The following is a 520,273-nucleotide window of genomic DNA, read 5'->3' on the forward strand; positions in this document are numbered from 1 at the left end:
GGAGGAGCCAGCCAAAGTGTGTCCCACAACGATCTATCGCTCCCCTTTCCTATCCCAAACCTGTCCTCACCATGTCCTTTTCCTGTCATTCCCTGATATATGTATAAAAGGGCAGAAAGACCTCCATAGGCGTGGAGAAGCCAATCTTTCTACGGGAGAAAACCCCGAATGAAAAATCCTGGTCCTCCAGGTTGGGGGTTGACGACGGGCTACCAACCCGTCCTGGAAAAAATAATCACCGGTACTAGCATCACAGAAGAGCCTCGGATAGGACCGATCTCTGTAAAACGACCTAAGCAAGAACAAGGACTACGGAAGGAAATACAACTAGGGACCTGGAATGTCAGAAGCCTATACCAACCTGGGGCAGCAAAATGTGTAGTAAGGGAGGCAGATAAGTATCAAATTGAACTATTGGCCCTGCAAGAAACAAGGAGGACAGGAACCGGAGCTACAGAAATGGAAAACTATGTCGTATTCCATGGAGCCTCAGAAACAAACCACTCACTAGGAACTGGTTTTGCAGTGAAGAAGTCACTCTGTACCACTCTCATAGATTTTAAATCAATCAACCTCAGAATCTCACTCCTAACCATAGACACGGGAAAACACAAACTCACATATATAAATTGTCATGCCCCAACCGAAGAAAGCGATTACATCAAAAAAGATATTTTCTACGAGGAATTAGAAACGGTTTTAGACAATGTACCAAGTGAACATTACAAAATTATCCTTGGAGATTTTAATGAGAAAATAGGGAAAGAAGCAACATTCATGGGGACCATCGGAAAGCACAGTTTACATGATGTGAGCAGTGATAACGACACTAGGCTGGTTAGCTTTGCGACTGCAAAAGGCTTGTTTATAAGTAGTACTGATTTCGACAGGAAGAGAATATATAAAGGAACCTGGGTGTCTCCAGATGGGAAAACAGTGAACCAAATTGACCACCTAATTGTAGAGAAGATAGTAAAGAAGTGGATACAAAATGTTAGAACGGCAAGAGGTGCGGAATGTGGATCAGACCACTTCCTTGTCAGAGGAAGGATGAAAACAATATGGAGAGCCAGGAAGCACAAAAGAATACAAAGAGTCACTCGATATGACCGTGAGAGTCTGACTGAAGATAATATAAGAAGAACTTTCAAGATAGCACTAACAAACCGTTTTGAGGCTTTGAATGAAGAGGAAGGAGATACTGTGGTAGATCAGAACTGGAAGGCGATTGCAGAGACCATTAAAGAAACAGCCCAAGAAGTAATCCCAAAGCGAACTAGGGGAAAAAGAGTGTGGTTCAATGAGGAATGTGAGGGAGCTATCAGGGAGAGACAACGGGCCAAACTACTGTGGATACAAAGCAATATGCAAGAAGAAGAAAAATCGAAGTTTGAAGAAACACGACGGCAGACCCAAGCCACATTGAGGAAAGCAAAGAGAAAATATGTTAAAAGTATTATGGAGGAAGCTGAACAAGATTTTCATGGAAATAGGTATAAAGAACTTTATAGAAAAGTGAAAAGTTTTAAAGGAGGGACATACCATCAACACAGATTCATAAAAGATGCCAATGGAAGAATGTTAACAGAAGATCAAAAAATTGGAAGAAGATGGATGGAATACTTCAGAGAATTACCAAACTCTGATGAACCAACCGAACTACTTGAGTTTGATGAACCAGTAACAGTAGACCCAGAATATCCTCTACCCACCATTGAAGAGATAAGGAACCAGATTAAAAACCTTAAGAATGGTAAAAGTCCAGGTGAGGACGGTATTCCTGCTGAACTTCTCAAGGCTGGAGACGAAGTCCTCTGTTTCAAAATCCACAAGCTAATCGAGCAAATTTGGGTAAAACATGAAATACCAGAGGAATGGAAGGTAGCTGTGGTATGCCCCATATATAAAAAGAAAGACAAATCCGTATGTGACAACTACAGGGGCATAGCGCTACTCAACACCTGTTATAAGATCTTCTCCAACTGCCTATTAGAACGAATAAAACCTATAGCAACAGACATAATTGGAGAATACCAAGGAGGTTTCCAGGCAGGGCGATCAACCACGGACCAGATTTTTGTCCTAAAACAGGTCTGTGAAAAAATGTACGAATACGGACGAGAGATACATCTCCTGTTTGTAGACTTCAAGAAGGCTTACGACAGTATACATAGACCTAGCCTGATTAGAACTATGACAGAGTTTGGCATACCAAAGAAGTTGGTCAAACTGGTAGAGGTATGCCTAAATGACACAAAACTTAAGGTTAAGGTAGGCAATCAAATGACAGAAAGCTTCCAAGTTGTAACAGGATTACGCCAAGGAGATGGGCTATCACCTGTCCTCTTCAACCTGGCACTTGAGAAGGTAATGCGGGATTTCAACAAAGAAAACATCAAGGGCATTCAAATTGGTAATGAACACATTACATATCTGGCCTATGCAGACGACATTGCACTATTAGCATGCACACAAGAAGATCTGAAGAGAATTATCCAGACCTTGAAGTTATTGGCAGCTAGGATTGGTCTACAAATTAGCTCTGAAAAGACAGAGTATATGTCCATAGGAAGAAAGATCCAGAACTCTCAAGATTTAATTGTGAACAACATCAGGTATAAACATGTGAAAGAGTTCAAATACCTTGGATCATTTTTTATAGAAGCAACATCAACTGAAGCAGATATAAAAGCACGACTGCAGGCGGGAAACAGATACTATCACTCTCTAGACCCTATATTAAAATGCAGAAGTGTCTCGCAACAAATAAAGCTATGGTTGTATAAGACAGTAATAATGCCAGTAGTACTTTATGGTTCTCAAACCTGGAGCACTCGAAAACAAGACCTTAAGCGAATGCTAACATTTGAAATGAAAGTCCTCAGGAAAATACACTCCTGGAAATTGAAATAAGAACACCGTGAATTCATTGTTCCAGGAAGGGGAAACTTTATTGACACATTCCTGGGGTCAGATACATCACATGATCACACTGACAGAACCACAGGCACATAGACACAGGCAACAGAGCATGCACAATGTCGGCACTAGTACAGTGTATATCCACCTTTCGCAGCAATGCAGGCTGCTATTCTCCCATGGAGACGATCGTAGAGATGCTGGATGTAGTCCTGTGGAACGGCTTGCCATGCCATTTCCACCTGGCGCCTCAGTTGGACCAGCGTTCGTGCTGGACGTGCAGACCGCGTGAGATGACGCTTCATCCAGTCCCAAACATGCTCAATGGGGGACAGATCCGGAGATCTTGCTGGCCAGGGTAGTTGACTTACACCTTCTAAAGCTCGTTGGGTGGCACGGGATACATGAGGACGTGCATTGTCCTGTTGGAACAGCAAGTTCCCTTGCCGGTCTAGGAATGGTAGAACGATGGGTTCGATGACGGTTTGGATGTACCGTGCACTATTCAGTGTCCCCTCGACGATCACCAGTGGTGTACGGCCAGTGTAGGAGATCGCTCCCCACACCATGATGCCGGGTGTTGGCCCTGTGTGCCTCGGTCGTATGCAGTCCTGATTGTGGCGCTCACCTGCACGGCGCCAAACACGCATACGACCATCATTGGCACCAAGGCAGAAGCGACTCTCATCGCTGAAGACGACACGTCTCCATTCGTCCCTCCATTCACGCCTGTCGCGACACCACTGGAGGCGGGCTGCACAATGTTGGGGCGTGAGCGGAAGACGGCCTAACGGTGTGCGGGACCGTAGCCCAGCTTCATGGAGACAGTTGCGAATGGTCCTCGCCGATACCCCAGGAGCAACAGTGTCCCTAATTTGCTGGGAAGTGGCGGTGCGGTCTCCTACGGCACTGCGTAGGATCCTACGGTCTTGGCGTGCATCCGTGCGTCGCTGCGGTCCGGTCCCAGGTCGACGGGCACGTGCACCTTCCGCCGACCACTGGCGACAACATCGATGTACTGTGGAGACCTCACGCCCCACGTGTTGAGCAATTCGGCGGTACGTCCACCCGGCCTCCCGCATGCCCACTATACGCCCTCGCTCAAAGTCCGTCAACTGCACATATGGTTCACATCCACGCTGTCGCGGCATGCTACCAGTGTTAAAGACTGCGATGGAGCTCCGTATGCCACGGCAAACTGGCTGACACTGACGGCGGCGGTGCACAAATGCTGCGCAGCTAGCGCCATTCGACGGCCAACACCGCGGTTCCTGGTGTGTCCGCTGTGCCGTGCGTGTGATCATTGCTTGTACAGCCCTCTCGCAGTGTCTGGAGCAAGTATGGTGGATCTGACACACCGGTGTCAATGTGTTCTTTTTTCCATTTCCAGGAGTGTATTTGGACCAGTCAGAGATCAGACTACTGGAGAATGGAGAAGACGCCATAACACTGAATTAGAAGAGCTGTACAAGGAGCCTAACATCTTGGGAGTGATGAGAAGCAAAAGACTGCAATGGGCTGGACATGTTGTTAGAATGGAGGCAACAAGATGGCCCAAAATCACAATGGACTGGATCCCGTCAGGCAGCAGACCAGTGGGAAGACCTAGAAAGAGATGGATCGATGGAGTGAGAGAAGACCTGTTGCAGCTGGGAGTCACGGAAAACTGGAGACAGATAGCAGAAGACAGAGACGGATGGAGAGCTCTAACTGTGGTGGCGCGCGGTCCTCTGGGCCTGATCGCGTGATGATGATGATGATAATGATGATGATATATAGTATGAAAATTCTATGCTATATGGTAAACGGGGAAATTAATGAAATGATTTGTTACAACATAAGCATGGTACGTATATACAGGAAGCTACTTAAAACAATGATTTGTGTTAATAGAGGTTTCACTTGACAGCTGGAAATGGTTTGTATTTTCTTTCTCTTTTTTCTTTTAAGCTTCTTGTGTAGCTTTTTCTACAATGAGTCGCTTGCTGAACTTCTCAGTGAAGTGACCAACAGTAGTCCCCCATCATGTACATCAGAAAATACTTCTGTTGGAATAGAATTTAAATCATCTGGTGGTTCAGGAACCGGCAAATCTACACCATGCCCTACTGGTCGGATGGCGGATGGAAGGTTAGGGTATCTTAGTACCTTCTTGTTTTTCGAATTATGACCAGTAATATCAACACTGCAAAAGTATCAATCATCAGAATGATTTCTTAGTTCCCTCCATATCATAGGAACAGCAAATCTAAAGGCTTTTTTTCTCCTTTTTGGACCATTTTCTCAGATCTTCGACACACACATAACATACCTTATGCGGCGCCCTAGATTTATCTTGAACACCAAGCTTAGATCCAAAGTATGACAGATAAACCTTTTTCATACCTTATGCGGTGCCCTAGATTTATCTTGATCACCACGTTTAGATCCAAAGTGTGACAGATAAACCTTTTTCACAAAGTCTGTATTGTTTCTTTGGTGTTTTTTAATCACAAGTTCACCACAAATATAACAGAAACTGTCAGCAGAGTTTTCACAATCACAATTAGACATTGTTCTGAGTACATGTACAGTAGAGGTGGCAAAAAATAACGTAACTGATAGAAATAACCGGTTACTGAAAAGTAACGGTTACTGCGATAACCGTTCCTCTGATACAGGCAGTTATTTCAATAACTGTCTAATGTCAACAGTGCCTCGCGCCATCTGTTGACCGAAGATCGTACTACGCTTTCCCGTCAAAAAATCGGAGATCTGGCTAGGAACTAAGGAGAGGGTAGACCATTTGGAAGTCGTTCTATAGGCCATGGGAATAACTGTGAGACTGCGCGCCATCTGTTGATAAGAACTGTGTACTATATCGTGCGCCTTCGTTACTTTTAGCACAAACAATTAAATAAAGTTAATGTCCAAGCGGTGGCTGTTAGGAGCCGCAGTACAGGCATTAACAAGTACGGTCGTTCCCTTAAGCCACCGCCTCATATGTCAATTTAGCTTGGACGTGTTGTATAAAGAGAGGTACCATAAGGAATTCGAGCGACTATGGAAATAACTGTCAGAGATCGGTATTTTCCTCTGGCAGTTATCGTTATTGGCTCACAGTTCTCGCTCTCTGGCAGTTATCGGGCTACCATTACAGGTAACCTGGAAGTTGGTAACGGAATAACTGTGTGTCTGTGTTCCTGATACAGTGACTCCAGTCTTAGACTCCGGTGATATTACAGAGACGATAGTTACTGGAGCGAACAAATATTTACGTACTTCTTCGGAAATAGCTGCTGGCCATCGCGAATGACAAATAACATGTCAGAAAGTATAACATAATACAGTGGAATATAATAATTACTATCCTCATCATTTGTCAGGAGATTGTCAAAATATGTGAATATATCACAGTAACTGCTAATATTTACAGAATTGGTACACTGACAGAATAAAACACAGTTACGTACTTCTAATAAATTTATCGTACACAGAATACCCGATCTTGACTGTTGCAACCAAGTGCTGTCAAAACTGAAATATAGCAGAATTTTTACCTAAGCTGGTCTATCAGTCTCTGTTACGATATTCATCTACAGAGTAGAAGGAGGGGTCAATGGAAGCGTCTGATTCCACCCGTCTGCTTCGACGTAAAGGTGTTGTGGTGTGTGATTGTCATTACGGCACGGTGTTTCTGAGTTGGTTTGTGTGTGTGTGTGTGGGGGGGGGGGGGGGGGGGGGGGGGGAGGGGGGGCTGTCGATCTAGGTTGCAGTGCCGGAATTTGCTGGTGGTAATTTTTTTTTTCTAGCTGTGATGTTTTGTGTATTTATGAAGTATTGAATGTGATTTAATTTATGTAGGGATGATTGATTTGTGGACTTTTGGGATTGTGGTTTTATTTTTCGCAGTTGTAGGTGTTGGTTTTTTGGCATCAGTAGCTGTGGTGGACCTATATAGGTCACCGGAAATGACCGATTCCCATTTTCATAGTTGTGTGTGTTGATGTTTTAGTATCGTCATCTGAGGTTGACCTATATAGGTCAAGGGAAATGTCCGATTCCAATTTTCGTACTTTTAGTTGTGGGTATTGGTGTTTTGGTATGGTCACCTATAGTTGACCTATATTGTTCAAGGGAAGTGTCCGATTCCTGTAGATTTTTGTTGGTGTAGCAGAATGCTGTATTTTTTTTTCTTTTTGTTCTTCAGTTTGTGTTTTGGGATCATGGTGTGTTTTTTACTAGCTTGTCCTCACCCTAAAACCCCCAACTTCCCACAGTTGTCCCGTTGGTTTGATTGTATTTTTGGTGGGAAATGTTATTGTTTTATTTATATGTATCTTCGTGTTTGTTGCCATGTGTATGTAGTGACGTTATAGACACGCTTAAAATAGCCATTTCCGGCATATTGATGACAGGTGGAATCAGACACTTCTGTATCAAATAGTCTTTCAAACACACTGTAAACCGTGCCTTATCTGAAACCAAGTTTTTAATGGTTGCTGACTTGCTGGCAGTTTAATGAAAATGCATGTTCCTGAATATTGGACCCCTTTTGGACCAAGGTAAGTAATTTTAGGTCTTTATGTAGATTGCTGTTCCCATTTCTAGTACTGGTATTATGTATTAAGCTATTGGTTGTAACAAATTTCATTAAGGAATAAATATACTAGGAAGCAGTGGTTAGAATACAAAGTTCCTTGAACAGGTTCCTACATGATGTTCTTGAATTGATACCACAAACGATTTTTATTACACGCTTTTACATGCGAAAAACTTTTGCTACGTTTGATAAGTTACCACAGAATATGCTCCCTTATGAAATAACAGAATGAAAAAATGTGGTATGCCCTTCCCAACTGAATTTATTATCGAGTTGTAGTGCCAGAAATGTAACACTGTCAACCTTTCGATCTGCATGTCTTCATATGTTATGAACATGCTGTAGCTGGAGAAATCGAGCAGTTTCCAAATCTGACATAAAACTTGGATTAGCGTACTCTTACTTTCCCCAATAGGACTCGCTTTTACAGCACAGGAGTAAACGAATCTGACACATTACGTATATTTTTGTTGTATTACAGGGCTGTACACTTTATTCTATTATGTGAGCAGCACAAGAAGTTAAGCTTCGAATTTAACCTACAGTACTCAGTTTACATATTACTTCATACTTAAAAACGCACGTTGTTAACAATTTACTTAAACAGTGCTTTGGCGCAGTTCCGTGTACTTTCTGTCGCAGCTGCGAAGATAATATTTCTAATAGCGACCGATAACCTACAAACATATAATATGAAACACTAATAATCGTTCTAACATCAACTAAAATGTACCCGGAGTTAATAAGCTAAGGTTATGACACGATTCATACGACATTCCTGCTATTTCACACTACTCCCAGTTAACTGATAACTAAACTGATGGATTCCAACTATGTCGTTATTTAACTGTGGGAGTATTCGGTATTCGCTAGCGAAAAATAACTTGGCAGTTATTAATAACGGTTAACGATAACGGTTATCAAAGAATAACTGGAACTGTGATAACGGTTACTCCAGAATAACCGTTTGGCCCACCTCTAATGTACAGGAAACGCGAAAGTGAGGTTAGGCTGACAGTAAACAAAACACTATCTGTTAACACAAAAATAGAATCGATCTTTCTTTGCCTGCAAACGGTTTTCAGCAGTGCTACCAACATCATCTATATTCATTACACCTCCTTTTTAAATTATTTTAACTATATAATAGCTGTTAAATTCTTTAAAAAATGGCTTAATTTAATAAATTTAACTGCAAAATATGAAGAAATGGTGGGTGATACAGTTTTTTAAGTATCATATTTGGATTTCCCACCATAAAAAATGTAAGAATAAGGTATTTTCAGCAAAAAAGATTTTCCATTGCTGGCCTGTGTTATCATTTGAGAAAAACTGGATAAATTATTCATGAGAAAAAACTTAACAAATCGAGGGAGAGTAAATAACGAGTCAGTCCACCTCTGGTCCTTATGCAAACAGATATTCAGACTGGCACTGAGTGGCAGGGTTGTCAGATGACCTCCTGTGGGATATTGTGGCAAATGTGATAGGTAGCCAAAATCCCGAGCAGGTTGGAGGGCCCGGCCCATAATACTCGAAACTTTCTTAGATGGGGAGAGGTCCAGTGGCCTAGCTGGCCAAGGTAGGGTTTGGCAAGCACAAAGACAAGCATTATCTTGCTGAAGTGTACACCCAGGATGGCTTTTAATGAAGGGCAACAAAACGGGGCATAGAATATTGTCGACATATCACTGTGCTGTAAGGGTGGCCGGATTACACCAAAGGGGTCCTGCTATGAAATTAAATAGCACCCCATCCTATCACTCCTGATTGATTGTCGGCGAGCGATAACCAGGTCAGTATCCGACCGTTGTCCGAGTAGTCTCCAGACACGTCTTCGATGGTAATCGGGACTAATTTCGAAACGGGACTCATCACTGAAGATAATTCTACTCCAGTCAGTAAAATTACAGGCCTCAGACGTGTCTGGAGACGCCCTGGACAGCGGAGGGATACCAACCTGACTGTCGCCCGCCTTACGGCCAAACAACAGGAGTGACAGTGTGGGGTGCCAATTATGTTCACAGCAAGACCCCTTAGGTTACCATCCACCGAATCCTTACAGCGCAGCGGTACGTCGACTATACTGTGCGCCCCTTTGCGTTGCCGTTCATGGCAAGCCATGCTGGGCTTACATTTCAGCAATATAATGTCCGCCCACAGACCGCTTGCCTTCGTGCTTGCCAAACCCTACCTTGGCCAGCTAGATCGCCGGATCTCTCCCCAATTAAGAACGTTTCGATCATTATGGACCAGGCCTTCCAACCAGCTCGTGATTTTGACGATCTAACACGCCAATTGGACGGAATTTGCAGTGATATCCCTTAAGAGGCCATCAAACAACTCTGTCAATCAATGCCAAGCCAAATGACTGCTCATTTACAGGCCAGCGGCGGATCAAAGCATTACTGACTTACTCAGTTTGTGAAGCTCTTTCTCTTGAATATTTCATCTAGTCTCTCTCAAAGTGTAATCATTTGTTTGTATTTAGATGTACATTACATCTACCGATTTCCGTACCATTCGGATTATTCCTTCGTGGCGCATCTGTTTTTTTTTTTTATTTTTTCCCCCTTACTTCAGTAGGTGTCCTAAGCTAAAAATTTGTGAACTACAACTGAGTTGTATCTTGGCTTTAAGATAAGGCATAGTTTGCAGAACAGATAGCTGTTTAAATACATTTCATAGGTTGTATTTGCAAGTACATCCTCGGAGCAAGATGAAAGACAAACAAACACAAAAGTAAACAAGACACGTTTAAAAGAAATCACTACAGTGACTCAGGAACTCAAAATTACTTGTAAGGCAAATGACTGGTTCATGAACGCGCTGGAGAAAGCACCTTCCACGAGAACTGAAAGGAAAACAATACACCACCCCTGCAATAAGCAACCTACAATGTAGCGGAACCCGAAATGCTCTCGGGGTATTACTTTAAAACGTTCAGTATTACGAGAATTTAAACTGCAGCGCACAGAGAAAATGTACCCGAAAACATGTCGACGTCAGGGGGAAATGATTCTTTTTAATAAAGCTTGGGAGTCTCTCGGCTCTTCGCTATCGGGCCGTGCTAACTGTAGCGTTCCGGACTTCGTTTCTCGGCTTGGAAATTAATTAAGCCTGGCGCAGCTTCGACGAATTCAGCACGAGAAGAAGGATAACTGTTAAGAGAAGATTCGGAGGCCGCACCAAAGCACGAAAAAAAGAAAAATCTCCATGTAATAAAATCTGCCGTCCGATCTCTCCAGTAACAGTAGTGCCAAGTAAGCACAGAGAATATGTATAAACTAAAATAAAAAATCTTGAACATCTCTGACGGCGAGAATTTTCTTCTTATTTCATGTAATAAAAGTAGCCACATTCATTCTTCTCCCAAAGGACTCATTTCGATCAGCTTCAGTCGACGTTGCAAAATTAGAACAAATCTGACACCTCCCTCAGTGGCCTGAAAGCTGATCACTTCAAGTGACCCTGATGTTGCAGTATACTGCAATGAGAACTCGGCGACTATAGTCCACACAACTATTTATTGCACAAAATTTACATGCAGGAGGTGTTTCCACCAAAGAATAACTCAATCGATTTTCGAAATGTAGCACTCCTTGGTTCCCCATCCAGCCTAACCCTAATTGTATGGGCACATTTAGTTTTGCCACTATCAAAAAAACTCTGAGTAAAATAGAACTCTGTTGACGTGATATTTCAAAGTTTCCAATCCAAAACTAAGAATTCTGACCTTCGTCTCTGACTCGTGTTTCAGCGATTTACGTTTCTAAATAAGTGATGTTACATTTTAGTCCAAATTATCATGCTTATTCAGAGCTAAACTTACATTTTCTAAGACTTCTTTGCCGACCAGACTGTTTGCCCATTTTGCATCCATTTCCTTAAGCTGACGACTTAAACTATTAGCCCGATGGTGAAATCTACTACTGAAATAATCTTTAAGTTGTTGCAGCAATTCTCTTAGTGATTTATTAAAACCTTCCTCCACGTGATGTATAAATGTTATCTTACTACCGGGCTGCTCAAAATAGGTGTTAGAAAGTATTCATTAACTGTGTTTTAATTGTAGGTCAGGGCCCAGGTTCGATTCCCGGCTGGGTCGGAGATTTTCTCCGCTCAGGGACTGGGTGTTGTGTTGTCCTAATCATCATCATTTCATCCCCATCGACGCGCAAGTCGCCGAAGTGGCGTCAAATCGAAAGACTTGCACCAGGCGAGCGGTCTACCCGATGGGAGGCCCTCGTCACACGCCATTTATTTATTTAATTGTAGGACGTTAATGATTCTCGTTGTGATATTGTTGCACTGCAGATCTGAAAATTATATGGCTCACTCACCAATGTTTCAGTTAACATTTCAGAATGGAAGCACTAACATAGCCGTTTTTGTTGATCGTATTGACATTTTACGCACATTCTATACATATGGCTGTAGTGAGACGCTCATTCAACAGCGCATTGATCCAAGAGCAGCACCATTCGAAATGACCATTTTCCGTGAAATTACAGTACAGAACTGAAGTCAAATTGTGATGACAGAATTAAAGAATCTGCGATACAGATTTTTCTTTTTTTATTTTGAACAGGTTAATGAAATTTTTGAAAAGACCAGATCCAGACGCGATTCCAGAAACGACCAGTCAGGACGACGAGCCACAATTGTAATTCTGAAGAATGTGGAACGAGTGCGAATCTTATTCAGTACAGAGTCCACTACATCAGATGCTGCACAGCAACTAGAATATCACGACTGTCTCTCCAGAGGATAATTGGAGAGAAACTTAACCCCTTCCGTCACAAAATTCAACAGTGCCAATCGTTGAAGGACAAACAAGTGGAGTGGCGATATTCTACGAGATAACTGAAGTCTTTGGATATCGAAAGTCAGTACGGATCAGATCTGGTTTAGTGATCAGGCACACTTCCATCTCCACGTGTACGTCAACATACAGGACTGGTGCAACTGGGCTACTGAGAATTCACACATTCAAGCTGCTGTTACACCTCATCAACAAAAAGTCAGTGTTCGGGGCGTAGTCAATGTAAAACGCATTATTGGGCTCAGTTTTATTGAAGAACCTCTGCCAGCAGACAAATACACGCAGCTACTGGAACACGAATTGTTACCAGTTGTACGACGCGACCGAATGTTCGGAAACTACTGGCTGGTGGAGCATATAGCAATCCACATCGTACTGCGGACGTCCTGGATTTCTGTCAGGAGACATTCAATGATCAGACCGGTGGCCTGAACACCTTAGAATTCACTGGAGATGGTGTGGAATGGCACCTTTATAGCCCTACTCTCAACCCGTGTGATTATTTCTAATTGGGGGTATCTGAAGGACAGAGTCTTCAAAGAGACATCTTCAACACTCCAAGCTGTTGATATTGCATTTTTCCAGAGAGAATTATGCAGTGTGAAATAATGTTCTTCAGAAACTCATCACAGAATTAAGTTCGAGGACCTACGCACTGACTGCTGCAGATGGAAAGCACTTCTGTATTAAATTTCACGCTGTCTGCTATAGCATAATATGATAGCAAGAATCTGTCACCTCATGCCATGTTGTATTGGTCTTTCTGACACCTAATTTGTGCGAACCGGTATACACAGAGCTGACATAAGTCATGAGATAACTTCTAGTCGCCGGCCGGTGTGGCCGAGTGGTTCTAGGCGCTTCAGTCTGGAAGCTTTGCAAGTTCGAATCCTGACGCGGGCATGGATGTGTGTGGTGTCCTTACGTTTGTTAGGTTTAAGTAGTTCTAAGTTCTAGGGGACTGACGACCTCAGATGTTGAGTCCCATAGTGCTTAGAGCCCTTTGAACCATAACTTATAGTCGGAACTCCTTTTGCCCAAAGTAGTGCCGCAGCTGGACTTGGCATGGACTCAACAAGTCGCTGAAAGTCACCTGTAGAAAAACTGAGTCATGCTGCCTCTATAGCCGTCCATAATTGCAGAAGTGGTGCCAATGCAGGAACTGACCTCTCCATTTTGTCCCATAAATTTTCGAGGTGATTCATGTCGGCCGATATAGGTGACCAAATCATTCGCCTGAATCGTCCGCAAGGTTCTTCAAACCAATCACGATGGCCTCGTGATATAGCGCATTGTCATCCATAAAATTCCATCGTTGCTTGGGAACATGAAGTCCATGATTGATTGCAGATGGTCTCCAGGTAGCCGAACATAACAATTTCCAGTCAATGATTGGTTCAGTTGTAGCAGAGGACCCTGTCCGTTCCATGTAAACGCATCCCACAACATTATGGAGCCACCATCAGCTTGCACACTGCCCTTTTGACAATATGAATGCACAGCTTCGTGGGGTCTGCGACGCACTCGAACTCCACCATCAGCTTTTACGTACGGAAAGGCCAAGATTTTCTATCCGTCTAGGGTCAACCGATGTGGTCACGAGCAGAGGAGAGGCGCTGCACTCGATGTCGTGCTGTTAGGAAAGGTACTCCCGTCGGTATTCCGCTGCCAGAGCCCATTAATGCCACATTTCGCCGAGCTGTCCTAACGGAAACGTTCGTCGTATGTCCCACAGTGATTTCTACGGCTAATTCACACAGTGTTGCTTGGTTGTTAGCACTGACAACTCTGCACAAACGCCGCTGCTCTCGGTCGTTGAGCTCAGGCCGTCGCGCACTGCGTTGTCCATGGTAAGAGATCATACCTGAAATTTAGTTTTATCAGCACACTCTTGATATTGTGGCTCTTGAACGCTGAATTCTCTAACGATTTACGAAATGGAATGCCCCACGCGTCTAGCTCCAACTACCACTCCGCGGTCAAAGTCTGTTAATCGGTGAGACCATAATCACGTCAAAACTGTTTCAAGTCAATCACCTGAGTACAAATGACAGCTTCGCGAATGCAACGCCTTGTTATACCTTGTGTATGCGATGCTACCGACATCTGTATGCAGGGTGGTCCATTGACAGTGACCGGGCCAAATATCTCACGAAATAAGCGTCAAACGAAAAACTACAGAGAACGAATTTGTCTAGCTTGAAGGGGAAAACTAGATGGCGCTATGGTTGGCCCGCTAGATGGTGCTGCCATAGGTTTAGTTGGACCACTTTTTTCGCTTTGTGATGGATGGCATTGTAATAGTCACAAACATATGGCTCACAATTTCAGACGAACAGTTGGTAACAGGTAGGTTTTTTAAATTAAAATACGGAACGTAGGTACGGTTGAACATTTTATTTCCGTTGTTCCAATGTGATACATGTACCTTTTTGGACTTATCATTTCTGAGAAAGCATGCTGTTACAGCGTGATTACCTGTAAATAGCACATTAATGCAATAAATGCTCAAAATGATATCCGTCAACCTCATGCATTTGGCAACACGTGTAACGACATTCCTCTCAACAGCGAGTAATTCGCCTTCCGTAATGTTCGCACATGCATTGACAATGCGCTGACGCGTGTTGTCAGGCGTTGTCGGTGGGTCACAATAGCAAATATCCTTCAACTTTCCCCACAGAAAGAAATCCGGGGACGTCAGATCCGGTGAACATGCGGGTCATGGTATGGTGCTTCGACGACCAGTTCACCTGTCATGAAATATGCTATTCAATACCGCTTCAACAGCACGCGAGCTATGTGCCGGACATCCATCATGTTGGAAGTACATCACCATTCTGTCATGCAGTGGAACATCTTGTAGTAACATCGCTAGAACATTACTTAGGAAATCAGCATACATTGCACCATTTAGATTGTCATCGACAAAATAGGGGTCAATTATCCTTCCTCCCATAATGCCGCACGATGCATTAAACCGCAAAGATCGCTGATGATCCACTTGTCGCAGCCATTGTGGATTTTCCGTTGCCCAATAGTGCATATTATGCCGGTTTACGTTACCGCTGTTGGTGAATGACGCTTCGTCGCTAAAAAGAACGCGTGCAAAAAATCTGTCATCCTCCCGTAATTTCTCTTGTGCCCAGTGGCAGAACTGTACACGACGTTCAAAGTCGTCGCCATGCAATTCCTGGTGCATAGAAATATGGTACGGGTGCAATCGATGTTGATGTAGCGTTCTCAACACCGACGTTTTTGAGATTCCCGATCCTCGCGCAAATTGTCTGCTACTGATGTGTGGATTAGCCGCGACAGCAGCTAAAACACCTACTTGGGCATCATCATTTCTTGCAGGTCGTGGTTGACGTTTCACATGTGGCTCAACTCTTCCTGTTTCCTTAAATAACGTAACCATCCGGCGAACGGTCCGGACACTTGGATGATGTCGTCCAGGATACCGAGTAGCATACATAAAACACGCCCGTTGGGCATTTTGATCACAGTAGCCATACATCAACATGATATCGACCTTTTTCGCAATTGGTAAACGGTCCATTTTAACACGGATAATGTACCACGAAGCAAATACCGTCCGCACTGGCGGAATGTTACGTGATACCACATACTTATACGTTTGTGCCTATTAAAGCGCCATCTATCACAAAGCGAGAAATGTGGTCCAACTAAAACAATCACGTTTCTTTACGTACTACACGAATATGTAATAAAAAATGGGGGTCTATTTTTAAAAAACGCAGTTGATATCCGTTTGACTTATGGCAGCGCCATCTAGCGAGCCATCCATAGCGCCATCTGGTTTCTCCCTTCAAGCTAGACAAGTTTCGTTCTTTGTAGTTTTTTCGTTTGACGCTTATTTAGTGAGATATTTGGCCCGGCCATTATCAATGGACCACCCTGTATACGCATATCGCTATACCATGACTTTTGCCACCTCAGTGTATACTAACATAGGGTGAAAATTATTGAGCTATATGGAAAAAAATATAAATTAGTTACAAACTACGTTGTGCTCACACTTTATTCAACATGTAAACGTCACTACTGATATTCGGATTTAGGTTATGACGTGATCCATATGCCTGTCATCATTGGCGATGATGGAGCGCGGACGAACTGCGAAATTCTGCGTGACCCACTGAACTGTTGAAACATCGATGCCTCGTCAATAGCTGTTTGCAGCTCACCAATGGTTTTGCGGTTATTGCTGTACACCTTGTCTTTAACATAGCCCCACAAAAAGGGGTCGCATATGTTCAAATCCAGAGAATACAGCGGCCAAAAGAGGCCCATGCCTGTGGTCTCTGGGTACCCTGAGCCAGAATGCGGTCCCCGAAGTGCTCCTCCAGGACCAAACACTCTCCTGCTTCTATGGGGTCGAGCTCCGTCTTGCATGAACATCTTGTGGAAATCAGGGTCACTTTGGATAATGGGAATGAAATCATCTTCTACAACCTTCACGTACCGCTCGGTAGTCATTGTGCCCTTATGGAATATCGCAAGGATTATACTGTGACTGGACATTGCACACCACACAGTCAGTCACCTGTTGAGGGTGAAGAGCCTTCTCGATCGCGAAATGCGGATTGTCAATCCTCCAAATGCGCCAATTTTGATTGTTGACGAACCCATCCAAATGAAAGTGGGCTTCGTCGCTAAACCACACCATACTAACCATACTATTCCCATCATGCGCCGCAGCCGACCGTGCCAGAATGCGGCCCTAAAAGTGCTCCTCCAGGACATCAAACACTCTCCTGCTTTGATAGAGTCGAGCTCCGTCTTGCATGAACCACATCTTGTGGAAATCAGGTTAACTTTGGATAACGGGGATGAAATCATCTTCTACAGCCTTCACGTACCGCTCGATAGTCATTGTGCCCTTATGGAATATCGCACTGATTATACTGTGACTGGACATTGCACACCACACAGTCACCTGTTGAGGGTGAAGAGCCTTCTCGATCGCGAAGTGCGGATTGTCAGTCCTCCAAATGCGCCAATTTTGATTGTTGACGAACCCATCCAAATGAAAGTGGGCTTCGTCGCTAAGCCACACCATACTAACCATACTATTCCCATCATGCCCCGTGGCCGATCGTGCAGTTTTAACGTCCTAACGCAAACCGTTCGGAAGTTATGACGATTTTGTTTCATATAGTTCAACAATTGTCACCCTGTATTAACCCGGTTACGTCCACTTTTCTTCCACACAGTGGCATGTGCTACATTAAGTTAACACTTTTCAGTCATGCTTATGTCTTGACTCTGAACATGGGTGCAGTTAACCGGATTAGTAAGGAGTTGCCGGTGCCTGCATTCAGCTACACGGCCGTGGTGGCGGCGGTATCGTCGGATGTGGCTGGTAACTGCGTCGCCATGTACGGCAGCGACTGCGTGGAGCTGGGCTGACATTCGGGGCTGTGGCTACATCGCGCGGCGTCGCAAGTGTCAGAGGCTGCAACTGTGCAGGGCGGCACCGGGAAGTGTGGCTGCAGCCAGGGGGGGGGGGGGGGGGGCAGCAGCAGTAACAGGTAGGGGTAAAAACAGCTACGAAGCAAGATCAGTTTCTAGTGTTGAGCATACCACTAACGCAACCCCTACGCCTCTCTTCTACTTACTGAAGTCTTCTCCCTGCTTTCACTATACATTTCTACCCTTCTCGTCGGTTAGACGATGGTCCTAGTCACAGGGAGCCACGTATATGGTTTTTCGGACTTCGTTTCTCGGGCTGAGTGTTAATTAAACGTGGCACATGTTCAGCAGAAGAAGGAAAAGTGTTCAGAGAAGATGTAGGGAGCGCGTCAGAGCAGAAAAAACTCCTACTAGTAAAATCTGCCTTCCGATCTCCCAGCCAACAGAAGTGCCAAGGAAGCACAGAAAATGCGACGGTGAGAGTCATTCACTCTTCTTCAAAGGAAATCACCTCAGTCAGCTTCAGCCGGCGTTGTAAATTAGAACAAATCTACACCCACACTCAGTGACTTGAAAACAAATCACTATAAGTAACTCTATTTCTGTAACGATAACTTGTAGTTCGCGCAACTATTTATTACAAAGCCATTTACACAAGGGATGTGTTTCCACCAACCTGTGCAAGCTTCTTCATCTCCCAGTACCTACTGCAACCTACATCCTTCTGAATCTGTATAGTGTATTCATCTCTTGGTCTCCCTCTACGATTTTTACCCTCCACGCTGCCCTCCAATACTAAATTGGTGATCCCTTGATGCCTCAGAACATGTCCTACCAACCGATCCCTTTTTCTAGTCAAGTTGTGCCACAAATTTCTCTTCTCCCCAATTATATTCAATATTTCCTCATTAGTTATGTGATCTACCCGTCTAATCTTCAGCTTTCTTCTGTAGCACCAGATTTCGATAGCTTCTATTTTCTTCTTGTGTAAACTATTTATCGTACACGTTTCACTTCCATACACTCCATGCAAGTACTTTCAGAAACAACTTCCTGACACTTAAATCTATACTTGATGTGAACAAATTTCTCTTCTTCAGAAAGGCTTTCCTTGCCATTGCCAGTCTACATTTTATATCCTCTCTACTTCGACCATCATCAGTTATTATGCTCCCCAAATAGCAAAACTCCTTTACTACTTTAAGTGTCTCATTTCCTAATCTAATTCTCTCAGCATCACCCGATTTAATCTGACTACATTCCATTACCCTCGTTTTGCTTTTGTCGATGTTCATCTTATATCCTCCTTTCAAGACACTGTCCATTTCGTTCAGCTGCTCTTCCAGGTCCTTTGCTGTTTCTGACCTTAACAATTAATAAACTTCCCATAAATAAGTATCTTCTGTAATTTCTGGGGACAACGCTGTTACGTCCCAGATTTGTGATGGCCATCGACACGCCTTATTTTGACCCCATTATCCAGCGACATGAAACAAAGAAAACCCACTTACGCAGAACTATTCACAAAAATCAAATATAATAACACACACGAAGTACATGCACGTTCTTCCGTTAGACCATCCAACAAACCAAAGTATACAGTAAGTCGACTGTGGCAGTAAGGTGGGGAACGCTACATAACATGACGGACATACAGTGAGGTGACATAAGTCATGGTACAAAGATATGCAACATATACAGATGGCGGTCGTGTCGTGTATACAAGGTATAAAAGGGACGGAGCTGTCATTTGTACCCAGGTGATTCACGTGTAAAGGCGTCCGACCTGTTTGTGTCCGAACGACAAGGATCAATAGACTTTCAACGCGGAATGGTAGCTAGATCCATAAGCATGGGATATTCCATTTCGGGAATCGTTAGGAATTTCAGTATTCCGAGATCCACAGCGTCAAAAGCGTGTCGAGAATACCAAATTGCAGGCATTATCTCTCACTATGGACAATGCAGTGGTCGACGGACTTCACTCAACGACAGAAAGCGCTGACGTTTGCGTACAGTTGTAATGCCAAGAGACAAGCAAAATTGCATGAAATAACCGCAGAAATCAATGTGCGACGTACGACGAACGTATCCGTTAGGACAGTGGGGCAAAATTTGGCATTAATGGGCTATGGCAGCAGACGGCAGTCGCGAGTGCCTTTACTAACAGCACGACAACACCCGCGACATCTCTCCTGCGCTGGTGACCATACCAGCTGGACCCTAGACGGCTGGGAAACTGTGGCCTGGTCAGATGAGTCCTGAGTTACATAGGTAAGAGCTGGTGGTAGGTTCGATTGTAACGCAGACCCCACGAATCCATGGACCTAAGTTGTCAACAAGGCACTGTGCAGGCTGGTGGTGGCTCCATAACGTTGTGGACTGTGTTTATATGGAATGGACAGAGTCCTCTGGTACAACTGAATCGATCATTGACAGGAAATGGTTATGTTCGGCTACCTGGAGACCATTTTCAGCCATTCATGGACTTCATGTTACCAAGCAACGATGGAATCTTTATGGATGACAATGCACCATGGCTCCGGGCCACAGTTGTTCAGGAACATTCTGGACAATTCAGGCGAATGATTTGGCCACGCAGATTGCCCGATATGAATCCCATCGAACATTTATGAGACATAATCGAGAGGTCAGCTCATGCACAAAATCCTGCACTGGCCACACTTTCGCAATTATGGACGGGTATAGAGGCAGCATAGCTCAATATTTCTGCAGGGGACTCCCAACGACTTGCTGAGTCCATGCCACGTCGAGATGCTGCGCTATACCGGGCAAAAGGAGGCCCGACACGATATTGGGAGGTAACCCACGGCTTTTGTACTCTTATTTGAACTTCCTCCTTGGGTTGGTGGAACTTCATTGTGCAGGTCACGAAGCATGATTCTCAAATTCAATGGCATTTTTCAGTCACCTGTCTTCTGAGATTATTTGGGTATCCACTCTTTGCGCAAGACGTCCTACACAAGTTTAAAAATTACAGTTTTACACAGCGTTATATGTCGATTCTGAATTGATAATACATTTCAGTTAGAGTGCAGACACTAACCAGGTATCTGGAAAAGATGAGCAGTTGACATCACACCTGTTGCTTTACTCTTAATTCATCAATGACTGTAGATTCATTCGAAAATAAAGAATTTACTTTCATCTTCTCCTAAGTCTATAAGCGGTGTCAGGAGGGCTCCTTTCGGTAGCCGTGTACTAACAACTGGGTGAGTCCAAAACCTCATGTTGCGTTCCCTATCTACTGATAAACGAAATAAGCAAACACTGCCGTCTTTCTTCCGCCTGTGTGCATACTGGTTGGCTTCCAATCTAGTACTGCTCCGCAATTGTCGCTGCGATAAATAAATGTCGTGTGACTAGGACCTCCCGTCGGGTAAACCGTACGCCTGGTGCAACTCGATTTGACGCCACTTCGGCGACTTGCGCGTCGATGGAGACGAAATGATGATGATAATGACAACAGAAAACCCAGTTCCTGAACGGAGAAAATCTCCGACCCAGCCGGGAATCGAACCCGGGACCCTTTTTTTTAAGAAAGAAAATCTCATTTTCTTCTATATTGTTCGTTGACTTTGTTCGTGGCAGACTTCCGATGACTCTCGTTCAGGTTGTTCATTGATCCGTTCACTCAGTTTTTTATTACAGAGGGTAGCTAAACCCTCTGACCGAAGAACACCGTGAGCTACCGTGCCGGCTTTTTTTGTTCGTTGTTGTTCGTTGGGTTTGGTCTGGGCGGACGTCATAAGACATCCGTTCAAGCTGATCGTTGATTCCTTTACTCAGTTTTTTTTGTTATAGAGGACGACCGCCTCTCTGGCCGAACACGCTGAGCTACCGTGCCGGCTGACGCGCTGCAGTTACTCACTCGTGTGCATCGAGCCTTGTTAGGCGTTTGACCCACGACAAGCGTACTGTCCCGTGCACTTGAACTTCAGGCTTCTGGTGTCGAGCCATCCCACTCACCCACTGCGGCGCACCTGTTATCTGTACCGCAGCAGAACTGTCTACGCTGGAGGTCTGAGGCAAGTTCTCTTTTTTTGGCAATGTGTCACTCTTGTTGCGCAACGGTTGGACGACATGTGTAATTTACGTCCTGAAGGTGCTGCGAATAAATAATCTGGTTGATAACGCAGGAAGCTCCGTGAAGTTGTTCGCTTACTACGCTGTTGCGTATGGAAAAGTAGGGACACAATAAAATGGCAGTTGACATTCAATATAAGTGAATGTAATGTACTGTTCAGAAATATGAGAAAGGATCCTTTATTGTGATTCCGTAAATTTTCCCGGCGTCTCACATGTTTACGTTCTTCACGGGTATGCTGCTGGTTACGATCGTCTTCACTACACGATATTTCGGCGATCTATATGGTCGCAGTCTTCGGGTGTCATCGTTGAGTGTACAATCACGCCGGAACTGATTGAACAGTAGGAACGGCGTCCGCTTTGTACCCCGGGTACAGGCCACTGCGCCTGCGCGAGAAGCGGAAGAGCTGCCCCCTGCGAAGGGAAGAATTGAAGCGCCGCCGGCGGTAGGAACTGGCGAAAGTGATAAATCGCAAATTAAGATGTAGCGGGTCGAAAACCAGACCGTTGTTGTTTTGTATCAGATAAAATAGTGTTCCATATCTTTCTTAAAGAAAAACCTATATCTCTAAACTACATGTTATGCCCTTGTGTGAGACAATGTTCGGCGACAGCAGATTTTTCATGCTGGAGCAAACGTTTGTGACGCTGATGTCTCACACATCGATCGTGAACAGTGCGAATAGTCTGTCCAACATAGGCCTATCCACAATGACAGGAAATTTTATAAACTCCAGGCTTTCTCAATCCCAAATCATCTTTAAAAGATCCAAACACGGCTCTAGTCTTGGCAAAAGTACATTTTTAATATCATATTTACTGAGAGTACTAGAAATTTTTGAAGAAATACTTCCAGCAAAGGGCAGAAAAGCAACTCATTTACTAGTGTCCGGCGCTGGTTCATTTGATGGTCCAAACTGAAAAGCACGATTAATTTGATGATCGGTATATCCGCTGAGCTTGAAGACAGTCTTAAGATGATCCAGTTCCTGCGTCAAATTTTCGGAATCAGAAATGGAATAAGCTCTCTCGACCAATGAACGTAGAACTCCCATGCACTAATGTGGTGGATGACAACTCGTAGACTGAAGATAGCGGTCCGTATGTGCGGTTTTATGGTATACGCCATGTCTCAAGGTACCAATTTCTTTTTTGTGTACTAGAACAACCAAAAAGATAATTGCCATCTTATTGAATTTCCATCGAAAATTTTACGCGCGGATGAGGACAGTTAAAATGATCTAAGAAAATGGAACCCTATTTTATTTGATCGGTCGTTTCTTGAGTGCTGCCTGTCAATACAGAACTCGTATCAGGTAGGATCGATTGAGCAGGTAGAGAAGACCCAAAAGAGAGCAGTGCTAGTATGAAAGCAACAATGGATGATTCGGAATTTCGATAAACTGCTACTGTAAGAGGACTAAGTTCATGTACGAGAGTCATTCTGAAAGTAACGCCTCCTATTTTGTGTGGTGACTTTGGATGTCCGCGTCAGATGTTGATGGTGTAGTGCTAATGCTTGAACCTTTCTCTTTCATTTGCGGATGATTCCGTTGTTCTACTGTAGTTGGCGCCAGCAGAGTCTGATATGGACGCGTATAAACCAGCGACGTGTGACTGAATTCCTCATTGCCGAAGAAATTGCGCCGTTTGAAATCCATTGGCGCTTGCTAAAGGTGTATGGAGACGGTACAATAGACATGAGCAATGTGAAGCGATGGGTACGGCATATGCAAGATTGTGGGAAGGGTGTGGATGACAAGCCACGGCTCGGTCGACCCTGCACAGCTGTTATCCCTCGCAATAAAAGCATCTCCATCAACTCATCCGTGCTGATCGACGGATAACGACCAGAGAATTGTGCGCGAAGCTGAATGTCGGCTGTAATGCCTCGCAAACAATGTTGGAACATCTTGGTTATCACAAAGTCTGTACGAGATGGGTCCCACAGATGCCTACAGAGGAACAAAAAACTCATCGAATGGAAATTTGTAGCGACCTGCTGGACCGATATGAAGCTGAAGATGACAGTTTTCTGAATAGCATCGTCACCGGAGATGAGACACGGTGTCAGCACTACGAGCCGGAATGCAAAAAAACAGTCCATGGTATGGAAACATGCGAATTCTCCTCAAGGAAGAAACTGAAGATACAGCTGTCTGCGGGCAAAGTGATGTGCACAGTCCTCTGGGACAGCCAGAGCGTGGTTCTTGTAGTCTGAAGAATTTTTCAATTCAGTATGCTGCAAGACGACACTGGCTAAGCTGAAAGCCCGAATTTCAAGGGTAAGGCCAGAGAAGAAGACCAACTTTAAACTGCAACACGATGTCGCCAGACCCCACACCAGTTTTGCGACCACGCAACTCGTTGCAAAATTCGGCTGGACTGTCTTACCGCATCCACCATATGGTCCCGATTCCATCTACTTGGGTCTCTGAAAGATGGACTACGTGGCAAACACTTTCAACATTCGAATGCTGTTGTCAGAGCTTAGCCTCCGATCTTTACAAGCGTTACATGCAGGCTCTGCTTCATCGTTGGCAAAAGTGCATATCAAATAATGCTGACTGTGTGGAAAAATGTTACTCTGTAGCTGAAATATTGCTCTGTTTAGCTGTGTTGGTCTGATTTATGTATCTCCCGTAGTTTACATGAATGAAATAGGAGTAATAAGGGCGAGAGGTTTATGAAGATGTTCATCAAACACCAAGAGATAGGTTGTGCATGACAGAGGGCTTTACTAGAAAAAATGAGAGAGCCTACATTCCTAGAAGAGACAGGCAACACAGCAAGTGGGGCGTTCAATAAGTAATGCAGGACTTTTTTTCTGAAAGCAGATTGATTTTATTCAGGATTCCAATACACCACACTACTCCCTACTCTTTTGGCTCCAAAACCCTGTTTCTCAATATAATATCCGTTCAATGTGCCTGCCTTACGCCGTCTTTCTTGTACGACCTGTATGCCCACATGTTACCACTCAACAGGTCGACGCCGGAGCCAACGTCTTGTTGGATCAATAACCTCCCCATCATTCATGTACTGCACCCTTCATTCAGCCAAACAGATGGAAGTCGGAAGCTGCGAGACCTGGGCTATGAAGTGGATGAGGAAGAACAGTCCGCCGCGCGGGATTAGCCAAGCGTAGTCATGGACTGTGCGGCTGGCCCCGGCGGAGGTTCGAGTCCTCCCTCGGACATGGGTGTGTGTGTGTTTGTCCTTAGGGTAATTTAGGTTAAGTAGTGTGTAAGCTTAGGACTGATGACCTTATCAGTTAAGTCCCATAAGATTTCACACACATTTTGAAGAACAGTCCAATGAAGATTCGCGAATTCCTCCCAAGTGCACAGACTTGTGTGAGGCAGTGTGCCGACGAACGCGCTTTCTTTTTTTTTTTTTTTTTTTTTTTTTTTAATTTCGTGAGGGCGGCACAACACATTTCCAAGTTGATCATTGCTGTCACAGCTGTGCGTTGTCCGCCAGCGAGTGGGACTTTGAACTTTGTGCGACCTTGTTGCGACGATGACAGACGCCTCGCCCAACGACTCGCCATGCTTTTGCTTACTACCAGGTCTACCTAGACATTCTGCAAGCGCCTATGAATATCTGCGACACTCTTGTTTTCCGCCAAAAGAAACTCAGTGACAGCGCCCTGCTCTGAACGCACCTCCGTTACAGACGCCATTTTGAAGGCAACATATAGCGCCACCACCTATCGGAACTTCATGAAACTGTAGGGACTGAAGCGGGAATATTCCACGATGTCCCACAACAAAGTCCGCATTTTTTAAACCGAAACTGGCAGAGAAAAAAAATGCATTGCATTACTTATTGAACGCCCCTCGCAGTTCCCCAAGACGAAGACGAATCTGTTACCATGTGGTGACGGTGTGGAAGATGCTTCGTTGACGCGATGTAAAATGAGGCGACTTGAATGGCCTTTGCGATCCGGAGCACTTGTTGTAAACCGCACATCACGTCTGGGTAGTCGCCTCAGTAGTGGGGGTTCCGTGCAGTGGCGCCGAACTGCTTGTGGAACCAGAAAAACCATCCCCTTACCGGCAGGCCAGTGGTGATCTTAAGCGTACTGCAAACTGAAAAGCTCGTTAAACAAATGCGATTCACATTTTTGGAGCATATCCAGTGGTTATACTATAAATGTAATGAGTAATCAACACATCTCTTGCCGGCCGTTGTGGCCGAGCGGTTCTAGGCGCTTCAGTCTGGAACCGCGCTACCGCTATGGTCGCAGGTTCGAATCCTGCCTCGGGCATGGATGTGTGTGATGTCCTTAGGTTAGTGAGGTTTAAGTAGTTCTAAGTTCAAGGTGACTGATGACCTCTGATCATTATGGATGTAGAAAATGGTTTTCTAGAGAATGTTGTCATTGTCACTATCGCCAAAACAGAGTTTCACAAGTCAGGAAACAACAGGGCATTGGTTACAAAACATGTACATTCTGCAGAGACTTTGCAACCTACGAATAAGGTAAAGTTACAAATCAAGAAAGTTCGATGTACCAAGAAACCACACTCAAAGACCGAAAACGCGGCTCAAAAGCTGTGAAGAAAATTGAACCAGAGGATATGTGCAGTGCATGATCGAGTCCTACTTGTGCTCACGTGAAACAAGAAGCAGTTGTCATGAGAACGTAGAATAAGGAACGCACAACGGTGACAATAATGTTTACAATAAGTCGTCCTTAAGCAAAATTGGTATTAGCTATATACTGTAATTAACATAGAGACAAAGAGTACCATCTACAACTAGAAGATAGACAACTTCTCAATCAGGATCGCGTTATTTTATAAAATCGTTATTTACGATGACCGGTTACGGTAAAGCAGGGTTACTGTCATCTGATCTGTGAATAGTGTGCAAAAAGTGTACAGCACATTAAATTATGAAAAATTGCGTACAGTGTCATAAATATAATGCACAGAGTGAATCATTATTGCACACACCTCGGTAAAAATATCCTAAGTGATCAAAAGTGTCTGGACACCTGGCTGAAAAAGACTTACAAGTTTGTGGCGACCTCAATCGGTATGCTGGAATTCAATATGGCGTTGGCCCACTCTTAGCCTTAATGACAGCTTCCAATCTCGGAGACATACGTTCAATCAGGTGCTGGTAGGTTTCTTGGCGAATGGCAGCCCATTTTTCACGGCGTGCTGCACTGAGGAGAGGTATCGATGTCGGTCGGTGAGGCCTGGCACGATCTCGGCGTTCCAAAATATCCCAAAGGTGTTCTGTAGGCTTCAGGTCAGGACTCTGTGCACGCCAGTCCATTACAGGGATGTTGTTGTCGTTTAACTACTCCGCCACAGGCCGTGCATTATGAACAGGTGCTCGATCGTGTGAAAGATGCAATCTCCATCCCCGAATAGCTCTTCAACAGTAGGAAGCAAGAAGGTGCTTAAAACGTCAATATAGGCCTGCGCTGTGATAGTGCCACGCAAAACAACAAGGGATGCAAGCTCCCTCCATGAAAAACACGACAACACCATGAAACCACGGCCTCCGAATTTTACTGTTGGTACTACAAGTGCTGGCAGATGACGTTCACCGGGCATTCGCAATACCCACACCCTGCCATCGGATCGCCACATTGTGTACCGTGATTTGTCACTCCACACAACGTTTTTCCACTGTTCAATCGTCCAATGTTTACGCTCCTTACGTCGTTTGGCATTAATCGGCGTGATGTGTGGTTTATGAGCAGCCATTCGACCATGAAATCCGTTTTCTCACCTCCCGCCTAACTGTCGTAATACTTGCAGTGGATCCTGATGCAGTTTGGAATTCCTGTGTGATGGTCTGGATAGATGTCTGCATGTTACACATGCCGACCCTCTTCAACTGTGGCGGTCTCTGTCAGTCAACTATATGCAGGATCCAGAACTGATTATTTTGTATGGTAGAGGATACCAATTGTGGTTACTACCACATTGATATGGTATGTGGTGATACAGCAAATTTGACATCAGTTTTACAGCAGAGCACTGTAATTGAGGAAGTGCCTTTGCGTATTTCATGATGTGTAGACCATTTTTGCAGGGTTTAACTGTCAGTGCAATATGACTCCTGTATGTTTTTTCGGTCTGTACAAAATAGCTTTGCTGTTGAAAGCCTATCTACAGAAAATGGCTGACAGTGCTACCACACTGGCAGCAGGTATCTTCAACAACAAGCAATCAGAATGCTCCATTCACAGGACATCCTTTGTGCAGGGCATATCAGCCTCTACAGTCAGGTTCTAACAAGTTGGGGGTAAGGTGTCTACTGAATGTTCCATGATGTCTGAGAGTAATGTGATGACTTGTTCGAGTTTTCAGAGACGTATCCAAGCAAAGCACCCTCCTCTGGCGGGATGCTGTCCCTCATATGCCATTGTGGCTTTAGAGCATTTCCAGACCAGCAACTGTAGGACACCGAAAATTCAACGAAAATTCCAGCCATTTTTTTCTCGTCTGTGCTTCGAACTCTGTTTGTGTAATTGTTATGATTTTCCCATCTGTGCTTAGACAGTGCTTGGAGAAGTGATGAAAAAATAACGTCAATGACTCCAGCAGCGACAAATATAAAACTAAGCCCGCTTACCATTTTAGAAACGTGAGGAACACCACAGCAGCCGAAGGACTTAGAAATTTTTCTCTCTCTCTCTCCTGTAGTGCCTTCAAACAAGTAGCTAAAACACGAAAAGTGTTGAGTGTCCTGTTTAGAGTTGCAGATATATTTATTTCAATTTCAAAATATCATAATTTTGGTTTGTGAAATCAAATATTGCAGCTGGTATCGGTTTTGGGAACTGTTTCCCACAAAAACATGTGAAGTGTCTCAGGGAGGTTTCACAAGTCTGCAGCGATCTTTTTAGAGTCTGTGTTAAAGTGTGGTGGTGGTGATATTCAACGGAATAAAACGTGTAATTATTTAAATATTGCTGTGTCATCTGCAAAGCTGTCTCTCTCTATCTCTCTATGTGTAGTCGTACATTTAGTTCTTGTGATATCTTCAAGTTACGTAGTGACAAAATTCTGAAAACCATATGTAATAACTCCTGAAGCAGTTCGTATTCAACGACAAATGGTATCCGTGCACCAGGGATGGGGAGGAGATAGGCCACAGGTATTTCTAAGACGAGAGAATGTACTTAGCAGCTACCATGTGACCGTGCCATAGGCTGGCGCGCTCCCCGACCGTGCCGTAAGCTGGTGCATTGACTCTCTTCCAGCAAGGTGCAGAGACCCTGGGGTGGACGTCTTGCCTCTTGTGCTTCGGAAGACTGTTTGACTGGACTTTTATCGAATGATTTACAGTTACAGCACATGCCTTTATCAGCATGAGTTGTGAAGTGTAACTTAGCCCCATCTTCATTATTTCATAAAGCGTATTAGTCTTCATCAAATATCAATGCTATTGACACAGTCCTCAGATGGTAATATACTCCTCCTTCTCCAGCATAGACATCTCATCCATTGAACACAGTACACAATTATGTCTGTCCTCACAGTCCAGTAGCTAGACACAGATGGGGTCTTTTTCCCACAATTTCTTCCCAGACCGCAATCTTGTATTATGTCACAGGAGGGTAGAGCGGAAGGGGCGTCAGCGCTGTCTGGTGGCAGTGTTGTGAACTAGGGCTGCTGAACTCCAGATCTCATGGTGAACACACTGGATGGGGCTACGGCCTATGACAACTCAAATTATTTAAATAAACAATGCATACTTAAGTCCATCCAATCTGGCAGCCCAGCACAGACTGATTCCTTTTCCTGCCATTTTCCAGATGGGGGAGGGGAGCAATGCATACAAATTAAAGACTTACATCAGAACTGGCCGGTAGCTCACCACAGACTGAGTCCTTTTCCTGTCAGTTTCAACATAGGGGAGTGTGGGAGAGGAGGAGGGAGGGGTGGGGAGGTGGTGGAGGGGAGTGGATAGGTTAGTGGAGGTAGCCCAATTGACCTATTTTCTCGCCAAAATTTGAACTTCCCATCATGACATCACTGCGACGTTTCACGTCTAACGCCGCCATCTTGAATAAATTTTGTAACAATGTAGTGTGTGCTGATGCTCTCTTTGTCCCACTACTACTGCAAAGTCACACACTTTTCAGGGGGGATAGATTGCTCTAAAGGATTACAATTTTTAAATGCAGACAAGGAATCAAGCTAAAGCTTATTTTGACCAGCTACTGGCCAAAACAGTGTTCATATCATGGCTGCAATTCTCTTATGTTCCTTATCCCACTCTTGGCCTTTCAAGATCGCACACGTGAGAAAGGATCGTAGGAACCAGAGCGCCTCCAACTTCCCACAGCAAAATAAATAAATTTTCGGCCAATTTTCCATCTACTCGAAGATTAACAGTCGGCATACTGTAGATAGATGCGTCAAGCATTGATGTTAGTTGATCTTGAGACAACTCCTTTCATATACGCTTCCTCTACATATCTCGACTGGTCAGAGCTGAAAACCAATTCATCACTGAATGATGAGGTAAGTTTGTTTACCTAATCAAAAAATTTTCCGACCGATTCCGCAATTTTTTGTTCGTTGTCAATTTATGCTTTGTCTTCCAATTCTGTAGCACTGATTGTAGTTATGTAACCAGCCACTGCTTCCCTTGAAATCACTGTAATGTAAGTCGCAGGCAGTTTGATTGCAGTGTGGATCACTATCATGCACATCCTGTAAATTGCATTGATCAACTTTGAAATGCAGTTTTTGTAACAAGTGCCTTGTCCTCGCTTGAATATCCACAGTTTTTGTTATGCACTACACTGTCATATTGCTGCATACGTATTCGAAATATGTACATAATTATTTCTTTACTGTGCTGCGGGTGATCTTCCACATATGTAATTATGTTTAGTACCCGCTCCTCGAAAAACAATTGTTCTTTACCACGTTTCACTGGAGATAGGATTTGTGGCTCCCTGTCCAACAAGGATGATGAACAACTTGGCTTGACACCTGTTTCAGTATCACTTTCATTTGTTAAACACGTATTGTCATCATTGCACTCTCGATGTACACTGTCCGTACAGTTGAGCATATACGACACCACACATTCCACTGACTCATCTTGTATAAATGATAATATTTCATCTGACACTTCTTTCTCACTCTGTGAACTTCCTTGGGTTCCTTTCTGACTAAATGTCAACTTTGGCAACTGTTGTGGTATATACAAAACAATGTTCGCTTTGTATCAACACCAGTACCACTGTAGTGCTGTTGTGATCCAGTCGTCGGTTAGGCAGTTCAACTACGCTCCATAGCATCATGCTGTGCTCACCATTGGACACCTCCAGTCCCGCCCCCTCTTTCCACTAGCACTCAATATTGTGATTGCATGGTAGACAGTATGTAGCATGCCGTAAACATCATTGGACTATTACTACCTCGACTCAAGGGGTTCCTTGTAAGATGCTGTGTTGGAGTCTGTGGGAGCAGACAAATGAGACTATTGTGTCACAGATGGTGTTGTGTGGTAGCGATCTCATCCAACACCATGCAAATGGTTTGTCGTATCATTTCAGTTTCGTTCCGTAGGTGTAATGAATCTAACCTGTGTCGAAGGTGAAATCTTTGCAGCTGGGCCAGTGATATAACACAGTATTGTTGACATTCGTCACTTACGTTGTGATACTGCATACCTTCTAAGAGAGAGGTAGTGGAAGGTACCATGGGACAGGTGCCCTTGACCAACGACACCAGACATTGAGCGACTGCTGTCTTGCTATAGTGTGCCACATGCTAAATCTGGCGATGTACGAAAGTGTCGGAGGAAGTCGGGCCTGATCTACTGTGCAGTGACGTCTGCAATAAGAAATTTTGATGAAAACTACTCCCTGAAGCCTAGATCTAAGGTGCAAGATGCTGATCTGTAGACAGCAATAGAGGAGCCATTCGCCATGCTGAGGTGGATGGCAGGTATGTTGCTCATCACTAGAGAATGTCCTTGGGGTGGGGTTCTCCTATCTGAAACTGAGTTGTGAAAAAATATTCTCTATGTACCTAGTCAAAGGTACAGCCTCGTTGTAGTCTGCTGAAGAAGTGGCACGCAAAACATTTCGTCTGTATATCAGAAGATGAGGTGACTTGAAGTGTCGCCACAATCCAGAGTGCCTGTTGTGGACCACACTTTGGTTTTGGGTAATCACATAGTGACCACCCGTTGTGTGCTGAATCATCGAACTGTATACGGAGACAGCTGAGCTATCGCCATACAGCAATGTCAGTGCACGAGTTGTGGCTGCTGATTGTGTGAATGTCTGTTGTGGTCAGGTGAAGATCATTGTCTTCTGTGCTGGAGTTCGTGTCACATGGTTCAGCCATTGTGGGTCATGGTTGGAGGAATTGTTATCTGAGGTGTTTACACATTGTCGGTGTTGCAAAACAGTAAAAAATCCTGTCTGCTAATAATAAATTTCCCTTCTGGTGATTCACATTCATGCGACAACATTTCCTCATTAAGATGAGGTTAATGTCTACCAGTGTATATAATTGGCGCCAAAGTTGTCAAGGCGTCCTGTTGGCAGACGTTCGTCATAAATGATTTGTTTTATATGCTGCTCCGGTGTTTGTGAAAGAGGTGGCAGTAGTGTACACTTCGCAGCGTGTTTATTGCTATCCAGGGGAGACAGTTATGTTAGCATATTCACCGAGGTGTTTGAGCAAAGCGACGAATTTTGCAGTGTCGTCCAAGAGGCCGTGGATGGCCAGAAAGCACTAAGCGATCATGAGGCACTACAGATGTGTTGAGAGTACCCATATGCTGTGCAGGTGTGAGTTAGGTAGCAGTGTCTGAAAATCATGTGACGCTGTGTGAAAAGGTTGATCGAGGTTATATGTGGTGGAGTAGGCACATCAAGATCGGTGAGCATTCGAGAATTTGCATGTCAAGAAGCTGGTGCATAATGTTAGAATGCCATGCATGCAAAGTAAATTCTGAAACGAAATGATCCAATGCACTGTATGTAGGGATACATCGTTCTGCACCATAGATAGCATTGTCAGCACCGGTGATACTGCACTGAGAGTGATTGTTTCCCTGCTTGAACTGCGTTAATTGCTAAGTACAGGGTGATTCAAAAAGAATACCACAACTTTAAAAATGTGTATTTAATGAAAGAAACATAATATAACCTTCTGTTATACAACATTACAAAGAGTATTTAAAAAGGTTCAATATGGCCCCCTCCAGACACTCGAGCAATATCAACCCGATACTCCAACTCGTTCCACACTCTCTGTAGCATATCAGGCGTAACAGTTTGGATAGCTGCTGTTAATTCTCGTTTCCAATCATCAATGGTGACTGGGAGAGGTGGCCGAAACACCATATCCTTAACACACCCCCATAAGAAAAAATCGCAGGGGGTAAGATCAGGGCTTCTTGGAGGCCAGTGATGAAATGCTCTGTCACGGGCTGCCTGGCAGCCGATCCATCGCCTCGGGTAGTTGACGTTCAGGTAGTTACGGACAGATAAGTGCAAATGTGGTGGCGCTCCATCCTGCTGAAATATGAATTGTTGTGCTTCTTGTTCGAGCTGAGGGAACAGCCAATTCTCTAACATCTCCAGATACTGTAGTCCTGTTACAGTAGCACCTTCGAAGAAAAAGGGACCAAAAACTTAATTGGCTGAAATGGCACAGAAAACGTTCACCTTAGGCGAGTCACGTTCATACTGAGTTGTTTCCCGTTAATGTGGAAAGTTGCTTCATCACTAAACACAATCTTTGAAGCGAAAGATTCATCTGTTTCCATTTGAGCAAGGATAAAATCACAGAAATCGATTCTTTTAATCTTATCAGCTGCAGACAGTGCTTGAACCAATGACAGACGATAAGGTTTCATAACTAACCTTTTTCGTAGGACTCTCCATACAATTGATTGTGGAATTTGCAGCTCTCTGCTAGCTCTGTGAGTCGATTTTCCTGGGCTGCGAACAAATGCTTGCTGGATGCGTGCTACATTTTCATCACTCGTTCTCGGCCGTCCAGAACTTTTCCCTTTGCACAAACACCCATTCTCTGTAAACTGTTTATACCAACGTTTAATACACCACCTATCAGGAGGTTTAACACCATACTTCGTTCGAAATGCACGCTGAACAACTGTCGTCGATTCACTTCTGCCGTACTCAATAACACAAAAAGCTTTCCGTTGAGCGGTCGCCATCTTAGCGTCAACTGACGCTGACGCCTAGTCAACAGCGCCTCAAGCGAACAAATGTACAACAAAATGAAACTTTATAGCTCCCTTAATTCGCCGACACATAGTGCTTAGCTCTGCCTTTTGTCGTTGCAGAGTTTTAAATTCCTAAAGTTGTGGTATTCTTTTTGAATCACCCTGTATTTCGCAGCGAGGCACTAAACACATCCATACTAATGTAATTGTTTTGTCATAGGAATTTCGATGCTCAGTACCTGTAAGGTGGCTCCATTGACACGGTGATGTATCTGAACTGGGAACATAGAAGCATTGAACTGAGCTGTACATGGTCGTCACGGACCACCTATGTATATTGCAACCCTGGATGGGATAATGGTAATGTGTTGTAACGACACAGCTACATATACCATGCACTTTCCACTGAGATGAGAAAAGTCATGGGATACCGACATGCACATATACCTATGGTGGTAGCATCATGTACATAAGGTTTACAAGGGTACTGTATTGGTCAAGCTGTCATTTGTACTCAGGTGATTCATGTAAAGATGTGTCCGATGTGATTGTGGCCGAACGACGGGAATTAACAGACTTTGAAGGCTGAAAGGTAGTTGGAGCTAGTCATTCCATTTCGAAATTCGTTAGGGAACTCAATATTCCGAGATTCACGGTGTCAAGAGTGTGTCGAGAATACCAAATTTCAGGCATTACCTCTCATCTCGGACAATGCAGTGCCCAACGGCCTTTACTTAGCGACCAAATGCATTGGCGTTTGTCGAGAGATGTCAGTGATAGCACAGAAGCAATACTGCATGATATAACCGCAGAAATAAATTTGACATTAATGAGCTATGGCAGCCGAAGTGAGAGCCTTTGTCAACAGCACGATATCGTCTGTAGCGCCTCTCCTGGACTCGTGAACCTAACTGTTGGACTATGGACGAGTGGAAAACCCTGGCCTGGCCAGATGAGTCCCCATTTCAGGTGGTAAGAGCTGATAATAGAGTTCGAGTGTGCCGCAGACCCCAAGAACCCATAGACCCAAGTTATCAACAAGGCACTGAGCAAGCTGGTGATGGATCAATAACAATGGGCTGTGTTTACATGGTGTAGACTGAGTCCTCTGGTCCAACTGAACCGACCATTGACTGGAAATGGTTTTGTTCGGCTACTTGGAGACCACTGCAATCATTAATGAACTTCATTTTCCCAAGCAACGACGGAATTTTTATGGATAGCAATGCACCACATCACAGGGCAACAACTGTTCACAACTTCTTAGAAGAACATTGTGGACAGTTTGAGTGAGTGAACGATTTGACCCGACGTGAATCCCATCGGACATTTATGGGACCTAATCGAGAGGACAATTCGTGCACAAAATCCTGCACCGGCAACACTTTCGCAATTATAGACGGCTGTGGGGGTATCATGGCCCAGTGTTTCTGCAGGGGACTTCCGACGACTTGTTTAGTCCATGCGACGTCAAGTTGCTGCACAACAGCAGGCAAAAGGAGGTACAGCAAGATATTGGGATGTATCCCATACCTTTGTCACCTTAGTGCACTCTTTAATCGACAAAGCGCGTACAGGTCAAAGTTCCTGCAGGCATAAGGCACACTGAATTATCGTTCCTCATACATTCTACACCAGGCTGCTGTCGCTAATTAGAAAGTTTCCTCTCTGCGGCATCTGTTGTCGCTAGTGGAGTCCGCACAACCATTAACAATACTGCATAGGAATGCCCAATGACTGAAATGATGACATTCAAACAAAAATGCAGTAACAATCACCCCTTTGACTTATGCTGCTTTGAATTAAGGCGTGCAGTACTTCTACACCTGACTTCTGAACCTTGCTTATTGGATGCAAATGTCACACAATGGTTAAATGGTCACAGTTCACCGATTATGACCATTTTCAAGACTTCCTGAATAGGGAAAATCATTTTTGCCAGAACAATCTTTTTTGAAAGAACAAAATCTTTTCTCATATTATTTGACCGACAGCATTCGCCTCACACTCGACATAAACATTTCGAGCTGCTTCTGCTGCCTTCGCCCTTCTATTAAACCCAAATCAAGCAAATTGGCACAAATGTTAGATAGTGTCCATTTGAGACTCTGCTTTATAATACTTAAACAACGTTCATAACATTCAAATACGCCTAATCGTATTCGTGACTGCAAGACAAGTACTAGAACTTCAAATTATAAAACGACAATTGATAAATACGGTCATAGTAACAACGCATGTTGTGTAACTGCAAGGCGTTCACCCGGTTTACTGACGTTATTCCGTGTGGAAAATCAAACTACAATAAGAAACAATTTTATGCTTACCAATGCTAGAGGAGAAATGTGCCCAAGCTACATTTTCCTGGCCTGTGGTGGGTGACCGGTTGCTGTCCCAGTATTGACGCAGCCACGAGCTTTGTCGTAGGAGGTTTTGCTATTACTGGTGAATTAGAAAGTGCAGGGATTTGTCTTTGAGGTTCGATCAGACTGGTATCTGTACCAAATAGCTGAAATACGGTTGAAAAATAAAGGACTAAGTGGGCTAGATCTCGGGGGTTAGCGTTTACATTGTAGGACGTTTACCACTAGACCACGAGCAGGCACGGCACTGTAACAACTCACGCGGAGGACAACAATCCTCCAGACACTTCCACATTCTACAATGTTGCCAGATGATGCAGATGGTCGGACTTAGATTTCTGTATGACACCAAATTTTTTTTTCTGTCAGATATTCCAATCCACGTCTCGGGTGTGCAGCTCCATTTTTTTCAGAAGGGAGATGGGTCAGTCATGGTTTGGGCGTCAACAATGTATGAATATCAGACGCCACTCATCACGATCGAGGGTAATTTGACGACTGCGCCGTGTAGGTACCAGATGCTCCAACATACTGTCCAGCTCTACAGTCAACATAAAGGCGATGAGTTCGTCTTTCGAGAGCATAATGCACGGGCACACGGTGCATATATAGTGAACACCTTGCTCAGAAGTCAGCAATTAATCGGATGGCATGGCCTGCGGTACTTGCTTGTATGAAACTAATTAAACATGCTTGGGAGCGGCTAAAACTTGCGATGTGTCGAAGCAAGAAGCCTCCTCACATTCTTGATCGTCCCAAGAGGGCGATTGTCAAAGCCATCTTGTGGGTAGTATATCAATGGGAATCCAAGCATTTTAAAACGCACAGCAACAAGCTGTTGAATACTGATTCAAATGGCTCTGAGCACTATGAGACTTAACTTCTGAGGTCATCAGTCCCCTAGAACTTAGAACTACTTAAACCTAACTAACCTAAGGACATCACACACATCCATGCCCGAGGCAGGATTCGAACCTGCGACCGTAGCGGTTGCGCGGTTCCAGACTGTATCGCCTAGAAACGCTTGGCCACTCAGGCCGGCTGATGTTGAATACTACCGAGCAGTAGATTTTGACTTCACAGATGTGCGTTTTCGAGCAAACTGTGTTTATTTTGGTAATTATTTTGTTTTAAATTAAAAGTAAACTGGTGATAGAATGAAGGCTTTCACGACCGTATGACATTGCTGCTGGTAAAGCTTTCGGGAGTCGACAAAACTCAACGGCGGAACAACGCCTCTGAAGATGTCCGGAGCAGTTCTGGACGAAACGATAGGAACAGAAGTTTCTTGGACCACGACCTTATACCCCGGAAAGTTTACCAGCAGTAGAAGTAAACTTTTTTGCTTTCATGATGTTTGTCATTTCATTCCCTGTTCCCCTGGAATCTACTCCTACACACCATCGCACATACGGAGATGGGGCAAACGTTTGTTGATAGTTTATGTCGGCATTATGATGATAACAAGTGAGACTAATTTTCGGATCTTACCATGGATGCTCCTGCATTTAACTAATGCTAAATAGACATTCTCTTTCAAATCTGCAATACAGGGTGGTCCATTGATCGTGACTGGGCCAAATATCTCACTAAATAAGCGTCAAACGAAAAAAACTACAAAGAACGAAACTTGTCTAGCTTGAAGGGGGAAACCAGATGCGCTATGGTTGGCCCGCTAGATGGTGCTGCCAGTTTAGATGGACCACTTTTTTATCTTTGTGACAGATGGCGCTGTAATAGTCACAAACATATGGCTCACAATTTTAGACGAACAGTTGGTAGCAGGTAGGTTTTTTAAATTAAAATACAGAACGTAGGTACGTTTGAACATTTTATTTCGGTTGTTCCAATGTGATACATGTACCTTTGTGAACTTATCATTTCTGAGTATGCATGCTGTTACAGCGCGATTACCTGTAAACACCACATTAATGTAATAAATACTCAAAATGTTGTCCAACCTCAATGCATTTGGCAATACGTGTAACGACATTCCTCTCGATAGCGAGTAGTTCGCCTTCCGTAATGTTCGCACATGCATTGACAATGCGCTGACGCATGTTGTCAGGCATTGTCGGTGGATCACGGTAGCAAATATCCTTCAACTTTCCCCACAGAAAGAAATCCAGGGACGTCGGATCCGGTGAACGTGCGGTTCATGGTATGGTGCTTCGAAGACCAATCCATGTATCATGAAATATACTTTTCAATACCGCTTCAACCGCACGCGAGCTATGTGCCGGACATCCATCATGTTGGAAGTACATCGCCATTCTGTCATGCAGTGAAACATCTTGTAGTAACATCGGTAGAGCATTACGTAGGAAATCAGCATACATTTCACCATTTAGAATGCCATCGAGAAAATGGCGGCCAATTATCCTTCCTCCCATAATGCCGCACAATACATTAACCCGCCAAGGTCGCTGATGTTCCACTTATCGCAGCCATCGTGGATTTTCCGTTGCCCAATAGTACATATTATGCCGGTTTACGATACTGCTCTTGGTGAATGACGCTTGTTGCTAAATAGAACGCGTGCAAAAAATCTGTCATCGTCCCGTAATTTCTCTTGTGCCCAGTGGCAGAACTGTACACGACGTTCAAAGTCGTCGCCATGCAATTCCTGGTGCACAGAAATATGGTACGGGTGCTGTTGATGTTAATATAGCATTCTCAACACCGACGTTTTTGAGATTTTCGATTCTCGCGCAATTTGTCTGCTACTAATGTGCGGATTAGCCGGGACAGCAGCTAAAACACCTACCTGGGCATCATCATTTGTTGCAGGTCATGGTTGACGTTTCACATGTGGCTGAACACTTCCTGTTTCCTTCAAGAACGTAACTATCCGGCGAACGGCCCGGACACTTGGATGATGTCGTCCAGGTTACCGAGCAGCATACATAGCACACGCCCGTTGGGCATTTTGATCACAATAGCCATGCATCAACAGGATATTGACCTTTTCTGCAATTGTTAAACGGTCCATTTTAACACGGGTAATATGTATCATGAAGCAAATACCGTCCGCACTGGCGGAATGTTACGTGGTACCACGTACTTATACGTTTGTGACTATTACAGCGCCATCTATCACAAAGCGGAAAAATTGGTCCAACTTAAACATTCATATTTCTTTACGTACTACCCGAATATGTAATAAAAAATGGGGGTTCCTATTTTTAAAAAACGCAATTGATATCCATTTGACCTATGGCAGCGCCAGCTAGTGGGCCAACCATAGCGCCACCTGGATTCCCCCTGCAAGCTATACGAGTTTCGTTCTTTGTAGTTTTTCATTTGATGCTTATTTCGTGAGATATTTGGCCTAGTGACTGTCAATGGACCACCCTGTATATACTGTCTGATCAGAAGTATCTGGACGCCGCTTTGTATTGTAGAAATGACCAGTAGATGTCACCGAGGGTCACGCCCGCCAGTATACAAGGAGGTGGGTAGTATTACGTTGGTAGTACTGAAGCAGTAATAACAGAAAGAATCGATGAGGAGAGCTTAGGGACTTCGAACGTGCACTAGTTACTGGGAGTCACCTGAGTAACGAATCCATCAGCGACATTTCAACTCTTCGAAAGCTGCCCTTATCGACTGTTGATGTAGTGATTGTGAAGTGAAAATGTGGAGGAACAACCACAGCTAAACAAAGGTCAGGAAGACCTCATGATGTTGAAACCGAGGTTCAATCTTCACAATGTGTCGGGAGAGGTTCTCCAAGACCAAAAAAAGCTCGACAGGTCATGTTAAATGTCAGAGCCATGCTGTTAGTTTTCTTTTACTTTGAAGGATTAGCTCATTATTAATTCGTGCCACAGGGACGAAATGTTAATCGATGTCATTAACTGGACGTGTTGCGACGCCTGCAAGAAAATGTGAGAAAAATCGGTCGCAAATGTGGCGATAAATTCGCAGCTCTTGCATCACGATAACTCACCCACACATTCCCATCTGTTGGTGAATGACTACTGCACAAAAAACGAAATCACTGTGCTGTTTCATCCTCCGTATTCTCCAGACCTGGCCCCAGCGGACTTTTTTTTTTATTTGCAAAGCTGAAAATCCCGTTGAAAGGACGAAGATTTGCGACGATAGACAAAATAAAAGAAAATTCGCAGACGGTGCTTCGCGCGATCCAGCAAAAAGCACACAAAGACTGCTTCCGGAAGTGGAAACAGCGTTAGGAGCGGTGTATCAGTTGTGGAGAAGAGTGTTTTGAAGGAGACCAACCGTAATAAGTGAAAGGTAAGCGTAGAAAAATTTTGTGGATAAAGTGAATTTTTTGAACAGACCTCGTATGTCTGGGTTATTCTGATGATATAATGTATTTTTTTCCCTGTCATTAACGTAAGAGAACTACACTCTTCGCCGATTACGGCACTTAATTCAACATGAAGCCCATTCAGGGATTCCCGTTACTTAAAAAATACCCACACGCACGTCTCACGCGATTGCCTTTTGACGCGGCTGGAAGCTCGAGATGATTTTATTGTTTCATGTTGCCGCGAGACGATGCTTTCGTACAACATGGACCATTCGTGCCCTAGTATTTAGTATCGAATATAAACGGCGTTCTTGTGTATATAAAGAGTCTCAACTAGGTACTACGTATTAACTCCCAGAATCATAAACACAACGCTTTAATTAATTAACAACTGGACTACCTAGCAGTAAAACTGAAGGAAAATGACGAAGTAACTATAACAAGGGCTGCTGCAACGTAACAAAACTCTACCTCACGCAGTTAGACGACGAAAACAGCTGTCAAGGAAAGATACCATATCTCTTGTATTTTCCTGATTTTCTTTATCCGTCCAGAAACAATAGAGTGAGCTCCTTCCATAACCGAGATGACCGTTAACTTAGTTTAATGACTACTTGAACTACAAATGAATTTGCAAGCGAGAATACAAATCTAGTACAAGAGGTAGCGGTAAATAAAACAGAGAGGGGAGTCATAGATAATAGAGAAATTTATGCTGCCTGATCAGTTTCTGTGTGCTGTTAGTCCCAAATCAAAATTCGTCACAGCGAGAAGAAGTACGGTATTTCACATATTTTCAATAAAGTAGTCATTAAAATGAGAATGTAGACTAAACAAGATTTACGGATATACTATCTACACGTAAAAAGAGAAAGAGACAGACAGAATTCCGATTACGTGAGTGTTGGTCACGTCACTCACATTTCCGTTATTACCAAGATAAATATCTGCCCGTCTAACGAAGTATATTTTGCGTAAAGATACTAAAACTTATCGGTGAATATGCTTGTCATTCCAGGATCAATGTACTTGATAATGTGTGAATCATTGTATAAGACGTTCCAGATAGCCAAGCGGACGAAGTTGGTGATGCTTTGCAAGACAGAAACTTCGACGTGCTGCAACTACGCAGTAGTTAACTGAAAGCCAACGCAGCGTCATTTAGTATCGCGATACATTCAAACTCGTTCTAGGACTCAATCACAAAAAACAGCCCATACGTTGTTGGGGGCCTTCACCAGTTCGATAAAAGAAACTTGCGGCGTAATCTAGACGAAAATTCGCATTACGATTACGGTGCTCTGCTTACCCCATATCTTTTATCACAGAGCGTAAATGACAATTCTCACCGAGCGGTTCTAGGTGCTTCAATCCGGAACCGCGCAGCTGCTACGGTCGCAGGTTCGAATCCTGCTTCAGTCATGGATGTGTGTGATGTCCTTAGTTTCGTTAGGTTTAAGTAGTTCTAAGTCTAGGGGACTGATGACCCCAGATGTTAAGTCACATAGTGCTTAGAGCCATTTGAACCATTTGACAATTCTCAGAACGTGTAACAAGTTTAGCTGATACTTCAGTGTTTCTGGGCCCATTTCAAACATAATGTTCCTCATCGACCATTCTGTATCATTTCAAATGGGATGGATTCCTGATAGGACCGCTGAAGACACTGCTTCTACCAATTCAGTCATAACTTACGAAAAATACAGGGTGAGAGAGCTACGAATGGCGACCTCAAATACATTCAGAAAGAATAAATGTATCCAGGTATGGTTTCCGCTGAGTTGTGCAGAGAATGTGGTGATTTTTCTGGCATACGTAAGTATTTTTTCAAAGTTCTCAGCGTCTGAATTACGTCACGTACCTTTTTAAAGGGAACTATACGGTATATAGACTGTGGGATAGGAGGACTTCAGCGATTTAACATGTATATGGAACTTGATGAAGTAGTAACAAGAAAGTCACCATCAGTAAAGATATGTCACAAACGTCTATCATACTGTACCGAAAGCAGGGCCGTAGTCAGGATTTAGTAGCTGGGGGGGGGGGGGGGGGGGAGGAGGAAGGGAGGGAGTAGGGGGGAGGGTCTGACTTGAGCGTACTTTTCAATTACTTCATCAGGGTGTAGGCGAATGGTGAGGCTATTACAAACAGACGGCACTGCTAGACCAGGCAGCACTATTTCCAGTGCTGTTGCACAAATAGTTCTTCCGTCTTTTTAATGTTGAGAATGTTCTCTCAGTTGTTGCTATGGATACGGTAATAGTAGCAAAAAATTTCAGGGTACAATTTATATTAGGTAAAAAATATTCATTGCAGTGAGCTAAAGCTCCGGGAGCACCTTCAGGGCGATTGGCCTCTGGTATTTTATTCCATTTGCAGTTCCGCAATTACATTTATGACTTTAACCCACTTTCATCAACACGTAGTGTGCGAAAACCTTGTGGGTGTTGGAGAAAACAATTCCCTTATTCCCACATACATTTAGCAATAACTGAACACTACACACATGAATGAATTGTGTAGACGTGAACAGCACGGAATAACTAACTAAAGCTAAGTCAAAGAATAACTATATCACTGCACGTAAATTAACACTTCACGGAATGTTTATGAAGCACTGTACACTTGTAGGGATCGATTGTCAGAAATAGGTCACTACATGACTCCCCCCTTTAATGCTAACGATATCGCAGATTAAATTTCACACGCCGTCCAGCTCTTGTAACTACTTCTTTCTTGAAGCCGGACGGTGCGTCACGTGTGTCCGTGGTTGTGTCAGGGAGTGGTGTAGTAGTCCTCGATGTCGGTCTTGGTGTTGCAGTGACTGGTGTTCGCTGAGCGTTGTGGTGTTCATGGGGTACAGGAACACATCTTGTAGCTTCTCCTGTCTTCTCTGGTTTGTATTCAGTGGTAGCTGTGGTGTCTGTTGCGTCCAGAAATGCAGACTTGATACGGTCCACTGTAACTGTGGTGGGTGTACCGTTAATCATTATGCGGAAAGTATTGGTATCCCTACTGACTACCAGATATGGTTCGTCATATGGTGGCTGCAGTGGTTTACGCAGAGTATCATTGCGTAAGAATACATGCGTGCACTTGTCTAGCTCCGCAAAAACGAACGAGTGTCTTCCAAGCTGGTTTCTGGGCATTGTTGGTCTCAATTGGCGTATATGCTCTCTTAATCTTGTGGCGAATTCTGATGCTGTGATTGTATCATCTGCCATGCTGTGCAGATATTCTCCAGGTAGCCGTAACGTTTGTCCATACACCAGTTCTGCTACTGTTGCTTTCATATCACTTTTGAATGACGTTCGTAGACCCAAAGGTACGATAGGTAGTGCCTCTGTCCAATTCGGTGTTGCGTGACATCTCAGTGCTACCTTTAACTGTCGATGAAGACGCTCAACCATGCCATTTGATGCGGGGTGGTATACCGTGGTACGTATGCGTTTCGTACCTAATAACGTAGCCAATGCTTTGAAAACGTAGGCTTCAAATTGCCGTCCTTGATCGGTTGTAATTCTCAGTGGAACTCCAAACCGGGCAGTCCAACCACGAAAAAATGTTTGAGCTATAGTTTCTGCAGTGATGTTGAAAGGTGGCTACAATGAGTCACAGCGCCAGAGATTGCGCCAAAGAGTTTTATTCCGCCGCCTCCACTGGCAGTGCTTATTCAGTATTGTGTGGTTAGTGCTTTGCTGAGAGGATGTCGATAGCTGTACTAGTTGAGGCCATGTCGTGTGCAGTTGTTTTGATGGGCTAGACACCAGATGTTGTTGGATTGAGGATGTTGTAATGATCAGGGTGTATTTTTCGTCAATATATATGAAGGTAAAGAATTTTTTTTTATTTCATACGTCTTAAATAATAATGCATCTTGGTCACAGGCTCAGTCAACAAAGCATCTGGCTCGTGTTCTTGTATTAGACTGTAATTCTGGTTTCTATATGCAATTATTGTATTTCTGTTTTTTTAATTACTTCAGTGTAAATGGTGTTTAAAGCATCTTGTCGTATTGAGGAAGAACCGTGCCAGATGTGTACGTTGAATCACACTTCCACACACAGAACAGTTACACTTGTGCTTTGTTGTTTCGTAGCTTTTATAGTTGCTGGGGACTTAATTAATTAATTGTGTTAACGCAAATTTCATTTCATTCTTTGTTGTTATTCTGTGCAGTCAGATTGCGGAGTTATACTAGTCAGGGCCAACCGGTTACGAGACTTCGTAATTGGACAGACAGCTACTAAAATTAAAAAATTTTGCATTATATTTAATTAAACCCCCATGCACGTGGCGACCGCTGCTTCGGATCGTCCCCTGGAATTCTTTTGATAGTAAAAATAGCAGACAGTAGTATTGTTGTAGTAATTTGTAGTTTAGTAATTGTAGTCTATATTGCAAGTGCAGATTTGAACAGTTGTAGTTGTCTCGTCATTCTTTTAATGGTATTTTGGCAGAATTTAATTTTTGATGTCTTGTATACAGGTTTGACAATTTTGTGCAACTATGAAGATTTTAATTGTTCGTTAGGCGTGTTTGTCGGGAAGCATTTCGTGTGAATGGTATTGTTGGTGATAAAGTGTTTTAGTCTGGGTAATTTTCGTATTGTGACAAGTTTTGTATGTTTTGTAAATGATTACGCGATCGATGAAAAAGGCAAAAACGATGGATAGTGAGAATGACGAAATTGTTAACATGGCGAACTCGCCAACACATGAGAACAGTATGATGAATAATGAACTAGAAAACAATTTAATAAGTCGAGATAATAGTCCGGAACCAGTTCAAAATTTTTCACAATCAACAAATTTTCAGAATATGAGATTAACGACAGAAGATTCTGGAATAGGATCGAACACAGATAGCTTTACTGCTATGACGAAAGAAGTTCATTTTGCGGGAAATGTTAGGGGTGAAAAGAATTTCGAACCAGTTAATATGGAGCACTTGATGAGTGCAATATTAAATTTGGGATCTGACTTAAAAACAGTGGGATCACAAATAGGAACAAATAAAACAGAGATGGAAACAATGGAAACTCCCTGGCAAACTCACGCTATTAATGAACAAGAATTTATTTGTACCATATACGCCGCTCTGAGCAAGTTGTATATACCGTAATTATTGAACAAAAAATATTATTGAATTTTGTGTAAAAGACATTTGTTATTATCGTAATATTTTTTGTAGTAATATTCTCTCTGTATTTAGGATAGTAATTTTTCTATATTTATTATGTGATTGTGAAATGTGTCAGTATCTGCGATAACAGAGATGTGAAATTTAGCCAGAGGAGAATAATATTGTCAAATTACCAAGAAATGTTAATACTCAGCAGTAGTATAAAAGAACCATGTACAGCGTATTCTTTGGTCTTCTCTGTGTAGAGCTGAATGCGAGAGGAAGCTGTGTCGAAGCGATTTATGAATGGGTAGACTTCTTTTGTCTCTGTCTAGATTTAGCCGCCATTAGAGGAGGCGTTACAAATTAATGTGAGTTCAATTATTGTTTGATCTAAATATATCAGAATTTATCAAAAGTGTGTATTATTAATGTAAATTAGCTTGCCCATGTCATCTATAAAATTTCTTTAAAGAATTTTCAGCATTTTTAGCGGTGTTGCTGGGCTGTGCCGCGACCGATCGATTTGCAGCGGCAGCACATTTAAAAAATTGTTCCGCTAAAGGAAAAATCAACCAAACCCGTAAATCGGGAACAGATAGATAAAAATTAACAGTGAATTAAGAAATTGTTCTTCTTTTACAGTGATCCTGAGACTGATGAATTTTAAACTAATTATACGTTTGTGCATTCGTAGGCGGATAGTTAATGTTAGTTAACATTGAAATTTAACAATTTTGGTTCTTTCAAATAACTTAAATGTATAGCGAAGTAGGTTTGATCAGTGATAATTAAATGTTGGCTTGGCAATAATTAACCATTTTCTGCTTATAGAGATAATCTTGTGTTCCATAGCTAACGCCGGGATAGAATTCAGTAAATATTTAACAAAAAAAGCCCACTGCATTTAGAAAATGTGTGCCAAGGCCGAATTATGTAAAGGATTTAATTCTCAACTAAATATTCTTAATCAGTTAATATGAGTTCAAGTAATTCTTAAATGTACGTAATTCTTTTGAAAGTGAATTTTTTTTATTACCACACGTAAATAAGAGAGAGGTTCTACAACAAAGTTCGTACTTACAGAAGACAGTTAAAGAGAGGCAAATTAATTAACTAAAAGCAATAATTATTATACTATCTTTAACGAAAATAAAAGCAATTTCGTTAAATTGGCGCCCAACGTGGGGCTCGAATATGCAGTGGCCACTAAATACCCATGAGATAACTAGGGAATTATTATAGTCGAACTTTGTTGGAGAACATTTAATAATTTTTCCATGTATTGTATGTATTGCATAACCAATATTGTGTGGTAATACCTGTATATGATTTTTTGCATGAGAACACTATATACCCAGAGGCAAGCTGAAGAAGAGAGCTCATTATAGCGAAAAATTAATTACCTACCACAATATCAGGGGGCAGCTGCACCCAAGATAGATCACCAAAAGGTAAAGCTACAGTGTAGTTGTCCTGTGGGTAGTAAAGTAGCCTCATTGCAGTGTTCTCGGATCATTAGTGGTGTGCTTGTTGTTAGTGTTTTTTTTTTAAATAACAGGACATTTGAGTAGTTAGTCACTGTAGTATATAATAAGTGTGTTTTAACAAATGACCATTTCTTGTGTGATTATGTCAGTGAAACCTGAGTGTTAGGATATTTAGTTCAGATTTTGTTTCTTTTGTTGACTATGGTTAGGTTGCGTAGTCAGAAAGATATCAACATGGATAATGAACAACAATTAGTAAGTAGTGATACCGAGTTAGAAAGTGGGACACAAAGTAATGTTAGTGGCGTAGTTCAGGAAGTACAATGTGAGAATCTGGGGGCAGAAGGGCAAGAAATGTTGCCACTGCCAGCCAGTGATTCAGTTGATAGCGGAAATACTGTGCCACCCGCAAGCACTGGACACGGACCAGAGAGTGGTGAGGTGTCAGAAGCGCAATCATTAAGAGTTATGTTCGAGCGCATGCTCAATTTCCAAGCTGAATTTGTACGTATGCAAGCAGAACGCGAAAGAGAACGTGATGCTGAACAAGCAGAGCGTGACCAGAGAATGGTAGCTGAATTTGCATGTATGCAAGCAGAACGCGATAGAGAACGTGATGCTAAACAAGCAGAGCGTGATAGAGAACGTGATGCTAAACAAGCAGAGCGTGATCGACGCCTGCATGAGAGAGACTTGCAGTTAATGCAATCTTTGGAAGCTATGCAAAGTGAGATTGTTAGTTTGAAACAAAACTATGAAACCATACCCAAAACGGTGCAAGAACTAAGCGAAAGAGTAGATAGTATCCAAGTGGCTAACGCCAGTATCGTAGATGAAATCAGTGTACTGACCAACAGGGTGGAACAATTAGAGATTGACACAAATCAAGTAATTGAGCACAAACTGTCCGAACAAGTGCACAAAATGGAAAGCGAATTTATAAAGGAAATAGACGAGAAAGTGCACGCCGCGATTGAAGCCAAAGATGTGGGCTCAAATGCGGAAGTGCAGAACCTGAAAAAGGTGGTACACACTGACATTCCGCTGTGGCAGCGGAATGTCAACCGTCGTCTTGCCGAAATAGAAATCAGCTTGCGGCATGACGACTCACAGCTGTATGTCACGCCAGCCAGGTCCAACAATGATAGGCATATAAATACAGCAGTAAAAAATTGCGACTGCGAGACAGAATAGGCAACCAATGTAAGCGAAACAAATAAATGCCATTCCAAAATAGTGATTGAAGAAAGCCTGATTAGAAACCGACAGTTTCAGATCTTTACAACGGAGAAGAAATCTGTTCACCCTGTAGTGTTTATCAAGGGATTTAGAAACATTTTGCCTAGCGTTTGGAGTCATACATAGAAAATACAGTTCGTTATGTCTTACATACAAGGAGATGCTGCATTATGGGCAACCGAAGCAGCTGACAGTTGCGATACATATGAGCAATTTGAAAAGGCATTCTTGGCCAAATATTGGTCAACATGTATTCAGGAGAGATTACGGAAGGAGGTATATAATCCAGAGCTGTATTCTCCACGATTAGGCAATTTGCGAAAATATTTTGAGAAGTACATTAATAAGACCCGTTATTGGGACGAGCAGATTTCATCCCGCGATTTGATCAGACTTTTGAAATCACACTTGCCGATACACGTAAAGGAAAAACTTATACACGTGCTGGAGAATGACATGGAACGTTTCTTGTCTGTTCTGGACTCAATTGACCTGATTCAGGAGGACGTTAAGGCAGCCTCTGAACAGGCTAGAAGTAACGGAAACGGTTACAGAAATGGTCGAAATAACACGCCTCCACCAAATAATGGAAACGGCGGAGGTAACAATAGGAGACAAGATTATGTACAAAACGGGAATAGAGGTAGAGACCGGAACGGCAATAGTCCGCCGGTGAATAATGACCGGAAAAGGAGGTCTGATGACCGATATGAAACAGGCCCACCAAGCAATAGTAGATGGAAAAATGCCAGGGGGCCGTGGAACACTAATACCTATAATGATGCAAACCGAACTTGGCCACAGAACCAGAGGCCCAGAACGGACCGGCCAAACAGTGAAGGATATGACAATAACCGACCGCCACCACAAAATGCGCCAATTGCGCAACCGTGGCGGCCGACGCAACACAACTTACACATAGTGGAGGTCAGTGACACAGAGCAGCCACACCCATCCACCTGTAATAATTCAACAAACTAGATTCAGCCGAGATACGCTCTCCATCGTCGGCTGAGGTTTGGAGTGAGAGCAGCCCGACACCGAACAAAACATTGGGAATCTGTATCCTCAGGTATAATGACGGGGTACAGATGGGACATGAATTGATAACTGAACCATCCACGTGTATAAAGGAGCACAAAGACAAAGTACAAGCGATAATAGAGATCAAAATTAACAATATTGATGTGCAAGCGATCGTAGATACAGGTGCTACTGTCAGTGTCATGAGTATGGACTTATTCAAAGTACTGGGGAAAGAAAGGCCTATGCTGACTTTTCCTGTGAACAATTGTAAAGTCACTGGAGCCATAAGTGCACAGCGACAAATAATTAAACTCCAAGTGCGGGTAGAGATGTATATAGGGGAAGAAGCCATAGCGTGCTCATTCCTGGTAGTAAAGGGTTTAAGGGTAGCCTGCATTTTGGGGGTAGATTTTTTGAGAGAAAGGGACGCAGTAATCGACCTTTCTCGGGGAAAATTAAGTTTGATGAACGCTGGTAGGAGGATTGAATTGTCCATGCTCAGATCTGAAGAGGTACCTGTGCCTAATTGTAATGCTATTAACATAAAGTGTAGGAATCAGTGGATACTACATTTAGACAATCATTGTCAAGGACAAAATCTCTATTATCCAGACGTACAAAGTGATCAATTAAAAAGCAAATGTGGACGCACTAGTGAACAAAGTATCACAGTCCGAAAATTTGAACTCAATGCAACAGTAGGATTTGGTACAGTTATTAACTAACTATGCAGATGTATTTTCAGAACGACCAGGAATTGTTAAGGGATATCAGTACAATATCGAGGTGAAGCCTCACAAAACAACCTACTGTCGAGCCTCATACTCCATTCCTTGGTCCAAGAAGGAAATAGTAGCTATAGAAATAAGAAAACTGATCGAGTGGGGAATAATAGAACCGTCTTTGTTCCCTTATAGTAGTCCTTTGGTGGCGGTAGCAAAAGCAGACGGACAGGTACGGTTAGTATTAGATGCGAGAGACATAAACGAAATTATTGTACCTGTCAGTACTCATCCGGAAAACTTAGATGAGCAAATTCAAAAATTCCATGGAGTGCAATATTTGACATCTATTGATATGAAAAGTTCATTCTGGCAAATCCTGCTCACACCCGAGTCGAGGAAATATACTGCATTTATATTTGGGGGAAGGAGCTACCAATTTAGGGTACTACCTTTCGGCTTAAATGTAAGTGCAGGAGTTTTCATAACAGCCCTCGACGCGGTTTTAGGTCCGGATTTGCTGCAAAGGGTAACAGTGTATGTAGACGATCTGGTGATTGCTACTGCCACCTGGGAGGAGCACGTAGAACTACTGAGTAGAGTCTTAGAAAGGTTTAAGCAAGCGGGAGTAACAGCGAATCTTGAGAAATCCAAATTTGGACGTAATCAGATTAAATTTCTAGGTCACATAATAACACCAGAAGGCATCAAACCTGACAGCAAAAAACTTGACGCAATTCGTGGGTTTCCTAATCCGAGAACTAAGAGACAACTCAAAGCGTTTATAGGTCTTGCATCCTTTTTTTAGACGGTTTGTTCCAAACCAATTAATGAATAACGAATCTTTATTGAGCCTGTTGCGTAAAAATGCGCACTGGGTGTGGACAGAAGAATGTCAACGCGCATTTGACGCTATCAAAAACGCCTTGGTGAATGCAAACATACTGCGACACCCAGACATGACAAAAGATTTTTGCATAGCGACAGATTCGTGTTCATACGGTCTGGGCGCTTGTTTATTTCAGTGGGACAGGAGCAACGACCCCACAACAATCAATGTAATCGGATTTGCCAGCCGCACACTAAACAGCTGTGAGAGAGCATATTCCGCTACCGAATTAGAGGCCCTTGCAGTGGTTTGGGCGGTAAAGAAATTCAACTATTACATCTATGGTAAAGAAGTCAAAGTATTCAGTGACCACCAGGCTCTGAGCTATTTAATGTCTTGCAAATTATACCATACCCGCATTGCAGGAATATAAAATTAAGATTATGTACCTAAAAGGACAAGATAATGTTGTAGCTGACGCCTTGTCGAGGCTCCCACTAGGTCAATCCTCAGTGTCAAAGATTTTGGAACAATCGGGGGAATATCGAATACTCTTAGTACAAGATAAGGTACATAGGAGGGACTTTTTACACATGTGTAAGAATATGTCTATATTGCAGGAAACTGATCCGATTTGGCGAGATATCATTAGCAAAATTAAAGAAGGAACCAATCTTAAAAGTGTTCAGAATTTCAAAATAGTAGATAATATTCTGTATTATAAAACAGGTGTGTCAAATGACCATGGAGTCGTGTGTATACCGCAACAGGCTATCCCAGCTGTAGTGTGGCACACGCATTTAGCATGGGGTCACGCTGGGATAGGCAAAACAATAAGGATTTTATCCAGATTCTGTTACTTTAAGGGAATAAGCCAGCAGACTCGCACCATTATCAGGACTTGTCCTCTGTGCCAAAAAGCTAAGTTTCAAAATAAGTCCACAAGGTTTGAACTGCATCCTATAGTGCCTCATCGGCCACTTCAGTTAGTATCTATAGACATAGCAGGACCCTACCCACGAGCCAGGGGTGGATTAAAGTACATTTTAGCGGTGTATGACCTTTTCTCTAAATACTTAAAAATATACTGCCTTAAATCAGCCACTGCTCGTGGAATAGTTAAATGGTTAGGGAAAGAATATTTTACACAAGTGGGTAAACCTGAAGCGATAATATCGGATAATGCTTCCTATTTTACAGGCCATACCTGGAAAAACTATTTACATGAACAAGATATAAAGCACATCCCGTTTTCACCCACAGGCAAGTTTAGTAGAGAGAACATTGGGAGAGTTAAATAAATTTTTCAGGTTATACGTTGCATATAAGCACACAAGATGGCCAGATCTGATACCTAAGTTTGGAAATTCACAACGCAACCCCGCATGCTTCTACGGGGTATACACCAAACGAGATTATAATGAATAATAATAGAGTTCTGAATGAGTGGCTGGCACCTTTGCCTAAGGTCCCAGTCGTTCCTGAGCCTAAGGAAGAGAAGATAAGAAAAGCAGGGTGCAACCTTACCAGGTGCGCTCAGAAAAGGAAAGAAAAATATAATCGACATGTGACGAATAACCAAAAATTTAGTGTTGGGGACTTGGTACTCTTACGCAATCATCCTAAGTCCTCGGCATCCTTGAAACAGAATAGCAAGTGGCAATTGGTGTACAATGGACCTTTTAGAGTAGTAAGTGTGCCACATGAGTGTAGCTATCTCTTAGCAGATCCCCACTCAGGGAGAGTACGGGGACTGTATCCGCGTAAGGATGTAAAAATATTCCTACAGTAAATGACTATAGTCCTATGTGATATGTGTAAAAAAAAAGATACACCATTCTTTTGAAAATGAATGAACATTAATGATGTGTGATCTTAGAGATAATGTATTAGTGTAGAAGTATTTAGTTATAAGAATATGATTGACTTTCTCTTTTGTTTATGAATATTTGTGTTATGTCTTCTTTTAATTAATGTTAGCTTAAACATGCTCTAAATGTCTGCACAGATAACCTGATTAGTGCAATTATTTATAGTGTTAAATTGTGACAGAGATCAGTCAGGAGGAACATTTTAGTAATGATTAGTTTGTGTACTGCATAATATTCTATATGTGTGTCAAACTTGAAATATTTCTTGTACAATCTTTTCTATTATATGTGTATATATGTATATATGTGTAGCTGTCAGATTGACAGATTCGAACCCAGAATAATATCAATAATATGAGGCCCTGAGAACTTTATTATCTAACCAATGTTATCAGAGAGAATAATGCACCCAGTAGTGACCCGAGGGCACCATGGGAGGCAAACTTATTGCAAATTTAAGTAGCGCAAAGTTACGCACAAAGAAGCTTCAATTGAAGCATGTGCAGATTCAATCAGTAAAAAAGGAGCTAGCCGGATACAGTCCAAGTCAATTTTAGCCTACAGAGACTACACTGTAGTTACGTAGGACCTTGCAAGTGAAGTAAGACATAATTTCAAAGGAGTTATTGAACAATATGCCTGAATCCGGCTGGAATGCACAAATAAAATCTACTCGAACACGAATATAGATGATTTTTGGGCAAACTAATACGAAATTTTAATATTTGTTACCATGTACGCAAATATCACACACCTTGGTAAAGAGTTACGAATGTGCTGTTACAAAAATTGCACAACGGACATTGTAAATAAAAATAAAGGAACTTAAACAAAAGTGCAGTATTGTGTGGCAGAGACAGACAGTGACTGTTAAACCTGCAGCAATACGTCACGAAGTTGTTGTGTATAAGTAATAAAAAACTGTATCATCGCCGTGTGTGCAAGTGGACAAGGAACTAGCACGACACGAACAGTGAGCCGATAACGGACGGTGGACCAAGTTAGTGTCAAACTTTTAATTCTTTGTGTGTCAAGGGACGCTAGGAAAGCGCATTGACTACAGAGATACATTTTGTCCTAAGGTGAAAACTTGCGTGTGACCAATGACAAGTCATGACATGGTGAAAAATATTGTGTGCCCATAAAACGTGTTACTGTGACAACGAAACATTGTGCAAACCAGACTATTAAGGCCTACTGAATAATAACTGCCAATAACTGTGTGCGTTTTTTTTTCCCACAGCAGGAAAAATGCCCATAAGGATAGTGCACTGTTTGTGAACTTGTTGCATGTTTGCTGGAGCACTACAAGAAGACGTCACACGGGCTCGGGCGAGCTGATATACAACGCGCATCCGGCTACTTCAGCCATGCAGCGGCCGCAGCAGCCCGTAGCAGACCAGACAGCCACACGCCTCTCCGCGCCGTAGCTGTCAACACTGGGGGCGGTGACCTACACGGAACCGACGCGCCGCGCCGAGAGCCGCTCAACAATCACTCCGCACCGCTCACCAACTACAGCATTATTGACTTTTTCCAAAATATTTACATAAACTGCATAACATGTCAATGACTCCATTTTGATAAACATTGAACATTTATTATGTATGTCCGTAAACTGATAAGAGAAAATGAACACTAACAAGTGCAAGAGATGAATTTGTAACACGTAGGTAGTGGAAACATTATGAAAAGTGATCCTGTGCTAAGTGATTTTTAAAAAAAAAAAAACCTAAGTGATATATCCTAGGACAAGTGACCTTGCAGTATATCCCAAAATTAATAATAACGAGTAGTTAATCACACAAAAAAAAAACTTTCGTTGAACTGTATGTGACTGTGATATTATGTAACCGTTGGTGACAAACTGCTAAATTAATTCAAATGAATGACTATTAAAGAGACAATATTAATCATGAACCAACTGGGATGGCTGGGCTCCGGCACAGTTTTGCCCAGGTTTCCTGTCTGCCTTCGTCCGAATGGGGGAGCCATGAACATATATAATCCTGGGACTAATTAAAAGAGCCATTCCATAAAAAATACAGAATTGTAAAGAACGTTACTGGCACCATTGTGTCAAAGTATAGAAACTCTTTGCCAAATGCTGCCAGGGGGCAATGTAACGTTCCCTGGCAAACTCACGCTATTAATGAACAAGAATTTATTTGTACCATATACGCCGCTCTGAGCAAGTTGTATATACCGTAATTATTGAACAAAAAATATTATTGAATTTTGTGTAAAAGACATTTGTTATTATCGTAATATTTTTTGTAGTAATATTCTCTCTGTATGTAGGATAGTAATTTTTCTATATTTATTATGTGATTGTGAAATGTGTCAGTATCTGCGATAACAGAGATGTGAAATTTAGCCAGAGGAGAATAATATTGTCAAATTACCAAGAAATGTTAATACTCAGCAGTAGTATAAAAGAACCATGTACAGCGTATTCTTTGGTCTTCTCTGCGTAGAGCTGAATGCGAGAGGAAGCTGTGTCGAAGCGATTTATGAATGGGTAGACTTCTTTTGTCTCTGTCTAGATTTAGCTGCCATTAGAGGAGGCGTTACAAATTAATGTGAGTTCAATTATTGTTTGATCTAAATATATCAGAATTTATCAAAAGTGTGTATTATTAATGTAAATTAGCTTGCCCATGTCATCTATAAAATTTCTTTAAAGAATTTTCAGCATTTTTAGCGGTGTTGCTGGGCTGTGCCGCGACCGATCGATTTGCAGCGGCAGCACATTTAAAAAATTGTTCCGCTAAAGGAAAAATCAACCAAACCCGTAAATCGGGAACAGATAGATAAAAATTAACAGTGAATTAAGAAATTGTTCTTCTTTTACAGTGATCCTGAGACTGATGAATTTTAAACTAATTATATGTTTGTGCATTCGTAGGCGGATAGTTAATGTTAGTTAACATTGAAATTTAACAATTTTGGTTCTTTCAAATAACTTAAATGTATAGCGAAGTAGGTTTGATCAGTGATAATTAAATGTCGGCTTGGCAATAATTAACCATTTTCTGCTAATAGAGATAATCTTGTGTTCCATAGCTAACGCCGGGATAGAATTCAGTAAATATTTAACAAAAAAAACCCACTGCATTTAGAAAATGTGTGCCAAGGCCGAATTATGTAAAGGATTTAATTCTCAACTAAATATTCTTAATCAGTTAATATGAGTTCAAGTAATTCTTAAATGTACGTAATTCTTTTGAAAGTGAATTTTTTTTATTACCACACGTAAATAAGAGAGAGGTTCTACAACAAAGTTCGTACTTACAGAAGACAGTTAAAGAGAGGCAAATTAATTAACTAAAAGCAATAATTATTATACTATCTTTAACGAAAATAAAAGCAATTTCGTTAAAAATATTAAATTTGGGATCTGACTTAAAAACAGTGGGATCACAAATAGGAACAAATAAAACAGAGATGGAAACAATGGAAACACACTTAGACTCACGAATAGGGACATGTTTCAAAAACATGAAAGATGAATTAAAGAAAGAAATTAGAGAAGAAGTACAACCAATTTTGAATGCTCACAATAATAGATTAATTTCAATAGAAATTAGACAAAAGGAACAGGATAGAGAACAGGAAGAAAGAGATCGCGTGATAGTACAAAAATTTTCAGAGTTAAATTTACAACGTGTACACGATAAGGAAGAAATATTTGAAAGAATCGAGGAATCAGTACCAGTTGACAGAATAAATAACCTAACGCAACAGTATGAACAGTTAATTACTAGATGTGTCAATACCGAAAACCGAGTCGCGACACTTACGGAAGACGTAAATAAACAGAAAGAACAAATAGGTGACTTATCAGAAAGAGTTGAGACTTCAGATAAATTGACAAGTCTTAGTTTAAATGGGGACAGAGATTCAGATGATACAGCTCCATTGCAATTTGCAGAAACAGAAGAGTACCAGAATATAAATAAACATATTGAAAATCAGGGAAAATTTAATGAACGCGTTAAAAGGGAATTTGAGGCGTTACAACAGCAAGTCAAACAAATTGAAAGCGAAATTGTAGGAAAGGACAGTAGAAGAAATTTAGAATCACAGATAGCAGAGGGGTTTGAAGAAAATAATTTATTTCATTTACGAGAAGCAACAAGAGAGCGCCAGGCGCGCGAACTTGACAATAATCGACATTGGGAATGGGACAGACGCGGTAGGTCTTTGTCGCCACGAGGCGAAAACTTTGACTATAAACACTTTTTAACTGTTCGGAAATTTAAGATCTTTCGCAATTCTAAGAATGACATACATTCATGTTCATGGTTAGATCAATTTATGTACGCACTTCCACCAAATTGGCCACTAAGTCACAAACTGGAATTTATGTGCGGCTATTTAGGTCCTCAGGGGATTCGCTACACTAAGTGAATATGTGCCGTAGCGTGCACAGGGCCCCGAGCAGTAGTGGTGCTATTTCCCTTTTAGTTTTCTGCACCGCTGCCTACTCTTCTGCTATTCTTTGTATCTATCAAAACAACTCTTCAACTATCAATCTATCTAGAGAGTCGGTAAAGAATAACCGGATATGACTATTTTACCCAAAAGTGATTTCGGAAATTACCATTTGGACTTACTATATTTTCTGCAGCATTCATTCGTAGGTTAAAAGAAATTTTACCTGTTTAACTTCGTGACGATATTACTTCATATGTTGACGATATTCTTATTGCTAAACGTTCTTGGAGTGAGCATAACAAAATTTTGGATTCATTACTACGTATTTTTGAAAGAGTTGGCATTACAGTGAACTTGGAAAAATCTGAATTTGATCGTTCTCAGGTGAAATTTCTTGGTCATATTATTTCTACAGAAGGTATTCTTCCTGATCCAGAGAAACTAGATGCTATTCGTAATTATGCTGTTCCTACTACAAAACGTGATGTTCGTAGTTTCCTTGGTGTCTGTAATTTTCTTAGACGCTTTGTTAGATTGGACAATTTGACCACACCTCGTTTATGTGAACTATCTGGAAAGAATTCTAAGTGGTGTTGGGATGAGGAAGCTCAATCAGAATTTGAACAACTTTGTGATGCTTTAGTTGCTGCTCCACTTCTTTCACATCCGGATTTGTCTAAAGATTTTTGTTTGGCAATGGACTCATCATACAAAGGCCTTGGTGCACACTTATTTCAAGAAATAGAAGAAAACGGCGTTGTAGTACAGAAAACTATTGCATTTGGGAGTCGTGTTCTCTCTAAATCAGAAAAGAATTATTCGATTACGGAACTTGAAGCTTTGGCTGTTGTTTGGGCTTTCACAAAATTTCGGACATTTTTGTATGGGAGACATACTAAGGTTTACACCGATCATCGAGCTCTGGAATTTCTTATGTCAACAAAATTAACTCGTGGCAGATTGTCACGATGGGCGCTGTATCTACAGGAATTTGACTTTAGTATTGTTTACATACAGGGTTCTTCAAATATTATTGCTGATGCTTTATCACGTGCACCTATGGGTTTGAAACAAACTGCTGAGGAGGACTGCAAAGAAAACAATTATTGTTTGATGTATATTCAAGGTGTTGCATTTGAAAATTTTATTTCATCTTCGCTCCAGGACATCGCTAAGGAGCAAAACAAGGATCCAATCTGGAAGGACATTAAGGAGAAGTGGAGGAGAAAGGAAAGCGTAGCGATTAGACAGTATTATTTAGTTCGCAATGATATTCTTTTTAAACGAAAATCGGTCGACAGCTCTGTTTGGTTAGTTTGCATTCCTGATGAGTGGGTTAATAAATTGATTTGGTATACACATTTCAGTTATGCACACTTTGGTCCCAGAAAATGCTTTCATAAATTACGAGAAAATTTCTATTTCAGTAATATGGAAAAACGTATTCAATCTGTTCTTGCCAAATGCAAATTATGTCAAAAGGCTAAGTCGCCAACTATTTCTCACAGAGCACCGTTGTTTCCTATCATTCCAGCGAAATTAAAGGACATGGCTGCAGTCGATTTGTTCGGTCCAGTGGTTCGTTCTACTAATGGTTTTGCGTACATTTTGGTAGCAGTGGAATTGACATCAAAATATGTGTGTTTTACGCCTTTACGCAAAGCAACAGCTCGTTCAGTATCTAACGCTTTCATCAAACATTTTCTTAAAGAAGTGGGTCATGTTGATAAGGTTATATCAGATAATGTTTCGCTCTAAAATTTGGCTTCGTACTCTACGGCGTCGTAAGATTAAACCAATTTTCATTTCACTTTTTCACCCTCAATCTAACGCTTCAGAGAGACGGATGAAGGAAATCAATAAATTGTGTCGACTTTATTGTCATCAGAATCACAGAACATGGGATCAGTATCTTCATATTTTTCAAAACATTCTGAATGAACTCCCTAATGATTCAACTTCTTTACTGCCTCTATTGATATTAAAAAATAAAGCACCGACAAATCGCATTTCTGAAATTGTTCCTTTTCCGCCTACACGGAAACTGCGGCATTCTGAAGTTGTGAACCTGGCTTTGCAAAATATTGCATCTGCGGCTGCTAGAAGAGAGAAATCAGCTAACCGTCCTGGTCGTTTAAAAACCTTGTCAGTTGGTCAAAAGGTGTTAATTAAGTCTCACCATTTGTCTCACAAAGGAAAAGGCTTGTGTCGCAAATTTTTTCTGCTTTATAACGGTCCATATAGAGTTCGCAAAATTATTCATGATAACACTGTCGAAGTAGAAACTCTTAAATCTCGGCGCTCTAAGGGAATACATCATATATCGAACGTTAAAATTTTTGTGGAATGACGTACTTTTGAGAAACTAACAGTTATACGTAAACACGCGGAGAATGCAAGGATACCGCTCCGTGTACTGGCGGCGGCACATACTCAAAGCAACACTGAAGTCTGCGCGCCGCACAAGGCAGTCGTTGACCGCAAACAATTACTTCCTACGTCAAGCGTACCTACAGCTGATCGAGCGCTCGGTGCGAATGCACTGACAGCAGTAAACAAATACACAGTCTAATTTCTCTGATTAAGTTCAGTATAAAGCTATAGTGACTTGATAAATTATGTTATTAATGTTCAGTATTTTTCAGGATACAGTTGTATAAAATATTTAAGAACTTCAGGTAAATTCTGTGTGTCCGACGTTAAGAGGACTTGCTATCGAGAAAATTTCAGGAAGAATGTAATTTCGAAGAAGAAACTAATAAACTAAAAAGGTAACTATTAATTGAGTTTATTTTTCAGGTAACATATTTCCACTTAGGTACGTACTTTAGACGTAATTTGGTGCTCTCGATTACGTGATTTATACTTTGTGTTATCTGATTTTGACAATGATTGATTAATGAACAGGGTTGTTACTTATGCATATTATGCATCGCTTGGCTGCTATGCTTTTTCACTGATGTCACATTTTTTTATGTCCCTGCTGTGCTTATTTATTTAAATTATAATTGTCACATGATTAATTGTGCTGATATGGTTATGTATGTAAGTTATACTTTGTGATTTATCTGCTTGCGCCTTCATGTTTACTTATTAAGATTACATATGAACATTTATTTGCTTATGCTGATGTGATGCTAATGACCTGTTTATTATGTAAGATATATATTTGCTGCTTTGCGTATGGATTGCATATTTACACATTTCTGTTTGTTATCATAACTACTCTTTAATTTGGTATATAGAAATGCTGATATACGGTGTACGAACATGGAGTTTAGGTTACACTTTGGTACTAATTATAGATTGTTTGCTTGGCAGAGCCTCGTTGTAGGGATTGTGCTGCATCCACTTGTTGACATTCTGTTCTCTACTGGTATATTTACTCGCTATTGCATGTTTTGCTTACGCTCAGTGCTTTATATTTTAAGATAAGAAAATGAACTGCTATAATTCTACGAACGACATTGGTACAAGAAACTTCATTGAAGTCACATGAGCTGGAGGTTTTATGGAAGCTGTATAAATTTATGCTAGTAGGAAGGAAGCTAACGACATGACATACCAACACTAGGTTTAGACCATTGACAGTTACTACACTGCATTCTTCGTGAGCAATTGGAATATTAAGTGACACTTGACACAAGAAATACTCCACTTGTTTGCTTCTGTTTTGCCATGATTCTTGAAGTGCTGTACACACTGTGAAATATTACGATCATTCTCACTCCGTACTCGTACTTACTTACTGAAAGTTATTCAAACTAAAGGCTGTTAGAGGTCATGTATGCATTTCTCTTATTTAATGATGGACAAGGTAACCAAAATGTATTTTATAATTCATAATGAGTAGAAGATTTGGGTCAGGTGGATTACACAGAGGTTGAGTGTGGATATTATGTCTTTGGATTGTATGGGATAATGAATTGAAGTTTGCACTAGAATTTTATCTGAACTTGTTCGAGGAGACTGACTAGAGGAAAGAGTTGTTATGGAAGTGAAATGATATTGGCAATAAGGTTTATATGTGTCGACGTATAGAAGAGGTATTATTGAGGTATTGAGATTGTGTGAAGTTGATGATTATTGGAGTTTAGGTGGACAAGAGGTAAGGTAAATGGTATTGATGATAAGGTTTGTATGTATCGACGTAAGAGGTATTATTGAAGTATTAAGATTATGTGATGCTGATGATTATTGGAGTTTTGGTGGATAAGAGGTAAAGTAAGTGAGGAGCATATTTTTTTTGTTGGTTTATATGGAACAAGGAGGATGAAGATGGCAGACTAGAACACTCAAGTGGAAGGAAGATTGTCTACACACACACTTTGTTAAATCACTAAGCAGTATATACTTTTTTTCTGGAGAGAGGAAGTATTTGCATATCTTGGCTCACTGACAGTTGTTCAGCAACCGTACATTTGATTTGGCTGGGCAAACATTGGTCTTGACATGATAACTATGACGTTGGCTAACTATTATTGACTGTTATACATTGCTGCCACTACTACTTGATACACATGTCGAACATCAAATCTTTGACAGAACTGCATTTACACAGTTGACACTATTCAATTACACAGTAGTACTTAATGTGGATGAAAGATGAGTGAGTGTGTTTTGTGTTTTTTCCGTTCCTAATCCCAAATAATTGGTACCGACATATCTCCTAAATATTATTTTACATGTTTGTTGTAGCTTGCACTGACACCCACAAATATTATAGGTTTACTGTTATTTGTGTATTGTAATAGTTAATATGACAATTATCTGATATCATTTGTGTGTTTATTATAATTTGTATGTTTAGTGTAAGAGCATTGATTACAATTTTGTAAAAGCAACTGTGTGTGCATTCAAACTGTTGTTCGTGCTTGCACCTATTAACATTGCTGGGTGACACTTAGAAATGTTTAATTTCTGCTAATGAACTCTGATGAACTGTCTGATTAGTGATAGTGAATATTATGGACTGTTACCTGCACTTGTTCAACATGATGGGTGCCACTAGGAGATGTTTAATTTCTGCTGATGAACTGTCTGATTAGTGATAGTGAATATTATGGACTGTTACCTGCACTTGTTCAACATGATGGGTGCCACTAGGAGATGATTAATTTCTGCTGATAAACTCCGATGAACTGTCTGATTAGTGATACTGAATGTTATGGACTGTTCCCTGCACTTGTTCAACATGATGGGTGCCACTTGGAAATGTTTAATTTCTGCTGATAAACTCTGATGAACTGTCTGATTAGTGATAGTGAATATTATGGACTGTTACGTGCACCTGTTCAATATTGCTGGGTGCACCTAATGGAACTGCTTCTACTAAAATAATGTCACTTGTTGCTGTCTGCTCCTGTTCAACATTACTGGGTGCCACTGATGGAACTGCTTCTACTGAAATAATGTCACTTGTTGGTGTCTGCACCTGTCAACATTACTGGGTGCCACTGATGGAACTGCTTCTACTGAAATAATGTCACTAGTTGGTGTCTGCACCTGCTCAACATTGCTGGGTGCCACTGATGGAACTGCTTCTACTGACATAATGTCACTTGTTGGTGTCTGCACCTGTTCAACATTGCTGGGTGCCACTGATGGAACTGCTTCTACTGAAATAATGTCACTTGTTGGTGTCTGCACCTGTTCAACATTGCGGGGTGACACTGTTGGAACTGCTTCTATGGAAATAATGTCACTTGTTGCTGTCTGCACCTGTTCAACATTGCTGGGTGCCACTGATGGAACTGCTTCTACTGACAATGTCACTTGTTGGTGTCTGCACCTGTTCAACATTGCTGGGTGCCACTGATGGAATTACTTCTACTGACACAACGTCACTTGTCGGTGTCTGCACCTGTTCAACATTGCTGGGTGCCACTGATGGAACTGCTTCTACTGACATAATGTCACTTGTTGGTGTCTGCACCTGTTCAACATTGCTGGGTGCCACTGATGGAACTGCTTCTATTGAGATGATGTCACTTGTTGGTGTCCGCGACTGCTGTTTAAATACTGCTGATGAAATGTTATGAGACTGCTATTTGCACCTGTTGACCATTGCTGGGTGCTACTGCTGGAACTGTCAACTACTCTAAGGAGTGCTACTTGTTTATTGAACTATTGAAAGCAATTTATGTGAATATTTGTATAAACAGATTTTTTTGTGTATTTACTGTTTATGAAATGTTATGAGACTCTTACCTACACCTATTCGTCATTGCTGGTGCCATTGATTGAATTATACTTGTGTAAACTATTATGTAAAATCACATGTATGAAAGCATTTGTATTCCTTACTGTATTTTATATATTAGGTTATTGAAGGGTCAGTGCAAAGCCAAAATTTATCTAATTATGTGATATTTACTTATTAATATTATCTTTTATTTTTGTCTGTATTCTTTGGACGAATTTGGTGGTATTTTCACCACCAATGCTGGCAAAAATACCATCAAATTCTAGCCCGTGGAGGAGGGGCATATGAAAGGTGGCTACACTGAGTCACAGGGCCAGAGATTGCGCCAAAGAGTTTTATTCCGCCGCCTCCACTGGCAGTGCTTGTTCAGAAGTTGTGTGGTTAGTGCTTTGCTGAGAGGCTGTCGATAGCTGTACTAGTTGAGGCCATGTCGTGTGCAGTTGTTTTGATGGGCTAGACACCAGATGATGTATTGGGGATGTTGTAATGATCAGGGTGTATTTTTCGTCAATATATATGAAGGTAAAGAAAATTTTTTATTTCAAATGTCTTAAATAATAATACATCTTGGTCACAGGTTCAGTCAACAAAGCATCTGGCTCGTGTTCTTGTATTAGACTGTAATTCTGGTTTCTATATGCAATTATTGTATTTCTGGTTTTTTTAATTACTTCAGTGTAAATGGTGTTTAAAGCATCTTGTCGTATTGATGAAGAACCGTGCCAGATGTGTACGTTGAATCACACTTCCACACACAGAACAGTTACACTTGTGCTTTGTTGTTTCGTAGCTTTTATAGTTGCTGGGGACTTAATTAATTAATTGTGTTAACGCAAATTTCATTTCATTCTTTGTTGTTATTCTGTGCAGTCAGATTGCGGAGTTATACTAGTCAGGGCCAACCGGTTACGAGACTTCGTAATCGGACAGACAGCTACTAAAGGCCGGTGTGGCCGTGCGGTTCTAAGCACGTCAGTTTGGAACCGCGTGACCGCTACGGTCGCAGGTTCGAATCCTGCCTCGGGCATGGATGTGTGTGATGTCCTTAGGTTAGTTAGGTTTAAGTAGTTCTAAGTTCTAGGGGACTGATGACCTCAGTAGTTAAGTCCCATTGTACTCAGAGCCAGCCAGCTACTAAAATTAAAATTTTTTGCATTACATTTAATTAAGCCCCCATGCAATGTCCTTCATTGGAAGTGCCTCAGGCCACCTAGTAAATCTGTCAATCACCGTGAGGCAATAACTGTAGCCTTTCGATGTCGAGAGTGGGCCGATGATGTCAACATGCACATGGTCAAAACGCTGATGTGGCGGAAGAAATGTGCCTAATGGTGCCCTGACGTGCTGTGTGATTTTATTCCTCTGGCACGCCAAGCATTGCTTCACAAATGCTTTACAGTCTGTGTGCATACATGGCCATACAAATTTTTGTTTGACCAATCTGAGTGTGGCTCTTAGTCATGGGTGTGACAGATTGTGCATTGATGCAACTGCCTGTGTTCTGAATTGCTCTGGCACAAATGGACGTATCTTTCCTCTTGCTACGTCACAGTACAACTCAATGCTTGCTTCAGGAAATGTCACGAGCTGTAGCTTCAATCCTATCTCTTGTTGCAATACATCACGCAACTCACAATCACATTGTTGTGCATGCGCGAGGGCGTCGTAATCAATGGCATTTGTCACTGCTTCCACCTGTGCGATGTCATCTGCTACTGTGGACACTTCTATGCGAGAAAGCGCATCAGCTGGAACATTTAGCTTCCCTTCCACATACACAATGCTGGTCGTGAACTGGCTGATATAATCTAAGTGTCGCAGCTGCCTGGGCGATGTTTTCTCTGACTTTATCTTAAAGGCATAGGTAAGCGGTTTATGATCTGTGTAAATCGTGAACTGTCGCCCTTCTAATGCGTGTCTGAATTTTTTTACTGCCGCATAAGCTGCGTACAGCTCACGGTCATATGTTGCCCAACGTTGCTGAGATGGTGACAACTTATTACTATAAAATGCAATGGGCTGCCATAACTGATGAATTTGTTGCTGAAGTACGGCACCAATGGCAGTGGACGAAGCATCAACCATGAGAGTGAGTGGAGCATGCACGACCGGGTGTGCTAATTGTGCGGCCTCTGCTATAGCTTTTTTTATAGCGTGAAACGCGGTGTCCGCCTCGATAGTCCAATGCACACTGTGGTTAGGTTTAGGTGCGCCTTTAAGTAGTTCATTCAATGGTGCAGTTATCAGTGCATGATTGCGAATGAAGCGTTGGTAGAAATTCACTACTCCAATGAATCGTCGTAATTCTCTGACTGTGACAGGGCGGGGGTTTTTGTTTATGGTCTCTACCCTGTGCATTCACCAAATATCCTAGAAAGTGGACCCCTTTCTCACCAAAAACACACTTGGAAGGATTAATTACTAGTCTATGTGTGCGTAGGCGGTCAAACACTTGTGCCAAATGCTGTAAGTGCTCCTCTTCTGATGCAGACATCACCAATAAATCATCTATATACACATAGCAAAAATATAAATCTCTTGAAACCTCATCCATAAAACGTTGGAAGGTCTGGGCGGCATTACATAGTCCGAATGGCATTCGGGTGAATTCAAATAAACCGAATGGTGTTGTCACCGCTGTTTTAGGAATGTCTTCTGCAGCTATAGGGATCTGATAGTAAGCTCGAACTAGATCAGTGGTAGAAAATATAGTCTTACCGTGAACATTTGCAGAAAAGTCTTCTATATGTGGAACTGGGTACCGGTCTGGAATGGTCCTTGAATTGAGTTGGCGATTGTCACCGCAGGGGCGCCATCCATTCTTATTTTTAGGCACGATGTGAATTGGGGATGCCCAACTGCTACTAGAAACTCTGCAGATACCTTGTGACAGCATGCTGCGAAATTCCTGCTTTATCACTTTTCGGCCGTTAAACGTCTAGGCCGAGCGTGACTTAGCGGCCCTGGCGTGGTCAAAATGTGGTGGACGGTCGTATGCTTGACTGGTGGGAGAGTAGGCGATTGCTGTGTGATCTCTGGGTATCCTTTCAGTAATCGTATATATGGTGTGTCGCCTGTGACTGTGCGTACCTCTAGTGCTGTGATACAACGGACTTTTCCTGTTGTAAGCAGACTAGTAGTCAAATCTATTAGTCGCTGACGTCGCAGATCTGGCAGTAAGTCGTAGAAGGACAAAAAATCTGCTCCGATAATAGGCTGTGATATATCTGCCACTGTAAATTGCCATTCAAACACACGGCGTAGCCCCAAATTAAGGAATAATGTTACTCGACCGTATGTTCTAATTTTGGAGTAATTGGCGGCGTATGAATAACAGTCGTCGCAGCTCCGACGTGATAGGCGGTTTGCTGGATATACGGACACTTCTGCGCCTGTATCGACGAGAAACTGTAGTTTTGTTTCGCGGTCTGTCACAAAAAGTCGGCGAGTGTTTGCACTGGAAGTTATCGCTGCTACGGTGTCTGCCTCGTGTTTCCACTTGCAAGGTGGCGTACACTTTAGTGCATCATTGCCAAATGTCTTGTGGTACCAGCATAAGTTCTGTAGTGATGGTGATCGACTGCGACTTCGTGACCGTCGGCGACGTGGCCGTTGGCGGTTGTGCGTTGTTTGTAATGCAGCTACCTGTGCGGTCAACTCTGCCAGTTGTGATTGTAGGGAGACTAGCGTCACTGCGGGCGAATTTTCATGTTGTGGCGTTAATTTTGAGACACTTAATGTGGGATACATTTCAATTAACCTGTCGGCCGTTTGTGCCAGTGCGTTTAAATTGCCTGCACATACCGTGAGAATTTTTTGAGTATCTGACGGCAACCGAGACAACCATATATTTCATAGCACATCATCAGTTACAGTGTTACTTGCCAGTGTGCGCAAACGTCGTAAGAGATGTGATGGAGTGCGATCTCCGAGCTCTTCAGTGCGCAGTAGCTTCTCTAGCCGTTTTGCCTCTGATTGTGACAAACGCGTTATTAACGCGTTTTTAATGGATGCATAACGATCGGTATCCGGTGGTGCGGCTAGGATATCTTGTACTTCTGCTGCTAGATCTTCTGTAAGTGCTGCAACCACATAGCTGTACTTAGTTTCGTCCGCCGATATTTGTGCGAGGACGAACTGGCTTTCTAACTGGGCAAACCACAATAGAGGATTATGTAACCAGAATGGTGGAGGTTAATTGCACTGCTGGCTTCAGGTTGAATTGAGACTGGCGAATCGGTCATTATCGTGCTGAAACGAGCGCGACGCGGCTGGCGCGGAAGTTAACAAACGTGAACGTCGCGGAACTTCGTTAAACGCTGAAGCCGACGCGGATGTTACGTAGTTCGTCGGGTGTCACCAAATGTGGGTGTTGGAGAACACAATTCCTTTATTCCCACATACATTTAGCAATAACTGAACACTACACACATGAATGAATTGTGTAGACATGAACAGCACGGAATAACTAACTAAAGCTAAGTCAAAGAATAACTATATCACTGCACGTAAATTAACACTTCACGGAATGTTTATGAAGCACTGTACACTTGTAGGAATCGATTGTCAGAAATAGGTCACTACGACCTGTAGCAATGGATTATATGTCAGAAAACATGTTCCTCAGTGCTCTGTTTTGGCAAAACTGATGTTAATGCGCAATTCGATGACTTACTATTCACAAATCTTTGGCTAACTTGCACTGTTATGTCGTCTAATAATGGAATGTGTATATTTCATGTGAAATACTGTAAGTTAGTTATATGTCGTGACTCCAATATTAATTGTATAAGTGATTGTGCAAGGAAACGGATGCTGGTAGACCTCCTTAATTCATATAATCTTATGCAAACCGTATTCTTTCCAACGAGAGTGCAAGGGAACAGTAGAACAACCATAGACAATATTTTTGTTCATTCCTCATTACTAGAAGGGCATTCTGTTAGCAAAATGGTGAATGGCCTTTCAGATCATGATGCACAAATTTTAAGTCTAAAAGATTTTTGTGCTGCAACACATGTCAAATGTAGTTACCAACTTTTTAGGAAAGCTGATCCAGTTGCTGTAGAGACATTTGTAAACCTTACCAAGGAACAAGAGTGGCAAGATGTTTACAGTGCTGATACAGTAGACGATAAATATAATGCTTTCCTCAAGACTTTTCTCGTGCTCTTTGAAAGTTGCTTTCCGTTAGAACGTTCAAAACAGGGTACTAGCACAAACAGACAGCCTGGGTGGCTCACTAGAGGGATAAGAATATCTTGTAGAACAAAGTGGCAATTATATCACAACGTTAGAAACAGTCAAAATCTAAATGCAGCAGCCCATTGTAAACAGTATTGTAAGATGCTTAAAAATGTTATTAGGAAGGCAAAAAGTATGTGGTATGCAGATAGAATAGCAAAGTCTCAGGATAAAATTAAAACCATATGGTCAGTCGTAAAGGAAGTGGCTGGTCTGCAGAGACAGGTCGAGTATATAGAATCAGTGCGTAGTGGGAATGTCCGTGTTACTGATAAGTCGTATATATGTACAGTATTTAATAATCACTTTCAGAATATAGCAGGTGAACTAAATAGAAACCTAGTCCCAACAGGGAATCATATAGCGCTCGTAGAAAAAAATGTTCCAAGACTGTTACCTGAAATGCTCCTCCATGATACTGACAAGAGGGAGGTTGAGTTAATAATTAAATCACTAAAGACCAAGAACTCTCATGGATATGACGGGGTATCTAGCAGAATACTGAAGTACTGTTCCATGTATGTTAGCCCAGTACTTAGCCATATCTGTAACTTTTCCTTTAGGAGTGGTCGGTTTCCTGACCGATTAAAGTACTCGGTAGTGAAGCCACTTTACAAAAAGGGAGATAGGGATAATGTTGACAATTATAGACCTATTTCTATGCCATCGGTGTTTGCTAAAGTTATCGAGAGGGTTGTATATACAAGGTTACTGGAACATTTAAATTCACATAATTTGCTGTCAAATGTACAGTTTGGTTTTAGAAATGGCTTAACAACTGAAAATGGTATAGTCTCTTTTCTCTGTGAGGTTTTGGACGGATTAAATAAAAGGTTGCGAACGTTAGGCGTTTTCTTTGGTTTAACGAAGGCTTTTGATTGTGTTGACCACAAAATATTACTGCAGAAGTTGGACCATTATGGAGTAAGGGGAGTAGCTTACAATTGGTTCGCCTCTTACTTTAAGAACAGAAAGCAGAAGGTAATTCTCCGCAATATTGAGAGTGGTAGTGATGTTCAGTCCCAATGGGGCACTGTTAAATGGGGCGTTCCCCAAGGGTCGGTGCTGGGGCCACTGCTGTTTCTCATTTATATAAATGATATGCCTTCAAGTATTACAGGTGATTCAAAAATATTTCTGTTTGCTGAAGACACCAGATTAGTAGTGAAGGATCTTGTGTGTAATATTGAAACATTATCAAATAATGTAGTTCATGAAATAAGTTCGTGGCTTGTGGAAAATAATGTGATGCTAAATCACAGTAAGACTCAGTTTTTACAGTTTCTAACTCACAATTCAACAAGAACTGATATTTTAATCAGACAGAATGGGTATATTATAAGCGAGACGGAACAGTTCAAGTTCCTAGGCATTCGCATAGATAGTAAGCTGTTGTGGAAAGCCCATGTTCAGGATCTTGTTCAGAAACTAAATGCCGCTTTATTTATCATTAGAACAGTATCTGATATAAGTGACATTTCAACACGAAAAGTAGTCTACTTCGCATATTTTCATACGCTTATGTCATACGGTATTATTTTTTGGGGTAATTCTTCTGATTCAAAAAGGATATTTTTGGCTCAAAAACGGGCTGTTCGAGCTATTTGTGGCGTAAGTTCGAAAACCTCTTGTCGACCCCTATTCAATAGTCTGGGAATTTTGACATTGCCCTCACAGTATATATTTTCTTTAATGTCGTTTGTTGTTAGTAATATTAGCTTATTCTCAAGAGTTAGCAGCTTTCACTCAGTTAATACTAGGCAGAAATCAAATCTGCATGTGGAATGCACTTCCTTGTCTCTTGTGCAGAAAGGAGTGCAGTATTCTGCTGCATCCATTTTCAATACGCCACCACAAGAACTCAAAAATCTTGGCAGTAGCCCAAACACTTTTAAGTCTAAACTGAAGAGTTTCCTCATGGCTCACTCCTTCTATTCTGTCAAGGAGCTCCTGGAAGAGCTAAAAAATTAAGCAAATTCCAGTGTTACATTCTTGATTTTCTTTATTTAAACTAACGACTTGTCGCCTGAATATGTTTCTTATATTTCATTTTATCTGTTTCTACAATCTACAACTGAATATGTTTCTTATATTTCATTTTATCTGTTTCTACAATCGTGTTATAATTTCATGTATTGACTCATTCCATGACCATGGAGACTTCTCCTTAATGTGGTCCCACGGAACAATAAATAAATAAATAAATAAATAAATAAACCTCTGCAGTAGTGGCCTCATAAGGTAATCCCATTGATCCGTCTCTTGTCTAATAAACAAAAAACCTGGCTGGCCTTAGCCGATGTGTCTAGATTCTGGTTCTCTTTCAGCATTCCCATAGTGTACAAGATTGGAATGTAAGTATTATTAGTGAATCGAGTCTTTCAGCCCTTCTCGTACGTTCATCAAAAAACCCCGCAAACTTTTTCTTCTAGAATGTTTCTACTTTGTAAGGCACACTTAACGAAATTTATGACTGAGGACACTGTACCTACGCAGTTTCGAACTGGTTGAACAGAAAAAGCATAAGACATAGCCAGATTAAGACCGTGACCACTGTAGCGTACTTATTTAGCTTGAGGAAACCTTTCATAAAGTACTGCTTGCGCCCCTAAAAGCAGACGCGGACGCCCTATCATAGCCCCACCCACACAAATACAATGAATCAAGTTCATGACTATCAAGTTTGTCCATGGTCACTGTCGCTAACCCTCTATCTGTTAGGTCACGGGACTGGAACAAAATCTAATAAATCTTCCCTGAAACATAGCTGTTGACCTCAAATGATCTTTCAGCACGGCATAGACACAGTGACGTTTGCCCTGTTCCTGATATATCGCGGGTTTCATCTGTCAAAATACAAAAAAATACTGTGACCTATTTATTTTACTGATTAATCTTTCTTGAATTAAAGTGCATTTAATGGTGAGGCTTTTGTGTGCTTTCTCATAGTCTCGTCCCCATATTTCACACGCCTTCTCTGTATCGCTCTGAATTGCCGTCATTCCAGTCTGGTTCGGTGCTATCCAGCTGTATAGATCCTGAAATATTTGTCCCCAGAAATGGTATTTCCTGTCTTGCCAACAGCAGGACGGTTTCAGTGTGGGCACAAGTCTTTGTCTACTCTATTGTATTGTGTGGACTTCATCAGAGTGATGACGTCTTCCCATTTGTGAGTAAAGTTGGCAACAAAATTGTCTAATAACAAAACATTCATTTTATGTTTAAGACCTTTGTTCTTGAAACTTCCTGGCAGATTAAAACTGTGTGCCGGACCGAGACTCGAACTCGGGACCTTTGTACTTGTTTCCTGAACACTTAACGTGCATCTTTCCGTTTTGTAAATACCCTCCGTACAAACGCACTGAGGTTCTGGTTACTACCCTGTCCAGCTCGTTCTTTACCAAACATAACACAATACTTTTACAGGCCTCCATTTAGTTTTAATGAGCGCACCAATCAAGCATAGTCTTTTAGCCACTGACGCTGGCAACGCAACTTTTTTAGGCTCCGTGAGAAGGAAGGCAAAATCTGTAGATGGTATCCATGATTCGGTAACAAGCTTCGTCGTCAATTTCCAAGATGCTACTCCAGGCGGGTGTAAAATGCATGTGCCCAACGGAAAATATTGAACGCTAAAATGATGATTTGGCCCTGTCTGACTATCCCCTGGAGCAGATCTTAGGATCTCTTAATGCTCTTTAACATATAAATTACAACCTCAACATAAATGAATGATTAAGGCAACTAATACTACTATATGATAAACGTTGTTTCTTATTGTACATTTATTGTAGATTAAAAAACAACCGTTATATTTCAATTGTCTATATTTCCTGACTAAAAATTGCTGATCAATTGCCTACCTCTGCCCCTTTTAATGGGCACGCGATCTAACGTAAATAACGCGAAATGACTGACATCATCTACGTACCAAACACTAGAAGACACCAGCTATTTAGCTTTATAGCCCTAATAAGCCAAAGCAATTAGCAATGTCACCGTATCTACTGCGTCCGGTTCGTCGGAGTGACCGTTCTCGTACACGTCTGCGACGATGGAAGAACTCCGGCCACAAAATAAAACTCTTTCAAACACTAGGACGGCAGACTAATATACTCTAATACTGTCATCTCCTCTCTGTGTTCTACAGACGAAAAACGCGAACTCCCAGCCACAAGAACAGAGTTCAAATAACGTCTCAACGTAAGTATAGGCAGAAGTGCTCTCAATCATCGAACGCTGCGTACTCAACGACGATTTCCAAAACGGAGGCGAAGTCCAGAATCGTATAAGTTCGCAACAGTACAGTGCCTAACCATCGTAACAATAAACTCTCCTGAGAGCAAAGACAGCAAGTCCTCTTGTACCAACAAAGCTGGTACTAAGCGACTGTCACACACTGGCGTTCAAAAACGGAAGACTTTTTGATCTCCACTGCTGGCTTCCCAGCAATACATACCTCCCCTCCCTCGTAACTGCAGAAGGCGAATCATCTTCACGAAACCACGGAATATTCTACCTCTCTACAGATTCTTCCGAACGCCGACTAACCATATTTTAGTCTTTTGTCATCTAGCGCCGAAAGTTTGCAAGGCAATACCTATACCCATACAATGGTACGCTTCTGAGTAAAAATCCTTGGAAATAACCCAGCCTGCTTGGTTTCCAGGGTGACGCATCCTCATTCCTCTCACCTGCGTCCAGGATTTGCAGAGTTCCCGGGTATCCTCCCAGCCTAGCTACATTACCGGCCAGCCGCCGCTGTATGTTTTTCTGCGCTCTGGTGTACAGACTGTCCGTCTTGGCATTTTGTGTGTCAGGGAGGACCAACACACCTGTGTGGGCTTTTTCCAACCAGGGCTTAAGTTCTGCCTGCCGTTTCATCTCCACTGGCGCTCCAATCTTTACTAGTATAGGCAACATTCATTACGCCGTTTTGATAATAAAGACACTCCGTCACCTTTCATGCAGAAACGTTAACAGATATTTACAAGGCGTATGTGACAATGTCCGTCTTCTTTAAATATTCATATATACGATGACAACCTATCAAATGGTACCTAATTGTGATTGTAGATCATGGCAAAGTATGTAGACGAGTGCTTGTAAGGTGTGAAGTTATAGCCACCTTACAAATACACGATCGACAGGTCTGTGTTTTATGTAAGCGCCAACACCAGACACATCAAAAGTTCAATCAAGAGAGGAAGACGTACCTGGAACTTCCACAGATTCTTCAGTTCCCTGGACATTTTAGTTCAAATGGTTCAAATGGCTCTAAGCACTATGGGACTTAAAATCTGAGGTCATCAGTCCCCTAGACTTAGAACTACTTAAACCTAACTAACCTAAGGACATCACACGCAGCCATGCCCGAGGCAGGATTCGAACCTGCGACCGTAGCAGCCGCGTGGTTCCGGACTGAGGCGCCTAGAGCCGCTCGGTCACAGCGGCCGGCGAACTTTATAGCTTGGGTTCTCTGTTGATAATTCAGAAGCGGTACCCTTAATACAAAGAGTTGTTGATGTTATTGATTCATCAGTATGGTCTAGATGCACATGTTTCCTTGTAACTAAGTTCCATATTGTACTGTCCTCGGTTCATTTTACAAGGGAAGATGCTTGCAACATCATCTCCAGAGTCCATCCCAAGAGGTAGGTCTAGAATGAGATAAAACATTCCGCTTGATTAGCTCAGTGAAGCATAACACGACAAGAGACTGCATTTCCAGGGAATCTGTCGGTGCTACTGATATAAACAACTCTAGCTTAAACAATGATCTTCATTAAGATAAAATATATCTGGCTTTCATACCGATGCGTTTCCAAAATCATGCGTGCATGTCGTGGGTTATAGGCTACTTTCGTTGATTCACTAGTGGTCATAATAAACGGCAAACGCATAGCGAAATTAATCTTATTATTCGTTAATTCATGAATTACGAACATACTATACCTACACTATGGAAGTTTACTCTGATGTAAAGTTACACAAGTCCGCTTAAATAATTATATAGTGTGAAGAGAAAATCCAATTATTCTGTAAAATAATTAATTGCGCATCATACTGCATGGTTCCAATGCGTTTCTCACTTAGATTACTGTGGGATCAAATTGGCGTTTGAAAACTTCAATATTATTTAAAAAATGGTAAAATAAGGTACGACATAGGAAATTCTTTCATTAGTATTTCGGGGGAGGATTGGTCCAATTCTCATTATTTTGTTAACAAACGATCGAGCATTGACAGCAAAACTGAGGGACAGCCTAACAATGTAAAAATGTCAATAGTGTTATCGCATGTCTCCTCGGGTGTTTTGGACTTTAGTGGCCTGAGAACAACGAATGTGAGATGGTCCTGATAAACCATTACTGATTTATAGTCTCCATCTTGTTGCGTTTGAAAGCCGATGAGATAAACTTCACATCTGGAATTTAACTCTTTGAACAGCATTGGCTTCGCTACTATTCATTTTTCCTATATACCTTTTAAAAAAAGTAGATCTTGCTTGAATTCGAAGAAGTAATAGCGACAGCAATTGAGAGATTTATACCAAATAAACTAAAAAACGACGGAGCTGATCCCCCACGATACGCAGACAGGTCAGAACACTGTTGCAGAAACAATGAAAAAAGCATGCCAGTTTTAAACGAACGCAATTCCCCCAGAATGGCGATCTTTTACAGACGCTCGAAATTTAGCGTGAGCTTCGGTGCGAGATGCTTATAATAATTACCACAACGAAACTTTGTCTCGAAATCTGGAAGAAAATCCAAAGAGGCCCGCCGGTGTGGCCGTGCGGTTCTAGGCGCTTCAGTCTGGAACCGCGTGACCGCTACGGTCGCAGGTTCGAATCCTGCCTCGGGCATGGATGTGTGTGATGTCCTTAGGTTAGTTAGTTTTAATTAGTTCTAAGTTCTAGGCGACTGATGACCTCAGAAGTTAAGTCGCATAGTGCTCAGGGCCATTTGAACCATTTTTTTTGAAAATCCAAAGATATTCTGGTCGTATGTAAAGTATGCTAGCGGCAAGACACAATCAATGCCTCCTGTGCGCAATGGCAATGGAAACACTGTCGATGACAGCGCTGCAAAATCAGAGCCTCCGTAAATCGTTCACCGGAGAAGACAAAGTAAATATCCCAGAATTCGAATCAAGAGCAGCTGCCAACACGGTTAACTTAAAAGTAGATATCCTCGGAGTAGTGAAGCAACTCAAACTATTTAATAAAACATATCTTCCGGTCCATATTGTATACCAATTAGATTCCCTTGAGAGTTCCATACTTAACAATCTAGTACAAACAATCGCTCGAAGAATGATCCATACCCAAAGACTAGAAAGTTGCACAGGTCACAACAATATTCAAGAAAGGCAGTAGGAACAACCCACTTAATTACAGACCTATATCATTGATTTCGATATACAGCAGAATTTTGAAAAATATACTGCATTCGAACATTATGAAGTACCTAGAAGAGAATAGTGTATTGACACATAGTCAACGCGAATTTTTTTTTTAAAAAAAAAAAAAAAAAAAAAAAAAAAAAAAAAAAAAAAAAAAAAAAGCTCTTGTACAACACAACTAGCTCTTTATTCACACGAAGTGTTCAGTGCTGTCAACAAAGGATTTCAATTGATTCTGTATTTCTAGATTTCCAGAAGGCTTATGACACTGTACCTCACAAGAAGCTTGTAATCAAATTACGTGCTTGTGGAATATCTGTTATGCGACTTCATTCGTGATTTGCTGTCAGAGAGCTCATTGTTCATAGTAATTGACGGAAAGTTATAGAGCAAAATAGAAGCGATTTCTGGCGTTTCCCAAGATAGTGTTATAGGCCTTCTGCTGTTCCTTATCTATACACAAGATTTACGAGACATTCTGAGCAGCCGTCTTAGGTTGTTTGCAAATGATGCTATCTTTTATCGTCTAGTAAAGTCATCCAAAGATCAAAACCAACTGCAAAAATATTTAGATAAGATATCTGTATGGTGCGAAAATTTAAATAATGAAAAGTGTGAGGTCATCCCTATGAGTGCTAAAAGGAATCCGTGAAACGTCGTTTACACGATAAATGTTCAAATTTGTGTGAAATCTTATGGAACTTAACTGCTAAGGTCATCAGTCCATAAGCTGACACACTACTTAACCTAAATTATCGTAAGGACAAACACACACACCCATGCCCGAGGGAGGACTCGAACCTCCGCCGGGACCAGCCGCACAGTCCATGACTGCAGCGCCTTAGACCGCTCGGCGGTTACACGATAAATCAATCAAATCTAAACGCCGTAAATTCAACTACATAGCTAGGAGTTGTAAGATACTTCGTGTGGGAGGGAGAAAGAGGTGTGAATTTTATTTAGATTCTATATATGAAATGCAAGGAGTGCTGTTCAACATATAAATGGTTTATTCAGAGAAACTGCATCTGCAATAACTATTGAAATTTTATGAAATTCATTAAACATGCACTCACAAATTATTAAAATAATGATAAACAAAAATAAAAATGGGTCGCCAGATACTGCAGAAAGTATATAGAAAAACAACAACAAATAATTCACAGCAAGTGAATTATATAAAGTGCCTGCCCTGGTATTTGCCTTTTAACGTGAGCATTGTATGACTTCGTTCTAATTTAACATATAAATAAATTACACGAGACGGGTTGACCTGGTGTAATAAATGAGGAAGGAAATATAAAAAAAACAGCTGAACATATGACTCTCTTAGCGGGTAAACGGTGAATACTGTGCCTTGCGTCTTTATGAGCATCTAAAACATTGCAAAGAAATTGAAGAAAGCGAAAGAAGAATGCGCAGCTAGGAAAGCGGGCGTTTTCTGTATTACCATGTTCACAGCGTGGTCGGCGTGGAGGTAGAGTCGGCTGTTTGCGTGCAGCTGCATCAAGACTCTGCCGGCGGCGTAGTTGATAGCATCTAACATGCCCTACGCTGAAAATAGTGACCGAAACCTGCTACTGGAAGTTATCATTACTGGACGACGGTATGCGTCCATCTGCAAGTGCAAACCTACGTAAAACTGCCTTAAACAAAGCTCAAAACTGTTCTAACACTACTACCGTCATTGGACATGTAGTAAGTCAAAATATGATCCTGAGTTAAGCTCTTGATGACGCACACAGTGAGTGAAGCTCGTCTACTTGGATCTAACAAACTTTGCTCTCTACGCTGTTTGCGACGAATGGTTCAAATGGCTCTGAGCACTATGGGACTTAACTTCTGAGGTCATCCGTCTCCTAGAACTTAGAACTATCTAAACCTAACTAACCTAAGGATATCACACACATCCATGCCCGAGGCAGGATTCGAACCTGCGACCGTAGCGGTCGCGCGTTTCCAGACTGTAGCGCCTATAACCGCTCGGCCACCCCCGCCGGCCGTTTGCTACGAATGCAAAGTGCATTGTCTCATGACAAGCGATAAGAGCATCTTTGCGACTTATCGGAAGCAGTCAAGAGAGAACTCCTGCCTCCTCAGAAGCAATATTCGGAAAGCCCAATATTAGTGCGCTCCTCGCACCTGGAGAGAAAGAGCCGCTCCCCTCCAGCGTCTTGTCTCTGCCCTTCCGCAAATTACGTAGCTAGTACTATTTTTCAATGCGAGCATTACATTCTTGCCAATGAAGACGTCCCTATCAAAATTTCCTCCCTCCTTGCCGTCGCATTCCGCGAGGAAAAGAGAGCGATACTCTGTGAGAGACAGAGTATACAAATAAACCAAGTCTTCTCCCTTAGAGTATTGCCGCTACGTTTCCAGGTGTTCTGCTCGCGAGAAACGGTCAAAATTCCCCGGGCCACTTGAGATTCTTGGACACCCAAGTCGTGCTGTTGCTATTCAACTCGCTGCTCTGTCCGCGTTACCTAGAATCGTGACAAAACTGTTTTTCGCTCGAAGTTTGTAGTTTCCGCTGCGTCGGGCACACTTGCGAATGACCACGGCTTCCCTTGGCAGCGTGTCGACGTATGCAGCGTCTTCGCCTGTCGCTAGTCCTCTGGGGGCCTGCCCTCTGTGAAGCGTGCCGACATAGGAGCGCGACTGCCGCTCGCCGGTGTGCGCACTACCTGTGCCCGCCTGGTCGCCGGGCTTCCCAGCTAGGAACGCATCAGAAGAATTCCTTTCATGCACAAAGTGTACCAAGTTTGCAAAGAGAAGAATCATAGCCCTTTACCGATGCTTAATGACACAATAATTCACCTCCATCACACTTCATATATTGCAATAAACTAATGACTGATTTTAAAAGCAATTATCTCCTTTAATTATAAACATGAAAAGCTTTGACGCTTTTTAGAGTTGCAATTACGACTAACATAAATTGGAAAGAATTTATAGAAAATGTTGTTGGGAAGGCAAACCAAAGACTGCGATCTGTTGGCGACACCCTTAGAAGATGCAATAGATCTACTAGAGACTGCCTACGCTACGCTTGTCCGTCTTCTTTTGGAATACTGCTGCGCAGTGTGGGATGCTTACCACATGGGATTAACGGACTATCTCGAGAAAGATCAAAGAAGGACAGCACGTTTTGTGTTATCGAGAAATACGTGAGAGAATGTCACTGACATGATACAGATTTGGGGTGGACATCATTAAAACAAAGGCGTTCCTCGTTGCGGAGGGATCTTCTCACGGAATTTCAATCACTAAGTTTCTCCTCCAAATACGAAAATATTTTGTTGACGCCGACTTACATAGAGAGAAACGACCATCATAATGAACTAAGGGAAATCAGAGCTCGCACAGAAAGATGTAGGTGTTCATTTTTTTCGCGCGCTATTCGAGAATGGAATAACAGAGAATTGTTGTAAAGGTTGTTCGACGAACCCTCTTCCATGCACTTGAGTGTGATTTGCAGAGTAAGCATGTAGCCTAAATGTAGGTAGAAGATACTCGTCTGCGACGGTCGTCTGGGGAAGTGCAGAACGGCGATTCATAACGAAACACAATGCTACGCCGATGTAGATGTAGATGCCATTTTTGTTTTTTTTAAACAAGGCTCACATACCAAGATAAATCTGGACATCTCTATATGTTATATTATGGCACTCTGACTTTAAGCATTTTATCATTCGGTCGCGTCCACTTCTACTGCAACATACGAGTATATAGTGGATAACAGCGTTCTATCACACCTCTCTGGGACACCCCCAACAACATTTGGCCTCTGACGAACACTCGCCGTCCAAGATAACGTACTGATATCTATTACATAAAAAGTTCTCGACGCACTCATATCTGAGAACCTACTCCGTATACTCGGATATTCGTTTTAACAGTCCCCAGTGTGACACTATGTCCAACACTTTCCAGGAATCAAGGAATCTGCATGTCAGCCTTTGTCCATCGTTCGCTGGATATCTTGTAGGAAAAGTGCAAACTGTGTTTCATACAAGTGATGCTTTGCAAAGACGCGCTGATATGTAGACAGAAGCTTTTCTGCCTCTAGGAAATTTATTATATTCGAACTTAGAACACGCTCAAGAACTCTGAAATACTTTATAGATGTTTTGTGGTTTCAGTTTTGGAATCCTGTCCTGGTGGAATACTGCACGTTTGAATTCAGCCATCGTTTTGCTTCCTGTTGACAGATGAGAAGTAGAACCTTGAAAAAATGTTGACTAACGATGATGATTATTTTTAATTGCAAGAACTGACCAAAATTAAGAACTGTATTACAGCCCAGTTTTCCTGTTTTCCCACGGAAATCGAATACACTCTCTATGACTACGTGTAAAAAGCTGTAGAAACTACAGTACGCCGCATATCAAATAACACTTGAGTTACATGTACCAACGTATACAGAACTGCCATCAACGCCATCTCTTTGATACACTGTTAAAGTTTCTACTACTGCTGTACTTGTAATGATACGTGATGGGAAGTATTTTGTAATGGTTAAATAAAAGTTGCTCGTCAGGGGCGTAAGCGGGTGGTGTACATTTAAATGTCGATTGGCAGTGAAGGCACAACTGGAAGCGAGATTATAGTTCTTCATCTTTCTTTGTTGACCATTAGTCCAGTCAGCAAAGACGAAGCCGGCCGGGTGGCCGAGTGGTTGTAGGCGATTCAGTCTGGAACCGCGCGACCGCTACGGTCGCAGGTTCGAATCCTGCCTCGAGCATGGATGTGTGTGATGTCCTTAGGTTAGTCAGGTTTAAGTAGTTCTAAGTTCTAGGGGACTGATGACCTCAGATGTTAAGTCACATAGTGCTGAGAGCCATTTGAACCATTTGAACAAAGACGAAAACAGGTCGATTAGGGAGAAAATCCTTAGTCGCAAATTTTTGGACAGTGATAGGAGGGAGTAGCCTGATCAACATACTAAAAATCTTACCGGTAGGGTCTTAGCGGTGGGTGAGGTGGGTGGGGGTGGGGAGACGTCTAAAGATCACTTTTTTATATTTTTCTAGGATAAGTCGGAATCCACGAAGTCTAGCGAAAATATTTCCCAGTACAAAATTAAAGTACATTGAAGTTGCTGCAACAAACGTAATACTTATTTTTTCTTCAGAACTAATAGTTTCCGCGTTGGAGGCGGGAAAAATCGCAGGTTCTTAAAAATAGTGTTCTAATAATATAAAATTAAGATTTATTCTTAAATAAAATGTGTTAAAATCAAATATTAAATACCTGTACACATCTAAGTGAAGTAGAGCCGCCGGCTTGTGTGGCCGAGCGGTTCTAGGCACTACAGTCTGGAACCGCGCGACCGCTACGGTCGCAAGTTCGAATTTTGCCTCGGGCATGGATGTGTGTAATGTCCTTAGGTTAGTTAGGTTTAAGTAGTTCTAAGTTCTAGGCGGCTGATGACCTCCGAAGTTAAGTCCCATAGTGCTCAGAGCCATTCGAACCATTCGAAGTAGAGCCGCACTAAGCAACGAACTGTGTTCCGAGGCTGTGATAAGTAGTAGTATGTGGATTGGGATCAGGGTGGACGGTGGATAGCGTGAGGGAAGGCAGGTCGCCGGCAAACATCCCTCGTTTGCGCATCTGCAAAGCGGATAGCGAGCCGACGAACCCTCTCTCTTTCTACCTTACTGTGTCACAGGAAGCAACTACAGGGTGTTTCACAGTCATGCTGACCGTTTTGTAGGGCGCCTATGAATCACTGGTGACGCTTTCCGTAAACGCGTCTGGCAAGTCGGCGAGGGTTTATTTTCCAAAAAACGCGTTGGCAGAGGCATGCCTGACAAGCGTTTATTTTCCACAAAATGCGTTAACACAACATAGATATTAGATACTATTAACTCAACGTATGCGAACAGAATCTACGCAAATCTCCGCACAGCACCTTGCGATGCTAGAGGTAAAATTGTTTGTTAGTGGTCCCGTGCGACAGTTGTGGCATTTTTCTGGGAAAGACCACTCTTCCCACCACAAGTGACGCCTGCTCTACCTTTGACACTAATTTTAAGGAAAGCGTGACAGTCACAGTTCAATAGGAGCATTTTATTGTAAACGAAAAGAATGAAACCAAGTTTATAGAATAACTAAGTGATAAAATGACAGCAAGGGGAACAGAAACAGTAGTTTCCACTGGTGATGCCGACTGTCCTATATTGTTACCTCGGTTAGAGAAAGCTGTCCTGAAACCCTCTATCACAATAACAGAGCAAGATTAATTATTATTGTAGAGGAATATGTCGACTTGATTGTTTTACTCATTGCTTTTCCATGACCAAGCACTAATATATACAGGGTGCGTCAAAAAATGTATACACACTTTGAAGAGTCATAGAAAATTTATTTCCCGTTCTACAATGTTAAATTTCTGGAAATGTGATTAATGTTCAAACTGGTGGCTTTCAGCATCAATACATTTCTGAGTACGAGTCACCACTGATTCCGTACATCGTACTGAAGTGTCCAATGAGATTTCTGCATACACCGCATGAATCTCATTTCAAAGTGTGTCCAGGTTACGTGGTTTACGTTTGTACACCTCATCTTTTACTGTGCCCCATAAGAAGAATCCAGCGGCGTGAGGTCTGGAGAGTGTGCAGGAAACTCGATTGGTCCCCTGCGTCTTATCCACTGGCCTGGCACATTGTGATCCAGGTATGCTCGTACGTCCCTATGATAGTGCGGCGGGGCGCCATCTTGTTGGAAATAAAACTCATCATTACCGTATAATGCACGAATGGCAGGGAATATGGAGTCAGCAAGCATTGTTAGGTACGCTTCTCCAGTAACAGTACCTTCAAAGCGGAAAGGCCCAATGAGTCCCCTTGCAGACAAACCACACCACACATTTACACCAGGCAAATTCACAGCCTTTTCAACTGTAATGTGAGGATTATCTTCAGCCCAGTACACACAATTGTGCCTATTGACAGTTCCATTGAGTTTGAATTGGGCTTCATCCGACCAAATTATGCTACCCATAAATCCCGGTTCATGTCTCACGATCTCCTGAACCCATTCACAAAATTCTAACCTTCGATCTGGATCGTCGTCACTTATCTGCTGCACCAGCCTTGGAATGTACACACGAAACTTGCCTTTCTTCAGAATGCGTAGCACACTACTAGCACTTACATTACTCTCATGTGCCTCTTGCCTTGAAGATTTTTGAGACAAACGCTGAAACAGTTCCAAGACCGCAGTTGTGGAGTCATCACTTGTAGCAGTACGAGGTCGCCCTGATCGACCTTTATGCACATCACACACTGTTCCATGAATTTCGAATTTGTCTCGTAGACATGTAATTGTTAACCTTGATGGTGGTTCTGTACCATTCTCACTTCTCCACTGTCTTCGAACTGCAACTACATTCTCAAACTTCCAGTAACACTTAATTATCTGCTTCCGCGCTTCAAAGCTCAAACGCATGTCCGCCATGTTGCAGTTACTTCCTTCCCACTGCTGGCACCTGTTGAAGAAACATAACATTACTTTCTCACAGATATTTAACCTTGTAGAACGGGAAATAAATTATCTATGACAGTTAAAAGTGTATCTACATTTTTTTGACGCATCCTGTACTTCAAAAAGCCTGGTAGGGTCAAGTTTGAAACCAAACTGTTTTCAATAAACAAACTCCAACAAACTCCTTTTGGTGAAACTAGCGGACATGTCGCAATCTCCGCCATTTACACAAAAGCCAAAGAGGAATGGTTAAGCTATTCATTAAGATACCGAAATAAATGAAGCCAATACCCAACGATCGTCATCTTCACTAACCCCTCGACATCAGCAGAGAAAGTCGCACTGGCTGGTAAGAAGGTGTTCGTAGAAATGTGCGAAGTGACTGAACGTCATCAAGATCTGAATAAACCCCGGGTGCAGCATTTTTAAAAGCATCACTGAGGCAACCAACCACAGGAGCTGCGTGCCAGCACACTTTTAATGTATATTTACAGATTAATTTTAATCACATTCTGTTTTTGTATAATACCTTTTACAACGTCATTTTTTCTTGTTTACAGGCGTTTGTTTACTTACTTACAAATACAACAAAGGCTCAATAAACCCTAACACCGACCGAGTGGGGATGGTACCTAATAGAGAGTGGATCATTCAACCCAGTGACAACCAAAGAAGCAGTAGCACCTGAAGATTCTTTGCTGAATAACATCTTTTTCCGATATTCTACTGGGTGTGTCGGTCCACGTGGATGCCGAAAAGCCGAGAATCCATGGTCCATGGTGAGTGGCCTGTGGAATAGTGCACCGTTACTCGATATGCAAGATGATGACGATGATGATACCATTGCTGTTTTTTTTTAATGTATACATTGAAGATAAGATGTTATTTTGCAATAAGTAATGTACACTGAGATGACAGAAGTCATGGGGTGACATGTCTGTATATACAGATGGCGGTAGTATGAGGTACCCAAGGTATAAAAGGGCAGTGCATTGGCGGAGCTGTCATTTGTACTTAGGTAATTCATGTGAAAAGGTTTCCGACGCGATTATGGCCGCACGATGGCAGTAAATAGATTTTGAACACGGAATGGCAGTTGGAGGTAGATGCATGGGACATTCCATTTCGGAAATCGTTAGGGAGCTCAATATTCCGAAATTTACAGTGGCAAGAGAGTGCCGAGAATACCATATTTCAGGCATTACATCTCACCACGGACAATGCAGTGATTTGATTTTAACAGGGAAGCTAAAAATACCTTTAGTCCAACCCACTACTGCCCGCACCGAAATCGAGTTTATTGTGCAGTATCGCTCCCTGTATATCTAGTAAAGCCAACCAATGCCCTTAACTAGTGCAAGTTCTTTGTTAGACACAATTTATTCAAGTCTAGTTGTCCCGAAAATTCTGTGTCTCTTGCTCTCCAATGCACTGCATTTGAATATTAGGTGTGATGCAGTTTCTTCACTCCCATCACAGATCCTACATTTAGGGTCTTCTTCCGTTATACCCATTGTATGTAGGTGTTTTCTGAAATTTCAATGGCCGGTCATCAGTCCAACCATGAGATTAATCTCTTTCCTTTCAAGCCCAGGATTACAGAACTTCTTTTAAAACACGGCATTTGGATCATTACCTTGCCATGTTTTTGTTTATAGACCTTGGTACAGTATTCTACATGCTGTCTTCTGAGCCAGTTCTGTATTTCTAGCCTGATTGTAGCCTTGGTGATTGTCAGGACAGGTTCTGGTCCAATCAATGGAAACTTTGCCCCCATCCTGGCCAATCTGTCGGCTTGCATAGCCTTGTTGATTATCAGGACAGGTTCCAGTCCAATGAATGGAGTCTTTGCCCCCATCCTGGCCAATCTGTAGGATCGTTCATTGCCACCGATCCCTGAGTGGCCAGGAACCTACACTAGGTTTATCATATTGCTTCCCACTAGCTCCACCAGAACCCTGTGACATCCTGCGACAATCTTGGATATTGTTGCAGGAACTGCCAATGATTTCAGGGCTGCCTGGCTGTCTGAATAGATGTAGATGCTACAGTCCTTGTAGCACCTACGCACATTCTCCTCCACACACACCCTGATTGTGGTGATTTCGGCTTGGAATACCAAGGCCAGTTTTTCTAGAGAGATGATGCTGTTCAGTCTTGGCCAAACCCCGTACACCCCGGCCCCAGTGCCTTGGTCTGATTTTGAGCCATCAATGAACCAGACAATGGCCCCTTTACAGTGTCGAACTGTAGTTTCCTAGTGTTCCCTGCTTCCAATTGCAATATTGTGTGGCTTGTTGAAGCAGTTGGGAGTTATTGTATAGTCAGGCAGCATTTCCCCAATCATTCCTATATTTACCTCACTCACGATTTTAGTGAGTCATTCTGAATATCCCAATGAGATCCAGCTTTTACCAGTTTTGAGTCTGTCACCAGCTGCTGCCTCCATCTTGACCCCAAGGTCTAATGGAGGCATGTCCACCTTGGTTCCATCACAGCAGTTGGTGTGTTGCTAATTCTGCCTGTTATGGTTAAGCAGACCAGTGTCTGCACCTTGCAAGCTCCTTAGCTGCAAACTGCTGTTCCACCTTCTTCCTCCGCACTATGGTCCCATAGAAGACCCTAGGTCTAACCACTGTGGTGTATATCCAGTGCATTCATCTAGGGCCTAGGCCCCAGTTTTTGCCACAAGCTCTTGTGGTACTCACTAGAGTACCTTTCACCTTGGAGCAGATGCTCTTAATGTGAGGGATCCAGGTTAGATTCTCATCTAAGGTTACCCCTAGATATTTCACTATCCCCTTCACAGATAGAGTTTCATCAAAAAGCTTTAGATTCCAACTTGAGATTGGATGTGCTTCTTCGTGAATGATATCACAGCAGTCTTCTTAGGATTAACCCTTAGATCCTGTTTCCTGCATCAGTCTTGCACAACGCCCAACGCACCTTGTGCCATATTCCTGACTGTGTCAGTAAATTTGCCAAGTATCACTATGACAAGGTCATTTGTGTACCTGTGGAAAAAGCAATGTCCGGAATTCAGTTCCTCAACAAGTTCGTTCACCACTAGATTCCACAATAAATGAGATAAAACTACTCCTTGTGGACAACCTCTAGTAGTGTTAATTACTGTCTTTCATTCATCATGGTGGCCTCTACCTTCCTTCCACTAAGCATGGTCCTGGTCCACCTACATACAGTGGTCCCTAGGTCATGCATCTCTGCTGCCATAACCATGGAATCTACGGTTGTATTACTAAAAGCCTCCTTGATGTACAAGAAGATGCAGTGGACTATTTCCTGAAAGTGAAGTGCCTTCTCCACCTTCCCAATGAGTTAGTGGAGAGCTGTCTCACACTATTTACTTGGCTGATATGCATGTTGGTTTGAATGTAGAGGAGCCCTAGTTAGCCTCCTCTCCCCAACATGTACATTAACCAGTTTTTCCAATGTTTTAAGAATGAAGGAGGACTGACTGATTGGTCTCATATCCTTGGACTTGGCCTAAAGACAACCTTTACTGCCTTCCAGGCATTGGGAATGATTCCTGCTGCTAGGCTAACCCTGAATAATCTGCATAGGACCCTTATAAGATTCTCTTCTGCTTGTTACAGGAGAGCTGGAAAGATTCCATCTAGGCCAGGTGACTTGAACAGTTGGAATGTTCCCACCCCCCATTGAATTTTACTAAAGTCGACACATTCCTTGGCCAATTCCCAGTCCTCTCTTCGAATGCCTGAGAACCGTTGTCTCTCAGGGATAGCATTCTGGCCCATATTATCCACCAGAGCATATTGATGGAAGTGAATTGTGAGGAGCAATTCCAGCATCTCACGTGCTGTTTTTGTATTTTCCCCATCCTCCTTCCTCAACGTACCTTCTGGATTAGTTAGTACTCTAGTGAGGATTTTGAGAAGTCTCTCTTGAGCAGCTGTGCCCCCCACTTCCTCAAAGAAGGCCTTCCAGGATGCCTCCTTTGCTTGTCTAATTGCAAGGTTGTAGTTGACAAGAGCCTCACGATATTTTGCCCATTGTCCTTTACGTCTCACAAGGTTAAAGAGTCTTCTTACCTGTCTTCTTTACATTTCCAAGTTGTTGTTCCACTAAAGCACACTCCTATTTGTGCACTTCTTACCTGTCTTCTTTGCATTTCGAAGTTGTTGTTCCACTAAAGCACATTCCTATTTGTGCACTTCTTGGTGACTGAGCAGCTGTCCTGGTATGAGGTCACTACGGCCTCTGCTCCTTCCTCAAACTCTACTGGACTCCTTGTCAAGGTTCCTCTTGTACGTCTGACACTCTGTTTTTGTGGGATTCCTATAGGCTGTGGTCTGTCTGATTCCCATTTCAACCTTGAATTTAATATACATGTGGTCCGATGAGGATGGCTCTAACGCCACATGCCACTGTTTGACATAGCTGCCCATCATCATGGTACCAAAGGCTATGTCAATTACTTCTTCCCTTCTGCTGTTCCTGAATGTAGGTTCGTCACCCCTATTCAGGACCTCCAATTGTTAGACAAGAGAAATTCAAGATGGTACTCACCTCTACTGTTGGTGTCCTTGCTGATCCACACTATGTTGTGGGCACTGACATCGCATTCAACCCACAGTTGGTCACCTTGCTGATGGAAAGCTTCCGTCAGTCTTCTCACTTCCAAAGGAGGAGGAGAGATGTCTTTGTAAGGAAGGTATGCTGAGGCCAAAACAATTTAACTCGTGATACCTTCCTCACATTGCTGCATCCTGATGGTCACCAGGTCCCTGGAACAGAAGTCCATCTTTGGCATGAAAGAAATTACATTTCTCACATAAATGCATGTTCTAGAGATTCTTAGATTTCTAGCATAAATCAACTTTTCTCCAGTTCCACTGATGCCTGATACACCCCCTTTATATCAGTAGGGTTCTTGTATCAGGGCCACGTCCACTTCCTATCACCCCACATGATGGCTCAGGGTAGCAGGTTAATCTGCAGCACCACAATTCTCCATCTTGCTGTCATAATTGCTTTTGAAGTCCTTGATTACCTCAATGGTGACCTGCGAGAACCCTAAAAACAATTTCAGGCCTTGCTCTCGCATTGCCTCCAGGGCTTTCTCTCCAACAACAGGATGTGTTCTTCCGCTACAGCCATCTGGTTGATTACTCTCCAATCCTTTGTCGAGACTTTAGGGTTCTGGACCCTCTATTTTCTCGAACAGAGACTTTGGAGAGACATCCTTAAGGATCTTTGGTACCCATATTGATACCTCTGCGATCTTAAGAAGCTCAGGCGTCATCTTGACCAGCAGCTTCGCTTCCTCCCATGGGGATATTATGGGGGCACCTTATCCTTGAGCCATTCCATGGTATGCACCCCCTCACAGACAAAAATGAAGGCACCGCGATCTAGAAAGACCCCTGAATTTGTGTCCTGGACCAGCATCCCCCCCACCCCCAAACTTTTCAAAGAGGGCCATCTGCACAAGCTCCTCCTGCTACGAGGTGATGCTTACCAGTGGATAGCCATTTTGGATAACCGCCATCGTAAAATCTGAGACTGCAGTACTACAGGTTTGATTCCCTATTTCTTGCCTCGACTTTTTCTGGACCCGCTTATCCTGAGAGGAGGGAGTCTTAGATTCCTTCCTTATTCTCTTGTTACCTGTCTTTGACGTTGAGGGGGGCTGTATATCCCCTTCAACCTGAGACAGTTTTTTCTTGGTGGTCTTGGGCTCAAGCCCTTTTAATTCCCTCCACTTTTGTTTGAGAAGCCATTCTTTTCCTTCCTTTTGTTTCTGTTCCCTGACAAGTTTCCCCCTCTGGACCCCAGACAAGGCTTTAATCTTGATCTGGTCCAACTTCTCAGTTACAGTTCCCACTTCTTCCTCAGGCCTAGACCCTGATTTAGTAATGGGGGTGCATTCCATCGGTCCTGACTCGGTGTTTGGTTGTCTAACGTCTCAGTTTGCCTGCCAGTTTGTTTTAAATTGTTTTCATCAGTCATGTCCATCGTGGTCCCACGAGATTTGGGGATCTACATGGTCCACACCATGGAAACCCCACACAGTGTAAGGCTACTTACTCAGGGAGATTGCCTGGTATCCCTGAGGCTCTGTTTGCGACACATCTTCTCATGTGCCACACACCCCCCAGCATGGATTGCATCATACCTTGGGTTGGGGAAAGGAATTGGGTAAGGACTCAGAATGGATAAGGAAGATAGGATGTTTGGGATGTTCTTAGTCTGGTCCATTAGCTAAGGCCTATCTGGCAGTAGGTCCTCTACCTTCGACATAGCCCTCAGCTTCATGGAGATATGCGAGCCTCTCCCCCCACATGGACAGTGCTTCATCAAGGTGGTGTCCCCTGGAGAAGGCAGTGCAGTGCCCGACAGCCTTCACTTAACGACCGAGACAGCAGCGTTTGTGTAGCATTGTCAGTGCTAACAGTCTGCAGCTCATGGTCTCACAGTCGCGTTCTTGCTTCCTGAGCATGGGTTCAATTCCCAGCAGGGTCATCCATCCGAGGTCCCATCTGCCTCAAGATGACTGGGTGTTTGTGTTGTCCTCATCATTTCATCACCATTCATGAAAGTGGCGAGAATGGACTGAGCAAAGTTTGAGAATTTGTACAGGCACTGATAACCACGCAGTTGAGCGTCCCACAAACCAAACATCATCATCATCAGTGCGGCTAAATGGTTATGGCAGCAGGCAACCAACGCGAGTGCCTTTTCTAACTGCAGAACATCATTTGCACCATCCTTCCTGGGCTCATGACCCTGTCTGTTCGACCCTATACAACTGGAAAACCGTAGCCTGGTCAGATGAGTACCAATTTCACTTGGGAAGAGCTGATGGTAGGGTGTAGGGTTCGAGTGTGGTGCAGATGCCACGAAGCCACAGACCCAAGTTTACAGGGAATGGACTTAGTCCTCTGGTCCAACTGAACCGATAATTAACTAGAAATGATTATGTTTGGCTATTTGGATATCATTTGCAGCCATTCACTTATTTCATGTTCCCAGACTGTGATGGACTTATCACGGGGCCACAACTGTTCACAACTGGTTTGAAGAAAATTCTGGACAGTTCGAGCAAATGATTTGGTCATCCAGATCGCACGCCATGAATCTCATCTACCAATTATGGGACATAATCGAGAGGTCAGTGCATGCAACACTTTCACAATTGTAGCAGCTGCAGAGGCACTATGGCTCAGTATTTCTGTAAAGGATTTCCAATGACTTGTTGGGTCCATGCATGCTACGTCGAAATGCTGCTCTAGGCTGGGCACATGGAGATCCGACACGATATTAGGATGTATCCCAGAACTTTTCTCACCTCGGTCTAGATTTCCTGTTAGTTCTAATTTCAGTTGACAATGATTATTAAATTTTATACCATAAAAACTATCGGCGTCTTTTTCATCCCTTTCAACATGGAAACTCTTGCTCCTAGACAAAAAATGAATATGAATTTTATTGGTGAAAACTTAATGTAGTTTAATTTTGAGGAGGAAAACATTTTCGCTACAAGCTGCGGTTTTTGTGTTATTCAGTAGAAATACAAAAAAATTACCATTAAACGTCCCCACATCCTAACGCTCACACACCCGGATTTTTAGTAAGTTGTTCAGAACAGTTACTCTTAGCACTGTGAAAAATTTGCGACTACCCGACTTCTTTTCCTTTATTTTCCTTCGTTGACTGGGTTGTTCCGTGAACTGCTTGTTCAGTTCTAGCTGTGAAATGTTTTCCAATGAAGCTACAAGGTAGTGGTAATGAGATTCATGTCATTTACGTCAATTATACTTTTTTTACATGAGTAATTTGTGAGTTAGAAACACACACACACACAAATAAACGCGAACAGTCAATTGTCACCCAGTTACAAGCAGAGTTCCAGCATAGTACTTTGTAAACATAAAACCTCCCTGCATACTGCTAATTTCGTATAGGCTACTCAGAGGACTTGAAAGCGTTTCTGGAAAGCAAACCCGATCAACTGCAGGACAAAAGATAAATAGCTCATTGATCGTACCTCTATTTGTTGACACTTACTCTGTGTTTAGGGAAGGGTATTTCTGAATGCAAACAAATCTTATAATGTTTGTTATTCGACTGGCACCAGTATTAACTTCGCATAGAGACGCAATGCTGTAGCCACGTACACTTTACTTAATTATGTGTTCAAACCAGTTAACTGAAGTTCAGCAGCTGAATCACTCTGATATTCCGATAAGAAAATTCCCTCCCTCTGTCAAGTTCTTTAAGTACCGGTAGTGAGATATATTACATTTGACAGCTGTGTCCAAAAGTAGTTTTCAAAGTCCAGAGGATGAAACACTCCAAAAGGCCGATAAGAGAAGAGATACGAGACTCTAAATACATAAACATGTTGAGGACATGACTCACGAGTCGAACTAAACAGTCAGAATTATCTGATGCAAATATTAGGTTATATGAGATTAGATATACTGTCAATCCCCTAGAAGCTTAGTGAGGAGATCCTCAGAGGTGTGGAATATGTTAGAACTGATTTTGCGTTCCGCTTTTCGTCTCTTAGAAATCACAACAGCACGAAGCTTATTGCTGACTACCACCTCGACGAAAACAGTAACAAACACAGATCTTTCTGCCGTCAAACAAAAATTTCGTCTTCAAAGTTAATACTCGCAACGCCTTCATCTGGATGTGGTAACTTCTGTGAACTACGTACCTTCCCGTGTTTCGCTGTCGCTAGAGTCTGGTTGTCATGAAACACATCCGGTAAAAATTGTTCTTTTCCTTCACGTCTTCATCTGCAATCTCTCCGTCACGTATCAGTACAACTTAATCTTTGAAAGCTGCAGTGATTTTCTTCGACATGCATCCTCCCGACACTAAACAAGTTGTTTTTGATACTTGATAACAAAATATTTTCGACACATGCCTCACTCCATTTGCCGCTAACTTCTTTGCTGACAATAATAGTACCAACACTGGCGACTTGGCATTCTTTGTCATTACTCGGCTGGTCCCGGCGGAGGTTCGAGTCCTCCCTCGGACATGGGTATGTGTGTTTGTCATTAGGATAATTTGGGTTAAGTAGTGTGTAAGCTTAGGGACTGATGACCTTAGCAGTTAAGTTCCATAACATTTCACACACATTTGAACATTATCATTACCCAGTAACACATGCTCCCCAGTCACTGGACAGAGCTTTGAAAACCATTCCCATCGAAAAGTCATATGACGCGATGCACCACTGTCCAACAGCCGTACATCTGACTGATCATGTTCAAACTACTTAGCATATGTCTCTCTTGACTTTCTGACAACAAGACATATGTTATCTGATGACACAATAAATGTACACCCGGATTTATTTTCTCCACTCTTACGTTTCTCTGTCTCTCGCTTTTTCTTACGGCACTCGCGAGCTATATGACCACATTTCTTGCAGTAAAAACACTCGACATCTGATCTTGTTTTTCGTTCTTGTGAACTTTTGGTTTTATCAGGATATTTTGCTTTTTCCTTTTGTCTGTTGATGGACATCACTGCAAATGCACCAATTTCTTCATCACTCATGTTCAACGGGGACTCTTCTTTGATGAGACGTTCCGTCAAAGTTTCTGCGGTATTTATAGCTACGATGCCACAACATAGGTGCGATCTGCTAGGTTGGCACTACGACACCGACACCGACGACAGCGCCCTCTAGCCGGCGCTGTGCAGCTCTACGAGCGCCGTTCCAGATTCTACCCATTTGATGCCGAGCAGACGACCAAGCAACATTGTTTCTATTTCATAGTGGGCGAGCCACTACAGAGTTTGCCTGTGTAACTTTTGTGAGCTTTGATACGTTCAGCTTCGCACCTACGTGCTCCTCAGTGCAAAACTATGTAGTCATATTCTTCCTATAGTAAAGATGATTTAAATTTACCCGCAGTACCGAAGCATTTCATCTTTTCCTGCTCCTACTCACTGTATGCCATTGTTAAACCACTGCATAAAAAAGGGGATACGTGTGATGTCAACAACTACCACCCAATCTCTCTTCTGACTGCCTTATCCAAAATTCTTGAAAAAGTAATGTGTTGTAGAGTAGCTTCACACCTTCGTAAAAATAAAATTTTAACAAAATATCTGTTTGGTTTCCAGAAGGGTTTTTCAACGGAAAATGCTATATATACTTTCACTAATGAAATATTAAATGCTCTGAGTAACCGGAAGTCACCCATTGGGATTTTTTGTGCTCTATCAAAGGCTTTTGACTGTGTAAATCATGGGATACTTCTAGATAAGCTCAAGTACTGTGGAATGAACGGGACAGTGCACAAATGGTTTAAATCATACCTAACTGGAAGAGTGCAGAAAGTTGAAATAAGTAGTTCACATAATATGCAAAAAACTGATGATTTGTCGAACTGGGGAACAATCAAGAATGGGGTGCCGCAAGGTTCGGTCTTGGGTCCTCTGCTGTTCTTAATATATATTAATGACTTGCGATTCTATATTCACGAAGACGCAAAGCTGGTGCTTTTTGCCGATGAGACAAGTACAGCTATCACACCCAACAGACAAGAATTAACCGGTGAAACTGTAAACGATGTTTTTCAGAAAGTCATTAAATGGTTCTCTGCAAATGGGCTCTCATTAAACTTTGACAAAACACAGTATATACAGTTCCACACAGTAAATGGAATGACACCATTAATAAATATAGACTTCGATCAGAAATCGGTAGCTAAGGTAGAATATTCAAAATTTCTAGGTGTATGCATTAATGAGGGGTTGAACTGGAAAAAACACACAGAGGATCTGCTGAAACGTTTGAGTTCAGCTACTTATGCTATTAGGGTCATTGCAAATTTTGGCGATATACATGCGAGTAAATTAACTTACCACGCCTATTTTCAGTCTGTGCTTTCGTATGGCATCATATTCTGGGGTAACTCATCATTGAGTAAAAGAGTATTCATTGCACAAAAGCGTGTAATCCGAATAATTGCTGGAGCTCATCCAAGATCATCCTGCAGACACTTATTTAAAGAGCTAGAGATCTTCACTGTAGCCGCACAATATATATATTCACATATGAAATTTGTTATTAACAATCAGAACGAATTCAAAAGTAACAGCAGTGTACATGACTACAACACTAGGAGAAAGGATGATCTTCACTACTCAAGGTTAAATCTAACTGTTGCTCAGAAGGGGGTAAATTATGCTGCCACAAAAGTCTTTGGTCACTTACCTAATAGCATCAAAAGTCTTACAGATAGCCATATAGCATTTAAAAGGAAATTGAAAGAATTTCTTAATGGCAACTCCTTCTATTCATTAGATGAATTTTTGGATATAGTAACTTGGTAATTTCCCCAACCCCTACAAAAAAAATTAAAAATATTAAGTGTCATGTAATATTTTGTGTAATGTAATATCTTGTATAGAAACCTTTTGTTAACCTGACACGTTCCACATCATTACGAAGTGTCGTATTCATGGTCTATGGAACAAGTACTAATCTAATCTAAACTTCCTACACTCCAGGCCCTTCAGTTTACAGGAGCAGATCCACGCGCCACCTTCCAGGCGGGATGCAAAAGCTGTCGACGAGGATGGAATCATTTTTTCTCCTCTTACCTACGTTTCTTGCTCGGTACTGCTTTAGCTTTTTTGTGATGCCCTTGTGTGACTGTGTGAGTGTATGACTGCTTCCCCAAACTACTATAAGGTTTTCTTTTGTGTAAACCATGGCTTCGCCACAAGAACAGGCTTCACTGTCCGATCTCGTACATTTTCAGGCTCGGCAAATGCCGCAGCTGCTTGCCGCCATAAATGGACTGGTCACACTACAAACTGCAGCTACTTCGGCGCCTCCGACGCCACCGCCTGTACTGACGCTGACGACGCCTCCAGCGCCGCCATTTCGTGCCTTCAATCCTGACGATGAACGCTGGCCAGAATACATCGCCCAGCTCGAGTCACACTTCGCAGCTTACAACATACCAGGTACAGAGTGGCTTGCCTTTTTCATTGCCAACGCAGCTGTTGTGTTATACCGTGTGCTTGTAAAACTGTTTCCCACCACCCGCCCAAAAACTAAAACTTACGACGGAGTGATTGATGCTATGAACTCCCACTGCCGTGACAGTGTAAATGTGGTAGCTGCACGCTACAAATTCTTTCGTCTCCAGCGTGGCCCTACTCAGTCCAATAAATCATGGTTAGCGGACCGTCAGGGACTAACTTCTGGTTGTGACTTTTATTGCTCATGTGGACGCTCATATGCGGATATAATGATTAGAGATGCTATTGTGCCCGAGCACAGCCAGCCACGCCGCGCCACTTGCGCGCATGCAAACAAGTTTCACACCTGGCACCTACTCTCAAGGGAACGTCCCCATCGCACCCGCCTCGGATTTAGTTATAAGTTGGCACAGTGGATGGGCCTTGAAAAACTGAACACAGATCAATCGAGAAAACAGGAAGAAGTTGTGTGAAACTATGAAAAAAATAAGCAAAATATACAAACTGAGTAGTCCAGGCGCAACATAGGCACCATCAAGAATGGTGAGCGCACAGGAGCGCCGTGGTCCCGTGGTTAGCGTGAGCAGATGCGGAACGAAAGGTCCTTGGTTCAGATCTTCCCTCGGGTGAAAAGTTTAATTTTTTATTTTCAACCGATTATCAAAGTTCAGGCACTCACACATTATCAACTTCGCTCTCCAAAATTCCAGGACATGTTCAGATTTGCTTGGATATATGCAGGATTTAACGGTCTACACACAGAAAAATTTGAAAACGTTAAAACGGAAAGCTGTGCGACTGTAAACTGTTGCATTCATTTGTTGCAGTTAATGTGACAAACTCTTATGTTTTCATCACTTTTTTGGGAGTGATTATCACATCCACAAGAAAACCTAAATCGAGCAAGGTAGAAGACTCTTTCCACCAATTCGCCAAGTGTACAAGTTAGGTGGGTCGACAACATATTCCTGTCATATGACGCACATGCCGTCACCAGTGTCGCATAGAATATATCAGACGTGTTTTCCTGTAGAGGAATCGGTTGACCTATGACCTTGCGATCAAATGTTTTCGGTTCCCATTGGAGAGGCACGTCCTTTCGTCTACTAATCGCACGGTTTTGCGGTGCGGTCGCAAAACACAGACACTAAACTTATTACAGTGAACAGAGACGTCAATGAACGGACGGACAGATCAAAACTTTGCGAAAATAAAGAAAGTACACTTTTCACTCGAGGGAGGACTTGAACCAAGGACCTCTCGCTCCGCAGCTGCTCACGCTAACCACGGGACCACGGCACTCCTGAGCTCAATTTATCCATGATGTTGCATATCTTACGCATGGACTACTGAGTTGGTACATTTTGCTCATTTTTTTCATAGTTCCACACAGCTTCTTCCTGTTTTCTCGATTGATCTGTGTTCAGTTTCTCAAGGCCTATCCACTGTGCCAACTTATAACTAAATCTGAGGGGGGTGCGATGGGGAGGTTCCCTTGTCAGAAACTGAAATCATGTCCGAACTGCTTTCATGCCCACCCACGGGACAGTTGCCCATCCCGTCAAGCACAGTGTTATTTTTGTAATAAGAAAGGACATGTGCAAGCTGTGTGTAGTAAGAGAAACTCTCATTCCCAACTTGTCTCCCATTCGCGTGACTCGCTCGGGCGTCACCGCAACGGCAACCGCCGTGATCATGATTCACGTCAGCCCATGGACGTTAATGCCATTTATTCAAAGCCTTCTGCTTCACGTGCATCAACAGCTCGTCTTGTGAATCAAGTTTTACCAGACAATTCCTCTCGCATTCAGCGCTGTGCGAGGAAACATTTTGTGGTTTTGAACATTTGTGAATGTTCTGTTCACATGCAGCTGAACACTGGTGCGTCCGTTTCTTTACTGATCAGATCGACGTATGCCTTGCTTGGTTCGCCCCCGCTTCATCGTTCACATTCCACACTGACTGCATTTACTGGACAGGAAATCTCAGTGCTTGGCGTGTGTAGTCTGCAAGCTATATATGGCGCAACGACACGTACAGTGTCTTTCCATGTGCTCCACTCTAGTGATGCTACAAACATTTTTGGCATGGGCGCATTTGAACTTTTTGGCCTCGCAATTCAGGACAATGTAGAATGAGATTTTCACTCTGCAGCGGAGTGTGCGCTGATATGAAACTTCCTGGCAGATTAAAACTGTGCGCCCGACCGAGACTCGAACTCGGGACCTTTGCCTTTCGCGGGCAAGTGCTCTACCAAGTGAGCTACCGAAGCACAACTCACGCCCGGTACTCACAGCTTTACTTCTGCCAGTACCTCGTCTCATACCTTCCAAACTTTACAAAAGCTCTCCTGCGAACCTTGCAGAACTAGCACTCCTGAAAGAAAGGATATTGCGGAGACATGGCTTAGCCACAGCCTAGGGGATGTTTCCAGAATGAGATTTTCACTCTGCAGCGGAGTGTGCGCTGATATGAAACTTCCTGGCAGATTAAAACTGTGCGCCCGACCGAGACTCGAACTCGGGACCTCTGCCTTTCGCGGGCAAGTGCTCTACCAACTGGGCTACCGAAGCACGACTCGCGCCCGGTACTCACAGCTTTACTTCTGCCAGTACCTCGTCTCCTAGCTTCCAAACTTTACAGAAGCTCTCCTGCGAAAGGTAGGAGACGAGGTACTGGCAGAAGTAAAGCTGTGAGTACCGGGCGCGAGTCGTGCTTCGGTAGCTCAGTTGGTAGAGCACTTGCCCGCGAAAGGCAGAGGTCCCGAGTTCGAGTCTCGGTCGGGCACACAGTTTTAATCTGCCAGGAAGTTTCAGGACAATGTACTTTGCATCAACGCTAGTGACCACGCAGACAGTGTTGCTGCACTGTGCAATGATTTTGCTGGACTCTTCCCTGATGGCCTTGGTTGTGCCACGGATTTTGCAGTGCATGTTGTAGTTAAAGACAACGACATGCCTGTTTCAGGTGCGCACACCCGGTACCGCATGCAATGCGCGACGCCGTAGCTGTTGCACTTAAGCTTTTGCAAGACAGTGGTGTCATTGAACCTGTTCCTGCTTCGCCATGGGCGTCGCCTATAGTGTGTGTGAAGAAACCAAACGGTCGTCTCCATACTTGTGCTGACTTTAAGTCTACAGCAAATCCCCAGACAGTGGTAGCTACGTTTCCCTTACTGCATCCTGAAGACAATTTTGATAAGCTTGGTGCAGGAAAATTCTTTTCCACGATTGTCTTGCGGGAGGCATACTTTCAGATTCCGTTCGACGAACAGTCACAGCGCTATTTTGTGATCAACACCTACCTTGGATTGTTCAAGCTTCGCCGCCTTCCGTTCGGTTGTGCTTCAGCTCCTGCTATTTTTCAGTCTTACTTGCAGCAGTTGTGTGTCACTGTCCCTGGTTGCTCAAATTATCTGGACGACATAGTTGTATCAGGTCGCACCCCTGACGAACATTTGCAGAATTTGCGTGCCTTATTTACTGTACTTTTGCAGGCAAGACTAAAGAGTAAAAGAGACAAGTGCAAATTTTTTCAAACTGAGATTCAGTATTTAGGACATATGATTAACGGACAGGGTATCCACCCCTCGCCGTCACATCTCAGTGCGATTTGAGACTTGCCAGCACCCAGGAACTTGAAAGAACTTGCGTCTGTGTTGGGCAAAATTGCATATTATATTGGTTTATACCAAATGCAGCGCAGATTGGAGCGCCTTTGCATCGTCTCTGGCGTAAGAATGTTCCTTTTGTTTGGTCTTCAGAATGTGACGCTGCTTGCCACAAGCTCAAATCTGCTTTGTTGCGTGAACGCTGTCTGATTCTTTTCGATCCCTCCAAACCAGTTGTTTTGGCTGTCGATGCATCTTCCCACGGCATTGGAGGGGTTCTCTCGCACCGCATTAATTCTGTCGATCGCCCGATGCTTTTGCGTCTAAGTTGCTCAATTCTGCCCAGCAAAACTATTCTCAAGTCGAGGAAGAAGTTTTCGCTATTGTATATGGAGTGACAAAGTTTCATGATTTTTTGTACGGTCGCAAGTTCTATTTGTTCACCGATCATAAGCCTTTGACGTCGTTGTTCCACCCGTCAAAGCCAGTTCCGGCCCGTACTGCACAAAAGTTGCAACGTTGGTCTTTGTTTTTGTCTAACTACAATTACGAAATGCTGATGCTTTGTCTCGTCTGCCTATTGGTCCTGATGATGTGTTTGATTCTTCCGAACTGTCCTGCATGTTTATTGATTCGCAAGATTAGGAATTAGCTGACGGCATTCTGGTGGATTTTCGTCGCATTGCTTCCGCGACAGCCTCCGATGCTTCTTTGCGGATTCTTTTGCAATATATTCGTACTCAGTGGCCTCCATCTGCTACCCAGGTTAGTGATTCCCTTGTACGGCGTTACTTTGCGCAGCGTCACAACTTCTCTGTACACCACAGTGTTATCTTGTTACGAACTGACAATGGTCAGTCTCGTGTGGTTGTACGTTGTTCGTTGCAGTCGGAAATCCTCCGATTGCTGCATGCTGGTCATTGGGGTATAGTGTGGACGAAGCAATTAGCGCGTCGTAACTGCACCTGAGTCGGTACTGATAAACAAATTGAGAATTTGCTTGCTAATTGTCTCTCGTACTTGGAGCATCAAGTGCTCGCCGCCAGCGCTTCTTTGCATGTCTGACTCCTATAGCGCCTTGGCAGTGCGTTCATATTGATTTTGCGGGTCCTTTCTGGGGCACCCGTAGATTGATAGTTATTGATGCGTACAGCAACTTTCCTTTTGTTGTGCCTATGACTTCTACTACATCTGCCAGTACTGTTCGGGCTTTTACGTCTATTTTTTGCATTGAGGGCCTTCCTGAAGTTATTGTCTCCGACAATGGCCCCCAATTTGTGTTTTCCGAGTTTGAAGCGTTCTGTGCTGCTAATGGCATTCGCCACCTGACCCCATCCCCAGTCGAACGGCGAGGCAGAAAACTTTGTGCGTAAGAACCTTCGACATCGCTGCGCGTCAGCAATCGTTGGTTAATATATTAAAAAACTAAAAACCCGCCTCGATTGCGAAAAAAGCACCTAGTGTTAAGTGTTATCCCCGGATTCGGCGTAGATAACTACACCTTCTTCAGAACAACACTGAAACCCACAAGTGCCTAAGAAGACCTTTGTCAATGATTAAAAGAGCACCATAGCTATACATTTATAAACGAAAAAAAAGGAAAACACAAACAGTACATATGTACAAAGTCAAAACCACTACTTAACTTAATGGTGTACGCTCCACCTCGCACCGGCCTATGTTCGATGGGCCATGACTCGCTATAAACTGCAGCTACAAACGGTCTCTCACTTACAAGCCTGACCCGCTATCTATGCACATGCACAAGACAAGGGAAGTTAATTGAATGCGCATGCGCATACGAATACAAGAAAGTTTATACATGGGTCGGGTCTAAATAGCCCACATATTCCCAACCGTGGATCAATGTGTATCAAATAATGAAATGGATAGAACAAGAGACGATCTAAATAGGAGATGAAACCTAAAGATAACCACACAAGGTCGCTTATGCTAGTAAAGAAACTTATATATGAAGCTACCTATGACAACAGGAGGAACTCTTAAAAACTATACCTAAAGCCAGTAGTTAGCCTGGGTGGGGGGGGGGGGGGGGGGGGGCTGAGGTGACGTAATCTAAAGACGTCGTGGTAATAAAGAAAATAGGGATAAAACGTGAGGTGTTTAACTGGCTAAAATCACCTTCATCATAAAAGGAAAATGAGGATAAAAAGAAAGAAGATGAACAGCTTGACCAACTGCGCTCGCCAATCAGCGCGTGCATGTGATAATCCCCAGGTCATCAGATTTAGAAGTATGAAGAACAAAGTAAAGGCGCGAAACCTTCAAAAAAATTTCTGTTTCGTAGTAGGAGTTGGTCATTAAGGATATTGTCTTTAACATGTTGCAGATGCTTAAAGATCTGCATTTCTTCCGAAACATCCAGTTTTAAGCTCTTAACATCGGCATGAAGTAACTCTATACTAATTGGAGGTCTCGGCGCATGAGCCGTTTGCACAAGGTGTTCCGCATAAGTAGAGTCCTTAGTACCGTCACTGCTTCTAGTAGGAATATGCTCTTTATACCTGAGACCCAGAGCTCGCCCCGTTTGCCCGATGTAAAATTTTGGACAATCCCCGCATGTAATTTTATATACTCCTGATTGGGAAAGTTTATCTCTCTTACTCTGCAAGGAGTGAATTAAATTCCTATGTAAACTATTATTAGTAGAATAGGCTACTCTGAAATTATGGGCTCTGAGTAAACGCCCCAATTTGTAACTTATATTGCCTGTTTAAGGGATAGATATCGTTGCCACCTGTTTGTCATCTAACGCATCCCCTAGGATGGAAGACGTAATATTATTTTTATTTATTTTCTTACTATACATATGTCTTACCAACTGAGGCCTATAGCCATTATTTATAGCAATATTCTCAAGTGTGACCAGTTCAGTTTCTACCGCATCTGGTGCAAGAGGGATAGCCGTAACTCGATGAATATTAGAATGAAAAAAGGCCATCTTATGGGCGTACGGATGGGCCGAGTCTGCAGGTATAATATTGTCGGAAAACGTGTTTTTTCCGAAAAATATTAAATTCAATGCGGTTGTCAACCACAATTAAAGTGAGGTCCAAAAAATTTAGGGACCTAGTATCGGATTCTCGCTCAATTGTAAAACTGATATTATGGTGAAGCTCATTAAAAATCGAAAAAATATGGTCGACATCATTTTGAGAACCATCAATGATTAATAGAATGTCGTCAACATAACTTTTGTAAAATTTTATTTTTCTAAGAATCTCTCTGTCACTGGCAAAAAAATCAGACTGTACGTAGTCCATAAAAATTTCTGATAAAATGCATGCGCATTCAAGTAACTTCCCTTGTCTTGTGCATGTGCATAGATAGCGGGTCAGGCTTGTAAGTGAGTGACCATTTGTAGCTGCAGTTTATGCCGGGTCATGGCCCATCAAACATAGGCCGGTGTGAGGTGAAGCGTACACCATTAAGTTAAGTAGTGGTTTTGACTTTGTACATGCGTACTGTTTGTGTTTTCCTTTTCTTTTTCGTTTATAAATGTATAGCTATGGTGTTCTTTTAATCATTGACAAAGGTCTTCCTAGGCACTTGCGGGTTTTATTGTTGTTTTGAAGAAGGTGTAGTTAACTACACCGAAACCTGGGTTAACACTTAACACTAGGTGCTTTTTTCGCAATCGAGGCAGGTTTTTTTAGTTTTTTAGTATATTAACCAACAATTGCTGACGCGCTGTGATGTTGAAGGTTCTTAAATTCGTACCAGCCGAGGTGTCAGATGCAGCAAGTAGATACTTAGATTTTATTCTGAAAAGAGCTAAGGCAAGCATGGCTATTGACTTTATTAAACAGTGTAGAATGCTCAACCTCTCCTCAAGTTTTATTGATGGTTTCATAGGTAAATCCTGCCGTAAAATGCCAATCCTTAGATAAGTATTACAGAATGGGATGAAAAAGGACACTTTTAATGACAACACAATAATAATCACATATATGGAACAAAATTTGACCTGATGTTCCATGCATATAATGCCCATCACCATCGGCCACTTATTTATGTAGCTGTATAATTTTTAATTCAAGCAACATATCACAGTTTTTAAAAATAGAGTGGGGTGGGGTGAACTGGGACATGATATAGCTTATCATATTATTTTATACACTGTCCCATCACATCACATAGGAGGATGAAAAGGGATGCCAGAGAAGACTTTAAAATAATTTGTAAATACATCAAGCAGTGTAAAATTTATTTTGAAGTTAACAGTACCTTATGACAATGAATTAAATTACATTTTGCAAAATCAACAGGAAACTGAAAAAAGTTAATCACTAAAATTCAGGAAAGATGAAGTAAGTACACAAATATATTGCTCACTGTCATTAATGGAGATTAACATTGAACTTCATTAGATCTCCTTGAAGGAGTTATGGATGAAGTAGACCATTCTGCAACTCAATGTCTCTCAATTAGACCGTGGTCTTTTGCCTCTGACCACTTAAGTTGATTCTGAGTTGATTTTGATTTCAGTGAATTTGATGAATGATGCTCCATTGTATTTCTCATTTGTTACATCTGTCACGATGCCTATGAACCATTTGTGAGAGACCTTTTTAGATGAAGTATCACCACAATCCAGTCATTTTCCCCGTCCAGAGTCCATCTAACCTATAAATTCTATTTCAAATAAGTACTGGTTTTATATAAAGTAATATAAGGTGAATAATAAATAAGGGCAGGCATTTAATTGTCCTTTTTTACCCCAACTAATAACAGAAATTACAATAAACATGACTTTCAATTTATTAGAATAAATAATGAGGATATAGCGAATGAAACATTGTAGAAATAAAATGTCTTATCATACTTTAAAAGTAAAGATAAAAGTAAGGGTATGAAATTAACATTTACCTTTTATTGCAATACAAGTTTCTAGCTACACCAATGACTAAGTACTAGGTGGCCAATAGAAAGTAAAAAAAGCCAGGAAATGACACCAGCAGTGTGACTACTAATTGAGTCCAATCAGCCACTAAATGTGTCTGTGTTAAAAATTATAATAATCCTACATTTTACACATGAAAGCAATTTTACTGAATTTTGTACCTACTCATGCTAGTGTCCCTTTTCACCCCATTCTATGGTATGTATTCACTTGGCAGCCATTCACTGTTGTGATGGCCAACTAACCTGAGGTATCCATCTGGTCAACTGGCAAGATAAGCCCTGGTCTTCAGACATTCGAAGTCACAGTGAAATACAAAAGTTGACACAAACATAATGATGTCAACTGCCTTTTAGGGAATCCTTCGGCAGAATGCAGCAGCTGGATGAAATCTCAGACATTGCTGGATTAAATACATCACTGCTGAACAGAGGGAATAACCAGCACTGCTGAAAACCATACAGGCCCTGAAGAAAGAGTAACCAAGCAAATAATAGTTCCATTTAAAAAACAAAGCATTCTATAAGCAGAACTACGATCCATTGACACAGAAATGGTTGCTCATTATCCCATCTCATCTACAGCCAGCTATCCTCACAAAGTCACATCCTGACACAGTGTCAGCGATTAAATATCTATGTGTAACATTTCAAAATGATATGAAATGGAAACAGCGCATCAGGTTGATAGGTTGGAAGTCGAATGCTTCACTTTATATTGTGGGGAGAATTTTGAGAAAAAGGAGCTTATCCATAGACAGTGCTACAATGCGTTTCATGCAAGGACGTTGAAGATAAGGTAAGAGAATTTATGGCTTATATGGAGGTTTAATAATGAATAAAAAATAGGAGCATGAATAACCTACTACAAACAGCATAGTGAACGCATTGTTGTAGCCGAGATAGACATGAAGCCCACACCTACTACACTAGTACAAGTTTATATGCCAACTAGCTCCACAGGTGACGAAGAGATTGAAGAAATGTATGATGAGATAAAATAAATCGTTCAGATAGTGAGAGCAGACCAAAATTTAATAATCATGGGGGTGGGGGCTGGAATTCGATAGTAGAAAAAATAAGATAAGGAAAAGTAGTAGGTGAATATGGAATGGGAGTAAGGAATGAAAGAGGAAGCTGCCTGGTAGAATTTTGCACAGAGTGTAACTGAATCATAGCCAACACTTGATTTAAGAATCATGAAAGCAGGTTGTATACATGGAAGAGACTGAAGACACTGGAAGGTTTCAGGTACATAATACAATGGTAAGACAGAGATTTAGGAATCAGGTTTAAAGTTGTATGACATGTCGAGGGGCAGATGTGGACTCTGACCACAATTTTTTGGTTATGAACTGTAGACTAAAACTGAAGAAACTGCAAAAATCTAGGAATTTAAGGAGATGGGACCTGGATAAACTGAAACAACCAGAGGTTGTAGAGAGTTTCAGAGAGAGCATTAGGGAACAATTGACAAGAACAAGGGAAAGAGATACAGTAGAAGAAGAATGGGTAGCTTTAAGAGATGAAATAGTGAAGGATGCAGAGGATCATGTAGGTAAAGAGAAGAAGGCTAGTAGAAATCCTTGGATAACAGAAAAGATACTGAATTTAATTCATGAAAGGAGAAAATATAAAAATGCAGTAAATGAAGCAGGCAAAAAGGAATACAAACATCTCAAATACGAGATTGACTGGGAGTGCAAAATGGCCAGGCATGGATGGCTAGAGGACAGATGTAAGAACGTAGAAGCATATATCTCTAGAGGTAAGATAGATATTGCCTACAGGAAAATTAAAGGGACCTTTGGAGAAAAGAGAACCACTTGTATGAATATCAAGAGCTCAGATGGAAAACCAGTTCTAAGCAAAGAAGGGAAAGTAGAAAGGTGGAAGGAGGATATACAGGGTCTATACAAGGGCTATGTACTTGAGGGCAATATTATGGAAATGGAAAAGGATGTAGATGAAGATGAAATGGGAGATATGATAACTGCATGATGAGTTTGACACAGCACTGAAAGACCTGAGTTGAAACAAGGCCCCGGGACTAGACAACATTCCATTAGAACTACTGATAGCTGTGGGAGAGCCAGTCCTGACATAACTCTACCATCTGGTGAGCAAGATGTATGTGACAGGCAAGATACCTTCAGACTTCAAGAAGAATATGATAATTCCAATCCCAAAGAAAGCAGGTGTTGACAGATGTGAAAATTACCAAACTACCAGTTTAATAAGTCATGGTTGCAAAATACTAACACCAATTCTATACAGATGAGTGGAAAAACTGGTATAAACTGACCTTGGGGAAGATATGTTTGTGTTCCATAGAAATGTTGGAACATGTGAGGCAATACTGACCCTACAACATACTTTAGAAGACAGATTAAGGAAAAGCAAACCTATGTTTCTAGCATTTGTAGCCATAGAGAAAGCTTTTGACAATGTTGGTTGAAATACTCTCTTTCACATTCTGAAGGTGGCAGGGATCAAATACAGCGAATGAAAAGCTATTTGCAATTTGTACAGAAAGCAAATGGCAGTTATAAGAGTCGAGAGACATGAAAGGGAAGCAGTGGTTGGGAAGAAAGTGGGACAGGGTTGTAGCCTCTCTCCAATGCTGTTCAATCTGTATATTGAGCAAGCAGTAAAGGAAACAAAAGAAAAGTTTGGAGTTGGTATTAAAATCCGTGGAGAAGAAATAAAAACTTTGAGGTTTGCAGATGACATTGTAATTCTGTCAGAGACAGCAAAGGACCTGGAATAGCAGTTGAACAGAATGGACAGTGTCTTGAAAGGAGGATATAAGATGAATATCAACAAAAGCAAAATGAGGATAATGGAATGTAATCGAATTAAATCAGGTAATGCTGAGGGAATTACATTAGGAAATGAGACACTTAAAGTAGTAAAGGAGTTTTGCAATTTTAGGAGTAAAATAACTGACGATGGTCAAAGTAGAGAGGATATAAAATGTAGACTGGCAGTGGCAAGGAAAGCATTTCTGAAGAAGATAAATTTTTTAACATTGAGTTTAGACTTAAGTGTCAGGAAATCTTTCCGGAAAGTATTTGTATGGAGTGAAGACATGTTTGGAAGTGAAACATGAATGATAAATAGTTTAGACAAGAAGAATGCTACAGAAGAATGCTGAAGATTGGATGGATAGATCATGTAATTAATGAGGAGGTACTGAATAGAATTGGGGAGAAGAGGAATTTGTGGCACAACTTGGCTAGGAGGGATCAGTTGGTAGGACATGTTTTGAGATATCAAGGGATCACAAATTTAGTAATGGAGGGCAGTGTGGAGGGTAAAAACCGTAGAGAGAGACCAAGAGATGAATACACTAAGAAGATTCAGAAGGGTGTATGTTGCAGCAGGAACTTGAAGAGGAAGACACTTGCACAGGATAGGGTAGGATGGAGAGCTGCATCAAACCAGTCCCTGAAATGAAGACCACAACAACAACAACATTGAGGCTTATAGGCAGTCATTTTTCCCTCGCTCTATTTGTGTGTGGAATAGGAATGAAAATGCCTAGTAGCAGTATGTGGTACCCTCTGCCATGTACTGTACAGTGTATATAGATGTAGATGTAAGTGGAGGTGTAGGTGTAGGTGTAGAAGTACTTCCATGATGCTCCAACATCTGGTCACCTGGGATTTGTGAAGATTCTTGACTGGATCAGGTACAGGTGTCACTGACCAGGTTTCTGCTGATCTTTTAGACACAGGAGCCACTGAAAAGAATGAAAATGATGGAAGCATGTCCTGCGGTTGAATCCAGGGCATCTGGTACCACCCCATCTGCAGCAGTGTCATCCCACCAAACTGAAATTGACTGCTTGAGGAATTTCCTGAAGTCAAAAAACAGGAATCAATAGATAACTGTCAGCACTGACTACCTCATTTGTCATCACCAAAACTGTGTCAACTGCTGTAGCTCTGGAAATTGCAAAGCTCCTTGTAGAAGGCATCATTTTGAAGAACAGAGCAGCCCATGACAAGAGCTCTGAGTAAGGAAAACCTTTCCAGTCAAGACCAATTTCTAGTTGTTACATCATGTACAGGGTGGCAGTTGCCTACATCCACAGGTGAATTAGCTCAGTGAATGCTTTAATAAGATGTTGGCAGATATTCTCTTGATGCATATTGATATTGAGCAGAGAGACAGGATACAATATTGCCTGTCATGACATTCAGTTACAATACAGTGAAGCAATACACTGCATGTTTCATGCCATTTTATCTGTTTCCTGGCAGTGAGGCCAAAATGACAATGGATAAACTGTTTCCATTTCAGTTAGGCAGTACTCAGGATGACAACATGAAGCACTACATTACCAAGACTGAAGAACAAAGGCAACTACTCATGTACAGACCAGGGATGCCCAGGAGAAAGACTGAAAGTGATGAAACACAAACACCAGCCAGTGAAATACAGCCCAGGAGACTTGATATGGATTTTTATACCTGTGAGGAAAGCAGGACTGTCAGAAATGTTATGAAAGTGTTAATTTGGGTTGTATTGCATCCTTTGCCACTTATCACATGTCACATATGGAGTCAAGGATTATGAGGAGACAAAAGTGCAGAGACATTGGCCATATGGCCCTACAGCAGTCCTGAGGCACAGATTGATGATAGGAGGTTCAAGGAAACTGAAGACCCACTTAATGATCATGAAGTTTCAACTAGAGGGTCTACCTATGATGCTCATCATAGTGAAGAGGAAGCAACAACATGGCCAGTGCTGCCATACAAAGAACCATTGACAAGCTCCAGACTTAGGAAACGGTAGCCACCTCCAATGACAACTTCTGAAATCAAGCGTAGTTGTTTCTCCAGGAGAGGAAGCAAAACCATGAGGAGTGAAATGTGTACTGTGGCATAGTGGTTAGTGTCAATGGCTGACATATTGCAAGTTGCCAGTTCAAAATTGACAACCAGCAGTTATTTGCAAACAAATTGCCAGTTGGCTTCTGTCTCAAGATCTACAGTTGTTGTTTGATTTATGATTTTTCTAATGTTTCACTATCATTAGTATCTGGTACTTTCAAAGCTTAATTCTCCACTGATGGTAGTGGACTGGACTTGTACCTGGTACACTGACATCCATAGGTTTGTCTGTGGTCATTACCGCTGTGGTTCTCCCCTCGCTACCGCAATCATTGTTCGGTGCAGGATGGGAATCCGAGATCCATTCACCCTGAAGCTTTTTTAGTTATTGTTGAAGCTGTAGTCATGTTTGTGTATTTCTATACTTTCCCCAGACAAGCAGGTATGGTAGCTCTTCTCTATAGCAAGAACTTCTGTATCAGCAAATTTTACAATGTGGTCACTGTCACACAGCAAATGCTCGCTGCTACCAATTTCTCCATCTGTCCCAGTGTGCCATATTATTTGAGTTTGGTGATCCTGGTGTTGATTCATCATCCAGTCATTCTAATATAGACTTTTCCACATGTGCATGGAATGCTGTATATTCCCAACATTGCAAGTGGGTCCATTTTTTTCTTTGGTGATCTGAGATACTCTTTGATCTTTTTTGTTGGTTTGTAATAGTCTTTATGTCATGTCTGCACAATATACAGTCAGATCTATCCATCACTCTGGGAATGTATGGCAGAAAGGCCATAACTGACATTTCTTTTTCTGATGTGTTACTTCACCAAGTGCTTGATTCTGTGACACTTCTTATGTAGCTGTTGGAGGACCCGTTGCCCCTTAGAATGCTTTCTAGGTGTTGCATCTCACCTCTGAGGTGATGTGGCTTACATTTTCATCTTGCTTGTGTTGTGAGCACATTAATCATACCTCTTTTCTGTATCAGGTGGTGCTTTTGACAGTTTGTGCAGGTACTGGTCTCTGTGTGTCAGTTTTTGATAGAGACTGTGTTCCAGATTTTCACCATCCCTCATGACCAGTACATCTAGAAAAGGTAGCTGTTGCCCCTTTTCTATCTCCATGTTGACATGGAGACTGTTCAGGTGTCTTAGGAAATCCTGGAGCTGTTCATCACCACAGCTCCACAAATGAAGGTATCAACAATGTATCCGTACCACGCCTTAGTAGTTAGGACTACCCAGGGTGCCAGCTGTTCATAGAAGTTGCCATTCCAAACGAAACACCGAGCGAGGTGGCGCAGTGGTTAGCACACTGGACTCGCATTTGGGAGGATGACGGTTCAATCCCGTCTCCGGCCATCCTGATTTAGGTTTTCCGTGATTTCCCTAAATCACTTCAGGCAAATGCCGGGATGGTTCCTTTGAAACGGCACGGCCGATTTCCTTCCCCATCCTTCCCTCACCCGAGCTTGCGCTCCGTCTCTAATGACCTCATTGTCGATGGGACGTTAAACACTATTCTCCTCCTCCTCCCTCCAAACGAAACAGCTCGTGAAAAGAGCTTGGTGATGTCTTTCTGGAATATGGAACTGATATATCTTGCAGAATCATTGCAGAATCATTGAGTGGCATTTCGGTAAAAAAAAAAAAAAAAATCACAGCTGACCAGGATGTCGTTTTGCCCAAGTTTTAGTTTCTTCAGCTTCTCAATAAACTGAGGGTGAAGCTTTGACAATGGAAGCCACTCATGCTGGTGAAACATCAGAAAAGTCATCAAACAAACATCAGCTGAAGAACCTGAAACAGAAGCCAACAGGCAATTTGTCACAAGTGATCATGAGGGTCTTGACAATTCTGAATTATTTGTAATTTGGTATTTATCATTTCTGGAAGGTTACTGAAACATGTTCTGTTTCTAATATTGGTATATTAGAGAATATTCAATGTCTGTATAAATAGCAGCATTCTGGAATATTCACTGCTTATATAAATAGCTATACTCTCTTTCAGGAAGCCAGTTCTGTTCTGGTTGTACAAAGGCATTCATAATAAATGCGCATTCGGTCCAAAATTGTATTTCACTGATGGCCCTGTCTTCAGATTTGGACTTCAGTGCAGTTACAACATGACAATATAACTGATGCCTAGAAAGACTTAAAATATAGTACTAGTAAAAATTTGATCTCAGAACTGAACAACATAAAAGTCAGTATAATAATAGTGGACTGTTTGGAATAAATAAAGATGAATTTATTTGGTAAAGCTTTTTTAAGAAAATTCAGGGATGGATCACAGTACTCTCTTTGTTTGGTTTTGCTTCATTTGTTAGTTTACTGGTGTTTATGGTTTGAATAGTTATTTTTACATATTTCCTTCCATTTACTATAGTTAATAGTTTTTTTTGTCTACTATAATCTCCAACATTTTGCTCTAAAATTGAGTACTGTGACTAAGTACCAGTGAAATATTTTAAACGTTATTACTGTTTTAGGAAAGTTCTGGTAGAATATAAACACTTTTGCATTAAAGAAGACCACTTACTAAAAGAAGTAGAAGCACAGAGTTGTCAACAGACACACACAAAAAGAAATAAAACTTGCTAGCTTTCAGTGTAACCCTTTTATAAGATGTAAAATATGGACACACACACACACACACACACACACACACACACACACCTGTGCCTCTTATAACACTAGGATATGGTATCAATAGATTCATTAAGGATTTTTAGTTGACCTTCACAATGTTAGTGATATACAGGTCTTACCACTTAATCTGTTCAAACAGTCCACACAATATTTCTGCAGATAACATCTGTAGGCACCCTATAAGCTCTATGTACAAGAAATATAGTATGGATTTCACAGCTTATCGAAAATTATCTTCAATTTAGGCTTACAAACAAATTTGCAACTACATAGTCATTAATTGAAAGATACAAATTTTGAAACAGAGAAAATGCATATTACAAGAAGCTCATCAATATTGTATGTATTGTATGTACCACTGCCAGACCATACTTTGCGCTAATAAATGTAACTATTCCATAAAAATATTATTCCTCTTGATTTTACCTTGGAAGTGAATAATGAATATACAGGATGCCAAGGCACAATTAAGATCCCCAGATATTAAATGTTAAGGCAGAATCTTTGAAATAAGTTCAGAGAGTAAAAGACTTTTAAGAACATATGTAAGTGACTTTAATGTATTGCAGGATGACGTGAAATGATCTTTCAGAGTCTTTGGCCATAACTTATGAGATGGACTTGAAAATTTTCTTTAAACAAATAAAAACAAAATATAAACACTTAACTGCTGTAGTGTCTGGCCACTCACTTGGCCACGTACCATCACAGAACACATCTGTGTCTGATTGGTTGCCATATCCCTAGGACTCCTCTACTGAAGTCAGAGACATGGAGCAGTCCCAACTTTGGCTGTACACACTACACTGTGTACATGCTAGACTGTAATGGGAACATCTCCCACTGTGTACACATGAGAGGATAACAATATAAAAATTCCTATATCATCATCCGTCAGCAATGCATGCAGCCGTCCGTGACACTGCAAATCATCACAGCACAGGCTCAATACTGGCTGCTCCTGCAGCACCTCTATTGGTGGCAATATGTATCTGGACACTGGCCATGTATGGTCCACAACACCAACCAACACATTCATGTAACTGCTTCTGACCGAGCCAGACACCAACCAGGACACCAGCGATATCACCAACCAGAACCTCAACCAGACATCGACCAACACTCATCTAGGAGACCAGTTTGGACTATCATGACAAATCTAGTATTTTATCAGAAGTGGTTTAACTTTTCTGCTTCAATATCAGACCTGTGAATTATTTATTTTTGTTGTTATGAATAAAAGTGTTCTTTCACTGTAACCTGTGCACCAACTTATTTATTTACTGTCCTCGGCATTCTACAAAATAAAGACATAAAAACTGCAGGAAAGAAAAATGTAATGTCATTTTAGTATTATAACTGTGAAAATTATTTTACGGTGCAAGCAATATTTAAATGTGTAATTAATGTTTTAGTTTGCATCTCTGAGCAAACACTGGTACATTATAGTAGTATGCAAACTGAAATCTGACTTCCTTTTACAGTACTGTACATTCTTGCTGAGTGCACGAGTTTGACAAACAAAATACCAATCAGTAGCCATTTATAAGTTTATATACACACGTGGGTAGTATATGAATATTCAAACTAAACAATGGAAAATCCAGGGTGGAAAAATAACAATATTATGAAAAGCACAGATTGCTACTCATCACATAGTAGAGATGTTGAGTCCCAGACAAGCACAATAATATGACTGCCATACCTTTTGGCCAAAGGGTCTTCTTCTAAAGTAGAAAACACACACACATTCACACATGCACAGGTCACACACTCAGGACAATTGTCTTTGGCCACTGAGGTCGAACTGTTTATTGCAGCTGTACCTGATGGGAGAAGTACTCTGTGGGTGGTGGGTGTGAGGAGGATGCTGGGGAGGGAAAGCAGGGTAGAGGTGGGGGAAGGTCTAGTGCTGCTTGTGGGAGCACAGTAGGGTTGGTAAGTGCATTCAGAAATGTTTGAGGATGGAGGAAAAGGGAAGAGGAACAGAAAAGGAGAGAAGTAAAGGAATGGAAAAGACTAGTAGGTGCATTGGTAGAACAGAAGGCTGTGTAGTGCTGGAGTGGGTGCAGGGAAGGGATAGTAGGTGAAGGACAGGGAATATTGAAAGTTGAGGCTAAGAGAATTGTAGGAATGTAAGATATATTGCAGGGAGAGTTTCCACCTGAGCAGTATAGAAAAGCTGGTGTTGGTTGGAAGGATCCAGACAGCATAAGCTGTGAAGAAGTCATTGAAGTGAAGCATAATATGTTGGGCTACACATTCAGCAACTGGGTGGTCCAGCTGTCTGTTGGTTGCAGCTTGTCAGTGGACATTCATGTGGACAGACAGCTTGTTGCTTGTCATGCCCACATGGAAAGCAGCACGGTGGTTGCAGCCTAGTTTGCAGTTAAAATGGGATAGAAAATGCTTGTTACTGAAGCAGCACAATGATTGGAGCTTAGTTTGAATATCATATGAGTGCTTCTGATGGGATAGGAGATGCTCGTGACCGAACTGGAGCAGGTGGTGGTGGGAGGGTGTATAGGACAGTATTTGCATGTAGGACTGCTGCAGGGATATCAGCCATGAGGCAAGGGGTTGAAAGCAGAGTTGGAGTAGGGATGGACAAGGATACTGAGTAGGTTTGGTGGGTGATAGAATACACTGTGGGAGGGTTGTGAAGGGTAGTGGGTAGGATTTTTCTCATTTCAGGGCACAACAAGAGGTAACTGAAACCCTGTCGGAGAACGTGATTCATTTACTCCAGTCTTGGGTGCTACTGAGTCATAAGGGGAGTATTCCTTTGTGGTGAGACAGTGACCATGTGGGAGGTGTTAGGTGACTTGGAAGACAAGGCATGAGAGATCTGTTTCAGAACAAGGTTGGGAGGGAAAGGTCGGTCAGGAAGGATTCCTCTTGATCCCCAGAAATACTTTGGCATAGAATGGTGCCTTATAAGTGCCTACTGCTGCACCACAGATTTATTTGCAGGTAATGCCTCTGAAGGAAACATAATTGAAGGTGAAGATGTAGTTGCTCATAGTGACGATGAAGGGAATTGTAGGTTTGGAGTCAGTCAGACACTGGGAAAGGTAGTGTTTAATGGTAGCAAGGCCATGGACATTATGGATGTTAATGTAAAGCAAGTTGGCATCAATAGTGAAAAGCTGGGTGCTGTGTGGCAAAGAAACTGTGGAGAGTCGGTGGAATAAATTGTTGATGTTTTTTGTATAAGAACTTATGGGCCATTAGGTGAAGGTGTTGGTCCACAAGTGGAGATTCTCTCAGTGGAGGCACAGTAGCCAGCCACAATGCAGTGTCCTGCATGGCTGGGTTTATGGACTTTAAGAAGCATGTAGAGGATAAGAGTGTGGGCAGTGGTAGCGGTGAGGAGGAGAGAGAGAGACTCAGGACTCAGGGGAGAAGTCCCAGGATAGGCCTAAGGATCTGAGAAGAGACTCGAGATCCTACTGGAATTCTGGAATGGAGTCAATGTGGCTGTGTTTGCAGATGGATGAATCTGACAGCCAGTAGAGTCCTTCCACCATAGTGGACACTTCATCCGCAGGTAGGATTATAAGGTCTCGATTGGGTAAATTTCCGTTCTTTGTGCAGATGCAATGTTAGTTTGAGAGATTTTAGGAATGACGGAGAGGCAAGGTTTGCTGTTAATAAATTCTGGAATGTCTACTGGGGGTAATTTGGGAACAATGGGGATGGATTGTGGTTGGATGGAGGTGTGAATTGTGTCAGGCAGGGCTCAACATCAGTTTTGAGTTGAGACTGATTGATAAGGTTGGTAGCAAAAAAAAAGTATTACCATTGCAGATACCAGGAAAAACACTTTTTTGCCACCAACCTCACAAATCACATGCAACCCAGAGTCAATGTTGAATCCTGCCTGACTGAATCAAATTCTCCATAAGGGTTTCAACTACCTCTCGTCATGCCCTGAAATGAGGAATAACCAATTCACTAACCTTCCCATGCCTCCCACTGTGGTAGCCCATTGCCTACCAAAACTACACAGCATCCTTATCCATCACTATTCCACCCCTACTCCCAAATCCTTGTCTCATGCCTCGCATCCCTGAAACAGACCTAGATGCAAGACCTGTTACGTATATCCTACTTTTTCCAGTCCAATCACAAGCATCTCCCATCCCATCAAAGACGGGTCTACCTGTAAAAGTAGTCATGTAATCTACAAAACAAGCTGCAACCAATGAGCTGCTCTCTATGTGAACATAACAAACAATAAGCTGTCTGTCAACATGGATGGCCACTGACAAACTGTCACAGAGAAAGAGCTGGACCATCCAGTTGCTGAACATGCTGCACAGCACAATGTGTTTCATTTCAATAACTGCTTTACAGGATATGCCATCAGAGTCCTTCCAACCAACACAGCTTTTGTGAATAGCACAGGTGGAAATTCACCCTGCAGTATTTCTTACATTCCCATAAGCCCAATGGCCTCAACCTTCACTAGTCCCTGTCCTTCACCTTCCTATCTCCTTCCCTGTAAGTATTTTCCCCTCATCTTCTCTCACTTTCCATTCCCCCACCTCCCACCCCTTCTCCCCCCTCAAACCTCCCAACTGCACTATCTGCCCTACTGTGTCTCCACCAAGTCCCTGCACACTTCCACAAGCAGCACTACGCCTTCCCCCATCCCTACCGTGCTATCCCTCCCTCCTCTTCTGCCCCCCCCCCCCCTGCCCCACCTTCATCCTTACCCTCACATGCAGCCTCAGCAACCAGAAACAGTGGTCATGTATGTATAAGCTGTAATTTTGTGAATCTGTGTGTGTGTTTCTACTTTAGAAGAAAGCCTTTTGGCTGAAAGCCTAAATGTATGGCAGTCTTGTTGTTGTGCCCATCTGCTACATCTATACAGAGAGCAGCAATCTAACCTCTTTATAATATTAATGTACAAAGTAAGTATTAGAGCAGATTTTACAAAGTGTGAACAATGAGGTGCAGTTTTGGCTGACTCAACGACAAGTAGCGGTGAGAGAGAGACTGCTGAACAGCAAATCCAAGTGTTTCAGATACTATTTATCCCAGGCTATGATGGTGGGCTCCTAATGAATGAAAAAAGTTTTTATTTAATTGTCACAAAATTTCCTTAATACCATCACCATCCTCAGCAGAAGAATTTAGTACAGCACAAGCTCATGAAACTGCATCTGTCTTTGTCACCAGGTATAGCTGGAATTTGCAGAGACTATACTCACAATGCAGCATCACCACATGAAGTCATAAACATTTCCATGGAAGGCATACAACACAGTGAACTGCTTTAATCACCCTTCCAGAGATCATAGGAGCATCACATAATGAAACCAAGTTTAGAGCTCTACTGACAAACATGTACAGTCTCTTGTTTTGAAAACAATTTCTTCTTGTTAGTTAGTTAGTTGCATGTTCCATTGATCAGTCTCATATGATGTGGAACATGTCAAGTGCATAATAGATGCGCACATGAATCAAGCTTTTATTATTATTATTATTAATATTATTATTACCTACCCTATTCCCTTAAATGGCATAAAATGCATATATTATACCTATGGAATTATTTATTCCTATTCAGGAAGTCATCAGTGGTAAAGAAGGAGTTGTCAAGGAGATATGATTTCAATTTATTTTTGAAATTATTGCTTTTGTCTGTCAGACATTTTATTTCATCTGGTAATTTATTTACAGCAGCATATTTTACACCTTTCTGTGCCAATGATAGGTTAAGTAGCGAATAGTGTAGGTCTTTCTTTCTTCTGGTATAATAATCGTGAATGTCACTGCTATTTTTAAACTGGTCCATGTTGTTGAGAACAAATTTCATTACTGAGTAAATGTACAATGGGGCTGTTGCAAGAATATCTAACCTTTTAAACATATGCCTACAACGTGTGCAGCTATGAGCTCCAAACATTATTCTAAACATTTTCTTTTGAGCACTGAATACTTTTTGCCTAAGTGTTGAGTTACCCCAAAATATTATTCTGTATGACATCAGAAAGTGAAAGTATGCAAAGTAGGTTAGATTACTAATTTCTATAGCCTCAAAATTAGCAATTATTCTAATTGCAAAAATTGCTGAAACTAGTCACTTTAGCAGATCCAAAATATGAATTTCCCAATTGAAAAATCTCATCTATATACACACCCAAAAACTTAGTATGCACTAACCTGGCTACTGACTTCTGTTGATGTGTTCCTTTCAGTGGAAAACTGGATGTACAATGTTTTTTTCAAACTTCAGAGCGAGCCTATTTCCAGAAAACCAATTAATAACTTGTGGCGCTGATGAGATTGACACCAGTATTGATCTTAGTATCATCTTTGGACTAAGCAAAACATTATCATTGTTTAGTTCTGCCATCCAGTTCTTTGTAAGCCTTACTTGTGTAAAGAGGTGAATAAATGAACTCCTGATTATAAGGTTTTGTTTGGTGTATCTCTCCCAAGCATCCACCCCACTGGTGACCCCGAGTTGTAACGTCTTCCGTTTTCACTGTTTTACTGCGTCCGCGGCCGCCACGTTGGTTATTTTCATGTGTATTACATCAACACAACATTCGAACAATGGCTTCGGCCCAACACCTAATGCTGGATTTTGTGATCAACATACATCATGTTGCGGGCAATCTACACCTGCCAGGACTGCAACACAATGCCTCTCACCTGCCGATTATGCTGATTTCGCGGGATGTTTTCGTGCCTGCAACAATAAATGAGGTTACGAGTGTGCATGACTCCAGCTGTCAGATGCCTTTGTTCCCGCCACATGTGCCCTCCCACATCGACGGTGCAGCTACCTCTTATGGATCTCCGTGCAGTGCGGGATCAATGCAGATTTATGCAAATGCTTCGTTGGATAACCTACCACCACCAGGACAATGGTTTGCCACGCCGCAATCCGTGCAGTACCACGCAGATTCCTGCCACGTGGCCAGAACTGCTTTGTTCACAGGTCCACCTCCTGAGCATCTGACCACGCCTGCGCCTGCCTCAGTTCAGCATCAGCACATGCCTTCCTGCTTCAATACCTCAGCCTGCAACAGGAACAATGGGTTGTTATCTGTGCCTGTCCTCCATGTCCGTCCTACTGCTACGCCTCAGTGTTTTTAGCCATGACGTTCACCGTATCCGAACACCATTTTGTGTGAAGTGACTATGAACAGTGAACATTCACACATTCCGCCGGATGTTTGACATCATTTTCCTCACTGTGCTTCTGGACAGCCCACAGCCTCCCTGCAACACAGGTGGCTCCAACTCTGATCGCACGTCGAGTTTTCTGTAGACCGGCACGCATTTTCAAACTTTGAACTTTTTCTCACCTGTCGCCCCCACGCCGGCTCCAGTCGAACTTCTGCAACTGCAATTGACACATTATGGTGTCTCACCCACGTCGGCCTTCTGCGTCGTGACGGATCGCACTCAACCACAACGCGTCACATTCACGCTACCACCCGACCAGCTGTCGTTGCCACATACCCTGGAGACACACTCTCCTGGAATACTGCAGCAACAACAGCTCGTTTCAGGCAGTGCACCAAAGAATTCAACTCAACCTGTTCTCCCGAACATTCTACAATGCTTACCGATGCTGCCGCCATTCAATCCCGACAGGGCAACAACCTGGTTCAAAATTGTGGATGAAGTGTTTGACCATTTCAAATTCAACGAATCAACCAGATTTCTGTGCCTTATCACCCACCTGCACGACCAGGAGGACTTGATTGCTGACCTGGTCGACGCCCCAGACTCTGCTACCTGGTACCCCCTAGCCAAAAAGACAATTCTACGTTGGCTTGCACGTTCAACTGAGACAGCAATATGACAAGTGCTCCACGACGAGCAACTAGGCAACGACAAACTTTCACAACTATGGAGACGGCTACGGGCCCTAGTCAGCGACGATCTACTCTCTGACACAGCTTTCCTCGCCATCTGGTCAGATAAACTACCTCCTCACATCCGCTTTTGCTCTGGCTCAGAGGTCTCCTGAACCTGTCGAGCAACAAATGACAATTGCTGACAAACTACATGATGCTTCACTGCTCTATTTCGCCAGCCACTGCCTACCTGGCAAGCTCAGGTTCAGGCTCCCTATCCCACAGCTGGACGCGGCCAGGGCTGCACTGTACTGACTGCTCCGCTTGCTCTGGGATGCAGTAAACAAGCAACTGGGACGTCACCGGCTCTGCCCTCGGTCACGTCCCCTCCTGCAACCAAACCGGCTGTGGCCACCAAGCTTAAAACACTGCCTCTGGCAACGAACTTTCCGCAGGAAATGCAACCACACTACCCATACTGTTACTTCCAAACATGGTTTGGTGAGGCGGCACGGAAATGCAGACCACCCTGCTGCTTCCCAAACGCCAACCACAGGTAGGTCCGGGTGCCGCCTCCTGCACACAACATGACAGGCACCTCCCAGTGCTCCATTCTGTCCGGGAACAACTGGATAATTATGGACCACTTTATATTAAAGATATTTCGTCAGGACACTATTTCTTAGTGGACACAGGTGCCGATGTTTCGCTGCTGCCTACGTCCTTAGTGTCGTCGAACATCTGCCCTCATCATACTTCACTGCAAGCTGTGAATTCTACTAAACTACAATGCTCAGGTTCAACCTCCCATGTCATGTCACTCTCCGCAAACTGCAAACTCAAGTGGGCTTTTTTAGTGTGCAATATTGAGGAATCTATACTAGGCATTGACTTCTTGCGACACCACAAACTTTCACCAGACCTAGTGTGAAACACCGTGTTTCATCACCCATCCAAAACTCACTTCCCCCGTGCTCCCTTGAGCAAACCCCCCCCTCCCCCCCCCCCTCACCCCCCCCGTGGCACGTCAGCCCAAACTCATCTCATCCATACAACGCACAAGTGCCTTGTCGAGCTTGAAAACGTCACTCGCCTATGCAAGGAAAACTTCGAGCTTTCCCTCCGGCTCCACGAAACTTGGCTCCAGCTATTCGACGCAGCAAAGGAATAACAGACACTGCAGCAAGGCCAAAGTGAGGCCAGTAAGTGTGGCGAATGTGTTTGTAGTCCCAGCAATCAAGCCTCCATATGCTTACCTCCCACTACCCCTCGCAACTGTGCTATCAAGTCTACCATAACGTGTACTGGCATTTCCACAGGACCACACCCCCCTAACACAGCAGCATTTGACACTCGGCCGAACACGAGTGAGCATGCTTGACGAGCATCATGTGTTCCTGAACTGACAGCTCCTACCCCTCCCCTCGCGGGTAGCACCTCAAACTATGCAACTTCAGCTCCTGCGCACCGCCATGTGACCGCCACTGGCAACACAAACAGTGGACTCGCACCTAGCTCTTTGCCCGCAACCGTGCTGCCACAGGCCGCGCTCTAGGACAATGGACTCACTAACGGCCCACAAGCTCTACTGAGCTCACCCAACCATGGTGCCACTGCTTTGGGCTGGCGGACATCTTGTCATGTTGACTCCTGGGACACTTCGCCGCCTCGGCTCCCATCGGATCCGCCGAGTGGCTCCGAACACCACGACCTCACCTCGCCTGCCCCGCCCGCCACACATTGTAAACAAACCGCCTCCCATGCCGCCGGCAACATTTCCGTTGTTACCAATGGCATGGTTCACAAGATTCGCCTCACGCCAGGCCCCCCGATCTCCAGTAAACCACATCGAATTGGTCCCGAGCGCCTCTCCGACCTTAAAAAGCAGATTTCTGAACTTCTAAGCTCCAGCGTCAACAGACCCTCTGCCAGCAGCTGGTCTATTCCCATTAATATGACACCCAAGAAAGCCTGGTCCTGGTGCATGTGTGGAGACTACCGTCGACTAAACGCACGAACAATCATGGACACCTACCCAACATTGCCGACTTCACTGGTTCCCTCGCAGGTGCGTCCACGTTCTCTGTCATTGATTGCAAACGGGCCTACCACCAGTTCCCCATGGCTCCTGAAGACATCAAGAAGACAGCAATCGGGTTATTTCAGTTTCGATTAATGCCCTTTGGTCTGAAAAACGCAACCCAGACATGGCAACGCTTCATCAACGAAGTGCAATTGGAAGTAAAATTCTGCTTTGCATATCTTGATGACATTCTTGTGTTCAGCTCCTCCATCGAGGACAACATTCGACATGTGAAAACTGTTATGGACACTCTCGCGGCAGCAGACATCGAGACCAACAAGGACAAATTGCAGCAGCATCAACCCACTGTCACTTTTCTTGGTTTTCGGGTCTCTGCCAACAGCATTCTGTGGATGGTTAATTATTATGGCCGTCATCTACCGTGGTCTGCGGAGATTCAGGCTCCACTGACGGATGCCTTGGCAGGCATCAACACTTCTGTATCTTGGCCTGTTCCATGGACCCCTTGTATGACTGACTCTTCCACTGCCCTCAGAAATCTTCTTGCCGAGGCCTGCACCATCGCGCATCCTCATCCCAATGCACAGCTTTTCATCACCACAGATGTGAGCGATACTGCCATTGGTGCTGTCCGTAGCCAGACAGTCGACGGCCAAACTTCGCCTCTGCAGTTCTTCTCGTGCAAGCTGACCAATGCACAACGGAAATATTCCGGGTTTGGCAGGGAGTTGCTCGTGGTCTATGAAGCGATAAAGCATTTTAAGACCTATGTTGAGGGACGCCCTTTCTATGTTTTAACAGACCACAAGCCCCTGGCTGCGGCCATATCAAACCCGCCAGTTGACACGCCTCCTCACCGTTTCAGATACATGGACTTTATATCTCAGTTCACCACCAATGTCAGACACAGAAAGGGTGCCAGCAATATAGTTGCTGATTTCCTTTCATGAGTCGACGCCGTTCATTCGCTGTTAGACCTCTCTGAACTGCCTAACCTCCAACCCGCTGACTAGGACACATAAAACCTGATTTCAGACTGTACCTCTTCACTACACTTCATCCGCACCACCTTCCCTGGCATTTCTGTTGAGATCTGGTACGACGACAGTACAGGCACGTTACACCCCCTCATCCCAACCATGCTCTTTCGAGCTGTCTTCAACGCACTGCATAATTTAGCCCACCCCGGTGTTCGTGCGTCTGCCCGCCTCGTAACAGAGTGCTTTGTGTGGAGAAACGTCAATACAGACTGTCAGCAATGGGCATGCTCCTGCGTCGCATGCCAACACTGCAAAGTACACAAGCACACTTCACCCCACCCCACCCCCTCGGCGCTTTTTAGATCCCTCCTGGGCCTTTCCAGCATATTCACATTGACATTGTCGGCCCTCTCCCCCCCTCTAACGGCTTTCATTTCATTCTCTCTTCTATCGACCGAACAACTCGCTGGATCGAGGCTGTCCCCCTCCCCAATATCACGGCAGAAACTGTTGCTTGAGCATTTGTCGAGTCATAGGTATCGCGTTTCGGATGTCCAGTTATCATCATGACTGACCAGGGCAGACAATTTGAGTTGGCCCTGTTCAATGAGATCTGTAACATTTGCGGCATCCAGCGCATCCATACCACAGCATATAACCCGCAAAGTAACAGGGTAGTTGAGCGCTGGCACCGCACTTTCAAGGCGGCTCTTCAATGCCACGACTCTCTTTGGACAGAGGCCCTTCCCCTTGTGCTACTCAGCATTCATGTGATCTATAAGGAAGACCTTAAAGGCACAATAGCCGAGATCGTAGACGGGCAGAACATTGTTCTCCCTGGCGAACTTGTGAGCCCTACCGCTTCTCTCCCTCAGTCTGACTTACCTTCCTTCATGGACCACGTCAGATGCCATTTCGTCAACCTCCACATCCCTCCACCCGCCAGCCATTCCCGCCCTATGGTTCACATCCCAAAATCTCTGAACAATTGCGAGTACATCATGCTCCATGATGACACTGTCCATGCTCCCCTCCAACCCCCATATACCGGTCCATACCGAGTTCTCCGGTGCTCAGCCAACACCTATGACATCAAGATAAAAGATACAACTGTTACAGTCTCTCTCAGCAGACTTAAGCCTGCTCATGTTGAGCCCGCTTCTACACCCCTCCAGGCCACAACCACACCACTCACTGTCATGGCTCACGATGTTCCAACCACTCCCTCCACATTGGACTTAATCACTCAGTCGTGTGACTTCCAGCTCCAATCCAAGCTCTTCTCTGACCTCACCCTCTACTCCGGTCTCATGCACTCCGTCAAGTGATCACATGCTACCCACGTCAAGCTTCCCTACGATCACACACTCACTACCGAGCCCTTCTCTGGTCCCTTCGACCTCTCCCCCATCGCCTCCCTCGCCCTGTCGAGGTTTCTCACCCCCCCCCCCCCCATCTTTAACATGCCCTTGCTCGAGGTGTTTGTGCCTGCCCCCCGGACATAATCCACGACATCTCTATAATATTACGTGATGACACACTATTCGTCTTGTGTTTCCCTTCATCCGGTGCTCATGACACGACCTCTGCCATTCCCTGCCACCTGGTGAAATGTGTTACCCTCTCGCCCGACGTCGACCTGGACATGCTGCGTGTGTTCGCCACGTCCACCAGAGACGTCCCGCAAACCACCGGCCTACCTGCCGCCACATGACCAGCATGCCCAGTACGATGCTCGGCGTGCTTCAACAACTTCCAGGTTCGGTGGCCAGACCTTCATTTACGACATCTACCCACACAGCTCCCCGACGATGCTGTCGAGCTGACCATGGTCCGGCTCCCGCAGACCACCCCTGCCAACGGCTTAGTCATCCCCCCCCCCCCCCCCCCCCCCTGGCCTCTCAGAAGTATTCCGCACTGCGGAGGGAGTGGGGCGCCGATGAAATCGACACCGGTATCGATCTCAGCATCATCTTTGGACTAAGCTAAACATTATCTTTGTGTGGTTCTGCCATCCAGTTCTTTGTAAGCCTTACTCGTGTAAAGAGGTGAATAAGTGAACTCCTGATTATAAGGTGTTGTTTGGTGTATCTCACCCGAGCATCCACCTCAAACTTTTCCAAAGACATTATTTGTTTCATTTTCTATTGGAGTTTCTTTACTGGATTAATAATGACAGTTGTATCATCAGCAAACAGTGTCAGTTTAGCTTCTTGTTTCAGATGAGAAGGAAGGTCATTCACATATATCAAGAATAGAAGGGGACCCACGATCGAACCCTGTGGAGCACCTAATGTAATTTCACCCCAGTTAGATGAAGTGGGAAACTTCCTTAAATCATTTAAACCATATAAAGAAACTTTTTGCTTCTTGTTCTGTAGACATGACTTCAAATACTCATATGCTGTTCCATTTATACTATAGAATTGTAATTTCGGTAACATAATGTCATGGTTCACACAGTCAAATGCTTTGGATAAGTCACAGAAAATTCCTATTGGTCATTTTACTATTTAAAGACTCTATTATGTGGGCAGTGAAATTGCATATTGCTGTTTCAGTAGCACAGTATTATTGAAATCCAAACTGTGATTTACTAAGTATCCCATTACTGTTGAGATGACTAACCACTCATGAGTACATTATTTTCTCAATGATTTTTGAAAGTGCTGTAAGCGAGGATACTGACCGATAATTATTGACATCTGTGATGTCCCCTTTTCTGCAGGGAGGCTTGACAGTGGCTTATTTTTAACTTTCTGGGAAAATACCTTGAGTCAGTGATGCATTAGATATGTGACAGAACACCAGCTGTAACTGCTTCACATTGTTTTAATATCTTGATAGAAATGTCATCTATTCAAAGAGAACATTTCTTTTTCAAAGATTTAATGATTTTCCTTATTTCACGTGAGATTGTTAGGTGAAAATTAAACTGACTAAGATTTCTCAAAACTGACTCTTCCATGTACTTCTTGCTTTTTCTTTTGAACTATTCTTACCAATTTTTTCACCTACACTTAAGAAATGGTTGTTAAATACATTAGCTACTTGTGTACTGTTGGTATGGTATCACTCTGTAATACTACCTACCCCAGTGGTTACTTTTCCTGTCTCCCTTCTAAAAACATTCCATATTGATTTGATTTTATTGCCTGAGTTGTTAATTCCACCTCTAGTAAACATACTTCTTGATTTCCTGACAACTTTTCTCATCTTGAACGACCACAGACAGTTTCAAGGAATAATTACTAGTTTTGGCCATTGCCAGCCATCTTCAGATCAACAAGACATGCTGTTCTTTCTAAAATGTGGCCACTCTATTTTATAGAACTAAATGAGAATTGATTTATTATTTCTGATAATGATAATGGCACCTGTCTCTGCCCCTATGCAAAATTTTTCTCCTCTCCCTTGACTGAGAAACATTTATAGAGATATTTGAAATAGACTTCTCATTATAATCATCATATGTATAACGTCTAAATGACTTACTCCTGTTTCTAATAGTTTCATACTAACCTTATTGACATAATCTGTATGGTCAATCCATTCCCCATGTCTCACAGGATCTTGCTGGAATAAAAAGAAATGTGAGATTACACACTCTAGATTTCACATTATAGCCAAGTTTTATATGATAACTGAAGTGATAAGTGCAACAGAAAACACCATAAAGCCAAAACATATTAAACAGAAAACAAATATTATGTTTCAGGAAGTTACTACTCTTTATTTTTTCTGTAGAATAATTTCGAACAGGTCTGAATGAGACTGTAAAGCATTTTAATGGAGGTACAGATCAGAATCAAAATCTAGAATTGAAACAAATCAGTTTCAAGGTGGGAAGTGGAGGAGCTATAGCAGTTATTTGTGTGATTCAATATTAATTGGTAATCTACGTGAAAAAAGATGTTAGAGAAAAAGTAATGAAAAGGAAGGACAAAAAAGAGTGTGACTCAGAGCAAAGCCATCTTGAAAAAGTGTTAGCTAATATGCATGATAATTGTTAAGTTTGAGAAAGAATGCTTAGAATGAAAAGAATAACAATAAGAAGAAGACAAGGGCAAGAAGAGAAGGGATGGAGGGAAAATAATAACTGAATAATGGTTGCAGCTTACAAGACCCATTTCCATACATTACAAGCAGACAATTATTTCAGATAAGAGGAGGAGAAAAAGCATTAGGAAATGAGGACAGAGTAGGCAGAAAAGCTTGGAAGAACTTTTAAGCTGAAACCTGAAAACAAAATAAGTCACAACAGAGCATTTAGGGTAAGGTCCCAAAATAACTTTCACTTATTAATGATGATAGTTATCCGCTTTATCCAGTATCAGGTCAGCATGGGAATTTTGTGATACTTCTCTACTTTCCCCAATTTTTCACCATTCTTCTTCTATTTTCTATAACTGTTTGTTTGAGTCCAAGTTTCTTCTTCTTAAACTGGTCTTGATGAAGTCAGTCTCCCTTGTGTGGGTCTTCTTCTTGTCCCCAATGTAGGCCTCCATAACTTATTTTCATATTTGTCTACCTTCCATTCTCTGTAAACATCCTAACAATTTTAATCTATTCTTTTCATTTCTTTCATTCCAATTTTCTTCCTAACATCTTCTTTCCTCACTCTGTGTTTCCTAATTTTTCGTATCATACTCATACTTCTTAGGAATTTCTCTTCTTGTCATTGTCCAGCTCTTTGATGCATATGTCAATACAGATGTAAAGTAAGTCTTGTACGCCACTTCCCTGCACTTCACTGTCACCTCCATTCCCCAGACTAAGCACCTTACACCATGGTAAATTGCATTTCTCTGTTGTACTCTTTTACTAATTTCTGCCTTCATCCTGACACATCGTATTATCACTCTTCCATGATGACTCTAGGAATATACTACAATCCCCTAAAAATCACTCACACAGGGATCATGAGGACAAGACTAGAATAATTAAAGCACACACGGAGGCATTCAACAATCATTGTTACCACATTCCATATGTGAACGGAACTGTTAGAAAGCCTAATAAATGGTACAATGGGATGTACCTTCTGCCATACACTTCACATGGTTAGCAGAACATGGATGTAGATGTAGACCACACTCTTACTTTTCTACACGCTGCATTTCATGCCATATTTCTCAATTTTTTTCATTTAAAATATCTAATTGTTCTTGTATGTCCTTATTGTTGGTTCCCTACCACACAATATCATCAGCAAATAACTCTAACTCCATCTCCCTTTCTCCATGAGTTTCTTATGTCTCTTTCACAATTTTATCCATCACCACTGTAAATAATAATGGTGACACCACTTTTTTATGGTCTCAAACCTGTAACATTGTTAAACTAGTCAGTTCTTCCAACTTGAATATGGACACAGCTGAAGCTTTTGTCATACATTGCCTTCAATATTTTATAGTATGTTTTCCATCTCACATTCTTTCTGAAGTTCCCTGCACATTTTCTCTGGGAAAACTATTGATATATCTTCACTAACAAGGATACCATATGAAGTTCCTCTCACAGATCTGATTCGTATTGACAGGGTGTGTAAGGCATGACCAGGATTAAACATGTGTGAATAAGAGAACACAACTCTCAATTTTTGAGAAAACCAAGTTTGAAAATTTTAGGTGTACTTACATATTTTATATGATCACTAGTAAGCAACGTGTCCACAGATGTACTCTTGTACAAAAACATGTGTATTATTCAGCAACACACATTTTCAATAACTTGCTAGTACCCATAAAAAGCTTAACAACCAATGAAATTCAGTTTAAGAGAAGCTTAAGGATTTGTTGGTGGCCAACTCCTTCTACTCCATTGATGAATTTCTCAGTAGAACCAACTGATTTGTGTTCATTGTAAATAAGTGTGTGTGTGTGTGTGTGTGTGTGTGTGTGTGTGTGTGTGTGTGTGTGTAAATACAATCTAACTTCTGCACCATTTCAGTGGAGTAATGTGTTCATTGTAAATAAATATTATGGTAGTTCTATTACATGTTTATTACCCTAAAACTAAAAAAAAAATTATTATTTTCTGTTCAGTGCATTAGTGTTTGTAAAACGATTCTTTCATATACGTTCATTTAAAAATGACAATCATTCCACTTGGAACCTGTGGAAGGTACATTAGCTTGTTTGTTTCAGTTCTATTATTGTTTTTCTGACATGTTCTACATCCTGGAGGACCTCCTCACTACAGATCAATTGGTATGAAAGTAAATATAATCTAATCTCTAATCTAATCTAAAGAAGAAAGAAAATATGATATCTGGATTTAAAAAAACAGGTATCATGCCTTTTGACAGAAACAAAGTACTGGGGTGCTTGCATCAACTTGGTAAACAGCCCTATAAAAAGTGTAATTGGAGCAAGTTTCATGCAACACCTAGCAGAAAATGGAAGAATATGACAAAAAATACTAGGTAAACTCAGAAATGTAAGAAGTTGGATGTTCCAGCTGGAAAAAGCTTTTGTTCAAAGTTGTTTGATGAGCCGAGCAATAATGAAATGGACTTTGAAGGCACATCAACTTCTACACCTAAGTCGAAAAAAGAGGCCCATCAAAGAAAGCAAGAACCAGCAAGCGAATCAGATAACACTAGTTCTTACAGTCTTTACGATGACAGTGCTTCTGGTGATGGCTCACACCTTTCTTTAACTGAAAGTGGATCTGAAGATTTCGATGAAGAATTTGGTACCATCAGGTCTATCAACGAAGCACCACCGGACCGGACCTAGAACCATTCAAAAGTAACTTGGTAAGTTGAAAGAAGGTGACTTTGTTATTGTCATGCATTAGGGAAAGCACTATCCAGGTTCACTAACAAAACCGCCTGATTTGGCGGGGGGGGGGGGGGGGGGGGGGGGGGGAGCGGAATTAGGCCCTACAGTGGACTGTATGGGCAAGGCCAAAAAGTTCTGGAAGTGGCCTGAAGAAAAGGATATTCTTGTTTATCAGTGGACTGAAATGCTCATGAAACAAGGACACTTTAATATTCCTGGTATGGCTCATTTTGAGTTGGTATAAGAAATTAGCATTAAAAAAGTCTGTAGAACAAAAATACTGCTTTTCCATATTTTTCACATCAAATCTAAAATTTTGTTTTCCTTATAGGCATTTCAATAAGTAAATAATTTTTTTTTGCTACTTTGTATAGTCATTTCATTACCTGATCATTGTGTAAGGGGTCAAAATAGTCCAACATGTGATTTGTATTCAATTTGTATTAAAAAAAGTGAGTGGTCCAAAGTAGCCCCAAGCAGGAGTTACATTAAAAATAAAAATAAAAAATAAAAAAGATAATTTCTTCAAAAAAAGTTGATACAATTACTTCTTTATATTTTGCTAATTGGTTAAAACTCATTGATAACCAATTTATTATACTTTTATTAATTAATGTGCATGTGAAAACATGAAAAACTGGCCCAAAGTACTAAAATGATGCTTGGACAAATAAATAAATAACTTTTTTTCTTATTTTCAATTTCTTGTTGTTGGTTGCAGTTCATCACCTCTAAGGTTAGATTCTTGAGGCTGAATTTTTTTTAACTTTGTGGGTAACAGATGACGCGATAAATATTAAGTAAAGTTGTTGCGATTTAGAAAGCGTTGTTCTTATGAAACAAAATTAACTTTTTTCTCACGTGAAGTTTTGGTGGCTATCAATAAAGGATTTCAAATTGATTCCATATTTTTAGTTTTCTAGGAAGCATTTGACACCACACCTCACAAGTGGCTTATAATCAAATTGCGTGCAAATCAAGTATCGCCTCAGATATGTGACTGGATTCATGAATTTCTGTCAGAGAGGTCACAGTCCATAGTAACTGATGGAATGTCATCAAGTAAAACAGAAATGATCTCTGGATGGATAAAAAATCTACACACTAAGCAGCAGCAGAAAACACACATAAATGAAGGTTGTAATTAGGCAAGCTTTCAGAGCCAGTGGCTCCTTCTTCAGGCAGAAGGGTTGAAGGAGAAGGAAGAGAGGTGAAGGAAAAGGACTGGAGAGATCTGGGGAAAGGGGAAGATTTTGGGAAATTCTCCCAGAACTACAAGTCAGGGGAGGCTTACCGCACAGGATGAGAAGGAATGACGATTGTTGGGGACTGCATCAGACGAGATTTGAAAACTGAAATTTTAAAGATGGACGATAGGGTAATATACAAGGCAGTACTACTTAAACATCATGCATGAGTTAATAAGAGTGAAAAGCTAAGTGCATTGTGCATAACAGGGGTGGGAAGGGGGCAGAAACATCATGCATGAGTTAATAAGAGTGAAAAGCTAAGTGCATTGTGCATAACAGGGGTGGGAAGGGGGCAGTGAAAATTTTTTTACTGAACCCTCGCACCTCTGTACATACAATGCACTTAGCTTTTTACTCTTATTAACTCATGCATGATGTTTAAACAGTATTCTCTGTCTTGCATATAACCCTGCCTTCCAACTTCAAGCTCAGGTTTTCAAAACTTGTCCAGTGCAGTCTCTAACAGTCAGTCTTTCCTTCTCATCCAGTCTCCCTTGACCCAGGGTTCTTGGTGAATTTCCCAAAATCTACCCCTTTTCCCAGACCTCTCCAGTGCTTTTCCTTCACCGCTCCTCCTTCCCCTTCAATCCTTCTGCCTGGAGAAGCAGCCACTGGCTCTGACAGCTTCGTAACTAAACCTTCTTTTATGTATGTGGTCTGCCACTCCTAGTTGAGTAGATTTTTTATCCATCCAATTACATTATTTTGTCAAAAAATGATTTTTTGCATTGCTATATTACAAGTGATTTCTGGCATTCCCCAAGGTAGTGTTAGAGGCCCTCTGTTCTTCATTATCCATATAAACAATTTATGAAACAATCTGAGCAGCCATATTAGGTTGTTTGCAGGTGATGACTGTCATTTATAGTCTAGTAAAGTCATCAGAAGATCAAAACTAGTTGCAAAAAGATTTAGATAAGGTACATGTATGGTGCAAAAATTTGCAATTGATACTAAATAATGAAAAGTGTGAGGTCATCCACACAAGTGCTAAAAGGAATCTATTAAATTTTGGTTACATGATAAATCAATCAAATCTAAAGGCCACAAATCCAACTAAAAACTTACTAATTTCAATTATGAACAACTTAAATTAGGAATAACATATAGAAAATGCTGTAGGGAAGGCAAAACAAAGACTGCATTTTATTGGCTGAACACTTAGAAAATGCAACAGAGCTACTAGACAGACTGCCTACACTACACTTGTCCAGCCTCTCCTTATGAAACTGCAATCACCAACTTTCTCCTCCAAATGCGAAAATACTTTGTTGATGTTGACCTACACAGGGAGAAACAATCATCATAATAAAATAAGGGACACAGAGTTCTCCCAGAAAGATATAAGTGTTCATTTTTTTCATGGGTTGTTTCAGAGTGGAATGATAGAGAATTATCATGAAAGTTTTAAAGGCACATTTGCAGGATGGGCATGGATATATAGCAAACACATAGATATAAGTTCAGAATATAAATATAGAATTACATAAGATATTAATTAGTATAAGCAGTTGTGTTGATTGTGGCATGCAACCACTGAAACATTAGAATAATTATGCAGTTCAGTTGACTTGCTGAGAAGACAGCACCTTTTTTGTTCTGGAAGCCATCCTGACCGGATGTCTTTCTGCCATTGCTGCAGATAATTATTCGGCACACCACCATCATTCTAGGAGATGCAGTCTCACTAGGCATACTCATAGTTGCACACAGCAACAGAATTAATGTAAGTGTCTATATGGCTTAGTTCAGTACAATATTTTGTGACTACATTGGTATTAATTAATCTTGTGTTTCATTTATGTTGGAAGCTTTTGTTCCAGTTAAACAGCATCTTGGCAAGGCTAAAGGTCCTGTGTTACAAATTACATCTAGGTCCAGTGTGAACCAAAGCTTTGGAATTATTCAAATTATGAAGTCCGTTATTTTCAGAAAAATCACGGTCGATTTACAATGAACGGACCTTATGCAAAAATCCATTCTCAAGCATGCAAAGTTTGTATAAACTGACCACATACTATTATCATTAATTATTATTATTTGCTGGTTCTTCAATATTCTCAAACCAGACAGTACAAGCCACGAAAAATCAAAAGGTGGTGTGATGAAGGCCCTGCCAGGCACTCAAGTGTGATTTGCACAGTGGCTATGTAGATGTAGATGTAAATGTAATGCCAAAATTAAGATGAACAGAAGGATGTTCTGGAAAGTAATAAAACATGCAGTAAAGAGATGAGAAAGGAAGTTTAAGCCAAAATGAAGGAGAAAGAGAACAGAAGTAGGAAAAGGATATTTGAAGAATTAAGAAGAAGTAAAAAAGGGAATCAAGGGTACAAGAGGAATAGGGAATTATGAGTTAAAATGTTAGAATCCATGATCATATCAACAGATAAAAGACAGAGCTGGTCTGTGGAGATGAAATAAACAGTAATGAAATAATGGAGGTTCCACAGGCAAAAGAAAAATGGAGTCACAAAGGACATCTTTCATAATGGTGTTACATACTGTCGAACTTGTACAATTCTACAAAATATACTCAAGAGAGTAAACTGAATCTTTCAGTATCATCTTTTCCTATTAATGATATGATGCAACTTTTGGTCAAATTTGTGCAATACTCGGTTTTTGTAAGAGGGCTTGCTATTTTTATTTTATATGCTCAGAATGCAAGAATATGAAAACTCTGGATAGGTAGTCATCCTGATACTTTTATGTTCAATTTTAGCAAAAACAAATAATAACATAATGATGAAAGTTATGCAAATATTATTTCACAGTGACACATAGATCTCTATTTTCTATTGCATGCAATACATGTCACAGCTTTTATTTAAATCTTTGTAAATGCTTTGAAATGCTTCTTTGCTGTATTAATATCTTTGGTCAAGTGCTGTGGATATTCTGTTCTGAGTCAGCCATATTGCAGAAAGAGTTATGTCTGCTGCTTTATGTAACTATTGTAAGACTGAGTCTATATTGAAGTGCAGTATATATGGACTTCTCTTTAGGACTCCAAAACTGGTCTGTCAATGTGGTCATGCAAGGAAACACTGTAATAAATCAAAAAGTCAAGAGTAAAAATTTGGAATCTATTTTACAACATGCTTACATTTTACTTCTAGGAAGGTAAGTTTACATTACAGTTAGCAAAGTCCACATCCCAGGATAAACAATTACATTGTTATTGTTTATGTTATGTTGTGTTTAGTTTAAAGTTTCTACTGATCTTTACAGGTGTTTGATAATTGATTACACAATAAATAAGTTACCTAACAGTATCTCATTTACAGCTAGGCATGATGCAGCAGTTGAGCAGCATGGCACCTGTATGCAGAATGATTTCTAGAGAGGAGTTTACTAAATAATGCCAGATTTAAATAGATGATGGTTGCCTTTATGAAACAGTGGTTGGAAAACCATGGCTCATGAGACACATGCAGCTCTTTGACACCTAGAGTGTGGCTCTTCTGCAAAATACCATGTGTGGGCGTGCATGTACTGCGTCACTGAAACTTCGTTGCCAATGTTGAAACACTGGAACTGTATTTTAAAATCTGCATACTTATGGCTGTAAATTTCACCTGCCTCTGTCTGAAGCAATTTGTCTCCTCTCCAAGGCACCCCCACCAGCATCACTTGCCCCCCCCCCCCCTCAGGTTTTACCATTCTGCACATTCAGAGTGCACAAAATTTCAGTTGGCCCTTAGCATGTGGGAGAGGTGCACATGATTCACGCATGAATTGAGTGAACCAGTCAGTCAGTCAAACAATCTTTTGAGTGTTAACATAATAGAAATAGCCATGTTAATTTCAATAACAAATCAAAAAAACAAAAATTAAAAAATGTACAATTATGTTAAATTATTAATGAAATTACCTTTTGGCACTTTATATTTCAGCTGGAAACTTAGGACACAGAGAGACTTAAATGCTTCCTAGTTTTGTCTGTTCTATCACAAATAGAAAATACCCAAATTTGAAATGTGAATATTGTGTCATAATTTTGAATTCAAAAACATAGTAGTTGATTCACAAAGCAGTTCACAGCAAAATTACTTTTATTATTTGTTAATCCTGACACGGAACACAGAAAAACGGGCTCACAAGCATTTTTACCTGAGCCAGGCACTGGTCCATCGTGGAAGACGGCCAGATGGCTGAAAGTGGGTGGAGGAAGCCATTTAAGAGAGACTGCTGTAAACTGACCTTTTGTGCAAATGGTGGGAAGGTCATAAAACTCTCATGTTAGAAACTGGGAAGATACAGACAGAGCGGCTGGCTGGTGTGCATATACAAGGTGTTACAAAAAGGTATGGCCGAACATTCAGGAAACATTCCTCACACACAAATAAAGAAAAGATGTTATGTGGACAAGTGTCTGGAAACGCTTAATTTCCATGTTAGACCTGATTTTAGTTTCGTCAGCATCTACTGTACTTCCTCGATTCACCGCCAGTTGGCCCAATTGACGGAAGGTAATGTTGACTTCAGTGCTTGTGTTGACATGCGACTCATTGTTCTACAGTACTAGCATCAAGCACCTCAGTACGTAGTGTTCATAACGTGGTTTTGCAGTCAGTGCAATGTTTACAAATGTGGAGTTGACAGATGCCCATATGATGTATGGATTAGCACGGGGCAATAGCCGTGGCGCAGTACATTTGTATCGAGACAGATTTCCAGAACAAAGGTGTCCTGGCAGGAAGACGTTCGAAGCAATTGATCGGCGTCTCAGGGAGCACGGAACATTCCAGCCTATGACTCGCGACTGGGGAAGACCTAGAACGACGAGGACACCTGTAATGGACGAGGCAATTCTTTGTGCAGTTGACGATAACCCTAATGTCAGCGTCAGAGAAGTTGCTGCTGTACAAGGTAACGTTGACCACGTCACTGTATGGAGAGTGCTACGGGAGAACCAGTTGTTTCCGTACCATGTGCAGCGTGTACAGGCACTATCAGCAGCTGAATGGCCTCCACGGGTACACTTCTGCGAACGGTTCATCCAACAATGTGTCAATCCTCATTTCAGTGCAAATGTTCTCTTTACAGATGAGGCTTCATTCCAACGTGATCAAATTGTAAATTTTCACAACCAACATGTGTGGGCTGGCGAGAATCCGCACACAATTGTGCAGTCACGTCATCAACAAAAATTTTCTGTGAACGTTTGGGCAGGCATTGTTGGTGATGTCTTGATTGGGCCCCATGTTCTTTCACCCACGCTCAATGGAGCACGTTATCATGATTTCACACGGGATACTCTACCTGTGCTGCTAGAACATGTGCCTTTACAAGTACGACACAACATGTGGTTCATGCATGATGGAGCTCCTGCACATTTCAGTTGAAGTTCGTACGCTTCTCAACAACAGATTCGGTGACCGATGAATTGGTAGAGATGATCCAATTCCACGGCCTCCACACTCTCCTGGCCTCAACCCTCTTGACTTTCATTTATGGGGGCATTTGAAAGCTCTTGTCTACACAACCCCGGTACCAAATATAGAGACTCTTCATGCTCGTATTGTGGACGGCTGTGATACAATACGCCATTCTCCAGGGCTGCACCAGCGCATCAGGGATTCCATGCGACGGAGGGTGGATGCATGTATCCTCACTAACGGAGGACATTTTGAACATTTCCTGTAACAAAGTGTTTGAAGTCACGCTGGTACGTTCTGTTGCTGTGTGTTTCCATTCCATCATTAATGTGATCTGAAGAGAAGTAATAAACTGAGCTCTAACATGGAAAGTAAGCGTTTCCGGACACATATCCACATAACATATTTTCTTTCTTTGTGTGTGAGGAATGTTTCCTGAAAGTTTAGTCGTACCTTTTTGTAACACCCTGTATAGTGGATGCAGGACTGTAAGCCATCCCCCTCCCCCACTGATGCTCGGAAGTCGTCAGGTTCTTTTAGTGAGCGACAGAAACATATACTTCATGGGCATGACTGTCTGGGAAGCTTAACAGCCTTCTTTCAAAAATTGGAAATGGCAGGCCTGTAAAGGTCACTCCATAAGCAAGGGTTGTGGTCCCATCTAGGTAGTTCTTTTTGCTAAGACATGGCCATGCTTACTGTGAGAGCAATGCTTCCCCAGTGTAAAAAAATCTTTTTTCGTACAACAGCGATTTGAGGTGCTAATTGGCTCCTCATTGTCAGAATCCCAGTTCAATGTCTGGATTGGCTACCAGGACAACAGAACAGTCAAGAGGTGAGATTCCATGAGCGGAGTATAGCTCGATTGGTTTGTGGAATGTGGGGGCGGTTTTGTTTTCCTAATTCAGCTCGCATGCCGAGGCTTGGTGGAAAGTGGTTGTGAGGATTCAGATGAGTTCGTCTTCTGGTCCTCCCCTGGTGGAGACTTTCAGGTCTTCCCTTAGTGGGTGAGTCTTGTGGTCTGTATCTTGTGGTTGACTATGAGCCTATGCAGTTTCCAACGGTACCAACAGTGGAACTGGATATCATCTCGGACATATCGTGTGCCATGAGGGTGAACTTATTCATCTTGAGTTGGCCCTCTAATGTCTGACAATTCTAGGACTCACCGTAGTGCCTGTGAGTTAAATTGGTTTGACCAGACCAGCAAACGGGTGCACGTCGCACTGAAATCTGCCGGGATTTCAGGCCTCTGATAGGGAAGTTTCCCGCGTTCTGATAATCAGAACGCCAGACCACTTACTTTGCTTATTATCATGGACATGTCAGGACATTACAGCTGCCACAGCACACCGCTCCTCACCCACAGTGCGCTGTTTTCTGTTGCTGCCTGAATCAAGGTGAAAGAGTAAAGTACTGCTACATTGGTGTAGGGTTGTTAAATGATATTCACAGCTCCCTGTTCCAAGGTGAACCGTATTTTATGGTACAGATGATCTTGGTTGATTCTACACTCCTGGAAATGGAAAAAAGAACACATTGACACCGGTGTGTCAGACCCACCATACTTGCTCCGGACACTGCGAGAGGGCTGTACAAGCAATGATCACACGCACGGCACAGCGGACACACCAGGAACCGCTGTGTTGGCCGTCGAATGGCGCTAGCTGCGCAGCATTTGTGCACCGCCGCCATCAGTGTCAGCCAGTTTGCCGTGGCATACGGAGCTCCATCGCAGTCTTTAACACTGGTAGCATGCCGCGACAGCGTGGACGTGAACCGTATGTGCAGTTGACGGACTTTGAGCGAGGGCGCATAGTGGGCATGCGGGAGGCTGGGTGGACGTACCGCCGAATTGCTCAACACGTGGGGCGTGAGGTCTCCACAGTACATCGGTGTTGTCGCCAGTGGTCGGCGGAAGGTGCACGTGCCCGTCGACCTGGGACCGGACCGCAGCGACGCACGGATGCACGCCAAGACTGTAGGATCCTACGCAGTGCCGTAGGGGACCGCACCGCCTTCCCAGCAAATTAGGGACACTGTTGCTCCTGGGGTATCGGCGAGGACCATTCGCAACCGTCTCCATGAAGCTGGGCTACAGTCCCGCACACCGTTAGGCCGTCTTCCGCTCACGCCCCAACATCGTGCAGCCCGCCTCCAGTGGTGTCGCGACAGGCATGAATGGAGGGACGAATGGAGACGTGTCGTCTTCAGCGATGAGAGTCCCTTCTGCCTTGGTGCCAATGATGGTCGTATGCGTGTTTGGCGCCGTGCAGGTGAGCGCCACAATCAGGACTGCATAAGACCGAGGCACACAGGGCCAACACCCGGCATCATGGTGTGGGGAGCGATCTTCTACACTGGCCGTACACCACTGGTGATCGTCGAGGGGACACTGAATAGTGCACGGTACATCCAAACCGTCATCGAACCCATCGTTCTACCATTCCTAGACCGGCAAGGGAACTTGCTGTTCCAACAGGACAATGCACGTCCGCATGTATCCCGTGCCACCCAACGTGCTCTAGAAGGTGTAAGTCAACTACCCTGGCCAGCAAGATCTCCGGATCTGTCCCCCATTGAGCATGTTTGGGACTGGATGAAGCGTCGTCTCACGCGGTCTGCACGTCCAGCACGAACGCTGGTCCAACTGAGGTGCCAGGTGGAAATGGCATGGCAAGCCGTTCCACAGGACTACATCCAGCATCTCTACGATCGTCTCCATGGGAGAATAGCAGCCTGCATTGCTGCAAAAGGTGGATATACACTGTACTAGTGCCGACATTGTGCATGCTCTGTTGCCTGTGTCTATGTGCCTGTGGTTCTGTCAATGTGATCATGTGATGTATCTGACCTCAGGAATGTGTCAATAAAGTTTCCCCTTCCTGGGACAATGAATTCACGGTGTTCTTATTTCAATTTCCAGGAGTGTATATGAATAGAGTTGGGCCCTACAGTGCATTCACGTAAACAAAGTTAGATGCATTGTAAAAGGGATTAATTCAGGGGAGAATTTGTACAGCTTCCAGCCCATTGTATGGTTTGTCTATCAAACACCATTTCTTAACTGATTTGTGTTTGTCATTTTTGTGTAATATTTATGGCTGGTTCTGCAGAAAGCTGTAGTTACTAAACGTTTAATAAAACTTGTCATTATTTTGTAAACTTAAATTCGCCACTGTTCTCATTCATACTCCCTCTACTATTCACTGTTTTTATTTTATTGTGGAGGCACAATGGTACACCAGCAGTTGAAGGTTCAAGGTTATTAAATTAGTAAATTTGAGTAAATTCACTGATTCACTTATAAGACTCATGTGAGCTGCACATGATTTGAAAGTTATTCCCGAGGTAATAGTTTTCGTTATGTAAAGATAATAACATTTAGCTGCACTCAGAAAAATATTTATGATTAGAGCAAGCGACAGCTTGCAATTTGCGTCACTTGGCCAGGATCTTGAGTATGGTGCTTTTGTGAGATAGTGCGTTATCTTGCGGAACAGGAGCATCTTTTTCTTTTTTTTTCGAAGTGAGACTATGGTGCGCTGAGAGCATTTAGACTCGGGTTTGGCACTATATGTTGTGTCTCAGCATTTTGTAGTATGCTGTAGTCATTTTATTTTATAGTATGTATTGTTTGTGTCATTTATTTTTTTGTTTTGTTTTGTTTCTCATTGTGTCTTGTCAGTGTTTTCTGTGTCACTTGTTGTCTGATGTTGCATCGTTGCTGACAACGTTGTGCAAGCTTTGCGGAAGAAATTTGACTATGGGGATGTGTACGATATCTTAGAGAAGATTTTTTTTCATGGGCTTCGGCATAAATGTGTGCATGATTTAAAAGAAGATCAGAGTAGAGTTGTGGCTCGTGATTCGTTACAACCGGAAACTTACGGAATTAGCAATCGATTTGAATGCTTACGAGAAGCAAAGCTCTTTTTGTAGAATGAGAAAAGCTGCGCACTAATGTCGTCCAAAATGGAACACGAGCCAGTCATTGAAGCAGAACAAGATATGAAGGCGGAAGAAGCTCATTTAAATCACTCTGCAAACGAGGCACAAATGTCAAATGTAGAATACTCCGATAATGAGGATTTAGTTCACTCAGGAAATGAAAGCGACAACGATGGCGAGGTGTCAGGTCACGCAGGATCTGTAAAAACGGGAAGAGGTGCAGTCAGGGAAAGTAACAGTCCGATACCGCGGGCAAGGCATCATAGAGCATTTGAGTCGCGTGCATCTAATCCAGGGTACGTTACTGGAAGTACGCAGTTAGTATCGATCATCCAGTTTATGCAAGAGGCAGAAAAGAGACAACGGCAGGAAGAAGACCAAACAAAGACAGGAGATCCTCACTAATGAAGTGAGTGCGTATGGCATTGTTGGCCGCCGGCCGCTGTGGCCGAGCGGTTCTAGGCGCTTCAGTCTGGAACCGCGCTGCTGCTACTGTCGTAGGTTCGAATCCTGCCTTGGGCATGGATGTGTGTGATGTCCTTAGGTTAGTTAGGCTTACGTAGTTCTAAGTCTAGGGAACTGATGACCTCAGATGTTAAGTCCTATAGTGCTTAGAGTCATTTGAACCATTGCTGGCGGGGAGCCCCATTCGGGGACGTCCGGCCGCTGAGTGCAGGTGTTATTTCAGTCGACGCCACACTGGGCGACTTGCGTGCCAGTGATGAGGATGAAATGATGATGAGGACAACACAACACCTAGTTGACGAGCGGAGAAAATCTCCAACCTGGCCAGGAATCGAACCCGGGCCCGCTGCATGGGAGGCAATCCTCGTTAACGAAATTAGGGAAAGTCAGAAGAGGCAAGACAAGGAGGAAAAGAGACAGGACGAAGTCATGAAAGAAATTAAAGAAATTCAAAGGAGGGCTGATGAGTTTGTCGGAAACGTAAATGAGGTCAGGAATGTAGTTAAAGAGTGTAAAAGCACTGGCTGAAGACATTAGGAAAACGTCAGACGAGGTGCGAGAAGCTATGGTAGAGTCCTAGCGTGAAGCTAGGACAGCCAGATTAGTGGCACGAGATGCGCGAAAAAATGGCGTGAGATCAGACAGCGCTGGCAAAGGTCGAAGTGAGCGCAATCAAGAAGGCTATTTCTGCTCTTAAAAACAGGAACAGAGAATAGTGGAAAAGACAGAGGAAGAAAGGAAAGACGAGCAAACACGTTCCACTACTTAGCAGAATGAGCTGGCGGATGAGATGAGACAAATGTGAGAACGCGTCCCTCGTGAGAAGAAATTCAGCCAGAAGTAACTGCATGTTGTTGTGAGCTTGTTGGTCATCAGGAATGTCAAAGACAAAATTTTGCAACTCAGTCCGTAGCCACATCCACGGCACAAGACCAAGGTACGGCAGGAGGCGCCCCTTAACAGGGCACGATGCTCAGCGGAACACGTGCAGTCAGTGGCAAGTAACGCAGAACGTACTGAGCCAGACGACAATCGTGCACAACTCAGACATGCGGAAGCATTACTGCATGACTGATGACATGAGATGAGGGTACAACAGCATTCAGGGACCGGTCGGCCATGAAATCTTGGGCGCACGCGCCAGGTTCAAATGGTTCAAATGGCTCTAGTGCTTAGCTATGGGACTTAACAGCTGAGGTCATCAGTCTCCTAGACTTAGACCTACTTAAACCTAAATAACCTAAGGGCATCCCACACATCCATGCCCGAGGCAGGATGAACCTGCGACCGTAGCAGCAGCGCGTTTCCGGACTGATGTCCGGACTAATGTCAGGGAACAAAATAAAGACAATATGGGATATAGTGAAAGAGGAGACTGGAAGAACCAGAAAGGAACAGGAGCAAATAGCACTAAGGGTAGATGACATATTAGTAACCGATGGGCATAGTATGGCAAATCTGTTTAACAAGTACTTTATATCCGTTACTGATAGAATGGGATTGTCAGGATCAGTAAATAATGCCCTTGAATATCTGAAACTAGCCTTTACAAACAGCTTCAGGTACATGAATATGTCAATCACTTCATTCACCAAAAGAAATAACTTCCATAATAAAATCTTTAAAAACAAAGCATTCTAGTGCTTACGATGAAATATCAACAATGTTATTTAACGCATGTTCTTGTGACTTTAGTACAATTCTAAGTTACTTGTGTAACCAGTCAATTATAACTGGGACATTTCCTGACTGGCTGAAATATGCAGATGTTAAGCCTCTATTCAAGAAAGGGGATAAAGAGATGCCATCAAACTACAGACCGATTTCACTTTTGCCAGCATTCTCAAAAATTTTAGAAAAAGTAATGTACAGGCAGCTTCTCAACCATCTGACCACAAATAACATATTATCAAGAACACAGTTTGGATTTCTGAAGGGTTCTGATATCGAAAAGGCTATTTACACCTACAGTGAAAATGTACTTAATTCATTAAATAACAAGTTACAAGAAGCAGGTATTTTCTGTGATTTGTCAAAGGCATTCGATTGTGTAAACCAAAACATCCTTTAAATAAATTAGAATTCTATGGTGTCACTGGCAGTGCTGCAAAATGGTTCAAGTCATACCTCACTAACAGGAAACAAAGGGTGTCAGTGCAAGGGACTAGTGAATTAAGTCATCAGTCATCATCAGAATGGGAAGAAATTACATGTGGTGTCCCACAAGTATCCATCTTAGGGCCATTGCTTTTTCTTGTGTACATTAATGATCTTCCATCAGCTACACTGCCAGAAGCAGAGTTCGTTTTGTTTGCAGATGACACAAGTATAACAATAAATAGTATGTCGAGTGTAGTTCTAGAAAGATCTGCTAATGATATTTTCATGGATATTAATAAATGGTTTAAAGCCAACTCACTGACATTAAACTTCTAAAAGACTCACGATATGCAATTCAGAACCTGTAAGAGGTTACCCTCCAGCATATGCATAAAGTACGAAGAACAGATAGAAGAGGTTGACAGTCTTAAATTCCTGGGATTACAACTTGATAATAAATTCAGTTGGGAGGAGCACATCACAGAACTGCAAAAATGCCTTAACAAATCTGTATTTGCAATTCGAGTGTTAGCAGACATAGGCGACAAAAAAGTGAAAAAGCTTGCATACTTTGCCTACTTTCGTTCCATAATGTCATATGGTATAATATTTTGGGGTAACTCTTCAAGTCAAACAAAAGTTTTCAGAGTCCAAAAGCGTGTAATACGTATTATTTGTGGAGTAAACTCACGGACATCTTGTAGAAACCTCTTCAAAGAACTGGGTGTACTAACTACTGCCTCTCAGTATATTTACTCCTTAATGAAATTTGTCCTAAATAATATATCTCTTTTTCCAACAAACAGCTCTGTTCATACACACAATACCAGGAACAAAAATGATCTTCACAAGAACTTAAAAGCATTTACTTTAGTTCAAAAAGGGGACCACTACTCAGGAACACTCATCTTCAATAATTTGCCAGCAAACATAAAAAATTTAGTTACAAATAAAGATCAGTTTAAAAGGAGCCTGAAAGACTTACTAGTGGCCAACTCCTTCTACTCCATTGACGAATTTTTAATAGAAACAAATGATGTATTGTATATATTCATACTATTAGTGTTGTTACTTTAGCTTTTAAAAAAAAAGTGGCATGTTCCACATCCACGAGGATCTCCTCAACATGGATCTATGGAACGAAAATCTAATCTAATCTAAGGTCTAGGGCCCAACTGACCTAGTACACAGTACCACCACCAGAGGGCGCTCTCATCCAAGATGTAATCAAAGATGGCCACCATGATGCAGGTACCATTATCCAAGATGGCGGCAGTTCAACTGGTTTAGTACATAGGAAATGGCGGGAAAAGCACTCTGCCTGTCCTGGACATAAGTCTTTATTTTGCAGACAGTGTGGTCGCCACAAGGTATGGACCTAGTACACATTAGAGCCACCAGAGTGTGCCATCATCCATCCTGTGACATAATCCAAGAAGGCTGTCTGGAGGGGGAAAATGGCTCGAAAATGACTCACCCTGCACTGGGCAGCTGGAGAGAGTAAGGAAGGAGTGTACTTTATTTATTTTGGAACAATTTATTTAGGGATGGAGTATATTTATCAAACTGATACAAAACACACGCTCTGACACGTTTGGGGTCACGCCACACAGCCCACAGATCTGTAAACTACTCCTAAATAACGCTCTGCAGACACGCAAACAACTCCTAACTTACCGAAAAAAATTCAGTACAGACATGCAAACTCCTCCTAAATAATGCAGTACACGGATGTGCAGACACTAAATCAACTCGTAAACTGTCCAAATAATGCATAGGACAGCCCACAGATCCACTCGCAAAATAATGCAACAGACACGCAAACAATTTACGCAGACACCGCCTGGACCCCATGTCCACTAGACCGCACATGAGGATACTGACAGTCCCATGAAGTGACGCGCCCATCAGATGTCAAATCACACACAGGCGCCCACAAGAATGAGGCGGTGACATCCCATTCATGTTTGGTACCTGAGAAATTCCTCTCGAAATACGTGTTCACCCAGGCGCCATTGCTGAAACGACCGGACGGGAGCGAAGATGCCGCCGTGAGCCTTTGCCAGTTGAGAATCCGTGCGACCCATCACTCTCTCACCTCTGCCGACTGCATGTCAAAGTTTACTGTTCCTGGCGTCCCTCAACTAAATAAAGGCACGAAAAGTGCAGAAGCAATGAATCAAACAATTTACATGGGCGGCCCAGCACAAACACACGTTCTTATTGAATCTTCTCAAATTTCCGCGCAATCACGAAAGCTATCCAACACATACTAAATATTAGTTCACTATTCTGCCGTCTAGAGGACGACGCAGTTAACTCAGCTACATTCCTACATTCCAACAGACCTTCGCATTCGGACGGCTCCTGTCGTTAGCTGGAAACGTGAATCAGATTAGATTAGATTGTTGTTGTTGTTGTGGTCTTCAGTCCTGAGACTGGTTTGATGCAGCTCTCCATGCTACTCTATCCTGTGCAAGCTTCTTCATCTCCCAGTACCTACTGCAACCTACATCCTTCTGAATCTGCTTAGTGTATTGATCTCTTGGTCTCCCTCTACGATTTTTACCCTCCACGCTGTAGATTAGATTAATACTAGTTCCATGGATCATGAATACGATATTTCGTAATGATGTGGAACGAGTCAAATTTTCCAATGCATGACATAATTAGGTTAATTTAACAACATATTTAAGTTAATATAACTTTTTTTTCTTTTTTTAACTTTTTTAAATATTTTTTTCTTTTTTTTTCTTAATTTATATCTAAAAATTCCTCTATGGAGTAGAAGGAGTTGTCATTCAGAAATTCTTTTAATTTCTTCTTAAATACTTGTTGGTTATCTGTCAGACTTTTGATACTATTTGGTAAGTGACCAAAGACTTTAGTGCCAGTATAATTCACCCCTTTCTGTGCCAAAGTTAGATTTAATCTTGAATAGTGAAGATCATCCTTTCTCCTAGTGTTGTAGTTATGCACACTGCTATTACTTTTGAATTGAGTTTGGTTGTTAATAACAAATTTCATAAGAGAATATATATACTGAGAAGCTACTGTGAATATCCCTAGATCCTTAAATAAATGTCTGCAGGATGATCTTGGGTGGACTCCAGCTATTATTCTGATTACACGCTTTTGTGCAATAAATACTTTATTCCTCAGTGATGAATTACCCCAAAATATGATGCCATATGAAATCAATGAGTGAAAATAGGCGTAGTAAGCTAATTTACTAAGATGTTTATCACCAAAATTTGCAATGACCCTTATTGCATAAGTAGCTGAACTCAAACGTTTCAGCAGATCATCAATGTGTTTCTTCCAATTTAATCTCTCATCAATGGACACACCTAAAAATTTAGAATACTCTACCTTAGCTATATGCTTCTGATTAAGGTCTATATTTATTAATGGCGTCATACCATTCACTGTACGGAACTGTATGTACTGTGTCTTATCAAAATTCAGTGAGAGTCTGTTTCCAAGGAACCACTTAGTAATTTTCTGAAAGACAGTATTGACAATTTCATCAGTTAATTCTTGTTTGTCAGGCGTGATTACTATACTTGTATCAGCAGCAAAGAGAACTAACTTTGCCTCTTCATGAATATAGAATGGCAAGTCATTAATATATAATAAGAACAACAAAGGACCCAAGACTGACCCTTGTGGAACCCCATTCTTGATAGTTCCCCAGTTTGAGGAATGTGCTGATCTTTGCATGTTACGAGAACTACTTATTTCAACTTTCTGCACTCTTCCAGTTAGGTACGAATTAAACCATTTGTGCACTGTCCCACTCATGCCACAATACTTGAGCTTGTCTAGCAGAATTTCATGATTGACACTCCCACCACAGGCCACACATAGACAGAATCATCCTAGAAAACCGATCAGATATATGTTTTGCCATTGTACTTAGAGTTAAATGTTATGATTGCAGTCTCAGTTGAACGACATTCGAAAATGAGCTAAATATCGGAAATATACCCTGCTGATGGCTGTGGCTCTGGAAATAGAAATATCACTACGACTTGACATACTCTTCCCTCTACTTTCACAGTATTCCACAGTCACCTCCTTTGCACATGTGAGAACACAAACACATACTTTATAAGCCTGATGCTCAAGGTGAACCTATCACGCACCCCTACTACTACTACTACTACTACTACTACTAAGTATAATACTTCATCGATAACTGATTGTATACCACACAAAATAATACTGAGAGAAAATCAGCGATAGGTGGACATGTCTCATAAATTTTTCTTGTGAGTGATACCACTGTGTCTCAGACAAAGAGCCGTAATCGTCTCATATGTTAAAAAACCCGATCACAACAACTACTGTGTGTTACCGCCACAAGCGGTCTTGGTTCTACAGGTGCACAAATGTATCCATGTTAAAAGCTATACTGGCTTTATAAATCTAGGCATGGCATTACCTCCGAATGAGGTGGTTTTTTGTCCAGACAAATACCGAGATGGTGATCGTAGGAGTGAATATTATCATATCAGCAGCCCAGTTACACCTAACCCACAATGCATCCTCGTGATAAAAATGTTGAATTTTGAAAGTGATTCGTCTAAGGAATGTGGTATGTAACTGGTATTTGCAACTTCCTCATGCTGCTAGTTATTTCTATAGTATTTGTTACGTATTCTATCTCGATACCATGTCAGAGGTTCTGCGATATATCCACTGAGTTATAGGTGATGACTGATTGAGAAGGATCACAAACAGTAGTAGATGGTGTGCTGATTGAGGTTGTAAGAAATGGACACCAGCATTTCAGATCGATAGTTCTATGCTGAACGCTAGAAATGATGTCTATGATTTGGAATCAAGTCCTCCCATTCAACCACATACCTACGTTGAATCGCAGCCACAAGTGGATCATACTTTGGACTCTCATATCTTGAAACTAGTCATCTTTCTCGAACCTGTCTGCTACAGTAAAATTCGAACCTGGTTTTAGACAGTCCCTAAGCATCTTACAACTACAGCCATTTCTGCCGCTTCACGCATGTTATCATTGAAATTTAAGTCGGAACTGAGCAGAAGTCGGAGAAAGCCATATGCACTACCTCCTGCGACTTGTGTAGAAAGAGAGCGACCTGAGTTAGCCCGACAGGATAGTCTTTTGACCATTTGGTGGAAATGCGCACATTGTGGTGCGTTCCCAAACTACTCACAGGCACTACAGATCCACGTCCATTCAAATCTATCGGCCCAACATGCTATCATCGTTATTCTCTACCCCATCAACAGAAAAAAATTTAGAATTATAGAAGCTACACTAACTTCATCCGATACAGAACTCACCTAGGCACCGTTGCTCAGGTGATGAGGCATAGCTGCAGTGCAGAGAGAGATTTTGCAATGCTCCCCAGAATAGCACAGCGCGAATCCATCCTAGCATTCCTAATGTAACACTTCGTCCCTCACTGAATTTACACCTCAAACTGCTGCTGCTGCCTGTGTGGGACGATTCTATTAAATATACACGTATTGATCCACTGCAGAGGACGCTTTAAAGTTTCATCACCTACACTCTAGGAGAATGATTGTATCCCACAGATTATACTGTAAGTCACAAGAGACGCTCCCTGTCGTCCTGTTTAGTTGTTTGAAACACTGTTTTCTAACACGCTTTTGTACACTGCCAAGGTTTTCGTTTTTCTGCCATGACTTAGAGACCTGTGTCAGGTACTAAACTGACATTAAGACATTCTGATCCACGGCCTCTCACAGGAAACTATACATTGCACGGTGTAAATCATGTTGTTATGGCTGCTACCATAACATGCCACACACAGGACGATTTTTAAATAAAAGACATTTTCAACATAAGGAAACTGGAAGAGTTTGCTGCATTGTGTAGAGTTTCCAATTTACAGTCCGAAGGTGATTCAAAGACTCCACATTTAAACTCATATGTCATCGTGACAGAATAGCTGATGACTCTACATTCCGTTTCGACTGATTTCTGATATTGCAGTCATGTACACAAACACTGTTTTGGTGCTATCCTCCCCAGAAAGTATAGCCCAGCCGCCAAAACTAGTTCTCCAACTCAAACGAGCGATGTCAGTCATTCATTATGTGGTAACCAACAGCGTACCAGTGGATGGATAGGATGGAAAAGACAACATCGATGTATTCTGGTTATAAGCATCACATTTGATAGTGCAAACAATTTTAGCAATTTTACACTAATTTCAACACCAACCACTGATGTGAGAGCATGTTCCCCAATTTCAGTATCATAGCTAAAGCACACCTTCTCCACTTTGTGTGTATCATTGCGAATGTAGATAGATAGTCCAGTCAAACTGCAGAAATACCTTGCAAAAGGTGGGGTAGAAGAGTTTATTTTTTCAACTCGTTCATGTCGTTGGAAATATTAGAAAACCGAGTTTTTCCAACAAAATTTCGCTTGGGAAAACTTTCTGCAGTCAAAAAACTTCGAAAATTTCGACCTTTTTTCCGTTTTTTCAAAATATCTCAGTTTCATTTGCTCCTATCACTTTAACGCCTATTTTCTTTTTTAAAGAGCACAAAATTCTCTACAAATTTTATTCTTGCCATTTTTTTCTACTCCCAATATCTAAGGCGCTACAGCGCCTCAAAAAATACAAATTTTTCAAATTTTGAGCATAGTGGCAAGATACCTTATTTTTGAACACTATTTTTTCAGTATCTGTTTGTGTAGTATAAATACATGATACATCATGTTATATGTTGGAATTTACCACCTCACTTTCAAGTATTCAATTTCTCTGTATGCAACATGAGGATTGCTAGCCACCCAAATATTGTTATTCTCACATCACTACCTGAAGTTCACTATGGGCCACCTCAGCCCTGGTATTTGTAAAACTATAAATATAAAAATACATCATTAAGAGACACACACACACATACAAAATAAATTTTCTCGGGAAACTGAACTATTATTAGCTGCAATAGGCAACCTAATTAGGTAGGTAATTATTCTTGTGTATAAAAGAGCCACACAGTTGATATTAAAAATAAGTAGCTTTATTACAATTAAAATGCATTGTCAGTTAGTAAAAAATGTTGACGGTTCTGGGTGTGTAATACTTGTAATATCGCAAATTAGCGCACTTGAGACAGATATGAGCATCACTTCCAACGTTTTGATGGGCCAGGTTCCTCAGAGTCACCAGAAATACCTTGAGTTACGGATTCAGGGTCTGTACCTAGAGTTGATCCCAGATTGACCTCTTCCTTAAACAGGGAGTCAGCCTCAGCAAGTTCGTTGATTTCGTCAGCGGTTTACTCAACATCCTCCATAACATCTTCTTTACTGTCTTCATATAAAAATTTTGGCATGTTTTCACAGTTGACCCCAATACATTTCTTGCAAATTGAAGAACATTTCAAACCCGCTTTTCTGCAGGAGCACGCTCCGTCACAGTTCAGCTTGCATGAGCATGAAACAACGTGAAGAAGTGCTTCAGGTGCTGCATCTTTGCTCATTATAACAGGTACTGGACCGTGGTCACCGTGATTCCAGCCCCATTTCTCAGGAGGTTTCAAGTTTCCTGTCCAACTTTGGACTTGTTGGTAAGTCCGCAACGAATGATGTGCAGCATCTAGTGTAGGTGGCAACCGTGCAAGATTCACTTTTGCTTTTTGTGTCAGACTTGGCAAATAGCTAGTGCCGCAAATGGTCTAGCGTGTGGGAACTCCTGACACCTCCACTATACAATGCGATAGTAACCTGTTTTGTTGCTGTTATTATTTCTTCACGGGTAGCATGTGGTTTATTGAATGTGCAAAGCGCTGAGGTTAGGTGTTCATTTTCGCAACAATATTGCAGCACTTACTTTTTGCTTGAGCAAAAAATGCGGATGTTGTATCACATCCGCTAAAGGCATGAGTGAACGAAATATACTCACTCTCAAACTTGTAAGATGCAGTGGAAAACCACTTGTCTTCTGCCTTTCCTCTTCCTGGCTTTAAGAAAAATAAGTTTTCAATGCCTTGCCCCAAACCGGTCATGAGCACATGCAGGTCTACATCTTCTCCTACGATGACAACACTTCCAAAATCTTTGGTTCTTGAAATGGCAGATGTTACAATCATAATGTCAGCATATTCTTGTGCCTGGTGCACTTCAATGCTACGCTCCAGAAATTCCTTTTTAAGAAGTGTGATCAAACGCATCTTGTTTCGTTCGTTGGACAAGAACTTGTCCTGAGGGACTTAGTTCACCATCTCTGATTCAACCACAACGTCAACCGAAGAATGTTTTTTGGACCTATGAATCCTCTCAGCACTCTTTGTGCTACATTTGACTCTCTCACATGGATACCCATCAAATACAATAGCAAATTGAGATCCAAAATGACGTTGCGGGTAAGAAACATAGCTTTGGGCTATTGACTTGAAGCAAACATTTCGAGTCCAAGTCACTTTGTGGATAAGGTACCCTCCATCAATGACAAAGAATTTACTCGGTCCACCTGACTTCACATCTTCCACTGGAACGAAGGCATTGTAGAATGAAGATTTTGTTCCTTTTCACATGCCTTTTTCTGGGAATAGGGACATTGGTAAGGAGCAATCATTTTCACCACCACAACATATACTGAATGGAAGCGACTCCAAACTGTAGGACCCTTATTGTTGTGTGCTAATAGCTGTCAGCGCGCTGTGAACGATCACCAGAGATAATCGCCTTCCGCCCTCCAAAGAATAAATACGCTTTTGTCCGCTAAAGAACAATTCCTACATACTTTTTCTTGTAACTGATCATTAACGTCAATCAACTGTAGAAAATGTATGGCACCTGCATGCAATCGTATTACATATTGTAACATAAATAAACAACACGCAATCTGACGTGAATGTGTTCGTAGTTACTGAATATGATGCTGTTTGTCCTGGCCCTGCAGCAGAGTGAGATGGTAAATTCCAATGAATAACATGATGAGTAATGTGTTTATACTACACAAATAGAAACTGAAATAACAGTGTTCAAAAATTAGGTAATTTGCCACTTTGCTCGAAGCTTGAAAAATTGATATTTTTTGGCGCCCTGTAGCTCCTTAGATACTGGGAGTAGAAAAAAATGGTAAGAATCAAATTTGTAGAGAATTTTGTGCTCTTTAAAAAAGAAAATACACGTCAAAGCGATAGGAGCAAATGAAACTGAGATATTTTGAAAAAACTGAAAAAAGTCCGAAACTTTCGAAGTTTTTTGACTGCAGAAAGTTTTCCCAATATAAATTTTGTTGGCAAAATTTTGTTTTCTAACCTTTCCAACAATATGAACGAGTCAAAAAAATAAAATCTTCTACCCCACCTTTTGCAAGGTATAGGCTTTTTTTCTGACAGTTTCACTGGACTAAGATGACTCTGCAGTAAGTCCATTCATTGTTAATTCTCAAACACATACATAATGAAAGTATATCAGACAACACTCTACATATTTCTAACACCCAAAGCATAGTGCATAATTTATGCTGATGGAAGTCACAGAGCATTCTCGCTGTCTTGGAGTGAAATTACATGGTGAAAGACCCTCTTGTACTGTCTTTGACCAATCCCCCCCCTGCAGCACCGATACCGATTTAATCTGCATCCAGCCAGAAATAGGCCACTACATTCCACTTCCACGTACCATGAATGAATGGAGCTTGCTCAGTCATAGCTCGTCTAAATGCACAAGATTTCTTGAGATGCACCTATGTCGAGGAGGTTAGTACTCGTTATCGATGTATAGTAACAGATTTGAAAGTGTCGTGATGCAATAGCAGATGGTTAAGAAGAACAAGAAACCGATGATTTTAGTGTTGGAATTTGAACTTCCTGCCATTTTTCTGGGGCAGGGGAGGGAGGTTTGGGTTAGTGGAGGTTGCTCAGTTGACCTATCTTCCCTCCAAAATCCACTATCTTGAATGACGTCATGACCACCATTTTGGATATCATGCACTGTTGCCAAGTCTATACGCTGTGCCGGCCGCTGTGGCTGAGCGGTTCTAGGCGCTTCAGTCCGGAACGGCGCTGCTGCTACGGTGGCAGGTTCGAATCCTGCCTCGGGCATGGATGTGTGTGATGTCATTAGGTTAGTTAGGTTTAAGTAGTTCTAAGTCTAGGGGACTGATGACCTCAGATGTTAAGTCCCATAGTGCTTACAGCCATTTGAACCATTTTTCTATACGCTGTCATCATTGATGACGTCATTGCTGCCATCTTGGATACATCTGGCAACAATGGAGAGAGGGTGACGCCGCCCTTGTTCCACTACTGGCAATATAGATAGTCTTTTCACGAGTGAAAGAGGAAAGGAAATGACTGATAGTGGTACAGGATACCCTCTACCGTGGACTGTACAATGACTTCCGAAATATGCATATAGATGTAGATATAAATTTAGTCTACATGTTAAGATGTCAGTCCAGCCACTTATAGGCACACAAAACTCACGGAAGAATGTTGTCTCTCGTTTATCGAGAAAACAAAAGATGGAACTTCTGCTGCTGATTGTCACTTAGTGTAAACCTTCGAATTAGACTGTAATTTTCTCATTGCAATCACTTCACGAAAGTGTCTCTTAACTCCTTCTTGGAGTATGAAACAAAAGAGAATCAAATATGAACATTACAGGGATTTTATTCTACATCCCTCTCAATTTCATCTTTGGTGCAGCCTTGAAGGTGTTCTATGTCTCTGCGTCGGAATGTGTTCATTACAACTGCCCCCCTACTGTATACTACCACTAGAAAATTTTATTTGATTGACATGATACAGTAATCAACCTTGCAATTGATAGATTTGGGGGGTCTTTTATTTACAAACTTCATTTTTACTGTCTCGTTTTCATGGTACTGTGAATTCTTGGTATTACTGAGTGTGTGTCAGGTTTTTGGCATACTTATGCTAATATTTACAAACCTTAATCCTAATATACAAATTTTTGATTTGTACTGAGAAAACGACACCATGTAGTAAAGTTTGTGCAATAAATTATACAATGACTACAACGTTATTTACAAATGTTTCCTTCCTCATCAGAGGTGAAAATGAAGTCCTTGTATTGCTTTCTGTATTTATTCTGGGGCGACGAGTTTTGTTCGCTGGCCCCAGTGTTGAATATGGGCGGGCGATACGCGCACCTGATTGTTTAGTCGTCCGTTAGTGGGCGACGTTGGTTGAATGCGCGCACCAGTGCAGTAAATACACACCAGCGTGCGTATACTGTCTAGACTTCCGAACCTCAGTATGCGTGTGCTTTTTGTAGTTCCTTCCAGTACTTAGACCAGATACGACGAGATACATTGGAATATGTGCCCCGAAGAACACACCACACTATGTGCGAGGCGGAGGACGATCCCGTCGATGCAGCTCCAGGTAAGAAGCGTACCATGTCAAACTTGTTTGGAATTGTCTTGTCTTATTGTGTCGCCACGGTCGTTTGACGATACAAGCTTCAATTTTCGATGTCACTTGTTTAGGCTCGCTGACACTTGCAATGTAGCACTACTTTGCACAATTTTAATTTCTACATACACCACTTCAACCGCGAGTATTGCGATGGGAACTTTCTTTTTCACTACACTTTTTTCTTCGCATTAACCCCTTTTACGTATTGTACAGAGATTCATTCCTCTCAATACTTCTGGTCAATGCACATAAGTATTCACAAGTTTGTAAATCACGGGACTTGGCATGAAATACAAAATACATCACACACAATGGAATAACATATAACTCTAAGATGGCGTCACGTGTGGAAGTAATAATAAATCGTTCTCCAGAAATTGACTTAAAAGTATCAGTTAGCTGTTTATATTGTAGCGAAATTGTTCGTAAAGGTGTCAGACTTTGTTCTGTGAGACAAATTTGGTGTCATACGAAATGTATTGCAGAAGTAAATTTGGAAAACTCGGACTGTAATTGCGGCGTAGTGACTTGTAACGGACGCCGAGCCGCAACAGAAATGGTATATTCTGGTGTTGAAGATTGTGTAGCGAGTGCATTGCAGCGTGATCTTGAACTTAGCAAAAAATACGCATCAGTGCTTCTCAACATGCTTAAGTATATCTCAAGCAGTTCTCATTGTAACGGCATACTAACAGAAACTAGCCGTGACTTTGAAATACCTAAAAAGTTCCGCTTCAAATCTGGTGAAACAGTGTACAAAGTACCGTTGCAGAATCGTTTTGATGCCTTGTATCCAGGCACAAACACGATAGGCCGCGAAACGTGTGAACTAAACAAACATTCACAAGAAAAGTGCATAAACACAATTTCTGAGTGCAATGAAACACAAGACTGTTACACAACTGTACAGACTGATGTAAACACAGTAGGCTTAGCGGAAGAAACGTGTGAAGTGAACAAATTCAAAATTGATAAATGCATTATCGGAAGAACGAAGACGAAAAAGTGTTATAAACGTACAAAAGTAACAGTTTACTCTGATAACCATGGACGAAATCTTGCAGAAATATTGCGTGCTGAACACAATGTGATAGCGTGTGGATATGTTAAACCAGGGGCTCCTATACAGGAAGTAGCTAAAAACATTGAGCAAGACAGATTACAAAACAAAAATCGGCGCATTGTACTGATTGCGGGCGCAAACGATGTGTATAGGAATGAACTGGCAACTGCAGTCCGCAACCTAAAGAAAACTCTTCATGCTACCGAAAAGGACACAGTGATAGTAACAGGAATACCTCATAGGCATGATCTCATACCTAATTCTTGCGTAAATTTAGAAATTAAAAAAGCAAACAGGCAATTCCAGAAAATCTGTAAAGCCTACTCAAATGCCTATTTTCTCAGTGTGAATTTTCTTCAGAGATGCAGCTACACAAATTATGGAATGCACCTAAACAGAAGAGGCAAAAGACTGCTCAGTGAAAAAATCAGTGAAACTTTAGACAAACTCAACATGCAAGACGACTTTTTAACTGAAACTGTTATGCCACTGGACTTTCATGCAGAAAGCAATGATGACCAAAACACACATTCAAAGGAGGTTACAGCAGAATTAGCCGCCATCCCAGGCTATCCCAATAGCAAAAACGATGAAAACTCAACACTAGTAGAAGTAAGAGTAACATCAACAAAAATAGAGGCAGAAACACCAGCACAACTGCCACCAGTGTCACTAAAAGCAGCAGTACCAGAAACAGCAGACACAGCACCGTCAGCAGCAGCACAATCAACAGAAGCAGTACAGACAACAGGAGCAGCAGCAGTTCCAACATCAGCAGTGGCAGAAAAGTACACAACCTCACATGGAGCAACAAGCAGACGGAAGAGAGTGCCTCCCTCCCATCTGCAAGATTTTTTAGTCACAAGCATGATGAAAAAGAAACCTCCAAGATAAGTAACATTAAATCTCTAACAGTGCTTCACCAAAACATTCAGAGTATAAAAAGCAAAGTGCAACAGCTAGAAGTTGAGTTACAATCCTTAGACAGTCCAGTTATCTGCATCACAGAGCACTGGTGCAAAGTCAATGAAATTCAATACATAAATTTGCCCTCATATGTACTAGCTTGTTCTTATTGCAGAAACTCAATGAAAGGTGGAGGATCATGTATTTTTGTTAAGAGTGGTATTTCATTTAAAGTCAGGAATGATATTATCCTACTAAGTGTAGACAAGCATTTTGAAGTGTCAGCAGTAGAGATACCAGCTGTAGATATGCCCAAAAAACTAATTGTACTATGTGTATACCGTTCTCCCAGTGGTGATTTAGAAACATTCTTTTCAAAACTTATGCAAAGCCTAGAACAAGTGTCATCCCTGAAAAGTAATATACTCTTGTGTGGTGACTTAAACATTAACACAGCTAAGGCAGATGAAACCAGTAACACTTTTCTGAATATTCTGAATAGTTTTGGCATGTCCTCTTTAGTTAATTGTGCAACAAGAATAACCAAACACTCAACATCTACCATTGACCATGTAGCTACAGATATAGGTGGGGAAAACTGTGTCATAACTGTCAAAAATCTTGGACTGTCAGATCATTTATGCCAAATCATAAAAGTAAAAGCTTCTGTAGAAAAACCAGTAAACCTCCACATGTTTAAAAGAGTCTACTCAGACGCAGCAATACAAAAATTTTGCTTACAATTAAGACATGAAAGATGGGAAGAAGTATATTCAGAAAATAATGTGAATCAGAAATTCTCCAAATTCATGTCGGAGTTTAAGATAATATTCGAAGAAGCCTTCCCCAAAGCACTAAGTTCTACTGGAACATCCACCAAAAATAAGTGGATTACCACAGGAATTAGAAAATCTGCCCAAACTTTTAAATACCTAAACTCTATAAAAAACAACAACAGTGATCCAGATTTTCTTCATTACTACAGAAACTACAAAAAAATCTATAGGAAGGTGCTCAATGTTGCAAAAAAAAAAAAAGCCAATGATAGACTAATAAATCTAGCTAAAAATAAAAGTAAAGCTACATGGACTATAGTGAAACAAGAGACAGGAACAGCAACACAAAGGCAAATAAACACCCAAATCAGGAACAAAGAAAACCTAACAAGTACCCCAAAAGAACTAGCAAACTTTGTTAATTCTTACTTTAGTAGTATAGCTACAAAGTTACAGGAAAATTTTTCAAAATCTCATAATCCACGAACACGGGAATATACATCAAATTCAATGGTATTGCTACCCACTACTGAGGAAGAAGTATGTAATGTGGTAAGGAAATTAAAGAGCAAAAATTCAGCAGGTTTAGATGAAATTCCAATGTCTGTGCTGAAAAAATGCATAAATAGTATCAAAGCCCCCCTAACCAATATCATAAATGAATCTTTCAAAGCCGGTTGTTTCCCTGATTATCTGAAACATGCAAAAATTTTACCTCTACACAAAAAAGATGATGTAGAAAACATTGAGAACTACAGGCCAATTGCCCTACTGTCATCATTTTCCAAAATAATAGAGTCCATAATGAAGAACAGACTTATGAGCTATCTAAACAAATACAACCTTCTTTCAAATGACCAATTTGGTTTCAGACCAGGCAGAGATACAGAAATGGCAATAGCACATTTCACTAAAGTGGTTCTAGAAGCACTGGATGAAGGCAACTATGTATCTGGCATATTCCTTGACCTGTCAAAGGCCTTTGATACAGTTGACCACCAGAATCTATTACTTAAGTTAGAAGCACTAGGAGTAAGAGGGGTAATCAACAAATGGTTCCATTCATACCTTAAAAATAGAGTACAGTGGGTAGAGATCTCGCATGTCTCCAGTAGATCAAAGTTCATAGAAAAACACCTGTCAGATCCACAGCATATTAATATTGGGGTCCCTCAGGGAAGTGTGCTGGGTCCGGTGTTGTTCTTGATTTATATAAATGACTTTCCACAATATATCCGACATGGAGAGAAGATATTGTTTGCCGATGACAGCAATATTATAATGACCAGTGAGACATCAGCACAAATGTTGGAAAATTGTAATGAATCACTGAAAGATGTCTACAAATGGTCTACAGAGAATAAAGTGACCTTAAATATTAAGAAAACAAATAGCATACGCTTTAGAATAAACAGAAAAAACAGTCCCCTAAAGTTAAAGCTACATAACACCTCTGTAGACGAAGTGCCCACCACAAAATTCCTAGGGTTGCATATTGACAGCCAGCTTAGGTGGAGTGAACATGTTAAAAAACTCACAAAAAAGATATCTACAACGTGTTACGCACTTAGAGTTCTCTCCTCAGTATGCAGCGATGAATGTCTAAGAACTGTATATTTTAGCTATGTACATTCAGTCATAAGCTATGGGATAATTTTCTGGGGAAATAATGTACTCAACTTACAAACAGTTTTTAAAGTGCAGAAGAGAGCAGTGAGAATTATAACTAAAAGCAGTAAGTGGGCTCACTGCAGAGAACTATTCAAAATACTTGGTATTCTAACTGTTCCCTGTTTATTTATGTTCCACACTATAGTATATATAAAGAAAAATATAGTGAATTATAGTACAAACAGCATTTTACACAGCTATAGCACAAGAACAAGCCACTGCCTTCATCTAGATAGGAGAAACAAGCATAAGACCCAAAAAAGTTTCTTGTATCAGGGTGTAAAATTGTATAACAAGCTGCCACAGGAAATCAAAGAAATTAACAGCATGTACTGTTTCAGAAAAACTCTTAAACTGTATTTTCAGGAACACTGTTTTTACACAGTAAGTGAATATTTAAATGTTTGAATGTAATTTAAGTGACATAATGACATTGTATTGTATATTCTGTAAATGTATAACAAGCTGCACAGGACATCAAAGAAATTAACAACATGTACTGTTACAGAAAACCCTTAAACTATATTTTCAGGAACACTGTTTCTAAACAATAAGTGAATATTTAATTGTTTGAATGTAATTTAAGTGATAAATGTCATTGTACTTGTATACTCTGTAAATGCATATAAAAGTGTCAATGTATCTGCAAAAATCACTGTATCCAAACTGACAACATCCATACATTGCAAAATGTCTACGGATGGCTAATCAAATAAATAAACATACAATACAGTTTTACATTAATTACAGGAAAAAAACTATCGACGAAAATTGAAAATTTTTTTGACTACTCATAGTGGCTTCTTCGTCTTGGATTTTACTGACACACACACTTTTTTTCCGTTAATCAGTTAGAAGGAACAGGTCCTTTGTTTTCATTCTTGAACTTGAGCGTAAGTTAAAGTTTACCTGACGTTACGTATTCTTCATACGCAACGGCATGCATCAGCGTGCAGAGAATACACCTGTAGCCGCTCCACTGAGGCTTGGGAAGGGAATTTTCTACCTTCTACTTAGGCCCTTAGGCTAATGGGCAACGACTACGTGTATTCTACGGTTTTTACGCATAAAATCTGAAAATGCACGAAATAATCATTTATATGCAGCATAACTCTAATATGTACTGTGTTTTGTGCTTAAGCACGCTCTGGTGTGCTTGTAAATCATTAACCATAATAAAACTTCCTACATTAACATGGACATATAAACATAAAATCTTGAAGTTCAGGGTGTAACTACTATGTACAGTGTTTCATAATAGCGGCACGCCCTTGTGTGCCTCTATCATCTTCAATTGAAGTGCGCTTACAGGCGTCTTGTGTTATCATGAGAGAAAAAATTACAAACATTTTAATGCAACGGTTCTCATGAAAATCTATGTACATGAATAATCCTACTTTCATAGCTTCAGTGCAGCATAAAATTCTGTATGACGTTTTTGTTCATAATTTATTTTATAGATGATTCCTCTTGCTTACAGGTCGTCGATCACACTACTTACCTGTTTCTCGTATAGCGGCGATTTCATTTTCATTCTTTGTGACTGTAAATCATGATATGTATGAAAAAAATTTTGACATGATTTATCATTTCATGTTTCAAGTGTGTAAAGTGATTCATAACTTCCTTCTGCATCGCTAATGTTGCACCGTTTATCGTATTTATCTCGTAAACTCGTGGAGTGTTACGGTTTTAATTAAGTTGTTTCTTGACGTTAGGTATACATGTTTATACGAGGTCGTCTTAGAGTTTAATTTACATTATACATTTCTATGTTGTTTAGTTTCTGTACATGTATTGTGCTTCTTTCGCCTTTCACATATTCATACATACATTTATACATACAAAAAAATATCTACCACTATAACATACACTTTGCTGGTGGGGCTCTTTTACGGTACCCTGCACCATTCCCTCAATATTCCAAAATAATTCAGGGTGTGCTGAGCATCGTTCCCTCATACTAATAATACTTACAACTCGATATTTCTTCTTACATACATAACTGCCTTACGGTCCGTTAATGAGCAATAGTTCCATATTTTCCTCCTTTACACTTTAGCTTTCGCTTTCGTACATGTACCCTCGTGTATAGCTTATATATTCTACAAAGTTGTGTTTGCTGAGTGCTTTAGGTGTTTCCTAACGTTAGTATGTTTCTCTCTCTATAAAGCCTAGGCATTTGTTTTGAGGGCGATTCACGTTCATTACTCATGTTGCATAGATCTGTTTATTATTTTCCTATTTTAAAGCTTCTGTCATTCGCATCTTTAGTCACAAAAATTCACTCGTTTATCTTGTTGTTTATTCTGAAAATCGCTCGCTACTGTGTAATGTGAATGTATGCGTTATCTCTTTGCTGCTAGCTTTTCCCTATATGTAATTGTGTGTTGTTCTCTTGTACATTGCCTTCCTTCCAGTTATATATCTGCATTATTTTTTTTCTATTGTGCTATTTTCTTTCTCCTTCCGTACAAGCTAGTCTTACATCTTAAGATTTTACTTAGTATTATGGCGAGTGTTATAACACAGGAAACACCATTTACTTTCACTATGTAATATTTTTATTGGCACAAGATAAATCAAAACAAAGAAATAGTTTTCGACAGTCACGGTAACAGTCATGACGAATGTCTCGCACCAACTAGTCAACAACCAAAGTAAGTACATATTTTAAAAGTGCGTGTTTACATTTGAAAACTGCTGTTGGAACCTAATTTCCATGCTTGACGATTTTGTGTTTGTCAGGTTGTGGCTGATTTCTAGATTCGACAGTTTTGTGTTTGTTGTGTTGTGACTGATCTTTAAATCAGATAATTGCGTGCTCACGTTTGACATCAGACTATATAATGCCTCAAGCTTAACTGGAGTCTCTGTTCTTCGCTGATGGGCGATGCTAACTGTTGCGTTCCGGACCTCATTTTTCGGCTTGTAAATTAATTAAGCCTGGTGCACCTTCGACGAGTTTAGCACGAGAAGAAGGATAACTGTTAAGAGAAGATTCAGGGGCGCAGCAGAGCACGAAAAAAAAAAAAAATCTTCACACACTAAATCTGCCATCCGATCTCTCCAATAACAGTAGTGCCAAGTAAGCACAGAGAATATATACATCTTGAACTTCTTTGACGGTGAGAAGTTTCTTCTTATTTCATGTAATAAAAACAGCCACATTCATTCTTCTCTCAAAGCACTCATTTCGATCAGCTTCAGTCGAAGTTGCAAAATTATAACAAATCTGAAACCACCCTCAATGGCCTGAAAGCAGATGACTTCAAGTAACCCTAATGTTGCATTATACTGCAATGAGAACTCGGCATCTATAGTTCATACACCTATTTATTATGTGCAATTTACACACAGGAGGTGTTTCCACCAAAGATGTGACAAAGAACAACTCAATCAATTTTCAAAATCTAGCTTCACAGGAACCAGTGACTGCTTGTACCTAGGTAAAAACATGAACTACAAACCAAAAATGAAGTAGGTGACCAGGAACTTAGGCAGTACAACACATTATCTAAAGTAATTATGGATCATCTTGAATGAATTCCTCCAGGAAATACGTAAAGCATATTTTCTACAGAAAAGTTCTTACTCGGTTAAAAAGAACTGAAATTAAATAAGGGGCAACCCTGCAACCTCCTCTCCATGAACCAAGGATCTTGCCAAGGTGGTATGATTTGCACGCTTCATCAATACAGATAGATGTACTGTAGGTACAACCACAATAGAGGGGTATCTGTGGAAAGGACATACAAACATATGCTTCCTGAAGAGTGGCAGCAGCCTGTTCAGTAGTTGCATGGAAACAGTCTGGATGATTGACTGATCTGGCCTTGCTGTGCTGGTATTACAAACAGCTGAAAGCAAGGGGTGACTACAGCCATTATGTTTCCTGAGAGCATGAAGCTTTACTATGTGGTTAAATCACATGGTAAGTGTTCAGTATCATATTCTAAAGATAAAATAATCAAATATCTGGATGGGGACTACTCAGGAGGATGTCATCACAAGGGGAGGGGGAAACTGACGTTCTATGGGTCAGAGTGTGGAATGTTATATGTCTTAACAGCATATGCAGATAAGAAAATTTAGAAAAGGAAATTGATAGGCTGAGTTGTCATAGTGTGGGAATTTGTGAAATTTGGTGTAGGGTGAATAGGACTTCTCGCCAGGTAAGTACAAAATTACAAATAAAAAAATCAAATAGGGGTAATGCTGGAGTTGGTCTAGTAATGAATGAAAATCAGAATGTGGGTACAGCATAGTGAATGCATTATTATAGCCAAGATAGACATGAAGTCAATACCCACCACAGTAGTAAAAGTTATAACCCAACCACCTCTGCAGTTGATGAAGACTGAAGAGTATATGATGAGATAAGAGAAACAATTCAGATAATTTTGAGAAGAAAATTAAATTGTGATGGGAGACCAGAATTTAATAGTAGCAAAAGAAAGAGAAAGAAATTTAGTAGGAGAATATGGACAGGTGGAAAGGAATGAAAGAAAGAAAAAAGCCACCTGGTAGAATTTTGCACATAGCATAATTTAATCAGCCCTAACACTTGTTTGAGAATAATGAAAGAAAGTTGTATATGTTGAAGAAACCTGGAGACACTCGAAGGTTTCAGATTGATTATATAATGGTAAGATAAGAATTTTGGAAGCGATTTTAAATTGGAAAACACTTCCAGAAGCAGACATGGAATCTGACCATAATTTATAAACAGTAGCTTAAAACTCAAGAAATTGCAACAAAAAAAAAAAAAATTAAGGAGATTGGACCAGGATGAGTTGAAAGAGCTAGACGTTGCTGAGAGTTTCAAATACAGAATTTGGCAACAATAAGTTTCTGAAACAGGAGAAAGGAAATCAGTAGAATACAAATGGGCAGCTTTGAGAGATGGCATAATGAGAGTAGAAGAAGACCAAATAGGTAAAAAGTCAAGGCCTAGTAGAAATCCTTGGATATCACAGCAGAAATTGAATTTAATTCATGAAAGGAGGAAATAGAAAAATGCAGGAAATGAAGCTGGCAAAAGGGATTACTAACATCTAAAAATGAGTTTGACTGGAAGTACAAAATGGCCAACAGGAATGGTTAGAGGACAAATGCATGTCAATAGAACACTGTATAATTGGGGGAAGGATAGATATCACTTGTAGGAAAATTAAAGAGGCCTGTAGAAAAGAGAGAATCTACTGCTTCAATATCAAGAGTCCAGAGTGTAAGCAGTACTTTGCAAAGAAGAGAAAGCTGAAAGGTGGAGAAACATATAGAAAAATACAGGGGAAACAAGCTGGCAAAAGGGAATACGAACATCTAAAAATGAAATTGAATTGACTGGAAGTAAAAAATGGCCAACAGGAATGGGGGGGCGGGGGGGGGGGGGGGGGGGGGGGCTCATGAACACAACACTAGAGTTAAGGCTAATTAGGTATACCAAGGCACCGGTTAACAAGAACTGCAAATTCTCACAAAGTCAACCCAGTCAAAATTTTCAACAAATTACCAGTTTTGGTCTAAGGATCTAAAATTTTTTAAAATTAAGTGGTACAGCTGGCTATCAGATCACCCATTTTAAAACATTCAAGAATTCCTTGAGATGCCTGAAGAGGATATTAGTATTTAGCAAATTTTCCTATAGTTTATTGTATTGCTATGTGCTGCGTTTATGTTTTGTATAACTACAAGGTGTACAACTTTGTTTCCGATGTTTGCCGATAGGTGGCGACATCGGTACGTAGCAGTCAAAAGAAACAGATCACAGATGTCAGGCAGTTAGCTTTGACCTCAGTCAACATAACCTCATTCAAACATTAGTCGATTTGTGTCTGCATCGTAAAGTTGTTCTTGATTGAAAATGTCAGTTTACTAACCCAATTTTTGTCATTTGCGGGAGGTGTTACTGTTTTGTTTCAGCCTGGAGAAAACAGGGGCTGAGCCTCATCGAATGATCTCAGGTACATATGGTAAGGATGCTGTTAGTGCAAGAACATGTTGTGAGTGGTTTCAACGCTTCAAGAACAGTGATTTTAACGTCATAGACCGGCATAGTGGTGGAGGAGAGAATTTTTTCAAGATGCAGAATTGGAGACATTGCTGAGTGAAGACTCGCATCAAACTCAAGAAGTATTGGCATGATTAGTGGAAGTGACACAGCAAGCCATTTCAAAACATCTCAAGGCTATGGGCATGATTCAGAAAGAAGAACTTGGGTCCCATGTTAGCTGAAACCAAGAGACGTTGAACAGCGTTCATGTGTTTTTCAACAGTGCTTCAGAGGCAAAAACGGAAGAGATTTCTGCATAGCATTGTGACAAGGGCGAAAAATGGGTTCATTATGATAACTCTAAACACGAAAAATCATGGGGATATCCCAGCCATGCTTCCACGTTGACGGACAAACCAAATATTCACGGCTCCAAGATCATGCTCTGCATTTGGTGTGACCAGCTCGGTGTCACGTACTATGAGGTGTTAAAACCAAGTGAGACAATCACAGGTGCTCATTATCGAATGCAAGTAATGGATTTCAGCAGAGCATTAAGAGGCAAACAGCTGCAATACAGCGAGAGGCACAATAAAGTGATTTTGCAGCACGACAACGCTCATTAAAATGAGAAGTCCTACCCCACCTGCAGTGTTCTCCAGACATTGTGCTCCCTCTGACTATCACATGTTTAGATCAGTGGTGCATGGCTTGGGTGATCAACGCTTCCGATCTCATGAAGAAGTCACAAATTGGATTGAATTGTGGATCGCTTCAAAAGAGGAACAATTTTTTCATGTGGGATTCGTACATTGCCTGAAATATGGGAGAAAGTAGTGGCCAGTGATGGAAAATACTTTGGCTGATACACATGTAACCAATTTCTTTCGTTAAAGCCTCAAATGTTGGGGAAAAAATTGTGGAAGTAAAGTTGTACACCTTGTATGTACTTATATTTTGTATAATTATATCTTGTATGCTGTAACCAGTTATTATTGCATGGGTTTTGTACCATTCCATGGTATACTATAACTTATTGACACTAGCTTTTAGTAATTTTCCTATTGTGTATTTTATTACTGCAGTGCTTAATATGTATACTATAGTTAATTGATACTAGCTTATTGTATTATTATATCCCCACATGTATTACTACATCCTGTATTATATTATAATGACAAAGCCTATTTCATTGTAAAGTGATTGATGGTGAATAAAAATTTTTGATTATCATGTATGTAAAAAATTAAATCAAGTTCAGATCTAAAGATGGCAGTAATTTCTACTTAGATCAAGAATTGTAAGTCTGTGCTTGTGAACTGCAGCTACCAGAAATGTTATTTATAACTGTTATAGGATGTAGGTCACCACGGGGACAATTTCAAATACTCTTGTCAAAATATGAGTCACTGTTAAGCCACCTAAGAGACAAAAGGAAGCAAATGATAGACTGGATATTTTAATACTTTTTAAAAAGATTGATGTAAGAAGAATGTTTTGGAAATAAATGTCAACCAAAAACTTGTTCCCATGTTATAAAAATTGTAATGCATTGGGATAAAGATCACATTGAGATTTCATCAGATTTTGAAAGAATATTACTCCAGAACTCCATTCAAAATGCACTCAATTGGTGCTGAAGTATCTTGTGATCTGTGGATAGCACTGTCTCAGAAAAGTATGTCTACACCATTTTTTTCCTTCTGCAATGTCGCTCAAGGCAATTTATCACAAATGCAGGTGGTGTCTAATTATTTATAAGTTAATTTATGATGTTAGATGTAGCTGTAATATGCCAGGTCCAGTTACAAAATGTAAGTGATTGCTTGAAGAATGAGCTTGTCTCACTGGATATGACTGACATTATCAATGATCACAGCTAGGTTAGCATTACTGTTATTTATTATGATAAATAGACTACTGAATACCATAACTTCTACAACCATAAAAAAACACAAGGTATATCTATTTTAAAAAGTTGATAAAAATGCTCTTAATGCCTTTTTAAGAGACAGTCTGCACTCCTTCCTATCTGATCATGTAAGCGTAGAAAAGTTGCCGAATTATTTCAAAGAGATAGTGTCAACAGCAATTGAGAGATATATACCACATAAATTAATAAGTGATGGTACTGATCCCCCATGGTACACAAAACAGGTCAGTTCACTGTTGCAGAAGCAGAAAAAAAAGCATGCCAAATTTAAAAGAACGCAAAATCCCCAAGACTGACAAAGTTTTGCAGAAGTTCGAAATATAGTGCATATTTCAATATGAAATGCTTTCAATAATTTCCACAATGAAACTCTGTCTCAAAATCTGGCAGAATACCCAAAGAGATTCAGGTCATACATAAAGCACACCAGTGGAAAGATGAAATCATTACCTTCACTGCATGATAACAACAGTGAAGTCATTGATAACAGTGCCACTAAAGCAGAGTTATTAAACATGATTTTCCAAAACTCCTTCACCAAAGAAGACAAAGCAAATATTCTTGACTTCCAATCAAGAACAACTACCAAGATGAGAAATGTAGAAATAGATATCCTCAGTGTCACAAAGCAGCTTAAATCACTTAATAAAAGCAAGGCTTCCAGTCCAGATTGTATACTAGTCATGTTCCTCTCAGAGTAAGCTGATACAATAGCTCCATATTTAGCAATTATATACAACTGATCGCTAACAGAAAGATCCTTACTAAAGACTGGAAAATTGCTCAAGTCACACCAATACCCAAAAAGGGAGGTAGGAGTAAGCCATTAAATTACAGACCAATATCACTTACATCAATTTGCAGTAGGGTTTTGGAACATATACTGTATTCAAACATTATGAAGTACCTTGAAGAAAATGATTTATTGACACATAGTGAGCACGGATTCAGAAAATATCATTCTTGTGAAACACAACTGGCTCTTTTTACCCATGAAGTAATGAGTGCTGTTGACAAGGGCTGTCAAATTGATTCCATATTTTTAGATTTCCAGAAGGCCTTTGACACCATTCCTCACAAGCGTCTTCTAACCAAACTGTATGCCTATCGAATATAGCCTCAGTTGTGTGACTGGATTCATGATTTCCTGTCAGAAAGGTCACAGTTTGTAGCAATAGACAGAAAGTCATCGAGTAAAACAGAAATAATATCTGCCGGTCCCCCAAAAGGAAGACTTACACTATCCTTTGCTCAACCTATCTTTGGCACAGAAAGGGGTAAAATATGCTGCTATAAAAATGTTCGACAAATTACGAGATGAAATAAGGTGTCTGATAGGCAGCAGTAATAGCTTCAAAAATAAATTGAAATCATATCTCCTTGACAACTCCTTCTATACCATAGATGGAGTCTTGAATAGAAATAAATAAATCTATAAATATAGTATATGCATTTTGTGCCATTTAAGGGAATGGGGTAAATAATAGAAATATTAATCTTTAACTCTGTATTGTAATATATACATATATATTAAAAAAATTTGTTTCATATGTGCATTTCTTGTGCACTTGACATGTTCCACATCATAACTTCTACCATACTGTGAGACTGATCAATGGAACACAACCAACTAACTAACTAACTATCTGTATGGTGCAAAAAGCGGCAATTGACACTGAATAAAGAAAAATGTGAAGTTATTCACATGAGCACTAAAAGAAATCCGCAAAATTTCGATTACGCGATAAGGCACACAAATCTAAATGCTGTAAATTCAACTAAATACTTAGGGATTACAATTACAACCACCCTAAATTGGAACGATCACGTAGGTAATGTTGTGCGTAGAGCCAACCAAAGACTGCGATTTATTGGCAGAACACTTAGAAGGTGCAACAGGTCTACTAAAGAGACTGCTTACACCATACTTGTCCACCATATTCTGGAGTATTGCTGTGCAGTGTGGGGTCTGCATCAGATGGGACTGATGGGTGACATTGAAAAAGTATGAAGAAGGGCAGCTCGTTTTGTATTTTTGTGAAGTAGGGGAGATAGTGCCAAAGACATGATATGTGAATTGGAGTGAAAATCATTAAAACATAGGTGTTTTTCTTTGCGACGGGATCTTCTCATGAAATTTCAATCACCAGTTTTCTTCTCCAATTGTGAAAACATTCTGTTGGCACCCACCTACATAAGGAGAAATGTTCATCACAATAAAATAAGAGAAATCAGGGCTTGCACAAAAAAATTTAAGTGCTCATTTTTCCTGTGTGCCGTTCAAAACTGTAAAAGTAGAGAGACAGCTTGAAGGTAGTTCATTGAACCCTCTAGCAGGCACTTTATTGTGATTGGCAGAGTACTCACAGAGACGTAGATGTAGACTACTCAGACTTTTATGAATTTGGAAGGAGTGCCTCCATAAGATGAGTTTGTTTATAAAACGTTATGACTTAGTGAAATATTTTAATCACACACAGAGGAATCAAGCATAGATCTGATGATATGTTAATTCTCTGGGTACAAGGGTTCAAAATGGCTCTGAGCACTATGGGACTTAACTTCTGAGGTCATCAGTCCCCTAGAACTTAGAACTACTTAAACCTAACTAATCTAAGGACATCACACACATCCATGCCCGAGGCAGGATTCGAATCTGCGACCGTAGCAGTTGCACGGTTCCAGACTGTAGCACCTAGAAATGCTCGGCCACCCCCGCCAGCAGTACAAGGGCATGGTGCAAATACCAAATTTATGATTTTGGATGATTTTAATCCATTGTGTTAGTTTTAATAGAAAAGAAAAATCTTGGCTTCATTTGGATTACTGGTAGTGTCCAATGAACAAAGGTGCATCTGGAGAAAATGGTTTGTTTTGGCTCCCATACTATTAATTTATATCATTTATAGACAATAGAAATCAATTACACTCCTGGAAATGGAAAAAAGAACACATTGACACCGGTGTGTCAGACCCACCATACTTGCTCCGGACACTGCGAGAGGGCTGTACAAGCAATGATCACACGCACGGCACAGCGGACACACCAGGAACCGCGGTGTTGACTGTCGAATGGCGCTAGCTGCGCAGCATTTGTGCACCGCCGCCGTCAGTGTCAGCCAGTTTGCCGTGGCATACGGAGCTCCATCGCAGTCTTTAACACTGGTAGCATGCCGCAACAGCGTGGACGTGAACCGTATGTGCAGTTGACGGACTTTGAGCGAGGGCGTATAGTGGGCATGCGGGAGGCCGGGTGGACGTGCCGCCGAATTGCTCAACACGTGGGGCGTAAGGTCTCCACAGTACATCGATGTTGTCGCCAGTGGTCAGCGGAAGGTGCACGTGCCCGTCGACCTGGGACCGGACCGCAGCGACGCACGGATGCACGCCAAGACCGTAGGATCCTACGCAGTGCCGTAGGGGACCGCACCGCCACTTCCCAGCAAATTAGGGACTCTGTTGCTCCTGGGGTATCGGCGAGGACCATTCGCAACCGTCTCCATGAAGCTGGGCTACGGTCCCGCACACCGTTAGGCCGTCTTCCGCTCACGCCCCAACATCGTGCAGCCCGCCTCCAGTGGTGTCGCGACAGGCGTGAATGGAGGGACGAATGGAGACGTGTCGTCTTCAGCGATGAGAGTCGCTTCTGCCTTGGTGCCAATGATGGTCGTATGCGTGTTTGGCGCCGTGCAGGTGAGCGCCACAATCAGGACTGCATACGACCGAGGCACACAGGGCCAACACCCGGCATCATGGTGTGGGGAGCGATCTCCTACACTGGCCGTACACCACTGGTGATCGTCGAGGGGACACTGAATAGTGCACGGTACATCCAAACCGTCATTGAACCCATCGTTCTACCATTCCTAGACCGGCAAGGGAACTTGCTGTTCCAACAGGACAATGCACATCCGCATGTATCCCGTGCCACCCAACGTGCTCTAGAAGGTGTAAGTCAACTACCCTGGCCAGCAAGATCTCCGGATCTGTCCCCCATTGAGCATGTTTGGGACTGGATGATGCATCGTCTCACGCGGTCTGCATGTCCAGCACGAACGCTGGTCCAACTGAGGCGCCAGGTGGAAATGGCATGGAAAGCCGTTCCACAGGACTACATCCAGCATCTCTACGATCGTCTCCATGGGAGAATAGCAGCCTGCATTGCTGCGAAAGGTGGATATACACTGTACTAGTGCCGACATTGTGCATGCTCTGTTGCCTGTGTCTATGTGCCTGTGGTTCTGTCAGTGTGATCATGTGATGTATCTGACCCCAGGAATGTGTCAATAAAGTTTCCCCTTCCTGGGATAATGAATTCACGGTGTTCTTATTTCAATTTCCAGGAGTGTATATTAGACTGAAGACTTCATTTTTGATATCTTGTAAACTTGAAATGTGCGCTTTGTACTGTGTAACAAGTCTCTAAGTACCCTGTCAATATGAAGCCATTAGCCACTTGTTAAGAAGTCACATAAACATTACGTAGATGCAATTATGCACCACCAGCTTTACACTGTTCAGTGAAATTAACAAAGATGTTGTGCCATTTCTAAAAGATCTGCATATTTTTGATTCCTGCTCTGAAGTGCCAGATCATAAGCAGTTATATTTTCATTGTCTTGTGCACTGGCATCAGCACCTGCATGAAGCAAAATGTCTGGAACTGATGAGTTCATTAGGTGCCAATTGCCACTTGCAGCCACTAGAATGAGGGATGTCCTCCCCTTTGCATCTCTTTCATCCACAGGAGTTTGTATCTCTTCTAAAAAATATTTGATGATCGCACAATTTCCAGACAGAACTGCACGATGAAAGGCAGAGTACCCTTCATTATCAAAGGTGTCTACACTTTTTCCCACATTCAATACCTGCTTCAACATTTCCACACTGGTTTCAGCTGCAACATGTAGCAGAGTTGTCTTGTGTTCAGGGTCCCACCAGCAGTCTAAAAGGTCCATTCCCATTGAAATCAGGTGCTCCAGTATCTGTTTACAGTGTAACACAAAGTATGAAAAAAATTAATTCTAGAAACAATAGGTTCATCTAGTTACAAATTTGTACATGTAGTATTGTTAAGAATATTGAAATATCACAGTTAACTTCTAATCAATGTTTATCAGCATATTTTGTTTCTAGTTGTTGATTTATTGCCTGTAGATTCATTTCAAAAATTTTTCCTGTAATTGATACAACAAGAGCACATACTGGGGCTACATTTAAGTAGTGTGCAATATAACCTGTTCAAAGTTTTTAATGACCCTAGCACTGACAGAATGTAAAACCTCTTCTTATTTCTTTAACTTGGTAAATGTTTATGTGCTGTTTTGGGTTTGTAAGATATCCCAAAATAATGAGAAAAATGCGGTCTTAGTAAAATAATACAAGACATCATTTACATTGTAAATTAAGTTTCTGTGTGACCTGTAGACTATCTTCTCAAACATTATTACTCACCACTTAACACCAACCTAACCTTTACCAGAAAAAAACTGCCTGAATGTTTAAATGCAGATTGTGGAGAAATGCAGGAACCAACAACCCTATTCCTTTTATTGAAATTGAAACAAAGGTTGAAGAAAGGCAAACTCAGACTCATAGCATTTGTAATTTTAGAAAAAAGCTTTTGACAATATTGAACTAAATAGAGTCTTTGAAATTCATTTGTGCTGAAATGTATGTAAGTATAAACATTTATGGGAACAGTTTGTTGCGTATACAGTTATACGTATTCCCATTTCCCATATTGGTGATCCCGAAGTTTCCACATCTTCTGCGACTTCTGCTCTGGCTGTGTGGAATCAACAGGTTTTATGTTGATGCCATGACTGCCTCACCCAACGTTTTATATGAGGATTTGGAGGCTCAGGTACTACTACCAGGCCTCTCCAATCCCCTGCCAATGGTTGTTTCACTGCTAATGGACAGTAATTCGCAATCTCCAACAAAGTTACCTCAAACTTTGCTGCTCTACAATGGCCGAGTGTTACGCCATTACCTCAAACAATGGACTCAGGTTTTGTGCCACTGGACTGTACACACCAACATGTGAAAGGTGATGTGGACGATTTCCAGAATTGTGTAATGTTTGATCACTCATGTAGTGTTCAAAGGGACCCAAAGTTGCACACGTGCTTTGATCCTCTACACGCCACAAAGTTGGATACAGTAGTGCCGTGTGCAACGCCACTGTTCGTGCAAAACGCACACACGGTCAACTGCTGTCAAGCTACGCCAGTTATGCCTTCCTCACAATTTAATAATGGACATTTTTATACATCAAGTTCGCCTGACTCAACCACCAGATCTCTCGTCCAGTTTCTTGACCATGTGGGTTCGAGCACACCCAACACGGCTTCGCCATCCAGGAACGATGTACCATGACAATGTGACTGCCAGCAGGTTTCACCAGTGACTTATGATCCTACCACACAGGTTGCATTTCCGATGTGCACAGAAAACTCTCACTGTTGACGTACCATGTAGCAAACCTCCCCACCCTACCCCCCCTCACTCACAAGGGCCCCGATTCTGACCATACAGCCGCTTGCTCCTTCCACAGTACCATCTGCGCCTGCCACGGAGGCCTTCCATGTCATTTCCGAGGTTGGACAATTTATGTACTGTGCCTTTAACCTCCGGTCCAGTTTACGGGCTTACCTCACACGCTGCTCATCTGTTCATTCCCAAGGTACCGACCGTGCCTGCTGCATCGTACTTATGCGTGCCGCGTCATGCTTATGTGTCTCATCAGCAACATTGCAACCGGCCATTGTTCAGGACATGTTTGCTAGTAACATGCCCACGCCAGTAGTGGCGGGTTACAGGGCAGCCTATCATACCATGGGACAGGGGACAACAGCCCCCCCCCCTCCCCCCGGCTGTCTGCCGAAGTTACCTCCTTTATAAGAGGACAACCTCGTTTCATGGTTTGGACTTGTGGAGCACTTTTTTGAGTTACATCAGGTTACCGATGAAAACTAAATTTCTATGTCCCGTCATGCATCTCCATGACCACTCAGATTTAATTTGTGACCTCCTCCTTTCGCCACTGCCGCCGCCAAAATACAAGTTTGCCAAGAAGACAATATTGGACCGACTTGCCCACTCGCCACAGGAATTAATAATCAAGATTCTGTACAAGGAATACCTGGGGGACCACACCCTGTCACTATTCTGGCGCTGCCTTCGGCTACTTGTGAGTGAACAAATGATGCCGGACGTTACACTGTGCGTGGTATGGTCTGCCAAGTTACCTATCGACCTGCATATACACCTGCTACCACACTCCTTCGAGTCTATAGGCTCTCGCCTTCGCATCACAAATCAGCTGTTTGCACTACTGCGGCAAAAGCATCCAGCACACCTCTCACCACTGGTTGGCACTACACCGCCTGTTTACCGGCCATCTGCAGGCAGAGGCAGGGCTCGTTCCACCTCCACACCATCTACACCACCGGCCAATACTCGTTTGCTCTCTCTTCTTTCCAAGCACTCAAGAATTGCACATGCACCATACGTCTCGGTTTACATTCTGGAACAGACAACGAGGAGAAACCTTCTCCACTGTCACAATCACCGTCACCTCCACATCCAGCTAATCCATACTGTTGGTGCCACAAGATTTTCGGGGATGAGGCCAAGAACTGCAGATTACCTTGCCAGCATCCAAACGCTGACCTCAGGATCTAAAAGACGTCAAGTCCTGTGGGGAACTTCACAAGCATACTCAAACATTGCACTCCGTCCACTCGTCCTCTTGGCTGAGCGGTCGTTTATGTTTGACTGGCATTTCGTCCCAACTTGTTTTCCTAGTCGACACAGGTGCTGACACATCCATCGTACCTACATTGTTGGCTCCTCCTGTTTTTTCACCAACGAAGTTGCTTCTACGCGCTGCCAACGAAGCAACATTACAAACTGTCGGCTCTGCTGAAGTTATGGTGCATCTTATCTCCTTCTCTACATTTCCCATAGACTTTTTACATCACTGACATTCACGAACCAATTCCCGGTATAGATTTCTTGTCCCATTACTAACTCTCCCCGAACATAGTCAAAGGTTCAGTGCTACACCACCCTTCTGACACTCAGATACCTTGCTCAGGCATTTATGCTCATCATTCCGTTTCTGTCGCGACATGTGATTTGGTTCACGAGTGCTCCACCCACGCAGACAAAATTGTGACCTGTGTCACTAATTTACTGTCACAGTATGACACAGTGGCACAACTCCTTCGGCAAAACAATGAGTTGAAACAATGCATTGCTCACACTTTCGACGAGCTCACCGCAGCTTGTACCTTGCTGCTGCAACTGCAATACACAGTTCCTTCACCTGATTGACCTTCGTCAGCAGACACCAGCATGGACACTCATCAGGTTAGTTCAAAAACATTCATTGCATGTGATGATTTGCTTTCAGTGATCTCTGCACCTGCAACATGCCCGCTACGTGCAGTGCAGTGTGTTTCAAACAGTTCTTCTAATGACAGTTGGTGCGCAATGCGAGCATGCCCACCATGCAAGCAGCTGCCCCGCATGTTGGTAAACATTCCCCCTCTCTTATGCACCAACCACGTGATTCGGCAGCCATCGCTGTTCCCCGCATGACGCCAATACCTCTCTCGCCCGCACCAGTTACCCAACGCAAAGCTAACAACAGACAGTCGCTGCGTGCCCTGATTTGCTCCTTGCTACGCGCAGCCAACCTCTCCAAACAAGCGCACACTGCACTCACGTTATAGGCATGTGACTTTCACGCTGCCTTTTCCCACTCGTGCTAACGGCTATGTCTCATTGCACCCCACTCGTCCCAAAACTTCATGTCAGGACATTACTCAGCCTCGTGTGCAGTTCTCAGTCTCTTCCGTCACTGATGGAATGACACACAAGATAATTACTACTGCCGGCCCTCCTATTAGGCACAAGGTTAGATGCCTCAACCCCATTAAGTTGTGTGTGGCCCAGTTTCACCCCTTCATTTCTTCTCCACAAAACTGTCTACAGCACAGAAGAAATATTCCCCTTTTGATAGAGAACTTCTGGCAGTTTATAAAGCCGTCAAACACTTTCACCCTGACATTGAGGGCCATTCTTTCTTCATCCTCACTGACCATAAACCATTGGCAGATGCCTTCTACAACCCTCCTGAGGACCCACCCCCTTGGCGTTTCCAACACTTTGGCCTGGTCTCTCAATTTACTACGGACGCACGCTACATCAAAGGCACAGAAAACATCCCCGCTGATTTCTTTTTGCGGATCAGTACTGTCTCATACATCATCGATTTATCTGACCTCACCACTCTCCTGGCCTCTGATGAGAAATCTCAAGCTCTCCTCACGTATCCTCCGACATTGCTTGTGTTTACCAAAGCCAAGTTCCCTGGCGTTTCGGATGAAGTGTGGTGTGACTCATCTACCTGCACTCTGTGGCCATTGCTCCCTCCCACTGACAAGCCTTCGACACCTTACATAATATCGCCCACCCTGGCATCTGCACCAACACATGCCTCGTCACTGAGCATTTTGTTTGGAAAAATGTTAAGCAGGACTGTCAAACCTGGGCATGCAGCTGCATTTCCTGCCAATGCAACAAAATCGGACGCCACACCTCTCCCCCCCTTGGCAAGTTTGACATTCTGCAAGGACGTTTTTGTCATGTACATATCGACCTTATCGACCCTCTGCCACTGTCAGAGGCCCACAGATATACACTCTTCAAAATTGACTACGTCTCATTGGGTGGAAGCTGTTCCTTTACCCAACATCACAGCAGAAACCGTTGCCAAGGGATTCGTCTCATCGTGGAACGCTAGGTTCAGTTGCCCATCTACCATCCCCACCGACCAGGGTCGACAAGTCCAGTCTGCACTTTTCACGGTTCTATGTAACCTTTGCGGTATTAAAAAAGTTTGCAGACAGCCTACCACCCGCAAGGCAACCGTTTAGTGGAACGATGACACTGCAGCCTTAAAACAGCACTCAGGTGCCATGATTGCCTCTGGTCTGAGGCACTTCCTTGGGTGTTACTCGGTCTCCATTCGACCTTTACACCTGACTTACATGGAACCATCTCTAAATTCGTTTTCAGGGAGAACCAGGTTTTACCTGGGGAACTTATCCTGCCTCAACCACCCGAGGATTTCCCCACCTTCCCAGACTTTATTAGTAGAATGTGCACCCACTTTAGACATGCACGGCTACACCCGCCTGCCAGTCATTCCCCACCGGAAACTTTTTCCATTGCCAAGCCCGATAATGAGTTAGCTCATCCCATGGTAGGGCCTTCTCCTTCTGATGATTCGTCACCGCAGTTCATGGGTTTCCCAAGCTTGTCATCATCAACCCCATGCACAGGTTTTGATGACGTTTCATCTACTGGAGATACTTGCCCCCGACTTTCAACTTGTGCTGCAATGTACCACCTAATCGCATCAACAACGTGTCGATTGTCGTTTTCGACAACAGTGTGCTCTTGCTCCTTACAGACATTGCAGACTCGACACTCAACAAGGAACTAGACGTCAAGATAGTGCATAGCCTGTCCCTCCCCCAAGTGTGCAATCCATCAAGAGTTCGTGCTTTCATCTCTTAGACAGCTCGATCTGCATTAGGGGCAGGCATGCTCGCATGCTGCACCCCTCCCCACACCTCTACTCCCAGGCCGGCCAATGCATCATCCAACCCTGCTGGCTGTCTGATTATGATGTGGACCTGCAGCCCATCACCGCGCCTTTGTACGCCACCCTGACTGAGATGGAGCTTCCAGTTGTGCGCCTGCCACCTCGCACTACTCACTTCGACACCGACGCCCACACGACCTCTCCTCAGGCCTCACAGGCTGTACTCCGTACTGCGTGTGGTGGGTGGGGAGGAGGGGGGGGGGTGCTCTGTGTGGTGTCAATAGGTCACATCAACTACATAAAGCATGAGCATAATCTTTGGACTCTAACTGCTCTGATAAGCTGCCATGTTAATGTTTCAGTCAGCCTTTGTACCTTGTACAGTGTACATGTGTATCTTTCTTTGTGCTGAAATATATGTATGTATAAACATTTATGGGAACAGTTTGTTGTGTATACAGTTATCCGTATTCCTGTATCCCATAAGAGCAACAAAAGGTTGTCTGAATCTTGTACAGAAAACAGATTGCAATTCTAAGAGTCACATGACCTGGAAGGCCGGCATTAATTGAGAAAGGAGTGAGACAGTTTTGTTATTCAGTTAGTTGAATTCACAATGCAGTAAAGAAGACAAAAGAGAAATTTGAAAAAATGAATACATATTATGGGAGATGAAATAAAAACTTCACTGTTTGCTGATGTAACAAGAATTTTGTCAGAAACGGCAAATATAAGGTGAATTGAATTGAATGAGTAGTTGTCTTGAAAGGAGGTTATAAAAAGAGACATAAATAAAACAAGAATAAAGATGTGTGATTGAATTAGGGAATGTGATGCTGGGGGGGATGGTTTAGAAAATTAGGAACTGAAAGTTGGTAAACAATTACAGAGATTCAAGTCCACACAGAGGCTTACCAGCAATCAGTCTTCCCACACACCATCTGTGATTGGAACAAAGAAATAGGGAAAGTGAAAGTGGTATAAAATGTACCCCCTCCCCCCCCAAACACATATCATAAGGTGGCTTGTGTAATATAGATGCAAATATAGAGTATAAAAATAAACATAAGAATAAGCATGTGGCTCCATGAATTTTTCCAGTGTAATAATTCTTTGAATTCATTTTGGATCTCCAGCTGGAACATCTCGTCATCGGGACACAATATTTCATTGGTCCACTTGGCCCCATCTTCAGGCGAGTAGGCCATCACACCATCTCACTGGAACAGAAATCAAACATGCCACAGCAGCTCCTTTATACACTGACTGTGGGTCCATCACGCATGCACAAAAATACCTGCGCTCTAGCAACAAACGCAACAGCACACCTGTGGTGAAAGCTCACTGGAATGATAAATTAATATCAAACACTACTGACAGTTTTTGAAGACCAAGACAAGGACCATTGTTTCTTAATGTCAAACAGAACAGGGTTCCAACTCTTACTTAAAGGATACCCCTTATCTCTGTTTATAACATTGTCAGATAGCCATATTTCAATGGCTTCTTTCACTACACAGTTACAATACCGTGATGCAGGGGCAACCACTTGTGTCTCATAGTACAATATTTTATGTCCTTCTGTAAGACAATGTTCCACCACTGCAGATTTTTTTGGCTGAAATAAGCACGTATGGTGATGATGCTCCACGCAACCATCCTGAACTGTACAAATTGTTTGTCCAATATAGACTTTCCTGCAATGGCAGGGAATCTTGTAGACTCTGGGCTTTGTGAAACCGAAATCAGCCTTGACTGAGCCTAACAGGGCTCTGGTCTTAGCTAGCGGATGGAATACACTTTTAACATTAAATTTCTTTAAAATTCTACCTATTTTTCAACATATGCTCTCCACAAAAGGTAGGAAAGCCACCAATTTGCTTGTATCTTCCATTGGTTCCTGAAAAGGTAAAATCTTAGAGCATGATGGATCTGATTGTCAGTGTAACCATTCTGCTTGATCACAGCTTTTAGACAGTCCAGTTCTTGTGTCAAACTATCTGCATCTGAGATGGTGTAAGTTCTTTTTACCAATGTACATAGGACCCCGCTGCATTAGTACGGTGGATGAAAACTTGATGCATGAAGACATTAGTCCATATACATGGGCTTATGATAAACACTATGTCCTGATGTCCCATCATTCCTCCCATAGGCCAAGACATCTAAAAATGGAAGCGTTCCATCCTTTTCAACTTCCATTGTGGACTTAATATTGGGATGCAGGCTATTAAAATGATCTAAGAAACAATGTAGAGAATCCCTCACATGTGGCCATACTACAAATGTATCATTGATGTATCTCCAGAAGCAAGTTGGTTTTAAGAATGAAATCTTCAGCACCATGTCATCAAAATCTTCTGTAAACAAACTGGTGACTATGGGCGATAATGGACCCCCTACCTTTTTTTGTGGGGAGTATATCTTCAAAAATATATAGAGTTTTAAATAAATTTAATATTAAAAGTTTATTCTGTCTACCAGCTAAGACCAGAGCCCTGTTAGGCTCAGTCAAGGATGATTAGGTTTGAGAAAGCCCGGAGTCCACAAGATTCCCTGCCATTGCGGGAAAGTCCATATTAGACAAACAATTCGTATGCTCCAGGATCATTGCATGGAGCATCATCACCACACACATTTATTTCAGCCAGAAAAATCTGCAGTGGTGGAACATTGTCTTACGGAAGGACATAAAATGTTGTACGATGAGACACAAGTGGTTGCCCCTGTGTCGCAGCATTGGGACTGTGTAGTGAAAGAAGCCACTGAAATCTGGCTATCTGACAATATTATAAACAAAGATAAGGAGTATCGTTTAAGTAAGAGTCAGAACCCTGTTCTGTTTGACATTAAGAAACAATGCTCATTGTCTCAGTCTTCAAAAACTGTCAATAGTGTTTGATATTGATTTATCGTTTTCACGAGCTTTAACCACTGGTGCACTATTGTGCCTGTTGCTAGAAGGCAGCAATTTTTGTGCATGTGTGGTGGACCCATGGTCGATGTATAAAGGAGCCACTGCGGCGTGTTTGATTTCACATCTGTTGAGATAGTGTGATGGCCTACTCCCCTGAAGATGGTGGCCAGGTGGACTACCGACATATTGTGTCCAGATGATGAGATGTTCTGGCTGGAGACCCAATATGAATACAACATAAGAATAAGCAATCAGTCATCCATATTTAATTAATGCATGGCACACATAAACTCATAATAGTGTAGGGGGAGGGGTTTATTAGTGATTGGGAGCTCCGTTAGGCAGGTGATGGAGCCCCTTAGGGAAATAGCGGAAAGGTCAGGGAAGAAGGCCAATGTTCAGTCTGTCTGCTTGCCGGGGGGTCTCATCCAAGATGTGGAGGAGGCCCTGCCGGCGGCGATAGAGAGCACTGGGTACACCCGACTGCAAATTGTTGCTCATGTCGGCACCAATGACTCCTGCCGTCTGGGTTCAGAGGTCATCCTCAGTTCATACAGGCAGTTGGTGGAGTTGCTGAAGGTGGAAAGCCTCGCTCGCAGGGTAGAATCTGAGCTAACTATTTGTAGTATCATTCCCAGAACCGATCGCGGTCCTCTGGTTTGGAGCCAAGTGAAAGGTTTAAACCAGAGGCTCAGACGATTCTGCGGAGATCTAGGGTGCAAATTTCTCGACCTCCGCTATTGAATGGAGAAATGTAGGGTCCCCCTGAATAGGTCAGGCGTGCACTACACACGGGAAGCGGCTACAAGGGTAGTGGAGTATGTGTGGAGTGCACATGTGGCTTTTTTAGGTTAGAGAATTCTCTCCCTAGGCCCGACAAGACGCCTCCTGAGACGCAGCAAGGTAGCACTCCGTCTTCAGGCCACAAGTGGCCCATTGGGACCATCCGACCGCTGTGTCATCCTCAGTTGAGGACGCGGATAGGAGGGGCGTGTGGTCAGCAAACCACTCTCATGCAGCAAGGTAGGAGTAGGCAAAATGCAACAGGGAATAACAATATTAATCTGCTAATAATAAACTGCAGGAGCGTCTATAGAAAGGTCCCAGAACTGCTCTCATTAATAAACGGTCACAATGCCCACATAGTACAAGGGACAGAAAGTTGGCTGAAACCAGATGTAAACAGTAATGAAATTCTAAACACAGACTGGAATGTATGCCACAGAGACAGGCTGGACAGTGAAGGGGGAGGCGTGTTTATAACGATAATAAGTGCAATAGTATCGAAGGAAATTGACGGAGATCCGAAATGTGAAATAATTTGGGTGAAGGTCACGGTTAAAGCAGGCTCAGACATGGTAATTGGGTGTCTCTATAGGCCCCCTGGCTCAGCAGCTGTTGTGGCTGAGCACCTGAAGGATAATTTGGAAAATATTTTGAGTAGATTTCCCCACCATGTTATAGTTCTGGGTGGAGATTTTAATTTGCCGGATATAGACTGGGAGACTCAAACATTCATAACGGGTGCAGGGATAAAAAATCCAGTGAAATTTTTTAAAGTGCTTTATCTGAAAACTACCTTGAGCCATTAAACAGAGAACCGACTCATGGTGATAACATATTAGACCTTCTGGTAACAAACAGACCTGAACTATTTGAAACAGTTAACGCAAAACAGGGAATCAGAGGTCATAAAGCGGTTACTGAATCGATGATTTCAGCCATAAATAGAAATACTAAAAAAGGTAGGAAGATTTTTCTGTTTAGCAAAAGAGACAAAAAGGAGATTTCAGAGTACCTGATGGCTCAACACAAAAGTTTCGTCTCAAGTACAGATAGTGTTGAGGATCAGTGGACAAAGTTCAAAACCATCATACAATATGTGTTAGATGAGTATGTGCCAAGCAACATTGTAAGAGATGGAAAAGAGCCACTGTGGTACAACAACGGAGTTAGAAAACTGCTGTGGAAGCAAAGGGAACTTCACAGCAAACATAAACATAGCCAAAGCCTTACAGACAAACAAAAATTACGCGTAGCGAAATGTAGTATGAGGAGGGCTATGCGAGAGTCGTTCAATGAATTCGAAAGTAAAGTTCTATGTACTGACTTGGCAGAAAATTCTAAGAAATTTTGGTCTTATGTCAAAGCGGTAGGTGGATCAAAACAAAATGTCCAGACACTCTGTGACCAAAATGGTACTGAAACAGAGGATGACAGACTGAAGGCCGAAATACTAAACGTCTTTTCCAAAAGCTGTTTCACAGAGGAAGAGTGCACTGTAGTTCCTTCTCTAGATTGTCGCACAGATGGCAAAATGGTAGATATCAAAATAGACGACAGAGGGATAGAGAAACAATTAAAATCGCTCAAAAGAGGAAAGGCCACTGGACCTGATGGGATACCAGTACGATTTTACACGGAGTACGTGAAGGAACTTGGCCCCCTTCTTGCAGTGGTGTACCATAGGTCTCTAGAAGAGCGTAGTGTTCCAAAGGATTGGAAAAGGGCACAGGTCATCCCAATTTTCAAGAAGGGACATCGAACAGATGTGCAGAACTATAGACCTATATCTCTAACGTCTATCAGTTGTAGAATTTTGGAACATGTATTATGTTCAAGTATAATGACTTTTCAGGAGACTAGAAATCTACCCTGTAGGAATCAGAATGGGTTTCGAAAAAGACGAACGGGTGAAACCCAGCTCGGGCTATTCGTCCACGAGACTCAGAGGGCCATAGACACGGGTTCACAGGTAGATGCCGTGTTTCTTGACTTCTGCAAGGCATTCAATACAGTTCCCCACAGTTGTTTAATGAACAAAGTAAGAGCATATGGACTATCAGACCAATTGTGTGATTGGATTGAAGAGTTCCTAGATAACAGAACGCAGCATGTCATTCTCAATGGAGAGAAGTCTTCCGAAGTAAGAGTGATTTCAGGCGTGCCGCAGGGGAGTGTCGTAGGACCGTTGCTATTCACATTATACATAAATGACCTTGTGGATGACATTGGAAGTTCACTGAGGCTTTTTGAGGATGATGCTGTGGTATATCGAGAGGTTGTAACAATGGAAAATTGTACTGAAATGCAGAAGGATCTGCAATGAATTGATGCATGGTGCAGGGAATGGCAATTGAATCTCAATGTAGACAAGTGTAATGTGCTACGAATACATAGAAAGAAAGATCCCTTATCATTTAGCTACAATATAGCACGTCAGCAACTGGAAGCAGTTAATTCCATAAATCATCTGGGAGTATGCATTAGGAGTGATTTAAAATGGAATGATCATATAAAGTTGATCGTCAGTAAAGCAGATGCCAGACTGAGATTCATTGGAAGAATCCTAAGGAAACACAATCCAAAAACAAAGGAAGTAGATTACAGTACGCTTGTTTGCCCACTACTTGAATACTGCTCAGCAGTGTGGGATCCGTACCAGATAGGGTTGATAGAAGAGATAGAGAAGATCCAACAGAGGGCAGCACACTTCGTTACAGGATCATTTAGTAATCGCGAAAGCATTACAGAGATGATAGATAAACTTGGAAGACTCTGCAGGAGAGAGTCTCAGTATCTCGGTACAGGCTTTTGTTGAAGTTTTGAGAACATACCTTCACCCAGGAGTCAAGCAGTATATTGCTCCCTCCTACATATAACTCGAGAAGAGACCATGAGGATAAAATCAGAGAGATTAGAGCCCACACAGAGGCATACCGACAATCCTTCTTTCCATGAACAATACGAGACTGGAATAGAAGGGAGAACCAATAGAGGTACTCGAGGTACCCTCTGCCACACACCGTCAGGTGGCTTGCGGAGTATGGATGTAGATGTAGATGTTGTTGTTGTTGTTGTCTTTGTCTTCAGTCCTGAGACTGGTTTGATGCAGCTCTCCATGCTACTCTATCCTGTGCAAGCTTTTTCATCTCCCAGTACCTACTGCAACCTACATCCTTCTGAATCTGCTTAGTGTATTCATCTCTTGGTCTCCCTCTACGATTTTTACCCTCCATGCTGCCCTTCAGTGCTAAATTTCTGATCCTTTGATGGCTCATAACATGTCCTACCAACCGGTCCCTTCTTCTTGTCAAGTTGTGCCACAAACTCCTCTTCTCCCCAATTCTATTCAATTTGTTATTCAATTCATTAGTTATGTGATCTACACATCTAATCTTCAGCATTCTTCTGTAGCACCACATTGCGAAAGCTTCTATTCTCTTCTTGTCCAAACTATTTATCATCCATGTTTCACTTCCACACATGGCTACACTCCATACAAATACTTTCGCAAACAACTTGCTGGCACTTAAATCTATACTCGATGTTAACAAATTTCTCTTCTTCAGAAATGCTTTCCTTGCCATTGCCAGTCTACATTTTATATCCTCTCTACTGTGACCATCATCAGTTATTTTGCTCCCCAAATAGCAAAACTCCTTTACTACTTTAAGTGTCTCATTTCCTAATCTAATTCCCTCTGCATCACCCAACTTAATTCGACTACATTCCATTATCCTCGTTTTGCTTTTGTTGATGTTCATTTTATACCCTCCATTCAAGACACTGGCCATTCCGTTCAACTGCTCTTCCAAGTCCTTTGCTGTCTCTGACAGAATTACAATTTCATTGGCGAACCTCAACGTTTTTTATTTCTTCTCCATGGACTTTAATACCTACTCTGAATTTTTCTTTTGTTTCCTTTACTGCTTGCTCAATATACAGATTGAATAACATCGGGGACAGGCTACAACCCTGTCTCACTCCCTTCCCAACTGTTGCTTCCCTTTCATGCCCCTTGACTCTAATAGCTGCCATCTGGTTTCTGTACAAATTGTAAATAGCCTTTCGCTCCCTGTATTTTACCCCTGCCACCTTTAGAATTTGAAAGAGAGTATTCCAGTCAACACTGTCAAAAGCTTTCTCTAAGTCCACAAATGCTAGAAATGTAGGTTTGCCTTTCCTTTATCTATTTTCTAAGATAAGTCGTAGGGTCAGATTGCATCATGTGTTCCAACATTTCTACGGAATCCAAAATGATCTTCCCCGAGGTCGGCTTCTACTAGTTTTTCCATTCGTCTGTAAAGAATTCGCGTTAGTATTTTACAGCTGTGACTTATTAAACTGATAGTTCAGTAATTTTCACATCTGTCAACACCTGCTTTCTTTGGGATTGGAATTATTATATTCTTCTTGAAGTCTGAGGGTATTTCGCCTGTCTCATACATCTTGCTCACCAGATGCTTGGAACTGGGTTTCCACCTGAGCTCTTGATATTCATACAAGTGGTTCTCTTTTCTCCAAAGATCTCTTTAATTTTCCTGTAGGCAGTATCTATCTTACCCCTAGTGAGATAAGCCTCTACATCCTTACATTTGTCCTCTAGCCATCCCTGCTTAGCCATTTTGCACTTCCTGTCAATCTCATTTTTGAGACGTTTGTATTCCCTTTTGCCTGCTCCATTTACTGCATTTTTATATTTTCTCCTTTCATCAATTAAATTCAATATTTCTTCTGTTACCCAAGGATTTCTACTAGCCCTCATCTTTTTACCTACTTGATCCTCTGCTGCCTTCACTACTTCATCCCTCAGAGCTACCCATTCTTCTTCTACTGTATTTCTTTCCCCCATTCCTGTCAATTGTTCCTTTATGCTCTCCCTGAAACTCTGGACAACCTCTGGTTTAGTCAGTTTATCCTGGTCCCATCTCCTTAAATTCCCACCTTTTTGCAGTTTCTTCAGTTTTAATCTACAGTTCATAACCAATATATTGTGGTCAGAGTCCACATCTGCCACTGGAAATGTCTTACAATTTAAAACCTGGTTCCTAAATCTCTGTCTTACCATTATATAATCTATCTGAAACCTTCTAGTATCTCCAGGATTCTTCCATGTATACAACCTTCTTTTATGATTCTTGAACCAAGTGTTAGCTATGATTAAGTTATGCTCTGTGCGAAATTCTACCAGACGGCTTCATCTTTCATTTCTCCCCCCCCCCCCCCCCCCCCCCCAAATCCATATTCACCCACTATGTTTCCTTCTCTCCCTTTTCCTACTCTCGAATTCCAGGCACCCATGACTATTAAATTTTCATCTCCCTTCACTACTTGAACAATTTCTTTTATCTCATCATACATTTCATCAATTTCTTCATCATCTGCAGAGGTAGTTGGCATATAAACTTGTACTACTGTAGTAGGCATGGGCTTCGTGTCTATCTTGGCCACAATAATGCATTCACTATGCTGTTGGTAGTAGCTTACCCGCACTCCTATTTTTTTTATTCATTATTAAACCTACTCCTGCATTACCCCTATTTGATTTTGTATTTATAATCCTGTATTCACCTCACCAAAAGTCTTGTTCCTCCTGCCACTGAACTTCACTAATTCCCACTATATCTAACTTTAACCTATCCATTTCCCTTTTTAAATTTCCTAACCTACCTGCCCGATTAAGGGATCTGATATTCCACGCTCCGATCTGTAGAATGCCAGTTTTCTTTCTCCTGATAACGACGTCCTCTTGAGTAGTCCCCACCCGGAGATCCAAATGGGGGACTATTTTACCTCTGGAATATTTTACCCAAGAGGACGCCATCATCATTTAACCATACAGTAAAGCTGCATGCCCTCGGGAAAAATTACGGCTATAGTTTCCCCTTGCTTTCAGCCGTTCGCAGTACCAGCACAGCAAGGCCATTTTGGTTAGTGTTGCAAGGCCAGAGATCAGTCAATCATCCAGACTGTTGCCCCTGCACTACTACTATGGCTCTGAGCACTATGGGACTTAACATCTATGGTCATCAGTCTCCTAGAACTTAGAACTACTTAAACCTAACTAACCTAAGGACAGCACACAACACCCAGCCATCACGAGGCAGAAAAGTGCCTGACCCCGCCGGGAATCGAACCCGGGAACCCGTGCGTGGGAAGCGAGAACGCTGCCGCACGACCACGAGATGCAGACCCCTGCACTACTGAAAAGGCTGCTGCCCCTCTTCAGGAGCCACACGTTTGTTTGGCCTCTCAACAGATACCCCTCCGTTGTGGTTGCACCTACGGTACGGCCATCTGTATCACTGAGGCACGCAAGCCTCCCCACCAACGGCAAGGTCTGTGGTTCATGGTGATAGGGATGTAGATGTAGATGTAGCTTATTTCACTAGCATTTGATCTACAGTTCTTTTACCAGTTTAAGTACATACACACAAACACAGATCTACATAAATGAAGCCACATGGTTACTAAATGTTTATGAGTGGTTGACCAGGTAGGTTCAGTGTTGTGGGGAGAGAAAATAGCTTGACCAGACAGGGAAGGCGAGAAGGGCACTCTCAGTGACAGTCTAGAGTGACAACTGAACAAGACAACCATCATTAAAAGAGAGGGAGAGGGAGAAATTGGGTGATGTGTGCACATCTGTAAGTGTGTGTGTGTGTGTGTGTGTGTGTGTGTGTGTGTAGGAGGGGAATGGGGGAGTGGGAGAGGGGACAGGAGAAAAAGCGAGAAAGAGAAAAGGGATAAAAGTCTAGACACAGAAGGGATGGGATATAAAATAATGAGATGAAAGAGTAAGAGTACAGGGTGGAAAAAGGGACAATGAGAGATATAGGTCAGAAGGTTTGCCACAATATTAGTCACTTCGTACCTGCATAGCCCAGAAGGTACTGGTGCTGGGTGGAGGGGACCCAAATGGTTCAAGTACAAACACAGTTTAGAAAGTCAATGGCATTGTGGTGTGCAGCATATTAAGCAACCAAGTGGTCAAGTTTGCAACAGCCACTATCTACAAGAGGCCAGACTTGTGGGTAGGCAGAAGATTGGTTGTAACACGTACTTAAAAAACTGGATAGTTATTGTAGCACAGCTGGTTGCTTTCACATGTAGCCTTTCCTCTGATATAATAGAATATGCTAGTGACTGAATCACAGTAGTTGGTGGGAGGGTGTATAGGAAAACCTTCGTTGTCCACCTGTGGGATGCATGATTGAGGGCAGAAGTGTTGCATGGATGGCTGACGATGTTCAGTAGGTTGACATAAAACCACTTTAAGTATGAGGATAATATTTAACGGAGGATATCTCTCATCTCAAGACACAGAAAGAGGTAATCAAAGGATGCAGCCAAGGTTTCTCAGGCATGGTTACAAGAGCACCACTGGTCTGGGACTGATTCACACAGTCACAGGTTTTTTGGTATTCCAGAAAACAATGGAATTACAAATAAGCTACCTCTGATTCTATTCCAGCTTCCTGCAAGTCAGTCCCTCAAGGACGTTTGAGTTGAAAGACCTGCCTTCTACACTCACCCATCACATCCTTCTGCAGACCAACCACTACCATAGCTTCTGTTATTCTGTCACAGCTTGGGCCATTAAAGGGGTCATTCAAGAAGTAATTTCTGATGCAGTCACAGACCTGACTTTGGTAAACACAGGCATGATTCAGGGCTCCAGATGTTGGCAGCAGGGTATATGGATCCTGCTGAGAGTCAGCTGCCCCCTGATTCCCATTATCTATCCATCTCATTCTTACTTTGCATGTCTTACCTCTGCTCACTTTTCACACTCTCCTTTTCCCTCAAACCATATCAATCAGCTTGTGAGCTACTAAAATTTAGTGTCTTTTCAGCTGTCATTGGGTGCATTTGTGTGTGTGTGTGTGTGTGTGTGTGTGCGTGTGTGTGTGTGTAGGTGTGTGTGTAGGTGTGTGTGCACATGCACGCGTGTGGTTGTTTGTGTATTTAACCTGGAAAACTAGCTGTAAGTCAAACACCATTACATCAGTCAGGCAAAAGATACCAGCTGCCAATCCTCATTTTTTTATTACAGTTTCTATCATGGACTTTACAATTTCACAGAATATGAATTTAACATCTGACATATTATGAAAGCTTCACAAAACAGATATCATATGAAAACAATGAAAAGGAAACATAGGCATGTGGAATCATGGTTGCAGGACTGTACTTCCTTGTTTCAAAAAGCAGCTCTACGGTAACACAAGATACATATATATGATTTGTATTAGCATACCTTAGTATCCCCTGCTGCAACAGCCAAATGGATTGCTCTAACATGATACTCCCTCTGAGCGGGTAAGAAATCTGCTCCTGCAACCAGCAGTAGCTTCATTGCCTGCATCAGAGAGCCAAGTTACATTTTTATTCCTTTGCATCATAAGAATTGTATGGGCTGATTACATATTAGTTTTTAAAGAATAACAAATTGTTGCTTCTGATATAAAACCACTGTGTACATTATATAGCTGATTTTTGCTAGGGTTTCTGTATGATTAATTAGAATGTACATTTCTGTGCCTGCAGCCTGTCATGAAGGAATGTGTAACAAACCCAGGTATCATTCATTCATGTACACATTGTATTTCACAGATCCCACTATAAAAGTTTCCCTTCATAGATGTGGAGCAATAACAGTTATACAGTACCATGTAGAAGTAACTACTCACGTTACTTCTGTAAAGTGTATTAACAACAAATTATGATTAGTGATAATCTACTCACACTGAAAATTGGGGAATTATTTGTAGCTTATCTTATGCATTTTAGTGTATGTATATTCAGACATAAACAGCTACTACTCCTCCTCTTAAACTGCACAGTTGCTATTTTTCTCTCATACTTTAAACATAGCATTTATGTAACTTCATACAAAACACTATCAGCTGCCTATATACTGACAAAGCTAAGATCATTTTAATAAAAGCATTACAGTAAAGCAGGACTTACAATCCTGTGTTTCAATATTCTGATAAATTGCAGGAAAAGGAGGAGTGGCTAATAAAGCATTCTTTTGCTTTGTTTTTGAATAGTTGATGATTTTCAATTTTTTCCCTGGTGTCTACTAGCAACCTGTCACAGACTATTGCACTTGATTGTGAAACTCCTTTCTGAACTTTACATGAGGGTGCACAATCGAATTACTGTGGTTGTGAATTCCACAGTTCATCCTAATTATACTCTTATTATTAACCACAAATACTAATAGGAAAAAAATGAATTCGCACTTGAGTGTAAGATTTCCAAGGACCTGGAAAATTTTTCCAAAGTGTGTTTGTGTGTCAAGTGCACATGATGTCAAATGTACATAATTCTGATGAACAAATACTTTTTTCACCTCAGCAACATCCCATATACCTATGCTACATTGCACTGTTGAGCACAAGTTTGCAAAATATACTAGCAATCCAGTCAGCTGGAATGAAAGAAATTTTTAAGCACAAAAGAGGCAGACCTGAGCCTTTGATTAACTTACTCATATGCTGGGGATACCTCAGTTTATTTTCCATCCTGATAGGATAGGAAGTTCATAAATGGAGCTCATTTTAATGTTTTTGCACTTGACAAATATGAGTCTTTATAAGATTCAGCGATGCATGTAAGCTGTGAACCAGCTGTCAGCCTGTTCCACTACTCTCCTATCAGTTTGTAAGCATCCAGCCTGTGCTACTTCTCAACATGGAGACACAAAGACAAAAAGCATTGGATTAATTAAGTTTGAAGCCTCCTGTGGTCAAATGTACATAGATAAAAATGTGATTTCTATAGCAGTGTATGTGAAGCTTCTGATCTAAATACTGCTGGTGACAACCACAAATAGTGATTTCAAACTGAAAGTTTTGTGATTGTGCCAGACAATAAATGATTTTCAAAATACCATTTATGGTAGTTATTTGAAGTTGTAGATGAGATCTGGGAATGATGTGGATTGCATTTATGAAAATATTTACTTAAACCAAACTCTTAAATTATTGGCTAAGGTACTGAGAATGCAGCGTAAGCACCTTTTAATTAATTATTTAGGCTAGAATCATCATAGAAACTAGTATATAAAAATGTGAAAGGTGCCAGATATTTAGCTTTCAGCTTCTTCACCTCACCACAGTAGTTGTGTGGCAGTAGTTATTATAGTTGTGGAGATATGAAAGTTTAACATGGTCTCCATCACATTGTGGTGATCACCAAGATATCTTGTCTCTTTTATATTAATCTATTTTTCAAGAGAAAAATTCAAGGTGAACAGTTTTGTAGCTGTACCACATGTGAACAGTGTATGTTAAAAAAACACAAGTCTTTTTACATTCACTCCACTACACTGATAATCATTCTGTTCAGTAATCTGTCCAGAAATCAGAGTCTTTTAAAGGTGAATGGTAAGTTAGTTTAAACAAGTGTAATTGTGATATGAATAATTATTTTTGTATTCCAGTTAGTATTTCCACTTCTGTGATGCTGTTTAGAATTGTTTTTGTGAGGGCCTATTGAGAACATTGAGTGACATTAGAAATTCTTTTGAGAAGTTAAGCTTTCATCTTGGTTCAGTGGATTTAAATACTTTTCTTCCCCTAGTATCATATCTTGTACTTAATGATTTAATTGTTGAAAGACATAATTTTTGAGAACAAAGCCTATTGTGATGGCACTGTTGTACAAATGTTTCTTGGACTTCTTCCTGTGTCAGTTCAAGTTAAAGGCTTAAGCTTTTGATGATTACCTCCATTGTCTTCATCAGAAGCAACTGACTATCAAAACTGCTGCTGTGGTGGCCTTATGTAGCCATTAGATGGCTTCCAATTGGTTGGTAATTGCGTAATGCTGTTGAAGATGGTGTCAACACCTGTGCTGGTGATGCCCCACTCCTGTAGTAGCGTGAACATTGTGATTTCTTCTCCACTCCAAGAGCTCACTTCCATGCTAAGATTATATCAGCTATCACGGATGAAGTTCTTCTCACACATTCATATTTCGACATCCTCTTTAATTACAGAATTTCAGTATGCATGAGTATGTTTCTCACTCTAATTATTTGTTCACACAACTGTTCTTCATTTAGGTAGTTTTGCTCCATAAGCAGATACATTTTTTCAGTGAGTTGTTCCTCTGTTTTTACTATGTTGCTCAACCCATCAGTTAAGGTGATTTCACCAGATTGTGGATCAATGTAATATGTGTGATTTCCAGTTTGTATGTTAGATCATTCAATAGTATTCTAGTATACCCAAAATATTATTTGTAAATGTTCAAGAATATTTGTAAAAGCTCAAAAACATTATGCAGTGACCAAATTAAGGAGAAGTCTCCATGGTCATAGAACGAGTCAATACATGAAATTATAACACGATAGTAGTTAATATCATATGACATAAGCATATGAAGATATGCGAAGTAGACTACTTTTCATGTTGAAATGTCACTTATTTCAGATACTGTTCTAATGGCAGATAAAGCAGCATTTAGTTTCTGAACAAGATCCTGAACACGGGCTTTCCACAACAGCTTATTATCTATCCGAACGCCTAGGAACTTGAACTGTTCTGTTTCGCTTATAATATGCCCATTCTGTCTGATCAAAATATCAGTTCTTGTTGAATTGTGAGTTAGAAACTGTAAAAACAGTTATTAAAAAAAAAAAAAAAAAAAAAAAAAAAAAAAAAAAAAAAACTGTGCTATTCTTTTGTCTTGTTAGCTACTTCTTGCTTTGGTTATTGCTGTTAAGACCATTGGTGAGTAGGTCATCTTTCTCTCATTCTCTCTCTCCCTAACTGTAATATTCTGGAACTCCTATGTTTCAAATGTTAGGTAAATATTTTTTCAAGTGTGTTAACTCCCATGTAATTACAATGATACAGGCTCTCATTTAATACTGAAAATAATAAAATTAAATTCAGACAAATAAATTCAGTATCTAACTTCCAGATTCTATGTAAGTCACTGAGATTTAGATGAACTGTTCTTGTCAAATATTATGCTATCAGCAAAATATATCCCACTTTCATAAATCCTTATTTGAATTATTCAAAATGAAATATTCTGTCTACAAATATGCTCACTAATATTTACTCAAATACTGAACAAATTGACATCCATGTAATAATGAGCAACACAAAAAATTTCTATAAACAAGGATGCAAGATTAAATGATTCAGTGTATCCATAACGAGAAAACAATGTGTTGTGTTGCACAGTGACTTTAAAGTAAGGAAGCTCGTATGGAAAAAAAGTGACATAATTACTAACATCAAAATTTTTGCACTCAATTGCTGCTTGGAGCGCTGTACTTCCAGCATGATCCTGCATATTAACATTGGCACCTTCTTTTAGCAATAACTTTACAGACTGTTTTTCTTTGACAGCAAGCATCAATGGGGTCTGCCCACCATTGTCCTGTTGATTGATCCCCATTTCATGTTGCTCATTGCTCTCATTCAGCAGTAATTTCACGGCCTCAGCACGGTGGGACTGAGCTGCCCAGTGCAGAGGCATCTGACCATTTAAATCCCTCTCTGTTACATCTGCTCCAGCAGCAATCAGAGCATCCACTGTCTGAAAAAAAAAATTCCTTTGAAATGTTTATAATGTGGTGAGTGTTATGAAAAATTTGCCTTGTCACTGTTAGAATTAATGTGAAGAGGTCATGTTGTTCTGTAATAGCAAATCTCAATCAATAAAATTCTTCTTCTGCTACAAACATCTTACAAGCAAGTCCCAAATGCACCAATTGTAATTCTACTTCATATTTATGTGGGGAAAAAACAAATGACAATAAAATATAAAGTGTAAGGAATAAGCCAATCATGTTATATTACTTAATTACAGGTAACATAGATCGAGCATATGACCATGTTCAATCAACTTGTAGGGAAAAAAGGGTACATCAATGGGAAACCCAGGAAGTAGTATAACATGTTTATAGAAATAGGAAAAGTGATTAGCAACACATGGAAAGGATGAGAGATCTCGTATATCAAAGCCCTTTTTCACAGCTATGACACACACACACACACACACACACTCACACTCACTCACTCACTCACTAACTGTCTCAAAATGCTGCAGCCTGGCCTGTGCAGGTAGTAATTTTGCATGTGTTGAATGGCTGATGGGAAAATAGAAGTGGTATGAAGTGAGAAGAGGGAGGAACACAAAAAGAGAATCGAAACATCATGTCAGTACAGAACGTGTAGTTGCATGTGGAAGTGGGGCAAATAACAAGGTAGGGGGCAGAGTATGGGGCTGCTGAAAGCAATGCCAAGACAAAAGTGCAGAGGGACAGTGAAGGATACAGAGATGGAGAGAGACAATGTCAGGGTCTGGTGACTCTCTTCCAAAAACTATTTCCTTCACTTCCAACTGCTGCTTATCTTTACTATGCTTTGTCAATTTGATAGTCCAGCAACCTCTACACAGAAAGTTGTGTAAGTTCCAAACAGATACAAACAACATCTTAAAACATTAATTTTCTTAGTAGGAAGATTTAACAAGTGAGAGGTCCTAACTCGCTTTTAGGACATACCTGCACATCAGTAACATTTAGTACACAGGTAATTTCCTTATGAACAAGCATTATTATTTTTATATTCCACTACACACGTCATATTCCACCAATCATCTGAATGTGGAAAGAAGGAAAAAAAGTGATCCCAATTATTGGGCAATATAATAAAATGACATAAAGGAACTAATTATTATAATACCAGCAGCCTGCCATGGCCTCACTTTGGTAGCTGTAAATATCTACAGCCAGACAAAGTGTCCATAATATGTAGTGGTATACACAAACCTTCCTCAAGAAATGCTCTGTCTATTACTAGAAGTCATATCGAGACTCCATTAGTTCATGAAATTATCCTTCACAAACAGACAGAGAAACATGGTGGATGACTTTAATTAATAATCTGTTTGGCTACAGTATATACAAACACAGCGCGGAGTGGCGGTGTGGTTAGAGGCACCATGTTACTAATTGCGTGGCCCCTCCTGCCGGAGGTTGGAGTCCTCCCTCGGGCATGGGTACATGTGCTGTCTTTAGCATAAGTTAGTTTAAGTAGTGTGTAAGTCTAGGGAACGATGACCTTAGCAGTTTGGTCCCTTAGAAATTCACACACATTTGAACATTTATACACAAACCATCAATATGTCTATTAGTGAAAACAATTTCAAAATCTGTGCATTAGTTACTGGGGTTAGCCATTACATACAGACAGAAATACATGGTGGAGGACTTTAATCTGTACTTCTATACTAACATATTAAGCCAAGATGTTGTTTAACTTCATTTCCGAAAATCTCAAAAAGTTCTTGACCAATTTACTTTAAATTTTTATACAATTATCTAATAAATGTTCAGACAAACATAGCCTACATTTCTTAAATATGTGGTGCATAAATATATATATTATATAATACATAAAGGGCAAATATTGTTAATAGAAACCTTGAAAAGTTCTTGACCAGTTAACTTCAAACTTTTACACAGTACTCTAATAAACATCATGTGTTCCTAGAGAATTAATGTTCACCGAAAAGAAATGCATTTGTTGGTTAAGTTCTTTTGCTTGTTTTTGACAGTTCGGTTTTAAAGTTCGTAAGCAGGAGATAAATAAGTGGTTCTCCATGAAAATCAGATACATTTTTCCTGCAAATTTGGGGGCTTTAAGGAGTCAACTGAACAAGTGATGATGCAGTTTTGCCACCTATCTACGACATTTTTGAGGACTTCTCTGAGCGCCATTTTGCCTGCAATAATGTAGTTACATGTAATTGTGTTGATTCTGGATCTAAGACAAGGATTCACACTTAAAAATTATGAGCAGTAGTAGAGCAATACAAGGAAAAATTTTAACTGTGATAAAATCAGAAATAGCTGACCAAAAAAAAATAATAAATAAATACATAAACATAGAAATGGTAACATAAGGTGAAATTTCAAAAGTGAATGGAAATATAGCCTCTGCACTGGTTAATACCATTAAATCTCTACATAGGTTAATTTTCAGAACGGTTCCAGATGATATAAGAAATCAGAAATGCTTGAGAGAATTTTCTGGCTTTACTTTTCAGTCGATACCAGCGTGTCATGAACCTGAAGCTAAGAAGCCATTCATTGAAGTAGTTTTCAGAAGCAGAGTTAGAAGCAATCTGAAATACATCATATGATCAAAAGTATCTGGACATCTCCAAAAACATACATTTCTCATGTTATGTGCATTGTGCTACCACCTACTGCCAGGTACTTCATAACAGAGATCTCAATAGTCATTAGACATCATGAGAGAGCATAATGAGCACTTCGAACACGGTCAGGTGATTGGGTGTCACTTGTGTCATAAGTCTGTATGTGAGATTTCCTAAAGATCCCTAGGTCCACTGTTTCTGATGAGATAGTGAAGTAGAAACATAAGGGGCACATACAGCACAAAAGTGTACAGGCCAAACTCCTCTATTGACTGACAGAGACCACCGACAGTTGAAGAGGGTTGTAATGTGTAATAGGCAGACATCTATCCAGACCATCACATAGGAATTCCAAACTGCATCAGGATCCACAATAAGTACTATGACAGTTAGGCAGGAGGTGAGGAAACTTGGATTTCATGGTTGAGAGGCTGCTCATAAGCCACACAGCATACTAGTAAATGCCAAATGATGCCTCGCTTGGTGTAAGGGGCATAAACATTGGATGACTGAACACTGGAAAAATGTTGTGAGGAGTGACGAATCACAGTACGCAATGTGGTGATCTGTGGGTATGGCGAATGCCCAGTGAATGTCATCTGGCAGCGTGTGTAGTGTCAACGCCAAAATTTAGAGGTGGTAGTGTTATAGTGTGGTCATGTTTTACACGGAGGGGGCTTGCACCCCTTGTTGTTTTGCATGGCACTATCACAGCACAGGCCTACATTGATGTTTAAGCAGCTTCTTGCTTCTCACTGTTGAAGAGCAATTCAGGGATGGAGACTGCATCTGTCAACACGATCGAGCACCTGTTCATAATGCATGGCCTGTGGTGGAGTGGTTACATGACAATAACATCCCTGTAATGGACTGGCCTGCACAGAGTCCTGACCTGAATCATTGATGCCAGGTCTCACCGACTAACATCGCTACCTCTCCTCAGTGCAACACTCCGTAAAGAATGGGCTGCCATTCCCCAAGAAATCTTCCAGCACTGGATTTAACGTATGCCTGCAAAAGTGGAAGCTGTCATCAAGGTTGAGGATAGGCCAACACCATACTGAATTCTAGCATTACCCATGGAGGGCACCACAAACTTGAAAGTCCTTTTCAGCCAGGTGTCTGGATACGTTTGATCACATAGTGTATATTGTGTATACCGTATTTACTCGAATCTAAGCCGCACTTTTTCCCGTTTTTGTAATCCAAAAAACTGCCTGCGGCTTAGAATCGAGTGCAAAGTAAGTGGAAGTTCTGAAAAATGTTGGTAGGTGCTGCCACAACTAACTTCTGCCATCGAATATATGTAGCGCTATAAAGGCATGCTTTCCAGCCACAAAGATAAATACGGGCGCCAAAACCTCTGCGTCAGTAAATAAATTAAAAGGTAGAAGAATGTAAACATTTGCCATGTATTCTTTTGTGTTTCCTGCTATCTCATTTAAATCCTGTCTGCCTAATAAACTACGAAACTAGAGTGGGACAACAGTAAACGCGGAAGAATATACATATCATGTCATGTTTATATTCGTATTATTCTTATGCTGAATAGTGATACAGTCAGAAATGAAGCACAGCAACTGACTAGATTTTTAAATCTAAGATAAATCTAAAAATCTAATTTCTGTGCAGAATGCACTGTACTAAAGGGGCGTCTGCAAAGATTTTCAAACAGAGAAAAATTTTCACTGAACTCTCGTCCAGAACATCTTCTATCATACAAAGTCTATTATTTGGTTCTTGTTGATCATTATCAAAGAAAGCAGGATTGTAAGTAACAACAAATTGCAGTCTCTTGCCATTCTTTTGCTTATGAGACAATTCCTCTCTTTTTTTATTGTAAGCTGCCGTAGCACACACAAAAGCTCGCTACGCCGTGAACGGTGACAGGTCGTAAACACTCATTATCAGAATGCAACAAACAATGCATGAAACAGTACAATAATGCATTTTCAGCGTAGAGTGACATAAATACCTATAAGAAAGAGAACGACACTTATCAGATCAAAGCAAAATAAGCAATCGATTCAAACCAGACAAAGCACATGAAAAAGGAAGGGTACCCTTATAAATACGGACAGAGCACCTGACGCATAGCAATGGCTACCTGGCAAAGCTTCACTGCTAAGCTTATGACTCAAACCAAACTGCTGTAGCTGTATCTTCATCCATTCGACTTCAATTCTGTCTCATGTTACAATGGACCAACTTTGTTTCGATTTGCAGGTGCGGTCTAAAACTTTTCTCTCCCTTTGAATTTCGAGTCTCAAATTTCAGGTGCGGCTTAGATTCGGGAAATTTTTTTTCCTTGATTTCGAGTCTCATTTTTCAGGTGCGGCTTAGATTCAAGTGCGGCTTAGATTCGAGTAAATACGGTAGGCAGTGGGACAGAAATATGAAATTACTACTGAGATTTGCTGTTATTTACCCAACATTCACGAACTTGCAGTGAAAATTAAAGACGATATACAATGTGAAGATGATGGTGATGATACTGATGATGATAAAAGGATGCAGATGGGTAGTGATAGAAGACTGAGTTTACTTGAGAAGATGATGACAAAAGTTTCTGATTTAGAAACAGGTGATAAAAGTGAAACATGATTCTCGCCACAGTTACAAAATCAATGTAAATTTTCTCTGGCATTCATGACATTGCAAATTCTTGTTTTCACAAAAAAGAAAAAAATTGCTCGAAGGTTTGGCTAAGCTTTTTATTCTGTGTAATAAGGTTCTTACATCATGAACTGCACTGAAGAAAGCTTTGCAGGAAGAATTTAACATAAAAACAAGTGCCGTGGAGATCCACCAACTGTTGTCTTGATGAAAGAAGGAATGGGAAGAGACTCTTCGAGAATATTTTCTCATTGTGAAGGAAATTGCCAGCTGTGCTGATACTGATAATGACTCACTATTTCAATATGTGATTGATGAGCTAGGATATGACTCAGGCATAAAACTACTACTTTATGGCACTGGAAGTGTGAAAGTGTTTAAGGGAAAAAAAGCATTATGAAAGAGCTGTGAAGTCACTGCTGAAAAGAAATGCTGGTAACAAAAAGTTAATCAATAAAAGTTTAAACTCCATTAAGAAAGATGGCAAGGATCCAAGTAACAGAAATACTAAAAGTGCAGCTTGGGACCCAAACAAAAAGTGTTTCACTCGTGGTGCTAGTGGTCACAGGTTAAGTGATTGCAACCACAAGGGCAAGGGAAAGAGATGCTTCAGTTGCAGTGACTTTGGCCATATTTCTTATGAATCCATGAAGGAGAAGAATAACCAAAAGGTGAAATTGGACATAAGTATTGTTAAGAAGAGTATTAACAACTTTAAATTTAAAAATGTCCAAAGAGATGAAGGTGTTGGATGACTGTGGCAGTCAGCACAGTCCATCAAGACAGGATGTTTATGAGGTTATAAATGTTTCAAAATTGCAATAAACAGATGTAGTCTTGGCAGAAGTTGGGAAAAATTTCATCTCTCCACAAGCGCATTTTACAGGCATTGTTGAGATAGATGATGTGAAAATTGAAACAGAAATTTATGTGGCTTCTAGAGACACTATAAATTGATTAACGGTAGTTGGGGAACAATCTTCTAGACCAAATTGAAGTTTTAATAAACAAGGGTGGAGTTATTATTATTAAGTCAGAAGGGGAAGCTCATTTTATGTTTATCCACATAGCAAACAAACCAGAATTATATATTGGGAGGTCTGTGAGTGGTGAAACAAAGGAACACATCAAAGATTTAGTGACCAACTACAGCCAAGCTAAGACAAAGTCCACTAATATTGAGATATAGACTGTTGTGTGAGAACAGAAACCGATATTTAGTAGCCCCAGGAGATTGCCACCAGGAGAGAAAGATATTGTTGACAATCAAGCCCAGATGTGGCATGATGAAGGAATAATAGAACCAAGTTCATCTGAATATGCTAGCTATGTTTTAGTTTTAAAAAAGAAAAATGGAGAATATTATGTTCTATAGACCGCAGAAAATTAAACAAGATCACAGTGAAAGATCATTACCCATCACTCCTTATAGAAGACCTTTTACATAAACTGTAGATGCCTGCATCTTTTTCACATGAGACCTCAAGAATAATTATTATTACTATTATTGTTATTTATTTTTAAAATTTTTTGTTATTTATTTTTTTATTTGTTTTATTTTTATTTTTTAAAGAGGAAAGCTGAAAATACACCTCGTTAGTCACACTCAGAGCACTTCCATTTCAGGGAAATTCCATTTGGATTATTGAATTCATCTGCAATGTTCCAGTAATTTACAAACACTGTTTTTAGGGAACTGGCTCAAAAGAACATCATTTTTATTTAGATGGAAAATATTATAACACCAATAAAGAGTGATAATGAATCAGTTCAACAGCTTCATTTAGTGTTAAAAACTGCAGCAGAATATGACTTGGAAATTAATTTCGCAAAATATCAGTTCTTGAGGAGAGCTGTTGAGTTTCTTGGGTATGTTATACAACGAGGACTAATCACATCTCCTTCTGAAAAAACAATAGCTGTTCAAAACTTCCCAGAAATGAAATCTACTGCAGCAACACAAAGTTTTCTAGGTTAAACAGGATACTTTGGGAAGTTTATCTCAAATTACTCTGCAATTGCCAAAATTATGAGTGTTTTAACCAGGAGTAATCGAGAATGTAAGTTTGAAGAAGAGCAGAGGCAAGAATTCAAGATGCTCAAAAATATTCTTTCGTTGGATCCAGTTTTGAAAAACTACAATACAAACCTTGGAACTGAACTACACACGAATGAAAGAAGATTTTTATAACCATGTTATTACAAAAATCTCCACATGATGACAATTTCCTTCCAGTCTCTTATGTGAGTAAAAAAACAACACCTCAAGAGGAAAATTACAGCCATTATGAGCTTATAGTTTTAGTTACTGTTAATGCCTTACAGAAATTCCAGATGTATTTACTAGGAACATGTTTCAAAATTGTAACGGACTATGCTGCATTTCAAAAGACTGTGGATAAAAATGACTTGTTGCCAAGAATAGCTAGAGAGGCTTCAGTCTTGGAGGAGTATTCCTACACCATAGAATGCCAATCTGGTTCCAGGATGAAACTAGTAGGTGCCTTTAGTCATTGTGTGAATGTACTGTTTGATTTCACATGTGGCTTAATAGCTAGAATCAAGAAAACTCAAGAAAACAATAATGATTTATCACCAAACACGAGCATTCTTGAAGAACAGCCTTATGAAAACTATTTAATGAGAGCCAGAAATTTTTTTAAAGTTCTATGACAAACGAGAGACTTTAGTGGTTTCACAGACTATGCAGTGTGAAATCACCAAGCTTGTGCATGAGAAAGGTCGTTATGCAGTTAAGCAAACTGAAAAGGAAATAAAACAAGATTGTTGTATACCAGATTTGACAGAAAAGGTGAAAAGTGTGGTCTCCATTTTTGTAAAATGTTTAACTGTGAATAATAAATCAGGAAAGAATGAAGGTTTCCTTCATCCATTATTCAGGGAAAGTGAGCCATTATATACTTATCACATGGATCATACTGGACCACTTCAATCAACACACAATGGATACAACAACATTCTAATTACTACTGATGTGTTAACCATGTTTACATGGCTACATCGTGTAAAAACTACACAATCGACAGAAGCAATTAGTATGACAAAATTACAGAAAATTAATTTTGGGAATCCAGTCCAAATAATTACCAATAGAGGGATTTGCTTTACTAATGAAGAATTCAAGGAGTTTTGAATTACAGAAGGAACAGGGCACATTTTAATAACAACAGCACTTCCTAGAGCCAACGGACAGGTTGATAGAATCAATTCTACTTTGGCTAAAATAATTGCCAAGCTTAATACTGGTAGCCCTAATGAATGGTATAAGGGGATACCATCAATTCAATGTACCATGAATTCAATGTACCACAGAAGAGTTGGGTAAACACCATCTGAACTTTTGTTAAGGGTTGAGATGTACATAAAGACTAATCTTCACATCACAGAATTATTAGAAGAAGAAATTATTTATTAATTTGAAAAGAAATGCAGGAAACTCAAAGAACAGGCTAAGCTACAAATCAACAAGATGCAAGAAACAAACTGTGCTAGCTTCAACCAGCATTGGAAGAAAGCCTCCAAGTACTAAATTGGTGACAATAAAATGAACACAAACTGGTTGAAGAATCTAGAGGCCTATCAAGTTACAAAAGTTAAAATAAATTATACCCATGGTGTATACCAAGAAAGTGATAACTGCAACAGTCCCAGGACTACAACAACATTTGGTGAATTTATGCAACCCTTGCCAGGTGACTACTCATCATCTAAGCCAGATGATTGTCAGGATGACCGAATGTGGGATTTGAATGGGGGATTTATTGGTTTCCATGCTGATGAGACTGGTGATATGCCAGAGAAGCTGAATGTTGAACAGTAGATTTTTGTGTTCACGGTGAAACAATGTTCACGTAAAAAATTTGAGTTAATTGGTTAAGTTCCTTTGTTCCCTTTTGACAGTTCAGGATTAAAATTTGTAAGTAGGAGATTAATAAGTAGTTCTTCATGAAAGCTGGACCTGTTCTCCCACATTTATAATATAAAATAGGGGAACATTGCTGGTAAAAATCTTGAAAAGTTCTTCATCGATTTACTTAAGATTTTTATGTAATACTCTAATAAAACATTCAGATGACATAGGATACAGTTTTTTAACACACACAATATATAATTATATTATACAATATCTAAGTGGAAAATGTTGTTAACAGAAATCTCAAAATGTTCTTGACTGATTTACTTCCAATTTTTACACGGTACACTAATAAACATTGAGATGGACAAATGCCATGTACTTTTTAAAGAAAAATATACAGGTTTTCTGCTAAAACTGGATGTGGCAAAGAAAATGGTGTGCTATGTTGTGAAAATCTGTCGTTTAGTTTTCTTCCTCACTATCAGTTTTAACTATGATAGCAAGCATTTAAACCATCAGACAAATTGTTTCTCCCGTATGTCTTCTTTTTTTTGTTACAGTTGAACAACTGGACAGTTGTATTACTGGCTTGTAGTTACACCCATCCACAGATTAAAACTATGCAAGATACTGTCACTGAAGCTACTATCCTCACAGATGCAGCAGTGGAGTGGTCTCTCGCATGCCCCATATACCAATGATCCTAACCAATTTACCCACTTATTTTAAGTGGCTTCAGTTCCTAGTCAAGGTTTGGTTTGCAATAACAATAAACAAGCTGATGCTGAGGTTGAGTAAATGCGTAATAAGACCAAACAGTGAAGGTCATCAGTCTCCTATTCACCTCCTAGGACAGCAACGGTGCACCCAGTCTGTTTGTGTATAGGGTAACTTCTGGTTGCAAGTGTGAGCAAGTGTGTTCTAAATGTTTGCATAGCATTTCTTTGAGGTGGACCAGGGGAACCAGCCTGATATTCACCTATTGGGATGTGGGAAACTGCCTGAAAACCATGTCCACCTACACTGACACACCAGTCCCTCATCTTCAGTCCACTGGGCAGAGTCAATCTGGGGCTGTCATGCCTCCCTATCCTGGAAGCGGTCTGGGTGGGTAACAAAAATAAACATGCCTCAAGGTCAGAGAGAAGGAGAAGAAGAGATGAGCATAGAGAGAGGGAGGAGTAAATGGATAGAGAGAGGGGGTGGGGGAGGAGAAGATGGAGTGATAGGGAGGGAGAGGAGGAGGTGATGGACAGGGAGAGGAGGGATGAGCTGATGGGTGGGGAGAGGGGGGTGGAGGAGGAGGAGAAGGGCAGAGAGAAAGGGAGGATGGGGAGATCGACAGAGAGAAGGGAAACAATGAGGTCAGGACTTATATCCAATTCCAACAAATAATTATCAATTTCGAAACAATGCCGGGTTTGCTAATTGATAGTATGTACAGATTAAATTGTTATCTACATGTATATTTCATTGCATCTCTCATAAATAATTAATATACTAGGCAAGATATTGAATACATGTTTACTCATGTGTCTAATCTCTTCCCATCCTAATGTTAAGCCCCTTAAGTTACTTTAGAATTACTAACAATTTCTTCTATTGTTTTCTCACTGAAATTGTTGATTGTAACACAAACATCAATTTCAAAAAAGTGACAGCTCCACTTGATAGACATGAATGTTTTGGTGACCAAGTCCAAGCATAACTCAGGCCACAACATTCTATTGAACACAATCAGGTAGCAATTTTCTCAATGCACAAGCCACCTATCACACAAAAATTGGACTCTTGTTTCTTGTCCCTTGACAGAGGCCGCTTTCTGTTGTCAATTTCTAGAATTTTTTCGAAAGAAACAGTAGTGAACATAATGCCTGCTGTCACGACTGGTTGAGAAAATGTGTGGTCGCATGGTCATTAGTTTTGCGCATGCACTCATTAACTTTTACAGTTATCTGTAATTATGCTACAAATATTTCATATCTGTTAAGTCAGCAAGAACTTTTGAAAACTCAGAGGAAGAATTTGATGATTCTGGTCTGGAGAGAGAAATATCAGAATGGAAGATTCATATTCAGGTAAACTGCAGTCTGCTACAATTTTTCATCACTAATACTGTTGCTATGGGTTGTGCTGCTGTAATTACAATTCAGTTCCTTTTTATCCTTTCTTATTTTTCTCTTGTCTGAATCTCATCCATTTTACATACAAATCTCATGTTTAAGCATCCAACACAAGTTTCCAAGATTTGGTTGGAGAAGACAATCTACTGGCAAAACAAGCAGGAAAGAAACACATCGTATTGCCTTGTTTGGACACATCCTCTCTGCAAGCCAGAATACTTCAGATGTTTCCATATAAAAGTGAATTACATATCTAATAGCTCAATAACTTACTTCACACCAGATTTTTTTTCCTTTTCCTTTTGTTAAGAATTATTTTACTTTCTGTTACAGTATCATTATTTTATTGATTATTTTAGTACATATTACACTTTGATATGTATCCAACACATATGTGCCAGTAATACTTCAAAGAATGGCATGAATGGCTGATCTAGGTCCAAAATTTCCTAAGTGGCTGGACTCTGAGGTGTTAAGTGGATAGTCATTCACTTCTACACTGGTATAGGCATGCATATTCAAAGACAGAGATATATAAACAGGCAGAATACAGCACTGCAGTTGGCAACACCTATATAAGACAAGAGTCTAGCACAATTGTTAGATTGGTTACTGCTGCTACAAAGCCACGTTACCAAGATTTACGTGTATTGGAGCTTGGTGCTATAGTCGGTGCAAGCAATGGGATAGTATTTCCAAGGTAGTGATGAAGTGGAGATTTTCCCATACAACCATTTCATGAGTGTACTGTGAATATCAGGAATCTAGTAAAACATCAATTCTCTGACATGATGACTGGAAACACATTGCCTCATCAGACGAGTCTCATTTCAAACTGCATCGAGCAGATGAATGTGTACATGTATGGAGACAACCTCATGGATCCATGAACCCTGCATGTCAGCAGGGGATTGTTCAAGCTGGTGGAGGCTCTGTAATGGTATGGGGCATTTGCAGTTGGATTGATATGGGACTGCTAGTATGTCTAGATGTGACTCTGACAGGTGACACATATGTAAGCATCCTGTCTGATCACCTGCATCCATTCACGTCCATTGTGCATTCTGCTGGACTTCGGCAATTCCAGCAGGACAATGCGACACCCCACACATCCAGCATTGCTACAGAGTGGCTCCAGGAACACTCCTCTGAGTTTAAACACTTCTGCTGGCCACCAAACTCCCCAGATATGAAATTATAGAGCATATCCGGGATGTCTTGCAACATCCTGTTCAGAATAGATCTCCACCAGCCCCCCCCCCCCTCCCCGCCCCCCCTCCTGTATTATTACGGGTTTTTGGACAGCCCTGCAGGATTCAAGATGTCAATTCCCTCCAGCACTACTTCAGGCATTAGACAAGTCCATGCCACATGCGGCACTTCTGCGTGCTCGTGGGGGCACTAATTGATATCACACAGGTGTACCAGCTTCTTTGGCTCTTTAGTGCACAAAAAATAGGAGTGGAGCCTGTGGATCTCCATTGGAAATTTCTTCTTAGCCAGAATCTGTTCTCTTGAGTTGCATTGCTTGACCTATGGTCTTTTTTATCCCACCAATCTTCTGACTGGTTAGATGTGACCACCCACGAATTTCTCTCCTGTGCCAACCTCTTCATCTCGGAGTAGCACTTGCAGCCTACACCCTCAATTATTTGATGGATGCATTACAATCTCTGTCTTCCTCTACAATTTTTACCCATTACCGCTCCCTCTAGTACCATGCAAGTTATTCCCTGATGTCTTAACTGACATTCTACTATCCTCTCCCTTCTCCTTGTCAATGTTTTCTGTATATTGCTTTCCTCTCCAATTCTGCAGAGAACCTGCTCATTCCTTATCTTATCTTTCTACCTAATTTCCAACATTCTTCTGTAGCACCACATCTCAAATGCTTCGAGTCTCTTCTTCTCCAGTTTTTTCACAGTCCATATTTCACTACCACACAATGCTGTGCTCCAAATGTACATTCTCAGAAACTTCTTTGTCATATTAAAGTCTACATTTGATGCTAGTAGAATTCTCTTAGTCAGGAATGCCCTTTTTGCCAGTTCTAGACTGCTTTTTATGACTCCTTGCGCCATGTGTCATGGGTTATTTTGCTGCCTACATAGCAGAATTCCTTAACTTCATCTACTTCATTATCACCAATCCTGATGTTTAGTTTCTCACTGTTCTCATTTCTGCTACTTCCCGTTACGTTCATCTTTCTTTGATTTACTATCAGTCCATATTTGTACTTGTTAGATTGTTTTTTCCACTCAGCAGATCCTGTAATTCTTCTTCACTTTCACTAAGGATAGCAATGTCTTCAGTGAATCTTATCATTGAAATCCTTTCACTATGAATTTTAACTCCACTCTTGGACCTCTCTTTTACTTTCATCATTGCTTCTGTGATGTACAGATTGAACAGTAGAGGTGAATGACTACATCCCTTACTTACACCTGTTTTAATCTGAGCAGTTCATACTTGGTCTTCACTTTTATTATTCCCTCTTGGTTCTTGTTCATATTGCACAGTACCTGTCTTTCCCTATAGCTTACCCCTGTTTTTCTCAGAATTTCAAACATTTCACACCATTTTACATTGCCAAATGCTTTTCCCAGGCTGACAAATTCTACAAAAATGTTTTGATTTTTCTTTAGTCTTCCTTCCATTATCAACTGCATGTCATAATTGCCTCTCTGGTGACTTTTCCTTTGATAACACCAAACTGATCATCATCAGACACATCCACAATTCTCTTTTCAATACTTCTACATTATTATTGTCAGCAACTTGGAAATATGAGCTGTTAAGCTGATTGTGTGATAATTCTTCAAATTGTCAGCTCTTGCAATCTTTGAAAATGAGTGGATGATATTTTTCCAAAAGACAGTTGGTATATTGCCAGACTAATACATTCTACATTCTACGTTGTTGCACTTCTCCCAATGATTTTAGGAATTCTGATGGAATGTTACCTATCCCTTCTGCCTTATTTGACTTTAGGTCTTCCAGAGCTCTTTCAAATTCTGATTCTAATACTGGATCCCCTGTCTCTTCGGTATCGACTCATTTCTTCTTCTGTCGCGTCATCAGACAAGTCCTCCCCCTCACAGAGGTCTTTAATGTATTCTTTCTACCCGTCCACTCTCTCCTCTGCATTTAACATTGGTATTTCAGTCACACTCTTATTGTAACCACCCTTGCTTTTAGTTTCAGGGAAGGCTGTTTTGTCTTTCCTATATGCTGAGTCAGTCTTTCTGTCAGTCATTTCATTTCGATTTCTTCACATTTTTCATGCAACCATTTCACCTTAGCTTCCCTGCACTTTCTGTTTGTTTCATTCCTAAGTGACTTGTATTTCTGTATTCCATAGTTTCCTTGAACATTTTTGTACTTCCTTCTTTCATCGATCAACTGAAGTATTTCTTTTGTTACCTATGCTTTCTTTGCATTCACCTTCTTTGTACTGACTGTTTTCTTTCCAGCTTCTGAGATCACCCTGTTTAGAGTTACCCACTCCTCTTCAACTGAACTGCCTACTGAGCTATTCCTAATTGCAGTATCTACAGCCTCAGAGAACTTGAAGCATACCTCTTCATTCCTTAGTACTTCCATATCTCACTTCTTTGCACACTGATTCTTCCTGACTAATCTCTTAAACTTCAGCCTACTCTTCATCGCTACTAAATTGTGATTTGAGTCTATATCTGCTCCTGGGTACACCTTAGAATCCAACATCTGATTTTGGAATCTCTGCCTGACCATGATGTAATCAAACTGAAATCTTCCTGTATCTCCTGACATTTTCCATGTATACCTCCTCCTGTTATGATTCTTGAACAGAACATTCACTATTACTACCTGAAATTTATTGCAGAACTCAATTAATCTTTCTCCCACAACCCCTTCTTCTACTCCTTCCCCTATGTAGCAAACCATTTTTTGCTTGTTTTTCTGCTATCAGTGTTATAAATCAGTGGTTTGCAACACCATCAGTTCCAAAAAATGTGATCTGTTCTGTGCGGGTATCATATCCTGTATGATTAAATGCTTTGGACAAACCACAAAATAACCAAACTGTGATATTTTTTAATATATCACATGCACTATTTGGTAAGTTCTCAGGTGAGCAATCTTTCTGGAGACAATATGATGTAACTCTTGAGTATGTTATACTCTTGCTTATATTGGAAACTGTGTAACATATTCTTATTGGACATGAATTCCTCCAAAAACATGCATCATTGTTCATACTAGGCTGATGAATCCACTCACTTGTAAACTGGAATGAAGTAATAGTGAACAATTAAAGACAGATGCCTTTTTTGAATTCAACAGTTTGTATTTATTTGACCAGTAGGATATGCTTCATAACTACAAATACGTCTACTTCACTCAGTGACAGAGAATGAAATCTTACATTCAAATTTTTATCATTTCTTTCATCAGAGAAAGTAAAGGACCGCAGTTTTTCTGGATAAAAATTGTCCACATGACTCACTGATTGAACCTAACTTTCAGTTACAAATATGAAAATTCTTCTAAAATGGTAATAATAATAAAAATAATAATCAATCAATTCCAGCCACTGAGGGCGATGATGTACGGGATATTACAACAGGTAGAAAATCATTTACAGTATTCCTGTCACCTTTCCTATAAAGAGGGCTAGTAATGGCATACTTTACATGGTGGAAAACATTCCATATGGTAGTCTAGCACTACATATGTCACTATGAACGTAACTATCAGCTCAAAACAACTGTTCAGGGTTCCATTCAAAATCCCATCATCATTTTATTTTTAAACATTTAGAATGTTGCATGTTTCAGAAAAGGATATCAGTCCTGGTTGTAACAGATTAAATTATTGTGAAATGATAGTTCCAATATAATTAATCACTTCTTAAACTCATCTAAAAGAACCAGTCATCAGGTTTTAATTATCACTTCAAAAAAGTAATTTAATGTAATTAATATCGTGTTTGTTTTTGAATACATGTCCTCAGTCTTGGTACTATACATACAGTCAAACTTGACACTTGGTGATGAAGATGCTGGAATAGGCAGAATCTCTTACACACACTCTCAGAATCTCTTGTGCAGAATGTCAGGTTACTTGGCATTGAAATCTCTGCACCACAGTACCACAGCTCACCACTAGAGGAGCAAAGAGTGGTGCAGCCCATCACACTTTATCAATGTGGTGTTACATTTTGTTTTGGCTCCTCTTATGATGTGCTATGATACTGTGGCACAGTGGTGTCAATGTGACCAGGTCTGTGAACCTATGCTTGCAAATAAACAAAAAATAATTATGGGACTTCATTTCTTAGATGAAATAATCAAAACTGTATCAAGAAACTTTTAATAACAAAGATAACATTGAATACTATTTATTTCTGATGACCAGTGTCAACAGTTGAGATTGTCGTCTTCTGATCTTCAAAAAACTTTCTGTTATATGACCTGTTCCATTATGACTGTATCACACATGCCATGTTTGTGTCATAGCCAATAGTATGTAGCATATACAGTCGTAATGGAACAGGGCATATAACAACAAGTTTTTTGAATATCTGAAGATGACAGTCTTAACTCTTTAAACTGGTCACCAGGAATAGATAGCACTGAATGGGATCTTGGTTATAAAAAGTTTCTTCAAAACAAATACAGATCACTCCTTCCTAACTCTAGTCATGAGAAATTTCAAAACTTTATGACTAGCCTTATATTTATTTATCAAGTCTTTCATGCCATGCCCAGTGCAAACAGAAAGCATTGGTTTGTTTTCCATCATGGGCAAAATGATTTTTAACTTGGAATTTTATGTGCTCAATCAATTAACAGTCCCAGTGCAGTCTAGTGCAATATTTGTAGCAGCAGTTACTGAGCATCATTGCTGTGTGGTAAAAGCACTCAACATGGGACAGGGCAGTGCTGTCACTGCTGTAATACTGGTTACTCTTCCTGTTTTACTGTCCCTGCTAATATGTATCAATAAAACAAATATTTCACTACACTAATTTGGGACTACTTAATCAAGTTAGCACATAAAACTGTGGTTTAAAAATCATTTTGCTTGTAGTGTAAAACAAATTGACATTTTCTGTTGGCACTGGGCATTGCATGAAAGACTTGATGAGCAGTATTTGTTTGGGCTGACTCCAGCTTCACATTGCAAAAAAGAACTTACAGGTATCTGCAGAAACAACAGAGAAAAAGAAAATGTGTGTATGTGTGTGTGTGTGTGTGTGTGTGTGTGTGTGTGTGTGTGGGTGGGTGTGTATTATCTCTCAGCAATCAGCTACCTTTCCATCAGCTACTCACCAAACAGTAAACTGTCACATTTAAAAACTTGCAGCATACTGCAGATGAAAAATAGGTCAGCAACTTGTTTTATAATTGAAATAAATGGTTGTAACTCCATCATAAGTTTCGCTGAGAAGTGTCCTTCTTTATTACTTGATGGAGACTAGGTTCTCTGATGTCTGTCCTATGTGGTCTATTTACTGTTGTTGAGTTGGCTGCAATGCCACTTCGATCATCACTGCATGGGCAGTTTTTGTACACAGGCTATCACTTCTTTTTGTCACACAATACAGATAGTTTGAAAATGGACACAGGTATATACTAAGATGTCCGAAAGAACAGATACCATCTTAGTATATATACAGTTAAGGCTCACCAGCCACTTGACCATATTCTTCTGTGTGAATGCACAAACAGTGCCCGAACTCTTTATGGGAATCGGCAATGTGCCACGAGTAATGAGTATAATGGGTGGGAGCACTACAAATGTAGTGCGGGACAATATGTTGAGAATATGGGTTTTACAGGAGGCGTGCCAGAGATAAATCCCTGCAGTCACGCTATCCTCTGTGTCCTCAGTGGCTCAGATGGATAGGGCATCTGCCATGTAAGCAGGAGATCCCGGGTTCGAGTCCCGGTCGGGGCACACATTCTCATCTGTCCCCGTTGACGTATGTCAACGCCTGTAAGCAGCTAAGGGTGTTCATTTCATTGTAATGTACACAGGTGTCTGAACCTAGTCACCATCAAGAAGTGAAAAAAGATACTTCCCAGTGCAGCTTATGATGGAATTAGAATCATTTATTTCAAATGGTCACAATGACATAAATTTTTGACTACCTCTGAATGTGATCCATGTGCTCATTTGTCTTCTTTTTTTTGTTATTTTATTTATTTATTTTTATTCGTGCATCAAGTTCCAGAGGAACAAATTGAGGAGCCAATCTGCATATTAACAGAACAACCCAGGACTTGAAATTACATCAGAAAAGTTAATAAAAAATAACATAAAATTTACACTTACTGTATACAGATGACAAGCTGCTGAATACATAGCAGCATATCAATAATTTAACACAAAAATTTGCTAAAAATTTTTTCAGGAAGTCCCTGACAAAATAGAAGGATTTAGCCATAAGGAAATTCCTAAACTCAGAGTTGAAAGTTTCAGCATTACTGCTATGATTTTTTTTAAGTCTTGTGGTAGCTTTTGGGAAATGGGTGCAGCAAAATACCATACACCTTTCTGCACAAGTCAAAGAGGTGCAAATCCAAATGCAGACTGGATATCTGCCAAGTATTATCTAAGTGAAAGCTGCTAATTGTAATTGTTAGCAACAAATGACATTAAAGAAAATACATATAGAGAGAGAGGCCAATGCCTGAATTCCCAAACTCCTGGACACGGGCCAACAACAGGTTCATGAACTTACACCATATATTATTCAAACTGCCCATTTCTGAGTAAAAAATACTCTTTGTGAACAGGAAGCAGTATGCCAGAATATAATTCCATGTTTCTTAGGTGAATCCAAACAAAACAAAGTAAGCTAATTTTTGTGTTGGACTACCACTTATTGCAAATGCTGTTCTAATGGTAAATATAGCAACATGTAATGTTTTAACTATATTCTGAACATGGGATATCCATAAACCTTACCATCTGTCTGGACAGACAGGAATTTTGATTGTTCAGGCTCACTATTTGTATGCCCATTGTGTGAGAACTCACCACAATCATAGACTCAAGGCTCAGGCTGCAGTGATCGCCTCATTACTATCCAGAGTAATCACTAACTGCCATAAAATTTACTTCCTAATTTCTTTCCGCATAAAACTGTAGGATAGATAGTGTTTTGCACATTGGTTATGGGATGATGTACTAGCAGCCGCATGATCCAGTGAGGGAACTCTTTGGCCAGTGCTACAGCTCTGGCAGAGCAACAATCTCTAGCTGAGTTCATTACTGACTACTGTTAATGTAGTGGACTGACAAGACAGCCAGTCCACAGTGACGGGTAACCGAAAGGCATGCGCTTAAACTCACGCAGGCTGGCGTGAGGTCTGAAACAGGATACATAATGAATGCTATAAAGAAAAGTACGTAGCTGCTGGAATACTTAACTTTAATCCACAATTGGTGAACATTGGTCTTGTTGATACAGTATATGCGTCATTAGATACATAGCAAAGGATAATTGGCACCTTGCTAGGTCGTAGCAATTGACTTAGCTGAAGGCTATGCTAACTATCGTCTCGACAAATGAGAGTGTAATTCTCAGTGAACCATGGCTAGCAACGTCGGCTGTACAACTGGGGAGAGTGCTAGTAAGTCTCTCTAGATCTGCCGTGTGGTGGCGCTTGGTCTGCTATCATTGATAGTGGCGACACGCGGGTCCGTCGTATACTAGCGGACCGCGGCCGATTTAAAAGGCTACCACCTAGCAAGTGTGGTGTCTGGCGGTGACACCACAGTTAAGTACACCTGTATTCAGATATGTCTCCATCTTGCAATAAAGTGTAGGTCATTGGTATCTGTGCCATCCATTATTCCATCTGGAGCGCACTAACCTACATCTGCTCTACAGTGCTAACACAGCAAAAAATGATGCTATCAGCTACGAACTATTTCACATTCATCAACTAAGATCGCTTGCTACAATAATGGAGCCTCACACAACCTTAGAGCTGAAGGTACGCAACTGCAAGACAGTGACTTCACTGTATTGAGTTCAGTGCTCCACAGCACCAGTGACAACCCTGGCCTTCAGCTAAATGTGAAAATGACACTTTCGTTTGCAGTGCCAGTAGTATCAACAATGACCTCTATGCAGCAGAACAATGTGTATCAGTTACTATCTTCCAGGGTGTCATGACCTACAAATACTATTCTTCTTCTGATGATGAGTTAGTGCTTAAGGAGACCAAAGAGCAAAGGTCATCAGTCTCCTATTCACAGTTCAGAACATAATCAGTGTACCCACTCTGTCTGCATATACATTACCTACTGTGTGTAAGTGTGAGAAAGTGTTCTAAATGTTTTGCATAGCTATATCTGAGTCAGAACATAGGAACCAGACCAGTATTCACCAGTGGGAAACTGCCTAAAAATGACATGGGGGGGGGGGGGGGTCCTCACCAACCCCTCATTGTTAATCTGCTGGGCAGATTTGATCCAGGGTCAGCATACCTCCCCATCCCAGAAGTAGTTACATTAACATGTGCAGCTTCCCAGATGGTTACCATTCTTCTAACATCAAACAAGACACTCCTCAGCAAATCACTATGGATAGATAGAGATTATGTTGTTAAAACATGTGGTACCTTCCATGTTGCAGAGCTTTGAGCTCTGTGCTGTAGCCTTCACATTAGAGTTTGTCTGTTGTCATTCTCTGGCCAAATTTAGTGCTACATTAACCACATAATTTTCACAACAGCACTGTGCATCTTCATTCATTATTTTTTCGCCCAAACAACCTGACATGTGGTTTGCTATCACTGAGTGTATTTTCCAGTCAGTTATGACATTTCTGAAATACGTAACCTTACCGTGTCACTCAGTGAACATGCAGACCTCAACAGTGATGTTACATTGTCATCCCTGGCTATCAAAAAATACAGTGTGGAGAAGATGGCACTTGTTCAGCTTCTTGCTTGAGCACCGAAACAGCAACTATGTCAAGCTACCTATGATGTGAATTAGGGCACAAAAACACATTCTCAACTCAGGAGATGGTTCTTCCATTTAATTTATATGGTACTTATGCCAGATCACCCTTTTTAGACACTGTGGGTTGTGAAATTACCCTCTAAGCTACAATTAGCAACTACCTCAAATGAGCATAAATCAGTGGATAGAAGATTAATTGTACCAGACCGACTTCTCACAGAATTACAACATCAACATAGCATCAGTTCAGCTGACAACAATGACCAGCCATGCACTCTCCATGGTACCAGCGATGACATGCAGCAACAAGCAGCCAAACAATCCCAAGTGTGCGCGGACGTCACCGAGGATGACTGCGTGGACGTCACCAAGGATGACCCTATGTGCTGACAAAAATACGTGACCACACCTCTGCTGCTGGTTCCATGGACATTTTGGTGATAAAGCTCGCAATTGCATGGCATTCTGCAACTACCCATATGGAAAGAATGATCTGCAATAGGCGTTCCAGATCAATTCACCATTTTCAACTTGCCTAACATCTTCATATGTGAGACAATCTCCTTACACATTATTTTCATGCAGCACACTCATCCAATCAATGACTACCATCCTCAACTCAAAAATTGTCAATATTGTTGACACATTCAAATGCTGACAACAGGTACAAGAAAACAGCCTCTCATCAGCTTTGGAATTACAACAAACTACCCAGCAATACTCCAATATACAGAAGGAAACATTTTGCCTATATGAAGAGAATCACTCTATACATGACAAAATTTACACATCAGCAGACAAGCCAAGTGCTGTGCATATATGCTTGAAACAGCTTGCTCTGGAAGAAACTCATTATTTCGTTTTTACCATCATGAATGAGTCAAAGGACATAAAGTAGATGGCAGCGGATACTCAAATGTCACCAGAGCAACCAGCAACAGATCCACTATCACCTGTACAGGTTAATCAAGTGCATTGCTCTTCCGGTGTCTGTGCACTTGCTGTGTGTGTTTTCCCATCTTCCCTAATCTTGTGTGCAGTTCAAACAGTGTGCTGTCAGCAGTGGTACAGTTCATAAGATAAACACAATGTTGGGTCTGTCAGTCCGACACAAGGTGCGCAGGCTAGCTTCGGAGAGACTGTGCAGCTAAGATGGTCATAAAGGAGTTATTGCAAGATGGGACTGTTGGACAGTACGATAGTCATTGGGCCTCACTCTTTCAGCATATACCAAAGAAAGATGGTGCCAATGACTATGTGGCCTTTGTTTCCTTTAATTCAACAGAAATCTTACCCTAGTTTTACATTATCTTCCTAGTTTGATTCTTTGTACATTATGTCCTCCAGAATCTCTTACTTGCTAGTACAAATCCATTCCCTAGGAATCTCACGAATAGTTGCTTCTTTTGCATGAGTGATTTCTTGTCTTAGACAAAAGTAAACTGCCAAAATAAATGCTAGTACACTGGTAACACTAGTGGCTGATACGCTGATCATAATGATATTCCATCTATGTTTCTCTTCATATAGCTGTACTTGCTGTACCATTTGATCTACCAAAATTTGTCCTTTCTCTGCAGCAATTAATTCATCCATTGTTTGTAGCAAAATGGGATCGAAGATACTGTTCAGGAAGGTTAGGTCTTGCATAGGTAACAACATTGGTCAAGTTCCTGTAATTACCAGGGTTCCTTGTATTGTAGCAGGAAGGTGAAACTCTGTTCTGGCTATGTCCTCAATAAACTGCAAGTTTCAATCATAGTCAGAACAGTGGTCTCTGTAGTTGTGAGGGTTTTATGTCAGAGCTAAGTGAATTCAAAAGAAAAAAAATACTGGTGTTCATATGGTGGGTGCTTCCATGACCAATGGAACCAAAGTATTTGGTGTTTCAAAAGGCACCATATCAAAGATTTAAACACATACAGGAAAAGTGGAAAAACGTTGTCCAGTAAGTCACAATACAGATGAAAGTGTGCACTGAGTGATCGTGATAGATGGTCACTGAAGATGATTGTGACAAAAAATAAGAGGACAACAGCTGCAAAAGTCAAAAGCAGAACTGAATGTCAAACTTGCAAATCCTGTCATCACCGAAACAATATGAGTGAGACCCATAAGTAGGGAATTGCAGGGCAAGCTGGAATCCCAAAACTACTCATCAGAGATGCAAATGCTGATAACAACAAAGCATAGTGGCAAAGCCATAAAAACTGGATTGTGGAGCAACAAAAGAAAGTAATTTGGTCATATGAGTCTTGTTTCATATTGTTTCCAACTGAGTTTACATCCTAAGAGGGAAACAATTTGGGCAGCCATTCCATGGTATCCTATGGGCTCCATGGTTACTATGCAAGGTCACATTACTGTTGAAGATCTGGCAGATCATGTCCATTCCATGGCACAGTATTCGCTTCCCAATGGTGATGTTGTGTTCCAAGACAACAGAGCCACTGTTCATAAAGCTTGTGTCATCCAGGAGTGGCTTTGTGAGCATGAGAATAAACTGTCAGATCTCCTCTAGCCACCACAATCACCGTATCTCAATATCATTGAGCTTTTGTGGTCTACTTTGGGGAGAATTGTGCATGATCGCTATCCACCTCCATCATTGTTACCTGAATTTGCCACTATTATGCAGGAAGAATGGCATAAGATTCCCTTGAAAACCATGCAGGACCTGTATTTATCCATTCTGTAAAGACTGAATGTCGTTTTGTATGCCATTGGGTTTCCTACACCATATTAGGCATGGTAATGTGTTGTGTTTTTGATGTTTCCATATTGTTGTCCAACCCCTCAACTAGCTTATCTATTCATGGATACCCTAAGGCACTGGTGGGCGATTGGGGGCCCATGGGCTGGATCCAGCCTGTGACTGGTTTTAATCCAGGCTCCAGAAGAAACTGCTGGGAGAGAGAGCAAGGTGCTTACATTGTACCCCACCTGGGGCACAATTTCGAAAATTTTCAACAATGCTTTCTTATTAGCCACATTGTCTGCTAAAGTTTTAGTGAGCTCTGCTGTCATGAGCTTGAGCAGTTTTTGCCATGTTGTACAGTACTAAGAATATGTGGTTCATGGCTATCATTTTCAATGGTAGAAATGTCACACAGAAGTTAAGGCGCACTACAAATTCAATATTATTGACAATATGTCAATATAATGACTGTCTGTGGGCAGGTATTGTCAATGCTAGAAATAATGTTGAATAACATTGATGCTGACCAAAATATTTTCACTTTTACCAATACTTGTGGAACGTGTGAGAGCAAGTATTATCTATTTGACAATTCACCACTCTGTCTCCTGCATTTTTCCAGTTTGGATTCTCTGCAATATAATCAATATACACTAAGTTCAGGCAATTTAGACTTCTATCCTTTTTTAAAAATGAACAAAGAAATCATTTATTAATTTATTTAGTGTTACAGAAACAATGACTATGCGACCAGTCATCAAAAATATTTTTGGAGAAATATTTAAGAAATGCTTGCTAATAATGTTTGTGGATATTAACACACTAAATTTCAAACACTCAGATGACCTGCCTGTGTACAAAAATTGTAAAGTTACTCCTAATTGCCTGTTGACTGGGATTGCTTATGACATTGCTATATTTTGTTTTATTATCCTTTCTCATGTTAACATTAGTAAATAGTACTTGACCATTGTAGTCATACTTAAACACTATATTTGTGCAATCTGAAGGTAATTTATAGTGAATTAGCTGCAACCAGCTGCCTTTATAGGTTTTTTAGTCTTCCAAGATGACATTTCGAGAGGTCTGGCATCCCGACTTTAGATGTTTACATTTATTTAAGTGTTGTGAACATTTTCTTTACAAAGAGCATTACAGAATTTTACAATTAAATTTTTTAAGACAGCTATTGTAAATCATCATAAGTAAACAATGTTCAAATTCTGTAAATGAATGTAAACATCTGAGGATGGGTTGAACATATTTTGAACAAAAAATAAATGTACTCTCGAAAATGTATTTCAAGGCATACTCTGTTGGTGTGGCATGTTGAGAAAGGGGCACCATTCATATCAGTGCATTACCCCATAAACATCAACAACACAGATGCTATGATTTTCAATTTATATGCTATGAGTACTGCTGTCGCATGACATGATTATGTGGCCTGAGAGCTTAAGTCATTATGTGAATCAGGCCCACAGGTCACCACAGGATTCCCATGCCTGCCCTAAGGTAAGACAGCTCTCCAAAATGTGACCAGTGAGTTGAATTACAACATTTATATTGTAATAAAAATTTACAGGTATTGCTTTTTATGTTTTCGAAGTACAATTCCTTTGCACTTGACTGCACTAGTTCTACAATTTGTACAGATTTTACAACTTAATAAATGTGATTTTACATTCTGTTAGTTCTAAAAAAATACATATATTTTCAGTTTCTATACTTTTCATACTGAGCAGGGTAGTGCAGCGGTAAGCAAACTGGACTCTCACATTCAGGAGGTTCCGTCACTTCCCTACATCCCTTAAGGCAAATGCCACGAGGGTTCCTTTGAAAGGACATGTCTGTTTCCATTCTTCATCCTTCCCTAGTACAAGTTTGTACTCTGTCTCTAATGACTTCATTGTTGATGGGTCATTCAACACTAATCTCCTGTCCTCTTGCTGTACTTTTCAAATGTTCTTTGACAACTACAGTAATTCAACATATATACCTTCAGGCTTCTTACATTCTTGGGCTGATATGAAAATGCATGGAAACAGACAAAGAGATTGTTTTGATTGAATAAGGTATAATAACACTGAATTTATTTATAGCATTTTTTTGCATGTTGCTGACTACTCACACAACTGATATTATTGTTATGGGACTCTGACCTCAAAGAAACTTTTGATTTTGAAAACTGTACCATAATTGTTTTCTGAATGCCTTATTTCTTGTTACATGGTTATCTTTAATAGGCTCATCCTATATGAAAATACCTCATTGTCCTCTACTATTGCCTGCATCATGATATTTATGATTTATACTGTTTATATGTAAATAAAAATCTGTGCTTAAAAGTTACCCTTGCTATCACTAATGCTAACACTTTTAATAAAATTCTCAGAAATCAACACTTAGACCCAACGGATACTGGATTTATGTTTGTAATGAACAATAAATGTCTGTTTATCATCACACAATGCTTTTCATAACTGCATCACCGTTTTAGTTTCTCCTTCATATCTGTACCATCAAAGTAAAAATCTAAATTTCGCTCTCACTTGTAAAATATGTGGGATTTTCTAACAGGCAACAGGTAGCTTTACTTATTTGTAGGATTTTAAACAAACTTATTCCTAACACTAACATATTTTCAAATGCCTCTCTGAGACTCAGCCATACCTTTGCATCTCCCTCTGCAGCTGCAATATGGAGAGGAGTCTTCCCTTGCGAGTCTTTAGCATTGGGGCTAGCACCTGATGCCAATAGTATTTGAACAAGAGTCTGTTTTTCTGTGTGAAATGGAGGCAACTGTACAGCACACATAAGAGCTGTCTCTCCGTTTTCATTCTTTTCTTCAATTGTAGTAAGTTTTTTATTCAATATATACTTCACTTTGTCAAGTGCATCTCTTCGAGCTCTGACTGCACAATGCAGGATATTATTACCATTATTATCACAACCAATCTCTTGTTTATGCTTCTTCATGAGAAACTTAGTGATTTCAATATTATCAATCTCAAATGATGTATGTAAGGCTGTCTTGCCATGTTTATCTCTTACTGTTAAGTCAGCTCCAGCATTAATCAGTAACTGTTTCACCTGTAGAGAAAAATACCACAATAATTTCATACATAAGAGTCTACAATAAAACAACAATTACACACAATACATCTGAGAGATGTGGGAGTTTCAAACAATGGTCAGTCCAGGATGGAACAACAACAAGGCTAGAATGCTAATCATCACATAGAGGAGTCATCAAATCGCAGACAAGCACACTGTAAGGGCCAGAGTGACCATCACAAAATTAGACACCTTGAGGTCATCACACCTGCTACCTGCAATCCATAGTAAATTGCCCACCTCATAGCTTTGTTGCCACATATTCACTGTTAACAGAAGACCACCAGCTGAATTTTCAGTGTTTCTGTGCGATATTGTGTGTTCTCGTGTAGTTTCAGTCTTCTGTGGAATATTGCATTGACATGTGATTGGTAGTCAGTGAAATGCATGGTAAGGGCCCACATGCAGTGATACTCCACTTGGTGTGCATAAAGGGCGAAAAGACATTTAAAAACAATCTAAGATGTTTATCAAATGTACTGACATTTTTTACTGATCTGGCTGACAGTCAAGAAGCCACAATAAATTTAAATTCAACACAAATTCATAAAATGACAAGAAAAACAACAAAACCTTGTTAGTTATAAATTGACTGTATTCCACATTAACAGTGCAGTAAGATCAGCAGAATCTGTAGATGCGAGCACATATTTTGATTCTCCATATAAATGAAAATGGAAATCTATGGAATTTGATGGTTTTGACAAGAAATTAGTGTGTACAACTGTACTTCAATACTATGGTGGAAGAGAGTATCTGATGGCTAGAAAAATACAGGGAGATCACCATGAAAAAATTAACTATTCTTGCTTAAAGAACTCTCTTGCTTATCTCCCCTACTCATTTGATTTTGGGTTTAGGAAGGGTAATGATAAATGAAAATTTTTAATGGCACACAGAGACATTGTAATAGGAAGAATAAAGTTTTGTGTACAAAGCATTTCTTGTCATAAACTTTGATAAAACCTGGATTACACAAAACCATATGGACAAATGTATTTTGGTGGACTTCAATGGAAATAATGGCCTGCAAGTACCTACAGTTCCTTTTATGTAGCATATATTGACAATTTAGGTGATGGTGAAGTGACAAAATGTCAGTAAGAGATGCAAATAAAATATTTTCAGGATGTAGGGAATATTATCAGTCGTATTGGCATGAGCCATTGAAACAAAAATACTGGCAGTGGCACACAAGTACTTCCACACTGTCGCTCGTGGAATTTCTCATAAATAAAATGCATTCATGGGTCACACAATACAATAATGATGTTTCAGATGTTAGCAAAATTAATTTTATAGTTTTCTTAACAATTTTCACAGTAGAAGTTTCTAAAGGTCCAAGATGACATAAATTCATCAGCAACACTATTTTTTGTAATATAGGCAAAACAGTTTCATACCTTTACAGTATTTTATTTTTTATCTTGGAATACTTTTATGGTTTCATGACAAAACATATATTATACATGTCTATAAACTTTTAGCATGTTCATAATTTTTTTTTTCCGTTTAAGTGTGTCAGTGGTTCTGTATTTTCAACATGTTGAGATCAAGGATTATTTTCTTCAAAATTTCTTGTAACATTAGTATTTATTTTTCTTCACAGCTGGCAAGAATTTTCTTTTGAAAAGTTCTCTATCATATTCTAAACTAAAAATAAAGATGTATCTTTTTTTCAGAACTTTTACTAGCATATGAAATTATCACTAACTGATGATGCTGTAAAGTCATTAGATGACCTTGAGGTGCCTATTTCCATGACGGCAGCTATACTAAACATTTACAACCTTTAAATCAAAAGGCCTTTTTCAGAAATAGTAAGAACACACACAAGCACATCTCTTACACACACAGCCATAGTATCTGGGTGTTGTGGCCGACTGTGGACAGGAACTACATCTAAGCAGCAATCTGGGATAGGTGTTGGAGGTAAGCTGGAGGCTTGGGGGGTGGAGAGGAATAGAGGATAGGATAGGGCTGTTAGGTGCAGAGTTGCGAGGTTGTGCTGGGGGTTGGGGAAGGCGAGAGATGAGAGAAGAAAGGTAGAGAAGGGGAACAGACTAGTAGGTGCACTTGCAGAATGAAGGCAAGTATATTGCAGGAGCTGGAGCAGGGCAAGGGATGTATAGGTGGAGGACTGGGACTTGCAAAGGTTGAGGGGGGGGGGGGGGGGTTTGCAAGAATGAAGGATATGCTGAAGGGAGAGTTCCCACAAGCCCAATTCGGAAAGAGTGGTATTGGCAGGAAGGATCCAGGTGTTGCATGCTGTGAATCAGTCACTGAAGTGAAGACACCCTCTTGTGCACCATGTTCAGCAACTGGGTGGTCCAGCTGTCTCTGGGCCACAGCCTGCCAATGGCCATTCTTGCGGAGAGACAGCTTGTTAGGTGTCATGCCCAAATAGAAAGCAGCACAGCTGCTGTTGCTTAGTTTGTAGATCATGTGATTGCATTCATGGGTGTCCCAGCCTTTGACAGGATAGGATATGACAGTGACAGGACTGGAGCAGATGGCAGTCAGGGGATGTATGGGACAGGTCTTGGAGTAGGGATGGACAAGGATATTGTGCAGTTCAGTGGTTGGAGGAATACCACTGTGGCAGGGGTGGAAAGGATAGTAGTTAGCATATTTCTCATTTCAGGGCATGACAATAGGTAGTCAAAACCCTGGCGGACAATGTGATTCAGTTGCTCCAGTCCTGGGTGGTACTGAGTCATGTGAGAAGTGCTGTTTTGTGGCTGGACAGTGGGTATGTAGGAGGTGGTAGGGGACTGGAGAGACAAAGCACAGGGGATTTGTTTCTGAACAATGTTTTGAGGATAATTTTGATCTGTGAAAACCGTAGTGGGACCCTTGGCATATTTGGAGAGGGACCATAGATAAGACGACCATGGTGTCTAGGCTGTATGAAAGGGACTTCATCATAAGGAATGGGTGGCAGTTGTTAAAGTGGAGCTGTTGTTAGAGGTAGATACATTTGATATGGATAGTGGTACTTATGTAGCCATCATCAAGATTGAGGTCAACATTGAGGAAGATGGCTTATTGTGTTGAGGAGGACTAGGTGAAGTGAATGGGAAAGGTGGTGTTCACCCTCAGTCCAGATCATGAAGTCGTCATCAATGAATCTGAATCAAGTGAGGGGTTTGGGATTCTGGGTGGTTAGGAAGGGTTCCTCTAGGTGGTCCTTGAACAGATTGGCATATAATGTGCCAATTCCTGTAGCATGGTTTGTTTGTTGGTGATGCCTTCAAAGAAGAATGAATTATGGGTGAGGATATAATTGGACATGATGACAAGGAAGGAAGTTGTCGGCTTGTACCCAGTTGAGCTTTGGAAAAGTTACTGTTCAATAGCAGCAAGCCCACTGGGGATGGTAGTGTGATGGGTGGCATCAACCATGAAAAGAAGGATACCAGGTGATAAGGAACAGTAACTGTGGAGGAAATTGTTGGTGACTTTCATATAGGGTCTTTAATGGGTGACAGGCTGAAGGTGTTGGTCCTTAGCCAGAACCGAGTCCCACACACTGTTCCTGCATTAGTGCCTACCTCATGGAATCCCCCGCAGATGGCCTAACCATCAGATTATGTGTCTCCAGTTGCAACTACTGCTTCCACAATGACCTCTATCTGTTCAAATTCCATCAGAACATAGCTCTCGCCAATTCAGTCCTACGAAACCATATAAATCAGACCTAAACCCCTTCCCAGTAGCTCCTCTCCATCTGAAAAATTCTGCTGCTCTGAAATCCAAAATTCCAGCACCCCAATTTCAACTTCCAGATTGAAACTTAGCAGCATGCACAATGCCACCTCAAAAATCTTTACAACCTGTTCATCTCCTACTGCCACCTCAGACAACTGCTATTCACCACCTATACAAGAGCCTCCAAGCCTCTCCCCACACCCTCTCACAGCCATCAAACCATGCCTTGCAGACTTAATACAGTTACCTCAACCTCCGAAACTCTCTCTAACCACCACATAGAATCTAGGACCCAAACAGAACCAAAACACAGTCATGAACCTGTCTTCCTAAAGCTTCCCCCAACGGAAGTATCAAACCTTTCCATAGGCCTTACCTTTTGCCCACTCCTAAATTTAACCACGCTACACTTGCTAAACCCCTTCTCTCCATCTTCCAGTACATACAGTGGAAACACTTTTTCACCACAAACCCCATCAATCAGACTCAACCCAAAACCAACATTGAACCCTATCTGACTCAGTTCACTCCTCCATCCTACTGTGATTCACCCCCAACTGCCCAAAGATCACCCCCTGTTAACTTTCCAGAAATTCCTAACCATAAAGTTTGCCTCATTATCATTCCCAAAATCCCTCAACATGGAAACAAACCTTACATCTGCAGAAAGAGGCACAATCGCTTATCTAAAAACTAATCCCGACCTTATAATCCTACTTGCCAACAAGGTTTCCATCACTCTTGTTATGAACTGCAGGAATTATTTTGCAGAGGGTCTCGGTCAGCTGTCAGATACATTCATCTACATGCCCTGTCACTGTGATCATATTCCATAAATCCAGAATGATCTCCAGACCCACCTCAAATCCTTGGGCCCATTCCAAACCCTCCCCCATCTGTCTCCTTCTCTGCTCAACCCTACCACTCCCATATTCCTACCACCTATATGCTTCTTAAAGTCCATAAGCCCAATCACCCAGGACACCCCACTGGGGTTGGTTACTGTACCCTCACTGAGAGAAACTCTGCTCTCATGAACCAACACCTTCAGCTTATTACCTGGTATCTACCTCCCTATCTACCTCTGTTGACTCTCCACAGTTCCTGTTCCTTTACCATACCACACCCTGCTCACCACTGTTGATGTCACCTTCCTCTATGCTATGCACATGGCACTGCTGCTATTAAACACTACCTTTCACAGTGCCCAACTGTCTACCAACCTACAAGAACTTTCCTGGTCATCTTAATCAACTATAACCTTACCCTCAATTACCTGTCCTGTGAAGGCATCATCTACAAACAGATACATGGTACAGCAATGGCCACCTGCATGGCACCATCCTATCCAAACCTGTTCATGAGCCATCTAGTTGAATCCTTTCTAACCATCCAGAATCATAAACTACTCACCTGGTTCAGATTCACTGATGGTATCTTTGTGATCTGTACTGAGGGTGAGAGAATCCTATTCAAAGTCCTCCAGAACTGCAACGTCTTCTTTTCCAGTTTCTTCACCTGGTCTTCCTCAACCCAACAAGCCACCTTCCTTGATGTTGACCTCCACCTCAACAGTAGCTACATTATACCATCGTTCACATCAAAACTACCAACACCACCAACAATACCTGCACTTCGACATCTGACACCCATTTCAAACCAAGAAATCTACATCTACAAACATACTCCACTAGCCACCAAGTGGTGTGTGGCGGAGATCACAATTCGTGCCAAAGTCATATTCCCCCCCCCCCCCTCCCCCCTCTGCTCCACTTGCGGATCGTGCAAGGGAAAAACGACTGTCTGAACACCTCAGTACGAGCTCTAATTTCCCTTATCTTTGAATGGTCTTTTCCAAAAAGCATAGGCATGAGTGGTCAGTGCATCTGTAGTGACAAGCAGTCCCTCTCCAAATATGCAAAGAATCCCACTGAGGTTTTCACAGACCAAAATTATTCTCAAGACCTTTTTTAGAAACAAATCTCCCACACTCTGTTGTTCCAGGCCCCTACTGCCTCCTACATACACACTGTCCAGCCACAAAGGAGCTCTTCTCTTGTGACTCAGAACCACCCAGGATTGGAGCAACTGAATTACATTGTCCGTTAGGTTTCTAGCTACCTCTTGTCATTCCTTGAAATGAGAAATATCCTAACCACTATCCTCACTACCACTCCCACATTGGAATTCCGTCATGCACCAAATCTATGCAATATCCTTTTCCATCTCTACTTCAAGAGCTGCCCCACACATCCTCCAATCACCACCTACTCCAGCCCTGTCTCAAGCATCTCCTATCCATCAAAGGCCATGCTATATGTGAAAGAAGCCATATGATACACAAACTAAGCTGCAACCATTGTGCTCTATTCTATGTGGGCATGACACCTAACAGGTTGTTTGTCCACATGAATGGCAACTGCCAGACTGTGACCCAGTAACAACTGGACCACCCAGTCACTGAAAATGTTGCCCAGAATGATGTGCTTGACTTCAATAACAGCTCCACAGCCTGCAACACCTGGGTCTTTCTTAGCATCACTACCTCTTCTGAACTGCACAGTTGGCAACTCTCCTTTTAGCATATCTTTCATTCCCACAAACCTCTATCCTCAACCTTTGCTAGTCTCAGTCCTCCATCTACCTATCCCCTTCCTTGTTCCCACTCCAGCACTATATATACCTTCATTCTGCCAGTGTACCTCCTGATCTTCTCACCTTCTCTGCTTGTTTCCTCTCCCCTGTCCCTTCCTTGATCCTCACCCACCCCCTCACCAAGCAGAGTGTGCATCTGCACATCTGCACCTAGTAGCCGCATTGCCCCATCCTCTCTCCACAATCTTCCTACATGCTCTCATTCTCTCAGGCAGCACAACCTTTTCCCCCACCTCTACCCTGCCAGCCTGCCTTCTCCATACTCCATACCTCTTCCTGTCCCCCACTATCCACCCTGGATTGCAGCTCACATCAGATGCAGTTCCAGTCCACAGTCAGACCACAGTAGCCAGAGACAGTGGCCATATGTGTGTGTGTGTGTGTGTGTGTGTGTGTGTGTGTGTGTGTGTGTGTGGGCGCTTCCTATTTACAAAGAAGGCATTTTGGCTAAATGTTTAAATGTTTAGTAGCCTTTTCATTGTGCCTGTCTCTGACTCAGTGTCTACCCTGCAAGTTGTGGCAATTTGTAACAGCTAGTGACAAGTCTACATAATTCATCATTTCAGACAGTGCTGCCTAGCAGTGAACAACATCTGACAATTTTCAGACTGGATAAAAATTAATACTCCTACAAGGGACGTAACATACAAATAGCCAAATATTATATTTTCATGAAAGCAGCACTGCAAATTAACACTGTATCACAAGAATCAAAATACATGTCCACTTGCAACTAGTTTCCCAATTCTGATGCTGTGAAGTAGGATTCAAAGTTGGGATTTTTTTTTAACACAGAACAAATCAGAATGCTTATCAGACTCATAGTCAAAACTAAACATTACAGGGAATACAATGCAAGATCACTCTCAGTGAATGACAGGTGATAGAGCACATTTACAGGTAAAGGCTGTGTCTAAATGAACTGGGTGAGAGGGATAGGGATGAATAAAATAAAACAAAAGTTAACTTGGTAAAAATACTGAAATAATTATGGACTACATATGTAGAAATGAGATAAACAGACCTTAAGTGAATGTATGGCTGGCATGGCAATGGGAGTCTTACCAGAGACATCTACAGCATTTACATTGGCTCCCAAACTGATGAGGAGTTTCATAACCTGTCAAACAATCACACAGGTATTTGAACCACAAGGAAACATTTTGATTAAGTACATCAACTTCATGTAACTAGTATCAACTTCGTAAACTGTTCTTAAAAAATAATATATTACATCAAAATCTCTGTAACATATTCTATAATGGATAACCCATGACTTGTGATATATCACCAGAGGACCTGCTGCAAATTGGGGGCACTTCAGGGTGCATTTTTTCTAACCAAAGTGTTCAATTCTTGGAAACAGGAATCTTGTAGTCCACTCAAAAAAATACTTAAAATGGCAATAAATCTTCAAACATATCACAAATGTAGGGTCATATTCACTAATGTGATAACTCACTTCGAGATCAGCAGTTCCCAAAAGTTGCTGGTTCCACTAGCTGTCAGCCATCATCTTCATTCATGCAGCTGCCATTTGGATGCCCCATTAGCATGGCCATCATTACATAGCCACTGCTACCCCTGCTGATCAAAGCTTGTGATGTCTCTGGCGCAGAGCACCCTATCTTTGGGAACCTTTTTCTTTGGACTAGAGAGTCTGGCATGAACTTTCTGCTCCTAATATGTGTAGGAGCCATAAATCATCGTATGTACAAGTGTTCAATAAGTGTATATTTCATAGTGAAGTCAGATATCTTTTTAACTAATCTCCCGTAATAACCATAGTGGTGACCCCGATACCACTGATGTTTCATCCAGCATTACTTGTGCTTGTTTTCATCATTCACTCACATCATGTGCCAGACTGCATTGTTTATGCCACAACGCGTCTACCTGTGACTATCAGTGCAAGTGTAACAGGCCCCATTAACTCTGCCAATTGAGACCATGAATGGACAAGTGAACTTCCTTCAAACTTGGTTAAAAGTGAACAGCTATATACGCTGAGCCATGCTGGCGGCCACTTAACCTTACCCAGTTCAACATGGCCAACGCCTAGCGTGGCAGCACAACAACAGCCACAACATGGACAGTGCCTGCTGCCTAACTACAACATGGAGGATGTTCCAGTTAAATACAATGAGGTCTATCCTTCATGTACATCGTCACCTTTGGGATGGCTTGGCACATCAGCAAATTTCCAGGATGGTGAATCGAACATTACAATGCACAGGGTACACATTCCCATTTACATAGTGTCGCAGCACCCACCACACACGTCCATTCGGTGAAGCCAGTCGCCTTGACCACGCCAGTTTCCGCGACCATTGCACCATGGTTCCACTATGACCACCTTTCACTAGCTTTCATAATGGCAGTGGCATTCCAGCCCACGCAGGCTCCCAGGTCCGCTGCCCCGTAACTCCACCATGACCACCCACTTTGCCCGCTGTTGCAACGGCACTGGCCGTTGCACCCAAGCCGCGTTCTTCATCAGGTGTGCCAACTGGACACACCTTGCCAACTCATATGCCCCCTGCCACCTCCGTATTATGTGCTGCATGCAGCCGCTGCCCCACCCAGACCTTAGGCAACACACCGTTCACCTCTACCGCACTTTCAGCCTGGGAGGTCTCCTGCTCCATCCACACCAATCTCCAGTTGCTGGTGCAGACTCAATGTGTGTTATCGGGTAGGCTCCCTAAGCTACTTACATTGCAGAAAGACAACCCAAAAATTTGGTTCGGCATAGAGGACCCACCTCCTGGACATCCATGGCATTTCTGATGACAGCGCCTGTTTCGTCTGCCTGGTGAGCCATCCTCATGCACATACAGATCTCATCAGTGACTTGCTCCGTTCACCACCTGCCTCACACAAATATTCGATGGCCAAATCACTGCTCATCGAGTGCCCTTCCCGCCCTCTGGTGGAGGCTGCCCATCACATTACACACAAGGAGCATTCTGATGACCGCACCCCTTGACAACTTTGGCAGTGTCTGCGTGCTCTAATCAATGACCATGCATTGCCTGACGCCGTCTTCGGATGTTGTGGATGGTCAAAATGCCTTCAGATCTGCAGCTTCATCTCCTGTCTCACGTCGCTGACCTACTGGAGGTTCAATTACATATGGTGCATCAGGCTTATGCCATCATTCATCACCAACACCACCTTTCACACACAACGTCTCCACCATCCTAGTGGCACACCTGTGCCCCTAATCTTCATCTATGAGGGGCTGGGAGTAAGAAAATTGGCCCAAGAATATGGTGCCCAATACATCTCCGCAGGAGGAGGCAAACGTGCTGGTCAAGATAGCGATGGAACTCTTCAAGACCATGAAGATGCCAGTTTGGCTATCAAAATTTCTTAAGGCTGTTCCTCCAAAGATTTTGAGAAACTTTGGGTAGAAGAATCAGAAAGTCTCCACAGAAGACTGAGTGGTAATTGACTGGAGATTTGCATCTAACAGCCAAAACCTTTGCAGTGGAGGTCAGTGAGGAAATCTGAGGGCAGTGCAAGAGCAGAGCCTAAGAGTTTATTTATGGCTCTCACAGACTACTGTCAGTGTAATTAAGGCCATTAGAAGTGACAGTGTTACCAAGCTGATAGTCGAAAGTGTTGCAGGTAAACCCTCAACACAGTAAGGGAACAAATTCTGCCTTGAGTTGCCTCCTGTGCAGAGAGGAGGTGGCTGTGGCCCTGTTTCAGGATTCCTACTAATAAAAATTGGGAATGGCCTTGGTGGAACTGGAGGTTAGTTGATTTATGCTTTATAAAAAGTAATACATTTATGTCAAGAATGGCATTTCATACACGCCAATGGTGAACTTCTGTTCCTGGAACTTAGTGACCATCAGGATGAAACTGCATGAGGAAAGGAGCACATGCGAACTTGTATTGGCCTCAGCTTATCTCCCTTGTTAGCATATGCTCCTTCTTCCTAGGAAGTGTCTGGTAGACTGCTTTTTGCAGCTGATACACAACTGCTAATTGGTTGTGATGCCAATGCCCACAGCCTGATGTGGGCAAGCAGCAAAACCAACTGCAGAAGTGAACAACTACTTGAATATCTGTTGGAGAGCTATTTAGAGATCTTGAATAAGGGCAGGGAAACCATCTTCAGGAACAGAAGAAGGGAAGAAGTAACTCACATAACTTTTGGGTCCTTCTTTATGGGTAGTTGTGTCAAACAGTGTCATGTGGTGATGGGGCCATCCTCATCAGATAATTTTGGGGTTGAAATGGGTGTTGAGCATACCTTGGCCTATAGGGACCCATTAACAACAGAGTGGAACTCACATAGGAAACATGTAAACTCATGTTCATCTTAAGTCAAAACTTCAATAAGAAATCTCGTAGATTTAGAGGAAACGGAAGATGACATGACGTATGCCATCATGATTTCATACTTAAAAATTACCCAATTACCAAAAAAATGCACCCTCCAGCAAGTATCTAGGTGGGACAATAATCTGAAAATGCAAACGAAGCAGATAAAAAGAGTATTCAACTCTGCAAGAAGAAAGGACAATGGGTAAAATATTGGGAGGCACTTGCCAAACACAAACTTACTATCAAGGAAGTGAAACTATCATTCTGGAGCATATTCTGTGAGGTGGTGGAAAATACAGCTATCAGGGACAGACTTCACAAAATCCTCACAAGAATCCCAACAAATCCTGCAGGCACACTAAGTAAGTAGGATGGTGGGTATACAAGGTCGTACATGAGATGCTGCATGTGCTCCTCCAGACTTACTTCCCTCACTGCACGCTGATGTATGACACAGACCAAGATTCAGTGCCTGTCAAGTACTGGTTTACAAATAACCATCAGGAGAACTGAGAACCTATCAGAGAATGTAATAACTCCAAGAAAATCCAGTGGGCAGTGTCAATATTTCAGCTATTCAAGTCACCAGGCTCAGATGGAATTTTTCTGGCTCTATTGCACCAAGCAGGAGAGGTGTTAATCAGAATCCTATATAGACTGTTTATAGTCAGTCTAGCAGCAGGAGTTATTTCTAATGCTTGGAAAAAAAATGGAGATGATCATATGTCTTCAGTGGGTGGGAGGTCCCAAGAAGGAAGTTCGGCCGCTGAAGTGCAAGTCTTATTGACTGCAACACCACATTGGGCAACTTGCGCATTGACAGTGGGGATGAAATGATAATGAGGATAGCACAACACCCAGTCCCTCAGGGTAGAAAATCTCCCACCCCAGCCGGGAATCAAACCAGGGCCCCCGTGCATGGCATTCCAACGCGCAGACCATTCAGCTAATGGGGTGGACTAATGCTTGGAAGACTGTGAAGGTTGATTTTATTCTGAAGCCAGGGAGAAGTGATCATACCAAGAGTAAGGACATGAGACTAATCAGCCTGTCCTCCTTTCTTTTAAAGACATTAGAAAAACTTGTTAATGTGTACATTTGAGAAAGAGGGTTAACAGAGGTTCTGTTGCATGAAAACCAAAAAGCATATCAATTGGACAAAGCAATCAATTGGACAAATCATTTGAAATAGCACTTCACCAACTTCTTGTGAGGTGAGAAAAACTCTACACTTTAAGAAAATTGCTGTCTGCAGCTTCCTGAATATTGAGGTGCCATTTTGGCAATACAACTTTCAAATTCATGGTTAGAGCTGCAGAAGAGCAAGGCACTAAATGCAGGTGGATTAAGACACTACTGAGCTGATAAAATGCAGGAGACACCATGATGAATGAGAAAATGGTGATCAACACCACCAGAGCTTGACCGTAGCAGGGGTTTTGTTCCTACTGCTGTGAAAGCTGATGGTGAATGAATTCATGAAAGCATTATGTACTAGAGGTTGCTTTTACCAAGAATATTCATTTGATTTAGTCATAGTAATACTTTGCAAATTTGCAAGTATCATTAGAATGGTGTCACAATGTGCTTTGAACATTGTGCAAAACTGGTGTAGTATCATTCACAAGGAAGTATAGACGGGACAAGTACTGACGTCTCAAGTTCTTTGACGAAATTATAACAGTAGAGGGGAGTAACCCTCAATGTGCAACTAACATGTAACCTCACGTAAACAATATAAGTTCTAAGGCAAAAGATGCTCTCACGTTCATTAAAAGGACCTGTCAAAAAAACTGAGGTCTAAGTCCCAGGAGCACGTATTGGATATATGCATCTTAATAAGACCAACAATAATTCATGGGGCTACAATATGGTGGAATAAAGGAGAACAGAATAAGGGTGCTAAGGAGTTTGGGAAGGTGCAGAGCCAATCCAGCCATTATTATTATTATTATTCTCGTGTCAGAAACATACAGGTACATGTACATACATTTTACAGTTATGATTAAATTACTTTTGACCAAAACTTGGCCACTTCCAGTGCATTTTCTGTTGCTTGTTGAAGATAATCTTCTGTACAGGAGACTGGGCACAGTGGACAGCGAAGCATGTGCCGAACTGTCCGTTCTTCTTCACAGTCACACCGAATATCATTTGGATCAGTGTATCCCCATCTTGCCAAGTTAACTTTTGATCTTCCAACTGCAGATCTCAGTCTATTCAGGGACTTCCAAGTTGTCTGTTCCTCATCATGGCCTGGAGTTAAAGCTTCAACAACTCTTTTCCAACCAGAGGGAAGGTAGGTCATAGTCCTCCAAAGTTGTAACCTAGCTTTTTCAGCAGTGGTTCTAAGTTCCTTTGAAGTCCTAAGGAAACATTTCCTTGATTTCAGTTGTTGCAGATGCGGTTCATGCCCATACAGATGATGGGCAATTTCCTGTTCCACTGCCTTTCTTTCCTTGTTCGCAGCCATCTCTCTTTGAACAGGTGGTGGTGCTATTCCTGTGAGGTGGTAAAGCAATTCGACTGGAGTGGATTTCAAGCAACCTGTTACAATTCTGCAGGTTTCATTGAGAGCTACATCCACCTGTTTGGCATGAGTTGAATTATACCAAACAGGACAGGCATACTCTGCAGCAGAATAGCATAGTGTCATTGCAGATGTTCAAAATGTTTCAGGTTGACTACCCCACTGTGATCCGGCCAGTTTCCGTATGAGGTTGTTCCTGGTGGAAACTTTTGACTTGCATTTCATACAGTGCTTTTTAATGTGAGAGATCTTTCAAGTGTCACTCTTAGGTATTTTGGAGTCTTGCAGTGTTCCTGTTCGACCACTGACCATACTATTTTCAACTTGCGAGTGGCTTCCTTGTTTCTCAAATGAAAAGCACACACTTGGGCCTTTGAAGTGTTTGGTTTAAGCTGGTTTGTGTTGTGGTATCTGGATAGATCTTCAAGGGCATTTGTGAGGTTGTTCTCCACTGATTCAAAATCTGTGCTCTGGGTGGCTAGAGTGAGGTTGTCAGCATATAAGAGGCTCCTGGTGTTTGGGGCTATAGGTTGGTTGTTCATGTACACTCCTGGAAATTGAAATAAGAACACCGTGAATTCATTGTCCCAGGAAGGGGAAACTTTATTGACACATTCCTGGGGTCAGGTACATCACATGATCACACTGACAGAACCACAGGTACATAGACACAGGCAACAGAGCATGCACAATGTCGGCACTAGTACAGTGTATATCCACCTTTCGCAGCAATGCAGGCTGCTATTCTCCCATGGAGACGATCGTAGAGATGCTGGATGTAGTCCTGTGGAACGGCTTGCCATGCCATTTCCACCTGGCGCCTCAGTTGGACCAGCGTTCGTGCTGGACGTGCAGACCGTGTGAGACGACGCTTCATCCAGTCCCAAACATGCTCAATGGGGGACAGATCCGGAGATCTTGCTGGCCAGGGTAGTTGACTTACACCTTCTAGAGCACGTTGGGTGGCACGGGATACATGCGGACGTGCATTGTCCTGTTGGAACAGCAAGTTCCCTTGCCGGTCTAGGAATGGTAGAACGATGGGTTCGATGACGGTTTGGATGTACCGTGCACTATTCAGTGTCCCCTCGACAATCACCAGTGGTGTACGGCCAGTGTAGGAGATCGCTCCCCACACCATGATGCCGGGTGTTGGCCCTGTGTGCCTCGGTCATATGCAGTCCTGATTGTGGCGCTCACCTGCACGGCGCCAAACATGCATACGACCATCATTGGCACCAAGGCAGAAGCGACTCTCATCGCTGAAGGCGACACGTCTCCATTCGTCCCTCCATTCACGCCTGTCGCAACACCACTGGAGGCGGGCTGCACGATGTTGGGGTGTGAGCGGAAGACGGCCTAACAGTGTGCGGGACCATAGCCCAGCTTCATGGAGACGGTTGCGAATGGTCCTCGCCGATACCCCAGGAGCAACAGTGTCCCTAATTTGCTGGGAAGTGGCGGTGCAGTCCCCTACGGCACTGCGTAGGATCCTACGGTCTTGGCGTGCATCCGTGCGTCGCTGCGGTCCGGTCCCAGGTCGACGGGCACGTGCACCTTCCGCCAACCACTGGCGACAACATCGATGTACTGTGGAGACCTCACGTCCCACTTGTTGAGCAATTCGGCGGTACGTCCACCCGGCCTCCCGCATGCCCACTATACGCCCTCTCTCAAAGTCCGTCAACTGCACATACGGTTCACGTCCACGCTGTCGCGGCATGCTACCAGTGTTAAAGACTGCGATGGAGCTCCGTATGCCACGGCAAACTGGCTGACACTGACGGCGGCGGTGCACAAATGCTGCGCAGCTAGCGCCATTCGACGGCCAACACCGCGGTTCCTGGTGTGTCCGCTGTGCCGTGCGTGTGATCATTGCTTGTACAGCCCTCTCGCAGTGTCCGGAGCAAGTATGGTGGGTCTGACACACCTGTGTCAATGTGTTCTTTTTTCCATTTCCAGAAGTGTATATATTAAACAGAATTTGAGCCAAAACACTTCCTTGTGCTTCCTTGTGAGAGGCCACTCTTCTGTAGTCTCCATCGACTACACTGTCCTTGAAAGTCAACGAAGAACCTGTGATTCTACAGTCATAATAATTGGTATTAGGAGCATACAGACTACTTGGATGGAGACCATGCTAGACATGCCCCCATTACATCTTTGGGTTGTAGGGGAGGCAATATCAGGGGTATAAAGTCTAAAAATGGGAAACCTTTAGGATATCCAGCATCCTGCACTAATATAATCAATGTAGTAAATGTAGGAATGGCTGGGAAAATGACAGCTGACTATACAACAGCTTCCAGGAGCTTCAATAAACCTTTCAGTGTAACAATTCGAAGTAAGGAGCAGCAGAAGAATGAACAATACTACCATTCTGGAGACAAAGTCTAGTTTACAGTAAGACTGAATACAGGTGGAGGTGCTGGGGCTAGGGTGTTGGATTGCAGCCTAGAATAAAGAGCACAATCTCTCTAACGAAACTGGCCATAGTATTTCAGGCAGAGTTGTTGCAGAATGCCATGAATCGCTTGTGAGGCCAGGGGAAAGCAACAGGGTAAATTCACTGTGTGTTTCTTATCACTCAGGAATTAGTGGTAATGAACAAATTGATAGGCTGGCCAGGGCAGAAGCAATGACTCCATTTGTTGGACTAGGAACTGTCTTAACCTGCACTAAGTTTCTGTTAAAACTAAAATTTTGTAGCTGGACCAGGAGGCAGCACATAGAATATTGGACTAAAATCCCACACAAAAACAAGTCAGGCTAATATGTCAGAACCACAGTTTAATAGAATTTATGCAATCATGAGGTTGAATAGGAAGCAGATTAAACTCAAGACTAATGACTGACTACGAGAATTTCAGGAAACACCTGCATATAGTGGGTATAGAGCAAGAAGCCCCCAAGTCAAGACTATCCAGTGTGAAGCACTAGACTCCAAATGACACAGAATATTTGGGACCATTAATTTCTCAGAAACTGTGTGTGATCACTCTTTAAGGGCACTGGCTGACTTTACTAGAATGATACAGATAGAGACTGTACCATCAACCCAATTTTGGTGTGGGCAACAGTGGGCTAAGACCACTGTTGTTCTGTGCCACTAAGTAAATCAGATCCACAGGATGTGAGATTAAGATAACAGTATCAGAAACTTGAACTGTAGTAAGTTCAGTGTAACCTAACATGTTTCATTCAGTGTCTTGGTGACATATCATCAGACAGTTTCATATTATAACATAGCACTACCGGCAGGGATGTAGGTTGATGTTACTAAGTGATAATGTATAGTTTCCAGTTGCTTCGCCATCATTATAAAGAACTGTATAATTTGTTACCTTCTGGTTTTTAATTAACTTTGTCCTCGAATTTCTGAGCATTACAAATGGATATTTGGAAGTTGTAGTGGTTTATGTTTTGTGATTAGTTTCATTCAGTATTGCCTATGTACTAGTAAAGACAGAACCCAGAAAATATGACCTGTCTATGGATGATACTGATTTCCCTTACACTTGATGCTAATTAAAATTGTAAATACACATCCTAAATTAAATATCACTGATGTGACACAACAAAATCTTTATGTAGCAATGGTATCACCTTTCATAGTCCTCCAGATGACAAGGTTATTGTATTCTGTAAAAAGGTATAGAAAGTATGCAAGCACAAAATTGTGATATACATTAAGGATCATTCTGTTTTAGCTCACTAAATCCATCCTCCCCTTTCCTTTCATATTATACATTCTTGGGTAAATGCTCTGTGTTCTACACAACAAAAATGCTGTTCGAGAGGTAACACACTGACCAATGCATTCATTGTGGCAAGATGAACCCGTTACATACATTTTATGCAGCCACATCTATTACAACAGATTCCACCAAGCAAATGGGTGTACTGTAATGCAAAATCTTTTATCATGCAGAAACAGCCAATAAAAAATTCAAAATACCAGTAACAAATATTTGTGTTCTCCAGTTCCCCATCATCATTTCAATTATGTTCAGTAATTGCATTATATATTTAATGTATCTAAATATTAAAATGCCTGCATAATTAAACATTAAGTTCTTTAAACTACGTTATACTCTATGCTCAAGCCAATGAAAGAATACATTAGTCAAAAATTAAAATACTGTACTCCGTGATTTCCAGTCAGTGCAGCATAATGAAGAGGTGTCCTGCCCTGATGATCCATAATGTCTAGTCTCATACCTTGTTCAATCTGTTCTTTAGCAAATGCTATGACTTGAGGTGGTACCTGCAATGAAACAATAAATATAATCAATTTTCTTGGGTCTTGAGTGATAATGAATTTCTCTCTCTCTCTCTCTCTCTCTCTCTCTCTGTCTCTCTCTCTCTCTCTCTGTCTCTCTCTCTCTCTCTCTTGTGGAATGAGTCAATAAATGGAATATAAATATCAATCCATAAACAGCAATGCCTACAACAGTAACAATCCAGTAGTGGTAATGAACTTTACAAATAGTAGTGTTCAACATTACTTTTCTTTTTTACCACCTTAGATTCAAATACCAGTTATCACGGATTATTATATTTATTTATTTATTGCTTATTTAGCCTGGCCAGATTAGGGCCTTAAGGCACTCTCTTGCATTTGACACCCGGAACAACACATACCAAAAATAAAAAAAAACACTTAAATAACAATAATAATATTAATAACCATAATCATAATAATTGAAATTTATCATATTAATAATAATAATAATAGTAACAGTAAATGGGATTTAGAATGATACAGATTAGTTTAGCATATTTGAAGCCATGTTTACTGCTACCAGAAGTGGAGGGGATAAAGAAAGAGAAGAAGACTGAAATGATCGTGACAGTGGCTGTTAGGGAAGGAAAGGATATAAACAGAGAGCTCTGCTGACAAGGGGTAGGGAAAAGTTGTCAGGGAGCAGACTGACAAGGGTGAGCTATGTAGACTATCAGATAGACAGCTATTGTGACTGAAGGTGGACAATTAGCTGTCTTTAGAAGTTAAGAAGGAATTTAATTTCTTTTATATGTTGATGAAGCTTGTTCCAAAGCTGTGTTCATGGCACAGAAAATGATTTAGAGAACATGTTAGCGTTATGTGATGATACAGAGAGGATTTTACTTTGTTGAGAATATGTATTTCTGCTATGCTGTTCAGATAGTAGTGTAAGAGTTGAAGACTATAGAGGGAGTGCAATGATTCAGAAAACACAGAGTATAATAGTCTCTATACTTATTGGCGTTCAGCCATGATAACTGTTAGTAGAGTGATATGGCTGAAAAAGCGCACATCACAAATGTACTGTATACAAGCATTCATTACCAGTTCCAGACTGCATGAACTTTCATACAATAGTCCTTAGAGAATAGCATCACCATAGTCAAGTATTGGGAATAGTCGTTTCTTTATAAGCTCAAAAGGAAATGCTTTCTTTATATTTCTGCAATGAGGGATGTAACACTGACACCTTCTTACAGACTGCAGTCGTGTGTTCAGACTGGTATAAGTGATGGTCCAGAATTATCCCCAAGAAGAAGAAAATGTTATTTCAGTGCTATTTAGGATTAATGGTGGAAGAGATTCTCTGATCTGAGGGGTAATAAGTCTCCTGTGAGTGACTAAGATTGCTTACATTTTACATGGTTTAAGTTTCAAACCTACATTCTTCACACATTCTGATGGGGCAAGTAAATCACAATTTACACATTGGATAGCTGTGCACAGATTTGTTGGACTTGCACTGAGATATAACTGAAGGTCGTCAGCTTACAGGTGATATTTGCAGTGGAAGAGAATAGTTGACACATCATTAACATAATATATTATAATGAGAAGATTAATGGCCTCAATACTGATCTTTCTGTTCTGTGTGGACCCCTGATACTACATCCTTCCATTGCAATCTTTTTGTTCCAATCATTACACACTATTGGAGAGATGTAATGTATGATTAGAACCTTCTGTACATCACCTGCAGAAAAATTTTGACTTTCGAGATAGCAGGTAGAATGTCCAAGTCAACAGCTTCAAAAGCTTTGCTGAAATCCAAAAAGCACATAGTAGCCACCTGTTGTTTGTCCATAGCCCACTTCAGTTCATCAGTCACTTCGATAAGAGCAGTTGTCATGAAGTGATTTTGCTGGAAACCACACTGGTATTCATCTAAAAGCTTATTTGATGTTAAATAATTAGCAATTATGTAATTGAATGAGGAGGGGAAGGAAAGGGAAGGAACTGACTATATCAGCTGCATCAGGGTTTTGCATGGAATCAGTGGCAATGAATGAAAATGTGTGCCAGACCGACTTGCTGGGCTTACTAGGCAGTTGCATTAACCACTATGCCATCCAGACACAGTGTTTATCACAGATGATCAGACTATATTCGTATGCTCCCTGGGTGACTCACCTCCCTACCCAATGCCACCTATCTGAATTTACTGTCCATGTCCTCCATGCTCGTTAATTTTTTAGATTCCCACGGGAGCTCAAATGAAATGTGCATCTGCACTGAAGGTTAAAAATGACTTATTTTAGGCAGTAGGAGATCACAGAGAAAATTTACCATTTGCACTGTAACATTATCATGTCCTGCAGCTCACAAATGATTTTGTGCAATTGACTTCCTGACTGTGTTAGGGGTACCAGCTACAGAACAGTTTTCATTTCTACCAACTACTTATACTTTAAGGGAATTAACAGTTTGCACCCTTGTGTGATGGTCAAGTAAAGATATTAGCGTGGTGCAATACTCATTTAGATCTTCAACAGTTGCAGATTTGGCTTTACTTATTCTTAGACCTTGCAGATTTTCCCATGGAACTGTAGGTTATTGGAAGTCCTCAGTTCGAGAGTGAACATACCTGAGCACTGCATTCCTCACAGATTGACTATCTCGGTTGTGTAGTTAATTGTAGGTGAGATGATTATCAGACATCAGGTGCCATTTGTGCCATATCCTGTGCTGTGTCTCTGATATTCACAAGGTGTTTGAGCTGGTCTGTAAGCCATGGTGCTGGTTTTCTCATTACTCTTACTAATTTTAGAGGAGCGTGTTTATCAAATAAATTACTGAGTCTCTTATTGAATGTAGATATACATTATTTCTGTCAAAGTTATTTCCTGCTCTTGTATGCAAAGAAATATCATAAGCGTCAGCTGTAAGCTCAAACATATTCATGAGCTTAAAATCCCTAAAAGTCTCAACTTGTGGTTTGTTATTTGACCATTGCAATGAGTATGCCATGAATATTACAACATGAGCAGACAAACTAGGTGCAGAAATCTGATCAATGCAAATTATAGTAGCCAGAGATTTGGTTGTGAATACAGCAATCAACAGATGAGTGTTTGCTGCATGGTGAGTAGGCTCAAGTGGAATCAGAGTAAGGTTTGAGCGGGAATGTAAGATGTTTAGAGCAGTTGTTTAGAAGATTTATGTTAATATTTCCAGTTACAATTACATGTTCATATGAAGGTGCAGCACTTGATAGTGCAGAGTCAAAGCTTGGGAGCTGTTCAGCTTTAGACATATTGTGTAATACACATATGAGACACTGTCTGTTGAGCAATTTAATTTCAATGACATGTATTTGGGCTGATTGTCCTCATTTTTAGATTTGAGCATGGTCTTGGGGAGCAAGCTTGTACTTGCCACTCAACCCCATCATCTGTTACATCTGTCATGTCTCAGAAAAATTTAACCACTGAGACTCATGGAACTGGAATGGATATTCAGATTCAGCCATGTCTCTGAAAGGAGTACAACATGAAAGATGAGTTCCTGAAACATGCAGTGCAGCTCCATCAGGTTGGCCACACTTTAGTGTGAACAAGCTGTAGGGTAGAGCTATCATGGGGTGTTTCCACTATGAACCAGCGCGTAAAGAGAATGGCTGTCCCAGAGTCAGTCATAGCTCAGCACCTTGCAGAATGCACGGGGGTGGGGCGTAGGGAACTGTAAACAGGCAGGTTGTAAATGGGAGAAAGAGGTCGAAGGAAGAGGAAGTTCGAAGGTCAGGGAAGCTTGTCTGAAACAAAGCGTGAAGGTTGAATCTGCTTAAATTTTCTGGAGATCAATAGAACATGGCAACAAGATTAGCAGTGTATGGTAGTATGAGAAAATTGTAATAAAAGAGTGATTATGCTGAAAATAATAATGTACAAGGAAACTGTTAAAGCAACAGATTATACTAAAACAGGAATAAAGTGATAATGTAAAAGGAAACAGTAAGAGCAGTCGAGAAACCGAATATTTAAGTTTATGTTGCTAATGAATAAAATTATAATTTGGCAGTAAATGAGTCAGCTGAATCAAAACTCTGTGAGAATATGAAGTAATAGTGAAATAATGACTATACGGGTGTTGCAAATATGAAAACTGAACAAAGAATTATAGCTAGCACTAAAAGTAAACCTACACAAACAAATGATGGTATTTGGAAACTATTTCCAAAGAAAGTACTACAAAATAAAATGTTTCTTTAAAAATATCGTTTTGGGCTCTCACAGCTTAAGAACTTTCAGCATTGCAGCATAACAGCAATTGTAAGTACCGAAATAATTATGAAAAATCCGCCTCGATTGCACAAACTACCTGGTGTTTACCTAGGTTTCAGCGTGGCTTATAAATTCTATGTCACTGCTCACTGAGTGCTTTTCCACAGCTGTCTTTATGATTACCCTGCCACCCCTGGTCCACACATTCTGCAACCTGAACTGAGAGATTGCACTGTCCAATACTTTCATACTTTCAGATGTAAGATCATCACGTTTGGTGACTCCTGATTTAGCTAATTTCTTCTTTGCACCAAACACTTCACAGTGTTTCTGAACGGCATAAATTACTATTATATGTCCAGATGCTGCAGAAATATAGTGTGCCACCTGACCTCACTATGGAAATTGAATAGCTGACGCAAAATTACTGTTAACAGCTGTGGCACCACTAGCCAGATGGTGCTTGCCAGCGTGAGTGCCATCTGATGTGGCCACACCTTCCAAAATCCTGTATATGAGCCAGCCCAAGGTCAGTCTTAGACAGATGTGATCCTGTAGCAGTGTTTTTACAATGGAATTGCATGCCAGTAAATTTAATAGTTTGGTTCTCACTCAGGACTTGGTTTACAGATGTTTAATCTTTTTCAGACTCTACTGGCTTTACTAGTAACTTGTTTGACTCTGACACTCTGCAAACTTCTTACTTAAAGATAGCACTGCTTTGGGGAACATTCTGTAATGGATCACAATTTATTGTATAAACCAGAGCAAGTCCCTGTTAGTTTTGTGGGTAGATTGTCTTTACAAAAGTGATTTTTGACACAAGCAAATTGGACTTTGAACATTTTGTGACTAGGCATGAGTGTGGGTCTTCAGCCATGGAAGAGCTACAACAGGTACTAATACAAACTATGTGGAGTTATCAAGAGCTAATGGCAGCAATATTACTGACAGCATAAGTGTTAGCAAATGCAGCAGGTATGCCTTCCATGCTACCTGTGTTTATGGCTTTTCCACAATGTGAAGTGTGGAATGCATAGCCACCAACAATTGCAGTTGTATTTTACAGCTTGCCAAATTCCACCACAGAGAGATAAAAGGCCATGTTCTTCTCAGGTGATAATCTCAAGCTGCATCACCTGATACAGAAACTAAGAATCTGTGAGAACTTGAGCTGTGTAGATTATTTTCTTTATTAGAAAAAAAACATTTTTTGATGAAGAAACATGTTATTGCTGCCAGGTTTGAATTTCGTAAATGAAAGCAGGTCCTCAATCAGTCTTATGCAGACTGAGTCACTGAACTACACGAATTAAGTTGGAATTCCACTTTTGAATGTATGTGCGTGCAGATCTAGGTGACTCTCCAATCAGGGACATAATAGTGTGTCTTACTCCCAACTCAAAAGCAAGGAACCATGCAGTGAGGAAATTGGATCATTTTCTGTTGGAAGTAATGTGAGTAACTCAAACCTATGAAACACCCTACATAGCCAGATTTTTCTTGCAATGGAAGAAGACATTGCGGCAATGAGTTATGTGGACACACCACCTCTGGCAGAGCCCTCACTTTCCCCACAAGCTAGACAACCCTGAGGGATGTTTCCCAGATCAATTAAAATATGCAGAAGTTCGGCCCATACATAAAAAAGGCAAACAATATGAATTGGGCAACTATAGGCCAATCTCACTGTTACCAATTTTCTCAAAAATATTTGAAAGATCTGCAAGTGATCAGATCGAAAATCACAATTCACCTAACAGCATTATCTTAGACAATCAATATGGTTTCAGAAAAGGCCGCAGCACAATCCATGCAGTAAATGAATTAGTCACAAAAGTCAGCAGATGTCTTGATGATAGAATGTGTGGGTCAGGCATCTTTTGTGACCTGTCCAAAGCCTTCAACACAGCAAATCATGACCTGCTTCTCCAAAAATTGGCACACTATGGTTTTCAAGGCAAATCTCTTAGCTGGATGTCATAATACTTGGCAAACAGAAAACAAAGAGTACTTATTAACATCAATGGCAAGAAATTTCTCTCTGGCCGGAAAAACACTCAATTAGGTGTTCCACAAGGTTTAATATTAGGGCCACTGCTTTTTCTTTATTATATTAATGAACTCGATAAATTCCACAAATTTATGTCAATCAGCTAGTAGGAGATTTCACCAGTCCAAAATACAGCTTCTGATTTATACATGCTTATTACAGCTACAGGTGTCAGAAATGCACACTAAAATGCTGACTAAAATAATATATTACAATACATTTTTGGTTAAGTTGTACACCAATGATCTTAATTAAAGTGATTACACATTTCGTATCATGACAACAATGTTCAGTTTTTGTTAACTGTGCATCAAACATTTACAATATATACATAAATGGCACATAGGTCCTGTAGCAAATCACCCGCTTTTTTACATTTCTGCTAACCAAATTTATTTATATTTAATAGCACATTATGGGCAAAACTATGGAAAATTCTAATTAATTAAAATTGGCAATTAAACACAGAAAACTTATAATGTAGATGTTGTTTATGATGTGTGCTTACTTTATCCACCATACACTGCCATGCTGACTGTGTAGCTGTCCTGCACAATTACCTATGCTGACTTTAATTAAACATTTGACTCAGTCACCTCTCATTGGCTAATTAAGTACATATAAATATGTAAATAGCTCTGATTTGTCTCCATGAGGGCCCTCATATGATATGTTGTACTTTGCTATAGTTCATTTACTAAGACTGCTATTAAAGATAGAGTTCATTACAAATTCTTTCTTAGTTCAATAACTAATTAGATACACTAATGTGCACAGGAAATCTAATGCACACAGTCAGTCCATCTATCACAAGAAATGTCTTGCTGAGCTCTTGAAGTTTGCGTATCAAACTCTGTTGTAAGTTTTGTGGTTTATGTTGTACATGTGCAGGTGTGTACAATCCTGATTACCCATTGTGCAGAGCACAACAGCCTGCATGATGTCACATTCAGACCTCAGCAAGTTTGACAGCCCCAGGCGTGCAACCTGCAGCAGTCTTTCACAGGTTCCATGCCTACCCAGCCTTCTGATAAAAACCAGAGCTGCTTACAGGCCTGTAGCGGTACTGTGGCACACAGAAAAGCTGCCATGCAGAACCAAAACAAACCACCTCGTGTCTGTTATCTGTTTGTCATGTCATGTCATAGAAGGACATTGCACCACCATAAAGGCTTTGTGAGTTAGATATGTTCAAATGTTCACACCTGGTTTAGGGCATACAACTGATTTTGTACCTCAAATCACCCTTAAGACCATGGCTGCCCTGTGTTTCTTCAAATTTCATCTGGTGCCACTGGCTCTAAAGGACGCCCTCAAAATAGAACTAGACAGACTCACTCATGAAAATATGTTACTGGCTATACCACATTGTCAGTGGGCCTTCACAATGGTAACAGTATCTGAGCCCATTGGTACAATGAGGCTTAGTGATGACTTTCATCTACATACTCCACAAGCCACCATATGTTGTATGCCAGAGGGTATCATGTACCACTACTAGTCATTTCCTTCCCTATTCCACCCACAAATGGAGGAAGAGAAAAACAAGTGTTCATATGGCTAGGAACAAGCCCCAATTTCTCTCGTCTTGTCTTTGCAAGCCCTACATGAAATGTACAATGGCGGCAGTAGTAATTTTGCAGTCTGATGCAAATACCTGTTCTTTAATCTTTATCAAAAGTGTTTCACAAAAAGAACATCATCTTCCTTCCAGTGACTCCCATTCAAGTTCACAAAACATCTCCATAAGATTGGCATGTTAACTGAATCTACTGGCAGTAAATCTAGCAGCAAGCTTCTAAGATGCTTCGATGTCTTAAATTGAGCTGACCTAGTGGAGATCCCAGAATCTCAAGCAGTCAAGAATGGGTTGTACAAGTGTTCTTTCACTCCCAATAAATTGAAGTCAACAATTTACCTTCATTACTCCAATCCTTAGAAGTTCATTCCATTTCATGAGATGATAAATGTACAAGCTGAAGTGGAAACTTGCCTCTTACTAACCAGAGAAGGACTCTTTGCAAAATTAGACTGTGGCACCTTATGTAGTAAAATTGAGCTTGCATAAGAATATTTTCAAATTCCCTGAGACACAGCATCACCTGCCTTCCCTCATGCTCAAGATACCGTATGACCTCTACTATTACAACCAGTTACCTTTTGGAATCTCACCAGCCCCTACCATTTTCCAGCATTTTGTACATCAATTACTACATGGTATTATGATGTGTGTTGCTTACCAAAATGAGATCTTGGTTACACATTTTATGGATGAATTACTTCAAGGCATTCCAAGCTGTGCTGCACGTCATGAAGATATCTTGGTTCAGGTGAGACTCCACAGGGCCACCTTCACAACCTCAAACTCTTTTTGCAGAGTCTGGTGACAAAAGGACTCAAATGCAACCTGTACAAGTTTTCTTTCAGGTAACCATCCTTCACATACTTGGGGTTCACACAATCCGGCGTAATGTACTCGGACGAATGGAAAATTATTTCACAGTGATCAGACTACACGCAGCCACCCATGAAAGTAAAATATCTATAAGAATTCTGTGGAAGGTCAACTATTACGACCACTTCACTGCAAATGTAGCTAAAATCTCTCAGCCAATAAATCAGCTTTGACTCCAAGGTGTATGTTTTGAATGATCACCCTGATGTCAGCAAGCTTTCAGGCTTTGAAAGATTACCACAAGCAGGTACCACACTTGACAGCAAGCACCCCTTGCCTGCCTCTGGCAGTAGGAACAGATAGATCCCCCTATGGAATAGGTACAGTACTGTCCCATATGCTGATGAGCCAAAACATTAAGACCTCCTGCTTAATAGATTGTTTGCCCATCTTTGGAATGAAATATATCACTGCTTGTGTGTATCAGGGATCTGACAGTCTGTTGGTAGGTTTGTGGATGTATGAGGCTTTAGATATCTACACGCAGCTCATGCAATTTGCATAAATAATGGGCCGCTGATTTGTGTATGCAGTGATGGCACCTGATAGGAACCCAGGTGGGTTCCACAGGATTTCCATCAGGCGGATTTTGTCTTTGAGGCATCAACATGAGTTCATTATAAAGCTCCTCAAACCACTGTATCATGGTTCTGGCTCCAAGACGTGAACAGTTATACTGCTGAAAGACGGTTTCGCCATCGGGCAAGCTGTCAAGCATGGAGGGATGCAGGTGGTTCACAGCTGTCAGCATTTCTTCGATTACTATCATAGTCCCATGTAAGTGGAGCAGAATGTCTCCCATAGCATAATACTCCTCCCATCAGTCTGCTTCTGTGGTGCATTGCTCATTTCAAGCCATTGTTCAACTCAATGATGGCATTTGTGGAGACAACCATTGACCTAGTGTAGCAAAGATGTGATTCACCCAAAGAGCCAACACATTTCCACTAATCTACAGTCAAATCCTGATTGTACTGTGCCCACTGCAATCATAACTGATGTAATTGGGTCACAACATGTGAACACATAGGGGTGTGCTCCAAAACACTTTTGTGTGGGTGTGCTCCAAAACACATTTGTGTGCATCAGCATTGTGCTCATTTGGCAGAGATGCCTCAGATCACTACCTATCCTACTTTACATGTCTCCGGACCCCATATTCTGTGAAGAGTCATGGGTAACCAATCAGTCAGTGCCTAGTGATATCTTCACTGTCCTTCTCTCTCTTTCCATAGATGCTCAGGACAGTAGCACATTAACATTTGACCAGCTTCACTGTTTTTGAGATACTCATTCACAGGCACTTTGTAACAATAATCTGCCCTTTGTGAAAGTCACTTATCTCCATGGATTTTCCAATTTGCAACCTATATCTTCACTAGGGTGATCCCCTGCCCATGTCTGATCCATTTATATACTTTTGTTGCGGCATCACGTGCTCACAACACCACCAGGCAGCATCCATGATTGCGGTGATCAGTGGTCATAATGTTTTAGATTATCAGCATACGAGGTGCAATCCAAAATTTTCAGGACTGATGCTGCCATCTGTTGAAAACCTTACCTTTGGACTAATGGTCACCATCACCCTCGAAGTAGTTCCCAACCCACATGTACACACCAGTCCCAGTGCTTCTGCCACTGGTCAAATGTTTTCTGGAAGTCCTGTTCTTTGAGGGTGTTTATCACCACCAGCAATGCTTCTTGAATCCTCTCTAGAATGTCGAACCGACAGCCTTTCGACTTGAGTTTCAGTTTTGGGAATAACGCGAAGTCACAAAGTGTCAAATCTGGCGAGTACGGTGAGTGGGGTACAACCACCACGTTGTTTTTTGCCAAAAAGTTCCTGGTAAGCAAGGATGTGTGACAGGGTGCAATGCCGTGATGCAGCTGCCAGTTCCGTTGACGCCAAAGTTCAGGCTGTCGTCGCTGCACGTTTTCATGGAGCCATTGCAAAACGTCACAGTAGTACATGGAATTCACTGTTTGGTTGGGTGGAATGAATTCTTTGTGCACAATTCCCCAGGTATCAGAGAAAATGATGATCATGCTCTTCACTTTGCTCTTCACCTGTCTCACTTTTGTGGGTCTTGGAGAGCATGGGCTCTTCCACTGGGACAATTGTTGCTTTGTCTCTGGATCGTGCTCTGTCCTCCAAACACTTGTTGAATCATTGCAAGGGTCTCCATAGCACTTTTCCCAAGATTTCCGCAGAATTTGATACACATGCACTGTTCTGTTCGCAAATCCATCATAAAATTGCCACACACCAAACACAGAGTATTACAGAAATTACTGTGGACGCACAACACATCCTCCCAGCTGAATGCCACTCGGCATGACGACTCATCAGATATGCAGCTCTCGCCACCTATTGGTGCAAGTTCTACTACTCCTACTTTCCAGATGGCAGCACCAGTCCCAAAAACTTTGGATTCCACCTCATAAATACCCCAATAGGACAGAGCAATCCGTTACATGTGCTTCTAAGGCCTTTTCTGCCTCCCAGCAACACTTGTAAACAGAATGAGAGACCCTCACGGTCATCTACACACTTTGAACGATAACAGGTGACAGTGTTGCATAATAACATAAATATCACAGCTACAGCACCCTGTCACCTGTTGAACATGTGTACTGTGTGGAATTTTGCCAAGAATTTTCTGACAAGAGGAAACTGATTTGGAAATACAAGTATAAGCACCACTGCAATATATTGTCAATGCTATTAAAATCACAACTGTGAATGTATGAGACTTGAAAAATAATACATACATCAACATCAGCATAAACTAAGTTTGTTTTAACAAAAAAACATAAATATTAATGCTATGTGCCAACACAAATCATCTGCTGAGAAACAGAATTCTGCATTGGTGGTTATGATATTATCTGATTACATGTTTATTGTATGAAAAGTTGGAAACTAGTATTATAAAATATATCATTTGAGTAATACAGTGTGGAAATGACAGGAGTAAATAAAGAAAGGGTCTTGAATGGTGTGTGCCAAAACTGGTGATGTAATTATCTCAAAAAAATTAAGAAAAAGAATTTTACACACATTATGAATGGAGTGAAAGAATATTTAAGTATTTATGCAAAATGATTTTCGGTGGATATATTTAAAATGTTAAGCATAAATGACTGTTTGTAATGAAATGTGGTTGGTTGTATATGGACTCTGACTAGAGCAGCTGGTCATGTGGCTCACTGAGAGCATGGAGAGGATTTTTGGGGGTCTTTTGCTGGTGGATGCTATGAGATGACTACACATGAGTGAGTCTGGAGTATAGTAGATGGGAATACAGCTGTAATGAATCATACAACATGATACATCTGTTGCCCTTTTAATATTTTCTAATATTGATAATGCATTTTTTCTCAATGTGAATCCATTGGTTTAGTTTGATGTTTGTGGACCCATAATTTTTATATCATGCTTATTTATCTACTTTCACTATAAAAAATTATCCAAAATTAATTGATTATTTAAATCTCAACAAAATGTAAAATATTCTACTTAGCTTTTCTGAATTGCACAGGTGATAACTCTCCCTGAATTATATCCTACATTCCCATAACGCTCCTGGCCTCAGTCTTCATTGTCCTTACCCATCTAAACCCTTCCCTGTTCCCCTTGTAGCACTACAAGGTTCTCTATTACACCAATGCACTCAGTCTTTTTACTTTGCTCTCCCCACCCCTCCCCCCACCACCCACCCTAATCTAACCTCCCGACTGCACCCCCCCCCCCCCTTACCGTTCTATCCCTCCCCCTCTGTGGCCCATCTTCTTCATTACTCCTACACAGTTGCCTCTCCAATTGTGCACTGTTGCTCACAGTCTCATTTCAGCTACCAAAGACTGTCGCCGTGTGTGTGTGTGTTTGTGTGTGTCTGTGTATGTGTGTGTGTGTGTGTGTGTGTGTGTGTGTGTGTGTGTGTGTTGTCTATTTTCGACAATGGCCTTGTGATGAAGCAGGCTGGGATCTTTTTAATTCCTCTCTTGTTTTGCCATCCGACTCCTTAAAATTCATTTTTTTTATTCTTGACTAATTAATGTTAACATACGAGAGTATAATCTGCATGTTCATAAAAGGTAAAGGTTGCCCCTCACTTTTAAAGAATATAGCACCAGATATAATTTTGTGCTTAGTTTTATGTATGTAATTGATTTTCTAATCTATTTTGACTAGTCCTAGTTAGTATCTTTTGCTATAGGGCGAAATCAGTAATTGTTGCGTAACTCAAATTCTATTGTTGAGTTATAAACAAATATAAATTCTGTACTAATTAGAAACATTTGGAAGACAAAACACTGGCATTCTTTAAGCATTAATTTGGCTTGATTTGAAAACATGTTAGCAAAGTTAGCCCTTGATTTATTCCAAAGTAATTACCAGTTTTGTCAAAAGTATTGTCTGCATAACTATATCTGTTAATTTCATGATTAAACAAATAATTCAGCATAATCCTTGTGGTAGGAGAAACTCTTAAAAAGACGGAAATTTTGTTATGTATTCAGATAATTGAATGAGGTACATTTTAATTGTAATTTCTGTAAATTAAACATTGAACAATGTGTAGTTTCACTGCCTATTATTGTGATGATATATAAGGGCCCAATTTTTGGTCCCGAGACAGTCAGTCCATGGTTGATTTTCAGACAAGAAACCTGTATTGGTTAGAACAACAACAATGCATCAACTTAACTGTGAAAGTGTAACCAAAATAGGCCTTGTGTTAAAACAACGATGGTGTCAGTTCAATTTATTTGAAAGACTGTGGACTGTGTGGTTGGATTTTACTTGATGTTCAATGGTAAACTATTGTAGCAGTATGCTGACGTATGCCTGCAAACTATTAATGAGGCTTACCAAAATTTGTCAATACTTAACTGGCCATATAGCTATGTAATATTGGGAGGGGGGGTTGTAAACAGTGAAAGTAAAGAACTATGAATTGCAACTGTGCACCTGTCAGCTACATCATTTATAGTAGTCCGTGTTGAACACCCCCCTCCCCTCCACCCCATTTTTCAGCCAGTATCACAATGCAGTATGTCGACACCGAGGACCATCAACAAAGAAATGTAGCAGGCAAACGTCACATATGGTGCCCTTGTTGTTGAGGAATATTGTTTGTGGGCACAATAAACTAGGACTCATGAACTTTGAACCTGTGAACCCAAGGGCAGTGTACAGTGCAATGATTTGAAGGAGATACAACAGCCAATCAGCACTTGGGGTTCAAGGCCACAGTAGGACAGCAGCCAATCAGTGAGCGGGTTCTATGGAAGCAGCCACTGAGTACAGAAGCAGCCAATCAGCACAAACAACTGGGATAAACAAGATGTCTCCCCAAGAAAGTTACAACTTGTACCTGCAGCAGCTGTGCAGACAACGAGTCAAGATGACAACCACAGCAGCAGCAGCAGCACAAGAAGAAGAAGAAGAAGAAGAAGAAGAAGAAGAGGAAAAGTGAATAAGAATAAGACAACTTCATAGCAAAAGCCATTTTATATTAAGTGATACATAATGAGTGGCCTTAAAGAACAAGACAGTGCAACTGAGAACAAAGCTGTAGAGGTTAAGTTTTTAAATGAACAGAAAGATCTAAGTGGAACTGGTTCTGTAAACAATAGTGGCTATAAATCAGACATGAATGTAACTTTCAATGATGGGGATGAAAGTCCTATTGTAGGTGGAATGATAAAAACGTCATCTATATTGTGTGGTGATGGGATCAAAATGGATGAAAACAATACTGAAGTGGATGAAATCGTTAAGTTTAAGGGGGAGGAAGCTAGCAGCGAAAGACAGCAAGTGCAACAGTTTATGACAGATGGAAAACTGGAAGTGATATTAAGGCAAATTATGAGTAGTATGTGTACGAAAGAAGACATTAGTAGTATGAAAAAAGACATTAGCAGGGTGGAAAAGAAAACTGACAGCATTAGAACTGACGTGGTTAGCTTAAAGGATGAACTGAAGAAAGAAATTAAAAAGGAGATTAAGGTAGTCAGCTCTAATCTCTCAGAATCAAGTAAGAAGGTTCAGGTGCCAGTTAAAAATTGCGATCAGAATATAAAGAAAGTAGAGCAGAATACTAATGAGAAATTAACATTTATGAATAATAAATGTGTATAATAGAGAAATAAAACTTTGTGATGACTATAGTAGGAGAGTGGAGGCTTTTGAAAAACAGTGTAAAGATGAAGTCAAAGCAGCCAGGAAATTTTGTACTGAAAATAGGGTTAAGATTATGTTAGATTAGATTAGTACTTGTTCCATAGATCATGAATACGATACTTTGTAATGATGTGGAATGTGTAAATTTGAGAACCAAATCAATCAAATTGAAAATGATTTTGAAACAGAGGTAGAAATCGTGTGTGCAGTAGTGGTAGAGGAAAAACTGGTAAAAGTAAATAACAATGTAGATTCAAAATTATCTAAAATAGGAAAAAAGATGGAAGAGGTACAAAATCTAAAGCATAGAGTATGTAGTGTACTAAAAAGTCCTTCATTTGTTAGTTATAAGAAATTTAATATTTTTGAACCATATGAGGAAGTTCATCCACTGGATTTCATTAGGGAATTTAATGATTTGCCTGAAACATGGAATGACAAAGAGACAATATCATTTGTGAGAGGTTTTTTGAAAGGGGATGCTTATGGATGGGCAGCTCAGGTAGTTGATAGCTGTACTGCATGGCAAAGCTTTGAGAAGGCATTTCTAGAACAATATTGGTCCAAAGAGAAGCAGCAGAGAATTTTGAGTGAATTTTGGGGAGGAGAGAGATTTGGCTCTAAGAAGGGTATTGTGAAAGGTTTCTGCCAGCCTTGGATAAACAAACTGAAATATATGGACAAAGTGCAAGGTAGTGAATCAATAATTATGGGTTTAGAAACTAAGTTGCCTCAGAAAGTTAGTGAATTGCTTGTACCTGCCCCTATTGGTAATATTAGTGATTTCTTGAATTATGCTGATAAAGTGGAGAGGGTGACGTCCTCGGTGGAAGATCATTGGAGGAATTTTGATGACCATAATGAATCAGGGAGATAATTTCAGGTAAAAATGATGAACAAGATTAATTACAGCAGAATGGGCATGGAAATGGTAATGGAGGAAATCAAGTAAAAGAAATGGAAGAGATGATATTAATTCTGGATCACACTGTTTAAACTAGATAATGCTCCAGTTTTGGCTCACACTAGAGCAGGTAGTGAAGAAGAACCACTTGTATATAAATGTGCTGTAATCACAGGTAAGGGCAATGTAAGTGATAGTAGTAAGAGTAGTGCAATTTCTAATTCTAGTGAGATGTTGAATGATGGTGTGGGTGGCAATGTTTATCCCATACAAGGAGAGGAGGAACTTTCTATAATGTGCACTGAACCAGAAATAAGACCTAAAAGCAAGTAGTTGGTTCAGTATTCTTCGTTGGTTTCATTATGTGGTGATAATGCTTATCCCAGCTATCTGTCTCATTCTTCATGTTCCATGAGACAGTCACTCTCTTCTCTTATCCTATCTTTCATGTGATTTTTTTACAGAAAGATACTTCAGTACAGAAATATTTTACAAAAGGTTTCTCTAGTGTTATCTGTGTGTATATTATGTCGTTAGTTATAAGTAATGGAATCACAAGAAGATGGAAGAAAGTAAATTGGTACCATAGTTAAAGAATTTCATCAAAGAGGTAAGTTGGTTGTTCGTTTGGTCATTTCATTGACAACGTGCATTTGGGTTGGTTCCATCCCGTGCAGAGGCGTTGGTTGTGTTCCCTCTGCATGGTTGGGTCTGAGCCAGTGTCTCCAGGATGTCGTCGGTCCGAAGGTAGTCAGTTCAGTGGATGAAGGACCAGCATGGCAGTCGGGACGCAGTTGCAGTGCAGTCGGGGACAGAGCCCCAGTGAGGTCCACACAGCCAGTACCAGTGGAGATGACCATTGGTTGGTCATTCGGTCGGTCGCCTCATCGACAATGTGTATTTTGGTCGGTTCCTTCCTGTGCAGAGATATCGATTGTGTTCCTTCCGCAGGGCTGGGTATGAGCCAGTGTCTCTGGGTTGTTGTCCTTCCGAAGGAAGTCAGTTCAGTTGGAGAAGGACGAGCAGATTGGTTGCAGCACCAATGAAATCAGGCACGGCGCCCCAGTGAGGTCCGCACAGCCAGTACCAGTGGGACGACCATTGGTTGGTCATTCAGTCAGTGGACTCATCGACAATGTGTATTTGGGTCGGTTCCTTCTTGTGCAGAGATGTCGGTTGTGTTCCCTCTGCATGGTTGGGTCTGAGCCAGTGTCACCAGGATGTCGTCCGTCCGAAGAAAGTCAATGAGTGGGAGACGCCCCAGCAGTGCAATAGTGACAGAGCAGCAGTCATGGATGGACCAGCAGCCCAGTCAGTCGGTTGGCGTGGAGCACCAAGCAACCCCCCTCCCTGTCGAGTGGAGTCAGACTGGAGCCGCTGGTGGCGTGCATGCGCGGTTGGATTGTGAGGTGCTGCTTGTGAGTGCTACAAAGTTCGTTGCTCGCCAATCTTGGTCATGAAAGTTGAGTCCTCATCTAACTTACTATTGAGCCTCAACAGTTTACGTTTATTCACTGTATGTCATCGTATTGAAATCTTGTTGTTGTTTTGCTGGTTGCGTGGAGCAGAACTGATTTGGTTGATTGGTCGGTCAGCTGTCGGTTGGTTGAGTTGCCTTCCAATTAAGAGATTGTTGGTCAGGCTGCCTGTCTTGCCTAAATGGGTGTTAGTGTTACAATTCCAGGCCAATCCTGGGAACTTCTGAGCACCGTTCAACGTGTGTTACATAGTAACTTCCCTGTCTGAGTTTTAGTTATATGGCTGATGTATGGGGTTCAGCCGAGTTTTTATATATCCTGCGTTAATGTTCTTGACTTGCCCTTAAGGTATGAAATTGTTGTTCTTATGGGGGCCTTCAGATGAACTTTAGATCAAATCTTTTGAGGGCTTAAGCCATTAAATTACTGTGTTGATGTGTGGCCTTCAGCTCAGTTTTCATACCTCTTAAATTAATGTTCTTGTCTTGCCCTTAAGGCACGTGATTGTGATGGTTTGTATGCGGCCTTCAGCCGAATTTGCTTCAATTGTTTTAAGATAAGGCCTTCTGCCGTTGGATTGAAACACTTCTCATTGCTTAATATACGGCCTCTAGCGGAGTTCCATTAAAATTAAAGTGCTAAGGCCTTCAGCCCGTTTAAATTGAAAATTTAGAAATTATTTTTGGGTGACACCTCCAGAAGAACCTTCTATGTCAGTTTCTTACTTAGGCCTTGGGTCTGGGATTTTGAGTGTGGCCTTCAGCCGATCTAAAGTTAATCAAAGGAGATCCATTACAACTTTGAGTATTTTGCATCCTTGTGTAATATTGTTTGCGGACAAATAAAGTTTGTATGTTGAGTGCAACTGACAGCAACCCCATTTTGGCCCCTTTCCACAACCTAACCCACTCTGGCCTGCTAGCTCAGGAGTTTCAGCAGGTTACCTAAAAACTATAATTAATACCTGAAGTAATCAGATCATGTGTGAAATTACTAGAATTTGGTGCAGCAGCACAGGCAATATGCAGCAAAAACCATCTTGGATACTAGATCTTAATATTAATTATGGTATAATAGAAGTGTTTGTATTCTGTGCAATCAGTATATGGAGATAACAATCTATCTGTGTCATGGTATAGCCTTTTATAACATTACCGAATTACAACATTTAACATAGTTGCCTGGAGTAATGCGCGTAGAAAGAATAAGCAAGATTTATATGTATAAAGTGCTTCAGGCTAGAATCTTAAGCAATTTGATGGGGTACAGTGAAATTCTAGTTTTCCCAACAGATAATTTTGTCTGATCGCTAATGAGAGTTAAGTTCACCTTAGCATAAGGATCTATGACTGTGGAGTGTTTTTCAGTAGAATCAATTTTGCTTTGGATAAGGAGAGCAAGTGTAAATTTATTAGATAATGAAACAATAATGAAATAATAAAATAATGAACAATTTTAGGGTCTTAATGGTTAGGGAGCCTGTCTCTACAATAGGGATATTTTTTTGAGAATGCACTCCAGTAGTTAATAAGGTAAGAAAGGAAAGTAAAACAATGGAGCTGACAGACATGATTAATGCAAAAGATGACTGTATACAAACAAATGTGGTATAACTGGATTAATGATCTAACTTTTGAACTAGGCGACGTTGGGTACTGTGTATATTGTGCAATTCATGACACTGCAGCTAGGAATGAGAGCTTAACAGAAAAAGCAATATTTTTGTGAGGTACAAGTCATATAATGTTGCATCATTCGACCTATTGATTATCTGAAAACTTCTATTTTGCTGATTAAATGATAACTGCCTTGCTAGACTGACGTGAGTATTTCTGACAGGTCATCTATTTGGTAACATTTTGTGATGATTTAATTTTCTTGTTGAATGAGAGTACTACTCAAGTTGAGAGGAGAAGTAAGGCAATAATTTGGTACAACTTCCATCCCCTTAATTTTGAGTTGACTAGTAATTAAGTTATGTGATGGTGACAATATTCTTTTTTCATAATGTAATGATTAGTAAATTATTCTACTGACAATCTTGAGTTTTTGCTATTTTGCAAGTGGGAAAGAAGCAAAAGTCTTTCTAGTTGAACCAGTTTCAGACAGAGTTATGACCTAGAGTCATGTTTTGTAGTGTAATGTGCACTTGATTTTAAAATTTCTTCTAGTCCACACCTTTTGTACTATAGTCAATTTTAGTGACAATTATTGTGATGTTATGAGAACTGTGTAATGCATCTATTTATAAAGTAATGACTATCATTTTTAGTGTGAAACATTTTTCTTTGACTTAGTTAGAAGTAAAAGTAAGTGTACTATAGTAGGGTAATTTGTCTCATTTTTTCCTGTTCTGTGGTGGAGGAGAACCGCCTCCAAGGGAACTGATAGCAGTGCATTTTCTTACTAACTGCCAATTTTGACCTGTTAAAGGTGTGGACAACTTGGTGAGAAAATGTGTAAAAGCTCATTAAAAGTGTGAAAGTGCTTGTGAAAAATATTAAACATTGAACAAGTGAAATTTTCTGTCTAAAAATGAACTACAATGTGCAGTGTAATTTAACTTTTTGCAATTCATGAGGATTTATTTTTTTAAGCAAGACAGGACTTGTATATAGTGATATGTATCTTTGAATGTAATCTTTGTAAACCCTAAAAGGACATCACTTATGATGAAGATGCCTAAATTTTTATTAAGTATAACTTGCGGATATTTTGTGCCACCGTACACTACACTGTGTGTAAATATTTTGTATGAGGATTTTCATATGGCCAGTTCATGTAAGTATAAATCTGAAAAAACATAAGTACTGCAGTTTTGAAATGATTTCTTATGTAATATTTTTTGTGCACAGATTTTTAACCCATCTTCTGGGGTCACTTGTAGTCACTGAATTGCCCAGTAGCTATTTGCAATATCTATCTGGTAAATCCAATGAGGGGGGTGATGTGATGAAGCAAGCTGGGGTCTTTTTACTTCCTCTCTTGGTTTGCCATCTGACTCCCTAAAATTCATTTTTTTTATTCTTGACTAGTTACTGTTACCATACATGGGTATAATCTGCATTTTCATAAAAGAGAAAGGTTGGCCCTCAGTTTTAAAGAATATAACACCAGATCTAATTTTGTGCTTTTATTTATATATGTAACTGATTTTCTAATTTATTTGGACTATTCCTAGTTTGTATCTTTTGTTATAGGGTGAAATCAGTAATTGTTTCATAACTCAAATTCTATCATTGAGTTATAAACAAGTATAAATTCTGTACTAATTATTAACATTTGGAAGACAAAACACTAGCATTCTTTAAGTATTTATTTGGCTCTATTTGAAAACATGTTAGCAAAGTCAGCCCTCAATTTATTCCAAAGTAATTACCAGTTTTGTCAAAAGTATTGTTTGCATGACTACATCTGTTAATTTCATGATTTAAACAAATAATTCAGCATAACCCTCGAGGTAGGAGAAACTGTTAAAAAGATGGAAATTTTTGATGTATTCAGTTAATTGGATGGGGTATGTTTTAATTGAAATTTCTGTAAATTAAACATTGAACAGTGTGTAGTTTCAGTGCCTGTTATTGTGATGATATATAGGGGCCCAATCTTTGGTCCATGGTCAAATTTTCAGACAATAAACCTGTATTGGTTAGAACAACAACAATGCATCAACTTAACTGTGAAAGTGTAACACAAATAGGCCTTGTGTTAAAACAATGACTGTGTTTGTTCAATTTATCTGGAAGACTGTGAACTGTGTGGTAAAGTTTTACTGCTCATAGTTGTTCAATGGTAAACTGTTGTAGCAGTATGCTGAAATATGCCTGCAAACTATTAATGAGGCTTATCAAAATTTGCCAATAGTTAACTGGCCTTATAACTGTGTAATATTGGGAGGAGGTTCTTGAACAGTGAAAGTAAAGAACTATGTAACGCAACTGTGCACTTGTCGGCTACATCATTTATAGTAGTCAGTGTTGAACTTCCACCCCCTGTTTTTCAGCCAGTATAGCAACACAGTATGTCAACACTGAGGACAATGAACAAAGAAATAAAGCAGGCGAACATCACAGCCTTGTTGGCCAAAAGCTCAGTTTGTGACAGTCTTCTTGTCGTGCTTATCTGTGACTCAGCATCTCTGCTAAATTCTACAATTTTGTAATTTTTGTGTATTTTCTTGTACATGTACAACCAATCTGGAGGACTAATAGAAGGTTGCACTTTAGTTGATGACTGATGAGTTTCCTGGAACTGACTAGACATGGCTGTAAAAAGTAAGGTGATTGCTTTTGGAATTTCGTATTTCATGCACTGCATTTCAGAAAGTGAGGATAAATGATCCTAATTTCATTTTAATAGTGGATAAAAGTGTTGCATAACTGGTTTAAGTTCTGAAATACAATGTGTGAACAATGCGGTGAATGGTGATTGCAATTTTTTTCATGAACATAGCAACTAAAGCAGAATAATTTCTCATGATAAAAGCCATTTTTATAAGTTGAAATTTGGTAAAATATCAGTGTTAAATAACTGTGTGTGAAGTATCTGAAGAACTGTACACTAATTATAGGTAATGGTAAAGTTTGGCAAATGCATGAAAATATCTTTATCTGATGTGTGTAAGCATCTGAACAAGCAATTTCAATAAACTGACAATACTTTAAAAACTTTTTCTGAGAACCAGGCAGAATGAATTGATAGCACTTTGAAAGCGTTTCCTGAAAACCTGATAGAACAGGCTAAAGGTCATGATGAGCAAATCAATGCCACATTAAAATCAGTTACAGAACAGCAGTCAAAGCAGACTGTGAATACACGTGATAAATTTTCTGAACAGTTCAGATCCCATCTCAATGAGCCAAAACAACAATTTGGTCAATTTAACAAAAATTACCTTAGGGGGAAAAAAGGACGGGTATACACTCGCACACACACACACACACACACACACACACACACACACATACACATACACATACCCGTCCTTTTTTCCCCCTAAGGTAAGTCTTTCCGCTCCCGGGATTGGAATGAATCCTTACCCTCTCCCTTAAAACCCATATCCTTTCATCTTTCCCTCTCCTTCCCTCTTTCTTGATGAGGCAACAGTTTGTTGCGAAAGCTTGAATTTTGTGTGTATGTTTGTGTTTGTTTGTGTGTCTATCGATGTGCCAGCGCTTTCATTTGGTAAGTCACATCATCTTTGTTTTTAGATATATTTTTCCCATGTGGAATGTTTCCCTCTATTAATTCACATTAATAATGAACTATGATATATAAAATACGTGGATTCAAAAGTCAAGAGTTCCAATACTTCCATACATGAGATTAATTCATTCACAACTCTGTGGAAAAGGTGGCCAGTAAGTACAGAGGGGAATGGAGACAATAGGAATAAACTGAGTAAGAAGTTGATGGTGTCAACAGAGACTAGAACAAGTTCAGTAGAGAAACAGCTAAACAGAAAATTCAAGTTCTAATTTAGCTATAGAAAAAGTAGTTCTTTTTTTATTACAAAACATTCTGACATCAGTTCAGTTACTGTATCAATAATTGTTATATACATTGTATAAGAACAATAGTACCATACTGCTTTGAAAGACAAAAATGTATGATTAACTGAATTTACCTTTCGACAGCTGGCGGCCAAGTGGAGAGCTGTCACACCACAGTTATCCACTGAATTTCGATCAGCACCAGCCTTCAGCAAAAGGTCCAGTGACTACAAATGGATACTTTGACAGATCACTCAGGATAAAGCATTCTTGTACATAAGTGATAGATTTAAACAAGAGATACACCTAAATTTATGGATGTGGAACAAACTGTGCTATAATTGATAATTACTGATGTTCATGAACCATATTTAACAAAACTGGATGCGTATTTTAAATATTGATGTGATTCTTGGATGGAATACAACTAATTTAAAGAGTAAAGATAGTTACTCAGTGTAGATCTGAAGTGCTGAACTGCCAGCTGCTGTATGAACAAGACTCAAAACATAGTTGAGCTCTCAGACAATGTTCCTACTTGGAGCTAACTGACAGCATGGAGTGGGCAGAGGGGTACATCCATACATCCCCTTAATCTTAAAATCACTCTCCATGAACCAGCTATAAAGGAGCACCCCCCCCCCCCCTTTTCACCACAGATTCACTCATCTAAACATCTTAACCAAATCCTGCACCAGAATACCAACCATTTAGCACCATGTATGGAAATGATCATCATTCCTATAATATTCTCTCCATCCCCTGCCACCCAAAGTTGTATTCTGCTACCCAACCACTCTCTAAAATATCCTCATGGGTTACATCCCTGTGGAACATCTAAGAAAAAGATTTGTCCTGTTCACCGTCCAGCAAATTCTATTCCAATTTTGACACAGGTGTATCTTACACTATCAGAGGCAGCGCTACCTGTGAAAACAGTCACAACATTTATGAACTCTGCTGTAGCTTTTGAGCAGCTTTATAAAAAGGCATCACCACCAACCAGCCATCTAATTGAAAGAATGGATACGAGCAGATTGTGCCAAAAGCAAAGTTCACCATTCAGTGGCAGAGTGTGCTGCTGAGTATAACATGCTCAGTATCCACAGCTATTTCACAGTGCACACCATCTGGATCTTTGGTCCTCACTCCCAACCTCTCCCATATACCAGCTTCTCCATATTACATAGATGGGATTACCTTTGAAACATTCCTTTGAACCTGTAGTACTCCTGTCCCAGTCTTGACTAGCCCGTCCCACAACCAACTCCATGTCTGTCCCCATGGTTCCCATTTCACCCTATTAATCTACACTGACACCTTTCTTTCTACAATCCCTGTCTTCCAAGTTCTGTATCTCCCTCCCCTACCTCCTCACTAACCAGTCCTCCACTTCATCATATGATTCACTCATGTAGTGCCAGAGTGAGCTAGATCAGCAGTGCCACATTTCTATCACATCCCTTGCAGTCTTTGCATTCCGGCCATTAGCTCCTCTTTCTTCCACTGTTCCCTCCACAGTGCTGCCACCTTTCTACACTTACCCTCTCCATCCAACAAAACCCTAACCTCCAACAATTCGGGTGCAGCACCAAATGACGTAGTCAGCTAGGGCAATATGTATGTGTTTATGTATGTATGTCTGTGTGTGTGTGTGTGTGTGTGTGTGTGTGTGTGTGTGTGTGTGTATGTGTGTGTGTGTTTTGTATCATTTTGTTTCCAAAGAAGGAAATCATAAATATCTTGTGCAATACTTGTTTTAGCCCTACACATCTCCAGAAATGAAATACAACTCTGGAATTTTATAATGTGCATTAATATCTTCAGCCAAAAATATTGATTTCTTATGACAAAACATTAATCCTTCAATTAAATGACAACACAAGAAAATGTAAAAAGCAATTATAGTCTATAAATATGAGCATATTATTAATGATCAAAAAATGAAAGATTGATAAAATTTAAGCATTTAGTCAGTAATTTGCAAGTAAAAAAAGATAAATACTCTACCAATTAAAAATTATAATAACTCACTAATTATAAGGAAACTGAAGCAATGGATATCGACAGGAAATATTAATTTAATTACAAAATTAAGAAACAATAAATTCTAACACACACTGCTTACCTACAATGGAATAAAAGCTAACATATACACAATGTTCTACCAAGAAAAAAAAGTGTATTTTTGACATTATGATACAAGCAGGAATAGTGAAAACATATAACACAACATACATAATTATTTAAATGACACTAAAGCAATCTCTAAGGTAAAACATTTGCCAATACCTACTGTATAATTTTGGTGCAACGCATTTGGAAAACATTAACTGACACTGAGCTGTGTTCATGAATCTCATAGAAAAGAAAACATGTTCTCTTAACAACAGTAAGACAATTAAATTTACAGATATGATGGAGAACAGACACAGAACTGAGAAACTAAACTGAGTGAATTATACTTCCTTTCAAACCAAATGAAAATGATTTTAACAGATTCTGATTTGTGGACTGTAATCGAGCGTCTCATGATGGAAGCTGGCAAAGATGCATCATTTGCTGATAAAGAGACATGTATCAGTATATTATGTCAAGGTAAGGCACAAACAAAAATTTTACTCTCCAATTGTAATGAACAGTAATAGCATATACTAATATTTGACAAATCCAAAAACACTACAGGAAGACCTTAGAAAACAGTATTCCCCAAAGGACAGCATATTTCGCACTACATAACTGAGATGGAAATTATATTCACTAAAACTGAATAATCCTGAACCTATGGGAAACTATCTAGGACTGATAAACAAAACTGTAGCATATCTAGTGAACATTGCTTACAAAACTGAAGATGGAGCTTGTAACAGAATTGCTGAACACTTTTTATTTTCAATAAGTATCAACGTAGCCAATGCACTATAATTTAAAGTTAAGAATATTAAAATTCATTATTATAATCATACTTATTGCTGTACATAATCATTCAAATGTTAAAACTGACAGAGGAATGCTTTTATCTGTTGTTGTGCTCTTCAGTCCAGAGACTGGTTTGATGCAGCTCTCCTTGCTACTCTATACTGAGCAAGCCTCATCATCTCTGAATATCTACTGAAAACTACATCCGTCTGAATATGCTTACTGTTTTCATCTCTTGGTCTCCCTCTATGATTTTTACTCTCCACACATCCCTCCAGTACTAAACTGGTGATCCCTTGATGTCCTCAGAATGTATCCTAAAAACTGATACCTTCTTCTAGTCGTATTGTGCCAAAAATTCCTCTTCTCTTCAAATCTATTCAGTACCTCCTCATTAGTTATGTGATCAACCCATTTAATCTTCAGCAATTCGAAAGCTTCTAATCTCTTCTTGTCTAAACTAGTCATCATCCATATTTCATTTCCATACATAGAGTAGTCTCCATACAAATACTTTCAGAAAAGACTTCCTGACACTTAAATCTATATTTGATGTTAGCAAATTTCTCTTCTTCAGAAATGCTTTCCTTGCCATGGCCTGTCTACATTTTATGTCCTCTCTAATTCAACCATCATCAGTTATTTTGCTTCCCAAATAGCAGAACCATTTACTTCTGTAAGTGTCTCATTTCCTAATGTAATTCCCTCAGCATTATCTGATTTTATTCCACTACATCCCATTGTCCTTGTTTTGCTTTTGATGATATTCATCTTATATGCTCCTTTCGAGATACTGTCCATTACGTTCAGCTGCAAAAATTGCAGAAATTGCCAAACCTCAAAGTTTTTATTTCTTCTCCCTGGACTTTCATTCCTATTCCAAATTTTTCTTTTGGTCTTTTACTGCTTGCTCAATATACAGCTTGAATAACATCGGAGATTGGCTACAACCCTGTCTCACTCCCTTCCCAACCGCTGCTTCCCTTTCATGCCCCTCGACTCTTATAACTGCCATCTGGTTTCTGTACAAATTGTAAATGGCTTTTTACTCCCTGTATTTTACCCCTGCCACCTTCATAATTTGAAACAGAGTATTCCAGTCAACATTGTCAAATGCTTTCTCTAAGTCCACAAATGCTAGAAATGTAGGTTTGCCTTTCCTTAACTTCCTGTTTGTATTTCTTTTTGCCTACTTCATTTACTGCATTTTTATATTTTCTCCTTTCATCAGTTAAATTCAATATCTCTTCTGTTACCCATGGGTTTCTACTAGCTCTCATCTTTTTACCTACTTGACCCTCTGCTGCCTTCACTATTGCATCTCTCAAAGCTACCCATTCTTCTTCTACTGTATTTCTTTCCTCTGTTCTTGTCAATTGTTCCCTAATGCTCTCTTTGAAACTCTCTTCAGCCTCTGGTTCTTTCAATTCATCCAGGTCCATTTCCTTAAAATCCTACCTTTTTGCAGTTTCTTCAGTTTTAGTCTACAGTTCATAACCAATAAATTGTAGTTGGAGTCCACATCTGTCCCTGGAAATGTCTTAAAGTTTGAAACCTGTCTTACCATTATATAATCTATCTGAAGCTTTCCAGTGTCTCCAGGCCTCTTCCAAGTTTACAACCTTCTTTCATTATTCTTGAATCAAGTGTTAGCTATGATCAAGTTACGCTCTGTGCAAAATTCTACCAAGGGGTTTCCTCTTTCATTCCTTACCCTCAGTCCATATTTACCTACTACTTTCTCTTCTCTACCTTTTACTACTATTGAATTCCAGTCCCCCATGACTATTAAATTTTCATCTCACTTAACTATCTGAATAATTTCTTTTTCACATCAGTCTCTTCATCATCTGTGGAGCTAGTTGGCAAATAAACTTGTACTACTGTGGCAGGTGTGGGCTTTGTGTCTATCTTGGCTACAATAATGCATTTACTATGCTGTGCATAGTAGCTTATGCATGTTCCTATCTTTTTATTCATTATTAAACGTACTCCTGCATTACCCTTATTTGATTTTATATTTATATCCCTGTATTCACCTGACCACAAGTCTTGTTCCTCCTGCCACCGAACTTTACTGATTCCCACTATGTCTAACTTTAACCTACACATTTCCCTTTTAAAATTTTCTAACCCACATGCCCGATTAAGGGAGCTGATTTTGACATTCCGAACCGTAGAACACCAGTTTTGTTTCTGCTGATAATGACGTCCTCCTGAGTAGTCCCTGCCTGGAGGTCCAATGGGTGACTATTTTACCTCTGGGATATTTTACCCAAGAGGATTCCATCATCATTTACCCATATAGTAAAGCTGCATGTCCTTGGGAAAAATTATGGCAGTAGTTTCAACTTGTTTTCAGCCATTCGCAATACCAGCACAGCAAGGCCATTTTGGTTGCTGTTACAAGGCCAGATCAGTCCATCATCCAGACTGTTGCCCCTGTAGCTATTGAAAAGGTTGTTGCCTCTCTTCAGGAGCCACACATTTGTCTAGCCTCTCAATAAATACCCCTCCATTTTAGTTGCACCTACAGTAACGCTATCTTAATTGCTGAGGCACACAAGCCTGCCCACCTACAGCAAGGTCCATGGTTTATGGGGGGGTTATTATCTATGAAATGTATATATTAATTGGCTGTATCTCTTTGGTTACAAAAATGGATTATATCAACTTTACATATATGTCATTGTATGTAAACTTTGTATATCTTCATAACAGTCAACAAATAGTTGCAGTGATGCTTTAAGCTGCTTTCATTCTGTCTGGTGTGGTTGCTCTCTGGAGCTAGAATGTTTAGTCTATGAACTGAAAATATTATAAAGCTACAGTGTGTGTTACCTAATGTTAAAACGAATTGAATGTTCATTAAAAAGTTGATGTGAAGTAGGTAACCTCCATCATAATATTATTTCAATGTAGATATTGTCAAGTTATAACCTAACTATATATCACAGGAAGGAGAATCTACCATCCAGACAAACAGCCAAATAACAATTTCAACATAAATGAGCATAAATTTAAGAAGAAATAATAAAAAGTGTTTTGTTACTGTTTACTGCCAGAATTGTTATTTTCAGTACATACAAATTATGAACAGTTAATATTTTAAATTCTTTAAACAAATTTCTGGAACATTTCTAAGTGTCTTCTTTTGTAAGATGCGTACACTTTTCATATTACCTTTACTGCTGGATCCCCATAGCTCTATCCCATAGCTTAGATGGGATTCAAATAGTGGAAAATATATCTGCCTCAGAGTGGTGATGTTACAAAAAGGTGTCAGTTTTCTTAGGACATACATGATAGTACATAGCTTTTTGCAAATTTCATTTACACGATCAGACCAATTTAACTCTGCATCAAGTGTCAGGCCAAGAAATTTGGTTGAGTATTGTTTTTTATGGTATTCACCATCCATTAAAATTTGGTTTTCATGAGTTTTTGCCTCCCAAGATCATATTCAATATAGACAGATTTATTTGTGTTAAATTTTAGTTTGTTTTCATTAAAATACTGCAGAATTAAACCTGCTGCAGTACTGGATTCCACTTCGAGCTGAAATAGCTTGGATTGCGGCATATTAACGTGGTATCATCTGCATATAAGATAGCTGTAGCATGGTTTGTTATGGACTGAATATCATTAACATAAATAATAAAAAGAAGTGGTCTTAATATTGACCCCTGTGAAATACCAAAATTTATGTCAGTGGTGTTTGACTTGTAAGCTCCCTCTGTAGTGCTAACACAAACAAACTGCTTCCTATTTGTCAAGTGGGACCTCATCAGATTATGGGCTGTGCCTCGAATGCCATAGTTCTGCAGTCTGTCCAACAATATGGTCGTATCAACACAGTCAAATGCTTTTTGTAAGTCTAGAAAGATGCCACATATATGTTCTTTATTATCTACTGCTTGGGTGACACCTTCGATTAAGTTGGATGCTGCTGTAATGGTGGATGACCCCTTGAAAAACCCATACTACCCCTTAGAAATCACTTTTTTTGCGTACCAGGAAGTTCCAGATTCTTATGTATATTACTTTCTCAAGGATTTTGGATATTATTGGAAGAACAGAAATGGGTCAAAAGTTTTCTACTAGATTCCTGTTTCCTTTTTTAAAATTAAGCACAACTCAAGCAATTTTCAACTCATCTGGAAATAGACCATCTCCAATATGAAAGTTGATAACTGTTGATAAAGGTGATGCAATTTTATGTATACATTTATAAAGAGTGTCCAGAGTAAGATCATCATATCCTGCTGCATGGCAATTCTTTAGGCTACTCACTATTTTAATTATTTCTTCTTTACTTGTTGGTGTCAAAAATATACTTCCTGACACTGGTGTTCCTCTGAATCTGTATTTATGATTTTTAAGCTGATTGTTTATGCTGGAGCCAACAGAAGCAAAGTAATTGTTAAATAGATCTGCTATGTTATTCTGATCAGTTTCTATTGTGCCGTTTATCATTAAGTGATTTTCAGTTGAATGTTTCCCAGATTTACCTATTTCTCTATTTACTAGTGACCAAGATGTTTTGGAAATATTGTTTTTGTTTTGAATGAAACTTTCAAAATATTTCTGTTTTTACAAAATTAGGAGGTCTACATAGTATTTCTGATGCTTTCTGAACTCTTCTTTTAATTGTTTATTGCTCAAGTCATTTAACATCTAATGTAAACTTGTAATGTGACATCTAATGTAAACAGCTGTCACGTCACACTCATCAGAGGCAATCTGTTGTTAGGAAGGACTGTGTAGTCTTCCTAAAGCCTTTGTCACACTTTGCTGTTGGCAGACACTTGTATGATCACGGTTTTTTAAAATATAGATATACAGGGTGTTACAAAAAGGTATGGCCAAACTTTCAGGAAACATTCCTCACACACAAATAAAGAAAAGATGTTATGTGGACATATGTCCGGAAATGCTTAATTTCCATGTTAGAGTTCATTTTAGTTTCGTCAGTATGAACTGTACTCCCTTAATTCACCACCAGTTGGCCCAATTGAAGAAAGGTAATGTTGACTTCGGTGCTTGTGTTGACAAGCGACTCATTGCCCTACAGTACTAACATCAAGCACATCAGTACGTAGCATCAACAGGTTAGTGTTCATCACGAACGTGGTTTTGCAGTCAGTGCAATGTTTACAAATGCGGAGTTGGCAGATGCCCATTTGATGTATGGATTAGCACAGGGCAATAGCCATGGTGCAGGACATTTTGTATCGAGGCAGATTTCCAGAATGAAGGTGTCCTGACAGGAAGACGTTCAAAGCAATTGATCGGCGTCTTAGGGAGCACGGAACATTCCAGCCTATGACTTGTGACTGGGAAAGACCTAGAACGACGAGGACACCTGCAATGGACGAGGCAATTCTTTGTGCAGTTGACGATAACCCTAATGTCAGCGTCAGAAAAGTTGCTGCTGTACAAGGTAACATTGATCACGTCACTGTATGGAGAGTGCTACAGGAGAACCAGTTGTTTCCGTACAATGTACAGCGTGTGCAGGCACTATCAGCAGCTGATTGGCCTCCACGGGTACACTTCTGTGAATGGTTCATCCAACAATGTGACAACCCTCATTTCAGTGCAAATGTTCTCTTTACGGATGAGGCTTCATTCCAACGTGATCAAATTGTAAATTTTCACAATCAACATGTGTGGGCTGATGAGAATCCGCACGCAATTGTGCAATCACGTCATCAACACAGATTTTCTGTGAACGTTTGGGCAGGCATTGTTGGTGATGTCTTGATTGGGCCCCATGTTCTTCCACCTATGCTCAATGGAGCACGTTATCATGATTTAATACCTGATACTCTACCTGTGCTGCTAGAACATGTGCCTTTACAATTATGACACAACATGTGGTTCATGCACGATGGAGCTCCTGCACATTTCAGTCAAAGTGTTCGTACGCTTCTCAACAGCAGATTCGGTGACCAATGGATTGGTAGAGGTGGACCAATTCCATGGCCTCCACGCTCTCCTGACCTCAACCCTCTTGACTTTCATTTATGGGGGCATTTGAAGGCTCTTGTCTAAGCAACCCCGGTACCAAATGTAGAGACTCTTTGTGCTCCTATTGTGGATGGTTGTGATACAATACGCCATTCTTCAGGGCTGCATCAGCATATCAGGGATTCCATGCGACGGAGGGTGGATGCATGTATCCTCGCTAACAGAGGACATTTTGAACATTTCCTGTAACAAAGTGTTTGAAGTCACGCTGGTAAGTTCTGTTGCTGTGTGTTTGCATTCCATGATTAATGTGATTTGAAGAGAAGTAATAAAATGAGCTCTAACAGGGAAAGTAAGCGTTTCCGGACACATGTCCACATAACATATTTTCTTTCTTTGTGTGTGAGGAATGTTTCCTGAAATTTCATTTATTTTTTCTCGTTCATGTTTTGTTGCTGCAGTATTATTCTGCAGAAGTGGGATACAGTAATATCCTTTGTTAGAGTATTGGTTCTTACCACTCAAAATCACAAAAATTTAACTGAAAACTAAAACAATGAAACATTTCTAGAATTCTAAAAACTTCCCAGGTTGTTCCTGGTTTTCTCCCAGATGAAAAAATTCCTGGGTTTTTCCCAGATCTCCCGGGTCATATACACCCTGAATGATGATGAAGACAACACAACACCCAGTTCCTGAGCAGAGAGTGGAGAAAATCTCCAACCCAGCCAGGAATCGAATCCGAACTTGTAGGACAGCAATCCGTCACGCTGACCACTCAGGTATCGGGGTGGACAGGGAGCCAAGAGATTTTTTACTAGTGTTGTCGGTGATGCAGAGAGATAGATATTTGTGTGTATCTTAAAAAAGGATGATTTATTTGAAGAATTCAAGAAAAGAAATATTCAAACAGAAAAAACAGTAAATACTTGAAGAGAATCTGCACTGACAATGGCCTAGAATGTTATTTGTGCAAATGGTTGGACTGCTGGGAATCTCAAGGAATTTGGCATGAAATAACTATGACTTATACACTGCAGCAAAATGGTGTAGCTGTATGCCACAACAGAATGTTAATGGATATGGCAAGGTCACAGTTGCTAGGAAGAAATTTACCAAAATGTTCTTGAGCTGAGCTGGTGTCCACTGCAGCATACCTAAGAAAACATGTTACAAACAGCCACAACAATTAAAAAAGTCCTATGAAATGTGGATGGGTAGAAAGCCTAGGGCGATAAATTAACATTAAATACTGTGATGGAACTGGTCAGTGCACCACTTCATCCCTTTCTCCCCACCCCATACTGGAGAATCCGATACACATTAGTTCACAACACGATCCAATGAGATTGAAACTGTAGTACTCCATTCATTTAACTGTTACAACCAAAATGATTACACATTTTATAAACAAAAAGGAAGGACAACATTAACATAAGATTAATTATCTTATGAGAAATAATGATTTTTATATTTTCACTGTATTTCAATCATTTCTATACCTGAAGTCATGAATACAGGGTGTCTCAAACCTTTTCGGTCAAACTGAAACAGATGATACTGGGTCCACAATGAATTATATTGAGATAGGGAACCAGTGGTCAGAAATGCATATTTATTGTGTTGCAGACATAAACAGCTTAGCAACAACGAACCTCATAGTAACTGTTTAAAGTGATGACTGCCAGTCTTAATACATGCATGGCAGCGGTGCATGAAGTTCTGCTCCACTTTCTAAAGGTCCCCAGTGTCTGTTGTACCAGGAGACACGCAGCTTGGGCCATAGCAAGCAGTTCTTTATGTGTTTCTAGAGGGTTTCATACACCAATGTCTTGACGTAACCCCAGAGGAAAAAGTCCTTGGGTATGAGATTCAGTGATCCCTTCCAATCCAACAATGAGTATACATGTTGTTCAGGAGTATACATGTTGTCCATGTACTGTACACGGTAACACACCTCACAACAGACACATCACAAGCTGTCTGAGGCAATGGACAACTGACACCAGAGATAGTGGTGTGCATGCGGCACAGATTAACGTGTTAGTGTAACACATGCAGTGGTCACATGACACACTTGCTATGAGGTAAGCATGTACAGAATGTCTGTTTGGTGGTCAGGGGTGTGCACTGTTTATCGCCCATTGCCCGTTACAGTGTACAACAGACATCTGGGATATTTGCAAGAGTGCAGCAGAATTGCATGTTCCATTGCAAAACATGCATTGATACTGGCAGTTGTCACTCTGAAAAATTACTGTGAACTATGTTGTTGTTATGCTCTGTATGCTGTGTATGTGCATAACACAATAAATTTGCATTTATTGGATGACAACTGGTTCCCTATCTCAACATAGCCATTTGTGGACGCTCTATCAACTGCTTTCATTTAACCCAAAAGGTTTGAGAAAACCTATATTTAAAATTCAAATTATGATCATACTTATTGTCTCTATAATCATTCCAAAAGATAAATTAATAGATCTATGTTTTTCTCAATGAAATATTAACAAAGTGTAACTCTTTCAGTATACTGATTCTGTTGATTGTATACTCATGTCTTTGTACTAAAATTGTTATATATCTGTTCTCGTCAAAAAGCAGCATAAGCAAGATTTTGGTCTGAGGGAGTTGCAGTTGTTGGTTGTAAGTCATCAGTTTTAGTGGTGAGTTGTAAGGACTGTATTATGTTAAATGTGCATTATGGGAATAAATGTGTCTTGGAAAGAATATACAATTAATAACTTGAATACAAGATATTAATATTCCATAATAATATTTATTAATTTGTTATGAACCAGCTTTCAGCTTCTTCGACCATTGCCAGACAACTAAACATTGAACAGATAGTCCACTTCAGCAAGAATTCATAACTGTACAAAGATATGTGACATTTTGTGACTATATTGATACAAAACACAAGCTTGTTGTAATACCCAAAGAGACACTGAACCAATAAATCTTATATTAAAGTATATTCAAATATTAAAACTATGTGAGTGTATAAAATAGAAATGTTCTACAAGTGAGTAAAGGCACAGGCTATAATGTGATATGGACAGATTAGATTAGATTAATACTAGTTCCATGGATCAAGAATGCGATATTTCGTAATGATGTGGAACGAGTCAAATTTTCCAATACATGGCATAATTAAGTTAATTTAACAACATAATTAAGGTAATATAACAACTTTTTATTTATTTATTTTTTTTATAATTTTTGTTTTTTTTCCTTTTTTTCTTAATTTATATCTAAAAATTCCTCTATGGAGTAGAAGGAGTTGTCATTCAGAAATTCTTTTAATTTCTTCTTAAATACTTGTTGGTTATCTGTCAGATTTTTGATACTATTTGGTAAGTGACCAAAGACTTTAGTGGCAGTATAATTCACCCCTTTCTGTGCCAAAGTTAGATTTAATCTTGAATAGTGAAGATCATCCTTTCTCCTAGTATTGTAATTATGCACACTGCTATTACTTTTGAATTGAGTTTGGTTGTTAATAACAAATTTCATAAGAGAGTATATATACTGAGAAGCTACTGTGAATATCCCTAGATCCTTAAATAAATGTCTGCAGGATGATCTTGGGTGGACTCCAGCTATTATTCTGATTACACGCTTTTGTGCAATAAATACTTTATTCCTCAGTGATGAATTACCCTGAAATATGATCCCATATGCAAGCAATGAGTGAAAATAGGTGTAGTAAGCTAATTTACTAAGATGTTTATCACCAAAATTTGCAATGACCCTTATTGCATAAGTAGCTGAACTCAAATGTTTCAGCAGATCATCAATGTGTTTCTTCCAATTTAATCTCTCATCAATGGACACACCTAAAATTTTTGAATATTCTACTTTAGCTATATGCTTCTGATTAAGGTCTATATTTATTAATGGCGTCATACCATTTACTGTACGGAACTGTATGTACTGTGTCTTATCAAAATTCAGTGAGAGTCCGTTTACAAGGAACCACTTAGTAATTTTCTGAAAGACATTATTGACAATTTCATCAGTTAATTCTTGTTTGTCAGGTGTGATTACTATACTTGTATCATCAGCAAAGAGAACTAACTTTGCCTCTTCATGAATACAGAATGGCAAGTCATTAATATATATTAAGAACAACAAAGGGCCCAAGACTGACCCTTGTGGAACCCCATTCTTGATAGTTCCCCAGTTTGAGGAATGTGCTGATCTTTGCATATTATGAGAACTGCTTATTTCAACTTTCTGCACTCTTCCAGTTAGATATGAATTAAACCATTTGTGCACTGTCCCACTCATCCCACAATACTTGAGCTTGTCTAGCAGAATTTCATGATTTACACAATCAAAAGCCTTTGAGAGATCACAAAAAATCCCAATGGGTGGTGTTCGGTTATTCAGATCATTCAAAATTTGATTGGTGAAAGCATATATGGCATTTTCTGTTGAAAAACCTTTCTTGAAACCAAACTGACATTTTGTTAGTACTTCATTTTTACAGATATGTGAAGCTACTCTTGAATACATTACTTTCTCAAAAATTTTGGATAAAGCAGTTAGAAGGGAAATTGGACGGTAATTGTTGACATCAGATCTATCCCCTTTTTTATGCAAAGGTATAACAATAGCATATTTCAGTCTATCAGAGAAAATGCCCTGTTCCAGAGAGCTATTACACAGGTGGCTGAGAATCTTACTTATCTGTTGAGAACAAGCTTTTAGTATTTTGCTGGAAATGCCATCAATTCCATGTGAGTTTTTGCTTTTAAGCAAGTTTATTATTTTCCTAATTTCAGAGGGAGAAGTGGGTGAGATTTCAATTCTATCAAATTGCATAGGTATGGCCTCTTCCATTAACAGCCTAGCATCTTCTAATGAACACCTGGATCCTACTGTATCGATAACATTTAGAAAATGATTATTAAAAATATTTTCAACTTCTGACTTTTTGTTCATAAAGTTTTCATTCAATTTGATGGTAATACTGTCTACCTGTGCTCTTGGTTGACCTGTTTCTTTTTTAATAATATTCCAAATTGTTTTAAGTTTATTATCAGAGTTGCTGATTTCAGACATGATACACATACTTCTGGATTTTTTAAATAACTTTTCTTAATATAGCACAGTAGTTTTTATAATGTTTGATAGTTGCTGTCAGATACATTTCCCTTTTCCGGTTACAAGATATTTTTATACCCTTAGTAAGCAGTGGTTTGTTACATGGTTTCTTATGAGTATATTTAACTATTTTCTTGGGGAAGCAGTTTTCAAATGCATTTACAAAAGTGTCATGAAATAAATTATATTTTAAATTGGCATCAGGTTCATGGTACACCTCATCCCAGTCTATCTGCTGTAGGCTTTCCCTGAAATTTGCAATCGTTAAATCGTTGACTGAACGTACTACTTTGGGGGACTGTTTAGTGCTGTTGAATGGAGCCATGTCATATATTGTAACTAGTTGTGCACCATTATCAGAAAGACCATTCTCAACAGGCTGAGCATTTATCTGGTTAAACTTATCTTGGTCTATAAAGAAGTTATCTATCAGTGAGCTGCTATCCTTTACCACCCGAGTAGAAAAATCAATAATGGGTGTCAAATTGAAAGAACTGAGTAACACTTCAAGGTCATTTTTCCTATTACCCTCTTTCAGATAATCTACATTGAAGTCCCCACAAATAATAATTTGCTTCCCCCTGTCTGACAGATAGCACAACAAGGAGTCCAAATTTTTCAGAAATAGATGAAAATTTCCTGATGGGGACCTATATACAGTTACAATTATAAGTGTGCCTTTATTTAATTTAAGCTCACAGGCACATGCTTCTGTATGTTTCTCTACACAAAACTTTTTTGTTTCTATACTTTTTGCACAATGATAACTTTTGACATATATGGCAACTCCTCCTTTCTCCATATTTTCTCTAATTACATGCGCAGAGAGCTTATATCCACTTACATTTACCTTATCCATATCAGTAACAATGTGATGCTCAGACAGGCATAGTATATCTATTTCATCCTCAGCTTCTAAATCTTCTAAACAAACCAAAAGCTCATCTATTTTATTCTTTAAACTCCCAGTATTTTGATGAAATATACTTACATTATTTTTAATTATACTTTTATGAGAACCTTTCCTTATTCTAACATTTGCAGTACTCTCCTGTCTGGGTTTCTCATTGTGCTTAGGCCTAGTTCCTATACCAGTGGTCACATGGTGTTCAGAGAGGCAGATTATGTCAACTGGGTTGGGTGACTTTAATTCATCAATGCATTTACCTAGGACTGAGATACAACTTGGTGGAGACAAAATTTCTGGTGATTGGTGACAATTTATAATTGACAGCTGTGATTGGTGATCCAATGAGCTAAAATTGTGCTGTTTAATTTCTTTCCTAAACTGAAGATTTGTTTCAATCCTAACCTCTTGTAGAACTTGACACCTTTCTGTCTCACCTATCCTAAAAAAGGTGCTGCTCCAACACTTGTAACCACTGGTATTTTACTATTCATGGCAGTGCCTCCCTCCCTTAAATTTCCTGCTATAACCCCAGCCATCACTGGTGAATGTGATGAACAGACCAAATAAAGGGAGGGGAAAAAAGATGTCTGTAGGATGTGGGTGTGGAGCAGTTATAACAAACTCATTAGCTAATGGTGAGAGGAATAACAACTGGCTGCTATTTTAAGAAAGGTGAGTAGTGGAACTGTGTTTGTTCATTATGGAAAAGGTCAATATTCTCTGATTGGTGTTTACCAATGGCCAGAGAATCAAGTAAGGTTAGTTTTCTCCCTTTAGTTCCTTTATGGAGGACACCACATTTCACACCATATCAATGACTTTCATTCAGAGCATGTTCAGCAAAGGTGGAATCTTTCTTTCTCAGCCTCCAACTCCTTTCATGCACAGTCAGTCTAGTGGTTATAGCCCAATTTGATTGATCTACATACAATTTGCCACTCAGATTGCACGAAATTCTATAAATTCCACTCTGTTCTAAAGGTGGAATATTGTTTTTGCCACAGAACAGAAGGTGGGCAACAGTACTCCTAGTGTAAAAAGCTGGAGTATACTTCCTGGACTTTAGTTTCCTGGTGAGAACCTGTGAAGTTCTACCCACATATAGCATTGGGGCCCACTTGCTATCAGTGTGGTTTTGTGCTATCTGAGGTGGATAAAGGAGAGCTGTTATTCTCTGTCTATTCTTTTTGCTGAGTATATTGTCAATCAGTATGGGACTAAAACCTTTACTGAGTGCTAGATCTTCAATTATTTTCAACTCATTTTCAAAATCTGGTTTGGTTTGGGGTACAGATAGTAGGTGCTGCACCATGGAGTGGAAGGCTGCATGTTTATGTGTTATGGGATGCTGGGAACTGGCTGGTATTACTGTGTCTGTTGAGGTTACTTTCCTATATAGCTTAAATAAATGCTGTTGGTTACTGATGTCAATGATGAGGTCTAAAAAGTTGATTGAGTCTCCTCCCAACTCCACTGTAAACTTGGTTTTACTGGGTGTGAATTCAAATGCTGAAAAAATTTATTTTATTGTCTGGTGGTACCTGTCCACAAGCACAGAACATCGTCTATATACCTAGTGCAATATTGTATTTTAGAACTTAGAGGCTCTTTATCTAAACATGTTTGCTCAAAATTATTCACTAACATTTTAGCTAATAAGGGACTCAGTGGGGACCCCATTGCTAACCCATCTGACTGAGTGTAAATAGATTGTTGGAACTGGAAATATTTCTGTTTTAAGCATGTTTCAGTTGCCATCCTGGTATCTTCTGTCTCCACTGGATTTTCTCCACATTTATGTAGCCATTCTGTTAAAATTTCCCTTGCCTCTGCAACAGGAAACAGGCTGGTAACATCAAATGAGACTAGTTTTGTACTAGGTGCAATGGTTGCATCCTTTAGTTTTTCACTAATGCATGTGAACTGGGTATTCCAAATCTTGGTTGAAATTTCTTTTTCTTTACTCAGTGAATCTAACTCTTTTGCTAATTTATGACAAGGTGCTGAAACTGAAGACAGTACAGGCCTTACTGGAACACTTTCTTTGTGAAGTTTGGGTAACCCATATAACCTGGGTGTTATTGGATTCATGTTTGTGAGGTATTTGCCATCACTCTCAGTAAATATGGGTTTGCAGGTTTTAATAAGGTTCTTCACTTCCACAACATATTTCATTGTGGGATCGTTAGGTGCTGGCCGCAGTGGTCGAGCGGATTTAGGCACTTCACTCTGGAATGCTGCCTTGGAAATGGATGTGTGTGATGTCCTTAGGTTAGTTAGGTTTAAGTAGTTCTAAGTTCTAGGGGACTGATGACCTCAGATGTTAGGTCCCATAGTGCTCAGAGCCATTTGAACCATTTGATCATTATATAACACAGGTAACTCTACAGGGTTGATGAAGGTAAACACTTTTTTAATATATTCTTATTTATTAAGTAACACTACATTGTTACCCTTGTCATCCTGTGTGGCAATCACATCTTGAGATGACAGCTTTTCTTTAATATGTACAACACATTTTGCTTCCTACAACTAGTGTTGAACATATCTATATTTACAGTTTTTAGTTCATGAGCACTAGACTGACTGAGTATGAAAAGAGTTGGAGATTGAGAAAGAAAGATTCTGCCTTTGCTAAACACACTCTGAATGAGTGTCATTCATGTGATGTGAAATGTGGTGTTCTCCATAAAGGAACTAAAGGCAGGCAATTAACATTTCTAGAAATTCTGGCCTGATCCTTAATGACCAAATACAGTTCCACTACTAACCCTTATTAAAGTAGCAGCCAGTTATTATTCCTCTCAACATTAGCTAATAAACTTGTTGTAACTGTTCCACACCTACATCTCATAGACGTCTTTCTTCCCCTCCCTTTACTTGGTCTGTTCATCACATTCATCAGTTTCTCCAAACGACATAATAGCCTGTGCCATTACTGACTTGTAGAGCATTTCTGTTTTATACACTCACATAGTTTTAATATTTGAATATACTGTAATGTAAGATTTATTGGTTCAGTGTCTCTTTAGGTATTACAACATGCTTTTGTTTTGTATCAATATAGTCATAAAATGTCATATATCTTTGTACAGCTAGGAATTCTCGCTGAAGTTGTGTGGACTATCTGTTCAACATTAAGTTACCTGACAATGATCTGGGAACCTGAAAGCGAGTTCATAACAAACTAATAAATATTATTGTGAAACATTAATATGTTGTATTCAAGTTATTAACGTGTCTAAGTTCCTCCAAGAACCAACGGAATATTCCATACATACAATATACAATCCTTCAATGACTTATTGTTTGCTTAATGTATGCAGATAGAAAATCTGGAGATATTTTCTGCAGCCATTGCAGAAAGGAATTATCCACTAAGACTAATGTGCCAAAAACAAAAATGAGAAGAATCAACAATTATCACAACAAACAAGCAATATCGAGCACATTTTTTTAGTAAAATCACAGAAGAGAATTAACTGTCCTAATCCCTCTTAGGTTCATGGTTAACATAGCTGAACATTTTCTGACTCAAACATATACACAGTTGTTGCATGGATTGGATCAGTTCATATAAATAATAATTTTCGAACATTTTTTAAATAGGTTAATGAGGGAGAGTGGGCCAGAACACCCAAAAAAAGAAATAATTCTAAATTACCTAAAAGAGCAAAAAACAGCATTCTTATAGGAAATTCTCTTTATGGCCATTGATAAAGGATCTGGATGTCAAAATGAAACAGGTTATAGACTCTACGGTTTGTATATTCAAAGAATTTTGGAATGGCTGATACTCAACTGAAAATAAGAAAGAGAAAGAATTTATTTATCTGTGCATAGGGGCATTAACATTTTCAAGAACTGAAAAGGGAATATGAAATGTAAAAGAAAATTCTAACACTAAACAGAAATTTTGTTGTTTCTCAGACCAGGAGAAAAATCTGAGGGAAACTGAAGGTACTCAGAAACTCGTGGAATGAGCTGAAGCGCACAAAATTGATCCAGTCAAAGAAAGAACATAACAAGAGAAAATGTGAGTTTCAGCATATGTCATCCAATGACACTTCATTCCAAAGGGAAGGCTTAAACCAGAGAAGCAGAAATAAACAGTGTGCAAGGGAAGGACAATGATGATCCATTACTGCATGATGAAGCAGTTAATTCTGATGAAAATGCAGAATGGATAGTTGCAATAAATGAAGAAATTAATTCCTTTAAGCATCATTATGCTTTAAAATTGGTTGAGGTACCATCTCATGTAATTCCAGTAAAGAACAGATAGGGATTTAAAAAGAAGACAACTGGTTGGAAAAAATTTTTTAAAGCTTGTTTAGTTGAAAATGGATTCAGTCAAGTACAGGGTGTAGACTGTAATGATATTTAAACTCCTGATACAAATTTTTATACAAATCATCTACTGATAGCAGCAAGTGTTGAGAAAAATTGGCATATTGATAAGTATGATGTGAAGAATGTAGATCTGCATAGCAAATTAAAGGAACATATATATATTCTCCAAGCAGACGGTTTCATTAAGAAGGATCAAGAAAGTTTTGTTTGCATGTTAAACAAGACAATATATGGACTGAAACGCAGTGGCATATGTTGGAATGATCATTTAATTAAGTCACTAAAACACAGGGATTTATTCATAATGATATAGATCCAAGTGGGTACAATTATTAGTGCAAAGGAAGAGAAAGGTATTCTGTCAGTACATGTAGTTGACATACATATATTTGCACAGAATGAAGAGATGAGCCAAAAGATGAAAATTCTTCTGGAAAACTGCTTTGAAATCAAGAACATGCACATAATTTCACACATGCTAGGAGTGAAATTTGAAAACTGCAAAGATGGAACAATTTGTGTTTTTCCGAGGGAATATATTAACCAACTACTTGACAGATTCAAACTTCAAAATGCTAAAGGAGCCAAGACCCCAATCGAAATGAAACCAAATTTCTTTGCTGAGAAGTGTAATGATGAAGTTAAAAATCTCCTAGATCTTGAGTTTATAAGCAGAGTCCTTTACCTTTCACAGAGGATTCAGCCAGATATAGCTTTCTTGGTGGTAAAGTTGTCACGATATTGTTAAAAATTTAATATGAATCACTGGAATGCAGTGTAAACCTGGCAGAGGCCTTCTGCCAGGTAGTCACAGTGACTAATTACGACAATGTGCAAGCATTTGCCTGCAGGTTGTATTATTTGGTCAGGATCCGTTATCAGGTAGTGTGGGGTGTACGTTCTTCTGCCAGAAGGTTAGTGTTCTCACAGAGGGACCTGGGGAAGGATGGTGAGGCCAAGTGAAGGTAAGGAGTTCCTGGAAGGTAACCAGTAATCACTTCTGTCTCTATGCTGTTCATTTTTGGGATACAACCTACAACCAGCTTAGAGACAGAAATGATGACACTTTCTGCAGGACATGACTATCACTTTGCACGACAATGCTCAAGGACATACAGTGCAAGTTGTTACTGATTTGTTTGACTGATGGGGCTCCTAAGTGCTATACGAAACACTGCACTCCCCTGGCTTAAGCCCTCGTGAGTTCAACTTGATTTCTAAATTGAAGGAAACACGTCATGGCATTCGCTTCAGAACTGCTACAGATTCATCAGGCAATACACCGCACTGCTCAAACTGTCAACACAACTGGCACTGCTGAGAGTATCCTACAACTTCCACATCACTGGCAACGGGTTATACACAATGCTGGTGACTACTTTGAAGATCAATAAAACTATGAAACACATATCAATTTTGTACAAGCTGTAAATAAATAGTTGCCACTATTAAAGTTCGAACCCTTGTTGTTGTTCATCGACACTGCTGACCTCCCACTTGCTCTGGTGAAATCAACAACTTTAGCCAGAAACCAGACTCTTGAATCAGATCAATAACTTGAATATAATAGAGGGAAACATTCCACGTGGGAAAAATATATCTAAAAACAAAGATGATGTGACTTACCAAATAAAAGCGCTGGTACGTCGATAGACACACAAACAAACACAAATATACACAAAAAATTCTAGCTTTCGCAACCAACGGTTGCTTCGTCAGGAAAGAGGGAAGGAGAGGGAAAGACGAAAGGATGTGGGTTTTAAAGGAGAGGGTAAGGAGTCATTCCAATCCCGGGAGCGGAAAGACTTACCTTAGAGGGAAAAAAGGACGGGTATACACTCGCACGCACACACATATCCATCCACACATATACAGACACAAGCAGACATATTAAAAGGCAAAGAGTTTAAGCAGAGATGTCAGTCGATGCGGAAGTGCAGAGGCAACGATGTTGTTGAATGACAGGTGAGGTATGAGTGGCGGCAACTTCAAATTAGTGGAGATTGAGGCCTGGTGGATAACGGGAAGAGAGGATATATTGAAGAGCAAGTTCCCATCTCCGGAGTTCAGAAGGGTTGGTGTTAGTGGGAAGTATCCAGATAACCAGGACGGTGTAACACTGTGCCAAGATGTGCTGGCCGTGCACCAAGGCATGTTTAGCCACAGGGTGATCCTCATTACCAACAAACACTGTCTGCCTGTGTCCATTCATGTGAATGGATAGTTTGTTGCTGGTCATTCCCACATAGAATGTGTCACAGTGTAGGCAAGTCAGTTGGTAAATCACGTGGGTGCTTTCACACGTGGCTCTTCCTTTGATCGTGTACACCTTCGGGGTTACAGGACTGGAGAAGATGGTGGTGGGAGGGTTATGGGACAAGTTTTACACCGGGGGCGGTTACAAGGGTAGGAGCCAGAGGGTAGGGAAGAAGGTTTGGGGATTTCATAGGGATGAACTAAGAGGTTATGAAGGTTAGGTGGACGGCGGAAAGACACTCTTGGTGGAGTGGGGAGGATTTCATGAAGGATGGATCTCATTTCAGGGCAGGATTTGAGGAAGTCGTATCCCTGCTGGAGAGCCACATTCAGAATCTGATCCAGTCCCGGAAAGTATCCTGTCACAAATGGGGCACTTTTGTGGTTCTTCTGTGAGAGTTTCTGGGTTTGAGAGGATGAGGAAGTGGCTCTGGTTATTTGCTTCTGTACCAGGTCGGGAGGGTAGTTGCGGGATAAGAAACCTGTTGTCAGGTTGTTGGTGTAATGGTTCAGGGATTCTGGACTGGAGCAGATTCATTTGCCACAAAGACCTAGGCTGTAGGGAAGGGACCGTTTGATGTGGAATGGGTGGCAGCTGTCATAATGGGGGTACTGTTGCTTGTTGGTGGGTTTGATGTGGACAGACGTATGGAGCTGGCCATTGGACAGGTGGAGGTCAACGTCAAGGAAAGTGGCATGGGATTTGTAGTAGGACCAGGTGAATCTGATGGAACCAAAGGAGTTGAGGTTGGAGAGGAAATTCTGGAGTTCTTCTTCACTGTGAGTCCAGATCATGAAGATGTCATCAATAAATGTGTACCAAACTTTGGGTTGTCAGGCCTGGGTAACCAAGAAGGCTTCCTCTAAGCGACCCATGAATAGCTTGGCGTACGAGGGGGCCATCCTGGTACCCATGGCTGTTCCCTTTAATTGTTGGTATGTCTGGCCTTCAAAAGTGAAGAAGTTGTGGGTCAGGATGAAGCTGGCTAAGGTAATGAGGAAAGAGGTTTTAGGTAGGGTGGCAGGTGATCGGCGTGAAAGGAAGTGCTCCATCGCAGCGAGGCCATGGACGTGCGAGATATTTGTGTATAAGGAAGTGGCATCAATGGTTACAAGGATGGTTTCCGGGGGTAACAGATTGGGTAAGGATTCCAGGTGTTCGAGAAAGTGGTTGGTGTCTTTGATGAAGGATGGGAGACTGCATATAATGGGTTGAAGGTGTTGATCTACGTAGGCAGAGATACGTTCTGTGGGGGCTTGGTAACCAGCTACAATAGGGCGGCCGGGATGACTGGGTTTGTGAATTTTAGGAGGAAGGTAGAAGGTAGGGGTGCGGGGTGTTGGTGGGATCAGGAGGTTGATGGAGTCAGGTGAAAGGTTTTGTAGGGGGCCTAACCGTTGGTTGCGAAAGCTAGAATTTTGTGTGTATATTTGTGTTTGTTTGTGTGTCTATCGACGTGCCAGCGCTTTCGTTTGGTAAGTCACATCATCTTTGTTTTTAGATATATTTTTCGCACATGAAATGTTTCCCTCTATTATATTCATATCATTAATTTGAACCCAACAATTATGTTTGTTATTGTCACTGTTGCATTTCGAAATCTTTTCTGTCGTCTTATTTTCTCTTTCTGTTTTTGCCAGTTGTTTCACTTTGTATTCACCTTCTCCTTTTTACCGTAATCTACTAGACAATTTTATCCCGCCTATATTTACTCAATAATACGTCACCCACTTCCAAACCATAACCAAAAAAATTTTTTTTCCGCTTTCAACACTACCACTGCTATGAAATCCACCGTTTCTGGTTCACAAACAGTTCCTTTCACCTATTTAACAACCATTTTGGCTAGTTCTGATAACTTTCGCGTTATTTCCATTTCCGTTTGTCCCACATCACTGATAATTTTTAGACGCTTCCCACAGGTTTTAACGTCATTATTTCTGCGCCAGACAATTGTTAGCCTCATTTTTATAATCTGCCACCACAAAACCACTCCTTTTAATACATTTACATGCAGTTTTTTCGAAATTTTCCCTAATTTCTCCATCCTTTAACGTGTTTTGGCGGCAACACAACCACCTAACCTTCGTGCACATCATTGTCTATCAACCCAAGTTCACCGCAGGATCAACATAGCCCAGCTTTAACCAACACTTTTTCGCCTTTTTTCACACCAGATCTCCGGTTACTTTCTAGTTCACTTTTATCTCTCCCCATATATTTTATTTTCATTTTCATTTCAGCCTCATGTTACACTTTCCACCTTCTAATACCATGTCACCCTCACAACACCCCCACAACGACCCCATTAAGTTTTATTTACATTCCCTCCGCAAACATACCTTCACCCTAGCCAGATTACGCTCGCATATTTTATTTTCTCAGGCTTGTCTGACATTTGGCATTACCCCCAAAGGCCTCACACTTAAAGTTCCCATCTCTGGCTTCAACCCTTCTTTCCATCAGTCCCTATACCAGTTCCAAACTGAACAATCCATTGCCCTCACCCACCTAATCCTTCTCCTACACATAAACTCAGCCAATGAACACACCCGTCAACTCCTATCCTTAATAAAAGTCCTCAATCTTTCCTCTCCCACATCCACACCGGCTGTTCAGAGCATCCTCCTACAGGCCAACCGCAAATTAGAACAGCATGCCACCCTTCACCTCAAAAAACTATCCAATCTCCTGGTTTCCCACCTCCGGAAAGGCAACTCACTCTCCCTTCACAACCTTTCCAGCAAACCTCAACCTCCTCTCATTGCACACAAACCCAGTCTCTCCCATCTACTCAATCTCCCACTTCCAGCTCAACTCCCTCCAAAACCTCAAAATTCCAATCAACACAATGTGGAACCACAGCACCCTAATTCAGTAGTTAACCTTTCCTCCAAACCTCTCTCCGAATCCGAAACCTCTGTCCTATCCAAAGGTCTCACCTTCAGCCCCATTCCCAGATTCAACCAAACAGCCCTCGTCAAAGATTTACTGTCCTACACTCGTACTCTCTGCTGGAAATATCACTTTGCCACGAAGAAAAATGATCCTAATCCTACTCCTAATGATCCAACTCCCCAAGACACTATCCAAATTGAACCCTGCCTGGAACAGTTCCGTCCTCCGACATAGCGGGACCCACCTCTTCTTCCTCAAAATCACCCTCTCCAAACCTTCCAGGAATTTCTCACTTCCAGTCTTGCCTCTCAATCCTTCTTAAAAAACCTTAATCCTACTCCCAACATCACCACTGCTGAAGCCCAGGCTATCCGTGATCTGAAGGCTGACCGATCCATCGTCATTCTTCCGGCGGACAAGGATTCCACGACCGTGGTACTTGATCATTGGGAGTATGTGGCTGAGGGACTGCGTCAGCTTTCAGACAACACCACATACAAAGTTTGCCAAGGTAATCCCATTCCTGATGTCCAGGCGGAGCTTCAAGGAATCCTTAGAACCTTAGGCCCCCTACAAAACCTTTCACCTGACTCCATCAACCTCCTGACCCCACCGACACCCCGCACCCCTACCTTCTACCTTCTTCCTAAAATTCACAAACCCAATCATCCTGGCCACCCCATTGTAGCTGGTTACCAAGCCCCCACAGAACGTATCTCTGCCTACGTAGATCAACACCTTCAACTCATTACATGCAGTCTCCCATCCTTCATCAAAGACACCAACCACTTTCTTGAACGCCTGGAGTCCTTACCCAATCTGTTACCCCCAGAAACTATCCTTGTAACCATTGATGCCACTTCCTTATACACAAATATCCCGCACGTCCAGGGCCTCGCTGCGATCGAGCACTTCCCATTTATTTAGAATTGTGATAGAGTATTTGAAAGGCACTGTTCATTCAGATGGATTACTATCAAATTTCTCATTTCTGAGAATATAATGTTGGAATGGTTGATTCCTTCACTATCTTTGCCAAATTCAAGTTATCAGTAAGTCTCTAAATACATCAAACTTTCTGGTTTATCAAACTTTAGCCCTTATTTGTTCCAAGAATGGAGAAACCGAAGAGGCAGACTAGTTCATTTACATCTCATGAAAGACAATGCATTTCTACCTTTATTCAACTTCCATATCTGTTTTCACTATTCAGATTGTTCTTAAGGTTTTTTTTTGGGAATTGTGTCAGGACACAAAGGTGCACTCCATATTGTGACTTTGCACATTTTGAAGATATAGAATTGCTGTTACAATAAATTATATAGAATATGAATGAAATAGATCTCAAAAAGTTCTTGACCAATTTACTTCAAATTTTTACAAAATACTCAAATCATTCAAGCTAACAATAACGAGGAGAGCAGTGTTGAGGCGTCACAGCTAGGGCACAATCGCCAATTTGTCTATTAAAGCTTTTTTGTATGAATGTATGTGGGCTCCAGTGTAAGCAGTCAGAATCTTATATGATCTGCAACAGGCGATCTGTGTCCTGCAGACATGCGTCATGACCATATAGCGTGACTGCATTGTGTGAATGTAGTGGAAAGGCGCTTACAGAGTAGTTACATTCTCTGGAACTATAAAAATTAATAACTGATCTAGAAATAGCCTGAGGAACTTCATATCGGGTACATAACCTTCTGTTGTGTAAAGGAAAACTACATCAATATATATATATATATATATATATATATATATCTAAAAAGAAAGATGATGAAACTTACCAAACAAAAGCGCTGGCAGGTCGACAGACACACAAACAAACACAAACATACACACAAAATTCTAGCTTTCGCAACCAATGGTTGCCTCGTCAGGAAAGAGGGAAGGAGAAGGAAAGACAAAAGGATATGGGTTTTAAGGGAGAGGGTAAGGAGTCATTCCAATCCCGGGAGAGGAAAGACTTACCTTAGGGGGAAAAAAGGACAGGTATACACTCGCACACACACACATATCCATCCACACATACACAGACACAAGCAGACATTTGTAAAGGCAAAGAGTTTGGGCAGAGATGTCAGTCGGGGCGGATGTACAGAGGCAAAGATGAAGTTGAAAGACAGGTGAGGTATGAGCGGTGGCAAATTGAAATTAGAAATTAGCGGAGATTGAGGCCTGGCGGATAGCGAGAAGAAAGGATATGCTGAAGGGCAAGTTCCCATCTCCGGAGTTCTGACAGGTTGGTGTTAGTGGGAAGTATCCAGATAACCCGGACAGTGTAACACTGTGCCAAGATGTGCTGGCCGTGCACCAAGGCATGTTTAGCCACAGGGTGATCCTCATTACCAACAAACACTGTCTGCCTGTGTCCATTCATGCGAATGGACAGTTTGTTGCTGGTCATTCCCACATAGAACGCTTCACAGTGTAGGCAGGTCAGTTGGTAAATCACGTGGGTGCTTTCACACGTGGCTCTGCCTTTGATCGTGTACACCTTCCGGGTTACAGGACTGGAATAGGTGGTGGTGGGAGGGTGCATGGGACAGGTTTTACACCGGGGGCGGTTACAGGGGTAGGAGCCAGAGGGTAGGGAAGGTGGTTTGGGGATTTCATAGGGATGAACTAAGAGGTTGCGAAGGTTAGGTGGACGGCGGAAAGACACTCTTGGTGGAGTGGGGAGGATTTCATGAAGGATGGATCTCATTTCAGGGCAGGATTTGAGGAAGTCGTATCCCTGCTGGAGAGCCACATTCAGAATCTGATCCAGTCCCGGAAAGTATCCTGTCACAAGTGGGGCACTTTTGGGGTTCTTCTGTGGAAGGTTCCGGGTTTGAGGAGATGAGGATGTGGCTCTGGTTATTTGCTTCTGTACCAGGTCGGGAGGGTAGTTACGGGATGCAAAAGCTGTTTTCAGGTTGTTGGTGTAATGGTTCAAGGATTCCGGACTGGAGCAGATTCGTTTGCCACGAAGACCCAGGCTGTAGGGAAGGGACCGTTTGATGTGGAATGGGTGGCAGCTGTCATAATGGAGGTACTGTTGCTTGTTGGTGGGTTTAATGTGGACGGACGTGTGAAGCTGGCCATTGGACAGGTGGAGGTCAACGTCAAGGAAAGTGGCATGGGATTTGGAGTAGGACCAGGTGAATCTGATGGAACCAAAGGAGTTAAGGTTGGAGAGGAAATTCTGGAGTTCTTCTTCACTGTGAGTCCAGATCACGAAAATGTCATCAATAAATCTGTACCAAACTTCGGGTTGGCAGGCCTGGGTAACCAGGAAGGCTTCCTCTAAGCGACCCATGAATAGGTTGGCATACGAGGGGGCCATCCTGGTACCCATGGCTGTTCCCTTTAATTGTTGGTATGTCTGGCCTTCAAAAGTGAAGAAGTTGTGGGTCAGGATGAAGCTGGCTAAGGTAATGAGGAAAGAGGTTTTAGGTAGGGCGGCAGGTGATCGGCGTGAAAGGAAGTGCTCCATCGCAGCGAGGCCCTGGACATGCGGAATATTTGTGTATAAGGAAGTGGCATCAATGGTTACAAGGATGGTTTCCGGGGGTAACAGACTGGGTAGGGATTCCAGGCGTTTGAGAAAGTGGTTGGTGTCTTTGATGAAGGATGGGAGACTGCATGTAATGGGTTGAAGGTGTTGATCTACGTAGGCAGAGATGCGTTCGGTGGGGGCTTGGTAACCAGCTACAATGGGACGGCCGGGATGATTGGGTTTGTGAATTTTGGGAAGAAGGTAGAAGGTAGGGGTGCGGGGTGTTGGTGGGGTCAGGAGGTTGATGGAGTCGGGTGAAAGGTTTTGTAGGGGGCCTAAGGTTCTGAGGATTCCTTGAAGCTCCGCCTGGACATCAGGAATGGGATTGCCTTGGCAAACTTTGTAAGTAGTGTTGTCTGAAAGCTGACGCAGTCCCTCAGCCACATACTCCCGACGATCAAGTACCACAGTTGTGGAACCCTTGTCCGCCGGAATAATGACGATGGATCGGTCAGCCTTCAGATCACGGATAGCCTGGGCTTCAGCAGTGGTGATGTTGGGAGTAGGATTAAGGTTTTTTAAGAAGGATTGAGAGGCAAGGCTGGAAGTCAGAAATTCCTGGAAGGTTAGGAGAGGGTGATTTTGAGGAAGAGGAGGTGGGTCCCACTGTGACGGAGGACGGAACTGTTCCAGGCATGGTTCAATTTGGATAGTGTCTTGGGGAGTTGGATCATTAGGAGTAGGATTAGGATCATTTTTCTTTGTGGCAAAGTGATATTTCCAGCAGAGAGTACGGGTGTAGGACAGTAAATCTTTGACGAGGGCTGTTTGGTTAAATCTGGGAGTGGGGCTGAAGGTGAGGCCTTTGGATAGGACAGAGGTTTCGGATTGGGAGAGAGGTTTGGAGGAAAGGTTAACTACTGAATTGGGGTGTTGTGGTTCCAGATTGCGTTGATTGGAATTTTGAGGTTTTGGAGGGAGTGGAGCTGGAAGTGGGAGATTGAGTAGATGGGAGAGACTGGGTTTGTGTGCAATGAGAGGAGGTTGAGGTTTGCTGGAAAGGTTGTGAAGGGTGAGTGAGTTGCCTTTCCGGAGGTGGGAAACCAGGAGATTGGATAGTATATATATATATATATATATATGTTAATAGTTCACCAACTGTGACTATTTGAAAAGATATGATAACACCTTCAGTGTTTAGATTCAAATTTGGAAAGTTCTCATTTTAGAAAACCTTTCATAATTTTGCTGTAGTAATAACTTAAAGAATTTCAAGTAAATATTTATGTTTTGTGTTAGGGTGAGTGTGAAAGAGAGTACTTGTGTGGGTGTATGTGGGACATTCACCAATATTAAATTTTCAGTTGTAATTCTCTATAGGAACTTGCAAGTGTTCCAGTTTTGTATCATAGGAATGAATCCACCAGTGGTTCCCCTACTACTGGATGACGGATATCCAAGCACGTCTGAATATGTAAGAGACAGCCAGAACATTCGTAACTATATAGATGTAAAGTAGGCTTAAGGTTTATTTCATTTTATTTGTTTAACAAGAAAGTTTGAGTTGCTTATTTAATGATGTCAATGAGCAATGGTTGGTTCTTGCTAGATTTTGGCATGAACCGCATCCTGAAAGTCAGTTCTGATTGGCCGTAATTCTGTACAGCCAATAAGAAGTGAGATGGTTTGCCACCTAATGCATGAGAGAGGGGGCTTGTAGAGGCAGAGAGAAGAAGGAGGAGCCGGTCATGCTGAAAGTGTCCGAATGCCTTATGTGTAAAATGAAGTGATACTGTGACTTCCGCATTTCGGTACAGTGATAAAGATAGCTGGTGTTTACCACTAACTATTTGTGAAATTTTAAGAGTTAGTTGATAGATATTTTGTTCTGGAGAAAATCATATGTGTGAACTTTGAACTAAAAGCGAGGCGATACTAAGTAAATTTTTTTTACCAAATATTTATGGCAAGCAAAAACTTTATTTAAAGACAACCACTGAATGCTGAGTGCAAAAGTAAATAGCAGTTTATTGACTGTGGTACTCTCATAAATGATTTTGGAACTGGATAGGAAAAGTTCTGGCTGTTTAAGTGCGACAAGGACTGTGAACAGGAACTTTAATGATTTGAACACATGTGGGCTGATGATCTTGCTTAATAGCAATAAAAAAAATCCTAATGCAAGTTTAAAAGGACCTTTGAACTTAGAAATTTGAACAGAAACCCATTTCCGATTTATTCTTTAGAGTTCACAAGACTATTTTCAGCTTTTTGTACTTATAGCGGCCTTCGACGTGTAGCTATGAAATCTCAGTTTCTTCAACACTGCTATTCTGAGATCTCTTAAGTAGCTGCACTCAGGAGTTCCAAGTGCAGATCTGTAGCAGTATCAAGGTAGGTGGACAATTTATGTTGCAGAACCACCATCGATGTGCGAAAGAGCACGTTACGTCGCAGTGTGCCGACCCTATGGCCCCCACATCCAAATGGTGCAATTGGCAGAGGACCACATTTCATCAACCCCAATTAACCCACCAGGGCCAGAACACAGAGCTTCACTTCACTAATAAATATTTGGGCAGACAAAGGCTATGCATTTTTTTAAACAACAATGTATGGGATTTCTTTTAAAAACAACTATGAGAAAGGAAACGCTGTGCTGTACTGTGATATGAAAATGTGCACTTTAATTTTTGTTTCTGACGTTTGGTTTTAACTATGATGGCAGGGAATGTAAACCATAGTATAAATTGTTTCTACCACACATTTTGTTTCTCTGTATATATAATTTTAGGAACAAAATTGAATGCACAACAATGTACTGTTTTGTTTTCTTCCTTGCAGTCAGTTTTAACAGAAATCTGTATTTTAGGAAAGCTTACCAGCTTCTGATTAGAATATTATTACCCAATCTGACAATGAAAACTCCAGGTTGGAATATCAACAGTACAAGGAAGTGATAGATTTCTATTCACTGTAAAGGTGACACGCTGAGTTGTAGATAGGCACAACAAAATGACACTTACACATTAGCTTTCAGCCAAAGCCTTCTTCAGAAAAGGAAACACACACACATTCATTCACACAAACAAACACACCTCACTCATATGCTTGACGGCCATTTCTACCTCTGGCCCAGATGCTCGGGATGATGGTCATGTGTGCATGAGCTGTGCCTGCTTGTGTGAATGAATGTGTGTGTGTTTTGTTTTGTGGAGAAAACTTTGCTGAAAACAAATGTGTGGTGTCTTTTCATTGAGCCTCTCTGAAACTCAACATGTCATCTTTATGGTTAGTAACTAAGCAATCTCAACCATCCAAAACTTTCTAAGGGTCCCCATTTGCAGAATCAAAGTATGTGAAATAATGTAACTGAATTTACGGACCTCACAGATTCAGCACTTGGAGAGGTCTCTCTCATACCTTGTATACTAATGGTCCCTACCAATTTACCCATTCAATTTAAGCTATCATGGTAGAAACAGAGTACAAGGAGAAAGACAATGAAACTGCACATTTTCACAGCACAGCATTTTCTTTCTTGTAACTCTTCAGGCTTTCTCGGAGAGATCTTGACATGTGGAATAATCGGGTCTACTGCCGGATGTTTGTGTCTCTCTGGCACAATATTTCAGCTACGTAACTCGTTGCCTTCTTCAGGTGCTACCTGAGACTGCCGTATTGGAGGATTTTGTCCAGTATTTAAGCCCAGAGGGCGCTGGGTGCTCTCTTTGCCATCCATGCCCGCCTGGCACTGCTTGTAACGTGTTGTCTCTTCCCCGGTGCACACTTGGATGTCCGTACCGACTTGGTTGCCATCTGTGGCAGCTTTCTGAGGCCCGTTCTGTGTAGGGCATTACATTCGTGGTCCACGCCCGCCTGATGCTGCTCCTGAGGTTTTTACCCTTCCCTGGTGCTCTCACGGACGTCCGCACCTGCCTCATCCACCATCTGTTGTCGTGGCAGCTGTCGGGAGTTGCATTCGCGGTCCGCGCCTGCCTGGCGCTGCTCCTGCAATGTTACTACCTCTTGAGGAGCTTCTTGGTTCCTTTCGTTGGGCCCTGATAAGTTCCAGAGCTGGACTCCACGCTGGCTTGGACGTCCGAGGTAGCACCGGGGAAGAGACAACACCTTACAAGCTGTGCCAGGCGGGTGCGGATGGCAAAGAGATCACCCAGCACCCTCTGGACATAAATACTGGACAAGATCCTCCAACCGAAATATTGTGCCAGAGCGACACAAACATCCAGCAGTGGGCCCGATTATTCCCCGTGTCAAGATCTCACCAGGAAAGCCTGAAGAGTTACATCAGAAGCCTCTAGGGGGAGGAGATGTACCTTAATATCAAGAAGCTGGATAAGCTTCGACAGAGGAAGGGGAGGATGCTGAGTTCCTCAGTTTCCTTCTGAGATGCTGAGAGGGGGATGTAGTTCCTGTCTTTGCCAGGGTCAAGCATCATGTTAAGACCAGAACAGTGAACAGAATCAAACACCGAGCCAGCCTCGTGCTGGTAAGAGAAAGAGTGTGTGACATGCACTGCCTAGATGTCACATCCAGGGATTTGCTGTATCTCCACCTTTACGTAGCAGCTACCCTGACCCGAGAAGACTGGGACCAGGTTGATGGTGCCTCCTGGTCCTTGGCTGAATGCACCATGAGGAAATCAACAGCATATCAACAGGCCAAGTTTGAGCGCCTTAACAAGAAGGTACAACAGGATGGGGCACATGGACAGTGGCCAACCTGAGCAACAAACAGCTCGATGAGGCCACCTCAAAAGCACTCAGCAAGGGCCTCAATTTTGCAGTGACTCCCAGAAGCGTACCTGTTGCAGCCTTCATCAGTTCAGTTGAGCAAGTCATCAACAAGCTACCTTCCAACGTGTCTGAAGAGATCCACAGGGAGACCTGCAGGTCACTCACCAGGACGAAGACCCCCAAATCTAACATCTCAAGTGAGGAGAGGGTGGCACTCAGGCAGCTACGGGAGGATGACAACATTGTAGTTCTGCCTGCTGATAAGGGTAACTCCACAGCCATCTTAAACAAGTTGGAGTATGATAGGAAGGTGCAACAACTTCTGGAAGGCACTGCTTACAAACCACTAGATGGCGACCCCACTGACAAGGTGGACAAGAAGACCCGGAAGTTGCTGAAGGAGACAGGTCGACCTGAACAGGTCATCAAGAAGCTTCATCCCAAAGCACCTGTACCACACAGACTCTATGGACTCCCCAAGGTCCACAAGGAGGGGGTCCCTCTTCGACCTATTGTCAGTAACATCGACGCAGCGACACACCTCACTGCACAATACCTGAAGAAGATATCGGCACCATATGTGGGCAAATGTGCACACCACATTTGGAACTCGGTGTGTAGCTAAGGCAGCTACACACCATGGACTCTAACATCACGGTCAGTTTCAATGTGGTGTCGCTCTTCACACGAGTGCCACTCACCGATTCACTCAATATCATTGGAGAGAAGTTCAATGGTGCCCTGCTCGACCTATTCAGGCATGTACTGACCTCAACATACTTTCTTAATGGGGGTCAAGTTTATGAGCAAATGGAAGGAGTGGCAATGGGTAGCCATTTATCACCAGTGGTAGCCAACCTTTTCATGGAAAGGTACGAAGAGGAGGCACTTGCATCCGCCACTTACCAACCCAAGTGCTTTCTTAGGTATGTTGATGACACTTTCCTAAATTCACGCCACCCAAGTATAAAATTTACTATGGAGCTAGAGGAGGATGGACAACTCCCATTCTTGGATGTCCAGGTCAAGAGGAAGGCAGATGGCATGCTTGTGCACAGTGTGTACTGTAAGCCCACCCACACTGACTTACACCTTCAAGCCAGTAGCTGCCACCACCGGGCACAGAAGAATGGAGTCTTGAAAACATTAGTTCACAGGGCTCAGGCTCTGTCGGATACGGAAAGTCTGGCCCAGAGATAGAACATCTACAGCTGGTGTTCAGCAGAAATGGATACTCCTCCACAGACATTCAAAGGGCACTTCATGCTACCAGCCAACCACAGGGTACAGAAGAGAAGCCAGAGGAGGCGAAGAAGGTGGCATACCTGCCATATGCCGGACCTATTTCTGCAAAGATCAGCAGAATTCTTTCAAAATACACTCCTGGAAATTGAAATAAGAACACCGTGAATTCGTGGTCCCAGGAAGGGGAAACTTTATTGACACATTCCTGGGGTCAGATACATCACATGATCACACTGACAGAACCACAGGCACATAGACACAGGCAACAGAGCATGCACAATGTCGGCACTAGTACAGTGTATATCCACCTTTCGCAGCAATGCAGGCTGCTATTCTCCCATGGAGACGATCGTAGAGATGCTGGATGTAGTCCTGTGGAACGGCTTGCCATGCCATTTCCACCTGGCGCCTCAGTTGGACCAGCATTCGTGCTGGATGTGCAGACCGCGTGAGACGACGCTTCATCCAGTCCCAAACATGCTCAATGGGGGACAGATCCAGAGATCTTGCTGGCCAGGGTAGTTGACTTACACCTTCTAGAGCACGTTGGGTGGCACGCGATACATGCGGACGTGCATTGTCCTGTTGGAACAGCAAGTTCCTTTGCCGGTCTAGGAATGGTAGAACGATGGGTTCGATGACGGTTTGGATGTACCGTGCACTATTCAGTGTCCCCTCGACGATCACCAGTGGTGTACGGCCAGTGTAGGAGATCGCTCCCCACACCATGATGCCGGGTGTTGGCCCTGTGTGCCTCGGTCGTATACAGTCCTGATTGTGGCGCTCACCTGCACGGCGCCAAACATGCATACGACCATCATTGGCACCAAGGCAGAAGCGACTCTGATCACTGAAGACGACACGTCTCCATTCGTCCCTCCATTCACGCCTGTCGCGACACCACTGGAGGCGGGCTGCACGATGTTGGGGCGTGAGCGGAAGACGGCCTAACGCTGTGCGGGACCGTAGCCCAGCTTCATGGAGACGGTTGCGAGTGGTCCTCGCCGATACCCCAGAAGCAACAGTGTCCCTAATTTGCTGGGAAGTGGCGGTGCGGTCCCCTACGGCACTGCGTAGGATCCTACGGTCTTGGCGTGCATCCGTGCGTCACTGCGGTCCGGTCCCAGGTCGACGGGCACGTGCACCTTCCGCCGACCACTGGCGACAACATCGATGTACTGTGGAGACCTCACGCCCCACGTGTTGAGCAATTCGGCGGTATGTCCACCCGGCCTCCCACATGCCCACTATACGCCCTCGCTCAAAGTCCGTCAACTGCACATACGGTTCACGTCCACGCTGTCGCGGCATGCTACCAGTGTTAAAGACTGCGATGGAGCTCCGTATGCCACGGCAAACTGGCTGACACTGACGGCGGCGGTGCACAAATGCTGCGCAGCTAGCGCCATTCGACGGCCAACACCGCGGTTCCTGGTGTGTCCGCTGTGCCGTGCGTGTGATCATTGCTTGTACAGCCCTCTCGCAGTGTCCGGAGCAAGTATGGTGGGTCTGACACACCGGTGCCAATGTGTTCTTTTTTCCATTTCCAGGAGTGTATAATTTAAAGAGTATCTTCTGTCCACTCTCAAAAATTGGGACAATGCTAGAGAGTGTGAAGGACGACCTGGGGCTACATAAACCAGGCATTTACAACATCCCGTGCCAGTGTGGAAAGTCATACATTGGCTAGACAACCAGGACGGTGGACGTCAGGTGCAAACAACACCAGAGGCACACCAGACTTGCACAGGCAACCAAATCTGCCATAGTGCAGCACTGTCTGAAGCTCGATCACTCAATGGACTACAACACCAAAACTGCGACACAGATGCCAAGATTTTGGGACAGTGTCATAAAGGAGGTCATCAAGATCAAGGTCACAGACAACCTCATAAACCGAGACAGCAGTTACCAGCTCAGCTTGGTGTGGAGTCCAGCTCTGGAGCTTATCAGGGCCCAACAAAAGGAACCCAGAAACTCCTCAAGAAGTAGTAACACAGCAGGAGCAGCGCCAGGTGGGCGCAGACCGCAAACGCAACTCCTGATGCGGGACGGGCCTCTGACAGCTGCAACTAGTGCAGATGATGGACGAGGCGCAGGCAACTGTTGGAGCACCAGGGAAGTGCCAACACCTCAGGAGCAGCACCAGGCGGGCGCGGACTGCGAACAGATCGCCCAAAGTGGGATGGGCCTCAGAGAGCTGCCACGACCACAGATGATGACTGAATCGGGCGCGGATGTCCAACGGAACACCAGAGAAGAGAATACCTTACAAGCAGCACCAGGTGGGTGCTTCTTCTGGTTTCTGTTAACTGCAGAATGCCTTATCCTAAAAATAACTTATAATATAGCTTACGCATGCCTTTGCAAAATTTCAACCAAGTGAATTGGCTGTAACCTCTGCTGAGGTTGGTCTTCAGAGTAATATGCATATCTGCAACCACCAAGGATTGTTTTGCAATTCCGTGTCATCATCTAATGTTCTATAAGTAATGAGTTTGCAAAAAGAGGAGAAAGTTCATTTTAAAATTCCATTTTTTTTTAAATTGACAATAAATTTTGCAAGAAATTAAGCATGTACCTCGAATCTGAAAGTTGCATATGAGTCATAATACATGAAAATATGAAAATGTCAACTTGTCAGTAAAAACACTCCAGCCACTGTGCATCTCTTGACAAAAGTCTAACTAGGAAAGCTTTATTGCACTTCATACACAATGGCGTCAATTTCCACTAATCCCACCAAAATATAAAAAAGAACTTTGAGTAGCCAGTTTGGTGCAGAAAGCCATCATGTAGTGAAGGAATTCAGAACTTGGTAGGTATTATATTTCCTCCTACAGATTTTTGAACCATGCAATTAAACTGGTCTATGATGTACTCTCATTCAAATAACGGAAAATCCAGCACAGAATACGACAAAGTACTGTGTAAGAATTTAAAGTAAAATGGTCAAGAGCTTTTTGAGGTTTCGCAGACAGTTTAGTTTGTTGCTGCAATCCATAAACTTGCAGCGTTGCAAAATGTTACAAAATATCTTAATGGAGAACAACTGGCATAGCACTGTGTCATTGTGATGTCATAGTTACTGTTACTTTATTAATTACTTACATTATTTCCTGTTTGGGAAACAAAACATACCTTCAAATGCTCCTTATGAATAGCTGCAAGCAGTGGTGTACAGCTGTTGTCATCCTTGAAATTCACATCTGCACCAGCAGCAATCAAATGAGTGACAATCTATTGTATCAGAAACAAGAAGAGTTAATCATTCACATTAATTAGGAATTATACAAAGACTCAAATTTTACTTAACAAAGAAACCAAATGAAAAGAACACATCTTATCCCCAGGTTTCCATTGTATTTGGTAATGTTTGACACATTGAAAAATTTCAGTGAAAATGATAAGAAAACAAATTAGTAGCAGCAGTAGTATTCCATGGAATAGTACATACAAAATAAAAGAGGAAGGAATGCAAGAGGGATTTCTTTTTTTTTTTTTTTTTTTAAACAAACAAAAGCTTTCTTTTTCTCTCAATGAAACTTCTTCTTGCTGCTGCCGGTATCTCTGATACATACATTTTCCAGCAGCTACTGAAATCTTCATTCTCCTCTTTTTTGAAAGATGTTCTCTTTCACCTGCATTACTAATCCACCTCATCCAATTTTCAGGCCTAGAGTCATTTTATGACCTGACAATTTAGTTAAAATATGGCCCACTATTCAAATGGAAAATCCATGTTTTCTTGAATCCAGTCTGAAAATTTGTGGGTTTGTTTAAATTCTTCTAACACATTTTTAAGAAGCATGGGAAACTGATCCGTTGATAAAGCTGGGATTACTCTTCCCAGATTGCTTGCAATTATTCAATATTTCCCTCCATTCATGTTGAGAGGTCTGACATTGGTGTACTGAGAGCTTGTGTAAGGCAAGATGAATTTTCTGGCAATCAGACAAAAAGAACAGCATTTCCTTCACATTCGGATCTATATATGATGACTAAATGTTGCCTATTAGAACCATTTTACCTGTCAGATTTCTAAGAATTGGTAGAGGATGAAATGAGAATCCACCTCCATATGCTGCTGAATCAATCCACCCATATCTTGTCCTATTGTACCACATCCCATGAGTCTCATTTTCAGTCTAGTTGGGCCATAGATATACACCTTATAATTGACAAATACAGTAACTGACAAAACTGCTGCATTTCCACAGAACATGACATTAACACTGGCTTTAGTGAAATTAATTATTCATTCAAGATGTTTATAACTTTAATGGCAAATAATAACTTTCTTCTTCCCTGGATCGTCACTCATATTTGTCTCATCATAACTGGATATATTTTCATGAGGGACATCAGCCAATACAATGCTTAGTTGTCTATGTATTCTGTGGTAATCTTTTTGTGACCAGCTGTTCTAGAACTTCTATAAATTCAGCAAATATTATTATTAGCTGTGGATACTTTTTCACATGTTATTTCTCCCAATCTCATCCAGAAAGATTGTCTTTAATAGTAGATAATATTTTGCCCCATCTTCCTAAACAGAATTTTGTTATGCAGCTGAAATCAAGTTCATCTATGAAAATTTTTGAGTGGCCTTGTTCCTTATTAAATTGCTTCTTTTGCTTTCTCTTAACTGCAGAATGCCTTATCCTAAAAATAACTTATAATATAGCTTATGCATGCCTTTGCAAAATTGCAACCAAGTGAATTGGCTGTAACCTCTGCTGAGGTTGATCTTCAGAGTAATATGCATATCTGCAACCACCAAGGATTGTTTTGCAATTCCGTGTCATCATCTAATGTTCTATAAGTAATGAGTTTGCAAAAAGAGGAGAAAGTTCATTTTATAATTCCATTTTTTTTAATTGACAATAAATTTTGCAAGAAATTAAGCATGTACCTCGAATCTGAAAGTTGCATATGAGTCATAATACATGAAAATATGAAAATGTCAACTTGTCAGTAAAAACACTCCAGCCACTGTGCATCTCTTGACAAAAGTCTAACTAGGAAAGCTTTATTGCACTTCATACACAATGGCGTCAATTTCCACTAATCCCATCAAAATATAAAAAAGAACTTTGAGTAGCCAGTTTGGTGCAGAAAGCCATTATGTAGTGAAGGAATTCAGAACTTGGTAGGTGTTATATTTCCTCCTACAGATTTTTGAACCATGCAATTAAACTGGTCTATGATGTACTCTCATTCAAATAACGGAAAATCCAGCATAGAATACGACAATATTGTGAAAGGATAGCTGCTATTCACCACATAGCGGAGATGCACAGTCGCTGATGGGAACAACAAAAAGACTGTGACACACACACACACACACACACACACACACACACACACACACACACACACACACACACACATGGGCACAGTCTATGGTCGCTGAGGCCAGACTGCGAGCAGCTGCATATAATAAGAGGAGCAACGACTGTTGGGGGTTAGAAGGAGGTTGGAGTGGGGATGGGGAGGGATAGCACAGTATAGGGGCGCGAGGGGGGGGGGGGGGTGAGCAGTCAAGTTTTGCTTTTGGGATTTTGGGAGCACACGGACAAGGTGGAGAGAGGGAAAGGTGCTGTCCAGTTACATAGAGGGAGGGGTGGTGTGAAATTATTATTAAAAATTCTTATAATTATGTAGGACGTAATCATCCGTTTTCTATCTGGTGCAGCCACAAGCACTGTGTTCCTCCATGTCCACTGTAATTTGATTTTTACACCAATAATGACCAATACAAACATTATGTTTCAGAACTTTTATTCTATATTGCTACAAAATTATTATGTTACTTTGACAAAACTCAAAAATACTGAGATGCTTACAACACTGATGTATATTTTACTTAAGCAATTACATGCTTCTTGCACAACACCTCATAAGACACTGCCATCTAATGCCAACATGGCTGCCTCTTTATATATAAATCTGAACAATCCTTGGTATTGTTATAAAGTGTTTTTTAATAAAATTATAATTAAAACTGTTGCCTCAAAATTAAAGACATATTTCAACAGTTGCACTGGCTCTTATAGAGCAAATACATTTATTGATTTTCAAGCATTTAACATTTTAGGAATGTGTTAATACTCAAATATTACATAATAGCAATACTTTTACTATTTTTATATAATGCGAAAGATACATGGTTCGGAAAATGTTCCTACCAATATATATGTTTCCAATTCTCCCATTGAATGTGGCAAAACAGGTGTTTTATTTATTATTGACAAAACATCTAAAGAACTGCCTCTGTTTACATGCCACTTATAACATTTTCGCTAATTACTTTTTAATTTTGCAATCTATTTTGATTCTCTCAGTTGGTTTTCATTTAAACACCACAGACTTTAATTTAGATACTGTTTTAACAAAAATCCATTGCAGTTTCAAAGAAATGTCCTTGACCAGTGAACTTGATAATTTGTTCCAGATTTCACCTATTTATGTTAATCCTAAATATTCCTACCAATTACAGGACTTATATACTACAATACAATTATAATTTAGTAAACAGTTTCACTGTAACAATTTTATAAGTATAGGTTTACCTTTACCACTACCTTTTCTTTACGTCAGTGATTCCTGTTTATTTCAAATTGGCTTGAAAAATAAGTGTTTTAAAGGACTTTCAATGAACTGTTACGTTTCAGTGGGAGATAGTAAGAAAAGAGAGGCGTAAAAAGGCTGTGGATGGACTGATGGAATAGAGAGCTGTGTAGTGCTGGAATAGGAACAGGGAAGTGGCTAGATAGGTAAGACAACAACTAATGAGGGTTACATGAATACACGATATATTGCAGGGAGGGTTCCCACCTGTGCAACTCAGAAAAGTTGGTGTTTGTGGGAAGGGTCCAGGTGGCACAGGCTGTGAAGCAGTCATTGAAATGAAGAACACTGTGTTTGGAGACATGCTGAGCAACAGGATTTTCCAGCTGTTTTTTGGCCACAGTGTGTCAGTGGCCACTCATGCAGACATACAGTTTATTGGTTGTCATGCCCATGTAGAATTCAGCACAATGGCTGCAGCTTAGCTTGTAGGGCACATGACTAATTTCACAAGTAGCCCTGCCTCTCATAGGAAAGGTGATGCTTGTGACCCTAATGGAGTAAGTGGTGGTGAGAAGTTGTATGGGACAGGTTTCCCATCTAGCTCTATTACAGGGATATGAACCATGACACAAGAGTTTGGGAACAGGGGTTTTGTAGGGATGGACAAGGATATTGTGTAGGTTTGTTGGGCAGAGGAATACCACTGTATTAGGGGATACTGGGTAGGGCTTTCCTCATTTCAGAGCTCATTGAGAAGTAGTCGAAACATTGGCGGAGAATGTGATTCAGTTGTCCCAGTACTGGGTGGTACTGAATCATGAGGGGAATGCTCCTCTGTGTCCAAATGATGGGACTCTGGGAGGTGGTGGGTGTCTGGAGAGATAAGGCATGGGATATATGTTTTTGTCCAAGGATGGGAGGGTAATTATGGTGTGTGAGTGCTTCAGTGAGACTTTTTGTTGTATTTCAAGAGGGAATGCTAGTCACTACTGACGTGACAGCCATGGGTGGCTAGGCTGTATGGAAGGGAAGTGGAGATATTGCTGGTGTTTGTTAGGTTTGCTATGGACAGAGGTACTGATGTAGCAATCTTTGACGTGGAGATCAACATTGAGGAAAGTGACTTGTTGGGTTAAGTAGGAACAGGTGGAGCGAATGGGGGAGAAGGTGCTGAGTTTCTGGAGGAATGTGGGTAGGGTGTCCTCAACCGTGATCCAAATCACAAAAATGTCACCAATGAATCTGAACAAAGTGAGGGGTTTGGGATTCTGGGTGGTTAGGAAGGATTCTGTCATATGTTGAGAACATAATGACATGTACATTGTTACACTTAAAGCTATATGGAGCCATCATGGGCACACCAAGATAATAAATCAGAGGCACAATGCAGAGAGGAGGCAAAAGTGGTAGCATTTAGGTTACCGTAGATAAATAGTAACACTAGAGCCATGCAAATTGCAGACGCTCTGGGCAGCTGTCCCAGGGGAGAACTTTCACTTCAGAGAACTCCATCCACTGCCTAGATGCTGTTGTAAGGCTTCACTGTAGAAGATGGCCATGAAGAAACAATTCTTAGCAGAGGCAGCAAACTTGATACTTGCTCCTGAGAACTGCAGCGTCAGTGGCTTTAAATAGATTAGAGTGCTACCACAGAACTTTACCCACAGAAGGATGGAGTGTGGGGCCAAGTGACATAAAACAATGTTGTTGCTAGTCATGATAGGAGCAGCAGTGATGTTTAGCTTTCAGCTGAATGTTGTTGATACCAAACTTGGAGTTTAATGATGTAAAATCCAGAAGCATCCCTACCTACCGAATAGGAGTAGGGGAGGAATCTAATTATGGTTGGTCAGAACGACTCACCTGATTGGTTGAAGCTTGTTAAGTGCCAGTGGAGTGGTGGGTTGACTATAGAGTGGTAGAAATGGCGCAACACCATGATTCTTTAAAAACCAATGTTTTTCTATTCAGCAGGAGTTCACAGTCAGATTGCTGGGGCGCTGACTCCATATCACTCATGGCCAGCCTCGGTAAGCTCTTACATGTCTGTTTTCCTCACTTGGAGTGGTACTCTCAATTTTTAATTAGTTGCTGTTAGTGTTTGCAGTTTCAGTTAGCACCCACCCCCATGGCTTCAGACACTGTCTTCTGCTGTGAGGCTAGTTGCCTCCCTTGCTTCTTCTAATCTTTAGAATTAGCCTTCAGTGTATCAGTTAGTCTGATCGCAAATAAACAGTGTTAACCAGACCCCTGAATTCCACGAGTCTCCTGCTGCAAGCATCTTGTCAAGTCCCAAAATCTACATCTCTCATAGATGCCTTGTGACAGTGTTTGGCACTCATCCAAGTCGTTAACCTGCCATCACTGGAAATTTGTCTTTCTGCATTACCTCCTCACCAGATGGAAATTGCAGACTTGCCTCTACTCTGTGTCTGGACATGATAATTCCTCCAGATGGCACATGAATAGGTTGGCACATCTGGTGCCATGCGGGTGCCCATAGCCATACCCCAGATTTGTTTGTAGGTGATGCTAACAAAGTGGAAGTAATTGTGGGTGTGGATATAGTTGATCATGGTAGCAGAACGGAGGTTGTGGGTTTAGAAACCATCGGGCATTGCAAAAGGTAGTGTTCAATGGTGTTAAGGCCATGGACATTAGGTGTGTTAGTGTAAAGTGAGGTGGCATCATAGTGACAAGCAGGGGACCATGTAGCAAAGAAACAGGAACTGTGGGCAGTCAATGGAGGAAATGGTTGGTATGTTTATATAGGAGAGTAGGTTGTGGGTAATAGGCTGAAGGTGTTGGTCTACGAGAGTAGGGATCCTCTCAGTGGGGGCACAGTAATCGGCCACAATGGGGCATCCTGGGTAGTTGGGTTTACTGATCTTAGGGAGCATGTAGAACATAGGAGTACAGGGAGTGATAGGGGTGAGGAGAGAGATGTACTGTGGGGAGAGGTTCTGGGATGGGCCTAGGGATTTGAGGAGGAGATCTAGCTGGATTTCTGGAATGGGGTCAGCATGGTAGGGTTTGTAGGTACATGAATCTGACAGCTGGTGGAGTCCTTCTGTCAGGTAATCCTTACAGTTCAAAATGAGAGTGTGGAGCCTTTTCCAGCAGGTGGGATTATAAGTTTAGGATTAGTTTTAAGGTGCTGGATTGTGGTTCTTTCTGTGGATGTAAGCTTAGTTTGCACGTTTAGTGATTTGGAGAATGATGGTGAGGTAAGTTTTGGTGTTAGGAAATTCTGGAAAGTTAACACGGGGAGATTTGGGTGCAGTGTGGGTGATGGAGTAGTGAAATGAGTCAGCAGGGTTCAACATTCGTCTTTGGTTGAGTCTTATTGGTAGAGTGGGTGGCAAAAAAAGTTTCCACTGAAGGAGCATGTCATGCCTGTACAGAATGCATCACAAGGTGGCAAAAAAGTGTGACTACTGTAGAGACCAGTTGAAGGAGAGAAGGTCTTTAACAAGTCCTGCATGACTGAATCTGGGAGTGGGACAAAAGGCGAGATCTTTGGAATTGTTTGATACTTCTGTGGGACTAAGGCTTTTGGAGGAAATGTTCATGAGTGTGTTTTGGGTCTGTTTAGGTTCTGAATTCTGTACAGTTATGGGAGGTAGTTTTTGAAGATGGGGTAAATGTACTAGGTCCATGAGGCAGAGCTTTTCAGATATGAGGGGATTTGGGAAGGTTCGAAGGTTGCTGTAGAGATGGTGGATAGTGGTAGTCCAAGGCAGGAGTAGGAAGTGAGCAGAATGGAAAGATTTTTGAGGTGGTGTCCCTACAGTGTTAGTGTGTGTGTGTGTGTGTGTGTGTGGGGGGGGGGGGGGGGGGGGTGCTGTGTGCATGCGTGTTATTTTGTCTATTTCCAATGAAGGCCTTGTTGACCAAAAGCTTACTTTCTGACAGTCTTCTTGCTGTTCCTATCTGTGACACACCATCTCTGCTGTATGATGAGTAGCAACTAGTCTTTTCATATACTCTCATTCTTTATTGAAGAACACAATACATTACATCTGTAAACAACACACTTCAGTAAAATTTCTTACAATAACATTTTTCACATCTTCAAGCAATGGAAAATCCAGGCTGGAATGATGACAATATTATGAAAAGTGTAGATAGTTACTCACAATACAGACTGCTAATTAAGTAACCTTTTGGCTGAAAGGCATTCTTCTGTATTAGACAACACAGACACACACATTCACACAAACAATACTCAACAACTGCCTCTGGCTGCTGAGGCAGACAGCAAGCAACAGCACATGATGGGAGAAGCAATCTTGTTGGTGGGGTAAGGAAAAGGTTGGGGAGGGAGAGGGAGGATAGCAGGGTAGGGGTGGAGGATAGTAAAGTGCTGCTTCTGGGAGCAAGCAGAGATGAGGTAGAGAGAGGGTAGAGCAACTAGTTATAGTTGTGAGTTTAGATGGAGGGCAGGGAGGGTGGGGGGGGGGGGGGGGGGCAAAAAAGAAGAGAAACAAAAAGAGTGTGGGTTACATTGGTGGAACAGAAGGCTGCGTAGTGCTGGAGTGGGAACAGGGAAGATGATAGGCAGGTGAACGAAAGTGACAAACTAAGACTCATTCCAGGAGGGTTCTGGGAATGTAGGATATATTGCAATACCCTGTGTTCCCATAACCCTCCTGACCTCGGCCTTCATAGTCACTGCCATTCACCCACCTATCCTCTTGTCTGTTCCCACACCAGCACTACACAGACTTGCAGTCTGTTTATTTCTGTCCATTTCTGCACCCTCACCCCCAATCTCCATCTAATCTCTTGACTATATCTTGCTGCTCTAGCCTCTCTCCTCCTCATCCAGCTGTATGGTCCCACAAGCAGCACTTTACCATCCCCCACCACTTCCCTGCTATTCCCCCATCCCCATCCCCACCTCCTCCTTACCCTCAACACCCAAACTGCTTCTCCCATTGTGTGCTGTTGCTCACAGTCTGGCCTCGGCAGCAAGAGACATTGGGCAGGTGTGTGCAAGTTGTGTTTGTATGATTGAACTTGTGTATGTTGCCTAGTTCAGAAGAAGGCCTTTTGGCCAAAAGCTCACTTGTTTACCAGTCTGGAATGTAACAGTACTGCAAAAAGGAAAGTTGCTACTCACCATATAGCAGGGATGCTGAGGAACGATAAGCACAACAAAAAGACTGTCATAAATATAGCTTGCAGCCAGTAAGGTCTTCATCAAAATTAAATGACAAACACACACATTAGCAGTCTCTTTGTTATGCCTGTCTGCGACTCAACATCTCCACTATATAGGCAATAGCAATCTAACCTTTTCATAATATTTTTCACATCTATATTTTTACCTAGGATATTATTTTCATGACATTCATGTACACATTAACCCAAAATGTATATATACATTATTTTGACTCAAAAGATACTATTTCAAATCATTAAGAATATTTTGTGTTGAAGTGTGTAACTGGTTACAATGGAAATTATGTTTATAGTTACTATTATTATTATTATTACTATTATTTTTAGTAGTTGTTGTTGTAGTAGTAGAAGCAGTAGTATTAATATTGGTAATAACTGAAAATGGCAAATTAAAAACGAATTGTACAAAATTCTTTCATGAAAAAAGTTAATGTTGAAACCACTGGAATAGCATTATAATATTACATCTGTAACATAATCTGCCTGGCAGGATAAAGTCTGAGAAGAAAAATATTGTAAGTGTTAATAAAATGTGGAATGTCAAGTTAAGGTCTGTATCATTTCTGTTATTGGCTTACACACATATTTACAAAACACGGAACCAATTTTGCAAGCAGGAATATCACCCCTTCAGACAAAAAACACTGCCAATAATAACATCAAGATGTAATGGACAACAAACAGAAAATAAGTAGAAAATCACTAAATTCATGGTTATTTTGACCTTTTCCTCTTATTGGCTGTCAAAATGAGACAAAATACGAGGTGCTACCCAAAATTTGTGGGACTGGTGTTATCATCTGTTGAAAACCTTACCATTGGACTGATGGTCACCATCACCCTCAAAGTAGTTCCCATCAACATGTACACACCAGTCCCAGTGCTTCTGCCACTGGTCAAACGTTTTCTGGAAGTCCTGTTCTTTGAGGGTGATTATCACCACCACTTATGCTTCTTGAAGCCTCTCTAGAGTGTCGAACTGACGGCCTTTCAACTTGAGTTTCAGCTTTGGGAATTGCGTGAAGTCACAAGATGCCAAATCTGGCTACTACTGTTGGTGCGGTACAACCACCATGTTGTTTCTTGCCAAAAAGGTCCTGGTGAGAAGGACATGTGACAGGGCGTATTGTTATGATGCAGCAGCCAGTTCCCTTGATGCCAAAGTTTGGACCATAGTCGCCAGCAATTTTCACAGATCCATCACAAAACATCATAGTATTATATGAAATTCACTGTTTGGTTGGGTGGGATGAATTCCTTGTGCACAATTTGCTTGGTAGCAAAGAAAACAATGATCTTGCTCTTCACTTTGCTCTTCACCTGTCTTGCTTTTTTGGGTCTTGGAGAGCCTAGGCTCTTCCACTGGGACAGCTCATGCTCTGTCCCCCAAACAATTGTTGAATCATTGCAAGGGTCTCCGTAGCACTTTTTCTCAGATTCGCACAGAATGTGATACATAAGCACTGTTCTGTTCGTGGATCCATCGTAAAATTGCCACACCCCAGATATTACAGAAATCACTGTGGACATGCAACACATCCTCCCAGCTGAATGCCACTCCGCACACTGACTCATCAGATATGCAGCTCTCACCACCTAGTGCTGCGAAGATCTGCTACACCTACTTTCCAGATGGCAGCACCAATCCTGAAAATTATGGATTCCACCTCGTATGCAACAAAAAAAATCACAGACAATGGCTTTGAGGTTTGTTATCTAAAATGTCTTGACTAAATCATAATTTTTGACTTGATACAATAAATGGTAGATTAGAATAGTGGGTGTCTGCTTTGATAAAATATTAAATGAAATGTTATAGGAATAATAACAGAAAATCATGTCTGAAGGAATTCTTGTGTACTGAAAACTTTATGAAATTAACAGTGGACTAGAAACTTAACACTGATGGCAGCAACAACAAACTAGGACATGTGAATTGGTATTGAGACAAGCATTATAAAATTTTTAATATTGCAGCGTTTGTATTTATTGTTATCTAATTTTTTTTCATGTGTAAAGAGTGAACAATCATGACAAAAAATGAACCAAAATCAGAAGCAGAGGTAAAGGGAGTTGAATATATTTTGACATGGAAGAAGTACACACAATCGTCAAACATTAAAGGAAGTGAGAGACTTATAAAAATGGACTAACTAATTTGTTTGCAAGAATAAATCAATTACTTATCACATCCACTTGCCCGCCCTGGAATGAATCCAACTGGTGAATTAACAATGGAGGCCAGTGTACTGTCCAACCTTTATGTGATTGACTCTAGGTGCAGACAGATGTGGTTCATGAATTTCATCCTGGGGAGAGGGTGGGGGTGGTGGTGGGGGGGTGGGGGGGGGGTGCTGAATAATCTACAATGGAAAATGGAGAATGTTTTTCAAAAGTAATTAAGAAGTTAATGATGTACTGAACAATTAGCCAAATTTAAAGCAAGAAGTAGCAGATTTGTAGAATATGATGCAAAACCCAGTAAATTAGAAACTAATATTGGAGTAGAATTAGCTAATTTTAATAAGGTAAACGACACTACTGAGCAATAAGACAAAAATTAAAGATTAACTGTACACAGCAACTGACAAAAATGAAAAATTAACAGCAGACAACAACTGAGATAAAGTTTGTATTGACAATGTTCAGGCCAAAATAAAAAAATTAGACAAAAATGTGAAATCCAGAATGGAATGTAACAATACCAGAGAAGGAAAGTTGCTACTCACCATATAGCGGAGATGCTGAGTCGCGATAGGCACAATAAAAAGAGTCACACACTCATTGCTATCGGCCATTAAGCCTTTGTCAGCAGTAGACACACATACACACATGCACATACACACTCACGCAAACGCAACTTGCACGCACATCTGCAGTCTCAGAGAGCTGAAACTACACTACAGTGTAGTCCTTCTCTGATATTGAGACAAAAATGTGACTCAGTTGAGTTACTTTATATACTGATTATGTAGAATTTGATGATTCTGTGATTGCTGATGATGCTGATGAGGAGATAAGCTGTTTTCTTGTTTTGAAACATGAATTTGTGTCTGAGGAAAATGGAAATGAGGTATTTGGTTTGTCAGCAACATGAGAGTTATCAACAATGGGAACAGAAATTTATCCAAAATATACCATTTGTAAAGAATCAGTATGGCAAAGAGGATCTAAATTCTGCAAACAATTGCAACTTGTATGTTGAGAGAAGAATGTGATTACATTTACTGAAGTTTGAAATTAACTGGAAAGGCTTTTGTGGTAATGTAGTGAATTATATTGATTTCTTTGAAATGTTTCATTCCAATTTTTGCTATTTCTACATGCCAGTAACATTAAGGGAAAGGGTTATTAATGAAAAAAGTTGTTGAAAAGCAACCTTGGTTTCATTCAACAGTGGAATTAAAGGAGAGAGTGACTGCAGAATATAAAAACACCATTGTGTATGAGACTGGAGCGGAAAAGGAAAATGTACCACAGGATATATTAGTTATGAGGATTATAAAACCACCACATAGGTTAATGTATGTGATAAAAAAACAACAGTGATCTCTAAGGAGAGTTGTAAAACTTTTTCACCATTTCATTGTTGTAAAGGAAACTCTGGTCTTGCTGTGTTGTGCTTTATGTATCGGTTTAACTTAAATTCATGAATATTCTAATCTTTTTACTCTTATTTGTTGACAAGGTATGACAAAATATGTAGCAAACAAAAATCACAGAAGATATTTGCGAATTTTGCTATCCAAAATAATTTCACTAAGTCATAATTTTCGACCTAGTAGGACAAAAAAGGGGGGGGGGGAGAGAGAGAGAGAGAGAGAGAGAGAGAGAGAGAGAGAGAGAGAGAGGGGCTAGTTAGAAAAAAACAACAAATTGTCAATTGGGTTCAATTACAGGCACATATAACCCCAGCTAAAGATACTCATTGAATAATGATAGACAGCTCCCATACACAAAAATGAATTATGGAAGTTGACACACTCATTCATCTTTTTTTTTTATATATATATCACGTCAATGACCACTGGGAGATATAACTAATTAAATTACTTTTTTTGCTTGCCTGACATGGTAATGAGTAAACATTCATTTATTGCTATAAATAAAAAGGAATTACTTTACCTTCTCTGACTCAAGAGATTTGAACAGTGGGGAATTGCCAGAAAATTCTGTATCAATCCAACCTTCTCCTCTATATGACAATACACTGCTTTCCTGTGAAGAAATTACACTATTAACATTTAATACTAACCTCAACAAAATTAATTATGAGTTATAAGTGTCTGAGCATACCAAACATCGAGCTGTGTGCCCTTGTAATGTTGACTTCTCAGCTTCCCCTCTTTCTTTGCTATTGACATCTGCTCCAGCAGCAATCAATCTTGTGACTAACTATAAAAAGGAGGGAACATAAAGTATACATTAATGAAATAGCATAAACACATGACTTAGAAATATTATATATAAAAACAAAGATGAGGTGACTTACCGAACAAAAGCGCTGGCAGGTCGATAGACACACAAACAAACACAAACATACACACAAAATTCAAGCTTTCGCAACAAACTGTTGCCTCATCAGGAAAGAGGGAAGGAGAGGGGAAGACGAAAGGAAGTGGGTATTAAGGGAGAGGGTAAGGAGTCATTCCAATCCCGGGAGCGGAAAGACTTACCTTAGGGGGAAAAAAGGACAGGTATACACTCGCACACACGCACATATCCATCCACACATACAGACACAAGCAGACATAATATGTCTGCTTGTGTCTGTATGTGTGGATGGATATGTGCGTGTGTGCGAGTGTATACCTGTCCTTTTTTCCCCCTAAGGTAAGTCTTTCCGCTCCCGGGATTGGAATGACTCCTTACCCTCTCCCTTAATACCCACTTCCTTTCGTCTTCCCCTCTCCTTCCCTCTTTCCTGATGAGGCAACAGTTTGTTGCGAAAGCTTGAATCTTGAATTTTGTGTGTATGTTTGTGTTTGTTTGTGTGTCTATCGACCTGCCAGCGCTTTTGTTCGGTAAGTCACCTCATCTTTGTTTTTATATATAATTTTTTCCCACGTGGAATGTTTCCTTCCATTATATTGACTTAGAAATATATTTCACACCTGATTTTCCTTTTTAGTTTTTATGTAAAATACTGTAAAAACAACAAAAATTAAAATTGAAATAATTCTTAGTGTAAAGTTAGATACATAGTACATGATGAACAAAATAATGGGATCACATGCATTATTAAAAAATAACATGCACTTGAAAATCTGTGTTAACATATGTTTCCCCTTGTATGTCAGTGTTAAGTTACCAAATACAAGAAACAAAATACTGTCAAAGATTTGCATTACACTCTAGTCATATGTTGACAGCCGTACCTGTTTTATGAAAATTTTGTTGTTTGTAGGACAAACCACACATTTATTTTAAAATACTAAATTTATCCCTCCTCTCATTTTTCACAATCATTGTCTGATCACCTTATCAATAACACAACTAAAGAGCATACAGAGCAGTCCATCTTGCTGCCTGGTTCCAGTTCTGATCTTGAAGGGCTGTGACACTGTTCCTCTGAACTTGGCCTCATGTTGATTACAGTTTGCTTGATCAGCTCATTGAACTTTTATTCCATTTCTTGTTCCAGAAATCTATGGATCATGTTATTTCAGACCATTGCCCATAACTCTTTCATTCTCACACACTGCAACCATCTTTGTTCCTTTCTCCACAAAATTTTTGTCTCAGATCTAATTCTGTCTTGGAAACCTGTGGCAACCTTAATTTCTTTGTATCTTGTATTTGCTCACGACATTAAGGCATTTGCTCGGTTTTCAGCTCAACAGATGAATGTTTCGCTTGGATTAAGTGTCATGTATGTGCAGTATTTGTTGGATTAATGTAAGTGTGAGATTTTCAGAAACAATAGTTCTAAATATGAATGCAGGAAGCAAGGAGGGGTACATTTAATTATTTCAAAATTAATTAACAGTCATCAGAGGTAGTAGTCTTTCCTTAATTTTTATAGTCCATTAAAAAAATTGAGCACATGAAACTGTTTGGTGCCATGGTAACAAGCAGAGAAAAAATAGAATTGAGACATTGATAAGTTGATCAAAACACTCAGTTCAGCCAGGTTTTGACACTAAGAATGACCTGCCACTGCCCTCACCTCCAGACAAAAGTTGCACAATTTCTTGCAAATGTTCTTAACTTGCCATATTATGAGATAATCTCCTATATCAGAGCATCTAAATCTACTAATGTATCTGAACAATGTGGATATCACATAAAACAGTAAACAGAAGACTTTAGAGAAGACTTTACATTTACCTGGAATTTTCTATATTTACAACCATATTCTACAAATCACTGTTATTGTACAGAGTGTGAGAAGAGTGCTTAAATGGCTTCACATGCATGATAATTAGTGTAATCATGTCTTTATTGTCTCTATTGGAGTGGTATGTTTCATATCCGGGGTTTCTTGGGATAGTTGCCACCTATCCTTAAGGGTTTGTCAAATTCAGGTTTTCCAGAATTTATGTGACACACTCCTGTCAACATTTGTGCAGCAACTGCCAGCAGATTTATTTATTAATTTCTCTCACAGTAAATAACCGTACTCATTTCATATGAACTTTGAAATGCATTACCCCAATAAAAGACGTAAATATAATATTCATGTAGATTTCCAATGCCTTCCTATTACACAACCTAGATTCCATTATTCTAGTGACAAAGGAAATTACAAAGTTGCCCACAGAAACAGACAAAAGATACAGACATTAATACATTATCAATTAAATCAAAAGTCTATCTCATTAGACACAATAATTATTAGGACTTTTGGGTTCCAGGTTCAGAGGCTCCTATTACCAACCACTGCACAACAAACACAGTCTTCCAGAAGCATTCATTATAATCAGAGCACTGTTTGTCAAATTCTTGTGATTTCCAGTATTTTCCGTGGCCTTTTTGTGTTAGAGTTCATGTCTTTGAAAGGGAGACCTACTGAACTACTCACGATATAGCTGCAAAAATCACTAGAGGAGCCTAAAAATGGCAGCTTGGCATCAGAAAGGGTAACAAATGTAACAGATTTGTAGTTTCTCATCATAATGTGAGGAGCTTGTTAAATATGAAAGATAAACCTTTGTTATCATTACGTTAAACTGAACAACCTTAAAATTATTTCTACAGATGAATTAGGCACTACAGAACATCATTAGAAACTCAAAGAAACTTGACACACAACATACAGGGATGCAAGTGAGTATCTCATTATTGTTGGCATAATATCAGGAAAAAGCTTTATGTTGATGTTCTGAGGCTGTAATTCTGAAGACTGGTTTGATGCAGCTCTCCATGCTAGTCTATCCCATGAAAATCTCTTCACTTCTGCATAACTATTACAGCCTACAACCACCTGAGCCTGCTTACTGTATTTGAGCCTAAATCTACCTCTGCAATTTATATCCCCCACATTATCACCATCATCATCATCACTTCTCATCTGGAGTTTCCGCAGTGTGGTGTACAAGTGCTTGCCATCTCATCCTGTCTTTATAGCTCTTCTGTTTCTGGACATCTTTCCACTGGAATTCCCTCTTGTCCATGCGTGATTGCACTGTGTCTATCCCGCATTTTCTCAGCCTTCTGCACAGTCTTTTGTGTTGGACATTTATTTCAAAATATTATATGTCTCACCTTTTCTTGTCCATTCTCATACAGAACCCACATCAATGCAGTTTGTGTTCCTTTATTAAACTAATAAGAGGGCCTTCGATGCTGGCTACATTCCTATTCACCTCATTTATGATTTTGTTGCTCTTAGTAGTTTGGTTCATACTTTAATGCAATTCTCATTCCTGTCACTTGAGTTCAATGAAGTCTTTCTCCATAGGTTGTATGTCTCTAAACCATAATGGCAATTGGCACAAAGTAGTGAGGTATATGGTTGTTTTTGTGGTTTTTCATGGTCACATAGAAGGTTTTCTGATTTGAATGTAAAAACTGGATGCTTTCTGTGTCCAGCTGAGTATTTCCTGATTAACAGTGTTGTCTTTGGAAGTTGTGCTGCTGATATATTTGAAATGGGAAACTGATTCTAATTTCACTCTCTCCAAATATAATTTTGACAATATTGGAATTTTCTGTATGCAGCAAAATGTAACATGAGGGAAAGGCAACCACTCACCTATAGCACATTGATGCAAAGAGCACAGTAACACATAACACAGAAAACAGCATTCACACTGTCTTTTGAGAAGTAACTCTTTCTCTAGAAACAGTACACAAATTCACACACACAACCACACAGACACCCCCCAAATGTATACTCCCAAGGCCAGGGGAAGACTAATTATTGATACTCAACTATTGAAAGCAGTTGCCTGAGCTGACGGAGGTGAAGACAGGGTCAGATAAGATGCAAGGAGGGGGTAGAGGGAAAGAGTCAAATCTTTAAATAGATGATGTTGTGCCTGCACAACAAGATGAAAAGAGTATACAGAACATAACAAAAAGAGATGTAGAAAGAGGGAGTGGGGAGTGGGACTGAGAGGGGGGGGGGGGCAAAGGGGGAAGGGAGAGTACACGAGCATGTTGAAAGTAAAGAGGGAGAAAGGGAGGAGATAGAGAAGGGTGGGAGGTAGAAAAACGAGAGAGTGGGGGAAGAAGAGTGTCCACATGGTGTTTGGGCAGAGAGGAAATGTGGTAGGAGAACTCATTCCATAATCTGGATGGAGAAGGAATGGTGCGGACAGAAGAGAGAAAGGAAAAGGCAAGGTGAGGCAGTGGGTACAGGTTAGTGAAGGTATAGGTCAGGTGGACAGAGATAGCACAGGATGTGTTGGAGAGACAATTCCCATCTGCACAGTTCTGAGAAACTTGTGCTGGAAGGGGGTATCCAGATGGCCTGTGTAGTGAAGAAGCTGTACAAGAAATAAATCTCATGGAGGCTCCTGCTTTCTTTTAGATTATTTGATAAGTTATAAAGTATGATAAATTTTTAATTATTTAAATGAAAAGAGTGTATTCAAGAGTTGCCCTACAGATTTAAGTAATCTGAAGACAGTGATTATATCAATCTATAGAATTTCTGGAGTGCTGTAACAAAGGTGTTCTTAGCTTAATTTTAATATTTCCTAGAAAAAACTTCACAAATAAAGTAAGAAATAGTTTGTAATCACAACAGACATCAATTTAAGTGTTTTAGTTGAAAACAGTTAATCCATGAAACAACATGACCTAACTCAGAAATTAGGTTTCACATTAAAGTTTTGTGAAGGTGCTAGAGAACAGTAGGTTAGTTACCTGCATTAACAATATTATTACAATCTATGAATTTGAAAATCCAAAAAGTACTGTGTAGATCTACATACTCCATATAATTCTGTTTTGTTTGTTGAGCTGCCACAAGCAGATACATTAAAGTCTCCAGAAAACGTATATAAAAAAGAATTTCAGCATAATAATGTGGATTTTTTTCTGCAGTAAACTAAGTGTTGTAAGCTGGCCTGTAAAACACTGCAGTTCAAACACCAGGAACTACGACAAGCACTTAAATTGTTTCTTAAATGCATTCAATGGATTGTTTCTCCCAGGGCTTCGTAAAAGAAAGTAAGCAGTTAATGTAAGTGAATTAAACCAGGAATAAAAGAGACAGCTCCACAATGAGTTAAAATTAAACAGTAATCCAGATTTTGTTATAAAGTCGTACGTTCATGCTATAATGTTGAACCCACGAAAATTGTACCAGGAGCTAAAAAATGCATAAATATTCATCCCCAAACATTGTAGTGTTTGCTACAGGCATTCTGGTCCACTCTATTCATGTATGTGATGTCACACTGTAATGAAACTGATCAGTGCTCCCATTTTTCTCTCTCTTGTATCATAAAATATGATACTCACCTTGAATTTATGACACAGTCCAAGGTAAATTATTTCTGCTATCTAAAAAACCAAAATTAATCTCCTTTTTTATTTATTTTTTTCTTTTTTTTTTTTTAATAGAACTGACATACCCTGTATAAGAATAATGCAAGATTCATTTTCAATTTAATTTTAAATCATAATTATAATTTAAAATTATAGTCATTTTTCTTATTTGTATGATTTATTCTGAAAAAAAGTTGACAAGAAGCAGTTAATTGTACGAGACTCTTGGGATGTAAAAGACTGAACTGCATCTTCATGTATTTTTGTTGTTGACTTGTATGTAACAAGTAGTATGGAGTCTGTAAGTAATGGAGGAGTCAGTTGTTTGACACATTATGGTGTGAGCTGCTGGCCTGTAAATTCAATTGGTATTGTCTGAAAAACCTGGTTACTGTTTATCTCCTGTGGAAGTTTAATTAGTGGAAAATGAAGAAAATAAAAGAGCTGATGAAAAACAAGTGGAAATAATGTGCAAATTGTATTATTGAAAATAATCACATCCAGCACATATGAACATCATTTTTTACTGTGAAACACAAGGCTTTATGAGCAAGATAGTCATTAAGGAACATCAAGAAACAGATTCTGATCTCATATCCTTCATATCATAATTAGCTGCACATACACACACATGTAAGCAAGAAAGTTCACATGTATTGAACATAGTTTCTTGTCAGTAGTTTATGTGGCATTAGAGAGGAGGGTGTCTCAGCATTTCCCGGGTTATTGGCCTAATCGACCTACACATGGTGGAACTGGCCCTGCCTCATTTCTCCCTCCCACTTTTAGTTCCCCTTGCTGCATGCCCACCATATCCCCCTCACACCTTCTCAAGTCATTCACAGCACTCCATTAAAATGAAGCAGCCAACCACTGCTTAGTACTTTACAGACCCTTAAAAAGTCCAGTCATAATGCATCCATCTCAATCTTGCTCAAAAGTATCTGCACCATATTAAAAAAAAATTACATTTCATCTGAGCTGCATAAATTGGGGACTTATCAGATTTATTTGTTCTTCTTCTTCTTTTTCGCCCTCTTTTTTATCAATGTTCAACAGAAATTATCCAAATAATTACACAAATGATATAACTTGCAGTATTTTTGGCTGTGCTTAGTAGTACCAAAACGCTCTGAAATATATATTTTACTTTATTTTTCTGTGTCACATTCAACGAAAAACTATGTAAATGGTGTAACTTGCAGTATTTCAAGGTACTTTACAGGATACTTGAGAGTATCCAAATGCTCTGAACTTTTTGCTCCATATCCCAAATCATTTATCCAAAAATTAAATAAAGCAGCACTTGCATATGTGCAAAGTTTGATTTCTGGTCAAGTCACAACAAAATCTCAGTTTAATTATATTCCACATCTAAAGTGTTGTCAAGTATGACAAGACAAGCAGGCAGGCAGGCATAAGTGAGACTGAACTCACTCACTGAGTGTTTTGCTAGTTCCAGCACATCCTGTCTCACTGATATCCAAGCATTGTAATATGAGCCGCATTCAGTATTATAAAACAAACATGCTAATCTAACTTCAAACTTACAGAAGACTTGTTGGCAAGAGTAAACAATTAAATCCCAACATCAAAAACTTGTCTCAAAAACTGATATCAAAGTCAGTCAAACATTATAGTGACCACCATCCCTGGATCAATTATTTTCCACATCTGTAATGTCTGTCAAATGTCACAATGTTAATTCAACATTTAAAATGTCTGAAAAAATATGTCAGCAATGTAAAAAATAACAATACTTACATCAAGTACCTGTACCACAATGTTAATGTGGTAAAGGTCCGTTGGCATTCTACTCCTTGCACACTCCACCAGACGCATTCATCTCTCTCCCCACCCATACACTGCTATCCCTTCCCCTTCCCTGTCCCCTCCAGATTACTGCTTGCATATCACGTGATAACTGCATCCCAGCCTGAGATGCTTGGATTGCCAGTCATGTGTGCATGAGGTGTACTTGCTTGTGTGTGTGAATGGTATGTGTCTCTCTTTTATTGATGAAGGCTGTGGCTGAAAGCTCTATGTAAGTATCTTTTAAGTGTGCCTGTCTGCTGTTTAATGTGTCTTCTTTACAGTAAATAGCAATCTGTCTTTCCCTATACTGCTGGCATTAAATTCATTTAAATACATAAAAATTGCTTGCATAACACACACTACAAATCTAACTTACAGCCTAAAGTGCACTTGTCAAAGAGAATAAGAAAAGTAAACAATGTCAAAAACTTGCCCAATATCAAAGTCAGTGAAACATTATAGCAATCCCATGCTGAAGAATAAACTTCTTCTTGCAGTTCAAAATGTTTTTTAAAATGCTGTTAGACAGTGGAAACTCAGGGGGAAAGCAGGAAAGTGTGCTATAGTCCTTTCAATCCCTCTGTAATATTTTATAATGTTGTTCCCTGGAAAGTTTACTGTGACACATAAATCAGATAGATGATGGGGGAGTTGGCTAATGAGGAAAACTGTATTGATTTCTTTCCCTCTGTACTGCAAGGGGAAGTCAAAAAGTAAAGGGACTATTGAGAAAAGGAATATTTAGTCTAATGATGGAAAACTGAAACATAAATTATTTTCCTACATAACGTCTACATAATGTACTTCAACAAATTTTTTCATAATTTCACAAGTTTTTTTGATTCCTTTGGAAAGTCCATTGGAAAAAAAGTTTTTTAGTTGCACCTGTAATCAATTTACCACTGTATCAATGACTTCTGCATTAGTTGCAAATCTTCATCCCCTGAGTGCATCCTTCAATGGTCTAAACATATGGAAATTGCTTGGGTCCAGGTCTGGCCTTTATGGCATGTTTTTCAGCAAACAAATTCCAACTCATTTATTCTTTTGGTCATCTGTCCTGCAAAATATGGCCAAATGTTATCTTGCTGCAGGATGACACTTTTCCACAGTTTTCTGCAGTGTTTGGATCTGAATGCAGGTTTCAGTTCAGTTCACAATATATCACAATAGTTCTCACTGTTCACTGTTTTGTCTCTTGGAATGAAATGAACAGCTACCACACCTTCCATGTCCCAGAACAGTGTTAGCATTAACTCACCAGCTGATGGTCGATGTTTAAATTTCTTAACTTCTGGCACCCCTGATGATGCACCGACGTTTCATCTACAGTTACGATTTTCTCTAAGAATCCAGCTCTCTCGCAGTGATGAAGGACCAAATGTTTACAAGAGATGTCCATCCTTTGTGCCTTATACTGCACTGACAATTCTTTTGGTACCCATGTTGCTCATACTTTCTGAAGATTTAGACTGTCGTGTAAAAAGTAAACAAGCTGAACCATGACTGATAAGTAAAGTCTTGGGGATTTCGTCAACTGCGGTTCCTCAGTTTTTTGGTAGAGTGCTCCTTTGTGGGTATCTGTGTGGAAATCATCCCTGTTCCTTGTTTCATGGTTATGAACCTGATTATTTAATGTAGAAAATTCCTGGTGAGTTTTCAGAAAGCATACACATTCATAGATGTATAAGCTAGGAAGAGTCACTATTTTAAATTCTTTAAATATTTCTCTGCATGACACTCTGCAGGGAATCCCTTCCATTATTCTAATAGCCCTTTTTTGAAGTTGAAAGGTTGTTTGCTTTACCTGTATCTCCCCAGAAGATCACATCATAACTAAGTAAACTGTTCATGTAAGCATAATAGGCACACAGCAATGATTCAGTGTTGCAGCATTCCCGAAGCATTCTTAGCACATAGCAGCAAGTACTTAATTTTTTACTCAAAACGTCCAGATGCTTTTCCCATCTCAAGTGCTCATCCACCAATATACCGAGGAATTTTGTGTATGGCGCTTGTGCAATAACATAGTTCCCTAACTCAGCTTTTACTCTTCTTCTAGCTTTACTTTTAATATTACTGAAATTCATCAATACCATTTTATACTTATTTATAATCAAAGCATTATCACTAAACCATTTAACTGTCTCATTTTTGTCCTAGAGACACTCTGCTGTAGATCATCCTCAGTGTATCCTTTAATAAAAATGCTAGTGTCATCAGCGAACATCACCATTTCTGCAACTGTCAGATGGTTTGGCAAATCGTTTATGCACACCAAGAGCAACAGAGGGCCTAACACGGAAATGCCCATTACTGTAAAGAAAACACGTGAAGTTGCAGACAGGCATGATTAAAAGACACTCTTTGTGTCTTTTAATCTTGCCTGTCAGCAACTTGATGTGTCTTCTTTATGGAAAGCAGCTATCTATCTTTTCCTACATTGTTGTTATTTATGCAAAGATTTGGTACATGTCGTTTTTCACCCATCATTAGTTGGCATAGTACAGCTTTTAACTTCATCATCAATATATTTATGTTGACTGTATTTTGAAAGTTTTAGTTCCCTAACGTCTGTACTTCCTTGTTTCAAAATTATGTACATACCATACACACTTTTATACACACTGATATTTGGATGCAGTGCAGCCTTCACAATGTGTCAGACTTCACCAAAATGTGGCTAATCAGCCCTTTTCCAATTGTTCATGTTATATCCATTATAAAGCAGACACTGTTGTTCTAAATATAATTACTACACATTTCTAACTCTTACTATGAACTAAACTTTATGATCTATAACACTTATTTCTACCAAATTACCTCATCTTGATGGTACCACACAGCCATGTGGAGAATATCTGTAAGCTCATCCTTTGTGCAAGATGATAAAGTGACTCCACCCTCTATTAGTTCCTTCAATGCCTAAAAAATCATAAACATTAAAAAGATATAAGTAATGTTTAAGTAAAATACTTGTCTTCTTTTTTAGTTCATTCACATATAAAGTTCCATAAATTCCATAATGAATGACAGCCTGCAGGACTGTGGATACAATCAGTATATACATTAACAAGCAAAAGCTTACTGCTTTTATCAGAAAAAGAGAAACACACAACATTCATACACACAAGCAAGCACACATCACTACCAACTCCAGCAGCTAGGGCCAGAATGCACTAAGTAGCAATCTGTCTTCTCCTACATTCTTAAAATTTTGGTCTGCATCCTTGCTACTCACAGAGGTCATAGAAAAATTCTTCCCACCTGTACTCAAATTTAATTCAACATATTTTCCAAGTCATGTTATCATAGCTTTCCATTAAGGTAGTTGCTGCATTTTATGTTTGTTTGTGTTGTAAAAACAAGACAGTGACAAACATTCACAAGAGACTGCACAACTTTCCATTGATGACACTGTTTACTCCAGTACTATTAGTCACTTGACAAGCAGATTATCTGGCGAATATTCAAGATCTCCTGCATGATAGCAGACCAAGCAATGCACAGATTCCTGAGAATGTGTAGCATGTTCACAATATAATTTTGGCTGACAAATGCATAATAGTGACTGAACTGGCAACCTGAGTGGGACTAGGAGAAGCAGGACAAGATTCAAAGATGCTGTGAAGGCTGCTAAATAGTAACTCAAATGTGCTGCTCCTTACTTCTACCATGCCAGTATATAACCCTTAGTTCCAGAATGTTAAAAATATCAAAGACATGGAAAATAAATTGGATGTTTAAAAAAATATTTTGCATTTCTTTTGGAGTGACCCTCACATGATGAGTGTAAATTGACTCACACTGACAGTTAAGGAATTACACTTACAGTACTTAACATGTTTATATGTATATTAGGACAAAAACAGTTACATTAAAAAAGCCAGTGCTCCTCCTTTTAACCTATACAGATGCTTATTTTGTCTGATATTAAAAAAATACTTTAAGTAACTTAACACAGAATGCTATTACATGTCTGTAAGCTTGCAAAACCCATACAATACTAACATTAGAATAAAGTAAAATTTACATAACTGAATCCAAATGTAATGATACATTGTACAAGGAGGGGCTTGTAATTTATGTTGATACTCTGTTTTTCAATGTGTATTGTATGATTACATATCTATAATACTGTATGTTTTAATTAAGTACAGTACATCTGTAATTCTATATGTGTGTAATTACATATAAAAGGCAATGTCTATTCTGCTGTCAATGGAAAATAAATGTACTGATTCATCTACTATGTTGATTTTCAGGTTTCAGTCTGACATATCTTGGCAAACTGTTACAGACTGCTGCACCAGATTATAAAACTCCATTGTGAATCCAGTATATGTAGGCATAGTCTATATGGAATACTTGGACATTAGTTTTTACTTGTAGTGTTGTATTTGTGAATTCTACAGTTCCTAAATTCTCTTGTTTTACTAACCACAAACACAGCCAGTGAGGATATGTATTGGCTTGCAAGTGTAACAATCTTTAGGTCCCTGGAGAGGCTTCTGCAAAATGTGGTCAGAGGATGTATGGGACAGGTCTTGCATGAAGGTCATGCAGGTCTATCCCACTTACTCTCCCACCACCACCTACTCCAGTCCAGTGCAAGCATCTTCCATCCCATTGAAGGCAGGGTTACCTGTGAAACCTCTCATGTGGCCAACAAGCTAAGCAGCAACCACTGTGCTGCATTCTACATGGACACCTTGGCCAAAAAGCTGTCTGTTCATGTGAGTGACCACTGGCAAACTGTGGCCAAGGACAGCTGGATCACCCAGCTGCTGAGCATGCTGCCCAACACAATGTTCATCAATTCAGTGACTGCTTCACAGCCTGCACCATCTGGATCCTTCCTATCAACACCAGATTTTCTGAACTGCACAGGTGGGAACTCTCCCTGCAATATATCCTATGTTCTTGTAACCCCCCTGGCCTCAACCTTCATTAGTCACTGTCCTTCACCTACTTTTCCTGTTCCCTCCTCCCACTCCAGCACTACACAGCTTTCTATTTCCCCATCACACACACAGTTATTTTATTCTCTTCTTCCTGCCCTACCACACCACCTTGTGTAACCTCCTGGTCATACCTAGCTGCCACACCCTGTCTCCACCACATCCCTGTATACTCCCACAAACAACACTTTACCATTTGCCGCTCCTAATCTGCTATTCCTCCCCTTCCCTGCTCCAGATAGCTTCTCCCATCATATGCAGCGCAGTTGCCTGCACTCCAGCCTCAGCAGCCAGAAACAGTCATCATGTGTGTGCGGCCAGACAGTCATCATGTGTGTGTGAGTCACACTTGTGTGAATGTGTGCTTGTGTTGTCTATTTAGAGGAAGGCATTTTGGCTGATAGCTCACTTCTTTAGCAGTCTTTTTTGTTGTGTCTGTCTGCATCTCAACATCCCCACTATAAGGCAAGTAGCAAAGTATCTTTTTCATAATACTGTCACAATTTCATCCTGAATTTTCCATTGTTTAAAATACCAAAGTGGAAGATTAAAACATGGGTGGGTAACAAAAGGCATAAGAATGTCATGTAATACTAAGAGGGTACCATATGAGCAAAGAATTATCATTTCAAATTTCCACAACTGCTTTAAGCTGTAACAGACAATCCTAAGAAAAGTAATTTATAGGGTTATGCAACTGCACAGTAACAAGTACATAAGTGAATACACCAATCAATATAAGGTCATGTGGAACATTGAAACACTGAAAAGGAGTACCAATCAGACACAACAGGAATACATATGCTATCGTGGTAATCCTGCTGTAGATACAACAGAAATATGGAATACATTACTCTACAATTCATGAGCTTTGCTAACAGCCTATCATCTGGGTGCCCATTCCCTTCTAAAACATTGAGTATAAAAGGCACAGCATTCACAAAATCATTTTTTTTTACCTGTATCCAAACATGAGGTTCTGAAAATTATCAGGCTAATGAAAGAGTTCTATGCTTTCGGCACAGATGGATTATTCATCTTCATAATAAAAATGGTTGACCTCTAAATTTCTGAATCACTATGTGACATTATCAACAACTTCATCTATAGATGGCATTTCCCCTAAAGCTTTCAAGATGGCCAAGATAGTGCCCATGACATTAACGATTATCTGCATATTACCGTCATATAAAGGTGCTCTAAAATACTTGAAAAAGTCATCTACATACATTCAATCACATTTCTTGAAAGCAACTACTTATTACCTGAAAATCCATTTGGCTTTAGGAGAAACAAATCAATAAGTGAAGTGGCTTTCACTTTTGCATACTATAATTTAAGTTTGTATAATGATAAACACTATTCCTCTTGGTTCATTGTACATCTCATAAAAGCGTTTCATTTGTAGATCACTCATTGCTGTTACATAAGCCAGAAGGTGTCTGCATGAGTGGTTCTGCTCATATCTCTCCAACAGGAAGCAGCTGGTTGAACTCACGACAAAAGAAGTAAGGTAAATTTGTTCAGAGGAAGCATTAGTAACACGCACTATCTGACAGGGACCTAGAGCCTCTCATCTTTTTTCCTATACATCAATGAACTACCCAAAAACTTACCATCCACAGTTCCTGTCTTGTTTGCTGATGATACAAATCTGTTCTTCCAGAACACCTCACTGGAGCTTATCAGAAGTGACATAAGTGACAGCAGTGTACTTGCTATATAACATTAAACTACTGCCCATCAAGAGTAAAGCAGCCCTCATGGAACAATGGAAGCCACACAGAGCCAATATCTCTTCATAATGAAGTAAAAGAATAGGTACATGAAATAAAATTTCTTAGACTGTGGATAGACAGCTCAGTACTATGGATTTTGGGCAAAGATAACCTACTTAAAGAAAGTGTGGCTTTTGTTATGCCTTATGAGTACTCCATCATCGCTGTGACTTAATTACTGCATATCAGTTTAATTTGCTATAGTGCATCCAGTTACATTTTGTAACACACCTTTCTGCAGCTAGTCAAACACAAATACTTTATTGATACAGAAAAGAACCTTAAAGATAATGGGAAAGGTAACACTTCACACAGTTGCCATACCAATTTTCAAGGCATTAAATATTTTACTTGCTCTGTGTATTTATATTCTTGAGACAATCACTTTCCTAACTATAAATTTAAGTGAGGAATTCTGCAGGAGGGGGGGGGCATTGTAATAATGTAATGCAGTCAAACCCAAAGTAATACATTTCAATATTAGGAATCTACAATGTACCTGAAAAAGGTGAAGAATTATCAACCTATTAACAATTGTTATACACTCATGCTCATAAATTGAGAATAATGCTGATACATTGTGAAATAATTCTCTGGTGGGCAGTTTGTGGGTTTAAATCACCTCAGGATATGACCATGCGGTGCATTTACCCTGCAGTCATCGCACTGTGGTGCTGGCAGCAGTCCACATACGCAGAGGTGTGTTGGTGCATCTCAGAGAAAGGTGCAGTAAGTAAGTGTTCAGACGTTTTCAGACATGCTAATAGTGACTGTATGTTGAAAATGGCTTAAAGAACACATATTGATCATGTTATGAGGGGTAGAATACTAGGGCAACTGGAGGCTGGTCAAACACAGCATGTCGTAGCATGGGCCCTCCGTGTGCCATAATGTGTGATCTCAAGATTATGGCAACGATTCCAGCAGACAGGAAATGTGTCCAGGCGCTACAGTACAGGATGTCCACAGTGTACAACACCACAAGAAGACCAATATCACACCATCAGTGCCCACAGATGTCCATGGATAACTGCAGGTAGCCTTGCTCAGAACCTTACCGCAGCCACTGGAACAGTTAGTTGTCTCCAGACACACAGTCTACAGATGATTGAACAGACATGATTTATTCGCTTATTCACCTGGAGACCTGCAAGGTGCATCCCACTGACCCCCGGTCACAGGAGAGCATGTAAAGTCTGGTGTCAAGAAAATGGTCATTGGAACAGTGGTCCCAGGTTATGTTCACGGACAAGTCCAGGTATAGTCTGTACAGTGATTCTCGCTGGGTTTTCATCTGGTGTGAATCAGGAACCAGATACCAACCCCTTAATGTCCTTGAATGGGACCTGTATGGAGGTTGTGGTTTGACGGTGTGGGGTGGGATTATGATTGGTACACGTACACCCCTGCATGTCTATGACTGAGGAACTGTAACAGGTCAGGTGTATCGGAACATCATTTTGCACCAGTATGTCTGCCTTTTCAGGGGTGCAGTGGGTCCCACCTTCCTCCTGATGGATGATAATGCATGGCCCCCCCACCGAGCTGCCATTGTGGAGGAGTAACTTGAAACAGAAGGTATCAGGCGAATGGAGTGGCCTGCCTGTTCTCCAGACCTAAAACGCATTGAGCACATCTGGGATGCTCTGGGTCGACGTATCGCTGCACGTCTTCAAACCCCTAAGACACTTCAAGGGCCCTGACAGGCACTGATGCAAGAATTGGAGACTATACCCCAGCAGCTGCTCGACCACTTGACCTAGAGTATGCCAACCCGTTGTGCGGCCTGTGTACGTGTGCATGGTGATCATATCCCATATTGATACATGTGCAGGCGACAGTGGCGTTTTGTAGCATGTGTGCTTTGGGATGGTTTTCTCAACTTATCACCAATACCGTGGACTCACAGATCTGTGTAATGTGTGTTCCAAATGGCTCTGAGCACTACGGGATGTAACTTCTAAGGTCATCAGTCCGCTAGAACTTAGAACTACTTAAACCTAACTAACCTAAGGACATCACACACATCCATGCCTGACGCAGGATTCGAACCTGCAACTGTAGCGGTCACATGTTTCCAGACTATAGCACCTAGAACCACTCAGCCATCCCGGCCGGCCATGTGTGTTCCCTATGTGCCTATACTATTAGTGCCAGTTTTGAGTAGTGCCACATTGTGTGGCACCACATTCAGTGATTATCCTTAATTTATGAGCATGAGTGAATTACACCTAGTATATAATGTAAATGTTTAATTAACAAGTATTAATGAAAATTCAGAGACTATGTACATGAAAGGTAGAACTGATGTCTATGGAAAAGCTACATTAATTTTTCATAAAGAAACAACTGATTTTTTAAGGAAGCAGACACTTCCTCCTCCTGTAACTTATTTCTGTTTTTGCTGTTAATGTAGAAAGAGGTAATGCTGCCAAATCCTGTGTTTTTCACTTTTATGAAATAATAATTCTTTCATTCTCAAGTAATGGTGTCTGCCGGTTATGGTAGCTAACCCTTTGATATCACAGTACTGAACTGGTTGATGAATTTATTCGTTAGAGATGGATATAACAGGAAATTGTGCTCAAATTGTTTGAAGGCAAAGCAACTAAATGTTTATCATGTCATGTCATTTAAATATTTTATTGCTAATGTGTTGGACCAACAGATCTATTTTCACAAAGCTTGGTTGAATATTCATTACTATCTTTCACATCGAAGTCACAGTAGTATTTTACACTCAATGAGACTTCAAACAAAGACAATGCTCAAGAGCTACCAGAGCCTGATTTGTTGAAGAAGTATAATCATCAATACAACAAAAATCTAAAACAATAGTGACTGAGTAGTCCAAAAAGACTGCATACATATACTGATCTGTGTTAAATTGTTACCCACATAGTACCATTGCATTTGTAACTCTTATTCATGCAAAGCATATTATTTCTTAAATTAAATATTTCTCTCTCTTTTACCTATTCCCATGAAAAGATATAAACCACAGTGAGAAGGAAGGAACAAAATCAAGAATATTTATTTATATATAAAAACAAAGATGAGGTGACTTACCGAACGAAAGCGCTGGCAGGTCGATAGACACACAAACAAACACAAACATACACACAAAATTCAAGCTTTCGCAACAAACTGTTGCCTCATCAGGAAAGAGGGAAGAAGAGGGGAAGACGAAAGGAAGTGGGTTTTAAGGGAGAGGGTAAGGAGTCATTCCAATCCCGGGAGCGGAAAGACTTACCTTAGGGGGAAAAAAGGACAGGTATACACTCGCACACACGCACATATCCATCCACACATACAGACACAAGCAGACATATTTAAAGACAAAGAGTTTGGGCAGAGATGTCAGTCGAGGCAGAAGTGTAGAGGCAAAGAAGTTGTTGAAAGACAGGTGAGGTATGAGTGGCGGCAACTTGAAATTAGCGGAGATTGAGGCCTGGCGGATGACGAGAAGAGAGGATATACTGAAGGCCAAGTTCCCATCTCCGGAGTTCGGATAGGTTGGTGTTGGTGGGAAGTATCCAGATAACCCGGACGGTGTAACACTGTGCCAAGATGTGCTGGCTGTGCACCAAGGCATGTTTAGCCACAGGGTGATCCTCATTACCAACAAACACTGTCTGCCTGTGTCCATTCATGCGAATGGACAGTTTGTTGCTGGTCATTCCCACATAGAATGCATCACAGTGTAGGCAGTTCAGTTGGTAAATCACGTGGGTGCTTTCACACGTGGCTCTGCCTTTGATCGTGTACACCTTCCGGGTTACAGGACTGGAGTAGGTGGTGGTGGGAGGGCGCATGGGACAGGTTTTGCATCGGGGGCGGTTACAAGGAAAGGAGCCAGAGGGTAGGGAAGGTGGTTGGGGATTTCATAGGGATGAACTAACAGGTTACGAAGGTTAGGTGGACGGCGGAAAGACACTCTTGGCGGAGTGGGGAGGATTTCATGAAGGATGGATCTCATTTCAGGGCAGGATTTGAGGAAGTCGTATCCCTGCTGGAGAGCCACATTCAGAGTCTGGTCCAGTCCCGGAAAGTATCCTGTCACAAGTGGGGCACTTTTGTGGTTCTTCTGTGGGGGATTCTGGGTTTGAGGGGACGAGGAAGTGGCTCTGGTTATTTGCTTCTGTACCAGGTCAGGAGGGTAGTTGCGGGATGCGAAAGCTGTTTTCAGGTTGTTGGTGTAATGATTCAGGGATTCCGGACTGGAGCAGATTCGTTTGCCACGAAGACCTAGGCTGTAGGGAAGGGGCCGTTTGATGTGGAATGGGTGGCAGCTGTCATAATGGAGGTACTGTTGCTTGTTGGTGGGTTTGATGTGGACGGACGTGTGAAGTTGGCCATTGGACAGGTGGAGGTCAACGTCAAGGAAAGTGGCATGGGATTTGGAGTAGGACCAGGTGAATCTGATGGAACCAAAGGAGTTGAGGTTGGAGAGGAAATTCTGGAGTTCTTCTTCACTGTGAGTCCAGATCATGAAGATGTCATCAATAAATCTGTACCAAACTTTGGGTTGGCAGACTTGGGTAACCAAGAAGGCTTCCTCTAAGCGACTCATGAATAGGTTGGCGTACGAGGGGGCCATCCTGGTACCCATGGCTGTTCCCTTTAATTGTTGGTATGTCTGGCCTTCAAAAGTGAAGAAGTTGTGGGTCAGGATGAAGCTGGCTAAGGTAATGAGGAAAGAGGTTTTAGGTAGGGTGGCAGGTGATCGGCGTGAAAGGAAATGCTCCATCGCAGCGAGGCCCTGGACGTGCGGAATATTTGTGTATAAGGACGTGGCATCAATGGTTACAAGGATGGTTTCCGGGGGTAACAGATTGGGTAAGGATTCCAGGCGTTCAAGGAAGTGGTTGGTGTCTTTGATGAAGGATGGGAGACTGCATGTAATGGGTTGAAGGTGTTGATCTACATAGGCAGAGATACCTTCAACCCATTACATGCAGTCTCCCATCCTTCATCAAAGACACCAACCACTTCCTTGAACGCCTGGAATCCTTACCCAATCTGTTACCCCCGGAAACCATCCTTGTAACCATTGATGCCACGTCCTTATACACAAATATTCCGCACGTCCAGGGCCTCGCTGCGATGGAGCATTTCCTTTCACGCCGATCACCTGCCACCCTACCTAAAACCTCTTTCCTCATTACCTTAGCCAGCTTCATCCTGACCCACAACTTCTTCACTTTTGAAGGCCAGACATACCAACAATTAAAGGGAACAGCCGTGGGTACCAGGATGGTCCCCTCGTACGCCAACCCATTCATGGGTCGCTTAGAGGAAGCCTTCTTGGTTACCCAAGTCTGCCAACCCAAAGTTTGGTACAGATTTATTGATGACATCTTCATGATCTGGACTCACAGTGAAGAAGAACTCCAGAATTTCCTCTCCAACCTCAACTCCTTTGGTTCCATCAGATTCACCTGGTCCTACTCCAAATCCCATGCCACTTTCCTTGACGTTGACCTCCACCTGTCCAATGGCCAACTTCACACGTCCGTCCACATCAAACCCACCAACAAGCAACAGTACCTCCATTATGACAGCTGCCACCCATTCCACATCAAACGGTCCCTTCCCTACAGCCTAGGTCTTCGTGGCAAACGAATCTGCTCCAGTCCGGAATCCCTGAATCATTACACCAACAACCTGAAAACAGCTTTCGCATCCTGCAACTACCCTCCTGACCTGGTACAGAAGCAAATAACCAGAGCCACTTCCTCGTCCCCTCAAACCCAGAATCCCCCACAGAAGAACCACAAAAGTGCCCCACTTGTGACAGGATACTTTCCGGGACTGGACCAGACTCTGAATGTGGCTCTCCAGCAGGGATACGACTTCCTCAAATCCTGCCCTGAAATGAGATCCATCCTTCATGAAATCCTCCCCACTCCGCCAAGAGTGTCTTTCCGCCGTCCACCTAACCTTCGTAACCTGTTAGTTCATCCCTATGAAATCCCCAAACCACCTTCCCTACCCTCTGGCTCCTTTCCTTGTAACCGCCCCCGATGCAAAACCTGTCCCATGCACCCTCCCACCACCACCTACTCCAGTCCTGTAACCCGGAAGGTGTACACGATCAAAGGCAGAGCCACGTGTGAAAGCACCCACGTGATTTACCAACTGACCTGCCTACACTGTGATGCATTCTATGTGGGAATGACCAGCAACAAACTGTCCATTCGCATGAATGGACACAGGCAGACAGTGTTTGTTGGTAATGAGGATCACCCTGTGGCTAAACATGCCTTGGTGCACAGCCAGCACATCTTGGCACAGTGTTACACCGTCCGGGTTATCTGGATACTTCCCACCAACACCAACCTATCCGAACTCCGGAGATGGGAACTTGGCCTTCAGTATATCCTCTCTTCTCGTCATCCGCCAGGCCTCAATCTCCGCTAATTTCAAGTTGCCGCCACTCATACCTCACCTGTCTTTCAACAACTTCTTTGCCTCTACACTTCTGCCTCGACTGACATCTCTGCCCAAACTCTTTGTCTTTAAATATGTCTGCTTGTGTCTGTATGTGTGGATGGATATGTGCGTGTGTGCGAGTGTATACCTGTCCTTTTTTTCCCCTAAGGTAAGTCTTTCCGCTCCCGGGATTGGAATGACTCCTTACCCTCTCCCTTAAAACCCACTTCCTTTCGTCTTCCCCTCTCCTTCCCTCTTTCCTGATGAGGCAACAGTTTGTTGCGAAAGCTTGAATTTTGTGTGTATGTTTGTGTTTGTTTGTGTGTCTATCGACCTGCCAGCGCTTTCGTTCGGTAAGTCACCTCATCTTTGTTTTTATATATAATTTTTCCCACGTGGAATGTTTCCTTCTATTATAAGAATATTTATTTACATTTACTGAAAGAAATGGAAAATTATGTTACATTACTACTAAATTACTCTGGCCATCAGAGCAAAAATACACAGTAAGTATGTCCTTGTTTTATCACTTGCCAGCAGATGTCATGGATCTTGCAGTTCAGCATGGTATATGTATCATTTAAATCATTAATTTTTTAAACTGGCAATTCTAAGAATTTTAATTATGGTAACTGTTAGGTTTTCAGGGATTGCGGCATTACGATAGCCACTACAGTAACATGCTAAGTTAAAGTTTTGATGTAATGTTGTCTTGACTAGTAATGTTGCATGCCTCTTCTTGAAAGTTCAGGAAGAATTTCGGCGTTGCTAACCACATTACTTATATGTATGCAAATGTAAGTGAAGTGAATAATATTATTTCTCAAAATTACTAACTGCATTAGGACAAAAACTGGCTGAGTACGATAACGCAGATGAAATACAAAATCAGGAAAATGTTGAAAATGGCCATGTGGGAGAGTCAACCATGGAAAATGAAGACATGTCCACCATTGAGACAGATGTGCAAGTACATCCACCCACTATCAAAACAGTTCTGCAAACATTTACAATAGCAGATCCGTTCACAATGCTATATCTGAAGTTAGAAGCTATGATGAAGAGTGACCATTCAGCACATGAATTACAGACATGGGTGGAAGAGAATTTTCATAAAGTTTCAAAAGAACAATTGGATCAAATCGAATCAGTGCTTGGTCAGGTTGTGAAAGAACATTCCAATCAGATCTCCATCAATTTCTTGGCAATATGTTCTGAAATTACAGCATTAAAAGATACGTATAAAGTTGTACCAGACATGATACAACAATTATCAAGTGATGTGAGCTCACTAAAAATGGTGAAAACCACAATGGAAACATTAGTTCAACAGCTCACAATTTGATGTTAGAATTTAGTTGTGGAGCTAGAGGATAAGCTCAGATGTAATTTTATTGAACAGTGCAAGGAATCTGTGAACGACTTTTTGTCCTGGTTGAGGACACAAGAGCTACAAATTAATGAATTGCTCAACACTGAAGTATATCCTGTTGCACAAAGTGTGAGTCAAGGAGGATGGGAGAGTACAGTGCCTCACATGTTTTAGTGAAAAATGATTTGATGCAGATTAATATTGAGTTAAAGCATGACATCCTGCAGTGATGTGAGCAAATATGTACTCGGGTCAAAGCCCTGCAACTGGAGATAGCAGTGGTGAAATGTGCTGTGCATGAACTATCATCAGTAAGCACACATGACAGCAACCCATTAAGAAATGCACATTTGTATGATCAACAGTATAAAGAGGAGACTGTACTGGTCAGTCACTTCACAGAGACATCATTCGATCAGGTGGATATACATGCTTCCTTAAAGTATGTAAAGCAGTGGTCTGTATTTATTCCTATTTTTCTTCCACCGTGTTCCATTGGATTTCATCATATTCTTAAAAGAATTTACAACCCACCTACCAAGTGAAAGTACTATGTGATGTCTGTTACCTTCTTGTAATAATGAACAGACTTTCATATAACAAATTAAAATTGTAAAAATGTGTATCTACAAAAATAATCAATTATTTAAAATATAATGTAACATAGTTTATATTTATACCTTTCAATATCTTTATATGTATGTTCTTCTGCTGCTATTTGGTGAATAGATTTTTCATCTATCCAGTTACATTGTAAAAATTTATACATGACCTATGCAATATCCTTGTACAAATTGTATAATATTGCGATTTCTTGGATCAATAAACTATAACAAAATACAAAATACAATAAAGTGATTGTCTACTCTATGCTTGTCTGTTCTTTGCAAGAGTATCTCTCTGTGGTATGTAATTCTTACCAGATAGGATTGACGGAAGACATTAAAAAGATTCAAAGAAGGGGAGAGAGTGTCAAGGATGTGATACAAGAGCTGTGGTGGATGTCATTAAAATGAAGACTTTTTTGTTGTGGTGACATCTTTTCATGAAATTTCAATCTCCAACCTTCTCCTCCAAATTCAAAAATATTTTGTTGAGATCCACCAATTAGAGGAAAATGACCATCATAATAAAATAATGCAAATAAGTGTGCACATAAAAAGATTTTAGAGTGTATTTTCCCTATGTCCTCTTTGAGAATGGAACAGTACAGAAATAGTTTGAAAATTAGTTGATTGACCGTCTGCCAGATACTTGAATGTGAATTGCAGAGTAGTGATGTAAATATAGATGTAGCTGTATACAAAGTAAGGTGGGATATTTCCAGAAACAGAGAAGATTTTATTTTGGAGACAGATTAGTACAGTTCTTGAACTGAAAGAGAAAAATAGTTATATGTCACAAACAAGAAAGAAAACGTAATCCAAATGAAATTCTAGAGAAGGGAAAGAAAGATGCTTGTGAAAGCATGAACAATTTGTCATTTGTGAGAGAGGAATGTTATTTAGTAGAGGACAGTCAAGAAACTGGAAGATGAAGAAAAGGAGTTAATGAAAAATGTGGGTCTGAATGATGAACAAAAGAATGAGTTAAAGGGTTTGTGATGGAAGTATGGGGATGTGTTCAGCAATACAGCAGGAAGTTTAAAGAATTTTGAATGTGTACTACAACTTAAACCTTACGAGCAATTTTTTATAACAGCATATAATGTACCAAAAGCAAGAAGAACAGTTGCTGAAAATGAGTTGCAAAAGATAGAAATTTATGGTATATTTGAGAGAAACAGCAACAATTATAATAACCTTCTAGTAGTAGTGGCAAAATGTGCTGGAGGTGCTAGATTTGTTTTAGACTCCAGACATCTGAACAAATTTGAGAAATTGACCATCCTCAGGACGCATATGAGTTATCACATAAGTTACAGTGTATTAGATTGATAAAATGTCTGGACCTCCATCAGGTTCCACTTGCTCCAGAATCTCAGAAATACACAATGTTTTTATACAGTGGTAAATGTTACAAGTATTGCATTTACCATTTGGTTTAAATGTTTCTGTAGCTAAATTTATCAGAGCTTTGTATCATGTTTAGGTTAGGAACTGTCTTCTAAATTAAGTTTCTGTTGATGACATTTTGCTTTGCAGTCAGAAGTGTGATGAACATTGTTTGTTACTAAAAGGAGTGCTTGACAAATTGAGATCAGGAGTGATGACATTAAAATCAGAAAAATGTAAATTTGTCATTTATGACCTGAATTTTTTGGGATGTTGTGTTGCCAAGAGAGGTAAACTTCTGGATTTTGATACGGTTAAAGTCAGTGCTCAGTTTCCAGAGACCAAAAATAAGAAAGAATTGAAATCAGTATTTGGAATATGTGGATATTATAGGAAGTACTTTAGTTTCAGAGTGTAAATGCACCATGCCTGCATAATTTATAAAAATAAATAAATAGATAAATAAAAATAATTTAATTTGTTCATGGGACAAAGAATTCAGGAATCTTTTGATGCAATAACATGTGCTCTGTGTAACTGCAACATATTGTAGACGGCAGAGTTACCCTTACCTTTTTGTGTATCATATGACGCTAGTGATTATGGAATGGGGAAGATAAATACTAGACAATTGCTTTTATGAGTAGGACACTCCAAAAACATGCAAGAATCTACATTGTAACCAAGAAAGATCTCTTAGCTCTACACTTGGCACTACTAAATTTAGAAACTACTTGTCAAGGCATATAACTATAGTGTCTTCAGACTGCAAGGCCATAAGGAGTGCAAATTGTATCACAGCACATTAACAAGATCAGCCAAGTTCTTAGAACTACTTACTATGAAATTATGTAATGGGATCTGAAAATCTAATTGCAGATACATTGTCTTAGTGCCAATAGGAGCATATGAAACTAAGGTGAGGAAGAGAAAGACAAAGAGTACAGGATTGTATATTTGAAAGGGATTAAATATGAGAAAGTAATTCAGAACATCTGTAATTACATTTGCAGAAACGAGAATTGTGGGGGAAACTTGTGAAAAGTGGAAAAAGAGTTATGAGAAAGTTAACCAATGTTACAAAATATACTGTTGTTGTTGTTGTTGTGGTATTCAGTCCTGAGACTGGTTTGATGCAGCTCTCCATGCTACTCTATCCTGTGCAAGCTTCTTCATCTCCCAGTACTTACTGGAACCTACATCCTTCTGAATCTAATTAGTGTAGTCATCTCTTGGTCTCCCTCTGCAATTTTTACCCTCCACACTGCCCTCGAATGCTGAATTTGTGATCCCTTGATGCCTCAGAACATGTTCTACCAACCGATCCCTTCTTCTTGTCAAGTTGTGCCACAAACTCCTCTTCTCCCCAATTCTATTCAATACCTCCTCATTAGTTATGTGATCTACCCATCTAATCTTCAGCATTCTTCTGTAGCACCACATTTTGAAAGCTTCTATTCTTTTCCTATCCGAACTATCTATCGTCCATGTTTCACTTCCATACATGGCTACACTCCACACAAATACTTTCAGAAATGACTTCCTGACACTTACACTTAAAACTATACTCGATATTAACAAATTTCTCTTCCTCAGAAACGCTTCCCTTGCCATTGCCAGTCTACATTTTACATCCTTTCTGCTTCAACCATCAGCAGTTATTTTGCTCCCCAAATAGCAAAACTCATTTACTGCTTTAAGTGTCTCACTTCCTAATCTAATTCCCTCAGCATCACCCGACTTAACTTGACTACATTCCATTATCCTCGTTTTGGTTTTGTTGATGTTCATTTTATCTTCCTTTCAAGACACTGTCCATTCCATTCAACTGCTCTTCCAAGTCCTTTGCTGTCTCTGATAGAATTACAACATCATCGGTTAACCTCAAAGTTTTTATTTCTTCTCCATGGATTTTAATACCTACTCTGAATTTTTCTTTTGTTTCTTTTACTGCTTGCTAAATATACAGATTGAATAACATTGGGGAGAGGCTACAACCCTGTCTCACTCCCTTCACAACCACTGCTTTCCTTTCATGCCCCTCAATTCTTACAACTGCCATCTGGTTTCTGTACAAATTGTAAATAGTCTCTTGCTCCCTGTTTTTTACCCCTGCCACCTTTAGAATTTGAAAGAGAGTATTCCAGTCAACATTGTCAAAAGCTTTCTCTAAGTCTACATATGCTAGAAACGTAGGTTTGCCTTTCCTTAATCTTTCTTCTAAGATAAGTCATACTGTCAGTATTGCGTCACATGTTCCAACATTTCTATGGAATCCAAACTGATCTTCCCCGAGGTTGGCTTCTACCAGTTTTTCCATTCATCCGTAAAGAATTCACGTTAGTATTTTGCAGCTGTGACTTATTAAACTGATAGTTTGGTAATTTCACATCTGGCAACACCTGCTTTCATTGGGATTGGAATTATTATATTCTTCTTGAAGTCTGAGGGTATTTCGCCTGTCTCATAAATCTTGCTCACCAGATGGTAGAGTTTTGTCATGACTGGCTCTCCCAAGGTCATCAGTAGTTCTAATGGAATGTTGTCTACTCCCAGGGCCTTGTTTTGACTCGAAATATACTAGTGAGTTCCATTTAGAAGAACAAATTTTGACTCAGAGCATTGGAGACTGTGTTGACCAAAACAGTATATTGACAAACTTATGACATACACTCATAAAAGTTGTGGAGATTCTGGAGCTCAAAAATGCTTAAACAAGCAAGAGAAGAATGTATACTTTTACAACAGGCAAAAAGGGTGAGAAAAGAACCAACAACAACAATTCCACATACTTAACTTGACAAATACCTATTTTATTATAACATGTATTTACTTATCACATTTATATAATGATTTATGGTAAATGCTATCGACAACATCAGAGTAACAAAACAAGCTCCATTTTAGAGATCGGTCACAGCTTTTCATCTCTTCCTGTGGATGTCTTACTAAATGACATAATTAGTGATAACTGGTGCTTTAAAAATATGGTCTCACCCAGAAAGCACCTTTCTCTATTGCCAGGCACAAAGCTGTCTTTCCATCTCGGTCACGTAAATTGACATCTGCACCTCCCTGCACTATAAGTTTTATCACCTGGGGCATATCATAGTGGTGTTGAAATGCAGAAATGGCTCTCATTATGGCTGGTTGCCCCTTTTTATCAAGACCATCCTTGAAATTGGGATGTATTTTCTGAAGGTACTGGAAATTCTGCTTACATCCAAGCGCTCTGTGGAGTGCTGTTCTACCAACAACATCTTTTGCTGTAGGGTCTGCCCCAGCACCTACAATAAGCTTGAGAGCCTGAAAAAGTGAGAATGCACCATTAGATATCATGCAACATGATCTTACAAATTATTTTAAGAGAAATATTCAGACTATTTACAAAAATCCAAAATCAGAATGCTGATTCACTTTTATTAGCATTTTCTGGCCTGAACAAATTCTGGGGGCAAAGGTTGATATTTTATATCATTTCATTTGTTTAGTCTGAAAGTTTGTAATAAATCATAGCTGATGGAATGTCTCTCAACTTCAGAAACCTATGACACCATCTGATTTTTGGCCGTGTTTGAACTTATTTTCATTTTTACAATATTGAATTCATGAATTTGGATGTAAAACTACTTTTATAATACTGTCATTTTCATAATATGGGTTGCTCATACTACCAGCCATGTCATGTACAGCAATGGGAAAGAATTTACACATTAAAATATATGTATTAAACTGAAATGATGGTAAAACTTGAAAATGGAAGTGCCCTAGGTACTTGGATGCTCCTGGAACAATACGCATGGTATATATTACTCTTTCTTGATGCCAAATGTGTCAGTTATGCTGTGACTGAGATGAAGAACAGTTTGTGAAGTTTGTGGGAACTCCATGCAAAATAACAGGTGATAAGTGAGCCCACTTCACAGTGTATAGTTTTTGACCCTGTCTTGCAGGGAGACATTATGGTCTATGCCTTGTTGTAACATGGACTGCCACTGTGCATCAACTGGGGAAAATAAAGTGTTGTTACTCCATCACACACTATTGTGTCCCTATCATACTGTTCCCTGTATTGTATGGGACTGCATTGGTGACCCACAATGACCACAAATTGTGGCAGATATGTCCTCAACTGGATATTGCACAACAGCAATGCAGCCAACATGCAACCACTGTGTGTCACAATTCACGATGTTCATCCATGTGTGCAATGCTACATCATCCAGTGCTCTGCATCCAACCGTTTAATTAAATGGTTCTAGTAAAAAGTGATGGTGACACTCGCCTGTGCAACAAATCAACAAACAACATCAATGTTGAATGGTGCCCTACCATATTCTTATTGTACAACCTTGCCACCATCATCCCTTCACATGTGGCACATACCGACCAATTACCTCACAATCTTTCATATTCACAAGCACCTCCTGTCACCAATGATTCTAGCATGCCATGTGAGCCAAATTTTGAATCAGTGCTGCCATAGCTGCCCAAGCATTCACATGGTTTGCTTGTCCTACCAATTGCCTTGGATGCGGCAATGGGACATTCAACTGCATTACTGCCACACATGCCCCCATGCAACAGGTACACCCAACCAATATTTCAACCTTTCATAATTGCGTTTTCAACCAAAGCTTCTACAATTTCCTTTGGATCAGCCTTTCATATGGTTTGCGTAAGTGGACAATATCCTTGCCAACTATAACATCATGAACACACAACTAAATTCCTAACTCTTCTACCAACCTGTAAGAACTCGATGACATGATTAGCAAAATCAGCTTGGTGCCAATGGCAAAAAAAAAAAGAAATAGTCAACCGGACAATCAAAACTGCTACAATATCTTTCCAGGACACTGGAAGAATAATTACAACATGTAATATACAATGAATATTTAATGAACAACAGGCTGTCTCAGTTATGGTGGCAACTTCGAACTTAATGCCTGATTGTACATTCTGGCTGCTGTAGGTAGCAAAGCTCCTACCCCACGTTCAAGTTGCCACAATCAGCAATGAATGGCAGACAGAATTTTTGCTGTTATGCAACACAGGCATGCATGAATTCAGCTAGTAACAATGCCACCATGCACAGCCACCAGCACCAGCCTTGCCGCATGCCACTTTCTGCCCTCACTGAGCTGATCCAACTTCACTAGACGGCTGCCAACTGCAATGTCACAGCCTCTGCCCACAACGGTGAGCTCTATCCAGTCGAGACAACACAACAAACAGCTGGCAATGATGCTCTGCTGGGTACTGCACTGCACTACTACTGGTACCACACACAATTCAGTGATGCTGTACTTAACTGTTGTCTGTCCTGCGACCACCCAAAAGGTTCACATGGCAAGCACAGGCGCACTGAGCTGCGACACTCACACAAGTCACCTCATTTTGTGCATTGAGGATTCAGCACAAGCTCTGCCTACAAGGAATACCAACAGACTCTACATCCTCAACCTAATTCAACAGCAATACTATTTGACCAACTCTGGCTCAGACATTAGTGTGGCACTCCTGACTGGCAACACCGCAGTCTATGGATCAACAGCCATTCAACTTCATGCAATGAACAATTTGACCAATACTGTTTATGGCTTCAAAACATGCACCTTGAACCTTGTATTCAAAACGGCCTCAAAGGAATTTTCAAATTTCAGAAGTTACTGAACCCATTCTCAGAGCAGATTTTCTGTCATTACAAGCTCCTACCTGATTGAGCCAAAGGCATGTGCATCTAATATGATACTGGCCATGTAGTCTCTGGTGTCATCAGACACGATCTCCCTCCGAATCAGCACATGCCTGAACATCTCTAGCAATGAATGACACAGTATCAATACTGATAAACATTACTGCTATCTCCTCCACTGTGTCACCACACATCAATACTGATAAACATTACTGCTATCTCCTCCACTGTGTCACCACACTTAAACAAATTCCACGAAAGCAATTTTGTTATGTTGAAGAATGCTTAGAATCACTCCACCTGCAGACAGACTACAACATGTTTCAACAGGAGATAAGAATGACATCCATTGAGCTCGCTGCAACACGTCTTTGTCTTTACAACCTGCAACAAACTCCGGCCATCGATGACGACAGCACTATGCAGGCATCACACAGCCTGGCCACACCTCTGCCCACCTTGCAGCAAGCACCACTGCTTATACTACCTTCACATACCAACAAAGCCAGTAACGTTATTCTTGTGCATGTGCAGTCCATTTCTCCCATACCCACTCTGCATCTGCAACCTCTCAAAGCCCCTGTATGTGCGACTTTCTCCCTATGTGCAATCACAAATGGTACAGTGCATCAAATGCTTACCATACCAGGGTCCCAGCTCAGCACAGACCACAACAGCCACCATCTAATAAACTTTGCATGGCAAAAACAACAGTCAAGGAACTTTTAGAAGCTGGAATAGTTTGATCCTCAGACAGCCCATGGGCTTCACTCATGAAGCTAGCACACAAAATGATGATACTATGCTCCTATATGTCAATTATAGATTCCTTAACGCATGTATTATCATTGACAGTTACCCAATACTCAACATACAGGACATTACCCACTATATCACTGGCACATTTGTCTTTAGTATCTTAGACTGTAAACAGGCTTATTACCAAATACTCATGCATGCAGAGCATATTCAGAAGATGGCTGTCATTACACTGTTGTGCCTGTTTGAATATTTCTTTATGCTGTGCAGCCTAAAAATGCAGCCCATAATGGTGATGATTCTTGGATAGCATCTTTTTTGAACTGCCCTTCTGTTACATTTGGATGACATTCTCATTTTCTTGCAAGAAAAACTACACCTACAAACCTCATCTCATACAAGTTCTCAATGCCCGTTCTCTGAAAGGTGTCATTATCAAGGACAAAAATGTCAGCTATGACAAACTGCAGTTACTTTTCTGGGTCATACAGTTTTCACCTCTGGCATCTGCCCACTGCCACAATGAATGGAACTCATCCGTCAACTACCCCCTCCCCAAGACTACCATGAATTATGCTGTTTCCTAGGCACCTGCTGCAAGCAGCCACCTTTCAGGCCTCTCTGATGGAACCTTACTATACCAAAACACCAATGGCAGATGAAAGATACGGAGGAATACTGATATGCAGACAGCCTTTTTTTTATATATATATATAAATAAAAAAATAAAAATAAAAATAAAAAAAAAAAAAAACCTTACTCAGGTGAAAACTCTGGCACACCTGATTCCTATGCACAATTATCAACAACCATGATGTGAGTGACTTTTCAGTTGACACTGTCCTCCAATAAGAAGTGATAGGCATGCAACGACTTTTCAGATTCATTTTTTTGGAAGCTCACTGCCTCACAGCAGAAATGGTCAGTCTACAATCATGAATCCTTGGAGCGTATCAGGCAATCTGCCTCATTAAAGATGGTGCTGGAGGACAATCGTTTATCATCTACATGGACCATATGGGGGCCACCAAGACATTTCCAGCACATTGATTACATTGTTCAGTTCTCGACACACATATGTCATCTGAAAGGTGCAGGCATCATCATCAATTACTGGTCATGCATCAATGTCATCTCCTCACGCATTAACACATGAGTTTGAGTAAGCTCAACTACAACATAGTAAAGAATATTATGGGCAGTTTTTTTTATATTCAAGACATTGTTATTCCACCATCATCAATGAGAGGTGTTCCAGTTTTGAGTTAAATCATGAGCTTTTGTCGACTCCAAAAAGCTACTCAGGCTCACAAAAGAAATCTACATGCCAGAAACAATGATAAACATTGTAGGTGGTCAAGGAAAACTTTGGCTCAATTATTGTAATGAGCAGCCACAACTCATCCCTAAAGGAATGTGTGTAACAACAGCAAAACCAGTTCAAGAAAGACTGTTTAGTGTCACTGATGAAGAATTGTGCCCCACAGCTACTACAGAATACCCATGGGAGGAAGCTAATACTCAGCTCCCAGTAGGATCTGGTCTCACGGAGGGACAGAAAAGACAGACCAAGCAGTCCATGGTAAGGCATCATTTCACCACTGGAGATCATCCGCCAATTAGCCTGCATTCATGTAAAGTGTCGCCATCTGAACAATGGTTAATGTAGGAGACAGGGGAGAAGATGCTGCAACATGACATCAAGGAATCTTCGGAGAGTTCTTCGTACTCTCCTGTGGCCTTGTGAGGCAATGGCATGTCTGTGCTGACTGCTAATGGCTGAACAAAATCATGAAGAACGATGCCTACCCATTGCTGTGCATTGATGACACCCTAGACTGCATGAAAGAAGCAAACTATTTCTCAACTATAGACATGCAAAAAAGCTACTGGCAAACATAGGTTGATGAGGCTGAGTGGCTGACAAGGCTTACTGGAAAAAGCCTGCCATCATAACTCCTGATGACCTCTATGAGTTCAAATTATTCCATTTGGACTGTGTAATGCTTCAAACTTATGATGGCTAATCTACTTTAAACATGTTAAATGGATAATGTATCTTTGCTATCTGAATGATACTGTCATTTTCTTTACGACATTTGAAGAACATTTAAGCCACCTAACAGTCATGGCGAAATGTGTTTACACTGAAGGTCTCCATCTGAATCCAAAAAAGTGCTTTTCATCACACAGGAAATAAAAAATCTTAGACACCTAGTAAATGGTGATGGAGTCAATCCTGATCTAGAGAAAATAAGAATAGTTACAGATTTTGCAATTCATTGCAGATTTTACAACTCTCGCATTCATAACGAGAGAAATTTTCTCAGAATGTGCTTTACCTACCAGCAATTCAAGAAGGATTTCTGTATCAAGGCACACCCTTGCAAGAATTACTGCAAGGAGCCAACAAATTTTCCTGGAACAAGGCACAAGAAAGATCTTTCCTTTTCCACAAGAAGGTGCTAACATATTTTTCGCCTTTAGCATTGAATGATGAGAGTGTTGAGACAGACCCTCAGCACAATGTCAGCCATTTTGGAATATGGGCACTTCTAGCACAAATGAAGGAATGAGCCTATTCTTTCGGAGTACTCTCCAAGTCTGAGATGAATTCTTCTACAGCTGAGAAAGAGTGCATTGCAGTTGTTTGAGCCATCAGCAGTTTCCAGCTGTATTTATTTGGCAAACCATTCACTGCTGTAATGGATCACCACTCTCTATGTTGGCTGACTAATCAGAATAATTTGTGAAGTCAACTGTGAGACGGGCACTGAGGCTTCAGGGGCACAGGCGCCAACTCCATGGGGCCTGAGGGGGTCCAAGCCCCATCAAAAATTCGTTTGGGGGGGCAGAGCCCCCCCCTCCCCCCAATAAATTTAAGAAAATTATTCATTATATTATGCTTTGTAAAATCGCAAAATTATGCTGAAATTTTTTATTTTCCTTTTAAAATACATTCAGTAATGAGTGTGAAAACAAATAATTCATATAGTAGTAAGCAAGTTAACTGAAAACGAGTGATGTGAATCATAACAGTGTTATGGTACTGCGGGCACACTTAGAATTTGTCACACTGCATGAACCTTTGGGTAAAGTCTGACACTGGCAGGCCAGTGCTGTGGCTGCAGCGACATTAAAAGGACTGGGGCAGATGCATCTGGGACCCTCAGCCTTGCGTCACCTTGACACTTCGAGACATTACAACGCCTTGGCTATATAAGGCCCACCCTGGTCTCGCAGTCATTCAGCATGGATAGTTTCGTTCAGTGCATGCTGCAGATGTGTTTTGTGTTCTGACTTTAGTGTCTAGTGGATTATTTTATATGACTATATTTTATTCATTTACGTTAGTCTCTTACTGTATTGTGAATTAAGTTTGCAATGGATAAACCTGTTACCGAAAAGGCACACTTGGAAGTTGATGATACTGAAAGTCACCCTCCAACAATTATTGTTTTGTCAATTGCTTTGTCGTCTTCAGGCAAGAACCATTCATGGCCAAAACCTGGACAATCCAGTAAGGGAAGATCATTTCAGAAGTCTTGGTTGATCAAATATACATGGCTAGAATATGAAGCATCTACAGAAAAAGTTTTTTGGAAAACCTGCAAAGAGGCAGATGCTAAAAATCTATTACAATTTTCTTCAAAAAAAGAAGATGCATTTACTTCCGTAGGGTTTTCTAAGTGGAAAAAGGCTTTGGAAAAATTCCGTCTTCATGAAAATACGTTTATCTGTAAAGAAGGTGTTCTGAAACTAAATTCTATCACTAACCAAAGTGTGGCCTCCCAATTGAATGAACAGTTAGATAGTGATGTGAAGAAAGGCCGTTTAGCTCTTGAGACAATTTTTACTATCGTGCAATTTCTATGCCGACAAGGACTAGCAATTACAGGGCACAAAGATGTCAACTCAAATTTTTTTCAATTGTAGGAACTCCGAAAGAATGACATACCTGAGTTTAAAGACTGGTTAGGGAATTCAGGGTATAAGTGGATGTCCTAGATATTCAAAACGATATCATTGATCTACTAGGGAAGTCTGTGTCGAGAGAAGTATTGGCTTCAATCAAGAAGACTGAATATTTCTCTATTATGATTGATGAAACAAGTGATTCTTCAATTCATGAACAAGTGTTATTTTGTATTCGTACTGTTAATGATTCCTTGATGATCAACAAAGACTTTATTGGCTTATGCGAGACCCCCAACACTGAATCACAAATTCTGTTTAGTATTTTAAAAGACGTTTTTGCTCATCTTGATTTGTCAATGGATAACCTAAAAGGACAGTGCTACGATGGTGCTCGAATATGAGAGGTAAGTTCAAAGGACTAAAAAAGTTAGTTTTAGATATACAACCAAACGCACGTTATGTGTACTGCACTGCTCACAGTTTAGACTTGGCAGTTGTAGACAGTCTCCACCATCTTACGTCTATGAGGGATATTAATGCTTTAGCCAAGGACTTAATAAACACCGTAAGGGAATCCAACAAAAGGATGGGACTTTTCAGAAGCATACGCTGTGAGAGTGCCAACGATCAAACTAGTCTATGACCCCTTTGCGCAGCTCAATGGACTATGTGAGCTTCTAGTATCTTGAGAATATTAAAAAACTTTAAAGAACTGCTAGAGTTTTTTGAAACATTTTCTGCAGAGGACAAAACAGAAGCAGGTTACAAATGTGCAGGCTACCTTGAGTCAATGTTCCAATTCAAAACTAACTTCTTTTTAAGTCTTTATTGCCAAGCAATGAACCCAGTAGAGAATGTCAATGAAACAATTCAATGCCCTCATCTAAGTGTTGCTGATCTGGGAAAAATATATGAGGGTTTGATTTGTATATTGAATGGATGGCATGATAGTTTTGAACACTTTGAGGATCACATTTAAAAGAAAAACCTTCACAAGGGATGATCCTTCATTTCCTCGGAATTGAAGTATACTAAATGAAAAGTATACTAAATGAAAACAACAAAGCCAGCTCACCGTGCACTTTCAAAACCCCAAAGGAATACTACAAAGCTATTTACATTGAAGTTTGTGAAACGGTGCAATCCTGCATTACTGAGCGGTTTGCTTCAACTGGACTCACACAGTCTTTGCAGTTGAACAAGAGTAGTTGGTTTTAGTAAACAGAGGAACAACAAATTTGGAAAAATCAACTGACTTTTTCAAAAATGACCTACACATTGAAAGACTGTGCTTACACTTGAATATGTTAGCTGATATCACTAATAAAAAAAACAACTGGTCTTAAAAAACATGCCTGATGTAAGAAAGTACATTACACAAGAGCCTGCAGTTGGAGAAATGTTATGTGAAGTAGTGAAGTGCATTAAGCTTCTCCAAGCAGTTCCAATCACAACAGCAACAGCAGAATGCTCATTTAACACCCTTAGACATCTGAAGTCATATCTCCGATCAACAATGGGCCAGAAACAATCGAACAACTTGGCTGTTCTTATGCCCACTGAGATGTTTTTGATGAATTGAATATCCAACCAGTCATCAACTTCACATTCATTAATCCAGTCAGACAGTCAACATTTGCACCTTTCTAAAGACACTCTAGCCCTAATAACGGCATTTAGAGCAATATTAAAAAATCTTTATTATATATATATATATATAAAAAAAAACAAAGATGAGGTGACTTACCGAACAAAAGCGCTGGCAGGTCGATAGACACACAAACATACACACAAAATTCAAGCTTTCGCAACAAACTGTTGCCTCATCAGGAAAGAGGGAAGGAGAGGGGAAGACGAAAGGAAGTGGGTTTTAAGGGAGAGGGTAAGGAGTCATTCCAATCCCGGGAGCGGAAAGACTTACCTTAGGGGGAAAAAAGGACAGGTATACACTCGCACACACGCACATATCCATCCACACATACAGACACAAGCAGACATATTTAAAGACCCTTCTATTATAATGATATATATATATATATATATATATATATATATATATATAGAAGAAGAAGAAAAAAGAAAAATGATCCTAATTCTACTCCCAATGATCCAACTCCCCAGGACACTATCCAAATTGAACCCTGCCTGGAACAGTTCCATCCTCTGTCACAGCGGGACCCACCTCCTCTTCCTCAAAATCACCCTCTCCAAACCTTCCAGGAATTTCTGACTTCCAGCCTTGCATCTCAATCCTTCTTAAAAAACCTTAATCCTACTCCCAACATCACCACTGCTGAAGCCCAGGCATCCGTGATCTGAAGGCTGATCGATCCATCGTCATTCTTCCGGCGGACAAGGGTTCCACGACCGTGGTACTTGATCGTCGGGAGTACGTGGCTGAGGGACTGCATCAGCTTTCAGACAACACCACATACAAAGTTTGCCAAGGTAATCCCATTCCCAATGTCCAGGCGGAGCTTCAAGGAATCCTCAGAACCTTAGGCCCCCTGCAAAACCTTTCACCTGACTCCATCAACCTCCTGACCCCACCGACTCCCCGCACCCATACCTTCTACCTTCTTTCTAAAATTCACAAACCCAATCATCCCGGCCGCCCCAGTGTAGCTGGTTACCAACCTTCCACAGAACATATCTCTGCCTACGTAGATCAACACCTTCAACCCATTACATGCAGTCTCCCATCCTTCATCAAAGACACCAACCACTTTCTCGAACGCCTGGAATCCTTACCCAATCTGTTACCCCCGGAAACCATCCTTGTAACCATTGATGCCACATCCTTATACGCAAATATTCCGAACGTCCAGGGCCTCGCTGCGATGGAGCATTTCCTTTCACGCCGATCACCTGCCACCCGACCTAAAACCTCTTTCCTCATTACCTTAGCCAGCTTCATCCTGACCCACAACTTCTTCACTTTTGAAGGCCAGACATACCAACTATTAAAGCGAACAGCCATGGGTACCAGGATGGCTCCCTCGTACGCCAACCTATTCATGGGTCGCCTAGAGGAAGCCTTCTTGGTTACCTAGGCCTGACAACCCAAAGTTTGGTACAGATTTATTGATGACATCTTCATGATCTGGACGCACAGTGAAGAAGAACTCCAGAATTTCCTCTCCAACCTCAACTCCTTTGGTTTCATCAGATTCACCTGGTCCTACTCCAAATCCCACGCCACTTTCCTTGACGTTGACCTCCATCTGTCCAATGGCCAGCTTCACACGTCCGTCCACATCAAACCCACCAACAAACAACAGTACCTCCATTATGACAGCTGCCACCCATTCCACATCAAACGGTCCCTTCCCTACACCCTAGGTCTTCGTGGCAAACGAATCTGCTCCAGTCCGGAATCCCTGAACCATTACACCAACAACCTGACAACAGGTTTCTTATCCCACAACTACCCTCCCGACCTGGTACAGAAGCAAATAACCAGAGCCACTTCCTCATCCCCTCAAACCCAGAACCTCCCACAGAAGAACCACAAAAGTGCCCCACTTGTGACAGGATACTTTCCGGGACTGGACCAGACTCTGAATGTGGCTCTCCAGCAGGGATACGACTTCCTCAAATCCTGCCCTGAAATGAGATCCATCCTTCATGAAATCCTCCCCACTCCACCAAGAGTGTCTTTCCGCCGTCCAACTAACCTTCGTAACCTGTTAGTTCATCCCTATGAAATCCCCAAACCACCTTTCCTACCCTCTGGCTCCTATCCTTGTAACCGCCCCCGGTGTAAAACCTGTCCCATGCACCCTCCCACCACCACCTACTCCAGTCCTGTAACCCGGAAGGTGTACACGATCAAAGGCAGAGCCACGTGTGAAAGCACCCACGTGATTTACCAACTGACCTGCCTACACTGTGATGCATTCTATGTGGGAATGAACAGCAACAAACTGTCCATTCGCATGAATGGACACAGGCAGACAGTGTTTGTTGGTAATGAGGATCACCCTGTGGCTAAACATGCCTTGGTGCACGGCCAGCACATCTTGGCACAGTGTTACACCGTCCAGGTTATCTGGATACTTCCCACCAACACCAACCTATTCGAACTCCGGAGATGGGAACTTGCTCTTCAATATATCCTCTCTTCCCATTACCCACCAGGCCTCAATGTCCGCTAATTTCAAGTTGCCGCCTCTCATACCTCACCTGTCATTCAACAACATCTTTGCCTCTGCACTTCCGTCTCGACTGACATCTCTGCCCAAACTCCTTGACTTTAAATATGTCTGCTTGTATCTGTATATGTGTGGATGGATATGTGTGTGTGTGCGAGTGTATACCCGTCCTTTTTTCCGCCTAAGGTAAGTCTTTCCGCTCCCGGGATTGGAATGGCTCCTTACCCTCTCCCTTAAAACCCACATCCTTTCGTCTTTCCCTCTCCTTCCCTCTTTCCTGACGAAGCAACCATTGGTTGCGAAAGCTAGAATTTTGTGTGTATGTATGTGTTTGTTTGTGTTTCTATCGACCTGCCAGCACTTTCGTATCCTACACAATAATCAACGCACATGCACCGACTAATGACTACAACAGGAAAAACCCAGATGAAATTGATGACTTCTGGACGACAATGGAAGAAACCATCAGAAAAATTCCTGCACATAGAGTCAAAATAATACTGGGAGACTTCAACGCTAAACTCGGAAAAGAAAAGATATACCGACATATCATAGGAAAACATACTCCACACAAGGACACCAACAAAATCGGAAAACATCTGATAGACTTTTGTAAAAGCCACAACCTCGCCATTATGTCAACAAAATTCAAGAAACCAACACGAAAACTTACCACATGGAAATTCCCCAGCGGAAAGCAAGAACTACAAATCGACCACGTAATAGTCCAGAAAGACTCACAAAAAGAAATTTTGAACATAGACACCCGTAAAGGCTACTTTGACTCAGACCACCACCTACTACAGATCGGGATTCGTCTTTTGCCCAAGAAAAAGCTCCAGAAGAACAAAATTGTTAGACCAGATCCAGAATACGTTACTTTAAACCAGACACAAATATTACACAAAATTAAAATGGAGAAAACGACAGACTGGACACAACTTTCACGAAGAATCTGAGAGGCCATGAAACTAGCAAAAGCACCACACACACGGAAACACCGCTGGTGAAACCACACATGTGACCAAGCTATTGACCAACGAATCAGTGCATGGAAAAAATTTAGTAGCCATAAATCCCAAGAGAATTGGATGAACTTCTTGAAAACACAGAAGTAATCAAGCAAAATCATTCGCAGTGAAAAACGACAGTATGACAAACGGCGACTGACAGAGATCGAATCGGACTTCATGAAGAACAATACAAGAAACTTCTACAGAACGTTCAGAGAAAATATGACTGGATATCAACCACCCAACTTGTGCTTCAGAAGACCGGATGGAACCCTAGAAACCAATACCAAAAACAATTGTGACATTCTGGCAAAGTACTTTGAAAAACTGCTCAAACGGACTCCCCTATGGAAGAAATGATGACAGAAACGAGCACATACAATCCAGATAGTGAACCTCCAACTATAGAAGAAGTTAAAGAAATAATCAAGTCACTCAAGAATCGTAGAGCACCAGGAGAAGATGGCATCATTGCGGAAATCTGGAAGTTACAAGACCCAGAACTCACCAAAGACATCCACAGGATCTTGGAAGACATCTGGAAAACCGTGAAAATTCCTGACGACTGGAAAACCGCCCTGATACACCCACTACACAAAAAAGGTGACAAGACTGACCCAAACAACTACAGAGGAATATCCCTACTACCGGTCACATACAAGATCCTCTCTAAAGCTTTACTGAACAGACTAGAATACCAGATTGACCACTTGATTGGGGAATACCAAGCAGGCTTCAGTAAAGGTCGGTCTTGTGGGGAACAAATTTGGAACCTGAAAATGATTTTACAACACAAACAGAACCTGATCATTACCTTTGTTGGCTTCAAAAAGGCATACGTCTCTATCGACTAGAAAACTCTCTTCAAAATTCTAGCAGAATACAAAGTAGACAACAGAACACGGGCTATCATAGAGCAAACTTTAACCAACACGACCTCCAAAGTAAAGTTCTGTGGGGAACTATCAGAGCCCTTTGAAATTCGCACAGGTGTCTGACAAGGCGATGGCCTCTCACCTCTCCTTTTCAATCTGGTGTTAGATAAGGTCATAAAAGAATGGGAAACATCACAAGAGGAGATAACCTTAGGAAACCTACAGATTAAATGCCTGGCTTTTCAGACGATTTGGCGATTGTCACGAAAGGTATAAAGGAAACAAAAGATGCTATTGAAAAACTGCACGAAATCGCTTCCAAAACTGGACTACAGATCTGTTACGAAAAGACACAGTTTATGAGCACAAAGAAACTCTCATCTCTGAACACAAAGTATGGCACGATTTACAAAACGGCAAACTTCAAATACCTCGGTGAAACACTACAAATCAGTGGACATAACAGAGACTCAAACGAAGAAAGAAAGACTAAACTGGACAAGGCATACAAAACAGTGTGGAATCATTACAACAAGAAGTCTATCTCACACAAAGCCAAATTACACCATTACGACATGGTGGTGCTCCCCGAGGCACTATATGCAGCAGAGACCACACTAATCCTAGGGCATACACGTATCAGACAATTAGAAAAAGCAGAACAGAAAATACTTAGGAAAATATTTGGCGCAACTAACAACAATGGAATATGGATCAAGAAACCTACAGAGGAACTGTACAAACATACGGAGACAATTACAGAAAAGATTAGAAAACGCAGACTACAATTCTATGGACACCTATACAGAATGCCATCACACAGGCTGACCAAACAGATGTTTGACCGGGTAACCACTAGAAACAACAAATGGGTGGCAGAGGTAGAAAACGACCTGAACCAACTCAACATAACAGCAGACACAATAAACGACAGAATAAAATTCAGAAACATCATTAAGAAAAGTAAATTACATGAGATACAATGTGACAAACGAACAGGCATACAATGGACCGAAGAACGCAAGCAAGATCACAGCCAGAAGATGAAAGAAATATGGGCAATCAAAAAGGCAATCAAGATGAAGCCGAAGACACAAAGCTGACAAAAAGTATGGACAGAGGACCGGAAACAGAAACACAGCCAGCGAATGAGGGAAGTTTGGGCAGCAAGGAAGGCAGCAAAAGGAACAGGCCATGTAGTTTAGTCCAATGTGCTCTTTAAGAGCAAAACACCAATAATATATATATATATATATATATATATATATATATATATATATATATATATATATATATATTTTTTTTCAATATAATGGAAGGAAACATTCCACGTGGGAAAAATTATATATAAAAACAAAGATGAGGTGACTTACCGAACAAAAGCGCTGGCAGGTCGATAGACACACAAACAAACACAAACATACACACAAAATTCAAGCTTTCGCAACAAACTGTTGCCTCATCAGGAAAGAGGGAAGGAGAGGGGAAGACGAAAGGAAGTGGGTATTAAGGGAGAGGGTAAGGAGTCATTCCAATCCCGGGAGCGGAAAGACTTACCTTAGGGGGAAAAAAGGACAGGTATACACTCGCACACACGCACATATCCGTCCACACATACAGACACAAGCAGACATACTATGTCTGCTTGTGTCTGTATGTGTGGATGGATATGTGCGTGTGTGCGAGTGTATACCTGTCCTTTTTCTCCCCTAAGGTAAGTCTTTCCGCTCCCGGGATTGGAATGACTCCTTACCCTCTCCCTTAAAACCCACTTCCTTTCGTCTTCCCCTCTCCTTCCCTCTTTCCTGATGAGGCAACAGTTTGTTGCGAAAGCTTGAATTTTGTGTGTATGTTTGTGTTTGTTTGTGTGTCTATCGACCTGCCAGCGCTTTTGTTCGGTAAGTCACCTCATCTTTGTTTTTATATATATATATATTCAGTTTCAAAATATTAGTACCAGTTTAGTACTGTATTAGTTATTTTCAAATACTTAAATATTTTTAGGATGTAAGACCCAATTAAAACCTGCTATATACATACTTTTTGACTGAAAGTATTAGGCATATTGTATTAATTTTACTAACCATATTAAAGCATTAACTTTGAGATATTGTTTTTATTTAATGAACTCTGAGCCTTATTCAAAGTAAGCTTAAATTAGCTATTTCACTTATTAATCAAAGTGCTATTACTATGCGAGAGCAATATTTTATGTTTTATTCTTTTAATGATAGTTTAGGATTTATTTAAATATAATTCCTGTCTTTCCATAGCTATATATTCACTGCTCTGTAATAGTCTATAAGCATGATTATTACTGTACATTAAATTAGCTTTTTATGAAAATACCATGTGTGTTTATACTTTGTTTCTTTTTTCTAAAGCCAAAAAATGTGTCAGGCTTGTAGAGTTTCCCAGAGTACCGAGTTACTGAGAGTTCAGTTTTCTGGGTTCTAATGTTGCTTGTATGACTCTAAAATGCTTAAAAAACTTTAAAACTCACTATTTTTCATCTAAAATTTAATGAAATTTAGAAAATTTCCTGGGGCAAGACCCCTCCCCCCCCAAATACATTTTTACAAGTCGGTGCTCCTGTTCAGAGGTAAGATGTCACAGTGGTATACAAAAGAAAATTCAAATACAGAGTGCTGATTACATTTCAAGGAACCCTTTGATGAAATACAGCATCATGGATGAAGCTCAGTCATTAAATGACATTTCTGCTAAACCAATGGAAGATCCAGCACTGCTGAAAACAATAGAATCCTTGAAAAAGGGGAAACCAACCAAAGGAGAATACCAGTAATTGAATACTACTTAATTAAGAAGATAGTGTGTAAGAGGAACTATGATCCAAGGGGACTGCTGTCTATTCTGAAGTATTTCCATGATGCTCCAAATGTTGCTCACCTGAATTTTCTGCAAACCCTAGACTAAATCAGATGCAGGTATCACTGGCCACATTTCTATTGATATTTTAAACACTATGTGGGCCCATGTAAAGAATGCCAATGGTGAAAGTATGTGCTGCAGTTACCTCCGGAACATCTGGTACTAATCCCAAATGCAGAGGCAGCATTCCACCAAATTGGAATCCGCCTCTTATGGAGGTCTCTGAAGTTGACAAATAGGAAGCAATGGATAATAGTCTGCACTGGCTACCTCACGCACTATGTTGTTGCTAAAGCTGTGGTGATCACCTAAGTTCCAGAAATTGTAAAGTTCATCGTACAGAAGACATCATTTTGAAGCACAGAAAACCCTGTGTGATGATCTCTGATTGTGGATAAGTTTTCCAGTTGAAAATAGTGTCAGAGGTAATTTTACATTGCAACATTACCAACAGGGGTGACAACAGCCTAACATCCACAGACAAATGGCCTAATGGAACACCTTAATAAGACATTGACAGAGATGCTCTCAATGTGAGGGCTTACACATCCTCCATACAGGCCCAATCTCTCCCCATGTGATTTCCATATTTTTTTAACCCTGAAGACATTTGATGGCCATCTATTTCCTTTGGATGAAAAGGTGCATGCCTAGGTACAATCATGGTTCAAGAGGCAACAACAAACATAATTCCATGATGGCACTGCCCGTCTTGTCTCACATTGGGATAAATTATTAACAGTTATGGTAATTACTTTTGAAACAATAAACATTTTACTTACTTTTTTTCATCTGTCTTATTTTCATTTGACTGCCTCTTATACACTGATAGTGGACAGAGAAACTGGGATACAATAATTCCCATCATGACATTCATGTAGAACACAGTAAAGCAAGACACTATAGGCTTCACACTGACCCGCAGCTATTATTTGTTACTCAGTATTTATCATTCCTGGAACATTCTTGACACAATTTTTGTTTGTAGTGTTAGTATATTCTGGAACATTCAATGTTGGTATAAATACCAACATTTAGGTATATTCAGTGTTTTACAAATAGCTGTACTCTCTGTTCAGGACTTCATTTCTATTCTAGTTGTACAATGACAAGTGGAACTGTTGAGGAACAACAACAGCTAAATCAAGACCTGGCAGATCTCACGTACTGACAGACAAGGACAGTCAAGCACAGTAGAAGGCAATTGTAAGAAACTGTCTGTTCCAAAGTGCTAACAGCAGGCCACCTAGCATGATGACTGTGCTTATTGAGTTACAAAAAATATAGTAGGCTACAATTGTTGAGCATCTCTTCACAACCCACACATTTCTGCAATCAGTACTTAGTGACTCACAAGGTGGCGTAAAGAGTGATGCCACTGGACAGTGGATGATTGGAAACAAGTGATTTGCTGTGATGAGTCATTCAAAATAGTGTGGCAATCTGATGGTAGTGTTTGGGTTTGGTGAATGGCTGGAAAATGTTACCCGCTGCCATGTGTAGTATCAACAGTGAGCTACAGAGGAGGTTAGGTTACAATATGTGGACATTTTTCTCAATTAGGGTTTGGTCCCTTTATTGTGGTAAAGCAAATGCTAAATGAAGAAGGTTATGAAAACATTTTACAGCACTGTATAAAGTGTACGGTAGAGGAATAGTTAGGATATGATGGACACTGTTATAAAGCTTGACAATGTACCGTCATAAAACAGCACCTGTGAAGCAATGGTTTATGGACAATAACATTCTTAAAATAGACTGGCCTGCCCAGAGTCTCAACTTGAACCCATGGAACACCTTTGGGATGAGTCAGAGCATCGAGTTTGCTACAGTTCCCACTGCCCACCTACCATGGTTTCAGCTCATGTTAAAGAATGGATCCCATACCTCCACAAATATTCAGACACCTTCGTGAAAGTGTCCCAACCAGAGTTCAAGCGACCAGGAAGACAAAGGGTGGATATAACCCACATTATTGTCCACTAATAGATGTCCACGTAATTTTCATCACACAGTGTATTAGGGACACAGTTGGAACTCGCTCTCGGGGCCACATCAAAATCTGTTCCAATTTTTTGAAACAATGTATTTATCATAATGCTACTCATATCTGTAGGATCTCCATTGGTTCCAGTGGAGTACTCTTGTATCTAGATGTCAAAGTCCATCATGTATAAAACTGTACAGAAGTCCCTTGTCTGTTTGAATGACAACTATTTTGTATTGTTCCTCAGTTCTGCTATGGCTCATTATTCTTCCTTGGAGATATTTGGTTTTGACAGCTAAGCTTAGATAAGAATACCCACAATTCATTGCCAGACTTTCTAGATCCAACAAGAGGCAAACTTTCTCCAATTTAGTGACGTCTTCTTTCAGGATGCAAAGAGAAGTTGGCTCTCCCATTCAGATGTCTACAGTGGGGGTCTCTGAGCCTGCTCTAGGGAAATCTAGCCATCATTTACAACAGACTGAACTATGATTTGGGTCTTTCAGTTTTCTGATGAAAACTGAAGTTGTGGAGTTTGATGGACAACATGTGATCATGATTAAAGCATCCAACTGACTTCAAGTACACTTTTAAAGTGGCAATCCATATTGACCACAGACCTTATGGTCAGTGACATTGATATTCACAAATGAGCCAATAAAGAAGACAGTGAACACTGTATGGGCACAGGTTGCCCTGACATATGTAGTCTCATGCAGCAATGTTTTTAAAAAACCTTTTTTCACTTTGCCCTGCTGCACTGAAGTGTTATCTTTTCTATCACTTCCTAAAACTACACAAGTATCTCAATGAACAGCTTGCAGTCACTTCTCGACATAAAACAAAACTGGTCACCAGATGGTACACTTTGTAACGATTTCAACAAGAAGCTCATCGATATTGATCAATACCTGTATTGTATGTACCACTGTCAGACCATACTTTGCCCTAATAAATGTAACTATTCCAAAAAAAATATTGTCCCTCTTCATTCTACCGTGGAAGTGAATAATGAATATACAGGATGCCAGTGCACTATTAAGATCCCCAGACATTAAATGTTAGTGGCAGAATCTTTGAAATAACTGCAGAGAGTAAAAGACTTTTAAGAACATATGTAAGTGACTATAATGAATTGCAGGATGACGTGAAATGATCTTTCATGAGACTTTTATGAGTGTTTGGCCATAACTTATGAGATGGACTTGAAAAGTTTCTCTAAACAAATAAAGAATATATAAACACTGAACTGCTGCAGAGTCTGGCCACATACCACCACAGAACACATCTGTGTCTGATTGGTTGCCATATCCTTAGGCCTCCTCTACTGAAGCCAGAGGCATGCAGCAGTCCCAACTTTGGCTGTACACACTACACTGTGTACATGCTAGACTATAACAGGAACATTTCTCACTGTGTACAAATGAGAGGACAACGATATAAAAATTCCTATATCATCACCCATCAGCAGAGCATGCAGCCGTCCGTGACACTGCAAATCATCACAGCTAGGCATTCAGTCTCCCTCCAGGCTCAACACTGGCTGCTCCTGCAGCTTTTCTATTGGTGGCAATCTTTATCTGGACACTGGCTGTGTATGGTCCACAACATCAACCAACACATTTACATACCTGCTTCTGACCGAGCCAGACACCAACCAGGACACTGGCCAGATCACCAACCAGAAACTCAACCAGATATCGACCAACACTCATCTTGGATACCGGTTTGGACTATCGTGACAAATCTCCTATTTTAGCAGAAGTGGTTTTACTTTTCTGCTTTAATATCAGACCTGTGAATTATTTATTTTTGTTGTTATGAATAAAAGTGTTCTTCCATTGTAACCTGTGCATCAACTTATTTACTTACTGTCCTTGGCGTCTCACAAAATAAAGACATATAAACTGCAGGAAAGAAAAATGTAATGTCGTTTTAGTATTACAGCTTTGAAAATTATTTTATGGTGTAAGCAACATTTAAATGCGTAATGAATGTTTTAATTTGAATCACTGAGCAAACATTGGTAGGTACATTATCGTAGTATGCAAACTGAAATCTAACTTCCTTTTACAGTACAGTATATTCTTGCCCAGTGCACCAGTTTGACAAACAAAATATCAAGCAGCAGCCATTTATGATATACACAGGTTGGTAGTATATGAATGTACAGACTAAACAATGGAAAATCCAGGGTGGAGAAATAACAATTTTATGAAAAGGACAGATTGCTACTCATCATATAGTAGAGATGTTTAGTCCCAGACAAGCACAACAATATGACTACCATACCTTTTGGCCAAAAGGTCTTCTTCTAAAGTAGAAAACAAACACACATTCAAACATGCACAACTCACACACTCAGGGCCATTGTCTTTGGCCACTGAGGTCGAACTCTTTACTGCAGCTGTACCTGATGGGAGAAGCACTCTGTGGGTGGTGGGTGTGAAGAGGATGCCGGGGAAGGATAGCAGGGTAGAGGTGGGAGAAGGTCTAGGGCTGCTTGTGTGAGTACAGTAGGGTTGCTAAGTGCATTTGGGAATGTTTGCAACTAGGAGAAAGGGGAAGGGGAACAGAAAAGGAGAGAAGTAAAGGAATGGAAGACTAGTGGGTGCATTGGTAGAATATAAGGCTGTGTAGTGCTGGAGTGGGTACATGGAAGGGATAGTAGGTGAAGGACAGGGAATATTGAAAGTTGAGGCTAAGGGGGTTGTAGGAACATAGGATATATGCAGGAAGTGTTTCCTCCTGAGCAGTATGGAAAAGCTGGTGTTGATTGGAAGAATCCAGACAGCATAAGTTGTGAAGAAGTCATTGAAGTGAAGCATATTGTGTTGGGCTGCACATTCAGCAACTGGGTGGTCCAGCTGTCTGTTGGTTACAGTTTGTCGGTGGACACTCATGTGGACAGACAGCTTGTTGCTCGTCATGCCCACATGGAAAGCAGCACGGTGCTTGCAGCCTATTTTCCAGTTAATATTGGACAGAAAATGCTTGTGACTCAAGCAGCACAATGATTGCAGCTTAGTTTGCGGATCATGTGAGTGCTTTTGGTTCAAATGGCTCTGAGCACTATGGGACTCAACTGCTGAGGTCATTAGTCCCCTAGAACTTAGAACTAGTTAAACCTAACTAACCTAAGGACATCACAAACATCCATGCCCGAGGCAGGATTCGAACCTGCGACCGTAGCGGTCTTGCGGTTCCAGACTGCAGCGCCTTTAACCGCACGGCCACTTCGGCCGGCTGTGAGTGCTTTTGATGGGATAGGAGATGCTTGTGACCGAACTGGAGTAGGTAGTGGTGGGAGGGTGTATGGGATGGGATTTGCATCTAGGTCTGCTGCAGGGATGTGAGCCATGAGGCATGGGGTTAAAAGCAGAGTTGGTGTTGGGATGGACAAGGCTACTGAGCAAGTTTGGTGGGTGGCAGAATACACTGTGGGAGGGTTGAGAAGGGTAGTGGGTAGGATATTTCTCATTTCAGGGCACGAGAGGTAACTGAAACCCTGACAGAGTACTCCAGTCTTGGATGCTACTGAGTCATAAGGGGAGTACTCCTTTGTGGTGATACAGCGACCATGTGGGAGGTGTTAGGTGACTAGGAAGACAAGGCATGAGAGATCTGTTTCTGAACAAGGTTGGTCAGGAAGGATTCCTCTTGATCCCCAGAAATAGTTTGGCATAGGATGCTTGTGCCTACTGCTGTACCACAGATTTATTTATAGGTAATGCCTTCACAGGAAAAGTAATTGAGGGTGAAGATGTTGTTGCTCATAGTGACCATGAAGGAAGTTAAGTTGTAGGTTTGGAGTCAGTCAGGCACTGGGAAATGTAGTGTTTAATGGCAGCAAGGCCATGGCCATAATGGAAGTTAATGTAGAGCAAGGTGAAAAGCTGGGTGCTGTGAGGTAAAGGAACTGTGGAGAGTCGGTGGAAGAAATTGTTGGTGTTTTTTATATAAGAACTTATGGGCTATAAGATGAAGGTGTTGGTCAACGAGAGTAGAGATTCTCTCAATGGGGGCACAGTAGCCAGCCACAATGGAGTGTCCTGCATGGTTGGGTTTATGTACTTTAAGAAGCATGTAGAGGATAAGAGTGTGGGCAGTGGTGAGGAGGAGAGAGAAAGACTCAGGGGAGAAGTTATAGGATAGGCCTAAGGATCCGAGGAGAGACTGGAGATCCTACTGGACTTCTGGAATGGGGTGGCTGTGTTTGTAGTTGGATGAATCTGACAGCCAGTAGAGTCCCTCCACCATAGCGGTGGATACTTCATCAGCAGGTAGGAACATAAGGTCTGGGTTGGGTAGATTTCAGTTCTTTCTGCAAATGTAACATTAGTTAGAGAGATTTTAGGAATGATGGTGAGGCAAGGTTTGCTGTTAATAAATTCTGGAATGTCAACAGGGGGTAATTTTGGAGCAATGGCGATGGATCACAGTTGGATGGAGGAGTGAATTGTGTCAGGCAGGGCTCAACATCATTTTTGAGTTGAGACTGATTGGTAAGCTTAGTAGGGGGGGGGGGGGGGGGGGGGGGGGGGGAAATACCACTGCAGGCACCAGGAAAAACACTTTTTTGCCACCAATCCCACAAATCACATGCAACCCAAAGCCAATGTTGATTCCTGTCTGACTGAATAATATTCTCCATCAGGGTTTCAACTACCTCCTGCCATGCCCTGAAACAAGGAATAACCAATCCACTAACCTTCCCATCCCTCCCACTGTGGTAGTCTATTGCCTACCAAAACTACACAGCATCCTTATCCATCACTATTCCACCCCTACTCCCAAATCCTTGTCTCATGCCTCACATCCCTGGAACAGATCTAGATGCAAGACCTGTTCCTTATATCCTCCCAACACTACCTTTTCCAGTCCAACCACAAGCATCTCTCATCCCATCAAAGACACGTCTACCTGTAAAAGTAGTCATGTAATCTCCAAAACAAGCTGCAACCAATGTGCTGCTTTCTATGTGGACATAACAAACAATAAGCTGTTTGTCCATGTGGATGGCCCCTGACAAACTGTCACAGAGAAACAGCTGGATCATCCAATTGAGAACATGCTGCACAGCACAATGTGTTTCATTTTGATAACTGCTTTACAGCATATGCCATCAGGATCCGTCCAGTCAATACAGCTTTTGTGAATCGCACAGGTGGAAATTCACCTTGCAGTATTTCCTACATTCCCATAACCCCCCTTGGCCTCAACCTCTACTAGTCCCTGTCCTTCACCTACCTATCTCCTTCCCCATTCCCACGCCACCATTACACAGTCTCCTATTCCACCAATGCACCCAGAAGTCTTTTCTCCTCAACTTCTCTCCCTTTCCATTCCCCCACCTCCCACCCCTTCTCCCCCCTCAAACCACTCAACTGCACTATCAGCCCTACCCTGTCTCCATTAAGTCCATGCACACTTCCACAAGCAGCACTATGCCTTCCCCCATCCCTAACCTTCTATCTCTCCCTCCTCTTCTGCCCCCCCCCCTCCTCCTTACCCTCACATGCACATATTGCTTCTCCATCAGGCACAGTTGCTGTAGGCATTTCAGCCTCAGCAATCAGAGACAGTGGTCATGTGTGTATGAGCTGTAATTGTGTGAATCTGTGTGTGTATTTCTACTTTTGAAGAGAGCCTTTTGGCTGAAAGCTCAGATGTGTAGCAGTCTTGTTGTTGTGCCCATCTGCTATGCCTATACGGAGAGCAGCAATCTAAGCTCTTTATACTATTAATGTACAAAGTAAGTAATAGAGCAGATTTTACAAAGTGTGAACAATGATGTGCAGTGTTGCTGACTCAATGACATGTAGCTGTGAGAGAGAAACTGCTGAACAGCAAATCCAAGTGTTGCAGACACTATTTGTCCCAGGCTATGATGGTGGGTTCCTAATGAATGAAAAAAGTTTTTAATTACTTGTCACAAAATTTCCTTGATACCATCACCATCCTCAGCAGAAGAATTTAGTACAGCACATGCTCATGAAACTTCATCTGTCTTTGTTGCCAGGTATAGCTGGAATTTGGAGAGACTATACTCACAATGCACCGTCATCACACGAAGCCATAAACATTTCCATGGAAGGCATACAACACAGTGAACTGTTTTAATCACCCTTCCAGAGACCATAGGAGCATTACATAATGAAACGAAGTTTAGAGCTCTACTGACAAACATGTACTGTCTCTTGTTTTGAGGCCGGCCGCGGTGGTCTAGTGGTTCTAAGCGCGCAGTCCGGAACCGCGGGACTGCTATGGTCGCAGGTTCGAACTCTGCCTCGGGCATGGATGTGTGTGATGCCCTTAGGTTAGTTAGGTTTAAGTAGTTCTAAGTTCTAGGGGACTGATGACCACAGAAGTTAAGTCCCATAGTGCTCAGAGCCATTTGAACCATTTTCTCTTGTTTTGAAAACAATTTCTTCTTGTTGGTTAGCTAGTTACTTGTTCCACTAATCAGTCTCATATGATGTGGAACATGTGAAGTGCATAATAGATGCACACATAAATAAAGCTTTTATTATTATTATTATTACCTACCACATTCCCTTACATGGCATAAAATGCATATATTATACCTATGGAATTATTTATTCCTATTCACGAATTCATCTGTGTTGTAGAAGGAGTTGTCAAGGAGATACGATTTCAATTTATTTTTGAAATTATTACTATTGTCTGTCAGACATTTTATTTCATCTGGTAATTTATTGATAAGCTTTACAGCAGCATATTTTACACCTTTCTGTGCCAAAGATAGGTTAAGTAGAGAATAGTGTAGGTCTTTCTTTCATCTGGTATAATAATCATGAATGTCACTGCTATTTTTAAACTGGTCCATGTTGTTGAGAACAAATTTCATTACTGGGTAAATGTACTATGGGACTGTTGTAAGAATTCCTAATCTTTTAAACAGATGCCTACAAGGTGTACAGCTATGAGCTCCAAACATTATTCTAAACATTTTCTTTTGAGCAGTGAATACTTTTTGCCTAAGTGTTGAGTTACCCCAAAATATTATTCTTTGTGACATCAGAGAGTGAAAGTATGCAAAGTAGGCTAGATTGTTGTTGAACCAAGTCGCTTTAGGAGATCAAAAATATGAATTTCCCAATTGAGACTCTCATCTATATATACACCCAAAAACTTAGTATGCTCTACCCCGGCTACTGACTTCCACTGATATACTCCTTGCAGTAGAAAACTGGATGTACTGTGTTTTTTCAAACTCCAGAGCAAGCCCATTCACAGAAAACCAATTAATAACTTTTCCAAAGACATTATTCGTTTCATTTTCTATTCGAGTTCCTTTACTGGATTAATAATGATGGTTGTATCATAAGCAAACAGTATCAGTTTAGCTTCTTGTTTCAGATAAGAAGGAAGGTCATTCACTTATATCAAGAACAGAAGGGCACCTACGATCGAACCTTGTGGAGCACCTAATGTAATTTCACCCCAGTTAGATGAAGTGGAAAACTTCGTTAAATCACTTAAACCATATAAAGAAACTTTTTGCTCCTTGTTCTGTAGACATGACTTCAACTACTCATATGCTGTGTCATTTCTACCATAGAATTGTAATTTCTGTAACATAATGTCATGGTTCATACAACCAAATGCTTTGGATAAGTCACAAAAAATTCCTATTGGTGACATTTTACTATTTAAAGACTCTATTATATGGGCAGTGAAATTGCATATTGCTGTCTCAGTGGCACAGCATTTTTGAAATCCAAACTGTGATTTACTAAGTATCCCTTTACTGTTGAGATGGCTAACCACTCTTGAGTACATTACTTTCTCAATGATTTTTGAAAATGCTGTAAGCAAGGATACTGACCAGTAATTATTGACATCTGTGATGTCCCCTTTTCTACAGGGAGACTTGAAAGTGGCATATTTGAAACTGTCTGGGAAAATACCTTGAGTTAGTGATCCATTAGATACATGACAGAGCAACAGCTGTAACTGCTTCACATTGTTTTAATATCTTGTTAGAGATGTCATCCATTCAAACAGAACATTTCTTTTTCAAAGATTTAATGATTTTCCTTATTTCACAAGAGGTTGTTAGGTGAAAATTAATCTGACTAAGATTTCTTGCCGGCCGCTGTGGCCGAGTGTTTTTAGGTGCTTCAGTCTGGAACCGCGCTGCTGCTATGGTCACAGGTTCGAATCCTGCCTCAGACATGGATGTGTGTGATGTCCTTAGGTTAGTCAGGTTTAAGTAGTTCTAAGTCTAGGGGACTAATGACCTTAGATGTTAAGTCCCATAGTGCTTAGAGCCATTTGAATTTTAAGATTTCTCAAAATTGACACTTTCATGTACTGCTTGGCTTTTTCTTTTGAACTATTCTCACCAATTTTTTTACCTACACTTAAGAAATGGTTGTTAAATATACTAGCTACTTGTGTACTGTTGGTTAAAATGGCATCATTCTCTTTAATTGTAATACTATCTACCCCAGTAGTTACTTTTCCTGTCTCCTTTCTACAAATATTCCATATTGTTTTGATTTTATTGTCCGAGTTGTTAATTTCATCTCTAATAAACATACGTCTTTATTTTCTGAGAACTTTTCTCATCTTGCACAACCACAGACAGTTTCAAGGAGTAATTACTAGTTTTGGTCACTGCCCGCCATCTTCAGATCGACAAGACATACTGTTCTTTCTAAAATGTGGCCACTCTATTTTATAGAACTAAATGAGAATTAATTTATAATTTCAGATAATGATAATGGCACCTGTCTCTGCCCCTATGCATTATATTTTTCCTCTCCCTTGACTGAGAAACATTTATACAGATATTTGAAATAGACTTTTCATTATTAACATCATTTGTGTAATGTCTAAATGACTTACTGCTGTTTCTAATAGTTTCATACTAACCTTACTGACATAATCTGTATGGTCAATCCATTCCCAATGTTTCACAGGATCTTGCTGGAATAAAAAGAAATGTGAGATTACACATTCTAGAATTCACATTATAACCAAGTTTTACATGATAACTGAACCGATAAGTGAAACAGAAAACAACATAAAACTAAAACAAATTAAGCAGAAAACAAATATTATGTTTCAGGAAGTTACTACTCTTTATTTTTTCTGTAGAATAATTTCAAACAGGACTGAATGAGACTGTAAAGTGTTTTGATGGAGGTACAGATCAGTATCAAAATCTAGAATTGAAACAAATCAGTTGCAAGATGGGAAGTGGAGGAGCTATTTGTGTGATTCAATATTAATTGGTAATCTACGTGAAAAAAGGCATTAGAGAAAAAGTCATGACAAGCAAGGACAAAAAAGAGAGTCACTCAGAGCAAACCCATCTTGAAAGGGTGTTAGCTAATGTGCATGATAATTGTTAAGTTTGAGAATGAATTCTTAGAATGAAAAGAAGAAAATGAAGAAGAAGACAAGAGCAAGAAGAGAAGGGATGGAGGGAAAATAATAACTGAATAATAGTTGCAGCTTACAAGATCCATTTCCATGCATTACAAGTGGACAATTCTTTCAGATAAATGGAGGAAGAAATGCATTGGGAAATGAGGATAGATTATGCAGAAAAGCTTGGAAGAACTTTTAAGCTAAAAACTGAAAACAAAATAATTCACAACAGAGCATTTGGGGTAAGATCACAAAATTACTTTCACTTACTAATGATGATAGTTATCCCCATCATCCAGCTTCAGGTCAGCTTGGGACATTTATGATACTTCTCTACTTTCCCCAGTTTTTCACCTTTCTTATTCTATCTTCTATAACTGTTTTGTTTGAGTCCAAGTTTCTTCTTCTTAAACTGGTCTTAATGAAGTCGGTCTCTCTTGTGTGGGTCTTCCTCTTGTCCTCAAGGTAGGCCTCCATAATTTATTTTCATATCCGTCCACCTCCCATTCTCTGTAAACATCCTAACAATTTTAATCTATTCTTTTCATTTCTCTCATTCCACTTTTCTTCCTAACATCTTCATTCATCACTCTGTGTTTCCTAATTTTCCCTAACATACTCATACTTCTTAGGAACTTGTCTTCTTGTTATTGTCCAGATCTTTGATGCATATGTCAATATAGATGTAGAGTAAGTCTTGTACAGCACATCCTGCACTTCACTGACACCTCCATTCCCCATGCTAAGCACCTTACACCATGGTAAAATGCATTTCTCTGTTGTACCCTTTTACTAATTTCTGCCTTCTACCTCACATTCTGTATTATCATTCTTCCATGATGGCTCTAGGAATATACTACAGTCCCCTACAAATCACTCACATGGGGATCATGAGGACAAGACTAGAATAATTATAGCACACACAGAGGCATTCGACAATCATTGTTACCACATTCCATATGTGAACGGAACTGTTAGAAAGCCTAATAAATGGTACAATGAAAGATACCTTTTGCTACGCACTTCACATGGTTTGCAGAACATAGATGTAGATGTTGACCACTCTCTTACTTTTCTACACACTGCATTTCATGCCATATTTCTCAATTTTTTTCATTTAAAATATCTAATTGTTCTTGTATGTCCTTACTGTTGGTTCCCTGCCACACAATATCATCAGCAAATAACACTAACTCCATCTCCCTTTCTCCATGAGTTTCTTATGTCTCTTTCACAATTTTATCCATAACCACTGTAAATAATAATGGTGACACCACTTTTTTATGGTCTCAAACCTGTAACATTGTTAAACTAATCAGTTCTTCCAACTTGAATACGGACACAGCTGAAGCTTTTGTCATACATTGCCTTTAATATTTTATAGTATGTTTTACATCTCACTTTCTTTCTGAAGTTCCCTGCACATTTTCTCTGGGAAAACTATTGGTATATCTTCACTAACAAGGAGACCATAAAAAATTTCTCTCACTGATTTGATTCGTATTGACAGGGTATGTAAGGCATGACCAGGACCCAACAAGTGTGAATAAGAAGACACAACTCTCAGCCATTTTTGAGAAAACAGAGTTTGAAAATTTTAGGTGTACTTACATATTTTGTATGGTCACCCGTACACAACGTGTCCACAGATGAGTGAGTAAGTGCTTAGTTTCATAAGTATGAGATTTCTGGATTGAATCTTGCTGCTGGTACTACTTTTTTTGGTGAGTTATCTGCATCTGCATGAATAATTCAATATGTGTGACATCCAAGAACAGTTTATCAATGTAAAACAAGTTTGTTTTGCAATAGACATACTGAATAAAACCATGGACATGCAAAAATTTGGTGTTTCCTCCATCTGCTGTATGTCACCATAATTATTGTTTACCATATTCCTACAACCATTATCATCCTGATTCATGCAGTGCTGCATAGGTTACTCATTATATATGTCATAAATGTAGATACAATTATACAAATAAAATGACTACACTAATTTAGTCGTAAGTTATCATATACCCTTTTTTCATTTCCAATCTCCTAAAGGTAAAACTTTTTCTCTTTTTTCGTATTAAAGATTACGAAAATAGTAAATGAATGACTAGATATCAATACTTTTCACAGTCATAACAAATCTGTTGTTAGTATATTATGTGGATATGAACTACCAGCAGTGAGATTTGATCCAGAGACCTGGCCCGTATGACGCGCCATATGAAGTGCCTACTCACTTCGCTGCGGATTCCGTGAACAAAGCTTACAGCATAAGCATGTCTATAATTTTCAAACTTGATTTCCTCAAAAACAATTGAAAGTTGCTTCTTCATGTTTACATATGTTAAAGTCCTAGTCATCCCTTCACACCCTATCAAATGAATCAGATCAGAGAGGGAAGTTTGTACTGTCCCCTTGAAAGTCAAGAAATATCATCACAAGATCTTTCCCCTGCTCTGAATATCTTTCCATCAATTGTCTCATAATAAAGACTGGATCCACTGTTGTCGTTCTGTGTTGAAAGCCGCATGGCTCGTTAATCTTACCGACCCACATATCACCAATAAATTTTCAGTCTCTTCATAAAGAATAATTCGTTTCAAAAACTTCGAGACATGTAAGAAGTTTTCAAAAATTACTTTTCTAATACAGCACAGCAGTTAATAAATACACACCTTGAAAAACAGCCGGCCAGTCACTCAGATCAAAAAATTCATTCAAACACATTATTCATGTATCCAGCAGCACCTGAGGAACTGTCAAAAATGCTAAAAGAATACCTAATAAATATTCAGTGTGTGTTGATGAGATACCAGGTGCTATTATCAAATTTAGCACAACATTTATTGTGGAACCACTAATAGACATAGTAAATTCATCTTTGGAGAGTGGTGTGTTTCCAAATAATCTAAAAACTGCAAAAGTAACACCTTTGCATAAGAAAGGTGCAAAAAAATGATATTGCTAATTATAGGCCAGTTTCAGTATTGTCAGCCTTCAGAAAAATTATGGAAAAAGTGTTCCTTAGAAGATTAAAAGTTTTCTTAAGTAAAGAGAGGTTGATAAGTGACTCCCAACATGGGTTCATAGCTGGAAAGCAACTCGGACAGCTAATCTTGCCTTCTTAAATGAAATATTAAAAGCAGTGGATGATAAGCAACATGTATCTCGGATATTTCTGGATGTAAGTAAAGCCTTCAATGTTATTGATCATGACATTCTCTTGCATAAATAAGTAATAATGGAATTAGAGGACAATCTGAAAGGTGGCTCCAGTCATACCTCAGTGATCATCAGCAGATTAAAGAAATAAAACACAAAGATAGTGAAACACAAAAAATTCCTAGTTTTTACAGTGACGAGGAGAAAATCAAGTATGAAGTCTCACAAGAGTCAGTTCTGGAACTGGTCCTATTTCTGTGGAATATAAATGACTTGGCTAGTGAAATACGTGATGAATCCACTGTACTCTTTGAAGATGACACTAATATTCTAATTAAATGACAGAATGAGGAAACTCTGCAGGAGGCTGCAATATCAGTTATGCATACCTTAATGCACTGGTTCAGGAACAATAGACTTATCATAAATTCTGAAAAAACTGTGGCAGTTAACTTCCACACCACATACAACCTCCATCCTGCAAACCCTGTTTTCACTATCAAAAGAAAGGATGAGTCAAAGGTTGTTTTTGTTATTGTGGCCTTCAGTCCAGAGACTGGTTGGATGCAGCTCTCGATGCTACTCTATCCTGTGCAAGCTTCTTCATTTCCCAGTACCTACTGCAACCTACATCCTTCTGAATCTGCTTAGTATATTCATCTCTTGGTCTCCCTCTGTGATTTTTACCCGCCATGGTGCTCTCCACTACTAAATTGGTGATCCCTTGATACCTCAGAACATGTCCTACCAACCGATCCCTTCTTCTAGTCAAGTTGTGCCACAAATTTCTCTTCTCCAGAATTCTATGCAATACCTCCCCATTAGTTATGTGATCTACCCATCTAAACTTCAGCATTCTTCTGTAGCACCACATTTTGGAAGCTTCTATTATCTTCATGTCCAAACTATTTGTCATCCATGTGTCACTTCCATACATGGCTACACTCCATACTTTCAGAAACAACTTCCTGACATTTAATTCTATACTTGATGTTAACAAATTTCTCTTCTTCAGAAACGGTTTTCTTGACATTGTGTCTACTTTTCACATCCTCTCTACTTCGACCATCATCAGTTATTTTGCTCCCCAAATTGCAAAACTCATTTACTACTTTAAGTGTCTCATTTCCTAATCTAATTCCCTCAGCATCACCTGTCTTAATTCAACTACATTCCATTATCCTCATTTTGCTTTTGTTGATGTTCATCTTATATCCTCCTTTCAAGACAATGTCCCTTCCATTTTCAACTGTTCTTCCAAGTCCTTTGCTGTCTTTGACAGAATTACAATGTCATCAGTGAACCCCAAAGTTTTTATTTCTTCTTCATGGATTTTAAATTCCTACTCTTAATTTTTCTTTTATTTCCTTTACTGCTTGCTCAATATACAGATAGAATAACATCAGGGATAGGCTACAACCCTGTTTCACTCCCTTCCCAACCACTGCTTCCCTACCATGTCTCTCGACCTTTGTAACTGCCATCTGGTTTCTGTACAAATTGTCAATAGCCTTACGCTCCCTGTATTTTACCCCTGCCACCTTCAGAATTTGAAAGAGAGTATTCCAGTCAACATTGTCAAAAGCTTTCCCTATGTCTACAAATGCTAGAAACGTAGGTTTGCCTTTCCTTAACCTGTCTTGTAAGATAAGTCGTAGGGTCAGTATTGCCTCATGTGTTCCAACATTTCTATGGAATCCAAACTGATTTTCCCTGAGGACAGCTTCTATCAGTTTTTCCATTCATCTGTAAAGAATTTGTGTTAGTATTTTGCAGCTGCGACTTATGAAACTGATAGTTCGGTAATTTTCACATCTGTCAACACCTGCTTTCTTTGGGATTGGAATTATTATATTCTTCTTGAATTCTGTGAGTATTTTGCCTGTCTCATACATCTTGCTCACCAGATGGTAGAGTTTTGTCAGGGCTTGCTCTCCTGAGGCTTTCAGTAGTTCTAATGGAATGCTGTCTACTCCCGGGGCCTTTTTCGACTTCGGTCTTTCAGTGCTCTGTCAAACTCTTCACGTAGTATCATATCTCCCATTTCATCTTCATCTACATCCTCTTCCATTTCCATAATATTGTCCTCAATAAATATAGACCCTCTATATACTCCTTCCATCTTTCTGCTTTCCCTTCTTTGCTTAGAACTGGGTTTCCATCTGAGCTCTTGATATTCATGCGAATGGTTCTCCCTTCTCCAAAGGTCTCTTTAATTTTCCTGTAGGCAGTACCCATCTTACCCCTAGTGAGATAAGCCTCTACATTTGTCCTCTAGCCATCCCTGCTTAGCCATTTTGTACTCCCTGTTGATCTCATTTTTGAGACATTTGTATGTATTGCTTTTTGTCTGCTTCATTTACTGCATATTTACATTTTCTCCTCTCATCAATTAAATTTAATATTTGTTCTGCTACCCAAGGACGTTTTACCTACTTTATCCTCTGCTGCCTTCACTGTTTCATTGCGCAAAGCTACCCATTCTTCTTCAACTGTATCTCTTTCCCCCATTCCTGTCAATTGTTCCCTTATGCTCTCCCTGAAACTCTCTACAACCTCTAACCTCTGGTTCTGTCAGTTTATCCAGGCCCCATCTCCTTAAATTCACACCTTTTTGCAGTTTCTTCAGTTTTAATCTACAGTTCATAACCAATAGATTGTGGTCAGAGTCCACATCTGCCCCTGGAAATGTCTTACAATTTAAAACCTGGTTCCTAAATCTCTGTCTTACCATTATACAATCTATCTGAAACCTTCCAGTGTCTTCAAGCCTCTTCCATGTACACATCATTCTTTCATGATTCTTGAACCAAGTGTTAGCTATGATTAACTTACGCTCTGTGCAAAATTCTACCAGGTGGCTTCCTCTTTCATTTCTTACCCCCATTCCATATTCACCTAATACATTTCCTTCTCTTCCTTGTCCTACTATCAAATTCTAGTCACCCATGACTATTAAATTTTCATCTCTCTTCACCACCTGAATAATTTCTTTTATATCATCATACATTTCATCAATCTCTTCGTCATCTGTGGAGCTAGTTGGCATATAAACTTGTACTACTGTGGTAGGTGTGGGCTTCATTTCTATCTTGGACACAATAATGCATTCACTATGCTGTTTGTAGTAGCTTACCCACACTCATATTTTTTTATTCTTTATTAAACCTACTCCTGCATTATCCCCATTTGATTTTGTATTCGTAACCCTGTATTCACCTGACCAGAAATATTGTTCCTCCTGCCACCAAACTGCAATAATTCCCACTATATCTAACTTTAACCTATCCATTTCCCTTTTTAAATTTTTTAACCTACCTACCCAATTGAGGGATCAGACATTCCATGCTCCAATCTATAGAACGCCAGTTTTCCTTCTCCTGATAACGATGTCCTCCTGAGTAGTTCCCACCCGAAGATCCAAATGGGGGACTATTTTACTTCCGGAATATTTTACCCAAGAGGACGCCATCATCATTTAACCATACAGTAAAGCTGCATGCCCACGGGAAAAATTACACCTGTAGTTTCCCCTTGCTTTCAGCCATTCCCAGTACTAGCACAGCAAGGCCATTTTGATTAGTGTTACAAGGTCAGATCAGTCAATCATCCAGACTGTTGCCCCTGCAAGTACTGAAAAGGCTGCTGCCCCTCTTCAGCAACCACACATTGGTCTGGCCTCTTAACGGATACCCCTCCTTTGTGGTTGCACCTACAGTACGGCTATCTGCATCGCTGAAGCATACAAGTCTCCCCACCAACGGCAATGTCCATGGATCATGGGGTGTACCATAGGGGGCGGGGGGGATAGGGAAAGAATGTGTTGAAGGTCAGTCATAAAAAATTTCTAGTCATTCATATTCAGGCAGATCTGAAGGGGGAGGTGCACCTAAACAATTTAAATAAGAGACTGAATTCACTAGCACATGCTGATAGGTTCCTCACCCAGAATACAAGCTGCTCATTACTGCTGTCAATGTACCATTTTAGGGTACAGTCGCTACTTATGTACAAAATAACTTTTCAGGGGAGTTCCACAAATTCTACAAAAACTTTTAAAATACAGAAAAAAATTATCAGGGTGACAAAAAATCTAAATGCAAGGCTTTAGAGGAATTCTCTTGTTAAAACTCAAAATACTGCCACTGCCTTGCTTATATATATACAAAATACTGATTTTCACAAAAGGGAGCATCTTCAAAAAGGAAAGTCTCTTCAGTCGCAACTATGATATACACACACACATATGAAACTAGGCAGAAGATGAACCTACACATGAACACAGTAAATACGAACTTATGCAAAAGAGGAGTGTATCATACTGGAGCTATGTTATATAACCATTTGCCTTCTTACCTAAAATGGATACCAACATTGAATGCATTTAAAATAAAGTTAAAATAGTTCTTGCTTGCCCACTGCTTCTATTCTTTGTCTGAATTTAGGGAACATCATAATAAATAAACCACATTTACCACATTTTACTAACTGTCAATTCATAATATAGTTTATGTTGTTCTTATCATGTCATCTCACTTAATAACTGCTATTATCACATGTAGAAGCAATTTAGTACACCAACTACATTATTATGCATTTTGAGTATGTTAACAATGTAGTCAAAATGACCACAGTACTGTAAATAAACTAGGTTTACCACTGTCCTATATCACATGCACAGACAATGTACCATCGACCGGGTTTACTTTGGTCCTTGTGGGTTTACTTTGGTCCAACATCAAAAAAAGGTTTTAAATTTTTGTGCTGTACAAACAGAACAAGATATATTGGTATTTTTGGGTTTAAAATATATTTTATACCCTACTTGAGGGTATTTTAATAGTTTTGGATAATTTAAAATTTTTACCCCTGGCAACACTGGAGTTTTTGTAAACCTTTGTTTTGATGTGTGATCTGTTTACCTCCAAACTTTTCGTTGTGGATGAATTCAGTAACAAGATAAAAATAAGGGAAGTGTCAAAATATCATCTTTCATAATCTGTTACCAATGTGAGATAATCATTTTTCTTTATTCCTTTTTAAACAGTACATGTTTAACTTTTTGTAAACTTCATCTAAAAACTAGTTTTTCAGGGCTACTTTGTACCAGGCCTAATTTGGACTAAAGTAGCCCCATAAATTTACAAATACGATTTTTACTTCCAAATTAAAAACAAAAATATTTTTACTAACATTGTTGTTACGTTATTGTTGTGCAATATTATTTTGGTTGTTTTTGTTCCGGTTGCTGATCACAGAATGACGAGAACCTACAAGAGAAAGCCAGGTTCCTGAAAGTACTCTGATTATAATGCTGAGACCTTGGAAGCTTGTTTGAAGGGCATACAAAGTGGAGTAAGAACACAACAAAGTGCAAGTCAGTATTACAATGTACCTAGAAGCACAATAATAAATAAGCTTAAAACCTATACATTACTGGTATTGGTAGGCCTACCTGCAAAAAAACATGGCCATCCTACAGTCTTCAATCAAGAGGAAGAACAAGCCTTTGAGGCTCATATTGATAAGTTAGCTACATTTGGATTTCCTATCACTGATCTTGGTTTAAGATACTCCATAAAATACTATCTTGGCAGAAAGGGTGTATAGTAAAGAGTTTTAAAAACAACTTTCCAGGTCCCCATTGGGCAGCATCATTTAGAAAATGTCACCCTGAGTTAACGATGTGTACAGCAAGCAACATTAAATGAGTAAGGACTGCTATTGATGAAATGGTAGTCAATGTTTTTATTTTGACAGTATACAAACTATTCTCAGTAACATTCCAGATGAGAATATATGGAATTATGACGAGATGAACCTGCAAGATGACTCTGGAGCAAACAAGATCATTTGTAAAATAGGGCAGAAGTATGTTGAACGGAAAATGTAATCAACAAAGCCTTGTATTTCTTTAATGTTTTGTGGAAGTGGCTGTGGAGAGATGTTACCACTCTATGATGTGTATAAGTCCAAGCACTTATGGGGACTGATGGCCTCAGAAGTTAGGTCCCATAGTGCTCAGAGCCATTTTCCAAATGCTTATGGTCTACATGGACCAAAGGTGGTTCTGCGGGATGCAGGTACAACAGAGAAAAAAGTAGGTCATTTGATTTGAGGACATTCAAAGATTGGTTTATGACCTCCTTACTTCCTTGGTTGAAAAAGCTGCCTGGTGTCAAGGTTGTGTTTTGGGAAAGGAGTGGCATAAGATATTGACTTTGTGATAGGGGGGAGGGGGGGGGGGGAGGGGGGACAAAAAAAAAAGAAAAGAAAAAGACAATGACAGGCTTGCCCAAGGATCAGTTTCCTAAACTGCTAAAACAGCTGGTTGATTGTTTGTATGTAAATATGATATCTGGATTTAAAAAAAACAGGTATCATGCCTTTTGACAGAACTAAAGTGCAGGGGTGCTTGCATCAACGTGGTAAACAGCCCTATGAAAAGTGTAATTGGAGCAAGTTTCATGCAACATCTTGCAGAAAAAGGAAGGATGTGACAAAATGTACTAGGCCAACTCAGAAACATAAGAAGTTGGATGTTCCAACTGGAAAAAGTTTTTGTTCAAAGTTGTTTGATGAGTCGAGCAAAAATGAAATGGACACCTAAGCCGAAAAAAGGGGGCCCATCAAAGAAAGCAAGAACAAGCAAGTGAATCAGATAACTTTAGTTCTTACAGTCTTCATGGTTGCAGTGGTTCTGGTAATGGCACCCACCTTTCTTTAACTGAAAGTGAACCTGAAGATTTTTATGAAGAATTTCGTATCATCAAGCCTATCAAGGAAGCACCACCGGCACTGGACCTAGAGTGATTCAAAAGTAACTTGAAAGAATGTGACTTTGTTATTGTCATGTAGGAAGGAAAGCACTATCTAGGTTTGATAACAAAACTGCCTGATGGGGGAGTTAGGCCCTACAGTAGACTGTATGAGCAAGACTAAAAAGTCCTGGAAGTGGCCTGAAGAAAAGGATATTCTTGTTTATGAGTGGACTGACATGCTCATGAAACAAGGACACTTTAATATTCCCGAGATGGCTGATTTTGAGTTGGTATAAGAAATCAGCATTAAAAAAGTCTATAGAACATTCATGTTTTTCACATCAAATCTAATATTTGTTTTCTTTATAGGCATTTAAATATGTAAGGTTTTTTTTCTATAAAAATAAAAAAAGATAATTTCTTCAAAAAAGTTAATACAGTTACTTCTTTATACTTTGCTAATTGGTTAAAACTCAATTTTGACATTGAAAATCCAGTTATTATTATTTTTTTAATTAATCAGTATGCAAGTGAAAACATGAAAAACTGGCCCAAAGTAGCCCCAGTCAATGGCACTAAAATGATGCTTGGACAAATAAATAAGTAACTTTTTTTCTTATCTTCATTTTCTTGTTATTGGCTGCAGTTCGTCACCTGTAGGGTTAGATTCTTGAGGCTGAAATTTTTTTAACATTGTGGTTCCAGATGATGCAATAAATATTAAGTAAAGTTGTTGTGATTTAGAAAGCACTGTTCTTATGAAACACAATTAACTCTTTTCTCACATGAAGTCTTGATGGCCATCGACAAAGGATTTCAAATTGATTCCATATTTTTAGTTTTCTAGGAAGCTTTTGACACCACACCTCAAAAGTGGCTTATAATCAAATTGTGTGCTTATCAAATATCACCTCAGATATGTGACTGGATTCATGAATTTCTGTCAGAGAGGTCACAGTTCGTAGTAACTAATGGAATGTCATCAAGTAAAACATAAATGATTTCTGTATGGATAAAAAATCTACTCACTAAGCAGCAGCAGAAAACACACTTAAATGAAGGTTGTAATTAGGCAAGCTTTCTGAGCCAGTGGCTCCTTCTTCAGGCAGAAGGGTTGAAGGAGAAGGAAGAGGGGTGAAGGAAAAGGACTGGAGAGATCTAGGAAAAGGGGAAGATTTTGGTAAAGTCGCCCAGAACTACCAGTCACCGCACAGGATGAGAAGGAAAGACTGATTGTTGGGGATTGCATCGGACGAGATCTGAAAACTGAGAGCTTAAAGATGGAAGGTAGGGTAATATGCAAGACAGAGATTACTGCTTAAACATCATGCATGATTTAATAAGAGTGAAAAGCTAAGTGCATTGTGCATAACAAAGGTGGGAAGGGGGAAGTGAAAAATAGATGGGTAAGACAATTATCTTCTGCAATGCCCACCTCTGTGCATACAATGCCCTTAGCTTTTCACTCTTATTAACTCATGCATGATGTTTAAGCAGTAATCTCTGTCTTGCATATTACCTTGCCTTCCACCTTTCAGCTCTCAGGTTTTCAAATCCCGTCCAGTGCAGTCCCTAACAGTCAGTCTTTCCTTCTCATCCAGTGAGGTAAGTCTCCACTGACCTGGGGTTCTTGGTGAATTTCCCAAAATCTACCCCTTTTTCCCAGACCTTTGCAGTGGTTTTCCTTCACCACTCCTTCATCCCCTTCAATCCTTCTACCTCAAGAAGGAGCCACTGGCTCTGAAAGCTTCCTAATTACAACCTTCTTTTATGTGAGTGGTCTGCCACTGCTTGTCAAGTAGATTTTTTTATCTATACAATTAAATTATTTTGTCAAAAATTGATTGTTTTCATTGTTATATTAGAAGCAATTTCTGGCATTCCTCAATGTCGAGTTATGGGCCCTCTGTTCTTTATTTCTATATAAACGATTTAGGAAACAATCTGAGCAGCCATATTAGGTTGCCTGCAGATGATGACTATCATTTATAGTCTAGTAAGGTCATCAGAAGATCAAAACTGATTGCAAAAAGATTTAGATAAGATATATGTATGGTGCAAAAATTTGCAATTGATACTAAATAATGGAAAGTGTGAGGTCATCCACACAAGTGCTAAAAGGAATTCATTAAATTTTGGTTACATGATAAATCAATCAAATCTAAAGGCCACAAATTCAACTAAAAACGTAGTAATTTCATTTATGAACAACTTAAATTGGGAAGAACATATAGTAAATGTTGTGGGGAAGGCTAAACAAAGACTGCATTTTATTGGCTGAACACTTAGAAAATGCAATAGAGCTACTAAAGAGATTGCCAACACTACACTTGTCCATCCTCTCCTTATGAAACTGCACCCACCAACTTTCTCCTTCAAATGCGAAAATATTTTGTTGATGCCAACCTACATAGAGAGGAACAATCATCAAAATAAAATAAGGGAATCAGAGTTCTCACAGAAAGATTTAAGTGATCATTTACATAAAAATAGAATTACGTAAGATACTAATTAGTATAAGCAGTTGTATCGATTGTGGCATGCAACCACTGAAACATCAGAGTAATTATGCAGTGCAGTTGACTTGCTGAGAAGATGGCACCTTTTTTTGTTCCGGAAGCCATCCTGACCAGATGCCTTTCTGCCATTGCTGCAGATAATTATTTGCACACCGCCATCATTCTAGGAGATGCGGTCTCACTAGGCACACTCATAGTTGCACACAGCAACAGAATTAATGTAAGTGTCTATATGGTTTAGTTTTGCATAATATTTTGTGATTACATTGATATTAATTAATCTTGTGTTTCATGTATGTTGCAAGCTATTGTTCCAGTTAAACGACATCTTGGCAAGGCTAAAGGTTCCTTGTTACAAATTATATCAAGGTCCGGTACAAACCAAAGCTTTGGAATTATTGAAATTACGAAGTCTGTTATTTTCAGAAAAATCACGGTCAATTTACAATGAATGGACCTTACGCAAAAAGCCATTGTCAAGCATGCAAAGTTTGTATAAACTGATCACATACTATTATCATTAATTATTATTATTTGCTTGTTCTTTGATGTACTCAAACCAGACAGGAAAAGCCACGAAAAATCAAAAGATGGTTCGATGAAGGCCCTGCCAGGCACTTAAGTGTGATTTGCAGAGTGGCTATGTAGATGTAAATGTAATGCTAAAATTAAGATGAACAGAAGGATTTTCTGGGAAATAATCAAATATGTAATAAAGAGGTTTATGGCTAAATAAGGGAGAAAGAGAACAGAAGTAGGAAAAGGATATTTGAAGAGTTAAGAAGAAATAAAAAAGGGAATCAAGGGTACAAGAGAAATAGAGAATTATGAGTAAAAATGTTAGAATCCATTATCATATCAGCAGATAAAAGATGGTCTGTGGAGATGCAATAAACAGTAATGAAGTAATGGAGGTTCCACAGACAAAACGAAAATGAAGTCATAAAGGACATCTTTCATAATGGAGTTGCACACTGTCAAACTTGTACAATTCTACAAAATATACTCAAGAGAGTAAACTGAATCTTTCAATATCATCTTTTCCTATGAAAAATTTGATGCCACTTTTCGTCAAATTTGTGCAATACTCAGTTTTTGTAAGAGGGCTTGATATTTTGATTTTATATGCTCAGAATGCAAGAATATGAAAACCCTGGACAGTTAGTCATCCTGATACTTTTATGTTCAATTTTAGCAAAAACAAATGAAAACATAATTATGAAAGTTATGCAAATATTATTTCACATTAACGCATAAATTCTTATTTTCTATTGCATGCAATACATGTCACAGCTTATATTTAAATCTTTGTAAATGCTTTGCAATGCTTCTTTGCTGTATTAATATCATTGGTCAAGTGTGGTGGATATTCTGTCCTGAGTCAGCCATATTGTAGAAAGAGTTATGTCTGCTGCTTTATGTAACTATTGTAAGACTGAGTCTATATTGAAGTACAATATATATGGACTTCTCTTTGGGACTCCAAACCTGATCTGTCAATATGGTCATGCAAGAAAACATTGCAATAAATCAAAAAGTCAAGAGTAAAACATTTGGAATCTATTTTGCAACACACTTACATTTTGCTGCTAGGAAAGGTAAGTTTTCATTACTGTTAGCAAAGTCCACATCCCAGGATAAACAATTACATTGTTATTGTTTATGTTATGTTGTGTTTAGTTTAAAGTATCTACTGATCTTTACAGGTGCTTGACAACTGATTATACTCTAACTAAGGTAGCTGACAGTATCTCATTTATGGCTAGGCATGATGCAACAGTTGAGCAGCATGGCACCTGTATGCAGAATGATTTCCAGAGAGGAGTTTACTAAATCATAGCAGATGTAAATAGTTGATGGTTGCCTTTATGAAAAAGTGGTTGGAAAACCATGGCTCATGAGCCACATGCAGCTCTTTGACCCCTAGAGTGTGGCTCTTCCGCAAAATACCATGTGCGCGCGTGCATGTACTGCGTCACTGAAACTTCATTGCCCATGTTGAAACACTGGAATTCTATTTTAAAATCTGAATACCCATGACTGCAAATTTCAGCCCCTCTGTCTGAAGCAAATTATCTCCTCTCCAAAGCTCCCCCACCAGAATCACTTTCCCCTCCAGTTGTTGCTGTCCTGCACATTTAGAGTGCACAAAATTTCAGTTTGCCTTAGTATGTGGGAGAGGTGCACATGATTCACACATGAATTGAGTGAACCAGTCAGTCAGTCAGGAGTCTCACTGTGCACTGATTAGTGCTAACAGTCAACCCCCCCTCCCCCAAATTCTGCTCAGGTGACGAATGTACCTACTTGAAGCATGAAGTTACCTATATTTGTCCAACCAGCAGCGCATCCTACAGGTATTTTTGACATCAATTTCTAATTATTTTGTGTTGGTGGCTTTTTTACTATAAAATGAAACATTTTTAGGGGACCTACTAGACATGGCTACAAAAGAGAAGTAAACAAAACTGGAAGATGAGAACTTTGAATTTAAAGCAGAATGAACCAAGACTTCTGAGTTAATTTAAAACTTAAATGGCCTTCCCACCTGTCTTATTTGTCAAGAAAAACTTGCACATAACTAGAAATCAGATTTGGTGCATCAGGTTGCAACCAAAAGTGTGTCACTTAGTACTACATATCCTGTTAGTGATGCAAGGAAAAGAGCTGGTGAGGAACTTCAGAAGAGTTGAAAAATCGATTTCAGAATTCAATTACTACAATCATCCAATATTTAATTACTACAGTCTTCCAACAGTATTAATATTGCAAGTTTTAAGGATAGTCAAGAGATTTCTAAAACAGAAAACCGAGCAATTTGAGGATTTTAAGAACAAATCAGATATTCTAAAGAAAGTTAAAGAGTTACCATTGTTTGCTAAAACAGTGACAGATATAACAGTCAAAATGTCTTTGAATATAATCAACCAACAAGTTGAATATCTTAAATTGGTTTCACTTCACCCAGTTGACAGCTCTTGTGACATAGATGATGCAGTGCAAATTACACTTTTTGTACAGTTTATTTCACCTGCAGGTGTTGAACAACTTATAGGGTTATTGTCACTCAAAAGTCAAACATGTGGAGAGGAAGCAGGAAATGCTGTAATTGAGTGCATTTAAAAAGATCGTATTCCAGTCTATGAAACTGTCTTGCTGTCAGTTTCCACAGATGAGACAAATAGTATGATCAATTCAAGAAATAGGTATGTTACAATTTTGAAAGAAAAAATTAATTACTATATATTTACTTACCATCGTATGATTCATAAAGAACAACTTTGTGTGCAGATATTTCCAGAAGAAATTTTTAAAGTTATGAAATTACAGATTTAGTTTTCTGCCCCATTATAGCTAAAGCTCTTAATAATTGAAAATTTAAAAAAAAATTGGTAAAATGGAAAATGAGTATGCAGGTCTTTGCCTATATAATAAGGTAGGTTGGTTATCAGGAGAATCCTTGTTAAACCCTACAATATTCCCAGACTACCTTCTCTACCCAGCGGTTCCTACCCCTGTAACCGACCCCGCTGCAAAACCTGCCCCATGCATCCGCCCACAACCACCTACTCCAGCCCCGCTACTGGTAAAACATACACAATTCAAGGCAGGGCTACGTGTGAAACTACACATGTCATTTATCAACTGACATGTCTGCACTGCACAGCCTTTTACATCGGCATGACAACAACCAAACTGGCTGAGCGCATGAACGGACACAGACGAACTGTCCGCCTAGGAGATGCCCAATACCCAGTAGCGGAGCATGCCCTCCAGCATAATTCTAGGGACCTAGGAACCTGCTACACCGTATGTGCCATTTGGCTTCTCCCACCCAACACCAGTCCCTCTGAACTGCGGAGATGGGAACTTGCACTCCAACACATCCTTTCATCCCGCCATCCCCCTGGACTGAACCTACGTTAAACAACCTCACTCCCATTCACTCTTCAGTCTTCTCCTCTTTCCCTTTCCTCTTTAGCCATTCACGCATCTTTTCATCCTACATAGTTGTGTTTATCTTTATCTTTATACTATATACCTCTTTACTTCTGTATGCATCCTCTTTGGTTGAAGCTGGCACAGTACTTACAGTAGAATATCTTTGGCTTCCCTCTGACAACCATGCCTCCATCCTTGCTACCCTCCCTGTTTACCTTTCCCTGTTGCTTCATAACCTGGGTTGTGAGTAACTGAAACCACTTTCCCTTCTTCCCTTTTTTCCCCTCTCTCCTCCCTGATGAAGGAACAAAGTTCCGAAAGCTAGGAATGTAAATTTTCAGTTCTGTTTTATGTGTATCTATCGGCTGTACTGAGCTGAGGTAAGTACTGGCCAGCCCCTCTATCTCTTTGTTAGTACTTGTTTCACATCTTATATGAGATTTTCCATTAATCATTTAGGAGAATTATTTTAAATGTTTTAATTCCTCATTGATATAAGGAGCATCAAATGAAAACTTAACACCCACCACAGTAGGACAATGGAATGGTTCCATTCAAAAGCAGTCACCACATGTGTTAGACATTTATATACTGGGAGACGAGACGATCAGTACCTGTTACACAGAATGCAGTTGCCGTCTGATGGATCGACAATCACCCCACTCTTGCATTTCCTCATACAACTGAAACCGAAGTCCATGCAGGCCTTTCCTCAGGTTGCCACAGATGCAAAAAGCACACAGGCAAAGATTCGGGTTGTACAAAGGATGTTGCAATGCTTCCCAAGCAAATTGCTGAAGTGTAGCCTTTACAGGGTGGGCAGTGTCAGCGCAGGTGTTATTGTGCAACAGGATGACCTTGCTGGAGCTTGTAGATCAGCTTTGGATTTCTTTGCTGGGGGAGATGTGGGATGTTTCCTCTGATCAAATTGCTGTTTGCCCTCAGATTGTCAGAATTCTGCTGGACAGAATCATCCTGTTGCACAATAATGCCCACACCCACACTGCCACATCCTCCATGCAGACTGAATCTTTCACAATGTGAGTTTCACACCTTTGGCATCCTGAAGAAAGATATTTGTGAACGTCGGTTTCAGTTTGATGAGGATGTGCAAGAGTAGGTGTGGTCGTGGATCCTATAGTGGCCAACTGTGTTCTGTGCAACTGTAATTGATCGTCTCATCTCTCAGTGAATTAATGTCTTAATGTATGTGGTGACTGCTTTTGAATGGAACAATTCTGTGGTCCCATTGTAGTATTTCTCCTTGAAAAGTGTCTTCATTATCCAGAACTAACAAACAATAAGGGGAATCAAAAACTTTATTTCATTGTAGACACTGTATTTCATCTAAATCAGGTTAATTGTATACTACAGGTATAGTAAAACACAATTTTCTCATCTGAAAACAAATAAGTTCTTTTTGCTCAAGCTTTTTAAAGAAAACATTGCTGCAATTTCCAAGTTTGTTGAAACATTGCCATCAATGTAATTCTGATATTGAGATTTGGTATTTCAGAACAACAGTTTCAAATATAAGGGAAAATTTCCTCCCAGTGGTTTCATACATACATGGACTTGGAAGAGCAGTTGAACGGAATGGACAGTGTCTTGAAAGGAGAATATAAGATGAACATCAACAAAAGCAAAATGAGGATAGTGGAATGTAGTCGAATTAAGTCGGGTGATGCTGAGGGAATTAGATTAGGAAATGAGACACTTGAAGTAGTAAAGGAGTTTTGCTATTTGGGGAGCAAAATAACTGATGATGGTCGAAGTAGAGAAGATATAAAATGCAGACTGGCAATGGCAAGGAAAGTGTTTCTGAAGAAGAGAAATTTGTTAACATCGAATATAGATTTAAGAGTCAGGAAGTCGTTTCTGAAAGTATTTGTATGGAGTGTAGCCATGTATGAAAGTGAAACATGGACAATAAGTAGTTTGGACAAGAAGAGAATAGAAGCTTTTGAAATGTGGTGCTACAGAAGAATGTTGAAGATTAGGTGGGTAGATCACGTAACTAATGAGGAGGTATTGAATAGTATTGGGGAGAAGAGAAGTTTGTGAAACAACTTGACTAGAAGAAGGGATTGGTTGGTAGGACATGTCCTGAGGCATCAAGGGATCACAAATTTAGCATTGGAGGGCAGTGTAGAGGGTAAAAATCGTAGAGGGAGACCAAGAGATGAATACACTAAGCAGATTCAGAAGGATGTAGGTTCCAGTAGGTACTGGGAGATGAAGGAGCTTGCACAGGATAGATTAGCATGGAGAGCTGCATCAAACCAGTCTCATTCGAGGGCAGTGTGGAGGGTAAAAACCGTGGAGGGAGACCAAGAGATGAATACACTAAGCAGATTCAGAAGGATGTAGGTTGCAGTAGGTACTGGGAGATGAAGGAGCTTGCTCAGGATAGATTAGCATGGAGAGCTGCATTAAACCAGTCTCAGGACTGAAGACCACGACAACAACAACATGGTTTCATAACTTCAGAAAATGAAAAGTAACATTAGTATTTGATAAAAAAAAAAAGCTTTTAATGTTACCATAACAGAATTAAATTTTTCTTCCTTTGATGCTGACTGACATTGGCAACTATGAAATGCAATTCCTGGATTTAAAAACAAAGAATTCTGGAGCCCAAAATTTGAACATCTTTGTGCTGATATAGAATTACTGGAGAAAAACAAATTTCAACATATTTAACAGCACAAGTAGCCATTTGAAAGACCAGAGAAGTAAGATATATTGATTTTTAACGCCTGAACTACTATTCCTGACTCATAGAATCAGATGAAACACACTTTTTATTGTTTATTATGATATAAAGTTTTAAACAACGCACCAATATTGTAACAAAGACTTAAAAACTTAAGTAAAGTTTATTAAGTTAATTTTAGGTAACATTGTGGCATGGAAGAAGATTTAGTGCCAAGTGTTAGGAAAGGTATGTTGAGATGGTTTGGACATCATGTATAGAGAGGATGAATGAAAGGAGATAGACAAAACAAGAATAAAAGAATAGAGTAGATGGGAGAGTTGGGAATGGTGAACCTCAGTGAACAAACATCAATCACGTTGAGGATGTTTTTATCAAAGGCCTGCTTTGTAGTTTGTATGTTAATAACAGTGTACCTATCTATATAGTTTGAATTTTAAAAAATTGTTTCTCAAAGGAAATTTCAATCATTATACTGTTGACATTTGGCATTTTTTGACTGCCTTAGACCATTCTGAGCAGAGACTGGTAGACCTTGCAGTGTGCAAACTGCTCAATTTGGGATAGCTGTGTCACAGCACATTGACAACAACCCCAACACCTAGCACACAAACCATAGCCAGGGAAGTAAATACCCCAACAGCAATGTGTAGAATATCCTGCATGAGATGTGCATACACCCATTCAAGTATCAGAATCTACCATAACTATAAACTGGTGACTTTCTCTTGTACATAGAATTCCTCTAATGGTTTCAGCACCAAACTGCAAAGATCCCAGATGTCCAGATGTGTGTTTTGTTTACTGGTGAGGGTGCCTTCACAGGAAAAGGAATAGTCAACAGTCACAATGGTTATGTCTGCAAGTTGAAAAATAGTAAGGCCACTTATATCTTCCACCATCAACAGAGATTTACCACAAATGTGTGGGCTGGTATAATTCACAACCATCTGATTGGGCCTTATCAACTGCCTAACACACTTGGTGGAGGAAATTACTGATTTAGACAATGTTTTTCCCAGTTGTTGAGTCCTGAGGGTAGGCCTATGCTGTGGCCACCATTTCTCCGGATTCCACTCCTATGGATTTCTTTTTGTGATGGGATACAAAGCATGTGATGTACAAGACACTGACTGACACTCCATAAGAGCTGATTGCCCATTGGGCTAAATCTGGAGTAATTGTTTGTAAAACACCTGATCATTTTCAGTGTGTCAGACAATTATTAGCATGCAGATACCAGATATGGATTACTGAAAATCAATGGGGCACATATCATCTCCATTCAGGTGTCTCAGCTTTAAAATCTCCCCAGTACAATAGCCTAGAATCAAATACTGTAGCCATACACAAACAAACTGACCTAACTGAAAGCAAAGAAACCTCTGAGAGCATGCATGAGAGCTATCTGTCAATTTAAAGAGTGTACTCTCTTTTTTTTTTATTTGCATAGGTACTGTCAAGTTGTAATATTTAAATTTACTATTATAATTATGCTCATTACCCTCCATAATTATTCAAAAAGATAAAATTGATAAAAAATGTTTCTGTGTACAAAATATTAATTGACTGTATCTCTTTGGTTACGAAACTTCAATTATATCAACTTTACATGTATATCTTTGTAAGTAAACTTTATATGTCTTTGTAATTGTCAACAAGCAGCAGGAATCAGTCTGTTATATAGTAATGGTGTAAGTTGTTGTCATCTGTCATGATTGGCCTGTGGAGCTAGAATGTTTAGTCTGTAAACTGAATAAGTTGTAAAGCTACTGTGTGTTACATAGTGTTAAAACAAGTTTGACATTTATTACAGAGTTGATTTGAAGAAAGTAACCTGCATCATAATGTTATTTCAATATACATATTTTCAAATTCTTTCACAGAAAGAAGAATCTACAACCTACACAAACAGCTAAACAGCACTGTCTACTTCAACAAGCCCAAAGTTAAATAAAAACCATAAACTTCAATTTATTCTATCTGCATTTGTTCATACCAGTACGTATTTACTGTGCAAGTGCATGCAACGTAAGTCGTTTGTGAAGCTTGATAATTTCTTTATTACTATAAGTACTGCAGTTAACAGAGCAAGGGCAAGTTAGAAATTGGGGTCTTAATATCAGGCATAAAAATAAACATAGACATGTACTGAAATGATACGTCTGTTGCAGGCAATTAAGGAAAATGAAATTTGGTTAACTGAAGTAAAAAGAATTTTTTTCCAGAGAAAGGTTGATAATTATGACGGACAATTAAGGTACTGTCCTCACCAACAACAGCAAGACAGATGGAGATGTGTAGTTAAGTAGTGATTTTCAGTTTCTTTGTAATTTTTTACCTTGTGTGCATGTGAAGAATAATTAGCAAAAATGAGAGTTTCTGAAGTCATACACATTACTGAACTAGTAGGAAATAGTGAAGAAGTACAAAGACATGGGACTCAAACATAAAAATTAAGGAGGAGGAAAAATCATTTGAACAATTAATGGCAGAATTTTGTGAAAGTTTACTGGTACTATGGAACAACAGTCTAATAAATCCTTCAAGCTGTTGGTAGCCAAATTTGCTGAAAAATATAGTAATGAATGTCAGATCACTTAATCAGGCAGGTAGGTTCAAAACATTAAAAAGGGAAATAGATAGGTTAAAGTTAGATATAGTGGGAATTAGTGAAGTTCGGTGGCAGGAGGAACAAGACATCTGGTCAGGTGAATACAGGGTTATAAATACAAAATCAAATAGGGGTAATGCAGGAGTAGGTTTAATAATGAATAAAAAATAGGAATGTGGGTAAGCTACTACAAACAGCATAGTGAACGCATTATTGTGGCCAAGATAGACATGCATCCCACGCCTACTACAGTAGTACAAGTTTATATGCCAACTAGCTCCACAGATGACGAAGAGATTGATGAAATGTATGATGATATAAAAGAAATTATTCAGGTGGTGAAGGGAGACGAAAATTTAATAGTCATGGGTGACTGGAATTTGATAGTAGGAAAAGGAAGAGAAGGAAACATAGTAGGTGAATATGGAATGGGGGTGAGGAATGAAAGAGGAAGCTGCCTGGTAGAATTTTGCACAGAGCATAACATAATCATAGCTAACACTTGGTTCAAGAATCATAAAAGAAGGTTGTATACATGGAAGAAGCCTGGAGATACTGACAAGTTTCAGACAGATTATGTAATGGTCAGACAGAGATTTAGGAACCAGGTTTCAAATTGTCAGACATTTCCAGGGGCAGATGTGGACTCTGACCACAATCTGTTGGTTATGAACTGTAGATTAAAACTAAAGAAACTGCAAAAAGGTGTGAATTTAAGGAGATGGGGCCTGGATAAACTGACAGAACCAGAGGTTAGAGGTTGTAGAGAGTTTCAGGGAGAGCATAAGGGAACAATTGACAGGAATGGGGGAAAGAGATACAGTTGAAGAAGAATGGGTAGCTTTGCGCAATGAAACAGTGAAGGCAGCAGAGGATAAAGTAGGTAAAACGCCCTTGGGTAGCAGAACAAATATTAAATTTAATTGATGAGAGGAGAAAATGTAAATATGCAGTAAATGAAGCAGACAAAAAGCAATACATACAAATGTCTCAAAAATGAGATCAACAGGGAGTACAAAATGGCTAAGCAGGGATGGCTAGAGGACAAATGTAGAGGCTTATCTCACTAGGGGTAAGATGGGTACTGCCCACAGGAAAATTAAAGAGACCTTTGGAGAAGGGAGAACCATTCGCATGAATATCAAGAGCTCAGATGGAAACCCAGTTCTAAGCAAAGAAGGGAAAGCAGAAAGGGGGAAGGAGTATATAGAGGGTCTATATTTACTTGAGGACAATATTATTAAAATGGAAGAGGATGTAGATGAAGATGAAATGGGAGATATGATACTGTGTGAAGAGTTTGACAGAGCGCGGAAAGACCCAAGTCGAAAGAAGGCCCCGGACGTAGATAGCATTCCATTAGAACTACTGACAGCTTTGGGAGAGCCAGCCCTGACAAAACTCTACCATCTGGTGAGCAAGATGTATGAGTCAGACGAAATGCCTCAGACTTCAAGAAGAATATAATAATTCCAATCCCAAGGAAAGCAGGTGTTGATAGATGTGAAAATTACCGAACTATCAGTTTAATAAGTCACAGCAGCAAAATACTAATGCGAATTCTGTACAGACGAATGGAAAAACTGGTAGAATCCGACCTCGGGGAAAATCAGTTTGGATTCCATAGAAATGTTGGAACACGGGAGGTAATACTGATCCTATGATTTATCTTAGAAACTAGATTAAGAAAAGGCACACCTATGTTCCTAGCATTTGTAGACTTAGAGGAAGCTTTTGACAATGTTGACTGGAATACTCTCTTTCAAATTCTGAAGGTGGCAGGGGTAAAATACAGGGAGCGAAAGGTTATTTACAATTTGTACAGTAACCAGATGGCAGTTACAAGAGCCGAGGGACATGAAAGGGAAGCAGTGGTAGGGAAGGGAGTGAAACAGGGTTGTAGCCTCTCCCCGGTGTTATTCAATCTGTATATTGAGCAAGCAGTAAAGGAAACAAAAGAAAAATTCGGAGTAGGTGTTAAAATCCATGGAGAAGAAATAAAAACTTTGAGGTTCACCGATGACATTTTAATTCTGTCAGAGACAGCAAAGGACATGGAAGAGCAGTTGAACGGAATGGACAGTGTCTTGAAAGGAGGATATAAGATGAACATCAACAAAAGCAAAATGAGGATAATGGAATGTAGTCGAATTAAGTCGGGTGATGCTGAGAGAATTAGATTAGGAAATGAGACACTTGAAGTAGTAAAGGAGTTTTTATATTTGGGGAGCAAAATAACTGATGATGGTTGAAGTAGAGAGGATATAAAACATAGACTGGCAAGGGCAAGGAAAGTGTTTCTGAAGAAGAGAAATTTATTAACATCGAGTATAGATTTAAGTGTCAGGAAGTTGTTTCTGAAAGTATTTATGTGGAGTGTAGCCATGTATGGAAGTGAAATGTGGATGATAAATAGTTTAGACAAAAGGAAAATAGAAGCTTTCAAAATGTGGTGCTATAGAAGAATGTTGATGGTTAGATGGGTAGATCACATAACTAATGAGGAGGTACTGAATACAATTGGGGAGAAGAGAAATTTGTGGCCCAACTTGACTAGAAGAAGGGATCGGTTGATAGGACATATTCTGAGGCATCAAGGGATCACCAATTTACTATTGGAGGGCAGTGCAGAGGGTAAAAATCGTAGAGGGAGACCAAGAGATGAATGCACTAAACAGATTCAGAAGGATGTAGGTTGCAGTAGCTACTGGTAGATAAAGAAGCTTGCACAGGATAGAATAGCATGGAGAGCTGCATCAAACCAGTCTCTAAACTGAAGAGGACAACAACAACAATAGTAATGAGCATCTGAAAATATAGCATTTGCTGATGCTTGTGCCGAGATAGATAACTTTCCTAAACAACAGGATGTGGAGATTAAATAAGCAACTAATTCATTAAATGAAGCAGAAAATGTTTATGACTTGAATAAATGACTTGAATATAATAATAAATGATAATGAAGAACATAACTCTTTTTGTGTTTTGAAAGATAACTTAATAATCAGAGAGAGAGAAAAGAGTTTAATTGCAGTTGATTGCACTGACGATGAAATAAAATCCATGCCCATTGCAGCATGACATTATCTGAACTTTGCAATGAAGTGGTTTCAAACTTAATATCTCAGAGTCAATAAAATTTTTCTGGATTTGAGGCCACATTGTCTACTATAAAATTCTGAAGTCTCGGCGACTATTGCAAGATGCCTTCCTCATGGCGTATTTCAGATCAATACACCCTGAGGAAGGCGTCTTGCAACAGTCACCAAAACTTTGGAATTTTATAGTTGACAATGTGCCCTTGAACCCAGAAGAATTTTATTGACTGTGACAACGGCTGCAGAAGCCTACATTTACATTAATATCTCAGGACTGTTTGGACTACCTAGGAAACAAGCTGTGTCAGCAGAAATGTGTGAAATTTTCAAAAACACATCTTTTTCTGAAAGGCTATTAAATTTTTGCAGTCTGTGACAGCTTAATTGGTGGACAATTAATCAAAACCAGTTTTGTTGTTGAAATGCAGTCTGCAAACTTGTGGTAGTGAAAATAATATTTACAATGCTCAGGTATACATGAAAATTTATAATTTAAACACACAAATTTCAGTGTCTGGTCAAAAATTAAGCAGGGACAATTCCAAGCAACACTGTAGTAATATTACTGTGTGAGTTAATTAATTTATTTATTTAGTTATGTATTTATTTTACCTGGCAAGATTAGGGCCTTCAGGCCCTCTCTTACACCTAACCAGGCATACTCAGGTTCAACAAATTTCAGTTTCTACAGAACATTAAGGACATATAACATGTTATACAGTATTAATGTTAAAGAAAAAATAGAGATTATAAAAGTAGTACAATGATAATTATAACAATCAAAAAATAATTATAACAATCAAGAATAATAATAATAATAATAATGACTATGTATATGAAAGTAAACATATTTTTCTTTTATGAATGTCAGTCCTATTGCTAGTTGGGAATTTTCTCGTTATATTCTTGCAGCTTGTGAGTTATTCTCATCAAGCAGAGACATAAGACGATAGAGTGGGGTGAAAGAGATGTAGAAGAGGTAGATAGGTTAGAGGAAGAGAAATAGAATGGTAAAATTCGAAGCTATGATGGAGAGCAGAAAGAAAAAGATGAGAGGGGCACAACAATGGTGGCTATACCGTCCCTAATATGTAAGTCTTGAGTTCCCTCTTGAATGTTGAGTGGTTCTGGATAAGTCGCAGATCACAGGGGAGCGCGTTCCATAGTCGTATGGCTGAGATGGAGAATGACACGGAGAAAGATTTTGTGTTATGTAAAGGTACAGCCAAGATGCTAGATGTATCCGATCTGGTATTGCGGTTGTGGAATGATGATAGGTGTTTAATGTGAGAAGATAAGTATTGGGGGCACCAGTGGCTAAGAAATCGATGAAGTAAGCACATCGTGTGGAGATCGCGTGCCTTATGTGGGTGTATCCAACCTAGCTGGGAGTATGAAGGACTGATATGATCATACAACCGTATATTTCATACGTATCTAAATCAAGCATTCATCACTAGCTCGAGGCATCTGGAATTTTCACTATTTGTGCCATGTTGAACTACATCACAGTAGTAAAGATTAGGCAAGACTAGTATTTGGACTAATTTTTGTTTAACATGGGTTGGAAATATTTTTCTAAATTTTTGAATCGCATGTAGGGAGGAGAGCGATTTCCGGCAAGCTGTGACTGTTTGTTCTTCCCAGTTTAGATGTTCATCCAAGATAATTCCAAGGTCTTTTACTGTTTTTTGGTATGGTAGTTGGGTACCATTGAGGAGTATTTGAGGGACTGTTTCACGAAAGTACCGACTGATTAACTTTGGATGAGATATAAGTATGACCTGGGATTTCTTGGGGTTTAGTTTCAGACCTAGGTTCTGTGCCCATCGAGAAACAGAGCAAAGATCTGCGTTCATACTCGCTACTTAGTCAGCAATGTTCTTGGGGCTTGCACTTATGTACAGTTGGATGTCGTCGGCATATAGATGGTAGTTGCAGGAGTGAATCACTGAAGAAATATCATTAATGTACAGTGAGAAGAGTAATGGACCAAGGACGGAGCCTTGGGGAACTCCAGAGCGCACGTTTTTCCATGATGACTTTTCCGACCCACAGATGACTTGTTGACTTCTGTTTCTGAGGTAGCTGTCGAACCAGTGTATTGCACTGTTTGAGAAATTCAGCTGCTTCATTTTAATTAGTAATATATCAAAGTCAACTGTATCAAAAGCCTTGCTAAAGTCAAGCAGTGTTAGGATGGTAGCTTCACGTCTGTCCATAGCATGTTTAATGTCATCAGTTACTTTGATTAATGCAGTTGCTGTACTATGGTGCTTTCGAAAGTCTGACTGATATTTGTCGTGGATGTAATGAGTTTTGAGGTAATCTGTCAGCTGTTCATGGACGATGTGTTCTAGGGCTTTAGATATTGCAGGTAGTATGCTGATCGGCCTGTAGTCACCTGGCGACTTAGGGTTGTCAGTCTTGGGTATAGGTTGAATTAAACTTTGCTTCCACTCAGTAGGATATGTACTACTGACAAGAGACAGGTTGAAGATGTCTCTGATAACTGGAGTAATAGTGTTTATGACGTTCTTAATCATGCCAATGCTCACTCCATCGTTTCATACTGCCTCAGAAGAGATTCTCATAATTGCCTTGTGTACTGTGCCGGTAGTGACATGTTTTAGGAAAAACTTGTCTCTCGAGAGATTGATATCTTGGGGCTGGTAATTTGTCGCTGCATGGCAGTTTACAGCTGTTGAGAAGAAATCGTTTAATTCTTCTGCAGACGATTGATAAACAGCGTCAGATCTTCGCTTCCCTATACCGAAACTGCGCAGCTTTCTCCACAGTGCAGCAGGGTTTGATATGCCGCATACGACAGAGCAGGCATGTCTGATCTTGTCATTCCTCACGCTTTGCTTGGTTCTACTTCGGAGTTTCCTATAAGCTTCGTACGCCTCGGGAGTTGGGTTACGCTTGAAGGCCCTATGTGCAGCATCACGTTTATTCATTAACTGGCATAATGCAGTGGTGAGCCACGGAGCGGGAGCTCTCTTTACCTTGACAGTGCGTTGAGGAGCATGTTTATCATACAGTGCAATAATTTTGCGACATAATTCCCGAATTTTTCCGTCTAAAGTCAGTTCATTGCTTATATCATGCCAAGGGATGTCTGAGCAATCCTTTTGAAGAGCGTCATGGTTAACATTTTTTAGGTTTCTGTAGGTTACCAGGTGAGATTTTTCTTTGGTAGTATGTACTGAGTAATTTAAGAATATCACGTCATGAGCAGAGAGTCCTGGAGCAGATGTCTGATTGGCGCGAATTATTTTATCTGGTCACTTAGTTGCTATTATATCTATGAGTGTATGGCTGTGTGGCGTGTGATGAGTTGGGTCCAGTGGTGTTAAACTCATATCATTGGAGTGGAACAGTCTCCTTAGTTTTTCTGCAGAGGGAGATTTTAACAATAAGTTGATGTTTGTGTCGCCCATAATGATTATGTGTTCATACAGTGTCACGAGCGAGGACAGGGCAGACTGAAAGGAGGACATAGCACCTACGTTTGGAGGTTTATAGATTACTCCAATTAGCAGTTTCTGATTTGATGTATTTATTTCGAAAAACAAGAACTCTGCTTCTCCTTCGCCCTTTGCATCCGATGTGCATAGTATGGTAGGTCTCAGATCAGAGCGAACATAGGCACCCACACCATCTCTGCGTCGTGTTTCACGATCTGCCCTTAAGTGAGAGTAACCAGTGATTCGGATAGCGTCAGAAGAAATGTTTGGTTTCAACCAAGTTTCAGAGACGAGGATAATATGGAACAGCGATTGGCAGAACAGGTCACAGAACTCGTCGAAGTGAGCCGTTAGCGACTGAGCGTTCACGTGGGCCACAAAGAGCCCGCCGCCGGAACCGGTCCGTCCCATTGTGGCCGCCTGTAGGACCGAGCGCGCTCCGTCTACCTGCTGGCCGGAAGAGGGACAAAAGCTGGATTTCGCGGGGGAAGACATATTTACAGGTGTGTCCAAGGTCATGACTGACTCAAGCGTCTGTGGGCTAAAGGTGAAAGACAAGCTGGAGGTATCGGAGAAGGGAGCGAAAAGAAAGATGGAAAGTGGCAGTAGTGGTTACGAAAAAGATAATAGTAGTAGTAGTGGTAGTGACGAGGATGAAAATAACAGATATAGAAAGGCGGTTTTAAGGAGATTCCTGTTAATGGAGAATGTTAATTCCCGTTTGACTGACAATATGAATATACATGAGCACTTATGGTAGACAAATAAAGAAGCAATATTTATGTGAAACAATTGACTGATTTGAAATAGAGTACTTACGGTACTTATAGAAATAACGAAGCAATATTTACGTAAAAAGATGAAAAGAAAGAATAAAAATTAACTTATATTAGACAGAGTACAATATGAGACTTTGTGTCTCGCGAGATTTCGCTCAGTCTTTCAGTTCAGTCATGTTCGTCACCATTTTCCTCCCTCCTTCCGCCTTGACTACGATCCTGCCATCCTGGGTCCATACATTTTGAAGGCCGAACTGTGTGATCGCAGTGTTCAAAACTTTTAGTCTTTCGCGCGTCAGATCTTCCCTCAGGGTAACCCCACTCTTGGCGAGTTTTCTTTTCTGAGCAAACACTTCAGCTCTTTTCCGGTATGACACAAATTTAATTATTATGGGCCTGGGTTTCATCGCACTTGGTATCCTGCGCCCAACACGGTGGCTGCTGTCAATATCGGTCACGTCGATCTGCACGCCAAGTTTCTCACGCACGAGGCTAATGGCCAGGTCGTCGGTGTTTTCACGATCGTTTTCAGCTACCCCGAACAAGCGCAAGCTGTTCCTTCGCTGATACTGCTCAATTTCATCGGTGGCCGCAGACAGTTTAGCTTCTAGGTCGGCAGCTTTTTTCTCTTGTGAGGCCAGGGACTTTTTAACAGACTGGATTTCGGTGCTGTTGCGCCCGACAGACTCTTGCAGTTTGTCCATGACCGCAGCCGTCACAGAGTCCGTGATGGACTGCACTATTACGTCTAGCATGTCTTTACTGTGCAGGGCTGCACTCACCTGGGACCGGACGAGCTCCCCGATGTCGGGAAGCGAGGCCTCACCTGCCGCCAGAGACCAGGCGCTGCGCTGCCTGCATCCCTGTAGCCTCGCCTGCTGCCGCTTACTCGTGCTCTTCCCATTTTTCACTCACTTGTCACTTATCACTTGTGGTAATCAACGGAGAACAACACACCATGGCAAGTAACACTTGTTTAGTCGGATGCACACATTGTGGACTGCCGCACTTCTCTGTAACACCTTCAATGGGCGGAAAAACTCGCGAGCCAAAGAAACGCGCGTCACTCAGTGCCCGCCATCTTATATGCACTTAATTGATTCTGACCCAAATTAGAAAAACTGTATGTTGTAACAGTAAATCTATCCTATTTATTACCAAAAGTTATGTACCATAATGTGTAAGAATAATTATCTACAAAAGGTTAGTAGTAGAGCACACAATTAAAGTGCCACAGTTTGTGTTGATTAAAAGCCCCCTAACAGTCAAGCTTCAGAGAAGCAACAGTACTATTTAAAAAATGTTTGTCTCATACATACAAAGCAAAAGACTTTATTTATGTTTTTGGTAATGAATCTTTTCTTGAACTATTGAGCTATACTTTGTGAATAAACTAATGGTATACAAAGAGCGCTTAATATTTGAACCTACATGATGGTAAAATTGATATTGTACAGTAATTATCTGATGCTTTTTGTCTTTATTAAGCTTATTGTTTGTGATAAGTATGTTGTAGGATGAATAGTACTACAAAATGAAACATACTATGATTTTTAGTAATTTGCATAAAGTAATTAGTTATGTTGTGGTATGTCTCTTTATTCTGTCTGAGTTGTGAGATAAACTTCCGCCATTATTCAAAACAACAGTAACTTGATTCTGAAATGGAATACATAATTTACTGTTTTTGATGGGAAACACTACTGAAGAACTTTTCATTAGATGTGCATTAACTGTACCTTGTTTTGTGTAGTAGAAGAATAATGGTAGATGAAATCTAGGAATATTGGAGCATTATTACAGCATTTATGTTGAAAATACTTTGGGAAAAATAATATTATTTACTGTCTTTTGGATTTCTTTTCTGTTTGGTTTCTTTAAATTGTATACGCATATTATGGATACATTTTTTAAAAAATTTGATGTCGAACATGAATTATTATTTACAGTCAGCACCTGAACTGAATTGTTATGAAAAACTGAATCAACAGAGACCCTTTTGCATTAACTATGCACTAAATTAACCTGGAGTTATGTTAAATAACTTGTTACCTCATAGTAATCATCTTTTTGAGGAAAATTTTGGTTTTAGAAAGAGAGGATTGATTTTTAGACCGTATAAGTGTAATTTGAAAACTATGCCATAATATGGAAGTGAGGAACACTACGAACAGATACTGAATGATTCTAATTTGAATAATGTCATGTGGGATGGTCAGAATATTTTTGTTTATTTTGCAATGTGGAGGAGATTGCTGTTGGAACATGTCTACGTATTCTGAGAAATGAAGTGATTAAAGTGATGCTGAGATGATGATATATTGGAAGTTGATAGTAAATATATGTTGAGGGAAAATGTTGAAGTTTAAGTTAGGGAACTATATTCTGATTTATGCTGTACTATTGTCAGTTGTAAATATGAAGTAAGTGTTTGCATCAAGGGATGAACTCAAAGTTTAATACATACTTACTGTGGACCTGAGAACATAGAGAAAATTACTAATGGCATTAAATGATTATGAAAGTAAAAATGTGTAATGGGATCGTAAAAAATACTGAAATCATGGAAAATAACTTTAACAGAGTGAAGTATGCTAACACATACATTAGACCACCTGTTTGGTAAGACAAGTCTGATTATTTAGAAAGGAAAAAAGATAGAGTTGGATCATTAAGAATTTGGAGATGGAAGAAAAAGGTTTTTCATTAGAAAAAGAATTGAAAATTTTCTTGTATTTGTCAAATATTGAAAGATGCATTTACAAATTGTCAGATTTATATACATATATGCAATTACTATTATTTTGATTAATTTGTTTGCAATGTGTCAACTTTGTATTATGATAGAAATGACCCCACTAGAGGAATATACATTACATTAATACTTGTTCCATAGATTGTGAATACAACATTTCATAGTGATGTGGAATGTGTCAGTTTAACATTCTCTTAATGGTGAATTACCCAAAAACATGATGCCATACAAAAGCAGTGAATGAAAATAGGTATAGTAGGCTAATTTACTGATATGTTTATCACCAAAATTTGTAATAACCCTAATGGCATAACTAGCTGTACCTAACCATTTTGGCAGATCATAAATGTGCTTCTTCCAGTGCAATATCTCATCAATGCACCCACCCATAAATTTTGACAATTCTGTCTTAACAATACACTACTGTTTAAAGACCATACTTATCAATAGTGTTACGCCGTTTGCTGTACAGAATTGTATATACTGTTTTTTCTCAAAATTTAGGGACAGTCTACTTGCAGAGACTAACTCAACAATTTTCTGAAAGACATTATTTACAATTTACTCAGCTAATTCTTGTTTTTCAGATGTGATTACAATACTTGTATCATCAGCAAAAAGAAATAGCTTCGCATCTTCATGAATACAGAGTGGCAAGTCATTAATATATATTAAGAACAACAAGAGACTGAAAACTGAACCCTGTGTGACACCACTCTTGATACCTCCCCAGGTACAGGACTCTGCTGATTTTTGCAGGCTATATGTACTTCTGCATTCCTCCAGTTAAATATGAATTAAACCATTCATGCACTGTCCCACTCATACCACAATACTTAAGCTTATCTAGAAGAATTTCATCTTTGACACAGTCAAAAGCCTTTGAGAGATCACAAAATATCCCAATAGGTGGTGTTTGGTTATTCAGAGCGTTTAATATTTTATCAATGAAAGCAACGTGCAGCTCATTTGTATCTGATATGCTTGGAGAGCACAGGGCCTCAAGCTGCTGTAGCAATGTTTCCTTCTTATTTTCTGAGCTACATCTTCTTTCTCTATCTTTAAATCTATTAATGTTATCTCTTTCTACCCATACTATCTCTCTCCCAAATGATGTTTCTTCTGTAAACAATCCACTGTAAACTTATGTGATTACTTAGAGTGAAATGAAACATATGTATGGTGTATTTTGGCCGGGAGTCTCCTTTCGGAGACTTCGGACCCGTTGTGTGACTCTTTATTCGACACCACTTTGATCATTCCATATCAATGATTATGAAATGACAAGGACAACACAACACCCAGTCTACGGGTGGAGAAAGTCTCTGACCCAGCCAAGAATCAAAATCAGGCCCTTCACATGGCATTCAGCCTTGCTGACCAGTCAATTACGCAGGCAGGCACACACATTTAAATGATCTTCTCTTTGAAAGCTAAATTAATATTTTATGACTGATATCAAAATTTTTACCATTTAACAACATACATTTGATAAATATTTTTGATCCTAATTAGTTAAAAAATATCTGAATACTAACATTTATGTTTGCTGTTATAGGAAACTTATTTTGTCATCTTGAAGGTGGGTCAGTCAGACTTGGTGCATTGTCGACACATAGTGAGCACTTTTATTACGGTAGAAGAACTAAAATCTCATTATAAACTAAAGCTTTTGAGATGAAATTTTGTGTATGATAGCTACTTTAAAATTATTGTCCTAATGGTGTTATGTAATAGGAGTTATATAAGCAAGGAAACCGATTTTCAGAAGACACGAACGACAGTAATAGTTGGAGTCTGTATGCACTGAAGCTGATTGTAGTTTAACAAAAGCAGAAGTACCACAACATGATGTGTCATGGACTCAATTAATCTCTGAAATAGTGCTGAAGGGAACTGACACCATGAATCCCTCAGGGCTCTCCATAAATCTGTGAGAATACAAGGGGGTGGAGATTTCTTCTGAACAGCACATTGCAAGGCATCCCGGATATGTTCAACAATGTTCATGTCTGGGGAGTTTGGTGGTCAGTGGAAGTCTTTGAACTCACATTGTGTGTCACAGTGTCCTGCTGGAACTGCCCAAGTCTGTTGGAATGCACAATGGACACGACTGAATGCAGGTGATGAGACAGGATGCTTCCATAAGTGTCACCTGTGAGATTCTTATCTGGACATCTCAGAGGTCCCATATCACTCCAACGGCACATGCCCCACACCATTACAGAGCCTCCACCAGCTTGAACAGTCCCCGGCTGACATGCAGGGTCCCTGGACTCATGGGGTTGCCTCCATACCTGTACACATCCATCTGCTCGATAAAATTTGAAATGAGACTCATCTGACCAGGCAATATGTTCCCAGTCATCAACAGTCCAATGTCAGTGTTGACAGGTCCAGGTCAGCAGCGAAGCTTTGGCATGCCATCATCAAGGGGACATGAGTGGGCCTTCAGCTCCAAAAGCCAATATCGATGATGTTTCATTGAACGGTTTTCGCGCTAACACTTGTTGATGCACCACCATTGAAATCTGCAGCAATTTTCGGAATGGTTGCACTTCTGTCGTGTTGAACAATTCTCTTCAGTCATCGTTGGTCCCATTCTCACAGGATCTGTTTTTGGCCGCAGTGATGTCAGAAGTTTGATGTTTTAGCAGATTCCTGATATTCACAGTACACTCATGAAATGGTCGTATGAAAAAATCTCCACTTTATCGTTACCTCGGAGGTGCTGTGTCCCATCACTCATGTGCTGACTATAACGCCACATTCAGACTCACTTAAATCTTGATAACCTGCCTTTGTAGCAGCAGTAGTCAATCTAACAACTGCACCAGACACTTGTTGCATTATACAGGCATTGCCGACTGCAGCACTGTGTTCTGCCTTTTTACATATTTTTGTAATCGAATATGCATGCCTATACCAGTTTCTTCAGTGCTTCAGTGCATATCAAAGTAGTCTTTGTGATATATTTAAGAGATACCAATAATGTTAAGGAAAGACTGATTATGTTGATGAAAAAGTTGAAGTCAGAGTTAGGGAACTAATTACAAAAACTTAAAACAACATTGAATAATTCTTGTAATGAAAGAGGAACTTTGGGCAATAAAAAATGATGGAAGTAGTAGTAGAAGGATTGAATACAAAGGAATATTTGTAGTATCAGAATGTTGCTGATCATTTGATAACATCTAAAAGTTAAAACAACTCTGACCATAAGACACTTACTATTAACAATATCTGAAAATGAATCATGTAGCATTTTGAGAAGGTAATTTATGCAACAAATTAACCTAAGGGACAATTTTGTGTAATATGATGATGACAACATTAATTTTATATCTCAAATATTAATATTGTTTTTTAAACATGGTTAAATTGTTTCATTTGCTGAATCATATAAAGATTTGTATAAATATTTATATTATCTTCAATTTCAACTTTCAGCTATTATTTCTACCAATATATCTTACTCTGAGAAAAAGTTCATGTTAGTCTGTTTCTCCCTGAAATTAAGTCAATGGCAGGCACTTAAATCTTATTCCCATTAACCTACGTATAGCTGCTAATGTCACCAGAAACTAATTAATGATGTTTTTTGCAGCTGACATTACAATGATGTAATGGACATTCTCTTAAGCCAAGATGTGAGAAAAGTTCACATTCATTGAAAGGAAATTCTATTAAGCTGAGATGTCACAAGGGTTCACACTCATGTAAAGGACATTCTACCACGCTGACATGTGAAAAGGACTGATACATTACATGTAATGAGACGAGGTAAATCAAGGACATGGAAAAGAAAAAGGGAAGTGAAGAAAGGTTTGGTGTTTATACCATTTTTTTATAAAGTGAAAACTATGTACATGTTGTGCTCTGCTGTCAGAAACAATGATAAATCATACATATATGCAATGAGGCACGTATGCCAAATACAAAGAACATTTTTTACATCAAGCATCAATGTTAAATGTATTTATGTCAAGAACTGTTTTAACTAATTAATTTTCTTATGCTACTGGCAAATGTCTGTTTTATGTAGCTGTGTTTAAAATACTAATTAATCACATTAAACTCTATACATACTACACACATTTCTGTTTTAAAAAAAGTCAATTGTCTCTCTCATATTAGCTAAAGTAGCCTTGAGCAGTTCCATAATTTTTGTGTCATAATATAGTTCATATGTGATTGCTTACAAAATTCTGGGTGGGCTACTGTAATGGAACTGCTCAACACACTTTTTTTCCGTGAAGTATTGAAGTAGTCAATACACTATAGCTTAAAGTTATGAATATTCAAATTTAGTATTATAATCATACTCATTGCTCTCCATAATTATTCAAAAAGATTAAACTGATAAAAAATGCATTTCCTTATGAACTGACTGTTATCTCTCTGGTTAAGAAACATTGATTTTTATCAACTTTATGGGTACATTTATGTAAGTAAACTCCTTATACTTTTGTAATTGTCAACAAGTAATAAGAGTCAGTCTGTCATGCACTGATGGAGAAGTTGTTGCCTGTCTCTGATAATTGCTCATTTAGTTCATGGACTGAAAATGTTGTAAAGCTACATTGTGTGTGACCTAGTGTTAAAACAAATTTGACATTTATTACAGAGTTGATGTGAAGAAAGTAACATGCATCATAATATCACTTCAAGTTACCTCCCAACTATGTTTAGGAGGTCGCAGAATCTATCAACTAGAAAAATGGCCAAACAACAATTTCAACATCAATGGGCACAAAGTTAAGCAGAAATAATAAACTTTGACTATCCTAGCTGCTCTTGCTCATACCAATATGTATTTATTGAACAAATGAGTGCAACATCAGTAGTTTGTGAATTCTGCAAAATTTCTTTATTACTATTATAAAAATATGTATTTCCAGTGTGCATTAAAAGTGTTAGAAAAAGTTATTAGGAAAGCAAAGTTTTATTCATACATTCACTTCGACCGCACCTGTCTGTTCCTCATTTTGCCTGTGCCGAGTAACCTGCATCAGGAGGCTCAGAGCAGACATGAGGAATTTGCACAAGCAGCAGAGGAGCAATCCTGAATCGTTATAATCAGGACAACACGCAATGGAATTAATGTGAATAAGTACATAACTTAAATGATGAATAGTGATCTTAAATGTATTGACATTGAAGGTTTGTTGATATTAGTACCAGTTAAAGTTTACCTAGGATATGGGTGCCTTCCACTTTCTTTCAGTTATTCTTTGCAATTAAATTGTTTAATTATTCAAGCAGCAATCATTAATCAGTTTCCATTATTTGTCTGCCCACCTTTTACACCAGTATTCACTATTATTACTGTAGCTAACAGATTAAGGGGTGAGCTAGAAACTATCAAGGAGAACATAATTTTCACGAACTTTTTGTGTTAGAAACTAACAATACCAAGTGATTGGACATGTTTTATAACACAAAACCAACACTATGGATAACAAACTTACAACTCCGGCCATTTGGGTTCACTCTCAAACGGTAAATGCTTCTGGCTCAATTCACTTGATTATAAGTAACAGCAGCAGAAGCAGCAGCTTCTTCTCACTTTCATCTAGGCATTTCCTTCCTTTTCTTTCTTTCTTTCTTTCTTTTTTCTTTCCCCCCCTCCAAAGTGTACTCATCTGAGTTTGCTTGTTACTCATTATTGTTTCATATCTGCTCTTCTTTAGAAAAGACATGTTTTTATAAAGTGTGTGTTAACCATTCCTTAGCAGGGAATGAGACAAGGTTGCACACTACCTGCATATTTACTCAATATGTTCACTGTCAAGGCCATATGCAAATTTAAGCAAAAGATCAGCATTATCAAATAACAGACAAGTCATCCACCATAAAGGTTTGCAGATGACACAGCATTAACTGTGGATTTGGAGATGGAACTTGTAATGGATCTGGGAGATGTTATTTTTTTACCGTATTTGTCGATACCGAATTGTAAATGTTTTCTTATATTTTTTGTCAGAATTTATTATAATTTGTCTTATTATATGTTAATTTACTTCTGCTTTTGAGAGTGAAAGCATATTGATTACTATTAGTAAATGTATCGAAGAATAGCAAAGAGACTGATTACAAGTGGAAGCTTGTGTGTTGTGTAAAATATCTGCGACGTTGGAGTCGTCTTTGACTATAGTCAGTCGGCTGTTAACTCTTGGTGTGTGTTGATGGAAGAAGAATGTGAAGGTCGCCGTCATAAATAATTTTCAATTATGTTACTATTTTTTTGTATTAACTATAAAAAAGAAACTACATTTGAAGAAATGGTATTTGAAACACCAAAATGAGGCAAACACGTTGAACCACGTCTTTTCTGCAGCCGACAAAGATGCATTGTGGAATCATACTTAGACAACTGAAGCCAAGACTAATATCGCCTTGCAAACGTCTAACGGAAAAGGTACTGTCAAGAAATATGGCAAATTTAAGTAAATAAAAAATAGTGACCATATTTTCAACTTTTGTCTTAGCCGGGATGCCATATTTCAACTGGGGACTGTAGCCGGGATATTGTGTTCACGAGATCTTCAACAGTGCTACGAGGAAGAAAATTTTTGTGTGTTAATACCAGTTTCTTCAGAATGTGTGTTACAGTATTTTTGTTCATCGGGAAGTAAAAGTTTTGGAGAAGAAATGTTTCGGCAAAAAATATAATTTTCGACAGAAGAAAATACTTCAAGAATTTTGTTCAACAATCACATGGATGGAAAACGTGATTTTGCAACAGTAGAAGAGTGTTCCAGATAAGTCATGAAACCCTCGTATTTTGTTAAAACAATATTTTTATCTTGTTTTGTATTGTTGTGTATAAATTTTTGTTCTTTACAATGACTTATGAGATTTTCGAGAGTATTGTGCCTAAAGTAGAAAGTAGTAATTTAATAGACTTGGAACATCAGGACAGGTCAAATGAAACAGAAAGAACCGATCAATTTGATTTAAAAAGTTTTCTTGTAAATTTCACTAAAGAAATTAAACAATCAGTTGATGACAATAAGACTTTCTGGGATGAAAAAATTGATAACATTTTGTTGCAAGTCCAAGCAGTCAATACCCAAGTGGGTGATCTTTCGAACAGAGTTGGCAGTGTTGAGGAAAAAATTGAATCTGTGGAAGCAAAAGTAAATGAAATTGATGCTAAATTGAGTGGTGAAATTAATACTGTAAAAAATGAGTTACTGGTAGATAGGGAAAGAAATTTAATTGATTTTAATGAGATAAAAGGGGAAATTAAAAATTTGGATGAGAACACAAAAGCTTTAGTAAAAAATGTAGAACAAAAAACTGACAATCGTTTGGTTACTTTAGAAAAAAAAGTTGAGTGCAATGATTTAGAAAACAAAAAATCTGTCAGAGAACTTAGCAAAAAACTTGAAAGTTTTGACATTGAATTTCAAAGCAAAAATCACAATGTCAACACATGCAATCTTGTATCTAATATTCCAGTGAAGCACTTTTCGGTAGATGGACCCTTACATCCTGTTGATTTTATACAGTATTGTAAGGATTGTTTTTTACCTCACTCACCAGATGATATGAAAATTAAATTTGTGAAAAAATTCTTGGAAGGGGAAGCAGTAAATTGGTAAAAAGCCAGGCTTTAGTGACATTTTTAATTGAACGCAAGTTGTTCACACATGGATGTTTTGTAATTCAGGAATTTAATGAGGATTTTCTTTTGGGTATGAATTGGATAGTAAAAGTAAATACAGCATTTGATTGGGTTGGAAGAAAACTTTTGATAGAAACTAGTGAAAGGGAATACATTCAGACAAATTTTGTGAACACACTAGGTGATCAGAGTAATGGAAATTTTGACAGTATCAATTAACTAAAAGAAAATAGATTGGAGAATATTGAAACTCATAGATTTGATACTGATGAAGTTGAATTTGGGAATTTAGTAAATTTGAAAATTTCAGAAACACAAAATTTATCTGGGGAGCAAAAACAACAGTTAGAAAATCTGCTGTGGGAATACAGTGATGTTTTCAGTGACATACCTAGTAGGGTAAAGGGTTATCAGTGTGAGCTTCAGGTAAAACCTCATGAACCATTTTTCATAAAACCATACAGTATTGCAATATCAAAAAGACCTGCTGTTGAGAAAGAGCTGAAAAAGATGGAAGGATGTAATATAATAGAAAGGAGTATCAGTGCATATAATAATCCTCTAGTAGTGGTTTCGAAAAAAGATAGTGGAGTAAAAGTATATAAACAGAAATCATAATTTCAAAATTTAAATAACCTATTATCATCTAAAACAAAGTCCTCCACTGGAATATGTTTGTTAGAACAAAACTACCTGTACAACCAAGTATGTATATTTGTATGTATAAATTAATAATTTGAAGTCACATGTTAATTGAAACTGATGAAAAAACACTGTTGTAACAAAGAATGAGAGAAAGATTTATTTTTACTTTTTTACAAAAGAAAGGTCTCCATAGTGAGCATTTCTGAATTTTTCTAATTTTTGGAAGCTAAGTCTTCCCTGTGGGTGAAGGCATGCATGTGAGGACATGCATGCAAAGGTATAAGTTTCAAAACCAATTGTAGATAAAGCCTCATGATATATGAGCAATTTATTGTTGTTTATACTGATGTTGTAGGGAGCAAAAGTACTCTTCACAAGAATGTGACTTGTAGTAATACTGTAGTAGAGAGGCAAGTGTACATAAATAATTGCAAAAAAATTTTTAGATAATACTGATGTATCTTTAGCTGTACTAAATGAAGAAAATCATAAGCAAAAAAAAAAAAAAAAAATACAAAAAAAAAACCATGAGTAAAAAAAAAAATTTTTTTAATCAAAGTATATATATATATATATACATATACATATATATATATATATATATATATATATATATATATATATATATATATATATATATATATATATATATATAAGGCAAATATATAAAAAAAACTACACTATATATGTCCAGTATCATTTTTACTGTACAATATGTAAGCATAATGAAATTATCAGTAATATAAAAAAAAATTTAAATCTTATTCTAGGAAATGAGTTTTACCTTTCTATTATTTTCAGTCTGTTTGCTGTATGTTAGAATATTTCTCATGTATGTTTTATACCATATATATTTGTCATGTCAAATAATTTCTTTACTTGAATTTTTTGTGTATGGGATTGATGGGGAAGTACCATTGCAACAACAGCCAGTAACAAGTCCACAGATTCAAAGAGTCCAAATTTGGAAGAGGTTATTAGACTGCATCATTAATGTACTAATTGTGTAATACAGATCCATCACTGAGTGTGGTCGGGATTTTGTTGCATATGTCCATAACAACAAAAGCCCTGGGGAGCAGTTGTAATGGATCTGGGAGATGTTATTTTTTTACCGTATTTGTCGATACCGAATTGTAAATGTTTTCTTATATTTTTTGTCAGAATTTATTATAATTTGTCTTATTATATGTTAATTTACTTCTGCTTTTGAGAGTGAAAGCATATTGATTACTATTAGTAAATGTATCGAAGAATAGCAAAGAGACTGATTACAAGTGGAAGCTTGTGTGTTGTGTAAAATATCTTTGACGTTGGAGTCGTCTTTGACTATAGTCAGTCGGCTGTTAACTCTTGGTGTGTGTTGACGGAAGAAGGATGTGAAGGTCGCCGTCATAAATAATTTTCAATTATGTTACTATTTTTTTGTATTAACTATAAAAAAGAAACTACATTTGAAGAAATGGTATTTGAAACACCAAAATGAGGCAAACACGTTGAACCACGTCTTTTCTGCAGCCGACAAAGATGCATTGTGGAATCATACTTAGACAACTGAAGCCAAGACTAATATCGCCTTGCAAACGTCTAACGGAAAAGGTACTGTCAAGAAATATGGCAAATTTAAGTAAATAAAAAATAGTGACCATATTTTCAACTTGTGTCTTAGCCGGGATGCCACATTTCAAACTAAAACAAAATTCTGTGACTTTTTTTATCAGCACTAAAGAAAGTATAACTGGAAGTCAACACTTCAAAAACCAAAGTAATAACTGTCAAAAAGTCCAAGAGAAACAAATAAATATCCAAATAAATGCTGAAAACATACAATAAAGCAGTCAGTTGTGCTACTTAGGAAGCATTGTCAGTCAAGACAATTGTTGCACCATGTAAATCAAAAGGCGAAATGCCCTCAGTAAACAGCTTTCAGCAACAAGAAACGGCTTCATCCCGGTAGGCAGATAAATATTAAGACTGTGAAAGAATTTATAAAATCATTTGTCTAAAGTGTTTTGAAATATTGCGGTGCCACATGGTTTCTAATGAAAGAGTGTATTTAGTGCCTGAATACAGTGGAAATGCGGAACTGGAGAAGGATGATGAAAATAAGCTAGAGAGAGAAAGTGAGATGAGAAGTCCTCAAGGAAACAGATACAACAGTGATACGGATCAGTACCATAGAAAAGAGGAAAACAAAATTCACTGATATGTCACAATGCGTTCTTGGCCACCAAAGGTTTTAGGTAAGAAAGGAAAAGGAAGACAGAGGATGAATCATGTAGATTCTGTGATGGATGAACTTAAACTCAAACTGTGTGCTGAACTGAAACACTCAACAGAAAAGTAACATATATGATTTCAGTGGCAAGGCATAGCCGTTAAAAGATGATGATGATGTCTTATGATCCCACCTACAGTGTACAATTTCTTTGGAAGTTTTATTTCTAATCTTTCATAAATTCCTTGCCCCATTTGATTTTTAGTACTGAACATTAGCTCCAAGTGCCTTACCAATTTTTGTTTCCATATGGTTCCCGTATGGTGTTCTCTCCCCTCACCGAGGTTTGGAGTTACCTTTCCAATCAGCACCCTGTACTTTTTTAGGCTGAGGCAACAGGAGGCAACCAGCTCACCTTGCTCCATTATATGCAGGTCACAACTAACAATGTTATTGCATTTTCCTCTGGATAAAATATCCTAGAGGTAAAATAGTTGCCTGTTTGGATCTCTGAATGAGGACTGCACATTAGGTACCACCGGCAGAAAAGACAAACCTTATTAGAATGAGCCCACGAAATATTAGAGTGCTAAGTTAGTAAAGGAAATTATAAAATCTTAAAGTATAAATCAAAAGGATAAAGCCTGATATTTTATGAACCAGTGACACAAAATACACTCCTGGAAATTGAAATAAGAACACCGTGAATTCATTGTCCCAGGAAGGGGAAACTTTATTGACACATTCCTGGGGTCAGATACATCACATGATCACACTGACAGAACCACAGGCACATAGACACAGGCAACAGAGCATGCACAATGTCGGCACTAGTACAGTGTATATCCACCTTTCGCAGCAATGCAGGCTGCTATTCTCCCATGGAGACGATCGTAGAGATGCTGGATGTAGTCCTGTGGAACGGCTTGCCATGCCATTTCCACCTGGCGCCTCAGTTGGACCAGCGTTCGTGCTGGACATGCAGACCGCGTGAGACGATGCATCATCCAGTCCCAAACATGCTCAATGGGGGACAGATCCGGAGATCTTGCTGGCCAGGGTAGTTGACTTACACCTTCTAGAGCACGTTGGGTGGCACGGGATACATGCGGATGTGCATTGTCCTGTTGGAACAGCAAGTTCCCTTGCCGGTCTAGGAATGGTAGAACGATGGGTTCAATGACGGTTTGGATGTACCGTGCACTATTCAGTGTCCCCTCGACGATCACCAGTGGTGTACGGCCAGTGTAGGAGATCGCTCCCCACACCATGATGCCGGGTGTTGGCCCTTTGTGCCTCGGTCGTATGCAGTCCTGATTGTGGCGCTCACCTGCACGGCGCCAAACACGCATACGACCATCATTGGCACCAAGGCAGAAGCGACTCTCATCGCTGAAGACGACACGTCTCCATTCGTCCCTCCATTCACGCCTGTCGCGACACCACTGGAGGCGGGCTGCACGATGTTGGGGCGTGAGCGGAAGACGGCATAACGGTGTGCGGGACCGTAGCCCAGCTTCATGGAGATGGTTGCGAATGGTCCTCGCCGATACCCCAGGAGCAACAGTGTCCCTAATTTGCTGGGAAGTGGCGGTGCGGTCCCCTACGGCACTGCGTAGGATCCTACGGTCTTGGCGTGCATCCGTGCGTCGCTGCGGTCCGGTCCCAGGTCGACGGGCACGTGCACCTTCCGCCGACCACTGGCGACAACATCGATGTACTGTGGAGACCTCACGCTCCACGTGTTGAGCAATTCGGCGGTACGTCCACCCGGCCTCCCGCATGCCCACTATACGCCCTCGCTCAAAGTCCGTCAACTGCACATACGGTTCACGTCCACGCTGTCGTGGCATGCTACCAGTGTTAAAGACTGCGATGGAGCTCCGTATGCCATGGCAAACTGGCTGACACTGACGGCGGCGGTGCACAAATGCTGCGCAGCTAGCGCCATTCGACGGCCAACACCGCGGTTCCTGGTGTGTCCGCTGTGCCGTGCGTGTGATCATTGCTTGTACAGCCCTCTCGCAGTGTCCAGAGCAAGTATGGTGGGTCTGACACACCGGTGTCAATGTGTTCTTTTTTCCATTTCCAGGAGTGTAGGTACAAAAAGGAAGTTCTGGGAGTGGAGATCAGTGGATTGTTCCTACTGGGTCACATAATGATACAGTTTGAATAACTCAGTTGATAGAGTGTTTTCCCACAAAAGGCAAAGGTTCTGGGTTTGTTCACAAAGCAGCACACTTTTTAATATGCCAGTAAGTTTCAAATCAACACACATTCAACAGTAGAATTAAAATCCTTCTACCAACCCCCAAGCCATTTCTCCACAATATGCTCTCTTCCAGTAGTTCAAATTCTGCAAGGTATACAGGAGAACATCTGTGAACTTTGGGAAATCGAAGAGAGAAAGTAGTGGAAGTCAAACTGTGAGGGGGAATGGGGGACAGTTGTGAATTTTCCCTGGATAGCTCAGTTGGTAAACCATTTTCCCAAGAAAGGCAAAGCTTCCAGGTTTGAATCCTGATACAGCACACATTTTTAATCTATCAGTAAGTTTCAGCTCAACTCACACTCCACAGCAGAGTAAACATTCATTCTGGAAAGGAGTAGCAACAAGAAGGAGTAGGTTAAAGGATTATCTGCAGAAAAATGACAGAGCACTGATGGTAAAATTGAATGAGTATCCAACAGACATTGTAAATATACAAGCATATTTGAATACTAAAGATTTGGATGATAGTGAAACTGAAGAATCCTATTACTGCATTAATGAGCTCACAAAATATTTCAGTGGTGATGAAAATTTAGTCACAACAGAAGCTAAGATTGCAGCCATTATTGAAAGAAGGAAACAGAAAACAAACAGAAAACTTGCCCTCTATGAGTAAAATAAGAGAATAGTAAGATTAAATGAATTAAGTGCTGCACAAATGTCCATCATTCTCAATACACATTTCAAGAACACACTGTGTAAGAAATCATCATGACTTATGAAATTTAATAATGGAAGATATGAAATAGACTACATTTTGTTAAAACACTAGTTTCAGGAAAACAGTCAGTGAATGCAAGACTTATCCAGTTATGATTCTGATAGTAACCATAACCTAGTAGCAGTGAAATGCCAGATAGAATTCAAAAGTTAAGAAGTATGTAGTTGAAACGTCTGAAACTAGACAAGTTAAATGGACCAAAATCTCAAGACTGCCATGGAAAACCATATGAAAACAAAATGAACTATGAGTCATGAAGGAGTGGGGAACTAATGAAATTACCTTAAAACAGGTGCAACAAAAGCAGTAGAAGGACTAGGATTGAAAAACGTACAACATAAATAGCTATGAATAAGAGATCAGTTAGTGAGATTAATAAAGAAATGAGGAAGATGTAAAAATGTTGGAATTAAACAGCAACACTCAGGATGTAGAAATGATTAAAAAAAAGGATGCATACGCTGCACACAGATCAACAAATAATCATCTTGATACAATTTTGTAGGAACACACACACACCCTATGTCCCTACATGGTGCTGGCTGGAAGCCCCACCAAACACATCCGCCATACCAATCTAGTCCACCTGCCAAAATGCAGCACTGTCATTGTGCATCCAACCAGTGCCATGTACAGGCACAGGAATGTGTGTGTTTCTGTGTTTTCTGTGTCTGTTGGTTTTCTAGCCCAAAAAAGGATTACTCTGAAAGCTAGCAAGTATTCTCCTTTTCTTTTGTGCACCTGTCAATGACTCAATGCTTCTGCCTTTTTTATGAATGGTCTCTTTTACTCCTAAAGTATTTACAAAGAACCACCTCGGGTAGCACAGACCAAAGAGCACAGTGATTAGACATGAGAAAGGGAACCTCCTACCTGGTACCAGTTTCCCTGAAATCCAGTACTGAAAAATTTTTCCTCCAACATATCCTTACATTCTGCCACCTACTCGTACTCAGTCTCATTAATGTATTCCCCAGTTTTCTTTGTAGCACTTGTTTAGTATATAATTATGTACATTTATAGTGTTTTTGCAGTATTTCGTTATTTAGTTACTCAGCTCTACTTTTGTAATATTTTATGTGTTTTATCTTCATGTTTCCCAGTCTCTATATTGTACTTTTGTTATCTCTGGATTGGAGTTGGCAGAGAACATCTCATTGTACAGTGTACATTTTTGACTGCTTTCTCTCTCTGATGCCTCCTCCTTCTTCATCCTTGTCTTCCTTTGATACAACAAAGGAAAGTCCCTCCCAACCTGGTGTCTGAGGGACCAACTTATCCCTCTTTCCTCTCTCTGGAAGGAAAAAAACTGTTTAAAATCATTTTTTACTTTTATTTGTGTTTACCAATAGTAATTATAATTTATCTTCTGGAAGGTAAGTACTGTCTCCTCGAGGAATTTTTTTCTTTTTATACAAATAAGATATTTTATTTCCATTTTAATGAACATGAAAACTTTTCCCCACTGTTCCCTCCTTCCTTGAAACACCTTATAAGATGATGACTTCTGTTGTTACAAAACAAGTTTAAAACACTTGCATCACTGGGAGGGCAATTTTCAGGGAAAATATTCAAACAAAATCTATATGGAGAAGCAGATACACACATCAAAAAAGTTTTGCATCACCCATGTTCCCAGAACACCTGAAGATAGACATCGACTGTGGATATTACATCACAGACACAGTCCCTTTGACTGTTCAGAGACGTCACTAAACCCGCCCAAAGATGTAAACAGCCGTGCATGAGCAGCGCCTATTAGATGGAGGGGGTCTGACAGCCAATCAGTTCCAGTTATTTCACCAGGAAGGGGGTATACAGCTCATGTTGTCTGTAGTTCAACCAAGCCTAGACAGTCAATGCCACAGTTTGATTGTGTCTGCGTTGTTACTTCATGCCAGGAAGGGCTCTCAACAAGGGAAGTGTCCAGGTGTCTCAGAGTGAACCAAAGCGATGTTGTTCGGACATGGAGGAGATACAGAGAGACAGAAACTGTTGATGACATGCTTCACTCAGGCTGCCCAAGGGCTACTACTGCAGTGGATGATCACTACCTATGGATTATGGCTTGGAGGAACCCTGACAGCAATGCCACCATGTTGAATAATGCTTTTTGTGCAGCCACAAGAAGTCACGTTATGACTCAAAATGTGCACAATAGTCTGCATGATGCGCAACTTCACTGCTGGCGTCCATGGTGAGGGCCATCTCTGCAACCATGACACCATGCAGCATGCTACAGATGGGCCCAACAACATGCCGAATGGACCAATCAGGATTGGCATCACGTTCTCTTCACTGATGAGTTTCGCATATGCCTTCAAGCAGAGAATCGTCGGAGACATGTTTGGAGGCAACCCAGTCAGGATGAATGCCTTAGACACACTGTCCAGTGAGTGCAGCAAGGTGGAGGTTCCCTGCTCTTTTGGGGTGGCATTATGTTGGGCCAATGTACACCACTGATGGTCATGGAAGGTGCTGTAATCATTGTAGCATATGCGAAAGCCATCCTCCGACCTATAGTGCAACCATATCAGCAGCATATGGGCAAGGCATTCATTTTCATGGACAACAATTCATGCCCCCATCACGCACATCTTTTGAATGACTTTCTTCAGGATAATGACATAGCTCGACTAGAGTGGCCAGCATGTTCTCCAGACATGAACCCTATTGAACATGCCTGCGATGAATTGAAAAGGGCTGTTTGTTGATGACGTGACCCACCAACCACTCTAAAGGATCTATGCTGAACTGCCACTGAGGAGTGGGACAATCTGGACTAACATCGCCTTGATGAACTTGTGGATAGTATGCCACGATGAATACAGGAATGCATCAATGGAAGAAGACATGCTACTGGGTATTAGAGGTACCGGTGTGTATAGCAATCTGGACCACAACCTCTGAAGGTCTTGCTACATGGTGGTAGAACATGCAATGTGTGGTTTACATGAGCAATAAAAAGCGTGGAAATGATGTTTATGTTGATCTCAATTCCAATTTTCTGTACAGGTTCTGGAACTCTCAGAATCAAGGTGATGCAAAACTTTTTTTGGTGTGTGTATTTATAAAACAACATACAAGCTATTTTCCCTTCATAGGAAGAGCCAACTACCAAAGACTTTCAAATCAAACACAATGGAAAACATAGATGCATGTATCAAACAAGGCATCAAAAATCCACACTAGTTTCATATAATACACACAATATAAATGATTCATTCACATTCATCTGTGGCGTCGATCCACGGATCGATAGGCCAGAACATCATATGTGTGTTATGTCTTCGAGTTGATCTTTGTTTTGTATACTTCCGGGACCTCAGTTCCCCCCTAGTCTTCGACCTGTACGATTGTTGTGTAATAAAAGTATTGATGATTATAAGAGAGAACCATGGTCATTACCTTACCATCTTGATATCTCCTTCAGTGGTGACTCCAAAGTTCGAATAATCCGTTGAACCGAGTACAAAGTGACTACCGTGCCGGCTTCCACGTTCTTTGTTGACCTTTGTCCACTACACAATGGCCTTCTACAACACGCCGCCACCACCCAGCTTTCACCAGCAACAGCAACTAAATTCAAGCACGCCAGCTGTAGTTGGTGCCCGACGTGAATTTCCGCAGTCCTATAGCCTCGAGAACCCAGGAACATCGTCAGGTGCAGTGGTTTTGAACATGACGTCAGCGATCTCCGACTCTGGCTTTGTTAGCCCCGAACTGCTTCAGTTTTCGCCGCACAGCAGACAAGAAACCACTACACACTGATACCGAACTTTAACGCAAGTACTGTAAATAGTGGGGAGCATAGTTTTCATATTGTGCGACAACAGGGCGCCTTTTTGAATGTGCAAGCTCCACGTGTGTATCACTCCACACTGGTTGCACACTATGTGAATGACATTCGCCAGCCTGTTACTCCGAGTGTTCATCAGTGCAGTAATTTGAGCACGTCAGGTTCCACCAAGCTCATCAGTGACTCTGTGATGGACAATTTCACTGCAGATGTAGAGGACCAATTGCATAATAACCTGTCGAGCAACTGCCGTGACCACTTTGATCTTCCGCCGCAACAACCAGTCAGGCTTCGCTCCATGCCGGCCTTCCTGCTAACGGATTTCGCTTCCCCTCCAGCTACTATGAACACAGCTGGCACGTCTGCTTCCTCTCTACCACCCTCACAATGCAGAGTTAACTTTGACTTGCCTACTCCTGCGTCCGCGAGCGGCTGCCCACATTCTTCGACCACGAGTTCATCGAATATACCGAAACTTCCGGCATTCAAACCTGCCCACCCGGAATTCTGGTTCAACCTGGTTGAGCAAACTTTCAGTGTCTGTGCACTTGATGACAACGCCTGTTTCACATGCCTCATGAACCACCTCCATGACCAGGAAGACTTAATTTATGACCTGGTTAAGTCACCTCCTCTGAACGAGAAGTACACTACAGCTAAACAAGCAATACTGGAACGTGTCTCCAAGACAAGAAGAGAAAACATTCGACGAAACATTCGACGGCTTGTCTATGAAGAACGCCTCGGCGACAGATCTCTGTCCCAGCTTTGGCAATGCCTTCGACTTCTCATCGGTGAATGCGACATGCCAGACGCCACGCTCACCAAGATTTGGACGGAAAAGCTGCCTCTGTCTGTCCAAATGGCCATCTCCGCCTACGAAGATAGACCAAATAGTGAAGCTTGCGCGCTGCCGACCGAGCTTAATCTGCTCTACTACGTGAACGCTGTGCACAGCAGTCCGACAGCTATGCCAGTTTCCAACCACAACCGGGGCCCCAATGTGGACGCCCCACTAAACCTAAGTCTGTCAAGCTTGCCACACTACCGGCATCTTCACATCCACACAACAACAGCACATCTGACTCGGGGGAAGATTCTGGGCTGCTGCCGTCTGACCACTTGCAGGAGCAGACATCCACCCATAAATACTGTTTCTTCCATGCAAAATTCGGGGAACAAGCACGCAATTGTAAACTGCTGTGCTCCTACCCAAACTTCATCCGCAGGTAGGCAGCGGCGCCACCTCCTGCGACGTAAACAACAGGTGCAGTCCCACGCTTCATTCTGTGTCCAACACTACTGCTTTGAATGGACAAGTCTATGTCCGCGACTTGAACTCTGGCACAAACTTTCTCATCAACACGGGCGCAGATGTTTCCCTACTTCCATCTTGCCTTGCTACCGAAAAGATCCAACTACACAAAACTGTCCTATGTGCTGTAAACTCATCTAGTTTGTCGTGCTTAGGTTCTACTTCATATGCAGTGTCCCTCTCACCTGAGTGCAACCTGAAGTGATCCTTCCTGGTGGCTGACATCGACAATCCCATTTTGGGCATCGACTTTCTACGACACCACAAACTGTGGCCTGACCTTGTCAAGAATACAGTGTTCTACCACCCTATGCAGGAACACAGCCCGTGTGCTTCATCAAGTGTCAATAGTACTGCTAAACAGGTCCACCTGGCTAGGAAGTGTAATAACCCCTCCTCCGAGCTCTTGTCATGGACCAATAAGTGGCTCACAGAGTGTGTCGAGTCTACATGCCTGCGCTTGGAACAACTTGAGCTACACTGTCACCTCAATGACTTAAGTAACAAGTTATCTTCGGCACGGCAACAGCTTGCAGCAGACGATGCCTCGGCAACACACAAGGTTAGTCGGTGCCACTACAGTGTTCTCGCGCCCGAGTGCATTTGTGACCGTGTGCCACATAAACTTACAGTGTCCGCGCTCCTGCCAGCTCTAACTCTGTTAATTTGAGCGCACATTCATCCCCCTCCTCACTTGGGCAGCTAACTTCCCAGGCACAGGCTATTGTTTTTGATTTACTGCCATCAGCTGTTCATTCGCGCCCGCTGCTGCCACCAAGCTCGACAGCGGCACCTTCGATTACTAATAAACAGTGTACCAACTTTGTTTCGTGTAGCTCACTTGTTTGTCACTCCCAGCCACCCAACAGTTGGCACTTATGCAAACTTTCGCCGTCCACACCGCAACCCAGCCTAGTGGCTGCGCACACTATACCACAGACAGTCAGCTCGTGTGCCGCGTCGCGCTTTTCCGTGGTTACAGACGGCACTGCCCACAAACTTCACTTGCAAGACGGACCGCCTATCTCTTGCCAACCACGCCGTCTCAAGCCAGAACTCATGAAAGTGGCTTGCAAACAAATAGACAATCTCTTAACAGCCAGTGTCATCAAACCATCTGTCAGATGTTAGGCCTCGCCTATCCACTTCATCACAAAAAATGACGGCACCTGGCATATGGTTGGCGCCTATACTAAGTTGAACTCTCATACTATCATAGACAAGTACCCGGTTCCTAACATTGTGGATTTTAACCACGCTCTTGCGGGCGCCAAATATTTCTCGGTAGTGGACTGTAGGAGGGCCTATAATCAAATTCCGATGGCACCAGAGGATACTGAAAAGACAGCTGTTACAACACCTTTCGGCCTTTTCCAGTATCAGTTCATGCCCTTTGGCCTCCACAACGCTGCACAAACTTGGCAGAGATTCCGAAACAAGGTGTTGTTTCATCTGGATTTTTGTTTCGTTTACTTGGACGACATTCTTATTTTCAGTCCTACTTTGCAAAAGAACAAGGAACATTTGCAGATTGTTAAAGACACTCTTACCACTGACGGTGTTGAACGAATAATAAGAAGCTCCAGTTGCACCACACTTCAGTAAGATTCTTAGGCTACATCGTGTCAGCTAAGGGCCTCACTCCTCCCGAGGATAAAATCAAACCTGTTTTTGATTTGCCACGCCCTCACTTGTTTAAGGAGCTGCGTAGGTTCATAGGAACAGTTAACTATTATAGGAAGCACTTGCCTGCAGCAGCCGAGGTTCAGGCTCCCCTAACAGACAACCTTGCTGGCAAAAATACGACTGGTATTCGCCCGGTCCCCTGGACCCCTGCCATGGAACAAGCTTTTGACAAACATAAGCATCTACTAGCAAACGCAGTGACTGTTGCCCACTTGCATCCGGACGCTACATTTTTTATTACCGCGGATGCCAGTCATACCGCAGTAGGTGCTGTCCTCAGCCAAACCGTCGGAGATACTACCTCTCCTTTGCAGTTCTTTTCTAAGAAGCACAATGGTGCTCAAAAATAGTACTCAGCCTTTGACAGGGAGCTCTTGGCAGTTTACGAGGCTGTGAAACACTTTCTCATCGAGGTTCAGGGTAGGGACTTCTACATGTTAAACGACCATAAACCTTTGGTTGCTGCTGTAAAGAACCCCTCGACTGACCCTCCACCTAGACGCTTCTGTCATTTGGACTTTATATTGCTATTTACCTCTGACATATGATACATCAAGGGTGCAGATAATGTGGTCACAGATTTTTTTGTCTAATGTTGGTGCTCTCACAACTCTGATAGACCTCTCTAACTTGCCTCAGCTGCAGTCTGCCGACATGGACACTATGGACCTTATTTCCGATCACAGCCTGTCACTCAAACCTGTGCGATCCACCTTTCCCGGTGTCATAGGCAAGGTTTGGTGTGACGAATCAACTGGTACGCTGGGTCCCTTCATACCCAAACCTCTACAGAGACAAGTGTTCGACAAATTACACAACCTAGCTCATCCAGGTTTGAGAGCCTCTATCAGACTTATTTCAGAGCACTTCATCTGGCGTGACATGCATCGCGACTGCCAAGCCTGGGCCCATGCCTGCATTCCATGCCAACAAAATAAAGTTTCGTGGCACACATCACCCCCACTATGCAGCTTTACCGCTCCTCCCAGTCACTTCCAGCATGTTCACATCGAATTGGTGGGCCCCCTCACGCCTCCGCGGGTTACAGACACGTGCTATCTATTATAGACAGAACCTCTCATTGGGTGGAAGCTTCCCCGCTACCCAATATTACATCCAAATCAGTGGCACAATCCTTCATAGACACTTGGATTTCATGCTTTGGCTGCCCTGTTTACTTGACGACCAACCAAGGCCGAGAATTTGAGTCTGCCTTGTTTTCTGAACTATGTAGGCTGTGCAGCATCGAGAAAATTCATTCAACGGCGTACCACCCCCAAAGCAATGGCCTCATGGAACATTGGCATAGGACGCTTAAGACGGCCCTACATTGCCATAGCCTCCTTTGGACGGAAGCCCTGCCATTCGTCTTACTCGGTTTGCAGACCACTTTCAAGGAAGACCTTAAAGGCTAAGTGGCCGAGTTCATCTACGGCCAGTCCCTTACACTGCCAGGTGAACTTGTTGCTCCTACTCCAGTCAGCAAACCGTCCGAACTGCCGTCCTTGGTAGAACGGGTGAGGTTACACTGGAACAAGCTTCAACCCCCGCCCCCTTCCAGCCACACTCTGCCGCACACATACGTTCCCAAGGAGCTCGACTCTTGCGAATTTGTGTTCCTTCATGATGACACTGTAAAAGCCCCATTACAGCCCCCTTACACAAGCCCGTACAGAGTTGTCAAACGAACCAGTAACACAATGGACATCGTAATTAAGGGCTCAGTAACTACTGTCTCCCTCAACAGGGTTAAACCTGCTCACGTCGAATTTTCCCCTAACTCACCCACCATTGAAGAGACTACACTCTCTGGCCACCCTCGGCCTTCTTCATCTGCTCATAATTCAAGTAAACTCACACCTACACCAGCCCCATCAACGAGCCCACACTCATTCCAGGGTTTCCCGCCTCCAGGCTCCCATAGGAGAGGCCCCAGCTCCCAGGGCTCTAATATAACAGTTCCATCTTCATGCAACAGCACACCATGCTGCTCTTCTAACCGGTGTAGCCCGCAGGTTCCTGCCATACCAACTCAGACCTCACCGCCTGACAATCACCCATCTACTTGCAGCACACCGCCCTCACCGTGCTACGGTTTCCCCACCCCACCGGCTCAGCATACCTCTCCATTAGTACGCGCCACTTATGAGCTCTCTACCCACATTCATCCTAATGACATTTGTGGTTTATCTGTCATCGTTAGTGGTGATACTGCATTAGTGTTGCTTGCGTGTGACGATTCGTGTGACTCGTTAGGTGGTGTGTCACAACGTGTAGTGAATCGTTTCAAAATCTCTCGAAGTGCTATGTGTGACAACTTACATGCTTATGTTAGGCCAAGTGGAAAGGTGACAACACCCTTCCACACCAGCACTCCCACACCGGCCGACGACTACGATTGCCGACGTCACTTCAAGACTTCAGCATCAGCGTTCCATGATTTGCTCCACACTCTCCTCCAACACGGCCTGTGCTGTTAGATGTGGAGGAACTCACTGTAACCCACTTAAACTCTCACCAACCCTCCCACTCCCCCTACCTTTTGGTGCATACTCCATACTGCAGGGGGGAGTTTGTGCCACAGATCCACAGATCGATAGGCCAGAACACCATATGCGTATTATGTCTTCAAGTTGATCTTTGTTTCGTATACTTCCGGGACCTCAGTTCCCACCTAGTCTTCGACCTGTATGTTTGTCGTGTAATAAAAGTATTGATGATTAGAAGAGAGAACCGTGGTCATTACCTTACCACCTTGATATCTCCTTCACATCAAATATTTGCTTAAGTTCTTCCATCATTTAAACAAATCCCACTGACTAAATTTGCTGGAAGATTTAAAGATAAAGGAATAGCTTAAATAAGAAGCAGTGTATGCTATTATAAATTGGATAGTGAATCAATGAATGTTTTCAATACATTTAATATGGTAACTGCGCAAGCCAGCAATATTTTAAATGTTTTGAGTAATAAACTTTTTTACAGGTGCAATTCACAATCATATTATTATAGCAAAACTGTGTGTATATACATGTTACCTTAGTGAACTCACAAGTTTCTGCAATATGAGTTTGTATAACAGTGGTGTCAATGAGCGAGTTCTAGCACATGTGTTGTAAATATATATTGTCAATGTTATTACTTCAACTTACTTATTACTGAACAATGTGGGCCTACTTAGCTGTTTCTTCACTTTTCAGGGAAATAAACATTTTGTTAAAAATGCAGAACCTTGCATCACTGAAACTTAATATGAAAATCTAAAGCCTCAGCCCATGGAAACGACAAAAAGTCACTGAAGCATGCTGTAGTTAGTACCACAAGTTAGCAAATACAAAGCAGCTGTTAATATATATTGTTTATTCTCTATGAGAAGTGATCTTCAGCAATAATAGTATCATCAACATACACACCTCACTTCTTGGAAATTCTGCTGTTAACATTAATGGAGTTTGACCATACTTGTCTCTGCAGTCAACAGGGAGACATTTCTGATCTAGTAGATATTTCACCATTTCAGCATCCCCACGTTCAGCAGCATGATGAAGAACAGTTTTTCCTTGGAGGTCCTGAGAGTCAGTTGGAATACTTGACTGCTGCAGAAACTTAAAAGTTTCCAGGGAATGAGAGCGAGAATCAATGTGCAGTGCCGCCTCACCCATTAAATTTCTAGCCTGGAGATCAGCTCCAGGTACTGTAAAACCTATATGCAAAAAGTACTTATGAAATAGATACAGGTCACATGATACATTTATCTAAAAAATAACTATAGCACAAAGAAACTATAAGATTCTGGACGAAATTTTTGTTAAGTTGTCCAATAATATTTCTAATTGAATCAAACCTAAGGTGACTGTTTGAATCATAGCATAATATGTCAAGAGGGATAGTAGCAATCAACCAATAAACTGAAAATAGGAGGATACTATTAAAAAGATTTTCACATAATATTTTAAGTTAGTCTCTCTGTGCAATATATTTTACAATAATAGAAAATTACTAATGAACAGAATAAATTGGTTAATAGATTCACATAAATTATAAGACCATGGTAATTAATTCGAGGATTCAATCTGGAATGAGATATTATAAGATACTGCATATTCCAGAAAAATGGGTGGGCTTTTATTTACGTTTCTGTTACATGTTAGATTTTCTTTTTTAACTCAGGCTAACCTAGTATAATATTACAGAACAAACATTTGACCACTGTTAGAACAAATACAAATTGAGGTGGTGCAATAATTAACACTTTAGATGCGCATCAGGGAGGAGTAGGGTTCAAATCCCCACCCAGTAATGCAGATTTGTGTTTCCTCTAAAGTGATTAATAAGAACTGCATGACGATTACTCATTACATTACATTACATTAATATTTGTTCCATAGATCACGAATACGACATGTCATAATGATTTGGGATGTGTCAGTTTAACACACCATATGTTTTCTTTACATGATTTAATTATTATCATTGTCATTATTACTACTTATTATTATTATCATTTTTCAGTTTTTACTTCATATCTAAAAAGTCATCTATTGAGTAGAAGAAGTTGACATTCAATTTGTTTTTAAATGCTGGTTGGCTATCTGTCAGACTTCTAATGCTATTTGCTAAATGTACAAAGATTTTTGTGCCAGCATAATTCACCCCATTCTGAATAGTGAGATCATCCTTTCTTCTAGTGTTGTAGCTATGCACTTTGCTATTATTTTTGAACTGGGGTGGTTTTTAATAACAAATTTCGCAAGTGAATATATGTATTCCAAAGGTATTGTGAATATCCCTAGTGCCTTAAATAAATGTCTGCAAGGTGATCTTGGGTGGGCTGCAACTATTATTCTGACTACACACTTTTGTGCAATGAATACTTTTTCTCTTAATGATGAATTACTCCAAAACGTGATGCCATATGAAAGCAGTGAATGAAAACAGGCATAGTAGGCTAATTTACTGATATGTTTATCATCAAAATTCGCAATAACCCTAGTAGAATAAGTAGCTGAACCAAACCGTTTTAGGAGATCATCAATGTGTTTCTTCCAATTCAATTTCTCATCAGTGCACACACCCAGAAATTTTGAATATTCTGCCTTAGCAACAGACTTCTTCTCAGGCTCTTTATTTATCAATGGTGTCATGTCATTGGCTGCACAGAACTTTATATACTGTGTTTTCCCAAAATTTAGTGAGAGTCCATTTGCAGAGAACCATTTAATAATTTTCTGAAACACATTATTTACAATTTCCTCAGCTAATTCTTGATTTTTTTTGTTTTTGTTTTTGTGTGTGTGATTACAATACTCATATCATCAGCAAAATACCTAGCTTTGCAACTTCATGAATATAAAGTGTAAAGTAATTGATACATATTAAGAGCAAGTGAAGTGGCACAGTAATTAGCACATTGGACTTGAACTTGGGAGGACAGCGGTTCAAACCAATGTCCGGCCATCCTGATATAGGTTTTCCATGATTTCCCTAAATTGCTTTAGGCAAATGCATTCTTCCTTTTAAGTAAGAATTAACCACATGTGCACTGTTCCACTCATACCACAATACTTATGTTTATCTAGAAGAATTTCAAGAATCACACAGTCAGAAGCCTTTGAGAGATCACAAAATATCCCAATGGGTTATGTTCAGTTACTCAGAGCATTTAATATTTGATAAGAGAAAGCTTACATAGCATTTTCCAGTGAAAAGCCTTAGTTTCTCAAGAATTTTGGATAAAGCTGTCGGACCTATCCCCTTTTCTATGCAGTGATTTAACAATAGCATGTTCAGTCTATCTGGAAAAGTGCCCTTTTTCAGTGAGCTACTACATATATGGCTGAGAGTCCTACTTATCTGTTGGGAACAAGCTTTTAGTACTCTGTTAGGAATTCCATGTGACCCCTGAGTGAATTTATTATTTTCCTAATTTCAGTAGGAGAAGTGGTTTGAATTTCAACTTTTATCAAACGTAGGTATTACCTCTTCCATACACAGCCTTGCATTTTCTAGTGAATAGCTGGATCCTGGTTTCACTACAGCACTTAATAAAGGATTATTAAAACTATTTTCTATTGCTGCTTTTTGTTAACAAAGTTTTCACTGAGTTTGACAGAAATACAGTCATTGTGTGCTCTCGGTGGCCCTGTTTCCCTTATAACAACATTCCAAATTGTTTTAATTTTGTTATCAGAGGTGCTCATCTCAGACATAATGCACATACTTCTGGACTTTTTAATAACTTTTCTTAAAACAGTGCAGTAGTTTTTTAGTGTTTGACTGTTTCTGGATCATTATTCTTTATAGCTATAAGATACATTTCCATTTTCTATTTATATTTGTATCCCTTTATTAAGCCATGGTTTTTTAGATGGTTTCTTATGATTATGTTTTTCTTAGAGAAACTGTTTCCAGGTGTACTCACAAAGGTATCACAAAATATGTTAAATTTTAAATTAGCATCAATTTCCCCATACACCTTGTAATGCCATTGTTAAGATACTAAATATTTTTTCTGATTAATTATGCTTTACATAAAGTATGTTTTCTTCGGTATGTAATCTTTGATATTCTGTAAAGATGTAGAAAGATATGCACTATGTTTTCTCTTCACCTTAAGAATACTTTGCATCATTTGGAGGCGGAAGACTTTGATTATATGTATTTTTCTGTTGATTTACTAATATGTGCAAATGAAAGGATTTTGTAAAAGATATGAATATACAACTATGTATATGCTGATTCACACTTAGGACTTTTGAACTGTATAAATGAAAACTTTGTGTGCTTCTCCTTTGAAACGAAAGTGAGTTAGTGGACGCAAAATGTGGTTGGTGCAAAGGAAAAGATGGAACAATGCAGTCGGAGACTAGCAACTGTACAGTCGGCAGCTAGTAATTGGAAGGTGCATTGTAAAGGTGCTGAGTGAGGCTTTCAGTGTTTGGAAATATTATGGAAAAGCCTCAGGTGGATGAATGGCTCTAGTACATTGCTCTGATGCTGGAAAATACCATAAAGACTGATGATCATCATCAAGAAGAAAATAACAGAGCATATCACTTCCAACGGAAAGCCCACCTGTTGTTATGTACTCGCCACCAACCTTGCGCAATCACTTCAGCAGAGAGGAGAAGTCAGACCTTTTGTAAAGTGTTGGATCAGCACATTTAGTATGTGCAAATATAAGATAACTCATGTTAAATTCGTGTACCTACCTTGAATTGTTTCCTATCATGATACCTGTTAGGATGCTCTCCTTTTGGACAATGATTTCCAGGTGCTCTGAGTATGAGAACTGATAATCAAAAACAAGTGTTTGGTTACTTGTGCTTGAAACTGAGTGCAAAAATTTGCCTTAAATTACTGCACATTTTGTTGAAGTTGAGGGGGGAAGTGAGTGTAGCTTTTATGAAAGCCTCCCTAGTAATTGAACTGCTTTGTTTTAAAGTTTTTGTGGTTTTAATGATTATTTGCTTAAATTCTGGCTATCAATGACTGTGCTGATGACAAACAGTTAACAAGTTATGCTGCAGTTAGTTAAAGTAAATGTTTTCAAAGATAGATTTGAAATTCAATATATGTTAAAAATATCTGCTGCATTAACTGTTGAAAAGGCATATAAGGTGAGTCAAATTTATGAAAGAGTGTTACCAGAGTTTACTGATTTTAATTTGCTTCAGAAAGTGTGTCCACTCAGCTTTATAATAACAGTCAAGATTAAGGGCCTCCCACATTGTGAGTTGTTCAAAACGCATAAAGTTACTTGATTAATGAATATAGCAAGTGCTTTTAAAGTTTATGTTGAGTTTTGTGCATATTGTGTGATTAAAAGTGTAATATCAGATTGGGAGCCCCCTACTTACTGGTAATCTGAAGGTAAATCTACTATGAGTGTCCTTGCTCACTAAAACAGTTACAACATTGCTTACTAAGGAATGTGTGAATCTTAATGCAAGTGAATTTTAATTAAATTTGTGCTGTGTAGAAAATATCTGATGAAATAAGACTAGGTGCATGGCCATTTCTGGTTTGGTAATGAATTGCAATAGCTGTGATGATGAAGTAATTCAGGTTTAGCAAAGTATTTACTGTTGATGAGTGTTAAGGTGTCATTTGTCTCTGTGACAACTTGAATATCTCACAATAACTGCTTTTATCCACTATAACATTTTTCTGCTTGTGATAGAGTTCATTACACTTTCGTAAGAAAGGAGTATAGGTGGTGTTTTTCCACCAAAACTATTTACTTTCTTTTCAAAGAAATGTTTCGCATTTCTATGCCTAATTAGGCTGATGACCATATTCCTTTTCATTTGAATAAATTTGATTAGTTAAAAACATTATCTAAATTGGATCTGATACTTCCTGTGTTTTTACGTAACTTTAATTTCAAGTCTGATAAGCAAAAATCCTTTAGGCATTTCACGGTTAAATTTGTAAAAATCCTCCCAGAGGGTAACATTATACTGTACTCAAATACCAAACTTGGATATTATCTACATGCTGCAATAGCAAATTGGTGCATTGCCAGAGTTATAACCTCATCCCAGTCTAACTGTTGCAAGCTTTCTCTAAAATTTGCAGTTGTTAAATTATTAATTGAATGCACTATTTTGAAGAACTGCTTCACATTGCTGTATGGAACTATTTCATATACTGTAACTAGCTGTGCATCATGATCAGACAGACTAATCTTAACAGGAAAAGTTTTTGTTTGATTAAATTTATCTTTGTCGATAAAAATATTATTTATCAGTGTGTTGCTTTTCTGTACTGCCTGAGTTGGAAAACCAAATTGATGTCAAATTGAAAAAACCAAGTAATTCTTCAAGGTCAAGGTTTCCATCAGAATCTTTCAGAAAATCTCCATTTAAATCCCCACAAACAATAATTTGCTCCCCTCCCTCAGACAGATATCACAACAAAAAATGCAAGTTTTTCAAAAATAGCTGAAAATTTCCTAATGGGGGACCTATACACAGCTACAATTATAAAAGTACCATTATTTAGTTCAAGATCACATGCATATGCTTCTCTATGTTGCCCTACTCAATTTTGTTTAATTTCTAAATTTTTCACACTATGATAAATTTTAACATATATGGCAACTCCTTCTCTCTCCATAGTGTCTCTAGTTACATGTGTTGAAGGCCTATATCCACATACATTTACCTTTTCCACATCTGTGACTATATTTTTTTAGACAGGCATAGTACATCCATTCCATCCTTAGTTTCTAAATCTTCTAAGCAAATAAGAAGCTCATCTACTTTTTTTTAATCGCCTGATTTTCTAATGCAATGTACTAACATTATTTTTCACTGTGCTTTTATGAGAATCTTGTGATATTTTAACATCTCTACAACCTTCCTGTCTATGCTTCTAATTAAGCTTAATTTCATTCGATGTTGAATCATTGGAGACTGATCATAGCCTAAAAAAGAGGTACTCCAATGAGTTTCAGTGCCAGCCCCCCCCCCCCCCCCCCCCCCCCTCTTAAAGATTTTGCTATCATCCCAGCCAGTTTATTCTGAAATGATATATGGCTTATTCACTTCCACAATCTTGACCAATGCAAGATTGTGCTCTGTCACTAAATGTGAATTAATATGTGCCATATTCTAGAGATTTGTAATTTAAGTAAAGCTGCCATCAGTATTGCTGTAATAATTGCATTTTTCAAGCTTGGGTCCACAGCCACATTCAGTTTCAGGAAAATACCTTCTCTCAAAAAATTGCTGCAATAAATGGTAATGTTAACAAAATATGTACAAATGGATGGCCATTTCTGTTAAAGAATGAATTGTTGTTCATAGTTTCCAGTGTTGTCGAAATGGAATGAAGACTGATCCATATGCCAAGGCCATACCCGCCCATATTTTTGCCACCTTTGCACCATGTTACTTCACCATAACAACTATGTGAGCTCAGATGTTGAATAAAAAAAGAAGAAAATTCATTCATTCACAAATTATGTTCTGTAAATACCACTGTGATGTTAAGAATCTTCAGGGATGAGTAAGAAATCTAGTTATACATTAACAGACAGAAGCAACCACTGCAGACCATAATTTGAAAGTATACAAACAACAAATTATTAACACTACTGACCTACTCGCACTGCCAACTCTTATAACTACCTCTAAATAACTTTCTTCATTTCTATGCATATTAGGATAAAAACAGCAAGACTGAAAAAAGACACTGCTGAACTGACTTTACTCAGCAGCTGTTTTTATATTATACTTGGAACATAGCATTTAGCTAAGTTTGCAAAGAACGTAATCAGATGTTTGTATACTGGCAGAATACACGCATGTTTAATGTAAACATTAAAGTCATGTGACATTTATTTTCCTGAGTCCAAATCATTTGATAAATTTTAGGAGTGGGGATTTACAATTTCCTGCCTGATGTCTGCTGGTAACCTATTAAAGACTATAGCAACAAAATATAAAATTCCTTTCTAACCCTACACAGTAAAGTGTGGTCTACATGGAAGTTCTTTTTTTTTCCGTCTAGCATTTTGGTTTTCAATTACACAGTTCATAATTTATTCACTCTTATCATTAACTACAAATCTAATCCATAGTGGTTGCAAAGTGTAGACATAGATACCATTACAGAGTATTGTCAGAGTAACTGTAAGAACCCTAGAGTGCTGAAGATCTTATTGTAAGATGTGTTGTGGGGTTAATAAATTCACTTTATTGCAACAATTGAAACCATCCCATAGCTCATTTGATGTTTTTTTTTTAGATGGACCCTCAAACAACAGAATGATTATAAGATGAGAACAAGCATAAATCAAAGAGAGATTGTGTCGAAGATAATCACTGAAAAGGTAATCACTTGCGTGTGTAACATTACACTTCACTTAACATTGCACTTCACCTCTGACCCTTTAATATCGACAATATTTCCTTTTGAATCAGACATTTCATCTGGATCAGTTCACAACATGTCTTGTGCAGGCTGTTGCTGAGTCATCAAAGGTAGCCTCCAACATCCACTGCAGCTTATCCATGGTGAGCGGCAGAGCAGCTGGTGTGTTTGTAGAGTCCATGGTGGGTGTGACTGTGGATGACTCTCTACCAGTGTAGGGAGTGCTGAAAGCTGGGTTGAGCCTGTTGATGGTGATCGTGGTTGGTGTACCCATCATGTTGACCTCGAAAACATTTTTCTCCCTACTGATAACACACCCATCAAAAAAAGTTTTGCATTACCCAGGTTCCCAGAACTCTTGAAGATAGATGTTGACTGTGGATATTGTATCACAGACACAGTCCCTTTGACTGTTCAGAGATGTCACTAAGCCCGCCGAAAGATTCAATCAACCATGCAGGAGCAGCACCTATTAGACAGAGGGGGTCCAGCAGCCGATCAGTTTCCAGTCATTCCACCAGGAAAGAGGTACACGGCTCATATTGTCTGTAGCTCAACCATGCTTAGACTTTCAATACCACGGTTCAATTGTGTCTGCATTGATACTTTGTCCCAGGAAAGCCTCTCAACAAAGGAAGTGTCCAGGTGCCTTAGAGTGAATCCAAGTGATGTTGTTCAGACATGGAGGAGATACAGAGAGACAGGAACTGTCAACAACATGCCTCGCTCAGGCTGCCCAAGGGCTACTACTGCAGGAGATGACCGCTACCTATGGATTATGGCTCGGGGAAATCCTGACAGCAATGCTACCATGATGAATAATGCTTTTCGTGCAGCCACAGGGCAGCGAGTTACGACTCAAACTGTGTGCAATAGGCTGCATAATGCACAACTTCACTCCCGACATACATGGCAAGGTCCATCTTTGCAACCACGACACCATGCAGCATGGTACTGATGGGCCCAACAACATGCTGAATGGACTGCTCAGCATTGTGATCAGATTCTCTTCACCAATGAGTGTCGCATATGCCTTCAACCAGACAACTGTCGGAGACGTGTTTGGAGACAACCCAGTCAGGCTGAACGCCTTAGGCACACTGTTCAGTGAGTGCAGCAAGGTGGAGGTTCCGTACTGTTTTGGGATGGCATTATGTGGGGCTGAAATATGCCACTAGTGGTCATGGAAGGCACAATAACAGCTGCACGATACATGAAAGCCATCCTCTGACTGATAATGAAACTATATCGGCAGCATATTGGCGAGGCATTTGTCTTCATCGATGGCAATTCACACCCCCATCACGCACATCTCGTAAATGACTTCCTTCAGGATAACGTTATCGCTCGACTAGAGTGGCCATCATGTTCTCCAGACATGAACCCTATCAAACATGCATGGGATTGATTGAAAAGGGCTGTTTATGGATGATGTGACCCACCAACCACTCTGAGGGATCTATGCCGAATCATCGTTGAGGAGTGTGACAATCTGGACCAACAGTGCCTTGATGAACTTGTGGACAGTATGCCACAATGAATACAGGCATGCATCAATGCAAGAGGATGTGCTACTGGGTATTAGAGGTACCCGTGTGTACAGCAATCTGTACCACCACCTCTGAAGGTCTTGCTGTATGGTGGTACAACATGCAATGTGTGGTTTTCATGGGCAATAAAAAGGGCAGAAATGATGTTTATGTTGATCTCTATTCCAATTTTCTGTACAGGTTCCAGAACTCTCAGAACCGAGGTGATGCAAAACTTTTTTTGATGTGTATATGATACGGTCCATTGTAAGATGGCCGCAGTGGCTTGTGCACTGCGTCATGCCATAAAAAAACTTAATCACATCTCAGCAGCTCATCAGAAACAAAGGGGTCATAGGACTGCTGTCTTCCAGAGCAATGGGACATATCTGCTGGATTTGTGCACATGGCATGTGTAAGAAGTCTGACAGTTCAGTGTGACCATTTGACATATTTTGAAGAACTCATTGGGCACTTCTATAGGGTGTCCATATACAAGTCCCTCACTCATGGCTTTCAGATCTTCTTTCAGTGACACACAGAGGTCCATGAGGACAATGGGCAATCTCTCTGTCAACCATTGCAATTCATGATACCAAAGAGACACTTTCAATTTCTGGTGCATTCACGCAGTTATGCCATTCAGTGCCAGGGGGTAAGCTGTGGTTCCAATACACTTCATATCCAGTAGAATGGTGAGTGCTTTGAACAGATATGATCTGAATTGTCTTCCTTGGTCTGCTGTAACTTTTAGTGGTATACCAAAATGGGCAGTCCATCACCAGAAGAATGTGATCATGATGGTTTTGTTGGTAATCTCAGCCATAGGCAACACCTCCACCCAGCATTTGAAATGATCAATGGCTGCAAGGCAGCAGGTATACCCTTCTGATGGTGGGAGCAGTCCAGCAATGTCCGGATGCACATGTTTAAATCTTTAGTTCAGTAGAATGAACATGCCAAGAGGTACCCTATCATGTCGCCTAACTTTTTCCACTTACAGGCCATACATTGGTGCACATATTCCTTATACTCTTTGTGCATGTTTGGCCAAACAGGAGCTCACTTCACCATGTTCATAGTGCCCCATACTCCAGGATGCTACAGGTCATGTAAGGAGGTGATTGCCTGCTGCCGAAAATCAACAGTCACAAATGGTCATGGTATGGTAATTGCAATGTCACAATACAGCAGCATGTTTGACAAAGTTACTGTAGAATGGTGGAACAGTAGGACTGATGGTTGTATCCAAAAGTCTTGCAGCTCACTGAGTGCTTGTTGCACTGCAGCAAGAGCTTCAAAATCAACTGCATCAGTGATCACTTTGATCTGACAGAGAGTGTCTTCTGGCACATTCAGGTCAGGTCTCCATCAACAGGGACTATGAGGTTGGCAAACTGCCTGATATTGTCTAGATGGTGCAGCTCATATTGTGATGCTTTCTCTGGATGCTGGCAGAAAGTGTATGTCAGAGGCTTGTGATCTGTGACAAGGATGAATAGCCATCCCTCTAACATAATGGCAAATATCCTTACCGGATGCACAAACTGTGTACAGTTCACAATGATATGTGGACCCAATTATGCTGTGATGGTGATAAATTTTGATTGAGAAAGGACAAGGACTGCCAGTGTCCCCCTACTTGCTGTTGCAGAGCACTGATAGCAGTGGCAGATATATCAACCATTAGGCTGAGAGATGCCTGTGGAACTGGGTGTGCTAATAGAGTAGCTTCTGTGATGGCAGTCTTCACATTATAAATGCCAGCTTGGCCTCATTATTCCATGGCAGTTTGCCCTTTGGCCTCTGTGCACCATGCAAGAATTCATTCAATGGTGCAGTGGGTAGGACATGGTTGTAAACCAACAACGACAGAAACTGGTGATGTAAAGAAATTGTCATAGTTCTCTAACTGTCTTAGGATGGGCAAAATTAACTATAGCTTTGCCTTTCTGCTGTGGCCTTGAGGATTGATAGTGTAGCCTAGGAATTGAACTTCTGCTGCTCCAAAAATGCACTTTGACGGGTTGATAAGCAGACTATGTGCATGAAGAGGAGTGAAAATTTGCCACAAGTGTGACAGGTGCTCTGCGTTAGAGCCTGAGATAGTGAAAACATAGTCGATATACACATAAAAAAAAAAATCTAGGTTATGTGTAATGTCAATCATGAATTGTTGAAACATCTGGGCAGCATTCCAAAGCTCAAAAGGCATTCAAGTGAATTCAAACAATCCAAATGGTGTGCAGACAGCACTCTTAGCAATGTTGTCTGTTTCCACAAGTACTTCGAAAAATCCACATAGCAAAACCAGGATAGTCAGAATGCACTTAGCATGGACGTTGAATGCAACATCTTACATCTGCAATATTGGATATGTAGTGTCCTGTGGTCAGCAGGAAAGAGCTGACGATCAAGTCTGAACACACCTTATTATAACTAAAATGCCTTCTTGGCATGCACTAATTTCCAAATGCAAGAACAACAAGAAGAACAACAATTCTTGTGGTGACAAAACCAGATAAGAGTACAAGACAATGAAAAGAAAATAATAACCAAAACACTACTCTACACAATTACAAAGATGCAGCTTTCTGCTGAAGGCTACAGAAAGTGTCTACTATGCTAGAGCCAGCGTAGGTACAGGGCTATTACAAATGATTGAAGCGATTTCATAAATTCACTGTAGCTCCATTCATTGACATATGGTCACGACACACTACAGATACGTAGAAAAACTCACAAAGTTTTGTTCGGGTGAAGCCGCACTTCAGGTTTCTGCCGCCAGAGCGCTCGAGAGCGCAGTGAGACAAAATGGCGACAGGAGCCGAGAAAGCGTATGTCGTGCTTGAAATGCACTCACATCAATCAGTCATAACAGTGCAACGACACTTCAGGACGAAGTTCAACAAAGATCCATCAACTGCTAACTCCATTTGGCGATGGTATGCGCAGTTTAAAGCTTCTGGATGCCTCTGTAAGGGGAAATCAATGGGTCGCCCTGCAGTGAGCGAAGAAACGGTTGAACGCATGCGGGCAAGTTTCACGTGTAGCCCACAGAAGTCGACGAATAAAGCAAGCAGGGAGCTAAACGTACCACAGCCGACGGTTTGGAAAATCTTACGGAAAAGGCTAAAGCAGACGCCTTACCGTTTACAATTGCTACAAGCCCTGACACCTGATGACAAAGTCAAACGCTTTGAATTTTCGGCGCGGTTGCAACAGCTCATGGAAGAGGATGCATTCAGTGCGAAACTTGTTTTCAGCGATGAAGCAACATTTTTTCTTAATGGTGAAATGAACAGACACAATGTGCGAATCTGGGCGGGAGAGAATCCTCATGCATTCGTGCAACAAATTCGCAATTCAACAAAAGTTAACATGTTTTGTGCAATTTCACGGTTTAAAGTTTACGGCCCCTTTTTCTTCTGCGAAAAAAACATTACAGGACACGTGTATCTGGACATGCTGGAAAATTGGCTCAAGCCACAACTGGAGACCAACAGCGCCGACTTCATCTTTCAACAGGATGGTGCTCCACCGCACTTCCGTCATGATGTTCGGCATTTCTTAAACAGGAGATTGGAAAACCGATGGATCGGTCGTGGTGGAGATCACAATCAGCAATTCATGTCATGGCCTCCACGCTCTCCCTACTTAACCCCATGCGATTTCTTTCTGTGGGGTTATGTGAAAGATTCAGTGTTTAAACCTCCTCTACCAAGAAATGTGCCAGAACTGTGAGCTCGCATCAACGATGCTTTCGAACTCATTGATGGGGAAATGCTGCACCGAGTGTGGGAGGAACTTGATTATCGGCTTGATGTCTGCCGAATCACTAAAGGGGCACATATCGAACATTTGTGAATGCCTAAAAAAACTTTTTGAGTTTTTGTATCTGTGTGCAAAGCATTGTGAAAATATCTCAAATAATAAAGTTATTGTAGAGCTGTGAAATCGCTTCAATCATTTGTAATAACCCTGTATTTGCCGGAACTGTCCTAGCTGCTGGTACACACTGCCATTCTGACTCTGCTGGCGTGTTTATAACACCAATTTGGCAGAGTGCTACACTAGTCACATTAGTTCCAATTGGTGGATCTCTGTCACATGGCTTTTCACCAAGTAGTTCCATGTTCATGCGGAAAGTCTGTTACTGTTTACATCCACTGGCGATGTTTCGATCTGAGCTCTTGAAGGGAGGTCAGCAGCCCCCCCCCCCCCCTTGTTTGTCTGCTGTGTGGGCCCAATAACTGATAAGGGGCCACTAAGACAGGATAACAGTCAGGGATGGTTCTGACTTTGAGCTGTCTGTAATCTCCACATGGGCAGCACCCATTATTCTTCTTGTTACCACATGCACTGGAGATGCCCAACTACTGCTCAAAGGGCACCCTATTCCCTGTGCGGGCACAAACGAGAATTCCTGCATTGCTACCTTCAGTTTCTCTAGTGTCAGGTGGAATGATCAAACATGAAATGGTGGTCTGGTGTGATTAATACATAGTGTACAGTTGAGTGCTACACAGGTGCTAACATGGGCGTCTGCTGTGTGATCTCCAGGATCTGCTTTAAGATCTCTATTAAGAGAGAGTCACTGATTATCATCCACACTGCAGTGTCATCCAAGTGACATACTCACCCTTGGCTTACCAGATTGGTAGTGGTATCAAGGAGGCATCAGTGAAAGAGGTAGGTAGGAGCCCATAGAACAATAGGAAGGTTGCTCTGAGTATGAGGTGCATTATGTCTGCTAAGAAGAATTGTCACTTGAATTTGCATCACAGGTCTATGTTAAAAATTAACTTGACTCAACATATGTTGAGATTGTGGAACCAATGGCAGCAAAAAAGTGGCAGTCATCACAGTTGCAGCTTTGCAAATGGATAAACTGACATGTCAGCACCCAAGTCTACCAGAAAGTGTACCTTTGTATTATGCTCAGTTACAAAGAGTTGATGGTTACCATCTGGAGAGAGAGTGGCCACCATCACTAACTTCTTGTTAAGTACTTGCACAGTGGATTGCACTTCCACACCCTGGAACCAAAACGTAAGTGGTACCAGCAGGCTCTTGCTGACAAGGGTGCCTGGCTGCACTTTTCTGGAGTGTGTTGTTGATGGGACTGGTGATTGGTACTCTAATTCCTAAGGCAGAAACTTGTGCATGAAGCTTAACAATCTGTGCTTGTATTGCGGTGAGGGTGTTATTTGCGTAAGGCTATAGGAAAACTATGGCAACACACAAGGATGGATAGCTGTCTGCTGCGCAATCCACATATTGTGTAAGCACACCAAGATAGCCAGTGCCACCTGACATCTTCCACATGTCAGGTGGTAGCCTCAATAAACAGATCTTCTGCAGGATGTCTTTGTTAATAGCATTTCCCACTAATGTATGCAGGTGTGCAGGTGGCACAGTAGCTGTGATGAGTGCAATCCTGTGGCTCTTCAGTGCAGAGTAGCTTCTCCAATCCCTTCATCTCAGATTGTGAGAGTGTGGCAATCTGGTTGTTGTTGATAGTTGTGTAGCAATGAGTGCTTGGTGGTTAGTCAGAATGTTTTCCAGCTCCACAGCCCTACCTTTTTGAGTGCTGCAACTTTGTGTCATCCGTGGTTATGTGCGCTAACACAAATTGGCTTTCTAGCTGCACAAGCCAAAACACAGGATTCTATTGCCAATAAGATGGCAGTTTTACTGTCACCTGTTTGATTACTGCACCTGTAGGCATGTCTGCAGTTGGTAGGGGATCTGACATCATGTAGTGATGTTGACAAGAATGTGAAAGATTCACAATAAGGCTGATGTGGATGTTCCTTACTTAGCTTGACACAGCATGCTGTGAGGTGTCAGTGACAGTCAAATATCACGTTGGGTCACCAACTGTTGCAGGCTTATTAAGTCATTCACAGTTTTTTTAGACACAGAATCAAACAACAGAACGATTGCAAAATAGAGAGCAAACATAAATCAATGAGAGACTATGTCAAAGGTAATTACTGCATGGAGTGATCACTTGCATGCATAGCACTACTCTTCACTTCACACTGCACTTCGGGTGTTTGTTTGCCTTCTTCACAAAATATACTTACTGCACATCCCCTCCAGTAAATATTTATTGACCTAAGTTGCACTGCCCCTAAAGGTTATAGCATAGGATAAAGTTGAATTTACAAAATTCTAACAATATTGTTTGCTGATTAACAAAATCAGAGATGTTTTTAAGTGCAAAGCTAGCAGAATTTTGTTACATTAGTGATGCGCTGGTGCCACTTCAGTTTATTATCCACTTGAATGCCCAGGAATTTCATACATGGTGTTTTACCTTGTATGTGCCCATTGATCTCTACTTCTGGTGTTTGTAATTAGTCTTTGGTTGCATGAAACTGTGTAATATGAGTATCGATAAGATTAAGTGTTAATCTGAGTTTGCAGTGAACCAGCTGTACACCTTCTCTATTATTCTCCTGGCTGTGTATGATATGGATGTGTTTGGGCCATTTATTAGGAGACTTACACATGTCTATCATCAAACATCATACATTCTGAAGTGCTTCCCATTGTCCTGGATAAGTAATTTATGTAATTCTAAAGCAGCACTTGGCTTCTATTGTAATTGTCTCAAATATGTTGCAAGGAAAAACTGGGTCCATAAGGTTGCAAGCATATTTTTGGAAATAAATTTCTGCTCTATTGTTGTGTTCTGGTAAATCTTCTCATTGTTCATACTGTAAATTCACTCTGGATAGAGTAAAAGATCCAGCATTTTTTATTCTATCTAATTAAATTGTTCCCTTCCCAGTTAAAGCTGTTTGACATGCATATTTTATTGCTACTGCTTGACTACTGTGGTCAAAAGAACTATTTATTATGGGGATCACATCTACTTCATTAAATTTGGATTAAGAACTAAATTATCAACTCCTGCTGCACTATGACCTTCTCTTCCAGGCGCTAAGATTACTGTGAGGATTAAAAAAAAAAATAAACTTGAACATCAAACAACAGAAAGTCCTGAACGAAATGACAACATTATGTAAAGGGTAGATCGCTTCTCAACACATGGCAGAAGTGTTGAATTGCAGACAGATACAAAGGAAAAGACTGCAAAAATATAAAGCTTACACACAAAGTCCTTCTTCCAAAATAGAAAACACACACACATTCACACAAGCAGAACTCATACACACATGATGACACTCTCCAAGCATTGGAATCCTCGTACAAACAAGTCTGATGTGAAAAGCTATCTGCTAGGGAGGGCAGTAGGAGTAAGGAGGAGGCATGGGGTAAGGAGGTGAAGGGATAGCAGGGTAGAGGTGGGGGAAGATGCTCTGGTGCCTGTGTGGGAATGCAGGGCTGCTAGATACATTGACATTGACAGAAGGCTGTGATGACTGTTGGGGGGGGGGGGGGGAGAGGAGAGAAGCAGGAGACAAAGAAAAGACTGACTAGAGCATTGGTGGTGTGGAAGGTGTGTGTGATGCTGGGTGGGAGCAGGGAAGGAGGGCAGGGACTAGTGAAGGTTGAGGCCAGGAGTGCTATGAGAAAAAAAGATATGATGTAGGGGGAGTTCCCACTTCCGCAGTTAAAAACCAGGTGTTGGTAGGAAGAATCCATGTGGCATAGGCTGTGAAACAGTCATTAAAGTGAAGCACACCATATTGGGCATAGTGTTCAGCAACTGGGTGGTCCAGCTGTTTCTTGACCAGAGTTTGGTGGGGGCTATTCAAGTGGGCAGACAGCTTGTTAGTAATCATGCCCACATAGAAAGGGCAAGTGGTTGCAGCTTAGTCTGCAGATCAAATAGCTGCTTACACAGATAGCCCTGCCACTGCTGGGTAAGAGATGTCTGTGATGGGACTGGAGTAGGTGGTAGTGTGAGGGTGTAGGGCCAGATTTTTCATCTAGGTCTCTTGCAGGAATAAGAGCCATGAGGCAAGGGAGTGGGAGAAAGGGTGGAGTAGGAATGAACAAGGATATTGCATTGGGTTAGGCAGGCATACTACTGTGGGAGGGTGGGGAGGATAGTGGGAAGGCTATTCTGCATTGCAGGGAATGCCAAGTGGTAGCTGAAAACCCTGGTGGACAATGTGATTCCATTGTTGCAGTCCTGGTGGTACTTTATCAAGAAAGGAGTGCTCTTTTGTGTCTGGACAACGGGTATTTGGAGGCGGTAGGTGACTGGAGAGACAAGGTGTGGGTTAACTGTTTCCAAACAAAGTTGAGAGCATAATTTCAGTCTGTGGAGGCTGAGTGAGACTCTTGGCATATTTGAAGAGAGACTGCTCATCACTACAAATGCCATGACCATAGGTGGCTAGGCTGTATGGAAGGGACTTCTTGCTATAGAATGGGTGGCAGCAATTGAAGTGGGGGCAATATTGGTGATGGGTAGATTTGTTGTGAAGAAAGGAAATGATGTACCCAACCTTGAGGTAACTGGACACAATTCATGCTCATCATGACCAACTAAGTCCACATCCACATACTAAGTCCCCTTGCATGCATCACCTTCAAACAAACCTGTGTTATTTATAAACTGCTGTGCTACAGCAATGGGCACCAACATGGCACCATTCTAGGCCAATTGATTCACATGCCCTCTAGGGGAACCCTTACTAACAACCCAGACTCCCAAAATCCTCATGTGTTTCAGGTTCACTGATGAAATCTACATGATCTGGAATGAGAGTGAGAAGACACTATCCACATTCCTTCAGAACCTCGACAACTTCTTCCCTATTTGCCAAGCCGGGTCCTCCTCAACCCAACAAGCGACCTTCCCCAATGTTGACCTCTACCTCAAGGAGAGCTACATCAGTATCTCCACCCATTTCAAACCTACCAACCACCAAAAAACCTCCATTTCAACAGCTGCCATCCATTCCACACCAAGGAGTGCCTTCCATATAATCTCATCACCTGTGGTCATCACATCTATAATGATGAGTAGTCCCTCTCCAAATATCCCAAGGGTCTCATCCAGGCCTTCACAGACCAAAATACCTTCTCAACCTTGTCAAAAACATATCTCCTGTGCCTTGCCTCTCCAGTCACACACCACCTCCAAAACACCCACTGTCTGTCCAAGGAGAACTTCACCAATGCAGTATCCTCATCAACCCCCATTCCAACACTGCTCCCAACCCCCTTGCCTCGTGGTTCATATCCTACAACAGACCTAGAGGCAAAACCTGTCCCATACATTCTCCAACTACCACCTATCCATTCCTGCCACAAGCATGTCCTATCCCTGTGTGATATACAAACTAAGCTGCAACTACTGCACTCTCTCAGCTTGGGTATGACAGATAGTACGCTGTCTGTCTGCATAAATGGCCACTGCCAAATTGTAATCAAGAGGCAGCTGGACCATCCAGTTACTGAAAATGCTGCCCAAAACAAGGTGCTTCACTTTAAAGACTGCTTCATGGCCTGCACCAACTGGATTCTTCCTACCAACACCTGATTTTCTGAACTGTACAGCAGGAACCCTCTCTACAACATATCCTTCATTCCCTTAACCCCTGGTCTCACCCTTCACTAATCCCCTTCCCTGCTTCCACTTCAGCACTACACATGTCTTCTGTTCCACCAATACTCCTTCTGCTCTTTTCTCTACTTCTCTCCTCTCCCCCTCCCTCTTCTCTACCTCCCCCTCCCTCCCTCCCCAAGAACAGCCTCCTGTCACTTCACTTAGCAGCCCCTATCCTGTCCTCACCATGTTGCTGCAGGCTCGCACAGGTATTGCAGCATCTTCCCCAATCCCTACCCTGCTCTACCCCCCCCCCCCTCCCCTCCTCCCCCAATGACTCCTCCTTACCCACCACCACTGACCACAGTAGATTGCTGCTCATATCACATGCAGTCATAATTGGACTGTAGTGCTGGAAGACACTGGCCATGTGTATGTGAGGTGTGTGTGTGTGTGTGTGTGTGTGCGTGTGTGTGTGTAAAAGACTTTGTCCAAAAGGTTAATATTTTATAAACCTCAGCAGCTGGGTGTTTAATTAGATAGTTATGGTAAAGTAGAGACTCATCACAATGGCTTGCTGAAATTCAAGCGCAAGAAGAACTTAGGTGAGGGAGTGCTTCATGCATCTGGGTCCAATGATCTGACCACAATCAACACTGCTGATCATTTATTTATTTGTCCATTAATTTATTGTGTTCTGTAGATCCTATTATGAAGAAAACATTCACAAATTATATATATTTTCCACTTCTGTTTGTGTATGGAGCACAGGAAGAATGATTGTTTAAATTCTTCTGTACACACGGTAATCGGTCTGACATTTCCTTTGTAGTCTCCACAGTGGCAATATACACAAAAGGCTGCAGTACATTCCTACATTCTTCACTTAATACTAGTATTTGAAACTTTGTAAGTAGGTCTTCATGAGATAGTTGTCAACTGCCTTCAAGCATATGTTAGTTCCAGTTTTACAGAATTTCTGGATTGCTCTTCCATGATACAAACAAACCTGTGGTATTCTTGTTGTCCTTCACTGTGTACAATCAGTATTATCTGTCAGTGTTATCTGGTATGAACCTGACATGCCGGAGCAATATTCTAGGATGAAACGCGTAAGTGTTTTGTGTACAACATCAGTGTGTAGACTGACTGCATTTTGCTGGTATCCTGCAGTGAATGAAAGTCTGCCATCTACTTAACTTGCTATTGAGGCCATACAATAATGTCATTTCATATCCCCACAAATGATTACACTCGGGTATTTGTATGAGCTGTAGAAGCCAATTTTGATATATCAGTCTTATATTTCTGAATACTTAACAGAAGCTGCCAATCTTTGCACCACTTTAAAATCTTATCAAGATCTTTTCATTATAGGTGACAATCATGTGCAACCCCTTCTCTGTTCACATTCCAGCATTACGCAGCCCTCGTTCCTCCATCGCTCATGTATTCTACGGTTAGTACAAACAGCTTCAATCTATGAGTAGGAAGCATGAAATTCCCACTGCTCCTAGTACTGTATTCATGTATAAAAATTATTGTCTATGAATAACTTGGAGTTACTGTATACAAAAATAATCAGTTTATAAATGTACAAACATGGAGCACTTAATATTTTTAAATTTCTTAATGGTGGGAGAAAGGATAATTATGGTTTTGTATTAGGCATATTTCTAACGGTTGATTTTTGTAATTTTAAGATTCTATTCATTTTGCTTGTGCCTCCCTAAAAAATAATGCCATACTTTATAACTGATTCAGAGTAGCTGTGGTAAACTATTTTTCTTATCTCCCTGCCAGTTGAATATGACAGAATCTTCATTTCAAATGTCAGACTGTTAAATTTGCTTGCTAAATACTTTATGTGTGAAGAGCAGGATAGATTTTGGTCCAAATGCGGGGCTAAAAATTTAACACAGTCTGCTTCTTTCAGTTCTTGGTTTCTACGACTAATGTGGGATTCTTTTACCTTAGAGTTTTTAGTTTTAAACTGTAGCAAATGTGTTTTCCCAATATACAGTTTTAGCTCATTTAGTTGGACCCAGTTTTCCAAACAGTCTAATAGTTTTGTGACAGCTGAAGGAATTTGTTCGGATTCATTGCTTTCAACAAGGGCAGAAGTATCATCAGCAAATGAAACTGAGTGTGAATTTATGTTCAGGGATACATCATTTACACAAATTAAAATCAAAATTGGCCCCAGTATTGAGCCTTGTGGAATGTCTTGTGAAATAATAATCAACTCAGGTAAGGAATTTCCCTTACTTGACAATATAACTAACCTTTGTTTTCTGTTCGTGGGGTATGACCTAAACCACTTTAAAACACAACCCCCATTTCTGTGTCTTTCCATTTTATACAGGAGCAAGTGATGGTTTACACAATCAAAAGTGTTTGTGAGGTCACAGAATAATCCTGCAACTTTTCTCAACTTGTTTAAGGCGGAACTGATTTTTTTCATCAACTCATTAATGGCCTCTATTGTACTCTTGTCTTTTGGAAGCCATATTGATTATCTGAAATTCTGTTTGATTTCTCAATAAATTTTTTAATTTGTGTTACCACCACTTTTTCAAACATTTTTGAAAAAAATCGGGAGAACAAAGATTGGGCAGTAGTTCCCCATACCTTCTCTTGAGCATTTTTGAAACAAAGGTTTTGCCTCCACATACTTTAGGACATCCAGAAAGTGGCATTCTTCAAGTGATTTATTACTTATTGAACAAAGAGGGTGAGCTATTGTCCTGGTAGCTGCTTTAATTACTTTGGTAGGTATGCCATCCCACCCATCAGAATTTTTGCTCTTTAGCTGTAATATAGATTTCTCTACATCTTTAACTGAAGTTTTCTCAAATTTGTTAAAGTATTCTTCTGCCTTGTGTCTTAAATTTACTTTTTCTGCATAAGCTTGTACATTTACATCTGATTTAGATGCATTTATAAAAAAATTTTGAATGACTCTGACATCTAACTCAGGTTTGTTACAATTTTACTCCCCACTTTAATTCTGGAAATATCTCTGCTGTCAGTTCTAATGCCCATATCTTATTTTATGATGGACCATGCTGCCTTTCATTTGTTTCCATGAGCAGAGACGTTAACAATTTATTTTGCTGCTTTCACTACCCTTTTAAATATATTTTTATACTGTTTAACATAGTTAATGAAAACAGAGTCTTTGTTATATTTTAGTTTCTTGTGCAGTTGTCTTATTTTCACTGGATATTTTTATTCCAGCAGTGAATCAATTTAGCTTATTAGACACTTTTGTCTGGAACACTCTAAGTGGAAATATTTCATTAAATAAAAGTAAAAAATTTTTCAAAAAATATGTTGAAATGTACAGAGATTGGAATCTCATCCTCGACTTGCCACTCCATCTCTTCTAATTTAGAGAAGAACAATTTTACATTTTTAACAGTAAAATGTCTTTTGTTGCAAATTTTTCTAGTACTTTGTTCATTTGTATTAGTCATTTCAGTAAACAAAGCACAATGGTCTGAAAATCCTAAATCTACATATAGCTTCCTTGCATCATCAAATTTATAATTTGTTAGAATATTATCAATACAGGTTTCTGTATTGTCATTTTTTCTTGTGAATTCCATGAAGTTTGCCTTGAACCCAAATTTTTGGATTAGGTCCATGAACTGTATTGAGTCACTTGTTTCATTTGATAAATTTATATTGAAATCAGCGGCTATTAAAACCCTTTTCTTTTTGTCACTACTGACTTTCTGTAAAAGACCCATTAACTTTGGTAAAAATAAATTTGTTACTGCTACACCTGGAATTCTGTACATTGATATAATGACAATATTTTGTTCTCTTAATTCGACTGAGGAGCTTTCAAATGCACATATGTTTTTGCCAGTTAATAGAATCTATCTGCAGAACCATGGTTTATGGAGAGGTATTAATTCAAAAAGCTTCACCTTTCTAAGATTGTCACATAGTTCAACCTTGTGAATCTGAAGCAAATCAGTCACCTCCCCTAGCACTTTACCATGGGAGGTGGCCTGTCATCAGAATGGTTAGGAGCACCATCAATAATCATTGACAGTGCTCATATATTTGGTATTAATGTGTATAAGAACCTCATAATAATCATATCGTGATTGTTCATGATAATCTCCTGTCTTTTCTTATTTAAAAAGCAGGAACAGCAGCATCTTTCCAAGAGCCAACAAGATGGGCCTCCAGCAAGAATGCAGGCACAGAGAGTGGTGAAAAACTGATTGTAAAAACAAACAAGAAAGATGATTTAAGAATTAACCAGGAGAGGTACATAGTTTCACCTACCCCTCTTTCTCCTGTCTTCAACCCGTGACCAACCATCATAAATGAACATATGCTTATTGTTAACATGGTTTACACGGCAACAGTGGGTTCAGTTCATTCAGCTGCCACCTACACAGCTCGCTCATGTTCTTCACCTCTGTATGACTCTTGTGTGTGACACTTTTAGAGAAAACTTGTGAGGTCTCTGACTGCAAAAGATAAGTCTGCTTGCCTTGACAGAAAATACTGTCATGTTCCTCTAGTTGCGCCATCTGTCCATTTCGTCTTTAGAATATGGCTAGAACTGTCCCACGTTTCATAGTCACACTCCTTCATAAACATTCACATCTGCTTCACAAATTGGCATACCCATTCAGCTACAGTTTCTCTTTCCAACAACAGCTTACAACCACCGAAACGTAGTGAAAATCCAGGTTATGCACAGCTGTAAATATCAATGTGCAACTACCTAGAAACAAATCTGCTTCCTATTCTACCTAGTTAGCCTATTTGCTAAATATTGGATGGTCCTTTTTGCAATAGTAGTCATAAACATGATGATGTACCGGAAACTCAGCAATTGAATCTATCATGATGATCCCCTTACCCATACATTGTTTTCCCTTACTTTCCAGCTTCCTCTTCTTTCACACACACCTTCTTGTGAATTTTCAATCAGAATTTTCATTTACATCAGAAAAGGCTGAAAATTTTGCTAAAACCATAAAAATGGGATGACACTTGTATAGAGGACATTGTAAAAAAGAGCTGGGAAACTTTCTGTGACATATTAAGATGCCTCATAAATGTAACTTGTCCGGAAGTACACAGAACTACTGGTGATAAACCAAACAAGAAATTTATGACTATCAAAATGAAAAGCAAGAGACGAACTGATTGTGCTTTACGACATTTACCAGATAGGTAACGAACACGCAAATCATGAGGTGTACAGGTGCTAGAAGAAAGCATGAACTAGGATTATAAGAGAAGCAAAGACTAGCCACCAAAAACTAAAAATACTAACTCCTTCTAACTTATCTAAAACAGTCTGGAATTATGTAAATCGAGAACAGAAAAGAGCCATATGTTTTAAAAGATACAAATATGATGTTAACAAGCAATGGACAAGAAGTGACAGCTCCATAACAGGTGTGTGATACGCTCTATGACAAAAAAAATCATACATACACACTACAAAGAAATTATCCAAATGGGGTGAAAATTGGTAGATGAGATATACACTTACAAATAATAATAATAATAATAATAATAATAATTTACAAGTTCAGAAAAAGTGGAAAATTTATTCAAGAGAAGGGGCTCCACAAACTGAGCAAATAAATAATGTGTTTCTGCACTTCTGGCCCTTACGCAAGCAGTTATTCAGTTTTACATTGATTAACAGAGTTGGTGGATGTCATCCTGAGGGACAGTGTGCCAAATTCCATCCAACTGGCATCTTAGATCATCAAAATCCTGAGCTGCTTGGAGATCTCCCCATAATGCTCCAAACATTCTCGATTGGTGACAGATCTAGGGACCTTGTTGGCCAAGGTAGGGTTTGGCAAACATGAAGCCAAGCAATAGGAACTATCGCTTTCTACAGGTGGGCATTATCTTGCTGAAATGTGAGCTCAGGATGTCTCAGACTGCCATCAATGTGCCACTGTGCTGCAAGGGTGCCGTAGATGACAACCAAAGAGGTTCTGCACGCCAGACCATTACTCCTGGTTGTTGGACGGTATGGTGTCCCACTGCTGTTCGCCTCACATGCCTTTCCTGTCATCGGAGCTTGTTGTTTGCCATATGGCCCAACAACCAGAAGCGATGATCTGGGGTGCCATTTTTTTTTTTCATACCACGCCCCCTTTAGTCATCATCTGCAGCACCCTTACATCACAGTGGTATGTTGACAATATTCTATGCCCCTTTTTGTTGCCCATCATGGCAAGCCGTCCTGGACTTACACTTCAGCAAGATAATGCCCACCCGCACACAGCGAGTGTTTCTATTACTTGGCTAGAATGTTTGGAGCACTGTGGGCAGGGCTCTCCAACCAGCTCAGAATTTTAATTATCTAACACATCAATTGGACAGACTTTGGCACAATATCCCTCATGAGGACATTCAACAACTCTGTCAATCAGTGCTTGCACATGGGCCAGAGACTGAATAACTGCCTGCATCAGGGTCAGAGGTGCACCAACACATTAGTGATTTGCTCAGTTTGTGAAGCTCCTTCTCTTGAATAAATCGTCTAATTTTTCTGAAACTAGAATCATTTGACTGTCTGTACATGTAAATCACATCTATCAATGTCTGTCCCATTTGGATAATTTCTCTGTGATGCATCATCTTTTTTCTCTTAGAGTGTAGCTCAGTCAGCATCATAAAGTTACAATTGAGCCACTTCCAAAACAAAACATAGCAGTACCAATGAGCACAGAAAACCCCAAGTGGGTGGCATGTAATATATACCTATCCCTTACAGATGAACTGGATGTATCAAAATAATTGAATAACTAAAAATAAAAATAGAGAGGATTTGGATGACATATCAATAGCAACAGTAAAACAATGTGATATATATCCTGCACAGCTTCTAACATTCTAGATAAATTTGGCAAATGAAAGAAGAAGTGTTCCTAAAATATTTGGAAAGGATCAAAGTAGTGCCAATATTTAAAGGAGAGGACAGATGAGATCCAGGAAACAATAGGCCCTTAACTATCACAACTGTTCTGTATAATATGGAGTAGAAACCGTGATTAATGAGAGAAACAGGACTGCTATGGCATAAGAGAATAAACTAAGGATATTATGTAAAAATCTTTGTTGAAAACAGAGAGCTGTATGTTGAAATAAAACATTAATCTGGAAACACTGAGAAAAAATGTCTGCTCTGATTTTCTGTAGGACAAATATACAGTAGCTCAGGTTTAAGCACTAGGACTTCTGCTCTATATCTTCTATATAACTGGCTTGCCAACAGCGGTAAATGAATTTGGAAAGGAGAGCTAGTGAGAATATGCAGATAATACAAAAATTGCTTAGAGAAAATAATCTGTTCATCAACAGGAAGAAAACAAAATGTACAAAATTTGTAACGTATGGAACTGTCAGCTCACAGGATTTTTTTATTCTGGACATTTGGTATGCACATCTAGAAGTTAACTGTAACAAGTTTCTGGGAGTAGAGGTGGGCAAGTCTCTGGCAGTGGAAACCACACTGATAAAATCTGTTCATAGATAAGTATAAATATATTATTAATGAAGCAAATATTGTATATAGTGGATAGACAAATCTCAGTTAAAATGTCCTATGGTCTTATTTCCACACACATTGCGCTGTGGGGAGGAGCAGCAGAAGTACATATACAGAGAATTTCAAAAATTCAAAAGAATGTCATCAATTGCACAATGAAACTACCACAATAGGAATCCTGCAGTTTTCATAACCACGACACAAGAACTAGACAAAATTCCATATGTGCAGCAAAAGGTTGAAAATGACAAGATAGTGACCCCAGAAATACAAGAAGCGTATTTTATGACAGACTGTCACATAGCATAAAAGAAATGAGTACTTTGAAGGCGCGTCTTATCTCTAGGGGTTGCTATAAGGTGAAGTAATACTTGCAAGTGAATTCACAGAATAAAGATAAATTTAAAATTGGAAATGGTGTAAAACATTTCTTCTTGATGTGGAAACCAACTTACTGAGGAGAGAAAAATGAAAGACCAAGTGCATGCTGAAAATACAAAAGATAACGTAAAGACCAAGTGGGAAACTATGTTTCTGATGCTGTGTATTAGTGCAAATATTATAAAAAAATAGTTTTTCCAATTGAATATAAATGTCCTAGTAGTTTTCAGCAGAATTTTATACATGCATAACTTCATCTATTTTTCATTAAGCCTGCAATCTCATGGGTAAATTAACGTAGACTATTAGTGTCTGTTATTACTATGTGTTAGTAAGAAAATTTGTTTCAACAGTGTTTTTGCTACATCTACAATATCTAGTAACTGCTGATTATCCACTATCACTATTAGTACTTTAAAAAAATCGTTGTTCCTTATAAAAGGTAAATTTGTAAGCAATTTTGTTTATCCTGTATAAAATTTGCAGTTGAGCATGTCTAATATTAAAGTAAAACATGATCTACCTGCAAACAAAAATAAACCAAACTAAGCATGCAATAATTCTTTATATAACTTTGTTAACAGAGGAAATTCCCCAGCATTAACTTCCTTTTGTCAAGCTAGGGACAAACATTTCTCTGAATAGATCTCATACAACTTCCTGCAAACTGTGCATGTGTTAGGTGACAGTTTAGTTGCAGTGAAGGCTTGGCAGCTACAGTTGGAGGTCTCGTTGTTACAGTCAAATCTTGTAGGGAGGGGGGGGGGGGGGGGGGGGGGGGTTGAACTAAGAAATTTTGTATCATTGTGGTTTCTCCAAATTCTCTGGAGTAAGCAAAGACATTTGTAATTCTGGGGGGGGGGGGGGGGGGGGGGGGGGGGGGGGAAGGAGGATAGCTGCAGTCCCATAGCTGCTCCCCTTCCCCTCAACATTCCCCACTGTTTGTATGTAGTATTGGTTGAATGCGTGCAGCACCTTCCATGAGAACTGCATCCCGGTATTTACTGTCAAATCTAAGGTTATTTTGAACATAATATAGTGATAGGTAGTTATGAAGAATATCCCAGCAATAGAGACGATTTTTACTAAGAGGAGAATATTTAAAGAAGGAAGCCACCTAACAGTTCAGAAAATTTTAGATTGTTGCTGGTGGTGTACAAGATTTTCTTAGTGCACACGTACACTAATAATTTCAAAGGTGGTTGGAATTCGTAGTTCACTGCATGGAATAATGGATAACAGCCAAAATAGCTCTTTTCTTTTTATAGGAACTCAACGTTTCGTTGACGCTGTCGCTAACAGAAGCGTCAAGATTTCTGTAATTCCTCAAAGTGTGACGGCATAGTTTTTCGATCTTATTCCTTCCCCTATTACTCTCGCTGCGTGTCGATCTCGAAGGTATGAGAAAAATAACGAGTACATTACCGGCAACGCTTCTTAAGTAATGAATATGCCGCAGGTTCTCTGTGGTTTACCTCGCTCTAAATGCGAATGCCAGAATGGCTCTTTAAAAAGCAAGAGATCAATCTGTTAATGTAGCTTATTCTCTCTCTGACGGCTTTGTTGTTCAAAGGCGTGGAAAAGCAAACTGGCTTGGTCCTCCAGAAAAGTTCAGGGCTTTTTGTTATTGCGTAATTTTACTTATTACATGGAACTAATTCTGGAACTGTGAACACTTTGGCCTCTCGTTTATTTGTAATGCGTGGATTTTTTTTAAAAGAAAAGAACAGTTGTGTTCGTCACTGAAGACTACAGCGTATATTTTATGCTCTATGCTGAAGACCCAAGACCCATCATTCCCACAAATATAGATATTACATAGTACATATGAATTAATATACTGTAGTTTCATAACATTACGAAATTTTCAGGTTTGCCTTAAAACGAAAAACTTTCGTTCTGCTTTCGACAATTTTATACAGTACAACATGCTCCCAAGTTCGGCAGCTAGCAAAGTGAACTTCTGTCGGAGTGTCGGAGAACTAGTAACTAGTAATCATCGTAAACCTGCCACAGCACTCACCAGATGTCGTTGTCTGTCCTGTAGCGCCAGCGGTGTGCGAGGGAAATAGTAAACAGACCTTCACAACGTGAGAATCGTTTTTATGTAGGAGTTATTCCGTTACTTCACGTGTTGTAATTTGTGTTGCAAGCGTTGCTGTAATCCACGCGGTACGTCGATACAGACTTGTCTTATCTTCAGATACATCGCCGAAAGCACTGGATACGAATACCCGTTGATTGTGAAAACTCTATCACGTGCAACACTTCCGGAAATACTATGAAGCAGAAAGTTCTATTGTATAAAACTTAACGTAGTTGTCATAATTCCTGTGATTGTTGCGGGAATGGGAAGTAGCTGCTCAAGCATACTCTTTATTAGCATTAGAAGCGAATGAGAGATGGAACCAGATGTCGCAGTGTTGAAGCCATTGTTGAAGTAACAACCATCCCTCCATTCGTCTTACGCGATTTATCAAAAACTATATCACATTGTCCGGACGAGGAAATGAACCTCGCTACTCCCAAATGCAAGTCCACGGCATCCTCTCCCGACCACGTGGCTTCGAGCTGCAGCCGAAAAACTTTTTGCAACAGAAGAACGCGTTTCTTGAAGATACTGAAATCTGTTGGCTATTCGTTCTTGCTTCAGAAATTTGTGACAAATATTTGTTCTATACTTATGCTACGTTTCAGGGTTAATGAATGTAGTATAACAAAGAATATTTCGAAGTAAAAAGTATAATAATAGTGATATATATATATCTTTCTACTCTCTCTCTCTCTCTCTCTCTCTCTCTCACACACACACACACACACACACATACACAAACATACTCAGCCTTCTATATGTAGGAGCGGACTGCAAAAAGTAAGTTGCACATTATTATGGCAGTCCAAGTAACTTTTAACGAGTGCTGCCCTACAGGTCATAGTGACACAGATCCATGGCACAATTTTTCAACGTAGTCACTGAATATCTGTAAGCAACGCACGGAACGTTCTACCAATCGTTCAATAACTTAACGAAAGAAATCCGCTCCTTCGTCATGGAGCCATTCATTCGAGAACTGCTGTGTGAACATCCTCATCGTTAAAAAATGTCTTTCTCCACAGATTTCCTTGCAGCTTGCCGTAAAGATAGAAATTTCATAGTGCAAAATCTGGGCTTCCCTATCAGCATCACATCTTTGTGCGGCCTCAGTCAAATAGTTATCACAATTTCACTATGTATGGACGCGACATTGCATTTTGGTCCATATATCGCCAGATTTCACGCTGAATAGATGTTCAATTTAAATTTTTTGCCCACAAGACTCGTAGTTACCCGCATACTTCAGCTTTGTAGTACCTTTCCAGCTGTGGCGTAGCTAGTTGACACCGGGGGTGAAGTTTTGATTATAAACTTTCTAAGGCCCCAAACAAAGTCAAACATGATTAATTGTTGCACAGAATGAGAGAATGGTTTGGAGTGCATTACCATTAAGTTCAAATATTCGTGCTTGAGATCCAGTATACACATCAGCCAGAAAAAACCCGGACATCTGACCTCCTGGTCGAAATTGAGTTAGCAGTCGATTCCGATTGGAAATTTTCCGCTCTTTTCATTGGTGAAGTCCAATTGTTTCAAAAATGGACGTAAATGTGATAAATTACTCGTTGAAGTTCACTGTTCACTTCAAACGTGGACACCTACACAAGGCCTTGGTATCAAATACGGACATTTGATGAATAAGCCGATTTGAATCAGTGGTAATACTGTATATGACCATGTGACTGCCAAACTCAGACATGGCGACAGTCTGTGACAGACAGTAAGACGTGCTAACCTGTACTTCATGTTTTGAAGCATTTTTTACAGTTTTACTGCCAATATTTAACTTTTAAGTGAGTGAAATGGAACAAAGTGTTTCACCAGCCACAGGAGGGAAAACCAGGAAGAGAATTCGGCAACCTGAGAAGTGGAAAAGAAGCATTGAAAAGAGACAACAGTTAGGATAGCTTGTAATCTACACTATTCCAGTTTTGTGCGTGTTGCTTGTAATTACCAATTGTTGGAGTGTATTTTGATGTCATAAATAATGTGAGGATATAAAGGAAAAATCTGATGAGGGTTTTAACTGGCCTTATGCTACAAATTTCCGAGAATCTGGGCCATAAAAAGTAGAAATAGATCACTTTATTGACTGAGAGAAGGGAAAATCCGTAATCGTTATTCTGATGATAAAATCTGTGTGCGTTCGGTAAAGCGGGCTAGGGGAGAGGAGAAAGATTACATGTTAAAAATACGCACTAAAATACAATAAAAACAAATAGTTAAGTGCAATACATGAAGCAACAAAGTAAATGTGTTTTCAAATGCAGTAGCATTAATATAACCTTATAATCAGTTTATTAATGGAGTAGCGTAGATATTTACTGATATTTTGTATATGGTCCTGTCTCTCTTTTTGTATAATTTATTGAGCTGTTAAAAGTGTCTATTATTCTTATATGACAATATACAATTGTTATAATGTTCTCATTGTTTTGTGTACCCAGGTATTCCGCTAAAGGCCTCCCTGAGTTTCCTTCATGTAACCACAGAATTGGTTATCAGTGTGCATTACTAACGATGTCTCACATCAAGGAAATCCACGACACATTGTACTCCATCCCTGAAAAGAGTAAGCAAGATGCATTCACTCTCAAATATCGTCATGCTGAAATACCCAACCCTAAGAGGAAGAAGAAGAAAGATGTGGTTAAAGGAAAATCCACTACATTCAAATACAGTATTGTAAGTCAATGCAGTAACAAATGGCTCTGAGCACTATGGGACTTATCATCTTAGGTCATCAGTCCCCTAGAACTTAGAACTACTTAAACCTAACTAACCTAAGGACATCACACACATCCATGCCCGAGGCAGGATTCGAACCTGCGACCATAGCGGTCGCGCGGTTCCAGACTGAAGTGCCTAGAACCGCTCGGCCACTTCGGCCAGCAATGCAGTAACAATCAGCAAGTCTGTTGTGAAACATTCCTCAAGGTGTTGACACCAATAACGAAGCACAGGATCATAGGGGTCTCCAAAAACTTCAAGAAAGGTAACTCCCATGTCCCAGTGAAAACCCGAGGTGGAAATCGCAAGGATATCAAATTTGGCCCACTTAGAGAAGCGCTGAAGCCTTCATTTGCTTGTGAATTGCATTATTCAAGAGAAAAATCATCCCGTGCGTATCTACCAACAGATCTCAACATCAGTAAACTATGGAGAATGTTCAGTGCAGAAAGAGATGATCAACAGAAAGTTACTCAATCATTTTTCAGAAAAGTCTTCTGCACAGAGGTTTAGATGAGTGTAGCACGTGTATTGAGCTGGGAAATAAAATCTCAATGGAACAAAATGAGACTATGAAGGGTGGACTGACAATGAAACTGGAGCTTCACAAGAAACAAGCACAAGCGTTTTTCCAGTACTTGCGTATAAAACCAACAGGCTGTTTTCTCTTGAGCTTTGACTGTCAAAAAAACCTTGTTCTACCTAAGGTAACAGACCAAATTGCCTACTACTCCAGACAGTTTTATTGCTACAACCTTTCAGTTGTTAAAGGATTGTCAACTGATTGTCTAAATCCTGCTAATGTGTCAATACACAGCTGGACAGAAGATGAAGTCAAGAAATCGTCGAATAAAGTGGCTTCCATCGTTTTCAGTGAGTAGAAAGCTGTTGATCTCTCAGGCTACATCACAATTCGCCTGGTGGCGGATGGGTGGGCAGGGAAATCAAGAACATCAATATGTTAACAATGTTGAACAAGTTCCTGGCTAGCTGTGCACCAGCAAACATAATGAAAATTGCTTCCCAGTTATTGGCCACTCACTCCTACCTTCAGACAGAGTGTTTGGCCCAATAGAAAGGGATATAAGGAAAAAATATACCATCATCAATGAACATGAATATCACAAAGTTTTTGGGGTGTATGGAATTCTGGAGGTGATTGTCTTAGATTGGGTACCCCAAGATTGGAAAAAACAAGCCAAGCATCATATGAAGTCAGCAGGTCAGCTCCACTTCAAGCTGTCAGCATGCAAGCGCATAATTTTCTGGAAAACAAAGTAATGCAAAGTTGTGGTTAAAGGGGAACTTGCTTACAACACACACATGGGAACAGAGAGATTTATCTGTAAATTGTACAGCAAACCAGAAGATATAAACACTCAGAACATTCCAATAGGTGTACCAATCAAGGATGAAAAACTTCGAGATGTTAACAGGTTGCTAGTGAAACATTCTGGAGAAAACTGGAAGAATCTTACCCCTCTTGAGTGGTACAAAAATGTACTACAGAGACCATCCCGTGACTCAGATTTACCTGATGATCAATGTGAATGTGAAATACATTAGAACGAATTTGGCAATGACCTCGTGTTAATGGCTATTTGAGATCAGATTCGAGTCTATTTAGAATTATATTTCTAAATATAAATTAAAATCTTAACTTTCTGTGGTAGGTTCCTCTTAATGTAAGAACTTGCAATTAAAACACGTTTCATTACTACTCAAAATCCTGTAAATGAGGGTAACATGTAAAACATCACTAAAAGCTACATCTTATTTTGTGTGTAACACTCGAAAGATTATTACAATTATTGTAATTTTGTTTTATTTTATTCATTCAAATAGTATGGTTTAAAACTTAATTTCTTTCTCATTATGCCCAAATTCCTACAATTTCACAGCAGATACCCTTGTAAAAGATTCACAGCATTATGAAGCGATTTCCTGAGCATCAGAAACAGACACCTGCAGGCATGTTCACATCAAAAGTGGACATCTACATATTTTTTCTTTCAAAGATGGACGTCTGTATTTTTAATTTTAACTGGTTTATCTAATTAAATTGATGTTGAGTACTTTGGAGAATGATTTCTGCAGTATTAAAGTTAATTACGCACCAAGCAGCATGGAAATACATCAATTCCACATTTCGTAGTAAAAAATGACATATATCTCAATTCTTTGAAAACACCAGATGTCCATCTTTGATAATAAGATACTCACTTAGTTTACACGTTATTTTAGCGATAAAATGCCCGAATGGATGAGTAAGATTCAGGCCCAGTCCGTAAACACTCTAGTTGCCTGCCAGCATCCCTCAGGAATGAAACAACGAGAAAACAAAGTTTTTGCAACTTGTACCATAGAATTTAGCAAGTTTCGTCACGGAGCTGATACCCAATACCCGCACCGTAGCACAACTGTCCCTGCAGGAAACTGGGAACATGAACTTTCTTCTGACAATGTGTCGCCATTATTGTTGTGCAACGGTCTTAGCATGGGACATGTGTAATCTATTTTCTGAAGTTCCTACATCATCATTTATTGCTCGATGTGAGCAGCAGTCTATTGCAGCGAACTTTCCAGTCAAGTCTTGAAAAGCTGGCTGTTAAACACGAGGAATACCAGTTGGTAATATACGCAAGAAAAATTTAAGTTAGAAATTGCCCATAAAAATCATGAAAAAATTATTCAGCATTGAGAAATTTGTAGCTCCTCTTAGCCAGTGTGGGGAAATACTGCTTCAAATAGTATGTGTATACGTTTTAGAAAATAAGTCAAATCGACTGGTTATTTATGCCTGAGATATGTGGGGAGCTATGGTGACGAAGCGGGTAAGATGAACGCGATATTTCTTCAACACTTTCATAGAAGCACCTGTCGAAGCAGTTTCTCAGACTCAGGCGATGAGTAACGAAGTTCGCCGAAAGTAGGGTTGCCATATGTCATGGATTTCGCGGACAGTCCGCGATTTTATGTTCGAAGACGGGTTTCCTGGACGAAGAGGAAAATGTCTGGGAAAAAAGTGGCTAGTAAGTAAAAAAAAATTTACGCAAGTTTTGCCACTGGCCACCGATCAAGTGTTTCATAACCCCTGCAAACTTGACGATAGCCGTTGAAACCTGTGCTGATATTCCGTGTCACTGCAGAATCGCTCAGCTATTTTCAGAACACACTGTGGAAGCAGTGCAATAATCGATTCTTTGCGATTGTTTCACTTTTTCGCTGTTGGTTTACAACGTCTCTACTGTCAGTGTCCGTATTCTTTGGTCACGTAAAGTTAACGTTCAGCTGTGCGAAGTGTACTTCTGGTGTTGTTATTGCACAGAATTTGAAATTTAAAATGTCGACACGGAAACTATATTTTCGAGAAGAATATATTGATGTGTTTCCAAGTATTTGATATGATGGCGTCGCCTACAAAAGTGTGTATAAATAGTTCCACGGAACGCGGCTACATGTGGATTATTAATTGTATAAAGTGCAATAACTACATCGCGAAAGTATCAGGTTATGTGCAGTGTCGCAAAAATGGATTCATGCAAAGTGTTTCCCGGGAACTGAAGAATGGGACGCGAAATGTGACTGTGGCATGGAATGCTATGATCTACTAACGGTAGCTTTGTCAAGATATGATAACTGCATAGAAGAAAGTGTTACTGGGCCATTCCGTGCCAAGTGGTCTAATATCGAGAAATGTTCCCACATGACCATCATGGATTTTGATGTAATTTTGTATGAACATTCACACATGTTCTCAATGAACACTGGTACAGCTTTAGTTTCAGAAATTCAATACTTTCGGAGATATAGTCACTTGTTTGAAACCATAGCACAGCTTCCAATAGTGCATTCTTGAATTTTCAGCAACTTTGAGATGAGATATCTCTGTAAATATCTGCATTAAAGAAACAAAACTTGGCCATCTTACACAACTTTTAGAGCCCTTTACAGTAATTTGAAGCAAAGTTGGGTGAAAAAATAGCTGTTTAAAAAAATGCGAAATTTAGTTTTTTATATCTCCAAAAGTAATTGTGGGATGTACATGAAACTTTGCACACCATAACTCACCAACACAACGTCTTAGAATATAAAATTTCATTCTCCTACTGCTTTCCATTATTTCACAAATCTAGAGTGAAGTTGACAATTTTTCAAAAAGTGCTAAAATGGGTATTTTTAGTCAAATTTTTCAAAAATGTGTTTTCTCCAAGCTCTTCTAAACTATGGTCATTAGAAACAGCATATTCTAAACTATCGAGAAAAGTGGATTTGGTTTTGCAATTCAAGCATATAAGGCCCTAAAAAGTAGCATCATCAAAGAGGCGCACTGGAAGTTTGAACACATTTTTCTGGCACTCAAATTATACCTGAAACCTTTTATTATGCCTAATAAATGTTTATTGGTGCCTTGAATAATTGAAATAAAAAGATCTGGTAAATAGGCAATGAGACTGTCAGAAAAACTTGAAAACTATGAGAAGTACCCCTTCTGCTTTTGTCGTAAGTGTTCATCTGCATAAAACTCTTCTTATTTGTAAAAAAAAGAGAGAGAGAGAGAGATCATAAAGAATTCAATGAATAATAGCTTCATATTTTTTGTACTTCTCAAAATTGTAAATATTTATAAGTGGAAAATGAAGACCTAATTTTTGGATTCAGTTGTATAAAACATTTTTCCAAAAAAGAATCGGTTTGCTTGAATCATGCATCAAGTGATGTAAATTTTCCAATCAGTATTGCAGAGGTTTTAATACCTAGGTGTTGTACCCTGTGAATTTTTGTCTTAAAGTTAGTAGGAAAACAAGTGAAATTGGTTGGTTGAACACCTAAGAGTTTTAATTTTGTATTTAATCACACTTAAATGTAGCCTACTACCTTGGTAAATTCCTAACCACTAGTTTCACAGAGAAAATTTACAAGATTTACTGTTTATAGACAATATAATGGCAACAATTACTTTAACACTCAGATTGTTTCATTATTGTGAGCCATGTTTGAACAATCAGTATTTTAGTGGTGTGTTTGCAGCATAGTGACTGGGTTCTCTTGACGGAATGTGGCTTGTTAAGTGATTCGTAACACCATCAAAGTTTGTGATCTAATTTACGAAAAATTGTTTTGATTGTGTCTTTTATAGCATATATCTCTTATTAGATTTTTTCATTAGTATTATACATTGTGTATAATTTCATTCAATAGCAATTTGTCTGAAATTTAAGGAGATTATAATTTGCACTTACAGGCCAAATACATTATTTAGTTACTGATTAGAGATTGATGCATAAGGGAACAGCATACGTTTCTGCTCAATTGGGCAAGGAGATAGTGGAACAAAGTGTCATGTCACTTTCTTTGCCAAAAAAGCTACTTTAAAATGGTTTGCGGGTTTTAGTGATGAGGAAAAAGAGTTGTTGGTCCGGCGCTCTGAAGCAAAGCTGGACAATACCTCTCAGGTTTGCCTACACCATGAAGCCCTGTTATTGACACAATATGAGAGGTTACAAAAACAAAATGCTTCAATCCCTTTGGGAAAGTGAATCATAATGTTAAGGCAGGAATTCACACTCTTGATGCTGAAACAGCTAATAAGGCTTCTGATATGTTGAAGAAGCAGCTTGTTAATAACATAAAGCCAGGTCAGAAAATTTCTCCGGCTTGCAGTACTACCTTAAATAAACACTTGGACGAAGCTTTATCAGCCTCATCATCACATTCTGATGAGGACTTTACACCAAAAGAAGAATTAAATAGTAGCTTATTGTCTATCGGTATTTCACCCCTGAAGAGAACAGTAAGTCCCAATATGTGAAGAAGAAAATTCAAAATGTGATTAAAAACAGAATTCTAAATGCAATGGGAGTAAACCGACAAACTGAAGATGCTAGTCAAATTAAGGAATGTGGAAACTGTGACGACTATGCACATTTTCTGACTGAACTGAAAGCCAAGTTGCAGAACGCAATTCATAAAGAGCAGATGCAAATTTTAACCTTGGCACCTGTAAGATGGTCAGTCAGACAAACAGCAGCTCAGTTCGGCCTGTCCGAAAGAATGATGAAGAATGCTCGGAAGCTTAAGGCAGAGAAGGGCATTCTGGCACTTCCCAAAAATAGGTTTTGTGGTTACAAACAGCTCAGAGAGAAATCATTTCACGAGGCATGGACAGCATAGGAATTATTATGGAAAAAAGATGATGAGCGAAAAGATATTAGAAGAAATAAGCCGTATATCAATAGAAAAGTTCCCTAAAATACTACTCCAAATGAGGGCAGAAGCAGACAAAATGAAAACCTTAACAAGAGCAACATTTGCTGAAGCATTAAAAACATCAACATCTGCTACAGTTAATATTAAAATGTCATCAGCTGCCACAACGAGTATACACAATCAATCAGCATCATTCATTTCAAGTAGGAAAAGCAAGAGAAACAAGAAACCTGTGGTACAACAGGATTTTTGGTATCTGGCCTTAATGAAAACTCCAAGTTAACAGTGTTAAACAAAAGGAGAAATACCATCGGTGCTCACTCCCCTGTTCTAAAGAATATGACTTTAAATGTGCAGTGCCTCAAGAACAAATATTGTGAACTCAAAATAGCAGTAAGTAACACCCAACCTGATGTCTTGTGTATTACTGAACACTAGTGTAAGGACCATGAAATTAGTAGTATTCATATTAATCCATTTAAACTGGCAAATCATTATAGTACGAAAATTGCAAAAGGTGGTGGAGTCGATATTTACCTTAGACAAGAGTTAGAAATTAAAACGAGATGTGCAGCAGGGAACTTAAGTATTGAAAAGTTTTTTGGAGCAGGTGCTGTCCAGCTATATGGCCTGATGAAAAAGTCATAACAGTGTATAGGTCACCATATGGAAACATAGAAGTCTTTCTTGATAAATTAGAATTGTTGCTAAATACATTCTACAAAAAAAGAAACTGTGATTATTCTTTGTGGTGATTTCAGTATTAATCTTCTAGTTGAAAGTCAACAAAAAAGGCAATTTTTGGACATATTAAAGGGTTTCAACATGTCACCACGCATAAACAATTCAACTAGAATAACAAACACCTCCAATAGCCTCATAGGTAACATTTTCTCAAATATGTCAATAACTGACACAGAGGTAACAAACGTAGATTTATGATTGTCTGAGCACAATGCTCTCACCATTGAAATCCCTTTAAGGTCAAAGGAAGATAAAGGTGTAAATAATACGTTTAAAAGAAACTTCTCTGTGGACAGCTGTCATCAGTTTATAAGTATCTTAGAAAATGAAAATTGGTTAGATGTTATGAAACAAACAAGTACAGATGAGGCATATAGTGTATTTGCATCGATTTATATGATGAACTATTGGACACATAAAGTCAAGTTCTTGGATGTCTATTGGGATTAAGAAATCATGTGAAAACACGAAAAACTGAATTCAGAGTTGAGGAAGTGTGCAGATACTGATTTTATAGAATATGTAAAAAGGTATAGGAAAATATACCCCAGAGTAATTGCAAATGCAAAGATACTAATTAATGATACGGAAATAAAACAGTCCAGAAATAAAACTAAAATAGCATGGGAAATTGTGAGAAAAGAAACCAGAGTACCTATCAAAGATAAGGAAATTATTCTAAAAGATGAGGAGAATAAAATGTTAGATAAATATACCATGCCTAATTATATAAATAATTACTTTTTAAATGTACCCCAGACATTAAGCAGGAATTTTGGGAAGCAGATTAAGATGGCAGCACTCAAGGCAGCCAGCAGTATGATGGCAGTCCCTACAAACGAAAAGGAAGTTTTAAAAGTGATTAAAAGCCTGAAGTCCAAGATGTCAGCTGGAGTAGATGAGGTGCCAATAATACTAGTAAGGAAAAAAGCAAATCAAATAGTGAAACCATTCGTGCACATAGCAAACTTGTCAATGGCTGACGTCATGTTTCCACAGAAATTGAAAGTTTCTAAAGTCGCTCCCCTGTTGAAAAAGGGTGATAAGTCTAAAATAGGAAACTACAGACCTGTCTCACTTCTCCCAACTTTCTCTAAGGTTTTAGAAATACTAATGAAATATAGAGTCACACATTATCTTACTATCCACAACTGATAAACAATAATCAGCATGGATTTCAGGCTGGGAGAAGTACCGAAACAGATGTATTGGAATACACAAAAGAAATAATCAGTAAATTGGAAGAGGGAAAAAGTATAGATTTGTCAAAAGCCTTTGACACTGTTGACCATAGCATACTTTTGGAAAAGCTTGAAGCTATAGGTATCAGAGGACCGGTATAAAAGTGGTTTGAGTCGTATCTGGAAAAGAGGATGCAGGTGGTTGAAATTAAAGCACCAAATATTAACAAAAAAATTAAACTAAGATCAGATCCAAGGGAGGTCACAGTAGGAGTACTCCATGGAAGTGTATTAGGCCTATTGCTATTCCTCATTTACATTAATGATATTCAAGTGTCGGAGAGAAAAGCTAGAATCTGTTATTTGCTGATGATACTAGTTTAATAGTTAGTGATATGAAGCAGTCATTGCACAGTACTGTGTACCATGTCCTACAAGATATACAAAAAAGGTTTAGTGTAAACAAGCTAACACTGAATGCAAAAAAAACTAATTATGTGTAATATGGAAAAATAAGTGAACATGACTATCTAAATCCCACCATGGAGGGCAAACAACTTGAAAGAGTACAGTGTGCAAAAGTCCTGGGTATCACATTGATGAGAAGATAAACTGAAAGGACTATGTGGTGAGCTTAGCAGTAAAACTAAATTCAGCATCTTTTGTACTTAAAATAATATGAAGAGTATGTAGTAATGACTGTACCAGATTAGTATATTTCGGATTTTTTAGTCCATTGCATCCTATGGGATAGTATTCTGGGGAAAAACAAGTTGTCATCTAAATGAGAGTTTCAAATTACAAAAACGCGCTATTCGGATAATGACCCAGAGTCCACCTGAAATACATCAGTAGTATTGAAAATTTTAACAATTCCATCATTATACATTCTGAAATGTCTGTTGGTGATCAAAATAAATCAGAACAAAATGAAAACCAATACAGACTACCATAATTACAATACACGGCAATGTAAAGGTCTCCACTTACAAGCTGTAACAAGAACCCGAAGTCAGAAACATGTATGTTATCAAGCCAACAAACTTTTTAATGCACTACCAAAACATATCAAAGAGCTGGAAAATGAGGATAAATTTAAAACTGTTATAAAGAATCACATGCTTGACAAATGTTATTACAGAGTAAGTGAATTTCTATGCACAACTGTACTAGAATATAAAGAACCACATGCTTGACAAATGTTATTACAGCATAAGTGAATATCTCTGCGAAACTGTATAAGAATATATGTTTAAGTTAATGTGACAAATGAAATTACATCAATGAATATGTCTATCAAGCACATAAGAAGATTAAGAACCACATGCTTAACAAATGTCACTACAGTATAAGTGAATAGCTCTGATCAACTGTATAAAAATATATGATACCATAAATGTGACAAATGAAATCACAACATCAAGGAATAGGTCTGTCAAAAACACTTGGCCATCTATCTTCCAGTCAGACTCAGTTTTCAGTGTCTTGGTCTTCTTATATGCAATTTTCAGTCTGGCCTTTTCTGCAGTTTCAGCTAGATTTTGTAGTGCTGTCTTTGCCCCTTCTTCTGTCTCATTTAATAGTACCATGGCATTTGCGAATGCAGGCAGTCCACTGTTGCATTATGTTTGACCTTGTACCGTATTTGCACATCTTTGATCTTGATGTTGCTATTCAGTTGTTTCCACTGTCTCACTACTTCGTCAAAAACCAGATTAAATAAAATTGGTGACAGTCCGTCCCCTCGGCGGACTCCCGTTTTTATTTCGAAGCTGTCTGACAGCGTACTGTGATGCCTGGTCCTGGCAGTAGTGTTGCTTAACGTTTCCTTTATTATTGCGTGTATTGTAGCATTCAGTTCTCTATCTTCTAACACATCAAGCAGAGTACTTCTGTCAGCTGAATAGTAGGCCTTTTGAAAGTCTACAAACGTCACTATTGTCTTTTTTCCTTTCCTGTGTCTGTGTTCAATATTCCAAATATCTGTTCTTTACAGTTCCTCCCTTTTTTAAAGCCACACTGGTACTTTCCTATTGTCGACCCCAGTTGTTCAACTCTGTTCAGCAAGATTCTTGACAAAACCTTGTACCCTATGTTTAAGAGAGAGATGCCCCTCTGGTTATTCAGTACCTCCTTGTCCCCTTTCTTGTGTAGTGGTATTATAAAGGCTTCTTTAGAGTCTATGGGTATCTTCTTATTTCTCCAGATATTCATTATTATATTGTACATTCTTCTTTCTATTTCAGGCCCATCTCACTTTATCTCTTCAGCACAGATACTATCATTGCCTGATGCTTTGTTGTTTTTGAGGGTTTTTAATTGCCTCTGTTACTTCTGCCCTGGTGGGTTCATTGTCTAGACTATCCTGGCTTTCGTCCCTAGGGCATAAGTGTGTCCACTTCACTGTCTGTGTTTCTGCGTTCAGCAAATCCCTAAAATACCTAGCCATTTCCTCGCACACCTCTTTCTCGCCAATTTTTATTGCGCTATCTTGCCCTATTACAAAGGGTTCTATTGCCTCGAAGCCTTTAATTCCGCTCTTCATTTCTCTGAAAAAGATGCGTGATTTGTGTTTCTTGAAGACTGTGTTTGCTTCTTCAAGTTTCTCATTCCATCTACTTCTCTTGGCATTTATGATCGTTTTGCTAGCAATTTTTGTCGCATTCTGGAATTTCGACAGTCTTCTTGCTTTTTACAGTATTACCATTTCATCCCCCCCCATGAAACATGGACCTTGCCGTTGGTGGGGAGGCTTGCGTGCCTGAGCGATACAGATGGCCGTACCATAGGTGCAACCACAACGGAGGGGTATCTGTTGAGAGGCCAGACAAACATGTGGTTCCTGAAGAGGGGCAGCAGCCTCTTCATTAGTTGCAGGGGCACCAGTCTGGATGATTGACTGATCTGGCATTGTACCATTAACCAAAACGGCCTTGCTGTGCTGGTACTGCGAACGGCTGAAAGCAAGGGGAAACTACAGCCGCAATTTTTCCCGAGGACATGCAGCTTTACTGTATGATTAAATGATGATGGCGTCCTCTTGGGTAGAATATTCCGGAGGTAAAATAGTCCCCCATTCGGATCTCCGGGCGGGGACTACTCAAGAGTACGTCGTTATCAGGAGAATGAAAACTGGCGTTCTACGGATTGGAGTGTGAAATGTCAGATCCCTTAATCGGGCAGGTAGGTTAGAAAATTTAAAAAAGGAAATGGATAGGTTAAAGTTAGATATAGTGGGAATTAGTGAAGTTTGGTGGCAGGAGGAACAAGACTTTTGGTCAGGTGAGTACAGGGTTATAAATACAAAATCAAATAGGGGTAATGCAGGCGTAGGTTTAATAATGAATAAAAAAATAGGAGTGCGGGTTAGCTACTACAAACAGCATAGTGAACGCATTATTGTGGCCAAGATAGACACAAAGCCCATGCCTACTACAGTAGTACAAGTTTATATGCCAACTAGCTCTGCAGATGATGAAGAAATAGATGAAATGTATGACGAGATAAAAGAAATTATTCAGGTAGTGAAGGGAGACGAAAATTTAATAGTCATGGGTGACTGGAATTCGCCAGTAGGAAAAGGGAGAGAAGGAAACATAGTAGGTGAATATGGATTGGGGGGAAGAAATGAAAGAGGAAGCCGCCTTGTAGAATTTTGCACAGAGCATAACTTAATCATAGCTAACACTTGGTTCAAGAATCATAAAAGAAGGTTGTATACCTGGAAGAATCCTGGAGATACTAAAAGGTACCAGATAGATTATATAATGCTAAGATAGAGAATTAGGAACCAGGTATTAAATTGTAAGACATTTCCAGGGGCAGATGTGGATTCTGACTACAATCTATTGGTTATGAACTGCAGATTGAAACTGAAGAAACTGCAAATAAGTGGAAATCTAAGGAGATGGGATCTGGATAAACTGAAAGAACCAGAGGTTGTAGAGAGTTTTAGGGAGGGCATAAGGGAACAATTGACAGGAATGGGGGAAAGAAATACAGTAGAAGAAGAATGGGTAGCTCTGAGAGATGAAGTAGTGAAGGCAGCAGACGATCAAGTAGGTAAAAAGGCGAGGGCTAATAGAAATCCTTGGGTAACAGAAGAAATATTGAATTTAATTGATGAAAGGAGAAAATATAAAAATGCAGTAAATGAAGCAGGCAAAAAGGAATACAAATGTCTCAAAAATGAGATCGACAGGAAGTGCAAAATGGCTAAGCAGGGATGGCTAGAGGACAAATGTAAGGATGTAGAGGCTTGTCTCACTAGGGGTAAGATAGATACTGCCTACAGGAAAATTAAAGAGACCTTTGGAGAGAAGAGAACCACTTGTATGAATATCAAGAGCTCAGATGGAAACCCAGTTCTAAGCAAAGAAGGGAAGGCAGAAAGGTGGAAGAAGTATATAGAGGGTTTATACAAGGGCGATGTACTTGAGGACAATATTACGGAAATGGAAGGGGATGTAGATGAAGACGAAATGGAGATAAGATACTGCGTGAAGAGTTTGACAGAGCACTGAAAGACCTGAGTCGAAACAAGGCACCAGGAGTAGACAACATTCCATTAGAACTACTGATGGCCTTGGGAGAGCCAGGCATGACAAAACTCTACCATCTGGTGAGCAAGATGTATGAGACGGGCGAAATACCCTCAGACTTCAAGAAGAATATAATAATTCCAATCCCAAAGAAATCAGGTGTTGACAGATGTGAAAATTACCGAACTATCAGTTTAATAAGTCACAGCTGCAAAATGCTAATGCGAATTCTTTACAGACGAATGGAAAAACTGGTAGAAGCGGACCTCGGGGAAGATCAGTTTGGATTCCATAGAAATGTTGGAACACGTGAGGCAATACTAACCTTACGACTTATCTTAGAAGAAAGATTAAGAATAGGCAAACCCACGTTTCTAGCATTTGTAGACTTAGAGAAAGCTTTTGACAATGTTATCTGGAATACTCTCTTTCAAATTCTGAAGGTGGCAGGTATAAAATACAGGGAGCGAAAGGCTATTTACAATTTGTACAGAAATCAGTTGGCAGTTATAAGAGTCGAGGGGCATGAAAGGGAAGCAGTGGTTGGGAAAGGAGTGAGACAGGGTTGTAGCCTCTCCCCGATGTTATTCAATCTGTATATTGAGCAAGCAGTAAAGGAAACAAAAGAAAAACTCGGAGTAGGTATTAAAATTCATGGAGAAGAAGTAAAAACCTTGAGGTTCGCCGATGACATTGTAATTCTGTCAGAGACAGCTAAGGACTTGGAAGAGCAGTTGAACGGAATGGACAGTGTCTTGAAAGGAGGATATAAGATGAACATCAATAAAAGCAAAACGAGGATAATGGAATGTAGTCAAATTAAATCGGGCGATGCTGAGGGAATTAGATTAGGAAATGAGACACTTAAAGTAGTAAAGGAGTTTTGCTATTTAGGGAGTAAAATAACTGATGATGGTCGAAGTAGAGAGGATATAAAATGTAGACTGGCAATGGCAAGGAAATCGTTTCTGAAGAAGAGAAATTTGTTAACATCGAGTATAGATTTAAGTATCAGGAAGTCGTTTCTGAAAGTATTTGTATGGAGTGTAGCCATGTATGGAAGTGAAACATGGACGGTAACTAGTTTGGACAAGAAGAGAATAGAAGCTTTCGAAATGTGGTGCTACTGAAGAATGCTGAAGATAAGGTGGGTAGATCACGTAACTACTGAGGAGGTATTGAATAGGATTGGGGAGAAGAGAAGTTTGTGGCACAACTTGACTAGAAGAAGGGATCGGTTGGTAGGACATGTTTTGAGGCATCAAGGGATCACCAATTTAGCATTGGAGGGCAGCATGGAGGGTAAAAATCGTAGAGGGAGACCAAGAGATGAATACACTAAGCAGATTCAGAAGGATGTAGGTTGCAGTAGGTACTGGGAGATGAAGAAACTTGCACAGGATAGAGTAGCATGGAGAGCTGCATCAAACCAGTCTCAGGGCTGAAGACCACAACAACAACAACGATTTCATCCATGCTTTCCTCCTGGTCTCGACTGCATTCTCACATTCATCCGTCCATCACTCATAACAGAAAATGTGACATGGGAGCAGGGGATAAAGAGACAATGAATGCAGCCGTTGTTAAAGTAAGAGATACACTGATAAACCAATAAATTATAATCACTGCCCACCGCGACATTGGATGCCACCTGGTGGCGTTGCGGGCACGTGACATGGTAAAAAAAAGTATGTAAGTGGAACTGTCACAGATCGGGTATCACCCTACCGAAGGTACGGGCTGCAAATGGGGAAATCCATTGAGATAAGCGAGTTTCACAAATGGTAGAATATTATTAAGTAGAGCCCGTGAACGAGTACCTTGAACACGGCAAAGTTGGTATGTGCAACTGTCGTTAGCATTTATGGAAAGCGGTAGACAGTGAAACTACCACTAGGCGCTAACTAGTTGGACGTCCACGACTCTTCACAGCACCTGGGGGTCAGAAGCTTGTCTGCTCTGTAACGTAGGATAGATGGTGATCTGTGTGGCATCTCTTCCAAAAAAGCACTGTGGTAGTGTGTGCACAAGTCTTTCAGAGCACACTGTTAATCATACATAGTTGAACATGGAGCTCCACAGCAGATCACTCCTGTGCATACACACATTGATCCGACGACATAGTGCTGAGGGCACGGGATCATCAGGATCTGACCGTCGATCAGTGGAAACATATCGGCTCTTTGGGTGAAAAACATCTTTCAGGGTGTATACGACTGGGACAACCAGGAGATCTGGGAAAAACCCAGGAATTTTTTAGAATTCCGGGAATTTTTCACTGTTTTAGTTTTCAGTTACATTTTTGTAATTTTGACTCGTAAGAACTGGTACTCTACCAAAGGATATTACTGTATCCCTATACTGCAGAATAATACTTCAAAAATAAAACATAAATGAGAGAAAAAAAGGGAATTAATTAAATTACAAAGGAAATACGCAATATACAACGACACACAGTGCTCAAGCATGCGTCTTCCAACAGCAAAATATGTCTATGGCTTTAGGAAGACTATGCAATGCTTCATAACAACAAATGGTAACCAGTCGCAGCAAGCAGCTAGATGCTGCCGGGAAAAGAGGGCGCCAAATTCGTATTCTTGTGGGGGAAAAAAAAACTTGTTTCACAAAGTGCCTAGCACCCAGCGCAGGTTGGTCTACCGATTATTCATATGATTTTGAAACGCATCCCTGTATGTTTTTGAACACATTTTAAGTTGATTTCTGAATGAATCATAAGTTGATTTTTGAATGTGTGCATAGTGTACGTGATGTCTCTGTCAGGAAACTCCTTGTCGCATCTAGACACAAACTTTCCACATGCAAAAGGGGGTGGGGCCATACGAGCTGAGCAGAGTAAAGCCGATCGGATGAACGCCAATCACTGTCTGATTATGTGTTTGATTGGGTTTGCAAATGTTCAGCGTTGTTATAACTACTAGCGAAATTCATAGATGCAGACTACCAGAGTGGAAATAAACGACTAACAGTAATAACAGGTGAGAAAAATTATGTATTATCTTCTCGGTGTATCCAAGAAAATGAAATTTTTGACAAATTTTTGGTCAGATCGCTACCCTAGTGAGGACCAGTTGTACAGTCCACAGCCATCAGCCATTTAAGTTCTATTCTGAAAGCAACACGGAAAATGTTTGGTACGAATGTGTAGCAACGCCTAACCGGAGAATAATCGCTGGATAACTAAACTTGTGATTCTGGCAGGGTTTGTGAATCTAATCGACGAACAAATTTTGACAATGGCAGGAATAGGTACAGAATTCTTGATGAAAAGGTTGTTAGAACGAGGAAGGAGAAGAAACGGGGACATCACAGAAATTATGGAAGAATACGACGATTACAAATTTATATAAAAATTTCGTAATACTGCTTTTCGATTTCGTGCTTGAGAAACTGATGCGTATGAATTAATTGTGAAACTATTTCCTAACATAAGGCGTTTTGCTTGTAGTAGGCCGTATAGGCATTTGATATTGGTACTTCGTGAATTATATTCTGTCGTGTTATAAAAATGTCATTTGTGCCAAAACATTCTCATTTATTTGTTACAAAATTGCTGCAATTTTGAGAAGGCCTATTTTGCTTTATCTAGCAGACAGTGACAAAATAACCATAATCAGATCGAAAAGCACACCAGTCTTGGATATTATTTGTATTAACAGCTTTTTCAGTATTAGATGACGACATTTCGATTTTTCATGTAGCAAAATGTTTGATGAACTTTGATGAGGTAATAGATTCTTTTCGCAGTAAGGAAAACCTGCTACATAAAGCTGTAGAAAGATTAGAGAGAAAAAAATGGTGGGAGCTAAGGATTCAAGAAATGTGTACTTTCTTGCTTCTCCCGATTACAAATAAACCCATTTGCTATTAACTGCGAGAGCTTTTTTTTTTTAAAAAAAAAAAAAAAAAAGAGGGGCAGGCTGTCAAACGGGCCAACTGGGAGCAGGAGAGGCACCACTGGACATCTCAATTTCCACTGTCCTGTGTATGTTTGATGGACTCCATGACAAAATATAAACGTTTCAATTCCACAGAGCGAAATACAGTGATGTGCTATAGAAGAATGATATATGAAGAGGCGTAGCACTGCACTTTGACACACTTAAGACTAAATAACATGTCTTACATTTTCTCGAACGCGTATGTTTTATGTTTCAGACTACAAGATGAACATATTTTTGAAAATTCCTTTTTTTTAGTATTGAACTGGTTCGCAAATATCGTAGATCTGGGGCTGATGCGCAGAGCAGTCTGAATTCCTAGAGGGTAGTCTCCACAAGACCAGTGATTAAATTTCGTAATTTTGCTGTTTCCCCTTCGTTTACTCTCAATTAAAATGAAAACAAGATGGATATCTGTGGCTGGGAGCTATCAAGTGAATTAAAATACATTCACATAATTACAGAAGGCTAAAATATGTTAGTTCCAGATTTTATTTTATTTCCAGCTTTCTGACAGTCAAACATTAGCCGCCTTGCAGGACAATGAAGTTATTTTTGTCTGTTCGCTAAAGAAATTTGACTTTTATTAACCTTTTCCACAGAGGCAGTCAATGTATTTGAAACGAAATGTTTAATTCCACAGTACTAGCTAGTTTCAATTGTTTGCTGCATTTCAAGTGCACTTTTTCATCTTGTAGCATGTATGCCATTATGCCACAATAAAGAAACAAACATGATATAATACAGTACTGGTGCTCCAAGAAAATTTACATCCTGAAAACCACAATTAAAAGCTTAATATCAGGTCGAGATCTACTTCATTGGGAATCTGGACATATGAATGTGCACATTTTAGCAAGGTTTACGAAATTCCGTTGCTCTTGCAGTGTCCTCTGATGTCTTGTTTCTTTTATAACATACTGTATGATCTGTCAACGTTTTACAAGTACGTACATATGGGCTTCCTACGTCAAGGTAGCTGCGCAGGCGCGGTGTCACCTATTATTTGCGCTCTCTGGCAACTGCTGAAACGAACCTGTTTCTAACAGGTCGTGGGAGAGTATTGCGGATGGTGGTTTGAAAAGCATTACTTACAAAGTAAATATCCTTTTACGTAAGTAGAACTATGTGCGAGAACGTACCATGAATTTCTTAAATCAAAAAAATCAACTCTTTGATGACGAGCTATTCAGAAAAATTTCGAACCCTGAAGATCAGATATTTATGTCATTATTAAAAATTTTACTGGCACATTTGTGTGATATACACTCCTGGAAATGGAAAAAAGAACACATTGACACCGGTGTGTCAGACCCACCATACTTGCTCTGGACACTGCGAGAGGGCTGTACAAGCAATGATCACACGCACGGCACAGCGGACACACCAGGAACCGCGGTGTTGGCCGTCGAATGGCGCTAGCTGCGCAGCATTTGTGCACCGCCGCCGTCAGTGTCAGCCAGTTTGCCGTAGCATACGGAGCTCCATCGCAGTCTTTAACACTGGTAGCATGGCGCGACAGCGTGGACGTGAACCGTATGTGCAGTTGACGGACTTTGAGCGAGGGCGTATAGTGGGCATGCGGGAGGCCGGGTGGACGTACCGCCGAATTGCTCAACACGTGGGGCGTGAGATCTCCACAGTACATCGATGTTGTCCCCAGTGGTCGGCGGAAGGTGCACGTGCCCGTCGACTTGGGACCGGACCGCAGCGACGCACGGATGCACGCCAAGACCGTAGGATCCTACGCAGTGCCGTAGGGGACTGCACCGCCACTTCCCAGCAAATTAGGGACACTGTTGCTCCTGGGGTATCGGCGAGGACCATTCGCAACCGTCTCCATGAAGCTGGGCTACGGTCCCGCACACCGTTAGGCCGTCTTCCGCTCACGCCCCAACATCGTGCAGCCCGCCTCCAGTGGTGTCGCGACAGGCGTGAATGGAGGGACGAATGGAGACGTGTCGTTTTCAGCGATGAGAGTCGCTTCTGCCTTGGTGCCAATGATGGTCGTATGCGTGTTTGGCGCCGTGCAGGTGAGCGCCACAATCAGGACTGCATACGACCGAGGCACACAGGGCCAACACCCGGCATCATGGTGTGGGGAGCGATCTCCTACACTGGCCGTACACCACTGGTGATCGTGGAGGGGACACTGAATAGTGCACGGTATATCCAAACCGTCATCGAACCCATCGTTCTACCATTCCTAGACCGGCAAGGGAACTTGCTGTTCCAACAGGACAATGCACGTCCGCATGTATCCCGTGCCACCCAACGTGCTCTAGAAGGTGTAAGTCAACTACCCTGGCCAGCAAGATCTCCGGATCTGTCCCCCATTGAGCATGTTTGGGACTGGATGAAGCGTCGTCTCATGCGGTCTGCACGTCCAGCACGAACGCTGGTCCAACTGAGGCGCCAGGTGGAAATGGCATGGCAAGCCGTTCCACAGGACTACATCCAGCATCTCTACGATCGTCTCCATGGGAGAATAGCAGCCATCATTGCTGCGAAAGGTGGATATACACTGTACTAGTGCCGACATTGTGCATGCTCTGTTGCCTGTGTCTATGTGCCTGTGGTTCTGTCAGTGTGATCATGTGATGTATCTGACCCCAGGAATGTGTCAATAAAGTTTCCCCTTCCTGGGACAATGAATTCACGGTGTTCTTATTTCAATTTCCAGGAGTGTACCTTGAAGTGTAATACCCTCAAAAAAGATCAACATTATATGCGAAAGCTTAGCTTCTCTTGCAGCTTATTAACCTTACAGACCAGTTTTATATGTGGAAGCTTTGCTTTTCTTGTAACAACACTATGTATATTAATTTAAACCATTGACTTTCCCAGTTTGTGTGTTCGTGCTACTTAACAGTGATGTTGCTGTTAGCTGACTACATCACTTGTCCTATGCTCTAAATATACGCTGTCATCGGCTGGCGAGATCACGTGATATGAGCTACGACTAGCTTACAAACGCGCATCACAATTTCGATTTCAATGATTCGGAAAGTAACATGCTGTGTTTGGTGGAATTCCAATGTATACTTTCGTAATACGAAAATACACAGCGTGCATGTTGCTGCACATCAAAGATATTTCCAAAACGTGTCTTTTTCCCTAAGTTTCGTTTTCTGAAGTGCTGAGGAATTCTACGCCCGTGTATAAAACCATAACTATTCAAAGGATTGATAAGTTTTGCAGTCCCGAGGGAAAATATACTGTCACCTATGGAAAAAGTGTGTTTTCGCCCGGTAGAAAGTGTATTTTTAGCTGGGAAATCCGGGAAAATCCGGCAATTTTGTTTGCTTGTATGCGTATACACCTGTTTTTGCTGCACTAGGTCGTCGGTCGTTTGCACAAACACCGTCATCGGGTGAATGTTCAGCGCGCCACGGACCCAGGCTGATGGGAGCAGTATTACGCTATGGGAGACACTCTCATGTGCTTGCACTACCTGTGGTAGTAATTGGAGCCACACTAACGGCTCCCAAGCAGAGAAAGGGATTCACAGCAATGTGATTGTGCAATGTGGCAACGTGTGGACACGAGATCGCCCATGTCTACATGAATTTACTCGACAATTTTTGTGCATGCCCTTTCATACGAGTGCGTCTGCGATTGCGCACGACGGAAAAGGAATCGTGTGGAAATATCTTAAGAGAGTTAGACATTGTCAAGGAGGCACAAAACGCGAGGGACCGAAGGAGTCATAATGAACAAAATTCACAAGGTGCATCTGATGGAAATAATGACAGGCAAAACGCTTATGGAAACAGGGCGACAAGAAACCATTATCAAGGCCAAGTGTTTAATAATGAGCTTCAGTGGAATGACAGATGCAGACGGAGGACATATTGTGGTAACTTCCAAGAAAACAGAAATAGCAACAGGAGGGAAAGCAAGATTCTAACCAATTCATGCAGCCGGTCTGGAACTCAGGGCAAACAAGGAATAATGGAGGGGCTGCAGGCGAAGTCCGCGGCGTGAGCGCCAGAATAATGTAGTAGAAATCAGACCACCTAACCCCTCAAACATAAACCGCAGCACTAGTCCGTGTAGGAACTGACAGTTGGCCACTGCGGCCTCAGCCCAAAACGAAGCCGCACTTAATATCGGTCATTAAGTTAGTGTTAAGAATCATTTTTTTCTGTGTATTTAGGTAGTCATTCAATGCATTGTTCTTTATTTGTTTGCACTTACGCTTTTTGGATGATTTAATATTGTAATTTGCGGATAAGATTTTCTCCCGTGGCATCTGATCAATGAGTTTGGAGTTGTCTCTACAGCATTTGCACTTTGATAATTTACCACAAATTGGAGACGTGCTGGTATCTTCTCACGTTTCACACATAAAAATTATTTCGTGGACAGGAACGTGCCCCTTTCTTGGTGGAAACTTCTTGGGTTTATGATAAAACTGGTCCATTTAACATTTGAGCATTGCTATATTAATAGCTTGTCGTGTCATAGCAAAGGTATGTGTTGGTACAACTTGAAAATTTCATTTTTGAATCAGAAATATTTGTACAAGTATTGGTGACAAAATTCTTCTCAGAATTCATCTTGGGATGTAGTACTGGATTGGTTTCTTGCATTGGTATTGTGCACTTTGCCCGTGGGGCGAATGCACGGCCTGTTCCCCAATTCGTAGCGAGGAGGCAGTAGTAGTGCTACAGAAGTTATTTTGCGATCCGCTAGTGGATTTTAGAGTGATTTTGATCGGACCACCGATACCGAGGGTTGTATCTTGTGCGGTGGATATCTGTTGCCCACGCCAGAGGCGCGTTGCGGTTCAAGTATGTTTTTTTCGCTATCGCCAGTGGAGCGATGTGTTCTCGTTGGTGGTTTTTGAGTGTGGTCACACTTATGGATAATCGCCTATGGTGCGTTATTTTCTGCTGGTGGTACTTTTTCGTCTGTGGTTCTTACTGATGGGTTATCACCAGTAGTGCGATGATGTTCGCCTTGTGGTTTTTCAGTTGCAGATCGCTAACTACAAAAGCGTGTATTTGTATCAAGTGGCGTAACCACATGGAGTACTACACGGTAGTGCTGTTTTAGATGAATAGGAAGGAAATAATGAATGGAACCAGATAAACACGGAAGATAATCACAAATCCTTTTGCACTACAAATTATAAAAACTGGTATTTTATGTGTTCGTGAAATCTTCTCGGGTGATCAGCCGAGTAAAGGCGTCGTCTTCTCGCAACGTTTCGAGGGGTTTCGTACCCATCATCTTCAAGCGAAGATGATGGGTACGAAACCCCTCGAAACGTTGCGAGAAGACGACGCCTTTACTCGGCTGATCACCCGAGAAGATTTCACGAATGGAATACGCCGAGAAAGTCTCAAATCACATTGGTATTTTATGTCTTTGCAGCAACTCTAATTTGATAATATCTGTACGTCGATTTTTGAAAGTTGTAGGTCAGTTTCAGAGGGAAAGGTGAGTTCATGTCACAGTCTGATCTATCCTGACAGCGTGGTAAGGAGTGTACATATGGCAGTGAGCGCCAGATAGCCGCATCAGCGTCATCATCCAATAAGATGACATAATGAGAATCTTCAAGTCCTGATTAGTTGAAAGGGTTAGAGGTAGCTAGACTTGGTAATGGGTAGGATATAATTAGAATTAAGTGCTGCATAATGTGAGAGTGCTTGAAGTATGAATGTGGATGCTGTGCTGGCTTAGTCCATTGGGATGACCGAGTGGTGTTGGGAAACCAACAAAACACTGACATACTCTACAGCAACTCAATTCCACCATTAGAAAATAATAAATTTATTTTTTTAGATAAGTGATTAATTATTGAAGTTTATTAAAGTCAAAAAATTCTGAAAAGGATTGCAACATTTTTAAGAAACGTTAGTAGTAGCATTGTTTAAATAAAAGGATGCAGTAAGGTATGTCAATTCTTTGCATTAATCATACTGTAAAATTTCAACTACCGACAGGTCATATTTTTCGTATGATTTTCTATGTATGTAGTATTTTTGTATGAATTCATTGAGGAAAACATGGCGCTGTTGGCATGATGTAGTGTGACCTTGCCTGATGGCGAGCTACGGCACAAGCAGCTGTCGGGATGATGTCACTGTATCGCTGCCACCTGAGGTGGGCGCCCAGCTGATGTGACGTCACCACATGGCACACCGACATCTGTCAGTTACAGGCGACTCATCACCCCACCCCTGAGGTGACAGGGTAGGCAACCAGCCAAAGTGACGACATTGGGGTGGCTCACAGGCGCACATTGAGTCCTGCTCGTCCCTTTCACAAGTGCCAACAGAGGTGGAAAGGAATTCACAGTACTGTGGCTGAAAGCATCAGCAGGCAACAGACTCTTGCCCCTGACATCACACGAGCACCTAGGGTGACCGCTGTTCTACACAAGAGTCTTGATGGACAAGATCTGAATATAATGCCACTGCCAACAAGAAAGGCGGGACTAGAACCAAGCGATAGATGTTTCCAGACTCTTGCTACAACACTGACAACTGCTGGAGGACTGTCCACAAAAAGAGCGACAGTCTCTCAACAGCTGCCCCATCTCTTCACTGTCAATAGTCCAGATGCCTATCTGTTGCTGCCACAGACAGGAGACTCACCCTGCAACAGACGCCACTGTCACTACTAATGGTATTAAGTAAAGGGGTAACCCCTCCCTTAGCACCAGTACATCCCACATAGTTGCCATGTTCAACCTGTTACACATCTCATGAGTGTAGTTCTGTGTTTATTCATGTGAATAATGTAAAGTTAATTTTTGGACTCCCTAAAGACCCTTGAGAAGGGAGCAGTAGGAGACTTCAAATATTTTTGTGTGCCTTGCTGTATTTATTTCATCAGGTTAAATGTAACTTTTCACTTTTCTTTCCTTCTACGTTTGTTATGAGGTACAATGCCATTTTCAGATGTGTAATGGTTGACAAGATCAATGTCAAGTTCAGATTGACAAAAGATCACACACAACAGATACACTAATATTCAAACCACTTTTTGAAACTGACTCATGTTTTTATTTTGTCTTTGTCATTTGTGTAAAGTATCACTATGTTTCACATCTCATTTAAATGTTGTTTCTTCGTGCTAACACGATTTACACTGTTGTGCTAAAAGATCAGAAGGACCTCTTACTATGAAATAAGCTTAACACAGGACACATGTCACAAGAACACACACTTGACATGATTAGGTTTCCTGAATGCTTGGATAGAATTTGTCACGTTATTTGTCTTTATGGAGGATTGAATCACTGTTAATGTTAGTTACTTCATTCGTTAGTTAGTTGGACAGGTGCAACAAAATCTATGAGACAGAGAATGCTTAATGATTCTATGTTGTTTTTAGGGAAACCAATCATGTTTTTGTTTGGCAAAATGTCATGGTCCAGTATATCATTCTCGATGACCAGTTAAAGTGTCATAATTTCCACTGCTCCATGTCACATAACCTCTTCTTTGAAGTGTGACACTTCCCATGCAGAAATTACTGGATAACGAGGAGGCAGTGTAACGTGGCATGCCACTCTCTCACTTTAACCACATTGTCAGTCAGATTAACATCCATATTTCATGTTGTGACATCGGTGTTGCCCAATACTACATTTGCTATTTGCGGTTAAAGACTTTCTGTACATGAGAAAATTGCGAGCAGAATGTTCTCGTAACTGCATGTGTAACCTGTAAAGAGCTTGTACCCAGGCGGTCAAACAGAACCGATGAAGAACAGGGAGCGAGATGAATCGTTTGTCATAAATGCTGAGTGCAGCGACCTAGCTGCGTGAGTGATTCTGGGAAACAATATTCAGTAGTTCCTACCTGCAGAGGGACTTCTGGCCGAAGTTCTCTCCTCCTTTTGCTTAGGCTTGGACAGAAGCGCTTTGGTTCACAAAACATTTTACCTGGGTCAGGTGCTAGTTCCTCATGGAAGATGGCCAGATGGCTCAAAGTGAGTGGAGAAAGTCATTTAAGACAGACTGCTGTAAACTGAGCTTTTGTGCAAACTGTGGGGAGGTCATAAAACTCAGAGTGGCTGGCATAACATCTACTGGAGATAGGGCTGTAACTCCCTCTGATACTAGGAAGTCGTCAGGTTCTTTGAGTGAGCGGCAAAAGCATATATTTCATGGGCATGACTGACTGGGAAGATTAACAGCCTTCTTCCAGAAACTGGAAATGGTCGGCCTGGAAAGATTAGATCACTCCATAAATGGCAGTTGTGGTCCCATCTAGGTAGCTGTTCTTTGCCAAACCATGGACATGCTTACACTTCCCTAGTCTACTTCATCTTTCGAATAGCCCATTTGGAGGGTACGATGAATCAACTTTGGCTACTCTTCATTGTATTAGATTTCTTTAGTTTCCAATTTTAGAGTGTTGTTCCCTTTCTTCTTGAGTCCACTTTCGTCTAGATGTTTTCTTTCTCTCCTGAAATTCTGCCTTTTGAACTGCGTTTCTGAAATGTGTTCTGTTTTCTGTTGTGTCTATTGTAATTCCAGTGTTTTCCATGTCCTCTTCAGTCTCTATGAACCATTTGTGCTTGGATTTGTAGTAAAGTGAATATCCACTTGGTTAGTCTGTTGTTTTCCATTCTGAATATATTCCCAAAAAACTGTAGTCTTCTCTTCCTCATTACATCAGTTAGTTTTTCAGTTTTTAAGTATACCCCTCTCTTTGGTCTTAACCTGTATTCAGCATCCACAATGAGATTTTTCACTCTGCAGCGGAGTGTGCACTGATATGAAACTTCCTGGCAGATTAAAACTGTGTGCCGAACTAAGACTCGAGCTCGAGACCTTTGCCTTTCACGGACAAGTGCTCTATCAAATGAGCTACCCAAGCACAACTCACGACCCGTCCTCAGAGCTTTAATGTTAGAGCACTTGCCCGCAAAAGACAAAGGTCCCGAGTTCGAGTCTCGGTCCGGCACACAGTTTTAATCTGTCAGGAAATTTTGTATTCAACATTATCGTTTCTTTTAGATTCCACTATTTTCCTTAAAATTCTTCTTTCGAGTTCTGTAGTTTCTCAAGATCTCCATTTCCTGTTAGATTAAGCGTTTCTGCTGCATACGGAGCTTCAGGTCTGGCCACTGTTTGGTAGTGTCTTAATTTCGTATTGCAGGACAAGGACTTTTTGTTATAAACGTTTTTGGTCATATGAAACACACTTTCCATTTTGTGCACTCTTGTTTCTATAGCTGTCTTTTCTTTTGCATCGTATGTAATCCACTCACCTACTGTAGTTATTTAAAGAAGTCTGTCTTTTTGTATGGTATTGTTGTCAACTGCAATATTTTGAGGAGCATCACAAATTTTTGTCATGAATTTTGTTTTTCAAAGAATATTTGTAGTGCTACTTTGGCTGTTTGTTTTTGCAGTTCTCTTATTTGGTCTTGGGCATTATCTAGTGAATCTGTAATCAATGCCATGTCATCTGCTAAGGCTAAACAGTCGACAGTGATCTTCTTTGGATTCCTTCCTAGTTGAATCCCTTTAGTATTGATGGTCTTACTCCATTCTCGAACTACCTTCTCTAACACACAATTGAAAAGCAGAGGTGACAAACCATCTCCCTGTTCGACACCTGACTTCATTTCAAACGATCTTGAGAGCTCTCCCTTAAATTTTACTTTCTATTTCGTATTTGTCAAAGTTGCTTTAATTATTCCTGTTGTTTTAATATCGAGTCGCAATTCTTGTAAGATATCAAGCAGTGTATTTCTGTCAATTGAATCGTCGGCTTCTTTAAAGTCCACAAAAGTAATTACATATTTTAAGTTGCTGATTTGCCTCATTTCTATTATGTTCTTTAAGTTTAATATTTGATCTGCACATGACCTTCCCTTCCTAAATCCATCCTGATACTCTTCTAGGTGTTTGTCAAATATTTCTTCTGCTCTTTCTAAAAGCGCCTTAGACAAGATCTTATAGATCACTGGTACGAGGGAGATTCCCCTATAATTGCTAGGGTCTGTTTACTTCCCTTTTTTATGTAATGGATGTCCATTCTGGTTGTAAGCTAGTCACTAGAGTACTACCATAGTTCAGCAACTATATTATCCTCTCCAGGTGCTTTATTATTTTGAAGGTCGTTTATGATTTCTTTTATTTCTTCTGTGGCTTGCAGCTTTGAGTCTGGTGGTCCTGGGTTCACAACCTTCTTTTTTCATACAAGAGAGATACGGTGGCAGTAGAGGCTTGCTCCCCTGTGTGGGAACCCTGATACTGTGTCTGGATTGGCTATCAGGCTAAGGGGAGATTCAATGAGCGGAGCATAGTTCAGTTGGTTTGTGCAATGTTGTGACAGCTTTGTTTTGCTAATCTGGTTCCTGTACCGAGGCTTGGAGGAAAGTGGTTGTGAGGATTCAGAGTAGCTCGTCTTCTGGTCCTCCTCTGGTGGAGAACTTCAGGTCTCCCTTAGTGGGTGAGTCTTGTGGTCTGTATCTTGTGGTGGACTATGAGACTGTGGCAGTTTCCAACTGTACAAACAGTGGAACTGGATATCATCTCGGACATATCGTGTGTCATGAGGGTGAACTTATTCATCTTGAGTTGCCCCTCTGACGTCATGACAATTCTTGCACTTACCGTAGAGCTTGTGAGTCAAATTGGTTTGACCAGACCAGCAAATGGGTGCACCCCACACTGAAATCTGGCAGGATTTCAGGCCTTTGATCGGGAAGTTTCCCACGTTCTGCTAATCAGAACGCCAGACCAATTAGTTTGCATATTATTGTATAAATGTCAGGACATTACAGCTGCCAGAGCACACCGCTCCTCACCCACAGTGCGCTGTTTTCTGTTGTTGCCTGAATCAAGGTGAAAGAGTAACGTACAGCTACATTGGTGTAGGGTTGTTAAATGTTATTCATAGCTTCCTGTTCTCAGGTGAACCATAGTTTGTGGTATAGACGGTCGTAATTGATTCTATTTTAATAGAGTGGGGCCCTACGGTGGATTCACGTAAACAGTCTGATTGCACCGCAAAAGGGAATATTCAAGGGAGAATTTGTATAGCTTCCACCCCAATGTATGCTTTGACTATCAAATACCATTCCTTAACTGATTTGTGTTTGTCTTTTTTGTGTAAGATTTATCAGCTGTTTAGGCAGAAAGTTGTAGTTTCTAAATGCTTAATAAAACTTTTCACTATTTTGTAAATTTAAATATGTCATTGTTCTCATTCATACTCCCTCTTCTATTAACTGCTTTTTTTTTTATTATGGAGATACATCGATACACCTGCAGTTGAAGGTTCAATATTATTAAATTAGTTAATTTGATTACAAATTTGACTTCTGGAAACAATTACACGTAAAGGGCAACAAAATTGCCATGAGTAAATTCACTAATTCGCTTAGAAGCTGCACGTGAGTAGAAAACGATTTGAAGGTTACTGCTAAGGTAATATATTGCGTTATGTAAAGATAGAAACATTTAGCTTCACTTAGACATATATTTATGATTAAAGCAAGCAACGACTTGCAAATTTTCTAGTAATTTTTTGTTGTGACTAATATTTCATAATTTAGTTTCAATATGAGCAATCTGTTACTATATGTGCGTGTTTTATTTTTTACTTTTCTACCTCAAGCCACAGCCTAGTAAGTGAAATTATGGCTCTACATTTTTAAAATAAAAATTTTGTCCTTTAATGCAATCGCTTTACAGGGCGATTCCTTGGTAAACTTACAAACTTCCAGTGATGGTGGAGAAGGGTAAATACATCACTTTGAGGTAAGGGACCCTGGTCCAGAAATGACAGAGTCGAAAGTTATATGTGAAAACCATTTCGATACCTCTGACAGTGGAATACATGTACCGGTGCTGTTGTTGCTTCCCCTATCTGTAATTAGATACGGAACAGAAGGAATATTCGATTGGTATGATACACAGTAATGAACGCAGAAAAGCCATGTTGGTTTGGGAACGTTTACATACATCTAGATGACCATGAACTACATGCTGGAGTTCAAGGTGAATTGATATGTTTTCTCCCAGCGTTCGAGAGTCGAAGGTAAGGTAGAATGCGTAAAAGCTACATTTCCACATGGATGAAATCTTACATGTGCATCCCCCTACCACTACTCGCATAAGTGTCCGCCCCGGTAGCAGTGGTCAGCGTGACAGACTGTTAATCCTAAGGGCCCGGGTTCGATTCCCGGCTGGGTCGGAGATTTTCTCTGCTCAGGGACTGGGTGTTGTGTTGTCCTAATCATTATCATTTCATCCCCAGCGACGCGCAAGCCGCCGAAGTGGCGTCAAATCGAAAGACTTGCACCGGGCGAGTGGTCTACCCGACGGGAGGCCCTCGTCACACGACATCATCATCATACTCGCATAAGTCAGCTTACATGTGGAAACACCCTACTTGCACACTGTCATGCCAACTTACGCATAAGTCACGGAAGTTGAAAGGTGTTCTACTTTTTTCTGGCGTCGCGTCCCGCCCCATCGCCTACAAGCTCCAACAACTGTCGCTGAAGATCCCTACTCTCGTTCTGCTCTGGTCTGTTCAACAGCACAGATCTAGAATTGTTTGTTTATGTACATGAAATGATAGTATCATACCAAAATAATGGTCTCAGTCTTCAGCTAAGTAAATGAATATTCTCTAAAGTGGCAAAATGTTCTTACATAGTGTGGTAGGAGTGTCATTCTAGCATTCAGCAATTCTTTACAAGAACTTATTTGTAACAGAGCAACACACGTCGTGTGGAGTTACGAAATTGATTAAAAAGTATTGAAACTGAGTGTATGAACTTGCTAAGGTTCATATTATTGCAGAACAGCCAATACTGTAATGGTATTTTTTATTTTAGTATAATAATGATAACTTTTTCTTCAGTTTTTCAGTGTAAATATTGCTGTAAGGTGGAAATTTAATTGTGGCTTAAGGGATTTAAAATAAATATAACAGTTGTAATGACACATTCCGACGCAGAGACGTACAATACCTTAAAAGCTGCGCCAAAGATTAAATTGAGAGGCATGTAGATTATAATCTTTGTAATGTTCACATTGGATTCTCTTTTGTTTCATACTCCAAGGAGCTAAGGGACACTTTCGATTGTTGCCTTGTGGAGGATGGACCTGATTTTTGGACTGTGCGAAAAGGCAGCCATATAGTTAGCAATTATGGTTTGTGAAACGAGGAGAGCAAGTCTTATTGTGTTGTGAATAAAAAATAGTGAGAAGTATCTAAGTTTTACGAGAGTTATTTAAAGTGACGTAGCATTGTATTTCCTTGTGTTCCACCGTCTTCGTGAAGTGAACCGATGCCGACTCAGGAAGATACACACGGTCAACAAAGAGAAGAACACCGACGGCGACTAATGAATTAATATTGTGGCAGAAGGACTAATTCTATGTCTAAGGTGAGAACTCTGATTAAATCAACAATGACGTAGAATTCAAAATGTAATTAATCGAAATGGTAAATTATATTACAGCCATATTTCACGCAGCACTGAATTTGTCCGCATTCAAACCGGCCAATACAGTCCGTAAAAAAGCCCTTCAAAAATTCTAAGGTTACAGATCCATGTCCGTAATTTTCCCTCATTTCAAAAAAGAACAAATAAATTAAAATGTTTTTTATTTATTTCGCCACACGGTGTTCATATTGACACTACCATTGAGTAATGACTGTTCTGCACAGTAGTTTAGTTACAAAATTAATACCAGAACGGTAAAACAAAGGTGTAGTTCCAGCATCTGTGACATATCAGAACTTTGACTAGCTCTGAAAATAAAAAAAAAAAAGCTGAACTGTTGAGACAAAAACCTTACTTTCCGATGAACAGTCAGTGTATTGTAGATAACATAACAATTTATAAATAATGCTCTTTGAAAAGAAATACATATATTACAGTGACTCCAGTTACCAGATATTTCAATGTTACTAGCAAGTTAATACGAGCTGCAATGGCATCTCAAAATTTTGACACTTAAAGCGTCTTTATTTCTGAAGATTGTCTGATTTCACTATCTGAGTATCTAGTGATGGGTGTTCATCAGATTGCCACAAACTACCACATAGTCTAAAAAAAGACCATCTGCACTCCACAACTACTCTGCTTCCCCAGTAACTGCTTCCTTTGTGTAGTGTACCCCTGACCTAACAGCAGGAGTCATACAAGTCTGCACCCAATAATTCGTTTCTAGAATCTTCAGCCAAGTCCGTCACAGAGTCTCCAAATCCTTTGGTTGAGACTTCCCACTCTGCTCCAAACCAAAGGACCCCAATCAACTCTGGAAATATTGCTACAAATATTGAGTTCTGCTTGCACATCATGCACAAGACCTGCAGTCTTTACCTCCCCCACCAGCCGCCTATATGAACTGAGTATGACCTCAGAAACCACACGACCAGTCTTGTTGATGACTAAGTCAGCCACAACTTGCAGACAACTGCATCCTTCACGCTCTACAGCCACAGCAAGGGCCCCTCCACATCCCGGATGAGGCCTGCAGCAGGCATACTGAGTGTACATTGGCTTTCTTTCTGGCCCTGGTCACTATCTTCCTAAGTGGCTCCATAACACACCTAACGTTGGAGCTCCCTATAACTGGCAACCCGCTACCCACAAGTGCTTGCTTGAATGGAATGGACACTTTTTCACTCACAGTACAAATAGGCGTGGCCAGACTGCCAGCCTCCACACTGACCCTCCATCTCAATTGACACAATACTCACCCTGCTGTGAGGGTGGATCCACCACATCGGGTACACTGGGAGGTGTCTTGGAAACAGAGGCTCACGACCGCAACAAGCAACAAGACAGCTGACTATAGCCAAAAGCACATTCAGCTGTTCATGAACTGCATCCGGCCCCTTCAGCATCTGGACACATCGTGCACATACCCTAGCCATCCTAGCAAGATTAACCAAAGAAGTAAACTATAAAAGCAGACAGAAACCTTTATAGTAACTTGCTACCCTCCTGAAGTGTCATCAATGGACGCTGATTTGTTAATGAATTGTGTTGCTTGCTGTTCAGAAGAAATGAAAACTGCACCACAGACTGCCTGAATTTACACTGAAAGCTAAAAACACAAGATTGAACCTCTTAACTTGAAAAACATGCATAAAATTTAAGAAATATACTGCTAGGAAAACCCAAAAAAGCTAAATGAGTAACTTGCCACTGTGGAGAAGTGAATGGGTGACAGCTGAGAGCCTGACTGACTGGCTTCCTAAACAAACCGACACTTACCTTCAAGAAGAAGAACTACTGTGCTATTGACTGAACGAATTTATATTTACGGTTACAAACACGAGATTAAACCATTTAAACAGAAAAATATGCACGAAATTTGAGAAATATACCACTCGGATAACACAAGAAAAAATATTTAGAAATCTTGGGAAAGCTCTTAAACTTCCTAATAGAAGTCCTACTACCCCGCCAATCAATTATCAATATGTTTCACAATTTTCTCACATCTTCAGAGTCTTTATCTGTCACCATTTAGAAACTCACTGGAAATGTTAGATGTCTGATGTATAATGTAAAACACTTCTAGTTTATGTGGAGAATCGCTTAAAAAATCGGTTAAAAATGTAATGCTAACTTAGGCTTTAGATCGCTTTCTGTTTATAGGAAGGATGGCCGGAGCATAACGTTTTGTCTATATCGGTGACAGATTTCCATCATACCTACAAAGAGAATCAGTGATAGTTGAAGAATAATATTGCCACACATCAAAGGGCGTGTGGTGGTCGTCATACAGCTAGTTGAGAATCTGTGGTTATGAATCAATTACTACTACAGCTATCTGGGAACAAATTCGAAACTTTAGTTTGAATCAGCTACCACTACCTGACAGAATTTGTCATGGTACATACTGTTAACCGATGAAACAAATGTACCACAACAACAACCACTAGACGATATCAAATGCACCACACTGACCACACTTCTCTAAAGAACTGTTATAACACACTTAAATGCACAAACATCCTTATAATTGATGGTGGCATAAGGCTTAACTCATGCTACACTGATATGAGAAGCAGTCACATTGATGCCTTAGCCATCAAATTTGTCTGATTTGAATGCATCACAGATACTGCTGGATGTCAGCTCTACATCCGCAGTTTGTCTGTATATCTGTGGTAACAGATAACTCTGGTGACCCAGAAGAATCTATTGTAGCACATTTGATTTGCCGATAGTCCTAAACTATCATATGGAGTGCAGAGTGAAGGTAACAGCAGATCTTCACTAAAGCGAGGGTTCGCAACCTCAACAAAACAATTCTTACACAAGCGATTTGTTGAAGGAGTCACTGTAGCATTCATCGGAAATCATTTAGAAATCCTTGGAAAATGAGTTGCTTATACCGTACTTAAACATGTGTATCCAGCAGATCAAAGTAGCTAACTACAGTGTTCCTCAGAAATACACGCCACACTTCCAACTTTCTAGTGGGGGCGGTTTTGAGTCTGTGGCAGAAATGGGGACACCTGTAACGTGATAATTCAGTACCGTAGATTGTATTGCCTGCTGTCAGAACTACACCTATTAATTTCCTCCTGTTCTACTATCTGTTGCTCTCCACGAAATACGTTTCACTAATATCCATCGTCCGACTTTTCAAGGTTACTGCGCATTGTCTCTGAATGATTGAAAGTCATAATTGGCAGGCCAGAATCTGACAAGGATTTCGAGAGCGTTTGATACTTTCCGAAACCTACCAAGGCTTTTGTGACGCTGAATCATCGCTTCGTGAAATGTAAAAGGTATATCAAGACGTTATTAGCCGGCCGTCGTGGCCGTGCGGTTCTAGGGGCTGCAGTCCGGAACCGCGGGACTGCTACGGTCGCAGGTTCGAATCCTGCCTCGGGCATGGATGTGTGTGATGTCCTTAGGTTAGTTAAGTTTAAGTAGTTCTAAGTTCTAGGGGACTGATGACCTAAGATGTTAAGTCCCATATTGCTCAGAGCCATTCGAACCATTTGAATCACGTTATTAATCTCTACTGATATGCTAGAAGTGTGCACTTCAATCTTGACTGCGTGTAGATACCGTACCAAACCGTCACGTATCTATCACTTCATTTCATTCACAGCAAAAGTCTACCTACAGCTTTCACAATAATGTTTCACGAAAAAACGTCTGCGAAAGCTTCTGTCTTGGAATGTTTTATGTTAGGCCTAACTGATTTTGATATGAAATTAGCTGACTTCGACGAAACATTTACTGTATGTATGCACATTAGTGTCTATGTTGATTTCCTATTTTGTTGTTTTGGATAATTGTCTTTCTTTGTTTCGGTTGATCTCCATCCTGATGTTTGTTTACCTTCAATCCGAATCTTTCAACCTTGCTTTTTGTTGTGCTAACCATGCATTTTCTTAACACTGTATGGCCTTGTGAGCATCAAAGTGGTCTCAGGTGCGTTCGCCATAGTGTCACTGCAAGTTTCTGTTTCAAAACTGAATCTACAAGCCTTCATAAGAGCGCATTGCGGAGCGTAACTTGTATCATTTATAGTCATTCCCTTTCCTATGTCACTCACAAATGGAGTGATGTGAGAACGACTACACTGTTACAGCTGTATGTGTTTGTATTTAATTAAGTGGCAGACAAAAGTTGGCAGCACTCCTGCTCTAGAGTCTTTGGAAAGACAAGTACTAGAAACCACGGGGGTGAAAGCTATATGGGCGAAGAGGCAACGAGCCACGTAGTTCCATTTCAGACCACTAGGGGTCAAACGAAGCTGGAATTGACCAATGAGAGCTGTCTAAACTCCAGTGGTGGTTGTTTTGAAATATTCTATTGGCTTTTTCTGCACTGAAGTCTGTGGTCCTCGGTTACAGTCGTCTTTGTATTTGTTTCATATTTGCATACTACTCACCTTCATTGTTAACAGATTTTTTACTTTAGATTAATAAAGCTCACTGTGGAATTGAAGAAATTTCCTGCTGAAAAATGTCCACAATTAATTGTAAGGTAAGACATTTAATTCTTCATTAAATAATCTCGTAGCTTATAAATGAAATGTATTCTCTTCTATCGTGAATTAAGCAATGTGGTTTCCATTTGTTTATTTAAATAACTTTGATATGTCTGTAGTAGTTTTATTTAATGAAGACGTTTATGTTTTTTTTTTTCAGAATATTCAACACAACATATTGACGTTGAAATACTCCTACAAGTTCCCCGGCTGTTCATCTGGCTATTACGTGGGTTCAACGGAGAAAATTTGCAACAAGCATTTCTACAGGTTTCCAAAACAACCTCAAGAGTTGCTTCTAAAGTGGAAGAGTGTTTGTAAACTGTCACCGAATGAGAACTGTGCTTCTTATTTTGTTTGTGAAGATCATTTTATCGAAGAAGATTTTATGAATAAAAGTAGGCATAGGCTAAACAGGGGTGCGTTTCCAAAACATGTGACAGGTGCTCAATGTGAAATTGCCAAAATCGGTAGTGAATCCGGTGACACTGTTGTTAACAGTGTTAGAGAATTACCTAGCACTAGTTGTGCTGAGCAGAGTAATTCATTGAGTGATGCACCTCTTAAGTTTTTTATCTCCCCTCAAAATGAATCTGCAGATAGTGAGTACACATTCGTATCTGAAACATTTTGTAATGAGGAAAGTGGGGTTTTAGGTACAGGGGTTTCAAAAGCAGACTTAACTCCAACAAAATCAATAATGTACAAGATTCATAGGAATACTCTAACAAGGCTATCAAAACTGAAAGCAAAGCTACATCATGAAAAATCAGAACAGAAAGCACTTAAAGATTTATATGACAGCAATACTTCCTCTGTCATAGAATCTAATTTAAACTCTGTTGCCAAAGATTTCATAAACAGCCAATTACGAAATGCTCATCAATCAGCAAATGCAAGGCGATGGACACCCAAGGACAAAGTATTTGCTTTATCCTTATACAAACGAAGTCCCCGCCTATACAAATATTTGTCAGTTCAGTTTTATCTTCCTTCTGTGAGGTATATGAAATGTCTTGTCTTCTATACCTTTTGAACCAGGATTGAATACTTCGGTCATGAATGTAATGAAAGCAGAAGTTGAAGTAATGAACAACAGTGACAAATATTGTGCTTTGTTGTTTGATGAAATGTCTTTAGTAAGTGGGTTGTATTATAATGCAAGCAAACAAGAAATTTCAGGGTTTCAAGATTTAGGGCATTTAAGGAGGTCAAATGTTCATCCAAATCATGCATTAGTTTTCATGGTTAGAGGCATACATAAAAGCTGGAAGCAGGTTGTTGCTTATTATTTCACTCACAACTCAGTTTCAAGTATCACTTTAAAAAGTCTTATTACCTATGTCATAAGGCAATTGCAAGAAATAGGGCTAAAGGTAGTTTGTACAGTTTGTGACCAGGGTGCAACCAACCAGAGAGCACTGAAGGAACTCTGCTGTGGGAAATCTGCTGAGTCCAGTCCATTTCATTTTGTGGTCAGAGATGAACCTATTGCAGTCATTTATGATGTCCCACATCTATTACAAATACTAGAAATGCTCTGCTAGGAAATAAAATACAGCTTGTGTTTAAAAAAGAGGCCAGTTTTGAATATATTCACATAGCTTTTCTTCTGGATCACCAGAAGATGTTTAAGACATTGCCAAAACTACATAGGAATCATTTTGAATTAAAGGATTCTTTTAATAAAATGAAAGCCAAGGTAGCTGCAGCCCAGCTTAGTCGTACAGTTGCTGCAGCTATCGAAACTTATGGGGCATTTAATATCTTACCTGCTGAGGCAATATACACTGCAGAATTTGTTGAAAAGATGTATTGTTTATTTGACTCACTGAACAGTTCCTATTGTTATCCACAAGATGGCAAGTCTTATAAGTGTGTCCTCTCTGCAAAGTCCCCACATATTGAAATGTGGTACAGTCTTTTAAAGGAAATGGGAAATTGGAAAGTTTGGAGCTAGGAACAGGGAGAGATAACACAAATATGTTCAGTCTCATAAGTGGATGGCAAACTACAATAAGATCACTGATGTTCATTTGTAACAGATTTTAAAAAAATGGCTTTAATTTTTTAAGCATGAGGGCTTTCAATAAAGATCCAGTGGAGAATGTATCTTGTTGTGTAAGGCAACATGGTGTTGCAAACACCAACCCAGCTTGCTTTCAGTTCAAAGCAGCATTGAAAAAAGTTATAGTCAATAACATGTCCTTACCTACAAAGTCGCTAGATAATTGTGAGGATGATAGATGCATGCCATTAAGCAATTTAAGGCAATTTTTGGAAGCTAGTGATGGTAACTTTCTTGACTCCACAACAGACCATTCCATTACAGATCAAAGTGTTTTATATTGTGCGCTTGCTGATAATGAAGCTGCTGCTGGTAGTGGTGGGGCTAATGTAAGAAATGACAGACAAGCACTAGCATATGTAACTGGTTACATTCTACGAAAGATGGGTGTAACACCTGAAACCAACTGTAGTGACTGTAAAACAACTCTGTTCTCACCAACACCCACAGAGCATCATTTATTTACAAGTTTCAAAGAATATGATGCTTTAAACCCAAAACTATTGTATGCTAGTTACAGCTTAATGTCCTTTGTAGCAAATGTTCAAAGTCAGTTGTATGCATTCTTAGATAAATGTGGACACGAGGAACAATTGGAGACTACATTCTACTCACTGTTTAAGTTTCCAGAGGAAATATCATTTTGCAAGGTCCATTTTTCTGAGCAGTATGTTTTAAGACAATGTGTACCTCTATTGATTTACAAGTATGTGAAAGATTGGAAACACACCATCAGTAATAAAAGACTTGATATTGTTAAAGACAAATTCAGTAAACGGTTTAAAGCTATATAACTTTAAGAGAAAATTTTTCTTGTGTGCTTGAGAAATAAAAAGTAAGTTTTGTTTTCATTTCACTGTTTTTATCCACCTTTCCTGCTTTTGGTAATTGGTACTGATGTTTCCTTTTTTGTGTTGACACATTTACAGTAATAAGATGTAGGAACCTTTTTAAGAAATTAATGGTCAGTAGTGCAAGTTTGCTGGGCAGTTACTCAGAACTTATAGTCCTGACACATAGTTGTAACTAATTTTAGAATTCTTCATTAATTAATACTGTGATAAATATTTTTTAATTGAACCTCTTTAACTGCTGCTTATTCTCTTAATAATAGGCTTTTTTTCTCCTTTGATCCAGCAGATTTTGTGACGTAAAAATTGTGACATTATTCAGGAATATTTGTAGTCCAGTTTAGCTGCTACAATGTTATTTCTCTTTTGGTTTAATTATTTACACTACAAGCTTGTTTCGACTTACTCTCAGTTTCAAGTGTTGCATCTAGTTCTTATGAGCCATAAAACATGCTGGAGCTTTTACATGTTGATAGATAACAATATAAGCATGTCAATTTAAAAGTCTATTTTTGACGTTTGCGCCTGGCAGTCGCTGCTCCTATCTTGTTTTCTTGTCTGTAAGGCGCAAACGTCAAAAATAGACTGAAAATATTACTGAATAAGTTTCTCTCTGCTGTAGTACAGTGTGCTATAGCTGTGTTTCAATTATTTTATTATGATGCCAGCCAAAATAATTAAATAACACGCCCAGAAAAATATGGTAATAGAATTAAAATAAAAATAAAAACCTACAACGTAAGTAAACTTAGGAGGGATGCAACCCACAATGTTTTTATATTGTAGTTCATCTCCATACCACTTCAGGCGCTGCTGTCGGTCTGTTTTTCCCACATTTAACACTTTGAGGTTGAGCACGATGGTTAGACACTGGACTCGCATTCGGGAGGACGACAGTTCAATCCCGCGTCCGACCATCCTGATTTAGGTTTTTCGTGATTTCTCTAAATCGCTCCAGGCAAATGCCGGAATGGTTCCTTTCAAAGGGCACAGCCGATTTCCTTCCCCGTCCTTCCCTAATCCGATGAGACCGATGACCTCGCTGTCTGGTCTCCTTCCCAAAAACAACCAACCAACTGGGCGCGAGTGTGGACGCTCAACCGGCTGGTACTGAGCGATTTCACAGTTTTTCTGAATTTTCTACAGCAGATTCTATACCAGAGAAAATAGATTGCTCTTTTGCATTTAAAAACTACGTCCATTCTCTTCAGAGTACTGCAAAGAAATAAACATTTATGTTAGTGACAAGGGTTGTATATTAATTTGAGAGTATGTTGCTTTCAGAGTGAAAAAAAAATTTTTTTTAGGTTTCAAGACCTCTAAGGGACATAGGATTGAAGTTGTTAGGTTTAAATGAATAACTGTTGAAATATGAACTTTTATTTTATTAATAATCACGCAGTTACATTGGCTTTTGTATGAAATATTTCGAAATATTTTGGAAAACAAAGCCCTACGTCACAGGTTTCACAATGATATTACGTGTCTTTCCTTGAAACCTTACCAAATCTGGCCTTGCTTGTTTCTGCGCATACTTTGCACCTTCTCTGAGGCCACTTAGACAATTTCGTGGGTGAATTAATTTTGGAAAAGTCTTCCGCTTAGTCTGTTGATTGGTGAACTATTCTGAGAAGTGAATGAGTCTAAGAGGCCAGCTTTGTGAACCAAGTTCTCTGCTAACTCTGTAATGTATTCAACCAGATGTTTGCTTGTATTTCGCGACGTTTTGTACAAAACGCATAAATTTTCAGTCATGAGCTTGAAAATGTGAAAGAGAACTTTTTCCACCACTTTATTTGTTTTCGTTCAAAAGGATAGAACGCCATTACCTTTTTTACTATTGTAGTCCAAAACATAGTCTTAATTCATTTTTTCCACCATTCTAAATTTAGTTTTTACACTGACATTTGTTTTCTAAAGAAAAATGTCCCTGTTTTCCTTCCATTTTACAAACAGTAAGTGATCTCGTCTGCGAAACGAAAGTCCATTTTTTTTCCATTTCTGGCCAATAAGATCCCTTAGTAGTCCTTTTCTATTTTTCTGCACAGTACCAACTGCCTTAGTTCTTTTCCCCCACAAATAATCAAGTAAATCAGGGCTGGTGTAAAATCGGTCCATGTATAATGTGTGACCTTTATTATGAAAAGAATGACACAAATTGTCTACAATGTGTAAAATGTTGTTATCGGCATTAGACTGTTTCCCAGAATAAATTTCACAGTTCAGGACGTACCCACTTTCACATAGCATAAAATATTTTACGCCATATTTATTAGGCTTATTTTTCATACACACTCTAAAACTTAGTCTACCACGAAAAGGGCAAATTCCTTCATCTATAGTAATATTTTCGCCTGGCTTGTAAGACTTTCCAATTTGGGTGACGCATCTGTCGAACATAGGTCTTACCTTACCTGGTTTTTAGGAATATATGTTGCGTTATCTACGAGATGTAACATTTGTAGAATTGACAAAAACGGGATCTGTTGACCAATAGTCAGACAGTTTTGGTTTCAAAATAAAACCAAAAAATTTATACAGTTCTCTGAGTTTCACTGTTGTCCACTAACGCCGCACTGACCGAGGTTTCAGTTTTCCTGTAGCACTTAGTGCCATTATTGTCATTCTAGCGTAGCGGTTTGTCTCTCGTTTGATCAGTCCCACCAGTTCTTCATCGAAAAAGTATGTGAAACAATCAAATACTGAAGAATGTTGCTCACCCCCATCTTGAATTCCACAGGATTCAGAAAAAACGGAAAGCTGGGGAGTGAGTGTATCGTCATCTGTCCACTGGCCAGAATAATATGGCAAATTGCAATGACCAGTTGTGTTTGTTGTGACAACGATGTCAACAGCCTCATCTTCAGGACTTCCTGACGGTTCACCGTCCGAGGGATCGTTTTCATCTATAAGAAAATTCGTAAAAATTATCATTTTTCTGACCAGGAATCAAACCACAGAATTACGGAAAATTCGGACAAAAACTGACTTACCATCACTAATGTCAAAATCTGCAATTTCTTCATCTAATTCTGAACCACTATTGTTCAATGAAAACTATTTCTTCATCTCGCAAGGCCATGACGAAAATAAAGCGCAAAGCTATTAGCCGACAACAATCTACAGTTTCGAACTGTCGCGTGCCTGTTGTAAGTCGAGCGTGAGCGCGGCAAAGCAAATGACTCAAAATATACTCATGTACCACCTCCAACAGTAACATATGCTGCCATCTATAATTTTTTCTTGGTACTAGGATAACCAGAGAGTACTTTGAAATGACTATGTACATAGTCCAATTAATGTTATAGTTCAGTAGATATTTCAGTTACATTTTGTTAACTATATGCAACAGGATAAATGAGTCAAAAGAAACACACAAACAGTGACATTTCCACATCACCCTGAGGTACCGAGTATGATGCGTTACTCATTTTTTTACATGGCGAGTTTCCCCAGTAGGCTTATAAACCATGATACACAAACATGCACACTCAGCTGTAGGACAGATAAATTTAATTCTTAGAGTATGTGTGATCAAAGCCAACATGTACACTCAACACTTCACTGCGAGGTTGCACCAAAGCATTAGCAATATTTGACTTTTCAGCCAGAGTTGATTTAGCAAAGACATTTTTTGGACTGAAGTTCTGTTTCTTAGATGTTCGTTGAACTGACACCTTCTCATTGCTGGCACAGTGTTGACCTTCTTTCTTTTAGCGAGAGTTAACAAGTGACATAAATTTCTTCCCACAGCTTCAGAATTTGCTCACTATCTCCCGGTATGTCAAAATTGTTTCTTTCGCTAAGAGAAATATGTTACACACGAAACTGGATTCCAATCTGGGTTCCATGCGTTTAGCGATACGAAAAAAAAAAAACCGTTTCTACACAATTTATGGACAGTAAAAATAAAGTTGATTAATTACCCATTGTGGATTACAATGATTGTGACTTTAATGTCTTCTAAGACTAGGCCGTTAATACAAATAATCCTTTCATGTGAACTGAAAGAAACTTTTCAGTAAAACATTGCACCAGATTACTAAGTGCACAAAGAACGAAATTCTATAGTTTTACCAGAAACATTTATACTATCGAATAGTAAAAACTCATTATTATGCGGTGTTTCTTACCGTCCATTGACTGGAATACGATCTTTCCATCCGCAGTTCGAACCATGTGCTTTTTCTCCACATGTGCTCTCAAATTAGCCAATGTATTTAAGGAATAGCTGCTGTCGTCTTGTGGGCACTTAATCTTACCTTCTGTATTTGGCTCTACATCATGCATTTTCCCGATGTGCGCGTATAAATTTTACCGAAGCTGAAATGCTTTATCGCACACAAAACACGTGTTGGAATCTGCCATTATAAACATAGGCCTAGAACACACAGCAGTGAAGTACTAGAACGAGTTAGTCACACAATGTATCGACTATCGACAGACGAATGGCCTCGTTTAAAGAACAGCGTGGTTCAGAAGTATCTGGACTGGCTGGTGTGGGAGACGACGTCATGGCACGACGTGGCCAATCAGCAAAGCCAATTCCTTGGCGTCCCCTAGACGCAAGTGAATATGAAATCCATGCGCTGGGAGTCGTTAACATCGCTGATAATCGGCCGACGTAGGAGCTACGTCGATCGTCTTTTTGGGGTAGGAGCTACGTCGCTCGTCTTGAAAGTGTTAACACGGGAGTTGCGCTTCTCTTTTTTCTTGTTCTGTGCTAGAAACTAGGTCTTTGACGATGTGTGTCTTTGTGTGGCTATATAATGTGAAATAAACGTAATGTTCAGTGAAGCAGACAGATTCTTTTTAAACCTAAAACAAGTAAAAGTAACAGGTTATGGACCAAGTTTCGCTTAAGTGTCGTAAGTGAATTAAAGACTCGAAACAGTGACGAAAAGTTAACAAAATACGATTACGTGCGCTTCAGAGTGAAAACCGTTGTTGTAAAACCTTTTGCTGAACTGTGTTAGTGCAAGTAAGCGCCATAAACGAGAGTTTTTACGCCCAGTAGAAAATACAGTAGTCAGAATTTGAGGTTAAATTGTCGTCAACTGAATTTTGAGTGGAGTACAGCCAGTTGAGATTTGAGGTCAGAAACATCGACATATGAGTTTTAGGTTTTAAGATTTGTTTTCAGTAAGTAACTTTCGGCCATATATTGTATTTTGAAGCAAAGATTCAGCAGAAATGAATATGCCAAAAAATATAAAACCACTTAACGGACAAATGGACTGCCCAGTTTGGAAACGAAAAATAAGAGACTTGCTGGATTACCATGTAGGTGCGTTGGATGTTATTGACAAGAGGTTAGTTAAGCCCAAGCCACTGGAAGACGGCACAGCAGATGCACAAGCAAAGAAACACAAGGAACAGTTCGATTTGTATCGAAAGGCAAATAGTTATGCAAAGTGTATGATAACTAGTACCATCAGTGATGAAGTATATCTAAAGGTAATGGACAAGGAAACAGCTAGCGATATGTGGGCTGCCTTAAAGCAGCAGTTTGAAGCTTCATCCAAGGATCAGTTGTTCAAAATCTGCACAAAATTTTTCTCCTTCTGCTGGATACCAGGTGATGATGTTGCTACCTACATAGCAAAATTGAAGAGTTTGTGGAATGAGTTAAACAATAGACTCAAAGCTAAAAACGAAAGAGTTTTACCAGACCTTATGTTAGTGTGCAAAACGTTGCATATTCTGCCAAGTGAATTTGAAACTTTTCTATCAAGCCAGATGTTGTTAACACAGGACGAAAAAAGAACATGTGATGAGTTAACAGTGCAGTTATGTATGTTTGAAAGGAATTTCTTGAAGAATCCAAACATCGGCAAAACACCAAAGGAAGCATTAATGGTGAATGTAAGTAAACAAAAACCAGATGGCAAAGGCAAGTTGATCAAGAATGACCCAAGAAAAGGTGACATTTGCAATTATTGTAAGCGTAAGGGCCACTGGGTAAAAGACTGCTGGAAGACCAAATAAAAATCGAAACAGAAGTCAAGAAAGTTGTGCTGCTGCTAGTGCTGTGCTAATGTCTGTCTGTGGAGAGGCGGCCTATACAGTTGAGGCAAATTCAGCATCGTGGTGGGTTGATAATGTAGCTACAAGTCATGTAACAAACTGTTCACAGTATTTTACAGACTTTCTAAAATTTGACACTCCATGTGGTGTAAAGGCAGCCAGAAAAGAAACTCTAATGGCAGTGGGAAAAGGCAATATTCAGTTATCATCTCTGACATGGGCAAGATGCTATGTTGTTCGATGTGTGGTATGTTCCACAATTATCTAGAAATTTGTTTTCAGTGTTAGCTGCACAGGACCGGAATTCTAATAGTGAATTTAAGTCATCAACAAGAGAGTGTTGGCAGACATTCAACCAAATTTCCCCAAAGCAATTGCTGAAGTAAATGCCATTGAAGAAACTTAATTATTGCAGCTGTATCATGAGAAATGGGGACATCAGGATAAACACCATGTCAGAGGAATTTTAGAAAGGGAGTTAAGCATAAATGTTCCCTTGGAGAAGTCACTTTGTGAGCCATGCATTTATGGCAAAACACATCATTTACCATTTGGTCAAAGAGAGAAGACAACCTGCCCAGGTGACCTAATGTCAGCTGATGTCAGTGGACCTTTCAATGAATCTTTTCAGAAGAAGAGATATATGGTTGTGTTCAAAGACAGCTACACAAAATTTCGGTGTTGCTTCCTTGTAAGGCAAAAGTCTAAAGTTAAAGATGCATTGAAATATGTTCTTCAACATTCAAATATGCTGGGTCATACAGTCAAGCAGCTGCTGAGTGACAACGGTGGAGAATTCGACAGTAAGGAAGTTAAGGACATACTGCAAACAGAAGGCGTTACTCAGAGGCTGATAGCACCATACACACCGCAACAAAATGGTGGAAGTGAGCAGGACATGCGAACTAGAAATGAAATGGCAAGAACCTTCGAGTATTCAAATAAAGAAGCTAATTTCCCAGCAGCCATAGGGCAGAATTGGTCGGAACAGCAGTGTACATTTTGAATCGAACTGCGAAATCATCTGTGGAAGGAATTAGTCCATTTGAGCTGTGGTTTGGCAAGAAACCAAGAATAAAACATTTACGTATAATAGGCTCTATATGCTATGCCCACATTCCAGTTCAAAGAAGATTGAAAATGGATAAGAAAGCTGTCAAGGGTTATTTCGTTGGGTGTGATGGAGATGAGCATTACAGAATTTGGGTGAAAGAAGAAAACAAAGTCGTTCTCAGCAGATATGTAATCTTCCATGAAAAGCCTGCAAGTTGTGAAGAACAAGTCAAATTACCATTGCAGGATTTTGAGCAAACTAATCAGAGAAAGTCCTCCCCCTCATGAACCATGGACCTTGCCGTTGGTGGGGAGGCTTCCGTGCCTCAATGATATGGATAGCCATACCATAGGTGCAACCACAACGATGGGGTATCTGTTGAGAGGCCAGACAAATGTGTGGTTCCTGAAGAGGGGCAGCAGCCTTTTCAGTAGTTGCTGGGGCTACAGTCTGGATGATTGACTGATCTGGCCTTGTAACACTAACCAAAATGGCCTTGCTGTTCTGGTACTGCGAATGGCTGAAAGCAAGGGGAAACTACAGCCGTAATTTTTCCTGAGGGCATGCAGCTTTACTGTATGATTAAATGATGGTGGCGTCCTCTTGGGTAAAATATTCTGGAGATAAAATAGTCCCCCATTCGGATCTCCGGGCGGGGACTACTCAAGAGGACATTGTTATCAGAAGAAAGAAAACTGGCGTTCTACGGATTGGAGTGTGGAATGTCAGATCCCTTAATCGGGCAGGTAGGTTAGAAAACTTAAAAAGGGAAATGGATAGGTTAAAGTTAGATATAGTGGGAATTAGTGAAGTTTGGTGGCAGGAGGAACAAGACTTTTGGTCAGGTGAATACAGGGTTATAAATACAAAATTAAATAGGGGTAATGCAGGAGTAGGTTTAATAATGAATAAAAAAAATAGGAGTACGGGTAAGCTACTACCAACAGCATAGTGAACGCATTATTGTGGTCAAGATAAACACAAAGCCCACACCTACTACAGTAGTACAAGTTTATGTGCCAACTAGTTCTGCAGATGACGAAGAAATTGAAGAAATGTATGATGAGATAAAAGAAATAATTCAGGTAGTGAAGGGAGACGAAAATTTATTAGTCATGGGTGACTGGAATACGAGAGTAGGAAAAGGGAGAGAAGGAAACATAGTAGATGAATATGTATTGGGGCTAAGAAATGAAAGAGGGTGCCGCCTGGTAGGATTTTGCGCAGAGCATAACTTAATCATAGCTAACACTTGGTTCGAGAACCATGAAAGGAGGTTGTATACATGGAGGAACCCTGGAGATACTAAAAGGTATCAAATAGATTATATAATGGTAAGACAGAGATTTAGGAACCAGGTTTTAAATTGTAAGACATTTCCAGGGGCAGATGTGGACTCTGACCACAATCTATTGGTTATGAACTGTAGATTAAAACTGAAGAAACTGCAAAAAGGTGGGAATTTAAGGAGACGGGACCTGGATAAACTGAAAGAACCAGAGGTTGTACAGAGTTTCAGGGAGAGCATAAGGGAACAATTGACATGAACGGGGGAAAGAAATACAGTAGAAGAAGAATGGGTAGCTTTGAGGGATGAAATAGTGAAGGCAGCAGATGATCAAATAGGTAAAAAGACGAGAGCCAGTAGAAACCATTGGGTAACAGAAGAAATACAGAATTAAATTGATGAAAGGAGAAAATATTAAAATGCAGTAAATGAAGCAGGCAAAAAGGAATACAAACGTCTCAAAAATGAGATCGACAGGAAGTGCAAAATGGCTAAGCAGGGATGGCTAGAGGACAAATGTAAGGATGTAGAGGGTTATCTCACTAGGGGTAAGATAGATACTGGCTACAGGAAAATTAAAGAGACCTTTGGAGAAAGGAGAACCACTTGCATGAATATCAAGAGCTTTGATGGAAACCCAGTTCTAAGCAAAGAAGGGAAAGCAGAAAGGTGGAAGGAGTATATAGAGGGTCTATACAAGGGCGACGTACATTATGGAAATGGAAGAGGATGTAGAAGAAGATGAAATTGAAGATATGATGCTGCATAAAGAGTTTGACAGAGCACTGAAAGACCTGAGTCGAAGCAAGGCCTCCAGAGTAGACAACATTGCATCAGAACTACTGACAGCCTTGGGAGAGCCAGTCCTGACAAAACTCTACCATCCGGTGAGCAAGATGCATGAGACAGGCGAAATACCCTCAGACTTCAACAAGAATACAATAATTCCAATCCCAAAGAAAGCAGGTGTTGACAGTTGTGAAAATTACCTAACTATCAGTTTAATAAGTCACAGCTGCAAAATACTAACGTGAATTCTTTACAGACGAATGGAAAAACTGATAGAAGCCGACCTCGGGGAAGATCAGTTTGGATTCTGTTGAAATGTTGGAACATGCGAGGCAATACTGACCCTATGACTTATCTTAGAAGAAAGATTAAGGAAAGGCAAACCTACGTTTCTAGCATTTGTAGACTTGGAGACAGCTTTTGACAATGTTGACTCAAATACTCTCTTTCAAATTCTGAAGGTGGCAGGGGTAAAATACACCGAGCAAAAGGCTATTTACCATTTGTACAGAAAGCAGATGGCACATATAAGAGTCGATTGGTATGAAAGGGAAGCAGTGGTTGGGAAGGGAGTGAGACAGGGTTGTAGCAGTTATTCAATCTGTATATTGAGCAAGCAATAAAGGAAACAAAAGAAAAGTTTGGAGCAGGTATTAAAATCCATGGAGAAGGAACAAAAACTTTGAGGTTCACTGATGACATTGTAATTCTGTCAGAGACAGCAAAGGACTTGGAAGAGCAGCTGAACAGAATGGACAGTGTATTGAAAGGAAGGTATAAGATGAACACCAACAAAAGCAAAACAAGGATAATGGAATGTAGTCGAATTAAGTCGGGTGGTGCTGAGGGAATTAGATTAGGAAATTAAACACTTAAAGTAGTAAAGGAGTTTTGCTATTTGGGGAGTAAAATAACTGACGATGGTCGAAGCAGAGAGGATATGAAATGTAGACTGGCAATGGCAAGGAAAGCGTTTCTGAAGACGAAAAATTTTTTAACATCGGGTATAGATTTAAATGTCAGGAAGTCGTTTCTGAAAGTATTTGTATGGAGTGTAGCCATGTATGGAAGTGAAACGTGGACAATAAATAGGTTAGACAAGAAGAGAATAGAAGCTTTCGAAATGTGGTGCTACAGAAGAGTGCTGAAGATTGGATGGGTAGATCACATAACTAATGAGGAGGTTTTGAATAGAATTGGGGAGGAGCTTGTGGCACAACTTGACTAGCAGAAGGGATCGGTTGGTAGGACATGTTCTGAGACATCGAGGGATCACCAATTAAGTATTGGAGGGCAGTGTGGAGGGTAAAAATCGTAGAGGGAGACCAAGAGATGAATACACTAAGCAGATTCAGAAGGATGTGGGCTGCAGTAGGTATTGGGAGATGAAGAAGCTTGCACAGGATAGAGTAGCATGGAGAGCTGCATCAAACCAGTCTCAGGACTGAAGACCACAACAACAACAATCAGGGAAAGTATGGAGCTGAAGAGAATAAGACATGGGAACTGACTATTCTACCAAAAGGAGCAAGAGTTATATCATATAAGTAGGTTTTTCGTGTAAAGATTAATCCTGATGGAAGTATTGAGAAATATAAAGCAAGACTTGTCATCAAGGGATTTGATCAACGCTACGGTGTAGACTACAGTGAGACCTTCAGTCCAGTAGCTAAGTTGAGTACAATTCATTCAATGTTAAGTGTTGCTGAGCTGAAAAGATGCATCTAATACAGTTTGATGTGTCTACAGCATTCTTGTTTAGATTAGATTAGTACTTCTTCCATAGATCATGAATACGACACTTCGTAATGATGTGGAACGTGTCGGGTTAATAAAAGGTGTCTATACAAGATATTACATTACTCAAAATATTACATGACACTTAATATTTTTAAATTACCCACTTACCATATCCAAAAATTCATCTAATGAGTAGAAGGAGTTGCCATTAAGAAATTATTTTAATTTCCTTTTGTATGGAGAACTAGAAGAAATAATATTCATGCAACAGCCAGAAGGGTATAATGATGGCACAAAGGGAGTTTGCAAATTAAGGTGAAGTTTGTATGGACTTAAGCAAGCCCCAAGATGTTGAAGTAAATGGTCTGGAGCATTTCTCATGTCAGCAGGTTTCAATGCAAGTGATGCAGATCCTTGTTTACATATCAGAGAAGAAGGTGGCAAGAAACTGTTAGTTGCTCTTTATGTAGACGATGGGTTAGTTATGACAAGTGATCAGCTGGATGCCAGAAAATATGTTGAAGGTTGAATTTAAGATCACTGTGAAGCCAGCGTCGTATTTCCTTTACAGGTAGAAGGAAAGAACGCAGAGAAGTGTAACTTTCCCTATCGGTAAGCAGTTGGAGCACTAATGTATTTGATGCTTAGAATGAGATCTGACCTGGCTTATAGTGTGAGCTTCCTGTCTCAAACTCTTGACACAGCATCAACAGAAGATGTAGTGCGACTAAAGCGAGTACTCCAGTATGTAGCAGGTACATATGACCTAGGCATAATCTATCGTCCAAATTTGTGCAGTGGCATATTAGATTGCTACAGCGATGCAGACTTTGTAGGGTGCAACAAAACTGGACGATCAACATCTGTTGTACTTATTACACATGCAGGTGGAGCTATGTCCTGGCTCAGCCAAAGACAGGCAGTGACTGCAACATCTACAACAGAAGCAGAGCTGGTAGCTGCAACAGAAGCTTGTGACATTACAGCCCTTATCACTGCGATTTTTAACATGTAAAAGTTTTTTTTTTCTGTATTCGCGTCAGTATGTGCGAACTTTTAACATATACCAATGAATATTGTAACCAGATATCTTTGCCGCGTTCCTGAAAAGCGCAGAATATCACAATAGCTATAAACTGTTATACGCTGCTATCGATCAGTAAAAAAAAAAAAAAAAAAAAAAAAAAAAAAAAAAAAAAAAAAAAAAAAAAAAAAAAAAACCATGCACCTATTTTTCAAAATAACAATTGCCAATTTTTACTTCTGCAAGGAGCCGCGCCGCTGTCTAGCTGTTCGGTGAATGTGTTGCGAGTCGGACGCAAAAGTATTGTGCTCCATACTGATATAATCATTTTATTGTAAATTTAAGAGTTTATGTGATTAAAAATATATGTAGCCACCAACAATCGAGAATGTATATCGTGAAAAATTCGCTCCACCGCCACAATGGGTGGCCATGTTAATGTAAGTTTCCGTTTCATAATATAATACTTGAAGCCTTGAAGTTTATTTAATTTCAAACAAAATCTCTCAACCTTATTTTCATTAATTATACTTGTGATAATCTTTTCTGTTTAAAAGATTTATGCAGCTTATGATCCAGCATGTGTTCTGTCGAACAGGAGGCTGTCATGACGACATCGTTATAGTATTTATTCCAAGTTCTTTCAGTTCCGTTTATATGTTCGTACAAATCCAATTAGTTGGTCCCTTAGGTTTCTTTCATGCAACTTCTGTCTGTTTTCTCCGCGCGATCTTCCTCCAAAAAAAAATTTCTGTTCATTTTTTTTAGTAATTTTCGATATGGCGAATGAGAAAAGACAGCCGCCTCCTGCTCCGAACGGAACACCACGACTTTTCTAACGTCGGAGAGTACCGCACGAATTTTCCGCTAAAAGGTAATAGAATTTCTTAAAGCTGAATCAATTACGCATGTTGCTGCTGTTCTCCGACAAATCTGGTGTGATTAATAGTAATTTATTCTGTCACGACAAAATGAAACAATTTTATTTTTACCAAAGCAACAAAGCTTTCAATGAAATTACTAAAAATCATACCAGATCTGGCACCCGAACAGGGACTTGACTAAAAATATTGAAAGTGTCATGGTACTAATATATGATTGTCTTATTTCATGTATCGCTCTTTGGAACCCAATGCTGCATAAAATTACGGATGAGCAATAAATATACGCAATATTGAAGGACGCGGTATTTACACAAAAATCTTGGGATTTAATAAGACGCAGATTTGCAGTTTTGAAGACAACGCCGAGTGAGTACCAAATTTTCATTGGCCATAGTTCTGTCTAAAGAGTAGCTCATTTGACCTTCAAATTCGACCTCACTCTATCCTTTCTGTAGCTTAACGTAAAAAAAAAAAAAAAAAAAAAAAAAAAACACTTTTTTTACGTAAATATTTGAACATTTTCTGTAACCTTTTGCTTGACTATTTGTTTTATACTGTAGTTAGTATTCTCGTGTAAGTTCAAGATGGATGCCATTTCAGTCTTTTCTGTGTAACAGCGTTGGCAATCAATTGTTTCAACGGCGTTGACTCCATCTTGTCTTTTTGCTACAGACGTGTGTCAGTTATTACCCACGTAACATTAGACATTTGACGAACGCGCCGCGACTTTAACTTGCGCGGCAGGAATAATTGACAATCAGAATTTCAGTTGGCAGTACCCATTTTAAGTTGGCAATAGTTGAATTTCATTATGGCGGACGGACAAGCGACCGCGAACTCTGCAGACGAAAGCGACGGCACTGTTAACAAACATTACCGACTCCGCTCACGCGGAACGACGGCCAGGACAGACGACAGACAAGAGGTAGTTAACGTGGACGGCACTCAGCAGGAAACACCCACCTCCCCGATAACGGTATCAATTGACATTGTCAAAATGTTACAGGAATTGATACTAGACAAACAGGAGAGGGAACAACGTGAGAAAGACAGAGACAAGTTTTTATCAGAGTTGAAAACGGATATGACAACACAGATTGACTCTGTTAGGAATGACGTAAATACCACCATTGATGCGAAAGTAGGCTCTCTCACAGCGAAAGTAGGTACCCTCACTACGCAAGTAGGCTCTCTCACAGCACAGATAGATTCGGTTAAGGGTGACGTCACGGCGCAAGTAACCACTTTGACAACACAGATAAGCACTCTGAATAACAAAATTGATAACATTGGTCAGAATCTCACAACTCAAATCGAAGCGTGTCGCAAAGAAACCGATTTGGTAAAACTTGCGTATAAAACAGTTGCACGACAGGTAGACGAGTTAGCGACAGCGGTAGCCACTGTAGAATCAAAAGTAAGTGCAATGGCGAATGACATTTCGGACCGAACTATTGAGGAAAGAGTTAACAGTAGTGTTGCTTCGCACACTAAAGCACTTACCGAACATTACAAAGAATGGATTGATGTACAAGAGAAGCTTGTTGAGGAGAAGGTTACACGTGACTTGAAAGATGTTGTTAAATCCGCAACCTTAGACATATTATCTGCACCCGGCAGTTCAGCAGACACTGTTTGTACTGAACTAGGCCAAATTAGACGAGTGTTTACCCGGGATTTGCCGGAATGGCGGAAGCAAGTAACAGATGAGATATCCGACCTGAAACAGCAAATTCAAACACTACAGTATGATAAACAGAGTGACGGGAAACACTCACTACCTTCTGAGCCAGATGAACATCAATACCAGACAACACAACAACACAACACACCACAGTACATTCCGCGACCGAAAAATGAATTTAACGATCCACACAACAACAATACTGAACAATTGACACTCACAGCCCTCATGAAAGAGGAGAGTGTATTGAAACACAGAGTTTTTCAACCATTCCAACCGGAAAAGCGAAATATTCATCCAGTCGTTTTCCTAAAGAACTTTTCAGGAGTCTTTCCAGCTGCCTGGAATGACAAACAGAGAATACAATTCATTACCGGATATATACAAGGAGAAAGTGCTACACTCCTGGAAATGGAAAAAAGAACACATTGACACCGGTGTGTCAGACCCACCATACTTGCTCCGGACACTGCGAGAGGGCTGTACAAGCAATGATCACACGTACGGCACAGCGGACACACCAGGAACCGCGGTGTTGGCCGTCGAATGGCGCTAGCTGCGCAGCATTTGTGCACCGCCGCCGTCAGTGTCAGCCAGTTTGCCGTGGCATACGGAGCTCCATCGCAGTCTTTAACACTGGTAGCATGCCGCGACAGCGTGGACGTGAACCGTATGTGGAGTTGACGGACTTTGAGCGAGGGCGTATAGTCGGCATGCGGGAGGCCGGGTGGATGTACCGCCGAATTGCTCAACACGTGGGGCGTGAGGTCTCCACAGTACATCGATGTTGTCCCCAGTGGTCGGCGGAAGGTGCACGTGCCCGTCGACCTGGGACCGGACCGCAGCGGTGCACGGATGCACGCCAAGACCGTAGGATCCTACGCAGTGCCGTAGGGGACCGCACCGCCACTTCCCAGCAAATTAGGGACACTGTTGCTCCTGGGGTACCGGCGAGGACCATTCGCAACCGTCTCCATGAAGCTGGGCTACGGTCCCGCACACCGTTAGGCCGTCTTCCTCTCACGCCCCAACATCGTGCAGCCCGCCTCCAGTGGTGTCGCGACAGGCGTGAATGGAGGGACGAATGGAGACGTGTCGTCTTCAGCGATGAGAGTCGCTTCTGCCTTGGTGCCAATGATGGTCGTATGCACGTTTGGCGCCGTGCAGGTGAGCGCCACAATCAGGACTGCATATGACCGAGGCACACAGGGCCAACACCCGGCATCATGGTGTGGGGAGCGATCTCCTACACTGGCCGTACACCACTGGTGATCGTCGAGGGGACACTGAATAGTGCACGGTACATCCAAACCGTCATCGAACCCATCGTTCTACCATTCCTAGACCGGCAAGGGAACTTGCTGTTCCAACAGGACAATGCACGTCCGCATGTATCCCGTGCCACCCAACGTGCTCTAGAAGGTGTAAGTCAACTACCCTGGCCAGCAAGATCTCCGGATCTGTCCCCCATTGAGCATGTTTGGGACTGGATGAAGCGTCGTCTCATGCGGTCTGCACGTCCAGCACGAATGCTGGTCCAACTGAGGCGCCAGGTGGAAATGGCATGGCAAGCCGTTCCACAGGACTACATCCAGCATCTCTACGATTGTCTCCATGGGAGAATAGCAGCCTGCATTGCTGCGAAAGGTGGATATACACTGTACTAGTGCCGACATTGTGCATGCTCTGTTGCCTGTGTCTATGTGCCTGTGGTTCTGTCAGTGTGATCATATGATGTATCTGACCCCAGGAATGTGTCAATAAAGTTTCCCCTTCCTGGGACAATGAATTCACAGTGTTCTTATTTCAATTTCCAGGAGTGTATATGGGGAACCGAGATGGTTGATAAGTGCAAAACATATAGCGAGTTTGAGAAGAACTTTTTAAGCAAATTTTGGAGCGCAGGTGTTCAGCAACGCCTACGCAAAGAGGTCTACAACGCCGAACCTTTCCGTTCGAACAGTGGCGGACTACGCCGGTACTTTGAAAAGGACTTGAGAACGACACAATATTGGGATACTCCCATAACAACAAAAGATGTTATTATGATTCTTAAGTCAAAACTACCCATTTCCATACGCCAAAAATTAGTGAACGTGTCAGAGGAAGATCAGGACGCATTTTTATCCGTCCTTGATTCGCTCGATCTTATACACGAAGACGAGCGTGCGAATGCTAACCGTAAGAACAACAACGCAGGCACGTATTCGAATGGAAACGGTAGTAATGGAAATGGTTCACACGAAACACAATACGGAAACAAACAGTACAATAACCGCAATAGAGGCCGAAACAATGGTTAGCGTAATGGTAAACACAAAAACAAGCATACGGCAACAACGGTACAATCCAATATACAACACGCAACAACAGTATTACGGGAATGCCCCATACCAATCAAACAATAACGGTAGTAACTTCTACCAGAATGGGAACAAATACAAGGGTAAACGTTGCAACAATCAAAATTGCGGAGGTCAGCTACCTCCACCACAACACTATGGGCAGCCACAACACCAGCAACAACAGCAATACACGCCTCAGCAACAACCATTCATGCAACAACAACAGTACACGCCACCACAACAGGACTTTAGATACAATAACAATAAACCAAGAAAACAATACAATCCACCGGTATATTTTACGCAGGCAAGTAATGTGCCGATTTTTCAGCCTGGTAACCAAGTGCAGTACCAACAAGGGTTTGATACAAATCAACACACACAATGGGTAAAAAACCAGCGAGAATGGTCAAGTGATGTGACAGAAGAATCAAATCAGTCGCATCACAAGAAAGCGGAAAACTAAAGGCAGCACCTTTTTCGCCTCCTTGGGGATGCTGCGGAATTAATGACGAGTCATCGGGAAAGAAATGAATGGTTAGATCCCATACCTAAAATTGTAGAATCAGAATTAGATCTAGATGCAAAACTTAGGCAAGCATTGGTATCCTTAGCTGTGCAGACGAATCTACGCAATAAGTCTTATAACAAGAAAGTATCTATGGCTCTTACATATGGTATTAATGAAAAGGTGCTTTTACGGACACATTTTAAGCCATCGAAGTTGTTGAAAAGAAATCGGAAATGGAGGCTATTGTACGACGGACCATTTGTAGTAATTAGAAACCCACATACAGGATGTTATCTAATAGCGGGTCCAGCATCTGGCAGAATTAAAGGATTGTATCACCACCAGGATCTCAAGAAGTATAACGAGGCAAAGTAACAAGCAAAGGAACATTAGCCTAAGGTTTAACCTGTGAAACACTTCGGTATTCAAACACACCAATACGAGTACTCACACTTTGGCGAAAAACTATGGAGGTAATTGAAGATTTGATTTATTATGGCGTACGAAAAGGAAAGCACATTCCATTTGAGAGGACAGATTCTCAGTTAGTTTTAAGTTAGTCATAGGTGTAAGCAGTCCAAGTTGGCTGTTGGCATTGAGAAATGCCGTTATTGGTGAAAGGAGATACGGAAGGAAGTAGCAGATTGCCACCTTCCAACTCCAATCAATATATATGTATGTGAAATATTAGGTTAAGCAATTTCTTTTTCAGCCCTCAAGATGGAATGTTAGTCTTTAAGTGTACAGAGTACAGCCTATTGCGTGTAAACTGTGCGTTATTGTAACACCGCCATGAACTATACATTTTGTTAGCGCGATCTTTAGAATTAAACAGATTTGTGTAGCCAAGTGTTTGAACTGTCAAAAGCAGTAAATAACAGAGAGAGAGAGTATCACGTAGTATTTGATAGTTTTCAGGAGATTCAATCTCAGATTCAAAGTATCATCTACGAATAGTAAGCCTCATAAAGATTTAATAGCTAAGCAACAAAGCATTTCCTTTATTCTGTTTTACAACAGCTGTTAGGTCATGTAGACGAGAGTGCCACTACATGGAAACATATACGTCGTACTGACAAGTCTGAAGTATTCCTGATGGTAAACGTTTCTTCTTTAAACATGTAAGATGCACTAAAGTAATTAGCTATTTCACAGCCAAGCCCGGCAATCGCCCAGAAGGAAGCGTGAGAAACTAGAAAGCTGTCACCAGATATGACTCACATTATAATAATAAAACTAAGATCTGATATTAGATTAAAGAATAGCCACTTGAAGGCACACGTGACGCATGTCATGCATCTAAGGTCAAAAAAAAAAAAAAAAAAAAATCCTTGTGTAGTTGTGATAGAATTTGTATATGTATATAGTGTATTTATGTTCACATTTGATCCTCTCCTCATCACTTCCCCATCCTATCCCATTAAAAAAAAATGAGGATTAGAATTTGACAGGCTCATCTGAGTGCTCTTTAGACGGTTGAAGTGGAAACGAAATTTGTGGGGGAGATCCGTTAGCGAAAGTTTTGTTCTAATCGCGTATCGCGAGTAGCAATGTTGAGAGATTATAATACATTCCGCGAGTAGTACTTGCTGCCAGTAACTTTATGAAGCATGAATCTTCCGGAGAGAAATGCATGAGTATGCTCGACCAGTAGAGACAGAATTTGTTCAATCTGTGCTCTACATAAACAGTGACACTAAATTTTGAAGAGAAACGAAATAACAAGCTGCTTAAAAGATTTGTTTTAAAAAAAAAATTTACCTTTGTAAAAGGGAGAGAGAATAACCGAAATAATCGTGCCTTGATGCACAAGTAGTGGTATTCAATACGCTAATCCGGCGTGGCGTGACTGAAAAGGTTAACAGAATTTTGTGACTGTAAGCAAACTTACGAAATGTATATGTATGCATGTAATTTATGGACATTGTTTAATCTTGTAATGTATTTACCTGTGAGTAACTTGAACTGTGAACTTTGAAATCACAATGTGAGATGGGAGATGTGAATTTGCAGACACTAAGACGTTCTAAACAAAATGCGAGTGATAAAGTGTACAAAATACGTGTGCAGTGACATGTGTACACGCAAGTGCGGGTAGTGACAGCGATCACAACAAAATTATTTTGCAAACTATATGTAAAACGTTGGCTTCACTGACCTGTGTGTAAGCAGCATGGCAGGTCGCAGGGACTGTCGTGTGAAATCCTCGACACAGACGGTGGTATTTTCTACCCAAGTTTTCGATACGCCGATCGACGATGGAGAAAGGACACTAGACGTGTGTTTTCCGCGTGTTCTCATTTTAGCAGAGCGCGAGTGACACACGTTAAACTTCATACGAGCATACACGAGCGCGTGTTGCACTAGACTAGTAACCGGCAACAGCGCGGAGCTGCTTGCAGTTAGACTCAACAATTAACATTTGAAACACAACCGACGCGCGCGCTGTGGAGGCGTGTCATTGACCTTAGAATGTTTTCCGTCTCACAACTACGCAAGAGACATTGCTAAAGCTATCACAGTGAAACTTAATTATGAACTTTATTTATTCTGTAAAAAAGAGAAGTCTTAGCTTCAAATTAATTTCCATTTAATCAGTCACGTCGGATATTTTGCGATAGATAGTTAAATAAAGACAAGGCATTACTGAGCACTGAAACGTTAACTGGAGGGGAAGGTTATCAATCCTGTCCAGAATCCTATAAAACCTTTACCTGTAAGTCTACATTATAGCATGAACCTAACACAGGTTTCTTTCTGTTTATTTGCATGTAAACGACATGACGCTTGATGCGAGACACTGGAGAGGCAACACGAGCGAACACAAAAAAGACGCTACCCAGGGTCGTGACCTCTCGGACGACGACGCTCACCGAACGAGAATAGACGTTGCAAACTCCGGTTAAGTGAGCGTGTGACAAATAAAAGTGTACAGTGTAGTGTCAAGTGAAACATCCTGATTAACAACGACATTCTAAAAGAATCTAATGAAACGGATAAAAAAAAACATTACGAGACCAAACAGGTCACAGACAATTTTAGAGAACTGTTTAAGTAATTATTTCAATGTATCTGTGTATGTTTGTCTACTGACATGTTTTGTTTCCTATATAGAGTATTATTCATTTATCTTTGTGTGTGTTAGACTTAAGATTGTTTTTTGTCATATTTTGTTTCGCAGTAACAGCAATTAAGATAACAGTGCAAGGACACCTTACAATGAACTGAGAGAAGTGCCAAAGTGCACAAAAGACACTGAAAGACTATTTGTTTTCATAACTGTACTGGAAGCATAAAATAACTAGATGACAAACTTATTCCAATTTTATGTTAGAACGAAAGTAAACAGATGATAAAACACAGTAATGTCTTGAAACTACATGTGAGTCCTGATGATCCTTCCGGAATCATCATGCCTCCCATGGGAGGCATTGTGACATTACAGCCTTTATCACTGCGATTTTTAACGTGTAAAAGTTTTTTTTTTCTGTATTCGCGTCAGTATGTGCGAACTTTTAACATATACCAATGAATATTGTAACCAGATATCTTTGCCGCGTTCCTGAAAAGCGCAGAATATCACGATAGCTATAAACTGTTATACGCTGCTATCGATCAGTTAAAAAAAAAAAAAAAAAAAAAACGATGCACCTATTTTTCAAAATAACAATTGCCAATTTTTACTTCTGCAAGAAGCCGCGCCGCTGTCTAGCTGTTCGGTGAATGTGTTGCGAGTCGGACGCAAAAGCATTGTGCTCCATACTGATATAATCATTTTATTGTAAATTTAAGAGTTTAAGTGATTAAAAATATATGTAGCCACCAACAAGCGAGAATGTATATCGTGAAAAATTCGCTCCACCGCCACAATGGGTGGCCATGTTAATGTAAGTTTCCGTTTCATAATATAATACTTGAAGCCATGAAGTTTATTTAATTTCAAACAAAATCTCTCAACCTTATTTTCATTAATTATACTTGTGATAATCTTTTCTGTTTAAAAGATTTATGCAGCTTATGATCCAGCGTGTGTTCTGTCGAACAGGAGGCTGTCGTGACGACATCGTTATAGTATTTATTCCAAGTTCTTTCAGTTCCGTTTATATGTTCGTACAAATCCAATTAGTTGGTCCCTTAGGTTTCTTTCATGCAACTTCTGTCTGTTTTCTCCGCGCGATCTTCCTCCAAAAAAAAATTTCTGTACATTTTTTTTAGTAATTTTCGATATGGCGAATGAGAAAAGACAGCCGCCTCCTGCTCCGAACGGAACACCACGACTTTTCTAACGTCGGAGAGTACCGCACGAATTTTCCGCTAAAAGGTAATAGAATTTCTTAAAGCTGAATCAATTACGCATGTTGCTGCTGTTCTCCGACAAATCTGGTGTGATTAATAGTAATTTATTCTGTCACAACAAAAAGAAACAATTTTATTTTTACCAAAGCAACAAAGCTTTCAATGAAATTACTAAAAAATCATACCAGAAGCTGTGAAGGAGATAATCTATCAGTGTAGAATTTTTAGAGGAATGAGAAAGCTGAGTGAAGTTCCAGTCCTTATGATTGACAATCAGGCAACAGTGAAACTCGCACAAAACCCTGAGTTCCATCATCGCACTAAGCATATAATAATAAAGTATTTCTTCGCCCGAGAAAAGGTATTGGAAGGAGACTTAGGCATTCAACATATTTCAACTGAGGACCAGTTAGAAGATATACTGACGAAGCCGCTGGCTAAACCAAGACTGTTCGATTTATGTCATAAGATGGGCCTTTCATGTTGATGTGTTCCCTTTTTTTTCTTAATTAAATAAGGGAAAGTGATACAGTTATATGTGTTTGTATTTAATTAAGTGGCAGACAAAAGTTGGCAGCATTCTGCTCTAGAATCTTTGGAGAGACAAGTACAAGAAACTAGGTCTTTGACAATGTGTGTCTTTGTGTGGCTGTACAATGTGAAATAAACATAATGTTCACTGAAGTAGATAGATTCTTTTTAAACCTACAACAAATAAAAGTAACATACACTCATATGCTTCCACATAATATTGACATATCAGTGCAGATGAAGTACTTGATTGTCAGGGATGCTAGGAAGCTGATGTGTGTTAAGGATTTCTCTGTACACTATTGCATGACTATTAATATAACTGAATGTTCTTTTCATTTGCCAAAGTGTATCAAAATCTGAAATTAACGTCATGGCCACAAGTATTTATTTACAAGCAAACATCAAATATGAACCTGCTACCAGAACCTACTTTCATAAGCTTGCACAAGAAGAAGAAGCAACCTTGGAGATTATCATCAAAACTTCAACATCATACAGCTAAGTACAATTGTTTCAGCTATTTCTTCTTCATGTTGTCAAAATTTAGATACTCTAGGGTAGAAGACTATTACTAAAATGAGGTCATGCCTGAAGGATATTAACACAGGTGAATAAAGTGATGTTAGATCCTACATGGTTCTAGCTGGACTCAAGCTGGAGCCAAGCCAGCACCATGTAGGAGCATTGGAGCACACACACGCATGTATACATGTGTGTGAATGTTTTACTCTAGCTCGCAAAAAGATTACTCCAAAAGGTAACAAGTTTTCTTGATTTTTGTGGGTTTCTAACACCAACTCGACACTGGTTTTCTTGGTTGGTCATCTCCTTTAATCCAGAAGTATTTAAATATTATTACTATTCTTTATGATACTTTTTTCTGGGTATTTAAAATATCTATGCTTTGACATATTGGCATAATACACCTTCAAATGGAGTAACGCACTAGAATAGTTAAATACAAAGAAACATCAATAAATAAAACCAGCATCACAAGAACCAGTGACTGCCTGTACCTACGAAAAAAAAACATGAACTATAAATCAAAAATTAAGTAGGAGACCAGGGACTTGGGCTGTAAAACACATTATCTAAAGTAATTATGGATCATCTTGAATGAATTCCTCCAGGAAAAATGTAAAGCATATTTTCTATAGAAACGTTCTTACTCAGTTAAGAAGAACTGAAATTAAATAAGGGGCAACTCCGCAGCCACCTCTCCATAAACTAAGGATCTTGCCAAGGTGGTGTGGTTTGTGTGCCTCAACAATACAGATGTGTTGCAGGTACAACCACAATAGAGGGGAATCTGTGGAAAGGACAGACATACATATGCTCCCTGAAGATTGGCAGCAGCATGTTTAGTAATTACATGGCGACGTTCTGGATGATTGACTGATCTGGCCTTGCTGAGCTGGTGCTACAAACAGCTGAAAGCAATCGGTGACTACAGCCATTACATTTCCTGAGAGCATGAAGATTTACTGTGTGGTTAAATCATGATGGTATGTCTCCAGTAACATATTCTGAAGATAACTAGTCAAATATCTGCGTGGGGACTACACAGGAGTATGTCATCATCAGGGAGGGGGGAGCAACTGACATTCTATGAGTCAGAGTGTGGAATAGGCAGATAAGAAAATTTAGGAAAGGAAATTGATAGGCTGAACTGAGATATAGTGGGAATTAGTGAAACTTGGTGTAGGGCGAAAAGGATTTCTGGTCAGGTAAGTACAAAGTTACAAATAAAAAATCAAGTAGAAGTACTGCTGGAGTAGGTCTAATAACGAATGAAAATCGGAATGTGGGTACACTACACTGTGCAGTATAGTGAATTCATTATCATAGCTAAGATAGATGTGAAGTCAATGAAGAATGTATGATGAGATAAGAGAAATAATTAAGATAATTTTGAGAAGAAAATTTAATTGTGATGGGAGACTAGAATTTAATAGTAGCAAAAGGAAGAGAAAGAAAAATAGTAGGAGAATATAGACAGGTGGAAAGGAATGAAAGAGAAAAAAAAAGCCACCTTGTAGAATTTTGCACAGAGCATAATTTAATCAACCCTAACCCTTGTTTGAGATAATGAAAGAAGGTTGTATATGTTGAAGAGACCTGGAGACACTCAAAGGTTTCAGATTGATTATGTAATGGTAAGATAAGGATTTTGGAAGCAGATTTTAAATTGTTTAACATTTCCAGATGCAGACATCGAATCTGACCATAATTTATAAACTCTAGCTTAAAACGGAAGAAATTTTAAAAAAAGTAGGAAATTAAGGAGATTGGACCCGGATGAGTTGAAAGAGCTGAATGTTGCAGAGAGTTCCAAACAGAGAATTTGGCAACAATAAGTTTCTGAAACAGGAGAAAGGAAATAGTAGAAACAAATGGGTAGCTTTGAGAGATGAAATAATGAAGGTAGAAGAGGACCAGATAGGTAAAAAGTCAAGGCCTAGTAGAAATCACTGGATATCACAGCAGAAACTGAATTTAATTTGTGAAAGGAGGAAATATAAAAATGCAGCAAATATAAGCTGGCAAAAGGGAATACAAACATCTAAAAATGAGTTTGACAGGAAGTACAGAATGGCCAACAGGAATGGCTAGAGGACAAATGAATGTCAATAGAAGACTGTATAATCAGGGGAAGGGAGATATCACTTGTAACAAAATTAAAGAGCCCTGTAAAAAAAGAGAATCAACTGCTTGAATATCTAGAGTCCTGAGTGTAAGCAGTACATTGCAAAGAAGAGAAAGCTGAAAGGTGGAGAAATATATAGGAGGACCAGACAAGGGAAACAAACTTGAACTTGAAGGTAACATTATAGAGGAAGTAGATGAAGATGAGGCAGGAGATATCACACTGGAAGAAGAATTGACAGAGCATAAAGACCTAAGTCAAAACAAAGCTCCTGGGGTAGACAACATTCCATCACGACTACTGATATCCTGGGGAGAGCCAGCCATGACAAAACTATGTCACCTGATGTACAAGATATTTGAGACAGGCAAAATACTCTCAGACTTCAAGAAAAATGCAATAATTCCAGCTCAAAAGGGAGCAGAAGCTGACAGGTGTGTATAATAATAATTCATAGTTTGCAAAATACTAACATGAATTATTTACAGAAGAATGGAAAACTGATAGAAGCTGACCTCAGAGAAGATCAATTTGCTTTCTGGAGAAATGAGGGCAAATAAGGGTGATACTGACCCTATAACTTCTCTTAGAAGATAGGTTAAAGGAAGACAAACCTACATTTGTAGTACTGAGAAAAGTTTTGACAGTCTTGACTGGAATACAGTCTTTGAAATCTGAAGGTAGCGGGGTTAAAATGAAGCAAGAGATTATATACAACTTGTACAGTAACTAGACACCATTTAAAAGAGAGGGCATGAAAGGGGAGCTCTAGCCAAGAAGGGAGTGAGACAATATTGTAGGCTATCAATGATGTAATGCAATCTGTATATAGAACAAGTAGTAAAGGGAACCAAAGAAAATTTTGGAGAAGGAATTAAAGTTCGGTTCAGTTCTATGTTAATTTAAATCCAAAATATTGGACAATGCTATGCTTACAGATTTCATCACTTTATTTTACTCTAAGAGTATAATGAAACAGCCTTCCCCAAAAGTCATAGGAAATGTCTGATACCACCGTTTTTGTATGCATCCGGGTGATTGTCAGACAATTTGGTGCTTCCTATGATGTTATAGAGATACACATACAAGTGTCATTTGACTCAAAATACTATAAAGCTGAATATTTTGTGAAGACTTGTAAAATGTTTTTGGAGGAACGTATATTATCATCATTATCAAGAGATTGTCGTTATTAACAAAATTACATACAAATGCTGGACTGAATGTATAGTAAAGAAATTGAAAGGATAAATATTTGGCAGAAAATATTAAAATGCTGTGGAAGTGTTGGCTAAGATGGCCGGTGCCTATAATTACCATAATTACAATTGAGTAACGAGTTAACACAAAGAACATCTTTACCTTAAGAAACAGCTTAAAGGTTATTACTAAGTGATGTATTTTGATTTGTTGTCTCTTTTTATGTCCTCCTCTGTAATTAACATCTTTTGTAATTACATTTCTAATTAACTCTCCAATTTTTTACATCTCACAGTTTCCCAGTTGCAGAATTTGAGGCCTTATTTGTAACTTTCTCGTAAGCAGTCGGATAAAGCACAAGATATATAATGTTATTGAATGTTGGGAACCTAATCCAAACTGTAATTAGTTACATAACTAAAATAACATGAGAGACATTATTGTAATTAAAGTTCAGAATGATTTTCTTGTGGAAAACTAAAAATATTAATAGAAAAGATTGTTATTCAAATATTGTATTTTATACCATATTCGGCTGTAACATCTGTTTCTTTACATTTTGAAGATTCTAATTGTAACATTAAAATTGTACAAATTTAATAATGGAATATTTTGGAAGCTAATGTTAAAATTCTATATAAGTCGATGCAGCGAGGCTGCGAGTTAGTTGTTGAGCTGTTAGTCAGTTTTGACGTTACTTTTGGAAGTCAAAGAGATCAGTGAAGTCTGCCCTTGTTTTGTCTACATGACAAGTGTGCAGTTCCAATGTCAATTAATGTGAATAAATTTTGTTAAGCATGAAAATTTTGCATTCATTCATCAATGGACCAGGCAGAAGAAACTTAAGTTAACTAACATTCAACATGCATCATTACAGGAGCCATAGGATTCTGCTAAAAAAATTTGTTTCTATGGTTTCAGAGTCTTAGAGTTCTTCTTTCTCAGATGTCATCTTGATAGTATATGTGAACAACATTTGATCTGATTTGATTTGGTTTTTTATTTGGTCCTGTTGATTACATGTTGTACAAAAGGTGTACTAATAATATAGGACAAGTCAAGTAAAACAATACAAAATTATGTGAGCATAATGCTTAAAATAGCAGAATAAATAGAACAACACAGTTTTATCCCAGTGCCACAAATAAATAAATTTACTTTCTATCATTATGATTTAAATTAAAATACAAAATTTTTATCATCATCGCATAAGTAAGTTCAGGTAAATACTTAATAGAGTGGAGCAAATGGTAGCACACATTTTAACCTATCATGTAAATAAATAAACATTTTATCATTATAATTTACGTTAAGAATACACAGTTTTGTCTTCATGACATAAGTAAAAATTTTATTTTAAGAATGGTTCTTTTTTTTTTTAAATTGAAGTGGTTTCCTCCATTTTTATTCAAAAAGATGCTTTATTACTCCAGGAAGTCTCTCAGCATAAAAAAAGTATGTTATCTGAGGAATGTTTTTAGTTTCTTTTTGAATACCTGTATTTTATTAATTTCCTTTTTAATATTGATGGAAGCTTGTTGTGTACTTTTATTCCTGGTTAAGTTACTTCCCTACAGACTTCTGTGAGAGGTGTAGAGCCTTGGTGGAAGATTTTTCTCTGTCAGGTGTTATGCTTGTGAATGTCACAGTTTTTCTGGAATAATTTCCTGTTGCTGGCTACAAACATCATCAGTGAGTATATGTATTGATTTGTAACAGTGAATATTCTGAGTCTTAAAGAGAGCTCTGCAGGATGTTCTGTTAGAGATCTCACATATTAACTTCACTGCTCATTTTTGTAGTTTGAAAACTTTTTCAACTCCTGTAACATTTCCGCAGGAGATAATATCATAAGAAATATGCAAAATACGACAAAATCAATATTTCTCTTCAACGAGAGAAGTCTCTTAGGGCAAAACACACTGTGCCAATTTCTTAACCAGTTGATCAATTTACTCTTTCCATCTCAGCTGGCTGTCTATCTGGGGGCCCAGGAATTTTGTATATGTGGTTTCATAAATTTTTTGGTTGTTAATCTCCATTTCAGGAACTTGAAGTCTTTTCATTTACTGACTGAAACTGTATAATGTTAGTTTTTGTTAAATTTACGGTTAGGCTATTTGCTGTGAACCATTTGGATAGTTGGTTTTTGACTGTCAGGGCTGTATCCTGCATTATGGAGTTGGAAGCCTTTATCAGAATGCTTGTATCATCCACAAACCTGACTATTATTGCTCTGTCATCGATTGTAACTGGTAGATCATTAATTTAGATCAGAAAAAGAAAATCAATGGTCCAAGGATCAAGCCTGGGAGACTGTATTTTACATTTCTGCAGTCTGAGTTTACTGTTACACCTGCCTCCTCTATGATAAATCTTTGCTTCCTGTTGTGTAGATAAGATTCTAGCCACATCAGAGGTTTGTCTTTGATGCCATAGGGTGGGAGCTTTTTTAGGAGTGTGTTATGATCTACACAGTTGAAAGCTTTAAGCAAGATCACAAAAGATCCCCACTGGATACCTTCTGAGATGTAATTCACCTACAGTTTCATCTGTTAGGCTAAACATAGCTCTCTCTGTGGAGTATCTCTTACAAAAGCCAAACTGTTAGCAAAATGAGATCAACTGTTATGGATGTAATGAAAAAGCCTTCACAGTTCTACAGATTTGAGCTTTTACACTTCACAGCCTGCACATAGATATATTAGATGGGTTTAGCTGAATTAATAGCTGTAAACATAAGGCAGGCAGGTTGAGAGGAGGAAGATGTGTGGAGGGCACTGTCTCCAACAGTAGAATTCCCATTCTTACAGGTTTGAGAGGTAATACTCCTTTAGCTTAAACACCTCATTCAGACAGACTGCTTTAAAGGAGGTGCAGATAAATGAAGTGTCACACACAAAAGAAACTTATCTATGTATCAGAATGTTAGCGAACTTACATACAGAGTTCAGGAACATTTTATCTCTTTCTAGAATCTAGATTGCTAAGTGTAAGTTGATGTATAATGTCCAACAACCTTGTAAATACAGGAATCCATATATTAAACACAGAGGTCTATACATTGGCAGCCTAGTTCTGTAGAGAAAATACAGATGGAGGAGGAGTTGACATGCTACTAAGGAAGCTGGAGTTTTATACGGTGCATGGGAGCACATTAGCTGTGATGTGTTCATATTTAAGCAACATAAAACAATTTGTCTCAGTAAGAAATTTAAATTCCTCTTTAATGAAAATAAGTACAAGCGTTGCACAAGGATGTCTTCTCAGTCCATGATTCTTCATTACAGCACTCAATGAGTTACCTAATAACACAGCTCACTAACAATAAAACACCACTTACCATACATCAGAGAATTTCAGATCTGAACAGAACAAAAAAACAAACTCTTGATATCGCCTTGGACTGGTTTGCAACTAATAAACTCCTGTGTAATCCCAATAAAGCCCAACTACTCCTAATGGAAATGTCAGATAAAGTAGAAAATAATTCATGAAAACTTTTCGGTATCTACATTGACTCCAAACTCCAATGGGAAGAAAATATCAACCACGTTTGTGAAAAACCCTATCAAAATTTTCAACAAATTACCAGTCTATGTTTGGTCTAAGGATCTAAAAATTTTTAAAATTAAGTGGTACGCCTGGCTATCAGATCACCTATTTTATAATATTCAAGAATTCCTTGAGATGCCTGAAGAGGATATTAGTATTTAGCAAATTTTCCTATAGTTTACTGTATTGCTATATGCTGTGTTTACGTTTTGTATAACTCTGTCTTTATGTTTTGTATAATTATGTCTTGTATTTCTATCCAATTATTATTGCACAGGTTTTGTAACATACTACAGTATACTATAACTTATTGACACTAGCTTTTAGAAATTTTCCTATTGTGTATTTTATTACTGCTGTGCTTAATATGGATACCATAGTTAATTGGTACTAGTTTATTTTATTATTATATCCCCACATGTATTACTACATCTGGTATTATATTATAATGACAAAGCCTATTTCATTGTAAAATGATTGATGGTGAATAAAAATTCTTGATTCTTGGTTGTCATATAAGTAAAAAATTGAATCAAGTTCAGATCTATTAATGTCAGTAGTTTCTACTTAGATCAAGAATTGTAAGTCTGTGCTTGTGAACTGCAGCTACCAGAAATGTTATTTATAACTGTTATAAGATGTAGATCACCATTGGGACCATTTCAAATACTCTTGTCAAAATCTGAGTCACTTTTAAGCCACTTATGAGACAACAGGAAGCAAGTGATAGACTGTGGATATTTTAATACTTTTTAAAAATATTCATGTAAGAAGAATGGTTTGGAAATAAATGACAACCAAAAACCTCTTCCCATATTATAAAAGTTGTAATTCATTGGGATAAAGATCACATTGAGATTTCATCAGATTTTGAAAGAGTACTACTCTAGAACTCCATTCAAAATGCACTCAATTGGTGCTGAAGTATCTTGTGTTCTGTCGATAGCACTGACTCAGAAAAGTATGTCATCACCATTTTACACCCTTTTCTTTCCTTCTGCAATGTCGCTCAAGGCACTTTATCACAAATGCAGGTGGTGTCTAATTATTTATAAGTTAATTTATGATATTGGATGAGATTGTAATATGCCAGGTTCAGTTACAAAATGTAAATAA

General features: G+C 40.4%; 1 protein-coding gene across 1 annotated transcript; it reads right to left on the bottom strand.

Moving 5' to 3' along the window:
* Positions 1-65,119: 65,119 nt before the first annotated feature.
* On the bottom strand, positions 65,120-449,365 carry LOC124777829 (serine/threonine-protein phosphatase 6 regulatory ankyrin repeat subunit C-like). The gene is made up of 17 exons (XM_047253358.1): positions 449,253-449,365; positions 420,822-421,111; positions 364,806-364,859; positions 337,603-337,911; positions 320,889-320,990; positions 310,605-310,703; positions 310,434-310,526; positions 297,687-297,785; positions 260,778-260,870; positions 237,708-237,827; positions 227,714-227,809; positions 219,880-220,299; positions 192,987-193,292; positions 188,986-189,087; positions 171,270-171,386; positions 126,221-126,274; positions 65,120-65,512 (listed from the first exon to the last, which is right to left on the bottom strand). The coding sequence occupies exons 2-17, from the start codon at positions 421,068-421,070 to the stop codon at positions 65,120-65,122; spliced, it is 2,706 nt and encodes a 901-aa protein (XP_047109314.1). The 5' UTR covers positions 421,071-421,111; positions 449,253-449,365.
* Between the last annotated feature and the right edge of the window lie 70,908 nt (positions 449,366-520,273).

Source organism: Schistocerca piceifrons, chromosome 1 (assembly GCF_021461385.2).
Source record: "Schistocerca piceifrons isolate TAMUIC-IGC-003096 chromosome 1, iqSchPice1.1, whole genome shotgun sequence".
Lineage (NCBI taxonomy): Eukaryota > Metazoa > Arthropoda > Insecta > Orthoptera > Acrididae > Schistocerca > Schistocerca piceifrons.

Bases quoted from the DNA above. Each gene is read 5' to 3' on its own strand.
- LOC124777829 (XM_047253358.1), bottom strand. From the start codon at position 421,070: ATGGGTGAGGCGGCACTGCACATTGATTCTCGCTCTCATTCCCTGGAA. The intron at 337,912-364,805 runs GTTAGTATGAAA...TCACTTTTTCAG, and splicing joins ATACAGATTATGTCAGTAAG to GCTCTCAAGCTTATTGTAGG. The intron at 227,810-237,707 runs GTACAGTATTTT...ATTGTTTGACAG, and splicing joins CACTGACTGGAAATCACGGA to GTTATGAAACTCCTCATCAG.